Consider the following 561,313-nt stretch of genomic DNA (forward strand, 5'->3'; position numbering starts at 1 on the left):
CTCTCCCCCAATAGTAATATCTTAGTGTGATTTATCTAAATAATTATTTATATGTCATTTTTATATTGGCTATGTCTACCCGCATTAAATGAAGAGGAAAAATAATTAAACCTCAAAGCCCTTTGGCTAGAGAGTCACATGAAGGTGGCATTCTACGCCTGCCTGCATTTGCTATGAAGACTTTGTTTTTATACTGCAGCCCATCTGTGTGAGGTCCCCTTTCATACAAGGGGGACCTGCCATCACTGCTGGAACAGGTCTCTCTTGAAAGCATGTGACACAGAGAATGTCAACATGCCAACTCCATAACCCCCAAGGACTTTTGGTGTGAGCTCCTTTTCTATCTATACTCACTCCCAGATGATCTCATCTAGTTCCATGACTTTTAATAACAAACTATTTCCAAATTGGTGTCTCTAGCCAGGGCCACCCCTAGGACATTTGGGACCTGGGCAAATGTTTTTTGCCAATCTCTCTGTATAAACAATTTGAGTCACCCAAAATCATACTGTCAGCACCATTCTGGTGGCCCAATTACACACAATCCAGAAAAGGAAAGATTCTGCTGGACAAAAGAGTGATCCTCTTGGGATGATGGCATTCTTGGTGCACTGACCTTTCCAGCTATCCCAAGCACCAGAGGGCCACTCAGAAAAGCTGGAGAAACCCAATCCAAACTCTAGGGCTCCTGAGGCACAGGTTTGGCTAGTGGCCTACATGCACTGATCTAAGAGGATACTATCCGTCCTCAGTCCCAACCTTGTTCCAAATTTCAAATTGTCAGAAGTCACTCAATTTCCAGTATATAACCATCTACCAGTCCATCCACTAGCACATGTTTTCATTCCTCAATGACATCTATCCAAACATATGTTCATATTATCTATCCATCTCTAACCTACAGATCCATCTCTATCCTTTCTCCAGTAGATTACCACTACAAAATGCTATGACAAAGCCCTTATGATGGCAAGACCAACACTATCATGATGGAGAGAAGGAAAGTGGTGGTGATGAGGTGGCTACAAAGTACCATTTGATCAATCTCATCCAAAAATATAAATTTCACTAATCTTGTTTTACCCAAAATTGGAGGAGGTTAGCCACAAGCTCCAAAAAAAAAGGACTAGATTGTAGGAGAAAAATTTCCTTTCTTCCATGCTCAGAATGAGGACACAACTAATGTTCTCCTAAAACCAAATGAGCAAATCAACCTTCTCATTCAAGATGGTCATGGAGAAGTATTAAAAAGAACACAAACCTGAAGAAAAGCTGTCTTATTTCTCCACCTCTGCCAGCTCTACACTATTTACCAGGAATCTACTGATAGGAAGGACTCACAGCTGAAAGCTGCACCTAGTATATACCTGGAGGGCACAAATACTGGGACCCTGCAGATAAAGAGGGTCACCCCAGTGCTAAATGGGACATCTAGGTGGTGGTACTGGGGGTGGTAGTTCCCCCAGAAAATAGCATGGAGGTCTTCCAGGAACATTTGATGACTTGAAAGCCCCAAAAGGGGAACATAGCTGCCACAATCAATGAATCTACAGAGCACAAATTCAGTTAAAGCCTAAACAAAACAAAACAAAACAAAACAAAAAGGGTTGGGATGGGAGTGGCTGAGTGGCTCATGATCCCAGGATCCTGGGATTGAGCCCTGAATTGGGCTCCCTGCTCAGTGGGGAGTCTGCTTCTTCCTCTCCCTCTGTACCTCTAACCCCCCGCCCCCACTCATGCTCTCACTCTCTCTCAAAGAAATAAATAAAATCTAGGGGCACCTGGGTGGCTCAGTGGGTTAAAGTCTCTGCCTTCGGCTCAGGTCATGATCCCAGGGTTCTGGGATCGAGCCCCACATCGGGCTCTCTGCTTGGCAGGGAGCGTGCTTCCCCTCCTCTCTCTGCCTGCCTCTCTCCTACTTGTGATCTCTGTCTGTCAAATAAATAAATAAAATCTTTGAAAAAAAAAAAAAAGAAGAAATAAATAAAATCTATTAAAAAAAAAAAGGACCCCTAATGTTTTCCTCTCTTGAACTAATATTGCGAACCCTCTGTAATCTTCAATTTTGCACACCCCTCCTCTATTCTCTGGACAACAAACAGGCTCCTTTTGTTCTACAAGATAAATACTGTGACCTTTTCCAAATATATATTATCACTTTCCCTTTTCTAATGGCTTTTAAAGCTTGCCAACTTGTGACTCTAGGCTTAGCTTACACACCCTTGTTGAATGTCCTAAGTTTGTCCTACCTAAATCCCCAAGTCACAACGTCCCTCCTCATCTGCCAAACACAAAACAGTATTAGGGTGGAAGAGCATTCTGAGGTTGTCCACGTGTATAAAAACAGCCTACAATTTGCTATGTGAGGAACAGAGGGGTGATCACTCAACCCAACTTTCTCCTGAGTGTAGGTGTTCAGAAAACAACCAAAGCCATGTTAAAAATTCTGGACTCCAGGGACTTCCTTTTCTGAAGGAAAAAAAAAAAAATCCAATTTGTTTTCTTTCTAATGCCAGCTAACATACACCAAAAAATGTTGTTGGCTCACCTTGTACTTCTACCACAGACATATCACAAGCAGGTTTTTCCCTGAATATATTTGCAACGGACTTGCATGACCAGTGACCAAAATGGAACACATTCTATTGCTTATGTGGTACCTCCTATATCCTTATTCACTGATTTCATATTAACTACAGAGAGCAATTTGGCAATAGGCCCAGGTTATATCTGCCTAACAGAGTTCTTTGCTCTCTTGTAAAATTCTGACATTCAATAAATAAGAGTAATATCACTGTTTATGAAACACCAAGTGATATTCTAAAAAAAATCTATCTTTCATACCTTCCAAGTCTTTCTTGTAAAAGGAAACACATTCAGCAAACTATCACACTGTATGCAGAATTGTGACCTCATTTATTTCCAAACCAAAGTAAGATCATTGACCTATTCTTGGAGGAATAAGGGACAGTCTTGGAATTAAATGTTTAACTGTTACTTTGGAATATGGGCTTACAAACTGGCATTGATGGTGTTGAACAGTCAGTTAAGATAGGCAGAAAAGATCTTCCCAATTCCCTTCCAAACACCGTTGAGACATGCAAGGTCACAATGAAGTTTTTACATCTTAAATGGAGAAAGACATTGAGAAATTCCATTCCAGTTTATCAAGAAGTCTGGGACACAGAATGAAAAAATTTAGCCTTTGAGGAAAATTCTAAGAGGTGGAACAAACTTGTAGATTCTGATTATAGAGCAGAAAGAAATCAACTTCTCTACTTGTCTTGGAGAAAACACTGAAGACTAATGTATCAATATGGCCATCTCATTCTCTGTGTTGTGACTCTAATCAATGAAGTTTTTTTCTTTCCCAAAGGCATCTTGCAACTTTATGTAGTCTTTGGACCCCCTTCAACACATTTTCCACACTGCTAACAGAGTGGTCATTCTAAAATGCAAATCTGATCACATCACAAGCTTAAAATCCTTCCACAGACTTCAGATAAAACACAAACAACTTAGCATGGCCGTACAAAGCTCCCCTCCCCACCCCCCGCCCTATACCATCTCTTTTCACTCCCCAATTCTTACCCTTTGCTGTTATCAGAATGATTGCAATTCTCAGAATTCTCCATGTTCTCTCATGCCACCATGGCTTTTTCCATGATGTTCCTTCTTCCTGGACTATTTCCCATTTATTGTTTGGATAAACCTTTGGATAAGCTTATTCAATCCTCCAGGCTAAGTTTATTCTTCTCCAGAAAGCCTTGAATCTGAACTAGGCTGCCCTCTCCCCTGTTCCTGAGCATGGTTCATACTTATATTAAAGACCTTATCATGCCATACAGTAATCATCTACTCATGGAAAATGAAATTACACAGAACTTCTTTCACACTAAATTATATAAAAGGAAATGCTATCTAACATTATACAGAAATATCAAAAGGTAGAAAACATAAAGCAAAAAACTGTAAAAAGCCCTTTTCTTTCTCCCATAGCCCATGACCCTATAGTCTATTGTAAGACCTCTGGGGATACCCTTTAGTTGATCAGATTCGCTAAACAGAGAGCAAGATGTCTGTCTGGCACCCCATTCTCACCACAAGATCATGAACTAAAAGGTACTTGCACCACCATTACTTACATCCCACTGGCCACACCTAGCTGCAAAAGAAGGGAGAATCGTAGTCTCCAGTTGTATGACCACAGGCTGAGCTAAACTCGGGGGTTCTCATTCTGAAAAAAGAAAATGAGATAAAGAACAAAAAGAAGGGAAGGAGGAGGAGAATAGAGGGGGAGGAGGAAAAAATAGACACTGGAGGAAAGCTTGTGTATAACTTAAATAGTGAGAAAAACTAATGAAGCAAACACTTTACCAGCAAACAGTTTACCAGCATAGAATTCCTGAAATATTTTCAACAAATTTTCCCTTCACCCACTACAGGAAGAAGTGACTGGAGAATTCATGGAGAAGTGAAGGAAGAAAAGAGAATCAGAATTCAACAAGACTATGTTGAATATACTCCTATTTTATAGGAACTGATAACTTATCTCTCAAATTTAAAACATGAGCTTTAGACATAACAGTCTCTGAACTTTATAACCTCTAAGCTATAATTTAGTAGATATGTATCTACTCTGCTTGTGAAACTTTTCTCTTGGCAGACAGAAGAAGAGCTCAGCATATACAAAGTAGTTTCCTGAGCTTTAACATAGTAAAACTAAAGATTGCAACAAAACCACAGAGCTGCCAAAACTTAGGGAATTCACTAATTTCCCTGATGGGAAATTAGTACTTGCTCAGTTTCTGAATAGCATGATCATAAAAGAAACAACTCATTACTTAAAAATAAACCGTTGAGTATCACATAAAAATACATTTTGCAACAACTAACCTAAACTTTGATTTCTGAAGCATTTGTTTTTTTCTCTTGCTGTTGAATATCATATTCACGTCAAAAAGCATTTCCTCTGCATTCTCTGCAGTGTTCACTGACATGGCTTCAAATTGGGTGCACTCACTGCCCTCTAGGAACTGGATCCAGATTATTACGAGGGACTGTACTCAACTCAATTTAGGAATCATACAGAAGACAAAAAAAGAAAACAGGAGAAAGTCTCTGATAGCAGAAATCAAATTTAAGATCTACTAGAAGATTCTGATCTTGTGGTTGGAAGCCTCTGTTAACTTCTTGAGGTAAAATAAATAAATAAATAAATAAAAATTTTTAAATGGCCCTAACAAGAAAGAAAGTCAGCCATTTACTGAGGAATACAAGGACTTACTGAAAAAATAAATAAATAAATAAATAAACAAACAGAAGACAGAGAGAAAAGAACATGAGCATCATTGTGGGAAGCTAAGATACAGAAAAGATAGCTAAGCCTTGAGAGCAGTGGCATAATCTTGCTCCCTTGACCCATAAAAAATCTTGGTGGTAGCTTTACAAAATAATTTATAATTTTGTTTCTAACAATAGGATGTAACTAAATATCCACAGGAACTTCCTGCTTTAGAAAACACACACACACACACACACACACACACACACACACACACCCTTTAAATGCATATCTGATTTCACACACTTGGAAGGGAAATCTCTAGGGGACAAAAGTGAAGGAGAAAGTAAAAACCAGAGTGGTAATCCTGGAATGATCTGCCAGCCTCAAGAAGCCAAAGGGCTTAAGTTCTGACAACCATGTGGGGACAGGAGAGAGATAGAATTAAGACCTTCACATAAACTTAGAATTTTTTAAAAGATCTACACCTACACTGCAAGAATATTTTAGAAAAAATTCTTCTGGGATGCCTGGGTGTCTCACTTGGTTAAGTGTCTGCCTTCAGCTCAGGTCATGATCTTGGGGTCCTGGGATCAAGCCCCACATCAGGCTCCCTGACAGAAGAGTCTGCTTCCCCTTCTCCCTTACCCCTCCCCCTCCTTGTTTTCTCCCTCCCTCTCTCTCTCACACACATAAATAAATAAAATCTTTGAAAGAAAAGAAAAGAAAAATTCTTCTGGTAGCTAGGGAAATAACAAGCAAGCTTGTGTATTGGGGCCTAGGATCTGGGTGAATGAAACTGAAAATACAGAACCAGAGTAGGCATGCCACACTTGGATTTGGGGTTCAAATTTATGCTTCCTGCTGGGTCCAAAATCCCCCAGGTAAGAAACAACATAGACCCAAGGATAATGATACCCTTGAGGTAACTAGCTAAAACAGACAAAGAACCACTCCTGAGAGACATACTTTTAATACAAACCAGAAAAAAAATTCTTTAAGTGAAATCCTGCTTAAAATTTATTATAATCCCAAATTACAACACACTCAAGAAATAATTTGGAATGAACTAGAGAAGGAGATATAAGAAATAATACTATTAAATATTAAGAACTCAATATCATAGAACTACAGAAACAATGCACATTTAGAATAGAGATATAAAAAATTAAAATCAAGAAAATGTACAAAACAATGTCTAAAAGGAATAGGTAGATTTGAAAAGACTTAAAACTTACATAATTTAAAAATAAAGGCACTGAAATCAAAAGCCCAAGTTTTGGTTCAAACTATATCCAGAAAAAGAATTAGTGAACTAAAATTAGGTATGAGGGTTTAATTCCAAATGTAACACAGAGGGATAAAGAGATATGAAATATGAAAGAGAGGTTAAGAATCATGATGGGAAGAGTGAGAAGTTCCAACATAACCAACATCAGAAGTCACATCAGAAGACAATCAGTGGAGGGGCATCTAGGTGACTCAGTGGGTTAAGTCTCTACCTTCAGGTCATGATCTCAGGGTCCTGGGATCAAGCCCTACATTGGGCTCTCTGCTCAGCAGGGAGCCTGCTTCCCCCTCTCTCTCTGCCTGCCTCTCTGCCTCCTTGTGATCTCTCTCTGTCAAATAAATAAATAAAATCTTTAAAAAAGAAGAGAATCAGTGGAAGGAGGGCAATTTAAATAACATACGAAAATTTTCAGAATTTTTCATAATTCCTCAAATATATGATCCTTAGATATAGTAAGTATAACAAGTTTAAAACACTGATAAATAAAATGTCCCTGTGTAGATTTATTATAGGGAAAGTGTAGAATGCCAAAGACATAGAGATCTTAAAGAAGAGAAAAAAAATAAGGATTATCTGCCAAAAAGAAAGAAAGAAAGAAACTAACAGCATTCTCAATTGATTAACAGCCTGAAGACATGAAATAATTTCAAAGCACTTCAGTTTTTAGTGAGCCTTTAGTTGCTCTAATATGGGTAAACTTTCTGAAATGTCTGGAAAAATGTCTTCAAATTGTTTCTAACTCTCAAATAATGGATTACCTGGGCATAAAATTGTGGGTTTGGTAGTGCTTTCTTTTAGGACTCTGAGTCTGCAAAAAAAGACTGAATTAAATACAGGGGGAAAAAAAACAGTAAACATATAGTGAATTTAAATAAATCCCCAACAATGCAAAATAACAGTAACTAAGAACTAATGTGGGTAATTGTGATGTTTAAATTTATGTGTCACCTTGGCTGAGCCATTGTGAAGGTCAAACTTCACAGATGTATTTTGGTACTTTGGGGTACTTTTTGGATGGGATTAATATTTGAATCAGTAGACTCTGAGTAAAGTAAATTGCCCTCCATAATATGAGTGGGACTTACCCAATCAGCCGAAGCCCTTAAAGAAAAAAACTGACCTCTTCCAAAGAACAGAGAATCCTGCCAAAAGATCACCTTCAGATTCAATATGCATATGCAAAGATATATTTGTTAAAATATGTATGTATATTCTCACATACCCCCCCTCCCCCACACACAAACACCCTGTCAGTTCCGTTTCTCTGGAGAGTCCTAACACTGTAATAAGTCATATAAAAACTAGACACTATATTCTAAAAAATAACTAATAATAATAGGGGCTAGGTTGGAGGTAATTTGTTACATGGTTGGTGTAACATTCATGAGGACTCTAGATATAGTGAGCAAATTTTGATTTTATGGCATGAATGCATGTTAGACTTTTTAATGTAACCATTAAAAAGAAGAGGACTGGACTAGCAGAGGTAGTTTAGAAGTCTAGAGGTAATCAAGAACAGTGGATCAATATAAAGGATGGCAGGAAGAAAGGCAAAAAAGGCAAAAATAAATAAATCTACCAGCAATAAGTGCACTGAACTCACCAGTTATAAAGGATTCCTTGGTTGGATAAAAGAGCAAAATTGTTCTTTATATTCTTTAGAATAGATACATGTAAAACATCAGAACAAAGAAATGTTAAAATTAAGGAATATAGAAAAAATACATACCAAAAGAAAACTAGTATAGCTATAATAATATTGAACTACCTGGATTTGAGCCAAAAAAATTCTTCAGTATAAAGACAGTTCTTAAATTATGACAAAAGGAACAGTGCACCAGCGATAAAAAACAATTTCAAGCATACATGCACAATGAAATAGTCTGGGACTATATGAAGCAGCGAGACTCATGCAGATGCCATATCCACACAGCTAATAATAGGGTTTAAAACATTCTAGCACTGAGACTCTTCAGAGAAAGCAGTTAGTCTAACCACAAAGAAGACTGAATACAAATGTGTAGAACCAAAAAGTTTAACATGGGAACCACGGAGCTCCATCTGTATTGGCCGAAGAACCACAGTAAGGCAAGCTTCCACTGACTGTGCAAAAGCAAACTTTCCTTTTTATTAGTGCTCTGAGTCAGGAGTAAGAAACTTGGAACACAACGGTCTCCCATCTCCCCAGTCTCCCACTTCCACGCTGGCAACAAGTCAGACACAAAGGTGGGTCCTACATTCCTTCAGCAGCAGTCTCAAGATAGTCCCATGGGGCACCTAAGTCATTTATGGGACATGGTCTCCACTTGGGAAGATGTTCAGTACTTTTTTTTTTATTGTACTTAGCATATAGTGTTATATTAGTTTCAGGTGTATGTTACAATTATTCAACAATTCCACACATCACCCTGGGCTCATTATGACAAGTGCCCTCCTTAAACCCTGTCACCTATTTACCCATCCCATCCCCCACCAACCTCCCCTCTGGTAACCATCAGTTTGTTCTCTATAGTTAAGAGTCTGTTTCTTGGTTTGTCTCTCTCTCTTTTTCTTCCCCCTTTGTGATGAAAGAAATTGAAAATGACACAAAGAAATGAAAAGACATTCCATGTTCATGGATTAGAAGAACAAGTACTGTTAAAATGTCTACACTACCTAAAGCAAGTTATGTATTCAATGCAATCCCTATCAAAATAGCAACATCATTTTTCACAGAACTAGAACAATCCTAAAATCTGTATGTAACACAAAAGATCCCAAGTAGCCAAAGCAATCTCAAAAAAGCAAAGCAAAGCTGGAGGCATCACAATTCTGGACTTCTAGTTATGTTACAAAGGTGTAATCATCAAGACAGTATGGTACTAGCACAAAAACAGACACATAGATCAATAGAACAGAAAAGAAAACCCAGTTATACACCCACAATTATATGTTCAATTAATTTTTGGCAAAGCAGGAAAGACTATCCAACGGAAAAAGAAAGTCTCTTCAACAAATGGTGTTTGGAAAACTGGACAGCAATATCGTGGACCACTTTCTTATACCAGACACACAAATAAATTTAAAATGGATTAAAAACCTAAATGTGAGACCTGAAACCATCAAAATCCTAGAGGAGAGCACAGGCAGTACTTGCCTGACATCGGTCTTAGCAACTTTTTTCTGGTAGGTCCCTTAAGGCAAGGGAAACAAAATAAAAATAATTAGGACTGTGTCAAAATAAAAAGCTTAATGCACAGCGAAGGAAACAATCAATAAAATTAAAAGTAACCTACAGAATGGGGGAAGGTATTTGCAAATAATATGTCTGATAAAAGGTTACTATCCAAAAGAACTTAATAAAATGCTCCAGTACTTCTTAAGATAAAGTCCAAATGATTTGAGAAAGGCCCCGATCCATTCCAAAGGAAGCTTCTTTGTTCCTTCCTTCAGTTAAGAATATCACAGGGGCTAAAAGCCCAGGCCTGGCCATCAAGTGGTTACGGGTTCAAATTCTAACAGCACCAAATAAGCTGTATGGTAATAACTTTGGACTGAAACTTTATATGCCTCAGCTTCTGCATTTATCACAAGTGAGGTAGTATTTATAAAACACTAAGGACAGTTTTTTTCATAGAACAGAGAGCTATTTATGCAAAGATTGATTATGATGATGATGACAATGACAATAATTTGACAAGTAGTCTCAGTCTCATTAACATACTCCTTTGCAATTATTCAGATCCAAATGGAATTGTGCCGTCCTTCACAGGCTGGGGAATACACCGTCTATCAAACTGTCCTCCTTTACAACTAGGGTGAGTGCTTTATGCCAAGTGAGTTACTTCGCCTGCTCCCACGCTTTCTCTGTTCACCACCTGGCACTGCCCTCTGCCCCTGACTGAAGAGAAGGAAGGTCATCTTATTGCAGTGGAAGTGGTCACTGTGCTCCTTTGCTGGCCAATAGCTTCTGCCCTGCAGAAACCAAGGAGTCCTGAGTCCTCTGCTGTCCCTCTGCCAACAGCAGTGCCTGACACTTCCCTGCCTTCATCACCACACTGAGGTCACCCAATAATAAGAAAATGATCTTCCATTTTTCTCTCTTTTTAGGAAGAACTAGGAAGAGCAAGCTGTCCTTGGGGCATGCTCCTGATTCTGGTCAGCTTTTCCTGCCTTTATCTCTTGTCGGCAGAGCAAAGCAGGCTCTTTGAGTCACAACTGCACGGGTACCAACTCTTGCTCTGATTCACAGCCTCCTGTGAAGGAAACGTGGTCAGTACAAGAAGACAGGGACGTGCCCTACATCCTACAGGTACCTCTCAGGATCTCAACCCCTTGCCACTCCCACTCCCTGCTCCAAGAACAGCCCTCTAGTCAGGATGGAGGGAATCTGTCTGCCTCTATAGCACCCCAGGTAGATGCACTTGCACCTATTCCAGGGGCAATATGTCAAGCTTCCCCGTGCCTTGAGTAGCCTTGAACTTATACTCCCTCTGAAGATACTCTGGTTCAGGGAATCAAAGGAGAACAAGGACCAGCTCTACTGCTAGGGGAAAAGAGCAAATAAATTTCTTCTGTGGAATCACATAAAAAAGCATTGAGAAAAAAACTTCACAACATAAGGAAGAGGAAGGATCTATCTTGGTGTGACTGCCCCAAGTCCCTCTGTGAATTCGCAATAAACCCGAAAATTTTGTTGCTCCCTGTTTCCTGCCTTTCGTCCCATTTCTTTTTGTTTGTTCGTCTTCTTCATTTATTATTCAAGATATTTACTTCCTTGACTGGAGAGTAAATCATACCAGAGACAGAATTAACTACAGGCAATTGATCGGCTTCCCATAAACACTCCTCACTCCGGCTGCACAATTTAGAGTACGGTCTGTAAGCACAAAAGCCAATTCAGTCTCAATCATTCTGATATTTTTTATTCCAGCCTTCAGTAAGATATGACGAAAAGAGAACCTGCTTTCATTTTCCTCCTGCTTGAAGTCCTATAAATCTATTACATTCCCATCTATCTTGGGAGGCGTCCACTTCTACCCATGCATTTCTGGCCTTCTTTTACTTGGGTGTGGCCAGAGAAGCCATCACCATGCCCGCAGGCTTCTGGAGGGTTGTTCTGACCCCGTGCAATGAGCATGTCTGCCCTGAAACTGCTGTGGCTTCTCTGATTTTCACATGTAGACAAACAATGGTTTGATTTCTTGCCTGACTGGCTGCAGCTGCCCTCTGTGGGGATACTATGGGGCTATGCAGATGGAAGGATGGGACAGGCAGTTTTCATGTAGCACTTTGCCTCTCCCACCAGAAAGCAAGGGTACCCCTTCACAGCCCTAACAAGCTGGAACTGCTATTCAGCAGCCTTCAAATCTCAAAGCGGCCAAGCCAGGTGAAAGCAAAAAACAGCAAGAGCAGCCATCTTGAGCTTTCTGCCCTGCTCATTGCTGATATGAGTAGTGAAGCCTCTGGTGATCCTCAGAAGAAAGGGCAAGAAACCACGGACCAGGAAGCCTGCTCAGTGCTTCCTGGCTCAAGCAGCAGTGTCTTCTCAGAGCACACACACAAAACCCCTGAGGTAAGCGTTCCACAAGGTCGATCGAAAAACACGGCTCCTCCCTACCTTCCCACATGTCTCCCATCTTTCTGAGGTTTCTCCAGAACTTTTGAATCTGATTTTCTATTTTGTGACCAGTCAGACAGCAGGCCAGGGGGCTTTGGCCAATTACTCTGGCAAAAGAGCCTCGATTCAAGCAGCTGATGTCAAATATTGCATTGCTTCGGAGCATCAGCTGGGCAAACCCCTCAGAACCCACCTCCAAACCTCAGTTGTACAACTGGCTGGAATGAGGCAGTGCTGAGATGTGCTGGCCTGCCCAGCAAGTGGTAGAGAGAGCAGAGGAGCAGACAGGACTTGAGAGGGTGTCCTGCCTGCTTTCTCCTCACCCAACACAGATGGAAAATGTGAGAGGGGAGCCTTGAGAGTCCAATAAATAAGAGATTTATCAGGGTGATAATAACCATAGTTTTTAATTAAAGAAAAATAAGCCAGAGAATCCGCTTGAGGCTAGCAAGGCACTGAACGAATCCCTCCTTTGATTACCACTTGTAGAGCACTGTGCAATTGATAACCTCATGTGGTATCTCATCTAACTCATGCAACACTTTTGCTACTGTAATGATTATTATACACTCCTTAGGCACCAGAGTCCCAGCTAGCCGGAAGGTCCCAGATTAAACAGTTAGTAAATGCCAAAGCTCAGACTAGAACCCCAGTTCTGAAGCTCTTCTCTCATTATTTTCCTACTTGACTTCAGATCCCTCACCCAGGAAGTTGTTAAATTTATTTCCAACGTTCTTCACACATTTTACCCCATTTTATTCTCATACAACTCTTTAAGATATGCATTATCATTGTGTTCACTTTTATAGATGGGAAATGTATGCACAGAAGGATTAAGGGATTTTCCTGAAATCCTTCAACTAATTAATGGCCATGATCCAAGTCTCCTGAGGTCCCAATCCAATGTTCTTTGGGCATTGTGTCAACAGCCATCAAACTATTACCCTTCTCCCCCAGAGGGATGGGCAATAAAGTCAAGCCCTGGCTGGAGCCAGTATATCCAGAGAGACCACAATACCATCTTTGGCGTGAACATACTTGACTAAGAGCACTGGTATTAATACGGTGCTGGATGCATTTTCCAATTTCCAATGGTTCTTGTGGTTCAGACTAAGCTTACTGGCCTTCAAGCTCCACTGCTGGAAACTGCCACCCTGCCAAGCCCAGCCCACAGCTCCTACTTCACACCTTGTGTCCTCCAGCCTATAGATTCAACTACTCAGAGTACTTCAGAGCTGTGGGGATAGGAAGAGGGGGCTCTGAGATTCTACTTCTTGAAGCTGGGAGCTGGGCAGAGTGACACGTTGATTAAGAAGTACAGATTTCCAGGCTCTGTTTCGTGTGCTACATACATCTCAAACAGTGACCCTAAGTCTAAAGAATAATAAAGGTTTGTTATTGCTGACTGGGAAACTCCTTCTCCAGGGACATATTTAGCATTAGTCCCCCCCCATGATCAGGAAAAGCAAAGTACCTTCTTGGCATCAGGTAAGATCCAACCTCCAAGGACCCAACAAAACGGCAACCAGTTGCTCCAAATCCCAGGCAATCCCCAGCTCTGGATGGATGGAGGGTGCAGGTGCAGGCTGAGAAAGGAGCCTGTTCACTGGGGACTGGCTGAGAAGAAATCAGCCATGTAGCATCTTACTCCTCTCTCCAGCCTGAGTTATTTCCTTTTCAACAGAACACCTGTGTCACCCTGAGCCAGATGGCAAGTTCTCCAAGTCAGCGTCCTGTAGCACCAGGGACCTTGGCCTTGGGAACGGAATGCATTTCTTTCTTCATTGGACTTTTATTATATTTTTTTTCTTCCTGGATGATATCCCAGGTATTAACTCAAGCTGAAGAAATCTGGGTAGGTGACAGGCTAATATGAAAAAGATTTGAGGCAGGGGATAGTTGAGAGTAGACAGTGAAAACTAGCTTTTATTTTATGACCCTCACGGGCCCCAAGAACTTTCAACTTTGGAAGCCACGCCCAACCCACATAACAATAAATGTCTTAGGATGCAGCCACGTTTCACATTAACAGTACTTTGTATGTAACTGTGAAAGAGGTCTTATTCAAGAGTTATTCAAGAATTTATTATTCAATTCAAGATTTCTTAATTTTAATTTTGAAGGCATTTACTTATAAGTTGTATTTTATGGGTAATAAAATAAGTCTTTCAAGACTTAATTTCCTTATAAGCCTGTGAAAGTCCCCAGGTCCTTGATACTGTACCCAAGGTGCCCAATGGGTGGCTGGGAGAAGGTAGCATGAGACAGACCATGGAAAGAGACATGGGTGATGGGCTGAAGGGGCAGAGAGCAGCTGCCATGGAGACTAGGGGGCAGGGGTGTAGCCATGAAGTCTGACATTAGCCAACTTATGACATGCATGGAGAAAGCTCTGAAAGTGGGTCTAAGATTCAGTGGAATCCTCGGTATATCATAGCCTAGCAGAGATAGAAGACAGAGTCTCCAGTGGAAGGATAATAAGACATTAAGTGCCCTCTCCTCCTGTGTGCATTTCCGCCCTTTGGAAATCTCTCTTACTTATGTGACAAACAGAGATCACAAGTAGGCAGAGAGGCAGGCAGAGAGAGAGGAGGAAGCAAGCTCCCCGCTGAGCAGAGAGCCTGATGCGGGACTCGATCCCAAGACCCTGAGATCATGACCCAAGCCGAAGGCAGCGGCTTAACCCACTGAGCCACCCAGGCGCCCCTAAAACTTTATTCTAAAAAAGAGAGAGAGAAACCAAGAATCACTCTTAACTGTGGAGAACAAACTGATGGTTACCAGAGAGGAGGTGAATGAGGAGACGGGTGAAATAGGTGATGGGGATTAAGCAGTGGACTTGAGATGAGCACTGAGTAATGTTTAGAATTGCTGAATCACTATACTATAGACCTAAAACTAACATAACATTGTATGTTAACAATACTGGAATTAAAATAAAACAGTTAACAATAAAAACCCTTCATTATTATACAGTAGGACACTTAATCCACTTCTTTTCTAGGCCTTATGGGGGAAATTCTCTATGTGCACTCACTTTTCTGTACCTCCTCTTCCTGTAAAACGTAGTGTCCCTGGGCTAAGATAAGTAGTGAACCTAGATAAAATGCACAAGGAGAGACCATAGTGTAGAGGGACAAAAAGAATCCTTTCAACCCACATGGGGTCCTGCCTACAACTCCAGTGTAACAAGTTCTGTTTTAGAATTTTCTGGAGACAAATCTCTCTTGGGACAAAACTCACTACATAGAAATTGCATCTGGAAAGCATTTGGTGTACATGCCTCCTAGGAACACAAAACAATGACTTTGGGACAGCGATTTAGAATCTCCAAATGTCTTCCTTCAGAGACTCAATTAACAGGTGGGTCAGCATTAAAGTAGGCACAAGATAAGTAGACCTTCAATAACCAGCCCTTTATTGAGGTGAAGACTGCTTCCCACTTTAAATTGGTCCTGCGGACACCATAAAAACTAAGAAGCCACATAATTCCTTTGAATCTAATAGTATGGTTAACACTCCTACCATTATCACCTTCGCTACACAATACTTGGGCGGCTATGGGATGCTATTTCCTTATATCCATTGGCCCAGACAAAGCTGTTAACACCAGTACAGCATTTCCACTAATTAGTGAAGTCTAATTCTATTGTCTTGTACATCTGGTTAGTGTTTGAGTGGTAAGAGCACAACTGGAGTCAGAAGATTTCTCTCGTCAAGTCTACATTCAAGGAAATGATTCTTTGTGTGTCTGGAGTCACATCCTAAAAGGCATGCTACTGATAAGTTGTAAATAAGGTCTTTTTTATAAGATGCTTTCCTCTGCAAGAACCCAAAGTAGCTGATAGCTAAAGAGGTCACTTACAGATGATACTGTAAGTAGCTGATAGCTAAAGAGAGGCACTCTTTAAGCAGTCCCCTCCAAGGTCTCTCCTCACTATCAGACTACCAGGTTGATATTGTGAATGGAAGACTACTGTGCAAAACCCCCACCATGAGGCAGCAAAGGGCCTAAATGAATCTTTCTTTCAATGCTTGAATGTTCGGGTGTTAGTTTTCTTTATATGCTTTGGAATTTTGGTTTGCAGACTCGCCTTGAGTGAAAGGTAAAAATTCTCTCTCTCCCTCTCTTCCTACCCCCCCATCTCTATTTCTATCTCCCTCTCCCCCTCCTCTACATCAGTTTTGCAGTGGACTCCACCCAGCTCCTCCAACTTTCTAGTCTAGAACTATGGAACTTGAGGACTTCAGGCTTTGAATGAAGCTCCCGTCCCTTAAAGACATTGGAAATCTCACAAATTTCATCAGAACATTTTGGCTTAAGTGCTAATCCCAAGGTGGCGTCCACATTCTTGCATCCCCCATGCACCAGGCATGCAGTAATTAGCACACGTCAGTAGCTAAGAACAGCTTCCATTAGCAGCTTCCATTCACGAGTGGGTGAATCACCTTCGCCCCTGGCTTCAAGCACTACGGCGGCTCTATTCCTGCCTGTTTGATTTGGAAAGGGCATTTTTATTCAGTTACCACTTTAAACATATTTATGGCTTGCCTGCTCCCCAACTTGATGTTCAACAGACACACGGCTTTAGTACCTCCCTAGGCTATTTTGCAAATCTCATCCCCTGCGATGTTGAAGAGATGTTTTATTTTAAGAATGGCTAAATAGTTTCAGTTTAGCTTTTCCCATTTATTTATCATTTTATGTGTTTAAAGAATGTATGTGAACGGGGGGGGGGGTATATTAGCTAGGGCTGCCATAACAAAGTACCACAGACCAAGTGGTACTTTGAGAGAGACCAAGTGGCTTCAACAACAAACATTTATTTTCCCATAGTCCTAGAAGTTCTAGGCTAGAAGTTCAAGACCAAGGTGCTAACACGGTATTCTTCCAAGACCTTTGGCTTGTAGATGCCTTGTAGACAGCTGTCTCTTTGGCTTGTAGACAGCTGTCTCTTCTCTGTGCCTTCATGTGGACTTCCCTTTGACCTGTCTGTGCTCTTATTTCCGCTTTTTAGAAGGACACAAATCATATGGAATTACACCTCACCCTGGTGACCTCATTTTAACTTACTGACCTCTTTGAAGACCCTATCTCTAAGAATAGTTACATTCCAAAGTACTGGGGGGTTAGGAATTCAACATATGAAACTGGAAGTGGGGGACAGTTCAGCACATGAGAGGGGGTGAAGGGCAGGATTAAATTGTGAACTCAGAAGGCCTTCTCTACCAGGCTTCCTGGCAAAAAGGTTTTACATCATCCCCTAGCTCTGCAGAGTGAAGGCCTCTCAGTGAAGTATGCCCCTCTACCTCACAGACCAGATGCCCTCAAGCAGCAGCCATGCATGGCCTTGGAGACACACAGTCACCTCACTGATGCTGGCATAGGATCTTGTGAGAAAATGTTGCCAACAGTCTCTGCTCAGGATGGCTCCATCACAAGCTTCCTCTGATGCGGAGGGCCCACAGAGGACTGAGAGGGGGACAGATACTGTGCTTGTCCAACACAAGAACAAGGCACTTTGACCAGGTTATAAATTCTGAGTTTTCATGTCATTTCAGATTTGAAGACAAGGTTTTTAAAGAGAAAAGGAAGTTAAAATGAGGCATGGATGGGAGGAGCTAATCCAATACAACTGGTGCCTTAAGAAAAAGAGATTAAGACTTAGGTATACATGCATTAGGACACAGGGAACATCAGGAGATGAATGGGGGGGTGAGAAGATGGCTATCTATAAGCCTAAGAGTAAGGTTTCTATGGGAAACAACCCTCCTGATGGCTGGATTTTGAACTTCTAGCTTCCAGGACTGTGAGAAAACACATTTCTGTTTAACCCATCCAAGCTGTGGTACCTTGTTGTGGCAGCCCTAGCAAAAGAATACAAACACTGAACCTGGGGAATCCACTACTTTTACGGCAAACCTACTATTTGTCCCAGAGAGAGACTCCGCCTCATCTCTTAGAGTTGCTCTCTGCCAACACAAGCTTGAGAAGGAGCCCAGGTAAGGAGCACTGAGGGCCTTGTAGCATACAGGTAAGAGTGTAGAAGCTCATAGAGCACTCTCTATCCCAAGATGGTAGTGAGTGTGCATCTCGAAATATCTCACCTGAGAAATCTCACAGACTACATTGTCAAGCTAGAAAATTCAATTATACAAATATCCTCATTAGCCTGTGGAACCCAACTGTAAAATTTAGATCTCTCATTTAAAGTATTGGCATGGGGGAGCAGTATGTCTTCAAATACATTACATCAAAAGTCTTGGCCCTTGGGGAAAGAGCAGTAGAGAAACGTAGCTGGCAGTGCCACAGTGAGGTAAGGGCTTGCATATGGCAGACTGTCAGAAAAATAACAAGGCTATGTTTACAACCTTCTATTTTATTTGCTTCGATATGTCATGATAGCCCTTTCTGAAAAAAGTGCAGGAAGTAAGCAGAGTGCATGGTGTGCTGGCCTCAAGCACTGTAACATGTCAACTTGGATAGGCCAAACTATGCTCCCCAGAATTCCTTCCCTGTAAGCAGGACAAGTTTAATGAACATGCAGACAGTGCAACTTCACAGAGACATGTTCTCAGAATGAGAACCGAAACTGGGGTTTAAGCCTCTGTGTTGAAATTCTTACTACTTTCATCTTTGAACTTGTATTTGTAAGTGAAGCCCAATGGGGTAATAGTAGTTGTTCCAGAGCTTTATAGCCTTGGCTCCCACGTGTTCTTGCCCCTTACTGCCTCCCTGGTTCCCTGGGACTCCCCCTCCCTGTCATATAGGCTACTGCCATCCCCACTGGGGTCCAGGACACAGGACAGGGAGGGTTTAGGTAGGCATACTCTCCCTGAGTGCCAAGCCATGGGACAGAGCCCAGGGTGCCTGTGAAATCTGCATACACACTATGAGTATCCCATAAGTTAGGATATACAGCATTAAGTAGCAAATAATGAACACTATGACATATCCCAAAAAAGACTGTGAAAGAAAGGAAAGTACTTTTTCTGTTCTTTGACCAGGGAGCTCCATGTTTTCTGTTTGCACTGCCCCACACATGCTGTAGTCAACCCTGCCTGTATAGTTCACGGATATGATGGAAATGATGTGCCATAAGAGACATATCAGCACAAGATTCAGAGCATGGATATAAAATTTAGAGGACCTATATTGTTTTCCACAGGAGAGGCAGGTGCTTTAGTAGCTCCTGTATATTCTCACTGATCAGCTGACTCAACACACTGGCATGGGGCAGCTGCTCCACCTTCCCTGGATTCTTCTTAGGCTCACCTGCTTGCTGGATTCCATGATGAAAGACACCAGCTTTTCCCACGTGACATACACATCATAGCTGGAGACATGAAGAACTGACCTGAGTTCCAGTCCATGCTTATGGCTTCCTATTTGTTCTTGTTCTTCTCCACTCCATATCCATCTTCCCTCCTAGACTGCCCACCCAGTAGACTTTGGGCTCCAGCATCCACCACAAAGACTCCTGGTTAACCAGTATGTAAAGTTAAATGCCTGTAATGACAAATCTCATGTACTCTATCTCCTAGTGGTTCTACTTTTCCCACTGAACTATGACTAATAAATAATAAGTATGGAAAATTTCTTAAACCTTAGAATAGGTTAGGGAAATAGGACTACGTATATAAAAATAAAGACAGAAAAGAATATAATATAGTGAAATTATATCTTACATTTTCACAGTCTCTTGCTCAACCTACATTGTCTTATTTGGCCATCACCACAAGCCCTATGCAGTAGGTTAGGAGAGCTATTACAATTTCTATTTTACAAATGGAAATGAGATGTCAGGGATTAAATGCCTTGGCCAATGTCACATAATTAGAAAGTGGCAGAGTTGGAACTGGTCTTCTAATGCCTTTCCCAGTGTACTCCTGTTGACCTAGAGGGCCTCTTCTAAATATGTAGTAAGATTGACTGTGAAATTCACATCTTCAGTGCAATGAGATCCATTTCAGCCAGGAGATAAGGTCTCAGGTTCTCAGTTATGTAATTAAGCCCATTAAATAAGCAGACTATAAATCATTCAGTTCACGCCTTTACACCCATCTCTACCCCCCATGCCCTCACCCTGAAGCACAAACCACCAGAAACTCTCACTCAACACTCAATAGTCTAGCTTCTCAGGAAATCTCAGGTAATACAAAGGGCATTCCAAATAAATTGCAAGTATTTCCAAAATGCCATGATACTTTTCAATGCTCACAGAGAGAAGTTTTGTAGATAACAGAGATGTAAGCAGTTCTCATCATTACTCATGCATCTGATACATCCGAGTGAGGTTTGGCAATTGTTTTACGGTTTTGGGAAAAAATGAACTTCATTTCAAATCATCAAAATTCTACAACACACTACAAAAGTAAGTGAGACTTTGTTTTTCTATTTTTCTAACCACAAAAATGAGAAATAAGTCACTCTATTAAAGGCTTTGAGCTATAACCATATAATAAATACAGTTAGCACTACACAAAATCCAGAGAAAATGCAAATTTGTACCATTTGTCAACAATTGCAAAATCAGCCCAAATAAGGTTTTTGGTTATTATAGTCTTCCCTCATGGGAGAAAGCAACAGTTGAAATTATAGGGGAAAGGACCAAATTGCCTCTAATGAATTCTGTTCCTCTGGGAGGATCTTACAAATGCATAAATCACGCTTGTGTTCTCCATAGCCACCAGTGAGCACTTCCTGTAGAGAACCAGCCCCACTGTACCCCAACACCCATGCTATACCCATCCATATCAATTGCCAAGATCTGTGGGCAAAGGAGCCACCTGGTCCAGAGCTTTGAAACTACCTGGTCTCTTTGTCTGAATTACTCCAGATCATGTTCACTTACTGACTCCTTAGAAGGTAAAGAAAGCTTCATTCTTTGGCCACCAAGCAGAGGAAGCAAAGGTGTGCTCCAAGGGCCTTCATTTGTTCATTAGTTTACTCTTCGTATCTATCAAGAGTTTACTTCATGTCAGACATCATCCTTGGTCTAAGGATGCAGCGGTGAAAAAGACAGATGCAAAGACCCTCATGCAGTTTACAGCACAGCACAGGGTGCAGATGTTAATCATGACTCCTTTACATAAATGGACCACTGCAAACTGAGATGGGCACTGGGAGCTATAGGTTTAATACTGCTGGGAGATGTGTAATGCAGAAGCCTAACCTCATTCTGGGGCTCAGATAAGACCTCTCTAGGAAGAGACATTTGTGTTGATTGTGAAGGAGCAATAGATGGAGGCAGGGAGGGGGTCGTGAGGATGTGCTGAGCATTTCTAGAGGGGGGAACACAAGTCTGATGTGGGGTCCCAGTGGAAACCCCGACCCTGTCAGGTAAGAAGCAGCAGTAGGTTCTGGCCTGAGGAGGTAACAGTCCTGGGCAAGAAGTGGGGATGGGGAATAAAAATATGAGCTTTGCAGAGGGTAACTTTCATCTACCTCAGTGCTAGGACTCAAGCTAGCCCTGTACCCACAACTAAGTAATGTGTGTTGGGAGCGGAGGAGCCAGGGAAGAGGACTAATGGAGAAACTCTATCCCCAGTTAGGCAACAACAAGGGCCCAGAATAAACTTCAAGCAGCATAAGTTTATCCTGCTGCTGGCTTTAAATACTCTCTTCCAGTTCCCAAGGCTCTTTCTCTTTCCTCAGAAACTCTTACACTCTCCAGCATCTTGCAGCTGCTCAGGCCTGCCCTTCCTATCCATTCTGTGTTCACACACCACATATCTCCAGCTTGGTACCAAGAGGAGCAATGTGATTATCCGATCTACGTAATGAAACTGGAGGCGTCAATGGCTATGAGTCCTCACAACTTACTAACTCTAATGGATTTCCTGAAGAAGGGCTAATTTTCTACATAGAAGAAACTTCCATGTATGTTTGAAGGACCAGCAAGTCTTTACTGACCTTTGAAAAATGACCTCCTTCAAATTCTGGAGACTCAGGAAACAAAGGGCGAGAGAGAGAGAAAAAAAAGAAGGGGGGGACCAAATGTCAGTCCCCAGGAGGGGCTGACAGGAGGGGCCTGCCTCTCCCTGCAGTGATGGAGTCCAGATGGAGAGCAATAGAAAGGGTCAGAAGCTCCCTCTTGAAGGCAAGTGATTCAGAATATTAAAAAGGAATGAAAAATAGACCACCATTTCTCAGAGTAGGTACTCATGTGTTGAAAATTTCTTTCTGTACTACTATTAAGTCAACACAAGTATATTTAAAAAAAAAATGTGTGTATGCATGCATGTGGGTGTGTGTGTAGGTGCGTGTGTAGATATCTCATGAGTTACTAAATCTTTAGAAAATCACTAATATTCCAAAGAATTTTGTCTTATAAACCGGTATCAACATTATTATATGTAAAAAATCTTACCTGATGCTCAAAAAATTCCAACAGGAGGGACTATCATTATCCCCCCCATTTTAGAAGGGAAATTTGGAGCATAGAAATATTCACTAATTCCCCCCAAAATAAAAAAAAATATATGGTTAAACATAGGGAGACTTTTTTTTTCCCTCACTCTAGAAGTTTAAAAATATATTGATGTATTTCTCATGACTACCTATTTTGTAGAAAATCAGGTAGAATTCAGGAGATACATATTAATCCTAAATTTATGTAATATTCTTAAACCATCAAATAAACTATAATTATTTTATTTTTAAAATACTAAATAAGGTAAAAAAGAGAAGTGATTGATGTCATTGTTCTGAGCCTTTGAGTAATATATGTGCTGCCACCTAGCTCAGTCTCTGCCCCGACCTAGTAAACTTAATATTTATGGTGTTGAGTGATGGTCTATTAGAGGCTTGATTTGTTTGCTAGGGCTGCCATAACAAAGAGCCATGGGTTGAACGGTTTAAACAACAGAAATTTATTTCCTCACAGTCCTGGTAGCAAGAAGTTCAAGATCAAGGTGTTGATGGGGTTCGTCTCTTTTTAGGCCTCTCTCTTTGGCCTGTAAGAGACCATTTTCTGCATGTGTTTTCACGTGGTCTTCTCTCTGCATCTATCTGCGTTCCAAGTTCCTCTTCTAATAGGGAGACCAGTTATATTGGATCAGGCTCACCCTAATCTTCTCTTGAAAAACCTATCCCAAGGGCAGTCACAGTCTGAAGTACTGGGGGTTAGGACTTCAACATATGATTTCTTTTTTTTTTTTTAAGATTTTATTCATTTATTTGACAGTGAGAGATCACAAATAGGCAGAGAGGCAGGCAGAGAGAGAGGGGGCAGCAGGCTCCCTGCTGAGCAGAGAGCCTGACATAGGGCTCCATCTCAGGACCCCGAGATCATGACCTGAGCCGAAGGTAGAGGCTTAACCCACTGACCCACCCAAGCGCCCCTCAAACACATGATTTCTGAGGAGATGCAATTCAGCCCAGAACAGAAGCCATGACACATAATTAAGAAGTCACTCAGACAGGAATATGGCTAAGGAACTAGGAAAGCAACATGGGCAGAAATCCACCACTAGATGCACTAGACATGCCCTGTCCCTGAAGAGACCAAGCCCAAAGGATGGGAGAAAAAGCTCAGAATAGTCATCCAACTTTACTACTTTGTTAATGGGGAAAAGTTGCTTTATGGTTACAGCTAATTTATACTTGAGAAGATAAACCTGGCTGTAACTCAGGCTTCCTTCCCCTAATTGTGGTCTTAATTTATTTGATCCTCTTGGATTAGGTGAGAGTTCAAATACAGAGGCACATGCAGCAGTGCTGGTGTTGGAAATTAACAGTTCTATCTCTCAGCCTTTTAAAGGATACTACTCAGTTATATAGGCAGGAGGTAATCCTAGTGTTATCTCTTGAATTGTTAACACATTTCTCCTCAGAAACAAATACAGCATGGCTTGTCTAACAAAAGTAAAATAGGGATTAATCCTAAAAGTCAGAAATCTGTGGGTTGTTTTATTTGCTTTTTAAATTAACTACCCAGTTTAACTTCAAAAATATTTGCCAACTTACTCTGCATGAAATATGTCTTTCATAATTAAAAAGAAAACTTTTAAATAATTACAACATCTTTATAAAAGTTCCTTTTTTGGAAAAAAAAAGTCTTCAGTTTTTGTTGTTTTAATTTGCTCAGTAATTTTTACTTCCACTAATTAAATAAGCATGATCCTAAACAGGGTAAGATAAATTTTTGGTGAGTGAATCACATGTTCCTATTATAACTTCAGAGGAGTGTCTATAAGGGGAATAACTTGGGGGCCACAAGCAATGTGAACTTCATTCTGCAAATGTCCCTTCTCTTGTCAACTGCAAACATTTCAAACATTATTTGAAAGAGGAAGACATGACAATAAATACAGCAATCACCATGAGACAAGACACCAGAATGCCTGTCCTCAAGAAATTTTACTTTTAATTAAGTGATTTTGTAGTTCTCTACACAAAGAGGAAAAAGAAAATTTCTACACATGCACTTATCTGAGAAAGAAAAACCTTGTATCTCAACACAGACAGTCCACAATTTACGATGGTTTGACTTAAGACTTTTTGACCTTACCATGCACAAAAGCAAAATCCTTTCAGTAGAAACCATACTTTGAATTTTGAATTTTGATCTTTACCCAGGCTGGCCATATGTGGTATGATACTTTCTCATGAGTCTGGACAGTAGAAACAAGCCACAGTTCCAGTCAGCTGCTCCTCACAAGGATAAACAATCCAGTCGCTTAACACCATGCTGTACCATATAACCATTCTGTTTTTCACTTTCAGTACAATATTCAATAAATTACATGAGATATTCAATACTCTATTATAAAATAGGTTTGTGTTAGAGGATTTTGCCCAACTGCAGGCCAAGTAAGTGTTCTGAGCACATTTAAGGCAGGCTAGGCAAATACATTTTTAATTTAAGTATTTTCAACTTATAATGGTTTATTGGAATGTAACCCCACTGCAAGGTGAGGAATATCTGTATATGAAGAACTTCTCAAGTCAATAATAAGGAAACAAACAGCCCAATTTTTAAAAATGAACCAAGCCTTCAACAGTAAGTTCACAAAAGAAATATACAAATGGCCAACAAGGGTAATAATATACCCAATACCAGTAATCATCAAATTGATACAGATTAAAACCACAGTGACCTACCATTTCACACCTGCTGTAAGCGCTGGAGAAAACACCTGATGGCAAGGAAGTGGAAGAACTACAACTCTCAGACATTCACAGCATACAACAACCTTGGAAAACTATTTGGCAATTTCATACTAAACTAAATATAGTTTAGTATGAATTCCAATTAGCAATTCCAATCCTAGAAATCTTGAGAGAGATGAAAAATTCTGTCCACAAAAGACTTGTACAATAATGTTTATAACGGCTTTATCTGGTAACTCTAAACAAGAATCCTGCCCCTCAATGTCTAAAAATCAAAGAATGGAAAAATAAATTGTAGTGTATTCAGATAATGTAATACCGCACAGAATAATAAGGAATGAACCACTGATAAACACAATGTGGATATATCCTAAAAACAGTGCACTGTACAAAAAAGTCAGACACAGAACAGTGTGTCCTGTTTGATTCCATTTATATGAAGCTCACGAACCAGCAAACCTAAACTATAGAGAGAGAACTCAGAACAATGGTGTCTGTGGGGCTAGGTTTGACTGGAAGAAGACAATGTAGTCAAGGTGGTAAGTATGCGGATGTATAGTTCTTACCCAAAACCACTGAACTGGACACTTAAGATATTTGATTTTTATTGTATATAGATTTTATTTCCATTTGTTACAAAGTGTTCTTAAATAAAAGTCTTCAGAGTTCTTAAATAAAACTTTGCAGTTTTCCAATATTTCATACACACCCCATTGCACAATTTTCATTTGCTTATAGGCCTTGCCCCCTGGCTACTCATGTGCCTCCTGCACATGGTGACCCAACCCTCCTCAGAAGGTAAAGGGGAATGGCACCTAGTGAGCCCACCCCAGGGCAGGGCCTTTCCTGTGTGCAAGGCCATACACAACATAGCATGAGACGAAGAGATTCAAATCTCGAGACCCCCGTTAAGAGTCATTAGGCCCCTTTGCTCTTAGAAAATGTACCACAGTGAGGTGGGAAGAATAGAGGCTATGGGGTGACTCAGACCAGAACTAAAGCCCCAGCAGAGGCAGTCACCAGATTCAAGCAGGTTACTTAGTGTCTCTGAATCTCTGTTCCTTCATCTGTAAGAATTGACTCTTCTGCAAAATCAGAGACCATGTTCACAATGTGCCTAGATTGGGGCTTTGTACATAGTAGGTCCTCAATAAAGTCCAGCTACCACTGGCCAATCAGCCCCTGAAAGGGACCATGACTGTCTGACGCACAGCAGGTTTTCAATACATATTTAATAAGTGAGTGAACAGCCTGAGAGATTAATATTTTCTTTAATTCCTATAAGAAAATACCAGGAGATGAAACCAAGAAGAAGCAGGATGGGTGATCGAACAGCAAGTATTTTCGCCAATATACTGTCTTATCTCAGCACATATCCAGCCCATTCTCTGAAACCCTTGAGATCAGACGTGTTTCAGAAGTCAGAATTTTTCTGATGTTATACATGTAATATGGTATATACACCATACACGTGTAACCTAGCTGGGAGACTGGGAAGCACCCCCACATCAAATGCATTCATATTTCCAAAGCAGTTTGCAAATATTCACATCAAATGGCATAAATGAAGACAGAAACAATCTCTTATCAGTTTAGGTCCAGTTTTGACACCAAATAAGTTTGTTTAAAAATAACAAAATGACCACTATTCAATGTTAATGCTTGTAAGGATTGCAGTATTGCTGGGAAACACTGTAACGGTTAACATTCAGCTAACACCTACGAAATACCAGGCACTCTGGCCTAAGCACTTTTTATGCTGGCCCATGTGCTCCTCACAACCATAAAAAGGAAGCCCTGTCATCATTTCCATCTTACAGGCAAGAAACTGAGGCATAAACAGAGTAAGTAATTTGCCCAAGGTCTTATTCGTCACCCTGGAGTCTTTATTCTTGATCACTCTCCTAGAGTACCTCAGTCTCCCCCTTTCTAGTTTGTGCAGTGTGGGCTTTGAGGAAATACCCATCCTTGCTCTCCACCCTTGACACTCCCAAACCCAAAGTCACTGAAGAAAACTGGTACTGAGGTTTCTGTCCTTTCCATCCTCCACTTGGAAAACTAAAGGTTATGGAAAGAAGTGACTTTGAAAGATCTGCTCTCCTTCACAGACTCAACAAAGATATTTTCACTGGCCTGTGACAACCAAACTCAACCACTGCAAGAAATCCAGCTTTAATTATTTTTTTCTTTTTCAAATAGATTACCCACAGTAGGACACATTCATAAAAAGTTTAGCCAGCAGTGTAAGTTGCAGAAGAAAAGCCAAGAGCCTACAAAGCAGAATAACACTCTTTCAAGCAGCCACCAGGTCATTAAAAAATACAAATTTATGGGTAGCCCAGCCACCTTATCAAGGGAAAACAATATAAAAAGCCCACAGCTCTGAGGGGGGAAAGAGTAGAACCTATTCCACAGAAGAGAGGAAAGCTCCGGCATCAATCATGTAGCCCGCCCAGTGTTAACAACTTCTAAAACAGTGAAGGTGAAAGAACATTTGTTTGCCAAAAGGTCACTTTCCCAATTCAAGGGGGAAGGTTTAGGAGCACATGTTGGAAATTCTGCCTCAGTATGCGTGTTATTTCACCCTGGGGCACAGTCTGCCTATGAAACAAGGTTGATGGTGGAGAGCAATTAGTCTGGCAGCTAATCAGTGTCACTTTGCTGAAACTTTTCAGGAAACCACCCCAACCTAAAGGAACTGTGCTTCAACACTAGGTTTGCTTCTCACAGAAAAATACCAAGCACTGAGGACGCATCCTTGGAAATGCACACATCCCTTCAGTCGGTCAGTATTTACTGTGTACACTATAATACGTGCTGGGGAACACTTGTTAAACCCAGGTGCCTCCCTTCAAATGGCTTAAAATCTTATTTGGGGGAAATAAAAAATTATAATCATCTAAGGTACAGAAAATACAATGTGGATGCAAGAACTGGCAAAATGTTCTGTGTTGTATTTCTCTCTTTCTCTATTTTATACACAACTCAAACTACAAATTTCATTCCGACCTCACTGAACTCTCAGAAAATAACTGAACTTACTTAGGTCAAGCAGGTTCAATTTCCAAACAGAAATGTTTGTCAGAAACAATTTCTCTATACTTCACACTACCTCACCACGTAATGGAGAGCAATTCTTATATATGGGACAGAGCAGACAGAAATGCAGGTCTTACTCAGCAAGTGGTTGTTGAATTAAATGGAATTCCTGTCCAACGACACTCAGTATAGAGGGTTTTGTTCATGAATCTTAATTGGGAATGATTCCCTAACCATCAGGGACTTGTGATTTTGTTTTAGAGAAACATTTCCCCCAGTACAACCTATATTCAGTCCTGTGGGAAAGCTTCTGACTTCACAACAATGACTTCAAAGTTAACCTTCGATGCCCACAAAATGCAAAGTTGCAACAGTTAAAGGTAACCTGTTTTTTAGTATTGGTGGGCCCTAAATAGAATGCCCCCCAAAGATTTTCTGTTGTCTCAGACATGTTTTGAAATGGAGTGTGGAAAGGCAGTAAGACATGAAGAGAAGAAAACTGGTTAAGGCACCAAGGTGAGTTAGGCAGAGGACAAGGAAGCCACCAGTCCCCCATCCCCAGCACCCCCCTCATGAGGGGTGGGAGACACGTTTCACCCTAAGAAGTTAAGGCTCATTACCAGCTCAGGCTAACTGAAGTACAGAAAGTTCCCTTATCTTATTCTGAGTGACCCAACCTTCCTTAAATGTTTCACATGCAAAGCCAACTAGGTATGAAAACACTGATATGAGATGTCAGGCCAGGAACTACAAGTTCTCACCTCATATCTTCAAAAATCAACTAATTAATTAATTAAGAAAAGTTTAGGTAGCAAAGTTATTTTTTAATTTTCATAAACTATAACCAAATTCTTATCACATCTAATTTCTGTCTCACCCAGATATGAGCTAAAGTCAACTAAACCTTTAAGGGGGTAAGTAAAAATGGCCAAGATCCATCCAATGTCTGGTTAAAAAAAAAAAAAAAAAAAAATCGAATTCCTCTCATCTCCCTGCTTCCTCTTTACAGAGTCTTTTCCCCTTGAGTTCCTCCACATTCCCAAATCAATTACTGTCTTAACTCACCAAATATGTAACAGGAACCTAGAACATACCTGTTGAGCAGCAGGGATGCTATGTGAATAAACAGGTGCTGTGCTCCCACCTTACAGTCTGGTGAGGATGACAGGCTTCAAACAGGGACATTCACACCCAATGGGGCTCATAAAGGAACAAAATGAACTGGCAGAGGCTTAGAATCAGCCCCTGGAGGAAGGCAGAAAGCTGTAAGAGATGATTTTTCCACTGAAAGGAAAGGTAACCTGTTTTTTAGTATTGGAATAGGAAAGGAATGCTGCCATTCAGTTGAGAGTGCCGAAGTAGTTTCCAGGGACAAAGAGCAATGGGCCACCTGAACCCCAGTTTGCTAACAGCACTGCTAATGGCAGTAAGAGCAAGCAACCAAATTGTCATCATTATGGATGGGACTTAGGATATGAATACTGTATTTGAGAAGAGCTGCTAAATTATGGTCCTGAATTGCAAACATTTTACAAATGAAAGAGACCACTCATTCATGATCAATTTGTACTGTTGTTGTTGTTGTTTGTTTGTTTTATAGTATTCTAGCAAGTTTGGGTATCTAGCATTGTTTTCTAACTTTTTTCACAACATGGATCTCAGAGATAATGGCCATATTTGACCTGCTCCCTTGGGTCAGCTGACAATGCTCCCAATAAAAGCAGTGCCTGAAGGCTCTGGCTACCTAGGCCCCTCCTTTGTGCCCTGAAGATCAGCTCCAACCTGTAACTTACATGCTTTTCACCAAGTCCATGCTGCCTGTTTCCTTCTGTTTCCCTTACTATAACCAGAAAGTCTTGCAAAGTTGGCTGTTCTCCCCACTGGACAACAACAAAAAGGTTTTTTTTGTTGTGTTAAAATTTGTAAATACCCTTGGCATTTCCACTGGCATCTAGCCGGTAGACACATTCAGTGTCTGAGTTCAAAATGACCTGGCATTAGGTGGCTGACCTGGCTTAGGTGACAAAGACACTAGTGGCTCCTATAAAAACCTGGGGAAGAAGAAAACAAGAGTAGGAAAGAAAGAAGAGAAAGAAGATGAGGACAGGGACTAAGTATGAGGTATACCAAGTAGGAGATGACTAGGTCAGGGATGACTGCATTATGGGAGACCACAAACCATTCTAACATTATGACTATCTCCCCAATAATTCACCACCATTCTTTCAGTATTCTTTCTTTAATGCTTCCTTTCCTCTTTCCCATTTTGGGGCTTTGCATATACCATTCCTTCTGCATGGAACACGACATTTCTTTTTCACCTCCACCAGTGACTCTGACTCAGGTGATTTTGCCCCCCGTGAACATTTAGCAATGCCTGGAGACAATGATGGCTGTCCCAGCTAGAGAGGATGCTACTGGCAACCAGTCAGTAGAGACCAGTGATGCTACCAAATATCTTCTAATGCACAGGAAAGCCCCACAACAAAGAATTATCTAGTTCAAAATTCTGTGGTGTAAAGGTTGAAAAACCACGCCTTGTGCTCTCTTCACCCACTACTTGGTAATTTACTCCCCAGCCTGGCTTCTTCCTACACAGTAGTGCACGTCTCACAAATGTAATAAAAATCCAGTTTGGTACATGTGTGCTCACTGCAAGGCTGTGAGTCCCATGACAACCAGAGCCATGTCTGTCTTGTGAGTCACCATATACATTCAGTGATTGACACAGGTCTCGACATTTGTTGGACAAAACAAAAGAGTTCAGGGACCCCACCTGGAGAGAAGTCTTCAGGACAGTTAAAAAGCCACAACTGTACCAATTTCTATACTCACACTCTTTTCTCATTTTTCACTAAAAATGGCCCCTCTCAATATGACTGTCCATCTTTTTAACCAGACTGCCCTACAAATGCCTTGGCTGTTTTAAGGATCAAATCCTTTCTCAAAGGAAAAAGAGTTGCTACATTAAGGACATCCAAGAGAACAGGACTCAGACATGCAGACAACACGCTAACAGAAGGCACAGCTTCCCAAGATCAACCCTTTGAAAGGGACAACACTCGTGTAAACTTGCAAGCTTGAACACACTGGTTTAGATGTCAGTTTCATTACTTGATAATCGTAAGAGCAGTCCTTGTATTACAAAGGAAATGCACAAAAATAGGATGCCAGACAACTGTGTGAATGAAAAGAATAGGAAATGAAAGAACATGAAATAAAGGGGATAATTTAGAGGTTTCCACAGTCCACTGAAAAACACATCGTTTGGAAATCAGGTAGAGCTGATTCTGTCAAACCCTGGCTCTGTCTCTTACCAAGTATGTGACCTTAGGCAGTTTTCTGAACATCTGACAGTTTACTAACCTAAAATAGAAATGAAAAACACCCACCTCTTGAAATCACTGTGAGGATTAGTGGAACAATCCTCTTACAGCACTAGCATAATACTTAATTCTATACTCAGACAAAGCTGTATATAATAAAGGTCTATTTCCCATAAAAGAATTAAAACATGATTGTACCCCAAAATGATGTAAATAGGCTGGAACATGCCTCCATTAATTCAGCAAATGTTTACAGGGCATGAGGTCCTCTACTAGGGTACAATAGTGAAGACCAGTGAGGATCTTACCACAAGGGAAGTCTCTAAATAACTGTGGCTCACTGATTCCTGGAATAGGCAAAATGATATAATAGGAGAGCCAAAGAATAATTTTTCTAGCCTTGAAAAATTGGCCCTAGTCATATTTATGTAATTAATATTATTTTGCATTCTTTGGTTGTTAAAAATGAAACACTACTAAAGTTACGTTGAGTAACTTTAACAAATGACAATTTATTGCAAAGATGGGGATGGGGTGTGGCTCAGAGAACCAAAGGCCTGAAGAACAAGTCTCATGCTGGGTAGAGCCCAGAGTGCTTCCGGAGCTTTCCCATCCTATGGGAGCTACCACAAGGATGAGTCGGCCCCAGGCACTGGTTAGGTCAGCCTCTGTTCTGCATCTTCCCCCATTAGGCAGCAAGGTTCCAAAAGAGAAAGTCTAAACTATATCAGGACAGACACTGACCCCCTCAGCTAGGCAATGTCAAATTGCCTTAGATCACGATGCCAACAAGATTTCCTGCAATAGCAGAGAAGTTTTTTTTGCCAAAAGAAAATTGGGATAGAGCTACCAAAAAAGAAAGAGTGGATGCTGGTGGCTAAAACACATCCAACATCATCACTAACAACAATAGGAACTAGCTTTTTATGAGCACTTACAACATAGCAGTTGCTGTGTGAAGCACCTTACGTCTCCTATCTCACTGAATTACTACAATTCTATGAAGTAGCAAGTATTGCCTCCATTTTAAAGATTAACAAATTGAGCTCACCGATGTTAAATCATATGCCCTGTGCTACACAACGAGAAGCTGAAGTATGATCTGACCAAACATGTGCTTAACCACACTGCTTTCTACTTCATTAATTTTGGTCAGTAAATAACTGCTCAGCACTCCAAATTTCAATATTAAAAATAAAATCCTAAAAACTTCTATATTAAGATAAGTATATTTGGTGTTGGCCACAATAAAAAGTAATCTAGTTATAGAATAGCAGGGAGCAGCACCTACGGAGCTAATAAATGAAATGTAGAAACCTAGAATGATGTTTTTCAAAAAGGGGAGAATGGTAATTTATTGACTACAAATGCTGTCCTCATCTCTCTGTAGCTTAGAAACTGTTAACCTTGGCAATAAACAAGTGACTTACTACAAATTGGATTCCAACCACCAGCACGCACAAGTTTTCAATCAAACGTCTGTGAATTATTCAAGCTCAATAAAAAAAACTAAGAATATACAAATATCATCTATCATCATGTTAGTTTTACCTTTACAATCAATTCTCTGATGCTGATTTGATGGAGAGAAGTTGAGAGTTCATCTACCTGCAAAATTTGGAATAAAATAATAAGTATTTCTAACTGTTATGCTTTTCAATTTTTTAAATAATCTCATACACAACTTCACTCATACTAATAAATAACAATCAACATGCAGAATTGGGCACCAGCCATCCCTCTCTAAGTGCCCATTCATGACGAACATGCCCACTGTCCTGTCAGCCAGACACAGACCTGACCTCAGATCCCATGTGTGCAGTAGGGCAGAGCCTTGGCACCGATCAGACTGCCTCCACAGAAATCTCACCACACGCTGAGTTCTGCAGGTGCCACAAGCCCCTCCTTTGAAATTACCCTGCCCAACCCAACCAGCCCTAATCCCTTGTCCTTGCACTCTAGGCCTATGATGGGAGTGGCAGCTCTGACTATCTCTGAATGGATGTTCCATTGTTGTTCCATTGCCTCGGAGCTAATCTCCTGGCTTCTCTTGTGGGGCTGATCCATACTAATCTCCTCATCAAATGGTCAACTTGGTCACACCCTTAGTGTTCTTGCTTTTTTGAAATACAGATAGGCTATAATTTTTTCAAGTCTTTATGTTCTCTTTTCTTTTTGCTTAATTTATCCATCTTTAAGTCATTTCTCGCTTCTAGGATTTTACTACAAGAAGTCAAGAGAAGCCAAGCCAGTCTTTCAACCCTTTGCTTATAAATGTCTTCAGCTAAAGATCCAACATCCTCGTTTGCAAGTTCTACCTTCCACAAAACACCAGAAGGTAAATACAATTCAGCCAAATTCTTTGCCACCCAATAATAAGGATGGCCTTTCCTCCAATGCCTAATTACATGCTCTTCACTTCCATCTGACACCTCAGCAGAAGAGCCTTTACCATCCATTCTTCCACCTCCATGCTGCTCAGGATTTCTTAGGGAGCCTCTAAGAAAATTGAGGCTTTCTGTACAGTTCTCCCCTTTTCTTTGGAACCCTCTGCAGAATCACTTTTAAAGGTCCATCCATGTCCATGAGCTTTCCAGCATGTGCCTCAAACTCCACCCAGCCCCCAGCTCCAAAGCAGCTTCCACATTTTTAGGTATTTGATAGAGCAGCACCCCAACGTCTCTCAATACCAATTTCTGTCTTTATTATAACCCACCCAGCCCATGATATTCTGTTTCAGCAACCTAACTTTAGACAATAGCTAAGGAACAAAAGGAAGAAGATAATTTTGGTGGTCTAAAGGATAACAACATTAATGTGTTACAGGAAAATCTCAGATGTGAGTAATTTTTACTTAGCACTATAATTCTTTTTAATCACTTTTCCTGAGGTATTTGTATACAATAAAATTCACGAGTTTTTAAGTGTACAATCTGATGAGTTTTGACAAATGCATATAGTTCAGTAACCATCAACACAACATAAAGTACATGTTACTTTACATAAAGTAAAGTATCAAAAATTTCCAAGTGCCCCCATTATGTGCCATTATGTTTTAAAGCAAGCAACTGGGATTGATAAATTTAGTCACTGATATTAAAATCAAGTAAAGAGAAGGGCAAACCCTGTTACCTGTAATTGTAATCTCTTAATCTCTCAGCAACTGTATCAAGATGAATAATAAAAAAAAAAAAAAATCAAGAGGAGATGCTTACAAACAAAACATGGGTGCAAAAAAGAGAAACTTTTTCCAGAAAAGTAACCTAACAGTTAATTTAAATAATGCATCTTACTTTTTCTTTTTTTTAATGCATCTTACTTTTATCTGTATCACTTTGAACAGACTGCCTACACAATGATATTCTCTTTAGAGACAGGAGATTTTTTTTGAGGAGTTTTTTTTCTGATGACAAACTCTCTGTTCCCCCAAGTAACTTCTTTGAATAGGTACAAACCAGAAAGACCAGAGAAGAAAATGACCTAAACATTCTCACAGCATCTAAAGAGTTAAATAAACTCATAGCTGATATCTTCTGTGTTCTGTATAAGGAGTTGTATCACAGACTCCAGTTCCACACAAGAAGAGAAGCATTACTCTAAAAAACCAACTGGTCATGAGGACGACTATATAGGCTTCAGACATATCTTTTAAAAAAAAGAGAGAGAGAAATAAAGACGCCAGATGGGAGTATTAAAGGCAGGAACCAAATTAAGCCCAAGATTACCCAGGAAGATAAAAAGATGACTAGAAGAATAACAGCTAGGGCTGACCGGAGTCGGAGCACAGCCGGCCGGCCCGTGCAGACGGACGTGGCTCAGACTTGGCTCCAACCCAAAACAAGCACAAAGTACCCAGATCCAGAGCGGCCAGGGAATGAACTGTGTGCTAAGCAACTGAATCATCATATGTTACAATAATGTCTACAGTACATTCTGAGGAAGAATGCTTTAAGAATAAGGAGAAATCTCATATTGTTGTGAAGGATGAACCCCATATACTCTTGCCCACAGGCAAGAGACAAGACAACAGTGAATAAAATACAACTTTGATACACACACACCCCAGACTGTTTTCAATAACATTTTAAAGCAAATAAAATATGGAAAGAAAACACAATTTTAAATTTTCACTGCCACTCCCCCCCCCAAAAAAAACTAGATCAAAGGGTTTCTATAGTAGAGTTTCTAAAAATGTGAGTCCCACTTAAACATTTTCTGGCCTGAATGAACCTATCCCATAATAATCAGTGTGTCCTAGAGGTCAAGTCTCTGATATCTTAGGGTACATCAACTTCCAAAAATCCCTCAGCTGTGAACTTGAATGGTGTTTGCTTCCAGCTTGTTTTCTCATGGGGCTGAGACTTAAGAATAAGTTCTAATTTACCTAATTGGTTTGCTTGTTGCAAGCAACACAGAAATAACCACAAAATGCCACAGATCTCGCTGATTCTGACCAGTATCTAATATATTCCTCAGCAGTGAACAAGGGAGGACCCCGCTGAAAAGGAACCCTCAGGTCCCTGGTAGCTGTTCTCTCTGTGAAGATCCATCTTCACTCGTCCCAGCTTACCCACCGTCCTGCAAGACTTCCTTCCTTTGACTCGGACACAAATGAAACTCCTGAATGTCTGTGAAAAGATTAAAGCCCCCAAGAGAAGGAAAAGAGACAGTGGTGGGAAGCTACTGCCACTGGCTCTGAGCAGACTGCTTTTAAGAGTGGTTAGATGGTATTTTACCAAAAAAAGAAAAAAAAAAAATGGTCCCCAGAACAATGATAAGATCTCCTAGCCCAGTGCTTCTTGAATCACCTGCAGATCTTATTTCTATGTATATTTAGATCCGGGAAGTCTGAAATGAATCCAAGAGTCTTTATTTCTAATAAGCTCCTAAGGTGTTGTCTCTGCTACTCCTGGCCCATGAGCTAGCTCAAAGTATCAAGTATAAAGGTCTTTGAGTCCTTGATTAAAAATTCAGATTTCTAGGCTCCACGCTGACCAGTTGAAGCTATGGAAATCAGCACTTTCTTTTTTTTTCTTTTTTTTTTTTTTTTTTATTTGACAGAGAGAAATCGCAAGTAGATGGAGAGGCAGGCAGAGAGAGAGAGAGAGAGAGGGAAGCAGGCTCCCTGCTGAGCAGAGAGCCCGATGCGGGACTCGATCCCAGGACCCTGAGATCATGACCTGAGCCGAAGGCAGTGGCTTAACCCACTGAGCCACCCAGTCGCCCCGGGAATCAGCACTTTCTGAACACATCTGATGACTCTTACACACACTAAATTTTGAGGAGTGTTTCATTCTCACTCCTTGCATGCTCTCCACCACCACTGAGAGAGTAGCACCTAAGTCTACAGCCAGAGCAGCAGAAGTGGGAAGGGAGGAGGTTTTTTCCACATCCAGAAGTTTGGATAGTGGCTCAGGGATATAATCAGCAAGCTAAACTAATCTAAGCTAAGCTAAGCTAAGCTAAGCTACTTTTCCCCTCTTGACTATTGATTTTAATCCTGTTGCTAGTAAGTGATTTTTACCTGGTGGTATGGGTAAGATGGGAGTTTTCTTTGGCAGCTCTAGGAATGAAGTGAAAATACTGGGGTGGTGGGGCACCTGGGTGGCTCAGTCGGTTAAGTGTGTGACTCTTGGTTTCAGCTCAGGTCATGATCTCAGGGTCGTGAGATTGGGCCCAAGGCAGGCTCTTTACTCAGGGTTGAGTCTGCTTAGAATTCTCTCCCTCTCTCTCTGTTCTTCCCCTGCTCAGGAGCATGTTCTCTCACTTTCTCTCTCTCTAAAATAAATAAAATCTTAAAAAAAAAAAAATAGTAGGATGGTAAGCTGCCACGTACTAATTCGGTTGGAGTTTCTCTATATTTTTCAATATTTTCTAATTTTTTACAAGAACACCTATTACTTTTCATAATCAGGAAAATAAAAAAAAAAAAATTAGTCTTTAAACCAGGAGTTACCACATCCCTAAGAAACTACCGAAAATTTAATAACATCCTAAAGCAGGAAACTACCTGAAAATGTCCTTCTCTTGAAATTTAGTTTTTATACACACTCTCAGTCTTCTCATTCTTGAACTTAACCTCTGGATTTTATTTACTAAACTTACTGTCTACTTCCTGGTTTGTTTGTTTGTTTGTTTGTTTGTTTTTGCCAACTAACCAAGCTGATTTCAGTCATGTAAATTAATGTACCTATTTTTTTTTCTATAAGAAATTTTTCATACCTGACTACCATTGAATATGCCTGGTATATCCTTTCTTCGGGTTTTTAGGTGTTTATTTTCACTAAACTGCATTTATCTTAACCAAAATAAATTTCCCACACCATTTGTCCCTCAGAGGTAAGCAGTCCTTAAAATTCTGATTTCCTCTGTTGTTTACCTCTTTCTTTTCTTAACTCACCAAAAATAAGCTTGTGAAAAATGACTTAGCTCACTTTTTTCATCCCTCTCCCATCCACCCTACATGCTACTGCCATTGTTACTATCATTATTAATTACTCTCCTAGTCATTATTAATTACCCTCCTATCATTATTAATTCATCCTTGAAATTTTTAAGATTTTTAAACTTGTTTCTCAATCTTCCAACTTCTGACATGGTTTAGTGATTTCTCACTGGGTCAGATAATGAAGATATTAGCCCCTTCTCTTTCCTTCACTTCTCCCTCCTCTTTCTCTTCTAAATCCTGTTACCTAAACCTTTACTTTTATGATTTATATTTTGTACAACCATACTTGTCTTTAATGTTTTGGGTATAGATTCTAAAAATTAAAAACCAACAAACAGTACTGATGTCATTTTAACGACCTAAATATTATTTACTGCAAAAGCCAATAAATACATTAGCTTATCTTTACTTCTCAGCAAGTCCTATGTCACTATGTTGGGTGACTCCAAAAACAGCACTCCGCCTCACCCTCAAACAGATTATGACATGGCCTTCATTGATCCAAATCCTGTTTCATTTCGTTTTGCTTCATATTTGTAACATGAATTTCTTGTACTTTTTGTGTTTGATTTGGAGGACAGAAAGGAGAGATGTTTGTCTTATTTTCTCCTTATAAATAGAAGATATATATGCCTGAAATGTACCCTCAACTCATGTAATGAAATCTACTTCTCCCAAGAGATATTTCTTCTATAGACCTGGACTGATGACCTGGAGGCCTCATCCTAGGCTCTCCTACACTGAACGTCTGGGTGAGGTAACATGTCTTCTTTCTCTACTCTCTCCCTCATTTTACTTTCACAGAAATGTCTTCAAAAAGCATATACATGGTATGCAAATTTTCTGAATTCTTCCATGCCTAAAATTGTCTTTCTTCTACCCTAATACTTGATTCATAGATTGGTTATGAAACTGTTCTGTCAAAATAACTTTTCCTCAGAATTTTGAAAGCATTTCCCTATTGTATTCAAACACCCCCCGCCCCTTGACTGAGCAGATGCCTGAAACCAGTCTAATTCTCCATCCTTTTGAGGTGAGGTTTTTTTTTTTTTTTTTTTTTTTTTTTGTAAAACTTCATAAGATCTTATCAGTATCTAATATGTTCTAAAATTTCATAAGAGCATGCCTATGTGGGTATTTTTAGTCATCTTTTGAAGCCCTTGATGAATTCTCTTAATCTGATGTTCAGCTCTGGGAATTTTTCTTTTATTCTTTTGTTCACTTCTTCCTCGCTCTTTCCTCTGCTTTCCATTTCTGGGATTCCTGCTTATCTGATTTTAGATCTTACAGATTTATCATATCTTGTCTTTCATATTTTGGTGACTGTTTTTGCTTGATGTTCTTGGAGTTCTACTTTTTAGCAATCATTTGGAATTTGTAAAACTCAGTTCTCATTTTGCTTCTTTTTTCAAGGAATCCTGTTTTTGTTTTACAGATGTAGTTATCTTCTCAAAGTCTGCCAATATTGATAGAATAAAATTTTTGCCAGTTCTCTTCTAGGGGAAGGAGATTTAAAGATATAAATTTTCAGTTATAGAATAATGACATAGGAATGCAATATACAGCATAGGGAATGTAGTTAAAACTAATAACTATGTATGGTAACAGATGGTAGCCAAATCTATTACAGTAATCACTTTGTAATGTACATAAATGTTGAATCACTATGTTGCACACCTGAAAATAATACAATATTGTATGTCAACTAGACTTCAATTAAAAAAAAAAGTTCTCTTTTGTTCCCTAAATTACCTCTACTTCCTCCAGGGCCAATATATATTGTTATATATATGTATTTAACACATATTTTTATAAATATTTACTTATCTTATCTTGATTTTGTTTTTCAAAACCACTACTTTTCCTCTACTATCTGATATCTTGGATGTCCATTCATACTTAAGAACAAAGGTCTGGGATATCTTTCTAGATAACCGATTGAGATTGTCTCTGTACTATTTTTAGGTATGTCTTCCCCTGAGTGGGAAGAATGACCACAAATTCAGTGATCACAGGCTGGAAGGTTTTTAAATGTTGGCACAGGAAGGAACTAGAATGAGGACAGTGGTAGAAGCCTCAGTTTTCTCCCAATCTTCTGCAGAGCACTGCTTGCCAAACTCTTTTATGTCATCAAATGTATGGGGGGAAAATTATTGGGGTACTTGGACTTACTTTCAGCCAGAGAAGATCCACCAGCAGGTCTAGCTGCTATGCAGCCCTCAGGCCTCCCAGCAGCTGTACATATGGAGGTAGGGGAGGCAGCACCTTCTGCATTACACTGACCAACCTTCAAAACATCACTTTAGTTTTCTGCAGTCCATGATTGCCAGCTGGAGCCCAAATATCTTTTTCATTTCCTATATGCCCACCAGTCAGCTGTTTCCTCCATACTGTCTCCTTCTTCAGTTCTCTGTGTTCTATCTTCCAGAAATTTGTTAAACTCTCATCTTCTTATGACCTCTATCTTCCTTTCTCCTGGTAGTTATGAATTTCTAGTCTGACCACTTTGCTGTGATCTCAATGGAAGCAGAGATGGAGGGCAGGTACATAAATATGCTTGGCTTGCCCTCTTGAAATCCTAGACCCAGATACACTAGATTGCAGGCAGCCAGAATAACTCTTCCTATTCTGATTTCTCCATGTTTTGCATCTTTTTAAGAAAGATATTGTCCTTTGGTTAAAAAAGACTTTAATCATGAAATTATCCTTACTTCCTCCTTAACTTTGATCCCCACTTATAGTCAGCTGTTGAATACTATCATTATACCCTGGCAAGAAGTCTAAAACCTGTCTCCCATTTAACATTCCCATCACTCATCCAAAAAGTGCAGACTGGTAAGAGGCTAATTATGACCTCAGTACTAACTATGCTAGGTGTGGATGTGTCTACTAACCTTGCTGTAATAATCATTTTGCAATATATACATATATCAAATCACCTTAAACTTAGACAATGCTGTATGTCAAGTATATGTCAATAAAGCTGGGGAAGAAAAGAACTTCCTAGATCTGACCCTCACAGATCCACCCATACTATAGTGACAGCTCCCAAGTGTTCTTTCCTCCTATAACTTCCTCCTTCTGATTCAACCCACCTACTGTTCATCTTTCCTTGTAATTCCCCCAGGGTACGGTTCTTATCATTCACCATATGTATCAACCACCAGAACATGAACCCCTGGAAGTACTTCTGAGAACTTCGGGGAAGATCTTTTTTAAGCTCCACCCTCTCCCCAACCTGGTTGAGAAATAAAAGAGGCTATTAATGAAGATGCTGCATAAGTAAACAGTATGAAAGTATTAAAATATATATATATATATATAGGGAATCCCTGAACAAAATAAAATATAAGCTTCTCAGCTCGGCATTAAAGCTCTTCCATGTCCAGGTCTCATTCCACATTTCTGCCCTTACCTCTCCCTCCTCCCTATACGCTTTGGATTATAACCAAGCTAAACTATTTTCTAGGCCTTAATTTGTTCTGCAATTTCCTACTCTCATGCCCTTGCTTTTCCTATTTAAAAAGCATATTCTCCTCATAGAGGGAAGATGTTGTCCATTTTGCAAGGATCAACTGAAATGCCTTCCCTCTCCTCAAATATTCCTTAATCCTCCCAGCTAGAAGTAACTTCTCTCTCCCTGTTTTATCTTCATACTTGGTACACACTTCTCTTACTTATAGCCCCTGTCATATTCTGGCTTAATCAATAGCCATTTGTGTACACGTATTTTCTCAGACTATAAACTGCTTGAGGACAGAAGTCGTAATTGTTAATTTTTTTTACTTTCTTAAAACATTTAGCACAGTACCTTTTACGAAGAGCCAATGCTTAATAAATGTACTTTGACTGGAAGTAGATAAACCTGGTAAGAAATGACCATTGTAACCCTCAACGACTTTTCAGTACTCAAATTTATTACCTTTACATTCCAAGTTCTCTAGAACGTACAAGATTCTCCCACAGGAATCTTGATTCCCAGGCTAAAAGATTCTATTCACAGACTACCAAGCTAGTCAGTATGCTATGTCCATCCCATCTACCACATTTATGATCTTTATGAATAGGTTCCCATCTACCACATTTATGATCTTTATAAACCCATTTGGTGCCATTCAACACACAATACTCTTTCTATCTGCTGATCTCATTTGGCTATATTCCCATCAACTGTAATTTTTTTTTCTGTTACTTAAATTTAATAATTATTAAATAGCTTCCCCAGCTAAATGATGTTTCTTTTTATTTGCCACAGTACTTTGCTCATGACAGGACTTAGAAAACATTTGATTTATTGAAGTTTTTAATCATTCATTTAAATTATATTTAAACTAATCAGCAGTAATATCCTAACATATCCAATAATATTAATTACATTATCTTAAATTATGATTTAGTATCTTCAACTATAATTATTAGCATAAGCTATATTAATGAAGAACATTGCACAAATATATTTGCTAATTGATTATTTTAATGTATTTAAAGTAAGTCTTTTAGGGGTGCCTGACTGGCTCAGTCAGTTAAGTGTCTGCCTTTGGCTCAGGTCATGATCCTGGGGTCTGGAGATCAAGCCCATGTCTGGGCTCCCTGCTGCTTCTCTTTCTGTCTCTACCCCTTCCCCACCCACCACCCTCCCCACCCCTATCCCCATTCATGCTCTCACTCTCTCTCAAATAAATAAAATCTTTTAAAAAAAAGTCTTCTTAAAATAGTTTAAATTATATATCATCATGTTTATACTATATAAGTGCTTTGCATATATGCCCTAATTCATCCCAGGTATATATAAATTATTATCAACTTCAAACCAGTAGGCTATTATACAATTAAAGCTTGTTTGTAAAATAAATAATAGAGAAATCTTTTCTCAGTATATTTCTATAAATTTTTATGGAAATAATTTTAAAGTTAATCTGAATTCATCCCAGCAGAAAGATTTTGTACAGAAGAACACAACTTCACTACGAAATGAAGATAGAAGTATGTTGCTACATACTATTAGTATACTCAGGAGTCTTGTCACCTCATCAAAAACAAGCTACTTTCTCTTATTTATTTATTTTCCAGAATTGTACTTCTTTCTTACAAATATATTTCTACCGTCTTAATTATCTTTCTTTTATAACATCCTATCATATTGTGTAAGTCAGAAATCCTTTTAAAAATTACTTGAACTGGGGCACCTGGGTGGCTCAGTGGGTTGAAGTCTCTGCCTTCCTCTCGGGTCATGATCCTGGGGTCTTGGGATCAAGCCCTGCATTGGGCTCTCTGCTTGGTGGGGAGCCTGCTTCCTCCTCTCTCTGCCTGCCTCTCTGCCTATTTGTGATCTCTGTCAAATAAATAAAATCTTTTAAAAAAATTACTTGAACTATGTTGTAATGAAATATAAATACGCAAATGGGTTATTAGTACAAAGACGAGAAGTAGTTACATAGTAGGGAGACAGTTTTGTAGAGAATTAATGTACTAGAGAACCTACCCTAAGGACAGGTTACCAAGTTACCCAAAGGAAACTTTAAATGGTAGCCAGAGAGGACAACTGTTTCATCATGTGATACAAGGGTTTTTTTTTTTTTTTTAATAGAAGTGTGATTTTCATCAAAGATTCATTTTCATAGAAGTATGAAGTTTCTCAGTGAATCCTAGAAGAATGATTGCATGATATAAGAAAAAAATCTGAAAGAAAATTTGATTTGGAAGGTTAACAGCAGGGTCATTTCAAAGAAGTCCAATATAAATGAAGGGCAAGCAGAAGCAGACAGTATGGGAAATCTCTGGAATCTATGAGATTTACAGTATCTAATTTTCACTTCTTTTTTTTTTTCCAGAGTGTATGTGACTCACTGACTTATCTCCACAGGGAGAATATGAGAAACCAGACCCTGAAGACAGGATCTTTGATGTTTCTGAATTTAGCATTCCTATTAGAAAAATTGTGAATTAAAATTAAAGTGTAATAAAAATTTTTTAATACAAACACAGGTAGTCCAATTATACTATAGAAATACAGGCTTTCTGAAATACAGTCCATATTCATTACTGCATCAAGAAGCACAGAAACAAGACAGAGAAAACCCATATTTTTGAAGTTGGCCGATGACCCCGCAACACTGAGAGGTGAAGAGCTACTAGCCCCTGTAGTCAGCAGGTGGGTACTGCTTCCCAACCGAAATCCACCTCCTCCCCTCCCCTCCTATGCTTCTCCCTCCTAGGCAAGACAGCTTTCTTCAGCTGATCATAAACCCAAAATCTAATCCACAGATCAGAGAGTTTGGCCAAAATTTCCCTTTAGAAAGAAAAAGATAATAACAGCAAGGGAGGTAGAAGGAAAAATAATTAGCTCTCTTACAGCCCAGACAATGTTCTCAAGCAAAGAAACTGACTCACAGCTGAACAACTTCCTGCAAGAAATTTTTCCACAAGACAGCAGTGATGCCATAGAATCCAAAAGAGGAAGGAAGGGAGGAAAGGAGGAAGGAAGGAAGGGGAAGGGAAGGGGAAGGGAAGGGAAGAGGAAAGGAGAAAGAAAAGGAGAATCTATGCCTTGGGGTTCCATAACTCCATCTCTTCTACCTAAAATCTCTGTGAACCTGACAGCTCATCATTTTACTGTCAGATCTAGTGTTTTAATCACTTTGTTGAAAGAGGATATGGAGGGCAGAGTCTTGTCTGAAATGATGATTTCCCAAATAGTTTCACTGGAACATAACCAGTATTCTCAGTGCAAACAGATGGGCTCATCCACACTGCCCTGGGGCGATCTACAGAAGGAAAGTTACTGTGTTGGGTCCTCAGATCTGGTGCAGGCAGCATCTCATAAATATGTTAATGCTGAAGTCACTATGTAGGCTGAGAAAAAGCAAGAAGAAACAGCCAAAATGACCCCAAAACCTCAGGACTGATAAACAGAGGAGATAATAAGAAAACACCCAATAGGCAAGCAAACACATTTAGAAGGCATCAGTTCGGTTGAAAGGCTCCAGCTGGAAAAGGTCAGAGGTTAAGAGCCCTCAATTTAGTAACACTGGGTGTGTGGGAGCCAAGGGATCTTCCAAGAGAAGGGGGTCAGGGCTCAGCTTGGCAGACCACAGGAGCTTTGAGGAAACTATCACAAGACTGAGAAAGAGTTCAGGGAAGGAGGCTGGCTTGGGGGTGACCACACACTCAGACCCAGGAGGACAGGAATGAGACCTGGCACAGAAGCCCGAGATGAAGCCAAAGTGAGTCAAAGTCTGGAGCATAGGGTAGATGAGGTGGAGAGAGCTACCACTGAATGAGTAAAGAATCTGAAAGATAAATGTGGTCAGAGAGCAGATAACTTTTATAAGAGCATTCCAGAATGAGCAGATGAGAAAAGCAGTTTGAATAAGGAGGGAAATATCTGTTCATTTTCACGGGCAATTGTAAGCTTAAAAGGCAATGCTGGAGATTTTTAGCCTTAAACAGACAAACGGTATACTATTTCCTGGTCAACCATCAAATATAACCTGGTATCTGGAATACAGTTCAGTATGCAAGCCCCAGAATAAATTATGTCAACCGGTCTGTATATTTCCAGCCTTAAGAAAAGCTGTGTGTTTTTGTCCCTCCAGAGGGTACCAAAAGTTTATCAACTCTCAGCCTCCTGCCTCTCCCTCACTGCCCAGTGTTAGATGACATCTCTGGTGGTCTCCAACATGGATCCCAAAGCCCCAGCACTGGGGCTCACTGCTCTACCCCCCACCACAAGTCGGCCTTCCCACAGACAGGACTGTCTCAGGTCTGCCTCTCTTCCTGGGAAGTCAAGGGTGCATGACTGGTTTTCTTAGCACCTAATGGAAACCAAACCATCCCAAAAGACAAACGCAAATGGGTTGGAATTACATGTACAGGCTTTACACACATGACACCACATCAAACATAGAAAATATTTCCCAGCTTCATTGTTTTCCTTTGCCTTCATGCTGTTGTATACCTCAATTCTATCTGAAGAAAACATATTAATAAAAAATGTCCTACTTCAAAAACCAACAAATTACTTTGATGCTACTTCAAATTCTGTGTTTTTAGTTCTCCCACATTTTTGCCTTGATCGCCAGATAAGAAACCAATATATCAGAGTGAATACCTTGTTTGTGTTTATTATTGTTATCTTTATGAGAAGACGTTAACCTCTGCCCTTTGAGATAGCAGAATCAGCCAACCTCAGATCAAACAAAATGAACTGAGAAACATCTGAGACACAGAAGGTTCATCACTGTGATGCTGGTTTTTGGTGGCTCAATCCAGCTTTGCAAAATTAACCCACCCCACCCCTGAATGCATTCAGAAATTATTTTATTTGCTCTTATTCATCAGCAAAGGAAAAGTAGCAAACCCCAGATCAATGATTATTCATCCCACTCTGTGATAACCCTGACCCTAGTAAAGCCAACATCTGTCTTATGTTTGGGGTGGATGACAGCCAGCCAGGGATCAGAAAACAACAATTTCCCTGGTCATATGTAAACCTTGCCTGGCATGCTGACTTTATAAACCACCCTCTAAGCTCAGTAAATTTAATTGGTAGATAGGGTTGTCTTTCTTTGGCTTACTTCCCACTGATTCATATTACTGCCATGAGCACACGTATGATCAGACATGCACTAACAAGGGTCTGTCTAGACAGGCAGAGAAGGTTTTTCCTCCCCACCCCACCACACCGCCCAGAATTAGGCATAAAAATATGCTACTTGTGAATAGGACAAATGTTTACATAAATCATACTGGAAAAATAAATACTGTTCTCAAATACTTCTAGTGGAGATGCTCTGGAAGGAATGAGTTAGGTATGGGAGCTACCATATTAGTTTGTCCCCTACGTGCTTCAAAGCTGTTTGAGCTAAGAAGAGGGAAGGCAGCTGTGTGCTGAGAAAGGTGAGTAGCAGGACTATAAATCAGTGCTTCTGATAGGCTGATTCCATCTCACTTTGCTTCAACCAACATTCAACCTCAATTTATGGTTGTGAGGAGGGATCAAGCATGGTTAATCGTGTTGAAAATGACACTGGCCATTCCTCCAACGTGATACGAAAACTTACAAAAGGCACTTTTTAAAAAAATTACTTTGAAAATCTCAAGTGAGGTATATCATATAGAAAAATCTGTTACTCTAAATGTAAGATTCTTAATGTTTTCTTAGGAGAGGTTTTTAAAAGCACCACCTCAAATAAACAAAAACAAAACAAACAAAACTTTAAATAAGTCCTAACACAGAAATAAAACTACAACCTACTTTCTCCTAACCACACAGTCCACTCGCAGCCTTACCTAATGCCTTATTAATATTTTCTTAACTGAGCACATTTATAAAACTAAATCTGCTAAAAACCAAACTCATAAGGTTTCCTGTAAGTAACTCCCATTTAATCCTTAATTTTTATATTATGAATCCATCCATTATCTCAAGTAATAAAACCAAATCAACAGCATATTTTCAAAACTCTCCTAAGCAAGAACTGAGGATACAGAAGTCTTATAAAATGTAATCCCTACCCTCAAGGAGCTTCTCATCAGATACTCTATTCCAAATTAATTCTTAAAATTATTATTGTAGAAGGGGCGCCTGGGTGGCTCAGTGGGTTAAGCCGCTGCCTTCGGCTCGGATCATGATCTCAAGGTCCTGGGATCGAGTCCCACGTCGGGCTCTCTGCTCAGCGGGGAGCCTGCTTCCTCCTCTCTCTCTCTCTCTCTGCCTGCCATCTCTGCCTACTTGTGATCTCTCTGTCAAATTAATAAATAAAATCTTTTCAAAAAAAATTATTATTGTAGAAAACCAAAGTCCAACAGATAACTTTGTGAGTTTTTAGATCAAAAAAGGAAGATTTTCACCAGCTGAATGGACAGTAACAACATACGTTCCTCTTTGAAGAGGAGCTTCTGCCTGAGTCTAACATAAGGTTCTATTTGGGGCTGCCAATCACAACATCCATTCCTTCTAGATTCAAACACATGTGATCCAAACTGGGTCAATCATAGCTCTGCCCTTGGATATCTTTTATATGGAACTAAAAGAACCAACCATACTCCTGCCCTTCCCATTGTTTGGTTACATTTGTCAATAAATCACCTCCTTGGTAAGCTAGTTGGAGCTGGACTTCTATCATTTGGAACAAAAACAATTCTTAGCTATACCAAACAGCTGTTCTCTATCTCCAGAGCACCTAACAACAGAAGTGGTCTTGGACTTCAGCAAGAGTTACCTGATGAATATGACTACTATTTTATGTATACATTTTGATTGTAAAGGAGCTCAAACAATAAACTTGCTATCAAGTATGTATGTGAAACTATCCTGATCTTAAACTATCTTGGACAACTGTCTTGAATAACTTAACATCCAGACACAGGTAACAACCTACACTGGGTGAATAATTCTCAAACGATTTGTTCTACAAAGTTTGGACCTGCTCTAATGATGCAAAGACCCCCTACCCCCTTCAACAATGCAAATTCCTCTTTCTGCCTTCTCACTTCAAATGCCTTCCACTTATTGTCATCCTGCTACTTCTATGCCTCCACACATAAAATACATTCCAGTGTTACCCATACATACTCTGTCTGCCTTTTCACAGCAACCTAGTTAATCAGCTTTTCCCTCCTGGCCCATCTGGGCATCCACACCAGCTGGACTTCCAACCATTCCTTCTTAGGTTCCTCTCAATTCAGAATAACTGGTGCCACCACAGGACAACATTTTAAGAACCATTAGACAATAGAATTTCTAATATTCCCAGCAATACTATTATCTCTACAAAATAACACTTTTTTTTTTCTTTCTCTGCATGTTTTGTGTCTTTTTTGGCAATTAGAGGGACAGATTTTGGAAGTTCTCTGCCCTTCCCATTCGGCAGTTACATAAAACAAGAAATGTTCAGTACGTGAATATCAACTAAGAATACTGTTTTTTCAGCTGCTTTTCCTTAACCTTGGGATTCCTGGATTGAAATGGGGGGAGGGATAATAATTAGATATGATGCTTGAGAAATTGATTCCTAATAGTTTGTGAGGTTGAAGGTATTCGTCATTTCACCCACTCGTCAAGTGTTTCTTCATGGTTTGTTCCACAAAGAAAAGGGTTCTTGGGAGGCAAATCTGTTTGAAATTATTCAGTTCAAACACTGACACTGTGAAATTACAAAGAAAGAGGTCAAATAACCTTACACCAAAAGTATCGGTGGATTTCCAGAGTAAAGTATCGTCTACCATCATGTAGAGGTTGTACAATGGCTACAGACTCTAAAGAGATAAAAAGAATTTAAAAATAAATAAATAAACAGGATTTTCCTTACAGTAGAAAATATTCAAGACCCACCCACACCATTCCCTCTCTCTCTCTTTTTTTTTTCTTTGACCTTCCACTGCTAACATAGCATTGAAATTACTACAGACACGGAGGAGTTTGGAATCTCCATTAATATTTACATAGCTTGCCACCCAGGCTATGACCCACCCTGCTGCTACAGAATAATAAATTCATCTGTCTCTACTGAGGCCTGAGAAGTTTTATTTCACTGGGGAGTAAGCATAATTTCGGCTACACACGTGATATGATTATCATGTCTAGTTTATTAGCCTGCCTATCTCTTGAGGCTATTTCATTGTAAAAATGTATTCAATAAAACTCTGGAATGACCAAGATTATGTAGATTTCTCCAAAAGTCTTATTTCCTTAGTAATTGCTAATATCACTAAAGTTCAAGTAGGCATGAGACCAAAAGGGAACAAGAAGTAACCATTCTGCAAATGTGCCATGAAGTATACGGCCCCCTCGAAATGAGGAATGCACTCACCAGCAGCTAGAGGCAGAAATGCATTTCCTTCCAGTAGCTCTCCATTCCAATAAGTTATACCGTCCTTCAGTGAAAAAAACAAAAAATAAGTTTAGAACAGTTGTTTTGATCATTTTGTTTAAAAATAAACAAATTGGAATCCACCTTAGTTTTAAGAACCGAAGTCTGCAAAGAAGTTAAAGGAAGAAAAACCACATGATTTCTAAGGTCTCTTCCAGATTTAAAATTCAAAATAACATGCCGTGAAATGATAAATCTCTATGTGGTATAGAGGGGTGCAATGGGAATTTAGGAAAGGGAAGAAAAGGGAAGAAAGTACGACAAGATGTTTCCAAATGTGTGGACGTTGGAGCTGTCTACAAATATTTTGTTTTTTTCTTCTAGCATAAGGGAGGCTTGCATAAACCCCCTTCTTGAAGTTAGGTGTGGCTAGGTGGTCACTTTGGCCAAAATGTCTGAAGCAAATATGACATATGTTACTTCTGCGCTAGAGCGCTGAATTGTCAGTGTTTGCTGTCCTTGTGCCCTCTTCACTGATCACCACAACCAGTCACATTCTATAGAGATGATCAGCTGCCAATGTGGATCCTGGAGGGAAGATGCCAGGGACTGGAGCCCCTGCACTAATGCTGGATGACATGTAGTACCATAAGAAATCAACCTTTGTTCTTTTAAACCACTGAGACTTAGGAGTTGGTCCTGCAGCATAAACCCAGCTCTGCTAACAGAGAAATCAGGGAGAGCTTTGGAGGGAACATGAGAAATCATAAGAGAGTAAAAGCAAAAGAGAAGAAAGGGACTGAGAGATTCCAGAAATGGGATCTAGTCCAGAGACTTTCAACTGACCCAATAAATAAGAATATCCAGGGGTGGGCCTTAGATACCATAAATTTTCTTTTTTTAAGAATTTTAATTTTACTTATTATTCTTTTACTTTTTTAATTGAAGCACAATTGCCATACATTACATTAGTTTCAGGTATATGCCTTAATGACTCAATATTTGTATATATTAGGAATGATTACCACCAGTCTGGTTAACATCTGTCACCACACAAAGTTACATACGTTTTTTCTTATAACAACAACTTTTAAGATTTACTCTCTTAGCAACTTTCAAAAATGCAATACAGCATTATTTTTTAAAAAGATTTAAGTATTTATTTATTTATTTATTTATTTATTATCTGAGCAAGAGAAAGAGAGAGAGCAGGAGGAGGGGCTGAGGGAGAGAGGAGAGAGAGAATCTCAAGCTGACTCCCTGCCGAGCACAGAGCCTGACACAGGGCTCATCCCAGGACACTGAGATCACAACAAAAACAGTAATCAAGAGTTAGATGCCCAACTGACTAAGCCACCCAGGCTGTCCTGCAATACAGCATTATTAACTATAATCACCATGCTGTACATAACATCCCATGGCTTACTTATTTTATAACTGGAAGTTCATATGCTTTAACTTCCTTTACCCATTTCACCCCTCCCCCCACTTCTGGTAATCACCAATCCGTTCTGATATCTATGAGCACATTTTCTTATTGTTGAGGGGTTTTTTCAGATTCTACATGTAAGTGAGGTCATTCGGTATTTGTCTTTCTCGGACTTATTTCATTTAGCATAATGCCCCCAAAGTCCATCTATATTGTCACAAATTGTAAAACTTCATCCTTTTTATGGCTGAATAATGTCTCCCTATATATATAATCACATCTTCTTTATCCATTCATCCACTGTGGATACTTGGGTTGTTTCCATATCTTGGCTATGGTAAATAATGTTGCTATGAACACAGAGGTGATATATCTTTTCAAGTTACTGTTTTTGCTTTCTTCAGATATATACCCAAAAGGAATTGCTGGATCATATGATAGTTCTCTTTGTACATTTTTGAGGATCCCCCATACTGTTTTCTATAGTGGCTGTACCAATTCACTTTCCCACCAACAGTGCACAAGCATTCCCCTTTCTCTACAACACTTGTTATTACCTTTTGATAGTAGCCATTCTAAAAGGTGTGAAATGATATCTCACTGTGGGTTTTTTTTTCCTAAATATATTTTTAAGTAATCTCCATAGTCAACCTAGAACCCGAATTCACAGCATTGAGACAAAGAGTTGCATGCTCCACCAACTGAGCCAGCCAGGTGCCCCTCCTTGTGGTTTTGACTTTCATTTCCCTGATAATGAGTGATGATGAGCATTTTTTCATGTAGCTGTTAGCCAACTATATGTCTTTTTTGGAAAAATGTCTAACTTAGGTCCTCTGCCCATTTTTAATCAGATTTTTTTTTTTTTTTGCTACTGAGTTTATGAATTGTTTATTTAGTTTGGATATTAGCACCTTATCATATATATGATTTGTAAATATTTTCTCCCAGGTGATATGAAAGCACATCCACGGTCTAAATAGTAGGGATAAGAGTAGAATAAGAGTGAAAGGATATGAATAAGGCACAAAGACCTTTTGCCTTGTCCCAGACAGGGTTTCCAAATAACTTCAACATAGAAAATAGACTTGTTAAATTTTGTACGACCAAAAGAAAAAAAATGGCATGATGTTCAGTTAATGGGTTATAATCATAATTTTCTCTTACCACTTTTATGTTATAGATCGTGTCAGTTTTTCAAAAACCTAAATCTTTTTTTTTGCAAAGAAAAAAGGAAAATTCAAAACCCCACAGATAATTCCAAGTGACTCAAATATCAATCTATCAGGTCACATGTCAATTCATTATCCACAGCACTAATAGTACTATTACTAATGATGTTACTAGCTAATATTGATCATTTTCTATGAGCAAGGCTTTGTATTGAATAACTTGTGATTATAACCTCACTTAGTCCCCACAATAACCCCATCAGAGAGTTTCTATTATTCCCCACGCAGAGTAGGAAACTGAAGTTCACAGAGATGAAGTACATTCACCAAAAACACACAATATCAAAAGAGTAGATCATGAAGAGGAACTCAGGTTTTTCGGAATTCCATACTTGCCATACTGACTATACCAAACTGAGCCACCAAAATTTCTTTCCACTACATCATTTTACTAAATACCTATAACAGAATTAGAAAAAAAATTTTTTTAATTTGAAGCAGAAAGTATTTTAAGGAGAAAAAGAAATCTACTTATCAAGAAATGTTATTTCTTTGTGGGAAATAAATATGTCCAAGGCATCGCCGTTGTTATGAAAAGAATTTGCACAGACAGGAGATTTTTCAACCACATCCCACACCCCCAGCCCTGCACCCCTATTCAATGACAACACAGTCATTTGTATTACTCTACAATTAGCCCAACTCAGAGTCAGCTGTTGTTCACAACTTAGTAAACCAGAAGCCAATTATACTGGCAATATTAACCAGTTTTTCTGCAGTGCAAAAGTAACTTCCAAACTGAAAATTTTGTAGTCAGGGGCTCCTGGGTGGCTTGGTCAGTTAAATATCTGCCTTTGGCTCAGGTCATGATCCCAGGGTCCTGGGATCGAGTCCTACATAGTCATCTTTGCCATTGTCATCATCGTCATCACTGACATCATGGTCATTATCATTATAGTCATTGTTATCATCATTGGTCATTATCATGTCCTCATCATCGGGCTCCCTACTCAGTGGGGAGTCTGCTTCTCCCTCTGCCCCTTCCCCCTCTTGTGCTCTCTCTCTTCCTCTCTCTCAAATAAATAAATAAATCTTTTTTAAGAAAAGAGAGATATCAGAAATTAGATAAAATTTGGAAATTTTTCATTAAAAGTGGTTATTCTCTTTGGAAGTAAACTGTTAAACAGTCCTTATATTAAAAGAGCATTTGATAAAAATATAGCACATACCCACTATGCCTGTAGAGTTATACGCTCCTTGACAGATAGATAAATCTTGTAACAAGTTAGAATGTTGCCATTGGTCTTGCTGTAGAGAACTCCACAGAGTTATAAGAATTGACATACCATTAAAAATCACATTACTTTTTCCAAGGAGTGAATAGGCATAGTAGTGAATAACACAGGCATAGAGGATGAGTGAGCACACTCACAAACAAGTCAGTGATAGCACTGATTCACTTCAAACCCTTCCTGGGTCTGGCACCAAATTTTAATGAATATGTGCATAATCCATAACATTCAGGAGACCTAAGTGGTCCAAGCTTAGAGTAACATTACACTCAAGAAAATAAATTCCAGGGGCGCCTGGGTGGCAGTGGGTTAAAGCCTCTGCCTTCAGCTCAGGTCATGATCCCAGAGTCCTGGGATCAAGCCCCACATCGGGCTCTCTGCTTAGCAGGAAGCCTGCTTCTCCCTCTCCCCCACTTGTGTTTCCTCTCTCTGTGTGTCTCTCTCTCTGTCAAATAAGTAAAATCTTAAAAAAGAAAAAAAAGAAGAAAAGAAAACTTCCAAATACCAAAAGTATTTTAAAAGTAATTCAAATAATTCATTTGCATTTCTGGAAGACTCCATTCAGAATATCCAATGATAAATTTTAAATCTTATTTCTTATCTTTCTCAATTCTCTAGGGTCCAGAATTATTCCCAGAGTAAGCATCATCAAATTTTCCAAAACTCTCTATTGAAACACTGAATGGTAGGTTGGATTACTTATCCACTTTATCCTTTCTGACTCTGACTCCATGGAAAAAGTATACTTCCCCTACCCCATTCATATTGGTCGTGGACATACGGCTTGCTTTGACCAGTGGAATAAGAGCAGACATAATGTACCCCACATGTCACAACCAAGCAGAGGCTTTAAATGTACTTGTACGGTTTGACTTGTGCTCACTTCTGCTTGCCTTCTGCCATGAGAAGAGAAAACCCCTAGTAGCCCTGAAATGAGAGACACATGGAGCACACAGGAACCTGACCCGCAAGGCTAGAACATAGCATCAAAGCCGACCACAAACCTGTATGTGAGAAATTAATGTTTTGTTTTGTAGGACACTGAGATTTGGTCTTGTTCGTTATACAACATACTGCTGTGAAAGCTACCAGGCAATGTGACTTTTCTCCTTTCCTTGTTTCCTCTCTTCTCTTATCCCCAGCAAGCAAGCACCTGGTCTTTTTAGGAGGGAATAGGAGAGAGAAATTGGAATGGACAATACAAGGTTAACTTGGGAAAAGGAAAAAGTATTATCTACATAATGGCTAGAAAATAACATCATACAACATCACAGAGGATGGCCTCTAAGACTGAAACATTAAATCAACATGGCCATCAGTGAACCTTCCAGTCAGCAAAGAGAGAAGCACAGCCAATATCATCTAATGTCCAATTGGAGGACTAGAATAATCTCACATAAAAATATAACACATCTCGAGGTGCCTGGGTGGCTCAGTTGGTTAAACATCTGACTTCGGCATAGATACAATCCCAGGGTCCTGGGACTGGTCAGGCTCCACTCTCGGCAGGAAGCCTGCTTGTCCCTCGCCCTCTCCCTTTGCTCCTCCCCCACCCCTGCTCATGTTCCTCTCTCTCCTTCAAAAAAACAAAATATTAAAAATAAATAAATAATCCACCTTAGTTTATTTTCTTACAAGGAAAAAGGGACATTTGGGGCCTGGTATGAGGCATTACACTCGTAGGAACATAAGCCAGAGGTATCTCTCACTAATGTCCATACCTACTTGATTTTAGTCTCGTCTGTATTAGCCTGAGAACCCTCTGTGCCCATGGTCATGGCCTTTAAAAGAAATATTGAAATTATCTTTCACATGAAACTAAATACATAATTTCGAGATTGTTGTTAATCAATTAGGCCAACACATTTGTCATACCAATTGCCTTTGTGCTTCCATTCTGCTGTGTGGCAGACCAAGAATGAACAGAGGCTTTGTCCCATGATTGGTCTCGTTCTCAACACATGTGATCCTTTGGTAAATGGATATGATGTTGGTAATTATGTCTTTAACCGAATTACGAATTAGAATGTTCTTAACTGGAAGCTGGGAGCATCTCTGCCTCCGGACAGATGTAGGATCATAAAACTCAATGAGCAAAGCACCCTCTTAAATAAAGATCCACGGCATCCCCACTGATAAGGAGTAGAGACGAGTTCAGACAACAGAGAGTCCCTTTGATTAGACTGAACATTATTACAACTGAATTTCTCTCAGACTCCTTAAGGTCAGAATCAATATAGGCTCGGGGTAAAGAACTTTCAATGTTGTTACTTAAACTGCTCTGTCCTAAGAAAGTATAAAATCGTCTCAAGGCTTTTCTTTAATAGTGTTAGCCATGCTTATTGCCACCAAAGAATTCAACACAATGAAAAAAAGTTAAACCGTGTGTCATTTTTCCAGTACCATGTTCCCTGCCACTGTCTCAGGGAGTCTGGTGTAAATGTTTTTGCTTGTTTTTTTTTTTTTCTTAGCCTTTTCTTATTCAAAATACCATGCTTTTCTAACAAATTAATATGCCGAGTCATTTTTCACCCATTTAAAATTACCAATATAGGACAATCATTTGCAAATAGCTGATGAGGCAACTGTAAGGAATGAGGAATGAATTCTAACATTTATGCCCTGCCTGGATGATTAAGATTTATAACTGTAAACCCGCAAGTCTCCGGCTTATGTATGCAAATGCGGGGCCAATTAATGATTCACCTGCAACTGCTAATTAAAGGGCCCAGGATGATGGACGGCCACCAAGCATGCAGATTGGGGCCTGGCTGTCCAGCAACATCTATTCCCACACGAAGGACAGTCCAAGGAGAGAATATCTTACGATTAGCTCCCTGAAGAGCCATCAGAATTTTATATCTACTAATTTGGAAGAAAAAAAAATAAGTTGTGTGGGAAAATGTAATTATAATGCAGCTAGAAAATAAAAACAGGCGAAGCAAACCAAGCATTGTTGCATCATTAAAGAAGAAAATAACCCTTCTGGGTAATTTTCCCATGGAATTCAGAACAGGGGAAAAAAAAAAATTGGAAAAAGATTTGGAAGAAACCACATGTGATTCTTTCCCCTCCAGTTACAACAAATTTCCACAGTTTTCAACTCAGCAAAATGCCTGAACCAAAGCTTGGCAAATAGCAGTGAAAAAAGTTATTAATAAAATAAGAAATTTGAGACCAAGCCTTCCAGACAGCTAGACGGAGTAAGTTCTCATATTACTTAAAAGAGGTTTGCAGATATTTATTCAATTTCTGACTTCCAGTCTCAGCTGCAACAATCTAATTAAAATTCATATTCAAATGGACAAACAAACAAACAAACAAAAATGTCCTGCTTCTCAGAGTCCACAAGCATCAAGTATCTATACACCTCCAGTTCTCTCTGATTATCAAATGCTAGGACAGCCCTTCCTATTGTCACCCCTTCGGCTCAGTCACAGACATATATTAGCAAATCATCGCTAAGGCCACAGTGCTTTATGATCTACTGTATTTAAACCCACATATCTTCATGATTCTCATGTCTCAACCCAAGGCACAACCACGATATCGACTATTTAAACCAAGGGTCAGGCCTGTGGCCACACAGACCTCACCTTCAAAGGGTTGTTAAATGCAGAGTCTTATTTGGTCAGAAGCTTTTATTCCAGGCAGCCCTACCTAGTATGTCTGGGAAGCACCAGGGTTCCTGCAGAATGGCTTCCTGCATATGGCAGCCCAGAAGTATCAAGAGCTTAATGAAGTGCCATTAAAAAAAAAAAAATGGAGTGACCTCAGAGGAGAAAGACCAGGTGGGCAATGTCAGTACCGCTACTGGCAGAAAAGTCTGGCAGATGCTCGTTAGGTTTACCTCACTGTCTTGGAGAAAAGAATAACCCTTAGCCAAGGTTTGTGGAAATGTCGGACTTCCAGCCTCACAGCTACACCACTCCAAGTCTCCGATTTGCTCAGCTTTATTTACAGTCCTTTATGTTTGACTTGTATCCTATTTAGTTTTACTCATTAAGTACTTGTATGTACAGTAAAATATATCTTTACAGCAAAAATGTATCTTCCTAGATTAAATGTATTTAAATACTTACTGAGTGCCTGCTGTGTGTCAGGTGTTTCCTGCTGCATTATTCTCCGTGAATCTTTCCACCAACTCATGAGGCTGTGACTCAGTCATTAAATTTTCAAGTAGTAGAGCAGGCACTCAAGCCCCAAATCCAGCTCTTTCCATTCCAGTGCAGCTCCACCCACTATTTGGAGACCCATTTTCTCCTCTTGCTTTGTCTTCTGTTACTTTGTATTTGAACATGCTCCCTGTGCTTTTTGAAATTATCTTTTTGTGGCTTTTACCCATTTATCCCTGCTTTCCTCATGCCTCTGTTTTGATATTTTCCCCAGTTTTCTACACGTCTTTCTTCATACTCTAGATTCTTTGCCCATCCCCTTCCAATCACTTTTCCCTTCACACTGGGAACCCCAAATCCTTACATTATCGACAATATCAAGTAAAGATACACAGCTGTCCTTACTGTCTATCATCCCTAGCTGCTTTTTAAAGAAACTGGACAGGGGAGAAGTGAGGCAATAAATCCAAGGACCTGCTGCTAGCAGAAAGTTGGACTCAGTTGTCAAGAAACTAATCTGAATTCTCACCTTGGTGTTATTTTTTACCTCTGAATTTTTTCTCTCACAGTCCTTGACCATAATCACTTAATTCAAGTCCACTTTTCATCCCTCAATAGTTTTCCTGCATTTCTCCAACCTGACCTGTGCAGTCCCGCCCAACACTTTTCAACACAGATGTTCTAAACTTGAATCCTTGAGGCCAGAGCCCTTGGCTTATTGTCTCTGTTATCTCTAGTGCTTGGCACTGAGTTGGAGCTCCCTATATGATAATTAAACAAATGAATCAATACTGCTTGTTCTAGATTTCTTCACAGGTCCCAACACATGATTACCTACCCTCTACCTACTTTAAGTCCTCCCTGACTGGAATGCTTCCCCGGCAAACCCACCATTCTCATGGTTTATTTTACCTGCCTTTAAAGGACAAGTTCAAGTCTATTCTCTTCCATGGAGTACTAAGTAAACACTTCATTTTACCTGGATTTTTCTCATCCCTGGGCTCCTAAAGCAATGATATCTACATAACCCAATTTAGAATTCAATTACATGCCCTTCTGTGACATTCATGTTAGTTTCCTCATAAGGTCTTTTGGAATAAGTGCCAATTCTTATGTTAAAATATCTGCATTTAACTAGAGCTTTGTAGCTTGTAAGGTACTTTTCTCACACAATATTATCTCTTTAATCTTCTCAGCAACCCAAGGAGACAGGTAGGGCTGCGCTTACCTGCTTACCTCCTTTTGTGTGCCTCAGAGCCAGGCCTCTTCCTTCATCTGCCATTTGGTGATCAGTACTAATACTCCTGTCAACAGACTGAGAAAGAATGACACATACGTCAGAAGCAGTTCCCATTTTCTCTTTAACTACATGCTTTTTGAAGGGTAGCAGAATATGCCACCCCAAAATCTGCCTCCTTGGCATAAAGATTATGTTGAGTGACAGAAGGAGAAGCTCTGAAACAGAGTAAAAGTTACCCTTTTATAAGGGAAATTTACCTTAGAAAGAGAACCTGTACCAGAAAGAAAGCTATTACCAGAGATCACTTTTTCACCTGAGAGATTTATCTGTGTGGCAGAGCAAAATTTGTTACTGTCTTTTGTTTGTTTATACTAAGATACAACTAACATAAACATATCAGTTTCAGGCATACCATGTAATGCTTCAGTATTTGTATATATTGTGAAATGATCACAGCAATACATCTAGTTAACATCCATCACCTCACAGAGTTACAATTTTTCTTCTTGTGATGAGAACTTTTAAAATCTACTCAGGGCAACCTTTGTTTACCAAACATTTCTTGTTCTCATTACAGATTGCTTTGTTGTTCCATAAATTGCCTTTCCCCCTCTGAAGCCCAAAGCCCCTATCCCCTTCCTTAGCTCAGGATGGTCTGTAAGCCTCAATCTTCTGTCCATCTTTGAAGTATCATATCATTTGGGAGTTCCTATATGTATGTAATTAAAATTAGTTTTTATCCTGCTAATTTTTTTTTTTTAATATGGGGTGGGGAAGTCTCAGGCAAGAACAATGAGGAATCTGGCACTTGTTCCACCATAAACTAAAATGAATTGGGTTGATTAGAACTTATTTTCAGGAGAGTATATGCTTTGAAAGACCCTGGGTGATAGAAGTTCAAAAGGAGCTCAAAATGGGTTCATGTAAAAGCATTTCTGAAGTTGTTATCTGGTGGCCTCGATTCAGGATCAATGACCAACAATGGTCTTGAATTTAAGGAGCCCCCTACCTGGACTGACTGAATACACACCAATATCCTCGTGCTGTCCGTGGACTTTATTGTTTGGGACAATAGCTTTACATTTCAAACTTCTCTTCCTCCTTATTTGCTAAGCATATTCTCTGAGAAGAAATTTTGGCTTAACTGTACTTTTTATAACCCACATTTCTATGCATACTGTAGCATGCAATCACCATGAATACTGCTTGGTTTGATGATAAACTGAGGTGGCCTAAGAGAATAAATGTTATGCAAGAATTTAGGTTTTTAAAAATGAAATCCTGAAACTATTCTGTATGATACTATAATAGTGAATGCATGTCATTATACATTTGTCAAAACCCATGGAATATACAATGCCAAAATTTAATCCTAATGTAAAATATAGACTTTGGGTGAAAATGATCAGTGTAGACTCATTGAGTATAACAAATGTACCACTTTCATAAAGGATGTTGATAACCAATGTGGGGATAAGGGCTATATAAGAACTCTCTGTACCTTCCACTCAATCTTGCTGTGAATCTAAAACTTCTCTAAAAAGTAAACTATTAAAAAATGAAATCTAACTTTTACTATACATACACATATGCACATGTTCTAGAAAACTTGTTTTTTGATAACATGTCAGAAATATTTATGTACCTTGATTGCAAACTGTTTTTACTTTGCCATCATGACATTTCAATGAAAAGAAAACAATGAAAAGTATGCTTCAATAAAAAAGCCAAGAAATCCACTGAGAGAATTAAGTCTGATTCCCAATAACGGGAGAAAACCTCAACAGAAATTCAGCCAGCATATGGTCAATTTTAAACTTAACAAATACATCTTCAAGATTTACTAGCTTGAAGAGATGAGTTGTAGGAATTGATACTTGCACAGCCTTTTCCAATCTTTGGCTTTAACCATCCTTTAGGAAAGAATGCTTTCTTTTATTTTTTGCCTTTGATCCATACGGGCTCAGGCTTACAACCTGTCAACAACCTCTTCATGCAACCAGCAAGTGAAAACCCTCCCTTGATAAACAGCTCACGCCCTTGTCCTCAGCACCAGAGCAGCTGTTTTCTCAGGTTCTCCCCACGCATAAAGACCAGGCTTTATCATGGGCGACTCTAATACAGTAGCTGCAACCAATTTATGAGAAAAGAGCTAGACAACAACCTAGACAGAGTTGTTTCTCTGCTGGTATTATATCTACTCCTCCCCTGGCACTGACTTTCTGAAGCTCCCAATGGTCTAATTTTTCAAGTCATTTGTCCACTTCCAACTGACCTTGGGAGAAGATTCAAGTGATAAATATACAATGACTGAATGAAGTCTTTCCTAGCTTATTCACTCATACTGAATTAATTATTAATTTTTCAAACATGCTCTTCCTCAGGTCCCATTACTTATTCTTTCAGCTCCAGGTGGTCAAGGGCTCACATCTGTATTATCTCTGGAATTACAACAGTAAGAGGGAAAGCAGAATGGCCAGAAAGTAGAAGGAAACCTGTTATTCTCAGAAAAAGGTCAGAGGCCATCCTTTATCTCAAATATCCAGACAGTGAAAGGAAAAAAAGAGAAAGGGAAGAAAAGTACGTAAGCCATTAATCTAACACTGTAAACACAGTAAAACTATCATAAGAAGACCTAAGCTCGTTTGTTTTCTAAGGAAATTTCTTTACCCATCAAACAAGAGTCAAGATTCTTATTTTACTAGAGTGGTGACAACCTTTGCTCTTAGGTTGGAAGATCATTTAGAATCTGTACTCATAGTTTTCCTGATATTTTGCTCCTGTACATCTGAACAGAAAGAAAAAGCCCAGGGGATAAGAAGTATTTAGACAGCAAAGAATATTAAGCCCCTTTGATAGGAGCCCTGTTGACACTTCTCTTTTCTTTCCATCACCAGCTCTTCATTTCAGGAGGAGCTGGAGATAAAAAGAGCTTGGGATTAATCAGAATACATGTCTCATATAATGCATTTCATATGCTTCTAATGATTCCTACTAGATACTAACATGTTAGGGAAAGTGGTCATAGATGCCGTGACCTCAGTCTGTCAAAACCTTTCCCCCAATCCCTGGTGATCCGTGTGTGTGTGTGTGTGTGTGTGTGTGTGTGTTTTCCTAGGCCACATTCAACATTTACCCAATTAACTAAGTCTTTAAAACTTCCCCTGTGCCCAAGGGAAAGGGAATGGGGGATATAAATGAAATAAAATGGACCATAATTTAATAATTGTTGAATCTGAGTGATGAACACAAGAGTTTATTATACTATTCTCTCAACATGTATTATATATATTTGAAATTTTCCCTAATAAATTTCCCATAATGAATGATTAACCCTCCCTCCATCATCTCAGTGAAGTGCACTATTTTAAACAAGATTCAAAACATATCTCCCAGAGGGCTCCTGGGTGGCTAAGTGGGTTAAGTAACTGACTTCTTGGTTTCAGCTCTGCTCATGTTCTCAGGGTCCATCAAGCCCCACCTCCAGCTCCATGCTCAAAGGTGAGTGAGATTCTCTCCCTTTTCCTCTGCCCCCCCCCAATATGGGCAGGCAGGCCTCTCTCTCAAATAAATAAATCCTTTAAAAATATCTCCTAGGAAACACCATAGTATCGTTACTCATAATTCTGTCCCCGAGCAATACAGCAGAGTCCTTCCTTGTCGCTTACTGTAGGTAATTCAGTTTACTTGATCTTTTCTCATGCTACTCTGCCCTACTTTTGCACTTAAAAAACATATAGCTATTTTGACTGGTGCATTGTGAGTTATTTGTTCTATACCTCCCAATATTGTGTGCATTTAGAAAGAGGCTAGGAAAAGCAATCCTAAAAGAATGGCTTGCCCAGTGACAAATCAGGGAGATCATTTGTGGGCTGGTCTTCTATGGCCCCAAAGTAGTAGATGCTGTTGGTGCCCTGCCCAAATCCCCTTCACCAGCCAGGGTACCCCTCCTTAGCTGCCAAGAGTGTTGCCCAGAGGTATGCTGGTAAATGTTGAACAAATGGCTTTTGTTGGGTGTATAAATGGCCTCCATGTTTGGGTTTTGTTTGATTTTCCTGATGCAAATACTCCCCATCATGCTATCAGGATGAGGTCACTGACCTGTGAGTTGGGAAGCAATGCACATAGCCAGCTCTGGTGAGCTATATAAGCAGACTCTAGCACACTACTGGCTGTACACAACTCCTAGCTGTTTTTCCTCTTGGGAACTGCTCCCCTCTTTCCTTCCTATTCCCATGAAGAAAAGTCACCTCCAGACTTTGTGTGGGAATTGCCACAGACAATGACTAACTGATATGGAGGTACAAAATCCCAGCCCTCTTACCTCAAGCAAAATCAACTCTATGATGTAATTTATTCATTATGCCCATTAACCAGGTTTTATTCCTTGAGACCACATCATTGTTAAGCTCTTTCTCCTTTCCTATCCTGTTTCCCTCACTTATTAGCAAGTTATTTTCTTTTTTTCCCCTTAAAGAGCATGCCCTCAGTAAACTGCATGCAGCTTAATGTTTGCCTCTAACTCTGCTTCTAGGAAACCGAACCTAAGACACATTCAAAACATACCCTCAGGGTTAAGCTTCCCCAAACTTTCTTTCCAATGAACCCCTAATGCAATGAAGAAATAATTAGAATACTAGGAAATCTAGAAGTATAATCCAAAGCATTCAACTTATAAACCCCACATTTTAAAAAATCTTTGATTTCACAAAAAATGCATGCAAAAATTTAAACTATGTTCCATAATATCTGTGTTTAACATAAAAATGTCAACTGTCTTCCTTTTTTTCCCCTGAATTCTTGAGTAGAATCAGTACTCCAAGGCACTGCACTATATTGGTCCCACAGCATTCCTTGTCTAGGGGTAGGCATGCCCCCATCTGGAAATCCTGATCAAAGGAGCCAGGGAAGTCTACACTCAAAGCTGATCCTTTATCAACTGTCTCTTCACCACTACAAGCTGGTAACTGACTACCCAAACACAGTATCAGTAAATCCTAGTTTCTCCTTTAGTTTAATCAAGGAGGAAGAGAGGATAGAGATAGGACAAAGGAAGGAATTCAACTACTGATTGCTAGAACTCAAAGTAATCTTTCTAGTCTTCTGTTTTACAGATGAGAAAACTAAGATTTAGAGCATGAAAGTTAGTTTGCTGAAGCTCAAGAAATCAGTTAAAGCCGGAGCCAGATTCCACATGTCTCTGGATTCCCAGGTCAAAGGTCTTCTGCTTGCCCAGGGTGCCTCCCCAGCTTTTGAGGAGAGTACTGAGATCAGTACAGGAACAGAAAGATCTAAGGATGTGGTCACTCAGTAAAAAGTCTCTGCTGATTCCCTAAGGTTGGGTAGCGGTTTACTTAGCAAGGCCGCCTTCAGACTCCAAGTGTTTCCAAGTGAGAGTTAGAAATTGCTTCTTCAGCCAAAGGAGACCTAAATGAGAATTGTCTGGTTCTTCCCAGCTGGGGTCCCTTGATAATAAATGGTCTGAGTATGCCCTCTGGTGACTTTCTGCTGAGTGTTCAATTTAGAGACAGGAGGTGGCTGTGAAAAAGGAGGGAAGGGAAGCTAGACTCTTGGAAAGGGTTTTTTCTTGCAACAAATGTGGAGTGGGTGTTCTGTCAGCAAACTGTTGTGGAAGTTGGGTAAAAACGTAATACAAGGCTACGCCTCTGGTGCATTTGTCTTTTGTTCTCTAACAATAACTATAATTCTCCTTAATTGCACAATTATTTCAATACTTACTGAATTCACATTATATTAATACAAGGCACAGAAACAATAACAAATTGGTAGGCATAAAAATCCCTAACACAATTTTAATTTAGGCATATCCTTCTCTGGTTTACTGTATAATATGATCACCCTTTCCCAAGCAAATGAGCAAAAGCATGCCCCTAGGTCCTCAGAAAGGAGCTCATCTTCTCAAGGCCACTGCTACTTCATTTTTGGTGACATATATTTGAGAAAAAGAAGACCAACACTTGTGCTCCAGGATATACCCCTGAAGACACTGAAAGGAGCATTGAGTAGAAGCACTGGGAAGCAGAGAGACTCAAATGAAAATTAAGGTTTTCTAGGACTATGGCCCAGATATATTTGTCCTTTTTGAGTCCTTATATGGATCAGAAATATCAAATGCTAACTTTAGAAAGAAGAGCATCTATTTCAACACTCCCTCACACCAGGACTAGTAACAGTGGTAACTGTCACTTGTTGAATATTTGCTAGATACGAGGTAATGTACAAAGAATTTTAATTATTAATTAAAATTATTGAACTTAAATCCTCACAAACATAGAAGAAAGGAACTACTATTATATAGATGAGAAATCTGGAGTATGGAGATATTACCTAAATTGCCAAAGTTCACACAACCACTAGCAAAACTAGAACTTCAGCACCAACCAATTCATCAACCCCCAAGCCCATACTTTTAGCCATCCTGACATATGGCCTACACAGCCTTCCTAAATGGCTGTCCTTTCCCTGTTCTTTAGTTTATCCAATAATGAGCAAATAATCTCATTAGCTAACAGCTCTCACTGTTTAAACAACTCCTATTCCCTGACGTTTTGCACCCTTTGGTCCTATTCTACTGTTCTACTAAAACTATGCAAAAGGCCAATTCCTTAGTCTACTTGACATCCTTTAAATATTTGAAACCAGGTATCAAGTCACCAGCCCTATCCCCCAGTCTTCTTTTCTCCAAACTAAACAGCCCCAGATCCTCCCACTCTAGTTTTCCAGGCTTTTGATTATTGGGGTTCACTTGCTGTCACCTCTCCTCACAAAATCAAAACACAATATCTAGTGCTGAGCCACACTCAAAATGGTCTTCTGATAGCAGAGTAGAGTGGGACTATTATTTCCTTGCTATCAAACCATATTTCTAATTAAAGAAAGCTAAACATGACCTTAATTCTCACAGCAGCTACATCACATTGATATTCAGACAGAGCTCACAGTCAACAAGAATCCTCAGCCTTTCTCACACACAGAAAGTGAGATCTCCCCCAGCTTATAAATGCAGGCTACATGTTTCACTGAAATGAAGACTTTATTTATTTTAAACTTCATATTCTTATTCACTCTCATTTCTAAATTTTCCTCTCTCTTGAGATCATCCAAACCTCACACAAACATGTGGAAAAGAGAGGGTCAAAAAATGAACAAACCGAACCTCCCTCCTGAGTGTCCTTTGAATATCACCATCAACTGCCCCTGGGTCCTCCTAGTTTAACTGTCACCCAGCTCCCTATCTTCATCTTTCCCACAAGGACGTCACCAGAGAGTCTGTCAAGTGTCTTCCTGAAATCCAGACACATTCTGTCTGTGGCATTTCCCCTCCCCACCAGTCTCTCCTCTCTATCAAAAAAGGAAATGAGGTTAGTTGGGCATATCTTGTTTTTAAGCAAATCCACATTTAGTGAATCCAAATTTATATGTACCAATAGGTTTAATGGGACATTTATCTCAAAAAATATAAAGTTCCTCCAAGAAGCTGAATTTTAAACAGATTATAAAGAATCAGTATGTTAGCTACATTTGTTCCACTTTTTAAAAGCCCTTGATAAAAACACATTTTCAGGACCATCAGTTATCACCGTGGAACTCAGCATTGGTGATAGTGCAAACACCACTTGAAGACTACATTTCCAAATTACAATTAAACTTTGACTACAACCACCTTAACCAGGATTGGAACATTTTCTGCATCATAATCACCAAAGAGATATATCTCACCAAGACAATTTGGTACTGGGGTTGAGTTCTGCATTTAGTACACATTAACTTCCACTTCTGAGAATTTTTAGAGTTGTCATCCTGGACAATGAAAGTTGAGCTGGCTCTGAAAAATTTCTATATCAGAGACAAAGATTCCATTGTGTAAGCATGCCATACATACTAAAACCAAAAAAGTGAATGACAACATTTTAAAAATACACTATTTATCAAAATAATATAGCACTTAGAATATGTCAGGCATGTTCTGAGAGCTTTACAAACATTAATTCATTTAATCCCCATAACAACCCTTTGTGATGGTGACTTATAGTTTCTTCATTTTAACAGAAGGGAAAACAAAAGGCACAGAAAGGCTAAGTGACTTGCCCAATAACACACAGCTAGGAAGTGATACGAAGCATCCATAGGCTACCAAACTCAAACAAACAAACAAAAAGTCACAGACATTCCATTACCTCTCTGGGCATTCCCCCAAAATATCCTAAATACTTTAATATTTCTCTTCACATCAATTGGCAATATTATATTCATCTTCATAAAAGAATAGGACAAAAATGTAGAGAATAAGAAAAATTAAGCAATGTTCAGGGCCATGCAAGGCTGGTTTTTATTTTAAAATTCTTGGATCATGGGATGGCTCAGTCGGTCAAGCATCTGCCTTCCGCTCAAGTCATGATCCTAGAGTCCTGGGATCAAGCCCCCTATTGAGCCCTGCTCACTGGGGAGTCTGCTTCTCCCTCTGCCCCTCACCCTGTTCCTGTTCTCTCGCTCTCTCTCTTTCAAATAAATTAATAAAATCTTTTTTTTTTTTTAATTCTTGGATCATTTAGTTTCAGTTTACTGACTTTTTTTTTTAAAGATTTTATTTATTTATTTGACAGACAGAAATCACAAGTACACAGAGAAGCAGGTAGAGAGAGGGGAAGGGAAGCAGGCTCCCTGCTGAGCAGAGAGCCTGACGTGGGGCTCGATCCCAGGACCCTGGGATCATGCCCCGGGCCGAAGGCAGAGGCTTAACCCACTGAGCCACCCAGGTGCCCCCAGTTTACTGACTTTATTTCAACTCCTGACCTTGTTCAAGTCCCCAATGTCTGCTACACTGTCTGATCCTTGGTAGGTACTAAATAAATCTTTACTGAATTCAATTGATTTCTGTTTGAGACATTCTCAACCTGCCACATGTAGAGGTAGTTAAAAAGCCCTAAAATCAATTCTAAAATAGTTCTCAAGTCCTATTAGCTTATCCTCTTGCTTATAAAAGATTTAGACCCATATTTCTATAATCAGAATTTAGGATATCTGGCCTCACAAATTAGATTATGCATTAAAAAATTAAAAGAGAATATTTTAGTGTGGTTATAATTTACACAAATTTGAAATAGTGCAATACTAAAAAAAAAATTAATAAAATATCTTCATGCTCAAAATGTGAAGTAATGTAAATTCTTTTCAGAATAACATAATTCCAAAGCTGGCAGGCCAAATGAATTATAAAACTGAATTGAAGCTATTGCCTAAATTATTCAAGTTTTGAATTATGCGAAGTTTTCAGGGCCACATCCTTTCATAAAATGCCACCTGCCTCTACCCATCACCAAGGGAGAGCACAAATGAAACTCTTCTTCACAGCTTGATGGCTGCAGTCTTGGAGGCCAAGCAGAAGCCGCCTCAAACCTCAAAGCTGCCCTCTACTTCTCAAAAATCTATGGGGCACAATAGAGAACAAATCCTATGATGCACCATGCACCCATGTTGTGTGATGAAATCCAGCTGAAGAGCCCTGAGACCAATTTGCATCTACACATCCCAAAGTCCATGGTGGCGGCCCTGAGATGGCAGGTTCCTGGGAGCTCAGAGGACCAGCGGTCCACCAACACCAGAAGCTAGAATCAGCCTCTCTAGATTCAGAAGCTCTCGGACTTCATCTGAATGAGGAACCACAGCTCTATTAGATGCCACATTGTCTGAGGGTGAGAAACACTGACAGATAAATTGCCAAATGAGCAGTGTGCCAAGCCTGCTGTGCTGGAGCAAAGGCTGGAGATGTCCTGACCAGTCCCACACTGACAGGCAAACACTCACACTCAGAGCTGGAGAAGGAGTGGGGAACACAACAGTCTATCACGTCCCCCCCTTCATCACATGCTTACTGGAATCATCCCTGGTCCCTATTCAAGGAGTCATTAGAAAACAAGAACAGAAAAAATAAAAAACAAAACACACACACACACACACACACACACACACCCAAAAAAGCCAACCAACAAAAAAACACCCTAAGGAAGGAAAGGACCTTGGAGTAAAGATTGGGGTGACGATGAAACTAACAGGGCTGGAAGTCTTTGACTAGCATGTACAGATATGAAATAACACATTGCTGCTTTTCTTCGGTTTTATCCTTCCAGTGGCCTTCCTAATTAGGAAAAAACTAAGGCCAGTCACTTTTGGTGCCTGGATCAACCTTGTAAGACACACTAAATTCTCCCTGTAATGCATAACTGCCAGCCTTCCTCACTCATCTGGAGTGATTTTTCCAATTAACCATGACAGGCATTTCACTCAAGCCCCCTATTCTAACTCAGAGGCCCCGTCCTGAAGAATGAGACTTCAGGCGGCTGCTGACACTTCTTTTGTCATACAAGCTGCTCTAGACAAACAATATTGACTACAAATTTGTCAGAATTTTCTATGACCATCAATCATTCCTGCCCTTTTGCCTTCTTTTGCGCCCCTGAATTTCCTCTTCACTCCCACCCTTAGCACAAAGCAAAATAAAGCAAGAAAAATTAAAATCTTTAAAGTTAAGAGTCAGTACACATCCTGGAATATCTGGAATTTGATGATTCACTCACTATGACTAAATATACCCTTTACTAGGGAAATTAAAGGCCATAAAATGATATACTGACTCACAAATGAACACTATAGCTTCATGTCAGAATGCCTGGGGTTTTGTTTTCTCACTTTTTCACAAGATCTCAGAAGATACAAGGCAGGCAAAGTTTTAATCCACAGTCCCCAAACTGAACATCTTCATTGATCAGAATTTTAAACTATAAAAATACAAGGTATAGGAAAATAGGGACCTGTGGAAAACTAGAGTGTGCATCTCCACTTAGTTAAAACAAAAACAAAAACAAACAAAAAAACACCAAACCTTAAACACTGTACTAACCAAAGTTACAAGGTATTAACCAAAGTGCCTCTGAGACCCAAAATCACAGATGGGCTGTCAGTTTACAACCCCTGGTTTCATGTACGTACGTACGTACACACACACACACACACACACACACACACCTCTAGTGCTATAACTCTTCTTTTCTCCCCTAGGGACATGTGTAGATTTTTTCCAGACAAGACAGATGAAAGGAGAAAAGGCAGAAAAAAATATACAGACTCTCAGTTTACATTTTGCTCATACAGGCAGGATTCAGAGGCCTCACCTTCTGCTAAAAACAAAAACAAAACTCCCCAAACAACAACAAAAAACCCAACCTCCTGTACCCCTATTCCTTATCAATAATCAGAATTCTCACAGTAGCAAAAACTTTGAACTCTGCTCCCATCTCTATTCTGTGGGCACTGAAGTGATTCTCGCATCCAGAACCACAACTCTCCCTAGCTCATCCTTAAACAGCCAGGGGGTGTGCTTACCCCTCTTACCAAAGGTGAGGACAATTTCTAAGAGCTCTTCTGCAGAGCTCAAGTTGGGACAAGGGTCCCCATCATGGTGGGTTCTAGGAGGGCTGGTTTGTGTCTGCTGACAAAATGGCTGATACCAGCCCCAGAACCTCCAAAGTTACAACATCCTTCTTTTGATTCTTGAATGAGAAGGAATTTGGGTTGGGGGGGGGGTGTGGTGCTAACTAGAGTTTAGCATTTTCTTCTCTCTCCAAGGTTTTCTCAGCCAACATGCTGGTATTCTGTCAGCTCAGATGACAGATTAACAGGAATGAGACCCAGGCATCCTGCTCCCCTCCAACACCCCTGCCACTTGTAAGAACAACCGTTTCCATACAGTGAAGTATCAGCTGCTTCCTCAGCATGTTTGGGGGTATATACACAATTACAGTGCTGTTTGCAGGTTTGTGTCATAATGGAAGTTAAAATCAAAATGTTTAAATATAAAGCAGAAATTTCACAGCACATCTAGTTAACATGGCAGCTAATTTCATCTTTTTTTTTTCCCCTTGTTTATGAAAACCACTTGTTCCAAACTGATGTAGCTTCAAAGCAGGGGGTAAGGATGAGGGAATGGATGTTAGGATTTGGCCATTTGGGAGACGGTGCCCGAACCACAAGGAAAAAGGATACAGCCTAAAGCCAGCTGTAGAATCGTCATAACGGACAATACAACCAATTTGTTTAATGGGGAAGAAGTTAGGCAATGTACTAAAAACCACAGGTCTTTGGGGCACCTTGGTGGCTCAGTCAGTTAAGCATCTGCCTTTGGCTCAAGTCATGATCCCAGTGTCCTGGGATCGAGCCCCATGTCAGGCTTCCTGCTCAGTGGGCAGTGGGAGGTCTGCTTCTCTCTCTCCCTCTGTAGCTCTCCCTGCTTGTGTTCTCTCTCTCTCTCTCTCTCTGATAAATAAATAAATAATATTTAACAACAACAAAAAAAAACCCACAAGTCTAATCTACATTTTTAAAACTTACGAACATGTCTAGAAAAGCTGCCTAACTCTTCTGTGCTCTATTCTTTCAACTCAGAGAGGCCCAGGAGACTCCATCTCTGTCCCTCTTCTACTTCAGATACAAGCAATAGTGCCCAAACCTGCATAGCTATCAGAATAACATGGAAAGAAAGACTTTTTTTTTTTTTAATGAAGATTTCCTGCCCTCACCTCAGGTCTCACTCTTGGGCAAACACAGGGTACATGAGTCAACTCTCCTATTCCTTTGTCTGGGGCAGATACTAATAATCAATACCAGTGCTCCTTCCCACAGAGCCCAGCTGAAGACTCAGAATCCTTGTCCAGGGGGAGCTCCAAGCAGCTACCACCAGTCGGTGAGAGCTGGGTCACAAACTGAAACCTGAAACCTGTCTGTTATCTCCCAGTAAGAATCAAGCAGCTCACCCACATTTTGTGCACAGCTGTACCTGTAGCCCAGCATCTAAAATAGCTCATTGGATATTCTTTAAGGTTTTACAAAATCTTTTTCAAATACCTGATTTCCTTTGGGGCTCCCCAAAACCATGTGAAGTGAGATGGGCATGTGAAGACGCTGGATACCATGACGCTTTGTCCTGCCCAGGGAAAGAGCTGATGAAGAGGAAAGCCAAAACAATAACAAAACCCTGATCTCTTGCCTCCCAAACCAGCATTCTTCCTTCCACATCGAGCTGGGCATGAAGTATTATGGGCAACATTACTACCTGAGCCCAGCCAGAAAGAGAGAAAAGTGCAGGAAAAGACACATAGGCTGGAAAGATTGTTAGTTAACCAAGGTCACAAAGCTGTGGAGCCAAAACTAACTAGGTCTGTCTGACTCTCAAGCTCTGTGTTCTTTCTGCTTAGAGTTCAGGGTGTCCCACACCAGCACATACTGGGGGAGGGCCTCCTGTCCCCCAAACCCTCTCATTCCTCATCCTCCCGCCATCTTCTCCACCTATTTCCCTCCCTTACACTCGTATCAGTTCCCAGTCACCCATACCTCTCTACAGCCCGACGCTCTTCTTGCCCCTGTGATTCCCTTCCATATGCAGAAGGAAACCACTCCGCTTACTCAGAACAGCCTCAGCCAACTGACTTGAGGTAAGACAAGCGAGCACCTTGGCAGTAAGATGCAAATATAAAGCTGCAAACAGCTTTTGAAGTTGCAGCTCCATAATCTTCTAAGCCAAAGGAGCGGGCTTTGCATCCTCTCCCTCTCACCTAAATCAACACTCCAAAGGACTGAAAGGAGTCCAGCCAGCCTTCGGATGTGATCTCACAAGCCTGCCTGCCACACACGTGCATTTCCAGCCTGTTGCCTGAGCAAAACTCACATGCGGCTTGTCACCACTTGATACAAGGGACGTGTTTCTGAGGAAACCAAAGGGAAGGCATGGGGGTTGCTGCCCTTTAATGTGCTCAAAATGCCCTACTGGCATGGCTGGGGCCTTATCTCTTTATGAAACTAAGCACTGCCAGGTTTAGGAGAAGGTTGCTGAGGGTTTCAGAACACAAGTGCTGTTCAGAAGCCCACCTACAAGTGCGTAACCTTGGCCTAATTACTTAATACAGTAGCCCCCCCCCCCATCTGCGGGGGACGCGGGCTGTCCACGACCCCCCTGGACGCCTGAAACAGCAGACCATACGGAACCCTATATCTACTTTTTTTTCCTATATGTACATACCTATGACAAAGTTTAATTCATAAATTAGGCACAGTAAGAGATTAATAACAATAAGAAATAAAATGGGACAACTGTTAACAGCTAGTGTAATAAAAGTGATGTGAACACGGTGTCTTTTTCTCAAAGGATCTCGTCATTCTGCACTTACCTTTCTTTTTGCGCGGATGTGAGACAGTAAAATGCCAAAGGATGACGTGAGACGAATGACGTAGGCAACATAAGGTAGAGTTAGAACACTATTGGCCTTCCGACGATTCGTCAGAAGGAGAATCGCCAGCCTGAAGACCGCGGGTGAGGGCGGCGGTTCAACGAAACTGCGGAAAACAAAACTGCTAATGGGGCAACTACGTTATCTCTCAACTCAACTTTTCCATCTGTAAAATGGAAATATTACAATAGTACTTTCATCATAAGGTTGTCATAAGTATTAAATTACTTAATCCATGTAAAGAATTTAGTACAGTAGTTGGTATAAAGCATTAACTACCACTGTGGTTTTTTTTTTATGTTTTGTTTTTTAAAGAGAGAGGAGTTTATTGAATACACTGCAAGGGAGCAGCAGGCAGGACAGAAGAGGCTCCCTGCCTCTCACTGTCATTTTTTTAAACAAAAGGAGAAGATTCAGGATACATATCACATAACCTTTGGACTTTAGATGGCATTGCAACAAGTCCCTCTAGTATTTTAGGGTCAAAATAAATAGGTTTAGATGGTCAAGCATAAAACTCTAATATTTATGTTACTATTTCCAATGAAATGATTGCAATGTAAAGATTAATAAAAATTACTAAAACTGATTTTAGAATTAAGTCAGCTTAAAATAATAGTGCTGAGATTATGCATGACTTTTTAGTTTCTTTATAGTATATATTTCTATTCTTCCTAAATTTTCTATGAAAAGCATATATTATTATTTTATGCTCTGAAAAATGCATAGGTAATAAAATTAAGCAAAAGCTGTCTTATAACATATAAACACATGTTTATATGAAACAGCAATTAAAGAATAAATAAGTATATACTATTATTGTATCCTGGTTTCCCCTACTGGCCCAACTGCACATGTCTTTTGGGAATGTTTAGAGGCCTAAATCTCCAAATCCAAATGGAAATGGGCCCCAGACATTGCTCAGATAAAACTGGCAGTACTTTCAGCCCAGAGAAAGGCAAAACAAAGAATTTGTTGTAATTGGAGGCCACCACTTGAGCTAGTTTCATTTGTGTATGAATAAGGCCTCAGTCACACATTTGTTGCACAAAGATACACAGGCAGACAGACACACATACACACACACACCCCTTCACACACATAGACCAAACACTGTTTCATTTCTACTGCATTGTTCCTATGGAGTACTAGACAGATATCGTCAGACTCTATTTCACTTTTGTCTGGGTGCCCTCTGGGAATCTCATGCCCACCCTTCGCTTGCCACTTTCAATAGTTAGAAATGTCCCCAACTGGGGCACTTTTTCAAGGAGGAAAATATTCTCATAAATCAAGAAAGTGCTAGTGTCCTACAAGCATGCAGAGCAAAGTTTAAAAACTAATGTAAGAAAAAAAACCCATTTTGAAATACTTGTATAAGAAAGATCAAGATGTGTAGTGAATTTAATCTGTTTTTTGGATCTATTAGCACAGGGACCAGCTGGGTTATTTGGCCCAGGACAAAAGCCCAGGGGACCTCAAATGTTGGCTGCTGTTTGGTGGTAAATTCAGGACCTCTCAGAGGCTGAGAGGGGTCTCTGAGCCTATTCCAAATTTGGAAATTTAATATATTTTTAAAAATGAATAGATGCCAAAACACAGTTATAAAAATTAGGGTATGTTTCCTATATTTATATTTAGTAAACATATGCTTTGACCCAAGAATAATTTTAATAACCATATGTACACCTGCTTTTGGACAAGGCTTCAGAAGTCAAACCTTGAGGCCTATCATTAACAAGAGGCTAAACTCCAATGGCCCCAATTCCCAACCCTGTGACAAAGCGGAGCAAATGTGAGCAAAGAACAAGATGAGGGATCTCCTTCAAATGTTGATCTGAACTCAATTCCCTTACTCTGGGTCCTGGCTATGTCAGAGGTGTGGGAAACTGATAGCCAGGATGAGAGACTGTGATTCAAGGGATGACCAGTCCTCATTTGGCCCTTCAACCCCTCTTCCTAAAACTTGGGCTGACATGACATTTAATACAAGAAAACATATTCTGAACTAATTTTCTCTGCTCTTCAGTTATCAAGTTCCCAATGGCCTCCTTCTCTTCTCCCACCTCTGTCTCGATTTTGTAATTTTCCACACACAACAGATTTTTTCTAAGACCCCAACATCTAAAGGTATCAAAGAGGGAATTAGGTCCTCCAAGATGATGCTGAGTGGTCTTAACACCTGCATCTTCAAAGGCGCCCTGGGTAGGAAAAATGATGAACCTAGCAACCTATGTAAATGTATGTCTATAGGATGCAGATATAATTACACATTCTAAGCTTTCTTGGGCATCCACGTGAGGACTACCTGACATGAGGCACAAAAGCAGAAAGACAAAAAAGAGGCCTCTGGGGTTTCTAAATTGTTATAATGAAAGTGAGACAGGAGGATGACACATGGGCCTTCTGTGAATGGTCTCTTGACAGACTCTCCCTTCCTCTCTTCAGGGACATAAAAATATTGACTCTACAACAGTACTTTGAAAACAAGTTCAAGCTTAGACGCAGAAATCCTTTTTGGGTTTTTTTTGTTTTTTTTTTTTTTAGAGAGAGTGTGGGGAGGGGGAGGAGGGAGAAGGTGGGCCAATCATGACCTGAGCCAAAATCAAGAGTCAGACACTTAACCAACTGAGCCACCGAGGCACCCCCAGGAATCCTTTTTAAATTCTTGGTTGGTGAGTTACCCACTTAGGTCTTCATAGGACTCATTCACAGGACTTATCCAGTTGTTTAATAGATTGGTCTACATGACATCAAAACATACAAGTTACATTTATCCACTGCTCACCTTTCCCCTCACCCATGTGTGCACACACAAAGACTTCCCACTTGTAAGAACACTGTTTCCTGTTGTTTCACTTTGTGGTTTGGAGATTGGAAAATAATATTTTTTCCAGGAAGAGTTATCACAGGAAAGAATACAGAAAATGATGGATCTATTTAATTTTAAAAAGAACAAAAGTGATTGTCCAGGGAAAAAGCAGGGTCTGGAATTAATAGAAGTCCATGCCCACCTAAAAGCAAAAAGGCAAATGGACTATTTCATTATAAATATATGGGTTTTTACAAAACACACACACACATGCACAAAGAAGAGATGAAATTTGCTCTCACATGAAGAGAATTGAGTACAAATGCTATTCAGGTCAGAAATAAAACAAGTCCACACCACACTGCAGGAAACGATCTCCAACAGCAGAGATGGCCTTCTGCGAATACTGGCCCCAGAGATGTGGTAACCACCTACCCCACCTCTTCGCTCAAAAGACAGGGTATATACTCTCCATTTCTGTGCATACACACTTCAAACCTCGGACACTCACCTAACTGTCTGTTTTGTAAGCAAGTCTCCAAAAGAAGGATAGGTTGCTGAGAGATGGCCACATTCCTTGAAAAATTGCAGAAGGGAAGAATATATGCACTTTAGAACATTCCCTTTAGTCGGGAATTGTCTGCAATTCCTGCAAGTCCATCAGGACTGACCCAGGATTTGCAGAGTATCTATTGTGAAAGCATGGGCAGCCCCACTGGTCACAGGTCTCCCTCAAAATCGACAAAAGATCCCTTCTACACAATGAGTTATACCAGCAGGACTTAGCCAGATTGCTTTTCATGCTCTCTTCCCTATCACAATGATCTGTGCATTTTAAAGCAGCTGGGAGTAATTTAAAAATGAATCCAAGGCAACAAGGTAAGTTATCAATTAGACTAGGGTTCTGATAAAAATAATAACAGAGCAACAACAATAACAGATGGTTGCTTTCAAACAAGCTGAGAAAAGGAATTTACCTTTCCAGAAGTTCTTTTTTTCTTGGTCTCAAAGCACTCTGTACTTCCCTGTTCTTTTTCTCATTTAAAAAAAATATATATTTTATTTATTTATTTATTTGAGAGAGAGAGAGCATGAGTGGAGAGGAGAAGGAGAAGCAGACTCGTGCGGAGCAGAGAGCCCGATGTGGGGCTCGATCCCAGGACACTGGGATCATGACCTGAACTGAAGGCAGATGCTTGACTGACTGAGCCACCCAGGAGTCCCTATACTTCCCTCCTGATCACTCATTTTCTAACTGCCTTTATACATCTGTCTCTCCTACTGGTTGATGGACTTCATAAGAGCCCAGCCTCATTCTTATTTATCCTTATATTCATAGAGCCTTCAGGGGAGGTAGAAAGTAAAAGGCTCTCAGTAAATATTTGAGAGATGGATAAATGTTTGAGAAACTAATGTATACTAGAATGCATCATGAAACAGCACCCAAAATTCTTGAAATATCAGCCAAACATTGAGAAAGGATTTCATTATGCCCCAGATTTCATCAGTGATTCATTCCAAATAATTACAGAATTATTTAAAAGTATGTTGAAATGCACACCTTTCATCACCAACACTATCAAAAATGTCAGTCATGTCCAAAATAGCTACTGTCTGTGTGACCAGGAAGCCTCCCACTAAGGACTTGGGAGGTGATACTGTCAGTCACTGTCCCTGGAAATCTGGAAGTCATCCTCTCAAACAGGAGGGCTTAAGGAAATGAAGGGCAGTTTGCTCTCTTGACCCCAGGGTTAGCACTTTCCTGGGGCAAGAAGGGACCCAGGGTCAGACTTCTGCAATGGTGTAAAGTAAATGAAATTTGTCTTCGCCTCTTTATTGTCTTGCTGCTGGCTCTGATCTGTCCTTAATAAGCACTCCGGGAAATTCCAATGTAAGAGAGTAAGTCATATGAAGGTATAAAGAGTTTATAATAATTGTATAAATTAGTCCCTCATGAGCATTTGCCTTTGTAATAGGAAGCAGTGTCATTACTTCAAGAAATAATAGTGAAATTGTGAAAGTTCTGCCATCAATGCAGCAAGGGATGAACTTGAGGGATGACGGCCAGTGCCCCTTGGAGTTCAGGTGGTAGCTACCCACAGAAGTAGTTAAATACATGTTTTAAACTTCAGAAATACAAAATTCAGGCATTGGATCTGCTGTGACAAAACATGTTGGGAAAATAAAACACCTATACCTCTTCCAATGATTGATAACCAAAAGGGTATCGGGCTTCAGACACTGATCAGTGATTCTCTAGAGACCCCAAGTGGTCAAAATGGGTACTCATTTTTGTATGACCAGAAATATGTTGGTAAGGCAAAATTAAGACCTGTACCTTGCTGATGTCTGTTAGGGAAACACCGGAAACCTTCAATAATGGACAGTTTGAGTCATTCATTTACTTTCCTATCTACTTTTGTTTCTCTCGCCTTTTTCTTCTTTTTCTATGTCATAACTCCATTTGCCCTAAGTGCCTGGAAGGGCCCTTGTCCTTGCTAGGCCTTTGTCTATTTTTATTGCTTTGCCTGGATTGTCCACACATCAGAAACCACGTTGCCCTTCAAGGGATCCAATCAAGACTGCATTTCTCCCATGCATTCCAAGGGCTCCTACATCATCTTTCGCCCTGATAGTCCCTTGTTTTTTGTTACATGACTCTCATACCAGTATATACTTTCAGGTAAGTGTAAGAATGTGCTATTGCTGCCTTAGATCTCCACCCTTACTCTGCCAGGGGCGTTTCATCAGGGGCATGAAATGGAATATCCCAGAAGATTAAATTTTAAGGACTAGATTCAAATTACTGCTAGTTTGTCAGTTCACTGTGGAGCTCAGGAAATAGAGACAGGCTATATATACATACATATGAGGAAGAGTCAGAAAGGATAAACGAAATAATGCCAAACTTTACAGTTACAAACTTTACAAACTCAGAGATGACCCTTCCTAACAAATAAAAAGTCATTTCCACAGATCTGTGGTAAAAGCAAAATAAATATCTATTTTAACCTGAACCTTTATTATGTACATATTTTAGTTAGCAATTTTATTTTCCTCTCCCAAATTTTCTTAGGCAACTACTAAAATTACATGATGTATATCATATATTAGATATATATATTCACCGACCTGTTCTAGGTCATTTCTTTAGCATTAGGCTGTAATTCCTCCTGGTTTAGACTAATCATACCTCAGTAACAGAAAGAGGTGAATTATATCAATAGGAAAAGAGTTAAACCGTGAGTACATCATCTATAAATCTTATCTGAGCTCCCACTTTACCTTGAAGTTCTAGTCCAAGATCACAAACAGGTTTCTCTTATTCATCTTTAAAATTCCCCACTTTAGATGACACTCTTTTCATTTAATTCTGAGTAGCCTGGATATGAAACTGGGAGTGAGTCAGGCCAGTGACAGGAGCAACTGGCCCAGAAGGAACTATTGAAACTGGATCCACATTTGAGCAGTTTTCTCTTATTCATAGAAATACAGGATTTCCTGAAAGACCTATCAAGTTAATGGCTGGTCCATGCAATAAACATACATATAGTGATAAATGGCTAGTTGATGAAGAGCTGTGTCCTAGAACTGTACAGTATCAGAGAGTTTTTTAATCAAAGGCTCATGGAGAAGGAGAAAAAGGCATATAGCCTTTTCCTTTGGTTTGCTTCCTTAGCTCAATCCAACTTGGAAATAGCAGAGACCACTGAGCAGTACTTGGCAATACCTTTATTGTGTTATCCAAATCCAGGACCACGATCTTAGTTTCTTAATCAATACTTCCTCCCACAACTTCACTCATTGAAGCCCTCCCCCCAACCCCCTCACCCGACCCAAGATGATGATATTTAAAGATGGAGCCCTTGAGAGATAATGAAGCTTAGATGAGGTCATGAGGGGATTAGTGCCCTTAGGAAAAAGACAGCAGAGCATTTTCACTCTCTCTTCTCCGTGTGAGGACACAGAAAGCGCTGACCACCTGTTAGTCAGGCGAGAGTTTTCACCAAAAATTGGCCATACTGGTACCCTCCCTGATCGTGGACTTTCAGCCTCCAGAACTGTGATAAAGTTAATCTCTGTTAAGACAGCCATTCTATGATATTTTGTTATAGCAACCCAAAAAAACTACATAGCCAGTTTCATACACAGTGCATACACAACCAATCTAGAAGTTAATCCCACCAAGACCTAATTGCCACAGACCAGAGCCACTGATCTAGATCCCTTCTCCATGCAGGTACCTTCTCCCTATGAAGCATTTTGTCTTTGTTCTTAAATAAATCCTTCAAATCCCATATATATATATACACACACACATATATATATGTATATATATAAAATATGTATATATAATATATATTATATATAATATATAGATTTACTTTTATATATTATGTTTATAATCTTTATATATAAAAAATATATTTTTTAAATTTTGCAAGATAAGCCCTGACAATCTAGCATTCTCATCTTTTGTCTAAAGAACCTATGGCCTGTCCCTACTCAGCCCCCAATGTCACACTTGAGGATTTCAAGAAGTCAGGAAAGATGAGACAAAATTCTCATTTCCTACAAGAGCTTCTGTGTCAAGCTCCTAATCTGATCTCCCAATATGCTGAGCTCAGTTTTCTTCCTCCCCTAAGATCTGGGGTAAAACCAGGTGAAGCAGTCTGCTATGACTTTAGAAGAGAGAGGGTAGAGAGCTATCACATTATTTCATTATGTTATTTCATCACATTATCTCATCTGTTAATCCCTAAAATATTTATTGCCTAATATATGAAGGCTATCACATTCGGTTTGTAAGATTTTGAAGCTTTTTTTTTTTTTTCTATTTTCCAAAATTGTAAGAGCATGCTTAGGTGTAGAAAATATTTATTATTATTATTATTATTATTATTATTACCTGAAAAGCTGGCACCATAATTACTCTTAGGGAAGAAACCATTTTTCTTGTGGTCAGTCTTTTGTAGTAGAAGGTGGACCCTGAAAATACAAGGGTTATCAGGAATAAAAGCAATAAAGAGATAGCTAACCTGTTCTGCTCTTGCTCCACAGTAAAAAATGAGAGATTTGGTGTTGCTCCAAAATGGAGGAGAGAAGAGAAGAGATGAAGAGCCAAACAAATGACACGGTAGGAGGACGGGAAATGTGTAAGGATAGGTAGCTAGTGAAGAATACACCTTGGTGAGCTTTTAAACACAATAGTGGTAAAAAATAAATAAATAAATAAGAACTGGTTTAAAAAGAGGAACTGAGTAGTCAGAAACGCTCTGTATTTCGAAATGAATCCTTGAATAACTTCCCCAACTTATCCAATGCACATCACCATCTAGTCAGTGACGCCCCCTAGAGGCTCCGTGTGTCACCTGCAGGGCTGTTCCCAGGGACCATTGCTTCGGACTCCCCAGAGCTTTTTCAGGCCCTGCAAAACAAGCCTGTGCCAATTGCTCAAGTATTTATAAATGCATAAATGTAATTTGGTAAATTGGTAAATTTGGTAAATTCAGCAAACTGGTCATTTAACAATGGGCAAATTGGTTTTTGGCAAGTTGGACCAATTGCCCTAGTACTAGGAAAAGGAAATCATTTCCAGACCTTGGCAAATCTACCCACCACAGCATTCAATACAGCGCTTTGATGTTCACTCCCTCCATTCTCCTACTCCCCCCTCGTAAATGCTAAGTGTCCAAAATTCAAGAACCAGTCCTCACTCTCTGAGAAAGGATCAGAGGTTTAGACTTACGCCTAGACAAAAGCTCTCTGACAAAAGCTCACATCTACAGGTGTGCTTTAAGCCAAATATTAAAAGAAAATGATTAGCTGGGTTTTCCCATAAGTAGACATATTCATAAATGAGATATTATTATCAACCTAGGTAATATATAACTAAATGTGGCCCAGGACATGATTGCAAAGAGGGTATGTACACAGGCCAAAGGAGGGTAGAAGTGGTGTGGTGTGCAATGAAGGCCAGAAGCTCCCTTCCATGTCTCTTCTCATGCACATAATCTGGGGAGTGAAAGGGACACACTATAGAAGAATCAAAGTCATGTGTGTCTCCTTTTCCCCCTATCATTCTCCAGTTGTAGGAATTAGGAATTCAGCCCCAGACTCCATGAAAGAGGAAGGGTTTAAACCCATTTTTGGTAAAGGCATCCTCTGCCCTTCAGAGAGACCATCCCCACTCTGCCCTGAATGGGAGACCACAATGCTCCTGGGGATGGGGGGACTGCTATCCCCACGTGGTCCAGAGCTGAGCTTCAAAACTGATCCCAGATGTGGCCAGCCAATTCCCAGCTAATGTGATAGCTCTCTACCCTCTGGGAATGCTCTGGACTGCCCAGAGCAGAGCTGAGTCCTGCCAGGAAAAGCAGGGCAGAAGGCATGTTGGTTATGGGGGAAAGACAGTGAGAGAGCATCTGCTCTTCTTTCTTTATTCAGTCTCCTTATAACCAACTTTCTCGTTCATCGGCAGATAGAAAAAAAGCTAAACATATACAGAAGAGAGGCCTTGTTGCAAAGAGCAAGAAAACTCCAGCTGGGAACATTAAAATCACACAGACAAAAAACATAGCAGAACACATGACACCCCCGTTGGCAGCCCCCAGCACTGGACCAGCCAACGATCTGCCTCTTGAGATCCAAAGACACAGCTGCAGAAACACACACTCTGCAGCAGCCCCGGTAGAGTCTGACGCTGGGGAAGAAGGCAGAGGTAAATGGGTGTCTCCCCATCACTCCACCCACAGGTCCCAAGGGCTTTCCCAGCACCAAGCCAAGGAGCAGGCTGTCAGCCTGTGCCCATCCAGATGGGGGACAGTGGGATGACCAAGGTGCCTGACATTAAACCTGGGACCCTCTTGCGATGGGCCACCTGTGCAGCAGGAAGTTACCTTAAGGCTGGCTTCCAAATACGGAGTGGGGCTATGTGAACGAGGGTCCTGCAACTTTATTCCCAAGTTTGGTGGTGTTATCATGGAGAAACATTCACTTGGGCCCTCTTACTAGATTTGGGAAAGGGATAGATTCATACAACTGAACAAACATGGAACTTAAAGCAAAGGCCAGAAGAGCTCATGACTAGCTCTCTCTCCAGCAATCCTTAGAGAGACACAAACTATTATTAATAACACTTCCTCACTTGCTTGAGAGTACGGCCAGCACACAGGCTGCAGAATCAAATGTTCTGCATGTAGCTAAGACAGAGTCCCCCGGCATCATACGCAGCTGCATGAGCACTTTTCGGAAACCACCCAGTTCTATATTCCAAACAACCAGGGTTGAATCCTCAGGGAGAGGCTAATTCAACCTGCGGTCATTTGTGTTTGATGAGTTGCTCTGATTCTGAAAGGAGGTCTGACAGTCCTCACAGTGAACAGGTTGGGGTGAGCCTGATAATGGTTAGCAGAAAAAGGTCCCACAGTCCTGTGGGGACCTTCCAGAAACAGCTTGCTCCAATGTCTCCCCAGACGTTAGCCCAATCCACTTCTTGGGCTTAGGTGAGAACAAGGGAAGGAAACAGAAGAGGTTTGTACTTCACCCTCCAGCCCCTTAGCTACAAAGGCCCTCAGTCACACGTCTTCTTCCTGCAGTTCACCAAGTGTAGCAGCCCTAGATGCACATGAATGACCCCCCCCCCCCCCGTCGTCCCTGGCTAGGCCCTGATGTGGTGTGCAGGAAGGTTCACACTGTTGTCCTTGCTGTGCAGACAACCCCTGCACGTGTCATGTGTCCTGGCAGGACACTCAGTTTCAATGGTTTCAAAGCAAGTCACAAAAGCTGAATGCATCCTCTTCCCCAGGAAAGAAGAGTGTGAGTTAGAGGGCGAATCTGGCTCTCTATGGGGGCCTTATCTCTCTGCACTAGAAGAGACTTGTAAATGTCTTCTGACAGATCACAAGCAAAACTTTTCTCAGGGATTCCTTCTTTGACCATGATAGCCCCAAACATCCTTGCTATTCATCTGAGGTCCCCATGCACTAAGGACACTCCTTGGAGGGAGATGGCCAGGGAAAGGAGAGTGATTGCGCGATTCAGTTTTGGAATGCCCTCAGCTCTTCACTGAGAACTCTCACAGAATCTTAAAGACCAAAACCATAGAAAGGATACACCACCAGCTTGTGGTTAACCCAGCTGTTGTTCTCCCTGTGGCTGGACAGGCAGGAAAAAGGGCAGGAGAGTGAGGGGACTTGAGACAGAAAAGAGTTCATCCTGAACCACCTTTCTCCTCTTGGCCAAACAATGTCAGATGTGGTCAAGACTGAGGAGCTAAGCTCCTTCCACAGGAAGGTAAGTGTCTACAACGCCAGCTCATATCTGCTGATCACCTCCAGTGACCCTCACTGAGTTAGGCACTATGACAGGAGCACAAGGTATGGTCCTCAGAGGGATGGCATCCACCACTCACCCAGCACAGGTGAGGCAGGACGGTGAGTGCAGGATGATGGAGTGCACAGACTCCAGATCTAGTTGGTTTTGGTTTAAATCCTGATTCTAGCACTTAGCCAGAATTTAAGACAGGTTTTTTATGTTGCCATTTTCTCATTTGTAAAATAAAGATGGTGAGGGTCAACCTTATAAGAACTACAGTGTGAACTCAAAGAGCCAATGTACAGAAGGCACAAACTTATCCAAATGTCAGCTATTCATGGGATAAGAAAAAAATATTAAATACAAAGCCAAAAAAGGAAACGATGACAGACATGAAACAGTCTACAAACCTAGATGAGTTAGAGGGGACACATCTCCCAAGTTCTTTAAATCAATTTAGCACAACTCAAGTCCCCTATCAATGTAACAGTCACTGTTGGACTCACTCCCTCTCAGGGTTGAGCCTTCCATAGCTCAAGGACACCAGGACGCCTCCTTCATGTGGCACGTGCCTGCCCTGTTGTTCTGGTTTCTGCTGAAGTGCCTCGTGACTCAGCCCACATGATTCCCCCTGGGCCAGAAGCTCTGCCATCTCCTTGCCTCTCTGGGATGAGGGGCTTTTGCGAAGGTTGGAGACCACGTGCTCAAAACACCATGCAGCCACCTCTGAGGTCTTCCGGCTGCCTAAGGGCCTGCTAGTATTTACCAGCCTCTCCCATCTCCCCTTTTGAGAGTCTCTCTTTTCCTTTTCTGCTTATCCACAAAGGTGCCCCCACAGCCCTGCTCCTTTCTCTCCATCTGGTATACTTCATATGATTACCTGACAAAAGGCAGGCAGATTTCACTCTACACGGTTACTACTTTCTTCCCAGAGGTAAGGATTCCGAAGGGCCTGTCAGCCAAGTGTTTAAAAGGGGAGATGGGAACATGCAACAAGCAAAACACAAACCAATACTCCAAGGTAACGTTCTGCTGCAATAACACAACAGGAAATAAATGTTCAATTGCATCATGCTGACGACAGAGTCACCAGGATCTATACTTTTAAACATGATTGTGTTCTATGTCATCACACCTCTTCCCGCGAGCTTGGGGCAGGGTAATGCAGCGGCCTGGTCACCTCAGCAGATAATGGTGAGTGGCTTCCCATAGGGGAATGACTCCTTAGCTGAGCTCTAATATAAGAAAGGGAAAAATCCTAGAGAAGGTCAAGAGGGAGGACATTTGAGACAGAAGCTAGAGGAAGGGCAAAGGCATGAAGGTCACCATCATGGAAGGGAAGGGACAGAGAGACACAAGAGCACCTGAGTATTTCTGGAATCCAAAGTACAGGCAAAGGAGTCCTCACAGATAGGGGTAGGTCATCAAAAGACAGCTTAGGGGGCGCCTGGGTGGCTCAGTGTGTTAAAGCCTCTGCCTTCAGCTCTGGTCATGATTCCAGGGTCCTGGGATCGAGCCCCGCATCGGGCTCTCTGCTCCTCGGAGAGCCTGCTTCCTCCTCTCTCTCTGCCTGCCTCTCTGCCTGCTTGTGATCTGTCTGTCAAATAAATAAATAAAATCTTAAAAAAAAAAAAAAAAAAGACAGCTTAGTCCCTGCTGAGTAGCTCGACCATTAACATTTGATCTGCCTTCTGAGACAAGGAATGAGGACCCCAGGTGCTGTGGCAGAACCATGCAAAGCCTCAGGGTAAAGAAACACATATAAGTAATTTCAATCATTGCATTTATGATAAGACAAATGTAGCTTTGTTAGTGAGAAGAAGGTAAAAATTGATGAGTAATTTATAAAGATAATATAGGAATTTTTTGTTTTTTACTTATCAAGAGGATATCCCTATGATCCCTGGGGATTGCATTTGTCCTCTTCAGTCCTTAAGCGTATTTCTGTAACAAATTTTGAGAAGTGCTTTAGATCAGTAACTTTCATTTTTGCTAAATCAGGATTCCCAGTTAAAAAAATGAAGTGCATTTTTCACAGTCACCCTGCCCTGTAACACACACACACACACATTTTCAACCCAAATTTTGCAAGCATTACTTACTATGTGGGAATCACCGTACTCTAGTCTACTCTATCCTAATCTATCCAATTTAACTTTCTTTAAAACTCTGATCATAAGTTACTGAACTGATTTCATAACCCACTGATGGGTTCCCACCCATAGTATAAACGTTGCTGCCATAATTGAGGTAAAGCCATTGAAGAGACATCGATAAAGAAGTAAGCCAGTTAGATTTGTGTTTTTAATTAATCGTGCTCTCGGCTGTGTGGAGTTTGACTCTGAGGAAGATAAACGGAGGTGGCAGATCAGACAGGTGGTTCTGATTCTTAAGGTGATCTGCAATGAGGGCATTGCATTAAAAATAATAAGGATAAAGAGGAGATAATGATCACAAGTATTTAGGGACCAGAATCAGGAGGATATAACACTGCACTGGACATGGGTCTAAAAGAGTGGGAAAAGTCTAGAATGGCTCCCAAGTTTCTGCCTCAGCCCTGGATCTACCACTTACTGAGGCACACAGGTCTAGATGGGCAACACCTTACCTCACTTCGAATTTGAAGTTCTTGAACCATGTCTGCATAGACGGTACAGAAGCCATTTGCATGTACAGGTCTGAAAAATGAGAACTATAAATTAATATTTTGGCATCATCCGCATATGGGTAGCATTTAAAACTTTGAGAGTGTGTGTGATGCCCCAGGGAGACTTCTATATAAGCTGATTGTTTCACTCTGTCTTCATGTATGTGATTATATGTATGCAATATTTTACACACAGAATTAACCGCTGTCCTGTTTTACTTCCCCCCCCCACCTCCACTCACTGAGAACAAAATTAGTAAGACAACCCCTGATACCATGGTGGAACTCAGAGTGGGAAGACACAAAGGTTGTTGTCTGGCCCATGAAACCAGTGCACGTCACTCCTTTAGTACTTGGCTATATGCCCAGGACACTAGCTAGGTATCTGCTTCTTGCTACGTTCATCCATCCAATCCTGTGCTGAACATGGCATATAGTGGGCACTTAGGGGGGATTACAGGTGAATGAGGCAAGTAATCCTGCCTCCACATTTAACCATCACATGTATACATCTATCTCCTTTGAAGTCCAGATTCATGCATGGCTGATTAAGGGGAGATCTTTCTATATGGAAAAAAAGTACTCAGATGGGGCACCTGGGTGGCTCAGCCGATTAAGTGGCTGCCTTCAGTTCAGGTCATGATCCCAGGGTCCTGGGATCAAGCCCTACAACAAGCTTCTTGCTTGCAGGGAGCCTGCTCCTCCCCTGCCTACCACTCCCCCTGCCTGTGCTTGCTCTTTCTGCCTGTGCCAAATAAAAACATTTTTTTAAAAATCTTTAAAAAAAAAATAGAAAAGAAAAAAATGCTCAGAATACAAATAATAATGTGACTGCTTGGAAATGTGACCCTTTTTTGGGCAAGATATGACAGAAATTAGTTTTGTATCTAAAAATGACAATATATAATGACAGAATAAAAGAATCTTCTACTAGAATATAATTACCATACTCTTAACAAATGTACAAGTCATGCTTGAATGAGTTAGATGAAATTTCCCTGCTGTGACTAAATTGCATTTCCTTATACAAATACATGATTTCACAAAGATGTCATGTTATATAATTTTAAAACCTACCAAAATAACTTATTCAAAAATATTTCAAGACTTTAAAAATATCCACGTTAACCTTGTTGTGAATAATAAACTGATTGCATAAATAATTTCATTTTTAAAAGTATTATTTCCATTTTTCTTTTAAAATAAACACATTAAAAACAGCAGATGCCTGAGATCATTTTATATATTGTTGGATGTTAAGTTAGAGAACAATGCAACTAAACTGGTTCAAAATTGTTTCAGTTTGACATTTTCGACTCTTACATACATATGGAAGGAGGCTAATCACATTTTTATGGATCATAAAAATTATTAGTTCTCAAGGCTAATGTTATAGTATCTAATTTATTTTAAAATACTTGCACACAGGGGCACCTGGGTGGCTCCAGTGGGTTAAGCCTCTGCCTTCGGCTCAGGTCATGATCTCAGGGTCCTGGGATCAAGCCCTGCATCGGGCTCTCTGCACAGCAGGGAGCCTGTTTCCCCTCTCTCTCTGCCTGCCTCTCTGCCCACCTGTGATCTCTGTCTGTCAAATAAATAAATAAAATCTTTTTAAAAATAAAATAAAATACTTGCACACAAACAGAGCAATATATTTGTACAAAAAATTTAACTAACCTGAACTTCTCAGGGGTGATTAGTTAGCATTTAAAAGACCCTAATCAGACATTCTCTGATGTCTGCAAGCAACTTTCAACATGGCTTTTCAAATCTGCACTAGAAGATAGAATCCACATAAACATGCTAGATAATATTTCCACTAGTGAAATAACAGGTGTTCTGGATAGTGCTCAGTGGAAATTGTATGCAGGCGCCTTAACCTTGTGAAAAAGGGTAAAAAATTGTCATGTTCCCTCTCAATGCGACCCTAGATCTGGTCCAGTCTTCACCACTTGATGAAGGACTTTTTTTGCTTATTCAAACTAGAGGGATTTTTTCCCCTTTCACAAATACTATTTTATTTGCCTTGATGTGAATATTTATGCAAAATGTTCAGCCTGAGTGCCTAGAAGGCCAAGAACGTCATCAAGCTGATTACATGACTGCTTGCTGAAAAATGTTAGATTATAGTAGAATTACGTATAAGAATTGCTTTCACTATTCCTAACACCTGGTAACTAGGGATGGGAGGGAGCTATCCAATTCCCACTTACTTCTAACTGTTGGAAGTGACCTGTAATCACTAAAAGGAGAAACTGACATTGTCATTGGCTAAATTGGCTAACACGAGTTTTCAAGACTATAGTAGAGAGACCAATAGGGATAGCCAGAAAAAGACTGACACTGTCCCTGTCCCAAATAACTTGAAGCTGAATAATTTCTGAAGTCTATCTTCACAGAAAGGGACATATGAAATGAATGGTATAGATAGAACGACTGATCTAGTCTACACCTCCCATTACAGAGGGGAGAACTTCAACCCACAGATAAAAGACCAGAATCTCACAGGTAGTAAGTGGATCCTCACACTGCCCCCACACAAGGGCAAGTCAATCGGCAAAGAAGCCTCAGCTTCATTCTCTCTCAAAGGTTGGACATTTCCGACATTTCCTACACTCACTGGGTGACTAGAGGGTAGTGGAAAAAAGGTCCCATGGGCTGTTACTGGGTGGTGTATTTCCTGATGTGGATTTGAGGTTTGAATGGATGAAATCACTATACAAAATATAGAAAGACAGGCTGTTTGTTGAGATTAGGTTAACAGCTGAAATTTCATGGTCAGGAATTTAGCCTTTTGAATTTAGCATGACTTTCTCACATACAAAGATACTAAATTTATTCAGCAAACATGACTTGAGCACCAATTGTATGCACAGGTATTTTACTAAACACAAAGGACACGGAAGTAAAAGAGACATAATCCCTGCCTCAAGCTGTCACCTGTCCTGTGGAAATGTTGTGATCTCAGTAGGAATTTCATAGAACTTAATTTACTTCATTTTTTTCCTGGATGCCCAGAAGGACCTGGGGCAATTTCTGAGCACAGGGAAAGAATTAAAGGTAAATGTCAAAAGGGAACAAGAAGGGGAAAGATACTAAATGAGTTTCTTTCTGGTGGCAGTCTTTCCAGCATCATGGCCCTGGGATCAGCCCTAACCATACATGAGGCAACCGAAGTTATTAGCCAGGCGTGGGATGTAAATCTATTGGTAAAATGCAGACTGATATGTGGTGGCTTGGCTCTGGTCTTGAAAACAATAGAAAACATAATGCTTCACTATGCATTCATGCTCTTTAATATGTTTACCCCAAATCCTTGTAATGAAGAGAGGCTTCCTCCTTTCCATTTCCATTGACCAGATGAACTCAGAATCATCTGGGGTTTGCATCATACAATGTCTCCAATGAAGCAGAGGTAGATGAAAGTAAAATACATCCTGTACCTCCTGCCAAGTTAGAAAACAGGCCCAGATTGGGGCCAGATGTGTAAATCATGCCAAATCATATTTTACCCTTCCAGAGTGCCATTCCTCTGAGACACTTAGAAACAGGAGCAGGTAGACGTTGACGGCTAGAAAACATTTTCCCTCAGATATAAGCAAGGATTTTAGACTCAAGGAGAAAACCTGGATATTCTGGTGCTGGGCATCAGATTTGCCCTTGACGAAGCATTTAGGAAGGCTTGGAAAAAGTCGAAAGACTCGTTAGGCATCAAAACCTCAGAACAATGCTTTAATGATTTAAGTGTAAATGAATCTTTGACACATCTGGATTAAATTTCCCTTACAAGGCACATGCTAAAACACTGAAGAAAAATGTTTCTGACAAGCCACATGTTCAGTTCACCAAATGAGTGCAAACTATGTGATAGATCATCAGTGAGGCCCAATTGTGTGCCATCCCACAGGACATGTGCTGCCCACAGGTGGACGCATCTCAGGATCTCACCCAATAAATGGTTTTCTATATGGAAAAGAACGAAACCGGACCCTTATCTTACCCCATACAGGAATACACAGAAACCAACTCAAATGTATTAAAGATTTAAACTTAAGACCCAAAACTAAATACTATATATAGAAAGCCCTAAAAACCCCACCAAGAAACCAGTAGAACTGATAAATGAATTCAGTAAGGTGGCAGAATACAAAATCAATATTCAGAAATCTGTTGCATTTCTATACACTAGTAATGAAGCAAAAGAAAGAGAAATTAAGAAAACAATCCCATTTACAATGGCACCAATAAATAAATAAATAAATAAATAAATGAATAAATAAAATGCCTAGGAATAAATGTAACCAAAGAAGTGAAAGAAATGTACTCTAAAAACTAGAAAACACTGATGAAGGAAATTGTGTCACAAAGAGATGGAAAGACATCCCATGCTCATGGATTGGAAGAACAAATATTGTTAAAATGTCTATACCACACAAAGCAATCCATACATTCAATGTAATCCCTAACAAAATACTAACAGCACTTTTCACAGAACCAGAACAAACAATTCTAAAATTTGTATGGAATGAACCACAAAAGACTCCTGATAGCCAAAGCCATAAGAAAAAGAAAGGAGGAAAAAAAAACTCAAAAAAACTGGATGCATCACAATTCCAGACTTTCAAGTTATATTACAAAGTTGTAGTAATCAAAGCAGTGTAGTACTGGTACAAAAACAGACACATAGATCAACAGAACAGATTAAAAAGCCCAGAAATAAACCCACAATTACATGGTCAATTAATCTTCAACAAAAGAGGCAAGAATATGCAGCAGGAAGAAGACAGTCTCTTCAACAAATGGGGTTGGGAAAACTAGACAACCACATATATATATATATATATATATATATGAAAGAAAGAAACTGGATCACTTTCTTATTACAGAACAGAGAAAAATAAACTCTAAATGGATTAAAAACCTAAATATGAGACCTGAAACCATAAAAGTCCTAGAAGAGGGCGCAGGCATTAATTTCTCAGACGTCAACCATAACATCTTTCTAAATATGTCTCCAGAAGAAAAGGAGACAAAAGCAAAAATAAACTTTTGGGACTGCAAAATAGTTTCTGCACAGCAAAGGAAACAACCAACAAAACTAAAAGACAACCTACTACTAAGAATGGGAGAAGATATTTGCAAATGACATAACCAATAAAGGTTTAGTACCCAAAACATATTAAAAAAAAAAGAAACTAATACAAATCAAGACCAAAGAAACAAATAATCCAATTAAAAAATGGGCAGAAGACATGAACAGACAGTTCTCCAAAGAAGATATCCAGATGGCCAGAAGACACTTGAAAATATGCTCAACGTCATTCATCATCAAGGAAATACAAGTCAAAACCACAATGAGATATCACGTCACAGCTGTCAGAATGGCTAAAATAAAAAAACACAAGGAACAAGTGCTGGTGAGGATATGGAGAAATAGGAACCCCTTTGTGCACTGCTGGTGGGAATGTGAACTGGTGCAGCCACTGTGGAAGACAATATAGAGATTACTCAAAAAATTAAAATACAGAACTACCCTATAATCCAGTAATCATACTACTGGATATTTACCCAAAGAACACAAAAACACTAATTCAAAAGGATAAATGTAATCCTATGTTTATTGTGGCATTATGTGCAAAAGCCAAATTATGGAAGCAACCTCAGTGTCTACTGATAGATAAATGGATTAAGAAGATGTGGTATATATCTACAATGGAATGTTATTCAGCCATAAAAAGGATGAAATCTTGCCAGCTATAACAACATGGATGGATCTAGAGAGTATAATATTAAGCAAAATAAATGTCAGAGAAAGACAAATATATTATTTCACTCATATGTAGACTTTAAGAAACAAAACAAATGAACAAAGGAAAAAAAAGAGATAAGCCAAAGAACAGATTTCTTAACTATAGAGAGCAAACTGATGGTTGCCAGAGGGAAGGTGGGAGCAGGGATGGGGAAAACAGGTGAAGGGGATTACAAGTACACTTATCTTAAAGAGCACGGAGTAATATATGGAATTGTTGAATCACTATATTGTACACCTGAAACAAACAGAACACTGCATATTAATTGCAATGTAATTAAAATTATAAAAATGGTTTAGGACCTAAAACCGTAAAACTAGAAAAAAAGCACAGGGAAAAGGCTGTTCAACATCAATCTTCGTGCTGATTTGTTGGATTTGAGGTGAAAAGCAAAAGCAACAAAAGCAGAAATAAACAAATGGCATTATATGAAACTAAAAAGCTTCTGCATAGCAAATAAATAAATAAACAGAATGAAAAGGCAACCTATGCAGTGGAAGAAAATATTTGCAAACCATATATCTGATAAGAAGCTAGTATCCAAAATATATAAAGAACTCATACAATTCAACAGCAAAACCAAACAAAAAACAATAACAATAACAACAAATAACCCGATTAAAAAGCGGGCAAAAAATTTAAATAGGTATTTTTCCAAAAAAGATACACAAATGACAAATATGTACATGATTAAGTGCTCAACATCACTAATCATCAAGTAAATGCAAATCAAAACCATAATGAAATACCATCTCACACCCATTAGGATGATTATTACCAAAAAATCAAACTATAACAAGTTCTAGTAAAGATGTGATGGGAATGTACACTGGGATAGCCTTCATGGAAAACAGTACTGAGGTTTCTCAGAAAATTAAAAATGGAACTACCATACAATCCAGCAATTCCACTGCTGGGTATACAACCAAAGGAAATCAAATCACGACCTCACAGACACCTGCACTCCCATGATATGGGAATTATTTACAATAATCAAGATATGTAAACAACCTATGTGTCTATCAACAGATGAACAGATAAAGAAAAATGCAATACACACACACACACACACACACACACACACACGGAGAATGGAATATTAATCAACTTAAAAAAAGAAAGAAATGAAACAACAGGCGTGAAGTGGAGGGCATTGTGCTAAGTGAAATAAGCCACAGAAAGACAAATACTGCTTCACACCACTTAAAAGTGGAATATAAAAATGTTGAACAGAACGTTTTACAGAAGCAGAGAGAACAGTGGTTAATTCCAGGCTGAGGGGTGAATAAATGGGGGGATGTTGGTCAAAGGGTACAAAGGTTCAGCTACAAGATGGCTAAGTCTGGAGACCTAATGTCCAGCATGATGACTATGTTAATGGTAATGTATTGTATCCTTGAAATTTGCTAAGAGAATAGATCTTAAGTATTTTCACCACACACACATTAGTAATCACTTCACAATATATGTATATATCAAATTAACATGTTAAACGCTCCTTGGTGGTCTAGTGGTTAGGATTCGGCACTCTCATATTAACGTTATACTTTGAATATATACTTTTATTTGTCAATCATACCTGAATAAGGTTGAAAAAAAAAACCAGTAGGAATCTAATAGGGCAAAACATGAAATGAACAGGAAGGAAAGAACAACACACACACACACACACAACCAAAAACTACGGGCTATGAGATACAGATTTTTGAATCCTCCTTTTGGTTCAATGGATCCTAGCACGGTCTCCTTGGCAAGAGAAAACTCAACATTTTGAAAACTGTGCAGTCTACATTCAGCCTGGGACAAAAGCTAAGACTGCCTTACTGAAAAAATACAGATATAGCCTAAGGATAGCCACATAAGTTTAAAATCTATAACTTTGTGACATCCTAATTTTTGCACACAAAAGTCTGCCACAAATATGAGTCCAAGAGACCAAGAGAGAACAAAATTATTCTGGGAAAAAATAATTAAGTTTGAGGGTTGTATGAATGCATAAAAATCCACAGTAAATAAAAATAGTCAAATTTAGAAGAGAAAAACCAAGGTTTCTTTCAAAAGTAGCAATAAGGCTGACAGATTCCAAACCTGGCTGAGTGACTAAATCCATTAATCTAAGTCTGAATCTGAGTGCCATGAGGCTTACAGACTATCGAGGAGAGAGAGCAGCTGCAGAATTGTTCCATTGTTCTCCAGAATTAATGTCCATTGCACTTTTCCAACCACCTAGAAAGGCTGTGAAAATAAGAAAATGCAGTAAGAAAAAAAATAGTCAGCCATCATTACATATTAAATGGGTTTACTGTCTCAACTTTGGATTCAGCCTTTTATTTTTATATCTTCTAGAGAAGGTAATTTTAACTACTATAAATCCATAACAGCCTTCCCTAAGAATGTCTATGCTAGTTTCTGTGCAAAAAAGGAAAGGGGAGAAAGCAGGAGGGATGCAGGAGGGAAAAAGCGAGACAGAAGGGAGGGAGGGAGGAGGAGTAACGTGCCAGATTAGGAGCATTTGAGGAATTATAAGTGATTGGACTGGGTATACAGGGCTTTATCATTAGACTGTACTTAAAAGTCAGAAGATGAAAAACATAGGAAAAAGCTGAGTAAAGACATAAAAGGCAACTAAGAATGGTTTATTAAAGCATATAATCATCCTTAAGGAATGAACTGGAAGGGGGTTGTAGATCGAAGAAAGGGTGAAGAAATCCCAGCTAATTAATTTTGATAGATAAATTTTTTAATTTTACAGTTTCCCCACTAAATGTCAAAGAAATCTTAAACTGCCCACACTTTTCCCAAACTATTTTATTTCATGTTTCATCATTTGGTGAATTTAATCAGTTCCATAAAGGAAACAGAAATGATGGCCAAATGACAATATAAACTTCAAGAGCTTGGGAATCATCACTGAGGAGTGCTGGTTCTTCCCAGTAAGGCTGCTCAGCTGTGGGCTCTGGACAGAATGATCTCTTCTGAACTTACATAATCTTAAGTCAAAAGATGAAAAGTGGCTAATAGGAGAAACTCAGGTTGAAAAGAATGAGCTCTCGCTAATTACTCAGCCAAAGGTTCTGTAGGAAGTAGCAATAAAGGTTTCATGTAGTTCACACTTTTCCCTAGAATAGGTTTACAAATTTTAGTAAAGACACATGGGAAGATTTCTTTCTGGGCATTAACTTAAATCTCATTTTCAATTCGTATTTTTAGACGTCGAGTCCTGTGGTTGGCATTACAGAAGTGTTTCTGGAGGGTGGCCATGTTGCTGATGATTTTTAATGGATGCCAAAGAAGAAAAAACCTTTCCAACTTGGAAGGAATAATTTAGGCCAGAGAGGAAAGCACAAGGCAGTCTAAACAAAAACCATCTATGTTAAACAAATGCAGCCATGCTGAAACAATAGTCTGTACTTCAGACCAAGAAATACTGTGATACTCTTGTGGGCTACAGAGAGTCACATAAGAAATATTGTAGAAATTTTGCTTTCTGGTACTGGGAAAAATTAGACCATTTGCCTCAAACATTGTGCTGTGGATAAAGGCCATTCTTAGCTCCAAAGCCTTTTTTCCTTGCCAAACTAAAGCAGATAAATACATGAGCAGGAGGCAGTGGGGACCAGCCCTTGGACACTTAAGGAATAAGTAATGGCGATATCACACAAGGAAGTCCAAAGACCTGTGGTCTAGTCAAAATTTGCTATTATTTGCTAAGTATGAACCATTAGTAGATACCCATCTGAGCCTCTATTTCTCATTAACAAGAATGGGATGATAATTCTAGCTCCTTCAATGTCCTTAGGAGGACCCAGTACCGTATCAATTGCCAGACGATAGTAAATTGGGGGACTAATAATGAGTTCTTATAAATTGAACCTCTTAAGAAGAAAACACGTCTTTCTGGCTTAAAGAAAGCAAGACAGAGATTTAACTTTTCAACAAATTGTAGCACAAGTAGAAGAGGTATAATAGGGTATCAACTAATATTTAAGAACCATAAGATAGGGGGAACCTGGGTGGATCGATCGGTTAAGCCTCTGCCTTTAGCTTAGGTCATGATACGGGGGTCCTAGGGTCGAGCCCCACATCAGGTTCCCTACTTCTTCCTCTCCCTCTGCCACTCCCCTCCTCCTTCTGTCCATGCTCTCTCATGTTCTCTGTCTCTCTCAAATAAGTAAATGAAAATTTTAAATTAAAAATAAATTTAGGATATATTTTAAAAAGAGCCACAAGATAGGAAATTTTTGGACAGAGTTAATGAAAGTCTCTTTGGTGCCGAAGGCACCACCACCAACAGGTGGTCAGTTCAGCATTTAGGCATGTTCGCAGGCCTTTCTGGTCTCATACAGCATCATTCAATGCCATGTCACAGATGATACAGGGAGTCTTCAAGACTCCAGTCAACCTGAATCTCTCTCAGACTCCACTCTCCTCAGTCTCACGTGGACAAAGCTCTCAAAAAAAAGTTCCACTTATCTGACTCCGACAGGGTGTCGAGTTCCTCATGTCAGAGCTCTAGAAGTAAGACACTATTCTTAGCTGGGCTTACTTGGGAAATATTTAGCAGTGGTTGTTAGCTATTCTAGGAACGACACTGAATTTGGATGGGATCAGGTTGGCGCCTCCATTAGAAGAATGTCTGTTCTGGTAAGGAATGGAGCATGAGGATTGTAACTTCAGTTAGGGTATTTTAAGCCATCCTGTGGGTGAACGGAAGTTCTGGCAAGCCAACTCATCAACATAAATCACCCATGGATCTGGGTGTTCTCATGAAAGGTGAGGGGCACTGCTAGTCTGCATTACCCTAACCACCACGATAATTGGTTCAATTCACATCTTCCAATGATAAAAGTCAGAAACTTTAGATGCAAGGAGAGTCCTTGGACACCTCAAAACACATCTCAGGGGCCCCCATCCATGAACACCTTACCATAATTCTTGGCACCCAAAACTGGCATCAGTGTACGCCTATGCCAGTGTTTCAGAAATCACAGGTAGATAAACTCAACCAGGAAACCAGAATGAGAGACTGTAGGAAGCAAAAAAACAAACTAAGGGCTCAGTTGATATCTGAAGGCAGAGTAACACATAGGCAAATTTTGCTTACTTGACAAGTTTACACAAAGGGGCTCTGGACATGAAAAATAGTAAATCACAGTCCATTTCTAGGCTTTCATATGTTCACAGTACATACCCAACCTTTTGTATTCCCTCTGTTCTGGAAGACTTTTCTATAAAAGTCTTTCATAAATGCACTTCCAATTACTGAGTCACTTAATCTAGATGAATATAGGCATTAATATCCATAAAGCACTTAGAAAAATCCCTGGCACACAGAATTCTTTAAATAAATGTTTGTTAAATAAAGAACTTAAGAATTTAGCCCATCCATTTTTAAACAAGTCAACAAAATTATAAACTCCTTGGAGCCTTTTTAAAAATTCCCTACAGTTCTATCAAAGTTCTGGAAACACACCACACATGTAATAAACACTACTTTATAACAGACTCTTTCAAATATTTATTGAATATCTGTCAGGTTATTCAAAATGAATTGAACACTTAAAAAAATTCATTGTTCAGTATCTAAGCTGTATGTGAACATGCAGCCAAACCTATCTGTAAAGAAGCCACTGCAGTTTCATTTCTCTTACAGATGTTCATTACGTACCCTGCATGTCACCTGGCAGGCCTCAGTCCTGCATCTCATTCATCTCAGAACCTGTACAGCAGTATACCGCCAATGCAGAAAGGGTAGCCTTGACGTGGTCCCTCATGCCCTCAGATGTGAGAGGATGAAGTGGTCAGAAGATAAGCTTCTTGACATACCCCCCACAAGGAGAGTCACACGGTGTGTGATCTGAGGGGTCAGGGAGCCACTGCTCCTGAGATGGGGATGGGGAAGGCACTATATGTGGGACCACATGCTACGTTCCTTGATCCCTGACAGTATGACCTACTAGATGAGCTAAAATAGTCCTCCTCTTGAAGGAACTTTACTCTGAGTCTTAAATTCTATTATTCTTTTTCCTTCTCGGCATACTTGCCCTATTTAAAGTACACCATTCCTCCTTGGAAAAAAATATATGTATGCATTATAATATACAGAGTATATAATAGATTATATATAGTATATAGATATACTATAATAGATCGAGGCAGATAATGAGTTCCTTATGCTCATATTTTCACATTTAACTCTTCTACTTACTCGTTTCTTTGAAACATTTCTTACTTTCCCCATTTGAATTGTTCCTTTCTGGAGCTTCTCTCTGTCCATCTGTTCTTAGAAATCAAGGTTCAGGTTAAAAGCATCATTTTCTGGGGCACCTGGGTAGCTCAGTTGGTTAAGCATCCAAATCTTGATTTTAGCTCAGGTCATAATCTTAGGGTCATGGGCTCAAGCTCAATGGGGAATCTGCTTCTCTCTCTCTCCCTTTTCCACTGCCCCTCCTCCCACTCACAAGCACTCTCAAGCTCTCTCTCTTTAAAATAAATAAATCTGGAGTGCCTGGGTGGCTCAGTGGGTTAAAGCCTTTGCCTTTGCCTCAGGTCATGATCCCAGGGTCGTGGGATTGAGCCCTGCATTGGGCTCTCTGCTTAGCAGGGGCCTGCTTCCCTTCCTTTCTCTCTGCCTGCTTCTCTGCCTACTTGTGATCTCTGTCTGCCAAATAAATAAATAAATAATCTTTAAAAAATAAATCTTTAAAAAATGTAAAAATTTAAAAAAGAGTCATTTTCCCAGTACATGTAGTTTGCCATTCATCAGTGTGCACATGAGCACCAGCTTTGTGTACAGATCATCAAGTTATCCTGCCTTCCCTTTTAGTCAGATGAACTACATTTTACAAAAATTATCTCCCAAGCTTCAGACTTTGCTGTCTCCTTGTGCTCAGTGACACTGCAAGTCTCTCCTAATACATCTTTTACCCAGTGTCAGTTACATTTTACCAGCTTCTTTCACCAAAATATTTCCAAAGATGTTCAATAAGTCTGCACCTCACAACTTCTTTAATGCCTGAAACATCTCTCCACTGCGGGGCAGACACCAATATAGTCTCAGCTCTCAGTTCTCAGAGTCTGTTTCCACTCATCGATCAGAAAACCCATACAGTTTCACACATCCATATCTCACTTCTAGGTAGGTGAGAGCTCATCAAATCCTAAAAGGAATGGTGTACTAAAATCCACTCAAATAATCTATCACTACTCTCTTTAGTCCTCTAACAAATCTCCCGTACCAAGGATGGTACTCAGCATATCCAAATGAATTGCGTACTTAGAAACACAAGTATGTGCAAGATTATTATGCACTCCTTTAGTGGCAAGCCCAGGAAATTCCAGAGATGAGAGATGGGTTACCACATGAATTCCCTTCAGAAAATGGACTTCCTTTATTTCACTGGCCTTAAGGAATCTCTTTTACTCCTCATTCTTTGCAATAAAGAAATCTAGAGGAAACACATTTTTTAGGCAAGGGAAGAAATGCAAGACCTGCAAATAAAAGACCTCAGAAGTATTATTCTGGGGTTCAAATTTCCAAAACTGGTGCTGACTTTCTGAAAGGCAAGGAGATTTGAGCTTTGTATTTCCTTAATCTGAACATAACCCTCACCCTTCATAGTATGCCTCACACACATATAGCTACCCTTACTCTTCAAGAAAAATAAACCCATTCCTAACAGCAGCAGCTACCTATGTTTCCAGTCACATTGCTGCCATGTTCCCTTTCCCAGCCCTCTGCTCTCCAGATACAAGAATGTGAATGAGAAATACGAAGACTTTCATCATCTTGATTTCCATCAAGATTAGAGATCCCATATTGTAACTTCATGGTTGTCAGATTCATGGATGGTCAAAATTCTCAAGGTAACTGTAGATTAGATGCTCAATAAATGCTACTTACTATTCCATCAGACTCTAAGCAAGGACTGTATCTAAATTTTCTCATCAGTGTGTCTCAGTATCTACCAGAGTGTGGCACATAGTAAGTGCTTAGTATCCATTTCTTGAATAAATGAACAAATAAATGAGTAAATTGATGAATTCATGAATGAGGGATCATTATTCTAAATGTCTATTTTAAAAGTGACAAATGTTATATAGCATTAATAATGGACATTTCGTATTTGCTTTCTGCCTCAGAGCATCTGGAGTTTTAATATAAAACTAATTTAAATGACTTGCCTAGCTTCTCACACTTCTAATACCAACTTTTTAGTGCTCCTAAACCCAAAAAATATGCTGCAGTTGGGAAATCAGCTCCAGCAACAAATTATTATATATAATAATAGGGCCATGCTAACCCACATGAACTTATGAGGACAGAGCCTGAAACCAAAAGTAATAGGTCAGTAAACCGTGTGAATATTCACAAGTACATACATGTATGTTGATGCTATTGAAGATATTCGTTATAATTTAGATGCTATTTTGCTACTCGGGCAATTGATAATCTCTTACTGCATAATCAGTATCACCTTGACATTAATAAGAGAATGCCAAGCTGATGACAATTTTGCTGGGCAATCAATGCTTGCTGATGAACATTTTGCTAGCTGCTCAATATTGATAATTTGTTTCAAATTAGCTATAAAAGCAAAATGTCCTATGGGGAAAACACAAATTACGGGGAGATTAAAAGCAGAAATACGGTGTTTTTATATCAGGAAGTGAAACAGATATATCTATTTTAAAACTGTAAGTTTGGGTTCTATATCCACTAAAGAGAAGAGTGGAGAATTTCAGGAATTATCCAGATATTTCAAAAGAGGAACTGTATTTTGCTTGGCCCACTAAATATCTCATACAAAGGGCTGGTTTTGTTTCACATGGTCTGGGAAATAGCCCCAGTTTTCTCCTGAAAAGTTGATAGTTACATGTAATGAGTAATTCTTAGTCCATGGAAAACCTTAGTTTTAGTGTGATTCATTGGTCTCGTATGCATTGCATTTATTACAAAATAGGTTGCATTTTATTATATTACAAAAAATTAAAAAGCACATATAATGAACACATAGATCTAGAGAGAAGGAAGTAGAACTGTTTATTTACCCAAATATTATCTAATAAATATCATTTCCTTGAGTCTAAATACAAATGAATCTAATAGATACAAAATGCCTTACTCTATTCTTTGTTAACTGTTCTGTAGACTTTCCTAAGAAGTCCACCACCCACAACATGGAGGTAAGGCCTGCTTCAACCTGCTTAAATCAAGTACCAGCTGACCAAAAGCAATGAATCATTAACTTAGTTTTCTCTGAGTAAGAAAGAAACAGATTTTGTGTGTTAATCCATCTATTTAAAAGGGAAACATTCTGAAAATTTTTAAAAGGAACCTTGGATCCCAAAACAAATGCAGATTTGGGGGAATCATTTATAGGAAAAGCCTGGGTGTGTCTACATTTTCCTTACTGATGACTGCAACCAATTAAATAATTTAATTGGCAAAACTTATTAGCAGGACAGAACTGGAAATAAATTTTTTTATTTATTCTGACAAGTTTTCAATTAGAGATATCAAGAACCAACTGATGTCTCTTGGAAAGGACTGAAGACAACGCCCTCTTCAGCAATCAACTGCGTTTCCTTTGGTTTGATTTTCCCTGGTTTTCCATGGCAAACAGAATTTCCTTAAAGACATCTCTCCCTGATCTATTCCCCATGAGAATCAGAGCTCCCTATTTGGTGATGAGTCTGGTTTCCTACAACAAATGAGGATGATACCATGAGGCCTCTGAGGCCTGCTCCTCCAGGGAAATGGGCACCTGTGTAGAAGAACCATAGAATAGAAAATGTCTTCCCTTACCAAAAGCAAATATGGAAAACTGGGAGGAAAGAGAAACCCTTGGTTCTGAGGTTGTAGAGGTTGGTTGTAAGACCATCTGATGCCTTGTAAAGAGCACATTACAGCTGCAGAGACACAATCTTTTCGTCTCAATGGCCATCTCACAAGGTCTACACTGTAAGGTCCTGAAAAATCTGGGAGGATGAGAACACAGTGCAGAAAACTAACTCCGTTTCAACTGTGACATTCAAACAAAGATATGTGGCTATTTGGGAGAACTCTCCTGACTACAAAGGAACCATCTGGGACTAATTATGACATCCAACCTTATTTGAAAACATCATTACATTTTGTATTTTGAGATTCTCTAATGTAGTTAGTTAAGGTTTCTTGTATCCCTCCCATAATCTTATATATATATTTTATAAAGATATCTCTCCAAAGCATTTGCAGAGTTGTGTCAAGATTACCACTGTGAGTGGTGGAGCGTTGCAAATTTCTCCAGGATTTTTTTTTAAACTGTAAGTCATTTTCTAAATCTTCTTTAATAGATAACAATAATAGTTTCAGAACAAATTAATGACTGACATCATTGGAGCATCACATCTGGACATCACGAGTGCAATGCACTCTTGTCCCTGCAAGCATGTGAGGTCTTTGCATTCAGGAATTATTACAGATCCAGAATAAGTAAGCCCCTGACCCTCTGGTCTATTGAAAACCCTTGTGGGAGCCAAGAGGCCATAGAGAACATGTATATTATCTCCTCTCCCAAAGGGTCAGAGACTGAACCAGATGAAATAAATCCTTTCTCTTGCAGGCCTGTGGCTAGAAGTAGATGGTTCTGTGGTGATATTCTTCCTGTTTGGGGGTACATTTCAAATCTTCCATTTTTGAGAGAATAACTTTAAAGATGCTTCAGAATTCTCTGAAATCTGTCTACTTTTTCCAGTTATTAAATGAAAACTGAATTTAGAAAGGAGGTAACATGAATTCTGGTGGACGATCATCTCTTAAATCATAAAGACAGACAAGATGCCTTACCAAAGGAGCAGAAAGACTGTCCTCTTCTTTTACTACAGAGTGGTTTCTTTTTCCTGCAAAAGAGCTGTAGTCAACATGCTGAGAAAATCTAATGACCATGAGATTTGTGAATAAGTCTTTTGATTCTACCTTTCTTTCTTGCTGGCCATTTTTCTATCCCAGACTCTGGCTGAGCCAGCAGCAGAGAGAAGAACAACTTGACTACTTGTGGCTCTCTGGCAGGCTTAGTGAAGAACAAGGTTCAACTTAATTTCTAAAATAAATTTTTCAAATATTATTTGGTACAAACTCAGTCTGTTCTCCATTACCACAGATACCAGGAATTAACTGTAATTTTGCTTCTATTTGATTCCCCGTAGGGACAAAACCACACTTTTAATGCCAACATATGCACATTCTAACATTACAGTAAACGTTTTTCTGACGCATTTGCAGATTCACAAAAAAAGAAAGATAAACTGGAACATTTGGCTAAGGCTTAGTTACTTCACTGAGAATCAATAATATTTCAGAAAATGGTGCAATGTAGAAATTACTAAATCTATTCTTTAAAAACCCCCAGGTTAGAGTTTGAATTACTAGAAAAAGAAAGAAATGCAAATTGTTTATTGTTTTCACATGTACAGTAAATTCAGAAAATTGTACTTCTTTAGAGAACCATATGGGAGAGAGAGACTTTCTTTTCATCAGGAGTGGTTTTGCTTGTTGTGCCAAGAGCTAAAAAGATGTTTTTAATAGCTAAAGCCAGTTTGTTATACAATCTGTCTGGATCTTGCTTATAAGAGAGACTAAGATCCCTTGTGTAGGAAATAGAGGGTGATGAGGGAGTTGTCTAAGATGATAGAAAAGTTGTGTAAAAAAACACAATCCAAGGGAAGAATCTTTAACTCCTGATTGATGGAAAACTGGTTTGCATATTTCCCCGAGGAGCCTTGGGAGGTGGCTGAGGTTCCTTTTGTAAATGTGACTGTGTACTGTATGAGTGGGAATGGGACAATGAGCTGGGTGCAGCAAACATGGCTCCCAAATACCCAAGATGGGTGCTAGTAAAGAATTTACCCAACAACCACTTAAGAGGGCCTCTGAGCATTACTTTGGCCAGAGAGAGGGCCAGAACCCTACCTCAGAGGCTAGGAAAAAAGCATTCTTGGTGTGAAATTTATCCTAGGAGGATCACACAGACATGCTTCACTAGACCAGTATTTAAAACACACACACACACACACACACACCAATGTTAACTAACTGGAATTTACTTATTTTTTTTATAATTTTTAAAAATATTTTTAATAAACATATAATGTATTATTAGCCCCAGGGGTATAGGCCTGTGAATCACCAGGTTTACACACTTCACAGCACTCACCATAGCACATACCCTCCCCAATGTCCATAACTCCACCACCCACTAACTGGAATTTAAATAAAATCTGGAAACTAAAAACAACAACAACAAAGTTAAAAATTAAGATTAAAAAAAAAAACATCAAAAAGTAGTGCTATACCTTGATGAAGTTTTCATGGTCTATTCAGGAAACGAGGAAATTAAGGAAAGTATAGTGCATTTCTCATAAAGTTAAATAAAAGCATTGTAAAGGCTAATCATTTTTTATAGGATTATATCCTTTCTATAGTTCTCGCGTTAAAATATGCTTTAATATACTATACTGAACCACAGGAAATTGCCAATACTTAACTATTTTTGACCTACAAAAATAGCAATTTCCTAGGTTTCAATCCAACATTAAATGATGATGATTGAATTGAATATGGGAGCTTGTAATGACCTTATGTGGCAAAATATAGACCTGGTAACCATATGTCAATACTCAGATTTGTTTTCAAAAAATGTTGAGTCCATAAAATCCATGTAACTATAAATTGCCACCAGAGAGTGTCTCAACCAGCAGCCTTTTAGATTTTGACTGTTGTAAAATAAAACAAAACAAAAACAGAATTAAAAAAAAAAAAAAAAAGACAGACCCAGATGCTGAATACAACACTATAGCACTGGAAGCTAGCTTTATATGAAGGAGAGGCTGGAACTAAATCTTGGGACACCAAGAGCACCATAAATGCATATGGAGCAGAAAGCAATGGGCTAAGAAAAGTGTTCTAATCCCTGCCCTAGCCTATCAGGAAAGGAAACTGCTGATCATTCTCATTCATATTCCTCAATAGAAGGATGCAGAAGGGGTTCTTCCACTGGAAGGCAAGGGTAAAAAATCTGCCAGTGACTTGTAGAAACGGAATTCCAGAAACTCAGGGTGGGGACTCCTGCCAACAGGAGACATTAAGAAGAGCAATCGAATCTTCTGTTTCTTACAAAAGATGCTTGCCCAATGTCAACACAAGGGTATTTTTATTGGCCCTGCCAATGACCACTCAAGCATACCTAAGGGACCACAGAAGACCAACTAGATTCTCTCTGACTGGGAATTTAAATTTATGGAAAGTGAGCTAGTAGGTCATGAAGACTTGAAGCCGAGGCTATTTTGGAATAGGCATGATGAAGCTATGGGCACTCAGAAAACTGAGAAAAGAAAAAGTGAAGCAAGCAGGCAGAAGTGATACGAGATCTTACACCAAAGCGAAAGGCATGGAAAGACAACCAAGCAGAGAATGTCATTCCTTTGGTTCTGCATTATATGCCAGTTCCAGGTTAGTCACTCAGGAAGACCCAGCTAGGTCTTGGGACCCAGACTCTTGGGAACCCATGAGATTCCCCTGAGACAAATTTTTTACTTAAGCTAGTGTAGGGAGTTTCTGAGTCTTGAAAACAAAAGATTCCTGCTGAACTGTAAGTGATTTAGTGGGAGAAGAAATTGGATTATAACCAGAATTGGCTGAGAATAATAGCATCCTGACTCTATATTTCTTCTTTTATATCTCTTCTCTTCCATATATGCTTCATCCTCTGCTCTTTCTCTCCTTTTATGTAGAAAATGTGATAATTCAGATGTGGAAATAACTGCTAACTTGAAAATACTTCTAACCTTGATGACAAATAAGTAAGCTCTGGCTGCATAACAAACCACTCCAAGACCCAGTGACTGAAACAACCATTTTTAGCTCAAAATTCTGCAGGTGGGCAATTAGGCTGACTTCAGCTTGGCAGTTCTTCAGGTCTCAGCTGGGCTAACTTAGACAACCATGGTCAGCTGCTGGGTCAGCTGGAGGCTTGCTAGTCTAGCATGGCCTCAGCTCAGATGGTTCATCTCTCTTCCAGGTGGTCTCTCATCCTCTAGCAGGCTCTGCCTCATAATTTTTTACTTGGCAGCTGAAGAGGATTCCGGAAGAACAAGTGGATGCTTAGGCTCAGAATCAGCCCTTTATCACTTCTGCTGCATTCTACTCGTCAAGGCAAATCATCAGGCCAGGGCAGATTCAAATGCCGGGGAAATACAGTCCATTTTTTAAGGGAAGTGATATCACACAAAGGATAAAGATGGAGAGAGGGGAATACTGGTGGCCCCTCTGCAAATAATCTACCACAGACTGTCTTCCCAGCCCCAGGGTAGGGCCTGTTAACAAAAGAGAGATATGGAGCAGCAGCTTAGTCCTCTCTGCTCTAAGACCAGAGGAGGAAAGCTATTTTCCATTTCCCTACTGGCTCCCTTCTGCCATATAGAGAGTCATAGGATGCAGAGAACCAAATCCAGGGCATAGATTTACAAGGCAGACCTGTGGACAGAGAAGGTTGCAAGATGGGAGGCTAGAAGCTAGAAAAACAGACACAGTTGGTTTTAACAGTTTAAGAGAAGACTTCATCCAAAGAACAGCAATGCAAACACTGTCAGGGCATGAGATGGTGCATTTTGACCCTGGCAACTGAAAATTATCTCTTTTAACTATAGACTTATGGTTATAAGATGCATAAGATCTGGGGATCTAATGCACATATTTATTAAAGCTAATAATATTGTGTTATATACCTGAAAGTTCCTAAGTGATTACATTTTATTTGTTCTCACCACACAAAGAATGGTAATTATGTGACATGATGGAGATGTTAGCTAATACTATGGTGATAATCATTTTATAGTATGAAAGAGTATCAAATCAACACAGTATATACTTTAAATTCAAGAAATGATGGGGTGCCTGGGTGGCTCAGTAGGTAAAGTGTCTGCCTTCAGCTCAGATCGTGATCCCAGGGTCCTGAGATCGAGCCCCGCATCAGGCTCTCTGCTCAGCGGAGAGCATGCTTCTTCCTCTGTCTGCTGCTCCCCCTGCTTGTGTTCTGTCTTTGACAAATAAATAAAAATCTTAAAAAATATATATAAACTCATGAAATGGTATATGTCAACTACATCTCCATAAAACGGGTGTAAAAAAAAATCAAAGTACAACAAAAAAGTATCTCTTCTGTACACTATTTTAACTAAAATTCCTTGGCTAGAAAGATGGATGTGCATCTTCCATAAGTACCTCTCCCATTCCTGCCCAGACTCACCGTCCCTATAGAGCCTCCAACATGACTTACTTTAGCTATGCAGTTCCAAGGACACCAGCAACACTGCTTTGAGTCATACAGAGGATGGAGAAGCAGGAAATGGGTCACTCTCACATCTGCAAACCTTCGGAGCAAAACAAACTAGACAAGAGAACTTAGTTATTTCAGTGGGTGGTCGATCCTAAATCATATCAAATACAAGTTTGTATTTGAATGACATAAATCTTTGAGGATTTTACGATTTGCCGAACCCAACAACAGGAAACACTCATTGATGGACATGAGGGATAAGCAGTAAGAAGTCAGAAAATGCCCTGCACATAGACCGGCATTTACCCAATGCAATTTGAGAGGCTCCAAAATTCCTAGGATTAGCCTGCCACAATACTGACATTTCTACCAGTAATTTTTTATGTGTCTAAGACAGTCTGCAAAAAACTCTATGAAAATATTAAGTGTTTCAAATATATTTGAAAATATAAGTTACTGCTTCATTAACAGCTTATCATTTTTCCACTAGAGCTCAAATCATAAACAAGAAAAAAAAAATTAAAAAGGAAGCTTGCTGAAAAAATAAAATTGATTGGGCAGGACACAGAAGAGGGGGTAGAAGGAAAATCTTGCAATGATGCAACCCACTTGCATCCTTTGTAAGCTTGCCTGGAGCCAGTCTTGAGGAGAATGATGGAGAAAGGGAGGGGAGGAGGAATGCACAGGGAGGGAGGGAACTCTGCTCAGACACTTCATTTCCCCTTGGGTCCAGTTTCATATCAGGTTTCCTATTGTCATTGTGACTTACTGCCACCAACTCAGTGGCTCTGAACAACACAAATTTGTTATCTTACAGTTCTGGAGGTCGACGGTCCTAAATAGCTTTTGGTTTTTTGACTTTCTACTTGATCTCAGTAGAGATAGAACATCTGACCATGGGCCACCAAGTAACCATGTGCCCTGAGGTGCCCATCATGAAGTAGATATTGTCTGACTCACCAAGCCCACGAAGTTAGGCATGCACAGTAGCAACACTCCAGCTTCAAATAAGAGTTGTATCTACAAAGGAGGTTCAAGGAAGTCTTGGAAGCAAAGTCAGTCGCGTGAGAAAGTAGCCTAGATGTCCACGCCTCCCACTCCTACTAACTGCCTTCTCTCTCTCAGCCTGTACCTATGGCCTAATGGGTGAGCAGTTCCTATGGAAAAATTGGTGAGCAGTTCCTAAGGAAAAACAAAACAAAACAAAACAAAAAACCTCAGACTTGGTCTACAGATGGCTCTACTTAATAGATGCAAAGCACAACCTGCATATTACCATTGTAAAGGGAAATCCTCCCTGTGGACAGGACTTTGAGCAATACACCTGGCTGTTCATTGTCCCTGGAAGGAAAATACAGCTAAGCTGAACTATGTTTCCCAGAATTAATTTCCCTGTATGTTTCTGGTTAAGGTAAGCCATATTAGAAAGACCTATTTGCATGAGATTTAGAAGATGGAAATGAAGCAGCAGCCATATAATTTTTTAACCTTCACTTGGTGGGGTCAGGGTACATTTGTAGCTCAAACAAATTAACATTTATCTGCTGGCTCACCTTGTTGGTAGAGGGCAGCACCCAGGCTGGCAGATGCTCTACCTTCTCCTGGATCTTTCTTCAACATCTTCAATCCCTGAGCCTTTCCTTCCGCTCTGGGCCATTTTAAACAAAGGGCACGACTTAATCAAAGTTGGAGGCAGTGAACACTGACACAGGCCCCGGTTCATTCTTACAGTCCCAGCTCTTCCTGGATTCTCGCTCATCCTTCCTCTGCACTACCTTATGTCCTTTTTCCCTTCCCAACTGTCTGCTGTGTTAAACTTCAAATTTTAGTATCAAAGATGAAGATAACAATCACACAGAAACTACTTAACCAGTGTCCACCATTGTGTATGAAGTCAATGCTCTGCAAACACACACACACACACACACACACACACACTCTCACTCACTCACCTATACAGCTTCTCTTCCAGGGCCCTGGAAGGGTACCCGGGCATTATATTTTAATAACTGCATGTTTTTCTAAAAACTGTAAAAATAAGCTATTTTCAAATGCAGCCAACTAGTCAACTTTCCCTGCTTGTCTTAGTTTGGAAGACTTCCTCAGAAGCAGATCCTGAGACAAGGATTTAAACACAAGCAGTTTATTTTGGAGGTAATGCCAACATCATTCGGAAACATTAGGGGAGCAAGGAAGACAAGAAAGAAAGGGAGTTAATAAAGTAAACATTATCAAGCAAGATACCACAAGGGCAAAAGAACAAAGTCCTGTTGGGAAACTCCAGGAAATGGTGTACAGCACACTATAGAAATACTCTAGTTGAGGGACAAATAAGCTGGGTTATTTATTCACAACTCCTGAGAGTCGAGGCATGAGGGCTGCTCCTGGGAAGGCATTAAATCTTCAGCACTTCCAGCTTGCCATGAACACATGGAGGGCAGCCTTAGAGGGCACTAACTGGCAATGGACAGATGGGTCAGGATGCAGTTAAGGGGCAAAGAAGTATGGTTAGGATACGGACAGCATCTGTTGCATTTCTAAATTTCTAGTCCAGATCTCCTTATTCTGACCCAGGTTCGTAAACCAAACTACTTGGACCTCCATTATAGGATCTGCCTGTAGGCATCTCCCATCTCAAACTCCTACCCTTTCCCATTTCTCCCTGATTGCAGAATTGGTATCACCATCTACCTAGCGCCCCAAATAAGATACCTAACAGACATTTGTAATTTGACAGCTGGTTCCCAAAACTTACTGAACCAACTTCCTAAATACTTCTTCTTGCTCTTTCCTCTCACCCCACTGTCTAAGCTTATGCCCTATTATTTTTCATCTGAACTATTCCCATAATCTCCAAATGGAGTATCTGTCCTGATTCTACTCGCACTTAGCTGCCATCTAATCCCCTTGCTTAAAATCCTCCAAAATCTTACCAGGAATGTCTCCATTCCCTCATGTCAAGATTCTAAGTCTTAGTTGAGCACAATGACCTGTTCCCTTGATTATTACCAAGTTAATGTTTCACTCCTTTAAATACATTATACATGACTGCCCAAAGACATATATTCATAGTTCTCCTCACAGGGTAAAGTCCAGTCTTTGCATATGTGTTTCCTTCGGCCATCTCTGTCCTTCTCCATATTACATGCCCAGTCAACTCCTACTTACATCAAACATCACTTTCATTGCCATATTGTTCCAGACCTCCCAGGACGCCAGACATCTCTTGGGCTATGCTCCTGGATAGCACTAACAATTATGGGGCTGCAATCACATACCTGTTGGGTTAATAATAAAGGTATCCAAGGGAATAGCATAAGTTCTTCACCTAAAAATCAGAACACACCATAAGTGATACAAAAAAGAAATATACTTAATGGATAAACATAAAATCATTCATAGTAATGCTCAATATTAAATATGAAGACCACAGACCCTTTTTTAGGAGGTCTCCTCTTCAGTCAAGAGCTCTCTTATTGAGTTATCAACACACTCAGCTCTGGGAATCTATCATGATGGTTCAAATAAGGTATTTTTATATGACGACTAGATTTTATTAAGATTATGATTATTTAGACAAATGCGATTCTTTAGTGGGTTGCCCCCATACATCTGTCATATAGATCACTTTACCATTAACAAACATGATCCAATCCAGTTAACATTCCTGCCCTAAAGCTGCTTAACATTGTTATGCTATCTGACCTCTGCCACTCCAGGATCTAGGCATTCCCACTGACATTAAGGAATCAAGGATAGCATTCCCTGCCTTCATCCATAGCCTACAGAGGACAGCCACTAGAGCACTTTTCGAAAATGCTGAAGCTATGTTTCCAACGTATTTTTTAGCTCAGTGCTATGACAACATAAGTGTTCACTGGGCCTTCAAAGAGGAAAATAGTTTTGGGGATGGAGAGCAGGACATGCTTAAGTCCATTCCTATATTGCAATTCTCTAAGATGTTAAATTTATTTTCTTCCTCTATATTATACCAGTGAATTTCTGGTCTATTTCATTTAGTGCGTGTCACTGTTGAGGCCATATCTTAATCAATTGAGTAAATAGTTAGAAACACTGCCAGCTGCTCAAACCAAAATATTTAACCCCAAATCTGGTAAGAGAACCTATTAAAAAATTTAGCCCAATATAAATTATATACTTCTCTCTCTGAGCTAGTACCTCCAGAATCCATTCCTCCACATATCCCTCCGTCTTTTCTTGCATAAATTAGCAAAACCTTCCAATTTTTATTCTCCCATATTTGACTTTGCAATTGCTTCCCTGGGATATGCTAGAATGTGATTCTAATTATTTAGAGACATTGAGGAAAACCGGCACCCCCTGGCAGTAACTATCTTTGCTGAGGTCAGAATAGCTTCATCTCGCAGGGCTGCTTCTGCTAGCAAGAAAATCTTGGTGGAATTTATGGGTTCAGTGTCCTTAAAGCTGTCTAAATTATGCCCAAAGTTACTATTCTTATTTCAAGTTTCTTCTGTTTTGTAATCAGTGTTCTCATATCCATTAAGAAGAGATCCAGCAAGGCTGTGAATTTCACCTACCACACATTTTACCAATTTGCAGGGTCAGACCTGTGTGTCTGATTTGCAACTATGTCAGTCCCTTGATAAGAGGTATGCGATCCTTGCAGATCAGTCATAAAAACTCCCTGGATTTTTTTTTTTTTAACCATGACTTGAGCTGTGAATTTTTAATCTTAATCTATTATTTTCTTTCTGTAAGCCCTCCAGCACAGTTAGAAAGAGCCATCTTACCTTATAGGGTATCACCCTATAGGGCAATCACCATACTTCTATGGTCTTCCCATATTAGGGTGACTATATATCCCAGCTTGTCTGGCATCATTCTGCTTACGTCTGTATCTAGGAATTGTTAATGACATTTTCACTTTCAGAAGTGTCCCAGTTGGACCATAAGCTATGTTTACCCTTCAAGTACCTATAGTCTACCAACAACAACCACTTATACCACCAAAGGACACTCAAAACAACTACAGTGAAAATTTCATTATAGAATGATGTGAGCTCTGTGTTTCCCACTATCTAGCGCTAAGTGTCCTTCTTGGTTTTCAGCTAAACAAGGCCAAAAAATCAATACTAGATTCCCAAATTCTTTAGTTTATGTTCCCTATAACTATCTTTGGTACAAATAAGCACATGAATCAAGATTCTTATTACAGAATACAGAATCTACTCCAGGTATTAAAACAACAACAAAAAATTCACTATAGAGTATTAGGAGCTTACGGAATTCTGAGAGGGCTGGAACCAAACCTATAGTCACAGCCAAGAGTAATGCAGCCAAAAGAAATGTCCAACGTAAGACTGTTTTATCAGAAACCCCAATCACTGCCATTCACACTTGGCATCCAAGACGGTACTAGATTGTAAACTCATTTCCACAGCTGCCCAGAAGATTCAATTACTATGTGCATGATCCTCTACCCCACATCGTTCCCATCTGCTTTCTAAGTTTTGTGCAGGTCATGTGTGGAACGCTAGTTAGGGAAATACAAGGTACTTTTTACACATAAGATCTCTTTCGCACACAGGGCATATTAGAGAAGCTTTGGTGAAAATTCAGGGAAAGCTAATCTTCAGTATCTGTCAAGCACTGGAAAAGACTATGGAGAAACCCATCTGTAAGAAGAGCAATGGTGGGGGTCACCGGGGTGGCTCAGTTGGTTAAAGCCTCTGCCTTCGGCTCAGGTCATGATCCCACGGTGCTGGGATCGAGCCCCGCATCAGGCTCTCTGCTCAACAGGGAGCTTGCTTTCCTTTCTCTCTCTGTCTGCCTGCCCCTCTGGCTACCTGTGATCTCTGTCTGTCAAATAAATAAATAAAATCTTAAAAAAAAAAAAAAAAAGAAGAGCAATGGTGGCAGCAGAATTTCTACTAAAGAAGAGTTTAAGGGACATGATGGCACAGGAAAAGGTTTTAGGATATCTGTCATGAATAGCAAGGACACTGTTCTTAGCTCAGCTGCTTATTTCAACTGGTACCTAGGAGAATTAATGGGGGTCTAGTCAGTCAGACAAATGAGACAAGCCTTGACACCACAACCAGATAGGAAAGAAACTGCAAGACTGTTACCTCACTTTCACAAATCGAACTGGGGTGCCTCTGAACAGCAAAGTAAATGACAAGTGAGCCCTTGAAAAGAGTGTTCTACCATATTGACAAGAGTCTCCCCCAAACAGCTCCAGGAAAAACTACTTCTTAAAACAAAATTGGGATATAATTTCTAAAAATGCAAATTCACAAAATAAGTTCTGAACTTCTAGATAACCTTGGAATTATTATTTCCATATTATCACATCTGAACGGGAACAAGCCAGAAGGACCAAATATGTTTTCCCCTCTCTAAGTGGCATCACTGGTTTTTTTCTGTCTTCCTAACTTGAAACATGCTTTTGCTTTCAAAGTAGTTTTTGGGCAACAATCATATTTATCTCTGTGGGGTTCCTGGGACAACTTTTTCATTGTCTCAAGTCTAAGTAGGCCAGTGGATGCTCCAAAATGTAGTTTCTGCATGTATGTTTTTGTTTAATCAAGCCATGAGGCAAACACTTTATATCACAAGTCAAAGAGGATGGACAGAAATAACTCCTTTCAGAGCCCACTGTGGACTTCACAAGGAAGAGGGGCCTGTGCCGTTACACATAAATTTTGCAGATCTGTGGGCTTCTCAGTTCATAGCACTCAACGCCCTGGCTCCTCAGCAACTCCTTCTCTTCTGCTGCATCTCGAGATTTCAGCTGGGGGAAGTGGGCCGGAGAGGTGAGGAAATCGTAGTGCCGCTCCAGATAGCGCAGATAGATGAGCATGTGCAGAGCGTAGGCCAACACCAGCAGCAGGATCAGGGACATGGCCAGGCCGATCAGAATGGCTGGCGAGAAGGAGGAGGCACAGTCTCGGGGCTTGGCAAACTGCCTCCCCTTGATGGTGAAGCCTTGGATCTGTCAGGACAAAGAGCTCAAGTGACATATTCTTTCTCTCCTAAGATCTACCTCGCACCTGTGCTGAGGGTTCTGGACTCCTAATTAACCGAATTTAAGACAATGGGTAGTAAGTTCTACTTTCTGACTGATTTGAGCAAATGATCTAACAAATGTGAATGTGCTTATGGGGACAATGAAACAATTTTCAATCAAGACTGACCCAGATACTCTGAGATATATGGTAATCATAATTAAGAGGCTCATGAAACTCAAGTCTCTGAAGTAAAACCTCTCAATCTGATCCTTAGAAATATTCTAGTTCATCTGAAAAATAACTTTGTGGTGTCTCTAAAATTCAAAGTACACTCAAAATCTTATAAATGCTAGCATAAATTTCACAAAGAATAATTAAGTCTCACTTCCTCTGCCTTTGATTCTATTAATAGGAAGTGGACAGGATGAGTCTCCTAAAAGAAGCTATCATAGTCCGCAATGAGGCAAAATACAGATAATAAAGGCTAATACCTACCAAAGATTTTTTATGTAGTAGATACTGCTTTAACTCATTAAAAAATCACAAGAGACTATGATTATGTTACTATTTAATGGGTGAGGAAATTGAGGCACAGAAAAGTTCAGTAACTTCCCCAGAGTCCCCTAACAGTAAGTACAGTAAAGATATTTTATATTTCAATTCATTTTACTTTTTCACTTATTTAAGTGCACTGAAATTATAATTCAAACTCAGGCAGGTTGGCTTCTCTTCTCAGTTTACAACTCTACAAGTCCGACACCACCGCCCACTCTTTATCAGTTGTACCATACATACTTGTACTGCTTTTGGAAGAGCTACATACCAGCCCCTATGTGCATCCTGCCCAGAGAATGGAAAGAAGAGCTTTCGTACATGTGCAAACAAAGTGGCTCAAATACTTGGAACTAGAAGAGGCTGGAAAGGACAACAGGCTCTGTATCCAAATACAGTCACAATGAAAGAAACTGAGCTACAGGGGAACTACTCTAAACGAGAGTAATCATTTCTAGAAGACAGCTCCCACACCTAGTTGGCTTTTAGAATGGGATGCTACACAACATCACCTCAGTCACCTGGTTGGTTTTACAGAGGTACATCAGAAAACTGAATTATCCATGAGTGCTTAGTGAGAACTCATTTTTATGACTTAAGTGGGTGCTTGGCCATTTTTCCATGCTAAAATGCCTGTAGCCATAGACTAGAGGCCTTGCCCATCCAATTGTCTGTGCACACTAGACTGAATCCAAAACCAGCTCCAAAAGGAAACTCTTGACCTGGCTTCTGGGGTCCTTGGCCCATCCCTCTATGTTGGAGGCAAAGTGACCTTCTCTTCAGACTAGTGCCTGCAGGGTCACGCTCTTGACAAAACGACAAAAGATGGCCTCATCTGATGCTGCAACTCCAGCCAAAGAGACTGTCCTCACATTGACTGTTATTTCATTCTCAAGACTTTGTTGAGACAAGTATCTGTGGAGAATGACTAAAGGGTAACTTGTCCATCCATTTTCTGGACTAGTGGTTGTAAACACCCTGTACCGAGCCCATTGGCGAGTTTTGTTAGGCCCAAAGTTTTGGACATCCTGAGAATTTCCTATTAAAAATCAAGACTTCTAGCTTCCATTGAAAAACTGAAGACCCAGCAACACAGCCAACATTCTTAAGAAGTAAAAATTAAATAGCTGGAGTTGAATAAACATACTCTTTGTGATGCTGGTTACACTTTACCAGTCCTCAGATGGCCCACCAAAGGCATCTCAGCTTGCCATGCATGTGACATCACGCTACTTTCTTCTTAGAATAAATCAGATGGGCAAAGCCACCTACATGGAATACAGCCTTTGGTATATACACACCTGGATCACTATCACTACCACATCTTTCGTGGACTGACCTTGCACTCCACTATCTGCTTATAGCAAAGGTGTTTTAACAAGGCCCACCTGTGACATCCACGGCTGTGTTCGCTGTAAGGCTGCTGTCACAGATACTGGCACAACCGTACCAGCGATGAATGTGCTCCCCACAAGCATGCTTCCAACAGTCTTTTGAACCCCAAGCACATGTAAATGAGCAATTCTTTCTTATAGTGGATGTTCCAAAGCTTCACGGCCAAATCACTGTACCACTTCCAGCCAGATCAGACAGAAGGTCTTGCAGTTTTGTGTACCAACCTCACTGGTGGCTCCAATTGATTTTTTCTTCCTTTGTTTTTCTTAAGCCACGTGTTTTTGCCCATTTTAAAAATATTTTTATTGTAAAATATACATGACAAAAAAATTGCCAACTTAACCATTTTTAGGTGTACAGTTCAGTGACATTAAGTACATTCATGTTATTGTGTAACCATCACCTTCATCCACCTCTAGAACTTTTCATCTTGCGAACTTTAAGTCCATTAAACACCAATTCCTTCTGTCCCTCTTCTCCCAGCTCCCTGACAACACCATTCTATTCCCAAATCTGACTATTGTAGGTATTTCATATAAGTGAATTCATACAAATATTTACCCTTTGATGTCCACTTTATTTCACTGAGCACAGTATCAAAGTTCATTTGTGCTGTTGCCTATATCTAAATTTCCTACCTTTTCAGGTCTGCATAATATTCCACTGCACATATACACTAGCCTTTTCCATGCATCCATCAATGAACATTTAGGTTGTTTTCATCTTTTGGTTATTGTCAATAATGCTGCTATTAACATGGGTACACAAATATCTGTTCAAGTCCCTGCTTCCAATTCTTTTAGGTATATACCCAGAATCACATGTTAAGTCTAGGTCTAATTTTTTGAGGATCTACCACCATATCATTTTCCATAGCAGCTACACCATTTTAAATTCCCACCAGCAATGTACAAGGGTTCTAATTTCTCCACATCCTTGCCAACATTTGTTATTTTCTGTTCTGGGTTTGCTTGGGTTTTTTTTTTTTGTTGTTGTTGTTTGTTTGTTTTTAATAACAACCATCCTAATGGGTGTGAAGTGGTTTGTGCATTTTTCAAAGTCTGTTTTCTTCCAATGTTTCTCTAAGTCACCCTAAATCATTTCTGAAAGAGATATAAATCAGTCAGTTCCTCTCAATCAGGCAAGATTTTTGTGAATTATTCCTTGTTTTCAATATTACTTTGTGCCTGCTTCTCTTTTTAAAATGCAAGGGAGAGAAATACGTATAATAATAATATGTATAATAATTATATATATTATAATTATATGTAATATAATATATATAATATATACATATACATAAAATATATAATATGTATAATAATATATACTTTTAAAATATTGATAAATATACATTATATACATTATAAAGTGGCTCTGATGTCAGACAGTACAGAATTCAAAATCTGCTTCTACCATTTACTAGTTATATCACTTTGAAAAATTATGTAATCATCAGAGCTTCAGTCATCCCATTTTTAAAACAGGGATAATGACAGCAATCCTGCAACATTATGATAACTTTTAAAGACAAAGTGTGTAAAATAACCACAAGAGTGCTGACACACAGGATGGAGGGGCACTCATAAGTAGTAGTTACTGGTAATCCATGCCAGACACAGTCCTGGCTGTTGCCACACAGTAAGGCCATGACTTCTTTACCTCCATAAAAGAAAGGCCAGAAATCAAGAGGGTGAAGTAGTTTATCCAGGTAGCTGACAAGCAATTTGAAACCAAGTCTTTCTTTCAAACTCCAAAATGCAAACTCTTTCCCTACCCCAAGCTGCACACTTCTCCACGCTGAAGGGAAGAGGAAGTAAATACATTTACATTTGGAAAAGATTGGGCAGTGCCCATAAAAGGGACATGCAAACCCATGCCTATTGCAGTGAGTTAGAAGAATGAGTGAAGCTCTCTTCACAGGTTAACAGGACAGAGGAAGTTGACTGACGTCTCTCTGCCTGAGATTCTGGTGGTGAAAGAAATGTCTAATGCCCCCATGCCTTTCCCCAAACACTTTCAAGAGGATCTCTCGGATATTTTTACTTCTTGGCTGACAGTTCCATTCCTGTGCTGCCTAAGCTGTCACTCAGGCTACAGATGTACTACTTATCTGTCCTGATAGGATCACTGCTCCACTCCCTGAAGGAAATAAAATAATTATCCAACAGTTCCTCTCCCCAGAAGGGCCTCTCACTCCAGGAAGTGTCAGTCACTGGGCTTCATGCCACAGCTTCCCTCCAGTTTAGATTGCTGGCATTCCTCATTGATAATTATTAGTGGCTGCATAAATGTGAATGTAAAAGCAAGTCAGGGGGATGGGAGGCAGTGCGTAGGGTGTGGGTAGGGCACAGGGAGAGAATATTCTATCCTATTCCATTTTATGACTTAGAAGATAAAGAAAAAATACCCATATTATTTTAAAGGTATCCATTCCCCTCTTTTCCTTAAACATCTATATTTCAGGTGTTTTCCAACACTGGATTTCTTTGGCACCAAACAGACAGGTACACTGAGCATATGTTTTAGTTTATTACCTGGAAATCAACAAACGTGACCTCCCACAGGCTTGACGTATCATCTGTGTAGCTGGGCAGCAAGAGGGCATCATACCGCTGCAGGCTGCTGACACGCTGGCAATGGTAGGAATAACTCGACGGAGCGTATATGCCAGTTGCATTAAAAGTTGCTTGGACTGAATTATTGAAAATAATCTCAACTCGCTGCAGACTAAACCAGCTCTGGAGGTACAACTTGTTGTAATTGGTAAGGGTGAATCTGAAAATGGTTACAAACAGTATTACTGCTAAAGCACTCTGATATTTGCTGACACAGGAAATCATCTATGAGCAGTGCAATAGCACCCTCTTTTGTCACGTAGTAGAACTGGTTTGGAGAGTTTACGTCTAGTGCTAAACCAGTCTCCTAATAGGTATGAATGAAAGCAAATGATAGCGCAGACCCTGAAAGTGAATAGTACAAATTCCTTCGAAAAGAAAAATACAAAAAGCTTTATCTGTATTTTTTTTTAACATGTAGTAGACACTATTATTGTCCTCATTTCACAGGGGAGGAATCAAAACACAGAGGGGTTAAATAAATGGCTTGTGCAAGTCTACTTGGACATTGAGTATTGGAGCTGGGCTCCGAATCCAATTTGAGACTAGAGCCTTTACTGTTAGCCATTTTAGAATGGAATATTCCCCAGCAATAATAAAGTTATAATATGCCATGATTATTTTTTTCATTAAAAGAACAAACAAATGTGTAATTGCATAGAAAAAAAAATTCAGGAAGGACAGAGATCAAATGTTAATAATGATTACAAATGCTGGTTAAATTATGAATGATTTTCAAGTTCTTTTTAAAGAGAAGTATTTTCTGATTGTTTTGTTTTGTTTTGTTTTCTGGTCATGTATCGGGCTCTAAGAGACCAGACCCTGAGACAATGATGTTAAGAGAAGGAAGTATTTGGGGGAGGCAGTCCCAAATTTATTTAGGAATTCAAAATATGTCAAATGGGGAAAAGAGAAATGACAGAGGAATGGAAGATACCCCAAAAGGACACATTATTAAGCAAGTTTCCACTGTGGGCAAGTGGGGGTTGACACTCATGGGGTACATTGGGAATGAAGGTAGTTCACATGCCTGTTATCTGACCTTTGGGTGAGGGATCTGGGGTATTTATACACTTGTTTCAGTCATTGGTTCAGAGTTGCTGGGGTAGAGATGGGACGCAGTGTACCACTTTGGCTAAAGAAAGCTTTTATGCAAAGAAAAGTTGACAGTTCAAAGTTGAGCTGGTAGACTACAGTGCTCTCAAATGGAAAAGCTCAAAGTGATATAGATGGGGTACTGACAGCATCTACCACATTCCTTTATCATCAGAAAAAAAAATAATAAAGCCAAACTACTCATTCCTATATCAAACAGATATGTATATTTTTGTTTGTATATGTTTCCTCACCTTGTGGGATTCTATTTTCCTTATAAATTTTATCTAAAAGATGAGGACATGTATTTTCTAAATTATGACCAGTGGAACAATAGTGGTTCCATGAAATATAGGCAAGAGGAAAGAGCTTTCCAAAGTAAACACAGGAAATGAGAGGTTCATCAAAGTTACCAAGTGCTGCAATCTTCCTTAAAAGCATGTCTTCACAGTTACTTTAATATACAAATTAATACTGTGAATCTCTAAGAGAAGAACATGGTATGCAGTTTTTCTCAAACACATTTGACCAGAGAACCCCTTCCCTGGGGAACCTTATAAATATTTTCACATAGCATAAGTGCTCCATAGAACACAGCTTAGGAAAGACTGTCCTAGCACATCCTGCTGCTTTTTCAAGTGATGTTAAAGACACAGCTGTTTATCTCCACTAAAAGGTTGGCCCAATAGGAATGGAAACATTTTATTTTTATAAGAAAAAAAATGTAATGCCTTGAAGTCATCCCCCACTCCTGGAGCAGTTCCTAACTACTTGAATAAACCACTGTTGGCAGATGCATTCTTCCAGACATAAACATAGCAAAATGGAGGCCTGGATTGTCTGCTAAGAAATTCAGCTACAGAGACTTTATTTGCTATTATGAAGTGATAAGTGTGATTCATTGTAAGCCACGATATAGAAAATAACTTCAAACCAGAGATGCAGTTTTGGAGCTTTACATATATTCTTTGCTCAGAGGAAAAAAGTACCACATTTTCAGGTTCATGTGATTTCTAAGTCCTAACTGAAGAAGGAAAAATTGATACAGATGCTTTGGTAGAAACTAAAGAAATCATTCCTATAGGATCCTACCATAATATCACTGACTCTGTGTAGTTAGTTATACGTGGCATTTCACACGTCACTGCTTGGCACATAGTGGGCCCTTGATACTACATGTTGAATGAATAAATTACATGGAGCCAATGTGAAGGGCTGAATCTAAGACCCTTCAAAGTAGTATCCTCACCTACCTTATATCAAGACCTTTGGGAATTTCAGCATCACCAAACTTCAGAGACAAACTAAGAAAACAGAAACAATACAGTCCATCAGAACAGAAATAACCTTTACTTCATAGTACACTAAAAAATTACCTCAAAATATAACTAAAATAATAAAACTTACAGAATAAACATATAGCAATTTTATAATCTTGAAACAGCCAATAGTTTCTTGAAAAAATACAGAACCATAAGAGACTTTTAATCATAGGAAACAAACTGAGGGGTGCTGGAGGGGATGGGGGTGGACGGATGAGATAACTGGGTGATGGACGTTAAGGAGGACATGTGATGTGATGAGCACTGGGTGTCACATAAGACTGATGAATCACTGACCTCTGACTCTGAAAACAATAATACATTATATGTTAATTTTAAAAAACTTAATATAAAAGTATGAACTATAAAGGAAAAATTGATATACTGGACTTCCTTAAATTGAGAATTTTTACTCTTCAAAAGACAGTGTTAAGAAAACAAAAATCATAAGCCAAAGAACAAGGGAGAATATTTCCACAATACATATAGACAAAGAACTAGTATCCAGAATATAATTAACTAACTACTAGTATCCAGAATATTATTAACTAACAACTCAATAATAAGAAGACAACTTAGCTTAAAAATAGTGAAAAGAAAAGTACTCCACAAAGGAAGATATACATATAGCTAATAAATACATGAAAAAATGCTTAACATCCTTAGTTATCAGTAAAACATAAAATAAAACCACAATAAGATAAAAGCATCATGGTACAGTAATTGAAATAATTAAAACTTTTTTTAAGAACCTACTCTTGGAGTGCCTGGGTGGCTGAGTCGGTTGAGCATCCCACTCAGGTGGGAATCTCAGGGTCCTGAGATCAAGCCCTGTGTCAGGCTCCACAATGGGAAAGGGGCTTGCTTGGGATTCTCTCTCTCCCTCTGTCCTTTCCCCACATTTTTGCTCTCAAAAAAAGAACCCATTCTTAAGCAATTAATATCCACATTATTCACATTTTTCTGAAAGTTAACACAAGATTTCCTGGATGTGAGACAGAGTATTACCAATTCATAGCAATAACCACATTGGTTTCCCTTTTAACCCAATTCTTGTGCCTGGGCAAAATGATGAGAGTCAGATGTCATCCTGTTCATACTGTGATTTGAAATACAAGTGAGGAACACCAAAATTGTGAGTCTGGGAGTTTATGTAATAGAGAGACAGCAGTTCCCTTTGAGAGAGGGAAACACTTGCTTCCTTAGTGTCAAAGATTTTCCTTGACATGCAAAAAGAGAAGAGTACTAGGTACCTACCTCACAATGTAAGCTGATGAGTTTTATCAGCCTTTGGATGGGAATAAATAGTTTACCATAAAGGTGAATGTGAATTTGTCTCTAAGAAGAAGGCAAGTAGCCTCTGTATGTTTCCAAGCACTGAAATGTTTCCATGGTCCTGAGGTTCATTACTCCTTGACAGTAGTTCATTACTCCTTGACTCATTGACATTCATCTAAGATGGTTAATCTCTTACTAACTCCAAGGCTTATTTTTTAACTCAAGTTACAGTCAAATTTGTCCAGAAATTACTAACCATGAAGAAACATAAAACTATTTTCCTTACAATCATTGACCATACCAAGTGTCAGCAAGAATGTAAAGCAAATAGAACCTCCTCATACAATGCTAGTGGAAAGGTAACTTTTACAATGACTTTAAAAAACAATTTGGCAGTTTCTTAAAAACCTAAACATACACATACCGTATGATCTAGCCATTCTACTTGTAGGTATTTAAGAAAAAGGAAAATATACACTCCTACAAAGACTTGTACATGAATGTTTAAAGCAACTTTCCTTAGAAAGCTATCTAAAATCTGGGGCAAAACCAAATTTCCATCAAGAGGTGGACAGATAGGTGCTTGGGTGGGTCAGTTGGTTGGGTAACTGCCTTCGGCTCAGGTCACGAACCTGGTGTCCCAGGACTGAGTCCCGCAATGGGCTCGCTGTTCAGCGGGGAGTCTGCTTCTCCCTTTGACCCTCCCCCCCTCTCTTACTGTTTCACTCTCTCTCAAATAAATAAATTAATTACATTTTTAAAAAGGAGGTGGATGGATAAATAAGTTGTAGTCTATCCATATAATGGAATACTTACTACTCAGCAGTTAAAAAGAAACATTACTTTGACTTTGATATGTGTAACAATGTAGAAGAATATCAAAATATCATGTTAGGTGAAAGAAGCCAGACTGAAAGAGTATACACCATATGACTATATTTATTTACTTATTTATTCAAGATTTTATTTATACATTTTGGAGAGAATATATGAGAGCAGGGAGGGGCAGAGGGAGAAGGAGAAAGAATCTGAAGCAGGCTCTGCACTGAGTGCAAGCAGGGCTCGGTCCCAAAACCTCAAGATCACGACCTGAGCCAAAACCAAGAGTCAGACATTTAACTAACTGAGCCACCCAGGTGCCCCTATATTATTATATTTATATAAAATTCTAGAAAATGCACACTCACCTATAACTATACAGAGCAGATCAGTGGTTACCTGGAGGGGTGACCTGGGAGTGGCAGGAGGGAAAGATTACAAAGTGCACAAGGAAACTTTTGAGGATGATGAAAATGCTTGTTGTTTTGATCATAGTAATGGTTTTGTGGGTGTACAAATATGTCAAAACTGATCAAACTGTGTACCTTAATATGTGCAGTTTAGTGCATTTTATTAATGTTTCAATACGGTTAAAAATAAAAATGAGAAAAAGCTGAAGAACTGAAATGAGAAAATGTGAAAATTTTAAATACAGAAAGGATATGCAGCTATGTGACATTATAATGTACAGAAGTTATAACACCTCAACATACATTATAAAACCAAAAAAGCAAAAGTGGATAACCATAAATGCTCAATTACAAGCTTGGAAACAATATCACACAAATGTAATCTCATTAGTTTGGTCCTACCTATCAAGAAATAGAAATGTCAGTGATTGAGCTGAAATTTATTATCATACTATGGGGAAAGGGGAATATTTCGTATATTTACAAAATAAGCCAGATAAAGTTACTAAGAGAATTATCTCTATTTCCTAACACTGTAAGCTTAGATACATTAGAAGCATTTGTTTATGAACTTTTTTTTTAAGATTTTATTTATTTTATTTGACAGATAGAGATCACAAGTAGGCAGAGAGGCAGGCAGAGAGAGAGGGAGGAGGAAGCAGGCTCCCCGCTGAGCAGAGAGCCTGAGGGAGGGCTCCATCCCAGGACCCTGGGATCATGACCAGAGCCGAAGGCAGAGGCTTTAACCCACTGAGCCACCCAGGTGCCCCTGAACTTTTTTTTTTTTTCAAAGATTTTATTTATTTATTTAACAGAGAGAGGTCACAAGTAGGCAGAGAAGAAGGCAGAGAGAGAGAGGAGGAAGCCGACTCCCTGCTGAGCAGAGAGCTCAATGCCGGGCTTGATCCCAGGAACCTGGGATGGTGACCTGAGCCGAAGGCAGAGGCCTTGACCCACTGAGCCACCCAGGCGCCCCCATTTATGAATATTTTATAAGCTGATTTATTCAGTAAAGCAAGTCTCCAAAAAGGCCTTTCTCTAAGAATATTCTCATAGTCTATTACAAAGTACTTAAAATACTTTAATGAAATAAAATTTCTTTCTTGAATAGTATTTTACAAATCTGACTGGTCACTAATTTTAACAGAAGTTTCTCTTCCTCTTCCAAAGAATCAGAATAGTTTGGCTATCCATAAAATGACTGTGTAGCTGATGAACTAAACCTCAAAGCAAGGCCATACTGAATCCACCTAACTGCTGTCCCCTTTTCCTGATGGAGCAGCTCCATGGCCTCTAAGCTTGTGGTACTCCAAGAGCTTTCTCCAGCAGTCATGATCTCAGTGAAAGCTGCTAACATGCTCTGCTGTAGAGTAAAGAACGTGCCTGATTTCAACACAGCAAATTCAACAACCATTCAGTGAGACTCTCCTAAGTGCCAGGCACTGCACCATAACCTGGGAACATGAAGGAGAAATACAATCTAGCAAGTCACTCAAAAAAGACCTGTTTTTACTCTTCCACGTGCTCCAACCTCCCACATTCAAAACAGACTCTGAATTCTTCAGAGCATAATTGCCCAACTTCAAAATACCCCCAGATGCTCGTATTATGCTCTGTTTGTAGGGCTTTCACTATGTAGAAAGATTTCCGTAGCTAATCCGTCTGCCAACACTTTGCCTTCCCCTGAACATTTTGTTTCCAAGCACTAAAACAAGGTCACCTTTTTTTAATCTGTGCTTTTGACCTTACATGGTTATGTCTTTACTTGGGTTTATTCTTTCAGCAACTCCCTCCCTGGTTATTGAGAATATAAGATTTCCTTGCCAGCAGAACAACGGCATCTCACTAACATCCATGATTCACAGGAATGAGGGATGGTCTCAGTATCTGGTCCCTGCATGCCTCATGTACTGGGAAGCCTTCCATTCATCCCCATGCGTGGGCTGTCCAGGATGTCTGCACACTCACCTGGACAGAACTCCAGGAGGTAGATGCTGCTCACTCAGGACGCATCCTAGTAGAATATGTAGATGCTAACCAAGAAGATCAGGTCCCACCCAATCATTCCTTTGTGCGTCCTGAAAACCAAAGCTTCCCTAGGTCGCTTCACCAGTTAACAAGGCATAGGCACTATTTTACTCCAGTTATTATTAGTATGTTAGGAAGATAATATTATTACCTTGCATAGCACTTGAAGAGTTCCCAAAGTTCTCATGCATACATTTCCCAGTTTGATTTTCACAATGCAATGAGACAGAGACAAAAAAGAGGATGTAAAACATCATTGTTAAAGACTAATTTTAGGCGCACCTGGGTGGCTCAGTGGGTTAAAGCCTCTGCCTTCAGCTCAGGTCATGATCCCAGGATCCTGCTCGGTGGGGAGCCTGCTCCCCTCGCTCCGCCCCCGCCCGCCTCTCTGCCTACTTATGATCTCTGTCTGTCAAATAAATAAATAAAATTTAAAAAAAAAAAAAGATGAATTTTAGGCCCCAGCTCTATTACCAAATAAGTTGTATGATCTTATCAAATTTTTTAACCTCTACAAGCCTTGCTTTGGGATGGTAACAGTCTGTGACTCAATAGTATTGTGAGGAATAACAGATATTGTGCCTGGCCCAAGGCAAATGCTTCAGGCCTATTACAACTAATAAATGCCATCATCTCCATTCATAGATGATGATCCTATGGTGTCTCCTATCTGTAAAGTCACAAAGCTCACTGGCAGAACTGGGACTAGAAGCCAACTTTTCATTCTTTCAGTCTCTGAGTTCCAGTGATCACTAAGATTTCTAAAGCCCAGTTAAAAAAAACAAAAACAAAAACAAAACAAAAAAAACACCAAAAACTGTGGTGCTCTGATCTTTCCCACAAATATCCTGGGGTAAGAATAAATGGAATCAAGGCAGGGCAGTCAGCCACAGACGGCAAGATGATCCCCAAGCAATCAGCCTCTCTCCAGGCAACTGACCACAAATAAAGAGCCCTGTAGGGAATTAATTAGAGCCCAAGGACAAAGTCCTAAACACTCAGCAGTGCTGGAGTCTCTGGTAGTCTGTGTTGCCACAGAATAAACAAATCTGGGAGGACTCTGGATGCTTATACTCACAATTTCCTAATTCCCTAGTAAGACATAATCATTCTGAAGAGCAAGATACTTACTAAAACTTGTAATATTAATACAATCCATTTTTACCCATCATCAATAATTTTTAAATGAAAAGTAAAGTTCAGTAGTAAAAAGGTATTTCCAGCCAATGTATCTAAAATGAAAACACACACACACACACACAGATTATACAAAGCATTCTGCCCATCTAAACCAGGCCAGGACAAATGCAGACAATCTTCCAAAAGCTTTTATTATACCAGCAAATGTTGAAAGCAAGATTTACAGAAAGCAAGTGGGATATGCCAGACTTACTCCTCCTCGACCAAAACAAATACAAGCAAAAACTTTTGCTTGGATGACTAGAAAGCAGAGAAAGGTACTGGAAATTGATTTCTTCTTCAAAAGAGATACTTTTTAATCTGCTTATCTCAAATCAAAAGAAATTATTAAAATCATTTTGAACAAATATCCTAAAGAATTATCTGGAATACAGCCATTCAAAGGTACCCTTGCACATTTGCAAACTGGCAACGTTCCACTACTTGGGAACACTCCCTAGAAGCAGAAATCTGTCCTGGCTACAATCAGCCTTATCTTTTTTTACCCACTAGAAAATGTATGACTCTGCTGCCTGATACCTGAGTTCTTCCTGCTAGGACAAAAGTCGTTGGACATCTCACATTTGGAGTTGATACCAAGCCTGGAATCCTGTTCATTTTTCAGAATGAATTTGGAAAACCTTCACTTTCACAACCCTGATTTTCCTCAAGGTATTGTAACAGGAGAATTGCTTGGGGAAAAGTTTTTTTTAATTAATTTCTGATTTTTTTCTTTCATTTTAGACATTTCAGTTTAGGTATAATTTAGACATTTTAGACATTAAACCTTTCATCAGAGATGTGTTTCAAGTTCACTATAGAGGAACCTACTGCCGTTTTCTGAAATGTCAGAAAACTCGGCTTCCCAGTTAACAGACTACAATTTGCTCTAACGGTCTCCTCCAGCAAAGCAGTCAACTTACATGGCACTTTCTTCACTGCAGTTTGAGTTGCTAATGTCCACTGTTGTCTTCTGACCAAAAGCTTCATCTGTAAGGTCCAGCCAGGTCTGATTCTTAAATTTTATTGTTATTCCCTTGGCCCAGAAAAGGATGCAGGGAATTCCATCCATGGAGACATTAACTGGGCTATGATGGCTGAATGCATTCCAAGGTTCTTTTTCTAAATGTCCATGTCTGCTCAGAGTGGAGCTGAGAGTCTAGTTAATCAAATAAACAAAGTTTAAGAGACAGGTTTGTTTCCACGGCACAATACGCTTCTTGGAGTAAAAGGACTTATTTATAACCTATTGAAACTTTTATCTCTCTCACTCCAGAGTCCATGCTACTGAGAGACAAAGGAGATGATAGGTGGGCCCATCTTAATCACTTAACAAGCCTAAACTGATAGGTATACCTAAACTGAAAGTATACGAATCTACCTATACTACCTACAGTTTGGGTGCTTCTACAAAGCACCCAAACTGGAAAAAACTAAATTGTTTTTAAAAAAAAAAAAAAAGCCAACTTTACAAACAACCATAATAGCAATATAGACTTCAAAAAGTTACCAGGCTGAGAGAGATAATGGGGATGAATAGGTGGGACACAGATTTTTAAGGCCACAGAAGTGTAAGTCTGTAAAATACCATAATGGTAGGCAGATATCATCATACATTTGTTAAAACCCACAAAATACACAACATGAGGGATGCCTGGGTGGCTCAGTTGGTTAAGCTGCCTTCGGCTCAGGTCATGATCCCAGCATCCTGGGATTGAGTCCCACATCGGGCTCCTTGCTCGGCAGGGAGCCTGCTTCTCTCTCTGCCTGCCATTCTATCTGCCTGTGCTCTCTCTCTCTCGCTCTCTCTCTGACAAATAAATAAAAATCTTAAAAAATATATATACAACATGAAGAGTGAATCCGAATGTAAACCATGGTCTTTACTTAATAATATTGTATCAATATTTGTTCCTCGACTTTAAGAAATATACCACAAGAACACAAGATGTTAAACAAAGGGGAAACTGGAGGGGGAGGGATTGAGGGAGCATATGGGAATCTTCTATTTTGTTCAATTTCTTCTGTAAACCATTTTAAAACTACTCAAAAAAAAAAATCTAGTAATTAGAAACAAAAATTCACCATGCCATGAACTAATGGCAGTAATTTATCTCTTTAGGAAATAGGTACCCAAATAAGGCAAGATTTTAAAATTAAGAAATTAAAATGCAAACATAACAAGAGGTTTCTAGATATCAAGCCTAATTCTCCAGACCGCTAATAACCAACAGAACATTCTGCAAAATTGGATAGTCTGTGTCTACACTGTCCTGTGCAGCAGCCACTGACTTCTGTAGCTATTATGGTACTGGAAATGGAGGCAGTACAACTCAGACTAATTTTTAATTTCACTTAACATTACTTCATTTGAATTTAAATTTAAATAGTCCCATGTGGCCAATAGCTATTGCCTTGGGCAGTGCATCTCCAGATCATGGAATATATAAAAACTACCAGGGTCTTCTAACATCATTCTTCATCTTATGAAATCTGAGACCATGCACTTCATTACTGAAGTCACAGATATCTGAAAGAAGATCCACTTATCTAGATCAACTATTCCATACCAATTACTCCAATATAAGTACAGCTAAAAGAAAAATTAAAGGGGTAGTAGCAATCCAAGCTTACCAGTAACCAAAGATAAACTCTCACTATAGTGATCCTCTCTGGACAACAACAAAAGCAAAACTGAATATTGTAATGAAAATACACAAGAGCAAGTAAAACTAGTTTTTTATTTACTAGAAGACTACCATAAACCATTCTCCCCCCAAAGCTTAAGCAAGAATGTTAGTTATTAAAAAATTATTATTTATATTTTCACATTTTTTCTGACCTAATTCAATTGTGTTTAAAAAAATTTTTTTAAAGATACAACCTAGTTTCCTAATATATCCTTACCTGAGTGATTGGTACTGTTGTGAAATTCTGGATTGGATTCACATCTCCATTACTCTGCTTATCTGTCAAATAAATGATATGAATACAAAGGCTGATTGATTAATGTACCTGAATGATACTAAAATGGTAGGCACTATAAAATATACGAGGCTTGGGCCTCTTCTGGCTCATAACCTTAGAATACACCAGTTTAAGAGATTTTTACATGAGATACTCCTGCTCCAATCACCATATTCAGAGAAGCCCAACACAAACAACACCCTTCTCCTCAACCCTTCAAGGAATCATACAGGCAAATACAGTTCTTACCGTTTATAACCACTTCTTTATTTGAAGATGTTCGAGAGATGAAACTAGAAAAAACAAAAATTAAAAAAGATGCTGAACATAGATCTGTATTTCAGATTTCATAGGAAGTTTTAAGGAGGATATTTGTTTATCACATCTCAAGAGAAGACAGAAACTTAAAGGAAGTCAAAACTGTCCAGTTTTTCCTAGTGAGTTTCTGATTTTAAAAAATTATACATGTTCTTCAAAGAAAATAAGGAAAAGTCAAAACTTCTTAAAATTTGTAAATATCAACCCTAATTTTATCCATTGAATACTACTGTTGAGGGTCTACCAGGTGCCAAGTAGTGTGCTGAACACTGAGGTCTAACCAAAATAAATAGTAAACAAATAATCAAATAATGAAGCATAATAAAATCTTTTACAATGAAATTTTATACTCATCATATTGTTACTATATTAAAGCAAAAATATTAAATCCTTTTTATTAAAAAAAAAAAGACTCAATTACCACAAAGCTATTTCTGAAAATTATGGGGATTTAAATTATAATATATATTCTTCCAGGTTTTCACTCTACACACATACAAACACAGAACTCTAAACACACAATGCACATAAATTTACTTTTTATAAAACTCAAAAACAGGTATATGTAAACATCCTGTTTTGGAGCCTGCAAAATTTTCTTCAACTTAAAAATATATCACAAATATTTCCTTATGTAATTATAACTTAGACCCTAACTTAGAAGATCTATACATCTTTTATCATGGAGTATTGTGAACACATACAAATATAAATAGAAAAACATAAGCCCTCTTCCCACCCCCAGGTACTTGTACCCACCACCCAGCTTTAGTAATTATCATGTTATAAGCAATCTTGTTTCACCTATGAGCTCACCTACTTCCCTTCTTTGGTATTATTTTGAAGGAAATATCAGATATTATATGATTTAAGTATGTATTTCTAAAAGATAAGGGCTTTTTATAATAATAGCCCAATTACATCTAGAAAATATTAATAATTTCTTTAACATTAACTATCATATCAGGGCTTAAATCTCTAACTGTGTCATAAATGTCATAAAAATTTTGTTTATTGTATATTTAAATTCTTTCAGAACTTGTACCTTGTGGTATATAAGAATGTATATCAAATTCTATATTTAAGAGATTGCTATCCAAGACCTATATAAATAATTATTATATTAACTCAATATACTTACAATTAGAGAAATATATATACATATTACACAACATGGTCCATATGCAAAACATAATTTTAGCTCAAGAGTTACTAAACTGTAACATAAAATGTTTTAAAATGAATTATGTGGAACCAATTACACGATGAATGCATCATTCTCTTGGCAATACAATCTCTATTATCTAATGAGAATTTCTGAAGATGACAAGTTGGTGACCATGATGTCTACTCATTATTATTAATAAATTCCTGCATGTATACAAACTTATTCTCACTTTATCAGCTTTACTGAGATATATTTAAGTACAAAAAACTACACCCACTCAAATGTGTATAATTTGATTAGTCTTGGCATATGCATATATCCATGACACACCACCATAATAAAGATACAGAATATCTTTACATACCACAAGTTTCCCCATGCACTCTTGCAGTAGAGAGATGTTCCCTCCACCTTCAGCCACAGGAAAACTAAAGAATTGCTTTCTGTCACTATAGTTTGCATTTTCTAGAATTATAAATGGAATCATATATATTCTTTAGTGCTCAGCTTCTTTCCATCTAAACATAATGACTAGAATTCATTGGGGTTATTATATGGATCAATATCCCATTCCTTTTTATTGCTGAGAAATGTTTCACTGTGTGGATATACCACATTTTGTTTGTGTAGGCATTCATTGATGGACATTTATGATGTTTCTAGTTTGGGGCTACTACAAATAAAGATATAAATATATTTGTGTATAGGGCTTATATGGCATTTTTTTTGTTTCTCTTGAATAGATACTGAGAGGAATGGCTGAGTCATATAGTAAAAGTTTAACTTTAAACAAAACTCCCAATCCATTTCACTATATGAGCTTTTCTATGGCCCCACATTCTTGTAATACATTTGTACTGTAAATCTGTTTAATTTCAGCCATTCTCATACATATGGATTGCTATCACATTATAGTTTTTCATTTCCCTGATAACTAACGAGTGAGCATCTTTTCTCATGCCTATTCAACATTCATGTATTTTCTTAGGTGAACTGTGTCTTTAAACCTTTTATCAAATTTTTAAATTAAGTTAACTGTCCTCTTCTTATTGAATTGAAAGAGTTTTCTGCATGGGTACAAGTCCTGTGTCAGATATATGTACTGAAAACATTTTCTTCCATTCTATCTTGCTTTTCCATTTTCTTAATGGTGAATTTCAAAATGGAAACATTTTAATTTTCATAAAGTCTAATGTATTTGCTTTTCTTCTTTTATTGTCTGTGTTTCTGAGTCTAAACCATTTTCTTAACATAATGTCACAAAATTTTCTCCTGTGTTTTATCTGGAAGTTTTAAAGTTTTAGCTTTTACATTTAATTCTGTTACCCATTTTAAGTTGTACTTGTAAGATGCGGTACTTGTAACATTTTAGAGCTTGAGATAAGGAAAGCATCCTATTAGTTTCCAGAAACTGAAAAACAAACCAAACAAAAAACAAGAATCATGCAAGGATTCAGAAAATGTATCTCTCACACCCTTTCACAGAAGCTAAAGGAGGATGTGCTCAAGCAAACTGAGAGGAAACCGAGAAAGAGGAAAGCACAGGCACTAACCAACAGAGGCTCTAACATAGAAGAGTGAGGAAGAGAAACTTCAGGATGCCTACTGCATATCAGACCTAGAGAGCATCAATCTAGATCGAGAGGACAAAAGAGCTCCAAAGAGGAGACCTAGAGGGAGGGTTCTAGGTAAAAGGATTTGAGGTGCTACACTACATGATAGCTGAGGGGACGTGTGAAAAGAATTAAGGATACATATATTTTTTCCTCAGAGGTTCAGTTGGTTAAGCATCAGACTCTCGGCTTCATCTCAGTTCATGACCTCAGGGTTGGGAGATCAAGACCCACATCAGACTCCATACTTCGCATAGAGTCTGCTTGAGATTTTCTCTCTCCCTCTCTTTCTTCCCATTCCCCTTCTCTTTCTCTCTCTCTCAAATAAATTGACTAATCAAAAAAGGAATACATATATTTTTAAATATTGCAAATGAAAAAGGGTAATCTTTAACTTAAGAGAAAAGGAAAGAGCTGTACAAAGGAAAAAGAAACAATTATAGTATGCTAGCTGGCTTGTCAGTGAATATTATATGCATAGTCACACTGATGCCAGCATAGGTTTAACTGAAAGTAGTAATGTTACTATGTATTAGAGGGGTGATGGGGTGGGGGAGAAGAAAAGGAAGGTGAGGAAGAAAAGGAAGGAGGCAAAAACTTGTCACCAAGAATAGGAAGCTGTTAGACAATGTTGAAAATGTATATACTGAGGGGCGCCTGGGTGGCTCAGTAGATTAAGTATCTGCCTTCAGCTCAGGTAGTGGTCCCAAGGTCCTAGGATCAAGCTCCACATCGGGCTCCCCACTCGTGCTCTCTCTCTCACTCATTCTCTCTCAAGTAAATAAATTTAAAAATCTTTAAAAAAATAAGATAAAATGTACAAAGTGAGAAATCCCTTACACATATTTAAATAATGTGGCAGTGTTGTGGATTGTATGGTTGTCCCCAACTCCCTGGAAATAATCTGAGATGTATATATCCTTGCCCTTGGCCATTTGCTTTGCAGTACCTCCCTGTATGTAGAGAATATTTCCTACCCCACAATAAGTCTCAGCTGTGTTTCTTGGTCAAGTCATTGGAACATGAGTGGAAGCAACAGTGTACCAGCTCTGCAGAAACATTTCAAGGTGCTACATGTGTTTGTCACCTCCTTTTCCTCTTCTGTCTTCCATGGTAATGGTGGGCCCAAACAGGTACTGCTCTTTCAGTCTAGGCCTTGGAATGACAAGACATGGGAAACAGCTAGGTCAGGCCTGCAACAGCCCACTGAACAGCTATCAACTGGAAAGCTGAAGTTGTTTGTTACTAGAGAAGCTGACTAAACGGGAGACACTTTTTTTTCGTTAATTTATTATGTGTCTTGGTAACACTTGATTTTCCTAAAACCATGTACATGCATTACTTTGATGTTTTTTTCTAATTTATTCTTGTTAAAAAGATGACTTCTGGGGCACTTGGGTGGCTCAGATGGTTAAGCATCTACCTTCGGCTCAGGTCATGATCTCCTCCAGGTCCTGGAATTGAGCCCTGCATCAGGTTCCTGGCTCAGCGTGGAGCCTGCTTCTCCTTCTGCTTGCTGTTCCCCACCCCACGCCCCCCGCCCTGCTTATGCTCTCTCTGACAAATAAATGAATAAAATCTTTTATACACACACACACACACACACACACACACACACATACATTTTCACATCACTACAAAATCTCTGAACTAAAGTAAGAGTTGTAAAGAATTAACTGGTTAAAGTTATCCATGTGAATAAACTGAGGGGCACTGGTTAAAAAAATTTTTTTAAAGAAAAAAAATAAAGAAACAAAACCTATATTGTCTCTAAAATATTCCAGTCCTTGTTCACTAAAAGGGATCTCTGCAATACCTTTGAAAAAGTAATCAAGAGCCTGAAGCTTGTAGTGGCTGGTGCCATATTTTTTTAAAATACGCGGTGGTCCCTCATGAGTCTGCAAAGCAATACCTTCACGAAGGTTAAGGTGAAACAGCTCTGTCATGGCTCTGTGCAGGATGAACACCACATTCCCACCATTGGCCTCTGCGGCCCTAAAAGACGAGCTAACTATACTTACCTCAGCTGACCTCTTACGTTGTCTGTTCCATCTAAACCAGCCGTCTTTAGTTCAGCTCCTTGAAGGCTTCATGTTTCCTTCTTCTCTCATAAGAGTCTTAGCATTTGCTGTTCCCTCCACCTGGAATGTTCTCTATCCTCCCCTTCTCCTCTTCCTCCCTTTGCTACAGATCACAGCTTAAATGTCACTTTCTTAAGAGCACTGTTTCTACCATCTCAGACCAGTTAAGATCCACCTGTTAGACATGTTCATAGCCTCCCACACTTTTCTTTCACAGCATGATTCACTTTGACTAATAAGAGTACCTCCTCCACCAGACTTAAAGCTTCATGAAGGCAGGGACTAGATCTGTTTTGCTCACCATTTTAGACCCAGTACCTAGCACAGCACCTAGCTATTTAAAAGTACCAAGTATTAAAAACATATGTGCTACACGCATGAATGAATAAACAGATTTAATTAATGAACAAAGTCTGGAAGAGAAGTAGAAAAAGAGAGATCACAAAGGATGCTGTGTGAGAGGCAAAAGATTTCCTTTCATTAAAGGAATTGTTTAAACCCAGTTTAAGGAAGCAATATGTAAAAAAGAGTGGTGACCCCTACTCTCTCTAAGCTTAAGAAACAAGTATTAATTTAAAATACAGTCATCCTTCCTAGAGACTTAAGAACCTTGAATTGATGTGTAAAACTGAGATATTTTAAATTTCAGATCTATGATTTAGAGGACATTCACAAAATAGCAACTGTTGTTTCTTTCATAATAAATTAATATGCTACATTATTAGATTCAAATGATCATCGATTGATGTGATTTCTAGGGTCCCTTCTGAAGCTGAGATTATTTAAACCCTTTAACCTTCAAAAACAGAATTGGGATTTTTATAGTATTTGGTGTACATTTTACCAGTGAAATACACAAATTAGTCATCTCTGTAAAAACAAAGTAAGGAAACCTTACTAAGCTTTAATAACCTAAGAAGTATAGGCCTCTTATTATTTGAAAATGAACTTGAGGGAAAGCACTAACTGATTTAGAAAACAACGGGAAAAACAAATAGGACATGTCTGTACTTATAGTTTTTATCAGCTGGTGACTTAAAGATTCTTTAACACGAGTTTTGGCAGACCATCCTACTTGGCGCTATCCTTTGTGTTTGCACTAAATTCTCTGATATTCATTGTGATGACACATGATGAGCAATTAGGAGACAGAACATAAGTTAACTGTTATTCAAATTCTTAATATCTTCCCTTATAGATAAATCTCTATAGTCTCCCTCACACGGATGGAAAGAGCTAAAAGACAAAGGATACAGAAATAGAAGTTTTGCTTGTTAGTTTTCAACAGTATGTACTCCAAACAACTATTGTCTCCTACCAGTTAAAATGATTTGACACCTTTTCTTTGAAGAACAGGTTATGTATTTCTGAGGTTTTTAAATTTTTCCTTGCTCTCTTCTCTTGTAACAACAGCAGGAGAAAACCATCAAATGAATATTTACTTGTAAGTATAAAAGAAACCTGAACACTGATTTGAGTCATTTTCTCACATATATACTTTGATACATAATACAAATGCTTCTGTGCATTTTTAATAATTCTTGCCTCTTATAATAAATACTGTATTTTCATCTCTTATTTATAAACTACAGTTCAATGATTTTATTAGCTACAGAATGATCTAATCTAACCAATTTGAATTATAAACAAATATAACATGCAACAATATAAAGAAATTACAGAACCATCTAATTTCACACTTGTGTTAAAGTTCACAGATGCAATGAATTAAAAAAAAAAAAAAAAAAACGTGCAGTTACTCACCTTACATTCTTCCTGGCAAGTATTTGATCCAAAGTTAATGAAAATCCTATACATAAAAAGATAAGTGAAAAACTAAAGAAGATTTTTCTTCCCATCAAGAAATGAATCAGTTTCTTCAAAGCAAGCACATCTGTTAATTCTTAAATGCAAAAAGAGCAGAGGCAGTATTTTCCATGTCTTGTGACTGACAACATATTCAACCAATAAAAAGACCATATTCCCAGGATGCATTATGCATGGGAGAGGGTGGAGGGAGGGGCCTGATACTGCTTAATTTAGAGTGTAGAGTGAAAGCAGTGGGTCTATTTAGGATGTTTGCTTATTCATGAAAGATTATTAGGGAGCAGATTTTCAATTAACCTCTTTTTAGAAACTAGCATTGTTGGGTTTTTTTTTTTTAAAGATTTTATTTATTTATTTGACAGAGAGAGATCACAAGTAGGCAGAAAGGTAGGCAGAGAGAGAGGGGGAAGCAGGCTCCCTGCTGAGCAGAGAGCCCAATGCAGGGCTCCATCCCAGGACCCTGAGATCATGACCTGAGCCGAAGGCAGAGGCTTTAACCCACTGAGCCACCCAGGTGCCTGTAACTAGCATTGTTTTGATACTCTTCACTCTTAGTAAGAATCTCATACTGCTTTTCAGGAAGCTATTATATTCTCCTCAAAAATCTACAAAATATACATTATTAAATGTATTTTTCAGGTGAATAAATGATAAAAATCTCTGAAACTTACCTAATTTTACATATGTGTCCTACTTCACAGTTTCCTATTAAATTCATGACTCTCCATGTGCTAAGAGATCTGGAATATAATGGTAAAGAGCACTCACTTTGGAGTCAGACACCCCTCAAGTGCACTCACAGTTCTAGTTACCCCATCTGCAGACTGGGGACAAAAGTATTTTACTCGAAGAACTGTTGCAAAGATATATCGAGGCCCTAAACAGCCAAATCTATCTTGAGTAAAGGACAAAGCTGGAAGTGTCACAGTTCTTGATTTAAAAATACATTGCAAAGTTACAGTAATTTTTTTAAAGATTTTATTTATTTTATTTGACAGACAGAGATTACAAGTAGGCAGAGAGGCAGGCAGAGAGAGAGGGGAGGAAGCAGGCTCCCTGCTGAGCAAAGAGCCCAATGCAGGCTCCCTGCTGAGCAAAGAGCCCAATGCAGGGCTCGATCCCAGGACCCTGGGATCATGACTTGAGCTGAAGGCAGAGGCTTTAACCCACTGAGCCACCCAGGTGCCCCACAAAGTTACAGTAATTTAAACATAGTATTGTCAGGGGCACCTGGGTGGCTCAGATGGTTAAGCCTCTGCCTTCCGCTCAGGTCATGATCTCAGCGTCCTGGGGTCAAGCCCTGCATTGGGCTCTCTGCTCAGTGGGGAGACTGCTTCCCCCTCTCTCTCTGCCTGCCTCTCTGCCTACTTGTGATCTCTATCAAAGAAATAAATAAAATCTTTTTAAAAAATAATAAAATAAATAAACATAGTATTGCCATTAAAAACTGATGTACAGGGGCACCCGGTGGCTCAGTTGGTTAAGCATTTGCTTTCAGCTTAGGTCATGATCCTAGAGTCCTCAGATCAAGCCCTGCATCAGGCTCCCTGTTCAGTGAGGAGCCTGCTTTTCCCTCTACCATTCCCTGCTGCTCCCCCTACTTGTGATCTCGCTCTCTGTCAAATAAATAAACAAAATCTTTAAAAATAAAATAAAATAAAAAATACAATTAAAGGGACATCTGGGTGGCTCAGTTGGTTAAGCGGCTTTCGGCTCAGGTAATGACCCCAGCGTCCTGGGATCAAGTCCCACATCAGGCTCCTTGCTCAGCAGGGAGCCTGCTTCTCCCTCTGCCTCTGCCTGCCATTCTGTCTGCCTGTGCTCACTTCACTCTCTCTTTCTCTCTCTGACAAATAAATAAATAAAATCTTTTTTAAAAATACAATTAAAATGCCACAATAAAGAAAATTCTCCAAAACGAAAGCGTTAGCATTTTTGGCACTTAAGAATCTTGATCTCTTTAATGGCAAAGTACTGGTAACTGAAAGGGGCTATCTATAAGTGACATTTCAGAGCTGATTGATTATAGGAAGTCTGGGGACTTGACCCTAAGGACATACTCCCCTTCCTTACTATCTACTTTGCACACACACCATCTTCTAACATAGCTCTAAGGAACCCTACAGAAAATGAGAAGAGAAGATGAAAGCACAATGACTAGGAATTGGGTGGGGGGGGAGGCAGGGGGTGGAGATGGAGATGGAGAAATTAAAAAGGAAGATGCTAAGAAATATTATAAAATAGAAAAGGTCACCGCTATCAAGGCGGCCTTTCCATGCCTATCTTATTCCTACTTCCCATCATATTTCCTTTTCTTCTCTGTTCTTTCATTTTACTTCCACTTCTCATGTCTTTTGCCTTTCTGCATTTTTCGTGATTATGTGGAATTTCAGGTAGCAAGACAGGTTTGGAAAGGAGAAGTTTCGTCTTGGGCAGGTTTGCCAAATAAAGTATACGACACCCAGTAACATCTGAATTTCAAAAAAGCAAAAATTTAATAATAAGTATGTTTCATGCAATATTTAGACACATTATACTAAAAAAAATCATTTGTTGTTTATCCGAAATTAAATTTAACTGGACATCTTACATTTTTATTTGCTAAATCTGGCAATCCCAGTCTTAGAGCTCTGTGCTACTCAAATTTTAACATGCATACAAATCACAGGAGATTTTGTTAAAATGCAAATTCTGATCCAGTAGGTCTGGAGTAGGGCGAGAGCTTCTTTGTTTCTCACAAGCTTTCACATGACAGCTGCAGCTGCTGGCCTGCCGACTGTTCTGTGAGTAGCAAGGATTTAGAATCGCACTGTTCAACAGAAAGATAATGACAGCCACATACGTAATTTAAAATTTTCTAGTAGCCACCACACTGAGAGAAGTTCAAATCAACAGGTGAAATTAGTTTTACTATTTTTTCTTTAACCTAACATCCTTAAATTTTTATCTCAAACATAATTATTAACGAGATATTCTACCTTCTTTTTCGGCTCTAAAGTCTGAAATCTGGTATATAATTTACACTTACACACATCTCAAGTCGATCTAACCAAAATTTCAAGTGGTCAGTAACCACCTGTGGCTAGGGGTCATTGTACTGGGTGGTGCATATATAAAACAAATCCTCCAGCTGCCAGAGCAATACCTCATGGTGTCCCATGGCAGCAGCAGCAGCACTGCCCGACCCGTTGCTCCCCAAATTTCTGGTCGGGGAAGGTAGGAAGCCAAGCCCACGAAGATACTGCACTATGATAATTATGATATTGTTAACACTCAGAAGCCAGAGTGGAAGCTCTTCAGAGCTTACCATGTGACAATCCTTCCATGGACATATGCCTCAGTTATATTTTCAGGCATACAAATGGATACAACACTTTTAATTTTAAATCATTTTCATTTTAATATATTTTATGACTCGATAATCCTAAAATTTCAACATAGCAATCTTTCTGTTGTTGACATTTTCTTCCACTTGGTTAAGAATATTTAAGGTAAAATAATTAGTAGCTAGTAGGTTTCACACATGTATTTTAAAATAGAAGTCACACTTAAGATGTGGTTGTCAGAGAATAGCTCATCTTGTGACTTTAGAAGAGAAAAGCAGTGACAAAAATGTTAATGCGATAACTTGCAGGCTGCAAAGTGCTAGGATATCACCTGCCTGGCACTACACCTCACTGCTTATATAGCAGAGGAGTCCCTGTCCAGAACTGTGACGGGTCTGACATTTTACCTAACCGATAGGCTAACAAGTTAGCTGCCAGTTTCAAGGATGCTGGCAGAAGACACAAGACTTCAGGGTCAGAGACAAAGAACTTTATTCCTCACCACAGAAGCAAGCAGCATGAGCAACAGTATATTGTGTCAATTTCCCGTGCTCACAGAGCAATCCCACTGGACCAACATGGATGCTTGTACACACAGTGGATTTCATTTCAGGATTTCATTACTTATAGCCTTGAGTTTCCAAGGCTATAAGTAAACCTGCCCTATGTAAGAGAAAGACACTATTTCTACCTTTCAAGGCCATTCACTATACATATATCCTAAAGATATTCCAAAACAGAAAGGTTAGTGACTCACGCATAAGACAGGCAGAAAATTCAGAAGGGTGTGGAAAATATCCCAACAGTTTTCTTGAGAGAACAGGAGATTGTCCGTCCATGCTGCCTTCTTTTCAACTGAAAATATCTTGTGTTTGCTGCATGTTCCGATTTACGATATATTACTGTTACCTGAAAATTTGACTATCACTGATCTATCTTCCCAATATCATATGTGACCATATAGAATTGTATTATCGTAAGGGAAAAAAATGGCCCTAACTTAATTATAATATTTGCCTGAAGGAATAACTAGCATTTGCCAGACTACAGTCTCTAATCATCTAAATGCTCTCAGACCCAAAGTTACTATAGTCAAATGCTCATATCAATCACAATGGTCTTCACGCGCAGAGTCAAAATCCAAATCCATCCACCTCCTTCAAAGCCCTGCATGATCTGGCCCTTGCTGGTTTCTATTACTTCATTTTATGTCAACCCTTCCCCATACTATGTTCCAGCACACTGGCTTGGATTTTGCTCAACACCCTCCAAATGCTAACTTTTTTGCACCTCAATAACTACACATATTGTTCCATCTGTAGAGATCGCCTCATACTCTCCTAACCTTCCTTGCATTCTGTTCACCCTCATCATAACATAGATCACCTGTGTATGGGACATTTATTTTCTTGTTACCTATTTACAGAGTGTTTCTTCACTCGAAGGTCTGCTCCAAGGCAGCAGGGACTGCATCTAACTAGAGCCTTAGGTTCTGCTGGTCCTAGACGATGCTCAATAAAGTGTATAGGATAATGAATAAGCCTGTGAAAATTCTCACTTCATCTCACATGGTTGTGACTCCAAGAGCTAAATATTTAGGACTAGAAAATCAACTAATACAAGTATTTCATCAAATTCCATATCTTGAAAACACAAATATACAAAATCCAAGTTACATCTGTTCATTAGCAAAATACCAGACTATGTACTTCTTGCCCATTGTAGAGGGGTGTGATTCTGTTAATGCATGTCAACTTGACTGGGACACAAGGTGCCCAAGTATTTGGTTAAACACTATTCTGGCTGTGTCTCTGATTGTATTCCTAAGTGAGATTAATATTTGTATCAGTAGACCGAATAAAACAGATCACCTTCCCCAGTATGAGTGGGCCTCATCCAATCCACTAAAGGTCTGAAAAGAATAAAAAAGTGAGTAAGAGAGACTTCTCTTTCTCTACCTATCTTGGAGCAGGGAAGTCTTCTCCGGCTTTCAGACTCACTAAGACTGGAACTATACCATTGGCTCCCCTGGGTCTCCAGCTTGGTGACAACAGATACTAGAACTTCATAACTGCATAAGTCAATTTCTGTAATAAATCATATATACATTAATTTCATATATATATATATATTTGGTTTTCTCTGAAGAATCTAGACTAATACAGATGCTTTATTAAGTTCAGAGCCTAATTGCTGCCATGATTTCTACTAATTTTCATCAAATCAACTTCTGAGTTGATTAGAATCAGGTTAGTAAATGAAATACTTATAAGTGCTTTTGATTTAAATGTTAATTTTTCTTACTTTTGATGCCCCTTTGGCTTTTTAGAACACAAATAATATACCAAATTAGTGGAATATATTTATGTTCTTGGTTCTCAAGCTAAACTGAGATAAGAGTCCTACACTTCCATAAATTGGTCCATTAGACAAATATTCATTGCCATATGCTACATGCCAGGAATACAAGATGAAAACCACCCAGTCCTCCCCCCATGAGGCTCCTAGCCCAGTGGTGTACAGAAATGTGAGCATAAACTGCCAGTGCAAACATCTTAGGGATGTTTCACATAGCAATCCTGTGACCTCCACTGATTCTGGTCACCCCTCTACTCCAAGCAATGGCTGAGGGGTAGAGGGAGGCAGGTATATAATAAAGAGACAAAAGATGAGACATGACTAACTCTTTAGAAGAGTATGAAGCGGCTTTCCAATTCCCGATTTTACTCTCTCATGAGGTCAGTATGTATCTCTTGCTACTGAAGTCTGTCACTTATGCAAGTGTCCTTCCAGTAACTTGGCTTTTGTTCTTAAAACAGCCTGAAATGGGTTTCTGTTAGTTATAGTGCAAAAGAAACTTTATTAGAAGGGTTTGCTAAGTACCAAATTTAGTGTGATAATTAGAGGCATGGATTAGAAAGGAGGGTTTAAGTATTAGGGAAAACCTAACAGATCTGGGTCCTAAGGAAGAAAAGGCCTCCAACAATCTCAAAAATACTCACTAGGAACATACAGGTCCCACATTCCCTACCTCAAGAGAGACTGAGTTTTAACTCACTGAAGTAAAACTCATATTGAGGATATGTGCTATTTTGACGCTGCCCTACAGATCAGGCCATCATTTATAGTAAGTGCAAAATTGATTCTTTGGACAAAAATTAATCAGCACACTTAGTTTCAAAGATAGCACTGTATGTAGCTACCAGCTACAAATCCAAGATGTTGTCTGCTAAATAGTTAAAGTTAAGTTTGGAAATTTTAACTTAAAACCTGTCTGAGTGGGGCGCCTGGGCGGCTCAGTGGGTTAAAGCCTCTGCCTTCAGCTCAGGACATGGTGTCAGGGTCCTGGGATTGAGCCCCACATCAGGCTCTCTGCTTGGCAGGGGAGCCTGCTTCCTTCCTCTCTCTCTGCCTGCCTCTCTGCCTACTTGTGATCTCTGTCAAATAAATAAATAAAAATTAAAAGAAAAAAAAAAACACCAAAAACCTGTCTGAGTACATTTTAATATCACTGGAAATTTTAACTTAAAAATCCTGTCCAAGTAAATTTTAAACACTGGTTGGCAGATGCACATTCCATACTATGAAAAATGATACTCAGAGCAGGGTTCTGGTTTTTTTTTTTTTTTCCTTTGTCTTTATTATTGTTATTTATTTATTTATTTATTTTATTTTTTATTTTCAGCATAACAGTATTCATTATTTTTGCACCACAACCAGTGCTCCATGCAACCCATGCCCTCTATAATACGCACCACCTGGTACCCCGACCTCCCACCCCCCGCCCCTTCAAAACCCTCAGATTGTTTTTCAGAGTCCATAGTCTCTCATGGTTTACCTCCCCTTCCAATTTCCACCAACTTCCTTTTCCTCTCTATCTCCCCATGTCCTCCATGCTATTTGTTATGCTCCACAAATAAGTGAAACCATATGATAATTGACTCTTTCTGCTTGACTTATTTCACTCAGCATAATCTCTTCCAGTCCCGTCCATGTTGCTACAAAAGCTGGGTATTCGTCCTTTCTGATGGAGGCATAATACTCCATAGTGTATATGGACCACATCTTCCTTATCCATTTGTCTGTTGAAGGGCATCTTGGTTCTTTCCACAGTTTGGCGACCGTGGCCATTGCAGCTATAAACATTGGGGTACAGATGGCCCTTCTTTTCACCTCATCTGTATCTTTGGGGTAAATACCCAGTAGTGCAATGGCAGGGTCATAGGGAAGTTCTATTTTTAATTTCTTGAGGAATCTCCAGACTGTTCTCCAAAGAGGCTGTACCAACTTGCATTCCTACCAACAGTGTAAGAGGGTTCCCCTTTCTCCACATCCCCTCCAACACATGTTTCCTGTCTTGCTAATTTTGGCCATTCTAACTGGTGTAAGGTGATATCTCAATGTGGTTTTAATTTGAATCTCCCTGATGGCTAGTGATGATGAACATTTTTTTCATGTGTCTGATAGCCATTTGTATGTCTTCATTGGAGAAGTGTCTGTCCATATCTTCTGCCCATTTTTTGATATGATTGTCTGTTTTGTGTGTGTTGAGTTTGAGGAGTTCTTTATAGATCCTGGATATCAACCTTTTGTCTGTACTGTCATTTGCAAATATCTTCTCCCATTCCGTGGGTTGCCTCTTTGTTTTCTTGACTGTTTCCTTTGCTGTGCAGAAGCTTTTGATTTTGATGAAGTCCCAAAAGTTCATCTTCACTTTTGTTTCCTTTGCCTTTGGAGACATATCTTGAAAGAAGTTGCTGTGGCTGATACCAAAGAGATTACTGCCTATGCTCTCCTCCAGGATTCTGATGGATTCCTGTCTCATATTGAGGTCTTTTATCCCTTTTGAGTTTATCTTTGTGTACGGTGTAAAAGAATGGTCAAGTTTCATTCTTCTACATATAGCTGCCCAGTTTTCCCAGCACCATTTATTGAAGAGACTGTCTTTTTCCCACTGTATATTTTTTCCTGTTTTGTTGAAGATTATTTGACCATAGAGTTGAGGGTCCATATCTGGGCTCTCTACTCTGTTCCACTGGTCTATGTGTCTGTTTTTATGTCAGTACCATGCTGTCTTGGTGATCACAGCTTTGTAGTAAAGCTTGAAATCAGGTAACATGATGCCCCCTGTTTTACTTTTGTTTTTCAACATTTCCTTAGCAATTCGGGGTCTCTTCTGATTCCATACAAATTTTAGGATTATTTGCTCCAGCTCTTTGAAGAATACCGGTGGAATTTTGATCGGAATAGCATTAAAAGTATAGATTGCTCTAGGCAGTATAGACATTTAAACAATGTTTATTCTTCCCATCCAAGAGCATGGAATGGTCTTCCATCTTTTTGTGTCTTCTTCAATTTCTTTCATGAGTGTTCTGTAGTTCCTCGAGTACAAATCCTCATGGATTCCCTGGGGAATTGAACCAAACTTTCAAAGAAGAAATAACACCTATTCTCCTGAAGCTGTTTCAAAAAATTGAAGCAGAAGGAAAACGTCCTGACTCTTTCTATGAAGCCAGCATTACCCTGATCCCCAAACCAGGCAAAGACCCTACCAAAAAGGAGAATTTCAGACCAATATCACTGATGAATATGGATGCTAAGATTCTCAACAAATCCTAGCAAACAGGATCCAACAGCACATTAAAAAGATTATCCATCATGACCAGGTGGGATTCATCCCTGGGCTACAAGGATGGTTCAACATTCGCAAATCAATCAATGTGATAGAACAAATCAGTAAGAGAAGAGAAAAGAACCACATGGTCCTCTCAATTGATGCAGAAAAAGCATTTGACAAAATCCAGCATCGGTTCCTGATTAAAACACTTCAAAGTATAGGGATAGAGGGAACATTCCTGAACTTCATCAAATCTATCTATGAAAGATCCACAGCAAATATTATCCTCAATGGGAAAAGCTTGCATCCTTCCCGTTGAGATCAGGAACACGACAAGGATGCCCACTCTCACCACTCTTGTTCAACATAGTATTAGAAGTCCTAGCAACAGCAATCAGACAACAAAGAGAAGTAAAAGGTATCCAAATTGGTAATGAAGAAGTCAAACTCTCTCTCTTTGCAGATGACATGATTCTTTATATGGAAAACCCAAAAGACTCCACCCCAAAACTACTAGAACTCATACAACAATTCAGCAACGTGGCAGGATACAAAGTCAATGTACAGAAATCAGTGGCTGATACACTAATAATGAAAATACAGAAAGGGAAATTAGAGAATCGATTCCATTTACTATAGCACCAAGAACCATAAGATACCTGGGAATAAACCTAACCAAAGAGGTAAAGGGTTCTGGTTTTAAAATCGTTATGTTCTAAGATCCTCAACTCACAGACATGCTGAGTCCACAGACATGCTGAGTCTACCACTACACATGGAACAAGTTCCTATTTAAAAAAACTTAAAGCCTAGCTGAATGATGATTACACATCAGGCAAATTATAATAAAACCAAATCAAAGTGTGTAGTAGAGGCCAGAACACCACCCCAGGTGTGGCAACCCACAACCGCGGGGAACTCAAACCCAGAGCTTCTTCCTGAGCACTGGAGAGTTTGAATTCCACATTGGACACCTTAACCTTTAAGACATGTACTTGAGAGATGAGCTCCCAAAACATCCAATTTTGAAAACCAGCGGGGTTCATACTCAAAACCCACAAGATAGTAGTGATCTAAGAAGTGCCCCTAGAAGGGCTCTTTCGCTCAGATCACTCACCCCAGGGCCCAGCTCAGAGGCAGCTGATCACATCCAGACTTACAGTTAGGGAAGCTCACCTACTTATATTAAAACCTTGACCTAAGGGGCAGACATCTAATTTACCTCTATGTATGTTTCTATATATTTGTTGTTGGAATCTGATTAACTATGATGAATAAATGGATAAATAAATTATATTTATATGGAATATCATACATAACAGAATATTATTTGGCCATAAAAAAGAATGAAATCTTTCAATTTGCATCAACAGGGATGGACCTCAAGGACATTAAGCGAAGTGAAATATGTAAGAGAAAGACAAATACCATATGATCTCTCTTATATGTGGAATGATAAAACAAAACAAAACAATCAAGCTCATAGATACAAAGAACAGACTGGTGGTTACCAGGGGCACAGGATACTGGAGGACAGGAAAAATGGGTAAACTGGGTTTTTCTTTTTTTGAGTTTAAATAAATTGAATCAACATTCCTTTAAAAATTAAAAATGAGGGTGCCTGGGTGGCTCAGTCAGTTAAGTAGCTGCCTGCGGCTCAGGTCATGATCCCAGAGTCCTGGGATTGAGTCCCGCATCAATCCCTCTCAGCGGAGAGCCTGCTTCTCCCTCTCCCTCTGCCTGTTGCTCTACCTACTTGTGCGCTCGCTCTCTCTCTCTCTCTGTCAAATAAATAAATAAATAAAATCTAAAAAAAAAAAGAAAAAAGAAAAAGAAAAATGACCGTATCTATGAAGTGGTTACAGATTCATTCATTTGGGTTATCTTAATAATCAGTAATGACCGCTAGGACCAATAGTGTTATCAGTGGAAAAATTACTCCTGTCCTTTTTGTACCTATATAAACCCAGAATCCCTCATGTCACTTCTTCCTTTCTTCCTCTAGTTCCTCACTCCTTTTCTCTTCTTCTTTTTTCTTTTAATTTAAGGCAGGGAAATCCTATTCTACCCTATTTAAAGTCCTTTAAGCAATAATGTTCTTGTGATATAAAAATACACTTACTTTTATAGGATTTTTTATATATATATTATAATAACTTACATATTCTCACATTTAAATAATCTAGAAATAGTCCTAGTGAAATTTCATTTTATCATGGAATGCAAAAGCTGAAAGACTGACCCTTGGCCACTCCTCATCACTGAAGATCAGCTCATTCTCAGTGAACTCACAGAGAACACTGATCTGGCCCATATACCAGGTTCTTTACACCTCTCCAGGGAATGAGATTTTTAAACCTAATATTCCATTGAGTGAAAGAAATTATCTTTCCTTTCCTAGTGAGTAAAATTATCATTTCTTATCATTTATTAAACTCAAAGGTCCCTGAAGAAATAAAAGCCTATTTTCTTTTGTTTGGTTCTCAGCCAACTTAGAGAATACCTGGAGAATAACTTTCAATACGCACATTAAAATGATAATTCCCTTCCAGGAACTTCACAAAGAGCATCAAAGAACAGTGTTGTCAATTCTCCCTAGATCCTACACAGAGGTTTAATTATAATAACAAGATTTTAAAGACCAGGCCTGAATACTGTTAAGTTTATATGGTAATATACACATACTTCTTTAGTTCCACCTTGGAATAGATATGAGAAGAAATATTCAGTCTACCAAAAGTAGGTAGAATGAGAAGATAAGAAATCTCATTCATTTTGGATAAGGGAAAAATTGTGATTAATAATTTAATCAGGTAAAATGAAGCACTCAATATTCATCACTAGCAGTTTTACAGAGCATGTAATCATCGGTCTTATTCTTACTGCTGCTTCTTTCTCACTTAAAGCTGTTATTTTAACTTGTCACATTTCCATAGCAACTAATACCTCAATTTTTATAGTTAAAACAGTTGGAGTCATTTCTAACTATTCTAAATGCTCCAATATAAATTGTCAACATTGTTAAAACCCTTGGCTGCTCTCGCCAAACAGCTAACTTCTCTCTCATACAGTACAAAGAATCAGCATCATCTGTGACCTAAATCTCATCGACTCATCTAATTTATGAAGACCTTTCTTTTTTCTTCGTGGGGGGGGGTACTCTGAGATAAGTCAAACAATAATATCTCTCTGCCCCATCTGAGTGCTAAAGCAACTGAGAAATAAAACAAGGGGAAAGACAAGAGGCGGCCAAAGCACCCCCCTCTTCACCGTGAAAGGGCAAGAAGGCAGACAAAGCTTGGTGCAGGAACAAAGTGTATTGTAACCAAACCCCCTCTCACAGAAGATGGACATGACTGTCATCATGGCAGCATAGGCTCTCAAGAAGGAAGAAAGGCCTGCCACAGAAGAAACGGGAAAGGTATCCGCTATGGAAAGGCTGGGTCTCAAAAAGGGAAAAAACACTCAACATACCTAGACTATTTTTCCTAATTTACCACAGATGTTACCCTTAGCTGGCACAGAATAGGTACCTTGGCAGAGAAATAAGGAGTTATACTAATTTAACTCCCTCTACTCAGAAGGAAATACTAGAAAAGGGAAAGGCTTGTTCTACCTCTTATTCCTACTTTCCCAACATTTCAAGAACTACCAAACACAATTCTTTCATAACAAAGTGTCTATCAGTTTTCATGTACCTCTAACAACCTACAGATAGCATGTTATAACTTACAGTAAGAATAAGGTAATATTAAGAATGTATCCTTTACCTTTCCTGATACTTTGCTGGCTAGAAAATTATTTTCATTAATTTTGTGCCCTATGTACCTAACATTCATTACAATTTTTTCTAAATTCCTTAAAAATCAAGATTTTGCTTTTATAACTAATCTGGAAATGAACAAATATGTTCTGGTTAAGTAAGTTACCTTCTTTAAGTTTCAGTTTCCTCTCCGTAAAACAGCGCTAAAAATAGCACCTACCACACAGGTGTTGTTTTGAAGACTAAAAAAAAAATTGGGCATGTGAAGTCCTATGCCTGGCACCTAAACAGCTTTTAAAACCTATTACAGATGGTGGTACTGGTGATGTCAATAATGTTGCTCTTTCCATCACGATCTACATCCAAATTATATTAGGAATTTCATGACATCTCTTCATCTCCGAAGACCAGTGCTATTGTGTCAGTCCCCTCCTTGGATAGGCCAAGTGTTCTCTTGCCCCTTCATAGTGCCCTTCCAGAGCAGACACAGTGATATTTTAAAAATGTAGATCAGATCAGGGCTCCCCGGTGGCTCAGTCACTTAAGCATGTAACTCTTGATTTTGGTTCAGGTCATGAACTCAAGGTCGTGAGATCAAGCCCTGCAATGGGCTCCCAGCTCAGTGGGGAATATGTTTCTCTCCCACTCTCTCCCTGTTCCTTTGCCCTTCCCCCTGCTCCCTGTTGCAGGCTCTGCGCATATGCTCCCTCTCTAAAATAAATAAATAAATCTTTTTAAAAAATGTAGATCAGAATCATGTCACTCTCTTACTTGAAGCTCTTCAATGGCTAGCTTCTCATCACAATCAGAATAAAGTGCAAACTCCTCATCCTGGCCTACAAATTGGACTTGAGCTGTCCTGTCCAAGTCTCTCACTTTACCTTCCTCTATTATCTTGTTGACTTGCTATGCTTTAGCCACGGCAGCCTTCTTTTTTCCCTCTAATTCCTAAACCCAATTCTTGTTTGGGGCCCTTTTAAGAAATTTAGACCCAAGATCAAAGAAAATTCCTTCTCTTTTCAGGCTTCAAATTAAGTAATAAGTGCTTTATCAGGTAATGAAAAACTCAAAGCTCCAAAAACAAAAATAAGATCTTTTATTTTTTCCTTCTCTTAGCCAGAGTAATCAAAATCTTTCATTCATAATGCATTCTAACCATTGGTTTTTGCCTTGTTTTATGTTTTTATAATAATGTAATAATTAAACTACAGAATCTACAGATATTAAAAGGATTATAAAGGAATATTAAAAATAACTTTTTGGCCATATATTTGACAACTTAGACAAAATGGACACTTTCCTTGAAAGGTACATGTTACCAAAACTCACTCAGAATAAATAACCTGAATAGTATTACATTTCCTAATGAAGCTGAATTCATAGTTAAAAACCTCCCAACAGCATATATAAGCATTCATATATTCACACATAACAGAAAGTCTGAACAACTTTATGAAGCAATTATTAAAACTCAGAAGAGGGGCATCTGGGTGGCTTAGCTGGTTAAGGATCCAACTCTTGATTTGGGCTCAAGTCATGATGTCACGGTTGTGAGATCAAGTCCTGTGTCAGGCTTTGTACCAGGTCTGGAGCCTGCTTAAGATTCTCTCTCTCTCTAAATTAAATTTTTAAAATCTTTTAAAAATACCTTCCAAAAACACTATAGTAGCACAGTTATTCCAAATTCTGTCCCTAAGCAATACAGCTGAGTCCTTCCTTATTACTATCGGTAATTCGGTAATTCATTTCTCCCTATCCTGTTCAGAAATATCTTCCTTTCCCAAGTTCATGAAGATATTCCTCTTTGTTTCTATCAAGAAATAAAAATTTTTGTTGTTGACATGTAGGTCCTCCATCTGTCTGGAGTTGATTTTGTTTCTAGCGTGACATGGTGACCCAATTTCCTCTGAGTAACCAGACTTTCACAGCTCCATCAGTCTTCCTTTTATACACTGATCTGACTATCTAACTCTGTTATTTAAGAATATTCTACATTTATGAGTCTCTTGCAGGCCTCTCTGTTCTATTCATTGGTCAACTGACCTACTTCTATACTAAAACTATCTTATTTAGCTTCATAGAAATTTCTCCTCTCTGGTAGGGCCAGGTCTTCAGAAGTGTTCTGACTATCCCTGGCTCTTTACTCCTCCAGCTTCAGTCTCATGGCTCACTGCAACCCTTCCCTTGCAATCACTCTCAACCCCCTTGCCCTTCCTCCATCACACTGACTTGACTAGATTCTACTGCCAGTTCTGTTAAAATCAACTCTCCATCTACTAAGGCATTATACTGGATGGATCTGAAGAATGCACAAAATCCTTCTGACTAATGTAACTTTCTAACTACAGTGTCAAATGGGCCCTCAGAACTGTTCAACATTTCTATATTGTCTTGTCGGACGATCCTCCCGCACTTTTAGATTAGGAGGCAAAGGTCATAAATTGAAACCTATTCCCCAGTCATGCTACTAGTAGTTGGAGCCTTTGGGAGATGATTAAGTCAGAAGGGTGCAGTTCTCATTAATGGAATTAGGGCCCTTCTAAAACGACCCCAATATGCCAGCTGTATCTCAATAAAACTGGAAAAACAAACAAACGAACAAATAAATAAAAAAGAACCCCCAAAGAGCTGCCTTGGCCCTTCTACTTGAGGTTACAGCAAAGACAGATGTCAAAGAAACAAGAAGCAAGCACTTACCCGATACCAAATCTGCCAGAACCTTGATCTTGGACTTCCCAATCTCCAGAACCACAAGAAATAAATTTCTCTTATTTATATGCCACCCAATCTACAGTATTTTGTTAGGGTAGCCTGAATGGACTAAGGCACTATCCCTCAGTAATACAGGGATAATGAAAGTATCCACCTTTTAGTGTTATTAAGAATTAGATGGGTTAATAAGTGTAAGGCAGTATGTGGCATATAATAAGTATTAAATAATTCTATTTAAATAGTGTTATTCTAGATCATTTCACACCGTATCCTCTCTCTTCCAACATCTTTGCCCTACTCTTTCAGTGCTGATGACGTTGCTGAACTCATTAAGGAAAGAACAATCAAAAGAGAAGTTCCACATCTCCCCATCAACAAACCTTCCAATTTACTCATAGTTGTACCCCATACTCTGCCTTCTCTAGTACTACAGATAAACTGTTGTTATTTCTAAATTCAATTCCTCTACTTGGGCACCCCTCTAGTCTCCTTAAGCACCTATTTATGCAATTATCCCCTTTCTCTAATGAACTACCCATTTTTTTCTTCCCTACCAGGAACAATCCCCTATAAAAATGTCATAAAATTGGCCATCTTAAACAAACTCATCCTGACTCCACAAACTAAGCCTCCTCCTGACAGAACCTCTTTTCTCTGCAGATTACAGATAAATTCCTTTCAAAAGCATGTCTACAGTTGCTGTCTATACTTCCTTCTTTACCATATTCTCTTGGCTCCAATCCAATAAGGCTTTCATCTTTGCCACTGCACAGCCTCACTTGACAAAATCACCAATATCCTCCACATTGCCAAATGCAAGACAATGCTCAGTCCTCATCTTACCCCTCTTCACACTTGCTCACTTCTGTTTCTCCACTTGGTGTTGATTAGAGTACAGTATTGTCTACTTTGTAGACTATTTAGCTTCACCTGCCTCTCTCTTCTGTATCACTAAGTTTTGCCCAGGCTCAGGTCTCCAACCCTTCTCTCTTCTACATATAGTCAGCTCCTAAGTGATCTTACTTAGTTAGGGCTATGGCTATCAGTACTGTCTGTTCACTGATGACCACCCTAAGCTCCATATGTATATATACCCAACTACTTACTTCCCCTTCCTACCTGGATGTCTAACAGGATCCCAAACTTAACATACACATTCATAACAGGACTCTTTTTTTTTTTTTTTAAGATTTTATTTATTTATTCGACAGAGAGAGATCACAAGTAGGCAGAGAGGCAGGCAGAGAGAGAGGAGGAAGCAGGCTCCCTGCTGAGCAGAGAGCCCGATTCGGGGCTTGATCCCAGGACCCTGGGATCATGACCTGAGCCGAAGGCAGAGGCTTTAACCCACTGAGCCACCCAGGCACCCCCATAACAAAACTCTTAATTTCCCTTTCTAAAACTGTCCCTCTCCCAGTATATCCCACTCAAAAAATAACACCACAAGTCACCCAGTTGCTCAGGCTGAAAACAATTACTCCAATCTCCCATCCTACAGTCCTCAGCAAATCCTACTGGCTCAACCATTTATCTTATCTACCCACTTTTTTTTCCACCTGACAATCTAAGCCATCATTGTATCTCCACTGGAGTACTGTTATACCCTCTCAACTGGCCTCACAGATTCATCTCCTATTCTCCTCACAAACGCCAGAGCGATTCTATAGAAATAATAAGCCCTGTCTTGTTACTACCCTGCTCAGAACTTCCCAATGGCGTTCAATCACACAAAGAGTAAACAAAGCCTTTACCAAGACGTTCGTTTCCCTGTGCACCTCTCAGACCTCATCTGGTGCCACACTGGTCCTCACTCAGAGCTCCTCCCTCCCTGATCCTTCAGTTCTGGAAAAGTGCCAGCCCATTCTACTTACTGAGAATCCTTCTTCCTGAAAGCTCTACCCCATATACTTGTCTAACTGGCTCCCTCTCTTTAGGATCTCAGCTCAAAATGTAATCTCCACGGAGCTGGCTTCTAAAACACCCTATTCCAGATTAGCCACGTCCATCCCCAAGTCACTGCCCCCTAACGAATTTTATATCTATAACCCTTATCAGTATTTAAAACTTTCCTGTTTATCTTTAAATAACACATATTTTTTCTGCCGTCTTGCACCTGGAATATAAACAGACCTCTTTACTCTCCTTTAACTCCTGTAACCCCAGAGCCTTGAACAACGCCTGACACGAAGAAAAGATTTTTTTAAATAGTTGTATAATGACTCAAATCCCAGAAATCTCTCAAATCGATTTCATTCTACAGGAAAACCTCAGTTTAAAATTTTAAATGAATCGCCCAACTTCGTACAACCACCCATAAGTGGAAGCTTTGGTTTTAGGCTTGGTCTATCTCCAATTACTACAACATATCCCCTCAGTAATTTTTTTTTTTCCATTTTACGATTCGGCTCGTGAGTAAGGTTTACGGTTCAGAGGTGTAACTTTGCAAACTACAAGCAGAAGTGCACCGCTCTACCACACACACACACGCTCTGGTCACCACTCTTCCCTCCGCCTCAGCGCCCCTAAGCCCCGCCCCTGTGGGTTTGCCAAGAGCGCCTGCGCCTGGATCGAATTTCACGCAGAGAGTTCTGGGATTGGTAGTCCACATTCCTTCTGTCTCTAGGATTGACATCAAACGAAATAAGCAACAATGCAAGCTAGGTAACACTGAATTTCGCACAAATTAAATAAGACGCAGATTCCGGAAAATGGCGCGAACTCGTCGTTTTCAAACGAGGTTGGGGGCGGGGGGTCAGTTTCGGACCAGGCGCTGCGCAGACAGCTGCATGGGGTCCTTGGCTGGGCGGAGCTTGTTCGCAGTGGCTTGTGGCTCCTTCCTGCTCCGCTTCTCTCTTTCGCTCAGGCCCGTGGCGCCGGCAGGATGGGTGAGCTGTTCGGGGTCGGGCTGCGGGGACCACAAGCCGAATTCGGGGGCTCGGGGACGGGCGGGCGGATAGGAACAGAGCGGTGAGGAGGACGCCCCCGGGAGGCCCGATGGGGAAGGTCAGGGAAGCGCCCCTGTCGCAGGCACATGGCCGGGTGCGGAAGGAGCCCGCGCGGCGCAGAGGCCGCGGAGCTCGGCGGCTCAGGGAGGTTGGGTGGCCGTGCTGCCCCGGAGCGTTAATCGGGAGGCTCCTTCTTTGGGGAGAATGCACCCAGTGGTTCGCTTGTGTCAGCGTCTCCTTTGGTTTGAGGGAAGCTCCGAGGTTTGGGCCATGTGCTAAGGAGCAAAGAAAGAGCCTATGGGCTTGTAGTTCGGTGAGGCGAGGGTCTTGGAAGATGTAAAATATGTCTGGGGTGTTTTCGGAGGCACTAAGGGATTTTGACTTCTAGGCAAGTGTCGCGGTCTCCGTACTGCCAGGAAGCTCCGCAGCCACCGACGAGATCAGAAGTGGCATGATAAACAGTACAAGAAAGCCCACTTGGGCACAGCCCTGAAGGCCAACCCTTTTGGAGGCGCTTCCCATGCGAAAGGAATTGTGCTGGAAAAAGTGTAAGTGGAAGGCCACTGTGTGTTCCTTCGAGGTTTATTTTACTGTGGCAACTCATACAGACCTTGGAAGAAGCGGTGATGGAAATTCTAGGTCTTTCCGGAGCAGTGTTTCAAAGTTGGTAACATGAGGGTTTGGGGGTTAGGTAGCTGAGGATTTTAATCTCTTAATGTTAGCTTGTAATGAATTTGGGGTTGCACTGAGGGCGGGAAAAGTGACCGTAATGAAATAAGGGACGTTATGAGCCTGAAAATGTGGGGGAACTGTTCTAAGCGATTGGCACCCTCAGCTGTTTCACCTTTGAAATCCATCGCATCTTTCTCCTTGGAAAACTAAGGTAAAGAGAAGTTTCTTGCCCAAGGTTAGACATGTTTAAGGCTCCGGTCTGCAGTCAGGATTTGAATCCAAGCTTTCTAGCTCCATTTCTTGATAACATATTTTTTTTTAACAGCTGGTCAAGGGGCCAGATGTTTTCCCTGTTGCGGCAGACTGAGGAAACGCTTGGTTGATAACACGAGTTTGCTTATTTAGGGTCAGACTGAAAAGGCTGAAACAGTATAATTTCTAATAAATTGTTTATGCCTAACTAAATAAAAAGTATCCCTTCTCAAGAAGGCGGCTCACTGTGTTGTGCTGTTTGTGTTTTAGAGGGGTTGAAGCCAAGCAGCCAAATTCTGCCATCAGGAAGTGTGTCAGGGTCCAGCTGATCAAGAATGGCAAGAAAATCACAGCCTTTGTACCCAATGATGGTTGTTTGAATTTTATTGAGGTAAGTGTCTCTTTGTTTCTGTTCCTGAAATGGTTTTTCCTAGCTTTTTATACAATGAATGGGTATTGTTAGTGATTGCCAATGACAGCAGAAGTAAACTGTTGATTTTATTCCAGGAAAATGATGAAGTTCTGGTTGCTGGATTTGGTCGCAAAGGTCATGCTGTCGGTGACATTCCTGGAGTTCGCTTTAAGGTTGTCAAAGTAGCCAATGTCTCTCTTTTGGCCTTATACAAAGGCAAGAAGGAAAGACCAAGGTCATAAATTTTGATTGTAAAAAGGTGATAATAAATTTTCATAAGCTGGGAGTATGTTTTGTGTCTTATTTTCCTTACTGCAGAGATGCAGTATATGCCTTGACATTTTAGGAGACTGGGACTGTCAGGAATTCAGAATTCTCTAGAGTAAATGGGATTCATAGTTATTCTTTCTATGAAATAAAGAAAATGGTAAGTAATCTGGAATAAATGCAGGACAGTAGGCTTTAAATAAACTCACTGCACTTAAAGCAGGAATCATTGTTGGGAAACCATGATAACATACATTCTGGGACATACATTTCCTTGGGGACCCAGTATGACAGATACCACCCTCAACTTGCTTCTGCCTTGGTATTTGAGTGAAGGTTCACGATCCATGTTCCAGTTCTGTGTTTGTGACAGCAAGAAAGGCACTGGATGATTGAGCAGATAAGAGTTAATGGAAGTGTCCAACCTGGCAAATTAAGACCCAGGAGAAAAACTTGTTTAAGAGGAAGGGTGTTAAGCTATAGAAAGATTACCTAAATGCTCTTTATCCTGACCTCATTAACTGATAAGTTTTGACCTTGAGGTTTATTTCAAGGCACAAAGTATCTATTTAGTTAGAAACAGTGGAGGAGGGTTGTAGCTTGATAATTGTTGGAAGGTGGGTGTTAGGTACATGGGGTTTGTTTATAAATTATTTTTTTTTCCAGTAGTTAACATACAGTGTTACATTAGTTTGAGGTGTGCAACATAGTGGTTCAACAATTCCATATATCACCTTTTGCTCATGACAATTAGACTCCTTAATTTCCACTTTATGCTTCCCCTGCCCACCTCCCCTCTGGTAGCCATCAAGTTTGTTCTCTAAAGTTAAGAATCTTTTTTGGTATTTGTAAATTGTTTCAAAATTTCCATAGAAAAATCTCATCCAAAATGAAATTTAGTGTCTTTCTTGAAAGTGATCAGAGGAACTGCTATTGGCAGCATTAAGGTGAGTACTTTCTCTTTCAAAGCCTAGTGTTAGGTTATGTTTAGGATCTTGGAAAATGGAAGTTTTATGGCTTTCGATATCCCATAAGGTCAAGACCATGATCCTTTCCACAGCCCAGGAGATAATGTATGTTTTATCTGGTACCTGATCCAGCAGTATTCTCCCTTGCTTCAAACTCAGATTCCCTGTGCAGTTTTAGGAGGTATCTCATGTCACCTGCTGCTGCCACCATCTCAGACTTCACTGATCCCCAAACATGGCACACTTGTGCATATGCTTCCCACAAATGATGTGATTTGTCTTTCCACAAGGATGGAGGGTGGCTGTTTTTTTTTTTTTTTTTAACTGAAACACTAATGTTTGACATACAACATTGTATATATAAATTTAAGAAGTACATGTTAATTTGGTACATTTATATGTGGTATTAAGATGGGCTGTTTTTTGGTTTCTATTCCAGGGCTTACTAGTGTATGTAGTTGCACAGATACTGGTTAAGTCACTCTCAAAGGCTGACCAGATGCTTTTGGGTGTACATAACTGACCCAACCCAGTAGATTTCTGGGTCTCGTACCATCCCCCTGGCCTGAATTGCAAGAGGCCCCCAAGGGCCACAAGAATCCATATCTGAGCATCAGCACTGGGTCAGCTGCAGTGCGGAGAGCTAGGAGGTGCTGCCTGGCCATGCAGTGTGGAGAAGGCTTGGATAGGGCTAATGGATGGGCTGGCACCGACACCCACCCACCCCTCTCCAGTATGTCCTGTTTCTGGCCGTCCTGAAACCTCAGCCAAACCTGTAGAGAACACCACACCTAGGAGTTAAGACATCCTATGACAGTGGTTTGCACTTGTCTGCTGGGTGCACCGTGGATGCTTGTCTGTTAGTTAAGTGGCTGACAGAAACACAAATCTACCTGCGACTGTTCTAACCCCAATGTTTTGTTTTTAAGATTTTATTCGGTGGTCAGAGAGAGCAAGCACAAGCAGGCAGAGGGGATAAGTAGGCTCCCTGCTGGGCAGGGAGCCAGATGTGGGGCTTGATTCCATGACCCTGGGATCATAACTTGAACCAAAGGCAGACGCTTAACCCAACTCAGCCACCCAGGTATCCCTAACCCCAGTTTTTGAAACAAATCTGCCTTCTCATGGCTCATTCTGTCTCCTGTGTATTCCTCCCACCCATCCCCCACCACCTTTATGACAGATGTTGTCCCTTCTTAGTTCCAGCATAAAGTGTGTGCCCAGTCCTGAGCTGTGCCTGACTACACATGGAGGCTGTAGGGTCAGAGAAAATAGACACCTGGGTGCAAAATTTAAACAAAATCCCAGCAGATTTTTTTTTTTTTTTTTTTTTTTACCCTATAGAAATAGAAAAGCTGGGGCACTTGAGTGTCTCAGTCATTAAATATCTGCCTTCGGCCCAGTGCCCTGGGATCAAGTCCCATGTCCTCTGGCTCCCTGCTCAGCAGGGAGTCTGCTGCTCGCTCTCCCTCTAATCCTCCCCCCTGCTCATGTGCGCTCTCGCTCTCAAATAAAATCATCAAGAAAAAAAGAAATAGAAAAGCTAATGGTAAAATTTTATTGAAAAGGCAAAGGAACTAGAATAGTTAATACTGAAAATGAAGAATAAAGGGTGGAGGAATCACAAAACTTGGTTTTAAGACTTAATTTGTAGCTACAGTAATCAGGAGGGTGTGGTATTGAAGGGGGGCAGACACAGATCAATAGAATAGAATCCGTAAGTAGACTTTACAGGTAAGACCAAGACCAAGTGATTTTTGACAGATAAAAAAGCAATTCAATGGAGGAAACATAGTTTTTACAATAAACAGTACCGGCTTTCATTTGCAAAAAAAGAATGGACCTCAACCTGAATCTCCCATCTTAAACAGAAATTAATTCAAAATGGTTCATAGTATCTGAATAAAATGTAAAGCTATAAAACTTGTAGAAGAAAACAGAGTATCTTCATGACTTAGGTGAAGAGCTTTTAGACAATACATCAAAAGTACCTCCACAAAAAAAAAAAAAAAACCAAAAAACGGTACATTGATTGGACTTTTAAAAAATTTTACTCTGAAAGATGTTATTAAGAGGATGAAAATACAAACCACAGACAAAAATATTTGCAAGTCACATATCCAACAACAGACTTGTACCAAAAGTACATAAAGAACTTTCTAATCTCAAAAGTAAGGAAACAAATGATCCTCTTCCAAAATACACGACTTTCCTTCTTTCATTCTAGGAAGATATATGGTGGCAGGATTTAGTGGTCATAATGGCCATGCTGTGGATAACACTCCTGGAGTCTGTTTCAAGGTTATCCAAGTAGCTAATGTTTCTTTATTGGCTTAGCACAGTCAAGAAAAGAGACCAAGATCGTAAATTGCCATATCACTATAAAATTTTCACTAACAGTGGCTTGTATAATCTTTATTTTAGCCTATAAAATCTGTTTAAATGGATCATTCAAGTAGTCGCTCACATTTCTTAAGACATTATAGTTGGGGGATTGTCTTGGCAGGTTGTACTGAGCATTCTTAGTTTCTAGCACAATTCCTGGCCATATTATTTGGTAAACTGAAGTTATTATGTTTGTTAGTATGTGAGGAAAATAAGTGGATTTTTTTTTTTAAAGATTTTATTTATTTATTTGACAGAGAGAAATCACAAGTACACTGAGAGGCAGGCAGAGAGAGAGAGAGAAGGAAGCAGGCTCCCTGGGACTCGATCCCAGGACCCTGAGATCATGACCTGAGCCGAAGGCAGTGGCTCAACCCACTGAGCCACCCAGGCACCCGAAAATAAGTGGATTTTAAACCTTATTATCATGAAAAGGTGACCACAGGGGTTCTAGACCAAAGCATTAAAACATTAAATTTTGTGAGCATAAAATGTCCCATAGGAGAAAGTCATCATTATAGTGTCACATTTGAAGCCTGAGCCACAGATAAATAACGTTTCCAAATTTGTACATGCAGAGTCTCCCTCTCATTGAGGTGGTCACTCAAGCCTTTAATATATGGTGTCTATCTTCAAAAAAGAGGGGCCCCTCACACCCAGCACCTTGGACCTTTAGTCAGACATAATGAGCACCATCAAGATCCCTTCCTTTAACACATTCTGCTTCCCAGACAACCTGAAGCTTTCACACAGCAATTCAAGTGCCAAGGAGAGTTGCTCTCCCAGGAGGGAAAGGAGGAAATCATGGCCCCGATCACCCCTTCACAGCTTACAGAGAAGTACTTACCAGTGAGCTGCTTGATTACTTGTGGTAATAAGTTATTGACATGAATTCTGTTCTTTAATCTACTCACAATGAGTTGTTTTTGCTTCTTTTTTTAAGTCTAGCTTTCTAAAATCTCTTTTGTGGTGTTTCATTAGAAACAGAACAAGGGGTCAAGTTACTTGGCTGGGCTAAAAGAGTAGGTAGGACATATTGAACGTAATCAAATTTTCTTTTTTTTTTTTTACCTTTTTTTTTTTTTTTAAGATTTTATTTATTTATCAGAGGCGGGGGAGAGTGAGCACAGGCAGACAGAGTGGCAGCAGAGGCAGAGGGAGAAGCAGGCTCCCTGCTGAGCAAGGAGCCCGATGTGGGACTCGATGCCAGGACGCTGGGATCATGACCTGAGCCGAAGGCAGCTGCTTAACCAACTGAGCCACCCAGGCGTCCCCGTAACCAAATTTTCAAGTAAGTTTAGATACTAATGAAAATATTATTATGCTTTTTTACCCCTATTGCCAATCAGCTAATGTTTAAATCTGTACAATAGTGGGCAAAGGAAGCCACATTTTAAATAATGTTTCAATCACAGCTGAGAACAGTTGAGAGCAACATTACTTGTTGAAACATGTTTTGTCCATTAACACCTGCTTTGGAAATGGTGATACGAAATAGACGGATTTGTCATATCATTTTTCCCCATCAGCTTTGTGAATTTATCCAGGCTTCTTATAAGTCTTTAAACTTTTTTCTATATAGTTTAACAACTTCAGGTGATGTTTTGTGCACATTTACAGGTAAGTAGGACCACTTTCCCCCTCTTCAGGTTCCCAGTAGGTTCCATTTTTTCCCCAACCCTTTTAATTCTATATGCAATAATTGATTTTTGTCCCTTCAGTATTTTATACATTTTTAAATGTTTATAATTAGGTTTTTTTTTTTCTGTCACTATACTCTCCTTTTTCTTGCCCATGACATAAATGCATACATTTGTGCCTGCATATTTGTGTGTGTGTGTGTGTGTGTAATAGAAGAAAACCATTATGAATGCAATTTATTGACCAAGATTCTTGATCTAGGATTTGTCTCATAGATTTTAAAGGGTCTAGGTACGTCCTGCAACTGTATGCAGAATTTTCTGCCTTTTTTTTTTTAAGAGAGAGAATGCATGTTTGTGCATGCATGGGTTGGGTGGGGAGGGACAGAGGGAGGAGGGAGAGAATCTTTTTTTTTTTTTTTTTAAGATTTTATTTATTTATTTGACAGACAGATCACAAGTAGGCAGAGAGAGAGGGAGAAGCAGGCTCCCTGCCCAGCAGAGAGCCCGATTCGGGGCTCAATCCCAGGACCCTGAGATCATGAGCTGAGCCGAAGGCAGAGACTTAACCCACTGAGCCACCCCGGTGCCCCAAGAGAGAGAATCTTTTTTTTTTTTTTTTAATTTTTTTATTTTTTATAAACATATATTTTTATCCCCAGGGGTACAGGTCTGTGAATCACCAGGTTTACACACTTCACAGCACTCACCAAAGCACATACCCTCCCCAATGTCCATAATCCCACCCCCTTCTCCCAAGCCCCCTCCCCCCAGCAAACCTCAGTTTGTTTTGTGAGATTAAGAGTCACTTATGGTTTGTCTCCCTCCCAATCCCATCTTGTTTCATTTATTCTTCTCCTACCCACTTAAGCCCCCATGTTGCATCACCACTTCCTCATATCAGGGAGATCATATGATAGTTGTCTTTCTCTGCTTGACTTATTTCGCTAAGCATGATACGCTCTAGTTCCATCCATGTTGTCGCAAATGGCAGTATTTCATTTCTTTTGATGGCTGCATAGTATCCCATTGTGTATATATACCACATCTTCTTGATCCATTCATCTGTTGATGGACATCTAGGTTCTTTCCATAGTTTGGCTATTGTGGACATTGCTGCTATAAACATTCAGGTGCACGTGCCCCTTTGGATCACTATGTTTGTATCTTTAGGGTAAATACCCAATAGTGCAATTGCTGGGTCATAGGGCAGTTCTATTTTCAACATTTTGAGGAACCTCCATGCTGTTTTCCAGAGTGGCTGCACCAGCTTGCATTCCCACCAACAGTGTAGGAGGGTTCCCCTTTTTCCGCATCCTCGCCAGCATCTGTCATTTCCTGACTTGTTGATTTTAGCTATTCTGACTGGTGTGAGGTGATATCGCATTGTGGTTTTGATTTGTATTTCCCTGATGCCGAGTGATATGGAGCACTTTTTCATGTGTCTGTTGGCCATCTGGATGTCTTCTTTGCAGAAATGTCTGTTCATGTCCTCTGCCCATTTCTTGATTGGATTATTTGTTCTTTGGGTGTTGAGTTTGCTAAGTTCTTTATAGATTCTGGACACTAGTCCTTTATCTGATATGTCATTTGCAAATATCTTCTCCCATTCTGTCAGTTGTCTTTGTTAACTGTTTCCTTTGCTGTGCAAAAGCTTTTGATCTTGATGAAATCCCAATAGTTCATTTTTGCCCTTGCTTCCCTTGCCTTTGGCGTTGTTCCTAGGAAGATGTTGCTGCGGCTGAGGTCGAAGAGGTTGCTGCCTGTGTTCTCCTCAAGGATTTTGATGGATTCCTTTCACACATTGAGGTCCTTCATCCATTTTGAGTCTATTTTTGTGTGTGGTGTAAGGAAATGGTCCAATTTCATTTTTCTGCATGTGGCTGTCCAGTTTTCCCAGCACCATTTATTGAAGAGGCTGTCTTTTTTCCATTGGACATTCTTTCCTGCTTTGTCGAAGATTAGTTGACTGTAGAGTTGAGGGTCTATTTCTGGGCTCTCTATTCTGTTCCATTGATCTATGTGTCTGTTTTTGTGCCAGTACCATGCTGTCTTGATGATGACAGCTTTGTAATAGAGCTTGAAGTCTGGAATTGTGATGCCACCAACGTTGGCTTTCTTTTTCAATATCCCTTTGGCTATTCGAGGTCTTTTCTGGTTCCATATAAATTTTAGAATTATTTGTTCCATTTCTTTGAAAAAGATGGATGGTACTTTGATAGGAATTGCATTAAATGTGTAGATTGCTTTAGGTAGCATAGACATTTTCACAATATTTATTCTTCCAATCCAGGAGTATGGAACATTTTTCCATTTCTTTGTGTCTTCCTCAATTTCTTTCATAAGTACTTTATAGTTTTCTGAGTATAGATTCTGTGCCTCTTTGGTTAGGTTTATTCCTAGGTATTTTATGGTTTTGGGTGCAATTGTAAATGGGATTGACTCCTTAATTTCTCCAAGAGAGAGAATCTTAAGCAGGCTCCACTGTGAGATCATGAGCTGAGTCAAAATCAAAAGCAGGATGCTTAACCAGCTCAGCACCCTGGAGCCCCATGTATGCAGAATTTTCTGATATATATCAGGGATGTTTGTATGTATACATACACACACCCACATATATCACACACACACATTTTTCTGAAAATAGGTTCCGTAAATTTTCAGACTTATAAAGGGGTTCCTTCACAAGAAACCAGCTATTGTTTAAAGCTACACAGCAGTGAGCAGATTTAGTCACATATTACATTACTGTCGGTTTTAATCACAGTTGAGAACAGTCACAAGAAGTTGTCTATGGTTTGACATCATTTATGCAATGTCTCCGTGTGGTGAAACTACATGGATCCAGGCTGCAGAATATACAGTTCACATTCTGTTTTGATGGTACCGGCTGATCTAATTATGCAACAGTGGGCCATTTTTTTTTGAGGTCTTCTTAAAACACACTATTTTTTAATTTAAATTCTGTTAGTCAACATATAGTACCTCATTAGTTTCAGATGTAGTGTTCAATAATTAGTTGGTGTATAACATTCAGTGCTCATCACATCATGTGCCCTCTCTAATGCCCATCACTCAATTAACCCATCCCCCCACAAATCTCCCCTCCAGCAAACCTTGGTTTGTTTCCTAGAGTTAAGAGTCTCTCATGGTTTTTCTCCCTTTCTGATGACTTCCCATTCAGTTTTCCCTCTCTTCCTATATGATCCTTTCTTATATTCCCTCTCTTCCTATATGATCCTTTCTTATATTCCATTTATGAGTGAAACTATATGATTTTCTCTTTCTCTGATTGACTTTTTCACTTAGCATGATACCCTCCAGTTCCATTCATGTCAGTGTCAATGGTAAGTATTCATTCTTTCTGATGGCTGAGTAATACTCCATTGTGTGTGTATATACATATATACTACATCTTCTTTATCCATTCTTCTTTTGATGGATATCTTGGCTGTTTCCACAGTTTGGCTATTGTGGACATTGCTGCTATGAACTTTGGGGTGCAGGTGCCCCTTCAGATCACTACTTTTGGATCTTTGGGGGTAAATACCTAGTAGTGCAATTGCTGGGTCATAGGGTAGTTCTATTTTTATCTTCTTGAGGAACCTCCATACTGTTTTCCAGAGTGGATGCACCAGCTTGCATTCCTACTAACAGTGTAAGAGGGTTCAACAGTGGGCCATTTTATTTATTTATTTTTTAAGATTTTATCTATTTATTTGACAGACAGAGATCACAAGTAGACAGAGAGAGAGGAGGAAGCAGGCTCCCTGCTGAGCAGAGAGCCTGATGTGGGGCTTGATCCCAGGACCCTGAGATCATGACCCGAGCCGAAGGCAGAGGCTTTAACCCACTGAGCCACCCAGGCGCCCAACAGTGGGCCATTTTAGAGGGAAGTTCCCCAATGTTACTGGCAAAGGCAAAAGCCGAAAGAGGGTGCAAAGTTCTACCTGAGGAGAAGAGCAGAGGACAAGAACCCAAAGATGTTTTAACATCTAAGACTGATGTAAAACTTGTCAGAATAGATCAAATGAAAAATATTTAGTATACACCTATAAAAACAGATGACATAATGTCTACAATTTTCTTTAAAATATTTATGCAAATATAAAGTTAAGGTTAAATGAAGCAAATATGTCAAAAATCTTGGTAATTACAGATTCTGATTCTGATGTTCATGAGGGTTCATTATATTATTTACTTTTGAGTACACATAAAATTTTCCATAATATTTTTTTAAAATTACATATAAATCCTAATTATTTAACTCTATGCTTCTGGTTGTAATAGAACCAATAGATGGACAGTCAGCTCTGATAGTAAAAAAACAGATTTGGGGCAATAAAATGGACAATAAAGAAGCTGGAAAACTCACAGTAGCAGCACTGAGAAATGCATAGATACTGGGAAGAAACAAAGCTGAGCATCCATGCAAATTTTACCAGGACATGAAGAGAAAAATGATTGTTTCCATAATAAAAGCAAAGGAAAATAAAACTATTTTCAAAGATTTTTAGGAAATGGTAAGATACAGACTACTGCTGTGAATGTAAATCCCTATAGTCTTACTGATGAACAATTTAGCGACAAGAATCAGAAGTCTAAAGACACTCCATATCCTTTGATCTGTTCATTCCCTTTGTAATAGTATAACCTAAAGAAACCAAATGTGAGTAACTGTTTCTGCACACATTCCTCATTGCATTACGTACATTCTGAAAGCTCTCTGAGAGGGGGACTATGTCTACCTTATGGACCACTATCTTTCTAGCACAGGTCATGACCATGTACGAGGTGGAGTGCTCAAGGAGTGTATACCAACTAAACAGTGAAGAATTAGAAACACCCTAAAAGTCCAACAATAGGAGAACTAGTTGGAACATTTTGATATGGAAGATTACTAGTCATTTTAAATTGTTTTTCAATATGACATGGGAAAATGCTGCCAATATAATGTTAAATGGGAAAAATCATAATGTAAAACCACATACGGAATGACCCTAATTATGTTTAAACTAGTATGAAGAAATACATCAAAAATTTAACTGCGGTGACCCATGGGTGATTTACTCTTAGGCACATTTAAAATGTTCTCCTTTAAATGTTTGTGTGGCTTCCAAGTTATCTATAAGGACTAAAATGTTTTCTAAAAATGAATTTTAGTTTCACAGTCTACAGCTAGATAAGGGTAGCATTATAAAAAGAGCCAACATCTTTGATTTCTTTCGATCCAAGTTCTCACTCTCCACTCTCTGAGGTAACCTCTCTTACAAATTTGGTGTGTCCTTCTAGATCACTTTTCATGTTTTCAGATACATATACTGTAATAGGTACTATAGAAAATGTGCGGTACTGGTGTATTTTTTATATAAACAGTATTAAGTTGCATGCATATTTATCATCTAGTTTCTGTTTTCTGTTTTAACTCAACAATCTATATATGAGAACTGCCTATGTGGAGATTGAATTCATTCCCCTTAACTGCCATACAGCATCACGTTTAATTTAGCCATTTCCCTAATAATAAGCAGGTAAGGGCCTGGCTATTCTCTTGGAATCTATTGAAGAAATGAGGGGAGGAGACACATCCCACACCACCGCTGTGCCAGGGAAAAAAAATCTTCTCAAAGAAAAGAGTGGGTCATGGTTCTCAAAAAAGGAAAGCGGGTCCAATTCCTGGTGCCTGCAGAAAGATCACCAGATCTTTCTCCACGCTTAGTATTCAGCACATATACAAACATTCCACAAAGATTTACTGAGTATTACCATGTGCCAGGCATCATGCTAAACTCTGAAGATCTGGCATGCAACGTGTATTGTTATTTACAATGCACAATAGGCTGGAGATATACTGACCTATGATTTCCAGGTTAACCTATCAATGTATGCTTAGTTAATTTTTTGCCTCAGCTGTAACAGTGATTTCTGGGTATTTGAAAAGCTTCAGAGAAATACAAGAAATCATAATGCAACCATAGGTTTTATTTGTTCTCAATGAAAGTGTATTTCAATGTAGGAAAAAAAATTTGAGTTTCCAGTTTGTTCTTAATAATTTACAAATGGGACTTGGTGATACCTAAAATCACTTTCAGTTTTAAGTCTAGAATACAGGATACTTGCAATTGGGCTCTTTTACCAGTAGGTGTTGCTATTGACAACACAAACGTTTTAAAAGCAAGGCCTTTGCATTACAGTACTGCTTGAAGGAACACTACAGCATTTCAGGATACGAAAGCACTTTTACAGACAAGCCCTATAAAAGGACCTATGTGCATATTTAAGTATCTCAGTGCCATGGGCACAATTGTAGTTAAGTACTGCCTATATCCTTCTAGAACAACCCTAAGCAACTTACTGGCCAGCAGTATAAGGGAGGAATCAAAAGGTCTTAGAATTGGGAGGGATCTTATTTGTCCATCAGTTTTCAAATCCCCATTCCCTGGAGTTAGAAATATATTTACATTACTACCTAGTATGCACGTGTGCAAATACACACATACCTATATAAACAGATGTGTAACTTGTGGGACTTAAGTCTTAACTTACAGGATTTGATCCTACCTTCAGATTTATAGTGTCAGAACTGAACTGAATTGTAGGATCCCAGCTGGTACTACAGAATTGCTTGTTGTGTCAAAAACCCACACATCTAGAGTCAGAAATGTTGTGAGTGTAGTAGTGTGAGAATAAAGAAGACACACAGGGAGTGTTTCCCAGACATACCCTATTTCATAAAAACATATATATAGGTCATAAACTAGTAACTGGATTTTACATGATCTAATACACTTCCTTCCATTTAATACATTTGTAAAGAGAGGTTCAGAGAGGTGGAGTGAATTGCCCCAGGTAACACAGCCAAGACTCAGGCTTTTCAGGACACTGGCAGTTTTGTTTTGGAAGACCCCTGGGCAAAAATTGAAAAATGTCCTTGGCATACTCCCAGCACGTCCCCCTCTCCAACCTTCTAAAGCCTGTGGGCCCGAACCTGCTGGTGAAAAAACTGACAAAGTACAGGTGTGGTTAGTTATATGCAATTGTCATTTTAAAGATACAGGATCTTTCTCAAATGCACATATGATCACTTCACTTCCTCTACTTGAATTCTCAATGGCTCTTTCTGGTTTTCAGACCAAATGCAATTCTCAGCGTGGCCATCGATTTCCTCCAGACCCAGCCCCAGTTCTGCTAGCCAATCTCAGTAGTTCTGCTAGCCAACCTAACTCTTGACCATTTCCCCATGCATTTTCAAAGGCTTTCCTGCATTCTTGACCTAGCTAAATCCTAAGCTTGTCACGACTCCACTCACATTCCTCTTCTATGAACCTTCCCGCGTGCTTGCTTTGCACACCTTTGCCACAGCACGACCTTCTGTCCCTGAATCTTCTTGTCTGTCTTTTCCAGTGGACTAGGGGCATTCTTAGGAGCCAGGGTCATGTCTTTCTGCTTATCATCCCTGGCAGCTAGCCTAGGACTCAGTATATAAGAGGAACTCAATGGGTATCTGCTGGAGGGAGTATTTGTATATTCGTACTCTCACATTTTAATGGTAAAAAAATAAAAACCCCAACACACTGGAATATCAGCTCTGTGAATTATGTAAGAGCTGGTTGTGACAATGCAGACCTCCATTTTCTCATATCTTAAGAGTATGATGAAGAAATATATGTATCTTAGGAAAAATGGATGCAAAAACGCAGTTTTAGCGTCTTTTTTTTCCCCCCCTCTTTATCTAATACATCTGTGTTAGGAGGATGGTTAGTTTTGTTTTTTAACTCCCAGTCTGTAAGCGAGTACTGAATGGTTAACACAGCTTCTCACCCACCCAGTCAAATGGGTAAGTTACTTATAATCCATCATTAAAGTGTGGGAAAGAAATCAGAGTGAAAGGGAGACAATTAAATGTTGATATGACTAAGTATAGTAAGTAACGAAGGGGCAGGTCGACCAGTGGTGGCTGTGATGGTTAGAGATGGCTTTGTGAGAGTGCATTTTATGGAGTAGGTTGGGACTCGAGTAGAGAGATGGAGAAGAAAGCATTTCCAGGTGGGAACCAGCATGAACAACCGCCAGGTAAGAATGTGGGGCCCATGTGTGTCGGGAGGAATCAAGGCTGCAATGAGCTCGGAGGGTATGCTGACGCTGAAAGGGAGCAAGGGGCCAGTCATCCCTCATCCCTCTTCCTCCCTGTGCCGTTGTGCTGGTTATGAAACGCGTTCAGGTTGACTTTCCATTTTGGTCTCCTCCTGGCTCTTGTTAGGTGGGTGGGATGGGTATTAAGGGACTTTAAACATAGAGATGGTAAAAGACGAAGATGAGGACAATTAGCCCAAGTCACACAGCTGGCAGCTAACCAAACTCACAGTCTAGATCTCTACACTTGTATTTCACAGACCCGAGAATTGCAGTTGCTCTCACGAATCACACGGCTGAGGACCAAAGAGGTGAAGGAAGTTTTCCAATGCTACGCAAAAGCAGAGTTCAGGGTATTGGCTGGAAGCAGTTTTAACCAGCCTTATTTCTGCTTGAAGGGGTTTTGCATTATATTAACTGGAGAAGAAACCCAGAGGCAAAAGCCTCATATTGCAGAGTAAGAACTGTTACTTTGAGAAAACAAAATATTTTCTAATGTTTTATGACTGTTGGGATAACAGCCTGTTATATAGCTGCATTCTTAAAAATGGAAATTTTTATCAACCAAAAATTAAAATTTTTTGTTAAGTGGAAATATTCTGAAAAGGAAGAGAGTAGCCTGAGGAAAGGGACCTTTTCAGAACTTTTTCATGCTCCTGATGAGTTTTAGGTCTTCATCAATCAGAGGGGAAAAAATTTAACTTAAAAACAACACCAACACCAACACAAAACCTACACGCTGTCCCTACAGTGACTGACCACTATCATCTCAGAACCTGTTAGCAAAGGATAACTATTATTTCCAGACAAGTACATCATCCAGACAACATATTATTATCCTTTATTTAGGTTTTTTTTTTTTTTTTTTTTTTTTTTTTTTTTTTTTACCCTAGGAATGACATGGTCTGAGAAATGACTTGCTGAGAGATCTGTGTTTACATTAGGGAGAGTTGGTGGGGGGGTGGAAATCCCTGAAGAAGTTGAAAAGATGTTAAGTGGTAAATACCAAAATACCCAGCAAGCATGTAAGCAGGCTCTCATCCCAGCATGAATATGTGCAGCTCAGCATTTTAAAATTTACTTTTAGCTTTTCCAGCAGTTTGAATTAACCCGTTCTCTACTTCAGCTCCCTGTGTGAGAGATCAGCCCCGAACCTACAGACTAAAAGCACAAGCACAGTCTTCTGTGACTGGCCAGCAGATAATCCCCTCTTCCCGACTGCTTGCTCTGAGCAGACTGCCTTGCAGACACACATCTCCTGGATATTCCTACCGACCAGGAGGCGCAGGGCAATGCCCAGTGTTAGGAAGTACGTCCAGCTTGTTGGAGCTATACACAGAATTAGAAAAGGCCTGTTGGGAGACCCAAACAATACGAATAAATACCACACCAACAGTACATCCAGATCAGAGGTTCTCCAAAAGCAGGTGTGTCATAATCACTCCACAGAGGCTGTTCCAGGAGGTTGACCCCAACATTTGCAGTCAAAAAAGATTCTCAGGTGACCCTGAAGTATATCCTGCATCAATAGACACGAATCTAGATTCTCTAAAGAAACAATTATATTTTTGTCTTAGTTTCAGCCCCTGGCAAGATAAAATGAAAAACAAAACAAGCAACTCCAAACCAACAGTTCTTCTAGATGAGGGACACAGCCTGTCGGTTACTGCAGAATTTGCTTCCAGTGGAAAAATAAATCCATGTCAAAATCTTGGTGAGTTGAACTACTGCACGGTATCTGTCCTATTAAAACCGGGCTGGCCAGGTACACTTTCGTTGTTCTTCATGCTGCAATTTCTAGGTTCCTTGGCTCAATGGAAGAAAGTGAAGAACAAGAACAAAACAAAAGCTAAGAGAATAAAAGAAGGTTAACTGAACAGTAAAGACTTATTTCAAGAATAACAATTCTGAAATAAAATCATCCACTCCTGTAGTTGGGTGAGTGTTATTATAGCAAAGTCCAATGCTTCCTAAATGCTTGGGCACAGGTTGGTCAGGAACCTAAACAAACAGATCATATTCTGCCGTAATTATTAAAGATGAAAGAAGACTTAATATTTGATGGGGCCAGTAGGGACCCCAAGTGCAACAGAGACAACAGGATCTTTATACTAGCAAAACATTCAGCGCAGGCTTTCCTTTTTACCTTGTCAAGTGACACTTCATTCATCCTGAGAGGCGGTTCTGGCATAACTCAGAGGTAGATTAAGCCCAACAACTGGCCCTACAATGCTCAGCCATGACGTGATATAGTTGACACTCCTAGGAAACAAGTGAAAACACATGCAATTCTAATGTTGGATGAGTGGTGGAAAATCACCACCAACAGTAGAGACAAGCTGACTTCGAAGGTATGTGCCCACCATGTGGAATCCCAGTTATTTCCAAGTGTTCGCTCCATTGCCTGACAAGGACTTGAGATCCAAAGAGACTGAGGTCGTTAAAGGAGGAGTCAAGGCATTGAGGCTCCTGACTCCTCTTGGAGATTCCAATGTGACAGTTAAAATTAATTGCATTTGCTAAGGTAGCAGAGGGAGTGGTTAAGAACATGGCTCTGAGGCGAAAATGCCCGGGCTCAAATCCCTGTTCTACCCCTTAACAAGCTGTGTGAACTTGGCCAAGTCATTTAACCTCTCTATGCTTTAGCTTTCTCCTCTGTAAACTGGGTAAAATAATGGAACTTAGCTCAGGGGTGTTAAAAAAATCCAACATATTAATATCTCTAAAATACCTAGAATAGTGCCTAGCACACAGCAAAAATCAATAGCTGTTAGCCATTACTATTATTACAAAAAATATTTCTTTTTTAGCTTAGCTTTTAGAGTCACATAAAAAGATTTACACTTTTAAAGTAAGAGTAAAGACCAATGTATCTTGATGGTGTTTCTCACCTATTGATTTTTCGAGAATTCTCTAACACAGGAGTCATGAATTCATTCGTCTTGCAGGGATGAAGTACAAAGAAGGGTTGTCCAAGCACTGGGTGCTCCTGTAGGAATCAGAGTTGGTCCGGGATCGCCGGTGTGAGTTACTTCGAAAAAGTTAAAACGCACAATCTGGTTTGTTAAAATAAACGTGTGTTTTAAATTCCAAGTTACTAAGTTAAGATACAGATCAATTTCAGTTTTGAAATGTAATTCATAATCCAAACATGAGAAGAAGCTGGAGAGAAGGAGTTAGGAATTGATAAAGTAGTACAGTCAAGGACAGGAGGCCACACGGCTTTGTTTTACACAATATGAACTGTAGATCAATTTTATCCGTTCCCTTGAACTCTTTGTCAGCTGGTGTTTCTCTTTGGCTTATAATTATTCTCCAGTTTTCCCTCAAGGATGTCTGCGAAGCCCAGAAGCTTGACCATTTGAACCACGCATTTCATTTGTCTCTTTGCAAGGGGACCAAAATCTTAACACATTTTTTTTTTTCCAGAAACTAAGCCAACATGTTGGTTGTTTTGAGCCCGACTGTACTGCAACAGGCATACTTTCGATGGGTAAAATGGCAGGGGGACGAGGCAGGAGAATGGCCTGCATTATTTAAATTGTTATACTTCTGTTTTCTGTCTGTCTGTCTCCCTGAGTCCCTCTGTTTATCTGTTTCTATCCTTCTGTCTTTTCCAAGCTTATAGGGCAGTTTCTGGAAGTCAAAAGCCCATTTGATGGAATTCCACTGCCTTTGTAAGAGAATGACTAGATAGAAGTATACAGGTCAGATGCAGCCAAGGTTGGGGAATGCACATCATTTGGCAAACAACGGGGAGCCCCAGGAGGTTTCTATGTAGCAAGTTACTTCGAACAAATTGTACTGACACTAAAGCAACTATTGACAATAAATTATTGGTTGTTTACATTGTAGATTCACCATTATGCCAAAGACTGCAGCCGCAAATACTACTATGGTCTAAATGTTTGCATTTCTCCAAATTCATATATTGAAATCCTAATGCCCAGGGTGACGGTCTTACAGGGGGTGGGGCTTTGGGAGGTAATTAGGTCAGGAGGGTAGAGCCATCTGGAGTGAGATTTAGGACCTTATAAAAGAGACCCTCTAGGGGCACCTGGGTGGCTCAGTGAGTTAAGCCTCTGCCTTCGGCTCAGGTCATGATCCCAGGGTCCTAGGATCGAGCCCCACGTCAGGCTCTCTGCTCAGCAGGGAGCCTGCTTCCTCCTCTCTCTCTGCCTGCCTCTCTGCCTATTTGTGATCTCTGTCTGTCAAATAAATAAATAAAATCTTAAAAAGTAAATAAATAAATAAAAATAAAAAAGACCCTAAACGCTAGCCCACCCCTTTCTGCCACGTGAGGACACAACAAGAAGTGTACGACCTGAAAGAAGGCCTTCATGAGAACAGACTGGCACCCTGAGCTCAGACTTCAGAATTGTGAGGAATAAATTTCTGTCGTTTATAAACTACCCAGTCGATGGTATTTTGTTATAGCTGCCCAAGCAATCTAAGACAAATACCTACACACATCGCACAGGTGACCTGAAGGAGCGAGGTCAGTTGACTATACCAGCTGGTGACAGGGACTGTGGGGGCCTAGAGGTGCTCCCAGCCAAGACTAGGCTTGCTACTCTGTTCCAGCCAATTGTGCCATGTGGGAATGCAGGTTCTGTGTGCCAGGTCTTCCCATTTGTCAAAATAGCCTAGGAATCCAGATTTTTATGTAAAGCCTCCTAAATTTAAATGTTGGCACTTAAAAAAAAAAAAAAAAAAAAAAACCAACATAGACTGGGCCAAATAAAACAAGCCTGTTGGCTGGATTTGGACTAGGGGCCTAACTTCTTCTCTTGGCTTCTTCTCCTCTTCTCAGCCAGTCCAAGGAGGAGCTGAACTCAGAGCATCCCTGGAAAGAATTACGTGTGGTTGTTGCTGCTAACTCTGGCCTCGAACCCCAAAACACTCATGTCTGTGTGCATGTGCACAAACCTACTCACAGGAAACTGGAGGCACCTCCACTGTGTGTGTGTGACACTAGGTGTGGAGTTTTGGGGGTGCATGAGGGTTGAGGACTGGGTGTGGGTCGGTGTAGGTCTCACCAAGTGCCACCACCTCCAGAGTCTGTCCAGTGGCCTCTTAGAGCAGAGCCTGGGCTCCCTCTTTTCTGCTCTTTTACTACCCCTCCTCCCATCACTGAGCAGATCCTGAGGTCACACCCCAAATGTGTGATGCCTATAGCAAGTCCTTCTGTCCAGCTTGATTCAGGCTCCCCTTACCTGCCTTAACTAGTATTTATTAATTCAACACACGTCTACTGATCATCTCTTACGTGTCTGCCAGGAACAGGTCTGGATATGGTAACAGAGATCACTATATCTCAGAGATAAACGAAGTCCCTGATCCCATGGAACTTACATGCCAGTGCAAGAGACAGCCAATAAATGCATAGAACAAATAAAGAAACAAGATAATCCAAATAATAGTAAGTGCCATGAACAAAATAAAAAGGGTCCCTTAATTCTGAGAGCACTTGGAACCCAAAAGCTCCTTCTTGTTGTTAAATAAATCTTTTAAGTATGTTGTTAATCATGACCACTCTTCTAGCAACGTGTCAAAAACATCCATAATCACTTCCATGGTTAAACTGTATATGGCCAACACCCAATACTTTCTCAAATGCAACAGCTTCTCTTAGTTATGGCAAATTAACCAAACCATTAATTGCTTTTCAAATACTGGTGGAAAATTAATTTTAAAAGTATCCCCAAATCCTTGTTTCTAAATATGTAAGACTACTGAATACCTTAAGACATAATAACCTTAGTTATTATGAATGCAATAATCATTATGTAATGTAGAAAAATAGTTTCCCTGATGTGATTAGAATTCATATATTCCCTTATTCAAATATTAAGTCTTCTTGCCTGATAATTTTATAATGACTTAACCCTAACTCAAGGCAAAAGGATCCATAGTTTAAAAATGTGATTAATCTTAGAGATATCCTAATGCTGCAGAAGTGAGAGAATTCAAAGTTAGCCTTATGACCTGACCTGCTTTCGGTCACATTCAATCCACTACTTCTACAAGTCAGGCAATTTGTATTCAAGGCAAGGTAGAGAATTTACAAATAATTCAAGCCATCTGATCAGTGTAGACAATCAATCTGGATAATATTCTCTAAAAGCCATTTTTCTACAATGGAGATTGTTTAAGGCTCATGCTATCTGGAAAGATTATCTGTATTTTCTACTTTCTCCCTCAGACAGCCAGAATCAAGAGATGAAAGCCGTCTTTCATTTTTAGTTTGGGAATTATGTGCAGGAGTTAAAAAAAAATCTAAAATCCTACACCTTATTTGTTTAACATACCATTTTCAGAAATGGAAGAACATCAAAACTGTCAGGATCTTTTTAGTGACATTTCTTAGATCAATTCAGAAGGTAAATTTGTGTGAAAGTGCTACCATCTGCTGTCAGTACTAATGAACTGATGCAAATCTGCACTGAGAAAAATGTCAGTGTGGAAATACATGCAGCCAATGAACTGTGTTAGGCTTACAACTCAATAAACACTTCTACTGGAACAAAGTTCTGCTAAATGGTTTTCCGTGAAAATAGAAATGATGGGTCAGATTTCTATCTCTGTAACTCCAGAGGAGTTATATAGGCACATTCTCCTATGAAATTTAATTTAGCAATGGTTAAATGTCTCATAAAATAAGTCTGACATGAATACTGTGAATTGGTTTCAGAACTATTAGATATGACTATCAAAAGGAAATGATAATACTGCACCTTCATTCTTACATCTAATAAAGGGGATGAATTTCTTGGTTCATTTCTTAATTTTCCTGGCTCTCCAGGAGGGCCCAAACATAATTTCACATACTGAGCTTTCATCCAGTTTCATATTCCAGACTGATCAAATTTGCCTTCCACTCAGGGTACATTCCTTAGAAATGGAGAGGGATATTTTCCTAAGCCTGCTTCCTCCAGCAGGGAAAGGAACACCGCTATTGAACAGTTACAGAATGAGACACTGTACTAAGTGCTTTGCATGGGGTCACCTATCCGAGTAATTAATTCTTTGAGGAAGGCTTTCTTTTTGCCACCTTGGGGGAATGGGTTCAAAGGGATTACGTTTAAAGTCACCCATGGAGTGAGAGGTGAAGCACGTCCAAAGTCCAGTCTTACACGGCACGCCCTCCCCCCACTGACCAGAGGAGGCAGCAAGGATGTTTAATCCTCTCTGGTCCACCTCTTCCAAAATCTATGTGTTTTTACTTTAAAACAATGTGCTTTCATAAAATTATAAGAGCAATACATTTTTCTGAGAGAGCTCAGAAAACAGCAGAGTAAAAGCAAGATAACCTAAAACTGCCCAACTCAGATTTAATCACTCTTTGGTGAATTTCAAACTTCATCATGTGCCCACATGTAGTTTTCTATTGCTTTTTATTCACTGAACAGATCGATGTTTCTTGAGTGCCAACTACATGCCACTCCCTGCCATACGTTTTTTTGTTGGTGTTTGTGCAATTTCTTTGTCTTCCGGCTTATAGATTTCTGTACTTATTTCTATTTTTTGCCCTACATATATTTTGTTTGGATTTATTTTGTTGTTCTTAATTTTTAAATGTTCTATGGGTGCTTAAGAATTACATATGAAGAATATGGAACTTTGAGTTTTGCCTACAGTGCTCTCCATGTATTACTAGATCAAGCTGGGTTTTTGTGTTATCCACATTTTATGGACTCCGATCCACTTGATCTACGAATTTTCAAGGAAGTTCAGATCTCCCCGATAATAGCGGATCTGTCCACTTCTGCTTGTGGTTTGTCAATTTTTGCTTTATATATCCTGAAGCTGCTTTATTTAAATGCATATATTTTCCTAGGGAATGAAGCTTTAATACAAAGTGATCATACTTATCTCTGATTATGCATTCTGCCCTACAAAAAGAACTTTTGATAAAAATATAGCCACACCAACTTTCCATTTACCTTATGCATTTCAAATATTATTTGCCTTTCAACGTGTATCCTCATGTTTCATATAAATAATATATTTCCCATAAAAATAACATTGACAGGTTTTTAAGAAATCCACCTTTATAATCTATCTCTTAAATGGAGTGCTTACTTCACTTACAGGCTTTGCGATCCCTGGTATAATTTAATTTGTTCCAGTGTATTTTAGACTTTTTTTTAGAGAGAGAAAGAGTACATGTGCAGAAACAGGGGGAGGGGCAGAGTGCATGGTGTGGAGGGGGGTGGGCAGAGAGAGAGGGATTGAGAGAATCTGAAGCAGGCTCCACGTTCATTGCAGACCCTGATGCCCGGCTGGATCTCATGACCCTGAGATCATGACCTGAGCCGAAATCAAGTCAAATGCTTAACCAGCTAAGCCATCCAGCTGCCCCTTAGAGTTTTTCCTTATTCTATTTTTTTTTTTTTTAGATTTTATTTATTTGAGAGCAAGAGCAAAAGAGAGAGAGCACAAGCGGGAAGAGGGGCAGATGCAGACTCCCCACTGAGCAGGGAGCCTAACGTGGGGCTCGATCCCAGAATCCCGGGATCATGAGCTGAGCTGAAGGCAGACGCTTAACCGACTGAACCACTCAGGTGCCCGTCCCTTATTCTATTTTTAATGTTTCTTTTGATTTTCATTTTTCCTCCTTTGCTACTTTTCATTGAATTGAGTATAGGCTCAATTTTTTTCTCATTGTTTTTTTCTCTTTTTATGAATTTGAAATTATCCCACCATCTTTAAGTAAACGTTTGACTTGATAAAATATAGTTACTCAGTATATTTGCCTTTTTCCCAAATAATTCAAGTGCCCTGGGGTGTTTAACTCTGATCATTCCTTCCTGATATCTGCACTATCATGGTCCAGTATTTCAGCTGTATCTTTTGTTTCTTAATCCCATAAACTAGAAATTATTAATCTTTTGAACTCAGTGTTTGAAATTGACTCACATCTGACTATTCTTTTTGCTTGCCATTTTCCCTCTATATCTCAAGTATTCATTTTGGAATCATTTTTTTTTTATCATTGAAATATGTCCCTCAGAACAACCCTGAGTGAAGATCTATAGGCGGTAAATGCCCCCTATTGTTAATGCTTTATCTTGCCCTCATTTTTTGAAAATAATTTTTTGTAGGTAAAAAGTTTTAGGTTACAATTACATTCTCTCAACACTTTGAATATATTATCCCATTTTTTTCTCCTGGCTTCCATTTTTGTCTGTTTGGAAGTGAACTTTCGGTCACATCGTCACTTATAAGATCTTCTCTTTCCCTTTGATGTTTTACTGTAATGTATCCACGTGTGGATTCCTTCTCATTTATCCTGTTTGGATTCACTGAGCTTCCTGCATCTGAATATCAGAGTCCTTTCAGCAATCCTGGAAAAGCCTCAACATTAGCTTTTTTGGAATATTCATTCTGTTTCATTTCTTCTAGTTCCTTCTTCTGGAACTCCTATTAGACACATCTTTGTCCTCCTCCCTCCCTAGTGTCTCTTGGCCTGTTATATTTATCATTTTTCTCTTAATTTTTTTCTATAATGTGTATAATTTGTTCAGAGTCTTCTTCTAACGCATCAATGCTTCCTTTAACTATATTTATCTGCTTTTTAGTTTAGGCCTTCTAATTAGATTGCTTTCCTTTCAAAGGTTCCATTTGGTTGTTTGTTAAATTTACTTGATCATTTTTGATAGCCTCTTCTTCCTGTATTTTTACTGTCTGTATTTTCTTCCATTTTAATAATTATATTCAACATATTTATTTGTGTTTTTGCATCAAAAATTTTTAGGATACGAATTTGAGCATCTGATACTCAGTTTGTTGTTTTTGTTAAGCTTTCGCTTCTATGGCTTGTTATAAATTCTGTACTTTTTAAATTGTGACCTAGTAGAACTATAAATGCAGTAATTCTTTGAGGCCTAGTATTATAAGTGCATCCTTCCAGAGAAGTTCACATATGCTTTTTTTCTGATGCCTAAGGGTGGGGAGGGAAGAAGAGGTATGTTTAAGAATTTTCCTTTGCTCTTTTTACATGATTTACATAGAATTAAGTAAAGTAGAAAGGGTCAAATGGGTAAAAGGAAAAAAAAAACTTTATAGAGAATGATGGGGAGGCATGCTATTTTTGGCAAGTTGGTGAGGGAAGGCTTCTTTGCAGAGGTAACATTTGAGCAGAGAGCTGACCAAGTAAAAAGCAAGCCACATAATTCTTTGGAAAATGAGTAATTTCAGCTTGGGAACAACAAGGGCAAAGACCTCAAGATCCTCCTGAGGGAGAGTGCTTGCAGTGCTCAAAACACAGTATGAAGACAAGATGGCCACGTGGAATGAAGGGTGATCGTCGTGGGAAAAGGAAGCCTGGAGGGGGAACCAAAGGTAAGATCATGGAGTGCCTTGCAAGGCATGGAAAAGATTTGGAGTTTTATGATGAGTGCAACGGGGAGACTTTGGGGAGATTTTGAAGAAAGTGACATAGTCTGATTTACAGTTTCAAATATTAGTCTTGATATTGGAGAAGGAGAAGCAGAAGAGCAGCTAGCATGTGGTATAGTAGCTCAGAGAGGAAGGTGGCCTGCACTAGGTGATAGTAGTGTGGGTGGGAGAGAATGGTCAGGTTGGAGATTTATTTTGAAAAGAGAGCCACCAAGATTTGTAAAAGGATTCAATGTTCTGTGTGAGAAAAAAGAAAGAGCCAAGGATGACTCTCAAGTTGAAATGTCTGCTCCCGTTTTCTTGACTCTTTGTCTAGTGAGGATTTTCTTATTAATGGGTATTCGCTCTTCCGTAACTTTTGAGGACACTAATTCTTTTCATTCACTCAACCATCACCGTGAGCCATGCACTGGTTCAAATATTAGTATTAGAGTGGTACACAGACGAATAACACCAGCTCCCGTAAAAGATGCTGAAATATTCAAAATACCTTAAATTTCTAGATTGTTCATTGTCCTTAAATTTTGCTCAGGATGATTTACATGTGGAATATAATATTAACTAATTAAATCTGTATTTTTTTTCACTTCTCTTATCATTTTTACGTTTAAAAATCCTATTCAGCATTAGAAAACTAGGTATTTACTTATATTTATGTACAATTTATCATTCAACTACTTGCTGTTCCCCAAATACACTATTGTTCTTACCAAACCTTTGTACATGAGGTTCTCTCTGTACAGAATACCCTTCCACCCCTTCTCACCTACTCATGCCCATTTCCCTCCCACAGATCTCAGCTTTCTTTTACCCCAGTCCTGCACCAGGTGCCCTCCCTCTGTGTTCCCACTGCACCTCCTGCTTAAGCCTACTGGTTAGATCCACACCATTCTGCCTCGGTAATAGTTTACAGGAATCTTCCATTACTAAACTCAAATTCCTTGAGGGCAGAGGAAGGATTCTGATTACTATTTTAATCTCAGCATGCATAACAGTGTCTTTCACCAAGTAGGCACTCAATAAATACTAGTGGAATCACTGTCTAGACAAAACATGCTACTGTGCCAATGTAAATTATCAGCAAATGCTGCCTGTTTTATAAGGGGGATATTTGTGGAGATGCCCTAGTGGCCCCCTATGCTGCTGTGGGGACGATCAAGGAAAAGAAACATTTTCTCTCCTTGTCACAAAACCAGGTCAGTACCTTCTGTACATTTATGAGTCTCTAGATAAGAACTTCAGTATCTGTTTTTCCAAGTATTTCTTCCAAAACGCATCTCAGAACAAAGGAGAGGGTCTAGAGGCATGCCAGGAATAACTCTCCATATAAAAACTTATGTTGACTGGGGTGCCTGGGTGGCTCAGTCGGTTGAGTGGCCAACTTTTGATTTTTGGCTCACGACCTCTGAGTCCTGGGATTGAGCCCCGCATTGCAATGCATCCCACTCTGTGCTCAGTGGGTAGTCAACTTCAGGATTCTCTCTCTTCCTCTACCCCTCCCCCCTGCTCACTCTCTCTCAAATAAGTAAACGAATCTTAAAAAAAAAAAAAAATGCCAACTATGCAATACGTTCTAAGATCTATGTATTGGCTTCCATGGTGTTTATTATTTCCAAAAAATAATACCCTATATTACTACTGAAAAAAATTGATGTGCCAAGATGCATATTTTAATTCTCTGAGTTAGCCTACCCCCTGCCACACCACAGTATCCCCCTAAGGTGTGTTACTCAGACTAAAAAACTAAAAAACACTACTAAAATATATAATAAACTCACGAATTTATACATAACTCACTCCTGTATCAGTTCACATGTTTTTGACGAATGTGTTCATAAATATCACTGAATACCTATCGTGAGTGAGACTCCATGCTAAACATTCAACCATCTACCTCTCCATCCGCCCATTCATTTACTCAAAGCAATATTTATGGAGCATAATTCTATATGCCAGCCACTGTTGGCATACTTGATATAAGCATACTTGAGACAGAAGCAAAATCTGTTCTCATGGAGTTTGTAGTCTAGTTCTAGGTTATAGAAAGATATAAAAGAACATCCCATTATCTCAGCTCCTGAGGTTTACAATCCAGCTGTACCCCCTCCCCCGCCCCATATTCCAAGTTCTGGTTTGGACCTCTGGGGAGAGAATTTCAAAGGTCAAATACATTTTTCACCACTCAGTCCCCTCCACTTAGGATTTCTAAAGAGAATGGAAAAAGCGATCCTTAGGGAGAACAGAAATTTCATTTGGCCTGATGCTGGGAGTGGGGGTAGTAGCGAGACTTGTGAGCAGAAACCAGAAAAGCTGGCAGAGAGATACCCTCTGTGGGAGGGATTTTTCTCTTCATCATTTGGAGAAGAGACATGAGGAGGCTTCCCACTCCAGAGAAGACTGTAGGGATCTCAGGGACACTAGGAGAGAATGAGAGGTTTCCCGCTCTGAGGTGTCGGGAATCCTGAGGAAGGCCGGCAGCGCTGGAGGCCAGAGATGAGCTTGCCAACAAATGAGAGGCAGCCCAGGCCTGTGCACCCGTGGATGGAAAGACTCTTTGTTCCGTGGAGTGGTACTCATGGTGAGATCCTGATGCCTCCTCAACTATTATTTCATTGTACCGTGAGAGGTTTCCGTAACACTTGTGTTGAGTACAGTGCAGTCGGAAACACCGGGCTGTACACAGGGTGTATACTTATATGAGCTCAGAGGGAGCTGGACTCAAATGGAAGAGGACAGCTCCTCCCCACTTCTTATCTCTCCCCTTGCTTATTAGGGCACCCACGATTCAAGGGTTATAGAAATCACTGTAACACATAACAGATTGCGCAGCACTCAGAAAGTACAATTCCAGGAATATAGGAATTCAGAGAAAGGAGAGGTCAGTTGGACTGGTGGGAGGCAGCAAAGACTTCCTGAACACGTGGTGCTTCATCCGGCCTGAAACAGCTGGCAGGACTTGGGGTGCGGGAAGAGAAGCCTGTGGTTGAAGGCTCTAAGAAAGAGATGACTCCAAGTTTAGTGGGGAGGGAGTTAAGTGAGGGGCACACAGACTTCCACCTTTTAGGTAGGACTGAGAAGTTTGGTAAAGTTAGAGAAGAAAAAAAACACCATTTTTGTTTATTGTGTTGGCGACACTGTTAAATAACTGAAGCGACTCCTGGAAGATCCAAAGAATTCTCTGGAAGTAATCAAGACCTAGCCAAGACAAAGAAGCAAGGTTTGAAGTACAAGCAATTCTTTCTTATAGTTTTGAAAAGGGACAGGGAAAAACAGGGTGAGGAGAGAAATATCCCAGGACAGCCACCTATCCCAAATGAGTGTGTGAGGTTATAGATACAAGGACAGTGAGAGAATATTTAAAAATAGATTCAAGTGGGAAAGAAACGTCAGTCTTGCCCATGTACCCTGAAAGGTCAGCAAGTTTCTCCTTGTTTTTTGGACAGGCAGGGGGAGCTCAGGGAAGCCACACTTGGCCCAAGTTGCACCTGTTGACATTTTGTGGCCAGTTAATTAGAATAAAATCTTAACTGTGTTGCAAAGGTAGATTTAAAAAAAAAAAAAAAAAAGGAGAGTTCTTCAAATTCATATGCTGCACAGAAGCCACCAGACTTCCTAGAATATTTATTAAAAATTACAAACATCACAGCAATAGTTCTTATAGACACCACCTCCTCTGCTAACAAAAACTTTCCTTTCAAGGCTCCAGAGGGAGTCCAGAAACTAATTCTCCCACTCCTACATACATCTACAAAGGGCTCCCTGCCTGGGCTGCTGACAGTCCTAACTCCAACCCCTGGATTAGAAAGCAGAGTTTGAATATATTTATAGACTCGATATAGGCTTTTGCTGTAAGCAACACCATTAATATGTCAGAATCCTGAGTTCTCAAACTTCTTCAGTTATCAATTTGTTGTACATTATTTAATCTCTCTGTATTTTGATATGCAAAATAGAAATAGAACTGCTGATACTTCACAGGGTGAGAGGAGATAACCAACAAGACCATTATGAAGCTTGCTGGGGGGAAAAGAGCTTATGTAAATGTCTATTAATTAAACAGGAACGGCTGCACAACTAGGTCAGTCATGATGATAAGACTGAACAACCCAACCCAGCCACCAGCATCAAAAAGAAGAAATGAACATTTAATCCCGATAGCACTTGTTGGTTGCATTTTATAAAGAATATTAAATTGTAATATTCTGTAACATAACACACAGTAGCATATTTCAGAGCCTCCTCAAAGAATTCTTTGATAGAACAGAAACTTATTAGAGACAACAGCCAAAAACAAAAACAAAAGAGCAAGCCAATTACTAATGAAGAACTTGTAAAAAGCTAATCAAAGCTCTCATCCAGAGAAAATGAGAAAATCTGAGGCTCAGAATGATTTTGTATATTGATGAGATTTTTATATAGCGTCACAGAAAGAAAAATAAAACAGATTTAAATGAAGACAAAAAGGACTCTAAATCTCTGTTTAAAAGCCTTGTTATGTCCCATATCAATGTTCTTATTAAAATGTTCTGTTCTGGTGGGAACATCCATTTTTAAAAAAAATACCTGATGGGTTGTGGCGTCTGTAGAGGACACTCTCGGTTTGCCTCTCTCTAGTCAAACCTTTGAGGGTTGGCAGGGCTAGACAGAACCCTCATTTAGCCTCCACCCATCCTGCAGAAAATTACTCAGAGGGGTGGCCTGCCCAAGGTCACAGCACTCAGAAATGATGGAGCTGAGACTCATGTCAGATTCCAGAACAGAACAGAGTCTTCCCCTGCCACTGCCAAGCCTGCTAAGGACTAAATGCAACACTTCAGCATGAAGCAACTTGCAGGCATTACATTTATTCTATTTTTGTCTTAAAGGAAAACAATTGGGCGCTTGTTCTTTCCAAGCATTAATTCTTTTTTTTTTTTTCCCTTCCACTATATTACATAATGGTGACCATTTTTGGCTTACTAAGTCTATTTCTGAAATACTCACCAAAACAGTGACACTATTTTAGAGCTGGGGATGTTGGGGTATAATAGAGAGGTGAATCAGCAATCATAAAATTCAAGGATTTTCAAGAACAAACTGACAAACAACCTAATTCATTGATAATCAGATATTAATATCTGACAACTATTGTGCAGGAAAGATGTTTTATGAGCAACACAGAATAAGACAGCAGTCTGTTAGTCTAACTGCTTTTTGAACGCTGCCAAACACAAATTTTTAAGGCAACAAAAAGACATACAGATGAATCTTCAAGATGATTTTTTAAAAAGTATCACAATGCTCTTTTCAGATAAAATATAATCAAAGTAAATTCCTAATAAAAGAACCCTAGTTTACAGCTAACCGTTACGTATTTCCTTCCTGCTTCTTATCCAACTTTGGTAATAAAAAGATCCCTTTTATTCCCAGAAGCAGATTTCCCAGTGATTCAAGTTAAAATTAGTTTTACTCTTTAGAAGATCTCTCAAAAGAGACTCCATGAAGAAAATTCCTAAGGATGTGATAAACCCGTTACAAATCTGTTATTGCTTGTTTAGTAATGAAATGTATTAGGCAAAGATATATAAAAATCTAGCTACTATGAGATATTGTTCCCACTTTTTAGACTGGTAATAATTAGAAATGAGGTAACAAAAACAATGCTACTAATAGACCATAGTATTAAGAAATTACACTCTTCCATATAAAACTATAATTGCAGATTTTCCTCAGACAATTATATCCTGGTATTGTGCAAACAAGTATTTGGGTAAGGATGGCAGCTGCTTATTTTTAACGATATTTTATTAAAAATGCAAGCAAAGATAGGATTTTAAAAAATGTACATTCTAATCCTACTTTCCAACCAAATCCATTTTTTTTTCATTTCTCCATAGTAACTTCTGCTGGAATTTTAAGAACTGATTTTTATAGCTTGGATCTAGTTCAGTATTTTCTAGACAAGAAAGTCTAGGACACAAAAAAGAGAGTCTAAAACTGAAAAAGAAAACCGGTACCAGGAAATCCACGCAGGCCTCCCACATGAACTCAAGGCTGAGCTCTGAGATCACTATTATTCTCTTACATGTCCCTTCACACCAGTGAAGTCAATAAATCTTATGATTGCTTCAGACTAGGTCATCCTTCAATTTTTGTCTTTTTTTCTCTTAAAGGTTAATTTCTTCCCAATGTTATTGTTATCTATCTACTTATCTTTCATAGTTATATACACAGTGAATATATCATTTTGTGATTCATTTCTTTTCTTTTTGGCTCTTAACATTATTTCATATATACTTTTCTGTATTTTGCATACTCCTTATAATTTTCTTTTTAGCTATATAATATTCTATCTGGCTAATATAATAGACTTTACCATTATTCCACTGTTAGATATTTAAACCATTTTCCAGTTTTATACTATTATACATTTTACACTATTATACTATTATGCATTATGAATTATTCCCTCATAATAACATTTCAGGAATAAGTAAAAACAGTGGGGGTATCTATATGGCTGTTGATCTGTATTATCACATTTCCCTCCAATATTATTAAACTAATGTATATTGCCACCAATACAAACTTCCCTCACTGTTTAAAGTAGCACTGTCTTAATGTTAAAATTAAATCCTCCTTGGAACTATTTCACAGAAACATCACACAGACTTTATGAAGACTCTAGGCAACTAGTTTAGGCTTTATGCCACTTCTGACTTGGCCATAGGATGTAACCCTTGGGAATTAATGACTGGGTGTAGGAGAACAAACACATGGAGAAGAGTTAGGGCTCAGGGCAGGGTTGGGGTGACGTTCTCAAATGCTCATAAACACCTTATGTCCCTGGATGCTGTTTTTCCAGATTGGCTGGGGCAGGGTCACCAAGTTTTCAGGAAGCTATGCCAAAGCTTCAGTCTCTCAGAGGAGGCCTGGATAATCCTACCCCAGTCTCCAACAAGCTGGTACCTGGGTCTCAAGGGGCCATGAAAATAGGCCATAAGAAATCACATTAACTAAAGCCCATGCTCTCCTCAGATTCTGTAGCAGTTGGTGTAAATATGGCTATAGTATTATCATATCACTCCTCTAAAAGCTCTTGACTTAACTTGGCAAGGATCTGGAAAATAATGTTAAGTGTAAAACCCAGCACACAACATTGTATACTCATTATGATTACAACTATGGATATGCTGACATGAAACTTGCCCACTAAGAAAATGGTATCCAAACTTTCATCTTGCAGCATGGCACGAAATAAGAATGTCAAACTGATATAAATATAATTGGCAATAAACACACCTGAGGGAATGTGAATTTTCTGCAACAGTTTTTATTTTTTTACATTGAAAACACTATTTTTAGCATGTTCCTCATGAGGCCTACTCTTTCTCTCTCTCTCTCTCTTTTTTTTTTTTTTTCGGGGGAAGAGGAGGGCCTTGCTAGTGCTCTTCTAGTAGTAATAATGGCTGCTTTTCCAGCAAGATATAAAACTCTCAGAGCATTCACCAAGCAGAATAGCCTCCCCATTTTGGCCTCAAGACAAGATCCACTCTGAGAGGGACCTCTCTACAAAGAGATCAAAGGACAAATCCAGGTCCCCCTCAAGGCAAGGGCTCTCTTCCAGGCATTATGCACTAATCAAGTTGGGAGTGTGTGTGTGATGTCCATGCCCTGACCTTCTCTGTGAAGCACTTGGATATACTCAGCCAAGTTAGTTCACACAGAATCAACCCAATTTTCCACTAGGGAAGCCTCAGAATTCCAGAATTGTACTTAGTTTCCCAACTTGATAAAGAAGATACTATTCTTAATACCTGTATTCTTTTTTATTTTTTTCAGAGAGAGAGAGATCACAAGCAAGCAGAGAGGGAGGGGGAAACAGGCTCCTGCTGAGTGGAGAGCCCGATGAGGGGCTAAGACCCTAAGACCCAGGACCCTAAGACCGTGACCTGAGCCAAAGGCAGAGGCCCAACACTGAGCCACCCATGCATCCCAATACCTATATTCTTAACACCTAGTACTCAGAAGGCATAAATTGAAAAGGTAATTTTATGTCAGTACTTTCACTTACATCTTTACTCCTACAAGTCAGTGTTTTATTCCAATGTCTTTGAGTATTTTTCCTTATACACACCTACACTTTAAAAATATATATCAACTGGGGCTCCTGGGTGATGCAGTTGGTTAAGTGTTCAAATCTTGGTTTCAGCTCCGGTCATGATCTCAGGGTTGTGCAACTGAACCTTGCGTTAGGCTCTGCACTGGGCGTGGAATCTGCTTAAGCTTCTCTCTCCCTGTGCCTCTCCATCCATCTCTAAAATAAATACATAAATCTTTAAAAAAAGATACACACAAACACATGCACACATACCCCTCCAGGGTCAGGAACATAAGTTGACTTCTACATTTTTCCATAAATACTTACAAAAGGTGTCATTTCCAGTATATTATAAATATTGACCACTTTAAATACATGCTTTTATACATATGCAGTTCAAAGTAATATTATGATGTCACCTGTTATATGTACTCAATCGAAAATAAATGTCACAGCATTGATAACTACCATCATTCATTTTTAAAAATATACAAACAATTGGATTTTTTTTACATTTTTCTCCTTGAATTCATCTTCATTCTGCTTCTGTCAAAGAACTTTATCCTAATGTACATTTTATGCTTAAAAGCTTTTTATTGATCATATTCTTGTAAACAAAAAATAGAAAGAAAGGAATTCGTTTTCCAAAATTTCCCATGAGCACTTTGCTCTAAGTGTTAAATTAACTAAGACAACTGAGTCATCATTATATTTAGTAATAGTGTTCAGTTAATCAAAACTAAATATGTTATAAAATTTGGTTAAAAATAATACATAAAAAGTGAATTATTTTTGGAAATCATAGTAGCATCATACATGTATGAATCCATTTAGTCCACTTAATCCTCACAACACCCTACTATTATTAACCCCATTTTATAGATGCGGAAACTGAGGTGGAGAAAGCTTAAATGACGTCTCAAGGTCACAGAGCCTGGATCTGCACACAGACCCTCTGGCTCCACAGTCCAGTCACTTAACCACTGCCCAGAACATCTCAACTCTTAAAAATAGAGATTGAGATCAGAAAAGGGAGGCTAAAATAAAGTCCAAGTGCTCCTTTTAGTTGCCCAGGTGAGCAATACGCTATGGTAAGGGCTGGGATGGGTGTGAGGTAGGCCTTTGTTTTGTACCGCGGCAGAAAGGCAAAAAGGGAAAGCGGGAAAGGAAAAATCTTGGCCACAAGTGCCTTTTCAGACAGATGGAGAAATTCTATGAGAGGATGCATATGGAATTGGAAGATCTGGAAATTAATTCCTTTAAAATTCTCCATACCCACACACGCTTTGGGAAGTCTTCACATACACCCGAGGGTACATACACTCCAGTTTGAATGCGACTGGTCTACTCAAGCTCTGATACAATAAAAATTAGAGGTTTTGTGAAACATTTTTAATGCTTTTGAAACAAAATTTAATTAAAATTTAAATTACTTTAACCCTTGAATTTTATTTTAAAATGGCAGTTAATTTCAATAATTTGGAAGGACACAAATGCTAAAATGTAACAGGATAGTAATAAGCATAACTATAATCTACGTGGTAGTTTTATAATGATTAGATGTAATGCATGAAAAGATAGCAGGTCAGTAATAGAGCCATGCATAAAACCCTCCTCTCAAAATCTTTATTTGCATTTCTATTACTGAAATCATTTCCTAATAATGAAGTTGCCATGAGAGAAGCTCCATTACTAAGGAATCACTGTTACAGAAACAACGTTATTAAAGCATTGCTATGTACAGGAACTTTTATTAGAATGATACAAGTTGTATATCATTGTAATAAAGCTTCCATTATAATCCTAATTGCATAAAGCTATGTTTGAGTATAGCAATGCTAGAGCTGTAGGACTTTTAATAAAGTATCAAAATAATGCTTTGGTAATGGGATTGTTTAGCATACTAATACTTCAGGGAAGGCTGAACTGACTAATGGATGATGTTTATGTTACTGATTATACACAGTATACTAAGAATTTAAAAGAACCCTCATGTACTTAGTAACATGCAGCCCAGATATGTATGTATTGAGATACACATAGCAGTTCTCTTTGCTATAACAACTTAGTGTGTCCAATTCACTAACTGGTACAATAGCAAATTGCTAAAAGGGACATTCGTAACTGTGATAATTAAGACACTTAATGTTCAGCTCTACAGAGAGCTGGTTATCAAAAAGTTAACAGTAAACTATACACACCCACAGACACATCTGGAGGATTGCCTGTTAGAAGAACTACTGGAGAAACTGAGTTTTTGTTGGTAGAAGACAGGAGAGTGGGAGGGGGAGGGAGGGAGAGTGAGATTAAATATTATATAAATAACTCACTCTAAGATGCTACTCTAGGTCATAAATAAATGACACCGCGATCCTTCTAAGCTAAGAACTAGAAATTTCTACCAGACTTCGGTTCATACCAGAGAATTTTAGCATATTTGTTCAGACGTTTGTTTTTGTGTTTGCTCTAATGGAGTCAAGCATTCAGCTGTTCCCTCCAGAAGCAGATATAACATTCACCACCAGAGACCGCCAGAGAGCCATCCAATCACCCAGTAGGCAGGACAGGCTCCTTAATATACCTGCTGTGTGGATACCAGCAAGGAAGGCACCCAGTCGTCTGCAAAAGGCTTTGGCAGAGGCAACAGCAGCAGAGGCCTAAAGGTGGCTCTGCCACAGCCATATCCACCTTTGGCCCCATATCCCCAGATATTGGGGCCAAAGCCATTTTGGTTTTGAGATCACTGTGGCAGATGGATTGACTTGGAATCTGCCTGGACAGCAAAATACTTTTATCTTTGAACGCAGTGTTTCCTTTCCATAGTTCCCCCTTGGCTTCTGCTTTCCAGATGTGATGAACTTCGAATGGTTAGGTGGGGTTCACTTAGAGCCCAGAAGGTTCATTTTCCCTACTGAGTCAGGGGATCAAGGGCAAACGTGAACATTCCCATAGTGTGATGGTCCTGAAATATTTGTAGCTCCTGAGAGGAAGGTACAAGATTTCATTTTTTTTTATTGTATGGAATAGATTATTTTTCAGGATTCTAATATTCTCTCATTAAATAGGGGCAAGCCAAACTAGTTGGCAGTGAGAAAATGAGGGATTCTGTTTCTGAGCTACCTACAAAATTTGAAATCTCTTGAGGTGGGAGTGTGTGACACGAAGACAATCAAAAAGCTTACTTATCCAACTGGTCAACTAAACATCTGCAAAAAACAGAAGCATCCAAAACATCTGAAGGTATTTTGACTTCCATGAATTTAATCATAAATCTGAAATCAGATAATTTGGGGGGAAAAATTATTTGAATTTTGGCATTCATGTGAGTTTGCAGCTTACAATTTACAATTCTCGGATGTCCTTGTGTTTACTACGTGGGGTGGAGGAGAGGGAGGCACCCCAATCCTTCCAATCGGATCTTGCAAGGATAAGCTAAGCTCTCATTGTGAAAAGAACAGTCTTTACACAAAAGCCTTACATCAAAGTGGTAAAGGCTCAAGAGGCTTGCATAAGTAAATACTGATCGATTGATTTCTTTGGAAATGGATTCTAACTTCACGGCCTCCCATTTCTCTATCTTCTCCACAAACACTGTGTCAGTATTCCCCAAGGCGTAGCTTTCCTTTACCGTACCTCCCTTCCCCCACCACGCCTTCCTCCGTCTCCTGGAAGACAGTCCAGTGCCACACACCACATCTCTCCCTCCAGCCTGCCATAGCCTCCTGTCTATTTCCTGTGCTCTCGTCTCTCCACTCTGACCCTGTACAGATACCCAATTCATCATCCCAATTACCAATTTTATGTCACTCTCTTGCCCCAAAATCATTCCTTATTAGTCACTGCTTATTAAGCAAAGCTTAACCTTTTGGGGGCATCAATCCCTTTCAATATCCAGTAAAGGCTGTGGACCTTGAAATAATGCATAATGCACGCAGGTTTTTGCCTATGATTCAAGAGGTTTGCATACACCCTTGAAGCCTGAGGATTTGTGACCCTTAAATGAGAAATCCAAAACTATGTATCATGAGCGGTGTGGCCCTCAATTCTGTTTCCCTGCAAGCTGGCATCAAATTATTCTTCAAGTCTTATATTCTGTCCGAGTATCCCTAATCATAGGCAAGAGTCAAATCTCCAATGAGCACCCACTATATGCCAGGAATTACTCTAAATCTCAAAGACACAGCAGTGAATAAAACAGCAAAGCTTCTACTGTTGCTCATACTCTAGAAACCCACAGTTATCTGACGTGTCTTTTCACACCTTGACCTACAACCGCGTATCCTCAAAGGTATGCAATTCCTAGTTTTGGAAACTTAGTTCTTCATGTACCTTATACTCTTTTTAATCGGGTTTGTTCTCCACTCTCAGTTTACCTAGTGTTTTCTCATCTCTGTGTTGATCCCCCTATCTGGAATAATCCTTCATCTCCCTCCCCATATATCCAAATATCTAAAGACAATTTCAAGCCTCTCTCTTTTCAGGAACTCTTTCTAGAACCATTTCAGTTCACAATAAAACTCTTCTTATAATATCTATCAATGATCTTGTACCTTTTCATATAATGCCTACAGCACCTCTTTAGAGCTATCTTATTATATAACTTATTATTGCTGATTAATTCTGCTGTATAATCTGTGAGTTATTGCCCCATCTCTGGAAAGGGGGACGACGGTATAGACTTCTATTTCCTGACCAATGCTGTCCATCACAGTGCCTCTTATACACACCACCACTAAATCTCTCTTTGTTGGTTATCATGGATCAATGGCAAGAGATGATGTTACTGGAGTGATAAAACTTCTCCTTAACTTTCAGGGGTAATCCAGAGAAAATTCAGAGAAGCATTCTCTGCTTAGGGATTGATAGCATGACCAAAGTGATGCACAACTTAGCAAACCAACCCAACCACTGTTATTCATCATTCTGACGGTGAGGCACCTATGTGCAGTCATCAGCATGCAGACAATATGTAATAAGGTTGTTTATATTCTAAATAATAATTTGCTTTTGCCATCTACCTATGGCAGAGATTGGATGCATTCTTATCTGACCTAACCTTCATGTTAATACCTGAATCACAATCTTTGAAGGCGAAAAAGGGCATCTTCAAACAAACAAACAAACAAAAACCAGATAGCTGATGATAATAAGTCTAGTGAATGCAGGCTTGTTTGGTGCTATTAGTCACTGTAAATGCATTTGCTATCTCTGTCTGCATCTATAACTCTCACCATCATTTCCTCACAGAGTAAACAAATGTTGCTTATAAACTTCCCCATACAGCCTGCCTTTGCGGGATTTTCTAACCTACCATAGTGCTTAACAGAATCAAATGCCTTGTTAAAAGCAAGTATATGGCATACAAATTACAATGCTATTCTTAGGACTGTATCAGAGATGGTGTGACTGAATTTCTTAAGCATGATACTTGTTTTCTTTGAAACCTGAAAGAACAATATGTCTTGATTGTTATCCTGGCATGTACAGCTCTACTCATGCCTATGCAATGGCACAGTTGACGACCTGCCTTTGAAATCCTGAAGCATGTCTTCTACCTTCCAGAGCCTGGGGCAATCTCCATGTGGGTTGCTATTTACCCCCGTGGCAGATTTCCATAAAGCTACAACCGCCAAATCCTCGACCAAATGAAGACTGTTGGATGGCAAAAAATATCTCTATATAAGCATAATGCTATTTGTTATTTGAGCTTAAGTCCTATACTGATCACACAGTAGTACTGCATTTAATACTACGAGTATTGAATTTAGTACTCATTAATGGAGATGATGTTTATCATCAACTTGAGGTAAGATCATTAATAACACTAATAGCTAAAATTTATTGTGTGGTTACACACGACGTGTTAGGACTTATCCTAAATATTTTATATTTATTATTATTATCATTTTTAAAGATTTATTTATTTATTTATTTGACAGAGAGAGAGATCACAAGTAGGCAGAGAGGCAGGCAGAGAGAGAGAGGAGGAAGCAGGCTCCCTGCTGAGCAGAGAGCCTGATGCGGGGCTCGATCCCAGGACCCTGGGATCATGACCTGAGCCGAAGGCAGAGGCTTAACCCACTGAGCCACCCAGGCGCCCCTATATTTATTATTTTATTTAACCCATGTAACAACCCCATGAAGTACTGTCACCATTTTACAAATGAGGAAACTGAGGCATGGAAAGGCTCTGTACCTCACTCTAGGCTCACAACTAGTTTGGGAAATCCAACATTTGAATCTAAGCAGTTTGGCACTGAATCAATGTTCTTAACCATTGTGTTTGTTATACTGCCTCTCATTTATTTAGTTTCACCCTTAAACTGCGAAGTACAGGCAACGCTTACTGTCTTGCCACGTCAGGAGAAAAATGATCTCAGACATTTATCATGATTCCAAACATATGGTGTTCAATGGGTTGGTCTATAGATAGGTGCCTAATATTAATAATTCTGAGTTTTCCTCCAAGGAATCTTTACCTTCACAACAAAACATGTTCTATGCAATTGTTTGTATTATTGACCTTGTGATGACCAACAGTTCGTCTGACCAGATGGTTCCAGGAAAACAAGCACAAAGTCATCAGAAATGCTTCTACTCTTTCTATGGCACCAGGGAGAGGGTACTGGGCAAACCATCACAGACATTTTCTCTGATAGCTTCTGCTTCTGTAGCATAAGAAGAAATGCATTAATCAATATCACATTTTGGTCTCCTTTGAGCACGACCTTTAATGCAACTCTGATACGAGCTTCTCTGTTAACACATTTACTGAAAGACAAGCCAAGTCTTTATTTGGCGACTATTTTGATTGGAGTCCAGAGTCAGAGTTTCAGAGTTGGAATTAATGCTGAGTTAATTCTATTAACTATTCTAATAACTACATTCAAGGGCTATTGGCCTTCTGTACCACCTCTATATTCCTCGAGCATATATCAGTCTGAACCGTCTATTCGGCACTTGGTATTTGCTCACTGCTATCGTTAATTTTATTCATCTCTGTCTGTATTTTTTGCCTATGTGCATCTCATGTTGCTAGCATCAAGTCCTTGAACCATCTCTACGTTGTGGATTTGGAGTCCAAACAAATGGCCTAACATTGCCTTGGGTCTGATCTCTCCGGCTGTTGGAAAAACCCCCAAGTAAACAGACACTAAGACAAGTGGCAATATGAAGACAAGTCACCTGGGCCGCCCTGTCCCTGTCATCATCTGACATGTGGGTGTTTTCTAAAATATTACTATACTTGGTACCTGATCTGCAGGGTTTTTGTTTTTTGTTGTTGTTGTTGTTTTTAACTCTATCAAATCGCTTCGTGTCAGTGAACATTTATTAGCCCTTAGTTATACAAAAGTTATATACTGCTTATGCATGCTACATAAATAAAAACAAAATACAGCCACTACTGTGGAAGAGGCTGCACTTAAGTAGGAGACATATATCTTTGAACAGTTTCCAGTTGGTGTTCTAAATAGGGAATCCAGAGGCATCGTGAGGGCTTGCCATGAAAACTCAGAGGATCAGCAGGCCAAGTGGGAAAGTGTTCCAGACAGAGGAAGCAAAGGCCTGCAGCTGTGAAACAGCCTGTTGCGGAGAGGGCCATAGACGGATGGAGAATCGGAGAGAAGGAAGTTATGTGTGTTGGGGGAAAGCTGGATCATGTATTTCCTCAACTGGCACCCTCACCCCTGGCTCCTTCACCCGTCTTTACATATTGTCCCTCCTAATATTTCCCTGTGACATCATTTCCCTCTGGGTATTATTACTTCTCCATCCCTGTTATTATTGGCCCATGCCGTGGTCTTCTAATCAAAAACACAGGGGCTCTAGAGTTTCAAAAGAAGTGGGAGAATCACTGTGTCAGCATTGAAAGAACCGGCCTTCCTCGACAGAGCCTGTGCTCCATCTGTCCTGCCCTGTCTCTGACTCTTTCCCCTGCCGCCGACCTCATCTTTAAGGACTGAGTGGAGTGCCTGTTCCTGGTCATGGTTTTGGGACCCTGCACACACTGCTTGCTTCCGTTTACCCCTCTTCCCCAAACTATTCGGCTCCCCCTAGGAGGCCGCCGTTCCTCCTCCCAGACAGGAAAACTGCACTTGCTCCTCACCCAGTCCTTTCCACACTTTCATGATGACTCCTAACCTACTGTTTTGCAATTGCTTGTTTGCAGATTTGTCTCCCCACCAGAATATAAGTTCCTTGAGGGCAAGGACTATGGGCTGACTGTGTCCTAACCCCAGCGCCCTGCTCGTAACAGGTGCTCATTTAATGTTTGTGCATGAAAGAAAGAGAGAAAAAAGTGAATGACCGCTCCTCTCTCCCTGGATTCTAATAGTAAGCCTGGCAGTAATAGAGCAGGTAGATCAAACTGGGTGGTTAAAATCAGTTATCTAGAAGTGATGTCCCCGTGTGAAGCAAGCTTTCTCTGTGTGGCCAGGTGGACTCTAGCTCACAGGATGTTGGACTGTTGCAAGTGGTTGGCCCAGCCATCCTCCCCAGACGGTGCACTGAACTGCATCAGGCTGCCAGCCTGACTCCCTCAGTAACAGAAGCCTCGGTGAAGGTGGCTGGTGAAAATCTCTTCACTACCTGCAAGGCCACACTTCATCAGAGGGAACTGTTTGGATTATAAAACCATTACATGCCAAGACTACATCTCTATAGGCCCTAGTAAACAGTCAGTGCCTATTAAGTGTTAACTATTAATATAGTCTTTTCACTAAAAAATAAGACAATTGGTGGAACCACCATCGTAGCATGCTAATTAATTCTCTGTGTGAAAAGAAATGCTAATCTCCATTTTAAAACATCAATCATGGAAAATAAACTGAAATGTGACCAGATTTTAAAATGCTACTTGTTCTAAAATCAGATGTAAATGAAAGCTTCCAGGATTCTGTAAGAGGCGATTATATGGTGCTAAGAAACTCCATTTAAACTCAATCTTCTAGGAAACTTTAAAATACTTTTTCTAGTTTGAAGCTGTTCCCTAATATCACCCTTTATGTGCTTTCCTTGTCTAAGAAGCTTTGCTCTATAAAAATTTCTCCCAATTTCTAAGTGAAATATTACAGGATTTCCCAGAAGCATTAGCGACGGTTCCTTAGCAACTGTTGATATGTCTCAAAACAACCTGAGACAATCTTCTCTGAGACATATAGTCTCTCCCTCTCTCTGCTAACAGAATTCCACAATATGGCACAAAAGATTCGTGTGGCTAAAAATAGCTGCCGACACACATTTTTAAAGTTGACGGAGTCTTAATGATTTAAGTCTTCCATATCACAGCTTGGGATAGGCGCACCTCAACAACAGTATATCAAAGGGTTCTGTGCAGAGAGATTTTAGAATCTTTTTCTTTTTTAATCACACCATTAACACTCTTGACATTTCAGAAATAATGTTTATCGATTTTGGTGTTAGCACTCCCATAAATTAAGTGATGTAATGGACGGAATTATTGTGGTACTATAAAGAACGTGTCATTCAGATTGTTAACTACATATTAGAAAAAGCACACACTCTGGATTCATGTAAAAACAGCCCCCGATCTGGAGGGTAGTAAATAGGAGACGAAGGAAACTGACATATTCCAGTGATTGATGGGTCTATCTCCACCACTCCCTCCTGGCTGTTGTACCAAAAACAACTGAATTTGTTTAATAAAAGCAAGCTATAATAGCAATGACTGTTCTGCACACACACTCTCACACATGTCACCCAAAGATAAAAATAAGACACACAAATTCAAGGTTATTCACCCCCAAAGAATTCAGTATAATAAAAACTTTCAGAAAGGAGAAGAAGGCACTTAGAACCTGTGGCAGAAAAGAACCACATGGTACAGAAAGCAAAAATGGCCCCTAATAATCTGTGGCGTTATAAGCTTCCACAAGCAATTTGCATCTTCCACTAGAAGAAAGTCAGAGTATAGCCAAAATCTGTGATGATGGTTCTGGGATGGAGGTAAGTAAAGACAAAAATGGTTAAATCACTATGTAATGGGCAGACTGAAGAATTCCTCTGCGTGTGTGTATGTGTGTGTGTGTGCGTGTGAGATATGTGACATATTTAAGATTCACAACTCATAGGGTTATTATGAGGAGTAAACAAAGTAATGCACAATAAAAGAACAATGCAGTACCTGGTATATAACAGGTGCTTAACAAATGTCAGCTGTGATCATCACCACCACCACCATCCTTTCTCCATTTCATATAGGAGGACACTGAGCGTCCAAGGAAGCTAAGTAACTTACTCAATGCCACACAGCTTTCAAGGAACTAGGCAGAGGCTGATGCCTGCCTCGTTACAAAGCCATGACCTTTCCAACTTCCCTACAGATCTAAGGATTCTTAAAGAAGTTAAGCAATTGGCTTCTAGGAAATGGGTGCAAATAAAAAGAGAATGTAAGTGGCCGCCGCTACCTTCATTCTTCAGTTGTAAACTCAAATAAATCTATTGAAAACTCTTAATAGCATGAGCTTTATTGGCTAGGCATATTAGAATAATCTATTGCTAGGCTAAGACATTTCCTGGTCATAGGTTAAGTATCTAGAAGTGGCTTTTGCTGAAGTGTTGCCCGTCTGTCATGGATCCCATTCTATACACACTCAGTTAGCATTCTGAAGTCACACAAGTTGCTGGGCTGACTAATTCGACTGTGTTATTTCAAAACAATAATATTACTGTGGATATAATGAATAATTTTACCATATCAAAACATCAAAACTCATTCACTCAAGGGTCCATTAAATAAGTCTGAATATAAATTAATAATATATTTCTGTGTTCTAGTTTGAATATACAGAAAGAAAATTACTTGAAAATGAAAGGGCAGAAGATTTATTTTTAGTCCAGGATATACTGAAGAGTTAATAGTCCTAAGCCAGCATGGCTCGGGGCCAGAGCAAAATTCACTAATTTTAATCTCTTTTTGTTGCCCTTCCTCTTCGCTCTCAAACAGACAAGCTAATAAGCAGTGAGGACATATCTAGGAACTATAGAATATTTCTGCAGTTTCTATTTTCTAAATCATCAAGCTGTTCTTTAGTTTTATAGAGCAGTTTTTCAATTGTTGAGGATCTTTCTGCAGAAAGGCAATTTGATTTCTATCCTTGGCTTTTCGATTTTACATTCCATCATCACTAAACATTGATTAAGCTTGCTGCAATACACTCCCTTCTATTTGGGTCTTTGAATACTCAGAAAGTCATTATTTATTACAATGTAACAATCTGGAAATATTTTTTAAAATATGCTTAATGCAGGTGCTTCATTTATCAGTGTTAACCTTTTTGTTTGTTTGTTTCAGGAAAAAATAAAGTGATGCTTCTTAAATACGGCATTCTAATTCAAATTTTTAAAAGGATATATAAAAATTAAAATTCTTTTTCTGAGAATATCATCATTTTAAAAAAACCAAAAAACTTAAGGTCTGGTAGGCAGTTTTCTAAAATGGCTCAATAATCCTTATCTCCTGGTAATCATTCCCTTGTGCAATCCCCTCTCTCCCATGTGGGCTGGATCTCCTTACTTGCTTCTAATGAGTAGAATATGGCCAAAGTGAAGGGATGTCACTTCCATGATTGGGTTACAAAAGGCCGTAGCTTCTATAATACCAGCTTTCTTTCTCTCTCTTGCTGATGCTCTCTTGCCTTCTTACTTCCTCACTCTGATGGAGCACGTTGCCATGTTGGAAGATGCTCTATGGAAAGACTCATATGGCAAGGAACCAAATGAGGCCTCATCCAACAGCAGTGAGGAACTGAGTCCTGTCAACAGTCACATGTGTGAGCCAAAAAGTGGATCCTTCCCAACTGAACTTTGACATGACAGCAGCGCAGGGAGAAACCCAGGGCCAGAGGACCCAGCGTAGCCACGCCTGTTTCCCTTACCCACAGAAGCTGGAAGATAATAAGGGGTTTAAGTCACTAAATTTGGGGGTAATTTTTTGCACAGCAATAAGTAACAAATAAGCTCTCTAAAATGCCTAGTGTCATGATTCATACTATTTAGTAAATATTTATAAGAGCCTCTCATATGCCAGGCAGTTGGCTAGATTCTAGGGATGCTGTGGAGAATGGAACACATGTGGTCCTTGTCCTTTGAGCCCAAGAGAAGCCTGCCCTGTATGTCCTTCCCTGACTGTCATTTTGCATTTTGTTCTCCGCCGGAACTTTGATCAGTGTTTACCGTAGGTGATGAGAGGGCCCTTGGCCTCAGAGATACGCTCTCCCATAGAAGGCTATTGGTAAGTTATAGCCTGGTCTGGGCAATCATCCCCTGCTCTGAGGGGCCAACAGTCTTCTTCTCAGGTACAAGAGCTCTGAATATGCAGGTAGTGACACGTTATTACTCAGATTCTTTTACACATGAAGGATAAGAACAGGACTTGAATAAATTTTTCTCCTATTAAAAAAAAAACTTATCCCATTAGTCTAATCATAATAGTAATTATAATTGGAGCCCAATTATAATTGTTGCAACAACAATGCAACTTCAAATCTTTCATAAATTACTAGTCTTCATCTGCTTCTACTAAATTATTCCTATCAGGCTTACAAAATATCATACATTTAGTTCATTATCATGCCTTGTTTTTTGTTCTAGTCCCACCTGTCAAAAAACTCAACTATATTCACATTGCCTTCATATTTTGTGGCACATTCTTTTGGTGGTAAATCTGTACTCCTGAAGATCAATTACATTTTTAGAAACATCTTAGGTCATTCATATTTAAATATCTGTGGATTACAAAGTAGCATTCAAAGATTACCACATGGAAGTCCATAGGTATGAGCTGACATTTCACTCTTCTAGCTTTTGGAAGCACAATTGGGCCAAGGAGTAGTTGAGGAGGGACAAAGTGACAGTGAGACAGAATCTCATAATCAAACTGTGAAATCAACTCCAAATGTTTGGGATCAATTGTTATCAAAAGTTACCTTAAAAGACAGTATCTAAGTGGCGAGGACACAACTCTGCTTTGAATAATTCATAGGAATGTATCAACATAAAAGAAAGAATTAGCAGAGAGCAGAGAAAATGGAAGTCAGAGAGCAAACTTTGGCAGTGTTCATGTAGCACTGTCCAGGACAGAGAATTCTAGGAGGATTAATCCACGAGCTAAGCACTGGATTTAAGGGCGAGCCCAAAAGGTATGGACCCTGCTATCACAAACTCTACATTTTACTGGGGTAGACGACAGACAAAGGGACTAGTCTAACCAGCAGGAATATGTGTGGTGGAGTTGGCCACACCAGGCTAGATGTTGCCTTTAAAGTCATCAAACTCTCCTTGCCGGGGTTCTAGGCTCACTGGCGCACACTCTCATTGTAAGATGGCTTTCAGTCATCTCCCTCGATGCTGATCAGCTAACACGAGCTCTCACCTTCTTTTGTCATAGTTATAAATTAGTACATGGACGCTCTAAGTTTTCCCTATTGGTCACTTAACTGGTTAGCATTCTCTGCGTTTTGCCCAAAGAACTGAAGTAAGGTGGTGGTCAGAGGGGGGAAAAGGTCACCAAGGAGGCCTGGGAGAAGCACTCAGACGGGAGGGGAGAGACGAAAAGTTAAAACCATGGTCAGGAGGTACCAAACTCCAAGTCTGGAAGATGAGAACTTGTTTCAAGCCCAAAGGTAAAGTATGAAACAGAGATGGGACAGTGAGAAGCAAATTCAATGTCCTTGAGTTAAGGTGAGGTACAAATGGAATAACGCCAAGGAATAAATAAAGACAAAAAGTTCGGGACTAAGTGGAATCAAATGCATCACTAGTTACTGTCTGTTTGCTGGCCTGAGAAACGGAGAGAATAGTGAAATCATTGATCGAAAGGAAAAAGGGTTGATGAGGGGAGGAATGGACTCGGGACTCGGGACTCGGGACCAGGGAGGAACAACATCAATCTTATTCGGACCACTTTAACTTTGCGATGTCATGAAAGTACCACATAGACAGTTTAAATAAATTAGTCTGGACTGCACAGGAATCTCCGGGCTGAAGATGGAACTTGAGTTGCTGGCATATAAAAGATATTTAAAGACATGGAAGTGGATAAAACCACTTCGGAAGAGAGAGCAGACACAGAAGGTCTCCTAAGCCCTGGGGGCACTCTAGCACTGGCAGGTCTAACAAGGATTAACTCAAGAAGTGGGACTGCTGGGTCTAAGGGCATATAATTTAGCAATTCTTCTAGATATTGTCAAATTGATGTCCACTGAGGTTGTACCTATTTACTCCCGATAGCCCAGTATGAAAGTATTGTCTCATCCCACACTCGTCTCAGTACTATGTGTTCTCAAACTTTTACATCTTTGCTAATATGGTAGGGTAAAAACAAGTCAGTGTAGTTGTAATTTTCATTGTTCTTTGTATGAGTAGGGTTGAAGATCTTTTCAAATATCTAACACACTTGTTTGTACCTGTCTATGGATTTCCTGTTCATAATCTCTGAAGGGAAAGTTTTCCAAGCTAGGTGATAATAAGGGTGCTAATAATGGGAAGGACCCCATAGCAGGAAGACATGGTGATGTAAGAGAGGAAGGGCATTCCTGTGGAAGTCACTTCCCTGAGAAGGAAGAGGATCCAGGCAACAAGGCAGGGGCTGTGACTCGAAAGGGGCAGGCCCACTTTCTCCACCATAATAGTAATAAAGGTGGAGTGTCAGTGTACAGATGTTGGTAGGCTTGAGGATTCCTGCCAAGAAAATGAGATGGCACTCACCTGACTGCGTTTACTCTCACTGTGAGGTGGGGGCGGGGGCGATGCAGGGAAGAGGAGCTTGAGCCATGAGAGGAAAAGGTGTGAAATAGGGGAGTAGGAAAGTGAATATACCAGAGGAATGGCATTGAATGACCCGGCCATCTTGTGTGTCCTTCTCAGATCTGTGGTCATCAGTTTGAAGTGGGCTCCAACAATATGGCTGTGTGACTCCCCCCCCCCCCCCAGAGATGTTCAATTGTTCAATTGTTGTGCTTGATGAGCACAACAGGAAAGCGATGTAGGATATTAAAGGGTTCGGAAGAGAAGGAGTGCTGACCTGGGTCATAGAGCCTACACACGCTATAGAGAATGTTTAGGTACAGAGGTGGTGAGTGTAAAAAGCAAATGAATGAGTGAACGGGAGGACTCAGTGCAGCTGGGAGCTGCTGGAGCAGGAATACATCAATATGGCAATGAGAGGCAGTCCCGAGAGATCAGGATGGTGGGCGGTGAAACAGCCCTGGCCACAAGGTGCTACAGATTTTACACAAAGCTGAAGGGGGCATAAGCCTCACATGACACTTAGAGATGTTCAGGAAAAAGAAGGCTGCAGGGGAAGAGAGAGCCAGATTCCATTAAAGACAGTAATTCTTCTGAAAAGGATAGTCATTGGAAAGGCTGAGAATAATTGAAACTCTCTCCCCCACAGAAGAGGAATTCCAGACAGCACAGTGAAAAGTATGGCATGGAGGGAGAAGTGGGAAACTTAGTTGGGGGACAGAAAAGGCAGGAGAGAATGAGTCTGAGGATCCACGAGAAGTTAGATAACTGGAGGCCATTACATCATGGGTAGAGAATGATCCAGAATGTGTAGATTATATATAAGAAATAATAAAATCACAATACACTATAAGGTATTAAAAAATGAGGCAGTTTCCATAAATGTACACTATATAATGATCCACAGAATAGAAAATTCCTAGCGGATAATATTGCAACTGGTTCCCTTTGGACTTAAGATTTTAGAATCCCATTGTGCTCTATGGAAAGAAGCTGGTTCAATGTTTTACAACTGGAAGCTATTGTGCTGAAATTAAAACCTGGAAGTTTTCTTTATGATGATAAGCCTCCTTATCTCTATAGGAGAAATTTAAGTTCTAATTAAACTTCTAAATTAACTTGAATGGAAGCCCAGCTCATTTAATAGAATCCTAGAATTTCAAATTACATGGAAACTTAGATGTCATCTAGTTCATCCAATCCATCCTAAAGAAAAAAAAGAGGGGAAAAATTTTTCATTGATTCTCCCCTCCTCCAAACTCTCCAACTTTCTCAGCACATATCCTTTAACTTTTGTTCTGGCTAAAATCTGACAGCCCCTTAAGATTCTGTTTTCCTCGTAATTCTCTCAAGTAGAAACTCTGCTGGGGCAGGGAGAATCCTTCCCACTGCCAATTCCAAACAGCCCCTGACTAACCTTCATCAAAAAGCCCCAGCTCAAACAAGTTCTATGTCCAGCATGGCTCCAACTAGGAACTAGACAGGCTGGCAAAAAAATTTAACATCTGTTAGAAGGCATCCATGAGTTACAAAAACATGAGATTAGAGGACAAAGAATCAAGAGGAGAAGGAAGCCCACCAAAGTGAATCTGGAATCTGGAGGCGCCTTTTGCCTTTGTGACTGCTGATTCTGAGAGTTCAGAGTCCACCAAGGAAGAGGGTCCCTGGTAAACACATGAAAATTTGGGATGGGATTTAGAAGGGCTAAACTTAAAAAGTAAGGGAACTAGAAACAGATCAGTCCTTACAGCAACTGAAGCCCAGCTTCCAAACATCTCAATCCTTAACCGGATCAATGTGATCAGGAATTGCTAGTGCTGGACGCTAGCTCCCTGCCTGAAGCCGAAATAAATCCTCTCTGGAGAAAAATAACATTTCACAGAGGTTTAAAGAACTCTCTAAGTTTTATACATACAACATCTGGACCCTAATAAAAAGAAGCTGTTAAATATATAGATAGATGAAAAGATTTCACCAAAACCCAAGAGAAAAAACAGACAATAGAAACAACCCCATGATCCAAATAATTTTGCAGACATGGACTAAACATTAATGGGCTTCTATTAATATATTCAGGACAAGCTTAAGCATTCTGGTAGGAAACTGGACTTTTTTTAATGAACTAAATTAAAACGCTAGACCCGAAAATATGATAACTCAAATTTAGATCTCAATGAAAGGCTTTCATGGCATATTTACACAGAGGAAACTGGAAGATAGGTCAGGGAAAAAAATCTAGAATGAAGCACAGAAAAACAAAAATGAAAGGGAAAAGAGCATGACATAGCTATGATATGGTAAAGAGGTTTAAATACCTGTAATTAGAGTCACTGAGAGAGTATAGAGAGCCTGGGGCAGAAGCAATATATTTAAAGAGGAAATGGCCTCTTTAATTTTCAAAAACCAATGGAAAACAACAAGCCACACATTTAAAGGGAACCATGAATCTCAAGGAGGATAAAGACTAGAAAATATACATATAATGGCTTAAAAAAACGCAAGAAGTTAATCTTGCAAGCAGCCAGAGGAAAAAAAATGACTACGTTCAAAGGAGCCACAACTAGATTGAAAGCTAGACAGTACTACATCTATAGAAGAAATTATGTCTTTTATTAAAAACCTTCCCATAAGAAAACTCCAGACCCAGATGCTTCATTAATTTTCCCAGACATTTAAAGAAGAAATAACATGAAGATAACAAACTCCTCCAGAGAGTCGGGGTGGGGGGGTGGGGGGGTAGATCCTTTCTCAACCCATCTTACGAAGGTAATGTATCCTTGATATCTGAAACTGAAAAAAAAGGAAAGAAAAAAAACTGTAGGCCAATTTCTCTTAGGAATATGAATGAAAATGTCCTAAGCAAAATACTGGCAAACAAAATCCAGCAATATAGTGAAGAGGAAATACATTCAAACCAAACTGGATTTTCCCCCAAGAATGTAAGGTTAATTTAACATTTGAAAAATTAATCAATATAATTTACTATATTAAGAGAGTAAAAGAGAAGTCACTGATCATCTCAGAAGATGCAGATAAAGCTTTGAATTAAAAAAATCAACATCCCCAAAACACTGAGTACTAGGCATAGGAGGAAACTTCCTTAATCACATAAAGAATACTTACAATAAAACCTAACATAAATCTCATGCTTGAAGTTTTGAAAGATTTCCCTTTAAGTAGGGAATGAGATGCCCATATCACTTCATTTTGCAACATACTGAAGGCCATACACAAAGCAAGAAACTAAGAAAATTCAATAAAAAATATGGCAGGGGGTGCCTGGGTGGCTCAGTGGGTTAAGGCCTCTGCCTTCTGCTCGGGTCATGGTTCCAGGGTCATGGTTCCAGGGTCCTGGGATGGAGCTCTTCATGGGGCTCTCTGCTCAGCAGGGAGCCTGCTTCCCCCTCTCTCTCTGCCTGCCTCTCTGCCTACTTGTGATCTCTGTCTGTCAAATAAGTAAATAAAATCTTAAAAAAAATATGGCAGACCCATAAGTAGAATATTATAAAATGATATTAAAGGGAAAATTTTAACTAAATTAAAGGAGGGATATACCATATTCAAATTGGAAGAGTCACTATTGTAAAAATCTCCACTAACTCCAAGTTGATCTCCGATCTAATTTAATACCAAAGTCCCAGAATGAATTTGTGGAAATTGATAAGCTGCTTATAAAATTTAAGTGAAAATGAAGAGTCAAGAACAGCTAAGAAAAAGAAGAGTGAAATTGGGCAATTTCCTCCACTGGATATGAAGACTTACTATAAACCTATAGTAATAAAGAAATAAAGATGGTGTGATACTGACAAAAAGACAACTGAATAAACAGAGAATACAAAAACAGACCTAGTCATATATGGAAATTTAATATGCAACAAAGCAGAGCAATGTGGAAAGGACAATCTTCTTGATAAATGGTGCTATGCCACTAACTGGATATTCATATGGAAAAAATGAAATTTGACCTGTACCTCATAACACAAAACACACACACACATACACAAAACGGTTCCAGAGCCTCACAGAAATAATCTGAAAGGTAAAATAATAAAGCATTTAGATAACCAGCTTCCCAATAGCACAATTACCAGCCACATATGACTATTTAAATTTCTTAAAATTTAATAAAATTTAAAACTCAGTTCCTCAATCACACTAGCCACATTTCCAGGTCTAAAGAGCCACATGTGTCTACTGACTATTGCATTGGACATTACAGAAAAAAAATCTGTATTTTTAATTTTTTTAATTTAATTTTTTTAAGATTTTATTTATTTATTTGATAGAGAAATCAGGAGTAGGCAGAGAGGCAGGCAGAGAGAGAAGGGAAAGCAAGCTTCCTGCTGTGCAGAGAGCCAGATGTGGGGTTGGATCTCAGGATACCAAGATTATGACTGGAGCCAAAGGCCGGGGCTTAATCCACTGAGCCACCCAGGTGCCCCAACATCTGTATTTTTAGAAAAATTTCTGTTGAACAGCACTGGACATAAACTGCCTTCATGACCTTGGGGTACACAATTATCTCAAACAGTCTGCAAAAAGAACAAGCCAGGAAAAGTCATAAATTAGACTACATTAAAACAAAAACTTCTGATTATCAAAAGACACCACCAAGGAAATCAGATATCAGTCTACCGTGTAGCAGAAGCTATCTACTATACATACACCCACCAAGTTCATACCCAAAATATACACAAAATATTCCTACGAGTCAGTAAGAGAAAGGCAACCCAATAGAGGAAAAAAAACAACAACAACACGGCAATAGACCTGAACGGGCACTTCACAAAAGAATGTATCAACCTCATTAATTATTAGGGAAATAAAACTTAAACCACAATGAAATACTAAAACACATCCATCAAAATGGTTAAATTTTAAAAGAACCACAATGTCAAACAGTGGTATTTGTAAGATGGAGTAATCGAAGTCCCTATGCTGCTGACAGGAGTCTCTATTGATAGAATAGCTTTGGAAAACTGGTATTACCTATTAAAGTTGAACATATTTATACTATGACTCAGCAATTCTATTCCCAGTATATATCTAAGAGAAGTACATATGTATGGGCATCAAAAGACATGATCATAGAATGATCATAGCTAAAACTTGGGGTGGGGAGGGATATATCTATTGACAGTAGAAAGATGGATAAATCGTGGTATAGTCATTCAATGAAATAGGGAAATACAGCAATAAATATCAAACTCCTGCTATACGCAACAACATGGATTAATCTCATGAACATAATATTGTGTTTCAGTAACCAGAATTAAAAGAATATAGTACATGGCATATGATTTCATTTATATAAAGTTCAAAAAACAGGCAAAACTAATACAAGGTTTTAGAGATCAGAAGATGGTTTTCTTTATGGAAAAGGGAAAGAAAGTGATTGGAAGCAAGCATGAGGTAGGGGCTTCTGAGAGTTCAGAAATGTATTTCTTGAAAGAGTGGCGGCTACACAAGTAAAATCACTACATGAAAATTAATATCTGCATATATCAGATTTGGTATACTTTTGTTAATATATGTTGTACTTCCATAAGAGAATGTAAAAAAAAAAAAAAATCATCTCCTTTGATGTACCTGCCATTAGATTCTAAAACATTTCACCTCCTTCTCATTGCTGTTATTTATTGATCTAGCCTCTAAAATTTTAGCATTTGTTTCAGCTTTCTCTTCCACCTCAAGTCCCACTATCAACATCAGGAGTCACTGCCCCCTCTAAAACCATCGTCAGACCAAAGCATCCTATCTTTTCAGATTTCTCAGAAGATTCCCCAGACTTTAGGTCTTTAATCTCATGGGAACCTCTGGTCCACATTTTCCAAGAGCTCACTCCTTTCTTCTTATTTAAACTCAGACTATTTTCTTAGTCATTTCAATCACTTTTTTTTTTTTTTTTTTTTTTTTTTTACCAATATTCTCAGTTTCCTTACCTACTGTCGTTCCATTTTAATACCTGGCAAAATCCCAATTTTGGTTGATTCTTTTGCACTTGCACCCAGGCTGCTGAGCACTGCTGGAGATCATATAACTTGGCTTGCTTCAAGTGGACCCTCCATGCCTCCTCCTTGTCCTGACATATTTCTCTAGTCTACTCTTCTATCCCCCATGGAAGGAAGTCAAATCTTCTCCATTCTTTCTAAAGCTATGAAATACCTCTCTGTCAGCAGATGAGTTTGCTTCCAACTTCACAGAAAATATAGAAACCATAAAATATCCTTTTCTTGCCAAACTAAAAATACATCTGAATCCATAACCATATCTTGTTCTTTATAACTTCTGTTAAAAAGGAAGAGTCGTCTCTTGTCCCTCCATCACCCCCATCTTTTCTGGGACTTTGTTCCTTCAATTCTCTTCTTCCTATATCTTCCCTCTCCATTGGTTCTTTCCTATCAGTTTTTAAAATATCTAAATCTTTTCCACCTTAAAAAAAATAATAAACTACAGTGAAAAATAAAGTCCTCTTTCCCCTCCATTTTTCTCTCCAAGAATCAACCTATCTTCCTCTCCAATTAACGACAAGAATATTAATTTTGTGTCTCCTTCCTCACCCCCCTTTCAGGCATCCCACCACAACAGTCTGTTTACTTACCATAGCTACACAAATGACCTGTTTGTGGCAGACCCAATGGGCACACTTCAATTTCTCTTACTTGGCTTTTCTACATATTCACTATGTCTACAGCGCTGAAACCCACTCCTCCCTTGGCTCTAGGGCCTCAACACCTCTTGTGTTTCCTCCTATACTTCTGCTTACCTTTTCTTAGGGCCTTCATAGACAGTCTTCTCCTCACCTCTTAAGTGATGGAATGCTCCAGAATTCTCTTTTAGGCCATTTTCTCTTTTCATTTTATATATGTTTAGATGACCTCATCTACTCCCATGTCTTCAGTTACTGTTTATTGCTGATAACTTCCAAATCCACATTTCTAGTTCTGGCACATCTCATGATGTTCAGAGACATGGCATCTGTATGTCTTGCACGCTCCGTTCTCTAATAAACTTGGAATCCTGGACACTGAACTCTTCTTATTCCTCTTTTGCGAGTGTTATCCTCCATCATCCATGTTCCTCAGCACTGTAATCCCACCTCCTAAATAAAGTTTCTCTTTATCTCTAGTATTATTCTTTATTTCCACATGCCTCCACCCCAGTCTAGACCATCATCATTTTTTCTTGGGTGACTTCTTCTTGCTCCTCACTGGCCCCCTTCCTCCAGTCCCGTTCCCTTCCAATCATCTCCGTACGAGAGCAAGAAAAGGCAATTGCTTGCTTAAGCATTTGTCTTATCATTAAATTATAAGACTCATAAGACTACAGACGTGTCAAACTTGCTAATCTATCAATTATTATAGTATCTGGTACACAGTAAGATTCAAGAAATATGTGTGGAAGAGATAAGTGAACTGGTATTATTGATTTCATCTAACATGGAAATATGTAGAAACAGCCCTAAAGACTTCCTACAGATACAAATCTGTTTTTATTCTCCACAGAATCTAGCACAAGCCTGGCCTACATTTGTTGAATCAATAAAAATAAACTGTGAGATATTAACGTGCTTTGCAAAATGACATATAAAGTGCTATATAGGGGTGTGTGGGTGGCTCAGTTGGCTGAGAATCCAACTCTTGATTTCAGCTCAGGTCATGATCTCGGGGTTGTGAGATCAAGCCCCACATCAGGCTCTGTGCTGTGTGTGGAGCCTGCTTAAGATTCTCTCTCCCTCTCCCTCGGCCCCTTGCCCCCTCTCCAATAAATAAATAAGTAAGTTAGTAAGTAAGTAAGTATATAAATAAATAAAGCAATACAAGTAAATATAAAGTGCTATAAATATAAAGTGCTAACATGCAAAGAATAAAGCAGTACTATTTTAAAAAAAATTTTTTAAATTACTTATTTGACAGAGAGATCACAAGTAGGAAGAGAGGCAGGTAGAGAGAGAGGGGGGGGGGGGGCAGGCTTCCCGCTGAGCAGAGAGCCCGATGCAGGACTTGATCCCAGGACCCTGAGATCATGACCTGAGTTGAAGGCAGAAGCTTAACCCACTGAGCCACTCAGGCGCCCAGCAGTACTATTTTTAATACAGAAAAGATCTCACCAGTTTACAACTGCCACTTCAACATTACCACTGTTTTCCGTATTCCCTTCCCTGCTTTATTTTTCCCATAGCAGACTATGTAATTTACATATTTATTTTGTTTATTGATAACTTCTCCTGTAGAAGTTCCACAAGAGCAGTAATTTATATCTGTTCTGCTATGAAATACATGCAAGGTGCTCAATGAATATTATTAAATTAACTGTATCTGGGACTGTGCTAGTTATGTTAAATATTTTATCTTATTAATCTTTAAAATAACACTCTAGCTAGATCCCTTTATCTCTATTTTAGAGATTTTTTAAAAAGAGTCTCATAGAAGTTACATCATTTCTTAAGATGTACAAGAATATTCCAGGAGGAAACCAAAAGGTAAGAAAAACAGAAGCACAAATAAGATGTAGGAAAAAATTGATGTATATCAGCCATTACAATAAAAGTTAACAAACTATACTCTCCAGTTTAAAGACAAAAATTTATGCCCATCTAAGACACAGCAATATAGGAAAAATATGTATAGTACTTAAACATAAGAGCCCTATAGTTCCGGTGCCAGCCAAGATGTAAGTTCACTAAACCTATGTCTCTCATTGATTAAAACTTAAAATAAAATAAAATAAAATAAAATAAAATAAAATAAAATAAAAAGCAGCTATCTTAGGACTCTGAAAACTTAAAAATAGTAGCAGATTGGAAAGAGTAGCAAACTTGAAGAAAAACTTCCATAGGAATAAGTTCCCTGGTTTTTCTTCTTCTCTCTCCCAGATTTGACCCAAGGGTTGTCCCACTGTGGAACTGCAAAGGAAGTATAGACAACAAAAATACTTGGATAATCCCCTCTTTGGCCAGACAGCCAGGAAAAGGGGTCTCTCTGAGTCGAAGAGGATGGGGGATGGGAGGGGAAGATCCTCTGATGTTTTCTTTCCTTCTTTTCCTTTCTCACTGTCCTGCCCCAAAGGTGGTCCCAATCATGGACCTGCACTGCAGTGGCAACCTAAAACTTGGAGAAAAACAAACAACAAATGAAAAAAATCTGTGTCTGGTCAGGGCAATTGGGAAAAGAAGACACTGTGATTTGAAGACTGCGGAGGAATACATGTTTGTTTTTCTTCTTCTCTCTTTTCTTCTGCTGCTTTTTCTCTAGGTTGGTCCCAGTTGTATAAAACTACATGAACATCAAGAGGCTAGAACTCCAAAAGAAGCTCCCTCTTTCTGGACAGAGGATCAGGAAAAGGAGCCTCTGTGTCCAGCACAGATCCAAACCAGCCTAGCAAAAACTGTGAGAACTGAACAGCAATTTAAAATATTACTCAAGGGGTGCCTGGGTGGCTCACTGGGTTGGGCCTCTGCCTTCAGCTCGGGTTGTAATCTCGGAGTCCTGGGATAGAGCCCCACATCAGGCTCTCTGCTCAGTGGGGAGCCTGCTTCTCCCCCTCTCTCTGCCTGCCTCTCTGCCTACTTGTGATCTCTGTCTGTCAAATAAATAAAATCTTTAAACAAAATATTACTTAAGTCTCAGAGTAATGCCTGAGAAGTGCATGCAAAGAAGAGATGCAAAGCAGCATAGCAAATGCTTAGAAAATTAAATTGACATTGGAAACACCACTCAGTGAAGATAAGACAGAACTGCAGTCTGAACCTCAGTGGGCTGACAGCCTGCTACGATAAACAAATAAGCAAAATCAACATTGTCTTTAGAATTTTAACAGGACTCAGAATTTCATAACCTAATAGCTAAATGACTGGGCTATAATTCAAAACTATTTGATGAACCAAGAACCAGGAAAATTTGACCAGTTCTCAAGGAAAAAGACAGATGCCAATCCCAGAATGTCCCAAATACTGGATTATTACACAAAGACATTAAAGCAGCTATTGTAAACATGCTGTAGGAGGTAAAGAGAAGCACTCTTGAAATGAATGAAAAAAAAAAAAGTTCTCCACAGGTACAAACAACAACAACAAAAAGAACCAAGTAGGAACTTTGAAAAATACAATATCTGAAATGAGAAAATGAATTTCATCAAGAACCAGCAGTATGTGTGTGTGTGTGTGTGTGTGTGTGCGTGTGGCTGTGTGTGCACATGTGTATTTAGATAGATAGATAGATGATATAGATAGATAAATAGACAAAAACTTATTTTAAGGAATTGGCTTACATGATTGTGGCAGCTTTGCCAAGTCCAAAATATGCAGGGTAGGCTATCAGCCTGGAGACCCATGCAAGAGAATTTAGAATTCAAAAGCAGTTTGCTGGCAGAATTTCTTCTTGCTTGGGGAAGCCAGTCTTTTTCTATTAAGGCCTTCAACTGATTGAATGCGGCACATGCACATTATGGAGGGTAACCTGCTTTACTCAAAGTCTACTGATTTGTATGTGAACTCATCTAAAAAATACCATCACAGAAATATCCAGAATAATGTTTGACAAATATCTTGGCACCATGGCCGAGTCAAGTTGACATATAAAATTAGCCATCACGGATCTTATCACACCTATTCAACATTATTCTGGAAGTCTTAACCAGTGTAATATGGCAAGAGAAAGGAGAAGGAGGCATACAGGTTAAAAAGGAAAAAAAGAAAACTGTCTTCTTTCACAGATGACACAATTATCAACATAGAAAAGCCTCAAAACTGTAGCAAAGCTTCTAGAACTAGTAAGTGAATTTAACTAGGTCTCAGGATATATGGCCAATATATAAAAATTACTTACATTTCTAGTTCTATATAATAACAGTGAACAGTAGAATTTTAAATTAAAAAAACTACCAATTATAATAGCATTAAATCCTGAAATATTTAAGTAAAAATTTAAGAAATACATATAGAATCTATATACTCAAAACTATTAAAAACACTGATGAAAGAAAGTGAAAAGGACATACAAAAACAGAGTTATACCTTTTCACACATTGGAAGACTCATTATTATTAAGATGCCATTTCTCCCCAAATTGATCTACATAGATCAGACAGAATTCCAATTAAAACTCCAAATCTTGTGGATATTGACAAGCTGGTTCTAAAATTTCTATAGAAAGGCAAAGGAATAGCGGGCACAATTTCGAAAAAGAAGAACAATGTTGAGAGACTTACACTCTGAATTCAAGACTTAATATAAAGCTACAATAAGCACGGCAGTGTGGTATTGGTGAAAGGACAGAAAAATAGATCAATGGAAAAGAAAAGAAAGCCTAAAAATAGATCCACTCATATATGGCCAATTGATTTTTGACAAAGGTACAAGGTAACTCCATCAAAAAAGAATAATCTCTCAACAAATTGTGCCAGACCAACTGGGCATCCACATGCAAAAAAATAAATAAATAAACCTGAACCCATACTCACATCTTACACAAAAATTAACTCAAAATGGATCACAGATATGTGTAAAAATTAAAGCTTTAAAATATCTAGGAAAAAGTCTTTGTGATCTTGGGTTAGGCAAAGAGTTATTTGATAGAACACTAAAAGTACAGTACAAAAATATTTTTTGATATACTGGACTTCCTATTATTTAAACACTTTTGCTCTTTGAGCCACACTGCTAAAAGAATCAAAGAAGTCACACACTGGGAGAAAATGTCTGTATATCACATATCTAATAAAGGGCTTGTATCTAAAATATGCAAAGAACTCTCAAAATCCAATAACGAGAATACAAAGCACCCAGTTAAAAAATAGGCAAAAGATTTGAATAGATATTTCACCAAAGAATATACAGGAATGTGAAATATACTCAATATATTATACTCAATAACATATGTCATTAAGTAAATGCAAAATAAAACCATACTGTGATATTATTCTACACTAATTGATATGGTTAAAAAATTTAAAAACTAACAATACCAAGTACTGGTGAGGATGTGGAACAAGGGGAAAGCTCAGAAACTGTTGGTGAAATGCAAAATGGTTCAGATACTGCAGAAAACAGTCTAGTGGTTTTTTACAAATACTTACTATATAGACTAGTAATATTACTCCTAAGTATCCAAGAGAAATGAAAACGTTCATCAACAAACAAACCATGTTAATGAATGTTCATAACAGGGTTATTCTTTGTAAAAAAATCATTATTGAAGTACAGTTGATATACAGTAGTGTTATTCTTTTTTTTTTTTTTCCTTAAAAATCAAGAGAGAGAGAGAGTGAATGAGACTGAGCACAAGCAGGGTGAAGGGCAGAGGGAGTAGGAGACTCCCCTCTGAGCAGAGAGCCTAATGTGGGGCTCGATCCCAGCACCCTCGGATCAGGATCCAAGTCAATGGCAGGCACTTAACTGACTGAGCCACCCAGGCCATCCTAGTAGTGTTATTCTTAACTGACAAAGAGTGAAAATAGCCCAAGGTCCTTTAGCTGGTAAATGAATAAACAAAATGTTGTACTTTCATACAATGGAATACTATTCAGCAACACAAAGTTAAAACTATCGATATACACCTCAGCATGAATGAGGTGTGCTAACTGAAAGAAACCAGACTCAAAATCCTAAAGAGTAGCCTCTTCCCCTTATCTGGGGGCGGGGGGAGGGGATTCATTCCAACACCCCCAGGAGATGCCTGAAACCAAAGACAGTATTAAACTCCACATGTTATGTTTTTCCTGTATGTACATACCAATTATAAAGTTTAATTTATAAATTAGGCAGAGTAAGAGATTACTAATAATAATTAACAATAAAAGAAAACAACTGTAACAATACACAGGAAAAAAAGTATGACTGTGATCTCAAAGCATATTTTTGTACTGTACTTAACCTTTTTATTTTATTTTTTTTAGTATGGTCGCCACACAATGTTAGCTTCAGGTGTACAACATCCCGATTTGACAAGTTTATACATTATGCTATGCCCAACTACAAGTGTAGTTACCATCTGTCACCATACAAGCCTATTACAATGTCAGTGACTATATACTCAATGCCGTGCCTTTTATTTTCACGACTTATTCCTTCTTTAAGTGGAAGCCTGTATCTCCCTCTTTCCTCTTCCCTTCACCCATTTTGCTTGTCACCTCCCCCCACCCTCCCCTCCAGCAACCATCAATTTGTACTTTGTATTTACAGGTCTGATTCTGTTTTTTGTTTCTTTGTTTCTTCTTCTTCTTCTTCTTTTTAGATTCCACATATGAGGGGTATCATATGGTGCTAGGGAAAACTGGACAGCTACATGCAAAAGAAGCAAAGTGGACCACTTTCTAAGATCATACAGAAAAGCAAATTCAAAAATGGATTAAAGACCTAAATAAATGTGAGACCTGAAACTAAAAATCCTAGAAGAGAGTACAGGAAGTAATTTCTCTGACTTCGGCAGTAGCAACTTCTTTTTAGATATGTCTCCTCAGGCAACAGAAACAAAAGCAAGCAAGCAAAACAAACAAACAAACAAAAAACACCACTGGGACACATTAAAATAAAAAGCTTTTGCACATTTGCTGTGCAAAATTATGAACAACAAAAAAGGCAAGCTACTGGAGGGAAGATATTTGCAAATGATATATGCTGCAAGGGCTTAATACCTAAAATATATAATGAACTGGGGTACCTGGGTGGCTCCATCAGTTAATCAAAATCAAGAGATTTTGGTTCAGGTCATGAGATCAAGGTCTGCATCGGGCTCCACAGTAGGCATGGAGTCTCCCCGAGATTCTCTCTCTCCGTCTCCCTCAGCCACTCTCCCCACTCATGGAAAATAAATAAATAAGTAAAACCTTAAATAAAATAAAATATACAAATAATGTATGCAACTCAGCACTCCAAAAAAAGCAAATAATTCTATTAAAAATGGGCAGCAGATCTGCCTAGACATTTGTCCAAAGAAGACATACAGATGGTCAACAGACACATGAAAAAATGCTCAACAGTCTAATCATCAGGGAAATACAAATTAAAACTACAATGAGATATCACTTCACTGCTGTCAGAATGCCTAATATAAAAAAGACAAGAAACAAGTGTGGTAAGGATGTGGCGAAGAGGGAACCTTCCTATACTGTTGGTGGGAATGTAAATTGGTGAAACCACTGTGAAAACATTACAGAGGTTCTTCAGAAAATCAACAATAGAAACATCACCCTTCTGATGGTGATGCGAGATGACAAAATGCCCGTGTGATAAGACGAACTGAGGTGAATGACATAGGCACTGTGATGTAGTGTCAGGTTACTACTGACTTTCTGAGGAGGAAGATCATTTGCTTCTAGATCACGGTTGACCAATGATAACTGAAACCTCAAAAAGCAAAACAGTGGATAAAGAGAACTACTGCATATTGTATCAATCTATATGTTACATTTTGGAAAAGGCAAAACGTAGGCACAGAGAACAAGGGCTGGGGTAGGAGAAAGTGTTGGCTACCAGGAGAGGCACCTAGGAGTCTGGGGCGAGTAAGGGAACTGTTCAGTATCCTGATTATGGCAAGAGTTACACAATTCTATGCATCTATTAATACTCACAAAACTGTACACCAAAAAAGGTTACTTTTTCTATCTGAAATTTTAAAAAATAATGTTCTATTTACCAGGAAAAAAATAAACCAGAGAAAGATGAATAATTAAAAGTACAGAAAGGTCTATCAAACAAATACTACCAAAGGAATGTTGGTGTAGCTATGTTAATGTCAGGCAAAATAATCTTTGGGCAATTTGCCCAAAGACATATAGCTTATAAGGAGCAGATGCAGCCTTTAGTCCGCCTCTCTCTTACAATAAAGTCTATGCTCTTTTTATTACATCTTAATGACTCAGATTCTAGTTATTAAAACTTACGAAATTTATTAATTAAAAAGAAAAGTTTGAGACAATCCCTCACAAGCACAAAAATTTCACCATGAAATAAATGTTGTTTTCATATTTTGAGAAAAATCAGTAAATATGCTTCCAGAAAAATGCTTACTTAACTAATATAGGTGAGACTGTTTTTGTTTGACTTGGAGATTTTTTACCTTGTTTTCTTTTCATGATAATAGAAACAATCTATCATTCCCACCCAAAATTTCAAAATTTTTACTAAGTTCTTTCTTCAAAAAAACCCCATTTTTTTTCCAAATCGACTTCTAAAAAATTAATCAAATTATGTAAGACCAATGAATCACTGATCTCTACTTTTAAAACTTGTAATACATTATATGCTAATTAAGTATATTTAAATTTTAAAAATTAAAAAAAATCAATATTAGCATTTATAGTTGAAAAATCCAGCACCTGAGATAAATGATCAAAGTAACCTGGCTGTTTTTAATTGAAACCTCTGCAGGAAAAGCTGGGGGAATAGATCTATATAATGTATCCGTGTGAGAGCTGAATATGCATACCTACCTGAAAATGTTTAGGATACATCACGCTCCTTACCATAAGTTACAAGTAAGGCTTTTAACTTATTAAGTAATACTTGCACTAACAAAATTAGTATGTTCAGTCTTCAGAATAGTCAATGTGAAAAGTCATGCAAAACAGCAATTAAATAAAGTTTCAAGCTAGTCCCCAAATCCCAAGAACCTATTCTAGTACTGTTCCCTTCTGGGATTTTTTTTTTTTTTTTTTCAATTAAAACACAACAGCTGTCTATCCATAGAATATTGCAAATTGAAAGCAATAACCTCTCAGACCACGGGATTCAGGTTGTGGGATCTGTTTTTGAAAGTGAGTTTAACATTGAGGTCAAAACTACAGAAAACATGTAGAAAATGTGCATCCTTTATCTTAGCCTTCTGTTTTGGTTATTAAAGGCAAATCTGGTTTATTCTGCTCCCCTACATGTGGTCTAATATTACTTGGAATGTCTATGAATAAAATCTAGAATGGGGCAGGTAAATTTAATGAAAACCTCAAGGGAAATACATGGCATTACTAGCTGAATCCCTTAATCAACCTTCCCTCAGCCCAGTCCCTCCCTCATTTTTCACTCATATTTTCACTGTGAAAAATGAGGGGTTCTTGTCTCCATGGACAGAGCATGTAACATCACACAGTAATCAGGACTTGGACACAACACTCATAGATGACGAAAGAGACTTCACTGCCTGCTAAACACCAGCCCTTCGCAAGAGTACTAAGGGCACTTGGACGCAGCTGAAGTCAGTCACCTGAGACCCTGAATGTGAACTTGGTATGGGTGCAAAAATCATTTTATCTATAGAGACATAAAAACAGACAGACATAAAATAAGGGGCCCTTAAAATTTCCAAACCATCACCTGGGAAGTGCCCACTGTCTTCAGACAGACCGGTTTGGAAAATCTCCCATGACAGAAAGACTGGTTGGTTATGGTGTACTTCAGATTGCTTTAGTCTCCATCCAGTCCTGGCTGAAAAGAGTTCGGGATGGGTTGGGAAGATCCTGCCACATCTGTTGTTTGAGAGCCAGAAGGCAGGAGAAATTTTCTTCAAGTAACATAGGGAACCAAGACCCAAGCCAATGTTGCCAAAGAGAGCCTTTGTGCCTCAGGAAAATCACTGTTAAATACAAGGTCATGGGACCAGAGTGTCAACACTGGAGTTAAACAATAAAGTACTTGAAACCAGGCAGGAATGAGACAAGAGTAAAAGCACATTTTGCACAAGCAAGGAAGAAGGGGCATCCAGGGTGATTTCCCTGAGCTACCTTGGTGTGTGTGCAGATTGGCCTTTGTATCTAAGGTACAAATGAGCCGAATGAGCTTAAAAAAGGAGACACTACTGGCAGCTAAGGAAACCTAAGAACCTTCTTTCCAAAGTTAACTGGCTACATTTTCTTTTCTTTCTTTCTCTCTTTCTTTCTTTTTTTTTTTTTTTTACTATCATTATTCTAAGGGAGCTCCAGAACTTACCCAGAGAGTCAAAAGTCTGTGGCTTGTGAAGAGCCAGGATGGTCAGGTAAATTCAAACACCCTGATCATCGTCCTTGTGAATCCTATCATTAGCGTTAGAACTGACTTTTTTGACAGAATAAACTCTGTAACACCATAGGCTATGAAATCTAAGAGCCCTTTTTACTCACTCAGTCCACAAAATAACTTTAACAGATGCAAAAGTAAGGCCTGGCCACACTGATGTCAGTAAGATCAAAAGGCATTTTTTTTCTGGGCAATCTGCTAGAAACAATATAGACTTAGATATTCCTGACTCAACTCTCTCAAAAGATAGACTTGACACGTATCAATATGAAAATTCCCCTTTTTAAGGAACAAGGCAAGGTTAGTTGCCTAGCTTAACGTATTCAAGAGACCGGCAGTAATGGTCGTTTAGCTTTTCCTGGTGGTGACATTGCTATCAAACATGCCTGTGAAGAAATTAAATAAAATGTGGAAAATAATTGCATTTTGTTGATTTTTTTTTTTTTTTTTTTTACTATGTATGAGATGGACTTTGTAGGATCCAAAATGACCATTTTACAGGACTCTTAAAGGTATTTTCTCCTTTATCAGCTGTTTGCAATTAAATTGAATGTGTGACAACCTGCAAATCAAGGTGGGGGGAAGAAAGCTTTAGGAAATTTTAAATGGCTTACATAAGCAACCTTCTGTGATCTAAGCTGTTTAGTGTTCTCACTGCCCTTTCAGGGAGCTCCCCACTGGTTGTATATTAACAAATCTTAGTTTGAAAGCCTGCCTTACTGTCGTGTGAGGGTTTGAGGGACAGGTCCTTGCATTGTTGGTTATTAATGACTATGTGAATAAGGCTGGGGGTGAGGGTGTGGGTAGGGAGAAAGCCTGACAGAAAGGGTTATATTGATTAGAGGAAACTACTTAGACATATATTCAATTCAATTTAACTCCTTTACCAGCACGTGGTCTAAAAACATTGACTACAGTATCTGTAGCATTCAATTCTAGATGTGTGGTAGGGTATGCTAAGATATATCTACGTCTCAGTAGGATGCTGGGGGTTTAGCCACAGGGCCAATAACAACTGCAGCTTGTAGAGGGAAACTGTTCATGGCATGGCTCAGGGAGAAGCACGGTGGAGATGGATTCTCACAGGCCCAGCTGGGCTACTTCTGTTCTTGCAGCCTTGGGACATTGTTACCATGACTTGCCAATCCCATCATGTAAAATGCAGCACGTTAAAATAGCTGAAGGTCTCTCCTGAGACAGGAGATTCACTACCAGAACTCTTTGAATGCATTTTGAATGAGAACTACAAAACTCCTATTAGTCGACTAAGTAAATACTCTAGACCTAAGTACTCTAGACCAGCTTCTTCCTTCCTTCCTTCCTTCTTTCCTTCCTTCCTTTTCTTTTCTTCCTTCCTTCCTCCTTCCCTCCCCCCCCCCCTTTCTTTCTTTCTTTCGTTCATTTGTTCTTTCTTTCTTGTTCCCAACCAGAGTTTATTGGTGCTGGGCTGCCAAACAGGGCACTGGCTACGGGGGCGCTCTGGTCCTGTGCGGCAGGGCCCAGGCCAAGTGGGGCTTTACAGGGATGCGGCAGCTAAGAGTAGGGGGGTTGGGGAAGGGGCTGCTCCTTCACGGCAAACAGGGAAAATACATTCTTGTCTGGAAGTACAGTGAGAAGACAGCTTGTATACCAAAATCTCTAGAAAAGAGTGGGTGGGTTCTAGACCAGCTTCTTAATAAACTATCAGTTTGTGTCTGTGAATAAACCGTTGTAGGAAACCTAAGGCTCAACAATTATTCTACTGACCACTGCAGTGTTCTATTTTATACGAAACAGAAATTATGTCCACTGCTTTTCCTTTTCATAGTATTAATGGATTAATGATAACAGTAACTCAAATTCCTAGCATCAGTGCTAGGAATCACAAGCATTATCTCACATAATTTCTCACAACAAACAGTGAGGTAGTCCTTATAGTAGTTCCCACAGAGAATAATTCTCCATTTTGAGAGTGAGGAAGGGGGAAAGTCAAGTAATCTATCCTTGGTCACAATGTTAATAAGTAGAACTTAAATAAGAACCCAAGTGTTTCTGACTTCGGAGCCAAATTCTCAACCTGTTGAAAAATCTATCCTTGGATCCAGCTATACATTCCTGTCGCAGTCAAGGCTTAGTTGCCAAAAACCAGAATCTATTCTGACTAGCTGAGGCCCTCATTGCGAGGGCTGAATAAACAAACTCTGTATGACTTTCCAAGAACAACTTCTAAGCTCTTATTGGAGAACTGGACACCCAGGACCTGCTGCTTCTTTCCAATATCAAGAATCTGCCATTCTAGAATCAGACCCCCACTGCCATCATCAGAAACTGTCTCTTCTGTGGCCATCACCAGGGCCACACCACACCTGCTGTAATTCACACCAAAATGACTGTCCCTTCATCTGCCTTTTGACACACCCAACACTAGTAACTGAATATGAGCCACACAGAGGACCTCCATGACCTGCAGTGCTTCCAACAAACTGCAGCCTCCAACACTTCTGCCTTCCAAATCCCGCACCCCCGCATCTGATGTGATGAACCTAAATCAAATTCAGAACCCTCTCGGAGAGGGAGATGGAAAATTATGTTTTAGCTGCCCAGTGTCTGCAGTACAGGAGGAGCATAGGAGGAGAGTAGGATGAATGTTGAGTTCTAATCCACAATAGCCCCTATGAGTTCCAAAGATTTGAATATCCTGTTGAGGGTTCTCCTGATTAGGACTGCAAAATACTGTATGCCTAGGAGAAGTTTCCAGAGTTCTCGTCAAATTCTCAGGGGTTCACAATGCAGAAAGGGGTCAGATCTACCTTACTATATCTGTATTAATATGACAATCTTGAGAACAAGTTCAGCATCGTGCAAGGGACTCAGACATAGGGATTAAGACAGGAGCTCTCACGCTCAGTAGTTCAAATTCTGGTTCTGCTACTTAGTAGATGTGTGTCCTTTAGCAGGTTGTCTGATGCCTTTGTGCCTCAGTTTTTCCTTCTCTAAAATCTGGAGAACAGATTCAACTTAACAGTGGTGTTCAGAAGATTAAGCGAAATAATATGTATACTCAGAAGAATGCCCGGCTCTTGAGAAATGCCCCCTAAATGTTAGCTGTTGTGACCAGAACAATCCTTAGACAAGATAAACTCTAACCTTAAAAGACTTGCATTCATGCCCCATACATAAATTTATTCCCACTTTCATATGCTCATAGGAGAAGTGAGTACTTGATATGCTGCGGCAGTAAACAGAAAGACAAGGTCCTGTTTATATGAGGATGACTTCATTCTCTTTAAAGAATATATTAATCTAGCAGCTAATTACTGCCAGTTCAAGTCTGTGCCAAAACCAAGGTTGCCAGTTTGGGAAGGCATTCTTTGGGACCTACATGGAAAATACTTTGAAAGTATTCAAAACGCTAACTCTTAATTGCAGGGGTGTCTATTAATAGTTACGTCATCTGGCAGGCCCCTTCAGATACAGTTTTACTCAGTCAAGTAGTCCATGCAAGTCTTGTTAGCTGGGCAAGGCGGATGATGGATAATTCCTGCTGACAAAAAAAATCTTGCTATCTAACACCCTACCTTCCGTACTTAAAGGAGCGGGATTTACAGGCTACCATGGATTCTGCTCAATCATTTGGGCAAATCTAATAAGTCTTGCAAAGGGAAAAAAAAAAAAAAAAAAAAGGCCTCAGCCTTGCTAGCAAGTATTCCCATGAGCCGCCTCTGGACAACAGAAACAATGTTCCGTGTTGGCAAGAATGGAAATCAGACCCTTTAACTACTTTTCTTAGTGTCTAAAATGTATGTGCCGAAGAACTGCAAGAAATACCTACATTTAAGCTACTCGTCAGAAGTTCAGTGTTCAACTACCTGCCTCCAATCCAATGCCTGCTTGACCTCAGATTGTAGCACATTAAGAAGAACAATTATGACCAGTATCAGTGAACACTTAGGGAAAAGGATTCTCGAACATCCTCCTGGTAGTAAGAATTAGCATGACTTTCTGATATTGACATGGAAATATTTAACAAAATCTCTAAAAGTCAATACTTATTGACTCGCCAATTTCACTTCTAAGAATTTATTCCAAAGAAATAATCTGACAACTACACAAATCATACTTCAAAGATCTTCACAGAGATTCACTTAGGAATTGTTTATAATGCAAACAATTAGGAAAGAACTCAACGTTCAAAGTGTAAAACTGGTTAAAACAATTCTAAGGCATGGCCTTAGAATCGAATTCTATGCAGCTACTAAAAGTAAAATTTAGATGTATTTAAATATTGACACGGAAAGATGTCTGTGATGTAAATTTCAAAAACCAGGTGCATGGTATAATCTCATTTGTATTTGTGTATATTTATATCTAATATATACATATATGTGACTATATGCATTATATATGTATAGTTATATAAATATAAATATATTTTAGAAAGCTATGCACTGAAAGGTTAACAAAAGTACCACTGAATGTTTGAGATTATAAGTAATTTTTATTTTCTTCTTGCTACTCTGTATTTTGCTAAAAATGAACAGTATGTATTACTTTTGTTAATCAGAAAAAATAGCAATTATTAAAAATGCAAGCCCACACAATAGCACTTTTATCTGAGGATAGTCCAAAATATATACCAAGATTCACAAATTCAGAATCATACAGAATTTCTAAACTCTTTCTCTGTATTTTGTATGGAATAAGCAAACACAAAAGTTTTTAGAAGACAGGTAGGCTAAGCAAGTAAGTGTAGACAAGGTATGAGGCAATAAAGAAGGTAAGTGACCATGATTAACTACAGAGGGCATATCCAGTTCAAAGGCATTCAAATTCAAAAAATATTTCCAAGCATTCAGCATACATCTGCAGGCTCATTCTGAATAGGAAGCCGCTAAAAAGGGCCTTTGCTGTATAAACCTAAACACACAACATATATTATTTAAACTCTCACACAACTACAACTGGACATCACTCCTCCCCCGCAATCTCCTGAAGTTGGTGTAAGTGGTATCTATAAAGAAGACCAGGTTTTCATGTTTGTAAAATTACCTTTCTAAAATTTAACATAAGAAAAGTTTGTCTTTCTTAATAAACTTGTCTGCTTCCTTCCATAACAATAAAAAATGGATTGAATTGGCTTTCCCTTTTAGTTACTTATTGTTCAAGAAAACTCAGAAATGACCCTTAGCTTAGATTGTTCTGCTACAACTGTCTTTTCCCCTCCGCCGCTTAGTTCTCATTCACTTGCTTTGATGGTTACAGTATATGTATTACTCTTATATTAGGCGGTACTTTGACACCACTAGAAATATTTCTGAAATTCAGACTGGACAGTGACAATAGAAAATAATTAATATAGTGAAAAAATATTAGCAATGTAAGACAATATTTGTAATGACTTGCACATATACTTTACATACTTTGGTATTATCCCTACTTATTGGCTAAATTTTAAACTATATTTAAATTTAAATTTTAAACTAAAATACAAACTGTATATAAAATATGGAGAATGTAATAGCTCACATGGAAAAGAATCAGGAAAACAACATGAAAAAAAAAAGCTGAAGGGGGTAGGAAGAGGAATGAAAAAAATGTGTGACAATTACATGGTAGAATATGTATGTGCAGCCACCATTATGCCAAAAGTAAGATAAAATGAGCAGCAACTTTCTTAGGAAGCTTATACCCTTAGAGGGGACTCAAAGCCTATGTGGGTAAGTGTGTCTGCAGAGTCTACCTTCCATTCCCTCCGGACCCTGTGCCTGCCTCTCTGCTCCCCCAGGCTACTCTTTCTACCTATAGCCGCTGTTTTTCCACTTACCCACCAATAACCTCTCTCTCAAAAACCAGAAATGAGAATATAAATATTCCTCAAATGTAAAGTTGTGGAACTAAGATGTTTATTAAAAATTAAAAATTGATGGCAGGTAATTATCAAAATGAAATGTGCTAAGATGAGTCATATTAAAATTAATTATAAATATTTTAAATGGTATTTTACTCTGACACTTATAAAATGCTCCTTTTTTAGAAAAAGAAATTTTAAGGATCAGTGAAAAGCTGGAAAATTCTTTAAAGAAAGCCCTTCTATAAATTCAAGACACGTGCTGAGTCAACAGTGCGACTGTGATGGTAAGAGGCTGAGCAGCCCTCCCCTCAACCAGATACACAGATAACAAAGTACATTAACCAGTTTCTTGTCTTTATCGCCTAGTGAAATAAATTTCAGTTTAGAGAAGTGAAACCCAAACGCACCAGTATAAGCTGATTATTTATTAAAAAAAAATACATTCCTTGTTTATTTATCTGGACTCTCAGTAAGATGGAATAAAACAAAACACCTTAAAAGACAAGGATCTTCCATAATAAATCAGTCCCCACTTCTACTTACAGTCATTTAAACACTTAATTAGTGGCTAGTGGCCAGAAAACCTTAGAAAGTGAAAGCGGAATGAGAAAGTAATATCATCCCAATGCCTAAAGAGCACTTAGGATAAAGTTAAGGCTTTCCAAAAAACATTCCAGGGTGTAAAATCAAAGAAAAATCTGAGAGAAATTAATTGTTTCGTCAAAGATATTGAGAACAAAGTTTCATATACTTCGTAATCTAAAGAAAGTCTCAAGAACAAGAAAAACTTAAGAAAAATGTGGTTTTTACCCCCCCAAACAAGAAAAGCACAAAAAGTGTCTAAGAGGCAGTGGGTATTTCTGAATTAAAATGAAGTACCCATAGGATCAGCATTCGATAAATATTAAAAGTCACAATTCGGGTGCCTGGGTGGCTCAGTGGGTTAAAGCCTCTGCCTTTGGCTCAGGTCATGATCCCAGCGTCCTGGGATCGAGTCCCGCATCAGGCTCTCTGCTCAGCCGGGAGCCTGCTTCCTCCCTTCCCACCCCTCTGTCTGCCTCTCTGTCTGCTTATGATCTTTGTCTGTCAAATAAATAAATAAAATCTTTATTAAAATCTTTTAAAAAAAAGTCACAATGCTTGTGCAGATTGACAATCTAGAAATAATTATTGATAGAGACAGAGAAAAATAGCACTGTCATCATTACCCGAAAACACCAAAGAACATGAGATATGGTGATGAAAGTGTATTTCACTCTTCTAAGATAGTAGAGGGCGCTAGAACCATCGAGTACTGGTAGAAACATTAGAAAGCTTCTATAAAAAGTCCCCCAGGTAGATTATGGCACTAGAAACCTACCCACTAAAGTGTCTTATTAATGTCCAGAACGAATACCTAGAAACCCAGATCCAACAAATGAGCAGCAAATTACAGAGAAAACAACCCCATGAAGTCTGTAGTCCCATTTAAATAAAACTCCAAGAGGAAAGAGTCTGCAGTGGTGCTGGCAGGGATTCTAAAGCAGCAGCAGCAATCCATAAAAGGCTTCTTAATTTTCTTGTCATTTAAGAATTAAGCCACTTCCAGTTCACACAGATCCTACCAGGTGCACGAAATTGATGTCATTATGAGCCATCAGGAAATACCCACCGAGACCTATACCAACACTGAGAAGTTGTGTTAAACAGCTGTGTGTTTTAATTGATTTGTATTATTTAAAATAGGAACAGTTAAAAGTCAGTTATCGGATGTTGTGTAAAAGAGACGCCTAAAGACTCCAGGGAGACTGAGTTCAGAAGAAAGCCAATCACTGGAACTTCACTGAGCACTTAAGATTATTACTAGAGGAAGCACAATTAAATCATCAGTTTATCAGCCATCATTATAAATCACCAGGCAACATATCAAGCTTCATTATTTAAGACTCCTTAACCAGTGACTTCCTGCATCACTAAGAGTCAAAAGCAATCTATTCGCCAAAAGGTACCTAAGGAGTTCTGCTTTTTGTTGTTTGAGTTTTGGCTTTTGTTTTTTTGGTTTTTTTATCTTAAGAGATTTATGATGGAAATATAATGAAAACTCACTGAAATTAATTACCATATTTTCGCATGTTTTAGACATGATGAAGTCTTCAAAATGAAATTAATGGTATTTGGGGTATGTAAAATATGTATTAAACAGATTCCTCTTAACTCTACTCCTTGCAAATATTTAATCCAGTTCTCTCATAGCACTTGTGTGGGATCACATGAAGAAATATAATGAGCTTCTTTCCAACTTTATCCACCTAATCCCATTCATTTACTCGTACTTGGACAGCCTTCCCAGACATGAAGAATCAGAAAACAAAGGACCTCCAAAATCTTGGTTTCCAAATTTAAAGTGCACAGTGTTGGAAAATATTCGCAGGGACATATGACACAGGTTGAGCTTTGTAAGCAACTCTCTTTTTTAGTATTTCCACCAACTCTGTGTAGATGCTGCCATTATCTTTAATAGAAAAATAAGATGCTCAGAGTTTTTGAACTATGCCTGAGTTCATATAGCTAGTAAGCAGTGGTGCTCACTCTGTCTGGTTCTGGCACCTCGATAAAGTCTCTGAAAGAAAGCAAGACTCCTTGGAAAATGGAGGGGTGAGTCTGGGCATGAATTCTGCAATGTGAATATGCAACAATTGGTCAATTCAAAAAGCAAGAACCCATCAAAGCTACTTGGGTTATATCAAAATAACTCAGGAGCCAACTTAAAGAGACTTTAAAATTATTCTTTAATCTAAATTCAATTTAGATAATAATACACTAGAGCGTATTATTATTTTCGGGGGTAGAATTCAGTGATTCATCAGTTGCATATAATGCCCAGTGCACATTGTATCAAGTGCTCTCCTTCATGCCCATCACCCAGTTACCCTAGTTGGATATAACTCTCAGTTTATTTCCCGGAGTTAAGAGTCTCTTATGGTTTGCCTCCCTCTATGGTTTCATTTTATTTTATTTTTCCTTCCCTTCCCCTATGTTCATCTATTTTGTTTCTTAAATTCCACATATGAATGAAACCATATGATAATTGTCTTTCTCTGACTGACTTATTTTACTCAGCATAATACCCTCTAGTTCCATCCCTGTTGTTGCAACAATTGAATAACGATAAAGCTAACCACTATAATGAATTAAAAATGCATAAAACAGGGGTGCCTGGGTGGCTCAGTGGGTTAAGCCGCTGCCTTCGGCTCAGGTCATGATCTCAGGGTCTTGGGATCGAGTCCCGCATCGGGCTCTCTGCTCAGAGGGAGCCTGCTTCCTCCTCTCTGTCTGCCTCTCTGTCTACTTGTGATTTCTCTCTGTCAAATGGATAAATAAAATCTTAAAAAAAAAAAAAAAGAAAAATGCATAAAACATCTATATCCATGAGTCCACAAAGATACATAAGAAAACTTTCTTGGTCACCTTAGGATGTTAGAAAACAAGGTTATTATCTTAAGCTAGAACATTTATCCTGTATTTTCTATACAAAGCATATGTCAAGTAACTAATCTGGTGGGGGAAACTGCTGTTATAAAGCAGCCCAACTAATAAATAATGAATTCTGGAATTAGAACATCACCATTTGCAACCCTTAATGAGTTTATGGATCTAAGCAATAATCATGAATGGCTGCTAACATCGCAAAAAAGAATGACAACCAAACAATATGTGCCTCTTGATAGAAGTATCCAGAATCACCTATTGAAGTATTCTTGCCCCCAAAAACAAACCTGAATCTGATCAACCCTCCAGATCTAACTACCAGTTTATAGAAAGCTCAGGGAGGAACATACCAAACAATACCACAGGATTACAATTAGGGAAAAAACAAACAAACAAAAACCAGATACAAATGCTACAGGACAAACAACCTTGCTTCTTCAACAAAAATGTATGAGGAAAAAAAGAGAAAAGAATGAGAATCCTTGTTTTCAAAAGTCTTTAGAGATGTTAAACATTTTAATATATAAACTTTATTTGAATCTGACTCACAGAAACTATAAAAACTTTTTAAAAATGTGGAAATTTAAGCCTTAATTGCTTATTTAAGGATATTAAGAAATTATTATCAGTTTATTGTGATAACAGAAATGTGGTCATGTTTATTAAGAGTCCTTACATTTTTTTCAATTAAGCTTTTTGAGATAACAATAGATTCCATATGCAATTATAAGAAATAATACAAAAAGATTATTCATACCCTTCAGCAGCTCCCCAATGATAACACCTTGCAAAACTATAGTACAATATCACAACCAAGATACTAACATTGATAGGTCAGACACAGGACATTTCCATTGCTACAATGTTCCCTATCATGTTGCCTGGTATAGCCACACTCTCTTCCTTCCCACCTACATCTCCTTCTCTAACACCCAACAAGTAAGTACAAATCCCCTCTCTAATTTCAAAAAATGTTAGATTAAGTGGAATCATGTATTATGCAACCTTTTGGGATTGGCTTTTGGAACTCAGAATAATTTTCTGGACACTCATCCAGGTTGTTCAGCATACCAGTAGTTGGTTCCTTTGTGCTACTGGATAGGATTCCCTAGTAAGGACGCACAACTTCATTTAATCTCCATGGTCTGAAGGACATCAGAGTTATTTCCATTGGGCTACTATGGATAAAGCTGCTATAAACATTGGTATAAAGTCCTTGTCTTTTAAAGATACATACTTAAATTTGTATAGATGAGATATAATGTTTAAGATTTGCTTCCTAAATATTCCAGATTGGGTGAGATACTATCTACCTATAGACAGATAGATAGTATCTATCTATCTATCTATATATGTATATATATAGATATATATAAGATTGGTCATTAGCTTGTAAATGCTTTATACTACTAATCTACTTTTGGATATGTTTATAATTTTTCATAATATAAGGTTTAAAAATAAGAAGACAGTAAGAAACAATTACTTATCTGATCACTTCCACATAAACACACACATCTTCAAGTAAAATTGAAAGTATGCTTTGTTATGACTTTTAATCTGTGCCAAGATCACAGGAGTTCTTTATCTAAGACATGGAGCCCGCACATGCAAGTAATCATTTTTGTAACATTCACTGTACTAATATGGGCAGATGCAACCCAGGCATCTGTTAACTTTCTTTCAGAAGTTCTTTATTGGGCTACAGGGTTGAGATAATAGGTAATTCATAATGTTGGACAAAAGCAGGTAAGTAATCACCATAATCAAATGTATGAGATTCATTAGTGGCTTGTCGTCAAAAGAGAGGGTTCATGTCTGACATGAACAGGTCCTTATCATCAAGACAAACGCTGAGAGAACAGAAGTGTGATTACTAAAGATGAAGAGCAACAAGCTATATGAGCACAATCAAGCCTGAAGATGAAGTGAAACACATTTTCTATTGCGCAGAGGCTGCTTTTGTTTTTGAGCCTCTCTGAAGGACAGGATATTATTATCACGTTCAGTCTGCAAGCTAATGGTTCTTTACTGTAATTCTGCAAAACACTATCTACTGTTTGGTGCCACCGATAGTCTATCAGCCCATTCTCCCCCAGTGCTGTATCACAACCTCCCTTTCTCCCAGCTGAGGACACTCAGTGCTTCTCTCCACATGTGGTTTTACAAAAACGAAGATCCACTTTCTCAAAGATCTCAGGCAAAGAAGAGCATGTAAATACTAACGCATTAACTAATCTAGGAATAAAAGCCAAGACCACCAAAGGAGACATTCACGATGACTTTCGAGTGCCAACTAATACAAGAGCAACAAGTGAGTTTCCTTGGCTAGGTCTTTAATGCCCACACATGCACTGCAAAGAGCAATTCTAAAGCTGCCACAAAGTTTGTTGTCAGAGATCGGATAGCTGTCCACAGACCAATCCACATAGACAAATCCCAAAGGAAGACCTAAATGTTCCAGTTGTGTTGCAGTTTGGTTATATCAACCATCTCTCCCATTAAGTGAGCCCTCACACTTGGGTCTTAGAAATAATAATGCTTATTGTGATTGGATTTGACCATTCCTACTATACTATGACAGGCAGGAGTAGATGGTCCATTAACAGGCTGTCTACATGACACTTAAGTGACTACAGATTAAAAGATATTAGTCAATTCAGTTACAAACAATAAATGTACAGATTGGTTCATGTGGTCGGTTTAGCAGCTTGGAGTTCTATCAGCAGAAATCTCTTTGCAACATCATATTAGGAAACTAAGAAAATGCAGTTGAGTTCAAAGTCTTGTTCATATGTCATAAGTCACAACGGAGACACATAGAATTAAAACCCAAAATGACATAGATCGCCAGGAATTGTGCTATAGGCTTGCACTGAGATTGATAACACTGACAGAAAAAGGGAAAGGATAAGAAATGGGCTCAAGAACACAACGTAAAATGTAAATGAAAAGAAGCAGAGAAAAAAGGCACTAAAGGTACATGCAGATATACTTTGGGATGTTTTGCCATCTGTCTTTTGCCTCTAACCTTTGCCATTTTCCTTGACTCTTCCAACCAAATGTTTTCTGGGTCCTGTGGATTCTGACACCACAGTATACAATCTGAGACAGCCTGTGGTCACAGGCAAGACACTGGAAGTTGAAGCTCTTAGCACTCACCTTGATGCTTAAAGGTTATCTAAAATGCTTTGCATAAAATGAAATGTTCTTGCCAAAAATCTCTAGGATGTGTTTGCTTATGTATCTTATTCTTCTTCAGAGCAACCACCTATGCCTGGTCTACAGAACTGGAATTTTAGAGGGGACTGTTTCTGTGAGCTGAAGTGGTTTCAAGAAAGGAACATGAGAGAACAAAAGGAAATAGAAAGACACGACAAAGGCAACAGGGAAGACAAGGCTGGAAAGAATTCCAAGAACGAACTGCACAGGATGGCTTCTGGGAATCGAACATCGAACAGCCATGTTTGGCAGGAGCTGAGATTGTGTACAGCGGGGTCAAAGAGAAGCTTGAAAGGACAGGCTGGAGCCAGGGAGTGGCAGCCACTGCGGCCCTGTTGAGGCATTTGGACCACATGCCATAGGCCTTTGGACCGCTACTGCAGGTTTGCGCATAGGCAAGATACACACATCATGGTTAGGAGGATGTGGTAGGGCAGGGAAGTAGGGCAGGGAGGAAGGAGCAGAAGACTGAGGTTTGAGGCCTTACTAACTGTTCCAGGTGAGGCTGGAGGGCTTGATCTAAGAGGGCAATGGTAGGAAAGGAGAGGAAAGGATTAACTTGAGGGGCTGTGTGAAATATGCATGTACTTAAACCTAGTTTTGTCCTCGATTAAAACCTAGAAAATGGTCATTTACAGCTACTGCCAAAGAACTACTTACAAGATGCTAAGGATTCTTACGTTGATTGGGAGGTAAACTGTCATTATTATGATCAAACACATAAGAGGGCATAAAAATTCTAATGGCTGATAAAATCATTTTTAAAGGAAGCTTTGATTAAGCTTAACAGAGCCTGGGAAAAAATAAGATTTTTGACATAAGTAAAAATTATTTTTAAGGAGACCATGATTGGTTGCAAGGTGATGAGTATTTTTAAATTTCTAAAATAATTAACTGCTGATTTTAGTAAGGCACTAATAATGACTTCTATGATTGACAGATCTATTTTTCCCTACTTTTGCAAATCTACTTTTTATATGTACTTTTGCAGATGTATTTTCTCTACTTTTTTCAGATCCCTATTGCAAACCTCTTATTAATCAAAAGTTTATTGTTTTTTGTTTTTTGTTTTTGCAAATGTACCTATTAGCAAAACTCTGAAGCACTGTAGGTGACACAAGCTAAATCATGTACTTCTTAGTGAATATGCCAACTTAGTTACTACTCTCATTTACTTAATACATTTTTATTGAGCATTCACTATATGATAAGTACTATGCCAATGCTGGGTGTACAATAAAGAGAGAAAAAGAGGTGCCTGGGTGGCACAGCTAGTTAAGCATCTGACTCTTGATTTCCGCTCAGGTCGTGATCTCAGGGTTGTGATCCAAGCTCAGCGCAGAGTCTTCCTGGGAATCTCTCCACAGCCCCTGCCACCAACTCATGTACTCTCTTTCTCTCTCTCTCTCTCTCTATCACTCTAAAGTAAATAAGTAAGTCTTTAAAAACAGAGAGAGAGAGAGAGAGAAAACAAGGTTCTGCCCACATGGGAATGCACAGTACAATGACAAAGAAATACATTAATTAAAAATAACTGTCCAAATACATAATTGAAAATTGTGAAAAGCACTATAAAGGAAAACGACAGGTTGCTTTGAGAGCTTGTAACAGGGAGGAGAAACCATCTCTGGGTCTGAGAAAGTATTTTAAAGGAAACTGTCTTTGAACTGAAATCGGTAAGGATGTAAAGGAATGAAATAGGAAAGAGTAGAGGAGAGAACTAGAAGAAAAGATGAGCAGAGGGAAGGAGTCACATATAATAAAATAAAAGTACTCTCTAACCTGTTGGGTAATGGTGTCCCATGGCTCCTGCAGCAGCTGTGACTTGTAACACTCATGGATTCCTTCCCATATGTCCTTCAGAGCTAAAGGTCTTCCATCTGCAAAGGTGCATCGCAAAGACCATCAGTCCGTAGTCTATTTGACACAATGGTGCTTGGTGTTTATCTAAAACTCCTAGAAGAATGCTATATTTTTTTTTTTAAATCTTTGCTAGTAGTACACATATTACTTATATATCAAAATAGTGCTATATGAATTACTATTTTCTTCCTGAGGGAAATTTAAACATTCAAGCTTCTCTCCTTTGTAACCGTCTAGCAGTTAGATTATCTGCTCATTCATTGCCTGTAGGAATTCTGCAAAATAAATAAAATCCAAATGTATTTTTAGAGAGAACTGATAGATACAAGCACAGGCAAAGGACCAGGTAGATGGATTCCCATATTCACAAGGGTGCACTACGAATACCTCTGAAATCTTAATAATTCCTCTAGTTCTTAAATCAAAGACTGTATGTACACCTGCTACTTTCACTCTCTCATTGACTAACTATCTGTAATGTTCAAATCACTCAGCTGAGTACTATGGGGAATAGAGAAAAGGAAAGCACACTGTTTCTCCTAGTAGGAAGCCTACCATCTACTAGGGAAACTAGGATAAGTGTAACAATAGAATACTAATACAAAAATACTAGATAGAAAGTCGCTGTTGACCAGAGGAAAACTGCAGTTCTCTGTCAGTCCAGAGGTAGGAGACATTAACATCCACTGTTTGTGGCGGGTGGAGCAAGGGAACTGTGAAGAGTGCGGGGGACGTGAGAAGGAACTGGCATGAAGACATTAGGAAAACACACAGCGAACAATAATTCACTTTTTCGTTCTTTAAGCAATTCAACAATTAACCTATATTTATAACAATCACAACAATTCACCTATATTCATAAATATCCAAATAGTGTATTTTACGAAGACCACTGTGGCACAAGTAGAGAAATAGGTATCTAATATAGTAAAATAAAGCAGAAAGAAGAAATTACCTCAAGGCTTTGAAACCCCTGGACAGAAGATGGTCTTACTACTAGAATTTAATGCTACTTGGCCCTTCAGAGCTATCAAGTGCTCAGAGCTTAGGGGTGTGCTCCCTTAGGCAAGTGGACAATAGCATTTAAAGAAAGCTCATCAAGGGGGGTGCCTGGGTGGCTCAGTCAGCTGAGCATCTGCCTTTGGCTCAGGTCATGATACCAGGGTTCTGGGATGGAGTCCCACATCAGGGAGCCTGCATCTCCTTCTCCCAAACCCAACAACTCCCAGCTCCCATTCGTGCTGGCTCTCTCTCTTTCTCTCAAATAAATAAATAAAATCTTTAAAAAAAACACACACACAAAACTACAGTACTCTCACTCCTGAGAGCTTTAAGAAAGAAAGAAAAAAAGAAAGAAAGCTAGCTCATCAATATATCAAATCATTAGACCCAAAGAAGTATTTGGTCATCAAGTGCAATAAAACTTGGGGAAATAACATACCCTAACCCCTCCCCCCATCACCAAGCAAAAGGTATTGTACTCAGATTCATGGAATTTAAGTAAAGATGTGGACTGTAGAAGAGCACTGGACTTGGAGCCTGGGCTGAGTTTGAATTCTGATGTCGGCACTTACTTTCTGTGACTGCAAGTTATTTGGCTTTCAAGTTTACCTATAAATGAGTATAATTATCCTTCTCAAATCCTGTTCATGTGAATGGGCTTGCATCAGGGCACTCACCCAAAACTGCCAAGGACACAGTCTGAGCTTAATACCTAGTAGGTATCTCTTCCCAGCCCCCACTGCACCACTCCAGTACTTCTTATATTATAAAGCTAAAGGATTCACTTATAGACCACTATTTCTTGGAATTTTCTCATGTTTCTACACCAGGCACATTGTGTTTGATGATATACTAATACTAGAGGCAGGGCATTTCTCATGTTTGACCTGAAAAGCTGAACTTTTCCTCAACCTTTATTTTTAATAAATAGCAATTGAATATTTTGATACATTTTCAATAAGTATTTTCATCTTGGCATTTATCTGGCGGCAGGAGACCATTATCTTGTGATAAATAGTTTTATTCCATTGACATTTCCATGTCTGTAAAATGAACAAGATTTATTCATCCAATTAACATTTGAATGTCATGTTTAGGTACAAGTTAAAACCAAGCTGCCTTCAGTATCTGTGTTATATTGTTTTCTGTACACATTTACGGAGCAGAGCCAAACTTTGCCCTTAAAATAAGCTCTACACATCTTCAAAATATGTGCATGCATGTGTGTGTGCGCGCGCGCGTGTGTGTGTGTGTGCGTGTGTGTGCATACACACGCTGATGTTGGAAGAGGGGAATAGGATCTTAGGTACTTTAATGTCAGATGGTAAACCAAATAATCCAATTATAAAAAGATGACATGCTTTCGAAATAATTTTCAGACATCGATGTTAACAAGAAATCAAGTTGTAGGATAATAAAATGTTTGAGCTGGTATAATTAAGGCAACCAAGGTCTTGAGAAACGTACATCAGCCAGAATCACGCAGCCAGTTCATGACTGCACTAGAGCTGGAATTGAAGTTTCAGTTCCCTTCCCACCATTCTCTGCAGCCTCTGAGCGCGGAGACTGCACCTGTCCTTTCACCACTGCAGCCCTACAGTGTAGTTCCAAGCCCCACTCACACACTGCAAATGTTTTATAAATATTTACTGACCAAATGATAAATGAAAGGATGCCCTCCTTACCTTTCTTTCCTCTAAGATCAAGAAAGGCTCTGAAGACTTAGAGAAGAATGCTGGGTTTAATATCTGGCCATCAATAATGATTTTAATTTTACTCTGTAAAATATTTCAGCCTACAATCTAAGTAAGTAAGTAAGGGGTTCAGATATTACCACTGTCAAAACCCTGCATACTCTGCTGGAACCATTCATACAAAATGCAATAATCAGCAACTAACAACAATGTGGAAAGACCCAGGACTCATGCAACAGAGTATTTCATCAGATTTGATGCTAGAACTGAGGGCGTGTGACGTGTTTTCAGATAATCTCAAAGTTGCAAGATGTAAGTTAACATCTTGCAATACAGGATCTAAAACAATGATCTGGTCAACTTAGAATAACAGATAATTACAGAGTTAAACATATTAAGTTCAAACATAAAAGGATGCATCATGGTCCTACATGTAAGAGTGCGACCCACTTGCTAGAAAGAGAAGAGTGTTTTCTAAGTGAATAGATGTGACTGCATTCTCTAACGCATTTACAGACTGTTTGAAAATGCATGTATTAAGAAAAGAAAATGCCTGTGTTAATGATGATCAAACAAGTCCTGTGCAAGCTACTCTGACAAGAGGGTCAATCTCTCCAGCTTCTGCTGACCATCCACCCTGGAGATGATATGGCTAATAGAGCTTTTTCTCTCACGTACAGATAAAACAGTAACGACTGTGATGTGGCTTCTTTTCTCTACATCTTTACATTGACTTGCCCAGTCAGAGTTCAAGCCTTCCCAATCAAAGACATACAAAAGCTAGTTTCATGATCTTTTATGCTAAAACAAAAAATTTTGACCTAATCAGCAATATCTCCAAAACCATGTCATACACTATAGATGCATAAAATGTATTCAAAATATGATTGTGATTCTAATTATTTCAAAACCAAATGGAACCTTCAGAAATTCCACTGAAATCATTAAATGGAGATCATCAAATATATTTCAAAAATCACGTCATAAAAGTAGAGATTTAAATATTGCAGAAACTTTGTGATTTTAAATCTATTTATGAAAACCAAAGACCCTAAACTTCAACTTAAAATTAAGTTGTGGACATAAACAAATACTCGGTTAAGTTCATGAAACACATTATTATGTGGCTTCATGTTCAGTTGAAGGTATCTTCAATCAGAAACTTTAAACCTTGCCAAGAGGGTCTATTTTTTTCTGTCTGGCCTCAGTCAAAGGTGACATAAGCATACTCAATCAACAACTCCCTAGCTTTAGACCCAAGATATTCGATAGCACCAATTTTAACATGCTTAGAAATTTCATTAATCACACTGAGGCTGAGCAGCTCAGTAAAATCCCCTGCCTACTTGAAAAATAGAAGCAGGAGCTGAAATAATTTCAGCAGTAACCCACAAAGTAAGCATGGTAAATTAAGGCCATTTATTTAACAAGTGTTTATTGAATGCCTACTGTGTGCCTCTATCTTCCAGAATGATAACACACATTTGAGCTAAAGGAATATTCTGTCAGCAACCTGGACTGTCAACATTAAAAGAAGAAGAGACATTGGATGAAAAATAGAATAATTAAAAAGTACAATCTTTAGCAACTGCCAGTAGCATTTAATTTAACAATTTTCATATAAAATCTCTCAATTGAATAATAACCTACATGTCAAGTAATCTATATATTACTCAAAATGTGCAGCTCTCTAAATTAAATTTCTCAAGGCTATTAGTTTTCATGAATCAAATAACAGCATGAGAGATTTCACTGGTACCACCTAACTCTAGGGCAAGCATGCTGAAGTCACCTTTATCCTACTGTGCATGGTCCTAAAATGAAGATTATAGAGAATATATCTTATCTACGGTAAGTTTAAAAATAATGTTCTAAATGTGGTCACTAGAAATAAAAAGAAAGGGTGGATTATTCACAGTGCAATATGTCGTTATTCAATATACTGTCTTCAAGGGAGCTTCGAAGGATATAAAAATTCATGTCATACTCCACAGTAAGGCAGAGATGATGCTCCATCAAAGGGGAAAATTCATTTTTGCTTCAGTGAGAAAATTACATTGTGACACGAAATGAGTGTTAATTGTTCATGTACATTCATATCAGATACTATGCTGCCTAATTCTGTAATTTTTATTTATCCCTACATACATTTTTAGCATTTTATATCTTTATTAATCACAGGAAATATGAATGAAAATTCCAAAAATACAGATTATGGCAACTTCTCTTTACTTACATATGACATCAGTTAACTTGTATGTTTTCTGAATCTCTGGTTACTATATCATGCAGTTAAAAAAAAAATGGGCTGAAGAGTTTGAATCTCAACCCCATAGTTTTCTATGTATCTTTGAATAAATCATTTAACCCATCAGGCACTCAATTTTTATGTATGTGCACAAGGATAATAACAGCTCCTACCTTACACTGTTACCATGAGGATCAAAATACATAACACAGCTAGTATTACATATAGTATTACTATATGCTAAGCCCTACCCTATTTCATATATTAGCTCACAAACCTCAAAACTCTATGAAGTAGGTATTACTACTACTACTACTACTACTACTATCTCAGCTTTTTTTTTTTCAGATGAAAGAAAACAGAAAGTTCAACAATTGCCCCCAAAGACATGCAGCTAGTTAGTAACACAACTAGGAATCAGAAGGAAGGCATTCTGGCTCCCAGCCCTGCACTTTCACCACTACACTCAACGTCTGTGTACCCAGAAGCTCTCTGCAAACCATTTAAAACAATGCACACTATTAGTTGTGCTATTGTTGTCACTAGTAGTTCTCCACCAATACTGCCTAACCTAAAAGCATCAGAATTTTGCCTTTTCCTGGGTTTCTTGCTAGGCTGGCCTGCCCTTTCGCTAATCACTGCATGGACAAATCCCAAGTCCAGCCATGGTCTCTCTTGATCAGTCCAGCTCAAGAAAATCTCTGTTCTTTGAGCCTTGGTAGCAGTTTTGTTCCCCAGCTTTATTGAGATAAAATGGACATATAACACTGTAAATTTAAGGTATACAACATGATTTGATACATGTATCTCATAGGAAATATTTACCACAAAATGTTACTTGTGGCACCCATCACCTCATAGTTACCATTTGTGTGTGTGTGTGTGGGGGGATGTTTAGAACATTTAAAATCTACTCTCTTTGTAACTTTTAAGTGTATAATACTGTATTGTTAACAACAGACACCATGCTGTACATTACATCCCTAGAACTTACTCATCTTATAAATGAAAATCTGTACCCTTTAACTAATATTTCCTCATTTCTGCTATTGCCCAGAACCTTGGCAACCACCAATCCACTCTGCCTGGCAGCAATTTTTTTTAATTGTTATGGCTCTTAATACTGAACTGTCATGATTTTAGAAATCACAATTTATAATTTTAAAAATAATATCAAGTAGATGAAGACATCGCAGATGTTTGATCTTTCAGTATCCAAACACACTTCCAGTGTGGGAGAGAAATTTCAAAATCAGTAGAAGGCAGAGCCCCATTTTCACCACTAAAGTCAAAGGGACGTAGACATTCCTTAATCTTATCATTCTAAGGTATCCAGTTGCCTCTAAGTTCTACCTTTCCCATAAATCCTTTACTACTTGTCATGGTCAGGTCTAATTTTTAGGGGCACCTGGTATATGGACTTAAAACACTCTGCTTCGAAGACTTTAAAGAAGGAGAAGTGCAGCAATCTGGTTTCAAGTGGAGCAATGATATTTTTCAGCAGATTTGGAAAACAGATTAATGAGTTTCTATACTGTGCACACAGTAGGCACTCATATATGTTTTAATGGATGTTTCTTTTTTTTTTTTAAGATTTCATTTATTTATTTATTTATTTGAGAGAGAGCACGAGAGAAAGAGAGAGAGATTGAGGACAAGCGCTAGGGAGGGGGAGAGGGAGAAGCAGACTCCCACTGAGCAGGGAGCCCGAAGTGAAGCGGGGCTCAATCCCAGTACCCTGGGATCATGACCTGAGCCATAGGCGACGCTTAACCAACTGAGTCATCCTGGTGCCCCATGGATATTTCAAATAGGAACCATTTTGCCAAGAGTAAGCAAAGAAATCTTTTTTCCTTATGGAACACAACACAAACATTCATCTATCCAGAAAAGCTAAGATATATTCTCTTTCAGGTAAGAAAGTAAATTTACCTTTTCATGTCCTCTTCCTGGCCTTGGATCCATTTAAAATCTGCAGCTTTTTGTATCTATGATGTTTTGCACTAACACAGGTTAGAATAAACCTTTCGGCTAATTAGTTCTCCCAGTAGTTCTGTTTCACATTTCTCTAGCATTTTTTTTCTTTAAAACATTTTTAAACCAGGACTTGGTTTTTCAATGGGATTTTATTCCCATATCATATGTTTTAAACAAGCATCTTAACTCCCCATACTATTTCAAAACATTTACATGGTTCAACAAATAATTCTTGTTAAATTTCCTCTATTGTTTGGATTTTTCAATTTGAACAGCTTTATATTAGTTAAATTATTTTTCATTATTTTTCTTAATAACTTTCACTATTTGCTCTTAAATTTGATTTCATTCCATAGAACCTCTTTTTAATGTACCAAAATCCATGTTCCATTCCATTATCATAATTTTATATAAGCCTATATGGCACATATGAACTTTCTTAAAAGTTTCTCTACAATCAAATAAGGCTCCAAATTAAATTATGTGTCAAATCATTTTCTATGTTCTGCTCCTTGGAATAATTAACTAGAATCATTTTTGTCTCAATCTTTAAGGACCTCTATAACCCACCTTTTCTTTCCTGTTTAACAAGCTACCTTAACTCTCACTGTGCTGGCAACCCCTTCTAACCCATCATCTCTTTCATCATTTGATCTCAACATATCTTTCCAAACATTTCGTCCACAGTTCATCTTAAAGAAACCTTTACTCCAAACTCATTTTTACTGTTCTCCAAATACACCATGCTCTCTCCAGCCCTACAGCTTGGCACTCACCCTCCTCCTCTTCTCCAGCGTTTTCTCCAGACTCTTCAGAAAAGCCAACCTGTTACCTTCCCTTGCAAGTTGTTGGACAGAGCTGTGGGTATTTTACTTTTATTCTCTGACTTCCTCCAACTTCATCTTTCTGTTTTCCTGTTATCTCTTCTATGCATTCCAAAGACTTCCTCTTGTTCCAGACCATGTTGAACAAGCCTCTTCTTCCTCCTCCTTGATGATTTATATATTGCTCTAAGTCCAAACTTTCCATTATTCTTCCTTTATGCTGGCCTTTATCACGGTTTGCCTTTGAGAGATAATTATTCTTTGGCTATTTCTTTCTCCCTGTTCCTCTATGAACATCCTTTACGCATATAACAAGTGGACAAATCTTCCACATGAAATATCTGGGTTACATTTTTAATTCTATACTTTTACTTCCTGGGCCAATAATAGAATAGATCTCCAGAAAGAACAGACATTCAGTTGCTGAATGGAAGAAATGTTGCCTTCCCTATTCAAAAGCAGCCCTTCTGACTAATTAAAGAAATATGTCAAAACAGTTCCCAAGAAGAACCCATATGTCAGCCAAAGAATTAAATATTTTGAAAATGAGAAGAACCACTTGGTCTATTTTTCAATAGAGATTGAGAACAAAGGAAAAGAAGAAAGACAGGGCAGGAATAAATCAGAATTCAAGCTGAAATAAATATAGAAATCTCTAGTTGTAATGAAAGGGAAAACTATGTAAGCTTAGGACTCTGGTGAAGCCCTCAGACATTATGTATATAGCTGAGTTTTTACTACATTTCTAACACTTGCCACCAGTTTTTGACCAAAACCAAGCCCCAAATGAGACACAAAGTGTACTGGAATGATGGGCAATAGACAAAGCCTTTTGCAAGATACAAATACTTTTTTAAAACCGTGTGCTTCAAAAACAGTTGGGGGGGGGGTTGGAAACAGTGAGCACTGAAGATGTCAGTGTTTAGTGAGAATGGACTTCGTGAACTATAAAGCACCATTCGAATATAAGCTATTTATTACTACTGAACAGGAATGTAGTTACCCCTTACCCACTGCTGGGTAACAAATGGTATTAAGTGAGTCCTGTTACTTCTTTCAAACTTCAAATGGCAAAAGCAGTTAGGGGAAAAAAGAATACTGGAAAGGATTTATTTCTCTTCTTAAATCTGAGGGAACTGGGCTCCTAAATGTCCAAGTAGTAGGAAGGAGAGGTACTCAGCAGCAGGATGCTGGTGCAATTTGGCTGTGAGCCTTCCAGGATTGAATAAAACTATGTGTTTATAGAAGCAGGGCAGCTGCACAGCAAGCTTGGATGCCCACCCTTTGAGAACTCAAGATTCGCCATTTTCCTAAGTCAACTACTTCTGTAGTCTATGAGAAGTATCAAATGAAAGAGTAAAGATACAGAGATGTTTTGGGGACTGAGCTTCCTGGAGACAACAACATCAGTCTCCTCCCTATAAGCCATCAGAGCAGTTCAAATAAGGTACCATCACAATGTTTCCATCTTTGGGCTGTATGCAGAAATGGTTAGAAATTCCCCACCGTTGGTTTAGTCAATAAATACTTGTTGATACTATATCACAGCAGATACTGTGGGCATCAAAATGAGTAAGAAAAATAACAAATGTCATATATGTATAATGCGTGCACACACACGCTACCATGAATAAAGCTTGTCACTTTGCAGGTTGTAGGTATTTATTACTAATTTACTTCCTTCTTCTTCTTACCATACAGCTCCATTTTCTTGCTTACCACTCTAATGGGGACAAGCAAACAAATAATTCTGTTATAGTGAAATTTGAGATATAATGTGAAATGAGGTGGTATGAAATATGACGTGGGAGTGACAGGAGCACGTGCCAAGTCAGCTGAGTCCTAGGCCACAGTTTGCCTGGTGGACACTGGCCAATATAGAGGAATAAGAAGTAATCACAATTCAATGGATTTGTATTTCAAGAAACGCAATAAATATTTCTTCTGGAATCTAAACCAGTTGATAAAAGAAAAGGTCATGTCAATTTAAATGGAATTACTACTACTAATTGCTTTGCTTAAAAAACATAAAGTAGCAGAAGAAAATCAGAGCAGAGCAGAGAAACTAATTTTTTACTAACAATCAAATGCAGAAGAAATTCTAAATATCTGTCAAAAACAGGGCTAAGTGAACTATTTCTGAAGCAACAAAAAAGACCCCTAAGCAAGAAATTTTTATAATCATCCTCTTTCTAGGTCGGAACTCTGTTAGAATGAGACAAAGAAAAATCTGGACCCGGAATAAGAGGAAGATGTTAGGAATCCATTCACCACACTGACAGAGATCCGTTTAACGAACAGACGGACGGCCAGAGTAATCAGATATCACAGAAAAAGGGAATAGATTAAGGGGAATAAATGAAAAATTATGACTCCAGAGTAAAGGGCAAAACATTTTTTAGGATATCCATTAGGTTAAGTTAGTAGAAAAGAGAAAAGAAATTCTTAGAAAATGATAAAGGAAAGAATCATTTTTCATGTTTCTCTGTAAGAAAGCATTCAGTATGCTTGGAAAAATTAAATTAGATATTTTAATGTACCTGAGTAAATATTAAATGAATTCTGGAATTTAAAAATCCCTAGTGCTCACTCCACACAACCCAGAATGGGAGGAGAGAAGAAAAGGAATGCTGCCACACAAAATAAATGACTTGTTTGGGTTTTCTTTTATCAGCCATAAATAAAGGGTGTCTTGCAAGTATATAGATAGGATCCAAGAAAGCTAGTGGGGTATTTGTTTTTTGATATTTTCCTCTTCTTCTCTTTTTTTTAAGGAATAGAAAGCCATAATAAAGAAAAGATCTAGGAAGTCTACAAATTTCATTAAAATATAATTGGACTTGCAGGAACAATTACTGTGCCGTACTGTAAGGGGAGCTCTTGGCACATAAGAGCAAAGTACACGTATGAGCTCATCTACCAGCCTCGGCAAGACCCACTTCCAGCTAGAAGCAGTCATGTTTCAACACCTCCGATTCCCTAATGCTGACAAGCTAAACAACTTGTTTTGTCTCTGGGAGCTCTTCTCTGGTGATTAACTGCTTATAGTGAATACTAATTATAGGAAAGTACAGTATTGAAGAAGTAGTGTCCTATTTCCTCTACCTGCAGCCTTGAATGTGTCTTTGAGTCTAGAAAAGTACCAGGTAGAGCCACTGCAAACCAAAACCAAGAAAAATATTTCCTCCCCCATGGTAAATAAATGTATCCCCGTCTACTTTTTAGAATAACAGAGTTCACTGACAATAAACCTCCTTTAACCTCGGGGTTCCAAACCAAAGAGAGTTATAACAATAAAGTGAGTGTTTTAAAGGCTATAATAATCATATGGATAAATGTGCAGCAAGAGCTTGTGAATTAGTAACTATCAGTGTCCTCAATTCCCCACGTCCCATGTTGAAAATTTACCCCAAATTGTCAGTTCTTAGGAACTGCACCTCAGATTAAAATCTTCCCACCAGGGAGTCTATGAGAATTTGTTCTTGTGTTTTAAATCCTAAGTGCTTGTTAAACCGCCAACACTGCAAAATTAGAGACCATTAAACAATATAAGGCAGCAAGTGATTAAATCTACCAAATACACATTCAAAGCAGCTTAAGCTACTTTTTAATTAAAAATAAAATATCACTGGCTAAATTCAGATGTCTTAGCTATTCAGAAAAAGTTAGAAGGCTGTTCAAAATGCAAAATGCTGCCGATAAGGCCAGATAGAAAAGGAGAAATGGGGGAGGAGATGGGCTGGGGAAGAGAGCTCCAAGGAGGCAGGGCCTTGCCGTGCTGACCCGGTTTAGTCAGAGGATGAGAAGGGGGAGTCACTGCCGCACTACAGGGTGAGAACTCCAGGTGGCTGCTGATTAAATAAGCTTTATTAGCCAAGGCCTCAGAGGAGACAGGGTGTTCCACCTTCTTGGCAAGGGGAATGAGTTGAGTAACAGCATCTCAGGAAGCTACGGCACTGGAGATGTATAGATGGCCGAAGGAAATGTTCGTGCTATTTTTAAATATAGCTTGAACTACTTGATAAAGAGTTTGTGAAATCATTCTTAGCACTTGGGGAAGGTGGCATGGGGGCTTCTGATGACCAGAATCACTTCAGAGTGAAAGACATTTTTACTGTAAAGTCAGAAGTACACAAACATTGTAGCTTTAAGTTGTTCCTCCTTGTTTAAGGAAAAGAAAAAGGGCCAGGGGACTTAGTCAACGTTGGGCAGGAGGCCAAGAATCTGAAGATCAGACTTAAGGCTGGGATGATATCATTCACTCTGAAGTCTTGATACTCTTTCTAAAGCATGAGAAAATTTACTGGTAAAACCTTACCTCACCCACAGTTTTCTTATTTTTAACTCTAATTTTTTTTTTCCTCTTAAGAATAATTTTCTAAATCTGCTTTCTGCCTTATATGTAAATGTTATGAATTTACATTTAGCAAGCGACATGGTCTTACCTAAAAAGCTTGCCCTAAAGTAAAGCACAGGCACTTGGTAGCTGCAGGAGTATAAGACATGATACTCGTATTTAACCACTTCGCTTCCTGCTGTGGTCTCAGTCACTTCAAAATCATCCGGGGGTAGTTCTAAAGCCTCCTGAAACAAAGCAAAACAAAAACAAAATGTGTTTGTCAGTTTAAAAAAAAAAAGTACATTAGCACAGAAAGGGAAAGAGGAGAGTTTCTTCTGGCAAAATAACAGTTAAATAAATATAGGACTATGAGGTAAGGAAAAGGGAGTTTCCAACACTAATGTTTAATGTTTGAGTCCTGGGTAAATAGTAAAACCAGAAAACATTAACATTAAGTAATTCCAGATTGTTTTTGAGAGACAAAGCAGCTCTGGGTAAAGAAACAGGAAGGAAAAGGGGGGAAAAAAAAAGCAAAAGGTATGTTGCAACAGCAACTCTGAAAAATCTTTACTGTACAATTTTAGCAACAAGATGATGGCTCTACAAGCTACCTTCTTCCCTACCTGTGAAAGCTAAAAACATCCTAACAATTGAACAAGAGACTGTGAAATGTCCCTAAAGATTCTATTGTACTTGCCAAAAGATGATTCATTGTGTGCGGAACAATTCCCAGTTCCACTTTGAATGAGAAAGTTATTTTGCAAGAGGTTGAGTTTGTTAGGTACATTTCAAAACCTGAGATGAGTCTGTTTTCTTTATTATTGTGCTATCTGTGGCATATTTCTACAATAAATCTTGATATTTATAATAGAATAAATGGCAAATGCTAATGCCAACTTAAACACGGTTTTTGTAAGTAAAGATAGCTAGCTCACTTCTCACTAATCATTCTTTACTGAGGGATTTAAAAAAGTTATTATTATTTGTGGGTGTTTCTAAGGAATTTATCTTAATGTTTGGAAGCAATTAATTGGACATGTTAAGTCAGAATCTCGTTCTATCTACACTCATTTATTTGGGTTGATTTGAGTTGAAAATTTCCTTTGCAATTAAATTAGTAAAAGGAAAGAAGCAGGTTGGCTTGGCTCATTTCTACCCCTCATTAAAACAGTACAACAATGAACAATTGGAAAGAGTTACAGGAAAGATTTCAAACTTTATCAATATGAAATAAGGTTTCCTGTGGAGATAAGCAAAGCCACAGACTCCTCTCCAGATCTGTATCTGCTTTACTAATTGCCTACTCACAGTCAGTTCTTTGGGGGAGATACTACACTAGATAAATCACAACCAAGATACTTACAAAATAGTTTTCACTAAACTCCAGTAAACACTATCAATTAAATATAACAAATTAAGTAACCAGAGAGAAATCAACAAAATATATATTCCAAATACAGAAAGTTAATATAGTAGCAAGAAAGAGGTTTTTCTGTTTATTTGATTTTTCATTAGGCAGTTACCTGTATCTCCTTTAAAGCAGTTCTTCAAACCAAATTCTTTCTTTTTTGGTCAAAGATTAGTTGGTTTTGTATTTATAATTTCTTTCCTTTTTTAACATTAGAAAGCATTCTGTCTTTGTAGATTAAAAAAAAAAAAATCATTGCAGGGGCGTCTGGGTGGCTAAGTTTACTGACTTAGTAAAGCCCCTGACTCTTGATTTCAACTCAGGTCATGATCTCAGGGTTGTGAGATCGAGCCCTGTGTTGGGCTCCACAATGGCCATGGACCTTGCTTCAGATTCTCTCACCCTCTCCCTCTGCCCCACACGCTCTCATCCCTCTCTTAAAATTAAATAAATAAACAAATTGCAAATACTGCATAAGTACATAAAATAAAAAGGGAAATTCCCCTCATCCCAGCCCCTCTATTCTTCCAGTATGTAACCATTTTTAACCAGTGAGTATTTTTCCAGACTTTCACAATTTTTTTGGCCTATAATCACATGCACACACACCCATTCACTTACACCCACCCATCCACCCTTGATTCAATCATGATGTACAGGGTCGCCTGAGTGGCTCAGTAAGCCTCCGACCCTTGGTTTCAGGTCAGGAAATGATCTCAAAGTCATGAGATTGAGCCCTACCTCAGGCTCTGTGCTGGGCAGAGAGGCTGCTTAAAATTCTCTCTCCCTCTCCTCTCTGCTTCTTCCCTTACATGTGCACACACACGTGCATGTGCACACACACTCTAAAAAAACAAAAAACAAAACATGATGCATATACATATATTCCTTGATTTGATTTTTTTGCTTTTTAGTCTTTAGATGGACATCTTATCACATCCTGCCATGTCAATGCTGTAGATTTTGTTCTTTCATTTTTTTATTTTTTTAAATATTTTTATTTATTTACCTGACAGAGAGAGCACAAGCAGGCAGAGCAGCAGAGGGAGAGGGAGAAGCAGGCTCCCCTCTGAGCAGGGAGCCCGATGTGGGGCTCGATCCCAGGACCCTGGGATCATGACCTGAGCTGAAGGCAGTTACTTAACCAACTGTTTTGCTTTCTTTTAATGGCTTCACTGTATTCCATTACATGACTATGCTATAGTTTGTTTTAGCATTTTCATATTGTTAGCTATTTTAGGTTGATAATTTTCTGCTACTACAACTAATACTACAATACATATCATACCACGTATATCCTTATACACCTCTATTTTTCTGTGGTAGATTTCTAAAGAGGGCATTATTGTATGAAAGGGTATGTGCATTTTAAAGTTCAATAGATAATTGCCAATCTGTCCTCAGAAAAAGGCTGCATCGATTTATATTCCCAGCAAGAATGTAGGAGAATGTCCTTTCTGACACCCCATAAGTACTTGAATATTATTTGCTTTTAATTTTTGTGTATTTGATGAATTTTTAAATGTCATTTTTTTGTTGCTTTTTTTTTTTTTTAAAGATTTTATTTATTTATTTGACAGAGAGAGATCACAAGTTGGCAGAGAGGCCGGCAGAGAGAGAGTGGGGGAAGCAAGCTCCCTGCTGAGCAGAGAGCTTGATGCGGGGCTTGATCCCAGGACCCTGGGATCATGACCTGAGCTGAAGGCAGAGGCCTTGACCCACTGAGCCACCCAGGCAGCCCTTTGTTGCCTTTTTAAAAAGATTTATTATTACTACTATTATTTTTAGAAAGGTGGGGAGGGACAGAGAGCAAGACGCTGACTCCCTGCTAAGAGCAAAGCCCAGCTAGACTTGGGACTCAGTCCCACCACCCTGAGATCATGACTTCAGTCAAAATCAAGAATTAGATGCTTAACCAACTGAGCCACCCAGGCACCCAGCATTTTTTAATTTTAAATTCCAGTTTATTGATTCCTAGTGAAAGTGAACATTTATTCATATGTGTATTGGTAATTTGCATTATTTTGTGGTTTGCCTCTTCCTACCCTTTGCCTATTTTTTGATATTTAGTTTGCACCTTTCCTATAGAAGTATCTAAACTCTTTGTATATTAGAAATAACTTTTATTGGATATAGATACATCCCTCTGCATCATACAAAAACAAAGATGCATAAAGATACGTGTGATACATATAAATATGTATATGTATGTGTGTGTATATATAAAAAACATTTTCATTCAGATTTCTTTTTAACTTTGTTTCTTATTTTATCATAAAGATTTTTTTCGGGCACCTGGATGGCTCAGTTGGTTAAGCGACTGCCTTTGGCTTGGGTCATGATCCTGGAGTCCCAGGATCAAGTCCAGCATCGGGCTCCCTGCTCAGCAGGGAGTCTGCTTCTCCCTCTGACCCACCCCCCATGCTCTCTCTCTCACTCTCTCTCAAGTAAATAAACAAAATATTAAAAAAAAAAGATTTTTGTCACTTTTATGTAGTAAAATCCATACATTTTCTTTTTGCAGATTCTGAGTTACCCATCTTCATTAAAAGGCCACCTACTATGGTCCACCTCACCCTTAAAAATTATAAAAATGTTAAACCTTATTCTGCACACACATACCTATTATGTCTTTAACTTTACGTTTAGATCATTAGTCCATCTAAATTTTGTTTTTGCATATGCTGTGAGAATTTTTCCCAAAGGATTTCTAACAGTCCTTCTTTCCCCACTGCTTCTTAATGCCACCTTTACTGTAAATTAAACTTGTGTGTATGTTTATTCCTTATTCTCTATTGAGCTATATTTCTCTCCTTAGACAATCACTGTCCAATCTTAGTGAATACTGAAGTGGGTCATTAATTTCTGCAGCAAACTGCAGATATAGACTGCCTGAGACTCAATCCTGCTAGGGAGGATAAAATTCCTAGAAAGAATTTCCTTCACTTAAATTCAAATTCAACACTCAGGTATGCACTGGGGTTGACACCAGGTACTTGCAGTGGTAATCAACTGGACATAAATCCAATTTCTCTGGAACAGTTAGGAGGCCCAAGGAATAAGAAAGGGGACGGACAAACAAACTTCCTGAAGAGCCATGAGAAGTCTCACTCTAATCACTATTTTCATCAGCAGGAGTACCTCTGAGGGGTTTGAAGACAGGAGTGTTTGAGCACTTCTTTCACTGGGAGGGCTGCTGTGTTTCCCAGTCCCTCGCTCTGGGCAGCTACCTTAAGCATCCTTAACTCACATTAAATGAATTTGAATCCTCAGCTTGTCTGCCGGAATCTATCCATCATTCACAGTCGCCTCCATGATACCCATGTAAATGTCATGCAGTTTGGAAACCTCAATCTTCTACATATTTTCTGCTTCCCCTTCTGAAAGTGCCAAATGGTATTAGACTAAGGTTCTTGTCTTATTCATCTTTGTACTCCCAGAGACTCTAATACAGAGCTGAGAACCATAGTGAGCAATACTTTCTATTTCAGAAGCAGATCTGTTTCCTCCCATCAAAGTATTCAACAACAAACTTCATTGTTAATTCACCAGCAACGCCATCCCCACCACAAGGTCTGAAAAGAAGTAAATGGAGAAATAAAAATGCAAAAGATCACCAAAAATGATAAATAAGTGGCAAATGAGCCATTAAACAAGTTAAAACTACAATCAGACACCGCTATGTATCTATCAGAGTGGCTAAAATAACAAACAGTGATACCTTCTAATGCTGGTGGAGATGCAGAGAACTAGATCATTCATACACTGCTGCTTGGCTATAAAATCATACCGCAATTTCTTATAAAACTAAACATGTAATTAACATACAACCCACCAATTACACTCATGGGCATTTATCCCAGAGAAATGAAAAAGCCTGTACACAAATGTTCACAGCAGTTTTATTCAGAATAGCCCAGAACTTGAAATATTTCAAATGTCCTTCAACAGGTCATGGTTAAACAGTGATACAGTGTTCTACACTGCTCAGCAACCAAAACAGCAAACTGGTTTTTTTTTTTTTTTTTTTGCTTTGATTTTTATTAAGCTTTTTAATTCCAATATAGTTAACATACAGTATTAGTTTAGTTTCAGGTATACAAAAGTGATTCAACGATGATCTACATTACTCACTGTTCTTCATAATGAGCATACTCTTTAATGCCCATCAACTATTTCACCCACTTCTGGTAATCCTCAGTTTGTTCTCTATAGTTAAGAGTTTCTTTCTTGATTTGTGTGTGTGTGTTTTCTTTGTTTATTTGTTTCTTAAATTCCACATATGAGTGAAATCATATGGTATTTGTCTTTCTCTGACTGACTTATTTCACTTAACATAATACCCTCTACTTCCAACCACATCATTGCAAATGGCAAGATTTCATTTTTTGATGGCTGAATATTCCATTACATATATATATCTACCACATATTCTTTATTCATTCATCTGTTGATGGACATCTGGGCTCTTTCTATAGTTTGGCTATCGTTACATTGCTGTTATAAATGTTGGAGTGCAGGTGCCCCTTTGGATCACTACATTTGTATCTTTGGAGTAAATTCCTAGTAGTACAATTGCTGGGTCCTAGGGTAGCTCTATTTTCAACGTTTTGAGGAACATCCATACTGTTTTCCAAAGTGGCTGCACCAGCTTACATTCCCACCAACAGTATAGGAGGGTTCCCCTTTCTTTGCATCCTTGCCAAAAATCTGTCTTTTCTTGACATTAATTTTATAGATTCTGACTGGTGTCTCACTGGGGTTTTGATTTGTATTTCCCTGATGCCGAGTGATGTTGAGGATTTTTTCATGTGTCTGTTGGCCATTGGTATGTCTTTGGAGAAATTCCTTTGCCCATTTTTGGGCATCTCCTTTGCCCATTTTTTAATTGGGTTATTTGTTTTTAGGTATAGAATTGTATCAGTTTTCTTTTTTTTTTTTTTTAAAGATTTATTTATTTATTTGACAGAGATTACAAGTAGGCAGAGAGGCAGGCAGAGAGAGAGAGGAGGAAGCAGGCTCCCTGCTGAGCAGAGAGCCCGATGCGGGACTCAATCCCAGGACCCTGAGATCATGACCTGAGCCGAAGGCAGTGGCTTAACCCACTGAGCCACCCAGGCGCCCTGTATCAGTTTTCTTAATATATTTTGGATACTAACCCTTTATCAGATATGTCATTTGCATATATCTTCTTCCATTTAGTAGGTTGCATTTTAGTTTTGCTGATTGTTTCCATTGCTGTGCAAAAGCTTTTTTCTTGGTGAAGTCCCAATAGTTCATTTTTGCCTTTGTTTCCCTTGCCTTTGGAGACTGTCTAGCAAGAAGTTGCTTCAGTTGAAGTCACAGAGGTTGTTGCCTGTGTTCTCCCCTAGGATTTTAATGGATTCCTATCTCACTTTGAGGTCTTTCATCCATTTAGAGTTTATCTTTGTGTGTGGTGTGAGTGAGTGGGTGAATTTCATTCTTCTGTATATAGCTGTCCAATTTTCCCAACACCATTCATTGAAGAGACTGTCTGTTTTTCCATCAAATATTCTTACCTGCTTTGTCAAAGATTAGTTGATCATAGAGATGAGGGTCAATTTCTGGAGTTTCTATTCTGTTTCCACTGATCTGTGTGTCTGTTTTTGTGCCAGTACCATACTCTGTTCATGATTAGAGATTTGTAATAGACCTTGAAGTCCAGATTTGTGATGCCACCAGTTTTGGTTTTCTTTTTCAATATTCCTTTAGCTATTCAGGGTCTTTTCTGGTTCCATACAAACTGTAGGATTATTTGTTCCTGCTCTGTGAAAAAAGTTGATGGTATTTTGATAGGGATTGCACTGGACATATAGATTGCTCTAGGTAGCATAGACATTTTAACAGTATTTGTTCTTCTAATCCATGAGCATGAAAGGTTTTTCCATTTCTTTGTGTCTTCTTCAATTTCTTTCATGAGTGTTCTATAGTTTTCTGAGTACAGATCCTTTGCCTCTTTGTTTAGGTTTTGTTCCTAGGTATCTTATGGTTTTGGATGCAATTGCAAATGGGACTGACTCCTTAATACCCCTTTCTTCTGTCTCATTGTTAGTCTATAGGAATGCAACTGATTTCTGTACATTGATTTTTTATCTTGCTGCTTTGCTGAATTCCTACATGAGTTCTAGCAATTTTGGAGTGGTCTTTTGGGTTTTCCACATACAGTAACATGTCATCTGCAAAGAGTGAGAGTTGGACTTCTTTGCTGATCTAGATGCCTTTTATTTCTTTTTGTTGTCGATTGCTGAGGCTAGGACTTCTAGTACTATTTCGAACAGCAGTGGTAAGAGTTGGACAACCTTGACATTTTCCTGACTGTAAGGGAAAATATCTCAATTTACCCCACTGAGAATATTTTGTATGGTTTTTTTCATAGACAGTTTATATGATATTAAGGTATGTTCCCTCTGTCCCTATACTGTGAAGAGTTTTAATCAAGAAAGGATGCCGTATTTTGCCAAATGCTTTTTCTGCATCTATTGAGAAGATCATATGGTTCTGGTCCTTTCTTTATGTAGAAAGGATTGATTGATCTGCAGATGTTGACCCAACCTTGCAGTCCAGGACAAAATCCCAGAGTGAATAATCCTTTTAATGTACTGTTGGATCCTACTGGCTAGTATCTTGGTGAGAACTTTTGCATCCATGTTCATCAGGGATATTGGCCTGTAATTTTCCTTTTTGATGGAGTCTTTGTCTGGTTCTGGGATCCAGGTAATGTTAGCCTCACAGGAAGGGTTTGGAAATTTTCCTTCCATTTCTATTTTTTGAAACATCTTCAGAAGAACAGGTATTATTTCTTCTTTAAGTGTTTGATAGAATTTCCCCTAGAAAGCCATCTGGCCCTGGGCTCTTGTTTGTTGGTAGATTTTTTTATTACGGCTTCAGTTTCCTTACTGGTTATAAATCTGTTCAGGTTTTCTATTTCTTCCTGTTTCAGTTTTGGTAGTTGCTACTCTCCAGGAATGCATCCATTTCCTCCAGATAACCTAATTTGTTGGCTTGCAGTTGCTCATAAAATGTTCTTATAATTGTTTGTTTTTCTTTGGTGTCAGTGTGATCTCTCCTCTTTCATTCATGATTTTATTTATTTGGGTCCTTTCTCTTTTCTTTTTGATAAGTCTGGCCAGGGGTTTATCAATTTTATTAATTCTTTCCAAGAACCAGCTCCTAGTTTCATTGATCTGTTCTACTGTTCTTTTGGTTTCTATTTCATTCATTTCTGCTCTAATCTTTATTTCTTTTGTTCTCCTGCTGGATTTAGGCTTTATTTGCTGTTCTTTCTCCAGCTCCTTTAGGTGTAAGGTTAGGTTGTATATTTGAGACTTTCTCATTTCTTGAGAAAAGCTTGTATTGCTATATACTTCTCTCTTAGGAACACCTTTACTGCATCCCTAATGTTTTGAACAGTTGTGTATTCATGTTCCACGTGCACTCAAGAAGAATGTGTTCATTTAGGATGGAGTGTTCTGAATATAATTGTGAAGTCCATCTGGTCCAGTGTGTCATTTGAAGCCCACATTTCCTTATTGATCTTCTGCTTAGAATATCTGTCCATTGCAGTGAGGGGGTGTGCTAAAGTCCCCTACTATTATTGTATTATTGTTGATGTGTTTCTTTGATTTTTGTTATTAATTGGCCTACATATTTGTTTGCTCCCATGTCAGGGGCATAAATATTTACAATTGTTAGGTCTTCTTGCTGGATAGAATCTTTAATTAAAATATACTGTCCTTCCTCATCTCTTATTACAGTCTTTGGTTTAAAGTCTAATTGTCTGACATAAGGATTGCTACCCCAGCTTTCTTTTGATGTCTATTAGCATGGTAAATGGTTTTCTACCCCCTCACTTTAAATCTGGACATATCTTTGGGTCTAAAATGAATCTCTAGCAAACAGCATATAGATGGCTCTTATTTTTTGATCCAATCTGATAGCCTGTGTCTTTTCATTGGGACATTTAGCCCACTTACATTCAGAATAACTACTGAAAGATATCAATTTAGTGCATTTTATTGCCTATAAAACGACTATTACTTTATATTGTCTCTGTTGCTTTCTGGTCTGTGTTACTTTTGGGCTCTCTCTTTGCTTAGAGGATCCCTTTAAAATATATTTTTTAAAGATTTTATTTTATTTATTGGACAGAAAGAGAGATCACAAGTAGGCAGAGAGGCAGGCAGAGAGAGGAGGAAGTAGGCTCCCCGCTGAGCAGAAAGCCCGATGTGGGGCTCGATCCCAGCACCCTGGGATCATGACCTTAGCCGAAGGCAGAGGCTTAACCCACTGAGCCACCCAGGTGCCCTCCTTTATAATATTTCTTATAGGGCTGGTTTGCTGATCACAAATTCTTTAAGTTTCTGTTTGTCCTGGAAGCTTTTTATCACTCTTTCTCTTTTTCAATGATATCCTACCTGAATAAAGTATTCTTCGTCCCATGTTTTTCTTATTTAGCACCCTGAGTATATCATGCCAGTCCTTTCTGACCTGCCATGTCTCTGTGGATAGGTCTGTTGCCAATCTAATTTTTCCACCCTTAAAGATTACCTATCTCTGTCTGGAGCTGCTTGCAGGATTTTCTCTTTGTCTCTGAGTCTTCTAAGTTTCACTACTGTATGTCAAAGTGCTGACTTATTTTTATTGATATTGGGGAGCGTTTCTCTGTGCCTCCTGGATTTTGATGCCTGTTTCCTTCCCCAGATTAGGGAAGTTCTCTGCTATAGTTTGCTCCAATATGCCTTCTGCCCCTCTCTTTCCTCTTCTTCTAGGATCCCAATTATTCTAATATTGTTTCACTTTATGGTATCATTTATCTCTCAAATTCTCCCCTCATAATCCAGTTTATCTCTCTTTTTCTCAGCTTCTTTATTTTCCATCATTTGGTCTTCTATATCACTGATTCTCTCTTCTGCTTCATTTATCCTAGAGGTTAGAGACTCCATTTTTTACTGCATCTCATTAATAGCCTTTTTAATTTCAACTTGGTTAGAGTTTAGGTCTTTTATTTCTCCAGAAAGGGATTTTTTTAGTGTCTTCTGTACTTTTTCCAAGCCCATCTAGTACCTTTATAATTGTTATTCTGATCTCTAGTTCTGACATCTTACTTATGTCCATACTGATTAGGCTCCTGGCAGTCAGTACTGCCTCTTATTCTTTTTTGAGGTGAGCTTTTCTATCTTGTCATTCTGTCCAGAGAAGAATAGATGAACATGAAAACAAAATACTAAAATGGCAATGATGACCCCGGAGAAATATATACTAAACAAATCAGATGAGACCCGAAACTGGGGGAAATAAAGAGAGAGAGAGAGAATATAACCAGACAGGTGAGCAGAAAAGAGCAATACACTGGAATCTGTATGTAATTTGGTTGTTTTTTTTTAGAAACCTAGACCCCAAATTGTAAAGAAGGAAAAACATATATATGTATAAAAATAAAGATAAATACAGTGAAAGGATAGAATATAACTGTAAATATGGAAATTAAAAGAATGAAAGAGCAAAACAAAACATACAACAACAAAAAAGGAAGGGATAGCAAAAGACATGTGAATAGAACAAAGCAATATGTTTCTCCTGAGTGTATCCTGGTCAGTTTGGTAGAAGAAACTACATCTCAAAAGTTGTAAAGAAAGAAAACCTTACATATACAAAAATAAAATTAAATACATTGAAAGGATAGAATGTAACTGTAAAGATGAAAATTTTAAAAAGGTTTTAACAAGACAAAAAAGAAAAACAGAAGAGAAAGGGAAGAAGAAAAAGAAAAAAATAGAAAAACAACAGTAACAAAAAAGAGAATACGATCAGACAAGTGAATAGAACAGGGCTATACCCTGGATTTTGGGTGTATTTTGATCTGTTAGAAGAAAATGCATCCCAAAATTGTAAAGAAAGACAAACTTATATATATATACAAAATAACATTAGATACAATGAAGGGCTAGAATGTAACTGTAAAAATTCAAATTAAAGAGGATTTTAAAAAGGAGTCGATAAAATAATTGGTTGGGAAAGTAAAAATAAATAAATAAACAAATAGCCATGAATTCTATATGCTGTATTCCCCTAGAGCTGCAGTTTTACAATTCTCAATTCTTGGTAAACTCGGTCTTGCTGATCTTCTGGGGGAGGGGCCTGCTGTCTGATTCTCAACTGTATTTGCCAGAGGCGGAATTGTACCACCCTTGCCAGAGGGCCTAAGTAATCTGCCCCAGATTGCTCTATGTGTCTTTTGTTCTCTGAAGGCTTTCCATGCAGCTTTAAAGGACGAGAATGAAAATGGCGGCCTCCCAATCTCTGCCCCAGACCAAAAGCTTGGGGCCCCTCTCCTTAGTGTGCCCTCAGAGAAAAGCACTCCTGTCTCCCTCGTCTCTGGCCGCACTTTGTGCTCACTCAACCTGTGACCAAGCATTTCTACCTCAGGCATGTAACCCCATTTCAAGTCTCCAAAACCTGCAGACTCCTGTGGCATGTTGCAGAGCTGCTCCTCCCAGGGAAGGAAGGAGGGTTCTGTCATTTGTTGGGCCCCTGCTCAGACAACAGTGGCCTAACTGTGCTGATTCATGGTTTAAGGCAACCCCAAGCTGAGAGCCCACTCCTAGGCTCACTCTTTGCAGATGGCTTCCCCGCTCTGATGCCTGGGAGCTCCGCTACACTCAGACACTTCTGGTCTTCTAGTGATCCCAAGGATCTTGAGACCACACCGTCCCAGCTAGGATTTCATCCCCACTTAGCAGCCTGAACAATGTCCCTCACTGGAGCAGTCTTCTAAAAGTTCTGATTTCATGCTCTGCTACTCTACCACTTGCCAGTAGCTGGCTGACAAAGACTCCTTCCCCCCGGGATCTATCTTCCAACATATTGCCTCGGATTCACTACTCCACACCTCCTACGTTGCAGAAAGTGGTCACTTTTCTATTTATAGAGTTGTGGCTATTCTTTTCTTTGATCTCCAGTTGAGTTTGCAGGTGTTCAGAATGATTTGATAGCTATGTAGCTGAATTCCTGGGACCAGACACAAATAAGGTCTCCTACTCCTCTGTCATCTTGGACTGACTTACCGTCTATCTTTTCTCTTGTTGATGTTATGTACCAAGATGATAGATTTGTGAATACTGAACCACTCTTGCGTCCAAGGAATAAATCCCCCTTGGTCATGGTGAATGATCTTTTTTTTAATGTACTTTTGGATTTGGTTTGCTGGTATTTTGTTGAGGATTTTTTGTTCATCAGAGATGGGGACCTGTAGTTCTCTTTTTTTGTGCTGTCTTTATCTGGCTTTAGTATCAGGATAATACTGGCCTCACTGAATTCCTCTTCTAATTTTTGCAACGGTTTGAGAAGAATAGGTATTAACTCTTCTTTAAATGTTTGAGAATTCACCTGTGAAGCCATCTGGTCCTGGACTTTTGTTTACTGAGAATTTTTCATTACTGGCTCAATTTCATTGCTGCTAATCTGTCCAAATTTTCTACTTCTTCCTGCTTCAGTTTTGGAAATTTATCCATTTCTTCTAGGTTGTCCAATTTGTTGGCATATAATTTTTCATAATATTTTCTTATAATTGTATTTCTGTGGTGTTGGTTTTTACTTCTTCAACAGAGCAAACTATTGATACACACAACTACCTGGGTGACTCTCCTGAGAATTATGCAAGTGATAAAGCCAATCCAAGAAGACTACAAACTATAATTCCATTCATATAACATTTTTGAAATGTCAGATTTTTAGAAATAAAGACAAGAGAAGAGATTAGTGTTAGGAGGTAGGTGAAGGGACATGGGTTAGTGTTACAAAAGGGCAACATGAGGAATCCTTGTGGTGATTGGAACTGTTCTGTATCTTGACTCTGGTACTGGTTATGTGAACCTACATGTGATAAAATTATACAGACCAAATACACACACATATACACATGCAAGCAAAAATGGGAAATCCAAATAAGATTAGTGGATTGTATCAATGTCAATTTCCTGGTTGTGATATTATGTAACAGTTTCACAAGACATTACCTTGGGGAAACTAGGTAAAAAGTACATGAAATCTTTCTGGTTACTTTTATTACTGCATGTGAATCTACAGTTAACTAAAATATTTCTATTAAAAAATGAAAAGGAAAGATAGTGAGGCAATTTGAGTCTTGTTAAAAATGAATTAAAATTTCTAAGACCTCAGGTGCTAACAATACAGATGGCGGAGGGATCAGGTTAGTAAAAACAGGCTAATGTCTAGGGTTTGTTTTAGAATAACACAGGAGAGGGATTAGTGGATGGAGGCAGAGAAGGGGCATGATTTGGCCATGGGAGTGGTAACTGATGGGGTTGCTTAATGAGTGCACGGTATTTATTATTATATCATTCTGTCTACTTTTGTTAATATTCTAAATCCTCCAAAAAAAAAAAAAAGACAATAATGTTTTCTGAAACTATGTTGCAGGATAAAGAATTTTGGAACTCTAACGGTGAAAGGAACTTGAATCATTTTATCTAGCCCAACACTCAACAACAAAGCCCAGAAAAGTTAGTGGTTTACCCAATGTCACCCCTAGTTAGAGGCACAGATAGTCCTATAACCCATGCAGAAACACTAAAACCATTGCTTTTTGTACTGTAGCATGCCCCTTTTTAATTATTCCCATACTTAATTTGTACTAATGTTCTGGACAACATAAGATTAATAGTAACATTTTCAGTAAGTTTGTTAATTTTTTTTTATTTTTGTTTTTAAAGAAGGATTTAGGTATATATAATTTTAGAATTACTAGAAAAAGAAGTTACATGTACCCTTATTTTCCTCAAAATGTTGCTATTTCATTAAATTAGAAGATACCTGTGTTTACAAAATTACATTTATTCAAGGAGCAAAAAGATTAAGTGGTTCCCATTAATTATAGAAACTTTGATTTTATTGAATTCATTTAACAATAAGTTGACAGTGATCTCTCATTTAGAAAATCTGATATGAATTAAGCTTTACAACTAAATCCCATTAAATAGGGATCATGCTGAAGACACTTCATAGATATTTTATTGAAATCGAACCCAAATAGTGTGTTGGGCTTAGGAAATGAGATCCATATCTCTATGTAGCCTACAGGGAAAAGTAATTGAAGGAAGAAAAACTTTTCTTCTCTCACCAAAAATCTCTATTACTATTCCTGAGCAAACCTAAGTAACAAGCTTTATTCATAATATCCCCTTGAGGAAAAAAGAGTCTATTTGTTTATCTTCTACCAGTCAGGTCTTTAATTCAAACCTAATAGTAATGGGCCAGAATCATAGTCAGGAAGCCAAAGTATGGCAGGGGGCAATGCTGGTTCAGAGGCAATCTGCAGCTGTATCTATCTGTGGACACATAAGCCATCTCACCACAATGGGAAAATGAGCTACAGAAAAAACATCAGTTGATGTTCTTGTGCCAAAAGCTTTTAGTATCTTCAGAGGATAAAGACTGAGGGTGCCGGGGCTGTTCAATCAGTTAGGCCTCTGAGGTCAGGTCATGGTCTCCCGTTCCTAGGATTAAACCCCTAGTGGAGTCTCACATTAGGCATCATGCTCAGTGGGAAGTCTGTTTGCCTCTCTGCCCCTCCCTCTGCTCTTTCTCTCTCTCAAATAAATATATAAAATCTTTTTAAAAAAGTGGTAGCATGATGAAGTTTTTTGACAAACCAACGAAAAATCAATTCCTTAAGAAAGAAAGAATTTTAATTATTGAAACTCTAAAGTGACTTATAAAAATAATCTAAGTGGGACTTTAAGTAAAAGCAGCCCTTTTTTTGTTTCACATGTTTTACAGTGGGGTGGTCTTTTTATTGTCTTCACTCCTAAAATGACTTTTTTTTTTTCATGATTTCTGTGGCTTTTGAGTAAATGACTCACAGAATCTTTCCAAGTGATGGCATTTTTTTCAGCAACTGTAAATGTAGTATCTGGTACACAAGAGAGGGTTTGACACAAGGCAGGCATGTATCTTACAGCACCCAGGGTGACATCGAAACAACAAAGGGCAGTTACCAAGATGATCCCAAGCAGAGCATCTCAGTGAGGCTTCCCCAGTTCCCAGGAATAGTATCACTCCTCCTCCTGATGTTTTTTTTTTTCTCCTGATGTTTTTTAAGAAGAATAACAACACCCATGATTTTTTGCTTTCTCAGCTTCCTCAGAGGGGAGAGAATTAGCATCAGCATGGCCACTGTGGGTTCCCACTGAGAGAAAGAATCCGTCTCATGTGAAGGATTAAATCCTCATCTGCAGCCTGGCATGCTCAAGGGCAAGGCAGGAAGGAGGCAATGCAGAAACCCGCCAAAGCACATCTGGCAGTTTTCTGAATGTTTACAGCTGGCTCCATTGTGCTTCTTAGGCCCTGTTCCCTTTAGGACTGTGCCAGAGATGGCAAGACAGCTTGAGTCTGGAGTTGGACAGCTAGCCAATCGGATGAGTACACGCAGATTGTGAAAGAGACTGTTGCTTAGATTCCATGCCAGAGAACACCGCTCCCCTGGTGGGAGGGAACAGTGATGTTTAATAGCACCTATCATATGTCAATGACAATTAGCCCTGACAGAAGAACAATATATAAATAGCATTGTTTTCTGAGGGGGGGGAATCAGAAGTGCTCAGAAGGACTTCTTAAAAGATAAGTTTGGGGGTGCCTGGGTGGCTCAGTTGGTTAAGCCACTGCCTTCAGCTCAGGTCATGATCCCAGCGTCCTGGGATCGAGTCCCACATCAGGCTCCTTGCTCCGCAGGGAGCCTGCTTCTCCCTCTGACTCTGCCTTCCACTCTGTCTGCCTGTGCTTGCTCTCGCTCGCTCTCTCTCTGACAAATAAATAAATAAAATCTTTAAAAAAAAAAAAAAGATAAGTTTGGTTCTTGTCATCTACTTTTTTTTTCTTTTCAGCATAACAGTATTCATTGTTTTTGCATCACACCCAGTGCTCCATGCAATCTGTGTTGTCATCTACTTTTTAGGATTCCTGAGCAGCTGTAAGCAAAAAGAGTTCATAGGATAAGGGATTTTAAAAGCAGACATTGCTTGGGGGAATCAGGACTAGCTGGAGAAAGATGGAAAGACTTTTACCCGGTATTCTGAGCTTCAGAATCAGTCAAATGTGATTCTATTCAGAGTTCCCCTTTGCTTGTTTCATAAGAAAAACCAGCATCAGGGGCACCTGAGTGGCTCAGTCAGTTAAGCTGCTGCCTTCGGCTCAGGTCAGCCAAATTCCAGGGCTGCTCAGCAGAAAGCCTGCTTCTCCCTCACCCTCTGCCTGCACCTCTGTCCACTTGTACTCTCTATCTCTCAGTCAAATAAATAAATAAAATCTTAAAAAAAAAAAAAAAGGAAAGAAAGAAAAGAAAAACCAGCATCAGTTTACATTTTTTCTGTTTTTCTCCATCACTCTGCAAAGACCATCAGATTTGAGTGGGTAGGGAATGTTAAACATTTGTATTCTTGGGTTCCATCCCCAAACTTCTGCTTTTGAACTCAGTACTTCTGGGATGGTACTTAAGAATCTACATTGTTTACAATGTTCCAGGTGATGCTACAGCAAGTGGTCAGCAAACCACTCCAGAAAGACTTACTTCACATAAACATGAAGGGTCTATTTTAGGATTCTTTACTTTTGTAGTCTGTGGGATTACAGCATTAAGAAAGCCCAATCACCAAGGCTCAAAACTATGCAATAAACCAGCTTGCCTTCAGTGGCTGCTCATCTGTGTCTTCAGGAGAATTGCTATGTCACTGGTCTCCTCTCAGTGGGAGCCTAGGCAGCTCTGTTAACCTGAACAGAGTGGGAGCATCATCCCCACTCAAGGGATACAGACCGTAGTCTTTTCTTTTATCTCCTCCTATCAAAAATAAAAACAAAAACAAAACAAAAACCCTTCATTTCTCTTTTTCCTTTGAATTGATTCTTGTTCAAGTATCAGTGGCCATTGATGGCTTAGCACAATACTCCTTTATCGATTATTACATTCAGTTGCAGATCTGTAGCCGATAGCCCTAATCAAAAGGAATATTTACTAGTGGAATTTGGAGTGCTAAAAAAAAGTAAGTTTTGCACCATGCATGTAACCATTAGTGTGTAAGACTTGCCTTATAAGCCACTCTGTTTTAAATCCAGAGCCAGAAAACCCTTCCCTGTGCTATAGGGTGAATCAGGTTCCACTAGATTTACCCTTGCAGAGAATTAAGAAACAAGATTCATCTTTTCTATAACACCTCTCAAAATGATAAACCAATGTATTACCTTCAGATATCTCTTTCCCATATTAAACAATCCTAGTTCTTCTATTTTTTTCTTATATCCCTAATTCCAGAGGTCTTAAATGCTTTCTTATAAAGAGCCAGATAGTAAATATTTTAGGCTTTGTGGGCCATATGTCTCTGTAGCATAAAAGCAGCCATTAGCAGCATGTAAACAGAAGGACTATATTCCAGTGGAACTTTATTTACAAAAGGAAGGTATGGCCCATAGACCTCAGTCTACCTATCCCTACAAATCCCATCTTCAGGCCTTCTTTCATTTCTTTTTATTGTGCTTTTATGAGTCGTAAGCAGAACCTTACTAAAGGAGCTACATCTCCATTTGGTGAACGTCCCCCTTTCCTGTATTTTTTTCTATCTCAGGACGTTAGGTTGGATTTACCGTGGGGATAAATTCCGAGCCTCCAGGAATGATGCTAATTGAATCCAATAGGCTGAAGTTTGGCTGAAGTCACTTACTAAAGCAGAGATAGCACTACCCTAATTTAAACAAGTGAGATTTTTAAATGTCTTGATGAATAAACTGCAAATTTCTTCAGCATTTGGATAAACTTCTGTACTCAAATCCAGAAATGGGTAAATTTCACTGCCAAAGAGTGAAAATGATAAGGTCTTGATAAACAGACCAAAAGGCAAGCATTGTAGTACTTTCAGAGTGTGGTGCACCCTATCGCACGGGCTCTCCTGTACCCCGAGCACAGGAACGGCACATGGAGGAAAGAGCAGAGAACTGCTCTCGAGGACCTTCAAGAAAGCCAGCAGCTCCTCCCACTTCCTCAGGACTGTGTCTCGGTTATGAGGATGCGAACAGGGCTTTGTTTGTTTGCTTGTTGGCTTTGTTACCAAGAGTAGCCCTTAAAGAGTTCCAGAGGTACCTACATCACATCCCAGGTACTGTGCCTGTGCCAGGACAAGTCATGATGTCACTTTTATTTTTTTAAGATTTAAAAAAAAAAAATTATTTATTAAAGAGAGAGAGGGGAGTGAGCAGGGTGGGGAGAGAGAGAGGGAGAGAGAATCCCAAGCAGACTCCGCACTGAACACAGAGCCCAACATGGGGCTCAATCTCATGACCTCGAGATCATGACCTGACCCGAAACCAAGAGTTGCACACTTAACTGAATGAGCCACCCAGGTGCCCCCATGGTATTCCTTTTAAATAATACTATTTCAGCAGCAATGAGAACACAATGAAAGTTCTCATCTTTGTATTGGGCTGTAAGAATACACTCGAAATCTTAGACAAAAACAGCCACATACTATAGAAACACAGTATAATCAAATGTGGAAAAAGTCACAGAATTTGGAGTTAGACCTGGATTCAATTCCTGGCTCTGCCTCTCACTGGATGGACAGATCACTTAATCCCGGTGAGCCTAAAGTTGCTTACTTCTTAAATGAAGCCACTTTTCTCCCATTATTCCCTTGTTTGAAGTGTACTAAACAAGAAAGAGTCTAAAACTATCTGACACATAGTAGGTATACAGATTAATTTATTCATTTGTTCATCATCATGTTACAGGGTATCTTCTGTGTTCTGGACCAAGGGTCAGCAGACACTTTCTTAAAGGGCTAGAGAGTAAATATTTTCAGCTTTATGCACTGCATGTCTCTGTCAAAACCACTCCACTTTGCCACTGTAGCACAAAAGCAGCCTAGACAATATGTAAATTGAGTGTGGCTTTGTTCCAATATAACGTTATTTATGGACACTGAAATTTAAATTTCATATAATTTTAATGTGTCATGAAACACTATTCTTTTGATTCTTTTTCAACCATATAAAAATGTAAAAACCATTCTTAGCTTGTGAGCTGTACAAAAATAGGCAGCAGGCATTAGTGTGACAACCATTGTTCCAGACACAGTCCGAGTACCTGGGAACAGAGGGCAGGACAACCGACAGTGTGCCCCAAAAAGAGGAGACAGGTTAAGCAATCACACAAATAACAATGAAATTATCATCATAATAAGCGCTACTAGAGAAAATGTACAGTCCCCAGAGTGTATATAATTTTATCACATCTATAAACTCATTGTATGAGAGTCTAACCTTTTTTGTTTCAGCTCTTTGAAGTATAAACCAATTTACGTAGCATGGACCTCTTAAACATCCCAATCACTGTTTCCCTAGGTTTACTTTTAGTTCAATGACCATACCATCCCTCCAGATAGATTTTTAGGAGTTATTTTTGTCTATGTTCACCAGACTCCTCATCACCTAGAATATGTCACCTCTGTGACCTCTAACCATCCAAGCTTCTTTCTGACAAGCTCTTCTTGCTGCCCACTAAGAGATCTTGCACACATCGTTCTGTTCACTCCATTCCTGCTGCCCTCCACAACAGGTTCTGTTTGACAACGGCCTGTACATTTCTTTCTCAGCTTTGCACATACTCACATATGTGTGTGTGCCTGTGTACAGGGTGTGTGAACAGAGCATAGACACACTCATTCACCAGCGATTACTAAGCAACTATTATGTGCCTGGCATGGTGCTGCTACTGGAGAGAGATTGATGAACAAAACAGACATGGTCTCTGCTCTCAAAGGAGCTTATAACTAGAGGGATTCTAATTATCTCATTAAAGGGTTACAAATGCTCTAAGAATGTAAGAGAGCATCTTGGGGCCTTATCTGGTCCAGGGTCAGAGAAAGGCTTCTTCCGCATGGCACACACACACATCCCTTAGGATGCCCTGAGCACAGGGCTTATTCCTATCTTATTCACTCAGGTATCCCAAGCATCCTGAACATTACCTGGCAAACGAGAGACATGCAATCAGTATCTGTTCAATGAAATAAATGGATGGAATGAGTGTAAACTTTCTGTTGCCATTTCCCCTCTATAAATCAGAAGGCTATGCACTTTTCTTGGTTGGACTCCAGGAGTCAAAACATGTAAGGACTGATCTTTAATATGTGCATATTCACCTTTCGATCAATTATGAACCTGTATGTCTGTGTAATATATTACATATATTATAAAATACATTAAAATGGAAAAACTTATGAGACCCATGTGAAGGAGAACTGTTTTTCCAGTAATGGTTGTCGTTAGGTGATACTCGGGGTACTGGCAGAAGTAGCCTTTCCATCCTCCTCTTTGCTCTGAGCACCGGGGAACCCTCACTAGCACCCTGCAATCACCTCTCTGGGCTTCCTGCCCATTTTGCATTCAGCTTTCTGGGCCAGTGGCTGTGGCTAAATTAAGTCGCAGAAATCTTGATTTTAACATACACATTGAAAAAGTTAACACCTCAAAATGGTCACACATGTAAATAGCATGCAAATGAGCCCACTGTTGCCTGCCTTTCCTTGGGCTCCCAGCTCCAAGCAGCCAGTCCCAATCACAGTCCTGGACTATCCGACAGCTGGACACCAAATGCCCAGATCCTGCTTGCCCAGCAGTCCTGCCTCTCTCTCCAGCACTGGGCATACAGACTTAACTCAAAACTGACTCTGAAGGGCCTTTCTCTTCATAAAGAATCCCATTCTAATCTGCACAGTAACAAAGAGCCCTGGGTTCCAAAAGTATAATCAACACAATAAATAAAATGTTATAGAAAGTATAATCAACACAATAAATAAAATGTTATAGAAAAATATAGTTATTTTATTTATTAATGGTGTAGATACCTTTTTGCCAGTGGTATTTTGGTAAGAACAATTTGATTGAATATGAATATGCTGCAGTTGTTTTGTTTTAAATCTTAATTGTGATATGGCATTTTAAAGGTCTGGCTTCCGTTCTTTTTCCTTTTTTTTTTTTTTTTTTTTTTGATAGGTGATTTTTAGTGGTTGTAACAGCTGAGGAAGATGTACAAATCCACATGGAACAAGTACAGTGGTCTCCCCCCATCTGCAGGGGTGTGTTCCAAGATCCTACAGTGGATGCCTGAAACCATGGATGGTACTTGAATCCTATGCACTCTAGAGTTTTCTCCTATGCATACATGCTTGCAGTAATGTTTAATTCATCAACTAGGCACAGTCAGAGATAAACAATGAAAACTAATAATAAAATAAAACAAGGGACACCTAGGTGGCTCAGTCGGTTAACCCACTACCTTCGGCTCAGGTCATAATCCCAGGGTCCTGGGATCAAGTCCCGCATTGGGCTCCTTGCTCTGCAGGGAGCCTGCTTCTCTCTACACCTCTACCTGCCACTCTGCCTGCTTGTGTGCTCTCTCTCTCTCTGACAAATAAACAAATAAAATCTTTTAAAAATAAAATAAAACAAATATAGCAATATAGTGTAATAAAGCTTATATGAATGTGGTGCTTATCTTAAAATATTGTATTTTACTGTACTCATCCTTTTGCCTATGGTGATGGGAGATGATAAAATGCCTATGTGACGATGAATGACACAGTGAGATGAATGACACAGGCACTGTGACATAAGACTAGGCTGAGGATCTGTCAAAAGGGTCACCTCCTTCTGGACCATGGTTGGCGGAAACCAGAGAAAGCAAACAGCGGATAAGGCCAGCTATTGTATATCACAAGCTGTGCTTAGTAAACCATGACCCTGGCATTTCAATCTCCTTCTCCAGCTAAAAGGTTTGTCTTCATGTTCTGGATGCTTTTCAATAGGTGGCTAATCAACACAGATAGCTTCCTACTATTGGCAGGCACAACAAAAAGATAGATAAGAGTCCTCATTAACAGTAAATATAAATCCTATCTGAAGTAGTCTAAGTTTCAAATGTGGACAAGTAATTTTTTGAAGGGTCTGATCATACATTTCTTTACACATTACCATTTTTTTTTGGTTCGTGACAGGTTCTTTGCAGGAATCTATAAAGAACCCAGTCTGACCAGTAGGAGTTGTATTAACTGAAACTGGATGGTATCATCCTGGTGAATCCAGGCCATGGAATATGGAAGTGTGTAACAAAGACCAGAAGGAATGAAGGCACCACTGTTAGCTCCTGCATATCGTCTGGGTCCCCCTGTGCCTTTTGATGTCTTGAGTGACATATGCCACCTGGTCTTCTGACACATGAACAGTGTGAAGACCCACCATGAGGCTGTGTTCAAATATTAGTGAAGCTTCATTAAAAAAATAAGTAAGTAAAAATAAATATAAATAGCAGTTCAAACATTATTTCTTACATCTCAAAGAACTGTTTTTGCAAGCTCTCTGGGGTGCACACATCCCCTTAAAAAAACTATCAGCTGGTGACCCAGACCACTGTTAAACAAAACATAAAGAAGATGAAATTTATCCTTGGCATCCCCTACATCTAGTTTTCATGGCTTTGTTTTCCTCTTTTAGCACAAAGCTTCTAAATTCAGCCCTTCTGGTCTGATCTTCCAAGCAAAAGAACCTGATTGATTTACCAACAGTAAATGTTACAAGGTAGACGTGTTAATCCAACCAAGAGTCTTTGCCTTTGGAGAGAAGTTTGCCTGGGCAGGGAAATCTTAATGAATCACCAAGCACCATACAATTTCTGTAACAGAAAACAAGACATGGGGATGGGGGGAGGACCAGCGATGGCTTCTCCAGAGCCCTTCAGAGCACACTCTCTTGATGACTGCCTACTCCAAGTCATCTCTTGATGACTGGAGAACACCAGTCCTGCAAGGACCATGCAGAGGGACATGTAGGCGTCACCAGTGCCTCACAATCTGTCTGTCAGGCAACAGGAACTTCTCCTAGAAGGAAATACATACATTTGACTTCTAATTGCTGGATCCCCATGTCTCCTCACAGTTATCAAGCCTGTGCATTCAACCACTTTTTCCATTTGTAATGGTAATGATAAATCAACATTCAACAGAAGTTCCCAAAGCAGAAAATAAAAGAAGCTTAAACTGGTAATACTGAATTAATGCATTTTCCTGGTTACTTACAATGGTAAAGCATTATTTGCATAGTGGGAAAAATGCTAATTTTATTAAACTGCTGTTAGATAAGGCTTTTAGACTAACTTGCAGAACCCTAAAAAATTATACAGAGTGTCTTGATTTGTCAGTTCTAACCTCTTTGGAATCATTTGCCTGCACAGTTGCCACACTTGGAAGAAAAACCAAATCCAGAACTGACTTGTTTCCTAAATGAATTGGGAAGTTGTCGTTAAAAAGCATCTGCTACTTTATTGCATTCATGTAAAAGCATTCTTGTGCTGCTATAACGGACTATTGAGCAGATGTTTTAGAGCACTATACTCACAGCAATACGTGTATCATAAAAGAGATAAGGAGCTACAACGTAATTAATGATTTCAGTTCATCAATAAATGAATTTCACTTCTTTTAAAAAAATGAATTTAGAGTTGTAACAAGAACTTCAACTTTTAACTCAAGCAATTTACTTGCAAGAAAGTGAACACAGAATCATTTATAGGAATAAATAACAAAGGGTCAGACTCAGCCTTTACACCCAACACAATGAAATCTGAAGCTGCAAGAAAGGCTTCTCCAGACCAAATCACCTTCCCACTTGCCCAGGGATCAGCCAGAGAATTAGCCATTGGACATCAACTTCTTTGTGTCTTAAATGTCTTCAAGCTAGGAGAATATGCATCGCTTAAAATCATAATAAGCATGGGGTGCCTGGGCGGCTCAGTGGGCCAAGCCTCTGCCTTCAGCTCAGGTCATGATTCCAGGGTCCTGGGATCGAGCCCCGCATCCGGCTCCCTGCTCAGCAGTGAGCCTGTTTCCCCCTCTATCTCTGCCTAGTTATGATCTCTGTCTGTCAAATAAATAAATAAAACCTTTTTTTAAAAAATGAATTTTTAAAAAAATCATAATAAGCTAAAATTTTTTAGTCGTTAACCAAATTTTCAGACTGAAAGTGGGCTCCCGGCATGGCAGGTAGGAGCCAGAAACTGTAGCAGCAACGGGAAGGTCTGAATGGGGGTATGTGAATGTCAACAGTGGCCATTATAAAGTGGTAACCTGTTCTTCTTAGTCCAGTGAGATCCCCCAACTCTAAGTTATAAAATTTAAAAACATGACAAATAGTGTTTAATAACTACATGGAAGTCTGCAAGAATACTCTTCTTTAATCCAAGATCCAGGCTGTATTTGGGGTCCATGTTTTAGAGTGAGTTACTCCCAGAGTAGAACTTGAGAGGAGGATTTGAATGGAAGTAATCTATTCGATGAATGATTTCAGGAGCACCAGTAAGAGAGTGAGGAAATGAGGTGGGATGGGGAAGAAAGCAGTACAGGGCACATTAGTAAGCAGATTATACTGCAAGCACCAGAGCTCATTCCCATGGGAAACACACTTTACACCTGTCCCACCTAAGGGGGGTTCAGAAATTGGGATATGTATTCACCAACTCTTGACCTGTTACTGATCAAAGACTACTTTGGTGTGCTAACTGCTGGAATTGCAGGGCCACCTCACATGGGAGCAGGGCATGCCCTTGCTACCACAAAATGCCCTTAAACAGAGTTACAGGTGTGTGCAATAAACACGGCACACATCAGAACAGTAAATGGCATGAGGATATGCACCGGACTGGTGACCACCACTGCTGGTCTGGGCAAGAGCCCAACAACAACTGTCCAATCTCTTAGCCATAATTCTCAAATTTAAAAAGCTCTGAAATTTTAAAAAATGTATTTCTTCATAAGTTTGGCACCAAAACTCAGTTGGTGGCAAATTCTTACCTGAGACTTATATTCTTTATTCATTCTACTTTGTGTGAATACTGTTTAACTAAAGAAATAATAATATTGTTGCCCACAAGACATCAGTGGGAATGTAACATAACACAGAATTTGCTTTTATAAAATTATGTTACTTTTCTACAATCCCAAAAATCTGAATTCCAAAATTTTTTGGAGCTCAAGATTTGTAGAAATATAGTTTTCTGGTGACTTCTACCTTCCTGTTAGATTTGAGCATTCACTTATTCACAAAAGAGTATAGGTAGGAGCATGTTGACCTCCTCAAACAAAAGTCACTGAATGAATTCCTAATCAATTGCCTGATTAAGAAAACTGGAAAAAAGAAAAAAGAAAAAAAGGAAATGAAGGGGAGAAGAGGGAAAAAGCATAGGAAGAAAAAGGAGGACAGAGGAAAAGAGGGAGAAAAACATACTATGATTAAAAAAAAAAAAAACTAAAGGCCATTGGGGCGTCTGGGTGGCTCAGTCAGTTAAACCCGACTCTTGGTTTTGGTTCAAGTCATGATTGCAGGGTCATGAGATGCAGCCTCATGTTGTGCTCAGCCAGGAGTTGAACAAACTGAAAATCAGCTTACAGTTAAAATTTAAAGAACTAAACTGAGATCTAAGCCACTGCCCACCACACACATGACAATTTACAATTTGAATCTGACTGAATCAAATGAAGGCTGAAAGGAAAATATCAACAGTCTTCAAAAGAATGTAGCAAAATCCAGAGCCTTCAAAACATGATAGCTACAATTTCCAAGATACACTCCAGAACTTTTCAACATAAGATGGGCAGGGAATATGTGATTCAATCTGCTGATAAAAGCTGACCCAGATGTTGGAAACAACAAATAAGGACTTTAAAGAAGTAATTTTAAGTGTACTCAGTAAAGTAAAGGAAAATATACTCAAACTGATTAAAAATACAGGATATTTTAGAAGAGATATAGGAAATGCAAAAAAGAAACAAATGGAAATTTCAAAACTAAGAAGTAAAAAATACCTGGATAAAAATTCAATGTGTGAGACTAACAGTAAACTGAAGATAACAAAGGCAAAAATTAGTGAATTCTAGAGTAAATGAATTGAAATAAACTAATCTGAAGAAGGAAAACAATAAAAAAGAAACAGAGCATCTGGGACCTGTGGAACAATTTTAAGCATCAGTCATATACAGAAATGGAGTACCAGAAGTCAGAAAAGAGAGAGAATTGAGCATAAAAATAATATTTGAAGAAACAGTGACAGAAGAGGTCTCAAATTTGGTGAGAGAAATAAATTTACTAACTCAAGTTAAGAAAACCACAATGTAGGGGAACCCGGGTGGCTCAGTTGGTTAAGCGTCTGACTCTGGGTTTCAACTCAGGTCATGATCTCCAGGTATTGAGACTGAACCCTGTGTTAGGTTCCATGTTCAGCCCAGAGTCTGCCTGGGATCTCTTCCCTTCCCTATTCCTCCCCCTCTAATCTCAACCCCCTGCCCACTCTCTGTTCCATAAATAAATAAATAAGTAATTTTAAAAAAGAAAAAGAAAACCACAATCTAATAAATGCAAATAAATCCACACATAGGCATATAACTAAATTGATGAAACCAATAATAAAGAGAAAATAACACATTACACACAGGGAAATCGTGATTACAATTACCAGGTAACTTCTCATCAGATCTAAGTCAAAAGGCAACAGGAAAGCATTTTTAAAGAAACCTAGTCTGGTGAAAATATTCTTCAAAAATATGGATGAAATAAAGATATTTTTTAATAAAGATTTTATTTATTTATTTGAGGGAGAATGAATGAGAGAGAGCATGAGAGAGGAGAAGGTCAGAGGGAGAAGCAGACTTCCCAGGGATCTGGGGGCCTGATGCGGGACTCGATCCTGGAAGTCCGGGATCATGACCTGAGCCGAAGGCAGTCATTCAACCAACTGAGCCACCCAGGTGCCCGAAATAAAGATATTTTTAAATAAAGAAACACTAAGGTAATTTATGATCACTACAGAAATGAAAACCACACTACAGAAAAGGCAAAGAGGTTCTTCAAGTTAAAGAGTAATGATACCATTGAAATTCAAATTTGGAGGAATGAATGAAAAGCACTGGAGAAGGTGAATATTTGGGCAAATATTAAAGATCACAATTTTATCTTAAATTTTAAAATAATATATATACTGGGACACCTGGCTGGTTCAGTTGGTGGAATGTGTGACTCTTGATCCTGGGGCTGTGAGTTCAAGCCCCATACTGGGCGTAAAGATTACTTTAACAAAATCTTAAAAAAAAAAAAAAAATGACAGTTTAAAGCAAAAACCATAACAGAATTTATAATGAATGTAGGTATAATATACACAACAACGATAATATAAGAGATGATGAGGGATATGATAAATGGATGTATATAACTGCAAGGTTTCTTTACATTTTATGTAAGTAGATTACAAAAAGTTAAGTATGTATGCTGTACATAATCACTCATAAAATGATACAGAAGTATATCCAAAAAGTCAATAGATAAAATAAGAGCCTAAAATTTCATCTAAAAGAAGGCAAGAAAGAAGAAACGAACAAAACAACAATAAAAAGGAGGTAGTAACAGAAAAAAAATTACTGATTTAATCAGTTGTATTCTACATTAAATATTAATGTACTAAACACTTCACTTAAAAAGCACTACTAATCAGAATGGATTTTAAGAAAACAAGGTTGTCTCTGTATACAAGAGAAAACTAAGTAGGTAGAGAAAGATCATAATAATAACAGAACAAAATACATTAAGTCTGGCATAAAACATGGTACATATATTAATTCAAATAAAAATTACATGTATAATTCAGTAATACAAAGAGTATCACTGAAGATAAAGAGGGATACTTCATAATGATGAGTCAATTTTTCAGAGAGACATCAGTCATAAATGTATCTGGACCTAATGACATGGCCTAAAATTAAAAGAATTAAAGGAAGAAATAGAGAAATAATCATAGTTAGAAACTTTAGCTTCTCTTTCTCAGCAATTGATAGAAAAACTAAACAAAAATTTAGTCACTATATAAAGGATTATTTAACTTATATTTATAAAATAGGGCATCCCCTGCAAAATATTAATTTTTTAAAAGTGGGGTAAGGGGCAGAGGGGGAGGGAGAGAGAGAAAGAATCCCAAGCAGTCTCCACACCTAGTGCAGAGCCTGACGGGGGCTTGATCTCATAACCCAGAGACAGCAACCTGGGTCCCAGTAAAGAGCCAGATGCTTAACCAATGGAGCCACCCAGGTGCCCTTATTTTTAAGTACACACAATACATTAACCATAACAGACCATATGGTTGGCCCTTAAGAAGTCTCAATAAATTAGGAAGGACTGAAATCATCCAGGGTATCTCTAACCACAATAGGATTAAGTTAGAAATCACTGAAAATAAGATATTTAGGAAAACCCTAAATATTTTCAAATTAAACCAACAGATTTCCAAATAATCATTGGGTCAAATTAAAATACCAGAAAGGTTATTATAAAATATTTCATACTTAAAGATAGTAAAAATACAATACAAAATTTGTGGGATGCAGCTAAATCAGTGCTTAGAGGAAAAATTGTAGCTTTAGGTGCTAATATTAAAAAAGAAGGAAAGGTCTAAAATTAGTGACCTAAGTTTCAACCTTTATTTATTTATTTATTTATAACGGTTTTCTTTTTTTTTTTTTTTTTTTTAACGATTTTATTTATTTATTTGAGAGAGAGACAGTGAGAGAGAGCATGAGCAAGGAGAAGGTTAGAGGGAGAAGCAGACTCCCCATGGAGCTGGGAGCCCGATGCAGGACTTGATCCCGGGACTCCAGGATCATGACCTGAGCTGAAGGCAGTTGTCCAACCAACTGAGCCACCCAGGCGCCCCAGTTTCAACCTTTAGAAGAGCAAAGTAAAGCCCAAGCAAATAAAAGGAAGAAAATGACAAAAATCAGAGCAAAATCAACAAAATGGAAAATAGACAAGCCAGAGAAAAAATAAGCCAAATACTGATTCTTTGAAAAGATCAATAAAACTGATATACTTCTAGTGAGACTGACAAAGAAAAACACAACAAAAATCATCAAAACTAGAAATGAAAAAGGAATTATCACTAAAGATTGTACAGATATTAAAAGAATACTAAGAAAATGTTATGAACAACTGTATGCCAAAAATTTTACAATTTAGATAAAATGGATAAGATCCATGAAAGAACAGTTACCAAAATTCACTTTAAAAAGTACTAATAATACTCTAAATAGCTCTATATCTTTAAACAATCTGTTTATATTTAAAAATCTTCTCACAAAGGAAACTTCAGAACTCTCTATATTTTTTAATAGCTTGTACTGACTGTCTGTAATCACAGCCCTTAGTAAGAATTTTTGATTATAAAAATATATGTAAGAATGATCCTTAAGACAGAAGAGACTACCTCGAGGAAAAAAGGAAATTTTTTACTCTTAGGTATAAATTTTATATATTCATTATTATTTTCTTTTTTGGGGGGGTCTCAAGTAAGCTCCATTTGCTGGAATCTCTGGGCATTTTGCCCAATTTAGGTTTTTTCTTTTTCTTTTTTTTTTTTTTTTTCATCTGTTCAGTATTTTTCTGGGTATACTGTGACTGATACTTCTAAATGAAAATTTAGAATTGCCTCCTCATTTTTATGCCCCCATACAAACTTGAATTATGACTAAGACTAAAAGAGGGCATTAGGCAAGAAACATTTTCTACACAGTCCACATATATTTTAAGTAAAGGACACTTCAAAGTTGAACGCTCAAAAGCAATTTTCTTAATTAGCTTAATTAGTAATGATAGTGCTGAAATCAAGTGTATCAGTACAAGAAACCCTTTAAAGCATAATAGGCTTTAATAAAAAAATTAATCACAGGTTATTAATTTATATACCCTACTCTAATTTATTCCTATTTAGATGGCTTCAAATTTTGTTCTTACCAAAATAAATCCCCAAATTCAAACACTAACATTCTTATTGATAACATTTTCTACAAACATATAAAAATTTATCTGCTGGATATACTAAAAACCATCTATGGCCATAAGGGGAATTAAACAAGAAATAGATAGTTTATTTTTAACTCAACCATTTCCTTTCATTTTAACAAATGTTTGGGTTTGGATTAGGGTTTATAAGCTCCGCTCCCAACTTCTATTTGTAAAAAGCAGTCTCTATAAACAAAGCAAAAATATCCAAAGGAAACTCAGTCCAATTCACAGCCTTGCAAAGGGCTCACTCTATTCTGTAGGTTTACCTGTGAGCAGACAAATCAGAAAATGTGTGAAGAGGGCATTTGTGCTCCGTGACACTCAGTGGCTCCTATTGGCAGGGACACAGAACTGAAGCAATCTATGACAACCATAGGAGTTTCCATGAAATTCCCAAGTTACGATTCCTTTTACCAAGTTGAAGAATTAACTATAAAAGAACTGGGGACATGACCTTTTAAGGAAGGGGGCTCTGGGATGGTATAACCCTGACTCCCAGGTCCATGTTAGGGTTGTTGAATCCTATTTTGTTGAATGCAATCTTATCACATATTTTGAAGTCTTGTGAGCATAGTTCATAAGCTTTTCAAATAAATTCAGGGCAATAAATATGGATTTTCCTGCCAGAAATACTGTAACCCTTTCATCCTAAAAGGGCAGATAACACTCCTACTCTCCATCCTGGTTCAAGCCACTAGACCTCCAAACTGTCTTACTCATTCTTGTCCTAAATCATGGCTGAGTTATAATCATTCTTTTAGGTCAACTACGTAGTTTTCTGCTCAGCCATGGGAGATTAAAATGTTGCCTAGAAAAGAGAGTATGCTATCAATAAAGAGCAAAATTTGTTAGAATAAAGAGCTGAGGCTAATAAAAACAAAACAAACAGAAAAAGTGGAAGCAAGTATTCTTTTTCATCTCCTATCTACCACCAAAATCAATCTCTATTAAGGAACTGTGGTAAAGGTGATTAGATAAATTCCCCTTAATCGAATCATTTCCATTGTATTCAAGATTTGCCAAAATTGAAAACACAAATACTCCTTCTACAGTTTTTTCACACCCAAGTCCTAAATATGTATTCAGTCCATCTATTTTGTGACTTTTCCCCCACTCTTCAGAGCCTTTCCCATAGGCTCTGAAACTTTCTGCTGAGCTAATGGTTCCATAACAATCTACGCCATTATTGAAGACGTTCCCAGAACCTGGCCGAAAAACATCAGTGGACCCAACCTGACTACCAATGATCCACGTTCGTTTCTGCCATGTAAAACAACTGACGGGGAATCACTAGGCCCTACATTTTGTAAAAACTGCAAGGAGTCAGACATTTTAGAAACATTAGGTAATCCAAGTCTTGTCAACAATCATTCTTTCAACCTAAACTTACTAATCATCTAGTGGATGCACAGTACAATATCAATGGGTTTTATTTACAAAGAAATCTGTCATACTATAGGAGTAGTAGCCCATCCAATTTATGAATTCAGAGTTACCAAACAGATCTTCATGAGGACACGTACATATATATAATAAGCAGTGAATTCCTGAAGCCATAATTCTTCAAGTGTTTCTGTTTCCAAAGAATTTTTTTTCTTTTCCTTTTTTGTTCTATTAGTTCTGACTATTTGAATGTTAAGGAACTATTCTTTTGCTAAAATAATTTCTTTTTTAAGAAAATCAGGAGAATAAAAGCAAAATTCTGATCTTTATTATTGTTTCCAGAAAGACATAATAACTCAGAAAGCCTTACAAATCAAAGACTTACAGCTTCCCCTTTCTACCACATAGTTTAGTATGTGCAAATATCATAATAATATCCTTATGCATTAACAATAATTGATAATGGCTAGAAATTCATTTGTCTTTTAATTGCTTTAAAAGTATTATCATGGGGCACCTGGGTGGCTCAGTGGGTTAAGCCGCTGCCTTGAACACAATGCCCACCAAGATATGAAGAATAAAACCAGATAGAACAAAGGTTGTAGAACAAAAGATATCTGGAACAGACAATGGGAAAATGAAACCAGAAGTATTAAGTTTAAAGCTAAGGATAGAGAATATCAATGGATTTTACAAAATCTGGTTCTCACAGTTGCCAATATGAGTACTGGCAATTTTTTCTTCAGGATTCCGCTCCATGAAAACTGTTTGTCACCCAACCCCATTCTGTTTCCTAGCTGATCCTTTTCTCCATAATATTCCCAGAGTCTTTTGCATATGCTTCCATTATATCAGCATACTCCATCACAATTAGTTGCTTACAGGTCTGTTTACTCAGCTAAAATATGAACAGCAAGAGGTAAGAACTGTGTCTTACTCATCCTTTCATCCTCAATGGTAAGACTTAGTAGTAAGTGTGTTAAATTAATGAATATAATGAATTATGAGTGAACAAATGAGGATAGTAGTCTTAATTTAATGGTACCTAATTAAGTACAAATATCTCCTATTAAACTTAGAAACTGAGTTCAGGAGCTTGTTGCTTTTGATTGTAGAATAATGTGGAAAGAGAAGGAGAAAAATACTTTTTCTTGGCTTTAAAGAATTCAGAAGTGTGAGTCAAAAAGATATATTCACATAGCTCAAGAAAGGCGCACCTAAATAACAGAAAATTATCACGATCTCAATGCCATTCAATAACATCTTGTTTTGTTTTGCTCTGAAATAGTTATGTCTTAATGAGGTAATAGTATAACACACACATTCTACTTACTGGCTTATTCCTAAGCACTAATGGCTTTGTTGCCGAAGCCATCCTCTTTCCAACATTCCTAGCATGAAATGTAAAACAAAAACACTTATGATATACATATAAAATGTATGCCATGTGGCCATTCATCTACTGATCAGAGAAATTCTTGCTTACTAATAGCCCTGATACTAGAAATATAAGTGCAAATACAATTCATAAATTATGTTTCATAAAATAAATTTCATTTTATAAATAAATAAAACTCTTTTTTTCTACTTCAACTAATAACCAATTTAACCAAATATGTGTGTCATTTGAATAATTGTAACTATTACCTACTTATCTCAAAATCCTCTTGAGAACATACAAAATAAAATTTTATAATCTTTATGGCACATAATTCAATGCCAACTATCCTTTGGAAATATAACATGAATTTGATAACACTTAGAAATAAATGAGTTGATTTGATGACCTCAACAGCCCCTGAAAAATTATTTTATTTTATATTAAAGAATTATTTCATATTAAATAAAATTATTTTATATTAAAGAAATAGAGATTATCAGGTATAATGGAACAAGAATTTCACAATGAAGAATATCAATATGACTATGTCAAGTTAGCAAACCTGTCCTTAGACTACACAGCCTATCTCCCACCAATAATTAGCAGTCAGCACCCTTATTTTCTACACAAACTATGCTCTCAGTCTTTTGGCTGGTCCCATCATGTATCTATGTCAAATCTCTTAGGGAATTTGACCTTGCTTCTTCCTCTCTTGAATCCACAACTGCCACTGCTCCTCTGGTTTCCCTCCCAAGCTGTTATCTGTATGTAGCCTTCAGATCTGGATCCTATAACATGCCAATCTGAACCAACTTGCCATGAAAGACTATGCTCTGCCGACCTATGTGCCCTGCTCTACTACCAAATTTGGCCTTACCTACCCAAGAGGGAAATGTGCAAGATATCTTGTCAAGGGTCACCGAGCAGGTGGGATGGAGAACCATGTGTCTAAACTGTGATACAGTGTGCTGTCATAGAAAATCAATTGAACTCAGACCTGAAGGACTGATTTGAATACTAACTCTGCCTTTAATGGCTGAGGAAATGAACTTGGACAAAAGTTTGAACTATATGACATAAAAGGAGCTCTCCCAATTCAATATTGTTTACCATGAAAACTTTTCATCACATACAAAAGTATAAAACCATTAAAATGTCCTTCAGCTAGCTCTAAAACTGTGAACATTGGCCAATCTTATTTCATCCACTCCCCAACGAATACATTTTTCCCCTAAAGCAAACTCTGGGTATTGACATTCCATCTGAAAACTTCATTGTTATATATTAATAACACAAACCCATCACTATTACCACACCTAACAAAGGTAACAAAAATTCCATAAAATCACCTAATGCCCAAGCTGTGTTTAAATTTCCCAGACTGAACACCAAAAACCAAACAACCTAAACAAAAAATGGGCAGAGGACTTGAACAGACATTCTTCCAACAAACACATGAAAAGATACTCAGTATCACTTATCATCAGCGATACGCAAATCAAAACTACAATTAAAAAAATGAGATATCCCCTTCCACCTGTCAGAATGGCTAAAATCAAAAAGACAAGAAATAACAACTGTGGTGAAGACGCAGAAAAAAGGAAATCTTATACACTGCTGGAGGTACAGCTTCTGTGGAAACAGTACGGATGTTTCTCAAAGAATTAAAATATAGAAATACCAGGTGATTAAACAATTCCACTACTGGGTATTTACCCAAAGAAAATGAAAACACCTATTTGAAAGGCTATATGAACCCCCCACGTTTACTACAGCATTATTTATGATAGCAAAGTTAAGGAAGCAACCCAAGTGTCCATCAGAATACAAACTGATAAGAAAGATGTTACACACACACACACACACACACACACACACACACAGAGGCATATTATGCAGCCATGCAAAAAGATGTGATTGTGCTAGGCACAACAACATGGACGGATCTAGAGTATTGTGCTAAATGAAGTAAGTCAGACTGAAGAAGACAAATACCATATGATTTCATTTACCTGTGGAATCTCAACAAAACAAATGAATAAATTAAAAACAGAATCAGATTTATAAAGAACAAATTGATGGCTGGCAGGGGGTAAGGGAAGAAAGATGATGGGCAAAATGGATGGAGAGAGGAAGATACAGGCTTCTACCTATAGAATGAATAAGTCATGGGAATAAAAGGCACAGCATAGAGTATACAGTCACTGATGCTATAACAGGCTTGTATGGTGACAGATGGCCACTACACTTGTGGTGAGCACACCATAATGTATAAACTTGTCGAACTGCTATGTCGTATACCTAAAACTGATGTAACACTGCATGTCAACTCTATTCAACTAAATAAAAAATCCTAGATTGTCACAAAATTGTCTTTTAAATTTTTTACAGTTTGTTTTTCTTAAACAGGATCCAACTAAGAGCAATGTATTCTATAACATTTTCTATTAGATAATAACAGACAGAGACTTTAATAGGCATTAAACTTTATACTTATTAATTTCTGTGATTTGGTATGAAACCGAGGACTTTACTCCATTCAACACAAACCTTCAGACCTATACTTTTCAATGTAATAGCCCTGTGTGATTACTTACATCAATTAAAATTATATAACATTAAAAATTCGGTTTCTCAGTCATACTAACCACATTTCAAGTGCCCAACAGCCACATGTGACCAGTGGCTACCATACTGGATGGCAAAGATCCAGAATATTTTTCCGATTGGTAAGTGAATAGTCATATGATACACATTTTACACCATTGCAGGACATTCTATTGGGTCATGCTGTTCTAGAGTCTAAAGAGAAGACATACTTATGCACCAATCCGACCATCTCTCACTTTACAGAACTTAGAAACAAGTCTTACTGTAAACCTAATGTACAGAATCCCTGAGGGCTCAGGAGAGCCATCCAAAACCAACTAGATTGTTTCTGGTCCAGGATCCTTAGATGTGGTTTCCCAAAAAGACTGACAAGCACAACACAAGCTACAAATGGCCTACGCCCTCAAGGTTTATTTGTAACTTGTTTTGTACTTAAAACCATTTTCTTCAGGTTCCCAGGCTACCCTGAAAATCCCAATTAACTCAAAACATGGCTGAAATTTTATACAATGAATAGTAGGGGGGAAAAGACTATTATTGCTATTGTGCACTAGCCAGGAAACCAAATAATTATGCATGATATAATTTCTGTATGTAAAAGTGCTCTTCAGGGTAGAGAAGGAGAGAAAAGAGTGTCATTAGAAACATGTCCATTTCTTCCACAGTGAGGAGGTAGTAATGTTGGAAGACATTTTATTTGGGAAGAGCCCTCCCCAGGCTGAGGCAAAACAGCCAGCCATATATGTGGTATATCTGTAAATGAACCATTATAAATAAAAATCACACTTTCCAACAAAGGTAATTCCTTATAACCTATTTTAACTAAGCGAAATAAGGGCTTGGCTTGATTATTCCCTCCTATATCACTCTCAAAAGAAAATTTCATATCATGTAGGGTTGGTGCAGCTCTTTCAAATCTTAACAAGGATAGAAATCATAGACTAAAAAGATTATTAGATTTGAAATTAATTATTTTTTAAATTATCTATGCCAAAAAAACACCACAAATCACGTTAGAATACAAAAAGCTAGGCAAAATACTGGTAATATCCACCACAAAGTGCTACTATCCTTCAAAAATAAGGAATCTCAAACTAGTAAGAGAGTACCTTAACAGCAAAATGGACAAAGAGTAAGTAACTTATTAAAGAAGAAATACAAATGGCTAAATAAACAGAAAAATTTTCTAACTTCACTGATAAACCCAGAAATTAAATTCAAAAGATACCTTTTTTATTCCTATCAAACAAGGAAAAAATGTAATTTTAATTGGTAAACTCGTAACTCTAGCACTCACTCTTAGAGAGAGACTTGCTAGAGAGAACAAAACTATTGGCACCTCTAAGGTACAGCCAGTGTCTTTCTCAGCCCCCAAGAGAATGAATATAATGCACTCAAAGTAAGTCCTCACCCCCATTAAAAATGCAAAATGCATCACATAAATGCGAAATAGCATTCTCAATAGTTATGGTGGAAAATTTTATTAAGGGAATGGGCATGAAAAACTAAAAAACTTTACTTTTTATGTAGTATTGCTTTATCTCTATTATATTTCACATTAAGGCATTTTAAAGCCTTTTTAGTCTGCTAGTCTGCATCTTCTCTGCAATGCTTCTTGGCATTGACTCATTAAGTATTCTTCATCTGATTCAAGGCAAAATATGCTTCTGATCAAATATGCACTCACATGCTCTTTGGCAAGCTACAAACCAAATTAGAAAAATCATAAATCTGGTGCTAAATGTTCTGGAGGGATGGTATATGCTATACCTTCCTTATCAGAAAAGCACACATATGGATTGCAATATGTCAACAAGCCGCGTCTGTGACTCTTCTCACTGCTAATTTTAAAAATCATAGAAAGATCAATAAACTATATTACTATATTTGGATTAATAATTAAAAAACCTATCTCCTTACTTCTCAAATGGAAATCCTTCAAAATTACTTTGAAAGACACTTGAAATGTACTTGAAATGTACATTTTAATAACTATATCTGCATAAAAGTTAAAAATAAATACGTTTGGTATCCCAAGGCTGGTACCAATTTTAATATCACTAACCGCTTATACATATGGTTCTCCAAAGAAAGTTTGCTGTTAAATAGGCTACAAAATCATACTGGCACTTTGAATATGCCCCTTCATTTAAGAAAACCTTCAGTTTCCCTATTTATATCAACAAAATGACATAACAAAAATGATTGTCACTAACCTTTACCCATATAAGCAAATGTGCATATTCATGCCAGTCTTGTCATTTCACATGAAAATCATTTTAAAAGTTCTTTAATAATTATAGCATTTGTATCTAATAAACCAGGTACAAAGTAAACAAAATTCCTTGCAGTTCTTAAGGAATCAGGGTCTAAAACTATGAATCTGTATATGATCATCTAGTAAAAGGAACAAAGATTGAATTTTGCAAAATGAGGCTTAGGTATACCATTACCCTATAAAAGAATAAACCTTTCTATTTAAATAGTAAAATGCATTAATCAAAATTCTACTATATATAAGACTAAATATCAAAAATTGCTTTAAAAAAATCTAAAACAATCTACTATCATTAAAGTATCTATACAAAAGATTCTAAAAATTTCAAATATATTTCATAAAAGAATGGCTAGCAAACACCAATTTGAGAAAGCTCGTTACAAATATTACCCAGCAAGTATTTATTGCAGGAACAGTACATACATAGTTCTGAGCAATGCACTATGAAGAGCAGAAAGATGTATAAGATATCCTTCTTGGACTTATCAAGGAAAAAACAATCTAACACCAAGGATAAGACATAAACATCTTAGAATGGAATTTCACAGCTTGAGGGAGGTTAAAGCCTGTGTAATCCAATATATGTAACTACTCCTGAAAAATCTTGTGTTCCAAAGAGGAAAATGTCTTTCTGATTTCTTAAATGCTCACCTTTATAGGAGGCCCTGGGTGGCTCAGTTGGTTATGCATCCGATTCTTGATTTTGGCTAAGGTCATGATCTCAGGGTTGTGAGATGGAGCTCCCCAATGGATGCCACACTCAGCGGAATCAGCTTGAGATTCTCTCCCTCTGCCCCTCCCCAATTTGTACACACATGCATGCATGCTCTCTCCCTCTGCCTAAAATAAATACATAAATCTTTTTCTAAAAGTTCACCGCTATGTCTACATAAAATGATTGTCTTGTCTTCTCCTGAACTATTCCACTTTTTAAATGACTCTACATACCCTTTACACACTTTTCTTTTGCAGTATTGATTTTATCCTGAAGAAAACATACATACACATACAACAAACATCCACCATCCATTATTTGTTACGACTATTTTAACATGATTTTTTTTTAAAGATTTATTTATCTGTCAGAGAGCGAGCGAGCGAGAGCGAGCACAGGCAGACAGAGAGGAAGGCAGAGTCAGAGGGAGAAGCAGGCTCCCTGCTGAGCAAGGAGCCCGATGTGGGACTCGATCCCAGGACGCTGGGATCATGACCTGAGCCGAAGGCAGCTGCCCAACCAACTGAGACACCCAGGCATCCCACGACTATTTTAACATGATTTTAACATTTGTTACGACCTTTAACATGATTCATATTTTGCTGTTGGTTTTTGCTTCTTTTTTTTTTCTTTCAATGCAAAAAAACAAAAACAAAAAACTACAGACCATTTCTCTAGGGTTTCTTTTTCCTTTTTTAAAAGATTTTATTTATTTACTTATTTGAGAGAGAGAGCACGCGCACACATGATGGGGGGTGGGCAGTGGGAGAGGTTGGCGGGCAAGAAGCAAGAAGTGAGAAAAGGGAGAAAAAAATATGAAGCAGACTCTGTACTGAGTGTGGAGCCCAACACAGGGCTAGCTTCCATGATCAAGATCTGAGATATAACAAAGAGTTAGACAACCAACTGAACCACCTAGATGCTCCTTCATCACGGTTTCTATCTTGAGGCCATTCTGAGAAAGTTACAGTGTCACCAGTGTTTTCATTTACAAGTTGTATGCATTCATTCAAAGTTTTTAATTATTCAGTCCACCTAGGATTTTATTCTTGGGCATATTTTGAAATAAAATTTCAATTTAATCTATTTTCCACATGCTTATAGCATTAAAATTGGATAAAAGATGCAAAGAACATTTTTTTAAAGGGAAGAGAAAAGAGAAGAAAAGAAAAAATGGGAATCACACAAAACCAAGAACAGTTAAGGTAGCATCAGATTTCTCTACAGCAACTTTCACCACCAGAGGACAATTGACCAGTGTTTGTAGAGTTCTGAAGGAAAGAAACTAGGTCCCAAGAGCCAACTGCCTGACCAAGATGACAGCATAGGATAAATACAACAAAGGCATTCTCAACATGAAACAGCCACTATGACACATTCATAGAGAATTCTACTTAATGATGGAAGTGAGACAACTAAAATAAAAGTCAAAATTAAAATTCAAGGGTGCGGGCGCCTGGGTGGCTCAGTGGGTTAAAGCCTCTGCCTTCGGCTCAGGTCATGATCCCAGGGTCCTGGGATCGAGCCCCACATCGGGCTCTCTGCTCAGCAGGGAGCCTGCTTCCTCCTCTCTTTCTGCCTGCTTTTCTGCCTACTTGTGATCTCTCTCTGGCAAATAAATAAATAAAATCTTTAAAAAAAAAAATTCAAGGGTGAAAAAGCCAAGGTAAAAAAAAAAAAACATAGTGAGTACTGAACTCCAGTTAATTATATTCCAGTTAAATACAGAACTAGAATTAAACAAGTATAGACCTTAATTACAAACAGAATATGAATGCTATAAAGCTCAAACTGGTAAAAATAATGCATAACGAACAAAAATAGGGAGAGGACAAGAAGGTGGAGTATATATGTACATCATTCAAAACAGATCACATATAAGTTCTGAACAGAAATTTGCATCTGAAAATCATGAATCTAACATCATTTCCCCAAATCTTTTTAAGGGTCTTCCGAAATATATACTATTTGTAGTGAAGTACCAATATTTGGAAGTTCTACATTTCTTTTAGGTACCTTTTAGTTTCCTTTGCTTTCTATCCATTTAAGTAAAAATGCACTTAATCCTTTAGAGAGGAGAGAAAAGGGAGGGAGGAGGAAGTAGAAAAGGAAGAAGGTGTATTTCTGGCTATCCAATGTATTATGGTGGTTATCTGAGGGGTAATTTTTTAATTTCTTCTATGTATTTTAATGTTTTATAATGAACTTACTATACAAAGATAACAGTGATATTTTTTCTCTGTTACCAAAAATCATATTAGAAGTAGACATAAAATAAAGATAAATAATCAAGGTTACTAGGAAACTATAGAAATAAGTTTGACCTACAAACAACACACATGGATATCAAGGTCATAGTTCATAGATCTTGAGCCAAGATCCTCTGGGATCTAACTTCTCATAAACAGAGTTGTGAGGCAGACGTCTATTTTGTTTTTAGGACACAAACTAAAGTTCTGTGCATATTTAGGAAGTCTGATGCTCCTGAGTAAACAAATCCGGTGACTTCTGCTCAGTTCCTGTCTTCAACTGTCCCCCGCCACAGCTGACTCTACTAGGACACCCTCCTTTCACACTCCAAACAGAGGCTTCAGTGCCTTGCACACAGCAGCAATGCAAATATTGTTAAGTGACGAATGGGACATTCTCCTGACTGCTCGCATCTCTGTCAGTGTCTCTGCAGGCTTCTGCCCACGCTGCTTCTTTCCCTACGGGCCCACACACAGGCATCCCCCAAGGGCGGTTCTCATTTCACTCCTCTTCTCGGTCTCATTTCCCTGAATTATCTCATCCACTCTCAAAACTCTAGCTCTGGCTTCTCTTCTGAGCTCCAAACCTAAAATGGGAAGTATATGCTAGACATCTTCACAAAGATGCCCTCCAGCATCCTGAATTTGACAAGCCAAAGTTGAATTATCTTCCACCTGCCCCTCCCACCCCTGGCCTATCTCTCTCCCCTCTTGATATCTTCAATGTGGGCAGGGGCAACACATTTGGCTTCCTCGTCACAGAGAATGAGAACCCGGGAGTTGTCTTCAACTCCTTTCTTGTCCTTGTATCTACTCCTTTTATACCTCCATAATGTGTCTCACACACATTCTATCCTTCCTGCCCACACTGACAACATCTAACGCAAAAGCAGACACTCTGATGAAAACGATAGCAGGTCTGGACTCAAAAGACCTAGAATTTGAGCACCAGCTTTGTCCTGAATTTGCTTTGAGACCTTGTACACATTGCCTAACATATTTTTAGTACAAATCTTTAAATCACAGGAGAACTCTAAAGGACACATATATACATATAAATATAGTTTAGGAACAGTATTTTTGTATATACCGTATGTGTGTGAATATACACACATCCACACATAGGTGTCTATATAAATGCACGCAAACATGTATGGTGTGTATACAAATAGAAGACATTATTATCTAGGCTGTTACAATATGTCATATTATCTTAGACAAAAATGTTCAATTTTAGGGGCACCTGGGTGGCTCAGTCATTTGACTTTGGCTCAGGTCATGATCTCAAGGTCTTGAGATTGAGCCCTGAGCCCGGTTCTGTGCTGAGCATGGAGCCTGCTTAAGGCTCTCTCCCTCCTGCCCTCCACTTATAAGCATCAGCTTGCCTTCTCTTTCTCAAAAATAATTTTTAAAAAGTGCTTAATTTTAATATCTCAGCTCTCTGGGTAACCTTTTACCTTGAATGAAGGATTACTTTATTAAAACACCATTTTTTTTCCCTTTTAATGGTCTGCAGCTTGTTCTCCTTTGCCAAAAGAATAAAACCAAAACTCCTAAGCATGGATTTCAAGTGCTCCTTTATCTGACCCCAACTTAGCTTTCTGACCTCATCTGCTACTACATACCCTCTATCACCCATGTTCTATCAAAGCACAGCCCTATAATTTCCTTTCCCCAAATACACCCTGCATTTATACTGTTTCCTCCAGGCTAGAATTTCCATTTAGGAGACCTCTCTTTCAAAGTCCAATTCAAATATCACCTTCTCAATAATACCTCCACTGATCCTCATCAAGGTAGGTGGCCCATATTTTACCTGTAAATAGAAGAATCTTTACAATTCCGTCTTCAACTAGATTATAAATTCCTGAAGGGGCACCTGGTTGGCTCAGTCGTTAAGCGTCTGCCTTCAGCTCAGATCATGATCCCAAAGTCCTGGGATGGAGCCCTGAATTGGGCTCCCTGCTCAGCAGGAGGCCTGTTTCTCCCTCTCCACTGCCTGCTATTCCCTTTGCTTGTGTTCTTTCTCTGCCTCTGTCAAATAAATAAATAAAATCTTAAAAAAAAAAAAACTCCTTAAGGAAACTGAGACAACGGTGTATTCACCTTTGACTCTGTGACTTGTGAAGTCTAATACACAGTATATTACATATTTAACAATCATGTGTAGAATGGAATTGCACAAAAAGGCTCTTTTAAGTCTTTTAATTTCAAAGAAGAATTAGAAGCATATAAAAAGTCAGAACTACATTATATGGTAAAAATGTATAACCAATAACTAGGTGTAGGTAGCTTTTTAAATGAAAATGGTGGGAAAAAGTTTCAACTACATTATTAAGCTTCAAGCTAAACAAAAATATTGTTTGGTGCTCCCTCTGCTGGCTTTGCAGCAGCAAGTTAGGAATGTTGAACAATAACACTACAAAGAAGTAAATATAGATTCAGCTCATCTGCTCCATGCATATACCTCCTACAAATAACCAGAGTTGAAATTTTTAATTGAGTTCATTTGGAAATAACCCTATCTGCAAAAGAGTTGGTCTAACAAAATTGTTTATAAAGAGACAAAACTCATGTTGCAATTTCAGTGGTAATAATTACTGTCAGAATTCCCATTTATACCTTTCTTTTTGTTTTTAGTTAAACTATCTATTTTATATATAAGCAATTTTAAATTTTAGCTAAAAACTACTGAGAAACAAAGTAGGATGAGCTCTTTTGTTTCCAAATTAATCTATAGTTTTTAAAAACCTATGAGGAACATAAGAGGTTAAATTCTCCCTGTGTTTCTAAACAGAGTTATTCTGAGCACCCTGAAGGCATTTAATTCCAAAACAGGAAGCCACATAGAGGAACACTTGGTTACACTAATGTTATGCAGATCTTTTGGAACACACTTTCCTAAACACTTGCTGAAAGAACCTTTTCTATACTGCACGCTATCACATGAAGTTGGAGAAGGGTCCCACGGATACCATAGTGCACTTACTGCTCAAATTGCCCTTTATTACTTCTCCGTTCTCCTCCACTTTTCTTACTTTAAATGGTCTTCTGCTTGCTTATATAGAAAGAGTAGTAAGAAAGTCAGGTTGGGTCAGGGAATGTTGATTCACACAACACACTTCAGTTGTTTTGGCATATATGGACTTAAGAGCTTTGATAGGACTTAGTGGAGTTAATTTTTTTTTTTTTTTTTTTTTTTTGGTGTTACTATTTCTGGTGCTTTGTTTGTTTGTTTGTTTGTTTTTAACAAATAATGTACTATTTGCTTCAGGGGTACAGGTCTGTGAATCATCAGTCTTAAACAATTTACAGCACTCACCATAGCACATACCCTCCCCAATGTCCATCACCCAGCCACCCCATCTCTCCCACCCTGCTCCCTTCCAGCAACCCTCAGTTTAAAAAAAAAAAAAAAAAAAAAAAATATATATATATATATATATATATATATATATATATTTATTTAGAACTGATAGCTCAGAAAGATTAACCTGAGACCAGAAGAGACGTCACTGTTAAAGGTTTGTGTCTTTTCTCATAAATTCGTGTTTTCTGTGCTTTCAAGTGTACTAAAAATATCTTTAATCTAAAACATGTTAGATGAAATCTTACCTTTGTCGATGAACAAAGAACAATGGTAAACCATAGGTAAATGGGCAAGAGCGGTGGATTTATGTAATTAAGTGGCACAGATGCTGGAGTTAACTCTTGTTACTAAGCAAATCTCTTAACAGGGTAGGTTCCATTTCCCAACCTTACAGACTACTAGTGATCAGTAAGATGTTATCTATGATTCTGTGACTAAACAGATGAACTAGATCCTAGGTCCACTTTAAGTTACAGGTATAAGACAGAAAAAAAAAGTGAGTGCATTTTTCATATGTCATTTGATTTCACATGCCATTTCAATACCATCCATGTTTAAAAAGCACTCTTTCTCTTAGTTCCTATCCTAGTTTATATTCAGTTATGTTTTAAAGAAAGTAAATGATCACCAAGTAATTATCCTTCTGTGTTGGAAATTAAGGTTTCATGCACATTCTTGATTATTTGTAAAACTGAAATGCAGTAATATTAAAAGTCTAGTCAGAAGAAGCCAAATAGAAAAAAAAAAGTCAATATATTTGGATCTGCTTATGGTTACTTTCAAAGAATTTATGAAAATATTTATTCTATTCTTAACATTTAGGCAGTAAGAATTTTGTTGAAATCAGCTTGAGAATGTCAAAATAGTATTTTTAATCTATTCTGCAGAGCTTGGAAGTGATTTTTCCTTAAGAAATTGTCATGTGTTGGGGCACCTGGGTGGCTCAGTCAGTTAAGCATTTGTCTCCAGCTCAGGTCACGAGCTCAGGGTCCTGGGATGAAGCCCTGTGTCTGGCTACCTGATCAGTGGGGAGTCGGCTTCCCCCTCTGCCTCTGCCCTACCCCCACTCATGCTCTCTCTGTCTCTCTCTCTCTCTCTCTCTCTCTCTCTCTCAAATAAATAAATAAAAATTTTAAGAAGGAAAGAAGGGAGGGAGGGAGGAAGGGAGGGAGGGAAGGAACGAAGGAAGGAATCGTTATGTGAACAAGAACAAGGGTTCTAAAGCCACGACCATGTGCCACTGACAACATTCTTGTGCTGGGATTCACAACATTTACCCCCACCCTCCCTGTGACTGCTGAGATGAGAGACTAGTTGGCGACTAGGTGCCTCCCTGTTAGGGCCACAGGACAATAGCGGCCAGGCAGAGGAGGAAGCGGAAGGTCAGAGCACAGAGGATATTCACAGGCTCACCATGACTCTGTCATCCAATGCATGGCAACCTCTGAAATGCTGAGCTGCTGTCTTTTGAGCAGGGCTGTCAAAACATTAGATTTGTTTTTGGAAATTCAGCTCATGAATACGTCCTCTAATTTTCAGAGGGCATCCTCACTGAAATGTACAATCACATATATGACTGTAGCGAAGAAACCCTTACATCCCAAAAGATTTAACAGCAATTCATCATACAGTGATTCACTTCACTTTAAATTATTGAATGCTCTATTCAGAAATGATACAACAAGGTTTCGGAGCTGTAAATTAGCTGGCAGTTAGACAATATCTAAAAAAGGCATTCTGAAGTATGGAAAAAATATTCAGAATATGTGATTCATTTTCATTTAACATAATATATATCCAATATTGAATGAACACAGGAAAGTCATGATGTGGTTTGTTGTAAAATGAAAATAGTATCCAATAAAAGTTATGTTTTTTTCATTCCTTATGGTAATCCATTTACCCTATTAGCCAATACCAGTACAGTAAAGTACTGAACAATTTCTGAAAGCCTCTGTAGAGAAAATTTCATTTCTGAATGAAATTACTGATATTTTCTGAGAAAATGTCAAGGAAGGCCATTTATCAGGCTTCAGCTGTGTTTATGTCATTAAAAGCAAGTGTCTGACATCAAATGCTGACATTATTACATGTTCATCATAATAACTCAGTCCTTTCTAGACTCTGTGATACAGTATGAACTGACAACAATCAACTCGTGTTATGTCACGTTTATTTCAAAACACCTACCTCAATAAATACTAGACATTTTGAAATAAAAATACATATAAACAAATATAAATTTATATTCCAGATGATTTCCCCCTAGGAAATAATAATAAGAAGAAGAGATCTTAGTGATGGTCATTCAGTATAATTTCACATAGAACTTCAACGACAAGGCTTAAGTTCTGTGTCCTTTAAGACCAGCAGGTCTCAAAAGGTGTACTTCCTTAGACCCTTGTCTAAAAGTTAATTAAAGAAAATAATGATGTTGGGGTGCCTGGTAGCTCAGTGGGTTAAAACCTCTGCCTTAGGCTCAGGTCATGATCCCAGGGTCTTGAGATAAAGCCCCGCATCAGGCTCTCTGCTCAGCGGGGACCCTGCTTCCTTCCTCTCTCTCTGCCTGCCTCTCTGCCTACCTGTGATCTCTGTCTGTCAAATAAATAAATAAAATCTTTAAAAAAAGAAAAGAAAAGAATGATGTTTAAGAAAAAGCTGTAAGTTGGGGGATGCCTGGGTGGCTCAGCTGGTTGAGCAGTTGCCTTCAGCTCAGGTCATGATCCCAGCGTCCTGGGATCAAGTCCCACATCCGGCTCCTTGCTCCGCAGGGAGCCTGCTTCTCCCTCTGCCTGCCACTCTGTCTGCCTGTGCTCGTTCTCCCTCTCTGACAAATAAATAAATAAAATGTTAAAAAAAAAAAAGAAAGAAAGAAAAAGCTGTAAGTTTTATTTTTTTAAAAGATTCTATTTACTTATTTGAGATGGGGTGTGTGGTAGCAGGGGGAGGAGGAGCAGAGGGAGAAGGACAAGCAGACTCTGAGCTGAGCACAGAGCCTGACACCAGACTCAATTTCACAACCGCAAGATAATGGCCTGAGCTGAAATCAAGAGTTGGATGCTCAACAGACTGAAGAACCCAGGTGCCTCAGAACTATTAGCTTTCAACTGTTATAACTCTATTTTATTTATTGCCTTTAGTTAATCTCAATATGGCAGCCAAAAACTAGGATAGTATCTGGCCAACTGACATCACTACTTAGTTTAACCTCAAAATCAAATGTTAAATCAGTTTCCTGATTATTATCCAGAAAAACAGATTCCATGTATTTAATCTTTTTTTTTTTTTTTAAGATTTTACTTATTTATTTGTCAGGGAGAGAACACACACAGGCAGAGTGGCAGGCAGAGGCAGAGAGAGAAGCAGGCTCCCTGTTGGACAAAGAGCCCGATGCAGAACTCGATCCCAGGATCCTGGGATCATGACCTGAGCCAAAGGCAGCAACTTAACAGACTGAGACGCCCAGGTGTCTCCATGTATTTAATTTTTTATATTGACATTTTGTAACTGTTCAAAGTTGGATGCAAAACCAACAGAAAATATTTTAGTATTATCTAAAAACACTGTTATTTATTTATTTTTAAGATTTTATTTATTTTAGAGAGAGAGAGCACAAGAGGGAATAAGGGCAGAGGGAGAGGGAGAGAGAGAATCCCAAGCCAACTCCCTGCTGAGCAAGAAGCCCCACGCAGGGCTGGATCTCACCCTGAGGTCATGACCTGTGCTGAAACCAAAAGTCAGATGCTTAACTGACTGAGCCAGCCAGGCACACCCTTTTACATCTGTCTTATTATATTCTATAATATGCTTTTAGAGGGGTTTCAGCTCATGATCTCAGTGAGATGCAGCCTCGTGTTGGACTACCTGCTCAGTGGGGAGTCTGTCTGGGATTCTCTCTCTTTCTCTGTCCTTCCCCCCATTTGTGCACTCTCTCTCTCAAATAAATAAATCTTTAAAAATTAAAAAAAAAAAGAAAGAAAGACACTAAAGAATATATAGTATGTGACATATTTATATAAGATTAAAAGAGAAGAGGCAAAGGCACCTGGCTGGGTTACTCGGTGAATATTATGACTCCTGATCTCGGGGCTATAAGTTTGACCCCCATGTTGGGTGTAGAAACTATTTAAAGATAGAAACTTTAAACAAACAAACAAACACAAAGAAACAAGAGGGAAAATAATTCTAAGTGTAGAAATCAAATTAGCATAACCACTGGAGAGTAAGTAGTGACTGAGAGCCTCAGAGGGGGTCCTATGGTTCTGGTAATGTTCTGTTTCTTTATCTGGATATTGGATACATGGGTGTGATTGCTTTGTGAATGCTCACTGAGCTAAAAAAAAAAAAAAAAAAAAAAAACCTGTAGGCAGAAGCAATGGGAGAGCCAGTGAAGACCACCTAGGGCGTGCATACATGTACTGTAATTTAATCTGGACTTCTAAAGGAAATTTAAGTCTTTCAGGGAGGAGAGAGAGAGGTGGAAAGCAGGACAAGAGAGGGAAGCTGAGAAATGGATCTATCAACATACTAAAGAAACGTGGTAGAAAAAGAAAAATAAAGAGGCAGTCAGGTTTATGAGAGAGTAAACCCCAATCTCATAAGCACAGTGTGAGAAAGCTCAACTGAGAGGTTCATGGGATAAGGGCTGGGACTATGGGCTCACTGGGGTCCCTGTTATATTAGGACCTCATTTTAGAATGCACAGAGAATCATAATTGTTTATCTCTATGTACCAGATACTGTGCTAAAAGTTTTACAAAGAAATTATTTTACATTTTACTAGACCGAGGATACAGAAAGAGCCCAGAAGATGTTTATTGAATTTGATTACCATAATCCTTACATAATAGGTATTATTATCCTTGTCTGCAGATAAAGAATCTGAAGCCTGATGAGTTATTTGTGCAAAGTTTTTAAAAATGCAAGTGGTGGAAAGGTTCAAATCTTTTTTCTTCAGGAGGAGTTGGGAAGAAAGAAAAAAGAGGCAAAAGTACTCAATCCCTCCATTTTAATTTAATACTTCTCCCTGTAGAATAAATCATGATCTTTAGAAGGTATACCTCAAGTCAGTTCAACATAGTACGTATCATATTAGTTAAGGATTTAAACCTAGGATCAAGATAGGATCCCTCAAATGAAAACTTTTCAAACTGTGTGTGAGAAAGGACCTACAAGCCTATAAGGAGGAAGACCAAGCCCTAGGATCTAACAGTTGCTTCCAGAAAGCTAAGCTGCCCATGTATTAAGCAAGGGCATCAGTTACACACTGTTGGGAAAGACAGCCTCCCTAAGAGCTCCCCAGAAATCTGTCCTTTTTTGCCTTGCATCATACCATATGGATTACAGGTTGAAGCAAAATGCTTTCCAGAATTGTTCTCTGTAACTAAAAAGAATAAATACAGATACAAATGTACCAATACATGAAGATACAAACACAGGTATAAATAATAAAAACTATGCCTTGAAAATGTGTATAGGCCAAGTGTGGTCAATATTTTTACATTTTGGAAAATTCATTTAAGTCTCTAAAAGAGCACAATTTAATAATGTTTACCATTGTATTCTTAATAATACCTGGCTTTCTTATTTGGAATCTTGTTTCTTTTTCTTTTTCACTAGGCAAAGAACTTTATTAACCTTGTTGCAAACTTTCTTCCCAGGCTTCTTCGGCATGCTTAACTGCAAAGAATGAATTGTGTGTAAGCAAAAACTGAAAAGAGCTGCAGTGTCCAAGGGGCTTGGGCTTAAAGATATTTGAGATCTACATTTTATCAGATCCATGAACAAAATTTTAAAAAGCAGTCATACTATAAAATAGCATCTCCCAAAAACTTCTTCAGGTTTTATCGTCTTCAGAAGTTAACTCAATTCAGTTTGCTTCCTTCTTGGAAGCATCCTCTGAGTTCTCCACAAGATCTGGAACTTCATCATCCTCCTCTTCTCCAGTAGCAAGTAGGGCTTTCCCAACCACAGATTGTTTGGGCTGGGCTCCAGCCAGTCTCCTTCAACTGGTCAGACTGTCTGCACTGAGTTGGTTTAAGACCCTGGGTAGCATTTCTGTCAGCTGCTTTGTCTCAGCGTGGCCTGTAATGGTGAGAAGTGTTTGCTGCCAGCGATGCCTGAACTTTGGGGTTGTTAAAGCAGATCACTGTTCCTTGGTTTGTGAACATACTCACTTCTTCAATAACGAGATATTGTTTACCCCTAACTTTTTAAGGAGAACTGAAGTTTGTTATCATTTGCTGTAGCCGTTTTATGAAACACCTTCTTTCCGCGAGCAGTTCTTTCCCCACCAGTGCTCTCTTGGGCTTACAGTTTGGTGAGTTTCTCCTGGTTCATAATAGTTCCTTTCATCTTGTTGAAACAGAAATGGGACCACATTGAGAACTAGGGTTGGTGCTCAGGGGGTCCCCAGCAGACCAGCTGAGATTAGGTGCACAAGCAAAACGGGGATGTAAAATGGCAGCTAAAGGCAAAGTTTCTTTTTTATATGACATTTTTCTCATTTGGCAAGCAATAGATTTTCTCCTTCTGTTCCTAATGGAGTCGGCATCCAATAACTATTATGTCTAGGTTTTTAATATCATCTGTGTCAACAAGAATGAGCATAGGTCTACAGGTAGTACTAAAGCATTTTCAGTCTACCTCCAACAGACTTATGGTATGGGCAGAGTACTATAGTTTAAAATTACAAAACTCATAACTTCAATATGTTAGATCTCTTTAATTATAGAATTGTAAATACAAGTCAAAAACACATACCACATCAACATCTTAATATTTTCTGAAGAAATTCTCATAAACACTAAAAGAAAATAAAAATCTATCATAAAATGACTGAAGCTATATACATTTCATATGCCACAAATATTAAAATGTGTCTGTCTTATAGTGAATGAAATTTGGTTCAACCAATTGATCAATAATACTTCCTGAAGCAAATTAATAAGAAAATTCATAAGGCCCCAAACTTCAATATCAGAAGGATTGCTAAGTGTGCAAAGTCCACACTTATGTCCACAGAACACCATTTCACTAGTGTCTTCCATTAACAGAAAATGCCAGGGACGCCTGGGTGGTTCAGTTGGTTAAGTGGCTGCCTTCTGCTCAGGTCATGATCCCAAGGTCCTAGGATGGAGTCCCACATGGGGCTCTGTGCTCAGCAAACAGCCCGCTTTTCCTTCTGCCTGCCATTCCTCCTGCTTGTGCGCTCTCTCTCTCTCTCTCTCTCTGACAAATAAATAAATAAAATCTTGAACAAAAAAGAAAAGAAAATGCTAGCTTCTGAAAAACATGAAAAGACTTGTGTACAAAGTACTCACTTTAAGGAACATTTGTCATTATTGATATGTAATAAGTAGAAGTCTAATCTTATCAAAATCTCTTTTTATAAGAAAAGATAATCAAACTAAAACTCAGCATGGCCTGTGTACACACATATTGAAATAGTCTTGGCACATAGTATTGAAGGAACTATATCTATCATGTCTCCCCCTAAGATGTCTGATAGGCAATTTTCTTTTCTTTTCGTGTTTTTTTTTTTTTAAGATTTTATTTATTTATTTGAGAGAGAGAGTGAGAGAGAGCATGAGAGGGGAGAAGGTCAGAGGGAGAAGCAGACTCCCTGTGGAGCTGGGAGCTTGACTTTGGGACTTGATCCCAGGATTCTAGGATCATGACCTGAGCCAAAGGCAGTTGCCCAACCAACTGAGCTACCCAGGCACCCCTGATAGGCAATTTTCTAGTTGCTTTTGTAACAACAGTTACATCAGTTTCTCTAAAAAAGCCCATTCAACTTGGGGCACATAAAGCTATTAGGAAATTCCTCTCAATATTTAGTAAAATTTGTCCTTTTCAAGCTTCTACCTACTGGTTTTATTCTGCCTCCATAAAAGCCAGTTTTGGCCAGGAGACTAAGCTGTGGCCAAAAAAACACAAGTAGAAATGTCTGTGCAAATTCTGGGAAGGGTTCTTAAAAGGTAGAAGTGTGCCTTTCCGTGTCATACCCATCATTCTCCCTGCTGTCTGGAAGAGGGATGTCCCTGCAGGAGCTCCAATAATTTACCATGAGGTGATCTTGAAATGGAAATAGTTTCAAACTAATTAATTCAAAATTTCTTTGCTGAAGACATCAGAGTTGGGATCCTCAAAGACTTTGTGGAGCTGTCTTTCTAACCCTGGGCTATCCTGGGCTATCCATCCCCAGACTTCATCTACACAGAAGAATAACCTATGTGTTTGTTTGTTACACAGAACTCAGGAACTTATTTCCTAACTCATATACTGAGTCTGCAGATACATTTTCAATATTTTTAAAGATTTATTTATCCATTTTAGAGAGCGAGAGAGAAAGAGAGAGTACGCATGGGTGCATCTGCATCTGCACATGAGGTGGGGAGAGGTGGAGGGGGATAATCTTTAAGCCGTCTCCCCATGAGCAAGGAGCCTGCCATACAGCTCAATCCCAAGACCCAAGAGATCATGACCTGAGCTGAAGCCAAGAATCAGCCGCCCAACAAACTGAGTCACCCAGGACCCCTACCATTTTCAATACTTGAAGAGCAATATCATATTCTACCTACAGCCTCTTTACTCGAAACTTCAACCTTTTCAACTTCCTCATCTTTGGGGTCACCTTCTTTTATACAGGCTCAAGCTTTTCAGACTCCTTAGAAGTTTCAGAATAGAACTCAACGCACCCAGCAGATGTGAGCTGACCAGTAGAAAACAGAGGGATTATTCACTTCCTGTGTTGTCACTCCAAGACAGTCTTATACATTAGCTTCTTCAGCGGTCCTCAAGACTAAAGATTCCTTACCACGGTTACAGGTAGCTAAAAAAGTATCTAGTTTTTACTTTGTTTTGGTTTCCACTGCAAGTACCCTTAAACCAGACTTTCCCTACTTGCATACGTTTAGTAATTTGTTCCTTCTCTTTAATCTAGGCATAAGATTTCAGATTTCTCCTTATTACATTTCTTTTTACAGTCTACTACTCCATGCAATGGAAATAAACCTTGAACCCCAATTTTGGTAACCCACCTAATTAACTATCCTTTATTAGTTTCTGTTGTCTGCTTATTTGGTTAACAAGTGTTCTGTGTCCCCACCCAGTCCTTTGCAAGAACTTGACATAAGGCAAAAGACAGAACCCTTTACTGAGCCACTGAAGACTTCTCCACCAGTGGGCAGGCAGCACATAATCAACACACTAAGGATGCCTGTCCAACCAGCTCTGGGTCCCAAAGACTGGCTTCTTCTTTCAGGAGTTGGGCCTCTGCCCCAGGAGAGGGCCATAGGAGGCCACACGTGGCACGCAGGAAGCCCAGAACCTGACTACCACCATGTAGAAAGAGACTGGCAGCATGGGCTGACTCACTGTGCAGGGAGGTTTAAGTGTGAGGAGGTAGAGGCACTTGTTTATATAACAGATACTTGCCAAAAAGGAAGTCTCTTCCTTTAAAAAGAAAAGAAATTTTTCTCCTATAAAGAAAAAAATCTATTAGTGCATTGAGCGTAGGGTGGGGACTTGACTGGTGATTGATTGACAACGCAGTGTAAATTCCATAACTAGCCCATTTGCATAGATATTGATTGCAGTGGGCTTCAAAAGACTGATTATGCTGTTTCTCATATTTGAAATGAGTGTCTTATACCTTAGCCCTACAGAAAAACCAAGAACCATATTTAAAGAACTTAAATATGCACATGTGAAAATGTATTTATGATTAACGATAATTTATTAAGTGGCAATACTATGCTAAATTAATATATGCAGAGTAAGACTGACTTGTGCTGATGGAATTATCTTGTTTATGATTACTGTTACTGACTTTAAAAGAGCTACACCACTATTTTCTGAACAAGAGGCATAGTCTAACATACACAATGCAAAACATTTAGATATTTACTACATTGTCACTAATCATTAATTTGATGTAGGTTCAGTCACAGTAAAATAAATGTTCCTATATCTATAAATATCTTTCCATTTATTAAAAAAAAAGAATATTCAGGAGGACCTGGATGGCTAACTCAGTTAAGCATCTGACTTCAGTTCAGGTCATGATCTCAGGGTGCTGGGATTAAGCTCAGCAGGGAGTCTGCTTGTCCCTTGCCCCTCCCTCTCACTTGTGTGCACACAGCACACATGCATGCTCTCTAATAAATCTTTTAAAAATTTTTAAAAATTTAAAAATTTACAGAAAGAATATTTAAATATGCACTTATTACACCTGGTTAAGAAACACACATAGTAAAAATTTTTTAAAAATTTAAAAAAGAAACATAGTAAATTATAATACTTTATTAATAATTACAGTACTATCCCTTAAGCATATTACATCTTGACTGCTATTACTCTATATAAACAATCATTGTTTTAAAATTAATTATTAAAATTTAATTTTTAAAATTTAATTATTAAATTTAAAATTTTAAATTTAATTATTAAAATTTAAATTAATTATTTCGTTGGTATCAACGAAAATATTTTTTACATTTATTACACTGCCATAAAATAGAAGACAAACTGGATCCATTCTTTCCTTTGGGGAGCTAAACTTTTTTTCCCAATTAAATAACATTCAGGTTTGGTTGACAAACTATTTACATTTTTCTTCTTTCTGTGGTTTTTTTCCCCCCAATGAGTAATTTAAGAAATATAAACCTAGGTAGGTTGCATTTTGAACCACTCTGATAGCATTTTTTTTCCTTTGGTGAGGGGGGAAAAAATCTACAAATTAGGACGGCTTTGTCTAATTTTTGGTCATGGTTGATGGCAATTCAAGTCCCCACTTAAATCCAAATTAAATTAAATTCAAAATGTAATGCTGCTTTATTGCTTTTATAGATTCATTTTTCCATCTTGCTTCAATGCTGTCAACAAGTCTATGTGTTGTGGGTGAGCTCAACAAAGTTCCATGTAATTTGGTCAAGCTGACTTGCTGGGGACCGTTTAAAAGAGAACTATCTATTCAGTACTTGTGAAACTCATTGTTCTTGCAGCAGACTGGTAGGACTGTTTCAATAAATCTTATTCAATTTTTAAAGGACCTGAAAATTTTTCATTGGTCCCATTAGCTAACAGCTTTGTCTTTAGGTCAAATCAAGTATGGACTTCGAGAAACAGCGATCCCCTTTGTTTGCACAGCATTAAAACTAACATTAGCAAACAGATTGCGGGGGGAGGCTGAGCTCAATAGAAATAAATTTAGTTGACTATTATCATATATACTATTTCTTTATATATTAACATATTAAACCTAAAAAAATACTGAATGCTTCATTCTTGTGTCTCAAAATCAATTAATTAATCTGAATTAAAAGCATTCAACGCCTTTACCTGGACTTAGCTTCTGAGAGCCTGGGCTGAAAAACAACTTCCTTGACCATCTTAAATGAGACGATCAAAACTACAGGAGGATCCAGACTGAATGTTAGAGTGGGAAACAAGATTTCCATGAAGCAAAAAATGATCCATTTCCACGTGGTATCTTTATTGTTTTTTGTTATTGTTGTTGTTAAACCAGTTTTAAAATATCAATTGTCTTCCTATTCCTCCAGCTCCACATACCAATTTTCTCCTAGTCCCACATCACTGTGAACAGGGTATAATAAACAACACCCCAATTTTACAAGATTGCTTTGTTTGGTTTTGTGAGCAATACGAATGATAGTTTTAAAAAACTTCTGCTAGAGTAAAAATATGTCCATTGTTTTGCATCCTCTAAGTCCAGCATCTTAAACGATTAAAATGGATCTACTCTCATGGAAAATTATTGGAAATGTATTTTTTTTTAAAGATTTTATTTATTTATTTATTTGACAGAAAGAGAACACAAGCAGGGGGAGTGTCAGGTAGAGGGAGTAGTAGGCTCCCCGCTGAACAGGGAGCCTGATGTGGGGCTCAATCCCCAGAGTCCTAGGATCATGACCTGAGCTAAAGACAGAAAAGGCAGACGCTTAATGACTGAGCCACCCAGGCACCCCTGGAAATGCATTTTTAAATTAAATGAAGAAAATGATTCATGTTTCTAGTTTGGGTTTAGGTTTTCAACAAGGCTATCTTGTTGCTAAGGTTCAAATTCTTGCAGCATGAATCTATTTTAGGTTCTCCTGAGACTTCTTTGGGCAAATATTATGCTGTAATTTAAGATGGTCCTAGACCTTTTGATAAAACTTTTCACATAATTTAAGCAATTGTAAAAAAGATTTTCTAAATACTGTGATATTTTACTACTGAAACATCATAGTTTTGTGGTCCCTGATCTTTATTCAGAAATGTTTGGGTTTGGCAAAAAGAAGGTGTTTTTAAATTTTAATACTAATATTTATAGGGATAAAGGTCATTAGTACCCATAATAACAATAATAATAGTTTGTATTTATATGGCATTCTTCCTCAAGAAAGAAAAGAGAATTTTTTCTTCAAAAACAACAAAAAAAAGGTTGACTGAAAATTCCATTTTACAAGACATATAACAAGTTTAAGATATTTTAAATATAACTGGTTATAATTTTGTAGGGGGATATATTTTTGCAAAATTTAAAAATCAATTAGTGCTTCAAAAAGCATATACAACTACTACATAAACGAAGCTAATTTACCTTAACCTTGAGGTAACTCAGAAGATATTTCTTTGTACATAATTCATAGGTATCTCTTTGTAGGTATTTCCCTGTAGTTAGTTTAAGATAATATAATACAGTATGAACATTAAGGACAGTGGTTAAAAGACAGACAATATTATTCGATCAGATGATTTTACAACAAAACTTGGGGCAGTGGGGTGTGGCAGAGCACAGTATGAAAGGATATGGAATTACTAATTGGTTATTTCCCTTGGGAAGGAAGGGCATTAGTCCATGTTATGTGTTCAAAGAAAACTTCACTCTCAGATAAAATGCTAAATTACCAGGCCAGCTCATCATTCTCAATAGGATGCTAACATCAGCTAACAAACTTTGTCCCATTTGGAAAGATGGGTCTCATTATGAGCTCTCACGTCTTTGATAATAAAGCCCGCCTAGTAAGCCTATAACCTACAGACCCCTCCCCTCGATGCCTCCAAGCCTGGCACAGGTACTCATCAAGGAAATACAGTAATGGAAAGGAGAGCCAAAGGGCTAGAGGGCAGCAAAAGAAATTTCAAAGCAATGTTGACACCATGAACTGGAAAAGATTTTGAGGTATTAAAACAGCAATATTCCAACAGGGGAAGGGTTCCATCTTGAGCTAACTTTGGATTTAAGTCATTCCACAAAAACCCTATCTGAGAGAGAAAATAGGCTACAAGGTTTAAGCTGTTCTAAAATAAATATGAAGTTAGACTTAGAAAAGCTAACTTTTAAGTTGCTCTACTAATAGCAAAAATGGCTGAGATTGACATCTGCAGAAATTTTAAACCCAAATCATATGACAAAACAGACAAATCTTAGAAATAGATGTGTGAGTGCACCTGCTTTTCTCACAGCAATGCATAAAAATATTCCAAACCCAGACAGACTGTAGAAGTGATGCTTTAGGAGTCTTTATTGGACTATAAAATGATACCCATGTGATAGCTAATGTGCCAGTATTTTCATATGAAAGATTAGTAATAGCTTTGGTAATAAACCCTGGTTTCTATTGTCCAATATTAGTGGCAAGCAACTACATGTAAGGCAAAGGAAAGAAGTTGATAGATTTCTTGCCTCTACAAAGTCTCCATAGTTGGGCTGTCACAAGGGTACACAGGGATACAGTAATGTTTTTAAGAGTTCAAGATCATTAATGTCTATTAATTTTTCCACTAAAGTAATACACCTTGTTTTAAGAAACAAAGGCTCTTCTTTCTCTGTAGAGCCAGTATGTCTAGGTGTGAAGGACTGAGAGAGAGCTGAGAGAACCTCATGAGGAAAGGCACCAAATAACTGGTCCAGCCTCTTCAGCAATGACATACACCTTGGCCCTGCCTGCCTAATGCCATCCCTCCCCAGCCAGAAGGAGCCAAAGCATAAGCCCCAGTGGGCTGTGGCATGCTGGGGGAAGACAGGACAAGAGGAGCTATTGGCTGCAAGTACATATACCACTCCTGGCTAAAATGAAATAAGACTGTGATTCTCTTAATCAAAGATCACATTTTAGATAAAAATTGAGCTCAAATGAAATTAAAGATGGCTCTCATACAGAGATAATTAGTATTCGCTAATTGTACCATGAGAGTAATAAACGCATCCCATCATCTAAGTAGATTTGATGCCTAGTAAAAACTATTCTTAGTCCCCTATTTTACTTGTTAAGAAATAATTTTAAAAATCAAACTACTCTTTCTTGGATGTTTCTACTACCTGTGACATAAATATAATAGTTATATGATATATTAAAGTAATGAATTTAAGAACTATTAAAGTCAAAGACGTTAAATTATTTGCCCAAGATCACCCTACTTACAAAAGGAGGAATCTGGGGTCAAACCCAGGTCTTGCTTTTTCTACTACCCAGACCACTCAAGTCACAAATCACAGGTTTCATCTTCATTCTATAACACAGTTTCTCAGAACCTTACAACATTTCTCTTTCCTTTCTCGTTTCCTTTCTGGTTGGTTGGTTGGTCTTAACTGTAAAAGTTATACAAGCTCTTATTTTCAAAAATGTTTAAATGTGGGAACAGAAACCAGAAAATAAAAATCACCTATAATTCTACCTGCCAGAGAATGTGCATATATGTTTCTATGTATCTATATTTCTCATGTATTACCTACACATACTAGTTTATAACTTGCCTTCTTCACTTAATATGTTGAAGACATCTTTTCATATTAATAAATATATATCTACCTCATTGTTTGTAATAGTCGAATAGTGGTACCCTGAATATATATACATACCTGTATTTTACAATGGAAGAAATAACTATAAAGAATTATAAAAATAATTACAGGATTTAAAATTATAAGTAATTGCATATATAAAGATTAACTACTTGACTAATAACTGATACTGAAGTTATTTCCAGTTTTTATGAGTAGTTCTACAATAAATTGTTTTGTTTACAAATTTATGAGATGATTTGCCAGAATAAATTTTGAGAATTAGAACTGTTAAGACAAATACTGATTTTAAATTTTCATACAGATTACCAGACTGCATTTCAGAAAGGCTATGAAAATTTACATTCCACTTAAGGGTATTAGAACCTGTTTTGTCACCAATACATATCATTTGTTTTCTTCCTTGGCAATATATGAGAGAAGAGTAGTATCTCTCAGTCACTTCTACTAGTATTTCTTTGATTAGCATTAGAACAGAAAATCTTTTCACCTATTTACTGGTCATTTTAATTTCTTCTTTTGCCATCTACCCACTAACAAAAGCAAATAAGCAAATAAAAATACCTTGTCCCATCTTTCTACTGGAATTGTTCACCTTTTTCTTTTTGATTTACAAAAAGACCTGCTTATATATTGGAGCTATCAATCCTTAGTGGGGCACAACAGTTGCAAATTCTTCTCCAGTTTGTCAGTTGTCTTTCAAGTTTGTTTATAGTTTGTTCTATAGTATTATTATTTTTAATGTAGTAGAATACAAATATCATTTGACATTTGAAGTTATTAGAAGACCTCCACTCCTAGCTAAGAGGAAGTAACAGAGAAGAGATTTATCTTGCCACCTGAAACAACTAAAAAACTTAACAAAAATATCAAAGAATTATTTTTCAAGACACTGGACATCTGGCAACAAAAGACAGTGATCCCTGAGACATGGGAAACAAGTACAGTAAGCCCTAAGACTATCCCAGCTGATTGCCTAGTGAGAGTTTTCAGGCGACCGTGCAGGGAGGTATAACCTAGGCTAAGCTCACCAGGCTTCCTGAGTAAGAGGAGATAGAACTGAGAATCCAAGGAGGCCAAGACTGTTGACTTTGCAGGACAAAGAACGAAAGGAGAGAGCAGCACAGAAGAAAGAAGTCCCTCATATCTTGAGCTGAGTATGGATTAGCTCATATGTTTGAAGAAAAAAACTCAGCTCAAGAAAAGAACCATTCAAAAGAATTAGAGGAAACTGATACCTGCATAGGGCAGAGGGTAATTTGGGGTCCTATTAGCCATAATTCAGAGGCATTAGATAAAATCCTCTGAAGAGATTTACCTCGTTAATGAGCAAAACTAGCCCTAGAAAAAACTATCTGGTCCCATCTAACAAAGCTTAACCTTAAAATTTGTAAAGGTTCAAACTGTTTCCAGATAACCTAACTATATCCCAGAACAAGGTTCAAAAATATTTATAAGAATACAAAAATACCCAGCACACACAAGATAAAATCCACCAATATCTGGCCTCTAATTAAAAAAAAAAAAAAAAAAAAAAAAAAAAAAGCATGCAAAGAAGCAGAAAAATACAAATCAAAATGGAGCCAAAAAATCAATTGAAAATGACCCAGAAATGACACCACTTGATAGAATAAGTAAACATAGTAAAATAGTTATTATAATAGTATTCCATTATGTTCAAGAAGTCCAGGAGTCAGGATTTTTTCTTCTGTAAAGGGAGGGATAGTATATAATTTAGGTTTTGCAGGCCATACAGTCTCTGTTACAATTACTCACCTCAGGCATTATAATGCAAAAAGCCGCCATAAATAATGTGTTAATGAATGGACATGGCTCTGTTCCAATAAAACTTTATTTACAAATCTTGTGGGCCAGATTTGGTGTATAGATATCATTTGTCATTCCCTGAGCTAGAGAATATGTTGAACATGTTTAGTAGATATAAATAAAGTCCCATGGAACATGAAACTCATAGAAGAAAGCATAGGAATAAAGCTCCTTGGCATGGCCTTGGTAATTATTTTCTGGATATGACACCTAACCAAGGCAAAAGAATAAAAAATAAACAAGTGGGGCTACATCAAAATAAAAAGCCTCAACATAACAAAATAAACAATTAAAGTGAAAAAACAACCTACAGAATGTCAAAAAATATTTGCAAGCCATATATCCAGTAAGAAGTTAATATTCACACTATATAAAGAACTCATACAACTCAATAGCAAAATAATAATAAAATAACTCAAAAAATGGGCAGAAAACCTGATTAAGCATTTTTCCAAAGAAAATGTGCAAAAGGCCGAATGGTTCATGAAAAGATATTCAGAATCACTATTCAAGAGTGCCTGGGTAGCTCAATCAGTTAAGCATCTAACTCTTGATTTCGGCTCAGATGGTGTTTCCAGGTCTGCTTGAGGCTCTCTCGCCTTCTCCCTCTGCCTGAGGCAGTCTCTCCCTCTGCCATTCCTCCCTGCCCCCCCCCCCGCCCCCGTTAAATAAATCAATCTTATTATGTGCTAGAAGTGAGTGTGAGTTCTGGAGCTTAGCCCTCCTAGGCCACGGAGGCCTCTGAAGGGCTCTGCCCTATACCTTCTGCCTTTACTTTCTCAGGACCCAACCATCATGTAGACCCTCGGGCTGGATAACTGAATGACACAACAGAGAGGAAGAAGTTGCAGCCTCTGAGACCCTCCAGCTTCAGCCAACCCACCAGAAAAAAAGCAGCCTCATAAATGAGTCCAAATGAAACCCATGGAAGAACTACCTCACCAAATTCTAAGCTCTTAAGAGAGATACAATAACACTGTTGGCTTAAGCCACTAAGTTTTGGGATGGTTTGCTACCAATGGAGAGCAGGAACATATTTTGTTGTTGTTGGTATTAGTGTCATGTTTACAGAGCCCCTGCCACTTCATATTCTTAAAAACATAAAGATTTTTATATTTGAATTTGTATATTTAGCATATGTTTTGGCATAGGATATGAAGATGTACCCAATCTTGTTTTTTCAAATAGTTATCTGTTTTATCCTAAAACATTTAATAAATAAATGTTCTTTTCTCCATTGATTTGAATGCTACTTCTACCATATACTAAATTTTGAGGATAACATAAAGGGAAAATCCAAAAGAAAAATGTCCAAACTCAATTTCAAATACAAAAACCATTAAACCAAATTAGTAGTGTTTCTATTAAAAAATCCCTTATTTCCATTCTAAGTATGTATGTGCAAACTTTATTATAAATATAATTATTTTTTCATTTCAAGAAGAAAATCAGAAACATGTGTTTTCCAAAATTTTCTTATGGAAATAGCCTTATTATTCAGAAAGCTTTTTAGTATTATATTCACTATAATATAATTTTATTGGTCCTAATTAACCCTGATCTTATAATGCAGTTTCTACAGCTCCCTGACTATGTATTAAACAAATGACCTTAAGTGAGTATTAATCCAGCTGAAAATACTTCTTGAAAAGCCTTCAATGCAATCTACAAATATGAGATAAAATTCAAGTCAATTCTTTTCCACACAACAAAAGTATGGGAAAAATAGATCTTGTTAAATTTTAGGTAGGACTTTGTCAACATGCAGGTCTCTTGGGAGTTTCCTAGTCCCTTAGTGTGAAATCTGCAAGAAGACATGGAAATTATTGTAATAGCAAGATTAAATCCTATGTCCCACCCAAAAGCATGCCAACAATATTAAAGGAAAAATCAATTCTCAACTTCAAGTAAAAAAGTATACATTCAAATGAATACTCCTGAGTTGCCTCCTTTTAACTCTACTCCATTGTCATATTTTCCTTTATGGTTGTCATAAAAGCCACTGAATTGAAGGGAGGGAAAAAAGTTTTAGAAAGGCAGACATAGCAAAAAAGCTAACTTCTAAATGGTCCCTATAAAGAATTGCCCGCTATACACTACTCCCTCCCCCAAAAACGTCCCAAATTACTAGGATTGCTCCACTTAATTTGATCATGTTGCTTGAAATCACCTCAATTAGAGATTGATTTCAGTCACTAAGTTTTCTCTCTCTAAAATATACAAAAATCTCTAAGATGTTAAAAGCTTATCAAACATCATCACATTTGTGTTAATTTGTTCTTTCAGTGGATTTTTCTAATAAGTTGTGGAAACTTATTGAAAGAATGGGATTTTCTTAGTTCCTTAAAAAGCACCTTCATTCTCCCTGTTATTAGCTTTGAAATATAAAATCATTTTTTTAAAAGACTTCATTTATATATTTGACAGAGAGAGATCATGAGTAGGCAGAGAGAGAGAGAGAGAGAGAGAGAGGGAAGCAGGCTTCCCGCTGAGCAGAGAGCCGGATGGATGCGGGACTTGATCCCAGGACCCTGAGATCGTGACCTGAGCGGAAGGGAGCAGCCTAACCCACTGAACCACCCAGGTGACCTCTAAAATCATTTTTTGACTAAACTTTTAATCTCGAGGTGGTTATAAACATACATTAGATACACATGTATTATACAAAAAAATACAAGGAATATGTCCATTACTCAATTCCCCATAGCTGTCACTTCTTACAAAAATATAGTGCATAAGTAGGGGCGCCTGGGTGGCTCAGTTGGTTGAGCCACTGCCTTTGGCTCAGGTCATGATCCCGGACTTTCAGGATCCAGTCCCGTATGGGGCTCCTAACTCTTCAGGGAGTCTGCTCTTCCTCTGATCTTCTCCTCTCTCATGCTCTCTCTCTCTCACTCATTCTCACTCAAAAAAATAAATAAAATTAAAAAAAAAAAAAAAAGATTCTCTATGTCCCTCCCTGCCTGGCTCACACTCTCTTTCTAAAAACATACATATTTTTAGATATCTATAGATATCTATCAACCTATCTATCTATATCTATATATCTGCCTATAGATATATAGATAGAGATATTATATAGGTATAGATACATAGATATCACTTAGATATCTTTATAGATATCAGTACCCGTATAGATATAGATACAGATATAGAGAGAGTGCAAAATTAAAACAAGGATATGAACACTGATACAGGGAAGACACAGAGCATTTCCATCATCACAAAATCCCTTTCATAGCCACACTCATTTCTCTCCCATCTTCACCTTCTCCTTAAAACTGGCAACCAATGATCTGTTCTCCAATCTATAATTTTATCATTTAAAGAATGTTATATAAACAGAATCATACATTATGTAACCCTGGGGGACTGGTTTCATCCACTCAGCATGGTTCTTCCGTGATTCATCGAGGCTGTTGTACCTACCAGTACTTTTCCTTTTTATTGCTATATAGCATTCCATAGTAAGGCTATACCACAGTTGTTTTTTTAAACTATTCACCCATTAAAGGGTTATTTCCAGTTTTGGGATATTACAAATAAAACTGCTATGAAAATTTGTGTACAGGTTTTTGTATGAACCCACATTTTCATTTCTCTAGGATAAATAGTAGTATTTCTCTAGGATAAATACCTAAGTACCTAGGGTCAAATGGTAGTTGAAGGCTTAGTTTTTGAGAAACCACTAATTTTTTTTTCCAGAGTAGGGTTACATTATTTTACATTTCAACCAGCAGTTGTGTGAGTGATTCCATTTCTCTGTATCCTTGAAAGCTTTGGTATTGAATCTGGTTTTTTGTTTGTTTTACATTTTTAGTTTAGCCACTTAAAATTTTAGTTTAAATTTTAAGTTTAGCCACTTTAAAATTTTGTTTTCAAATTTTAGGTAGGTGTGTACAGATAATTTGCATCTTTCTATCTTCTCCAGCAATTCTTCATGTCTTTTGCCCATTTTCAAGAGCTCTTTTTTTTTTTTTAAAGATTTTATTTATTTATTTAATAGAAAGAGAGAAAGCATAATCAGGAGGAATAGCAGGCAGAGGGAGAGAAAGAAGAAGGTTCCTTGCTGAGCAGGGAGCCCTACGCAGGGCTCAATCCCAGGACCCTGGGATCATGACCTGAGCCAAAGGCAGACACAACTGACTGAGCCACCCAGGAGCCCCACGAGAGCTCTATGTTCTCAATAATAGTCCTTAGCTGGATATGTGATTTGTAAATAATTTCCCCCACTCTGTAACTTTTCTTTTTATCCTGTTAAGTGGGTCTTCTGCAGACCGAAAGTTTTTAAGTTGAGGAAGTCCAAGTTATCGATATTTCTTTTTATGGATAATGATTTTGGTCTCAAATCAAAGAATTATTTTTATAGTCCTAGATTCCAAAAGTTCTCTCTTATTTTCTTCCTAAGAGCTTTACAGCTTTATATTGTATTTTTAAGTCCATGATCCACTGTGAGTTAATTTCTATATAAGGTGAAAGACTTATGTCAGGGTTCATTTCTTGCATTTGGATGTCCAATTTCTCCAGCTACAGTTGTTGAAATGGAGATCTTCTTCAACTGAATTGTTCTTGTACTTCTGTCAAAAGTCAGTTGGACATACTTATGTGGGTCTATTTTTGGAGTGTCTATTCTACTTCACTGAGAGCAAGTGTCTATCCCTCCAGCACATGATCCTTATTCTTGCGACTACGTAAGTCTGAAAATCAGGTACCCTGATTCCTCCAATTCTGGTTCCTTTGTCTTTTCATAAAAATGTTAGGACAATATTATCTATATCTACAATAAATCTTGCTAGGATTTTGACAGGAATTCTGTAAATCTATCTATCTACTTTGGGAAAATTGATACCATTGCTATGTCAAAGCTTCCACTTTATGAATATAGCCTATCTCTCCATTTATTTTCTGTGATTTCTTTTATCAGCATTTTATAGTTCTCAGCATATAAGTTCTATTAACATTTTATTCGATTTATACCTAAATATGTTCCAGTTCTTTATAACAACTGTAAGTGATATTTTTAATGTCATTGTCCACATTCTCATTGCTAGTACAGAGAAAAACAATTGATTTTTGTATGTTTCTTATATCCAGTGACTTTGATAAGCTAATTTATTAGTTTGAGGTTTGTTGAGGTTTTTTTTTTTAATAAATTTCTTAGAATTTTCTACATAAAAAAATCATGTCATGTCATCTGCAAATAGAGATAGTTTTATTTCTTGCTTTTCAATCTGTATGTCTTTTGTTTCCTCTTCTTGTCTTACTGCACTGGCTGAAAATTTTATCACTAATTGAATAAGAATGGTGAGAGGAGACAGTTTTGACTCATTCCCAGTTTTAGGGGGAAAGCATTTGATTTTTCACCATTAAATAGAATATTAACTATATATTTTATCAAATAAAGGAAGTTTCCTTCTATTCCTACTTGTCAGTTTGTATCATGAACAAATGCATTTTCTATATTGAATAACATGTCATTTTTACTCTTTAATCAGTTAATATAGTGAATTTTATTGATTTATTTTTCAAATAATTGAACTACTCTTGCTTCTGTAGAATGAACCACATTCATTCACGGTATACAATTTTTTATATTGCTGAATTCTATCTGTTAATATTAGTTAAGGATTTATGTATCTATATTCATAAGGGATATAGGTCTATGGTTTTATTTTTTGTACCATCTTTGTTTGATTTTGGTAACAGTATAATACTAACTTCATAAAATGAACTAGAAAGTGTTCCCTCTTCTTACATCTTCTGAAAGAGCTTTGTATAGAACTGGTACTAGTTTTTCTTCACATGTTTAGTAGAATTCTCATTTTTCAATCCCTTTTTCTTATACCCCAGTTCTTTCCCTTGTTACCTAGGTGACCTGAACCTTTCACTGAGCTTCCTTCAGGTTACTCAACAGGAAAATGGAGATAGTAAAATTGACCCCACACAGGATCTTTGAGTTAAAGGTAGAGTGCTTAGTAACAGCTTCTGCACATAGTAGCAGGTGCAGTTATGACTATGATTACTCCCTGTATCTAATCAGTCATCAAGACCTTCAATATTTCCTTTAAATAAATTATCCCCAGAGTGAGGTCTAGGATGAGGTAAGAGAGGCATGGAGGGCAAAAAATTTAAGGAGGCACTCATGCTAGGTGTGCATGCCTTTGTTGCCTCACACTAGTCCCAGCCCTGCTCTTTTCCCATTACTTCTTTCTACTCCTGCAATCAGCATAATTCACCCCTTCATTCCTAAATACGTGGGCATTTTAACAGCATTCCTATGGTCAACCTAATGGCAATCTTTTTCTGTTCTAGCCTATCAAGACATCTCCAAACTTCCTTAGAAATAAAGCTCTCTTGGGGAGCCTGGGTGGCTCCGTAGGTTAAGCTTCAGATTCTTGATCTCAGCTCAAGTCTTGATCTCAGGTTAGTGAGTTCAAGCAAGCCTGTGTTGGGTTTTGGGCTGGGTGTGGAGCCTACTTTAAATCAATCAATCAACCAATCACTCTGTTCAAAATTGCCAAGAGTGCCTTACTGATTACACAATTTAGTTCAAATCCTTTAGAAAAAGACATAGGAATACAATATTGCCTTATTACTCACTGGGTACAGGCAATTGAAACGGACTCTGGGGCTAAACAAAGCAAAAAGCAATTTTTTTAAAGGATGGGTGGTAGTTACTAGAATTTTTTTTTTTTTTAAGATTTTATTTATTTGACACAGAGAGAGAGAGGGAACACAAGCAGGGGGAATAGGCAAGGGAGAAGCAGGCTTCCCGCTGAGGAGAGAGCCTAATGCAGGGCTCGATCCCAGGACCCTGGGACCATCACCCCAGCCGAAGGAAGATACTTAACTACTGAGCCACTCAGGGGCCCAGTAGTTACTAGAATTTAAGGAAAAACTTAACTATGCCTAGAAAAAGACAGTAAACATATTAGCTCTGAGGATGTAGATGAGAAGAGCTAATAGACTCCTCAGGGCACCAGAGTCAGAATGAGTCAACTCCATCCATTTTCTATCCTTGGGCCTCTATTAGGTTAGTCATATGCTTACCCTAGGCCAGGAGAGGGCAGGACACTTTGATTCACTGTCTTAACAAAACAATTTCCAGTTGGGGAACATAAAGGAAGATTCCTAAGGGCTAGGCTTTGACAGTAATATTTACCATTGTATCTCTGGCATATAGAACAGTGTCTGGGGGCACCTGGGTGGCTCAGTTGGTTAAGTGTCTACCTTTGGCTGAGGTCATGATCCCAGGGTTCTGGGATCAAACCCCCTGTGATGGGCTCCCTGATGACTGGGGAGCCTGCTTCTCCTTCTCCCTCTGCACCTACCCTCCTGCTTGTGCTCTCTCTTTCTCTCTTTGTCAAATAAATAAATAAATAAAATCTTTAAAAAAAACTGGGGTGCCTGAGTGGCTCAATAGGTTAAGCGTCTGCCTTCCGCTGAGGTCATATTCCTAGGGTCCTGGGATCAAGCCCCTCATGGGGCTCCCTGCACAGTGGGAAGCCTGCTTCTTCCTCTCTCACTCCCTCTGCTTGTGTACCTGTCACGCTGTATCTCCCTCTCTGTCAAATAAATAAATAAAATCTTAAAAAAAAAGTTTCTGAAATATAGTATAAGCTCAGTAAATATTCACCAAATGAATCAGTTGAGGGAAAATAAAAGTACCTAATCAGAGAAGTGAAAAATGAGTGCTAAAAAGGGAGAAAGAACAGATATCAATACAAAAGCTCTCCACAGTCTAGTCAGACATTACATCTGTTCTATTCATTAGCCGATGGATCTCCTGAGGCCTATTAATAACAATTTCTGTTATCACATAGCACTTTTCAAAATACTGAATGATTTCACATATTCAAGTTTACACTGTCCTTGGACTTTTCATTTGCCCAACATTTCACCCATTCTTCAGTCCCTAGGGTAGTCTTAATTATGTTACAGAAGCTTCCTAAATAATTTTAGACTAAGTTTATCTCTCCCTTCTTTGGGTGAAAATTTGTGTCACTGCTGTGGGTTGCTATTTGACTTTGGATATGTTAACCCTGCCTCAAAAAGTAACATTTGCTTGGGTGCTGGGTCTTGTAAATCAGGGTCTTATAATTCCCAGTATTTTCCCCTAACTAATTGGGCAATACTCTATACCTACTATATACTCAATATAAATTGAAACAAAAGGATTAATCCCAATATTTTGGAAAGATTTATTTTTCTCATTGCAACTAAGACCTTTACTAACCTACAAATGAATGTATAATTTAGCCATAAAATGTTGTTCCTTGTAAAATTAGTGTGAATTTTAATTTTGGAAGTATGCTGATAAAAATCTTATCAAATCTATGCTGAAATGATTACAGTGTACTTATGAAAAAATATTACACATTGTGATAACTCCTCCTTCCTCATTCTCCTCCTCCCTGTCACAATAAATCATGCCTTCTGAGTATATACAGGCCCCTGCGTGGTTTCCTCCTTTGAAGCTGGGTGGCCTGAAACTCATTTCTGACCAAGAGAATGTGAACGAAGTAATGTGGCATGATTTCCAAGGTTAAGTTAGTTAGAATCCCTACTGGTGCCATGTGGGTCTCTTGGTCTCTGTGTTCTGGGAAAGAAGGCCACCAGCTAAGAAGTCTAACTACCCTAAAACATCAATGCTAGAAGAAGCCCAAAGCCATGTAGCGAGGACATGTAGAAAGAAAAGAGATGTCTTGCCAGGCGCAAGAATTCTGGCCATCTGAATTAAGGGGTCAAATATCTGAGTGAAAAAGCCATCTTGGATTTGTGGTCCAGTTGAGACATCAAGTGACTCTACACTCAGAATTTTACTTATAATCACTACATTTTACAGTGGCTTTTTAAGGCAGCAATAAAGAGTCAAACACATACTTAAAACATAATCACTCAGGCACATGCAAAACAGGATTATAATATACATATGTTTTGTATTTCAGTTATATCCCTAAAGCTAGTACTATTTTATTTGTCTATTGCTGCTTTTCATGGTTTTATTTTGTTAATTCTATTGCCACTTTTAATTTTATTCCATTATTTCATATTATAAATTATAATTGGCTTATAAATAACAGTAACATAATAACAGAAAATATTTCTTTGTAGAATCCACTCAGCTGTTTATTAAAATATGTAGCTTTTAAAGATTTTTTGGAAGTAGGAATAACATCTTAATTATTTTTTCTTTTTACTAAGTGGTACATAGTAGTTATTCAGTAAAAGTTGATAATTGAATTGATGAGTGATGGGAAATGATCATTTAGTGAAAAACTCATTCAAACATCTTGTAATGAATCCACCACTGACCCAGTTAAAATTTTTTTTTTAAATAAAGACTTTTTATGTGACATCTACAGTCACATCTGTTTAAAATTCTTAAGCTTTTATTCTAATTCAATAGTACCAATTTTAATTCATTATTATCCCAAAATGCATATTGTAATCAACGAACAACCAATTCACAAATAAAATTAAAATATTCTGACATTTTAAATGCATTTGAGGGCCTAATGTGAAGTAATCAGAAATAAATACAATAGTCCTTTAATATAACTTTTGAACAAAGCTACAAAACCTTTTCTAAAAGAATTTTTTAACAAATTTTTGCAAATATCCATTGTTACTTTACAATCTTAATAGAGCAACAGTTTCTTAGAAATTTAGTGAGTACCCACTGCAATTCTATATTCTATGTGTGCCATTAATAATTTTTAATTTTCTGCTGTAACTGTTCACCTAGTTTATAAAATCAGTTTTGAAGAAAACCTTCATTGTGACTATCTGGAAAAATTACAAATATATCTGTTTACTAAAACCTCAGTCTTCCATATTTACTGATTTGCTTTCTATTTCATGAAAGTAAATGGATTCCTAATCATTTCATCAGTTTGGTTAAAAAAAGAATGAAAAGTTACTAATAGCTGGATAAATGGTTGAAACTTTGCCTCAATGCATTGACAGTATACTTCTAAAAGACAGAAATCTAGACGTCCATCAGTTAGAAAATATATTATATAAGGGATTTAGAATAAATTAAGGATGTTCAAAGCCTCTCAAGAGGGTCTTCAAAATGAAGCTGTCCATGAGACATGACGTTAATCAAGTAATTGAAGAAAAAAAAAACAAACTCAGCCTGGCTAAGTACCTGTTTACTGAGCTATTTCTGGGTTCAACGAATGAGAAGATCTAAGAGAACAGGTATTTAGGTGTTCCTCAATTACACTTCTCATATTTTTACTACCTTCTTCAAAATTTCTCACACAGTCACTTCACTCAATTTCAGGAGATAAGGATTGCTATGGTCAAGGGGCCTAGAAAAAAAAAAAAGTCTGATTTCACCCTTTTATTTTCATAAGACAGAAGTTTAATGATTAGGACTGGAAGTCTATCCAAAAAAAGCCCAAATGACCGGCTTAGTTCAGATAGAACCATACAGGATCAAACCAAACTGCAAAACAAAGGAAGAGACACCAGGAATTTGAGTCAAATTACAAGGGTGCAGGCAGAAACAGCTGGAGATTCATACAAGACCAAGTATAAGGAAAAGCAGAAAGGTGGGCCAATCAAGATGCAAAATCCAGTGTCGGGTTAACAGAAGTGGGTCAGGAATAGCAAATTCAGATCCCAAAGGGGTTAAGTGAGGCACTGAGGTTTGGAGTGATGGGCTGCGGGGCTGCCGGGGCTCTCTGGTAACGAGACCAGGCTCCACAGGGTCTCTGCAGTATGATCAAGACTGGACCCGGTCCTAGCTCCACCTCCACCCCCACCTCACTGTAATGCATACAGGAACTTCTAAACACCTAGCCCCAAGGGTCTCCATATAGGCTTTTTACACATTTTCCAGAGCCAAAATGTTAAAGAATTTCCCCCTGATGTTCCTACAGCAGTGCTCAGAGAAGACAAATGAATGATTACTCCTTACTTATAACATCTTCCACAGGAGATGATCAAGTTAACTCCAAAGAGGTAAAATAATCATTTTATCTTCCAAGATTTCTGGTGTCTTCTTCTTTGGATATAAAAATGTACACTAAACTTCACTTAACATTAAGGTAAAAACTAAAAGGAGGGGAACTATCAATCTAAGAAAGCACAGTGGATAGTGGCTAGACAGAAATGTATATCCTTTGAATAATATAAATCATGAAATGTCAGTATTAAAGACCCTGCAACCAACTGAGATGCTTGGAAAGATTATGGTGAAAGAAAAATGACTGTATTACACTCAAGTTAGAAAGTCAGTATTTTTCCATTCGTAAAAACTATGATCCCAATGCACCAAGACCTCACTCCCTAATAATAATTGATCAAAGGAGAGAGTCTTCGCTGCTTACTTGTATTGCTTACTTGTATTACAGTCAGTGAAAGATCAGAACCTATAAGAACCTGCCAACAAAATACTCCAGACAAGTGCAAAAATCTATGAAGTATAAGGAGTATAGACCCCACACTATAAAGAAAAGAAAATCTTACAGCTTTTTCTAAAGCATCAATCAAATCAGAACGAAGTGCCACAGAGAGGATTTTGCTTTATGAAGTGCTGGCTTCCTTCAAGGTCATTCATGACGGTGATGCAAAGATGTCTGCAAAACTGTGCTTTCAGTCTCGACACTAGAGAACCGCCTAGGGTCCTTACTTAATGAGTTTACTAGCCGAGCTTCATCTTAATAGAAGCAGTTGAGTTCTCAAAATTTTTTTTTTTAATCTCATCTCAGTGAGGTCTCTCTCACAGGTACAAAAAAATAAATAAACAAACAATACACTTATTACAAGGTAATGAATACCGAGTTAAAATAAATGTGACATCCAAAGGGCCACTAAATATTGGCACGTTAGTTTTTCTCATTGTGCTCTCTCATTATTCATCATTTTGCTTAAAATCCACAAAATATTTATCTTTTAACACTGAACTTTGTATCTGTTGCTCTCCTTTCTCCTGAAGACACCATTCATTAACTAACCCTCACATCTCTGAGAGACAATCCAAGTTACAAAGGATATAAGAAGCCTAAACCAAGAGACTGTGAAGCTAGATTAGACTTAGAGAGCAGATAAATCTGAAAACGGGGACTTAGGGGCACCTGGGTGGCTCAGTGGTTAAAGCCCCTGCCTTCGGCTCAGGTCGTGGTCCCAGGGTCCTGGGATGGAGCCCCGCATCAGGCTTCTGCTCAGCAGGGAGCTTGCTTCCCCTCCTCTCTTTCTCTGCCTAGGTGCCTCTCTGCCTACCTGTGATCTCTGTCTGTCAAATAAATAAACTCTTTAAAAAAAAAAAAAAAAAAAAGAACGAAAAAAGAAAACGTGGACTTAGCATACAAATCTTTTACCGGTACTTTCACATTACAAAGGAAGGCAACCAATAAGCGCTCTCCATAGATTTAATATGTTACTCTATTCCTATCACATTGAAGGGATCCGATTTAGTCTATTATTCTACCGGCGTGTTTTACTTGATCCCGCTGTCTGGCTTTGCAGTGGTGAGAGTCATCACTGATGACCACGCATATATATACCAAACCTTCGGGTTATACTTAAGTAGTTCCATGGTAAACGAGCTTCTCTGAGAATATCATTATGATCTGAGGCTCTCAAAAGGATCACCATGTTTTGCTTTTCCGCCTATCACACTCAAGAGTATAAGAACTATATGGCCAGGAAAAACAAGTAAATTCCAGAAAGATTATCAAGGAGCACCCTAGGAGGGGCCAAGAACTTCTAGTGGTCTCTTTAGATCTATTGTCTAAAATCAATCAATCAATCAATCAATCCAAATAACATTGTTGAAAAGAATTTCACAATTTAAAAGTGTCATAAAAAACTAAATAAAGATACCCCATACAAATAGTAATATTCAATGCCAACAATGAAAAAAACCTAGAAAAGCTAAAACAGGCTAAAAGATGACAGCAAAACTACTTTTGTTTTCCAAACTCTCCTGAGAGTTTTTCAAATGCTTTCCTAAAGCACTCTTCCTACGAGAGCTTTATTTCTTTCAGTACCCTTTAAGATAACACCTGATGCTCAACAGATGCTCAAAAGTATTTGTTGAACCAAGCAGTGAATGAAAAAAAAGTGAAATTAACTAAAATATAGGCACTAATTCCCTGAGGTTAGTGAAGTATCATTTAGTATGTGGAAATAATATTTCACAAATCCCTTAAAAGATAGAGAGCTTAGCATATATGAATTAGTCAAAATTCAAAGACATTTTTGTTTTGGAAAAAAAATTATTTCCCTGAAAATCTTTAATTTATTTACTCTAAGTTTACTTTTATTACACTAAGCAATAAACTATATGGTAACATAAAGAGATGTCTGCAACTAAACATTCCTTATTGAGGTGTTTGACATCTAAATCTACTAAATTTCATATATAATATAGTATAAAACCTTCAAAATGCAAACTAAATACAAGCTGAATAACTTCTCTTAATAACCTCGACCACACTGAAAACATGTAACCTTATTATTTAATGTGGTTGTTGGATATCCACTCACAATATCCTTTAATTTTTCTCACCTGCATGTTTTCAGGAACTGATAAAACCCTAGTCCAGCATCTCTATGTTCTCCTATGCAAGTTCTTTATATCTAGCCCTCATGGTATTTCCAACTGTCTGCCTTAAACAAAGAGTCCTTGCTGGCACTGGCTTGTTGCTAGTCAGTATTTAGCTCTCTCTTTCTGTAGCTAAGAGAGAGCAACCATCTGCTTCCCACAGCTTTTCATTCCTATGATAGCTTTCTGCTCTTTCCTTTTCCAACTCAGAAACAGAAAGCAAGAGATAAAACAAAGCATCTTAGGTCCACAACAAGATGCACAACACCCAGGAGAGTTTCCTCCCAATCAGGAAAATGCTTCCTTAGCAACCAAGTTACTAAGGCCAATTAACGTCCTTTCTCTATCAATATTCAATTTACATTAAAGCCCTTTTTGGTTAAGCCCTTCAATTTTACAATGAGCTTTCTGGCAGAGAAAAAGGTGCTTCTGTCTTAAAGGAGCCAGGCCTTTTCTCATGACTGTAAGGGTGAGCTGAATGTAACACAAGCGGCAGGGGATTTCTTAACCTGATTGAAGGGGCTGAAAACACAGAAAAGGCACAGAAATTAAGTGCAATCAGTCAACATAGAACTAAAATTTCAGAGCAAGCAGAGACTGGACATCGTGGAAAACAAGAGATGGAAAAGAGGCTTTGTAGTTGGCCATTGCTTCGTACTTGCTTTAGCTGATTTATATCCCTTCCCATGACCAACAAAGCCCAGGTTACCACTAAATAATCACAGTATCAGTAGAACACCAGAGGAAAGATGCATGGAAGAGAGGAACACAGACAGCATAAAAACTGAGAAATTTCTTTTGAGGCAAGAAAGTTAAAAATTGGAACTAGTGAAACAGCACTTCAAAGTCATGAACGATTTCAGAAGTAGTAAGAACTATAACACGTTGAGAGAAAAGGAGGGGGTTTTCTAACAACATTGTACAATTGTACAATGATAATTCTCCCCTCAAGATTTCACGCAGTCAGATGGAGGCTACATTTTTTTTTTTAAGCCTCACAATTACATTTATTATACTGTTTCCAGTTAAGATAAAGAAAGCTTGACAAATATTATATAATAAGTAATTAGTTGTCTTCCGATGTTCATTTTCCAGGTCTTAATGAAGCAAAATCCTTTGTTGAATAATTTTTTAAGTTTCTTTAAATTCTACGTACAATGCAAAATGGAACAACTTGTATGCAGCAATTTGTAAGGGGCACTATCATAAATCATCCTTTGCCAGTTTTGGTAGCAGCTCTCCAATATCAACATGCAACACCACTGTAGCTCAAAACAATCCTCGCCGCTAACAGTCACAACACAGAATTTCAGAACCAGTTGTGTTTTCCACTATTGTCAATTAACCGTTGTAGGACTCAATCCCCCTTGCACACAGTTACTCTGAAACACTAAAGCTGCCTTAAGGTGCACCAATAAAAATGAACATTTCTTATCCTTGCCACCCATCACCCTATCTGATCCTCACAAACCACCCTGTGAGGCGGGGACTGCTTCCACACCCTTCTACTGCAGCCGTGTCCAATGTTGAAAAAGAGCAGGGAACGGAATATAAATGTTATGAAGCACTGCCCGCAACATGTGTTTTACTTTCACAGGACTGGCCAGGTGTTTCTTCCATGACATCCCTTAATGCACACATCAACCCCACGTAGGCACAGCCTCTGATTCCCCATCTCCTGACGCCCTTAAGTATTTGGGGCCCAGGTTTACAGACGAGGGATTTGAGGCTCAAAAAGGTTCAGTAACATGTTCAAAGTATACAGTTAAAATGAAGGGAAGTTGGGATTTAAAACCAAATTTGCCCAACTCCAAAGCCCTTGCTCTATCAACCATGCTATGCCACCTGCTACCCAAAGCCCACGCCAGCCTAGTTAGACTACTCTCAGAATCCTTTCAACTAACATTAGCAACCACCAAAAGTCTAGGAAGTATTTTCCAAATAAGAGTCATAAGCCATTAGCAGGTTCTGAAATCAAGTAGTGGGCCTCAACCAGCATTTCTTTTTTAAATTAAATACTGCAGAATAGATTAGTAAAGCAGGTTATATAAAAACAAATGATTTCATAAATCTCAGTTTCAAACATGTGTATGTGGAGTGTACTGGGTCCTGCTGCAAAATGTATTTCTTGTTATGGGTTTATATCAAAAAGTTGGAAAGCCACTGGTCTCAGAGGATGCTCTCACAAAGAAAAAGAACATGGAGAGACTTATCAAGGGACTGGAAACTATTCAGTGTTCAGCTTTGTTCACTTAAATAACATCAGGAAACACAACACAAGACAGGAAGTCCCTTCTCAGACAAGACAGAAAAAGGATTACCTAGAATCAGCATAGGAGGAGGATGCTGATTGTATAATTACACACCTCCTTCAGCAGCTCCAGTCCATCAAGTAGATAGTATGGTTTATTTTTTACAGCACTAATTATGTAATTATCCATAACATTAAATCAGTTCCACCTGATTCAGTTTATCACAGGTTTCCTGAAACATTCATTTGTTTATTATTTTTAAAAAGAACACTAAACTACCAATCATATGTAAAAGCTCCAGTGTGGAAATTGTATAAACTTAAAAAAAAAAAAAAAAAGATCTTCTGTCAAATAGGACATTTTTGGTCCTTTGGGATATATGGCAATCGAAATTTCATGTTATTATACCTTGGAGACTCCATAAACAACTGATTTCAGACAAGTATATTCTCGGTTTTTTTCTTCATTATTTCATAAATAATTTTTATTTCATAAAATGCCTATCATACAGCAATAATGCCACATTGCATATTTTCACAAAAAGCTTCTCTATCGAATAAAACTTTCTATAGGTTGTTCTTTATAATACCTCTGGTATACCCCTCATTCAAAATGAGGCCCTGAGAAAGTGCTCTAAAATAAGTAAGCTGTGGATCTTGTCCTCAAGGAGCCAGCAGTCGATTAGTGGAGATAACACTGGACACCACAGCTTCCACTCAGCTGCTTCCCATCACCTCTGAGCAAAGATATAAATAACCCCAGCTACCAGCCATATCTGCAACAGCCACAGAACATCCAGAAAGACTCACCAGATACCTCAAGTAAGCAAGAGACTAAAACAAAGAACACGGACAAGGACCAGAGCTAAGAGAAAGCATTCAAATTATAGGCCTCTTCTGATTCTCCCTCCCACATATTCACACTACCTCTCCACTCTGCCTAACCCCTTAAACTTGTCTGACACACTCAAAGCCATTCATCCAGGAGGTGCAAAGAAGACCCCACACACTCCAAATTGGTTGTGGCAGTCACTCAGGTCCTCCTCCCATTTTTTGCCACCTAACCTCACTGCAGTTTCATCTATGCCGAATTTCAAACCCATGACACCATCATTCCCTTTATTCGGAGCCGGTGGGGGGAATGGGGTGGGGAGGAGGCGGTCCACGTTTGTACTGCACTTCCTGGTATTTCAACCTCAGCTTTCCTTAACTGGCTCTGACTTGATCTGTACTCCTTACTAACTTGAATAGAAATCCCAAATTCAGGAACCTAACAACACACCAACAACCTGGTAAATGCCCTAACATGGACAGCCTACTACTCCTCAGAAGGGGAGATTTAGACAAACCATGATTAAAAACTCAGCTACTTCTCAAATCAATTTAAAGTCTTAACATTCTCATGTTCCATCCAAAATTACTTTTAGTGCACAGCCCCTCTTGCTTCTCACCACTGCCTTCTATACTTACCACCATGTAGCTCTCCTACAGCCATTCCCAAGAAACCAAGATGTAATAAGCAGATAAAAAAAAAAAAAAGATACTAGACTCCTCCTGGCAGGTTAATTCCAACACCTTGTGTCACCAAATGAGTATGACTTGGAAAAGCATTTTTGGAAGTTAGAATCACACTTCAAGAATGCCCAGCATATGCTACAGCCTCTTTCCTAAGTATTGAGAGTCAGTGTAGAAACAAAGATTGGTCGATGGGTTCATAAGGCAGCCAGAGGGACAGAGGGACAGATGGAATTCCAGCCCTCCAGTTTCTCACTGCCAGATTCCAACCATGTGTTTTTAAGTCAGTCTGACTTGTCAGGATGCCAGCTGTCAAACTGAAAAGCTATGGGCACTTCAGCTTTACTTGAGGTAATTGCCCAAGATCCTGATGAGCTCTACAGTCGTGACTACTGATATGGTTTCTCATTTCCAGCCCCACCCTTGCCCTCTGGATTCATCTCTGTTTGCATGAGGTGACCTTCAACACTCCCCCATGGACTCTGGTTCAGGGAAGATATCAGCCACAGAGGAATAATGAAAATGACCTGTTAGAATAAAAACAATCATTTGTCACCAGTGTCCCAGAAGCAAAACGGAGAGAAAATTTAAGAATGGGCTTAAAAAATCGATCATGTCAAATGTTGTAACCTGGTCACACTAGATGTGGTCATTATAAGGTAACAAGTGACTTAGAATAAGTCAAAGTCCAAAGCTTGATTTTGATAGATGTCAACACAAAAAGAGTTGAAGTTGAAAGGGGTGACAAGAAGGAAGGGATTATAGATTACTTATTCAAGAAATCAGGTAGGAAAGGAAAGGGGCGAGATAAGATTGTAGAAGACGACTAAGAAGTGGCAACCTAAGGATGGTGTAAAGGTACAGGACTATGGAATTTAGGTATTGAGGGCATTACTGAGACGGCAAGATCAAGACTAAGAAAGAAGGTAAGAGAAATAAAAAAGCGACTGGTATCTTCAAGGGTCTTGAGACAAAAAGGGTGTAGAGAGCACATGCAGAGGGAGAAAAGTGAATACAGTTGAAAATAAGGAGGTTGATAAAACAGGAGAATTTCACAGTTTGAGATCATCATGTATTTTTTCCCTTTTGTTTCACATCTAACAGACCTGAAGGGAGGTTGAAAGCGAACTATTTAATAAATAATTATTGGGAAAAAAGCATTAATAATGTCACTTCAGATTAGTCAGTGGTCATGTTAACTATCTCATCCGAGAATAGTCCCGTTCAGATTACAACTACTTTACTTTTCCTTCAAAATAAGCAAGGGACGAGCAACAAGAGTATAGATAGAGACCACATTTAATCAGCCAGGCTGCTGTACCCTCTGACCCATGAGCCAAAGAAGGCATTCTTTCAGGCATCCACCTGGATGTTCTTTATATAACACTGCTGGCTTGACAGCCTTCCTACTCTTCCCAATCCATTGTAAACTATAGCTGAGACAAACCCCAAAGGCTCCTTTGGGGTCAGCTAGAATTGGATGTGACTTCTCAATGCTTATCACAAATACAAAAGACTAAGAATGTGCTAAGAGCAAAGAATATCTCTAAAACAGTAAATCTGCAAGCACCATATGAAAAAACGTAATTGAAGTTCCCATACCCCATTTATGCAATCAAAACCAGTAACTGTTAGAAACACTTTGACGCCTTAATCTTAAGAGTTCTTTTCCCCTTCGCTTTTCACTTTGAAACCTTTAACACAGTCCAATAGTTTAAAGTAAGACTATTATTCACCCTTAGGCACAGAAATTCAGAAATAAACTTAAATAAATATGCCTGGCACTTCATTGTAAGTACTACTTAATAAGTAGACAATAAGCTAATAATAATAAAATATTTATTCTAATATTGCTGACTTTTAGTTAAGTTAGCAGTATATTAGGAGACAGGAAATCCTAGATAATTCAATCCACAAAAATAAAAATATAGACTATATTAGTTTTTGGCATTTTTTAATGTCAGGCACTGATGCTTCTAAGAACACAGCGGTGATCAGAGTAATCTAACCAGATGAATAGTCAGGTTCAAAACCACTAATCCAATTTGAAAATGTATTGTTTTCTCCCTGCAAAATAATCCATTTGCATTTTTAATAAAGGCTCGTTAATAGCAGGCATTTCAGGTACTAGTGGAAGAAATATTGGGGGCTATAGAGTTCTCTTATATAAGTAGCAATCTACATGTATGACTGTCTCTAGTTCTGAGCAATGGTTCTATAGTAAAATTATACTCGATACAATAGTTCATCTTTATCTGACAATTAAAAAACCCCCTACAAGCAACTAATTTCATTCAAGCTACCCAGAAAACAACCCTCTAAATATCTGAAGATTATAGTTCTCCATGAGATCACACATTTCCATTGTAACATTCAATTTCTTTAGAGTATAAATATGACAAAACTGTTTTTGAGGAAAATAGGAAATTAGGCTAATGCATATTTTTCACTCCAGAAAATATTTTTTTAATTAACCTTTTCAATTTAACTAAGATTTAGACAATGTATCCCTTTACACACATGGCATTTCCACTGGCTAAAAAAAAAGCGGGGGGGTAATAAGTACCAAATAATGGTTTCGGTTTCATTTATTTTAGATTTGATTATAAAATCAAGATATCCTACTCAGAAATTCTCCATGAAAAAAGACCCACATAAAGTTTGAAACCGTCTATCAATCCATTAAGTATATTTTTTAAAGCTATTTCATGGAAAGCATCTCAAATTCATTAGAAGAAATGGGAGGAACATGTAATTAGAACAATTAAAGTAATACATTAGGTGTCCTTCCTCAGAAACAACTGGTTCCTGTTAGAGCTTTACAACTGAACATAAGCATTCCACACTGAAAGCTTGTCAGATTTTGATACAGAAATACCAGTTCGGTATTCTCTGAACTACATATCTATGACTAGAAATAACCTTACCTTTGATTAAAAAAAAAAAAACAAAAACCTCATTATTAGAACTATACATAAAGGAAACTCTCTGATATAACGTGCTGCTGAATTAAAATACAATGAGTGTATCAGGTGCCTTTATGAAAGCTTTTTTACTAGCTTGATAAATAGAAAAGGAATTAGCTATCTACCTGAATTGATTCAACTTGATTTGTCTCAAAAAACCAGATTCTCACTTTGCTCTGCCAGGGAGAAGAGGGCACAGAGAATTTCAAATGTAGAAGTAACTTTAAAAACCTATGTAGGTTATAGGTTCTCAATAAACCTAATACACTCTCTGAATTTTGCAAAGTGATATTTATTCAGGTACCAAGGACCTAGAGAAGTTAGAGGAGTCAGGAGAATGTGGAACATTTCCCTGTAAGACCTTCTGGCTTCACAAAAGAAACTAAGTTGCTTTAACACACCTAAGACTTCAATAGAGCAAACAGTTTTAGTGCTAGATCTTTATGTGTAGTTTCTGATGAGTTCTAAGAATAAGTTAACACTTATGTCATATAGGAAAGAAATATAATTTGCATTAAAATACTATATCTAGTATAATAATCCATATTACAATTAGTAATCCTAATTACAATTAGAGCTGTAAATCCTAATCAGTCCTGACTGGTTTTGAGAATGTCCTATACTCGCCACTGTCAAATAGCACACCACTCTATGGCATATATTTACACTCTAAATTAAATAAAATCAAGACTTGCTTTGTCTTGTAACTTTTTCAAAATATCTGAAGAAAAACACACAAGTGGGATTGGGTCTGCTATATTAATAGTTATTTTCTTTTAAAACTCATTTACCTATCAACATTAGATTAATCATATCAATAAATAAACACTGAGTAACTACTATATATCCTTCCTTCTGTGTCTACACACATTAAATATAAAAGATTTTCTGGCATTTTAACATTGCTTTAATAATTACATTTTCAAATACTGGGGGAAATCGTGCTTATTACTCATTTACATTTACCAACATGTTTATACTTTAGTCTAAAAATAGCAGTTGCTTTACAGAAAAACTGTAAACACTGAGAACTGTGGCTTGTCATTTATTCCATTATTTAAAAAAAACAAAACACCACGATATGTTGACATAGGAATCTATTTTGGACATACAAAAATAGAACTTATCCTAGAAGCCACTTAATAAAATCCTTAGGGCAAATGAGTATATTTGAAGACCTGGTTACCTCAGAAGAGCATCATTCTCTTGAATATGGTCTTTTGGCAATTGCGATCATCTCCAGTTACTGATTCTCAGCTTTATGCTTCGGGGAATTTATGATAGGTTGTTTTTGTTGAGGGCTCTCTATCATATTCTACCTGCCCTGGACTGAGGAAAGTCCCAGTTAGTGAACTCTGAGGCCCTAGGACAAAAATCCTTTTTCCAGTAGCATACTATTGCTATTTTTATGATTCTATCATTTTCAGAGTTTTAAAAAATGTAATGAAGGTGCAACCTGAGGCTCTAAAGTAATGAAGATAGTAAATGAATAAATAAAACATGCTCCACACCCATCTCTAATACCTCTTCAAGAGGAAGAAATGGAACTTTAGCAATCTAACTTTAGACAGAAGAATCCAAACTGCAATAATATAAAAAATAATTGACCAACTTAAAATAAATATATATAGGTGCCTGAAATGAATTAAATAAAGGCCAAAGTCTGGGCATCTCCATTCTATGAAAATGATTCAGATTTTCATAAATGAAGAAGTCAGAGATAAAACGAAAACCCTGACATGCAAAGCAATGTCAGCCAGAAAACTAGTTCTATAGGTAAGAATTTCTCAGATAGGGGTGCCTGGGTGGCTCAGTGGGTTAAGCCTCAGGTCATGATCTCTGCTGGGCAGGGCTCTCTGCTCGGCAGGGAGTCTGCTTCCCTTCCTCTCTCTTTGCCCACCTCTCTGCCTGCTTGTGATCTCTGTCTGTCAAATAAATAAATAAAAATCTTTAAAAAAAAAAAAGAATTTCTCATATATTTTCCACTTTGAGCCTCACCAATCATTTTTACTATTGATTATTAACAATCAATGCCCATTTTGAATATCCATCTCACTATTACCTTTTATTAAGAGTGGTTTAATGCTATACATGATAGAAAACTATCACCTTGTTTCTCCGCACTAGTTACTGAAGTCTTTATTAGCCAATGAGCCAATGAGTTAATCTAGAATCTTACAAAATATTTTTAAAGCTTAGCAGTTATTTTGCAATAATATACATATGTATTTTAAAGGTTTATAATGACAAATTTTCATCAAATATCTAATTGAGATATACAGCTTGTGTTCCTACTTTCATTCTTAAATTATTATTTAATTTACATAAGTAAGACTTCAATAAGGACTTTCACAATAAACTCATATTTGTTAAAGCAGACCAATTATTAAATGTTTTTTAACATTGTTAAATAAATGATCAAATCTTAATTTACCTAAGAAAAATATTTAGGTAAATCCAAAAAATCATATGGTGATAAAGTAAAATATTAACACCATTATATGTTGCTTTGTTTTTAAAAATCCAGTCATCAGGGTCCCTTAGTGGCTCAGGTCATGATCCCAGGGTCCTGGGACAGAGCCCCGTGTTGGGCTCCCTGCTCAACAAGAGCCTGTTTCTCCCTCTCCCGCTCACCCTGCTTGTGTTCTCTCTCTCTCTCTCTCAAGTGAATAAATAAAATCTTTTAAGAATTAATAACTATAAATAAATAAATTTTAAAAATCCTGTGATTATCTACATACCATTGTAGATACTCTTATTTCCTAAGAAATCATGAAACCAGCTATCTTTCTACAATTAAGAATGCTGATTCTGATTAGAACAAGGAAGGACAAGTTTCCCACATTATACATGGCCAAAATTTAAAAAAAAAAAAAAAAAGACAAAACTGAAACAACTATTAGCAGACTATCTTTAAATTGGAAACAGAGAGACATGTAACTTTTGGGCTTAAAGTCTTAAAGAGAATTCAGAGATCCCTTGTTTAGTCTTCTCTACAGTGCAGGACTCCTTTCTATAATAAAAGAGGTTAGGTTATAGGGCAGTGGCCTAAGGATAACCTACAGCCCATATGTATAGTCTACATGACCTCCACAGTTTTTGTTTTGTTTTGTTTTGTTTTGTTTTGTTTTAATTAAGCCAATGCATAAAAATCCAGATCTTTGCCTCCTCTTTAAAATCCACCTGGAGCTGCAGGTCTGCTGCCCCTATTGGATGAGTCATGCCTTCTCCACTTCTCCACCGCACTTCCCATCAGCGCATTTCACTCACCCATCGTCCAGCTGTCTTTTAAGCAACCAAGCATTTCAGTTGATGACCACTCACTATACCCACTCTGTTGCTAAACATCATCATGAAAGGGGAGGAAGCATACAACTTTGCAAGTTGACCAACTTCACTGTAGACAACGCTAAACATTATTGAGAATTATCTAAAATAATTTCCAAACACAAACCAGTTCTGTCCTCAGAATCAAAGTAAACTTATTATTCTCTCTTCCACAGAACAGGCTTCTAGATATCTAAAGACAATTAACTTTCCTAGGTCTTCACTTGCAGCTTAACATCTCCAGAACCCCCAAATATTCCTCATAGCAATATATATAAGCCCACTTATGGCCCCGGGGATGCTTCTCTGCCTGAATGAATTCTACTTATGATAAACATTTTATTTAGTATGATTTTTCAACTCTTACTTGTATGTTTATTATATATTCTAGTTATCAGAGCTCTTCGTATGTTATAATGTAATATTTCCTTATTCTACATCAATGGTGCTCAAACTTTTTGGCCTCAGGACCCGTTTTCACATTTAAAATCACTGAAGATCCTGATGAGCTTCTGTTTAAGAGAGTTTTATCTATTGACATTCATTGTATTAGCAGTTAAAACCAAACTTTATAATTAATTCATTCATTTAAAACACATGTTAACATAATCGCATATTTCTATGAAATATTTCTATGAAAAATAAACACATTTTCCAAAACAGCATTGTCTCCCTCCTTTCATCTAAATACAGAACTTAAATATATAGTTCCCTGTGGATCTCATTTTGTTGGTTTCACATCAACCTTTGGTAGTGGACACTACTGATGCCCATTTTAGCTCGCTTAAGGCCAGTGCACCCATCCTCACTTAGCTATTTTGATTGTTAGCTGATACCAACACACAGCAGAATTACTCAATAACACTGGAGCCACCTGGCTTGGGAAGCTATCTTCACCTCTACTTTACCCAATGACTGAAGGACAGCCAATAACTGTCACAGAATACAAAAGACCCATTCCAATGACACAAAGTGGAACTAATTCTGGGTGTAGTCTGTGCTCCGTAGCTTCCCATGGGATCAGATCCAAGTTAGTTTCTAGCAGAGACCACATTCTTCCTTAGCTTTTATCCCTTGTTCTTATTCTGCTTCTGTCACTCTCTTTCTTCTAAGAGCCCATCCCTAACAAATCACTTGAACAGGCAACTCCATCCCAGGCTCTACTTCTGCCAAACCCAACCTGAGACATCTTTCATCCCTCCAAGATTATTGTAATATCGACTCTGTCATATATCATATTAATGATCTAACTAATAATCTAACCATCTCAGCTGTACAGCATCTCAAATATGCCAAGCATTCTATCAGAGATCAATGCAGTGGTTCTCAAAATGTGATCCCTGGATCAGCAGCTATAGTAAAATTCGGGAACTTGTCAGGACTGCAAACTCTCAGGCCCTATTTCAGACCTACTGAATCAAAAATGCCATCATAAAGATGTGCCATCATTAACCAATGCATCATTGTTATACATTTTAGTAGTTCCCATTTCTTCCTAGTATAAATAATGTTGAGACGAATGTCCTTGCAGGTAAATCTGTGTACATTTCTAATTATTCTATGGGTATTTTTCTGTAATCTACTTTGAAGTAAAAATATTAAATCAAAAAATAAGATGTATTGATAGATGAATAGATGGACAGACATATAATAAAGCAAACACAGCAAATGTTAATGGTAGAAACTAGGTGATAACAATATGGATGTTGACTGCAAAATTTCTGCAACTTTTTCATGTTTGAAAATTTTTAGAAAATGTTTAAAATGAAAAATGTTGAAAAGACTTATATTTTATGAAGTTAATTCCTAGAATTGTAATAAATTGTTCACAGTATGTGGCCATCTTTATACTCTGTGAAGTTAAAACAACAACCAAAAAGTGTCAGTTCCCTCACACTGTCAATACCACTTTTTAAAGCTTTACAATCTCTGCCAATGTGTTAGGCCTACACCGGAAATTCATCTTTAAAATCACCATTTCCATGTGCATTTTAAAAGTTAATATATAATGAATTGAAAAGCTTCCTAAAATGTGTGGCCTCAGATTTGATGTTGGCTATTTGAACTATGAAACAGTAATCGGGATTTGAGTGCCCACCCAGGGGCACTTAGCTTATTACCAAACACAATACCCTCAAGAATAACTTGCAAACTGAATTACACTGGCAAGAGTTACTTCAGGGCAGTGTCATATATGGGTGGGGGAGGGAGAGCTAACGCTGGATTGCCAAATCGGACTGATTTAACATGTCCCGAGAAAGGGCTCTTCCTTCACAAGAAAAGTGTCCTCTCCCATTTACCAGGATGCTCAGAATTCCAAGCATTAGTATTTTCTTCCACTGTGTTGAAACAATTAGATCTCCACCAATTCTATTTTAGAATTCAAGTATTTTACTTCAGAATGGGCTCTCCAAAATTATGGTATATCCATAGGATGGAATGCAATGAAGCCACTTAAAAAGAACTATGGAATTCTACATTTACTGACATGGAAAGATCTCCATGATATATGACTTGTTCATTGCAAAAAGGAAAAATATATATGCGTCTAGATGATAGAAAATGTGTGGAAGGATATTTACTAAAATATTAAAAGTGGCTATCTCCAGTTAAAGGACATATCGGAGTTTTTTTACTCTTTACATATTTCTTTATTGTTTGCTTTTGCCATGGATATATTAAAAATTTCCTTACAAACAATAACAAGAAGGCTATTTGCATTTTGATAAAAATAAAATTGAAAATATCCCAGAAAATCACTAAGCCATTAGCACCTTATTAAAATTTAATTTACCAAGAATTTCAAGTCAAGGTTAAAGTCCCCTAAGGAATGAGACCCAGATCCAGAATATTTTAAAGGGCATAGGAGAAAACAGTTAAATGCAGACAGCCTAGGCAAAGAGATCTCCAGCCACGTACTAATCAGCTGAGGGACAGGTCTGTGCTGTCCTGGGAGGATTTCACTGGAGAAAAGTCAACAGGCAATGGAAGGCATCTGTGGTCTTCAGATCCACAGTCTGTATTGACTCAGAGCGGATCTTAACTTTACCACAATTTCTGCTTTCAATATTATAGAAGAAAATATCTCCTAACCAATGATGTTCAATGTTCCCACTAGAGTAGGCCCAGGATCCAATGCCAGTTATTTTTTTCAAATATATATTTAACAGATTTAAATTGTTTCATTTATACTTCACAAAGACTGAAAGGGAGAATATGATTTAGTAAGCCACTTACCTCCACGGGAAGACATGTCTGGACATGGGCAGATGTCCCCGGATGCGATACCAGTGTCCCAGGTTTCATTTGAAATTGTGTTTTGCACATGTAGCCTTCAGAACAGTCCTGTGTTCCACATGAAGAATAATAAGAAAATGCCATTTTAAGAATTCATCATATTGAGAGCTATGGTTTCTTGTAAGTTCCAAACTGAGTAATAAAAACTTAAGTACATTAAATTATATGAGATATATTATGGATAAAGAAACTCATCAAATAAACCCTGCATATAATAAGTATTCACTGAACAGAAGTTTTAATCCCCACTTTTCTCACTTATTAATGATGTTTTCCCTTCTCTTAGGTATCCCCCCTCCTTTTTCTTCCAAGCAGTACATAGACGATAAGTCATAGAGCAAAACCTCAGGTTGGCAGCTGTTAAAAAGCGTTTAAACCTACAGAAATACTTTCTTACATATTAATATTGATTTCATGGCCTATATAAAAAGAGAAATTTATAGAGGACTTGCAACAGATCTTGAAGCTAGAAGGGACCTTCCATTTTAATTTCTTGTTCAAGGCAAGATCTCCATCACAACATCACAGGGAGATAATTGCGCAGCGCCTACCTAAGCACTTCCAGGAACCCTTGCTTTACTTCCTTATATGACCACCACCTCCATTTTGGTACGTGCTACATAGTTCACTGAGAAAATACTATTTTATATTGCACTGAAATGTTTCTCTTTAACCTTAACTCACTGGTTTTAGTTCTGCTCTCCAGAAACTAAACTTTTTTCTACAAAGCCATTCTTCATAGACTTGAAGACAATTACCATCATTTTCAAATGTTCCATAGAAGATATGATTTCCAAGCCCTTCACCAATTGTATTTCTCACCTCTGTCTTATACTTGCTCTTAAATACACTGTTTATCTAATAGTGGTCAGTTCCATTTTTTAAAAGCAAAACTTGGTTGAATTCAATAAAGTCATATATAAAATGTAATACCTCCTCATACACAAACATACTCACAAATTAATGAGTATTATTAATTCTCCACCAAACCGTCACACTAACACTCCCATTTTAACAGAATTTAATAGCTATAATCAAGGAAATGTGATTAATCTGATGTAGCAACAAAAGTACAGAATAGCATTCCAAATAAAACCATTCATAATTCACTTAAATAATTTTACTAGGATTCAAAAATTCAGTTTTTAACTACATAATAAGAAAATTTTTATAGCGTTTGTGAGTGATTCAATATTGAATTTATTTTTTTTTAAATTTGTGTCATGCTAGGGCGCCTGGGTGGCATAGTTGGTTAAGCATCTGACTCTTGGTTTCAGCTCAGGTCAAGATGAAGCCCTATGTCAGGCTGTGTGCTCTGCGTGGAGTCTGCTTAAGACTCTCTCTCCCTCACCCTCTGCCCCTCCCCTCTGCTTACTCTTTCTCTAAAATTAATAAATAAATCTTTTAAAAAAATTGTATCATGCCAACTATGGAAGAGCATTGGATTCCAGGTTATTACTAGGTTGAATAATGTCCCTTCACAATTCATGAGCCCCCTGGAACCTCTGAACTCTGCTGGCCAATAGGAGCATCAGTCCTACTGGCCTCGGAGATTCAGGAGGGCAAGAAATCTGCTCAGGGCCAATGAAATACAGTTCAGGACTTGGGTTAGGGGATGGGGGAGGATATTCTCTTTTCTACTGGATTTGAACTAGGAAGATAAAGCCCTGGCAGTGTTGGCAGCCATCACATAATCAAATGAAGCCCGAGAATGAAGCCAATGCAGAGGAAAGCAATGCTACAAGATGCAGACAGACCAGCTCTTGATTACAGTGTTCACACCAACCACACTTAAAGCTAGCTGTACCCTAGCCTAATAAATGTTATTAGTTTAAAACCAGATGAGGTTTTCCTATTGTTGAAAATGAGCCTCCTAAGACCGCAGAAAGAATCTCTTAAACAATAAAATAGTTTTGACTTGAATGAATAAACTACATGGTTTCTACTGTATTATATGATTACCCTCATTACAATAGATAAGCAATAGCTGATGATAGAGAGGGTTTACCAAATATAGTAAAGCCATCAATAGTAGGTGATTGTGAGACAAAAAGTACAAGCAGTCTGCAATTTAAAAATAATCTAGCGATAGGAAAAAAAAACTCTTAAGATATTCAGAGAAGAGTTAGAACTAAACTTTTGTACTGAATCTGATTTACCAAATGAGAGTAACTATTCTATTTTATGAGCGCTGATAATACAAACTCTTCCTAAGGCAAACTATAATTTAGTAAAACCCTAATTACAAGGTAAAATATACTTCCTTTGACATCAAGAGGTTAAGTCCAAAATTCCTATGCACCTATGTTATAAAATCTAAATGTATTATCTGATCTCTTTTCCAATGAATTAAAGTAGAGAATTATGTCATTTTTAATATTACCTATAATTTAAGGTATTTTATTTCTATTTTAGGTAATTTCTGATACTACTTATTAGTGTCTATAGGGAAATGCAGAAGGGTTTTTGACTCAGTCTCTATCTGGTCATGATAATTTTCTTTTTGGTATCAATCTTTCAACAGTCAAGATAAACCTTGAAAAATTAAGTATAGAAAAAAAAAGTTTATAGCATTTTAGCTTCCTTTCAAACATTTGCTTCCACGAAAGTAGGCTTTTCTCCTACACTGTTTTAATTTAAGGCAGAAAAATATGTTTTGTTCTTCACTGTTGAAGGTTTGTTTTTGTAGAAACAAGCAAACATAAAAGCATAAGAATTGCCCCCTGAGCTAGAACTACAGTCCATCTGGCCCAATAAATGATAACTGACTCAAATCTCTACTGACTTTTCTGGTAGACACCCAACTCTATCTTTCCTGCATTCTTTCTGTACTTGCGATAGCTTACAATGCAACATTAAGTTTTCTTTAATTTTGGGGGGTTCCTGGGTGGCTCAGTCAGTTAAGCATCTGCCTTTGGCTCAGGTCATGATCCCAAGGTCCTGGGATTGAGCCCCACATCAGGCTCCCTGTTCAGGGGGGAGTCTGCTTCTCTCTCTCTCTCCCTCTGACCCTCCCCCAACTTGTGCTTTTTCCCTCTCTCTCAAATAAATAAAATCTCTTTTGAAAAAGTTTTCTTTAATTTTTTGACATGTGTTATTTCCCCCAATTAATCCAAAGTTGGGGGCTAGGCCCCTTTCCCTGGGGAAGAAAAGGTCCTAACTACAGAGCACAGTTCCACATAAAAACCTGGTCCCTGGTTCCTGAAAAAATCTTGAACCAGAACAGGAGAGGTAGGAACAAAGGGAGCTTTGGGGAGGAATTTATCTGGTTCAACCATCTCATTTTCGAGATAAGAGAGTGAAGGACTGAAGTACTTTTAAAAGACTTGTCTTATAATTAATTGGGGGAAGTACTGGAGGTGGAAGTCAGGCCTCTTGACCCAGTGCTCTTTTAACCAAGCAATTCTGCTAGAGTCCGGATCATGGCAGAAACATGTTTACTGACTCTCACGGCATGTAAACCGACGCTTCCCACTCTGAGTAACAAGCCGAAGCCATTCAAGTATGGTCTGGGATCCAGCAGCCTCCTCCTCACCTGGGAGCTTGTTAGATGGGCAGAATCTCAAGCTCTACCCAAGACACCCTGAGTCAGAATCTGTATTTAACAGGATTCCAGATGATTTGTGTATACATTTGGAAGCACTGAGGCAACAAGCACTTCAACCCCTGATTCAAAGGCATCACAAACCGATTACATTAAACAGTGGTTCTCAACCTAGCTAGGGTCCCCCTCAGACCAGAATCTTCCTGTAGTGTAGACAGCAGCCAGGGTTGAGAACTACTTTACTTAATTCACTGAAGCTGCCATTTTAAATTCTGAGAACAGGGTCAACCAAGTAATCCGTAGCTATCTCAGGAGTAATGGCCACGAATCAATTCCCAGCCTCTAGGAATACCATGGCTCGCTTGGAGCTCTCCATATGCTAAACTGGCCTCCGCGAATTCTCAGCTTGACCAAATTCTCATCTTGATGGTACCGAGACTGTTTTTTTTTTTTAATTAACATATAATGTATTATTAGCCCCAAGGGTACAGGTCTGTGAATTGCCAGGTTTAGACACTTCACAGAACTCACCATAGCACGTACCTTCCCAATGTCCATAACCCAACCACCCTCTCCCTATTCCCCTACCCCACCCCCGCAACCCTCAGTTTGCGTTGTGAGATTAAGAGTCTCTTATGGTTTGTCTCTCTCCCGATCACATCTTGATTCATTTATTCTTTTCCTACCCCCTAAACTCCTCATGTTGCCTCTCCATTTCCTCATATCAGGGAGATCATATGATAATTGTCTTGCTGAGATTGGGTTGTTTTGTTTTTAAAGATTCTATTTATTTATTTGACAGACAGAGATCACAATTGGGCAGAAAGGCAGGCAGAGAGAGAGGAGGAAGCAGGCTCCCCAAAGAGCAGAGAGCCCAATGCAAGGCTCGATCCCAGGACCTTGAGATCATGACCTGAGCCAAAGGCAGAGGCTTTAACCCACTGAACCACCCAGGCACCCCCCCAAGACTGTTTTTTAAGTGGCCTTTATGACCACCTAACACTGTCACTGTCCCATGTCCAACTACACTTCAGCCATCAGAACTCCTACTGATCATCCACAACAAAGCAGGTTGCTTCACTCTGTCACTGCAGAAGAGAAATAATAGGAAATGTCCAGGTGCTGCAGCCCAGACACCACTAATGAAAAAGAGAACACTTCCTCCTCACAGTCAAAACTCAAGTTATCTACATAGAATACCTTCACCTTACAACAAAATAAAGGAATAAAGACTTAAATGAGAAAAACAATATCATCAATGTGCTAGATGAAAACACTGGAATACACACACACACAATCTCATATTTTTATTTATTTATTTTTTAGATTTTTATTTATTTATTTGACAGAGAGAGACACAGTGAGAGAGGGAGCACAAGCAGGGGGAGTGAGAGAAAGAGCCCGATGTGGGGCTGGATCCCAGGACACTGGGATCATGACCTGAGCCAAAGACAGATGCTTAAGGACTGAGCCACCCAGGCACCTCTATATATGTATTTTAAAGGTATTTTAAAAACAGATAAAAACCCCACAGTCATAACAAAATACTGATAATTTCTACTCCATGGAAAAAATCTTAACACTATAAAGTTAAAAGACAAATATCAAAATGTTAAGAACGGATTTTATTATCAATATATAAATAGTTTTCATTTCCCATGTATTAGTAGTTCCAGTGAACCAAAAAGAAAAAGACAAAGAGGTATTCCTAAGTGGCTCAGTCAGTTAAGTGGCTATCTTCGGTCCAGGTCATGTTCCTAGGATCCTGGGATTGAGCCCCACATCCTGGGATTGAGCCCCTCATCAGGCTCCCTGCTCGGCAAGGAGTCTGCTCGGCGGGAGTCTGCTTCTCCTTCTCCCTCTGTCCCTCCCCCCACTCATATGCTATCTCTTTCTCAATCTCTCTCTCTCAAATAAATAAAATCTTTAAAAAATAAAAATTAAAAAATAAAGAGACAACAGTTCAACAGGAAAATGACAAAGAATATAAACAGTTCACTAAAGAGGAAGTACATATGCATATTAACCATATAAAAATAAACCTATTTTACTCATCAGATACATTACCCATAAGAAAAAATGTAAATTAAAACTATGTGATATCATTTTTTTACGTATCAGATTGGCAAAGATCAAAACCATTAAATACAGTGTGTAGATAAAAATGTAGAAAAAATACACAGGCACTGTCATACATTGCCATGGGCAGGATAGTTTAAATTAGTGTAACTTCCCTGGGGAACAAGTTGGCAATAACTAACCAAATTAAAAATGCACCTATCTTCTACCCAGAAATGCATCTTACAGAAATAGCTGCAGGTACAGGAAATAAAATTCATGCAATGACATGTAAAAAGTATTGCTTTAATAGCACTCTATTGCAAACAACTAAATGCCTATCAGTGAGGTTAAATTATAGTATAGTCAAATAATGGAATGTTATGCAGCCATAAAAAATGAACAAGTTCTATAAGAATTGATACAGAATAATAACTAAGATAGATCATTAAGGGAAAAAATGTGCTGAAAAGTATGCATGTATGTATATTATGCTATCATTTATTTAAATACAATCAGATTTGTTTGTGTGTACACTGAATATATCTGGTAGGATGCCCAAGACACCGGAATCATTGGTGACCTCTAAAAGTTTGGGTGAGGATGGTGGGAGTGTTAGGAAGGAAACTTACTTTTTTAGGACACAAACCCTTTTGTGCCTATAAATAACTCTTCATATTGAACAAATACTTCATTGACTGCCTTTTGAACATATGCCTCCAGGCTATCACACTACTGTAATAAATTCCAATTTTGAACTTCTAGGGAGAAAATGTCCTGGAAGCCATATAGAACCCTACAGAGACAACCAAGTTTTCTAGTGTACTGCTGACTGAGTATTGGATGGGGATCTAAGGATCTCCTAATAGAACAAGTTTGTGCCTGTTTTCTCACAAGTTACCATGGACTATCCCACCCAGAGAGCTGTTATGCCTATTGGAATCCAGCTATCCAAATAATCATAGGGCTTCTGAAGTTGAATTTAATATAGGTTTAATGATCTTCTCTAGAAAAACCCTGCTATCTAAAAAACAAAACAAAAAAAAAAAACAACTCTCTCTCACACACACACACACACACACACACACACTTATCTAAGGGCCTCAGCTCTACATCACAACAAAGTACTGCGTATAGGATTCAAACTGAAGTGAACTGCCCAGACTGACCAGTTGCAGGAAGGGCTTGGCAAAGCCGTTGGAGAGCAATTAAGACAACCAGGAAGTTTCTAGCTCACTGCCAACACTGATCAAACAACAAGACCTTCAGGGTCAGTGGAACCCTGAGGAACAGGCCAAACCTAGGACACAGATCTCAAGTGATTATTCTTTCCCTTAGTAAGAGATCATATCAATACTACCAGCAGCTGCCCACAGTTTAATTTTAGGGATAAAAAAAAAAGTAAATAGTGCTGCTGAAAAGCGAAGATTACACTGAGGAGATCAGACATTAAACTACTATCTGTCTATTTTTTAAAAAGCCAGAATTAGATAGTGTAGGAAAGCAATTTTTAAGGATTTAGAGATCCTCCAAAACACAATTCTAAATATTTAGTGTGTCCCCTTCTCATGCCCACAGCTAAGACCCACCAATCTCACTAACTCTGGTTTCAATTTCTGATCCCTGTTAACCTTACAAATGCTAATTTGGTTAAAGCATATTTTCCTGGGGTTGTTGCCACCCTTTTAGTATTTTACTTGCCCCTTCATTTACTCTTATCTGGACAAAATGACAAGACGTAAAAATTCAACACAAAAAAAAGAACAAGAGGCAGTACCGAAGGCTAGGGACCTAATCAATACAGACATCGGTAATATGTCAGATCTAGAGTTCAGAATGACAATTCTCAAGGTTCTAGCCGGGCTCGAAAAAGGCATGGAAGATATTAGAGAAACCCTCTCGAGAGATATAAAAGCCCTTTCTGGAGAAATAAAAGAACTAAAATCTAACCAAGGTGAAATCAAAAAAGCTATTAATGAGGTGCAATCAAAAATGGAGGCTCTAACTGCTAGGATAAATGAGGCAGAAGAAAGAATTAGTGATATAGAAGACCAAATGACAGAGAATAAAGAAGCTGAGCAAAAGAGGGACAAACAGCTACTGGACCACGAGGGGAGAATTCGAGAGATAAGTGACACCATAAGACGAAACAACATTAGAATAATTGGGATTCCAGAAGAAGAAGAAGTGAGAGGGGAGCAGAAGGTATACTGGAGAGAATTATTGGGGAGAATTTCCCCAATATGGCAAAGGGAACGAGCATCAAAATTCAGGAGGTTCAGAGAATGCCCCTCAAAATCAATAAGAATAGGCCCACACCCCGTCACCTAATAGTAAAATTTACAAGTCTCAATGACAAAGAGAAAATCCTGAAAGCATCCCGGGAAAAGAAGTCTGTAACATACAATGGTAAAAATATTAGATTGGCAGCTGACTTATCCACAGAGACCTGGCAGGCCAGAAAGAGCTGGCATGATATTTTCAGAGCACTAAACGAGAAAAACATGCAGCCAAGAATACTATATCCAGCTAGGCTATCATTGAAAATAGAAGGAGAGATTAAAAGCTTCCAGGACAAACAACAACTGAAAGAATTTGCAAATACCAAACCAGCTCTACAGGAAATATTGAAAGGGGTCCTCTAAGCAAAGAGAGAGCCTACAAGTGGTAGATCAGAAAGGAACAGAGACCATATACAGTAACAGTCACCTTACAGGCAATACAATGGCACTAAATTCATATCTCTCAATAGTTACCCTGAATGTGAATGGGCTAAATGCCCCTGTCAAAAGACACAGGGTATCAGAATGGATAAAAAACACAAACCCATCTATATGTTGCCTCCAAGAAACACATTTTAAGCCCGAAAACACCTCCAGATTTAAAGTGAGGGGGTGGAAAAGAATTTACCATGCTAATGGACATCAGAAGAAAGCAGGAGTGGCAATCCTTATATCAGATCAATTAGATTTTAAGCCAAAGACTATAATAAGAGATGAGGAAGGACACTATATCATACTCAAAGGGTCTGTCCAACAAGAAGATTTAACAATTTTAAATATCTATGCCCCCAATGTGGGAGCAGCCAACTATATAAACCAATTAATAACAAAATCAAAGAAACACATCAACAATAATACAATGATAGTAGGGGACTTTAACACTCCCCTCACTGAAATGGACAGGTCATCCAAGCAAAAGATCAGCAAGGAAATAAAGGCCTTAAATGACACACTGGACCAGATGGACATCACAGATATATTCAGAATATTTCATCCCAAAGCAACAGAATACACATTCTTCTCTAGTGCACATGGAACATTCTCCAGAATAGATCACATCCTCGGTCCTAAATCAGGACTCAACCGGTATCAAAGATTGGGATCATTCCCTGCATATTTTCAGACCACAATGCTCTAAAGCTAGAAACTCAACCACAAAAGGAAGTTTGGAAAGAACCCAAATACATGGAGACTAAACAGTATCCTTCTAAAGAATGAATGGGTCAACCGGGAAATTAAAGAAGAATTGAAAAAAATCATGGAAACAAATGATAATGAAAATACAACGGTTCAAAATCTGTGGGACACAACAAAGGCAGTCCTGAGAGGAAAATATATAGCGGTACAAGCCTTTCTCAAGAAACAAGAAAGGTCTCAGGTACACAACCTAACCCTACACCTAAAGGAGCTGGAGAAAGAACAAGAAAGAAACCCTAAGCCCAGCAGGAGAAGAGAAAATCATAAAGATCAGAGCAGAAATCAATGAAATAGAAACCAAAAAAACAATAGAACAAATCAACGAAACTAGGAGCTGGTTCTTTGAAAGAATTAATAAAATTGATAAACCCCTGGCCCGACTTATCAAAAAGAAAGAGAAAGGACCCAAATAAATAAAATCATGAATGAAAGAGGAGAGATCACAACTAACACCAAAGAAATACAAACTATTATAAGAACATACTATGAGCAACTCTACGGCAATAAATTTGACAATCTGGAAGAAATGGATGCATTCCTAGAAACATATAAACTACCACAACTGAACCAGGAAGAAATAGAAAGCCTGAACAGACCCATAACCAGTAAGGAGATTGAAACAGTCATTAAAAATCTCCAAACAAACAAAAGCCCAGGGCCAGACGGGCTTCCCGGGGGAATTCTACCAAACATTTAAAGAAGAACTAATTCCTATTCTCCTGAAACTGTTCCAAAAAATAGAAATGGAAGGAAAACTTCCAAACTCATTTTATGAGGCCAGCATCACCTTGATCCCAAAACCAGACAAGGATCCCACCAAAAAAGAGAGCTATAGACCGATATCCTTGATGAACACAGATGCGAAAATACTCAACAAAATACTAGCCAATAGGATTCAACAGTACATTAAAAAGATTATTCACCACGACCAAGTGGGATTTATTCCAGGGCTGCAAGGTTGGTTCAACATCCGCAAATCAGTCAATGTGATACAACACATCAATAAAAGAAAGAACAAGAACCATAGGATACTCTCAATAGATGCTGAAAAAGCATTTGACAAAGTACAACATCCCTTCCTGATCAAAACTCTTCAAAGTGTAGGGATAGAGGGCACATACCTCAATATCATCAAAGCCATCTATGAAAAACCCACCGCAAATATCATTCTCAATGGAGAAAAACTGAAAGCTTTTCCGCTAAGGTCAGGAACACGGCAGGGATGTCCATTATCACCACTGCTATTCAACATAGTACTAGAGGTCCTAGCCTCAGCAATCAGACAACAAAAGGAAATTAAAGGCATCCAAATCGGCAAAGAAGAAGTCAAATTATCACTCTTCGCAGATGATATGATACTATATGTGGAAAACCCAAAAGACTCCACTCCAAAACTGCTAGAACTTATACAGGAATTCAGTAAAGTGTCAGGATATAAAATCAATGCACAGAAATCAGTTGCATTTCTCTACACCAACAGCAAGACAGAAGAAAGAGATATTAAGGAGTCAATCCCATTTACAATTGCATCCAAAACCATAAGATACCTAGGAATAAACCTAACCAAAGAGACACAGAATCTATACTCAGAAAACTATAAAGTACTCATGAAAGAAATTGAGGAAGACACAAAGAAATGGAAAAATGTTCCATGCTCCTGGATTGGAAGAATAAATATTGTGAAAATGTCTATGCTACCTAAAGCAATCTACACATTTAATGCAATTCCTATCAAAGTACCATCCATCTTTTTCAAAGAAATGGAACAAATAATTCTAAAATTTATATGGAACCAGAAAAGACCTCGAATAGCCAAAGGGATATTGAAAAAGAAAGCCAACGTTGGTGGCATCACAATTCCGGACTTCAAGCTCTATTACAAAGCTGTCATCATCAAGACAACATGGTACTGGCACAAAAACAGACACATAGATCAATGGAACAGAATAGAGAGCCCAGAAATAGACCCTCAAATCTATGGTCAACTAATCTTCGACAAAGCAGGAAAGAATGTCCAATGGAAAAAAGACAGCCTTTTCAATAAATGGTGCTGGGAAAATTGGACAGCCACATGCAGAAAAATGAAATTGGACCATTTCCTTACACCACACACAAAAATAGACTCAAAATGGATGAAGGACCTCAATGTACAAAAGGAATCCATCAAAATCCTTGAGGAGAACACGGGGCAGCAACCTCTTCGACCTCTGCCGCAGCAATATCTTCCTAGGAACAACGCAAAAGGCAAGGGAAGCAAGGGAAAAAATGAACTACTGGGATTTCATCAAGATCAAAAGCTTTTGCACAGCAAAGGAAACAGTTAACAAAATCAAAAGACAACTGACAGAATGGGAGAAGATATTTGCAAACGACATATCAGATAAAGGACTAGTGTCCAGAATCTATAAAGAACTTAGCAAACTCAACACCCAAAGAACAAATAATCCAATCAAGAAATGGGCAGAAGACATGAACAGACATTTCTGCAAAGAAGACATCCAGATGGCGAACAGACACATGAAAAAGTGCTCCATATCACTCGGCATCAGGGAAATACAAATCAAAACCACAATGAGATATCACCTCACACCAGTCAGAATGGCTAAAATCAACAAGTCAGGAAATGACAGATGCTGGCGAGGATGCGGAGAAAGGGGAACCCTCCTACACTGTTGGTGGGAATGCAAGCTGGTGCAGCCACTCTGGAAAAACAGCATGGAGGTTTCCTCAAAATGTTGAAAATAGAACTGCCCTATGACCCAGCAATTGCACTATTGGGTATTTACCCTAAAGATACAAATGCAGTGATCCAAAGGGACACATGCACCCGAATGTTTATAGCAGCAATGTCCACAATAGCCAAACTATGGAAAGAACCTAGATGTCCATCAACAGATGAATGGATCAAGAAGATGTGGTATATATACACAATGGAATACTATGCAGCCATCAAAAGAAATGAAATCTTGCCATTTGCAACAACATGGATGGAACTAGAGCGTATCATGCTTAGCGAAATAAGTCAAGCAGAGAAAGACAACTATCATATGATCTCCCTGATATGAGGAAGTGGTGATGCAACATGGAGGCTTAAGTGGGTAGAAGAAGAATAAATGAAACAAGATGGATTGGGAGGGAGACAAACCATAAGTGACTCTTAATCTCACAAAACAAACTGAGGGTTGCCGGGGGGAGGGGTTTTGGGAGAAGGGGGTGGGATTATGGACATTGGGGAGGGTATGTGCTTTGGTGAGTGCTGTGAAGTGTGTAAACCTGGTGATTCACAGACCTGTACCCCTGGGGATAAAAATATATGTTTATAAAAAAAAAAAAAAAAAAAAAAAAAACCTTACAAATGCATATGTAGATCTTGGCCATGGCTGACTCTAATGCCTCCGAGTCAGTATCAAGAGTGACCAGATCCAGTCAAAGTGATCCATGGGTAACTTATAACCACTGACTCACCTAGGTAAAAATTTCAAAAGACCAAATACTTAAGAAACCAAAACGCAAAAGTTAAAGTGAGGATATAACATACTTCATCTTTGAAAAAGAGCTTTGTACATCTCTAATCTTCCCTGGTCTTGTAGTATTTTGGAGTTTGTAAAACATAACAGTCATTTATTAAATAGCCCATACCCGTTTCAAAAACTTTCTAGGGGCAAGGAATGGAGATGCAGCTCAGATCCAGCTGAGGAAGTTGGGGCTGTCCTTTTGAGAAAAATTATATCTGCTGGCTGGGTCCCAACCAATAAAGGCTGATATCCCCTTGCTTTAACATGTGTACAACACAACCCATAGTTATTGCTTTTACCTGTGTGACTAATGTGTGAATGCCTACTGAACACATTTGTTCATTAGCTGGAAATTAAACAACACAAAAACACTGTGGCCATTGGCCCTTGCCTACAGACTCTCTGGCTCTTCCCAATTAGAAGAGCTTTCTTAGCCTGTCTATGATATGAAACAAAAAGAGAATCTGTAGGATTTTGAATGAAATATTCTCTCCACAGCAGCAGCATATCAGAGTGTTACACTCTCTTCTATCATGATACTTAGTTCAGCAGTCAATCTTGTTTACATGAGCACACTCACTATACACTTTTATTAAATTTGAATTTCTAATCAACCCATAAACAAAGCACAGACAACTAATTATAATTAATGAACAAAATCTAAATATTATAAACCTTGATGATATAAAAATAGTAATATAATTTTAAAATCAGAAGGAAAAAAAGAAGGAATGTGGAAGATAGTATAAACACAATAAGTTCCTCATCTATCACAGCAAAAATCAATGATCATTGTCCAAAAATGAGAAATCAGTAAGTAGAAATATGTTGTTTAAAGTTAAAGGGATGGGGCACCTGGATGGCTCAGTGGGTTGAGCCTCTGCCTTCAGCTCGGGTCATGATCTCAGGGTCTTGGGATTGAGCCCCGCATTGGGCTCTCTGCTCAGTGGGGAGACTGCTTCCCCTTCTCTCTGCCTGCCACTCTGCCTACTTGTGATCTCTCTCTCTCTCTCTGTCAAATGAATAAATAAAACCTTTTAAAAAAAGTAAAGTTACAGGGATAACTATGAGAATAAATAAGGAGTTATTCTTCATCAATAGAGACTCCAATAAACAAATATAAATCATCCATACAATGGAATACTATGCAACCATCAGAAATAATGAACTAGGGCGCCTGGGTGGCTCAGTGGGTTAAGCCGCTGCCTTCGGCTCAGGTCATGATCTCAGGGTCCTGGGATCGAGTCCCACATGGGGTGCTCTGCTCAGCAGGGAGCCTGATTCCTCCTCTCTTTCTCTCTGCCTGCCTCTCCAACTACTTGTGATTTCTCTCTGTCAAATAAATAAATAAAATCTTTAAAAAAAAAAAAAAAAAGAAAGAAAAAGAAATAATGAACTATTTCTCTATACGCTCATGAAGAAAGATGCCATGATATAATGTTAGGTGAAAAAAGTAAGTTACAAAACAATAATCCCATTTATATAAATATATTATAAATGTGCATTCATGTATATATATATATATATATATATATATACATATATATTACACACACACATATAGAAAACAAACTACAGAACAGAGTCAGAGAGAGGGAAGAAAATATTTTCATTTATATTTTATATATTTATGTATTATCAGAGTTTTACAATGGCCATATACTGTTTTTCCTTGTAAAAATTAAATAAAACAAATAAAGTAAAATAAAGACCCAACCCATGAAAGAAAAAACACTGTGCTAGGAAGACTGAATTAGGAAAATTCATTAGAATTTTCCTTCTACTCTGAAACCAAAATTATTCTAAGAACCATAAAATGTTCCTGCATACAATGCTAATTTTTTTTTTTACTTTCTCTGCTTTTTCAATTAACCCTCTAGTTGCTAAACTAAAACAAGGCTGATACTTCTTTCCTAGAATTATAGTGTACCTTCATTTTGTTTTTCAAGTGGGAATTTTTTTGGTCACTTAAAATTTCAATTTTTAAGGGCTTTCAATTTTCTATTTCACTCAATAAAAACTACAGGGAAGCCCAGTACTGTGTTCATTTGTTTAAAAACCTGGTTTTCTTACACTAGTTCTGGCTCCCTTTCCCTGGCAAGACTCTCAGACTTCCCATGTCCCCCTTCTTTTCACCTCCAGCCCCTTTCTGACTTTGGAGATAAGTGGTAGACTCACTACTCTCCCCTTTCCCAAATGCAGGCCAAGGCACAGCAAAGCACAGTGGCCCTAAAGAAAAAAGAGTAGAAGAAAATTAGCCACTTATCAAACGAGAAAAGGTTATTGGGCCAATCTGGTGACATTATCTGGGAGAGCATGCATTTATTTGTTTACACGCACCTACACAGCCTGCCTATTTCATCCAAGTTTTTTAAAGAATGATTACAGTTTAAATGATGTTAAATCCCTTCCCTTTCTTAGAGCCAAAGAATCAAAAGTAACTTTAAATCACATCGGTTCTATTTTCCTTATTAACACCTTCAAGAGATAGCTCTACAATATTAAATTTCACTGTTAAGCATTTTGTGGGATTTCATTCTCCTTTTCCTCTTTTGTTTTTTAATAATATTTTCAAGTTTTTCAACTTGCCCATTTTGAGTTTTCAATTTTCAGTTCATAGATGTGGGACCTCCATCTGTGCCCTCATACTTTTTTTATATTAAACAATTTGGTTTTGCCTCCTAGAGCACTCCTGCTTACTTGTGCCCAAGGAATGGCCAACAGCTACTATAACTGATTAGAGGGCATGTGGAAAACCTGATGCAGAAAAACAAATTCTCTCTGTTTCTACTTTCAATTTAACTTTATAGATTTATCATATTTTGTTTGTTCCAGTTAAAATGTTCTCAAAGGTTTATCATTGCTTTTCTAATATAGCTTAAAAAACAAACCAAAAAATGACCCATGTTCTGAACTTCCCTGTCTTGATTTCTAGATTTAAAGTTACTCTAAATCTTATTCCTTTAATAAGTAATTCCTTTTTTATAACATTATCTCTTCTAAGCAAATCATTCAAGAGAATTAAGAGTACTGAAGTAATTTTATACTTAAACTAAATTAAAAGAAATTTGAAAGTCTGACAGTAGAAAATTATTAGGGTAGCAAGCTGTCACTTTGATTTCAAAGCACTATTCTTGCAAATAATTTATTACCTTTCCTAGTTTTTCAAGAAATAAAGGGTGCCTGAATTTAGGCAGTTTTACTCAGAGAAGGTTCCTGCTATAAGGGTGGAAAAAAGCCAAAGGGGAGGTGAGAAAGTCCTTCCTGGCATGGGTGCCATACAAAGTACCATAAAATGGGAGGCTTAAAACTACAGACATGTATTATTCTCTCGCCATTCCAAATCTGGAGGATAGATGTCCAAAATCAAGATGCGGGCAGGGACATGTTCTCTCTTTAGAATCTAGAGGAAAATTCTCCCTTACCTTTTCCTGGGTTCTGGTTGTTGCCAACCTGTAGACACATCACCCCAATCTCTGCTTCTGTCTTCCTGTGGCCTTTTCCCTTGTGTGTCCATCACTCTGTGTCCAAATCTCCCTGTTCTTACAAGGACACCCGTCATATTGTACTTACGCCACACTCTAATCCAGTACAGCCTCATCTTAACTTGATTACATCTGCAAAGATCCTATTTTCAAATACAGTCACAGGTACAGGTTCTGGGTGGACATGAATCGCGGGGGGGGCGGGTGTGGACACTATTCAACTCAGTACAGATGGCAAAGCAGAAAGAGGTGGGAGAAAGGGAGTCACATAGCTCCTGCACCTAACGCAGAGGCAGCCTGCCCAGAAGAAAGACCAAGGTAGGATAGAGCCAATGGCCAAGACGTCCGAAGCGATTCCAGCCTGAGCACACTAGGCCAGATTCTCATGACTCCTGCTGGAAACCAAAAGGGCTTTGACAGATCATGGGGGAAAAGATACTGAGAGCTTTTAGAGAAAGCTGCAAAGCAGTAGTACAATTACTACTTTTTGTCCCACCTGGATAATATGAGATTGAAGACTACTAAAATCACTCTACTTGCCAAAAGGCATTTGATAGCCACTATTTGGATCTAATACCAGGTATGTATGACAGTACAAACTCGCACTGTCAGCAAAGAAGAGAGAAGAGGTGGAAAAAGAGAGGGAAAATGTCATCCACTCAGACTTTTTTATTAATGTAACAAAAGTTCCCTGACATATTTCCCAGAATGAGTCACAATCTGTGCCCTCATAGTCATTTCCATTCCAAGCCTGTGCATGTTTAAGCTCTTCCAGTGAATGTCCTCTCCTTCTATATCTTCTACCAGAACTCCTGCTTCCCATAGCTTGATATGAGCCAGTATCAGAAGAAGAAGGAAGTCTGTTACCTCCACATCAAGGCAGGAGCTATGAGAAAGCTAGGCTGATACAATGCAACAGCAGAAGGAACAGAAGCACACCCTCTTGTCTCACACTTAGGTTACAAATCTTAGGGAAACAACATTTAATAACTCTTCTTCATTTCTAGGAGTTAATCATATTCTCCCACTGCTATATTCCCAATCTTGGGTTTGGAAAGAGACCAGTTGAACCAATGACTGTATATCTACCATTAGCTTAAAATCTGTATTCATTAAATTTACATTTCATATAATGGCAATACACACTAGTATCCTTCAAGAAGTTTTGCATTCTTCTAAGTGTTTCTTTAGTCTTCTATAAAATAATGGAGACTAGTTTTACCCTCATGTCTTAAACAACTAGAAAACCAAATCAAAAATATGAAATCAGAATTTTCAGATATGGTTCTAAGAGAACCACCAGAAAAATTAATAACAATAAACAAGAGACTTTCAGAGAGTGGCCAGGAAAAAGATCACATATAAAAATCAATAATTTTACAAATGTAGCAATAAATCATAAAGATAAAATGCACCATTCCCAGCTTGAACAAAAAATGTCAAATATACAGGAATATACCTACCACGTCAGGAAAACTCCGTAACTTTACAGTAGACCATGAAAAAAATCACAAGTTTTTTTAAACGAAACTTGTAAATGATTTTAAAATTTATGTTAAACAAATGCACAGGGGTAGTCAATCTTTTTAAAAAGAGCAATGAATGGGGGCACCTGGGTGGCTCAGTGGGTTAGTCTCTGCCTTCAGCTCAGATCATGATCCCAGAGTCCTGTGATCGAGCTCCGCATCAGGCTCTCTGCTCAGTGGGGAGCCTGCTTCTCCCTCTCTCTCTCTGCCTGCCTCTCTGCTTACTTGTGGTCTCTGTCTGTCAAATAAATGAATAAAATCTTAAAAAAAAAAAAAAAGGAGCAATGAATGGTATAATTATCAGATATCAAAGATATCAAAATTAACTAAAGAGCACTAGCAATAATTAAAATCAAGGTTTTTGTGACAGATAAGAAAAAAATAGATCAAGAATTAGAATAGAATGTGGAGTCTAGAAGTAGACTCACGTTAGAATTTAATATATAATAAAAAGTTGGATCATAGATGGAAGAATGGATGAGCCAATAATAAACATGAAGTCAACCAGTTCAACATTAAATAAAATAAACTATCTTACTATCCCACACAATCTCCAAAATAAATTCCAGATGGATTAAAGTCCTAACTATAATAATAATAATAATAATAATAATAATAAAGGTCTAGAGGAAAATAAAAGAGAATATTTTCAGAATTTAAAGTTAGGAAGGATTTCCTAAGCAAAACTCCAACCCAGAAGCCATAAAGCAGAACACTGGCAGATTTATTAAAAATTTAAAACTCCTATATGACAAATGATACTATTAACAAAGTTAAAAGAGAAGTGACAGTCTAGGAAAAAATATTTGCAGTACATATAGGAAATGAAGGATTGATAGTCATAATATATAAGTTATTCCTACAAATCAATATTAAAAAGATAAACAACCCTACAGTAAAACAGACACAGGACATAAACAAAAAACTCCTAGAAGAAATGCCAGTGACCAATAAGCATATGAAAATGTGCTCAACATCAATGTAATGAGGAAAATGCAAATCAAAACAATATATCATTTTCTACCTTTGAGAATGAAAAAATTTAAAAAGATCAGGAATCTCTAATTTTATATAGTATCAGAGAATGGGCATACTCATATATTTTTTAATGGGAAAATTAATTGCTACAGTATGTTTAGAGAGAAATTTTGTCCACGTTCTCATTCATTCCACAAGTACTATTAGTACATACCTCATGCAAAGTATTGCACTCTGCCCCAGTGATACAGCAGTGACCAACACAGTCAGAGGTTCTTCTCCTCACAGAGTTTGTATTCTCTAGGACAGGGTGCAGAGTGGAAGGGATAACAAAGAACTCAATATGTAAGGTAGGGAGTTTTAAGTGCCATAAAAATAAATTAGGGTAAGGGAGATTGAATATTATCAGGTTAGTTAGATGCTATTTTACATAAGGTAGATAGATAGCAGGTCCTCACTGATAAGGTAAGTAATGATATAACACAAGTAAAGGAGTAAGTCATGAAGATATCTGGGGGAAGAACACACTAGACAATAGAAATGGGAAGTGCCATTTACACCCCATGGTGTAAACAGCAGGCACATTAGTATGGCTGGAACAGAATGCAAGAGTAAGAGAATGACAGAACTTAAGACTAGGGTGTGAAGACCAGTTAGGCTTTAGAAGTCATCAACAAAGCTCTGGATTTTATTCTAAAACTGGAAGTCACTGGAGGGCTCTGAGCCACAGAATTCTATGACGGGACTCACATTTTCAAAAGATCACTCTAGCTGCTGTTTAAAGACCAGAATCTAAATGGGCATTAGTTAGGAAGCTACTGCAATAAGCCAGGCGAGAAATGACGCAGCCTGTGCTAAGGGTGGTGCAGTCCAGGTGGCGAGAAGTGTTGATTATGGATATATTTTGAAGACTGAGTTAGTAGGATTTACTAATGGCTCAAACATGGATGCAAGAGAAACAGAGGAGTCAAAAAGAACCTCAGGTTCTTGTCCTGAGCATTGGAAGCTAATATTTCTTGAGATAGGGAAATTGGTAGAAGAAGCAGGTTGGGGTGGAGAGGGAGGTTAAGGAAAAATGAGTGAAAATGTGCAATGCCATGTACACATTCAAATGGAATGTCAAGTTGCTGGATATAAAAGCTGGAAGTTCAGGAACACGATAGGCACCAAAAATACAATTTAAGAGCCCTCAGTAAATATATAGTATTTACAGCCAAGGAGCCAGATAATATATCCTAGAGAGTGAATCTAACTAGAGAAGAAAAGAAGTCTAAAGACTGAGCCCTGGGGCACTCTAGTGTTCAGCTGTTGGGAGATGAGGAGGAACCAGCAGAGGAAGCCAAAGAGAAGCAGTTTCAAGGGAGAAGGACACTGATAGGTCAGTGTCCTAGATGCTAAGCACAGAGTATTTTCAAGAAGGGAATGATAACTGAGCTAATTTTTCAGTATCTGTCAAAATGCAAAGTGAGAATAGTCTCTCATTCAGCAATTCCATTTTGAACTGTTTATTTTACAGAAATATATAAGCACACATGAAAACTGCTCTCTGCATGGATATTTAATAAATTATCATTTGTTAGAGCAAATTAAATGCTCAACAATAGGGGACTGCTTAAATTATGGTATATCTGAACAAGAGAATAAAATGGAATAACTAAAAGAAATGGATGAGGTAAGTTACTGAGATGGAATGATCTCTGAATATTAAGTTACTACTTGAAGAATAATCTTATGGAATGACTGATTCCAGACACATGGAAAAAGAAAACATATATGTGTATGTTACCTGCAGAACAGGCAGGATAGTGTGATGAGAGAAAGCATGAGCTCCAAAACAGACTTTCCAGGATATAAATTTGGCTTATCACCTTAGGCAACTTTCTTAACTTTTCTTGGCCTTTCTTCTTCCCTCTATAAAATCCCTCAAAGGGAGGTTATCTGAGGATTAAATGAATTAGTGTACAAAAAGGATTAGTGTCTGATACATAGCAATCACTCAATAAGTGTTAGATAGTAATATCTTCATCATGTATATAATAAATAATAACCACACATATAAATTCATAGAAAGAGATTTTGAAGTTTACTCTCCAAACTCTTGACACTTGCTTTCTCTGGCATTTGGGATTGAGAGTTAGCAGAGGATGTGAGAGGTGACTGGCAGGGACTTAATATATATATATATATATTACAGTTATATTAACTTTAACTGTAATATATATATTACAGTTATATTAACTTTAACTGTAATATATATATATTACAGTTAATATAAATATATATTTATATTATTATATTTATATAATATAATATAAATATTTTTATATAATTTATATAATATAATATAAATATTATATATATTTATAAATATAATAATATAAATATATATTTATATTATTATATTTATAAATATATATATAATATAAATAAATAATATATATTACAGTTAAAGTTATATATATATATTTGCATTAGTATATTATTAACAGTTAAAGTTATATATATATATATACTAATAATATAATATACTAATGCAAATGTTTACAAAAGTAGATGTGCATTTATTGTGAAATTTTTAAACTTTTTTTAATTTAAAGAGGAAAAAGAATGGTAAAAATTTATGAATCTCCATGGCTACTTTTGGTGATTTTTCACTCAGTAATCTATGGTTCAGGTGACACTGAAAAGATAAATCAAAGAATTAGGATAACGTGCAGCAAGAGATATAACATTTTCTAGTCATTTCCAAGAAAGATACACAGATAGACAAGTGGCAATAAAAATAGAAAAGACAGAGAAGAAGAGCCTGAATAAAATGAAATAAAGGGAAGAGAATGAAATTGAACACTGATTCACAGACTCTGAATCTAACCATTTGGACAAATCAAAAACACTATCACATTTGAAAGAGGCAGTCAACCAGCATCTCTGACACATTTTCAGTGATGTAGATAGCATGTATTCTTAATCTGTTACACCTTATAGTCACCAAATAAGGTCCCTCATTGGTCCTACTTGTTTCAACTGAAACAACATTGAACAAAGTCTCTACTCTCTCCTCACCAAGAATGACCCTTGTCTGGTTGGGCCCAGCCCCGTCTAATGTGAGCAGAACAGACTTTCCAACCAGCAGGTTGTTGCAGCTAATCCACATCCAAGGCAAATTACAGCTAAGATTCTTTCCATTCCATGATGCCAACAAGTAGAATGGTTATGACAGTGGGAATGTACAACTGCATGACTTCTGACTTTAAATTCTGCTTGGAAAAACAACAGGTATTTGCAGGAGGCAAATGCTGAAGTGTGCTCTATAATAGACTCAACCCTTTTCTACGTATCTCAAAGTCTTTCTTTCATTACCTCTTTGTCTTCAGTACAAACCCTTCTGCAGCTCTTCCCCAGAACTTCCCAACGTGGAGCTCACCACTCCATGTATGGCTCTGCCTCTAATTACTATTTACTGCATTTGCATGTGGGTTTTTTTCTCATTATAATGCCATTAGCATGCAAGGGAGCCTGGTTGCCAGGGCAACCAGGAGTGGTGAATGCACCGCACAGCCTTTAATGAAAACTTAACCCTACTTCGTTTAACTCACACTGTGTTTTTTGGCTCACTTCACTTTTGTGGTCGCAAGAATGAAAATATCCTGCAGTTACCCCTGCTTATGTAGTGCTGCCCCAAGGTCTTGGGAACTTATGTGTGTTCCCCCATACATACTAACAGTAACTTTATATTTTTTATAAGTAACCTTAACAACTTCCTCTGATAACAGTAAATTCTCCTCCCGATCAACTCTGCTCACTCAACACAGTCTTTTGAATATCTAAAATAGTCTAGTTTTCCACAGATTAAATATTCTCCGGTTTCTCAAATTTGATGTGATTTCTGCAGTCCTTATTCACCTAACTGCCAGCCCCTGAAAACATTATAAATGAGTTGATTGAGATCAAACACTACTTCTATAGCATCTTGCCCATCTGGTAACCTTATCAAAAGGAAAAAAAAAGGGGCGCCTGGGTGGCTCAGTGGGTTAAGCTGCTGCCTTCAGCTCAGGTCATGATCTCAGGGTCCTGGGATCGAGTCCCACATCGGGCTCTCTGCTCAGCAGGGAGCCTGCTTCCCTGTCTCTCTCTCTGCCTGCCTCTCTATCTACTTGTGATCTCTCTCTGTCAAATAAATAAATAAAATCTTTAAAAAAAAAAAAAGGAAAAAAAAAGATCTGTTTGACATGACTTTGTTTAGCCAACTTACAAAAGAATGCTTATTAAAGCTGGGTATAATAATAAGAAGAATGGTTTTCAGGTGATCAAATCAACATTTAATTTAGAAACAAACAAACCCCAAAACCTTAGTCACAACTGGGAAAAAATGAGATGATACTCAGGCTGTATCAAAAAACATAAAATTGGGGTGCCTGGGTGGCTCAGTCATTAAACATCTGCCTTCTGCTCAGATCATAATCCTGGAGTCCTGGGATCAAACCCATATCCTCGGGGTCTCTGCTCAGTGAGAAGCCTGCTTCTCCCTCTCCCACTCTCCCTGCTTGTGTTCTCTCTCTCACTGTGTCTCTGTCAAATAAATAAATAAAACCTTTAAAAAAAATCCTAAAATTGGGTGCAAAAATCCAACTACATACCTATAGGAGCTCTTGCTGAACAGTAATGTCCACTTTTAAGCCACAAGAGCTACAGATGCCTTCAAGTTCATTAGGAAATGAAGTGTGACAGGCTGTCATATACAGAATTCTTAGAACTCAGTTTGTGACTATGATACTTGCAGAATAAGGTAAGGACAGCAAGATCAACAGTATTATAGAACTGTTTCAAGAATGCAAATCTTGGGGACGCCTGGGTGGCTCAGTTGGTTAAGCAGCTGCCTTCAGCTCAGGTCATGATCCCAGTGTCCTGGGATCAAGTCCCATATCGGGCTCCTTGCTCCGCAGGGAGTCTGCTTCTCCCTCTGACTCTGCCTTCCACTCTGTCTGCCTATGCTCGCTCTTGCTTGCGCTTTCTCTCTGACAAATAAATAAATAAATAAATAAAATCTTAAAAAAAAAAAAAAGAATGCAAATCTTATATGAACCAGCAACTAATGGCCACAAAAATCTATTATTTTCTGGTATTGCTGTCTTTTACAAAATGAGGAAAGACAGAATCAGTGGAGCCAGCCACTGGAGTATGGCAACCTGAGGAGTTAGAAGCCAATAGGAAAAATGCTCTCACTTCTGATGAAGCAGACCTGGAGAAGAGAACCGGCAAGAATGCTACTGTCCAATAAAACCATCTATGATGATGGAAGACTTTCTTGTGCTGTCCAAAATGGTAGGCAGTAGCACTTGGAAGTGTGGCTGCTATAATCAGAGAACCAAGGTTTTATCGGATATGATTTTACCTAATTTAAATTTCAATTTGAATTGCCACATGTACTTAGTGGCCACCATATGCTAAAGCATAGCTACATAAATAATGGGGTGCTGATGACATCTTAATATCATACTATATTCATCAACTTACCCCCCAAAAAGCAACTGAAGTGGGCCCCATTGGTAAGAACCTAGGAGGAGGCCCTAATACAGAACCCACCATAGACGACATCCTTCACAGGAGAAGGCCCAGGGTGTGCAGTCTGCACTGAGATCAGGGTGGGAGTTCAGAGGGAAATGAGTACTTAGGATTCCCACAGACTTGAGAAGGAGTAGAGCATAGAGTCAAGTACACAGACTCTAGAGCCGAACTGCCCAAATTTATATACCAGCTCTACCATGAATAAGAGTGACCTCAGTTTCCTCACCTATAAAATGGGAGTAATAATGAGTACTATTGCCAACCAGTATAAAATTAAACTGAATTAATATATACAGAACACTAAAAATAGAATCTGACACAAAGTAATTACTAGTGAAGTGGGGTTTTTCCCCCCCAAAAATAGGTTTCTCCTTCAAATGTTAACTTATTTTGATCAGTCCCCATGAGTGAATTAGAGAAGACTAGAATAACCTATTTCTCTTCCCAGGCCTTTATTCTTCAACATTTTATTTATACACTTATAAATAAAGTTTATTATTTCTAATTTTATGTATTTATAATATAAATTATATATTATTTATATATTGATTTATATATTTTATTTATTTATAATTAAGAGGCCATCTGACCAGCTATTTGGCTTTGTCCGGCTGAGTCTGGTTCATCATCCTCTTGCCACCTACCCATCGCACTACTGCTGGCCCATATCTATCCCCACCTCAGTAAGACATAAGATACTGCAGGCTCTGCTCCATCACACATGCCCAGTCGGTAGGTATATTTCCTGAAACTTGACCCTCTCCCAGTCCTTGCTTTTTACTCTATTCTCAGAAGTCCCTTATTGAATTTGAGACCTGTCACAGTTAACATTCTTGCCTTGGCTTTCCAGACTGTCATAGGATTCAGTCCACTGCTTCCTAAACTTCTCACATCATGACACACATGAAAATTCATATTTAAACAGTATAATGGAGTAAACTTGAGGGAATCTGGTGGTGTCCATATGAAACTTAGTGAAAAAAACCCTTAAATACATTTTCTTTATATTACAAAATTATTAGTCAATCCCCATTCCTACCTCCAGCCCCAAGCTGATCTACTTTCTCTCTCTACAGAGACAAGGGATAGAAATTCCTTTCTCATCCCTAACCAGAATTTGGATAATTCAAATCTAAATTGTACTTCAAAATTGCCATCACTTTGCAAATCAAACAGACCTTCCTTTACTTTCATCAACAAATGTAACGTGAAAATTTCTTACTAGTATAAATAAATCATACACCTAAATCCATGATGTAACTCTTCCCTAACTATACAAGATGTTGCTCTACTTGTCCTAATGATCAGACTTTACTTTTCAAACTGTGCAACAAACTAAATGCCACAAATCAATCTTCTTTAAGAAGATTTCTAAGGCTAAATTTTTGCACTAAATCCATAAATTTTATCAGTACATGCAAATATATTATCATGAGGTCCTGGCAATTTTCTGTTAGGTTTATTCACTCACCTAATGAAACTTTTTTTTTTCAAGGCAGTAACTACCTTTTAACAAATCTTCAAAGCAAGAACTGTTTACAAAAAAAGTTTGAGGGGCGCCTGGGTGGCTCAGTGGGTTAAGCCTCTGCTGTCGGCTCAGGTCATGATCCCAGGGTTCTGGGATCGAGCCCCACATCAGGCTCTCTGCTCAGCAGGGAGCCTGCTTCCTCCTCTCTCACTCTCCGCCAGCCTCTCTGCCTACTTGTGATCTCGCTCTCTGTCAAATAAATAAATAAAATCTTTAAAAAAAAAAAAAAAAGTTTGAATTCTCCTTCTAGTTCATCAACTTTGACAGAACACTTCTTTGGACACAGACCACCCTTCAATACAAAACAGTGGAAAGCTATATTCCAATCCCATTTCTTCATGTGAAGCTGAAAACAGACGTGAATAAAGCAGCTTCAGCTATACATATTCTCCACTTAGACATATCAGACTATGTGAAATTCATGTACAGGCAAACTTTTACAGAAAAGGGCTTCTCTGAGAATAAAATACCACATTATTTAATCTCTGTGCTTTCATGACTTTTTAAAAAAATATATTTTATTTATTTATTTCACAGACAGAGATCACAAGTAGGCAGAGAGGTAGGCAGAGAGAGAGGAAGAAGCAGGCTCTCTGAAGGGAGCCCAAGGCAGGGCTTGATCCCAGGACCCTGAGATCATGATCTGAGCCAAAGGCAGAGGCTTTAACCCACTGAGCCACCCAGGCACCCAGTGTTTTCATGACTTTTGATGGACAGCCATTACATCCTCCTGTCTTCACACTCACTCCAGCAGTATACAAACCCAAGCATGTTTCCATAATACCTTATTTGTTTCAAAGTATGAATTCACCACCTTCAATACTTCATCCCCAATAATTTCTTTCGGTATTGCTTTACAGAGAACTGATATTCTTCCCAGCATTTCTCTCTAGGAATTCTAGCTGCACTGGAATTTGGCAGTTTCTAACGTGTTTTATTTAATAATAATCTGGATTAATGTTTTCTTTATGTCATCTGACATATCATCAATGTATTTACAAGTATTATTTGAGAGTACCGCTTTTTCCATCTCTTTTGCTTTATTGACTTTGACATCTAGATTGGCTGGTAAAATGAGGGCTTCTATCCTTATGTGAGGCAACTTGGCTTTAGCTTTTAAAGGTATGATCTTATAACTGGTTTATTTAGCTTAATCTAAATATACTGGAAAAGCTCATTGTTAGAACCAATCTCAAAAAGATTTTGTTTTTTTAATTCCTTTTGCAAAACTTAAGAATGTTCCAGTCTTTTCCTGCGCAGGATGAGTTTCTGTGGTGAGGTGCCAGCCCCGTTTGCTCTGTAGCTTGTCTTCACAATAATTTTTCCTGCCAGTAATGCATTTAGGTTGAGGGGAGAAAGTTACTGAGCACACAACTTCAAGTTTGGGATGATTCTCATTTCATCACCTAACTAGTGACTTCAACTTATTTTTTATGAAGATTTTCCAGCTTTAATGAAGGTTATCCATTAAGACTGAAAAGTACAGTATCTGTAAAATTTAAATCTTTTTTCAAATATAAAGACCTAATGGGGCCTATAGACTTTGACAACTACAAATATCTATTTACAGGAATAGGGAATCTTCTGTGTTCACTAAAATGTTTTTAAAACAGGGGAGCCTGGGGGCACCTGGGTGGCTCAGTGGGTTAAAGCCTCTGCCTTCGGCTCAGGTCATGATCCCAGGGTCCTGGGATCGAGCCCCACATTGGGCTCTCTGCTCAGTGGGGATCCTGCTTCCCCCTCTCTCTCTGTCTGCCTCTCTATCTAATTGTGATCTCTCTCTCTGTCAAATAAACAAATAAAATCTTAAAAAAAAAATCATATACAGAACTCTTTAATTAAAAAAAAAAAAAAAACAGGGGTGCCTGGGTGGCTCAGTCAGTTAAGCCTCTGCCTTTGGCTCAGGTCATGGTCTCAGGGACCTGGGATCAAGCCCTCCATCGGGCTCCCTGCTCAGTGGGAAGTCTGCTTCTCTCTCTCCCCCAGCCTGCTGCTCTGCCTTCTTGTTCTCTCTCTCTCTCCCTGTGTCAAATAAATAAACAAGATCTTTAAGAAAATAAAATGTTTTCAAAGCAAATTTCATAAATGTTCAAATAATTCATCATTGATTTTTTATTCTAAAAACTAAAACTTTGACATATTCACAAAATATATAGCATATCAACTGATGTGTGATTAAAAATATTTTCACAAATGTATTTTCTAAAGCGAGAAAGCCTTTTAATGAACAAACCTAATTAAATCACATTCAATCATTACTTGATTTTTAAAAATAAATATTTTTTTATTTCCAAAAACAAATAATACTTACAAAATTCTTTTAAGAATGTAACTTTGGCTAATTATTATCACCAAAAGTAAAAACTAAGTAAATAATAAATCAAGAATAACAAAATCAATGTTTTATTTAGCAACACTCAGTAGCAGAAAATGTAATAAAAAGTGATCATAGTATAAATTCTAAGTCAGCAAAATTATAAAATAATGATGATGGTGATAATGATAAATTAAGCCAAAATTAAAATACAAATATTTTACATGTATTAAAAGACAAAATTTTAAAAGATGAAAGCAATCCAAATATCCATCAACAAATGGATAAATAAAACATCATACACACACACACACACACACACACACACACAGGAATATTATTCAGCCTTAAAAAAGGAAAAAATCTGAAATGTGGATAAACCTTGAAGACATTATGTTAAGTGAAATAAGCCAATTATAATAAAACAAATTCTATATGATTCCACTTAAATAAGGTAACTAGAAAAATCAAAATCGTAGAAACACAAAGGAAAATGGTTGCCTGAAGCTGGGAGGAAGAGGGAATGGGGACATACTCCATGGGTAGAGTTTTAGTTTACTAAGATGAAAAAGTTCTGGAGAAGGATGGTGGTGATAGCTAAATAATGATGAATGTATTTAATACTACTAAAACTTATACTGAATTGAACCACTTAAAAAGGAATTAAGATGGTCAATTTTATGTCATGCATTTTTTACCATAATTTTTAAAAATTAATTTAAATGATTAAAATGGTACATTTTGCCAAATGTATATATATATACATATATATATATATGCTTACCACAATTATAAAAATTAAAAAGTATTACTGATGAGAAGTAAGTAATCAGATACACTGGAATGATTCAAGGTCCAACATCAAGCATAGGTGCTATATGATATGGCTAATACAGAGAACTTTCTGGCCACAGGTACCACACCAAAATAACTGCTGAATTTAGGTACTTTACATATAGAGTCATTTAAATAATGCTCATATATCATTTCAACTACTATAAATTTCTGAATGGGTATACGAGACATTGTTAATGAATTATGACCATTAGTATCTTGAGTCCACTTATAGACTATTCAAGTATTCAACTTCCAACTTTCCTCCCTGATTAGCCTCTTGTCTCTCTCCCAAGCTCAGCATATTATTTCTGGACAATCCTCTGGGTAAATCTCATCCTTAGATCAATCAAGGTTTGGGATCCCTACTTCCTGAATGCTATCCCAAGTTACCTCCCCTCCAGCACCATGGGCATAAACTCATACCTAGAGGAGCTAGAGAAAAGCTAATTTATCGTAAGACATCTTACTAGAAGCAGTATCAGGAGGAAGGTGAATTATGTGACCTTCTAATGCTAAACTTCTATGACTTAATAACACTTTTATGATGCAAGGTTATATAACACATAAATTTCAGCTTTATATTCTGATTGTCCAGGTATTAGCTACAAATAACATACGTATCAAAGAGACATCCCTCACCATGATTTTCAGTAGCATTAAAATGTGCTGGATAAAACTGAGAAGTAAACGAAGCTTGCCACTGATGCTCTCCCCTTTTTTACCCACACTCTGCTGTCAAGGCCCACAGAGTATCCGATGGTGGTTTGAAGTTTTCCTAACCCTTCAAGAGTGATACACACAACACAGCTCAGCTTTCTCTGTCCTTCACTTTCTTCCACCTAAAACCCTGCCCTAATTTTTTAAAATCTCAATTTGGCAATAGACTACCTCCATTTGGACACAAATCCTGGTCAGGTTTTCTGATTTTCTTATGAAAATGTCAGTACCAATTCTCACCCAGTAGTCATTGGAGCATATGGACCTGCCCTTAATGGGAAACACAGACTACCTTTATTTCAGGTTCTACTATCCAACCCTTAGCTCATTAAACATTCAATGTCATCGAGTGGTTTTGTTAGGGTCCTGAAATTATAAATGATAGCCTTTTCTTTTTACTCAGATTTGAATACCAAATGCTATGTAATGGGGCAAAGGAACATAAATCAACATTTGAAAATCTCATCCTAGACCAAATGCTTTTCAAACCATCTGTGGTAAAAGATCAGGAATTTTATTTCCAATCTGTCATAGACATGCTTTTGTGAAAAACACTAAAATGAATTACTAGGAAAAAAAATGAAATTAAAAAATTCAAAACATATAAAATATAAGTCTCAATTTAGGAAATAAAAAGAAAGAAGAAGAAGGAGGAGGAGAAAGTTGTTATTCTTTTAGAGCAGTTTTAAGTTCACAGAAAATTTGAAAGAAAGGTGGAGTTCCTCCCATATACCTCTGCTCCCACATACACACAGCTTCCCCCATTATCTGTATCGATTTTCAAATTATATTTGACAGACATAATACTACTCTGTCAAATCACTTACAAGTTTCTAAGCACTCATTTTCAATTTCTGCATTTATCTCCTTGCACTGGTACCAATCCAGGGCCACACTTCTGAGTAACACTGACTCTTATCTCAACCCAAATATCCACCTCCACCCTGTCACCAAAGTCAAAAACAATCCTCTCCATAAAAGAACCAGGAAGACACAGAATGGCATATGCTATGGGTAGTGAAAAGCCACTTGGGGTACGTATACATCTGCCATCTGTATATTTCTAATTCATGGAGGCCGATCCTTTTTCATAAGGTATTCACCAATCTAATACATTTTCAGGTTTATGAGAGTAACAGGGTATAGAAGTCTCATATATGCCTTTCACTCTGAAAGGGGGTGAGTTAAATCCCCCATTCTGGTTCTTCATTATTTACATAATAAAGATCCATTTAAATGCACATGCAGTACGCCCTCCGGAAGCCAGCAGGAGGTGAACATGAAGATCTGAGACCAAACTTCTCTGTATGTGTGCAAAGCATGTTTCCATTGTGCAATCACTTTACAAATAAGAAATAAATACTGGGTTTATAAAACTTGGAAGAAAAGGTTTATGGCTTTGACTGTTTTCCATTACTGGAAAATTTACATGCTGAAAAGTAGCAAAAACCAGTGCAAAAGAATAAACAGTGGGTGCACTTCAAGGGCTTGTTTCCTTCAAGGATCAGGAGTAAAATTGCGTTTTATTAGCTGTTTCATTAAGTTTTACTTTGAAGAAAAACAAACAGTGAAGGCATATGTGCAACATCTGATGAAAAAGGATTTTATTCTAAACAGTCTCTGTACAAAACTCATTAATGTAACATTAAATGTGAAGACTTGTCTAGCAATTTTAGGATAATTTTACTCATTTTAGTTTATTTATAATTTCTGACACAGTTTATTTAACATACTCTAATCTTTAAATCACCATGTGTACTAAACTAATATATTAAATCTGTCTTTTCAATGACATTTTGCAATAAATATCTACAGCAGCTGTTAAAAGCAATTAGTAGATGAAGTTTGTATCACATTTAATTCCCAAACTAAGATAATATAGCTGGATATTGGTAACTTGGAAAATTCATGAAAGCAAATCAGTTCTTCTTAATCAAACTCCTAATTATAAATACTTTCCTTATACAAAAAGATGCTACAAGCATACTTTTTAAGAAATATTTAAATTTATGTGGTATTATAATCCAATATCTGGAATCTAAGCATCTAATGTATCTAAGTATTAAGTAAAAGTAAATACTTTTTTCCTCAGAACAAATTTAAACATGCTGGATATTCATCATATTCCCTTGGAATATGATGGAAGAATTTACTCAATCACTATTTTTCCATTTGAAGCCTAAACATTGATAAGAAGCAATTTCGTTAGTAAGAAAAAAAATACATATATTCTAGTTCCATTGCAGGAGTTACATAATAGTATGAAATTCTGCTATGGAGCAGATTAAAATTCAGCTTCGAACTAAGTGAGCGATTCACATATTAAACTACAGGTTAGGGGTGAAGGTGGTAGTCTTTGGAAGCAGATACACCTCGGTTCCCATCTTGACCCTGCCTCTTACATAGAGACAATGTAACACCAGCTAGACAAGTCTCCTAACTTCTCTAAGCCTTCTCTATCTCATTTGAGGTAGAAATAATAATAGGTAATCCATAGGGATACTGTGGGGATTAAATGAAATTACTATATGTAAATAATAGCACAGTGATGATGCCTTGAAAATGGAGTTTCCTTTTTAAAAAATATTATGACTCATTTTAATCAAAACAATGTAACACATAGTTTTAAAAGTCAAACAGCACTAAAATGCATATATATAACAAAAATCAACAGCTCTTTCTTAGCCCTGTCAGTCTACCTAGAGGCAGCCATTTGCAACTTTCCTTGTTTCATCTTCTGGCCTTCATCTCCAAATTCCATATATTTTATGCATATAGCTTTCCCCTAATAGATCAAATTCAGGGTGACCCTCAAACTAAAAAATCACAATCATTAAAAAATTATTTATGTTAAACTTATACATCAGAAAGAACATATAGAAGAAACAGACTCTATCTTAGGAACCCATGTAGTCCAAATCAATTGTAACCTGTGATTAAAGGGTTCCTACTCCTCAGAGTACAAATACGCAACTTTCCCCCCAATAACTGCTCTTAACTCTCTTGTGTGGAATCTCCTTTCCCACCTGTTAAGTGTGGCAGATTGACCTCATTAATGGCCCCAATTTTTCATGCCTCACTATATCCTTGCCCTTCGGTAGTGCCTTCCCACAATGACTCTGAGTTTGGCCTCCAAGAAAAGTTTAAATATAAGTTTTAAAGAGTGCTTGAGTGGTTCTACTTTCTGCTTATGGACCCCAGCCACCACCACAAGAACAAACTCAGACTAGCCTCCTGGAATATGAAACCAAGTCAAATCATCCCAAATAAGGCCATCTTAGACAAGCCGGCTCCCACCCACCATGAGTTGACGGTAGAGACATACACAAGCCCTGTGGACATCAGTTAAGCCTGTCACAGATCAACAGAATGGTCTAGCTAATGCATAAGCTTCTTAGAAATAACAAATGGTTGTTTTAAACCACTAAGTTTTAAAGTGGTTTATTATGCAGCAATACCTTACTGATACATTAAGGACCCTTAAACAACTCAGTACCATATGGTAACTCGTTAGGCACTTTCAGTTATTAGAACTCTATCCTTCAAACAATTAGAATTCAATCTTCTGGGGCACCTGGGTGGCTGAGTGGGTTAAAGCCTCTGCTTTCAGCTCTGGTCATGGTCTCAGGGTCCTGGGATGGAGCCCCGCATTGGGCAAGGAGGGGGGGGCATCTCTGCTCAGCAGGGAGCTTGCTTCCCTCTCTCTCTGCCTGCCTCTCTGCCTACTTGTGATCTCTGTCAAATAAATAAATAAAATCTTAAAAAAAAAATTCAATCTTCTTCTTATTGTTGTTGCTGTTGTTGTTGTTATTTTGAAGCCTTCAGACTCAAAATCGATTTGAAGCTCTTTTCTCCCTGGTTCAACCCACACTCTCTACAGCTTGGAATGGAGAAATGAAGCACAGTCCTGCTCAGAGTAACCTGCCGTCCCTCACCATTTCTTCCAGGGGCCCATGGCTTGAGAATTGGAAGCAGAAAGGACAGTTATCCCCTTCCTTAACTGGTTGGAGTCACAGTATACTCTCTGCTGTTTGCTGTTGCTTCTCTGGCTGATACTAACTAGCTGTCAGTGTCCCTGCTTGTGGCAGGCACACAGCTGCCAGCTCCCTGGTGGGGTGATTGTATGGACTCTTCAGAAGATCGTGCAGGGAAACCTGGACATTTACTGATATAGGCAGTGACCATATACCCTCTACCCCTGCAGAGCAGCCTTTACCTCCTGGCTTGAGCAGGACAACAGAAAAATAGACCAAGTCTAGCTACTCTCTGGAGAAAATATATTAAACAGATTAAACATTCCCCCTGTACTATCACTCTCAATTCTATTTAGCCCTGTTTTAGCAGAAAAGGGCAGACCAGCCAGTCCAATGCTAAGCAAATGTTCAAGTAGGAAAAGAAATGACCCTCCTTCTCACTTGAGGGTATTCCTACTGTTTTTAAGTGGTTCCTTGGACAAGGAAGGAAGGCTCTGGGAGGGGAAGGAATTATTCCTAATCACAGATTCTGTACTTCTCCTCTGCTGAATCCTACTCTCATATTGGGATGGGGTTAGGGATCCCAGTTTTTCAGGAATGGTTCCTCAGAACAATCTCTACAGGCAGGTTTCTGGTCCCAGTGGCTAGTAGATTATTCATAGCAATCTAAATATAGAAAATTAGTTACTCAGGGTATTTTGTCTTCAGCTTAAGGCCTTAGCTGCAATTCTGGAACAAGATAAAAAGGTCCCACTCAAAACACTGTTACATGGTTATTTTTAAATCTCAAGTATGCATTAAATTCCACTATTCTGCATATCATTATAGAAAAATCCCACTTTTACAGAAATGCCAGTTTTATTAAAAAGACTGCCCTGAAGAGGTTATTTGAATGATACTTATTAACTTTTTATGTAAATTTTATGGTGTTTTCATGGATCCTAATTCACCAATTAAGGGATAAAAGAACATCAGCATTTTAAAAAATTTCTCATAATTTTTCAAATTAAACTTTTCACCTAATAAAGTTCTTCAGACAAACTGTGAATTTTTATTTTTTACAAAAAATCAGGTAATCATTCATTTAACAGATATTTGTTTGTGTGCCTACTTAATACTTGGTGATATTCTCAGTGCATTGGGCATATCAGCAAAGAAAACAAAGACCTCTGTCCTCATAGACTAAGCTGGGAAAGAGAGACATTAAACAATAAACATACTAAAAAAGTAAATTATAATGCACATTGGAAGGTGGATAGTAGTATGAGAAAAAGAAAACACGAAGTAGGATAAGGGAAGTCAGGAGTGAGGCTGGCAGGCAGGGAGACCAAGCGGCCCAACACGTTGTTAATGGTGGTAAGAAGGTGATGTCTTGAGAGAACACATGAAAGAGGAGGGCATGGTGAGAGGTGGGCAGTCAGCCATATCTAAAAGAGGAATGGTCTACACAAAGGGGCCAGACAATTTAGAGGCCCCAGGAAGGAATGTAGAGAAACACTAGTGTTTCTCTAGTATGTCTGAGGAACAGCAAGGAAGCAGTGTGCCTGGGTGGTGATGAATGAAAGGAAGGGAAATAGGAGGTGAAGTCAGAAGAGTCATAAGAAAGGTGAGGAAGGAGCAGGTCCCATCGTTTATAGTCTATTATTAATGTTTTTGTGTGGGGCACCTGGGTGGCTCAGTCAGTTGAACATTTGACTTTTGATTTCTGCTCAGGTCATGATCTCATTGTCCTGGGATCAAAACCCACTTTAGGGCTCTGCCCTTGGTGGGGAGTCGGCTAGAGGATTCTCTCTCTCCCTCTCCCACTGCCCTACCCCCTGTTTGGGCTTACACGCAATCTTTCTCTCTCTAAAATAAATAAATAAATGTTTTTAGAAATAAATAAATGTTTCAGCTTTTACCTAGAGTTGAGAAGTAATGCAATATGACTCACATTTTTTTTAAAAGATTTAATTTATTTATTTGACAGAGATCACAAGTAGGCAGAGAGGAGGGGGGAGGAAGAAGGCTCCCCGCTGAGCAGAGTGCCCAATGTGGGGCTCGACCCTAGGACCCTGAGATCACGATCCGAGCTGAAGGCAGAGGCCCTAACCCACTGAGCCACCCAGGTGCCCCCGTGACTCACATTTTAAAAGGTAATGTTATACCATCGGAAGGCAAGGGTGGAAGCAGGCAGATAGGAAGGTAATCCTAGTGAAAGCTGATGGTTGTTTACATCAGGGTGATAGCAAGGGGAGTTGATGAGAAATGGTCTGATCCTAAATAATATGAGGGTAGAGCAACAGGATGACCTAATGGACTGAATGTGGGGTCTGAGAGGAATAGAGAATGTAAGGATAACTCCAGTAGCTTGAACAATTGGGAAGATGGAGTCTTATCATTTGAGAGATTAGTTTGGGTAGTAGTGGGTGAGTAAGTTTGCGGGGGGGTGAGATTCAGAGTTTAATTTTGGACATGTTGACTTCAGGATCTAAGAGGAGACATTAAAGTAGAAATGTCAGGTAAGAAGTTGAACTGATGAATCTAGAATTCAAGAGAGAAGTGTGGACAGGGAATATATATTTGGCAGTAATTAATATTTGATGCAATTCAAATGATGACCTCCAGGTTCATGAGAATAGCTAAGAGAATCAGACAGTCTCTGGTGTGATTCCCTCCTGCATGGCTCTCCTGTGGAACAGCAGTCATTGATGCCACTACACCATGGAAGATTTAATGAACATGGACATGAGTCCCCTGAGGCCCAAGAACTATCCCTTCAGTTGTGAACCTGAAGATTGACAAAGATTATCCCTTTAAGGTGGATAATGATGAAAATGAGCACCAGTTATCTTTAAGAAGGGTCAGTGTAGGGGTTGGTGCAAAGGATGAATTGGACACAGCTGAAACGGACGCAATGAGTTACAAACGCAATCCAATTAAAGTCACACTGGCAACTTTGAAGATGTCTGTACAGCCAATGGTTTCCCTTCGGGGCTCTGCAGTACCACCACCTGTGGTCTTACAGTTGAAATGTGGTTCAGGGCCGGTGCGTACTAGCGGACAACCCTCAGTAGCTGTGGAGGAAGATGCAGAGTCAGAAGAAGAGAAGAAAGAAACTCCTTAGTGTATCTGGAAAGCATTCTGCCCCTGGAAGGGGTAGGAAGGGTCCAAAGAAAAAAATATAACTTGTTGCCAGTGAAGATGATGATGAAGATGATGATGATGATGATGATTTTGATGATGAGAAAACTGAAGAAAAGATTCCAGTAAAGAAATCTATACAAGATACTCCAGCCAAAAATGTACAAAAATCAAACCAGAATGGAAAAGAGTCAAAACCATCAACACCAAGATCAAAAAATCTTTCAAACCACAGAAAAAGACTCCCAAAACACCGAAAGGACCTTGTTCTATAGAAGACATTAAAGCAAAAATGCAAGTAAGTGGTTCTCTTCACAAAGTAGAGGCCAAGTTCATCAATCACGTCAAGAATTGTTTCCGGATGACTGACCAAGAGGCCACTGAAGGTCTCTGGCAGAGGAGGAAGTCTCTTCAAGAAAGCAGTTTAAACAGTTTGTTAAAATTTTCCATCTTATTTCATTTCTGAAACAGTTGATATCTGGCTGTCCCTTTTATAACACACAGTGAGAACTTTCTCTTCTATGTCTGATAAATGTCCAGGTTCCATTGCCAAGAATGTGTTGTCTAAAATGCCTGTTTAGTTTTTAAAGCTGGAACTCCACCCTTTGCTTGGTTTTAAATATGTATGGAATGTTATAATAAGACACAGTAGTAGTGGTGGTCAGACAAATGGAATGGTGAGGAGACAAAAATATACATGTGAAATAAACTCAGTATTTTAATAAAGTGACAAATGAAAAAAAAAAGAAGAGAATAAGACATAGCATGGTCATTAATATTATGAGGTTATAGAGAAAAGAAAAACAACAAAGGAGACTGAAAAGGAGTGAAGAGTAATCTAAGAGGTAAACCAAGAACATGAAAACACCAAATGTAAAAGTGTAACAAGAACAGAATGATAAATCCTGTCAAAAACTACTAAAGATCAAATAATTTACTAATGAGCTTAGAGGTAATGAACTTAGGGTTCACTGATGACATTTCATAATATTGCATCCAATGGTTCATTCCACTAAAAAAGAATTTTGCTATTTAATAAAAATCCTTCTAAAACAAACAGGTTTTTAAACACTACTCAATGACCCACTTATTTCAAATAATACATTATACAATGAAATGAAATACAATGACATGTATTTATATAAGTAACAAACCTGGCAGAACTCCTTGCAGCTTATATGATTTTAACTCAATTAAACAAATGCGTATAGAGTGTTCATCATGCTAAGCACCAAGGATATAGAAGTGAGGATACAGAAACAAACTGCTGGCAGTCAAGCTTTCAGACTACTATGGGGAATCAGGTAAGTATACAGATAATCACCACATAGAATGGTGTACCAGTTATATGGAAATAGAGAGAAGGGGGCATATCCTAAACATGAGGGTTAGGGTTGCCTATCTGAAGGAGGCAATGCTTAAATTTAATATGGAAAAAAATCTCCAGTGATATCATATCTGCAGTGTCTCCAGTACAAGTAAGCAATCTCACTAGCAAGTCTGAGGTAGCCATCCCAGTTAGCACATGCAACCAACCAGCAACATAAACAGAAAGGTAACAGAAAGATCCTAGTAATGAGAGACCCACAGAGGGACTTGAACTCTGCAAACAACCCTGGCTGCCTTCCACCTGCATGTCTTAAGGAAACTAGGGTCTCTTCATGTCCTGGCTGACCACAGGGCTGTGCACGTGCACAGAGGATACAGGAGAAACTAGAAGCCAGGGCAGACTAGAAGCCTGCCCGAACTCTGAATGTGCTCCCAGCCCACATACAGATCCTTCAGGCAGGTGGAAATCTTACTCCACCCTTCATGCTCTGAGTGTTGGAACATAACTCTGACCAACCATAGACTATGAAGCTATACATAAATATAATGTTGAAAGAAAGAAGCAAGACTCAAAAGAGTACATCTTTTTTAGGCATGAGCTGTGTATGCTTAGCTAAGGCGCCAGAGTTACATCCTGAAGTCATGAAAAATCACTGAAGGATTTAACCAGGGCATAATGGGTTGCAATTTTAGGATGAAGGCAAGTTGGCAGAGGGCAAGATGAGACACAGAGACCAGGAATAACCCCTGAACCAAGAGAGAGGCAACAGAAAGGAGAGCGGAGGAGGCAGAGGTGAGTCAATATGAAACATGTTTAAAGGGGGAATAAACTGATGGAATGATCCATTAGGTGTAGGTGCTGAGGAGACAGTGGAATGTAAAAGTCTTCAGGTTCATGGCCTGAGCCAGAAGGATGGTGGAAACACCTACTAAAACAAAGAATTCAGATGAAGAGGTTGAAAGACAATGATCTCAGTTTTGATTACACTGAGCTCAGGGTTCTCAGAATTCTGAACTGTGAGACTGCTTATGTCATTAAACACAGGACCATAGTGGTCCAGAAACCTGAGTTCTCGCTTCAGTTCTAGCTCAAACTCGGGCAGGTCAGTTGTTATTTTGGTGCCAAAGTCTATTGTTTATTCAAGTTATCGTCACACAAAATGAAGACAATAAGACTGCCCTAAGTGCCTTATATACTTACAGGAGTGTCATGAGCGTAAAAAGAATGCTGTAAAATAAGAATACATTTGATTGTTGCTATCACACACATTTATCTGGAAACAGTAACTAATAACATGACCAAAACGAAGCCATAAATATTGCAAAAGAAACCATATTTTCACTATGTCAGATAACATGGAAAGCACCAAATAATTATTTTTAAAAGTTCTAGAGGTAGAAGATAGTTCATTTAGGTAACCAGTTCCAAAAGATACCTAGCAAAATCAATCTTTAGCAAAATCAATCTTTAAAGTGAAAACTTGGGACGCCTGGGAGGCTCAGTCAGTTAAGTATCTGCCTTTGGCTCATGATCTCAGGGTCCTGGGATGGAGTTCCACATCAGGCTCCTTGCTCAGCGGGGAGTCTGCTTCTCCCTCTGCCTGCCACTCCCCCTGCTTGTGCACTTTCTCTCTTTCTCTCTCTCTCTCTCTCTCTCCCTATGACAAATAAAGAAATAAAATTTAACAAAGTGAAAACTTATTGAGGTGCCTGGGTGGCTTAGTGGGTTAACCGACCAACTCCTGATTTTGTCTCAGGTCATGATATCAGGGTTGTGAGATCGAGCCCTGCTTTGGGCTCCATGCTGGGCATGGATTCCACTTGAGATTCTCTCTGTCCCTTGAGATTCCCTCTGCTCCTCTGGCCTGAGCATCCCCTCTCCCTCTCTTTAAAAAAAAAAAAAGATTAAATTTTTTAAAAAAGTGAAAACTTGTTTACCTAAAAGGTAAGACAATGTTACAGATATGTAATTGTACTCCAAATTTATAAATTTTAAAATACTACTCATTAAAAATACCAATTGGAAATAGACATATGAGGGAAATTCATCAAAACAACTATAACTATACTAGGGTAGTATGATTTTTCATAATTTTTCCCTATATTTTTACAAATATCCATGATTATAATAATATTGTCTGTAGTTGAAGGCCTTTCCCAAGGCTTTGGAAATAAGCATTTTTCAAGCTCAAGTTTCAAGTTAAAAATAATCCATAATAGGTAGAGCACATAGGTGAATTATTTAATGAGAGAGACTGGCTCCCCAGCCAGCAAGATTTGACTGTAATCTGATAGCAACCAAAAGAGAGACTGGCCAGTCATTAAAATTTAAAAAGAGAGAGAGATATATCAGTGAAGGAAACATTGGCAGTGTCCACTGGACACTTCAAGCAAGAGATTCTTACCCTATAAACCTAAAATTGCAATTTCTCCTCAATGGTAAGACTACCCCTATTACAGAGCAAGAGGTATGCCACTCTCAGATTATGTCATTAAATATCTCAGTATTACGACTACACATGAGAATCTGTACTTATTTTGTGTTCATACAATTGTTTGGCCCATCTACGAAGCAAAAATGAATCATCATGACAGCAGCATTCCAGTTCACTTGACAATTTTATTTGTTATAAATTAATAAATTAGACTCTATATATTCTCTGTCTCTCTCTCTCTATGTCTCCCTCTCTATCCCCTCTTTCTCTCTCTCTCTCTTCTTCTCTCTCTCTCTCTATATATATATAAACTTTAGAACCTAAGGGTAAGATGATCCTGGGCTTCATAAACTCACCACTGTAAAGATAACTCTACACAAGGCTTTTTGAAATAAAGCCTGTCACCCTGCCCAGGAAACCCAAACATCACTGTTAGCCAAGAATGTGCTTTTAATCGTTAAGCGTGCAAAATTACTATCGCTATTTAAATTTTAATTTATAAATTTGTGAAGTATTATAGCTTTTCGTTCTCTTATACTCTTGATAATCTTTAAAAGTGATGCTCAAAAATATTTAACTCACAAGTGATATAACCTACTCTTGTTGAAATGATTGCTTAAGATTTGCATATGCTTAAGTGACAAATCATATCATAACTCACAATAAATTATGAATGAAAAATCTAGTGTAACTGACTATGATTCAATGTTTATTAGAAAAACACAGCATGCTGTTCCAAGTGCATTTTTCTCCTAATCTCCAAAGATACACTAAAAACAATCTACTTTAGTCTAATCAAGAGACTATATCAATACAATATATTTAATCTTTATCTAGTGACATTTGGGCCCGGAAATAATATTTCATTAACTCACAGTGGATGGCTTAAACAAATACAGCATTATGCCAAAATTTAATAGAAGTAACATGCTCATAACTTCCCTAAAAATGATTATTAATACAGTGATATATAATTTTTAAATAAGCTAGAAGAAAAAGAAAAGTTAACCAAAAATTAAGTCTTAACCAACAAAGGTATTTATTTGTTACTACATAAAGAAACATGATAGCTAAGAAACCTATGAAAAACGTCTATTTCTTTTAGTAAACCTTAAAATTGTCATTTAACTTTAGCAAAAGCCTATCAAAACATATTAGGTATGCAGAGATTAAAAAATGGGTATTTAACATTTCATTTTTGAAATAAAAATCATTAATTCCAACAATTCAATATATAAATATCACTAACACGAACGGGTAGGCAAAGTAACTGTACTTAAAATACTAATTCCATTATTTACTCCTTAATTTGATTATGTTTCTGATAGAAATATCTAGTTGTGTTTATATATTATCAGCAAATTTGAGACATGGTCAAGAACTAGTCTTCTCAGATCTACAAGGAAAGCATTTTTAATCCTCTTTAATAATAGTGTGCTTTAGAAATAAAAGAAGTGAAATCTCTTAACAGAATGAGGCTATGCAATTCAGGATGTCCTCATCTAACAGAAATTCAATTCCAATTCTCTGTTTAGCTCTCTACTTCATAAAACCCAAATCAAAATTTATAGAAATAATAGATAAACTTGGAAGACATTAAGCTAAGTGAAAGAAGCCAGTCACTAAAAGATAAATGCTGTATGATTCCACTTATATGAGATACCTAGAATAATCAAATTCAGAGAGAGAGAGTAAATAGAATGGTGATTGCCAGCAGCTGAGAGGAGGGGCCAGTGGGAATACCTGTTAGTATTTAATGGGTACAGAGTTTTGTTTTGTTTTGTTTTAATGTATTTATTTGACAGAGAAAGAGAGATCACAAGTAGGCAGAGGGAGGGGGGGTATGGGGGGAGGGGAAGCAGGCTCCCCGCTGAGCAAAAAGCCTGATGCAGGGCTCCATCCCAGGACCCTGAGATCATGGCCTGGGCTGAAGGCAGAGGCTTAACCCACTGAGCCACCCAGGTGCCCCTAATGGATACAAAGTTTTAATTTTGCAATATGAAAAGAGTTCTGGGACTTGGTTGTATTCACAGTAAGAATGTACTTAACTCTAGTGAAATGCACACTTAAAAATGGTTAAGATGATAAATTACATGTTGTTATGTGTATTTTACCAGAATTTTAAAGATTTTATCTATTTATTTATCTGAGAGAGAGTGTGCATGATTGGGGGAAGAGGCAGAGGGAAACCAATAAGCACACACCCTGAGTGGGGAGCTCCATGCCAGGCTACATCCCAGAATCCCCAAGATCATGACCTGAGCCAAAGTAAGACAATTAGCCAACTGAGCTACCCAGGCACCCAACCATAACTTTTTTAAAAATTTAAAAATTGTAAAAATTAAAAAAAATAGAAATAATAGGTCTTTGTATCTTTTCCTGAGTTCATTCATTACTTTTAGTATATAATGAGAAATAAATTTAGAGTGCACTTGAAGTACCAATAATTTTAAGACAGGAAAAAAGAAAGCCCAATTTAATTCTTTGAGATATGTTTTGTCACTTTATATACGCTAGTGATGCTTTAAAACAGTATGTACCTGGCTGTGAGTTGATAATTGTGGGAGCTAGGTGATAGGCACATGTGAATTCATTATACCATTCTCTTTACTTTTGTACATTTGAAATTTTTTTTATAAGACATTTAAAATAAAGACAGCTGTGCAAATAAGCAAAGTATGAAATTCAGGAGGGCAGCAGGATTGATGGGAAAGGCAACCTGGGTTTTCTACCAAGATAGTGTTAAAGGATGGAATAAAGTAAAATATTGAAATATTTTACAATCTATTTTTTAAAATATGAATTTGATGTAATTAGAATAATGGTTGAGGGGGTTTTTAGGAAAAGCAACATGCATTTAACCAGAAAGACTACTGAAAGGAAAGAATTAAAAAATCAACTTAAATTTCTAAGAATAAAATGAAATTGTAAAATTTTACTCTATCTAAATTAGGAAATAAGCCCTTTCAATCAGCTCTTCCTAAGCTGTAAAGAAAGTAATCAAAATATTTCTGGTGTGTTGCTATGTAAATTTCAAAATATAATCAAGTAGGTTTAACTAAAGATGGAGCTAATGGGGGGGGCTCTTAATTCTTCTTTAACAATAACATACAAAATAATCTAGTATTAACTGTGTAAAATCTAATTTCAATATTGGTAGACTATTTTGTTTACAGTATCTGAGTATCTCTCTTCCTATTTTTGCTGTACAAAAGTGAGAAAAGAAAGTTGAAAACCCATGGGAAATTATTTTATTAATAACCTATGAAAGGTCAAATCACAGAACCGAGGTCCTAAACTAATGTATTCATAACCAGTAGGTAAAAACAAAAAATTTAGAAGGCAAGTTGCCCTGAAGTTTTAAACTCTGCACAAATCACCGAAGTAGATCTAAATCTAAAATAAAGCTAAAAACATTTGCAATTGTTAATAAAGTTTACAATAAAGTGTAAATTATGACAGGACAGAAGAAAAGGAAGCATGTATGTAACATACATCAAAGTAAAGAGAAAAGTACCAAATTCAAACCTATACACACATCACCCATAGTTAATACATAACAAGATTTTGCCACATTTGCTTCTTCTACCCCTGATTTGTCTTTTATTTTGTTAAGCTAAATAGGTGTCATCTTATACTTTACTCCATAATCAAATATCCCTAATTGTGTTCCAAAAGGTCCTTTTATAGTTGATTTGTTTGACTTGGGCTCCAAATAAGGTTCACAAGTTACATTAGGATATGTCTCTTGAATTTCTTTTAATCTAGAGTAGTGCTGCTTAAAATATGGTCTGAACTGTTGTCAGCTCAAGAAGTAATTGCTGTCAATCCAGAAACTGTTACCGGTGCTCAAACTTTTTGTTATAGGTCAATAACATAAATTCAGGTAAGATAAAGTCAAAACGGAAAAGTAAGGATTTAGATACTTTCATAGCAAGCTGACACTGTCAAAACATCCAAGTGCATGGTCAGTGGACCTACCACCCTGAACCAGGTTGGTGGTCCTCACCCCTCCATAGTAATTCACATATGACCTGGGCTGCACACGAGGACCACCTACTGGTCGATGCCCAGAAAGGATTTTTTTTTTTTAAGAGAGTTGTGTGAGGGGCAAAAGCAGAGGGAGAGGGAAGGAGAGAATGTAAAGGAGGCTCCATGCTCAGCAGGGTGCCCAACATGGGATTCAATCTCATGACCCTGCGATCATGACCTGAGCTGAGACAGTCGGATGCTCAACTGACCGAGCCACCTAAGCACCCCCCCAAAAAGGATACTTTAAATACAAAACAAGCTCGGTCTTCAATACCAGATAGTTAGAGATGCAATCCTCTCCTCACTTCTTTACCGAACCATTAACTTTTTAAGGAAATTGAGTCAGTTGTCCTTTAGATTTCTTTATTTCTCTATTTGTTTCCTGTGGTGTCAATTAGCTTGGTTCTCCATCACTTGACTTCCTTAATTGATTCTATTCAGGTTCAATATTTTGGGCAAGAATATTTCATGGATTGTGCTCTGCGATTCATATTATAAAACTTCAGCAAGTATACAATATCTGGATGTACTATTTTTAGTAATGCCATAGTAATGCCATGATTAATCACTAGGGTTCAGGTGATGATAGTTCAATCCCTCCTTTGTAAATTCCCCATTAACCCTTCACCTAATAATTTCATCCACTGATTACTGCCACCTAATTCATTTCATTATGGACTGAAAAGTAGTGATTTTCTAATTCTACCATCCTTTCTACATTTATCAGATGGAATTTTGGGGGGAAAAGTTTCCTTATCAAGTTAGTCTATTTAGTTAACATGAAATACAAAAAATACAGTAAAGGTAAGATAAATGCTTATTTCTTTCCTTTTGCTTAATAATTTCAAAACAAAAATATTCAGTATGTTAGGTTTGGAGACTCTTCTATTCCGCTCTCCCCTGTGTTTGTTCATTCTCTCTCTCTCTCTCTCTCTGTGTCTCTCTAAATATTGTATTTCAGAGGTGGCTGAAATGGATGTCTCAGTCGGTTAAGTGGCTGTTCAGGTCCTGATCTCAGGGTCCTGGGATCAAGCCCCAGGTCAGGTGCCCTGCTCAGCAGGAAGCCTGCTTCTCCTTCTCCCTCTGCCCCTTCCCACCGATCTCACCCTGGACTTGAGTACGCAGGAGTGTGCGCGCATGCACTCACTCTCTCTAAAATAAATAAATAAAATCTGGGGGAAAAAATGCCTTCATTGCATGCATTCGTTGTTGTTTGCCATCTTTTGCTCTTCCTCTCATCCTGGAGGACTCAGAATAAAACACTAAAGACCAGCACTGTATATTCGGTGGTAAATAGATTTTTATAGAGTTTTCTGAAAATTTAACTACAATTTCATTTATAGCATTATTTCTAAAATAAAAGACTGAAAAATTTCAAACAACTAGCTAAAAATCATAACCATAATATGGCTTTCCATATGCCAGAGACTGTGCTAAACTCTTTGAATATAAATTCCATTTAATCTACACAACTACCATACTATATGGTGGGTATTATTTTTATTCCTATTTTATAGGTTAAAAAAAAATGAAGTTTAGAAACTTTAAGAAATCTGTCCAAAATCCAGCTTGTAAATGGTAGAGCAAGGATTTGTAGCCATGTCTAACTCTGAAGTCCATGCTCTTAACGAATATCTTTAATATCTAAAAGACCATTATGTTAAACAATGGCCTTCAACAAGAGTATGCCACCTTCCTGAGAGGTATTTATAAACAAACCTGAAGGTCTGAGTACTCTTTAAAGGAGGCTCTATATAAAGGGATAAATAAGATCCTTTTTAAAAATAACTGTCAGAAAAAAAAAATAATAGATAACTTTCAGGGGCAGAGGGAGGCATTATAAAGGTATAAAAGCAACCTCTTGGGGGTAATGGGTATGATCAACCTCTTGACTGTAGGAGGGTTCATCGGCCTCACACACAGCTTGTTTCCCAATTTTACCTCAAGACTACTATTTTTTTGATTAAATAAAAACAAATTTCTGGAGCCTATAAAGTAAAACAACAGTATAAGTATTCTCGCCAAACAGTCCCAGAAAAGACTGAGATAAAGACTGAATGAAAGTTTGAAGGAAAAAAAACCAAGGGAGTGATTCAGAATTTCCTTCATAAAAGTGGGACAGGGGGTGCCTGGGTGGCTCAGTGGGTTAAAGCCTCTGCCTTCGGCTCAGGTCGTGATCCCAGGGTCCTGGGATCGAGTCCCGAATCGGGCTTTCTGCTCTGCAGGGAGCCTGCTTCCTCCTCTCTCTCTGCCTGCCTCTCTGCCTACCTGAGATCTCTGCCTGTCAAATAAAAAAAAAAAAAAAAAAAAAAAGTGGGACAGCACTGCAGATATTAAGTCGCAAAAATACTAACCAACCAAAATTCACAAGAGAGGTATCTGCTTTGCCGAGAGCCCCCTTTACTAATTCAGATCAGCAACATGCACTGAAGTAGGGCAGGGTAAGAAACCACAGTCGTACCACACACATACCCAACAACAGAATGTAAATCACCACACATATCCCACATATTATTCATCAGTAGCATGTTGGGTTTAGTCCTGTTTCTGAAGTTTTTTAAGTAGTTGCCAATATCTGTAAATTTACTTTTCTTGAAAGGTCTGGTAACCCCTGTGTCACATTCCCAACCTGGCAAGAGGACAAACACTCTGCTGGGCACAGCCCTTAGGACTCAGGGTCCAGATTGTCTTGTACCTGGCAGCTTGATCCATTTATGTTACAAATCCCTGGACTCCAGGGCTTTTGAGTCTGTAGTCCTTGCCCTAAGGTTACAAAGATTTTCTCTAAACAGTGTTCTGTTTTGTTTTGGTACTATCTATGGGCTCACCTCCACATTAAAAAACAAACAACAAAAAAACCTGCCCTTAATTAGAGGTGCAATTCTAACTCTGAAGGGTAGGTAACTTTCCTAACTGAGCAGGCAATAGAAATGAACAAGAAGCCAATGACAGCCATACCCCACCCCTGAAGCAAAGGACAGACAAGAATAAAAGCAAATCCTGGAAACTAGTTCTTGGCACACTAGTTTCAACAAATTCACAGAACACATTTCTAACAGATATAATATTATCATGAATCTCCCTCCTGGAGACCCTTCCCAGCATTCCCCAACAAACGTGTGTGTGTGTGTGTGCACATGCGTGGACATGCGCTCATGCACATGTACACACACACAGTCCCATCTCCCTCCCTAAACTTTTCCTCCCGCATTCTACCAGGTCACTGAAATAGTAGCTGGAACATCTATTATTCTAATTCTAGGGGAGGTGAACCATGAGAGACTATGGACTCTGAAAAACAATCTGAGGGGTTTGAAGTAGCGGGGGGGTGGGAGGTTGGGGTACCAAGTGGTGGGTATTATAGAGGGCACGGATTGCATGGAGCACTGGGTGTGGTGAAAAAATAATGAATACTGTTATGCTGAAAATAAATAAATTTAATTTAAAAATAATAAGAAGAAGAAGAATAAACAAAGCAGACAAAAAAAATGAAAGAAAATTTCTTTTTTAAAATTTATTAAAAAAAATTTGTGGAAAGGAAAGGAAAAGTTTCTCAGGAATAACCATACAAATTATTACAGATCAAACAGGATCAGAAACCTACATTTATCCAATAAATAAACAGCCAAATTTTTAAAAAATCATATATCAGAAACATGATATTAAAGTCAGGATGGGGACACCTGGGTGGCTCAGCCGGTTAAGCGGCTAACTTCAGCTCAGGTTAGGACTCTAAGGTCCTGGGATCAAGTCCCACAATGGTCTCCCTGCTCAACAGGGAGCCTGCTTCTCTCTCTGTCTGTCACTCCCTCTCCTTGTGTGCTCTCTATCTCTGATTATAAATAAATAAAGTCAGGATGAAGAAAAGAAAAGATGAATAAAGATGAATAAACACTCAACACAATAGCAATCAAAATTATAAAACACTCAGAAAAAAGATTAATAAAAGGTACTACTAATAAAATCATGTTATCCCAGAGCAGGAGATGCCTAATCAACTGTCCAGTCACTAACTTAAAGAGTGGGACTGGAGTCTCTCGTGATATTCCCCCACTCCCACCCCATGAAAGCTTAGCTGGCACATGACCCAAAGGGAAATCACAGCTTCTCTCTCTGGTGACACTGTGGATCGGGTCAAAAACTGCATTTCCCTGTCCTACTTCTGAATCATAGGAATCAGCTCTAAAGTATTCACATTTCTCAGAGTTCATAGAGCAAACAGAGCCAATAATCACAAAAACTGGGAATCACCACTTTTTTTTAGGTATCAGATTAAAAAATCAAGTAGAGAAAATTTATCCTATCAGAAAATTATCTCAAGGAGCTTTTGGCAGAGAAACCTTACTAAGTATAATCCATACTAAGTATAACGTGTAGAAATAGATGAGTCCATAGACCTTTTACATCATTATTACTGAATAGAACCAAAGAAAGAATGCTTTGGAATGTGTTTACATCATTAAGAAATTTCCAATTAATTCATTCCTCAATATTTCAGACTTTGTGATTGTTTGACTCTGGTTTGGTTTCAGGATTATCTTTCCACTCTCCAGACAAAAGCACTTTCCTAAGAAAATAAATAGTGTAAATAAATGGTTTGAAGCACCACAGAAGCATCTGTTTACATTCAGATAATTAATATGCTAAGCATTCTTATCTATTAAATTAAAGGAGGTCACCTAAGGACCTTTCTAGATAATACTTCATTAGCCCAATTATAATAAATATATATAGTTGAAACAATAAAATGGACATCTGTTTTAAAACAGTCTTCAATTTAAGCCTTTTACTAAATCAAACTAGCTTTCATATATTAGTTTAAATTACTGAGGCTTTATACAGCCGAAGGAAAAAAAAAACACTTTATTAAAATAGAAAATAAAAGTTTCTGTTCTTACCTTCGAAGTTCTCCATTCCCAACCATCACTTATCTGCTGTGAATGTTTAATGAATTCTGCACAAAAGTGCTGAAATGTTTTTTCTCCAAAGAACTCATCTTCTTCCATACTAAATGATAACTGTAATATAAAAACTAAGTATAAGTATGAGCTGTAGAATGAATGCTAAAAGGAATTCTGCTACATCACTTACTTCTTTAAACAAACCAAAATTTGAGACATAGAATGAGAAATATCCTCAGAGTCATTCCAAAAAAGCACTATGTTTCCATCCGTTTTACCCTATCCCCATTTTTTAATCAGAAAGAAAATGTGGTCAACATGAAAACTTAAAACCTAAATTTATAACAAATACACATCTATGGTTCAAAAAGTTAAATCTGTCCATAAATTTAGTTTCAAGAGCTTAATTTTATCTCACTTCTTCTAAGCTAGTGCTTCTAAACAATCTCATCAGAGCTTCCTTCTCTACTTTCTACCTTACTTAGCTCTTACATAGAGAGTGTAGTAGTGCTTAGTAAAGCTGAGCTGCTCTTCTGTTCTTCACACTTTATTAGAGAGTTCAGTTCACTAACCAATGATGTTCTCAAGCCTAAAAGTTTTGTTTTTCAAGGTGTAAGGTTATGATCACCTAAGTAATGATCCACTTTATCAAATCTACAAATGTAACGAGTCAAGCAATAGCCACAACTTTCTTACAAAAATCTATCTAAAACATGAACCATTGTTTATAATAAGAGAAATTTAGGGCTAGAAGGAAATTGTTAAATTATATAGTTCAAGACCTTTGATGAAAAAGTTAAACCAACTGAATTCCTAGATTTTCCTCACTGGTACTGAGCATCATCAGGAAAATTACCACTTGTTGATTGCTTACTGTGTCAAGCACTACATTAAACACTTTACATCTCCATTTAATCCTCACACAACCCAAAGACTGTTGTTACCCCCATTCCCCAAAAGAATAAGAGAAAGAAATCTGCTCAAGAAATGCAAATGAGAAAGGATTCAAACCCCAATGTGGCTCTAAGGCCAGTGATCTGTCTATACTAACTGATTCTTAGTACAGCGTTCTTTCTGATTATTCAAATTTAGTATGACCTAAAGAAGAATGTGCTCATTCAGCCAAGAAACACAGACTGAATATCTACAGTAGGTACTATGCATAGGTGAAGGTTAGATATACAAAATGAAAATATATATGTGTGTGTGTGTGTGTGTGTGTGTGTGTGTGTATATATATTCCTTGCCTTATAAGAGCTCACAATGAAGGAGGGAAGGGAAATAAGCAATAAAAATCATTATAGTAGAAACTCTCTTAACCAACCTCCAGTCAATCAACTTGCCAAGTTAACTGACAACTATCCATTCCCTTGGTAAATACTGATGTCTACAACATGCTGATCATGAGCACCTTGCTACCATCAGTTGAGTTTATATTCACAAACCACATCTGTATATCATAAATACATGCTTTAATTAAATGCTACACAAACCAAATCCATAAAATGCAAGTAAAAAAGAAAAATAACTGCTATTTTTATGATTTAATGCCTTAGAAAGACTTTATAAAGGTAAGTCCCCATAAGAAAAAATACCTACTTATTGAAGTAGGTATGGACAATGCAACTGAAAAGACTGGTGGGGGAAAAAAACCATACAAATATAGGATCCTGTGCTCACATTGCTACATAAATAGCTTGAGTTCTTTCTTTTAAATGCAAACTAGAAATCTAGAGGATGCATTCTGCGTTCAGTATATTCATGAAGGAACAATGAATTCCATTCAAGTTTACATACTCAAAGAAAATCCCTCGGTCATACATGAGACAATTGACAGGAATGTATTTCTGTTCTAAGCTTAAATAAAATGTTTCATGTCTACATGTATTTTTTTTTAACTCTAGCTTTAATGAACTTTTTCAGTGACTTGATCAACTCTCAATCCTTACAGCACTGGAAAACAGCATTTATGTTTAAAGTATATACAAATGATTGAGTCCCTTACCAAGAGGGGATAGTGTGGGAGGGTGTGTGGGGTGGGGCATGAAGATGAATCTTGAAGTTATAGAAGAGTTTGTGTAGTGCAGACTGTCATTGGGTAAAGCACAAGGGTGAGAACAGTAGTCCAAGCAGGGAGAATGGTATGAACAAAGGCAAGTTAGGGTGCAGAGAACTCCAAGTCTGATCTCACAAACATGATGCAGGAAGTGCAGGCAGATATACTCTAGTGACGTGCAAGTTAAACTTGTCTGCTCTCTATTGGAGCAGAATGGCAGAGGTAAAGCTTCAAAGGTACAATACTGAAGAGTAATAAAATTTTGATGGGAGACTTACATGCCACACAAGAAGGAAGGGTGCTGTGATTACCATTAGCAATGCTCAGCTCCCCAGGTACAGGAACCAGCAGGGAGCTGCACTGAGCACACGTGCAAAGTTGAGGTTTTGCCAGGTTGATTCAGTGGAAGGATAAAGGGAGAAGAAATAAAATATGCTAGTGAGAATAAGCTCATAGTTCCAGATGAGGCAGGAAAGTAAAAATACCAAGAGAAGATTGAAGGGGCTGGGAAAACATGGTAGTATCAAAGAATATCAGATACTAAAAATGGCTAAGAACTACCATAGTGAAAGGAAGGAAGACCAGAAGACATTGAGACTTTAGAACTTCAGGAGGTCTCAGCAAGGATATAAAGTAACTTACAGATACAGGTCGCTGGAGCTCAGAGCTTTAGAAAAATATGAAGCTTATATTTGCTGCTTTTCATATGCATGCTGAAGTCACTTAGAATTATCTGGAGAGTTGGGGGGGTGGAGAGCTCTTGAAGAAAGATGGAAGATCAAATGAGCGATTTGTAAATGACAAGGGACAAATGGTAGGAGATGGTGTATAATGCTAAATCCATCAAGAATAATCACTAATAAACTAATACAGGTGATCCTGATGAGCCAAAACACAGCCTTGGATTCCTTCTCAAGATAGTGCAAAAAGGAGCCACTACCAGTAAAAAGGGATATGTGACACTACCAGCGAATATGTGAGAAAAAGACCTAGCTCGCTATATTGGGTAGAGCTGAATTTCATAGGATATAAAATTCCTCAAAAGATTTTCAAAGAAGCCCTAAAAGTGCTGGGATATCTACAGGAAGCTAAAGAAGCAGTGACCTAAAATTTGCTCTGGGGAAGTAGAGGCTACCAGTCATCTCCAGATCCTACAATTCATAGGTTGGAGGAAGGAGCACTTCCACTCAAACAGTTTCAGTTTTTGTTTGTTGTTTCTTGTTTCAAAGCCAAATTTCCTTTAAAACTAGTTAGTGGAAGCAGTGACCTGTGAAGATGTTAACACCATGTGAGATGAAGTGTGGAAACTGATCCACGGTATATATCCACTCACTACCCCCACCCTGGAGATTCACAATATACATTGTGATGGGGAAACTTAACTCAGGGTTTCCTGACATTTTTGACCATAAAATTCTTTTTCTGGGAACACTTAACTTACTCCACAGAATGTAGTAAAGACAATAACGCGTTAAGGATCAAGATAAGTTTGTTTATTAGGGATGTGTGCTCCAGAGATCATAACAAAATCTGAGAGGGTAGGAGAACAGTGGGAGAACAGGTTTGGGAAAGGAAAGCACCACGTACAGGAATTCTGAGTACATAAGAGACAATAAAATGCAGGGGCTTCTACTGAGGCAGTCTTCTCAAACATTTCAGGTATGTTAAAGTATCTCTGGGTTATGCACGAAATCCTGGTTAAGGTGCTTCAGTGCACACACAAGAAAGTGACATCTAAGGAGACATTAAAAGGAAGAATAGAAGTTAACTAAGCAAAGGAAGGAGGCAAAGGAATAGAATGTCCAAAAATCTGAATAAAAGGGAAGGTCCGGTAATTAAAGAACTCTTGCTTGACTGAAATACAGCGGTAGAGGAGGGTTATTAAGGAAGGAGAGCATGCTAGCTTGAGGGCTCAAAAGGGTTTTGACTGTGGGAGTAAACTGGTATTTGCATTCTGGCTTCTGGTCGAGACTGCAGTTCTTGCCTGACTAGATGAACACCTATTAAAAGTCTCTTGCAATAATACAGGAAAGACAAAATAATTCTAAACAGAGCCAAAGACTGGAAGTAGGGTAGAAAGGGGGAGGATTCAAAAGGTATTTTGATAGTATACTCATGACAACTGGTGGATCTTGGTAGGTGAGGGATCTGTGGGAGAAAAGATTCAAGGAAGATTCCCTGCTCTTTACCGTAGGTGGTGGTACACTGAGCAAGAACAGGTTTGGGGAGTGAGATGGACTTAATTCAATCACACTGATTTTGAGTTTGAAATACCTGTGCAATACCCATGTGAGGAGAATCTAGCGGACGTTTTGAGATGGATCTGGAACTCAGAAAGAAAGAGAAATCTGGGCCGGACATATTGATTTAAATCAACATTATAGATAACAGAGCACACTTGATCACTCAGGGGGAGGATACAAAAGTAGACTAGCAAGACCAAAACAAAGCAGTCAGAAAATTAGTTTTTCTAATGATACAGTGACCCTGACATATATTGAGACATACTAAGTCAACTGAAAACTGAATTTAATACATAAAAAAATACTAATACATTTTGGCATATTTTATAAATTTCAAACAAACCCTTACTTAACAACAAAACTGAACTAAAGTAAAAATATTCCATTCCTGAAGCCCCCCCAGTTACTTGAGGTTTACTGAACTATTCAAAATGTTAGTCAAAACATAAAATTTCACTCAATAGCCATAGTTTATCTAATTAACAGCACTGTACCACTAACAAGATGAGAGCACATCAAAGCACTAATTAATATTTGGTTGAATACTTACAAAATTATCTAAAGACTGGGCTTTGCTGAAGGATATTACATATAATAATATAAACACTTACAGCTTGATTACAAAATTAGGAACTATATTATATTAAAATGCTATCCATCTCAACTTGAATCATCGTAATATGCCATAATGAAATACCACTGAATAATTATTGTCTCTTTGCTCAAGTAAGAATATTTCAACTCATTAAAAATGAAAATATAATACAATCAACATTTTCATATGTACTTTTCAATATATAATACAATATATAACACTCTGATCTTCTACCAAATATATAGACTAGTAGAGGCAGAAATTAGAGTATTAGAACTTTCTACTATGAGATGGCTGAAATTATGGTCAAAAATGAAAATAACTTGGGGTTGCCTGAGTGGCTCAGTCAGTTAAACATCTGCCTTCAGCTCAGGTCATAATCCCAGGGTCCTGGGATGGAGCCCTGCATTGGGCCCCCTGCTTAGTGAGGAGCCTGCTTCTCTATCTCCCTCTATCCCTCCCCCTGCTTGTGCCCTCTCTCACTGGCTCATAAATGAAATCTTTTTTTAAAAATAGAAATAATCACAACTGCAGTTTAAGCAAAAATGGCAAAACTTTATTTTGCAAATGTAAAACTCCTTAGACCTGTTTCCATTTCTAGACTTAAGGTATCTTAAATTTAGACTAGAGATGAAAACAGAACACAAGTAAACGTTCAATAGAAAGACTAGTTACAATTCTCATCTCATCCTAAACAATGAACTTCTCATTTCTTATAAGTAAAAGTTAGAAATGAGTTTGAGCTCTTTCATGACATAAAATATAAGTTGTTAATGCATCTGTTTTGCTTGAGTCTTACTCCTGCTGGAAAGCTATTTGATTTTATTTTTTTATTTATTTTTTTTAGCTCAAACAATCAAAACCTTTTTTTAACTGCTTCAGCAGAGGCTAAAGATTGGGAAGGCAGAATAATTTTTCTTCCCACCAAGTGAAGGCAGTCTTTCTAAACTAGAGGTTAGCCCTAAGACTATACAGTGTAAAGCTTATTCTGCTGCTACTAATTATGTTTTCAGAAAACAACCCCAGTAAATTCTAATACTGTGTATAATCATTGTTCAGTCTCCTTTTTAGTTAAAAAAATTTTTTTCACTACCATTCTCCACTTCATAAATTTTTAATCTAATGTGTGAGTAACTGATTCTTTGTGTTTATTTAATTTAATTTAATTTAATTCTATTTTATTTTATTTTTGGTCAGAGACATTTCCTTTGATGAACCTATAAATCAATGTACATCAGAATCACAGTTAAAGAAATATAAATCTTTATATTTATAAGAATCACACTTAAAGAAATATAAATCTTCCCAGAACTTATGATCACTTAAAATGTACATACCACTGAATATACTATGAATACTTCTAAACATTAAAGCCAGTTTTAACAATAAAAGTAGGCAATTTCCTCTGCATTTTCCCCCTCCCTGTAACAATTCCACACTATGATAAATTTAGATTTAGACTCTTTCCTAAAGAAAAACATGCAATTACTAGCTAAGGACATAAACTGAACCCAATCCCTTTATGAGAATTTGGCTTGAATTCATTTAGATAATCACTTACCTAACGGGGTCCTTGGGCAGTGGTCCTCAAATTTCAGAGAGCAAAGAAGGAGCCAGGGTACAAATTCAAACATGGAACCTAAGGCCCAGGCCAGAGAGATTACCTGATTCTGAAATCCCCCAAACAAATATTTGTAATTAGCATGGCATACTTTTGAGGAAGGATCATGCTAGGAAATTGAGACAAAAGATGGGATTGTTTTGATAGGACTAGTGAGTGACCTGGATTTCAACGCATTTGACAGCCTGGATGGGGCACAGCAGGGATAGACCCAGTAATTCAATAAATAGCACAGGGAAGCAGCAAAAGGGAGAAAGTTTGGCTCAGTCTCAGCGGCAACTAACTAGAAAGCTCAGCACTTTGCTTTCCTCCTTGCTTTCCCAGTGAAATATATATCCCAAAATAAAGTTTAAACAGGATACAACATTATACCCGGACTGGAACTGAAAAATGTTAATTGGTAGCTGGATGCTTGTTACAGCCTCTGCAGCAGGAGGTCCAGTTAGGAAGAGCCTAAAAAGGCATCTCACTCTACTCCATTCTACATCTCCTTCAAAAAAGAAAAAAAAGACCCTGAGGTAACCCCTCCACTACTGGCTTCCATTGCTAATTCTCTTTCAAGGCAGTTCTCTCTCAATAATAAAATGTTCATGGCCAGAAGTGGAAGGTGAAGCCAAGAGGAGCAATGCATACTACTCTGTGAAGTCAGCAACAGGAGGCGTGGGAACAGAATGAGCCCTCAGAGGATTACAGTCTCACCACTACCATTTTCCCTGCAAAAACTCGAAAAACTATAAACTTTTTCAAATCACACAGAAACAGTCCCCCTTGTTATAGACACAGGGCTGAAAAATTAAACAATAGCAAAGGAAGACCTCTTCTGAGTACAGAAAGATTTATCATTCAGAAATCTTGTTGTATCTTTCCAACACTCGCTCTCCTACCTCACATGTAGATGAAGAGTCCTTCAGCACCTAGAGGTAGTGAGAGTGACGCAGAGGGCTTGCTCACTCTGACAAGAGTGAACAATACCATCCCTACCCAAGTCCCTCTGCCGTCAATTTTTAAGAAAATCAAAAACATCAGTAACAGTGTGGGACCAAGACGATGCTCTTCAACCATAAGAAAGACGGACACCACCATATAGAGGAAGAGAGAAAGCTTGCTTCTGTAGTAGGCTTACCCTGGGAATCAGGAGAAAAACTTGGAAATTATCTACTTTACATTCCCAACTGAAAAAGACAAACGGAAAAGAAAAACACAGCCTCTAAAAGCAAGAGATGAGGTGGGAAACAACAGCTGAGAGTAAAAAAGAAACTGGATAAGAAAAAACTGGAAGGGAATTTAAATATATAATAAGAGTAAAGATTTAAATTCTATATGAGAAGCAATAGAAGTACAGAAGCTGGAAAAAATCTAATTAGTATTTTAGCACATACATGTGAGATGTGCTCCAAACACAAAAGAAAAAAGACCAAGATGAAAACAAAGCATATTGATTGATAGGAAGGACAAAGAATACAAATCCAATTCTACAAATAACTGGCATTTCTGAACTGAAATAATAAGCAAACATACCATTGAAAAATTATTCCTGAGCTGGTGGAAAAAAAAAAAAAGATCAAACATAATTACTCCTCTAAATTGAGAGGATTCACTTTGTTTCTGAGAAAACTATTGGAAAAAACAATGACAACAACAACTATGCCTAGAAGTATCCTAGTAGAGTATCTTAATTTAAAAAAGAAAACAAACGGGGCACCAGGGTGGCTCAGTGGTTGAGCCGCTGCCTTCGGCTCGGGTCGTGGTCTCTGGGTCCTGGGATCGGGTCCCGCGTCGGGCTCTCTGCTCGGGAGGGAACCTGCTTCCTCCTCTCTCTCTCTCTGCCTGCCTCTGTGCCTACTTGTGATTTCTCTCTGTCAAATAAATAAATAAATAATCTTTAAAAAATAAATAAATAAATAAGAAAACAAACAAACAAAGATACAGGCAGAAAAGAAGAGTTTACCTACAAAGGAACAAAAATCTGCGTAGCCTCTACCATCTCCTTCATAGAACACCCAAAGTCAATAGAGGAATGTCTAAATATCTGAGAATTTCTGATTTACAAGCCTGTATCTTAGCATCTACAACAAAGTTAAGCACACTATAAACATTAAATAAAAGTTGTAATCAGTAAAAGAAAAATTAAAAATTTTAAGTGTGTTTATTTTATATCTCTCTACCTCTCTATAGTACATTTCTTCAATTGAACTTCCAAGCTTATTCACCAATTGGTCTTTCCCCATCCAGACAACAGATTTATGTGACATCTCCCTGCTGAGCAGAGAGCCTGATGTGGGGCTCGATCCCAGGACCCAGGGATCAGGGCCTGAGCTGAAGGCAGAGGCTTAACCCACTGAACCACCCAGGCGCCCCATGAGTATAATTATTTTTATAATATTACCATACTTTTATATAAAACAAGACTTCTCTGCAAGCACATAAGTGAAGCTGTTCCACCACTGCTGATGATTTAAACTGATCCACCAACTCTCTTGTCATTTTGGGTGTCTTTTTAAGATTTATTATTTTGAGAGAGACAGAGCAGGAGCCGGAGGGGCAAATGGAGAGAGAGAGAATCTGAAGTGCACTCTGTGCTGAGCAGAAAACCTGACATGGGGCTCAATCCCAGGACCCCGAGATCAGGACCTGAGCCAAAACCAAGAGTTGGATGCCTTACCAGCTGTGCCACCCAGCGCCCCTCTCGTTACTTTTGAATAGTGAGTGTGACTTGATAATTCCCATCTCCATGTATGCTAATTAGGCCAGAACCAAGAACTGATCATGTATGAGTCTGGCCAAAGTTATTCAACAAATAAGAAGATACAATTGCACCCAAAACCATAAGATACATAGGAATAAACCTAACCAAAGAGGCAAAGAATCTGTACTCAAAAAACTATAAAGTATTCATGAAAGAAATTGAGGAAGACACAAAGAAATGGGAAAATGTTCCATGCTCATGGACTAGAAGGACAAATATTGTGAAAATGTCTGTGCTACCTAAAGCAATCTACATGTTTAATGCAATCCCTATCAAAATGCCACCATTTTTTTTCAAAGAAAGAAAACAAATAATTTTAAAATTTGTATGGAATCAGAAAAGACCCTGAATAGCCAGAAGAATGTTGAAAAGAAAGCCAATGTTGGTGGCATCACAATTCCAGACTTAAAGCTCTATTACAAAGCTGTCATCATCAAGACAGTATGGTACTGACACAAAAAGAGACACATAAATCAATGGAACAGAATAGAGAGCCCAGGAATAGACCCTCAACTCTATGGTCAACTAATCTTCAACAAAGCAGGAAAGAGTGTCCAATGGAAAAAAGACAGTCTCTTCAACAAATGGTGTTGGGAAAATTGGACAGTGACATGCAGAAGAATGAAACTGGACCATTTCCTTACACCACACACAAAAATAGACTCAAAATGGATGAAAGACCTCAATGTGAGACAGGAATCCATCAAAAAATTTGAGGAGAACACAGGTAGCAACCTCTTTGACCTTAGCCACAGCAACTTCTTCCTAGAAACAGTGCCAAAGGCAAGGGAAGCAAGGGCAAAAATGAACTATTGGGACTTCATCAAGATCAAAAGCTTTTGCACAACAAAGAAAACAATTAACAAAGCCAAAAGACAACCAACAGGATGGGAGCAGATATTCACAAATGAAATGTCAGATAAAGGGCTAGCATCCAAAATCTATACAGAACTTATCAAACTCAACACCCAAAAATCAGATAATCACATCAAAAAATGGGCAGAAGACATGAACAGACATTTCTGCAAAGAACACATCCAAAAGACCAAGAGACACATGAAAAAGCACTCAACATCATTCATCATCAGGGAAATACAAATCAAAACCACAATGAGATACCACCTCATACCACCAGTCAGAATGGCTAAAATGAGCACGACAGGAAACGACAGATGGTGGTAAGGATGCGGAGAAAGGGGAACCCTCCTACATTGTTGGTGGGAATGCAAGCTTGTGCAACCACTCTGGAAAACAGTATGGAGGTTCCTCAAAAAATTGAAAATAGAGTTACCCTAGGACCAGCAATCATACTACTGGGTATTTATCTTAAAGATACAAATGTAGTGATCCAAAGGGGCACGTGCACCCAAATGTTTATAGCAGCAATGTCCACAGTAGAACCTAGATGTCCATCAACAGATGAATGGATAAAGAAGATGTGGTGTGTGTGTATATATATATGTATATACATGTATATATATATATACTCTTGTATATATATAAGAGTATATATATACTCTTATATATATATATATAAGAGTGTGTGTATATATATGTATATACATGTATATATATATATACAAGAGTATATATATATATACATGTATATACATATATATGTATATGGTGGTGGTGGTGGTGTGTGTGTGAAAAAATATATATATATAATAGAATACTATGCAGCCATCAAAAGAAATGAAATCTTGCCATTTGTGACAACGTGGATGGAACTAGAGGGTATTATGCTGAGCGAAGTAAGTCAATCAGAGCAAGACAAATATCATATGATCTCCCTGATATGAGGACTTTGAGAGGCAGATGGGGGTTTTAGGGGGTAGGGAAAGAAAAAATGAAACAAGATGGGATGGGGAAGGAGACAAACCATTAAAGACTCTTAATCTTACAAAACTAACTGAGGGCTGCTGGGGGGAGGGTAGGCGTGGAGAGGGTGTTGAGGTCATGGACATTGGGAAGGGTAGGTGAAATGGTGAGTGCTGTAAAGTGTGTAAGCCTGACGATTCACAGACCTGTACAACTGGGGCAAATAATATATTACATGTTAATAAAAATAATTAATACAAAATTTCTTTAAAATAAAATACCCCCCCAAAAAGAAGATACAGAAAAAATCAGCACTGTATCAGAAGCTACACTCAGTGCTCCTCTGAAAATAGATAGTGATGCATTTTTAAAATATACTACCAAGTGCCATTAAAAAAAAAATAGTAGTTGGACATTTTTTAATGAAAGAGACATTCCCCTTTTTCTCTTGCAAAGTCTTCATTAACAACTAGATTAATGCTCTGTCTTATTTCCACAAGCTTTCATTACATTCACTTGGCACCTACAATATCTTAACCATTTGCTGTGTGTATGTATCCTCACAGGAAGGAATGTCAAATTATTTCCTGGGAAAATCAGAGAAGACTCTAAAAGAGGGAGTCTGAAAGAGTTGAATTCACTTCTTTAAGGACTTATATGTGAGTAAAGGCTTACCAAGTAGAGACAAAGCCATGCCGAAAAGATGGAAGAGCTTCTCAACACAGGGCCTGAAAAGTTTGCTAAGCTTTAAAAATAAAATGGCAATACTTGAGTATAAGGTGGGTAGTAAAGTACAGGCAGATATGGTCCAATGGTTCCCAACATTAGGAGGGATCATTCTCAAAGGGGTTATTTGGAAATGGGTGAGATCACAGTAGGCTGTCACAAAGAGGAGGGGTTATAATTTGCTACTGCAGTTTAGTGCTCAGGGGCCAGATACAATGAGCACCCTACAATGTATGAGATGGCCCATCAAAATGCCAGTTGAGCCCCCTTTAAGAAACACTGGGAAGTAGGTTAAAACTTAACAAAGTCTAGGGCACCTGGGTGGCTTAGTTGATAAGCATCTGCCTTCAGCTCATGCCATGATCCCATAGTCCTCGGATTGAGCCCTGCATGCAGCTCCCTGTCAGTGGAGAGCCTGCTTCTCCCTCTCCCCCTGCTTGTGTTCCCTCCCTGTCTCTCTCTCTCTCTCTCTGTCAAATAAGTATTAAAACAAAACAAAACAAAACAAAAACCTTAACAAAGTCTAGAAAACTTAACCATAAGGTTTCTTAGCATAACTTTGATATCTGAAATCCCAACCTACATTTGACTCGATATATACTGACATCCAAGGAAGCTATGTTTTTCCTGAGAAGTGGTATGCTTCTTTCTTTCCTTTTGCCACCAAGAAGCTGAGAATTTAGCCTATGGAGAGGCCGGCGATTTGGATGAAGGAAAGCTGTTTACTGATAAACCTAAAACTCTTGAAAAATTCCATTTAAAGCAGTGGGCAGTAAGAATACATTGTAGGTCCTTGAGCTAGATAAAGACGCTTTTTAAAAGTTTTCTCTGAAGGCTATTAAATGAGAGCGATATGAAATAACCCTAACCTCAAAGCTAAACTTATATTAGTAAGTACTCTTCCTGGATTCTGTAAACCTATGAGATCAGCAATTCAATGCCTGAGGTACCAGGTTCTTTAGAGGTGACTCTTGGTTTTGCAGTTTTCAGCAACTTCTCCCTAACCTGGATGCTTTTAGGTAGTTTATTCTCCATTCCGCTACTTTCCAGTAGTTTCATACTGTCTGCTAAGTATGTTAGCAGTCTGCTAAGCCCCTAAAGACATTCGTTTTCAACACATAATCACTAAATAATCTCTACAGCACCTTGTTGTTGTTATGGTTCCAGACTATGTTTATGATTCAAACACTGCCTCCAGGGTCCCAAACACATCAAGATATTAATAATCTAATCAAACCCAGACTTACACAATCTACTTATGTAAACTTTACCTGACATATTTTTCCTAAAGTGTTGCTTATTTTTCTCAGAAATTTATAAGCATTGGGAACTATCAATTTATAATTTGTCATAAAATATTATGCCCAACTTGATTGCTTCGTGATATAGCAGTGTTTCAGTTAATATTAAATAAAGGGGTAAAGGAAGTGGCGATGGGAGAAGGTAAGGAGAAATAATCTTATAATAGTCTATCTATATCCTAATGAATCCATTGTAGAACTAGAAACTATTTCCACTAACTTCAATTAAAATACCAGTAATGATTTTTAATCCTTGTAATTATAATGCCTTAATTCGAATTTCTCAATGCTCAACATTTACTTTTTGATTAAATTTTCATTTTGTACATGTTTCCTTTTGTCCATATTTGACTCTTCAGAAGCAAGAAGTTAAGGATTCTACTTGAGGTCCTCTAATGTGGCTGAATACTATAAAGGGCCTGTTTTCCAATTCTAAAAAGTACAAACTTAAGCTTTTGCCACTAAAGAGTAAGGCCCCTGTTAAACTGTAATTTTTTTAAGTTATAAACATAATTCTCTCAAAGTGAGCCTGTGGCAAAGATTTACTGAACTCATGATGGAGTAAGCTGAATGGTAAAAATTATAAAAATCTTGGAAATAGGGCAATAAAGCCACAATCTTCAGGAGTGGTTTTGTTTTTTTTTTTTTTTTTCCTCCCAGTCAGAAATAATTTGCATCTCCATTACACACACACAGGAAAAAGAAAGAGCTGGGCCTGGGCCCTAATCAGTACTATGTCAAGCAAGAGTACAGTCCCCTAGATAATTAATTCAGCCTCAGGTGGGCCTCTTAGGCAAGGTTACATTCTGAGCTATTCTTTTGCTTTTCCTAGATGTTTATAAATTTTTGTCGTTATAAATGTTTCTATGAATCAGTTAACTACCCCCAATGCATGATATCACATACTATGAGTGGAAATGTTATTTGGAAGACGAAAAATTGTTGGCTAAAAATATTAACTTCGTCCCCCAGATACTTAATGAATCTGAAACCCCTTCAACTTAAGTGGAACTTGGCCACTGGAATCACGAGCAACTTGATACCCTTTGTTGCAATGTTACACAGACAGACCTGCTACCCCTGCGCTGGTCTAAACCAGGGCAGTGACCACCCACGTTTGCGTGAGCGCTCAGTCGTGGCCCGAGTGCCGGTCACGCGGGGCGCGAGCCTTCCTTCCCCCTGCCACCCACCCCCTACTCTCTCGCTCCACGACCGCCGGGATTCGGCCTACATTTCACTGGCGAGAACCCCGTTTCCCACTCTTTTGTTAGGGCTGGGCTGTTCGCCGCGTACCCGCACCCGCCCTTCCTCACCATCCCAGGAGTGGGGTGAGGACCGTGCGGGAAGCACAGCCGGGGAAAGAGGTCAGCAAAGGCTGTGGGAATACTCACCCCGCTCCGCTCGGCCCCTGACCCCGCCGCCCAGCCTAGCGCAGGCGGGGCAACGGGGCGGAGGGGGGCGGGGAGCCGGGGTGAGGTGCCCAACGCTCTGTCAGCTGCCGGCCGGCCGGCAGCCCCAGGGAGGAGAGTTATAGGCTCTCAGGGGCCACGGAGATGACAGCAGAGGAGCGGAGGGAACGCGCAAAGAAGCCCTCCAGGAGAGAGACCAAAACCTCCCTCACCCACTGCCGCCGAAGCGACCGAATCAGAGCATGCGCACAAGCTTCTCCCGCGCACCACGGGGCCAGGCTCATGCGGGGGGGGGGGGCAGACGTCGCGGGCCGCGCACGCAGAACCCGGGCCAGGGGGCGTGACCTTCCCGCTGCCCTGGACCAGTGAGCCGAGTCTCCGCCCCTCGTCTCCCCGGCCCCAGGAACTGAACGTGGGCTGTGCGCTCTGAGTGCACAAAGGCGGCCCATTAGGGAGGTGTGGTAGGCAAGCCGAAACCTGGGAGAGGGGGGGTGCCAGCAGTTTTAACGGTCGCTGCACCCTTTCTTCCAACAGATAGCCAGATATCTGCAAAATAAATGAGTAAGGCTAGAGCAAAAACCTTCTCCGAGGTTGGAGATCCAAGCCGGCCAAAGCGCACACACGCACACACAGTAAAACTATTGTAAGCACCACGACAATTAAGCACAAACACGACTACCTCCTTCAAAACGGAAGGACCGAGGTAGAAGTTAGCATTTCGAGAATTACAATAGAACCATCTGTGGCACATAGCTCAGAAAAAAAAAAAAAAAAGAAAGAAAGAAAGAAAAGAAAAAGAAAAAAAAACGAAAAAAACCCCAAGCAGAAGAATTAAAATGGGGGGGGGGGGCGGTGGGATAAAGAAAAGACCACAGAAACATGTAGGAGTAACATGGGTGATGGAACTGAAATACTGAAATACAACAGCAGACATCTGAGGGAAAACTAACATCTGCTCCTTTTATCACAACAGAATTACATTTGTGTGAAAAGAAAAAAGTAAACACAGGCAAAGAAGTGAAAGGAAAACCTGCCTTCAAACATTACAGGGCACGGTTATGATCTCGTACCACAGTTATGTAAGATGTGACCATTGGAGAAAGCTAGGCGATGGGTACACAAGATTTTGTACTATTTTTGTGGTTTCTTGTGAGGCTACGATTATTTCAAAATAAAAAGTTCTTAAAAAGGGACAGAACACTGATGAATGGTGACCAGGGAATGGGGTTGACTAAAAAAGAGCTTGAGGAAATTTGGGGGGAGGTGGGTAATGCAACTGTTCGATACTTTCAGGGTGTTAGTGATTACACGGTTGTTTGGTTTGCCAGAACTCATAAAAAGGATAGATTTTACTGCATGTAAAATAAAACTCAATTTTAAAAGAGATACTGCTAGGAGTGCCTTTGTGGCTCAGTTGGTTAAGTGTCTGCCTTCAGATCTCAAGAGTTCTGGGATTGAGGACCCCCCCACCCCAGTGCTTGTCATCATTAGGCTCCCTGCTCAGTGCGGGGTCAGTTTCTCCCTCTCCCTCTCATCCTCCTTCCAGCTTGTGTTCTCTTCCTCTGTCTCAAATAAATAGATACAATCTTAAGGGGAAAAAAAAAGGATACTGCTAGTAAATGAATTTCCTAACATTTGCACAACTATGGGTATAAATGAACTAGATAGCTGCCATTTGAAAGTATTCACTTTTGGGGGGGGGGTGGTACAGGGCAGTGAGTTCTGACTGATGAAGTTCTAGAACCTAGGTGAGGTTTGGTGGGCTGAGGTCCGGAGCCGATGACCAAGAAAGAATTCTCGAGACATCTTTGGTGCACGGGGACAGGACCCGTGGGCAGGAAGAGCTGCTGCCCCGGGTTGTGAGGGATGGCAGGTTATGTACCCTGCTGTTGGGGGAAGGTGAGGGGAAGGGAGGTTCCAGTGGAGTTTTCATATGCTAAAGAGGGCCTACAAGGTGCCAGGATGTTCCAGGCCTGCCAGAGGCCTTGCCCTTGCTGCTGGATCAATGTTGTCTTTAGACCAGCCATTAACATTAAGATCTTTGGGAGACTTTTTGGTGGGGTCTCACAATCCTGCTATCAATTGTCTTTGTTAGTGAGATTTAGGACATTTGTAAGCCAAGGGAGACTCCTGTCTAGCAGGATTGTGAGCTCTGCAAGTTAACTATTTGCTTATTGTTCATGGCAGTCAAGGCTGCCTGAGGAATGCTACACTCATGGAGGGGAAAGGGTGAAGAGGGGGTGCAAGGCGCCAGCTTTTGCTTTGTCCTCAGCCAGCCTCCTGCTCCCTCATCATGACTGAGAACTTTAGTGGATGGATGTTTCCTTCAACTTTAAGCAGTTATTCAAAAAACAGAACTTTCACATACAAAAATAAGAATATTGCTTGGCATTGTATTCAGCAATCTAGAAACACTTTCATGCATCAACAATATCATGTTAACAAAAAAGGGGGGGGTTGGGGGGGTTGGGGGTTTTTTTTGTTTTGTTTTTTTTGTTTGTTTGGTTGGTTGGTTGGTTGGTTTTTTGTTTTGCACTTGAGATGATTTTTAAGTTTTGTAATTCACCTGCCAACACCAAAGAAACAAAACAAAATAAATCAGGTAACTTCCATATACTTCCTTTCATCATATCACTTGTGGAAAGGAATAGTACTGACCTATTTATGTTTATGTTATGTTTATGGCCCCTACAACACTACAAAGTGCTTTAGGGCAGGGTCTGTCATGATTGCATAGGCAGTCTCTTGCAGAGTTCGTCTCTAGTAATAAGTATTTGTTGAATAAAACAAGGAGTTAATCACAAAAAGAGAAGGAAACTAAAATTTATTGAGAACCCACTATAAGCCAGAAGCTTAGTTTAGTTTAGTCAACCATATGATAACCACACAAGATACCCATTTTATAGATATGAAAACTAAGACTAATGATTGTTGGGCTGGCAGGAAGGGCTCCCGCCACAAGACCTGAGCTCGGACAGGAGAACAAAGGCCCAAGCAGGAATCTGAGACCCCCGCCCGGGGCTCCTGTGGACCAATGGGAATCCGATGAGCATCGGGATATCCAAATAAGGGAAACTTGCCAAAAGACCCCTGAGCTTTCCCCAAGACCCCTTAAAAGCCCCCTCCTCCCTGCCTTGGGCGCGACTTCCCCCACTCTGCTTTCCAGAGTTGCAGAACCTCGCCCGAGGGTGCCCACCTCCTCCCGGTGCAACTTTCTCGGCTCCCCTTCACCTGGGCCCTGAAACTTCACCGGAGAGAACCTTTAATAAACCTTGCCTTATACCCACTTCGCCTGGTGTGTTTATTTCGTCGGAAAACCTTACAATGATCAAATCCCCATTCCTTATTTCATTGGATTTCTCAGTTTCATTTGACATGTTGATCACATCTACGAAGTCTTGCTTCCTTTAGCTTCCATAAAACCACAATCTCCTGATTTTCCCTCTAGCTCACTTGACCACTCCTTTACTTACCCTCACAGGAGTCTATTTGTCCATCGCAAATATAATATTAATTCACAATATTCTTTAGGTAGTACAGTCCAGGAATGGGACACAAGTCTAAAATTACTACTGGGTGGCTCAGTAGGTTGAGCATTCAACTCTTGGGTTTGGGCTCAGGTCATGATCTCAGGATCCTGAGATGGAGCTCTGGGTCAAGTCTGGCTCCGGGGCTGAGCAGAGTCTGCATGAAAATTGTCTGCCTCTCCATCTACCCCTCCCTCCCATTCACATGCTCTTTCTAGAATAAAAGTAAATAAAAATCTTTTGTTTTTAAGATTTTTATTTCTTTATTTGAGAGAGAGAAATAGCAAGTGAGTGGAGCACAAGCAGGAAGAGAGGGAGAGGCAGACTCCCCACTGAGCAGGGAGACCGGCATGAGGCTTGATCCCAGGATCCCAGGATCACAACCTGAGTTGAAGGCAGATGCCCAACTGACTATGCCAGCCAGGAACCCATACAAAAATCTTTAAAACTGTATGGTAAATGTCTTATTTTCTCAATCTTGTCAGTTCATATCAATTGTACATTTTCTTCCTGCTCATATCCCACAGGCCACACCAAGATACAAAGAAGGTGAGCTCAGTCAAACCTTAACAGAGTGAGATTATTTTAATTATTAAAAGGAAGAAGGGGAGAAAGGATACTGAGAAGGGATAGCTCTCTCTGCTGCAGCTTATAGTAGGCAGATCTCTTCCACCACCCTCCAGGAGGTCCTCAGGAAAAGATAAATTATATAAAAGAAAAAGTTATGGAGGTAATCTGATTGGATGGCTGAGATAAGAAACATAAACCTGTATGTACATAGCACTTACCTAAAAAAGTGGAGAAAAAATTTATAGTTGGCAAAACTATAGAAACAGTAAAAAGATCAGTGGTTGCCAGAGTCTGGGGGAAGGAATATAAAAAAGCATACAGCATTTTTAGGACTACAAAACTATCATTTTTGATACTGAAATGGTGGCTATATGACATTATACCTCAGTCAAAATCTAAAATCTACATAACACAAAGAATGAGTTCTGATATAAACCATAGACTTAGCAACAGTCTATCAATATTGGCTCATCAATTATATGTACCACATTAAGGCAAGATGTTAATAAAAGGGGAAACTGTGAATGGCATACATGAGAATTCTCTATAATCTGCTCAGTTTTTTATAAACAAAAATTTTCTTTCTTTTTTTTTAAAGATTTTATTTATTTATTTATTTATTTATTTATTTATTTGACAGAGTTTACAAGTAGGCAGAGAGGCAGGCAGAGAGAGAGGGAGGAAACAGGCTTCCCGCTGAGCAGAGAGCCTCATGCGGGGCTGGATCCCAGGACCATGGGATCATGACCTGAGCTAAAGGCAGAAGCTTAACCCACTGAGCCACCCATGCGCCCTGTAAACAAAAATTTTCTAAGAAATAAAAAAAGTTTATTAATTTTTTTAACAACACTGAAAAAAACCAATAGTCCATATCAAAGAATGGGGTTTTAGGAAATCAAGAATCATCACAGGGTGATTTAGGGTGATTTAGGGTGATTCAAACTGTCCATCATGCCACTTCTTATTTGTTACTTTTAGTACACCTGCAGTACAGACCTATTTTTTGTTTTTTATTTTTATTATCAACCTTTTTTTTTTTTATAGATTTTATTTATTTTATTTGACAGAGAGAGAGATCACAAGTAGGCAGAGAGGCAGGCAGAGAGAGGGGGAAGCAGGCTCCCTGCTGAGCAGAGAGCCCCATGTGGGACTCGATCCCAGGACCCTGAGATCATGGCCTGAGCCGAAGGCAGCGGCTTAATCCACTGAGCCACCCAGGCACCCCTTATTATCAACCTTTTTAAAGGTAATTTACATAAAATAAAATGCTCCCATTTTGAGTCTACAGTTCAGTACATTTTGACAAATAGATACACCCATGTAACCATTACTACAATCAAAATTTAGAACATGTCTGGGCGCCTGGGTACCTTAGTCAGTTAAATGTCTGCTTTCTGCTCAGGTCATGATCCCAGGGTCCTGGGATTGAGTTCCACATCGGGCTCCCTGCTCAGTGGAGAGCCTGCTTTTCCTTCTCCCTCTGCTGCTCCCCCTGCTTATGTGTGCATTCTCTCTCTCTGTGTCAAATAAAATCTTTAAAAAATATATATATTTACTTATGTTTAATATATATAAATTTATTTTTTAAATATATATAAATATGAATATATATATATAAATCTAGAACGTGTCTATCATCTCAAAAAGTGGCCTACTTCCCCTCTATAGGTGACTACTTTCTCCACCCTCAGACCCTCAGCAACCACTAATTTCCTCTAGATTAGTCACTCTATCTTTGCCGATTCTAAAAAATGATATCGTACAGTACATACAGTACATATGTGCATATGTGTCTGACTTCTTTTACTGAGTGTGTTCCTGAGGTTCATTGATGCATTTATCAGTAATTAGTTCCTTTTTAGTGCTGCTTAGTACTCAACTGCATGAATATACCATAGTTTGTATATCCATTCATCTGGGAAGGACAGTTAGGTTGTTTCAGCTTCTGGCTATTGTAAATGAAGTTGCTGTAAATAATCATTCAGTATTTTTTTTGACATATATTTGCATTTCTCTTGGGTAAATGTCTAGGAGTAGACATATATTTTGGGATCAGTATGGAAATACAAGTTGTGTTCTTTGACTATAATTCTATATTGATCACATTCCTTAGCTGAGGGCCTGTCTTATTTCCTAATTCTAATTTAGAGAAACTTTTGTTGCTGAGCTTAAGCTACTGTATGTTTCATTTGATTTTTAGTAGTAGGCATACTTATTTAAAGTATATGAAGTTGGGGACATGTGGCATGACACCCATGGATTCAAGTATTTGTATGGAAATAGCAATAGAAAATTGTCAATTTTAATGACAATCTATAATTATGTAATTATCTGTGTTTCCCAAGAACAGTTTTAGAAATTTTCTGAAGGTTACTGACAATTGGTTGTAAAAGCCTTTTTTAAAAATTTATTTTTATTTTTATTTTTTATAAACATATAATATATTTTTATCCCCAGGGGTACAGGTCTGTGAATTGCCAGGTTTACACACTTCACAGCACTCAAAGCCTTTTTTTAAAAAAAAGATTTTATTTATTTATTTATTTATTTATTTATTTATTGACAGAGAAAAAGAGAATAAAAGCACAAGCAGGGGGAGCAGCAGAGGGAAAGGGAGAAGTAGGCTCCCCGTTGAGCAGGGAGCCCGAAGTGGAGCTGGATCCCAGGACCCTGATATCATGACCCAAGCCGAAAGCAGAAACTTAACCACTGAGCTACCCAAATGCCCCAAATTGTAAAAGTCTTAATGACAGCAAAGGATAATGTTAACATAGAATCTCAGCAGCCATATGCTGTAGCTAACAACGTATAGCAATAGGACTGGATAGTTGTGCTTGTATTTTGAAGATCTTATCCTTGAGGGTCCAGTTTGTATTATGAAGGGTATAACACATTTCAGGAAATAATCCAATTTGAATCGTCTGAATAAAGGTCAGAATATTTTAGTGGATTTTGATATTTAGTCTGTCTTTGTTTTCTAATATTCTTATTTGGACTTTTTTTTCTTTCTTTCTTTCTTTTTTCAAGGATCTTGAGGACATTTAGGAACCAAAACTTTTGTTTTAAATTCATCAGGTGAATTGAGTTCTAAAAGGATCACTCTGGCAGTGATCTGGTATTACTCAAGTTGCTTGTTTTTTCCCACTGAAATTCATTGAGAGGGCCCTTTGTTCTTTTATTTTGGGGGGTGTACAGAAAAACCTATGTATGTCTATAGCATATCTTTCTGGGTTACCAGATTCTAGCTTTGTTCATTGTCTTTAAGCAATTTTGATGCCATGTGTAAATTGTAAGTAATTGATAGATATATGTATCTTCTGTCCTGTCTGGTAGGGATTTTAATTGACTCCCCCATTTTCTCCACGGAAAAATCAGTTCTGTGCCATTTTGCCTGGTTTCCTGATCTCACATGAGTAAAATGAATTCTTTAACATATATTTATTTTTGTATCTGTATGAAGTCATGATTTTATCTTTCTCTAAGAATTATATTGCAACAGAGACCTGGTAATTTGTACCCAAGAACCCCACAGAGATAAATTCTCACTGTAGACTTTCAGTACCAAGTCTCACTGAAATATTCAGGACCTTCAAAGGGAAAATAGTCCAGAGTCTTTGGAGGCATAACAGGACAGCTGCCCAGGCAAACCAAAATCTTGACCAAGATGGTGTGAGGCCGGAGAAAAAGTAAACGAGAAAGTAAATAAATAGCAAACTATCTTTGGTAAAAGAATGTGCCTCACCTTTGGACTATGTGGTGGTGGTGGGGGGAATCATACAGGATATTTGCAGCACCTTATATCCAGAATCCATTATTCTGTAAAGCAACAGGTAGAGTATAAAGAAGTAACTACAGAATCTCAAATTCCTCAGAATTTTTGGCTCAAGCTCCCTGTGCCTTCTAGACCACAGTTTAGATTCCTTAGAAATACACAGCAAGATTGTTATCCCTACTAGACTTTCCACTCTTCAACCATCAAAGAAAATACCAAGAGGGTAACGAGAGATCAGTGTACATGCATAGGGTCTGCCTTTTTTCTCACAAGGACTTGAATGCCCTGGTTCAATAATGACCTATTTTCTTAATGTTCTATGGCTATGTTTACTGATCAGGAGTTAATTCTGATTGTGGGATTCAACTTCATATTGATATATCTGTGTGTTATAATGATGTTTTGCATTAAGACAAGTTCAGCCTGGAGCCCAGGAAGACTTTGTGCAATTTTAATTCACGAAGCTGCCCTAGATCCAGACCAAATCAGAAGTTGCTCCCAAGGCAATGACTCTCTTTAGCCTGCCTCTTAAAATAAATAGCAATAATGTGCATTTGCTCGGCCCCTTAGTCTGTATTATCTCAGAGAGATGGAAGGCACACTGTGGAAATGGTACCGTTTTGGCAGCAAGAAGTCATAGAGCAAGCTTTACTTCTGCCATTTACTTGATGTGTGGATTTCAAGCAGTCACTTACCCTCTCTGAACCTCAGAATCTATTTATCTATAAAATAGAATTAGTGGGGCACCTGGGTGGCTCAGTAGGTTAAAGCCTCTGCCTTCGGCTCAGGTCATGATCCCAGGGTCCTGGGATCGAGCCCCGCATCGGGCTGTCTGCTCCGCGGAGAGCCTGCTTCCTCCTCTCTCTCTCTCTCTGCCTGCCTCTCTGCCTACTTGTGATCTCTGTCTGTCAAATAAATAAATAAAATCTTTTAAAAAAAAAAAATAGAATTAGTAATAATCCTACCTTTGCAGAGTATGGAAAAAACAAAAAGATACACATTTTCAAATTTATGAGGTTGACACATAGAGGTAATAGAATAATATAATCATTAATATAATCAATAATTTGTGTTTTCTAATATAGAAAGATGACCAGATACAAAATAATATGTTAAAGTATGACTTCATTTATAATCCTATAGAAAAATAATAAAAGGTTACGACTAAAAATTAACAATGCCTATCCCTCCATAAGAGGACTATGAATGGCTTTTCTTCTTTGTACTTTTTTGTTATTTCAAATTTAGAAGAAATAATGTATTATCAATGTGTTACTTTTCATAATAAACTTAAAGAATGATAAAAAAATTTAAAATTGAAGTCTGCAATTTTGGGGTGGGAACAAATGATTTACAATCATTTGTAAATAATAATTACATTTACATTCATTTACAATCATTTGTAAATGATAATACATAAAACATAATAAAGTTACAGTGTAACTTTATTGAATATATATTTGACACAAAGAAAAGAATGTTATCTGGATGAAATTATATCCTGTTGTTCTGTAAAGGGAGTAAACATGGAGGTAAAGAGGTCAACTTCAAAGGGAGAAAAGCCAAAATGTGATGGCCAGCAGAGGATGATATTGGGACATTCCAAATGTACAATTTCCTACCCTCTGCAACCCAGTTATTGGCCATCGAGAATGTTCCTTCATCATTCAATCTTCTTCAAATTAAGCGGCTAATAGTATAAATATATAGGCAGAGATAATAGAAGAACATAAACAGGCATCCTTATTCTATATATACTCAAGACATGTTAAGAGGCATATTATGGAACATGAATAATGACAAGAAAGAGGACAAATGTCAAATGTTAAATGAAACAGGCCACAGCTGAGTAGAGCTGCTACATCTTTGCTGTAATGTTTGACTGCTCGGCATTAGGACACTTTTAATTATTTATGCCGTTTGGTGTGTTTGTTAAAGAGGAGGTGAAGTTTATTGCCATAGAGACTTGTCTTTGATATTGGTTCTTTTTTTTTCTTTTAAGATTTTATTTTTAAGTAATCTCTAAACCCAAAGGGGCTCAAACTTACAGCCCCAAGATCAAGAGTCACACCCTCCACTGACTGAGCCAGCCACGTGCCCCTGATATTGGTTCTTAATACACAAAACATGCACCCTACTTGTAATATTCAAATGTTTGGTCTTATCAGAAATGCTATTTCACTTAGCTGAATTGGCCTCATGAAGATGGTCTTGTAGGGTGATGTAAGAGTCAGTGGGTGAAGCACAGAGCTTTAAAAGACCAGTAAAGAATTGCAATGCCGGGGTGCCAGGGTGGCTCAATGGGTTAAAACCTTTGCCTTCGGCTCAGGTCATGGTCCCAGTGTCCTGAGATCAAGCCCCGCACCAGGCTCTCTGCTTAGTGGGGAGCCTGTTTCCTCCTCTCTCTCTGCCTGCCTCTCTGCCTACTTGTGATCTCCATCTGTCAAATAAATAAATAAAATCTTAAAAAAAAAAAAAAGAATTGCAATGCCTTCTTAGATGCTTATGAATTCCTTTGGTCTCAATAAAGCTATTTAGTCAGGGGTTACTGACTTGTGTGATACTTGGTTTAGAGATTCCACCAATACAAAGCTGCCTAAGGCTCTAGCCAGCCTGTGTAATGCTGGAGGACATATGCCTGGAAAAAGGACATCAACCCATTCGATATGAAAACACTCTGCATGTGAGCTATACCCTGCCACATCAATGTATCCTTTTAATAAATGCCTTTGCTAAGCAGTGTACAAGTATGTGATAGCTTCATCTTTCAGAAATATAACTAAAACAATTGTTTTAGATTGGTATATCCAAAAGGTGATATCTGGTAGACAGTTCGGTGTATAGATTCAGAGTTCATGAAAGAGGTCAGGCTGAAAATACATACAGTGGAGTTACATCCCATGCCTACTTAACTTATATTAACTCGATTCTATGTGCTTGCCAAAAAAACCAAAACCAACCAAACAAACAAACAAACAAAACAAAATTAAAAAAAAAAAAAAAGCCCCCCCCCAAAAAAAACCCCACACACTTTTCTTATAACATGGACCCTAAATGCAAGCCAACAACTTCATCTGGTGTTCAACTCAAGAAACAACCTTCTGTTCCAATAGCAGAGGAAAACCGGCTGTGTACGATTTCTTGACTGATAGTATATACACTCAGAATCATGTACACAGGATTTTAGAGGAGATTTTTCAAATGCGTTTTAACTCTATTTTTGCCTTTCACACTGACTTTGGATCCTAACCCCTTTGGAAAAATTCACTCCCCTGTGTTTGGGTGTCATTGACATTCAGGTGACAGTTCCAGCTTTGATCACAGAGGACACTATTCAAGGGAGACTATACAGAGTAAGAAAAGAGATCTGAGGAGAGAATCCTTGAGAACATCAATATTTTAGAAATAGGTAGGTGGGCCCACAAAGTTTCTAAAGGAATTAGGAGAGAGGCAGGAAAGAGCAGATAATAGAACACCAAGCAGAGAGTTCCCAAAGAGTGGTTAACAAGATCAAAAATAAAGCAAAGAAACCAAGGAATATAAGCATTCCTTTGGTCATTCCAAATGGTCAAAAGTGATCACTGATTGGATCTGGAAATTAAGAAGACACTGATGAGGTAGCAAGAGCTGTTTTGATGTTATGGTGGTGGCTTAAGTCTGTTTCAGATGGATTATAAAGTGGAAGTCTTTAAAAAAAACAAGCAAGGGAAGCAAGGAAATGAACACCTCAAGCATTTCTATGAAGGAAAACAAAGGATAGGGTAGCAAGTAACAGAGAATCTGAGGCAAGAGAGGGCATTTTGGCATTCCACTTTTTAAGTGGGTGTGAGTTGACCTAGTGTATCAGTCAAGCACAAGAACTAAAAAGAAAGAGGAGATAACTGAGGGACCCCAGCTCCCAAGGAAAAAGGAAGTTGAGTCCCAAGTACTAATTTGCACTACCTGGAAGGAGGACAAAGGAGAAGTATGTTGTGACTGGGGTGAAAATAAATGTCTTTTTATTTAGGAGAGAAGAGTAGAGGAGTAGAACTTGAGGGAAGTTCAATTCTTTTTTTTTTTTTTTTTAAAGATTTCATTTATTTATATAACAGAGAGAGATCACAAGTAGGCAGAGAGAGAGAGAGAGAGGGAAGCAGGCTCCCCGCTGAGCAGAGAGCCCAATGCCGGACTCGATCCCAGGACCCTGAGATCATGACCTGAGCCAAAGGCAGTGGCTTAACCCACTGAGCCACCCAGGCACCTGGGAAGTGCATTTCTGATAGATTCTGCATTCTCTGTGAAATGGGACGTTTAGCGGAGCCATTTCTGAAAGTGAGGCTTAAAAACACATGTACAATTTTGTAATTGTCTTTAAAGGAAATAAGAAAAGATGAGAAAGAGTTTATAGCATTTGAGAATTTAAGACTGGATTCCCATATTTCCAGAGGTACTAATTCTGACACTTTATGTGATTTTTTTTTTTTCCCCAGTACCGTTCATCCTGCTTGGGTGAAGAGGTATAAAAAGTAGATGAATGAAGAAGAACTGAAGGTGTAGAATAAATGAAGGTCACTGGTAGAAGAGTGTAGACATTAGATCCATGGGATCTGATCAGGATGATAAAGAAAGAATGCTAAGAGGGTGTCAATGGAGTTGGAAAAAGCAAGAAATCAAAGGACTGAGATTACCACGATGTCATTAAGAGAGTAGGCTTGTAAAACCAGGAGATGACAGGCAAAATAGGAGGGTGTATTTGGAGAAGAGATTGATGCATAAACTTCCACATGTATGGATTAGTGAGTTCCAGGTAAGGACAAGGCCCATGAGGTCAATCCATAGTGGGCGGCTGAAATAGAAGGGACATGAAGACATAAGCATTGAATAGCCCACGAACTGACACTATTGTAGTCAGTGGGTCATTCATGAAGGCCTTGAGATTTCTGCAGGAGTCAGGTTAGAGAGTAAGATTGTGAACCTGGTACTGATACAGGATTTCTTTTCCTTTAGTGCCTGCAGTTCTTGGTCCTTTTGCTTTAAAGAATGAAGAGGTAGATCAGACGAAGAGTGGTGGGCAACAAAGCGAAATTTATTGAGAGAACAAATCTCCTGAAGAGGGAGGGGACCCGAGGGGATTGCTCCCGGAGTTTCTAAGTCTAGGAGTTTTTATGGGCTTGTTGGCAGACTGTTTTAATCTGATTAACCCTCCCTGTGCCTGTCATCCAATCAGGTTTTTGTCATCTGTCCTATGGGAAAGGGTGGAGGGTTCCTTCCAGGGTGGTGTAAAATCCATTTAAGGGTGGTCTCCGAGGGTGTCCCTGCCTGCCTTTCTTCCTACTATCCTTCATTATCCAAAAATCCAGAAGAATGTGGAAAATTAAGTAAAAGATGGTGAGGGGGAACATTAGAAATGGTACAGATGGATTGGTATAGAACCAACTCAAGAAAAATTTTGATAGGAAAGTAAAGTGATCTGGATTTGGCATTTTGGAGCTAGGAGAATGCTAGTAATACTTTCAGGCTTTGAGGAAAGGAGCCAGGCTGAAGCAGAGACTTCAAGGAGACCTGTGTTTCAAATAGGTGGGTGTATTAGTCAAGGTTCTCCAGAGAAACAGAACTTATAGGATATATATAGATATGTAGAAGGAGAATCATTATGAGGGACTGACTCACAGGATTATGAAGGCTGAGAAATCCCATGATCTACTGCCTGCCAGCCAGAGGCTCAGGAAGCCAGTGGTGTAGTTCTAGTCCAAACCGGAAGCCTGAGAACCAGGACAGCTAATGGTGTGAGTGCTTGCCTGAGTCCAAGGGGCCAAGAACTGGGGACTGGTGGCCAAGAAGATGAATGTCCCAGCTCAAGCAGGGAGAGCACATTTGCCCTTCTTTTACCATTTTGTTCTATTCAGGCCCTCAACGGATTGTATGATGCCCACTCACATTGGTGAGGGTGATCTTCTTTACTCAGTCTATGGATTCAAAAGCTAATCTTTTCTGGAAACACCTTCACAGACCCAACCGGAAATAATCTCTAGCAGCTATCTGGGCATCTCTTAGATCAATCAAGCTGACAAAATGAACCGTCACTGTAGGTCTACATTCATATGGGCTCTCTGTGGAAAATGGAAACTGTTAAGCCTATTAACGTTCATCCATTCTTTTCACAAATTTATAGAGAATCTAGCATATGCCAGGCACTGAGCTAGGCACTAGAGATACAAGAACAAGATGAGCAGTGCCCCTGTCTTAATGGAGTTTAGAGTTTTTTTATTTGTTTGCTTTTTGGTTTAATATTTTATTTGTTTATTTATTTGACACAGAGAGATCACAAGTAGGCAGAGAGGCAGACAGAGAGAGAGAGAAGAGGAAGCAGGCTCCCTGCTGAGTAGAGAGCCCGACACAGGACTTGATCCCAGGACCCTGAGATCATGACCTGAGCTGAAGGCGGTGGCTTAACCCACTGAGCCACCCAGGCACCCCAGAAGTTTAGAGCTTTTAATCAGTAAGACCCCAGACAAATACGCAGAAAAACTTTTCAGCCTGGGCATGTTAGGAGGCTTGGGAGATCTGGTTGTGAGAGGAAGGTTAAAGGCTAAATCAAGCAAAGCTTTCTCAAGAAAAAAGATAGGTATGCAATCTGGTAGGAATTGATATTGATAATATTGATAAACCTGCCCATGTCTTTGAAAAAGTCACCCATAGAGCTGTTTACTAAAGAGCAAACACTAGTTTAATGTTTCTTTAAGGGTTATTTACATTACAACAAGGCACAGAATCAACTGATATGGAAATCAGTTAAGAATGCTTTAATAGCAAAACAACCACAGAACTGTATAATGTCATTCTAAAACATAATACCTAAGAATCACATGAAAGCTAAATTTAAATGTTTTATGCATGCAAGATGGAACATTTCTCAGATGCTTTTAGAAACACTATTATAGATTGCTATTCCGAGTACCAAATGACAAGAGCTGTGAAAAGAACTACACATGAATTATAGGTAGATAGTATGTGACTTATATGTAAATTACATGTAAGATCATTATTCCTTTGACACTTGGCAAGCTTTACCAAACATGAGTATTTCAATTACAATCAGCAAATTTCAGAGAGAAGCATTCAACCATTTTAGATCCACTTTGAATTAGTTTTCCTACATCACCAAATCTATGAATACAGTCAATATATGAATAATTTTCGATAAAAAGCCCAATAGGGTCTGGAAGATAAAAAGTAAACTAACAATGTCAAGTGATCAGAGACAAAACTTTCCATAAGTAAATGTAATAAAATTGATAAGATATAAAACTAAGAACAAAAAAATCATCAAAACCTTTAAAAATAGCTAACTTGCGCTGTGGAATCGGGGAGAGGATAAAAAGGAAGAATAAAGAACATAAAGCAACAAAAACTTTTGATGATACACCCATATTCCTAGAGTACAAAACGTGCAAGCCTCAAATCCTGAAGCCAACAGCTCTCTTTAGCCTTCTCAGCACACCCTCACAACCTGAGGCTTGAGCATAAGCTTTTAGGGCCCAGTAAAGCCTTTGGGAGGCTTGCCATCTCAGGTTTCACTGTGGATAAGGCTCAGTGAACAAATACCAGACTGAAACACAAGCTGACCTTCCCTTAGGAGGAGGGATTTGGCTTAGGATGGGTTTAGGGATTTCAATCTTGTGTTTGCTTTCCCAACCTCCACAGGATCGTGCCTGAGGCCCCCTACCTTTCTGCTGCACTACAAATCTTTCATCATATCACTTGTTTCATAGAACATACACATTCCAGAAAATGGTCACTCTCCAGTCCTCCGTTAAATAAAATCAGGGATATAGTCACACCGAAAAGATGCTTGGGCAACGTATAAAACATGAGAGCCGCTTGGTCATTCAACAACTACTTATTCGGTAAGCACAAAGCACTTTGAACAAAACAGTATAAAGATGAAGTTCTTGGTCACAAGCAATAGAAACTGACTGGCTAATTTTAGCAGGAAAGGAATGTATTGGCAGAATATCAAATAGCTCATAGAATCAACAGGAAGGCTGAAGAACCAGACTGGGGGAAAATTAAAAAAAAAAAAAAAAAAAAAAAGGCAGGCAGGAGCTAAGAACAATCAGACAGTGAGAACCACAAGGTCACCTCCAGCTTCAGTTAGGATACTTTGCTAACGGTGTCACAGGTAGATACTGTTAGACACCATGCCAGAAACACTGGCCCCTGGGACTGTATTTTAACCATCCTTACCCATTTAAATGACTCATTTCAGATTCAAATTCCCAAATCTGATTGCTCAAAGCCAGGATTCATGATCACACCCTCTCTGCTGCCATTGGGAAGAGAGGATATCTGGCTAATGGGGCTTTTAAAGAGGGAGTTAAGGCGCTAAGACCCACACAGGGGGGAATTTCCCAGAAATACAAAGAGAATCTAGATGCTCAATGGCCAAAGAAATTGTAAATACTCACTTTAATCCACAACTTCAATCCACATACTTTGTCCCCCATATTTCCCCAAAGAGATGCTATGGCCATCACTGCTAAAGGTTGTCAATATGCCATATTTTTTAAGGGAAGTAGAGATGATATTTTATCTATCAGATAATATTTTCATTAGTGCCTTACCATCATCCTTAGAAATTAATTTGTACTCCATAGAGACCACTATTGATCCTGATTTTGAAGTAATATTAAAGTACATCTTCTATAGAAGCATCACTGTTGGGGGTAAAGGATTATAATGAGTTCATGTTCCCAGCAGCGAAAAGATCAATTTTTTAAAATGCATTTCTTTTTTCAGGACACCTGGGTGGCACAGACAGTTAAACATCCAACTAGTGGTTTTGGCTCCCGTCATGATCTCAAGGTTGTGAGATCAAGCCTGGCCTCAGGCTCAGTGCTCTGTGCAAGAGTCTGCTTCAGATTCTCTCTCCCTCCACTCATGCTCTTTCTCTCTCTAATAAAAAATAAAATAAATCTTTTTTTTTTTTTTAAGTTTGTTTTTGTTTTCAAGGTGTTGATCGACAGTGAAAACCAAACTTAAATCTCGCAATAAAGAGAGTACAAAAGGGTACCGGTACTAACACTGTGTTAGAATTGCAAACACAAACACAAACAAGCTCTCCAAGAGCTTAGAATACAGCAGGGTGTCTGACACTTGAATAGACCTCTGGAATGTAATGCGAGAAGTACTGTAACGGAACTGTATGCAGAATTTGATGGAAGAATGTAGGAATGACCCCAATCTCCAAGGTGGGGGACAGGGTGGGGAGGGTGGCAGGGAAGACTCCCCAGAGGATGTGAGGACATGACAACCTGAGCTATCTCCTGAAGGATGAGTAGGAGTTAGCTTCTATCTTGTGAGCGCATTTTATAATCAGAAGCAATAAATCACTCAGACAGCAGTTATGTTGCATTTTTATTGAGAGCACTTCCAATAGTGCCCTTTATTTCACCTATCATAATACTTATCATGCTGTATTGTAACCACCTGTGCTCTTGTCTATCTCTCCACCAACCTTTAAGCTCAGTGGTGATAGGGACCACGTCAGTCCTGCTTCTGGCTATATTCTTGGCATCCAGCATAGTTACCTGGCATGGGGTGATAAATACATGTTTGCTAAAGGGAGAACAGCACCAAGACATTTTACACGGAGAAATAATTGCTGGAGAAACACTCTTGACAATTAGTTAAGACACTGTTAAACTTGAGAGGCAATTTGAGTATAGCTTATTTTTCGTCAGTACTTAAGATAGTAAAGTCATAAATCTAGGGGAGTATCTTTGATCTGTGGTAAAAGATCCAAAGATTCAACTGCTGCTTACTCAATAAAAATGCAAAAGAGATTAAGAGTAATGGTGTTCAACTTTTTTACATAAAAAAGAAGGGTTAGCTTCCAAACTCTTTACTTTCCCGTTGAATTAAATGACAAGACTTCCTTAAAAAACAAGCAAACAAACAAACAAAAAGCAACCCAGATATTTAAACAGAAGTAGTACTACACACTGCAACGAAATAGGAAGGAGAGGTATAAAGGTAATCTAATATCCCTGTTAGGAGTTAGCTGGCGAGGCAGGAAACTTAAGGTTGAGGGTTAATGCTTTCCGATGCATGAAAACTTACTGTGGTCACATGGAAAACAACATCCCACTCCATAAAAAACATTGGCATTTGCAGTAAATTGAATCCTAAAGAGATGATACCAACAGTTCTCAATTAATGTACATCCAAATTACCCGGATTATTAACACAGATTACTGAGCTCCAACCGCCCCCCCCCGGAGTTTTCTGATTACCTAAAGACAGAATGTGGCTAAGAATCTGTAAAAATATGATCATATGAAAGATACTAAAAATCCAAATCATATTTTAAGGATTGAGAAACTATAAAAAAGAAGAGGTTGATTCGAAAAATAGTATTTCAAGAAGTGAGAAATTCTCAGATTTTTTAACAGTGATGGCTAAAGAGACAATTAGTAAACTAGAAGAAAGACATGAAACAATTACAGAGCATGCAGCTACTATAGAGATTAAAAGTATGAGAAGTGAAAAGTAGGCAGACAATCTATTCTGTTCTGCCTGAGACTTTTCTGATTGAAAATTCCTCAGTCATAGTAAGCAAACTGAGTGATTGGCTACCTTAGTTATCAGACCTAAAGAATAGAATAAGAAGGACCAAAAAGAGGAATTTCAAAATGAAAGAATATTAAGAATGGAAAGAGGAAACATTTAAAAAGAAAGCAAATGTGAATTTTCTAGAATTGATGAATATGAGATCTAAGAATAAAAAATAAGAATCTTAAGATCCAGGGATCACCGATAATAAAAACAGTTATACCCAGATACATCATGGCAAAATTTCAGAACACACAAGTAAAAGAGTAAGTATTCAGAGTTACCACAGAGACAAAACAGATTGTCTACAATAGGATAGGATGTTGACTGGCAGGAAATAATACAAATATTATATAGAAGTCCACATAATAATAGTTTAAAAGGCCTGAGATACAATAAATTGCCACGAAGAATTTTATACCCAGCTGAAAAAGTAAGTTAAGACAACACCTGTGCTCCCACTCCATGAAAGTCTCTTCTCACACTCACTCACAAAGGGAGGCCTAGGAGTGCCTGACTGACTCAGTCAGTAGAACATGTGACTCTTGATCTCAGGGTCATGAGTTCAAGCTTCACATTGGCATAGAGCTTTTAAAAAAAGGAGAAAGAAAGAAAGAAAGGAAGAAAAGAAGGACAGAAGGAAGGGAAGAAGGAAGGGAGGGAAGAGAAAGAAAGGTTGAACCTCACGGTATATCCTGCCACACACCAGACTAAGCTTGCCTCTTCACCAGATGGCGAGAGACTGGGGGCACATGTACCTCCTGATAGGCTGTGCCAAATACTGTTGGTGGTGTTCACCTCAAGCCTCTTTGTACAATATAGGGAAATCCATGCTTGATCTTAGCCAAAAGTTCAAGAAGCAATTGTATAACATAGGGAAATCCAAAGTAACCAGACTGGAAAAAAAAAAAAAAAAAGCTGAAACCAGTATGGTAAGGAAATCACCACCAGCTAATGTGAGAGATTTGTCCATAAACGGAAATTAAACTCCAATAATTAATGGTAAAGGAGGAGTCAGGAGAGGATACCTTGAAATTGTGGACTGGAGAGTCAGGATAGACTTTACAAACATTAGCGAAGATCTTGGAAAGGCTACAGTGGGAGGATGAGAGAGAGAGAGAGAATCTGTTGAAAAAAGAACCATTAAAGGAAAGCTGTCTCTCACAGTCCTCATCATGAGGTAAGCGGGGGGAAAAAATTTACCTGGCAAATTCATAAGCACAAACCTGCCCACACTAGGTTTGGTATGCACATTAATTTGTGTGGTCTAGGAAAGTTTGTTCCAAATGCTTCTGGCTCAGTAATGGCCCCCAGGCATCTGGCAGAAGCAAAGGCAATTCCTCACTAGAAAAATGTACCTTCAGTTCAGGTTTTATCATAATCAGTTCCACCACAAAAAATATAAAAGTGATTGTGTGTGTGTGTGTGTGTGTTTTACTGATGTAAGTTAATAGCTCTTCTGATGTGTATTATGCAACTTTGTTATTCAAGCAGCTCAATATATCAATAGTGCTAAAATTGAGCTCCTTCTAGAATTCAAGAGTTGCCAGCTTATTTGCTCAGGTATACATTCCTGAAACCTCCTGCTCCACATTTTATAAAGGCATTACATGATGTTCAATGAACTCCCTCATTTGTGACAATCAATGTTTGACATTCTAAAAGTTTAAGTCATTTGATCCACAGTTAGGTTTTAATAAAATTATACAACTCCCTGGATCTTTAATTATATACTTACCAAGCCATATAGAGCCAATCCTTCTAAAAGGCTTCTTTTATTCAAAATAATAGCCTTCTCTTTAGTGTTTCCTCAACAACTACTAGCCTCTAATAAAACTTGTCATGATTGTTGGGGTTTTTGCAAGAAAATATTTTCTGATACCCCTTTTAGTACCCGGGGTATTATGTGATGGATTACTTAATGTCTATGTGATTAGAAAAAGAGAAGGGAGGTGGAATTCAGGGCATGGATGCAAGTAGTGAGAGGGTGTTGTTTTGAGTGTTAAGCATTAGCTCAGCTGCTGAAACTTTGGAACTGTGGATTATATGTCCCAGGCCTCACCTATGTGGCTTGAGGGCACCATCAACTTTTACAACTGTGGGATTTTGGCATCTTGCCAATACCTCCCTTTACCTGAGGTCCTTCTGGTAGCCGCTGGGGGTTGTTTCCAGTACTTTCAAGAGCGTGTGCTCTCCTACTTTTGTATCCAATCTCCTCTGTGCAACCATCATGTCTACAAACTCCTATGGGCCCCACCGCCTGAAGGAGATGCTTCCTCTGCTCCTTAGGAAGGAAGGCGACTTGCCTGGAGTGCTATTTCCTTCGGCAAGGCCTTCATAGTGTCACAGTAATACCATCAATCCTCCCAACGCTGGAGCCAAACTCCCTGCGGGCTCTATAGACGTGGAAATGGGGAGGATGACCATGCCACAGGTCTTAGTCCTGCTCTCTGGACAGGTCTGGGGGGTCAGATATCACCTTATCCCCTCCAATTCATTGTTGCTTTGGTCCCTGGCCCCAAACACCCAAAAAAGCTCTTCTACTCTCCACTCCAGTCACTTAATAACTTGATGCATGTGTAGGCTCAACTGGGATATCTAGCTATAAAACATTTTCTTATCCATTCAAAAGCATCTGGGGAGTACCTGTCACATACAGGGTCCTGTGATGAAAGCTGTGGCAGACCCAAAGAGGAGTTAGAGGCAGCTACTTGGGCATGTGACTGACATGCTTCCACTCAAAGCAGATGACCAAGGAGCCCAGTTGTAGTATCCTTTCTTAAAGAATCTCATCAAGCCTGACATCATCCATGCTACATTTTGAAATTTGACATTCAAAAATCAGACTAAGGACAATGGGAGACGAGGCCAAAAAAAGAAAAGCCTGCATTGCTCCCAAAGGGTCATGAATGACGGTGAGTTTTATTATTCAAGAAAATGAATAAAAATTCAAAGCAATTTAAATCTAATGCCTGCCTGCCCATAAGGAACCATCATCTCCTGGTACCCAAGCTACCACCAAGCCATTATATACTTTTGGAAGCTGTACTAATTCTTTCAATAAATTCTTGCCTTGGGCGGTGAAGGGCTAGGACTGGAAAACATGGTTCCTCTAATTAGCAAGCCTTATCACCGTGTCCTGTGATGGCAGATGATGAAAGCTCTACATCACTGTAGACAAATAATTCACATCAGAACAGACACGCACCTGATTGTCAGGAAAAACTTAAGTCATAATAATGACACCTAAAAGAGAGACACTTACTACCATAGGGTGAAAAAACATAACAGAAGTAGTTTCCTACTATGTGGAAATGTATACATGGATACATTTCACATGACCAAAAAAAAAAAAAATCTACCTCCTAGATTTCTCTTCCCTCTGAGGCTGTGGGATTTATAGCCAGATATGAATATTTTAGACCCATGCTGTGTAATACACTAGCCACAGGCCACATGTGGCAAGTCTGAACTGAGATGTGCTGTACATTTAAATGGTATGCCATATTTCAAAGACTTACTAAAAATAAACAATCTAGAAGATGTCATCAACATCTTTAAATATTTATCATATGTTGAAATCAATGTTTAGGTTAGGTAAAATACATTAAAAATAATTTAATTTGTTTCTTTTTCATTTTTTTCCCTCTTTTTCATTTTTAAATGTGACTATTAAAAAACTTTAAATTACATTGTAGCTTGCATTGTAATTCCACTGGATAGCACTGTTTTATTTTTATTTTTCTTTAAGGTTTTATTTATTTATTTGGCACAGAGAGGGAGAGAGAGAGAGAGCACAAGCAGGCAGAAAAGCAGGCAGAGGAAGAGGGAGAAGCAGGCTCCCAGCTGAGCGAGGAGCCTGATGTGGGACTCGATCCCTGAACCCTGGGATCACAACCTACCCAAATGCAGATGCTAAACGGACTGAGACACCCGGTGCCCCCAGATAGCACTGTTTTAGACATAGCTATATTTACTATATTTGGAGCTGGCCCTTTTGTGTTTAGATATCTATTTGTTCCACTAATACTACCTCCGACGGGGTTAATCTCACAAGCAAATGTCACGGTTCGGTGTTCTATGAGACAGGTAATTAGTTACTTGAGCCTAGAGAAGAGCAATGTTCCTTCATCGCACTGAATTCAAAAGAAGGCTCACCGTGAAGAAGCCTACAACACAGAGCCTTTACATATTATGGCTTCAGCTATGTGAGCTAGCATAAAAAAGCTAAATTAGATAAATCTAGAGAATATCCCAGTAAGATCCTATGGCCGCTAGGAACTGATATTATTTGGCCCAAATTGAAAGAAAAATTCTATGGAAATGAATAGAATACACTTGTGTGTCCTAAAGTTGAGAGACTGAAAAACAAGGTCGATGACACTGAAAGCATCCTTGTATAGACTGAATTATGCCCCCCCATTCACATATTGAAACCCTCACTCCTGGTATGACTGTATTTGAAGATAGGGCCTTTACAGAGTTAAATTAGGGTTAAATGAGGTCCTAAGAAGGGGCCCTTATCTCATAGGACTGGTAAGAATTGTATGGGAAGATCACCTGGGTGCGGATCAGATGGTTAAGCATGGGACTCTTGATTTTGTCTCAGATCCCAAGCTCAGGGTGGTAAGATGACCCTGCCCCAAACACACCTCAAGCCCCAACAGGCTCCAAGCTCAGTGGGGACTCTGCTTGAGAGTCTTCCTTCTTCCTACTCCTTTGCCCCTCTTCCCTACTCTTTTTTTCTCTCTCTCTCTCAAATATATAATCTTTTTTTTTTTTTAAGATTTTATTCATTTATTCGACAGAGAGAGATCACAAGCAGGCAGAGAGGCAGGCAGAGAGAGAGAGAGGAGGAAGCAGGCTCCCCGCTGAGCACAGAGCCCGATGCGGGGCTCGATCCCAGGACCCTGAGATCATGACCTGAGCCGAAGGCAGCGGCTTAACCCACTGAGCCACCCAGGTGCCCCTCAAATATATAATCTTGAAGAAGAAAAAGAAGATGATGATGATAGGGGAGGAGGAGGAGGAGGAAGGGAGGGAAGAGGAAGAAGAAGGAGAGGATGGGACACCAGACCAGTCCTCTCTCCCCCCTACCCTGCTCCCCAAGTGGGCACAGAGGAAAGGCCATGTGCAGATGCAGCGAAACGGTAGCAATCTGCAAGCCAGGAGGAGAGTCCTCACGACAAACTGAATTTGCCGGCACCCTGATCACAGATGAGCTTCCAGAACTGGGGAAGGGGATGTCTGTTGTTTAAGCCAGACTGCGGTATTTCACTGTGGCAGTCAGAACAGACTAACACAACCTTAAAGAGAATTCTGCAGAAAAAGTTTATACTCTTTTAGGGGAGATTTTACTGCCTTCCACTGTTGCTGGTGTGACACTACATAATGGAGAGTGGGTCCCAATGCCTTAACAGCGACACAGAATTACTAAATAAGTCAGCAACACAGTCAAAGGTTCAAGAATGGTAACTTGCCCATCCCTGAGAGGATATTTTGCAAATTTTAAATTCTGCGAAAAGACTGCTGAGATATCTATATGTTCCATGGGACCTTTCTAAAAATGTTCTTGCTGAGGAAGTACCTCAGAAATTTCAAGAGAAGCATAAAATCTAAGCTGTGGATGTCGTTTTAATGAATACCAAAGAGATTTTTATCTTGTTCTTTTATCTTGTATTCAAACTAGCCCTTAATTTAATACATCCTCTCTTAAGTAGTTCTCATTAATAAGAATATGCTTTAAAATCAGGCCATTATCTATACTAAATTAATGCAAAAGAGCATTTATTTTAATTCTAGCCAGGTGGGTATCAAACTTTTCTGGCATTAAGAATCATGTGTGAAGTTTGTAAAAAATACAGAGTTTGGGAACCCAGTCCCTGGAGATTTTGACCAGGGAGTGTCTAGGTGAGGGCCAGACCTTTCCATTTAAAATACACTCAAAGGGATCCTGGCTTGGGCAGTCCCTAGATCACACTTTGAGAAACACTATTCTAGATGTCAAGCAAATTTGAAGAACAGCTTATCCTAAATTTGAATGGAAATATAGTTACTGTTGTCTACATGCTCACCATGAGTGTAATTATACTTTGAAATGTATTATGGGCCCTAATTTTTTTTTCACTCTCAGTTATATCCTCAACAATGGCAATCTTAATGAAAAGATTTTGTGTGTTAGTTTCATTTACTGTTTCACACACAAACTATGCGCTAAAAATCATGTCAACACTCCATCTGAAGGGGCATTTTTAAAAAGGTGTAAAGAAAATTTGCATTGCACAGTAAGTTTCAATCTAAAATGAACAATGAAAGGAAAAGAGAAATGTACTTATTCATACAAGGGTGTATTAGAGACATTATTGGTAATTATGTATTCATTTAGGCAACAGATTTACGTGTGTGATATTCTGCTAGCACTGTGGGAGAGACGGGTATGCACCAGGCAGAGATCTCTCCTCAAGAGGCTTACAGTCTTGTAGGAGAGCGCGGACACCGGTCCTGACATGGAAGATAAGATGTGCTACACTGTAAGAAATACAAATTGAACACTATGGGGACTGAGGGGAGGAAATGTGCAGTATGAGTGCAGCAAAGGCTGAGGTGGGGAGATGGTGGAAGGTGAAGCAAGAGACGTATGGGCAAGGGTCAGATCATGAAGAGTCTCGTGTGCTAAACTGAGGGTCAGTATTTATCCTAAGGGCTTTGGGGAGCCATCGTTATGTTTTAAGGAAAGTGATGCCGTGCATTCATTCCCCCAGTCATCACGGAGCACCTGCTGCATGTTCACTCCCGAGTGAAACTGCCAACCAGAGTCGCCTGTGAAGCTTTTCAACTGTCTCTGAGCCCAGGCCCCCACCCAGACCCACCCAGCTAGGAACTCGAGGGCTGTGAGGCACGGCGTTATTGAAAATCTTTCCTTCTCAGTGATTCTGAGGCACAGTCAAGTGAGGCGACCACCATTGAAGGCCGTGTTAAAATAGATACACAAACCACTCTTCGCCCTAAGATGTCTTTGCAAAAAGAACATTTGAGCAAAGGAACTGAGCTAGTGATAAAATCATGTTTGTGACAGATGTTACTGCAATCAACAGGACAGGAGCCAGGGACAGGGAAGCTGGACAGGTACAGTAGAAGCCAACTGAATGGGTGACTTAAATTCTTGAACTAGGGAAAAGACACTCTGAAAAATTATTTTAGGAAATTGTTTTGTCTGTGATGTCCAGAATAGACATCTGTGCCTCTCCGGAGGCACAGACACCAGGAATTGCTGAACACAGTAATCCGAGCATAGGATTATGGCAGGTGATTAAGGTGAGGTCCCAAGGGATGGAGAACAGTAGATGAAGTGAGTAACAGTGTTTGGAAACTGCCACATGGCTTGTAACGTGTGTCACTAACGAGGAAGGACAAAAAGACAAAGAGAGTGGGAAAAGAAAGAAAATAAGGCTGATAGAAAGAAAGTGGACAAGATATTGGTGAGACTTGCATTGCAGGAAAGATACTTGTGTCTAGAAAAGTAAACTGCTAGTCGTTTGTATATAACCTTTAATGGAAGGTACTTGAAACTGCACTGGACGTTGCCATTTTGCAGATGGAAAACTGATGCAGAGGCCGACCAGTATTCCAAAAATGTCAAGTAAAAGTGACAACTTCTTTTTTGAGACTCAGACTTGAAGTTTATTGTTGTTACTATTTTCAAATAAACATCATACCCACAATCTTGTTGCTATTTTTAAGTTATTAGTATCAATTATTAATATTTACAGATTTTTTTTTTTTTCATTAAAAACCTAGAACTACCTCTTTGTTCCTCTACCCTTGCTTTGTTGAGGTGTCTCTCCTCATGCCCATGCTTTGGTTGGAAGTCAATTACGATAACAAGGGTGAAAAGGAAATAAGAAGCCTCTTGCCAGGGCCTCCTGCCAGGGACAGATGCACTCGCTCTCTGTTGCTTCCTGTGCACAAAGGACGCTTAAGCTTTAAACTGAAAGCTTGAAAGAAAACAAGGCCGCATACATGTGTGCAGGCTGTGCACTGCACAGCTCCAGAGCACTGTTCACCTCTGTAGATTTGTATATTTAATTTCCACAGATGGAAATCAAGTGTTTGAGGGAGGAGTGCCTTTATCCAATTCTCACTAAGGCGCTATAACGGGCTCAAACAATGCTAAAGACACCCTCTTTTTTCAAAGTTTCTCAAACCATGGTCTTAGGACTAACTACATTAGAATCCTTTAGGAACTGACTTAAAAATAAAGATTTCTGAATCTAATTTCAGACTACTGAGAAGGACCCTGGATTCAGCATATTAAACAAAGTCCCACCAGGCAGTCCTCACATGTAAACACAACTTTTCAATTATTTTTCATTTTCCCTCCACCAATCGTAATGACATAAAGAACTATATGTATTTTAAACCATTTTATGATAAAACAAAAGATCCAGCACATGAGTTTCTAACTGCCCTCTGTTTAAGAATTAAAACAAGGGAATTAAAAAACATGTGTAGATGAGGAGAACAAAGGTCAGAACTTCAATGTGAGAAATACGAAGAGGTGCCTCAAAATAATGTAGGAAATGCTATACTAGCTCATGTGTCTGAACTACTCAACCCAAAATGTCACCTCTATCTCTCTCCATGATCCCAAAAGTCTGTATCGGGAGTATTTTTTAAAAATCCCTAACTTGTCCATTATGGTTCATTGATGAATGTTTATAAGCTCTCATCAAACATTTTATGTTTTCAGCTTGCACAACCCATGAAACAATACAGGTCTTGTTTATTATGTAATGTGTACATTTTCACCTATCTTCCTGTGCACTGAAAAGACCTTTGTCGAGCTTTAAGTGGGATCCTAAGTGGCTGTGCCATGGGACGTGAGGGACAAAACAGTATTTGCCCTAGCATTCCCATTGCTCCTTGATTTACAGGCTGCAGCAGAGCCCCTTGCAGAAAGAAGAGCCTTAATCTTTTCAGTCTGTCCTCATAACAAAAGCCACCATTGCCTTTTAGTCATTTTAGTGATCCTTGTAAGGATATTCTTTTTTTTTTTTTTTCATCCTCTTTGTCTTTTTTAAGGTTTGGCGACCTGAAATATACACAGTTGTCTATATATCTACATATACGCCAACAATTTCTCATAAGCATAAATCATGCATGTGTTGCTTCTAGTATAATTCTTCATCATGACATAGTTTTCTGACCTTTTGAGCTATTGTTCGGGACCTAAATAAAAGTAATCCCCGATATTGAAATATCAGAGATTGAAATCTGATAAAAATGGAAAATCATCCAGGTAGAAGAGCCAAGAGGAACTGAATTACATTTGCCACCTGTTTTCCCATGAGCAACATCACCTTCCATCTTACAGAGACTCCCCCTTAGCTGCCTGGCTTCCATCCAAGTCCACAGTTTGGCCGGGAAGGTCCAAGGCAGGAAACTGCACTGCAGGGACATGGCGAAAGGGAAGCATCCAACAAAGCATCACCTGGACAGTGGTGATACTGCTTCTTCCATATGCCTCATGATTACTTAAAAGATTCCGATCCTGACCTCCATGAGCATTCATGCTGAGCCACGCAGGTATTGAGAAGTCCTGCTTTACGGGGGGAAGAATGGCTGAAAGAACCGCACCAAAAAGCCCAGTACTGGGTATTTTTGTGCCTTGCTTTACAGAGAGGCACAGACTTGGGTGCCATTCATGTTGAAAGTCACTCCGTGTTTGTCAGTGATGGCACAAGCCAGCTGAGATGGCAGCAGGGGCGCCCTGAATCCCTCGTCGGGGTACTTGACCTCGCCCTCCCACGTTTGCTCACACACTGTTCTGATGTGCAATTCTGTTCTTCCGACTGGTTTCTGTTTAAATGAACCCTCTGGTTCCTTACTTGAGTGCCCCTTTTGGATCCCCATCTGGGATGACTGAGGAGACTTTCCTATGTGACTCCCACTCAGGACCCTACTGCTTGCCTCAGAGGTTGATGCCCAAATCTCAAACATAGCCTTCAGTGGATAAACACGGAACCCTTACCCACGCAGCTGGCTGCATTTCTCCTGGGCTTATTTGCTCCTGGATATGACATTTGGGATGCTGTCTATGAACCAGGAAGCCAGCTCTTACCAGACACCAAATCTACCAGCACCTTGATCTTGGTACTTCACAGACTGCAGAACTACAAGAAATAAATGTTTTTAACCTATCCAGGCTACGCTATTGTTGTTACAGCAGTGCGGGCAGGCTAGGACGGATGCTCAAAGCAGAAAATTCAGAAGACTAATCTAATATGAGGGGAGGGGTAGAATCAGAAACAAGGAGATTCAACAGTCGAAAAGAGCACCACGGCAGTGAATTAAGATAATGGCAGTGGGAAAAGGACAGCCATTTAAAAACAAAAACAAAAACAGAAAACCAAAAAACGAGGGGTGCCTAGGTGGTTCAGTGGGTTAAAGCCTCTGCCTTCGGCTCAGGTCATGATCCCAGGATCCTGGGATCGAGCCCCGAATTGGGTGGGTTCTCTGCTCAGCAGGGAGCCTGCTTCCTCCTCTCTCTCTGCCTGCCTCTCTGCCTACTTGTGATCTCTGTCTGTTAAGTAAATAAAATCTTAAAAAAAAAGAAAAAAGAAAACAAAAACAAAGGACCCTAGGGATGAGTCCTATGTTTTGAAAGCAGTACCTTTCAGGGCTAGACCTCACGCCTCTCAGAGTCTGGCTTTCACTCAGCCTTGCACTCTGTGTTTTTACTTATTCCTGATATCTGCAGCACCAAACCTTTGCCTCGTTATCTTTGTACACTTCTCTCTCGCATTTGGCATCTGACCTCTCCGGCTCTGATTCTGACCTGTGACTCTCTCCATCACCATCATTCATGTTGGTCCCCTTACCTTACCCAGTCGAGCATCTTCTCCAGAAAACCAGCCTCGGTTCAACTACTGGAAGCTGCATTCTCCTTAGGTTTGTGCTGATTTCAAAACTGGAACTCATTTGCCTGACAAAGTGATTGGGCATAAGTGATAGTAGAGAGTCTGTGATCCTGGAATTTAGGACCTGGCGCTGAGGACTGGTTGAATGGAGGTTCTTTATATAGAAATAAAAGGTGAGGAAAAGCCATCTCTTTGCACACGTAAGTTAGAGGTGATGATGAGACATTCAAATCGAAATGTCTGACACCAATCTGACTTACGGGGTGGTCACTAAAAACAGAAGTCAGGACCAGAGTCATAGCACATTAGACACATCAGGCTGTGCACTGCATAACTCCAAGGGGTGACATTCACATAGACTAGGATGTAAAAGGCACACCCTAGGGTTGTACAAAGCCACAGTCTTGGTCAGAGCAGGGAATTAGCACATGGAAAAAATAGATGAAGCCAGGACATAATAAGACTAAGGGGAGAGATCAAACGAGGAGAAAATCACAGGGCTAAGATTGTACTTTGGGGAAAATGTAGGGGGTAAAAGAGAAACTTTATCAAAGGATATAGAGAAATGAAGTGTTACCATGAGTTAAGGAGGATTTCAAGGAGGAAAGAATCAATCGCAAATGCCACAGAAAGGCTATAGAAAAGAAGACCTAAAAAAGAATTTAAGAGGAAGTATACAGTAGTCCTTCCCTTCCCATATCTGCCGAAGGATCTACCAAATTCCCAGTGAATGTCAGAATCCACAGATAGTACCAAACCCTATATACACAATGATTTCCCCTATCCATACATACCTATGATAAAGTAACTTACAAATTAGGCACAGTTAAGCGATGAACAACAATAACTAATATTAAAATAGAACAATTAGAACAATATACTGTAATAAAAGTGGTGTAAATGTGGTCTTTCACACATACCCAAAATATTTCATTGTCCTGGACTGTACTTGCTGTTCTCCTGACTACATGAGACGATAAAATGTCTTCATGACGGGATGACACGAGCTGAATGATGCAGGCCCTGGGACCTAGCCGTAGGCTGCTGGTGCACTCCCAGCCCGTTGGAAGGAGGACCACCGGCTTCCAGAGGGCGCTTCGCCATGAGTAACCAAACGGTGGAGAGTGAAACTACAGGTAGGTGAGGACAACTGTAACGCAAGGAAGAGGACTGACCAGGAAGTGAGGACTCGGGCCTCCAGTCTTGACGCGCCGCGCCTCAGGCAAGGCTCCTAACATTGGCGAAAACTTCTCTTTTCTGTGAGTGGTTACTGAGAAAACAGTAATCTTTTTTTTTTTTTTTAAGATTTTATGTATTTATTTGAGAGAGAGAGAGAGACAGAGTGAGAGAGCATGAGAGAGAAGGTCAGAGGGAGAAGCAGACTCCCCATGGAGCTGGGAGCCCGATGTGAGATTTGATCCCAGGACTCCGGGATCATGACCTGAGCCGAAGGCAGTCGTCCAACCAACTGAGCCACCCAGGTGCCCAAAAACAGATTTCTCTTATTGGATGTTTCCATGTGCCAGGCACTGGTAAAGTACTTAGGCATTAATGCAGTGATTCCCCATGACGCCTCTGTCATAGGTTTCCAATATTACTCCCATTTTGCAAGTAAAGAGACTGAGGCACTGAAGTAAAGCCTAAAGTGACACAGCCAAAAAATGACAGTGCCAGAATCTGACGAACGAGACGGTTTGGCCAGGGCTAGGGCCATCTTAATATAGACAAACTAGAGGACTGCTAGTGACCTCGCAGGATGTGCTCTGAATAGAGGTGAGAGAGAAAAAACACAATAATGAAAGAAAGGATGTGTGGTGATAAAAAGGAGAGAAAAAGGATTGTGAGCATTAAGGGCAACAGGGTCAAGTAACGATTGTTTCGAGAAAGATGAGACCTGTGTATAGTGTTGCTTGAGGGAAAGGAACCAGTGAAGAGGAAGAGATTGAAAATGCTGGAGACTGAGGAAAATTGATGGAGCAGCATTCCAGAAAAGACGAGTTAGCCTGGAAAAGAAGAGAACATCCAAGATGACACAGACCCTCGTTTTGAAGCAGAGAGTAGGAAAGATGGGAAAATTCACGCCTGATGTCCTTGCCTTTAGGAAATAAGAATTAAAAGAAAAATTGACTCAAAGTAGACATAGGCTCTGCTGAAATTTTTTCAAGCTTTTATTATCATAGAAGTAAAATGTATATATGTATATATGTATACATATATGTATATGTATATATATATATGTATATATGTATATATAATTTAGGAAAAATATAGAAAATTAGGAAAACATCACCTAAGTCCTAGGAAACAAAGATACCACTGCAGTGTATTTCCTTCCAGACAACTGGTATTCTCTCCCTTTCACATATTAACATTAGCAATTCTAGTTATAATTTAGCTTTCATAAGGCTCATGTTGAAAGTTCACTTAATATTCTAGCAAGTGGCTGTGCTATAACATCCTTAACCATGTCCCACATATGAGCTACTTCCAGTATTTTACTATTTCATAAATAAAGCTGCATATAGAATTTATTCTATATTTTAGCTCATTTTCAAATGATAGAACCCTGAAAGTTTAACTACCAAGTCAATGACCTTATACAATTGCAAACATCTTTAAGGCTTCTGACGGTTCTTAGATGATTTTACATTTTACATTTTACCAACTGTGGATAAAAATACTCAATTGTTTCCTAAATCCTTTCAGGGTTTAGGAAACAAAACAAAAACAAAAAACTTTGTTAATTTGACAGATGAAAAAGAAGTACTTATATGACATTTCTCTTACTAATAGTGAGGCTGATGAATTTTTCATGTATTTGTTTATTGTTTTTTTCTACTTTGTAAAGTGTTTATTTTTGTCCTTTGTACATTTATCTTTTGGGTTCATAGTGTACTAAAATTTTAGGAGTTATTTATATAATAAAGATATTAACATGTTCCCACTTTAAGCCTCTTTACTAGATTTTAACTTTGATTATTACTTTTATAAAATGTATTAATTAAAACACCTTTTCTTGTTATTATAAAAAGTTGTATTCTGAGCTGGGTTCATCAATCTCCCTTTAATCAAATGAATTCCCCCATTCAGTTCCCTTTTGGCTCGAGTTGGTCAGAGCTGGTATCTGTGGGTTACAACAAAGAACTCTAATAAACCCAGCAATAATCAATTAAGGACTGCAGTAAAAAGAAGCTGATATATGTTAGCAACCAGAACCATAAAATATCCAGGAATAAATTTACGAGCAAGCATGCTAGACCTCCAGGAAGAAAACTATAAATCTTTGCTGAGGGTATAGGAAACAACTTGAATGGAAGAGGAGCATACCCTTTGCCTACTGAGAACTGACTGTTATGAAGACATCAATATTCTGCCAAGGGTTTGTGTAAATCCAATGCCATTCCAACGGGATTATTTGGAATATGACAAGTTAGTGCAGATCTTGAAAAACTAATATGTGAGAGCAGCTAGAAACTTTTTTTTGAAAATCACAACCTAATATAAGGCAATAGTATAACATCTTGTTTGGGCTTAGGGCAGAATAGACAGGTAGAGTGGAAGATTCTGGAGATAAACCTGGGTAAATATTGGGGGTGAGGAGTAAACATTTTTTTTTAAACATGATAAAAGCAGAATTTCAGATCAGTTGGGAAAGGGATGGGTTGTTCAATAAACTATATCTTGAAATAGTTGTGTCATGACTTCCAAAATATCACACTCTGCAAGTTTTCCCCATTCATTATTGGCTGCTCCTTTCTGTCTCATTTACTGTCTTCTCCTTCTCCATCTTTGTGCACCAGGATTTGAACACTGACCCGACTTTTTTTTTCTTTTTTACATCTCCCTTATCTGAAAATCCGACTTTATATTTTTTATTTTTATTTTTTTAGAAAGGGGGAGGAGAGAACAGAGGGAGAGAGAATCTCGGGAGGGCGCCACACTAGGAGTGGAGGCTGACTTGGGGCCTGATCTCACATCCCTGAGATCATAACCTGAGCCTTAATCATGACTCGGATGCTTAACTGACTGAGCCATCCAGGACCCCTGAAAATCTGACTTTAAATACCATCTCCCTACCTACGAGTCCTAACTTAGTCTCTCTAACCCTTACCTAACTCCTAAACCCTGGTGTTATACATAAACAACCTATCTGACATTCTACTTATGATAGCTAAAATTTAATATTTCAGGTGCCTGGTTGGCTCAGTCCATTAATCAGCTGCCTTCGGCTCAGGTCATGATTCCAGGGTCTTGGGATCAAGCCCCTCATCGGGCTCTCTGCTCATCGGGAACCTGCTTCTCCCTCTCCCTCCGCCTGCCTCTCTGCCTGCTTGTACTCTCTATATGTCTGTCAAATAAATAAATAAAATCTTTAAAATAAATAAATAAAATTTAATATTTCTACACCAGACCAAGTTAATTCCCCTTCCACTTCTACCTTCCCCATCCCACCACCAAACACATAAACACAGATTATAGCATAGGTTATAGCTCCCTTAATCTTTCCTATCTTGGTAAATAAGCCCCTATCCACCAAGGTGATCAATGCAAAAACCTGAGTCATCTCTGATTTCTGCTTTTCCTTCAGCCTGCAACATTCACTCTACCAGCACATCTACTGGTTCTACTTTAGATAGAGAGTAAAAATGAGTGCTTAAGAACATGAGCCCTAAAACCAAGCCATCTGGGTTCCCATCCTGGCTCTACCATTGGCCAATGCTGTTGTTACTTTGGGCAACCTCTCTCACTTGATCAAGATGTTATCTGTAAAACAAGGATAATGCCATTATCCAATTCATAGGGTAATGGTTGGGATTAACAAGTTCTTAAGAGATTGGAACAGTAGCTGATGCATTGTTAATGTGTTTAATAAATGTCAGTTACTATAATTATCTCCAAAATATACCTTAAATCTGTCTAGTTCTCTCCATATTCATGTATAGCTCCTTAGTTCAAGCCACTATCATCCCTTCTAACTCATCTGGCCATTTATTTCTTTTTCCTTTTTTTTTTTTTTTTAAGACTATATTTATTTGAGAGAGAGACAGTGAACAGTGAAGGAGAGCATGAGAGAGAATGTCAGAGGGAGAAGCAGACTCCCCATGGAGCTGGGAGCCCCATGTGGGACTCGATCCCAGGACCCCAAGATCATGACCTGAGCTGAAGGCAGTTGCTTAACCCACTGAGCCACCCAGGCACCCCTGGCCACTTTTTCTACTGCCCTACTATAATTTGTTCTCCACATTCACAGTCACGAGGTTTTTTTCAACTGTGAGTTGGATCAGATATTCTACTAATAACTTTCACTGTTTTTTTTTAACTTTAAAAATTTATTTATTTATTTATTTATTTAGGTGGGGGGGGGGAGAGAGAGGGAGAGCACAAGTGGTTGGGAAGGGCAGAGGAAGAAGCAGACCCCACTGAGAAGCAAGCCCGACCTGGGTTCCATCCAAGGACCCGTGGGATGACAACCTGAGCTGAAGGCTGATGCTTAACCAATTGATCCACCCAGTCACCTTCTCTGTCTTCTTTAGGGTGGCCTGAAAGTCCTGCATGAACTACCCCTAATCCAACACTCTGCCTCATCTGGTAATATTCTCTGTCTCACTCCCTTCGTTCCATCTATAGGAGAGCCTTATTCTATTGCTTGAAAGCACTAAGCTTGCTGCAGCCTCAGAGCCTTTGCCTGTGCTTGCTTGCTCCTTTGCCTAGAACCCTCTTTTCTTGGGTCTTTCAATGGCTGGATCCTCAATACAAATGTACTATCTTAGAAGAGCTTTCCCTTCCCATAGTATCTAACAAAGCTCTATTATTCTCCATCATATCATCCTGTTTTATTTCCTTCCTTGCACTTCTAGCTATCTGATATTACCTTATTTATTTGTTTAATTTTTTATTGAATCTCTCTTTCACGTAAACTATATGAGAATGGGGACCATGTCTGTCTGTTTGTTTTTTAAGTTTTATTTACAATGCTTGGAATGGTATTTAGCACTTTGCAGATGCTTAAGAATTTTATTGGATGATTTTTAATAAATTGGTGAGTTACTAAATAAATTTTTAAAAATAGGCCATTGGGTCTTCAGCTTATAGCTTATATAAAGATAAATTCCCAACTGACTAATTCTCTAAACATTAAAAAAAAAATAAAATAATGATCATACTAAAGAAAACTACAGGCAAACAGTTTTATGTTCTTGGAGTAGGAATGATCTTTCTCAACAAGAAAAAAATGCTATGAAAGCATAAGGAAAATATTGACCAGTTCAGCTAGATAAAAGTTGGAAAACTGCATAACTAAAGATACAATGCTCAAAGTTAAATAGACAAAACAGGCTGAGAGAAAGCAAAATATAAAGGGCTTTATCATTGTAGATGTAAAAATCCTCAAAATACTAGCAAACCAAATCCTGCAATATATGAAAAGGTTTATATACTACATCCAAGTGCAATTTACCCTAGGAATACAAGATTGGTTTAACATATGAAAATCATTCATTATAACATGCCATATTAAGAGAATAAAAATAAAAAAAACATATATTCAACTCATGAGATATAGAAAAGCATTTGACAAAATTCTACATATATTCATGATCTTAGAAAAGACAAAATCTATTAATAAACTTGGAATAGAAAAAAATTTCCTCAACCTGATAAAAGGGAATCTCTAAAAAATCTAGGGCAAAATCATTCCTTATGGTGAAAGACCGAATGCTTTTCCCTATGATGAGGAATAAGACAAAGATGCCTTCGTTTACGTCAGTTCAGCATAGTACCGGAGGTTCTAGCCAGGGAGGTCAGGCAAAGAAAATAAATCAAAGGCATCTCGGTAGAAAAATAAGTAAAATTACTTTTATTGTAGCTGAAACATTCTTGTATATAGAAAATCCTAAGGAATCCACTAAAAGGCCAATAAACAAAAAAAGTTCAGCAAAGATCCAGGACACAAGATCAATATACAAAAATCAATTTATGTCTATACACTGACAATGAACTATCCCAAAATAAAGTTGACCTCAGCAACCACTAATCTACTTTCTGTCTCTATGGATTTGCCTATTCTGGACATTTCATATGAATGGAATTATATTATATGTGGTCTTTTGTGACTGACTTCTTTGACTTGGCATGTTTTCAAGGTTTTTCCATCTTATAGCATGAATCAGTTCTTTTCCCTGTTTACTGCTGAATAATATTCCATTGCATGGATATAGCACATTTTGTTTAACAAGTTCATTTGGGATTTTCCCCCCAACACACACACATTTTGGCTATTATGAGTGATGCTGTTATGAACGTTCATGTATAAGTTTTTGTGTGAACATACATTTTCAACTCTTTTGTGTTGAATGTCCTAAGTGGACTTTCTGAGTGTTGTGGTAACTTGATATTTAACTTTGTCGGGAACTGCCAAACTGTTTTCCAAAGTAGTAGCACCATTTTACGTTTTCACCAGCAGTGTGTGAGGTTTCTGATTTCTCTAGAGCCTCATTAAAACTTTTTATAGTCTTTTTTATTATAGCCATCTTAGTGGGTGAGGCATGGTATCTCGTTGTGGTTTTAATTACATTTCCTAAGGGCTAGTGGTGTTGAGCATCTTCTCATGTGCTTATTAGTCATTTGGATATCTTCTTTGAAGAAATGTTTATACAGATCCTTTGTCCATTTTTAAGTTGTCTTTTTTAAAAAAGATTTTATTTATTTATTTTTCAGAGAGACACAGAGAGAGAGAGAGAGAACACAAGCAGGGAGAGTGGCAGGCAGAGGGAGAAGCAGGCTCCCTGCTGAACAAGGAGCCCGATGCAGGACTCGATCCCAGGACGCTAGGTTGATGACCTGAGAGGAAGGCAGATGCTTAACCAACTGAGCCACCCAGATGTCCCTAGGTTGTTTCTTCAGTTGTTGTGAGTTCTTTATATATTTTATCAGATACGTAATCTGCTAACATTTTTCTCCCTTTTGTGAATTGTCTTTTCACTGTCTTTTTTCTTTTCCCCTGGTAAAGAGTTTTCTCTGATGTAATGGTTAATTTTTTTTTATAATTTTTTTTAAAAATTCGAGTATATTAGCTTCCGGTGTAACTTTTCACTTACTTGATGGTGTCCTTTGAAGCACGAAAATGTTTAATTTTGATTAAATCCAATTGATCGATTTTTCTTTAGCATCTTGTGTTTTTGGTGTTGTATCTAAGAAACCATCACTTAATCCAAGGCCACAAAGATTTGTTTCTGTGTTTGTGCTCTTGTATGTGGATCTATAACCCATTTTGAGTTATTTTTGTACATAATGTTAGGGGTCTTTTTTTTTTTCTTTTTGCACGTGAATAGCTGGTTGTCTAAGCACCTTGTATTGAAGACTATTCTTTTCCCACTGAATTGCCTTGGTACTCTTGTTAAAAAACAAACAAACAAACAAAACAAAAAAAAAAACCCTACCTTAAAAGATATGATATTTTGTTTTAATAAAAAGTGGTAGCATAACAAATGGGTGTTCTTTGGCTTCTTGGTGACTTCTGACATTCAGTTGAATAGTTGTCACAAGTATCATCAGTAGCTGCAGTGGTTTTCATCTAGAGAAACCACCAATCCTACAATTCTCTAACCAAAGATGGGATTTTAAATGGGACTCTGTCTCAGATTCAACCAGGGCTCTAAGGCAATAGGTGCTTTTGTGCATTTAAGCAAAAAAGCAACCCCACTGGGAAGGTGGATTACAAGAAAGTGCCCCTGCTGGCACCCTGCGTTGCTAGAGGAGCAAGGGCTGGAGTCAGCACTTACTCATCCCCTTAGCTTGATATCTTTATGTAGGATGCAAACTGCGTAATCATTCACCATCGGCTTGGCTTTCCTCTACAGCAAATTTTCAAAGTGAGTTTCAAGGTCATCTAAGCAGGACTTACTAAAGAGTTGGCAGAAACTATTAACTCTACCCTTAAAAAAAAAAAGAGGTTGGAGAGGCCAAGAGAAAAGATGTCTTTGGAGAGAGTTGGGTTGAGACTCTAACTCCCCTAAAGGTCAGGTGGGGAGGGAGATATTTCTTCTTCATCTCAAGTGTGAGAAGGCCCTTTTTGGGACCACCTAGAAAGTATCCCATTCCCTAGGAGATGGGAACTGCATGACTGACACAGCCTGAAAAAAAATATGCACTGGTGCAAGCCTCCTTCAGCCATGGATTGGAGGGGAAACACTGTAGTCCAAGTGACATCAGACCAATGCTGCATGGAGCAGATGAAGAAGCCATGAATGAGCAAGTCAGGCCAGTGCTGTCCAAGGATCTGCCCAGAAGGAGCACCTGGAAAGGGGAGGAGATGAGCATAAGGAGATACAAGTTTTCTGCGAGATACTCAAGAGCTAACGGAAGCATTAGAAAGAACCACCTGCAAGAGACAGGTCTCTGTTTTCCAAAGGCCCTTCCAAGTGAGAGATCCCTAGAGATCTGGGAGTCAAAGAAAGAAAATCCATAGATATGCCCATGAGAGAAAAAGTCAGGCTTAACCATCCACCAGTTCTGAAGAGGACCAACACGGGCTCAGAAGGATACCCGTCAAGGAAACCTTTGCCTATTTCTTTATCCCTTATTTTCTCCTTCACTCACATCCCAACCCTGGAGGGGTGAGAAATCACAGTGAATGACAGAAAAGACAAGGCAGAATGAAGAGAGAAGTCAGCTTCTCCCCATTTCCTACTGGCAGTTCCAAGTAGGAAAAAGATACTTAACTTCAAATCTGTGTTTTAAGTTTTAACTATTACACAGAGCAGGCGTTAATTACTAACACAAATCTCACTTTTGGTTATAAGTGTCCAAAAGACATTTTGTTAGCTAAGGATTTCCATACAAATACATATTGATAATTGTCCCTTCCAGTTGACCCCTCCCCAAAGGTGAGGGGAAAAGGAATTTCAGAGAGGGAGTTTAAATAGGCAGAATGGGAAGAGGGAGGAGAAGTAAAATGGTATTTGCGTGCACTCTAACAGCGCTGCTTACTCAACGTATTCATTCCTGAACTATCAAAATCAATAAACTACCACATAAAAAGTAGCCATGTCTCTTTAAATCAGATAATGCCATTTCAAGACTCTTTGTAAAAAATAACTTTGATTCAATTCGAACAATACTTTAAGTAGTTCCCTAAAGAAATAACTGTACTGTAATTTGGGCATTGATAGCTGTAACACGATTTAAACACGGCTTCACTTTTCTGTCTTAATACGATTCCCCCCACTGCATCGTTCTGTGTGCTGTTTTGATGATCCTGTCACTTAGGGTTCTTTGAGCTCAGTTTTAAGGAGTCAACAATGAATGAAATGAACTCAGCGTTGGGATCCGTTTTCAAGAATTCTCCACATAGTTTGAAATCGCCCTAGATAATTCCATCATACATGAATAGGAACAAAACAGCTAATCATGACATAGAAGCAACTTCATGTCAAATAATATCCTTGAATGAGCCAATTTAGTAAACTCTGAATTTACTTAGCCTATTTGAACATCCATAAAGAGGACTTAGCAACAACAGTCTTTCCATATGCCAGGTGAAACCCTCAGAGGGAACAGGCCTCAGTTTAATAATGAAAGAGAAGGGAAAGGGCTGATAATTATTCTGTCTAAACAGTGTTTTGCGGCCTAACATTGATTGTGTCTTGAAATCTCCTTTGGGAATGGAGCAGGCAGCTTTTTCTTTGCTTTCACAAACCTCATGCAAATTATTTAAACATTTTTGCAATTATTTTCCTGAAACTGAGTTTTGGCCCAAAGCCTAGAAACACTGAAAAGTGACATCACACTGCACCCAGAGATTTGGGTTCCAGACAATTCTCTGGGGATCCTTACAATGAACTGTTTTGGAGGCCGATTTCCATATCACCATGTAAACATGGGAGTCTACTGGTACTCCTGCCTTTAGAGAGTCTCCAGATAAGGACACCACAAGTAAGCAAATGTTTAGGCAATTTAATTCTAGTTATCTTGCAACAACTTGACTGTATGTGCAGTTTCTTTTAATGTCCCTTCTAACTATCTGTGTGAAAAAAATATTTCTGTTGGCACTTTCTTAAATCCTTGATGTGTCTATGACTCCCCTTTTTAAATGTTAACCACAGAAAGAAGCCCGCTCCCCCCTTTTCTCTATCCCAGACCTTATACCTGGTTATTCATAAGGATAATTTTATAATTAATGCAGATGACTGGCCTAAAAATGATGACCCTCTTTTGTACTATTACTTCATGCTGAGGACAAAGAGGATACAGGAAAATTACTCCTTGGCCCAGGAAGTTTATTAAAATGCTAAATGAAGGTCTGGCGGCAGCTCAAAGAACTTTAAATAACCTTGTGGTGGAAAACCTCCAAAACCTCTTTTTACCGTCAGTTTAAACTAGGCTGGCTGTGACAAAGAGTAAGAAAATAAGTAGTTTCAAGAGTGCAAAAACACATCTATTTTTAAAAGGTAGGTTCATCCAATGGTTGTGGGCAAATGTGACACAGCCTTCTGAGGAACGATGACGATCATTTATCGTTCTGCGGTTTCGCAGGGTTCACAACCAAGTCCTGGGTGGATTCCACATGTCAGTCGTGAACGAAGCAATGCAGAAGGAAGTGTAATTACATCGCGGCCAATGCAGTGTTCTCTCTTGGTAGTCAGTGCAAAATATGCCACAAACACCCTGTGATAATGTTCTTGTGGCTAAAATTCCATGGAATGAAAACATGTTACGTGAGGGAGACTAACAAATGCTACTCCAGTTAATTCCACCCTAGTCTCTGGGGCTCTAACTCAGTATGTACCTTTGGTTCTGCATTGCTGTGCTAGGTCCTTCAAACACACAGCAAGTTGCAGACCATCCAAAGAGAAGACACTGCAGGGCAAATTCATTGAGCCATGGTATCTGCAAATCATTAGTGGGGCGTCTGAAAACTGTGGTGGAATTTTCAGAAAGTCCATAGGGATCAAAACACCACACACAAACTGAATAGGAAGAGAAGCTGACTTTTTAATATGGTTCCAGGGAGAACAAAAGAGGTTAAGTCTCCACAGCCTCCGAAGAGACAACAATGATGGTGAGAAGGCAGCTTTTCTTCAGGGCCTTCGTATGGCTGTGCCCTTTCTTTCTAGTCTGACCTCCATCTCAACTAATGGAGCTTGTCTCCCATGGCCTTGTTCTGAACCCACGAAGCTGTGCTTAATGGGAATCCCTGGGCTCCATCTGTAGTTCTGTTAACCTCGTCCCTAAAGCCTAGCTCCCAAACCCAACAAGACTCAGGAACAACTTAAGGTAAGTGAGCCTGGAATTCAGTATCCGCTGTTGGCCAGGTAACACATGATATCTGCTCTAATTCTGATACCCAGGCTTCTAAGACCTGGTCCTACCCTATTCACTGGTCTTGTAACTAGACCCTGCTCATTCTTGTCCCCATCCTGGTCACTTAATCTATCATGAATTTTTCTAGAACTAGAACCCACCTTGTTTCTATTTTTAAGATTTTATTTATTTGAGAGAGAATAAATGAGAGAGAGAGAGCACAAGAGAGGGGGAGGGTCAGAGAGAGAAGCAGACTCCCTGCTGAGCAGGGAGCCCAGTGTGGGACTCAGTCCTGGGACTCCAGGATCATGATCTGAGCCAAAGACAGTTGCCCAACAAACTGAGCCACCCAGGTGCCCCGCCTTTTTATTTTTCAGGCCAGGGCTGCTGGTGAATCTGAGGCCAAGGGCTAGAATTCTCAATCCATGACTATCACCAACTTCTGGACTCTTCCTTTACATAATGCCCCAAAGCTGGCAGCCTCCTGACTGGACCCAAACCAGGCCAGATATAGAGTTCCTTTGCTGTTGGACTGAACTCCCTTCTAGCTCCTGCTGCTGGGTCTGTGCCTGCCCCAGTCTAGCAGGCAGAGGCAGCTTCCGGACCTATCCTTTCCAGTGCCTCATTCAGGTTAACTAGGTCATTTCAGGCAGTGCCCCAAGATACAAAGTCAGTGCAAGAGGCTGACTTCTCCCAGCTGAGTGCTACCTGAAGCAAGAAAAATAATTCCGATAGCTCTGTGCTGAGATCGATGCTCCCACCTTTGTAACTGCCATGCTTTTCAAGCCATTTTTGGACAGTTAATATCACATATGCTACTTACCGATCAAATCAAGACTGTTATTACAGAGTCACCAAAAATCCTAATTTTGGAAAATACTTCATGTTTTAGGAAAATAGTCATGATTTAATGTTTGAGAGAAAAAGCAGGATACAGAGCTATATAAAGCTGTATGAGCTCATTGTGGCAGACATCATGTGGGATTTTGGCGGCTCAGCATCTAAACTCCCATCCCAAGTTTGGGGAATTTCCCACCACATGATTCTTGTGCAGTGAAGGCCTCCTACCTTTACGGAGGCGAGGGATTGAGAACCTCTATGTCATCATCTTCTGACAGCTGGAGTAGGCACATAACCTCGACTTAGACTGACCCAGACTTGGAATTAGAGCTAGTGACCCACAGAAGCAAGGATGGCAAAAACTCCTCCTATCAGTGAGACAACACGGTTTCTGGGGACAGCAGGACCAGTAGCACTTCCACCACTGTCTGGGCTGGCTGTTGCAAAAGGATTGGCTTCAGTGAAAGGTCTTTATCGTGGCAGCATGGGAGCGTCATCAGAATAATTCTAGGATAGTATCTGGTTTTCAACCTCCCTTGGTTACTTGCACTCCTGCTCTTTCCCAGGACTGGTTCGTCAGGAGTTCTCGTGAATTACTGAGCTACCAAATATCTTTTCAATAAATTCATTTCTACTTAAAGGAGGGGACACTCTTTCTGTGGCTTGCAGGCTAAGAATCCTGATTCATGCGGCACTGTTATTTAAAATACAAAAGAAAAGGTGTACACTAAATGTTAATAATGGTTATCTTTATGTATATATAATCACAGATAATTTTAATTTTCTTCTTTCATGTGCATTTTCTAAAAATTTTAGTATAATGGCATTACCTTAATAGTCAGAAAATAAGCAAATTTTGGGATGCCTGAGTGGCTCAGTTGTTAAGTGTCTGCCTTTGGCTCAGGTCATGATCCCAAGGTCCTGGGATCGAGCCCCACATCAGGCTTCCTGCTCAGCGCGAAGCCTGCTTCTCCCTCTCCCACTCCCCCTACTTGTGTCCTCTCTCTCACTGTCTCTTTCCCTGTCAAACAAATAAATAAAAAATCTTCCAAAAAAAAGAAAGAAAGAAAAAAAAACAAAAGAAAAGCAAAGAAGTAAATTTTAAAATTTGAGATTGCTTTGGATCTTTAATGTCCTTAGTTGTTGGAAAGCAATTAACTTGACTACTCAGATGGAATCTATTTTGCTTCCTTCAAAATAAGCTACCTGGTGACTTCAACCTTGGCCTGGGGAAATCATAGGTATTGGGTTAAGAGAAATGTCAATATATTTTACTAAGAAAAATTTCTGAGACCAGTTCTTATTTTACTTGTTTGTTTTTTAACTCAATAGTCTTTTAAAGGGTGGTCTGAGAAAAATGGACTGTGTTTAAGGAACTTTAATACAATCCAAAGCAGAAAGGAATTTCTTTTTAGCACTTATGTTTACAAAATGATGGATAAGCACAGTAATGTCACTATTATGATTCTTTGTTAGTTTCTCTTAAACAGACATCCCAATAGCTTTATGAATACTAGGAAGAATAGTCTAGAATACTAGGGTACTGGACCTACCAGTAATGCATGCAGTTGGCCTAAGTGGTTACCAGCAATGGTGTGAGTAGCACAGAGGAAAATGTATAATAATGTTCTTCCTTAGAACAAAATCCTAGCTACCAAGGAAAACTCGGACCACCATTTTTAGGAAGCAGTGATAGTCTCATTTCTCTGTGTAAGGGCACACAGAGATTTTCAGTATCCCAGACTCACACTAGGAGACTATCTGCTTTTGACCCTGGATAATGGAATAAGGGTCTCTTGTTCCTCCAGCAACACTACTGAGAAACCAGCCAACGGAACTCCATGCCTCTGAATGAGCTGTGATCACTGGGTTGCTGCAACCCTCAGAGTGGTGTGGATCCCACTGATTATGCCAACCAAAGCAGTAAAGCCTAGTAGAATGGAAGGAATGGAATTTAGTCCAACAGACTTGGTGTTAGATCCCAGGTCAAACATCCATTAGTTGGTGCATGAGATATTTGACCTCTGTGAGCCTCGGTTTTACCATGGAATGCAGATAAAAGAAAAACCTCATGTTAATGGAAATAATGTACATAAAACTCCCAGCACAGTTTCTGGCTTATAATGGATACACAGTAAGTATAAGTACTCTTCCATTCATGACCCCTGCCCCTCTTATTTTTCTGGGAAAATGTTTATCTTTTACAAAGACTGACCTCAGATGCAATTTTTGTAATAAGATAGTTATTTTCCTTAAATATCTCAAATCTGGCAAAAGGCTATAGTTACCTTCTAATTATTCCCTGGAAAGAAATACCTTGCCAAACCATGAAAAGTTATTGATAAAGGGAAACATTTTCAATTAGCTGAGCAAATAATCCATGTCAGTATTGCACGTAACAAAATGATCATCATCTAACATATAGGAATCTGTGTGAAAATTCAGGAAAAGGTATTAGAGCACACAAGTTTCAATAGTGCAACAAAAGAAGGATTGACATTTGCTTGGCAAATAGGCCAAGCTTCAAAAGATAATCAACATGTTCTTCTATTTATTGAATAAGATAAATATTCCATATTGAGTACAATGCCTTCATAAATTGTTTAGGTGTGGCTAATTAGCTTGGACATTAAGATACAACTTCCCATACTCTTTCAAACAGCATTTTTCTTGCCAACATGTAAATGGGACTCCAGTCTCCGAGAAGGCGACACAAGAATAGAAGTGCACAAAAGAAAGAAAATCAAACTAGAAGAGAAGATCTGTCAAGAAAAAATCGATAATTTTGCTACTGAGAAATTGCTACCATCCTTATCCAAGAAGGGGTGGAAAGGTCAGACCAAGCTAACTTGGCTGATAAATGAGTTTATAAAGTAGCTTATATCAAGAGACTAATTTAATTGGCTGCTTTAAGTGTGATGATATACCACACTTCCTACAGACTTTTTCATTTATTAAAATCTTAAAATTAAGCTGAGTGTAAGTAAGGCACACCATGTCCCCCTCAATGGTATAAGCAGCACGAACTACTACTGGGGCATAAAAGCTTTCAATATTATTATTAACAATACCTAAACAAAATATTTTTTAATGAGATTTTTTTTTCCCTCTTGACATTTTAGACAATTCCAAGTCATACAAGGACAAAGAAAATATATTTTTGTTCTGTCTACATGGGATATTTGGGACCTCACAAAATGCCCACTGTGGTTGCTCCCAAATTACAGATTAGGACAAATTACAGATAAGGAATTTTGACAGTATATACTTAACAAACATCTAGATGGGCACTCTCAGGTTTAAAACTCAGTTTCCCCCATCTCTACTGTATGTTATCAATGTAATTCCTATACCACTGGCTGTTACCGTGTCCGTTAAGAGAAAGTTAAGGTATTTGGGAGACAATGTCAATTTTAAAGATTTTACACAAGTTCCCTCCTCTTTTATAAGAATAACTGGTAGATATAACAGCTCTGGATTAGAAACAGTTAAAAACACTCTAGAACAATGTAATCAAGGCAACATTTTCCTCTTAGAATGGTAAGAATGATAAAATCTGGTGGAAGGTTAAGTTCTCATGAAATCCTTATGAAGAGCTGTGTTGGTACACTCCATAAATGATTCTGAGCTTAAAACCTGCAAAGCTAACTTTTATGTGTAAGGGACATAGAAATAAGAGGGAAAGAACCAATACAGTATTAGGTCATATTTTCTGGTGATAGATGGTAGTAGATATTATCCAAAACAACCATCAAAAAGGAAAAAGGTTAGGGTGTCTGGGTGGCACAGTCAGTTGTCTCTAACTCTTGGTTTTGGCTCAGGTCATGATCTCAGGGTCATGAGATTGATCCTGGAATTGGGCTTCATACTCAGCATGGGGTCTGCTTCGGATTCTCTCTCCCTCTTCCCCTCCTGTTTGTACTCTCTTTCTCTCTAAAATAAATAAATCCTAAAAAAGGAAAAAAGGTCAAATAAAGTTAGGAAACTCTGTATTAAGTAGGGTAAAGCAGGTTTTTCTCTCCTTTTTCTTTTCTTTTTTCTAATTTCAAGGATCTTCCACGTGTCTACTAAGTAAAGGTACACTGCAATCTTCAAAAGGGGAGCAATAATGGTCAATAAGAGTGAAGGTCTCCTTGTGCAAGAGAAAGCTATGTTAATACTAAATGTAAATCATATTACATAATAAAACAGGTAACATGCTGAACACTTCCCTAAATTTCCCAAGCTTTCTACAGTGAACATGTATTAAATTTTTCATTAGGGTAAAACAAAACACTCTCTCTTTTCCTCACCCTGATATTCAATCCAACACTAAGTCCTGTCAGCTCTACTTCCAAAGTATATCCCGAATCTAGCTGTTGCTTACTAGCTCCCAAGACCAGGACCCTAGTCAAAGTCCCATTTCCTTTCTCCTGTACTGATGTAGCACCCTTTGAAGGGGTCACTGACACCAGACTTGCCAACCTTCTGTCCATTGGATTCCGCCACAGAGCAGCCAGCTGGAGGAATCTTTCTGAGGCATAAATCAGATTATATTTTTCTCCTGCTTAACACCCTCCAAAGACCTCTCCCTGAACTAGAATGAAATCCAAACTCCTGCGCTTACGGCTGTGTCACTTGTCCGTCTGTCCTCCCAGCCTGCCCTGCTCCCTTGTTCTGGTTCTACGTCACACAGCCTCTTCCCCGTCTCCACACAAACCGAGCGCATTCCACTCCTGAAGCCTCTGATCCTGAGGTGACTTCTGCTAAGGACACGTTTCTCTGCCTCCTCACCTCACTTCCTCATGGTCATCATTCAGATCTCAACTTCCACGTCACCTCCTCAGAAAGCTTTTTCCCGGCAGTTCCACCCGTTTAATCCTCCTCATTTACATTCACTGCAGCCTGAAGGAATCCTATTTACCTTGGCAGGTGTGTCATCTCTCTTTCTTTACAAGAACAGAATCTTCTTGAGAACAAGGACCCTTACTCAACAATGTGTCCCCAGCGCTGATGATGAAGCATAGCACAGAGTAGGAGCTCCATACCTCTTTGAGAGGGAAACCTCAGGGAAAAGGATATTTATTTCATATGACACAGGGCTGAAAATCTGATGCTCTGCATAGACTTGCCAGCTGTTCATCGTTCTCAATTTATAGAAAGGGAAATGAAGATTAAGAGAGGTTAAGGAACTAGTCTCATGGCTCATGGTGAGTTCCTGTGTATTATACCAATAATGATTGGGGAGATGACAGCTATTTCAAAAGTTTTATTTCCTAATCCCCTAAAACCTTAGTAATATAAACTCCCCAACTTCTAACCACTACTACCACAACAAAGCCTGCAGTTTCTCTCTTTCTTTTTATTGCAATATATATTGATATTTCATTTATCAGGCTCTTGATTGTTCTAAACAAGTAAATTTTTCAGATAACTAAAACTTACCTGTTAAATGTCAAAATCTCATTTACGAACATCATGATCTAAAGGTACTGTATATTTCTCAGTCTTCTTAGAGTATATTTAGCAAGATTTAATGTTTCCTGAATAACACGTGGTAATTTTTAGAAACATCATGTTATTAGTCTGAACAAAAAAAAAATTCTAGTCGTCATAACAAAATTGGTTACATAATGTGCAGAGTCCAGTGCAAAATAAAAATGCAATGCAAAATAAAAATCCAGAGCCTCCTGTTCAAGACTTAATAAGAATTTTATTTTGTGGGGGGAGCGCCTGGGTGGCTCAAAGTGGGTTAAAGCCTCTGCTTTCAGCTCAGGTCATGGTCCTGGGACTGAGCCCCACATTGGGCTCTCTGCTCAGCAGGGAGCCTGCTTTCTCCTCTCTCTTTGCCTGTGTCTCTGCCTACTTGTGATCTGTCAAATAAACAAATAAAATCTTGGGGAAAAAAAGAATTTTTTTTTATTACTTTTAAAAGATTTTATTTATTTATTTATTTATCTGTGGGAAAGAGTCCAAGCAGGCAGAGGGAGAAGCAGTCTCCGTGCTGAGCAAGGAGCCCGATGCACTGAGCCAAACGCAGACACTTAACCATCTGAGCCACCCGGGCGTCCCTTAATAAGAATTTTTTTTTTAAGATTTTATTTATTTATTTGACAGGGAGAAAGATCACAAGTAGGCAGAGAGGCAGGCAGAGAGAGAGGAGGAAGCGGGCTCCCTGCCTAGCAGAGAGCCTGATGCGAGGCTCCATCCGATCCCAGGTCTCTGGGATCGTGACCTGAGCTGAAGGCAGAGGCTTTAACCCACTGAGCCACCCAGGCACCCCAAGAATTTTAAGATGATGGCAGCAGAACGTTAAACCAGGCGCAAGACCCTGAACGACTATCAAGGCTGCACTCCACCAAGTTGATCCTGCATCACACTCCATGCAGGAACATATACACAACAGAGATTCATCAGCATTTACTCAATAATAAACATCTTTAGGGCTTACTGAGTGGGCTCATAGCTCTAAATGAATTCAAATGTGATAAAATAATAATAACAATATTAATTGGGTTATGTGTCAAGCATTGTTCTAAGTGTTTTACCTGCATTTTTCTGTCTGATCCTCCTCAGACAAACTTGAGATTCACTGAGGATTTTATGGCCACATACGGCCATAAAATCGAACACAACCAGAGCAAGTTAACCAAATAAGGGTCTTATTTTCATATATTTAATAACAATTTAGTATCCAGAATATATAAATATACAAAGAACTTTAACAATTTATATCAACCAATGTTCTCTAGAGAAACAGAACCAATGGATCATATATGCATGTAGATCGTATACATGTGTGTACATGTTTATATAACATATATGCATATGTATATATAACACATATACAAATGTATATACTTACATCTATGCATATATTATTTATATAATACATGCCTGTACACATACTTTTATGCAAACACACAAAAACACATAAAGAGATTTATTTTAAGGAATTGGCTCATATGATTATGGGGTATGGCCTGCAGGCTGGAAACTCAAGCAGGATTTCTAGTCTTGAGGCAGAATTCTTTCTTCCTCAGGAAACCTCAGTTTTTGCTCTTAAGGCCTTCAGCTGATGGGGTTGAAGTCCACCCCTATTATCAAGGGTAGTCTCTTTTACTTAAAGTCAACTACAAAAGGCAACCACATCTATAAAATATCTTCACAGCAATATGTAAACAAATGTTTGACTCAACTATTGGACACCATAGTCTCACCAAGTTGATATATATAACTCACCAACACACAACTCAATGGCAAAGGCAACCCACTTTAAAAAACAGATGACTTGGAAGTAGACATTCCTCCAAAGAAGATATACAAATGGCCAATAAGAACATAAAAAATTCTCAATATTGTTAGTCATCATGGAATGCAAATCAAAACAACAATGAGGTAGCAAGTCACACCCACTAGGACAGCCATAATTATTATTATTTTTTTAATTTTTTATTTAATTTTTTATTTTTTATAAACATATATTTTTATCCCCAGGGGTACAGGTCTGTGAATCACCAGGTTTACACACTTCACAGCACTCACCAAAGCACATACCCTCCCCAATGTCCATAATCCCACCCCCTTCTCCCAACCCCCCTCCCCCCAGCAACCCTCAGTTTGTTTTGTGAAATTAAGAGTCACTTATGGTTTTTCTCCCTCCAAATTCCATCTTGTTTCATTGATTCTTCTTCTACCCACTTAAGCCCCCATGTTGCATCATCACTTCCTCATATCAGGGAGATCATATGATAGTTGTCTTTCTCTGCTTGACTTATTTCGCTAAGCATGATACGCTCTAGTTCCATCCATGTTGTCGCAAATGGCAAGATTTCATTTCTTTTGATGGCTGCATAGTATTCCATTGTGTATATATACCACATCTTCTCGATCCATTCATCTGTTGATGGACATCTAGGTTCTTTCCATAGTTTGGCTATTGTGGACATTGCTGCTATAAACATTTGGGTGCACGTGCCCCTTTGGATCACTACGTTTGTATCTTCAGGGTAAATACCCAGCAGTGCAATTGCTGGGTCATAGGGCAGTTCTATTTTCAACATTTTGAGGAACCTCCATGCTGTTTTCCAGAGTCAGCCTTATTTTTAAGGAAAACTAGCAAGTGCCGGATGTGGATAAACTGGATCCCTCATACAATGGTGGTGGGAATGTAAAATGATGCAGCCACAGTTTGGCAATTTCTCAACAGGTTTCACATAGAATTACCATTTGAACTAGCAATTACACTTTTAGGCCTCTGTTACAAGAATTGAAAACAGATACTCAAATAAAAACTTGTACACAAATGTTCATAGTAGCTCTATTCATAATAGCCAATAGGCGCAAATGACCCAAATGTCCATCGACAGGTGAGTGGACAAATAAAATGCAATATACCCATACAATGGAATATTATTCAGCTACTTTAAAAAAGTGGTGTACTGGTGTATGTTACAACTTGGGCAAACCTTGAAAATATTATGCTAAGTGAAACAAACCAGACACAAAAAATCACATATTGCATGATTCCATTTATGTGAAATACCCAGAACAGGTAAATTCATAGAGACAGAAAGTAGATTAGTAGCTGCCTAGAGCTGAAGGGAGAGGAGTAAGGGGAGTGACTGCTAATGAGTTTGGGATTTTTGAGGGGGGGTGATGAAAATGATCTGGAATTACATGGTGGTGACGGTTGCATAACAATGAACATATACTAAAATCCATTGCATTGTACACTTAAAAGATTGAATTTTATGACGTGAGTTAGATTTCAGCATGCTATAAAGAAGAATCAAGGTCCTAAACATCATGAATGACATTTTGATAAGTTTGGGAGTTTAGAAGTCTTTTTTTTGCTCAACTTCTGAGTACAGAAAATAAGCCAATTGACTGACGTAACTGCATAAGGGGCCTTCAGATAAATGAACTATTTCAGAATAAAAGCAGGAAATTCAGACAGAAGGGCCAAAGGAAGAGGAGAATAGTTCCTTACGTTGGAGTCCTTGCCCCTGCTCCTGTGATTTCTCTAATGACCTTTTCAGGTCCTAGAATTCAATTTGAGAAACACTAGTCAAAGCTATTTGGTAGAGCCAAGATAATGTGTATCAGTTCCTCATATTTAATCTGAAGGACTATAACAGGTCATCTGAAAGTATTAGGAAGGGTCTAGAGTGCTTTGACACTCTTGTTAGAGGCCTACTGATAGAGAAAGACATGTTGAAGAAATCTAGTTGCCTGGACGTGTTAAATGCTTTTGTAGATAAATATCTGGGATCTATACCTTAAAAATAAAACAAACTGCTGTCATTGACAAGCTTCCCAGAGGAACTTGAATGAGCTGAAGCCCAGTAATATTGCTAGAGACTCATAGCATGTGAGGAAACAGAAAAGCTCTTTTTTTTTTCATTCCAGAAAAAAGGCTCAGAAAAGATCACTGATTATAATGAACATAAATTTCTACACCAAAACCAGCTCAAGGGGAAACACTTGTGTCATCAGGAAGAGAGATGTTGAAAGGTCTTCTTCTAGATGCTTACTTCTAGTGCTCCAGGCGGAGAAACTTGCTTCTGATACAGAGCAATCCTGTTTTTTGCAAATTAGAATTAAGGCAATTTGAAATTATGTGATATAAGATAATAAAGTAAGCCTTCATGCCCAAAATGGAAAGAATGCAAATTCTGAAACTACTTCTAAATTTATCAAGAATCTCAATTTCAAAACTAGTATGTAAGAGATTTATAAATTGGGTTTATGCTATCACTATAGTGGTGCCACTTTTAGCCGATGAATAGGAATACCTGTGCCTTTTTGGCCATAATTAGGCGAGAATTAAAGGAGAATTGAATTATACAAAATCTTTAGAAGTTCTGCCTTCCTGAAATGTTGCTGCCCTATACCTCAAACAAGAGATTAATCGTGGGAATCCTAATCCCTCGGATCTCAACATAATAATGATGAAAGAGGAAGTTCCACAGAGACCCTTTTATCAAATGCACTTAGGACAGAGAATTCATTGGCTAATGGAAGATACCGGTTAAAGAAGTGAATCACACACACACAAAAAATTACATATGTGCACATCAAAATTTTTATTTTAAATGAAAGTAACTGCATTCTTTTGCCAAGCTTTTGATACAAAGCCCAGGCTTTTTCTTTGAGTGTTGGTCAGTTAGCTGGAGTTTGGCCTAATCTTTCTGTCATAAATCACACCCATTACACATCCACTATTTCCAGTGATAATTTCTTTAAAAGGAAGAAAAACCTTAAAGACAAACTGAGTGCAAAGTCCCTCTCGATTTTTATAATTGCTTTCCCACTTTAACCATTGCTCAACAATTCATTTTCATTGAATCTTTTCATAAATATTCAACCAAGTTCGGGATGCCTGGGTGGCTCAGTTGGTTGGACGACTGCCTTTGGCTCAGGTCATGATCCCGGAGTCCCGGGATCGAGTCCCACATAGGGCTCCCAGCTCCACAGGGAGTCTGCTTCTCTCTCTGACCTTCTCCTCGCTCATGTTCTCTCTCACTGTCTCTCTCTCAAATAAATAAATAAAATCTTTAAAAAAAAAAAAAAAAAAAAAATATTCAACCAAGTTCACAAAAAAAAAAAAACCTTCTTTTTGTACCCATATGTTGTTGCTTATGTAACATTTAATTTAATTTATTAATAATAATGACAAGTTTAACTGGGATGAAACAAGCTGAGGAAGAAATTACCTGGGTCTGGGGAGGTATAAATCTCAACTGATGATAGCAGAGGTGTTCTAGAGAGTGGTCTTCTGGCTGTGGTGGCTATCAGTTGGTATGTTTCTGTGCAATATTGGGCACACTCTCAGGAATGATTCTTGGGGCCAACCAGAGTCCCTCTACTCCACCACCTCTGCCCTGCCTCACCACCTCCCTCTTCCTCACGGCTGTAAATTCATCTGCAAGCTCAGGACCCTCCTTCCTCAAACAGCTTAGCTACTAGTGATGGCCAGACCTGCCATGCTCAGTGCCTCATCAGTATAAAGCCCCACTGAGTGTATGACAGCTTGTGTCCGTATGCTGGTCATCATCACGGTGTTGTGGTATGACTTCATGTACATGCCTAGGTTTTAGATACTATCTGTGGCTGGTTTGGCAACATAGTTCTATAACATAGAAAAAACTGTTTCTGAAACCTAAATGCTATAGCTAGCCCAGAGCAGTTTTTGTCACCATATAAAGTAACTTGGCTGGGGTCTCGGGATAACATGGTAGGGGGTACAAAATGCAGTGAAAGGCGTCTTTTGATGCTCCCTCCTTGTGTAGCTGATTCCACATCCTGTACAGCTGACCCTTGTCACCACCCTAATACAGCTCCCTTGGTGGAACTAGGGAAAAGAGACACACATCCATTGAATCATGCCAAACATGGTATCATCTCTTTGTTGACAACAGTATCATTTAAATTTGGAAAGGTAAAGTCAATTTGCATAGCGTTATGTGACAGAGTGTATGGCCTCAACCACCCTGAAACCCCAGGGTAATCAGTTCCACAGAATACTAATTTCCTTTCCCTTCCTCTTTCTAATCATCTTGATGGTCAGCTACCCTAGTTTTTTGTTTGTTTGTTTGTTTGGAGGGGTGGAGGTGGTAGGGTGAGAGGTGGGAATACAGTATTTAAAAGGCTTCTGTGAAAACTAAGGGCAACGGGAAATCAAGGGATATGTCGGGCCAGAAAATTCTTGAGAATCACCAATACTAAGGATGGCATCAAAATTCAAAATGATGTGTGTATAGTAGAAGAGATTAGATACACATAGCAATTACATATTTCAGAACTTTAGAAAAGAAATAACAGACTTTGAGAAAATAATAGACTTAGAAAATGTCTATGAAATAGTTAAACCAAAAAAGCAAGTGTATCTAAGCCAGAGGTAATCAAGTCAACGGATCCTGAGGGCCCCAGGTTACATGGTGACAGAAAGAGAACAGCTTCCAGGTCACAGGATAGGGTGATGCTTTTTTCAGGGTTCCTGGTCTTCTTTCCACATTTTCTCTTTGTCATTTTTATCAAACCCTTTTCAAATTACAGCATGATTTTTCTATGTTGTCCCCAAAGAGGTACCACTACATGGGCTTTGTACTCATACCCATCTCTCATCTAGCCTACCTTGAGCGGACCTAGATTCTTTGGGCCTCATCTGGTGTGTTGTGGAGCTTTCCTAAATGTGCATTGCCCACATACCTCTGTGACATGTTTGAACAAAGTCATTTCCATTCTCTATCCCAGTCTTACATACCTACAAATTCTCCATTAATTGCATAACCCATATAGCACTGTCCCTTTCTGTGCATGGGTTAATTTATCACAGATTACACTGATACCATTATCAACCTCCCCCCACCTCAGTAGCTTCCAAGACTCTGAAAGCCACCACAGAGTCCTCTCCTCAGACACTGCCCCCCTTCTCCTAGGCCTTTACTAGCTCTGTCTCTGGTTATTTTCTCCAGCTTGCAACAGGTACTTTCCTCCCCAGCTTAACACCCGGCCCTGCCCTGAGGCTTCCTTCCACTCTACTGTGGGCTTAACAAAATATCTTCTCAACAAAGGCTGGTCTCTTTTTACATGGAAATTCTCTTCTGGCAGCTACTTGGGAAACAAAACCAAAAACTTCATACCTCTGATTCCCACTGGTTGGCCTGCTGCTTGTTTTGCCCACAGCTCTTAATGGCTCACTGGAATGAGATTCTGTTGCTCCCTCTGCTGCAGCGACCCACCTCCTTTTTGGAATTCTGGTTTTTGGCAGCTCTCTGTTTCCATCTTTATAGGCCTACCTTAACCTCAACACAAACTGTCACACACTGCTACCTTAACACATTCTGTGATAAATTTATCAGCAGTAAGAATCACTCAAACAAGACAACAAAGCAACTCTCTAGGGGTGTCATTCTTGGTAACAAAAGGAAGAAGGAATTTCATTTATTTTGCAATAATTAGCTTTTCCTCTCCACCATCATCCAGGTTATCTCGAACACTTTCCTCAAGCTACTTCCTGGAGTGGTCTAGTACAGCTCTGGATTTCAACCTGGTTATCTTGTTAAATTCTCTAATTACCTCAGATTCAATACCAAATCCTTGACCATTATCCATCCTTTTAAGAAACCACAGCACAATTGCTCTGAAACATTATGCTGCACAAGAATTTCCTAGAGAATGTATTTAAAAGGCAGGTGTCCAGGACCCTTCTCTGCAATTCTGCTTTAGTAGATCCAGGAACCTACCTCTTTCTCCTAAGTGATTATAAAGCCAGTAGAGGTGGAGCATTTATTTATTTGTTTGAGAGAGAGGGAGAGCAGGCACACAGTGCGGTCAGGACAGAAGGGGAGAGAGAGGGACAAGCAGACTCCCCATGGAGTGCAGAGCCTGATGCAGGACTTGATTCCAGACCCTAAGACCACAACCAAGAATCAGACACCCAACCAACTGAGCCAACTAGGTGCCCTGAGGAGGAGCATATTCTTTCCCAAAGTGGACGATTCATATCTGGTGGCACAAGACATTTTAATAGTTTTGTGTTTACTTTAATTTACATTTTTAAAAATCCATAGAATGGTTTTAAAAAAAAACACGATTTCATAGATACGCCTTAGGAGACCATGTAAAAATAGTGAGTTAATTGAAAGGATTATTAAGCAAATAACAGAGTGAAATGCATATGGTAAAAAACTATGGAAGTGGTACATAAATGATGAATCTGGAGAAACAATGAGTCAAGGATTAGGACTGCTTCTATGAATACTCAACATGGCTGTTTTTTAAACTTCTAGGATATTTCTTTGACATATAGTATGTGGGTTTTTTTTTTTTTTTAATTATAAAAGCTACAGAAAGTTGAAAACTCATGAAAATGGAAAGAAGAAAGTAGCAATTACTGTCATTGAGAGATTGCTGCTTGCATCTTGATCCTGCTTTCCTCCATCGGGCCTGCTCTTACTTTCAGTTTCTCAGTCTCGCTTTCTCAATCCTTTATTCTTCATGGTTTTGTTTTTTTTTTTAAAGATTTGTTTTTGTTTCTGTTTTTGTTTTTAATTTATTCAACAGACAGAGATAACAAGTAGGCAGAGAGGCAGGCAGAGAGGGAAGGGGAAGCAGGCTCCCCGCTGAACAGAGAGCCCGATGCGATACAGGCCTTGATCCCAGGATGCTGGGATCATGACCTGAGCCGAAGGCAGAGGCTTTAACCCACTGAGCCACCCAGGTGCCCCTAATCTTCATGTTTTTAAAACATACTGCACATACTGACTGACCAGTCTTTTTAAATTTTTTTAACATTTTGCCATGCCAGTAAATAGTTTCCAAAAAGATGATTGTTATGGTTAATGACATTCCAGCACAGAGCAATGGTTAAGGGCACCTGCCTGGTTTCAAACCCCAGTTCTGCCTTGGGTAGATTATTTAACTGTCCTGTGCCTTCATTTCCCCATTTGTAATATGGGAATAGTCGCCCTCCTAAGTCATAGAATTGAAGTAAATGCAATGGGATACTTAGAACACATTATAAGTACTTGAAAAGTTTAGACATTGTTATCCCATGTATTACCATATTTAAATAATTAAATCATATATTTTTTGATGTGTTATATTCTTTAGAATGTTTGTGATTCCTACAGGACCCTGATCCCAGGGTCACAAAACCATATATAATAATGTAAGTGGAGCAACAGCTCACATGTTTACTAATTCCCATGGGCTGCCTACTTTGACTCTTTGGTTTTTATATTTCTCCTAACATTGACTTCTATTGCGTGTATTCAAAATGTCTTCGCACTCTTAGCTTAAGCAAATATGACCATCCTTTCACACCAGAAGTAGGTGGCTCTGTTGCCATCAGACACAGGTCTTAGTGCTTTGGTCCTGTGACTCCAGGATAAATTAACATGAGGGAATTATTCTCTCAAATATAGTAAGTTCTTAGTTTCAAGAAGAGACTGACTACACACAAACTTGGTCAACCTCTAAGACAGTCATTCTCAATTATTCTGCTCAAGAGTTGGATGTGTCTCCATCAACCTTGCGGGGAGAAAGTCAGCCTTAACCTCTCTATTACACCTTCTCTCCTCTGTGAATGTTCTGGCTTGTGGTTTGGACGGTACTTTAACAGCTGGTGGGAATTTTAGCAAGAACCTCGAAGGCCCTGCTGGAGTACTGCTCTTTTCTATGCCTCTCGCTACTAACAAGTTTCATTAAAATCTAAATATAATCTACTTAAAGATATGGCATCTGCTTTTGCTTTATTCTGCAAGGGAAAAATCCTTAGTTCTACATGTTTTGTTATAGGTAGCAGCTATGGGAAGACTGAACCACACAAATCAAACTTAGTTCTGGGTGACAGAGAACAATTGTGCAGTCTGCACTGGATGGTCCACTATTACACAGATCTCTGTGTCAGCAAATTAGGAAGAGCACTACCTAGAGCTTTAGATATACCTTTACGTCCCTCAGCTTTTATTTCGAAACATTACAGTCCTACAGAAAGTTCTTAAGAAGAGTATAATGAACACCCATATAAACTTTATCTAGTTTCCCTAATTATTAATATTTTATCACATTTGCTTTCCCTGTCAGTGTATGTATGTATTTGTTTATATATGTAAATTAAATAAATATATACATTTTTATATATACACACATATATATGCACATTATTCTTATTGTTATTACTATTTTGTTGACACATTACACCTAAGAGTAAAAACATTCTCTTACATAACCATAAGAATGAAAATTTAAGGGGCTTCTGGGTGGCTCAATCTGTTAAGCATCTGACTTCAGCTCAAGTCCTGGTCTCAGGGTCCTGGGACCTTGCCCCATGGTGGGCTCTGTGCTCATCAGGGAGTCTCTTCTCCCTCTGCCCCTCTCCCCTGTTCATGTGTGTGCGTTCTCTCTCTCTGGCAAAAAATGAAATAAAAATCTAAAAAAAAAAAAAAAGAAAATTTAACATTGATACAATACCATTATGTATCACATAGGTCAAATTCCCCCAATTATCTCAATAATCTGTTTTAATCTAAATTAGTTCCCAGTCTTTCTCTTGCTTTTAGGACACCTACGAGCATGTTTTGTTGTTGATAATGTTTTGTTTTACAGAATGTTTCTCAATTTGGATCACTTTGATTACTTTCTCATAATTGGATTCAAGTTAAACTGGGAGTTGGAGAGGTAGGGCAGAAATACTTCAGAGATGACATTGTGTACATCAAATAAGGAGCCTCATGATGTCAGTTTTGTACTTCATGGGTGTTACTAAGTGTGGTCTCTTGGTGAAGGTGATATTCACCAGATTTCTGCATTATGAAAAGTACATTTTCCCTTTGTGGTTCATCTATGGGATGAAATTGTTTGAATATCCTATTTCCTAATGTTCTTTTTACCCAGTGATTTTAGTATCCCCTGATAATTTTTGACTAAATAGTTGTAATTACAATGGGTTATAAAATGATAATTTCCTATTCTATTATAACTGCTACATTTATAATTGGCATTTCTTCCCAAGAAAGGCTTTCCCTTCTCCCCTTCTCCCTAAGTTTATTTCCTAATCTGTATGAGTTCACAGATACTTTAAAAATTCAATGTGTTCAGTCAATTCCTGTCATTGTTCTCATTTTGATGCATGGATTATTCCAAAGTCAGCCGGAGGGAACCCCTTCAAGCTGGTCGATAAGTTTTTGATGAAGACTCTGTACTCATGGTCTGATTTTTGGACAATTACATTTAAAAGCGAAAGGAATAGAGGGAGCTGAAACCCATCAGCCCAGCGATAAACATTCCACACACATCGTTTGACTAATTCTTACAAAAACCTACAAAGTAAGCAATACCTGTATTTTACTGAGATATTTTAAAGTTCTGTAATTAATATAAAAGTACGATACATAGATATTACAGTACCCATGCACATTCAGGATAGAACCCAAGAATATCAACAGGTAAATAAATGGAAGTTCATAATGGAGCCAGCACTAACATCTCCTTTATACACACCTGATAAAAATATTTTTGCTCTTAGGTATGTGTTTGTCTGTGTGTATTTGCCCAGTTCTTCAGTGATGTTAATCCAGAATCACATAGCACATTGTGGATAGTTAAATACACATAATCCAATGCTTAGCTAGCTTTATGGAATACAAGCTCTCAACTACTTCCCCTCAACTAACTTGTGGGGTTCACAGATGCTCTCCATTTCCTTGCAAACTGAATTTTCTGTTATGCACAACATGCTGAGCACTTGAGGGCAGTAACTACTCTCCAATGTACCCAAGGATTTCTGCTCCCACTCTGTTGTCTTTTGCTACCCAAAAGTCAGTAGTGTTTTTTCCCAAACATGTTTGGGTTAATTAGACTTGTGATTGTAGTATTTTAATTAATTAAATTAAGCATATTTCAATTAAATATGAAAATTGACAAACAAAGAGAGCAGAGAAGAGAGTCGTTGTTATTCAGAAAATGAAATTGAATGCTTGGGACTCGACAGTTCCAAGTCACTTTTTTAAATAAATGACTACTACCATAGTTGTATGTAAAAGATTGCAACAGGAATTAGGAAAGTCCTATCACGTTCTAGATTTAGGTTGCCTTAGAAATGCTACCTTTGCCTTAAATTAACTGAAACTAGAAATAGATGCATTATGGATATGATTTATGCAAGAAAGTCTCCAAAATAAAAATCTACACTTGAGGGGCAGGGGCGAAGACCTTGGCTCTACAGCAAAACATCGTCAAATGAGGAATCATGCATGCTTTATTATTGTGTTTTTTAGGCTTCCAGACTTTAACCAAATTTTTGGATTAATCAATCCATTACTGCTTTCGGTCTTATCAAATAAGTTTCTACTGTAAAGTTCTCATTCTACAATGGTTTCAGTCAATCTTATTTAAGGTTTCTCTGTCTTTAAAAAGTCTCAAGGTGAAGAAGCATTTTAGGTACCATTAAAAATCTGTATTTGGTTGGGGCACCTGTCTGGCTCAGTTGGAACAGTATGCAACTCTTGATCTCAAGGTTGTGAGTTCAAGCACCATGTTGGGTGTAGAGATTACTTAAATGAAAAAAAAAAAAAAAAAGAAAAAGAAATAAATCTGTACTTAAACTACAGGGACCCAAATGACCACAGCAGCTTAGCCTCTGAAGCCCAGAATGGATCCCCCAGTAAGAAGGTGTCTAAACAACATTCATGTCTGTTGAACATAACCAAGCAGAAAACATCCTGGGAGTTTATATACTCATCTGTATATCACATTACATGTTGTGTATTATTTATAGGTTAAAGTTTCTACAAATGTCTGTCTTTCAGGAATGGCTCTCACTTCTGAATCTCCCTAAACCCCTAACACTGTTCCTGCTTTTCCTAAATTAGATCTTAAAAAAATAAAATTAGCTGAGAAGATATTATATAATAGTCCAGCATTCAAAGGCAGTATTGGAAATGGCCTATCTACTGGGGGCACCATTGTTAGCCCTTTACTATTCTGATACGAGGTAAAGAATTTTTTTTTTAAAGATTTTATTTATTTATTTGTCAGAGACAGGAGTGAGAGTGAGCACAAGCAGACAGAGTGGGAGGCAGAGGCAGAGGGAGAAGCAGGCTCCCAGCTGAGCAAGGAGCCCGATGCGGGACTCGATCCCAGGACGCTCGGATCATGACCTGAGCTGGAGGCAGCCGCTTAACCAGCTGAGCCACCCAGGCGTCCCATGAGGTAAAGATTTTATATGGCTTCTGGATTTGAGTGCTACTTTACTACCAACCTAGAGCAGGGTAAAACTGCCGCTCTTCATGTAGGAGGCACTTAACTTGTATTTATGGAAGATGATGTTTCTTTCTGTTGCTTCTGAAAATATTCAGGAGTTCAAATGACATCAAGTGGCCAGCACACAGCGGCCACGATCAGCAGCTACACGTTTCCAGGGTTGGGGGAGGGACACACCCAAAGGACTCCTACTGTGCTCTGCCCTCCAAGTATGTCTGTAGTACAGAACCAATCTCTCCCCCAGGAGCTGGAGAAAGGAGCCTCACCCTTTCAGCAGGAGAAAGAGACTGAGTACAAAAGCATGGGCATCGGAGCATAAACAGAGCAATGTCGTGTCACATCATATCACAGTGATTTGGATAGAGCCCCACTGCTGACTGAATGACTGAATCTAGTCCAGACTCCTCGGGTTGACATCCCACCTTTCTGCCCTTACTGCCTCTACTCCCAGGTGCATATACACACTACAGCAAAACAGGAAACTCTCTTCTCAAATGGGCCCTGTCTTAACCTGAATTGCTTTTCCCACCCCATTCAAACCAATCTATTTCTGCCTACTGAAATCTTCAAGGAAATGCCACCTTTCCTTGAAGACTTCCTTGATTTCTCTATCTCATGGTTATCTGTCTCTCCTTCGAGCCTTTAGGTTATTTGACATATTTTGCCTCGTTGTATTATCATTTTTGACTGCACCTCCTATGCTCCTTGTAAGAACACATTAGGTTTTACTCAGTTTGCATTTTCAGCCCTTGGCCAGTTGGAGCCTTGGACATAGAATGTGTTTAACCTCTAAATAAATGTTTGATAGCCACTCTGTGGGTTGAATTGTATAAGTTCTTAACTCGACAACCAAGTAGCGCAATGCTGGAAAAGTTTAAGAAATATTTTTAGGAGGTAAAAGGAATCTAGATTTGGAATAAAAATATTCTACTCCAAACCATGAAATCATCTGAGCTGAAAAATAATGCTTAAAATTCAGATAGAAAATTTGACTTCCAGAGATGTTCCTATACATATGCTATAAATAGATTGTGTTTATTCCAAGGCAATTTTATTTATTGAACACGGGGGAAAATATTACCTCTCTTCTATTTTTTTTGACACTCTTAAATTCTTGTCTTCACTATTTTTTTTACCAGTTTATTAATTTAATTCTTAATATACCGATCATCTTAAAAATGATTTAAGACTGTCCACCTTTTTTACATTGAGTGGTCAAATATACAACCCTAAAGACTGATATTTCAAATAGATATAGGAAATTACTTCTTATATGCAAGTCATCTCTATAATTCATTATTGATACATTCTATAATGATACATTTATTTTCTCCTTGCCTTTCTGCCACAGAGTTGGGTGGCAGGCAGCTGAACAAGCACTGAAGAACTTTTCCTATTACCTTTATTCTGGTGTTCAGGGTAGATTGTGACATTGACAGCATTATGAATCACTCAGCATCCTCCCCTGCCCTTTATTTTCTCTAGTACTTTGTTCTCTTGGGGATGAGGGGCATTTCAAGGTGGGTTTAGTGCATTAAATATGTGTGTGGTCTGACTACAGTACCAGAATGGTATACACTAATGATCTCATTCCAGATTCTAGCTTCATGTTCATCTCTGTGTGTGTGTGCAAGGCACTCAGCTAGATCACCATCAGCCAGACACACTTCCAATTCCACTCATCTTGCTTATTTGCTGAAGGTTTTCCCCACGTGCCATCCACACCACTGTATTTCTTAGATTTGGGGCAAGTTCCCTTACATGTGTGCAGATGAAATGCATCTGTACTTGAATATATAATTTATGCTTTGGAAAGGTGACAAGAAAATAAGGAAAGGAGGGAAAAGACTATATTTATTCATTTTGCATATAAAATGCAAGTACAGAGCATATAAAAGTGAAATGTATGGTTTTAAACTACAAAAGAGAAAAAGAACAATATCCTCCTGGCTTTGGCATGATGACAAGGCTTCAGTGCTTAAATGTAAAATTGCCAGTCTTGAATGATAGCAGAAAACAGCTTAATTACCTCTGCCCAAAATGCTGGCCCCACAATGATCTATATAAGATCATGTTCTGGCGAAACTCAAATCCTTATAGACAAATGACTAGAGGTTCTGAAATGATACATAAGAGATGATCAGTATTTCTTTGGCCAAGTGCCCCTTTCATATAAATACGGGAATTTAAGTCTTAAATCCCTCTATTGTGTCATTTCGGGGTTTGCAGAGCTCTCCAATGAGAGAGAAGCCTTTGCACTTGCTATTCCTTCTGCATTGAAGTCTCTTCCTGCAGACATGCACAAGGTTTGTTCTCTCATCTCTTTCAGTGGGAGATTATGTTACATATGGAAAGGTGGTCACCCAATTGCAAAGATTGTATCTATGTTCCTTCCTTGTTGTGTTTTCTCAATATAGCACTTATCACTACTTGAATGATTAGACATTTTTCTCTATAGACAGTCTCCCTCCACCACTTGAAGGGCAAGAATTTTTGACAATTGTAATATTGTATCCCCAGCCCCAAGAAGATACCTGGCATATGGTAAGAACGCAATAAATATTTGCTAGGTGAAAATGAGTAAATGTAGTCTTTTCCCCCTTTCCTTATTTTCTTGTCACCTTTCTAAAACATAAATCCAATCATGTAACTCCTATGCTTATTAATTTTCAATAGCTCCTCATTAATTACAGAATACAATTCAAATGCCTTTCCTTGGCACACAGAATTCCAACCCAGCTCTCCAATTTTTCCTCTTAGCCCTTAACCATTTAATATTGCCCAAATCTGCCTTGATCCTCACCTCACTACACTTTGGTGCACACTGTTCTTTTCACCTACAATGCCTCCCCCACCTTCCTATCTGGATATCTCCTGATCATCCAGCAGGATCCAGCTGAAGTTGGAGCTCCACTAGGAAATTTTCCTCATCTATTTCAGGCAGAATCAACCTGTCCCTTATCTGGTTTCCTACGTTTATTATAGCACCAATGACATGGGGTTACAGTTATTTATACATCAATGTTCTTCCACTGAACTGTGATATTAGCCTTTGTCTTCTTTAGTCTCAATCATAATAAGATTATATATGTAAAGCTTCCCAGACTAGTTAAAATGCAGTTGATGCATAACCTCCCTTCATTTCTTTCTTCTTGACTATGCATCAAAACTGAGTCTGCTTAACATGACATATAAAGTCCTCAAGAACTGGAAACATCAGGGTGCCTGGGTGGCTCAGTAGATTAAGCCTCTGCCTTCGGCTCAGGTCGTGATCTCAGGGTCCTGGGATCGAGCCCCACATCAGGCTCTGCTCAGTGGGGAGCCTGCTTCCCTCTCTCTCTCTCTGCCTGCCTCTCTGCCTACTTGTGATCTCTCTCTCTCTGTCAAATAAATAAATAAAATCTTAAAAAAAAAAAAAAGAACTGGAGACATTGTCTAATACCTTTGAATTTTAGTGAGTTCTAAAAAGACTGACAGTTTACAAGATTTTTGAATGGAATAATGGATGGATGCATGGATAGCTGGATTAATGGATAAACAAATGGATGGATAAATGAATAGATGCATAGACAGACAGGCTAAACTTCCAATCCTTTCTAAGACCCACTTATTTATTTGTTTATTTATTTATTTTTGTGATACTACTTTCCCTCATAACTATTTCATTACCATTCTTTCTTCTATGTACAATTATCCCTTCATGTGCCTGATAGTTAGGGATATAAATTATTAATTGCAATCTGAAATGATTTTGGAAGCCTAAAGTTTATGTATAAAAAAGGGCGGGGGGAGGGTTTATCTGAGGCCAGGCTGAAAACCTGGACAAAAAAATTACTTTGTCCTGTGCACAAAGCAACAGCTCCCAATTTTTCAACTTCTTCTTTTTTTTTAAGATTTTATTTATTTATTTGACAGACAGAGATTACATGTAGGCAGAGAGGCAGACAGAGAGAGAAGGAAGCAGGCTCCCCACCAAGCAGAGAGCCTGATGTGGGGCTCGATCCCAGGACCCTGGGATCATGACCCGAGCTGAAGGCAGAGGCTTAACCCACTGAACCACCCAGGTGCCCCCCAATTTTTCAACTTCTTAATGTATTATTCAGTCTTTGGGGGATAAACATGGAGCAAAGAAAGTCTGAGTTGAATGCACTGGAAATTGTTTCATACTTGATTCCATAAAAGGATTAAAAGGACTTGACATAGAATAGAGTGATTTTATCAAGGCAGAGGACACTGTGGGAAAATAGGTCATGGAATGTAGCTGAATACACAGGGACTGCCATAAATCACGTTAGCAATCAACACAACCTGGGTTCTATGCCCACCAGTAGTGGCCTGTATTTGAAAGAAAAGTATAAATCCTTCACCCAACACTAAGTTTTGCAATTCTAAGGTGTAAAAATCTTTACTTCTTAAGCCCATCCAGGTATCAGAATATGACCAAAAAATAGCCCTATTTTGCTTTAGTTATAAAATACATAGGATAGGAAAAGCAATAGCATCCATGGTGCAGGATCAAGTGACAACAGCCTTTGGTACCAGTGGTTTCCACATGTGAGACTTGTAGCCCTGTGCTTCCTACACCTCCTTTATTCTGAAAATCTCATCTATCATTACTTGACTCACCCAAGCCAGTTCCTGGCCGACTCCTATTGTAACATCTTCAACACTGAAATCACTCTTCCTAACCACAGAGTTCTATCTCTCTTCTACCATCCCTTTCCTCCTGCTGAGCGCATCCTCTTCAGGACCTCTGGAACTTTGCCTTGGAAATACATGAAGATATTTGTGGCAAAGAATGGCAGTTTTACTCCAATAATTCATCCTCCTTTCTCAGGATAATAGAAGCCCCAACTTTTATCAGGGCACATCATTGCTCACGTTAAAGGTCACCATTTCTTTATTTTATTTTTTGAAAGATTTTATCTATTTGACAGAGAAAGAGAGAGATCACAAGCAGAGGGAGCAGCAAAGGGAGAGGGAGAAGCAAGCTCTCCCCTGAGCAGGGAGCCGGATGTGGGGCTCAATCTCAGGACCTTAGGATCAAGATCTGAGCTGAAGGCAGACAGACGCTTAACCCACTGAGCCACCCAGGTGTCCCTACCTTTTCTTTAAAAAAAAAAAAAAAAAGGCTATCTTTTCTTGCTTTCCTTGCAATGAGATGTGACCTTGTGACTAAGTGCTGGCCAGTAAGATGGGAGTAGAAGTGACATGTGCAATCTCTAGGTTTTTCCTTAAAAGGAGAGTGTACCCTCTTAGTAACTAGAATAGGGACATAGTTGTGAGTTGTTCTGTACTATGTGCATGACAGCAAAGAACAAGATAAAAGGACCCTGGATCTCTGACAACTTTTCAGAGCAAAGATGCCCATAAGCTCAGTCTATAATATAAAATAAAAATAACTTTTATTGTATTTAACCCATGGTTATTTGGGATCTCTATCACAGCAGTCAAACTTAGAGCCCAACTTGTACAGTCCTTCACAAAGTGAACTGTCATCCACCAAACACAATCTTCCATCTTTGTTTTATAAGTTTTTCCATAACTATTGGTGGCTCTCAACTGTGGTTATATATTATAATCACCTGGGACATTTAAAAGACTCTTGACGTCTAGGGCTTACTTCAGATAAATGACATCATTTTCTGGAAAGACTCAAATGTCCGTATTTTTTGAGGTTCCCACAGTGATTGTAATGTACAATCAAGGTTTAAATAGTTTAGATGATCTCTTGGGTATCTTGAGAAGGAAACTGGTATCTTTGAAGTTAAAAGAAGGAAAGGAGGTAGCAGAAAGTAGAAAGAGAAGAATTATGACTCTTCATATCTTTTGCTTAAAAACTTGATAGAAATATCCATTTTTTTGCTTGAAGTCTTGTAAATACTCAGTTTACCACAGAAGCCATATTTGAATATAAGTAGTAAATACATTCTAAAGAAGCGTTTTGATGAATCTCTTACTTACTAATCTTGATTTTTTTTTCCATGACTCTGACTTCTTTCGCAAGTCATATAGAACTGAATCACAAATTAACAACTTGTAGGAAACTACAGAGAAAAAACAGGGGCCACTGGGGAGGACCAATCATAAAATACTCCACTGTCTAAAAAAAGTAAAGTTTACCTCAAGGAATGACTTAGGTACTTGGAAGAATTTTTCATTCGATGTTTAAAATACACAGACCACTCACTATATTAGACCCCTGAAACTATATAAATATAATACTGCACGTTAACTATACTGAAATTAAAATTAAAAATTTCATAAAAAATAAAAATAAATTTAAAAAACAGACAGGTCACCACTTAGTAAGACAACAGTCCTGAGGCCTGAGAGATCAATCAGAGAGAGGTAGGGGGAGAGAAAGACTGAAAGAGAAAGAAGAGAAGAGGGATGGTGAGCAGAAAGATATTGGGAAAGATGGGGTGGAAGGGAGAGAGAAAGAGATAGAGTGGTAGAGAGATAGACGATGATAGCTCTTGAGGGGCCATTAAGGTTCAATTCCCTCGCCGCACACCTCTCCCTCCATTCACTCAGCTCCTATAAATGACTTTTCTGATTTACAGGGCAGGGGAGGGGTTATTAATTTCCTGTATATTATTCCATTACTTACTAATATCTGAAACCAGACTGAGAGATGGTGTAAGCTAAAAGGGAAGAGAGGGTGGGGAATAAGTTTAATTGTTTGAATTATTCTTTTGGATTTTTTTTTTTTTTTTTTTTTTTTTTTTTTTTTTGGCCAGTGGGGCTCATTTTATCTGATATCTAGGATGACAAAAATACTCTTGTAATTTACTTAAACTGTGAAGGAGGAAAAAGCAAGATTTCTTATTTTAAGTGCCAAAGAAATAAGCCCGAGGACTTGATCACTTTTTAAAATTTAGTAGGGATCCAAAGTCTGAATTAATACACATTGTCATCACCTTTCTAGGCTGTCCTTGGCTAATGTTCCTTTTGAAAACTAATGTTCCTTCTAAGAGGATTTTTTTTTTAAGATTTTATTTATTTATCTGACAGAGAGAGAGAGAGAGATCACACGTAAGCAGGCAGAGAGATGGAGGGAAGCAGGCTCCCCGCTGAGCAGAGAGCCCCATGTGGGGCTGGATCCCAGGACCCTGAGCCAAAGGCAGAGGCTTAACCCACTGAGCCCCCCAGATGCCCCTATAAAAGGATATTCAGTGGGATCATGAAATAGTGTGCCTCTGGCTAGATCTAGTGGGGGTTGAAAAGATGGCACTTACAAAAAGCAATTTGTTACAACTTAGACCTAGCTTTAATGAAACTGAGAATGATGTAAAGTCAGCTATCAGTAAGATATAACATGGAAAGAGGGCAAATTGCAATAGCTCTCATTTGAGTTAGCAAGCAGGAGTTGGTTCTTAAGAGTTTCTGTTTATATTATCAAAGCCCGTCCTCAGTTAAGAAACTAATTTTTAAGTGGCTTAAGAGAAAAAGCAGATAACTTGACAAGAGCTATGTATCTTGTGATTAATCACAGAATTCATACTTGGATGGAAAAGAACTTGTTGGCTAAAACATTAAAATAATCATTTCAGAGGATCAGTACTTCACAAGAGAGAAAGCAACCACTGAGTCATAGATTCGATGTGCTTCAGAGGGGATAGAGGCAATTGGCTTTTAATTTGACATTTTTTGCTATAATATATAATATTGTATTTGCTGACCTTCTGGCCTTTCTTTACCAGAACCTTACAATTCAGTCTACGGTTTTCAGAATCTCTCTTCTAAAAGACAAGGATGATCCTTCCTTTGTACATGGTCTAGCTCATGAACTAGTTGTATACATACATTCAGATATCTCAGAGGGACACCGTCAGGGAGTTTTTCCCACAGTCTTTTCCCATCCTCCTTTATTCTAATTGATGAAATGCTGATTTTCTTTGGCCACGCTGTGCCTAGCCCCAGGAAATGAAACATGATCGGTCTAAGATTCTCATGGTACGTCGAGGACCTCTTTTGCTGGATATTTGTGTTCTCAGCAGCAGGGGGTGGTCATATGACCCAGTTCTGACCAATCAGATGTCAGAGGGGAATGTCCACGGGCATTCTGGGTAATATCTTGGTTTCTTGCAAAGGGGTAGGTATTTAAGGAGGTTTTCTCGGCAAGTTCCTATTCTTCCTGTCTGAAATAGGGATGTAAGGGCCTGATGTTTGGAGTTGAAATAAACGTGTTATGACTGGCTGCTTGTGAGGCGGCAGCGTGACAGAAGATGAAGATAATGCCAAAGATGCCGAACCAAGCCCGGAGATTGTTTGGCTGTTGTTATTGCTGCTGTTGTTTTCCGAACTCTAATATTGTCGAGTCACTGAATAAACTCTGGGATTGCCGACAACTAGACTCTAGTGACATAGAAATAAACAGTAAACACGCTTAACTTAAATCCGTGTTTACTGGGTCTTCTGATATTTGTAACCAAGAATATCCCAACCAATACAATTCCTTTCCTTTTAGGTGGTAAGTTTCTATTATTTTGTCATATGATTATGGAGATGATTCTCATTTAGTTTGCCTTTTTGGCTTATCAATCCAGTTTTATATAAATTTTATATAATTGGTAACCCCCTATTTCCTTCCACAAAATCCAATAATCATTACTTAAAAATATTAACTAGCTATATGGTAATATCCACCAATAACACTCACAGAATTGCAATCATTTTCCACTAGGAATTCTGAAAACTTGACAAGCATTCCTCTGAAAGGTTAGTACTTTGGCTACAATAGTACTGTTTCCATGTTGGTGAATGGACACTGTTGTGTGTTTGCTATAAAAAAAAAAAAAGTAACTTATTATTAGACTTTAAATTTTACCGAGTGCTTTCATATATTTGTTCAATTTATTCTCATAGCAACAAGGAAGATATTATTTTTAGCTTAATTTTATATATAAAGACACCAAGACTGAAAAAAACTAAGTGCACTGTTCTGCTAATTCAATTAATAATTGGAAGAACTGGAATAAACTGGAATAACTGGAAGAACGCCATAGAGAACAGTCGCTTGGACAATTCTGAGGCTCTCCACCATCAGCACAAACATTATCAGGTCTCATGATGTACTATTGGTTTGTTATATTGAACTTCATTGAACTTAAGAATAGATATATACCTGCCATACCCATATAAATTGCTAGCCTAATGTAAGTTTTGATAGAACTGGCTTAAAACAAATTTTGCAAAGCCCCTAAATGGTACAGGGTGATACAGATCTTCCTCAGCTGACAATGGAACTACATCCCAATAAACCTGTTATAAGTTGAAAACACCGTAAGTCAAGATGTACTTAATAAACCTACTGAACATCATAGCTTAGATTAGCCTACCTTAAACATGCTCAGAACACTTACATTAGCCTACAGTTGGGCAAAGCTCATTTCATTATAAAGTGTTGAATAGCTCATGTAATTTATTGAATACTATACTGAAAGTGAAAACCAGAGTGATTATATGGATACAGATGGTTGTAAGTATATTGGTTGTTTACTCTCCTGATTGCGGCTGACTGGGAGCTGTGATTCTTTGTCACTGCCCAGCATCAAGAGAGAGAAAGTATTGTATCACATGTTGCTAATCCAGGAAAAGAATAAAATTCAAAATTCAAGGTATGGTTTCTACTGAACGAATATCATCATTTTAGAGTTGAAAAAAATCATAAGTTGAATCATTGTAAGTTGGGGACCATCTATATTTAGGGGCATTCCTTCTCCTAGGACTCATATAGTAATTTTTCTTGCTGTCTATTATTATTTACATCATATTAGAATTAATATGCAAGCCCATCCAGGGCAAAAACTCTCCATTAGTAGTTTTTATCTAGCTCAGTGCCTGTCACATAATAATAATTCCATAATACCTACTAAATCAACAGTAAGTTGCTGATCTAATCATTCATGAACAGAGAAACACTTTCATCTTTTCTTTCATAAGCATATTAGTCTATTATCTTAAAAATCTACTCTGGAGGGGCATCTGGGTGGTTCAGTCAGGTAAGTGTCCAACTCTCGATTTCAGCTCAGGTCATGATCTCATGGTTATGAAATCAAGCCTTGCATTGGACTCCACTCTGGGCATGGAGCCTGCTTAAGATTCTCTCTCTTCCTATGCTCTTCCCCACCCCCACCTCACCCCTCAATAGCGTGTGCACTCTCTCTCTAAAAATAAACACACCTCAAAAATTTTTTTGCTTTGGAAATCGAAAGCTCTCAGCAGTTTCAGGAAAGAAGCCATTATAAGTAGCAATAAGGCAAAGTTTCTTCACACTTTGTCCTTCTTGAACTTGTGCGAATATCCAAAAAGGTTTTTTTTTTCCATAGTGATGGTAGTTTCTAGAAATAGCTTATCCATCTTCCATTGGGAACTGTCTTCTTTCTAATCACTTTTCTCCTCATGCTGGATTAGTTTAGAAACATCAGTGCCAGAGTTTCATCCACGCCTTTGGTTTTTAATATCATAACCACATCACCACAGAAAGTGAAGAAAAACAGCTAGATTGAGGAAAGTTATATACATCTCTTTAGGTGTCAAAGGAGTCAAATTATAGCTCAAATAATCTCAATTTTCTGTGAAAGTTAAAAAATTTTAAGTGTAAAATTCATGCTCCTGGTATTTTTTTTTAAATAAATGTCTATTTTAATGTTTTTCACAATAGAATAAATGCTTCTCTTGATAACTGCAGATACGTAAGGCTGTTTGGTAGTATTCAGAACCATCACAGCAATGGTTGTTTTCCTGATTGGTGTGTAGTCTTCAGTAATTATAAGGAATTACTTGTCTCAAACTGCTGTCAAACCAGCAGGACTGCATTTATGCATTCATCATTTTCAGGATTGTTGGTAACCTGGGCATATTTTCCCCAAATAACTTTGCCTCCTTGTGTCACAAGGCCCAACTCGCTCACGTTCACCTCAATTACAGTACCTTTGGTAATCACACCCAAAGTTGTATATAGTGGGGATGAAGGATTTTTTTTTTTATACCAAGTATTGGCAGGCAAAAGGTGGCTTTCAATTCAGGATGTGTTACATGGGCCTTTTTGAAATGTAAGCCCATTGGCCTAATGAATCTTTCATATTTAGGTGGTTTTCGAGTAAAGCCATCTCCAACAAAGCAGACTTTAGTGACCATTCTTTTCCATGCTTTCTTCTTTCTCTTTCCTGTTCGAATAACTTTTAATACTTCTTTTTCTCCCTGGGCACGAACTTTGGGTAAAGGAACTTCCCATTTTCCTGCTTTCTCTTTTCGTTTTTGTTTAATCGTATTAGAAAGTACTTTAGCTCGAGACTGTCCCTCCCTGTCCAGTAGATACGCAGGTACTGCTCCTTGTGGAGTCTTTTCATCATTCTTTTGTTTGGTGTTTCTCTTTTCATGCATCTTGATAGTCTTTTTCATCTGTATTTTCTCAGCATGGCGCTGTTTATGGTAGAGCTTAGCTTTCAGACCCATCATATTTTTTGCCTTCTTTGAACGTTCATGAGCCTCTCGACCTTCTTTCTTTCTCTTTTTCTCATGGTAATCCAAACGATAGCCATAGCGCTTCCGGTGTAACTCAGTATATTCATTTTATGGCATGGTGACGGCCGCAGAGCTGTGGGGTGCAGCTGTCGGGGCGCAAAGAAGATCTCAGTTTCCGCTCCTGGTATTTTTGAAATAGGCTTCTGTTTTCATAGAACTTAACTGCTCTAAAAGGAGGGACGCTCATAACTGGAATCCAAAATGTTTGTGAATTATCACTGTGCAAACTGAGTATGTCCCAATGGGGAAAACAACCACTTCAAGACATATTCTTCTTCTTTTTTTTTTTTTTAAGATTTTATTTATTTATTTGACAGAGAGAGATCACAAGTAGGCAGAGAAGCAGAGAGGAGGAAGCAGGCTCCCTGCTGAGCAGAGACCCCCGATGCGGGACTCGACCCCAGGACCCCAAGATCATGACCTGAGCCGAAGGCAGCGGCTTAACCCACTGAGCCACCCAGGCGCCCCTTCAAGACATATTCTTACTGGGAATTTGTTTTCTTAACAGTCTACTCAACTTTATTTTGACAATTAAATCCTCTGTAGAATTAAGGAAAGATGAAATGATCAATGAAAATTTTCAGGCACCAATAATCTAAATCAACTGAAAATATCAGTTAATTAGAAAGCCAGAAAGCCTACAGGGACTAAAATATATACCAATCCATGACTCTAGGAAGACATGGATAGCTAGAGTCACCATAATGCTAGAAAGCTATCTGTTACTATTAAGAGCAATATGCAAGAAAACTGAGGAAAATGTGTGTAATTAATTAGATATCAATCAACATTTGTATTCCCAGAGAAGAAATTCTTGAGAAAGAATAGAGCTGTGAAAATAAATGTTTCTGCTATATAATGTATGAATATCATAGGCTTCTAGCCACTTATGTACAACAATACATCAGGCTCCCACGAGGTGAATGCAGGGTGAGTTTTCGAAACCAAAACTTGCTTACTTTTTTTTTCTTCTCATGGTACCTACCATATTTTGTTTCTCTTCATTTTGAAATAGCTAGGTAGCATGCCGGCAAAGTCAAGAAGAAGCCTTCTGATTGTGAAGATAGCAAAAGAAAGGATTTTATTCAGTTTATCTACATCTCCATTTTTTTTTTTAAGATTTGTTTATTTATTTATTTGACAGACAAGAGATTACAAGTAGGTGGAGAGGCAGAGAGAGAGAGGAGAAATCAGACTCCCTGCTGAGCAGAGAGCCCAATGTGGGGCTCGATCCCAGGACTCTGGGATCATGACCTGAGCCGAGGGCCGAGGCTTTAACCCACTGAGCCACCCAGGCGCCCCTACATCTCCATCTTTATCTGTAGCAACATTTATGATGCATTTCCTTAAAGAACCAATTTAAATAAAAATATGTGAAATATATATAATTTATAACTTCATACTAGTATTGAGTAATTGCTACAGAGAAAAAAATTCAAACACCATTTGGATGGATAAGGCATAGTTTTCAATATTTTTAAGTATGTGTGTTTTAACACTAGAATTCTTTAGTTTAAATTTTTAAGGAGAACTGCAAAATATAAAACATTCAAAAGTAGTATAGTTCTAACTGAAGATGAGGAATGATCAACTGTCTTCTCCAAGGTAGTTTTAACACACCTCCAGAGACTCCAAAGTTCCCAGATAAACAGCTGAAAAATCATCCAGAAAATAGCTAGACTTGGAAGCCAGGCTCTATATCTGGCTCAATCACCAGAGCTAAAAGATTTGAAAAAATGTTCTTGCCCCTTTGGGCTTTGGTTCTCTCACAGAATGAATGATCTCTAAGAGTCCTCCCAGTGCCAGTATTTTTTTCTGATTTCTAAATATAACTATTTACATTAAGACCTTGCAAAGAAATCTATTGGGAGCAAAATATGAAGAAAGGCACCTATGATTTACATTAGCATTAAAAGCATGTTGTTCTGAAATATGATGTACTTATTTATTCTTGAAAAATACAATAAAAAACCATCCAAACCCTTAGGGCATATTTTGTGATCTACAATCATTATATTCCATCTCTAACGTAAACCATAGCACATCACTACACATCAGAAGAAATATTTGACCTCATATGTTTGCAGCTCTCAATGTCTTAAGATCTTTGAGATTACATGTGCAATATTTTCAGTCTCCCATTAGCAAGTTGGCAAGTGTCTCATTTTCACCCGGAAGTGTTGCCATTATTACCCTACATGAATAATATACAATTTGGTCAGTGGTATTTGCTTGGTTACATCACCAATATAGTTAAATACAGATTTTTATTCTAAAAAGTATACACTCACCTTAGGGCATTCTTCACAAGTTGATTTTTTGTTTCTCTGCACAGCTGTTCTATATTATGCAAGTATGTTGTGCAGTAGTTCGCATATAAATAAATGTTCAAGTACACCTGGTAAAATTAGAAATGCTGTGGGTGTTGAAGAAGTTGTAAGGGCAATGCTGAAGTGATTGCCCAGGCTGGGTAGAAGATAAATATAGTCGTAAGGAATTGGTAGGCTAGATAGGGAGGAAGGAGAGTGTCCAGGGATTTTACATCCCAGCGTTATTCAAGAGCAATGAGGAAGGTGAAAGTGACGGTCAAAGGAGAGAAGACCAAATACCTGGATCTCGGAGGCAGAGAAGAGCTGAGCTGTGAATTCTAGGTATAGACTCACAGGTGCATTGCTGAAGAGTGAAGGAAGGGACATCTGAGGTCAAGAGAAGGTAAGTGCTATAGGCTGAATATTTGTATTCCTCCTCTCCCCCACAAAATTCTTTTTTAAAATTTATTTTATCTATTTATTTGACAGACAGAGATCACCGTAGGCAGAGAGGCAGGCAGAGAGAGAGCAGGAAGCAGGCTCCCTGCTGAGCAGAGAGCCCATTGGGGGCTCGATCCCAGGGCCCTAAGATCATAACCTGAGAGGAAGGCAGAGGCTTAACCCACTGAGCTACCCAGGCGCCCTGCCCCGCAAAATTCTTGTTAAAATCCTAATGCCTAATGTGGTGGTATTAGGAAGTGGGGTTTTGGGGAGGCGATTAGGTCATGAGGGTGCAGTTCTCTGTATGGAATGTGATTGATGCCCTTATAAAAGATACCTGAGAAAGATCCCTTTTCTCCCCTGTGTGAGGAGACAATGTAAAACAGCTTTGAATGAGGAGAGCTCTCATCAGGCCGCAGCTACCCTGGTGCCTGATCTTGGACTTCCCAGCCTCCAGAACTGTGAGAAATTAATTTCTATTGTTTAAAAGCCACCCAGTGTATGGTATTTCGATGTAGCCGCCTGAACAGACTAAGACAGTGAGTGTGGGAATGTCATGGATCATCAGGAAGGATCTAAAAATGGCTGAGGCATAACTTTGGAGCTCACACACAGACACATTAACTCACAGGATTACTACCACATCACCTAAAGTGTTCAAGCACAATCCAGATGGCCATCAATAGGATGTGTTTCCCTATTCGTGTGGGAGGCTAAAAAGATAATTCCCAGAGCTCCTTCTTATTCCTAAAATTGTTATTTCCACCACCCTCAAAAATTAAATAAATAAATAAAATAAGTTAACTTGATCTTGCACAAGGCATAAGCATTTGTAATTATGAGTCAAACATTCAGAGTATATGGCAGTTAACTACAGATATAAATAAACCTTTAAAATGATAGAAGTTGGGGCACCTGGGTGGCTCAGTGGGTTAAATCCTCTGCCTTCAGCTCGGGTCATGATCTTGGGGTCTTGGAATCAAGCCCCGCATCGGGCTTTCTGCTTGGTGGGGAGCCTGCTTCCTCATCTCCCTCTGCCTGCCTCTCTGCCTGCCTCTCTGTCTGCTTGTGATCTCTCTCTCTCTGTCAATTAAATAAATAAAGTCTTAAAAAAAAAAAAAAAGATAAAATGATAGAAGTTTAGGGGCACTTGGGTGGTTCAGTTGGTTAAGCATCCGCCTTCAGCTCAAGTCATGATCCTGAAGTCCCAGGATTGAACCCTGCATGGGGTTCCCAGCTCACCAGGGGAGCCTGCTTCTCCCCCTCCTTCGCCTCTGCTCCTCCCCCTGCTCATGCTCTTTCTCTCTCTCTCTCTCTCTCTCTCAAATAATAAGTAATCTTAAAAAAAAAATGATAGAAGTTTAGAGACACTAAAGACCTGACTTTTCCATTACACAGAAGAGAAAACTGAGGCCCAGGAAGAGCACATGATTTGCTTAAGGTCATTAGACAAGTTTAACGACTGTAGGCTCTTGATTAATCTCTTTTTTCCCACTCTATTGTGTTGTTTTTAAGCCATTTAAATTTTGTGCTGATTTGCAAATTGGAGATAATAGATGCCATTAGCTGGCTAGATCTGTGTGAACAAAGAGAATTGCAGATTTGAGACAACTGTGCAGATAATTCTGTTCCTAAGATATTATAAACGTTTTAATGAAAATATCCAGGTAATTGAAACCTGACCATTTTATTTTAAAAGTATTTTTATAAATAAATATCTTATTCTTCATTTTACTTTACTAAATGCTCAATAAATGGAGATATTGGTCTCATCTTTATGAGGATCCCATAATAAATGATTCACTTGAGATGTGCACTAAAAGGAGGAGAGAGAGACAGAGAGACAGACAGAGAGATACAGAGAGAGAGAATTGATCATACTTAACATCACCGATAATGGAACAACTTTTTCATTCTTGGTACTAAGAAGAAAATACCTCATGTGATATTCTTGCCAAACATGTTTAACCTGAACTCAACCATAAGGCAACAGATATACACTATGGGACATTTTATAAAATGATGGGTCTGAATTCTTCAGAAATAACAATGTCATGAAAGTTTTTTAAAAAGCGGAGAGACTGTTTTAGAGAAAAGAAGACTAGGGAAACATAACTAAGTACAATGCATGATTCTTAATAAGATCCCAGTGAGAAAAGAGCTAAATCAGAATTAGGACAATTAGGGAAATTTGAATATATACTATATATTAGATATGTTTATTGTACCAAGGCTAAATTCCGTATGACAACAATATTGTGGCTATGTAGGAAAATGTCTTTATTCTTAGGAGGTAACATGTAGCAGGGTAAAGGGGTGGTATCTACAACTTATTTTCAGGCTGTTTAGCTATAAGAAATTATGTGTGTGTGTGTGTGTGTGTGTGTGTGTGTGTGTGTTCATATTGGGGAGAGGTAGAGGGGAAGAAAAGAAAGAGCATATATGGCAAAATGTTAATGATGATTCTAGATGAAGGGTATGACGAGTTTCTGCTGTACTTGAAATTTTTCAAAATAAAAAGGAGGGAATTGAAAGCTCTCTAAGTTGTTTTCCACCATACAAAATATATAGTAGGAAATGAATAAAATGAGAACCTTTATACCTTGCCCAGTAAATTATTACTTGCCTGAGGCAAGCATCTATTAACAAGGCTATGATGAAGCACTTCATAACAGTTGAGTAATATGCTAAATAAATGACAGATCTAGCTTGTGTCTCCTTAAGAGAGTCTCTCTCCAGTTGTAGGAGTTCAACTTTAGTAACCATGCACTTCAGAAATGATGTATATGAGAAAATCTAACCTCTAGAATAGCAGATCACCAAGGTTCCTTAATCACAACTAATCAGATGCAATGAATATGGCCTTTCCCTCCCTTTTAAAAACATCCACCATGGGGCTCCTGAGTGGCTCAGAGGGTTAAGCCTCTGCCTTCGGCTCAGGTCATGATCTCAGGGTCCTGGGATTGAGCCCTACATCGGGCTCTTTGCTCAGCAGGAAGCCTGCTTCTCCCTCTCTCTGCCTACTTGTGATTTCTGTCAAATAAATAAATAAAATCTTGAAAATAAATAAATAAATAAATAAATAAAACCATCCACCATACCCAAACAGGTCTACATTTGGCATGTGATGCATATACCACTCCCCAAACCATACAACTAGAGAAAGCATAATCTAGCAGCTAACATGGAATGCTCTGTGTGTGTGTGTGTGTGCCTCCCAAACAAACAAAGGGTTTCTAATACGTGTGGTGTGTAACAGGGGTTAGGAGTATCCCAGTTCTGGTATCCCAGAAAACATGGTACCTGCAGAGATAGTAGAAGGTAGAGAGGGTAAAAGGATTTTGCAAAATGCAGCTGTAGAATGAACAAAAGCAATTGCAGGCTAATTGGTTTATCCAGAATATAAAACAAGATTTAATGTTCCCAGAATGTCTGTGAGGTTTTTTTCCTTCCCTCACCCCATAATTCCTGTTGTTTCATCTTTGTTCTTTGGCGATAACTTAGTGAGTTTCCCTTATATATGAGGCAAATATTTATATGTAGATAACTACCTAAACATTTTTGAGTTTTTCTTCAACAAGAATTATCATGATTGGCATAAAAAAGACAAATCAAGACTCATCCTTTGTAATTGGGACAAAGACTGATGCCAGTTTTCCCTCAAGCACATAGCTTTACACAATCCTGTGGATACCTGCAAAACTGGAATTCTGTTAAAAGAAGGTGGGGAGAGCGTTTGTTGGACAGATGGCCATCAGTGTCTACTACAAGGAGAAAATAGACTCAATAAATATTTTGGAAGACCAACAAGTTGTTGGGAGGTAAAGAAAACAAAAATGGTTCTTAAGACTTTAGGCTCACATCTGTCACATCGTGGCAGTATAAGATGAGATAGGGAATACAGCAGAGACAGATTTGGAAATAAGATAAGTTCTGCTTTTATTAGGTTGAATTTGAGATGCCTCTGGAATATATAGCAAATATTTGAAATTCATTTCCGTGTCATCAGCATATGATAAAAATGAAAATCATGAGGTAGATGACCCAAAAAGAGTATGTAGCATAAAAAGCAGTGGATTGAAGAGGAACCTATAGGAGAATAGAGAAGGAGTGGCTAGGAAGGTTTTAGGGGGAACTAAGATAAAGCAGTGTCTCATCTTGGAACCTAGGTAGAGAGACAGCTTTGAGAAGCAAAGTTAGAGACATTGTCAAATGTAAAAGAGAGGTCCAAAGATGTCATTGCACTTGCCAAAATGAAATCACTGGACACCCAGAGTGAGTGGAATGTGAAAGCAGAGAAGGAAATGGGACGTATGGATATAGAGAGAGTGATATAAACTAACCCTTTGGGTAGTTCGGATGAAAAGGGAAAGATAAAGATGGAATATGTTAGACAAGAGCCAGAAATTAGTGCATTTTAGTTTAAGAGTAAAGAACAGGAGGAAGAGAACAGTTGAAGATAGAGAAGAGAGAGGGAAGCAAAGGGGTAGGCAGTGAGCCTTGAACCAGGGGATGCATTCATTCTCTGGGCCAAGAAGAAATGATATGATATAGAGAAATGAACCAATGAAGCAAACATCAAGGAAAGAATTTTACTATCCCTCATTTTATCAGTCATTAGGAAGTACAGTAGTCAGGACTTCTTTCCTTTCTTTCTTTATTTCTTTTTTTAAAGATTTTATTTAACTATTTGAGCTAGAACAAGAGTGAGAGAGCACGAGTAGGGGGAGCAGCAGGCAGAGGGAGAAGCAGGGTCTCCACTGAGCAGGGAGCCCAATCTGGGACTCATTCCCAGGACCCGGGGATCATGATCCGAGCCAAAGGGAGACACACAACTGACTGATCTATCCAGGCACCCTAGGACTTTTCCAGTTGCAAGTGTGCAAGTGATAGAACCAATCTGAAAAAGTTAAAAAAAAAAAAGAAGGGTATACATTACTTCACATAATTTAAAAGGAGTATACTGTCACCACGTGTAGCTAGAACTAGATACTCAAGGGACAGAATCAAGATCTGTCTTCTTCTTGGCTCTGTTGATTATATTTTGTTTCTAGGAAGGCTGTGTCTATGTGTCCACATCTTCATCCTTTTATACTACTTAGCAACAATAATCTCAAAAGGAGAAAGGACTTCATGCTTCTGAAGTCTTAGGAAAGTTTGTGATTAGCTCACCTTGGGTCAAATGCCTACCCCTAAAGCAATTACTATGACCAAGAAGATATGGTCATTCACACAAACCACAGACATGAGAAGGGTGAATGGGGTGGAAGTGGGGAGGGGGGGTGGTAATTACCTTAATGAAAGGGGAGTGGATGGTGAGCAAGCAACAACAGAGGTCTGCTTTCAAGGTCATTTGCTAATACCAATGGTATTGGGAGTTGAGTAGCAGACCTCTGAAGAACAGAGATTTGGAATAGCTTTAAAAAATAAATGGGGGCTTAACTCTGCCAAGTAACAAAACTGGCAGACAAAAACATTAGGGATCCACAGAAAGTTGACCAAGTCAGCACAGACAAGCTTTCTTCCAATTAGCTCTCGGGGATAAATAAAAACAATAATACTATTTATGTGTGAGGTATTTCTTAGAGAGTGCATGTACTGACTTATTAAATCTTTAAATCAACTCCTTGATAGTGATGTAAGGATAAGGTTGTATGTGAGAAGAGGAGGTTGGTCATAACACTGAGATTTCACTGATGGATGCAGTGAAAGTAGAAGGCTATGAGGGAATCAAGCCTTTGAAAGCTGAAGATAGACTTGGGGCTGGAAGGGAGCCAGGGGATAGGGAGAAAAAGAGGTTGGGACTCTGAGAGTCTCTGTGAGGTTGACTGGGATCAGGAGGGAGAGAAAGACAGATGTGGAAGAATAGGAAGTTGTGGTCAGGAAGCAGAATATTAAAGATTAAGATTTTAGGGGGATTTCAGAGCCATTTCTGCCTTTCATTCCTATCTCTAATCTATAAAAATATAGTCTTAAAAATTAACTAGACCAGAATCTGATTGAGCCCTGAGTAATCTTGAGCAAGAAACTTTAACTTTTTTACACAAAAAATATAGAGAAAGGAATCCAAGCATAAGACTAAAGAAAGCCATCAAACCACAAGGTAAGAGAGAAAGGGAAGAAAGGAACAAAGAAGAACCACAAAAACAACTACAAAACAAGTAACAAAATGGCAATAAATACATACCTATCAATAATTCCTTTAAACGTGAAAGGACTAAATGCCCCCAACAAAAGTCATAGGATGATTGAATGGATGAAAATAACGAGATCCATCTATCTACTGCCTACAAGAGATTCACTTCAGACCTGAAGTGAAGAAATGGACAAACACAAACCATGCAAATGGAAGTGGGAAAAAAGTTAAGGTAGCAATACTTACATCAGAAAAAATACACTTTAAAATAAGACTGTTGCAGGGTACTTGGGTGGCTCGGAGGGTTAAAAGACTGCCTTCGGCTCAGGTCATGATCCCAGCATCCTGGGATTGAGCACCACTAGGGTCCCTGTGCAGCGGGGAGTCTGCTTCTCCCTCAGTGCCTCTCCCTGTTCATACTCTCTATCTCTCAAGCAAACAATAAATAAAATCTTATAAACAATAAGACTGTTGCAAGGCACAAAAAAGAGCTCACATAATGATAAAGGGAACAATCCCACAGGAGGATAGAGCAACGTAAATATCTATGCACCCAACATAGCAGCATCTAAATACATAAAGCAATCATTAACAGACAGAAAGGGAGAAATTTACAGTACTACAATAAGAGTAGGGTACTTCAGCACCCCACTTACATCAATGGATAGATCATCTAGACAGAAAATCAATTAGGAAACAGTGGCTTTGAATGACACATTAGATCAGAAGAAGCTAACTGATACATACAGAAATTCTATCCCCAAATGGCAGAATACACACTCTTTTCAAATGCACATGGAATACTCTCCAGGATAGATCACATGTTTCGCCACAAAACAAGACTCAATACATTCAAGAAGACTGAAATTACATGAGGTATCTTTTATGACCACAATAGTATGAAACTAAAAATCAACTAGCAGAAAAATTCTAGGGGCACCTGGGTGGCTCAGCGGGTTAAGCCTCCGCCTTCGGCTCAGGTGGTGGTCCCAGAGTCCTGGAATCGAGTCCCGCATCAGCCTCTCTGCTTGGCAGGGAGTCTGCTTCCTCCTCTCTCTCTCTCTCTCCCTGCCTGCCTCTCTGCCTACTTGTGATCTTTCTCTGTCAAATAAATAAATAAAATCTTTTAAAAAAATAAAAATAAAAATAAAATGAATAAGTAAACCATGAAAGCAAATAGGAAACCAAAAAGACATGGAGACAAATGAAAACAAAAACATAATGACTCCGAAATCTTCGAGTGGAAGCAAAAGCAGTTTTAAGAGGCAAGTTTATAGCAGTTCAGGTCTACTTCAAGAAACAAAACAAATCTCAAATAATCTAACCTTACATGTAAAGGAGCTAGAAAAAGAACAAATCTCAAAGCTACTAGGAAAAAGGAAATGATAAAGATTAGAGCCAAAATAAATGAAATAAAGACCAAAAATCAGTAGAAATGATCAGTGAAACCAGAACGGATTCTTTGAAAAGATAAAATTGATAAACTTTTAGCCAGACTTAAGAAAAAAGAGAGGGCTCAAAAAAGAGAAGAAAAAGAAAAGAAATGTAACTTCTCTGAAACTCCCATTTCTTCAGCTATAAACTTAGAGATGATAAAATGCTTACCTCATAAATTGTGTGAAAATCAAGTAAACTGATGAACATAAGACACCTCCATCTTACTGTATCCTGTATGTAACAGATGCTCAGGCTACTGTACATATTTACTGTCCCTTCTACATTAGCATCACTGTTATCATCAGTATAATTAGCTTATACATAGTTAAAAGAACCTTTAAAGAAACCATAAGGACAAGAGTCAGTGTCTCATTCATCATGTAGTCTTGGGACGCCTGGGTGGCTCAGCAGATTAAAGCCTCTGCCTTCGGCTCAGGTCATGATCTCAGGGTCCTGGGTTTGAGTCCCGCATCAGGCTCTGTGCTCAGCGGGGAGTCAGCTTCCCTTCCTCTCTCTCTGCCTGCCTCTCTGCCTGCTTGTGATTTTTCTCTGTCAAATAAATAAATAAAAATCTTTAAAAATAAAAATAAAAGTTCATCATGTAGTCTTAAGACTTAGCACAGTGTTTGGCACACAGGAGGACTCCGTGAATGGACGTGGAACCCCAGTTATCTGCTGCCTTCCATTTCAAGGATTACCAACCTCTAATGTTCTTGAAGAAAAGTAGTTTATTCTCATACCTTCTTCTAATTCAATCCACATTGGAACCTGCTTCTCTGCCTTACTTTATTGAACAATTATTTATTGAAACCCACTTTGAATCTGGCACTAGAAATATAATGCCGCAAAACAGCTCTGGTGGGGCTTCTGAGCATAGGGCTGGCAGACATCACTGAGGTAAACTTACAGATAAATGTAAAATTATAACTATGATATGCACTACTAAAGGAGGGCTATCAGGAGGAAACTGACCTAGCCAGGGAGATTGGGGAAAGTTTCCTTATGTAAATGATACTTGAGTTGAGGATGAGAGAGTATCAATTTGATGAAAAGGGAATGAAAGAGCTCCCTCGGCAAAGAGACAGCCTATGTAATCTCTGTAAGGAGCAGCACACGGAGAAGACTGGTGTTGCTGGAGCAGACAGACACTGAGGGTGTCCTGTACTTGATAATCCTGGAAAGGAAAAGCAGAGACCACAAAATGTAGGGCCCAGAATCTCCACTCATTCCACCACTGCCAATCATGTGGAATTACAAGACACCATTTTTCTTAACAAGATGCTGGGGGGCACCTGGGGGGCTCAGTGGGTTAAAGCCTCTGCCTTCAGCTCGGGTCATGATCCCAGGGTCCTGGGATCGAGCCCCATATTGGGCTCTCTCCTCAGCAGGAAGCCTGCTTCCTCTTCTCTCTCTCTGCCTGCCTCTCTGCCTGCTTAGATCTCTATCTGTCAAATAAATAAATAAAATCTTTGAAAAAAAAAAACAACAACAAAAAACAAGATGCTGGTCCTAGCCAAAGAAAAATGAAGAAAATGCCTTATTTCACTTTATTCTTTCCCTTAATTTCCCATTCACCACTAGCTCACCACTAGCTCAAGATGGCTCTGACTAATTTTTTTTTTAACAATTTATTTATTTAAGAGGGAAAGAGCATGAGCTGGGCTAAGAACAGAGGGACAAGCAGACTCCTACCTGAGCACGGAGCCCCATAAGGGCTCTATCCCAGGACCCTGAGATCATGACCCAAGCCAACGTCAGATGCTTAACCAACTGAGCCACCCAGGTGCCCCTGAAGAGTAGAATTTTTCTAGGAATAAAGGAGGGGGAAATATGGCATAGTTTAGAATATGGGGCAGCTAAAAATTGAAGAGGCACTATTGATCTTAAAATGTTCCAGGGCCATCTTTCACTTCAAATTCAACTCTGATGCTAACCTAAGGCCACGTACTCTGGGTTTCTACCCCGAGCAATGCAACTGCAGCCATTGTAACTGTTGGCATTTTTTTGGTTCTCTTTTGGTTCTCTCTTTAACATTTAAGAAATGTTGGCATTTCTTTGGTTCTCTTTGGTCAGTTCATCAGCATGACATCCCCCGCTACAGATAAAGACAGTGTGTACTTTTACAAAGGAAGGTTCATTTTTTGTGTGTTTACTTCTTCGATCACAATGAACAACCAAGAACTCTTAGATTGGCTCACTGAAAACCAGTCAGATGGCTTTGTACAAATTCCCTTTAACAAAATTAAAAACAAACAAAAAAAAAACCCAAAACAAACAAACAAAAAAACAAAAGAGAAAAACCAACCCTGCCCCACTTCTAACTTTCTATTCATTTAACAAGCATTTCTAAAGCACTTAAAATGTGCCATTGACTGTGTCAGTTTCTGACATACACGAAGATGTGTAAATCATGGTCCTTGGCCTGGAAGTGCTCACAAGACAAATCATTTCAATGTGGTATTTCGTGATGGTGCTCTGAGGTTTAACTGCGTTTTGTGTAAGCAGAGAGTAGAGTGATTCTCTCTGGGGAAGTGGACAGAGGGATGTCACACAGACTGTAACATTTGAGATGCAGCCTTGAAAAATGAATTGGAGCATTCCAGGAAGAGAGAGAAGAAGGTATATTCCAGCACAGAGAACACGTGGGAAGGCATACTGGAGAGTGTTGGAAAGTCTGTCTAGGGAGATGATCCAGGCGAGGTAGACAGACTTTATGGCCTTAATAAAGCAATGATGTAACCAAATCAATTTCTTAAAATGGACTTCAAAGCTGTAGAAATGCCATGTGGCATCATAGCTGCTTTAAGAAATTTTCCTTAGATGTTATATACATTAGGCAAGACAAATGCAGCCAGTTATCCTGGGTGTTTGGAAATGAGATTTAGATTCCATCTAGATTGGCGTTAGAAAAACCGGCAATAGATTCTAGCCTTTCTGTGGTTTGTTCACCTCCCATTTGTTGTAGTCCCAAATCAGCGCACTGGAGAGAGACCAGGGAATGACTTTTTTATACAAAATAAGGATGAAGTAGGTGCGTGGGTGAAATAAAATGTAACCATAAAGCTTATTCAGATAGTCCTCTCGATTACTGGTTATCCCCGTGTGGACTACCCACTGTTTGACTTACTCCATCACTTGGTGAAAGTAATCATTTCTTGAGTGACTATTATGTGTCAGGAGCTTTACTTACAGTAATATCTAACCCTCACACCTTCTTGAGGTAAGTTTTGTCCCTATGGTAGCCACAAGAAAACTAAATTCTATAGAGATGATACATCCTGCCCAGAACAGAGTGACTAGAAGGGACTTTAATGCCTCAAGCTTGTGTGTGAAACCTGGCTCGGCCACTCATCTTATCCTTAGGCAAGTTGCCTGACCTCTCCATGGCCAAGTTTCCTCATCTGTAAAATGGGGATACTTTGCTAAGCTCTTAAGTCTTCATTTACCTTCATGATTGAGGATAATGGAAGGATGACATTATTCTTGAGCTATATGGCTGTAGCTCTCAAAATTCAGCACGTATAAAAATCACTTGTGAAACTTGCTGAAGCTTCAGATTCCCAAACACACTCTCCCATCCCCACCTAAAGGTGCTGGTTCAGGAGGTCTGATGTGACTATAGAGTTTTACTGTCATGTCTTACTTACGGAGAGAAGGAAAAGAAATGTTTTTGTGTTTTTGTTTTTTCTTTCTGTTAATTATAGGAGCCACTGGCCAAAATCCTTTGCTATTAACCTGGAGTCCATTTGGATTTCTGCAAATCCAAAGCTTCATTCTCTTTCTTCCTCTTTTGGCTTCAAAACAATGCCTGGATTCCTCAGCATCCAGAATTCTTTAATAAAGCTCAGAACTATTTTGCCTTCCTCTAGGAGGAGGGAAGTGGCACTGATTCGCCAACTTTTAGCCCTTAAGAAATAGCTGTCCTGGTTTAACACGTCAAAAATATGAGCATGCTATTGCAACAGGAGGGGAATTGATCACAGTCTTCCCTGTTTCTTTTTCTTATAAACACGGTAAGCACTACATAGGAGAAATGAAATAAGAGGCTAAGAAAATTGTGCTCTTCACCTTACCCTCCCACGAAACTTCTTGAAGTAAATCCCGCGGCAAGGAAGTTCTAACATTTTACAGAAATTATAAAGCGTCAGGACTTACTCTCAGAGCCAAGACAAAGCTGGCCTGGGAATTCTAAGTTGACGAAGGGCTTCTCTCCAGCAGGGACAGGCCAAACCTCTCCTCTGTGCCTTCCTGCGCTGGGTCCTTGTGCACTGAATACTCCCTGGACTCAGTCCACCTCCACCAGCCCCGCAGGCAGGAGGAAAGCCAGAATCTGCTCTATCCTGGGTTGCCACTGACAACTAGAAACTGGAGGCCTGGGAGACAGCCTCCTGGGCAGCCTGTTTTTGCTCTTTCCCAATCTGTTCAACTCAGTTTCCTGCCGGCAGGAGTGTTCTTTTTGTGCCAGCTTTGAAGCACTGAGTGCCCTGGGCATGGGCCCTGCCTCTGGAGCCTCGCCCAGTGCTTGGCCCTGGACTTGGCCCTCTGCCCGGTAGTTGTCAAGTGTCTGCACCGGCTATCTGTCCCTTCAGCTGCCTGTCCTCCAGTCTTCTCCTTGGAACAGTGGCATGAGAAACACCCATCCTTGTCATTTTTCCAAGCCTACCCAAAAGCATCTTCATGTCCTGGTTAAGGGAATGGGCTCAGTGTGGTTGCAAGCAAAGGCTAAAAGAGATGGAGGGTGCTGGGATTTTTAATGGCATTTAGGGATTCCTTCACAGCCAACACCCACCTCCCCCCACCCAACAATCAAAAAACATTTCAAAGGGCCATTGGGCCCTGGACTGTGGATTCTTCAGAGACCAGAATGTAAATGCCACCTCAGCTTACAGGCTTCTTGTAGAACTTCTTCATGTTTAAGATCCTTTGGCTAAATATAGCCTTTTGGAAAAAGGGGGGTGGGGTGGAATCTGGCTAATTTTAGCCTTAAAGACCTTGTAGGTGAGGCTGAACCTGTCAAACTATACCCTTAGGATTTGATACAGCCATCCAACAGCTGCTTTCTGGGTGCCCCAGTAGGAGCACCTTACATGGGGAGGGCCTACAGGGAGAGAAGAGTCAAGTGTGTGGGATGGAGAACAAACCACTGATTTGGAACAAAGACTGACAGGAACTAGAGTCAAGGCTGGAGGCTCTTGCTACTTCAGAGTTCCGACACCAGCTTCCTGAGCAAAAAGATTTATGCCATATTTAAATCTCCAAAGTCAAATGGGCTCAGGAAATTGTAGGAAAGTAAACATATTATTTAACCACTAGGTGGGTGGTCATCACATATGTTACATATCTGAAAATTTAAGTCCGAACAGCTTGAACCTTTCTGTATCTAATTCCCAATAGTAGTTTGAGCTGAGTTAGTATTGTTTATTAACAAAACCAAGGCTTTTTGCCTGCTAAAATTATTATTATTATTATTATTATTATTATTATCATTATTATATATAAAATAATGCTTTGTTTCCAAACCATAAGGAAGAGAGTCATTTTCCCCCCTAATTCAGTATTCTTTGCTTCCACATGTAAACAGAAAAAGATGCCCTGTCTGATTTTTAGAAGGCAAGTTGTGGAATAGGCATTTAGAAAAATCTCATTTGTGTCCTTATATACAGAAATTTGGAACAAAAAGCATGGGTGGACCAAAGAATATATTGAAAGCTAAATGTAATTGTTGTGATGACCTCTGACTGTCCCCTCAATCAAAAGATATTCTAAACTTAAACTCACAGTTAAGTTGATAAGTTCTTTTTCACGTCTGTCCGTTATATTATATAACAAGTCATAGAGTAAATGGTCATTTCAAGCATGATTTATCAAATTCCCACATTCACAATGAACTGGACCTACTTCCTACATTCCACTTTTCAAAAGTCACTAAAAATTCTTTGGCTCACAGGAGTAAAATTAAACATCTTGCCATGGATAATGGTAAGTGAAATAGCAATCTGTAGTCTTGGGTGTAAAGATTAGCTTCACTCCAAAGCATTTCCAAATAAAATAACTTAAAATGATAAACTTTTTCTTTAATATTCCTTATGGACAAAGAAATTCCACAACAACTTTAGGAAAGAAACAACAACTATACCTCTATGCAGTATTAAAATATCACGATTTTTTTTTTTTAATCCACAGAACTACAATTATTATCAAGGGTTTACTAAAACATTAGGATTTTAGAATCTTTACCGTCTAATTTAGCATACTACACTTTTTTGACTAAACATATAAACTCATTATAATATCTAGACAGAATTTTTACTGCAGCAGCAGCACTCCTAAACATGTAAAAACATGTTACAGGTTATAAAACAGTAAAAGAGTTTCAAGTGCAATGTAATCTTAGATTAAAACTGGCATTAAGTTCTAATAAGCACATTTGCTTACCATATAACACTAGAGATTGGACTAGTTATTAAAAACAAAGAATGAAAACAGAAGTAGGACAATATAGTATAGTATGTGTGTGTATATTTAAATAGGTATATATGTATATTGTGCATATATGTGCATATGTGTATATACATATTTTAATATATGTAATATATTACATTGTATATATTAATATATAATAAATACATGTGTGTGTATATATATATATATTTTTTTTTTTTTTTAATAGAAAATTCCAACCAGGCCTATGGGAAGCAGGAATCTCTCTCTCTCTCATTCTCTCTCAGAACTGCTTTCATTTTGACCCAAATTTGCTGGCTTACTTGAAATGATTTTACCTTTCTCATTACAAATTCATTTGAAGTAAAACTATAGAATCTTAAAAATTTACAGTATCAAAAATTGTTTTTCTTAGGGGAATGGATTCCATCATTACTTAAATTTATATCCTATTTCTTCTTCTTTTTTTTTTTTTTTTGGTCATTCATTTGTTAAATTTCCCAAATTTAGTCTAATGCCAACCAGTGATCTGCCTGGGAAACTTGCCTTAGCAGGCGCATGTCCAGATCAAAAAATAGCCTATAGATATACACAAACATTTACACATCATAGAAAATAAGGTTGAAATGGGTTGGGCCACTTGATTGACATCCATTTGTCACTTTCATTGCAAAATGTCCTAAGCAGCTTCCCATGTGCTTAGACAAATTCAGATGAATGGAAGTGCTGACTAATGATGCCATTATCTATATACCAAATATATATGAAGGCCTGAAAATCCTGAGTCATTCATGTGAGCTACTAAAATGACAGGGGACGGGAACTTAGAAAAATTACGAAATGTCACGAGATGGCAAATTAATAAAAAAAATAGCATTCAGGTATGTAAAAAGATAAAATATGCTTACTTTTTGGGAAGAGATAGAAGTCTACTAAACAAGGCCAAGTCTTACTAATTGCAAAAACTGCACTATGTACAAGCTTTTAGCAACAAAACTATTTTAACCATCAGTAACTAAGGATTGTTATTTTAGGAGAATGAAGTCAATACATTTGTTTTCCTAAGGCAGGCAGGGGCAGTATTGTGCTATTCATGAACTTCATTAATATTCATTAATTTTTAAAGCAGTTTGGTTAGCTTTGGCCATTATCTATGCAGATATTTTGCCTTTAAATAAAAATAATTTCAAGAACATCCTTATTTAAAAATGTAATTAGCATGAAATTCAAAACCTACACTTTCATTAGCAGATATTATTCACCGAAGGGTATATTTTTCAGATGGGTCTGTTTTAATTGAATTCCTGGGGTAAAATTCTAAAAATCATAGTGACCAAAATAACCTAAATGTAACCAAAAGAAAACTGAAAATACTTTTGAAAAATGTTCAAATTAATTTCCACTTTAAAGAATACCATAGTTGACCCAATTAGCTCTGCAAACCAATTCAAATTCAGTTGTTTGACATTCTTTAGCATTTCACAGTAGGCTATTTTCACCCGTCCAGCACCTTAGATCCCTAAAGATCCCAGCGCACATTTAGTGATATTTACCTTATGAAGTAACTAAATCCAGATGAGCATAGCGCTCACATCACTGTAAAAAAGAAATTGTTTCCTCATGCTTACGGCTCCCATTGGGGAACTAGAAACTGAAAACTCTGAAAATTATCTTTGTGCAACCAGGAAATTGTGGACAGAAATGGAAAATAGTTTTATTTGTAAATAAGCCCAACCATGGAAACTATATACTACCTTGTTCTGCAAAAGTCCTCTAGCCTTTTATAAATCAGGTTTTTAACGCTATGACAGATTAACAACCAGGGCAAGTAATTCATGCATGTGGTGTTGGAAATGGAATCCTCCACATGTCCTTGTGGACTCCTGTTCACACAAAGGTACAACCATGTTGAGTAGTACTTTGTAGATTAGAAGAAAATAAATAAATAAAAATTAAAATGCCACCCAAAGAACTCTAAATAATGCAGGGAAATTTTTGAGGCATGGCCAACTGGAAAATTCACTGTAGTGAATAGCTAAACTTTCAAGAAAACACATTTGTGTTGTTTTTTGTTGCTGTTGTGTGTGTATATTTTAAAGAACTCCCTTCTCCATAACTGTATTTGTATCAGTTTGATTTGTGTTTATCAAAAGTATCTTCTAGTCCCTGAGAAACACCTGAATTGCATTTTCTTTAGATTTTGCTTTTGGCTTTTTGTTTTGTGTTTAAGGTAAGCTGACCCCTTTGGGATTAGTACAATTTTTCCTGTTTAGGACATTTTGAAAAATAGGAAAAAGTGTCTTCTTTCTTGTTATCAGAGACACAGTACTGTATACATGATTTTTTTTTTCTAAATACATGGTTAATAACAGCCAACAAACCAGAAGAGTAAAGGAAGTACCTGGCTTCCTAAATGGATTAAACCTCCTCTCCACTCACCACAATATCCTAATGGGATAACAGGTAATATTGTCTTTGGGTAATATTGTCTTTGGAGACATTATGCACTTTTACTTATTTTTGAAGAGTAGAAAAGAATTTTCCTGCCCCTCAAAAGTGGATAGATTTCCAGTTCAAGGCAGCAAACCTTGGGTTGCCTACTTTAGGTATATCCAACACTCTCAGCAACCCACACCTGACTTTAAACATTAGGTGGGGGACAGCAGCCATCCCTTTCTGATCTCCAGGGTCTGAATGCTATTATAGGGCCTTTCAAACTAGACAAAGTTAGTATCAGTGTCTGAGCTTCCAGCTCCTCCAGGAAAACCTGTGGCCCCCAAATGGCACCGCTTCATGAATGCCTAGCGTCAAAACCACGCAAGTCAGGCCTTGTCTTCTCCAACAGTCCGAGCAGGATTGATCACGTCCGGATAAAAGTACGGAATGGAAAGGGTTAATCAGCATCCTCCTCTCCCCCTCCTCCCCAAAGCTGGGCGCCCGGGGGGTGGGGGGGGGCGGGGGTGTTAAGGAGTCGGGGAGTGGGAGCTGCCGCGCCGGGAGCGTCTCGGCGGGGGAGCAACTGGAAACCACAAACACCCAAACTGGGTAGCAGCAACTTGAACTAAACCGGAGACCTGGCTTAGAAAAAGGAGTCAGTTAAGTTTAGACCGAATGGTTTAATCAAGGTATCAGAACAGACCTATTAAAGACAGAAAAGGTAGCACATCCCTGCCCTTAAATCGCAAGGATTTCTTTTATGTTGCAGTTGAAGCCCCAAAATACATTTTATGACCCTAATGCCCTTTATTGCGAAAGATCTCAAGAGGTGTCTACAGAAATGTCCTGCAGGAGTGCAAAAAGAGCAGTGAGAGTGTGGAAAGCTCCCCTCCCCCGGCGTCTTTACTTGGCCAGCGCTCCCAGGTAACCTTTGTTGCGTGGATGGGGGACGCCAAGCGACAATCTTGGCCCCTGACGGTGCAGTATCCAAACCCTCGGAAGGCTAGAGGCTGCAGGACCAACTCGCCAGCCCCACTCCCCTAACCACCTATCCTGCGCCCAGCTCCATCCTCCCGCACGCCCCCTCCGCAGCCCCTTCCCCACTCCCCACCCCGGGGGCTGCCCCTGATCTCCCCCCCCCCCCGCAAAACACACTGGCGCTCTAAACGCCCACCACCAAATTTCTAACTGGCCCCAGCCTTCCAGGAAGGGAAAAGAAAAAAAAAAAAAAAAAGACCATGACATCACGGGCAGGTTTATTTGGGTTTGTTTGTTTGCTTGTTGGCTCGATTAAATACTCGTGGAAGGTGAACGTACCCCACACAGGAGAAGTTTGATGTTGACAAACTTCTGGTGGCAGCGAGACTGTGTCAGCACAACTTCCGGGATAATGAGAGCTGCTTTGCAGGGAGCGCGGCAGCGGCGGCGGGAGGCGGCCGCAGGACGGAACAGCAAATGCTATTCAGCCCGAGCAGTTTCAAGCCGCCCGAGCTGGGGAATTACTGTAGTCGAGCTACGGCTCTTACCACCGGCGCTGGATCTGGGCGCACGTTAGGGGGGGAAGCTGTAGGCACAGGGCGCCGAGAGGGGAGCTTTCAAGTTACTTTGCTCCATTCCTGCACCCGGCAGAGGCTTGCAGGCTGCGTGGTAACTGCAAACATCTTGTTCCCTGCTTCTTTGGGCGGCCTCCCTGGAACCAACCAACTTTTCTCTCCTCAAAAACTCCCTCTTTGTTTCAAATAGGACTCTCCAAAATTTATTCTTGGGAAGACTGACAGCCGGGGTCAAGAAACAGCTGTTGAAGTTAATGTTTCTTCCTCCCACTTCGTCTGATGGTTGTGCCCTGCCAAGACAAAGTGAGAGGCACTGCCTGGTGGCTCTTTAAACAGACATGCATTTAGCCAAAAAAAAAAAAAAAAAAAAAAAAAGAGGGGGGTGTAGAGGGGGTATATTTTCCTGCTTAACATACAATCTGATCAGAAATGCGACAGCATGTGCCTTTCAACTTGTGCTGATTACTTGCTGAAAAGATGTTGCAGCTTTTAGTTTTGAACACTTTGAACAGTGGGGGTAGGGATGGCGGGAGATGGGGTTGCCGCTTTCCACGCTTTGGTAAAGGGGCAAAAATTTTAAATCTTCCTCTAAAACCACCTCTTACCCCCTAAGAATGGTAGAATGGCCTGGGGAAGGGAGAAAGAGTTGCATTCCTTTGCAAGGTTTAATTTACATTTTACATTTCAGAATTCAAGTCATTATGCAGAACAAGGGCTTGCCTGGAGCTAGGCAAATTGTTTTTATTTGGAGACCTAGACCAAACCTGGCCAGTGCCACCAGCTCTTGGTGGTGCTTGGTGGCTTTCTCCAAATTAGGTCTGTCTCCTCTCCCCTTCCCCAAACCTACTCCTCTGCCTTTGCTCAGAGGACATACTTAGAAGGAAGCTACCCTCTTCTTTCTGCTGCCTTTTCTATGAAGACTGGTTAGCACAGCTCCTTCCCCCCACTTGCTCTGCTTTTTAGAATGCCCTGTGGACTGCTGAGGGGCCCCTAGGGGTTGTCCTTCTAAGTCTCAATCCCCTAACTGAGCCCTCCCCAGGTGTCCAGCCTCTGCAGTGGGAATGGGTGGGTGGGAACTCTGTTCCTTCCACATCAGAAAGCTTAAGCACTCTTCCAGCTGACCCATTCTCCTTTGGGAATGCTCCCATCACTTGGCCTCTCTCAGACACAATCATGAAGACATAAAAGGCCCTCCTTCCTCAGCACCAGGTTATCCTGTCACCACATCGCAATGCAGTGCTATCACAAAGTGATATTGCATCAGGCCCATGGATATTTTAGGAAGCTCTCGAGCTAAGTCCAACCAGCCTTTTGCGCAGGCATCAGGGCCACCCTGCCAAAATCAGGGCTGTGGAGCTACCGGACAGGTGGTAGTGATGCCTTCTCTATTCTCAGCTCATTACCCACTTACCCCCACCCCCATCCTCCCAACCAATCAGATCCACTTAGTAGCTTCCTCACCCCCTCTTTGCCTCCCTCCCAGAGGCCACCACCTTTGTTTTCCCTCATAGCTCTCGGCAAAGTGTTCAGGTGACCTTCTGATAAATTTCCTGTTTTTCTGCCTGTTGTGGTCATTCACTGAGATCTTAATTAGTATTTGTTCTTATTAACTACAAATCGACTGAATTACACATGGAGTTGCTCAGGCTGCTCCACACGCAGCCTCCGGCTTGGGTGTCCGCAGGCCTCTTGGCTCGTTGGCCTTGGGACCACTTTTCACATTCTCTCAGACTCGGGTTGCCCAGCTGGGCTGACACAGTGGCAGTGGCTAACAGTCACTGCAGCACCCTCCACAAGGGCCCCCTTCCCGGATTCCTGCTCCTGCAATCCAGCAGCCAACTGACTTACATTCCTTCTGCTTTATTGTTCTCTGTCCTTAGAGAGGCCGACTCTCAGCATAGAGCAGGGCTGTGAGGCAGACCTCCGCTGATCCTGAAGTTGTAATTCCCCGCTGCTGGCTCCTGCAGTTTTATGACGGCCTCCTTTTTTTCTGAGATTGACAGACCTAAACCTCCAGTGTAGAGGCCTGCTACAGCACCCTTAAAGACTTCTTTGTGTGGAAATGTAACCTGAGGGCAAAGTCAGCCTCACTCTGGGAAAGGCACATTCTCCTGCCACAGGGAAGCACTGGGCTGGGAAAATGCCGGGATTTCTCCTAGACAGCTACCTAGAGCCTCGCGGGGACTTTTTTTTTTTTTTTTAAGTTTGGGGGGTGGGGGTGAGGCATTGGAAATACTGTAGATGGAGACCTGTAGTACCTGTTCAGGGGAACTCTACATGAAATCAGAGGAATGAGATGTCTTTCCTTTAGGGGGTGGGGCGGGTGTCTAAAAGCAATCACTCCAGAAGCACCTACATACTCTCCAGGTCAGGATGTCCCCTGCTGGGGTGGCAGTTGGCATTGTTTGCTACTCTTGGAGCTGATGCTACCTTGCCTAAATGGAATGCCTTTGGATCACTTAGACAATCTGATCTATTTACGCAGGTGTTGGGTTAGACAAATTTCTCCAAAAAGCAAGGGTAAAAAGATACAGAATCTTCATTTATCATGCAGGATTAAAGTCAGATTTAAATCAGGTAGAAATATTAAGGGATTTAGAGCCCAAGTCTTTTTCCAAAGAGGGAAAAGGACTAAAGAATCCTCTTTGTTGAAATAACATCAGGAATGTAGCATGTTATGTTTGGAGGTTTGGTGTTTTTTTCTAAATCTACCTTTTAAATGTTCACTTATATTTTCAGCCAGTCAAATAGAACAGTACTAGGAAATTTGGTTATCAAATGTAGATGATTAGGCGAGAGGAAAGTGTGCTCTTGTCATAACAGAGAGCTCCCTATAGGAACTGGGCCAGTGCCGCGATTAAGGGACAGGTAAGATACAGCTAGTTAGAGAAGATGAATCTGGAATCAGGAAGAGATTAGAAAGATATCAATATAGTTCATATGGAATTTAGTTGAGATGTTCAGTGCTGTAGCCCCGGGAACAGGAGTTACTAGGATAGAGAGTTTCACACGATGCTTTTAGTCAACGTTTTTGAAAAATGTATTCTCACAGACTCAGGAACATGGATAGTGAAGGAAATGGAAACAAGGAGATGTCCTTAGATAGTGCCTGAGATTACGGAATGTGGATAGGAATAAAATACACAATGTAATTATTTTCCCTTTTCCTGCTAAATGTAGACAGAAGTTTAATTTAGGATTAAAAGGCTCACTGATCTCTCGCTTCTCCTCCAGTTATCCCATCCATACTCCAGTTCTGGTTTTTGGCAGAGCTACAATTGTCCTTTGTGGGGAATTGCAAGAACTCCTGTGTTGGTTTTCTAATGTGGGAAAATGTCTACTAGGGAGGCTAAGACCACCAAACTAGTTTCATTATGACCCAAGGTACACTTAAATCCAGCCCTTCGGTGGTGGGCCACTGGCCCAGCACAGTCTTCCTCTATAGTGTTCATTAAAATGTTATTTACATTTTACAGTATGGTCCCAAACCATAAGTTGGGATTTTATCTTGGCAAATAGAAAAAGAATGCTCTCATGATATCTTGGCTTGCAAAGTTTTAACTTCTACTATGGACCTGCTGGTGATTTGCAAAACAAAGTCATAGCATATGAAAAAGAGATCTTCCATTTCAGTTCAAATTTGTTGGCTGGGAAGTGAATAATAAAAGAAAAATTCAGGATCACACAATTAAACTTATTAGCCAAATAGATTTTTAACTTTTGCCTTGCCAAAAGCACACAATCAACAGCTCTGAAGAAAGTAAACTTTATACATTGGCCCTGAACCTACTGCAAAGTCAGTGAACTCATCTTCATAACTATCCTCATTTTTTTGCCTTGGAATTCTCATTCATGTGACCAGAATTATTCCAGATCAAAAACAACATCACTGGGGCCCTGGGAGGCTTAGTCGGTTAAGTGTCTGCCTTCAGCTCAGGTCATGATCCCAGGGTCCTGGGATCGAGCTCTGCATCTCCACAGTGGGCTCCTGCTCAGTGGGAAGTCTGCCTATCACTCTTCTTCTCCCTCTGTCCCTCTCACCTTGTGAGAGGTGTCCTCTCTCTGTGTCTCAAATAAATAAATAAAATCTTTAAAACAACAACAACATTATTAATCCCAGTCACTTTTAGGTGAACCAAACTGTCTGGATTCTTACCTCAACAAGCCAAATTAAATTAACGTTCTAATGACGTGTTTCTGGCATTGTTCATGCTTCATAAAGAGTAACTCACTTTATTTGACTCAAGGCAACAATGCTAAACAAGTGATTCAAAAAAATGAATCTTTCCCAGGTTTGGAAATTAAGTTTCCTTGAGTTCTTTTGAGACAACAAAGGTTCTTCAGGATCTATAAGTAACTATATGATGCTGCCACCTTTCCAAGACAACCATTAAGAATTACACCTAGATAAATCAAAACTAAAAGAGAGAGAGAGAGAGAGAGAGAAGAATTATAGCTAGCACCAGTTACGAGAACAATGTTTTGCAACATTCTCATGAAGGCCAAATGAAAATCAGAGGCCATCTCTCAAATGGCGTTAGGCCAAACATCTAAGACCTCCGAAGATGCCTGACATCATGCCATGTCATCACAGTCAAATGCTGGATAGGCTATTCTCATCTGAGTTTCACTACCAGTAAGGGGTATGTGCAGAATAATAAGTGATTCAACATTAGCCTCCAGTTAGAACCTAACATGCCTAAAAACATTCCAGGGAAATGGGTTTTGGGAATGTATATCAAAGATGGCATAAGCTCTTCACTGTCAACATCCTGGTGATATCCAGTTGGGGAGCCGCCTTAATTCTGTCATTTATAAAATTCTAGGATTTCTGTGATTACTATATGGAACTCTCAGCTGAAAACAATGAGCCCTTTCTCAGTTGCATGGTGAATGAGGTCAACTACAGAGGATTTTTTAAAAGCAAAATTTGGAGAAAAGAAACCACTTTACTGACCCAAGAGAGCTTTTGTTGACAAACAGCAATCTGACCCTAACAGTTACACCGTACCTTTTAGGTTCCAAATGTACTTACCCCCGAAAAAATCATAATAATATAATTCTTTCTTTCTTTTTTCCTAACCAACAAGTAAAACCAGAAGGTGTCTTCCCATCTCTGTTTAAAGAAGTCACGTGCCAGTCTGCAGAGAAATGCCTGTAGACACAGAGAGTCTTCAAATTTATAAGTATATCAAGAAGGCTCCAATGGCATGCATCTAATTACAATCTAAATATAAAAATAATCATGTAATTATCTAAATATGATAATGCAAATTAATAAATGCCATCACTTTTCAGCACTGCACTGGCAGTTGACTTTCTTTTCAGGGCGATTTTTACAAAGAAACAAAGTTATTATCTTTTCTCGGGATTTATTGCAGATGTGACAATTATAGAGAACCATAAGATCCTGCTTAAGATGAGAATACCAGGTGGATGGCTGAGCCCACTCACTAATCAAGTGATTTGTTCTCAGACAATAATGTTTGGGATTCTGATGCTTGCCTCAGCAAAACCACAGATTTTTTTTTCCATAGACCTTTGAGGTTGTCCATAAGTCATTGCTATGTTCAATGCCAACTCCTCACATTCTCAGAGATAAAGAGGGTAAAGAAAGAGGGAAAGAATGTGTAGCTCATTATCCACAAGTTATTTTCCTATAATTTAGGATGTTGAGAGCACTTTTTAGAAAATTTTCAAGGCAGTGACTCCCAGACATTTTCTATTAAAAGGGGCTACTTTTGCATTTCAAAAGTAGAAGCAGTTTGTTTTCACTCTGCAACAAGGGAAGGATCCTAAATAAGTTGTCTTCTATTTCATGATGACCACAGTACTGAACTAAAACAATTTTTTTCTATATTTAATTCTTCTATGATACTATTCTGCAAGCTCATACATATAATAAACTTTGCCTAAAAGATCAAATAATTTTTTTTTAATGTACACATTTTTAAAATTCTCAACTTTCCTGGAAAGACTCATAAATCCAGGCTAAACTCTAATGATAAGGTCACACTTTCCCTGTGTTTTCAGGTGTTCTGAAGAACTAGTTGGTACAATTCAGTGGGAAATATTATGGCACACTACATTATTACTATAGGTTATGCTGTATAGCATATATAAACACTTTTATCCTAGAGTTTGAGTATGTCATATACAGTGAGTCTGTAGGGGCACCTGGGTGGATCAGTTGGTCAAGCATCTGCTTTTGGCTCGGGTCATGATCCCAGCGTCCTGGGGTGGAGCCCCATGGGCTCTCTGCTCAGCAGGAGCCTGCTTCTCCCTCTGCTTGCCGCTCCCCCTGCTTGTGCTCTCTCTCTCTCAAATAAATAAATAAAATCTTTAAAACAAAACAGGGCGCCTGGGTGGCTCAGTGGGTTAAAGCCTCTGCCTTCAGCTCGGGTCATGATCCCAGAGTCCTGGGATGGAGCCCCACATCGGGCTCTCTGCTCCATGGGGAGCCTGCTTCCTCCTCTCTCTGCCTGTCTCTCTGATTACTTGTGATCTCTGTCAAATAAATAAATAAAATCTTTAAAAAAACAAAACAGAAAAGTAAGTTGGCAATTGAAGTATATTGACGGCAAATTATTATTTTTTAAATTTTTTAATTTTTAAAAAGATTTATTTGAGATAGAGTGACAGAGAGAGAAGAGTACAGTGAGAGGAGGAGGAGAAGCAGGCTCTTTACCGAGCAGGGAACCTGACATGGGACCTGATCCCAGGACCCTGAAAGCCATCATGAGCCAAAGGCAGATGCTTAACTGACTAAGCCACCCAGGCGCCCCAACAGCAAATTTTTATTAGTGAATTTTGTTGTAGCTAAATTCAGAATCCAAAGCATCTTTGATTATTCACTGCTTAGGCAGAAGAGAGGCAGAAGAGAAAGTGCTACTCTGTTTATGTGTTTCAACTCTGCCCTAAATGGATTATTTCCAGGAGTGAAAAGGAAGACCAAGTCTACAGAAATCTTGGCAACTGCTTTTCCAGGAAGACTATAGAGATTTCATGGATCTTATTGTTGTTTACAAGGAGGTATTACCTTTCTCCAAGTTCCATTCACACAGCTGGTTTTCTCTTTTCTCCTGGGGATAAACTTCCCCGTTAATACACATAGTGATCAGTGCCATGCCAAACAATCTCTTCCTTCCACATGTAGAGGTGACGATTAGCCTATAATCTGCAATGAGAAAGGAGTGGATTATAAAAATTAAGAACGGGCTCGAGAGTCACAAGTGCTGGATTCAAATTCTGATTCCATCCTTAGCAGCAGTAGCCTTGAGTCGGTGTTACATCTCCCATTCACTGAAATGGGGCAGAAGAGCAAAAAAATACAAACCCCACTCTTCACTGTCTCATTTCATCAGTATCCCCATCAAGAGCCCCCTGAAGCCCTCACAAGATATGAATGGAGCTCTAGCTAGTCTTTGGACAAATCTATGGATTTATCTCCCTATGTAGAATGAAGAGCTACATTCTTCTCTCAAGATTGATATCTATGCTCAATTTTGAGACTCCTCTAATGTTTGGACCCATTGAATTCTAAGCAGGAGCAAAGACTCTGAAAATTAGCTGGTCAGTTTCTCCACCTTGGCACAACTGTGGTCTCTTGCTCAGACCATGGTCTCTGAGGATCAGGTGCTGCTGTCCACCTCATTCAGTGAGGAGCTTCTTACCTTCTCACCTAAACTGTGAGCTTCTTGAGGAAAGGCTCTAATAGTCTTATAGACCCTTATATTCCTGCAAGCACTAAGTATAGCACAGTGCCATGAAAATAACAGATTCTCTCTAAATGTTTGTGGCTTGATTATTCTGAGAATGAGCCCGAGGTGTTTACAAAAAACCACGTTCATATTGAAGAATCCCATGATACCCCTTCAAAATGGGCCCGTGAAAGCTCTTCCTGAGAGTACACTGTTTGGACACACTAACGTAGTGACAGCCCATTTTTCTCTTCTTTTTCTTTTTCCTTTTTTAACCTCTGGCCATTTCACAGCTGCATTAGTTAAAAGATATTTTTAATTGGCTTTCATCATCGTTGAAAGTATAATAAATACTCATTAAAAACAAGGCTACCAAGATGAGCTTATCCCCTCCCCCACACACCTATTAGAAATGACTGCTAATAGACTATACTTTTCCAAGTTGTTTTATTTATTTATATTTTTGATGCATACACTACCATTTATTATTATTTCCTGGAAACATTGTTATGCTAGTCATATCTTTCGGAACTTGTTTTTTTCATTTAACAATGCATTGTGAAATGTTTTTCCATGTCAACATATACCTCATTCTTTTTTTGTGCTGCATTATATAGAAATCTCTTGTTTTCCAGCTATTCCTTATCATTATCTGAATCACAGTAGTTGCTAAGTTGTGTAGAAAAGCAAAACTTGGTCATAACAAAAAAAAAAATCCACTAATAAACTGACCACTTACTAAATTAGTCCCTACTTAAATAGGCTTTCCAACTTATTACCAGCATCTCTCCCCACCGAGTCAGTCAATTTTGCTGATGGTAGATGTTATAAACATCTGACAATACAATGTAAATAAAATGCATTTCAGTGGCCATGTAAGATTGCTAATCTTGCATAAGATGCAGAATTTTATGAAGTCATTGAAAGTGATTTTGGAGAACTGTACCATAAGCAAATGAGTATCTGGCAGTGTTAGACCAGTTAACAATTAAAGATGAGAAAAACAACAAGGATGATAAGAGGATAAATTCTTCAAAAGGAGAATTATTTGAATATCAAAGGATTAAGAGAAGCTCTCAGGAAAATTGATGAAGCCTTCACATCTTTTTTCAAAATGACCTTTGTATGATTCTGCTATAAAAGTCAGCATGAAGTAAAGGGTGTCAAAATTTGCTATCATATAATTTTGCTGGGAAAATTATCCCCCTCACCAAATCAACACTTGATTCCTTTTTTGTTTATTCTAAAAATTAGAGCATTGTTGCAATTAGAGTTGTTACATGTGTGTCTTCAAAGATAAATCACATTTAAAGATAAGATAATATTTTATTTTTTCAAAACAAAGTCTCAATCAAACCTTTTTAAAAAATCCTTTATTATACAATGGTAGACCCTATTTATTACTTTTGCAGCTTTCAACAGTCATATTATGGCAAACAGAAGCAACAGACGCTGAAAATAAGACTTCTAATAGACTAATCAGATTCCCTAGTTCTCTCTCCATGAGGCATTTAGAAGCAGGACTGGCCACTTTACAAGGAGTAAAGCCCCAGGGTGGTTGGCTAATTCAGGGGAGGAAGAGGTCTTAAGAAAGGAGACAGGCAGTGGACTTCCTCTGGCACTAATCGGGCACATAGATGTTCGGGCCTAATGAAATTTGAAAAAATAAAAACAATGTAACCTTATTTGTGTCCAAGCTGGTAAAGCAAGTTATACCAGTTAAATGCGGGTATATCAGGATTTATTTTTAGCAGTTACCTACTGACTGATATTTGGGTTGTTTCCAATTTTTTGCTACTATAAGCGGTGCAGCAGAGAACAACAGTGTACAATTACATCTTGGTATGCTTGTACAAGCATCTCTGTAAAAAAATTTTTTAAATCCCTAGAAGTGAAACTCCTGGGGTTGGAAAATATTAAAAATGTTAACAAGCTCTAAGTAACAAATCATCCTACCATTTAATGCCACCTACAGCATCTCGGAATGCCTGTTTTTCCACACCCTTCACAATGAGACTTATTACTTTTGCCAATCTGATTGCCATATACATTGTCATTTTCATTGTCAATAATATAAATTCTTGATATGCAAGATAAATATTGTTCACTGCTTAGAATCTTTAGGAAGAGCCTTATTATAGGCTACGAAAAATCTGCATGATAGATGGAGGGGGAGATCACCTCATCCCTGGTACTGGTGAGGAGCGGAAAACTTAGGCTCAACATGCATTCTTCTGTTTCAAAATCCCTCCCTGAAACAACTGCAGTCATTGCTTGCATGAGCTGAAGTGTTTATAGTCAGTAGTGGAAGACGTAGATAATTGTTTTCACAAATTCCTGACTTCAGGAATGTGAGATCTTTTTAAAAAGATTTTGAGAAAGAGAAAAAGAGTGTGAGTAGGCGCAAGGGCAGAAGCAGAGAGAGAGAGAGAGAATCTCAAGCGGACTCCATGCTGAGCATGGATCCAGACACAGGACTTGATCCCACAACCATGAGACGACCTGAGCCAAAATCAAAAGTCGGACACTTAACAGACTGAGTCACCCAGGTGCCCCACGACTGTAAGAACTTTTCACAGATTTCAAAATATGAGAATTGATAAGGTCAGTAGATCCTGAAAATGAATGCTTGGTATCACTCAAGCCCATATTCTTTCCATCAGGATTTTGGTCACAGAAAATGTCAACATTCTAACTGAAAAACTTACATATATTCAGGACCTAAAAAAAAAACCAAAAAATATCCACTAGAGTATGCATTTGTCACAACCCATCAAACTGTAGATTAAGATGTGTGTATTTCACTGTGTGTAAATTTTACATAAAAAAGAACCCATAAAATCCTCAAAAAATTAAATATAGAATTACCATATGATCTAGCAATTCCACTTCTGGGAATATGCCCAAAAGAAGTGAAAGCAGGGACTTGAACAGACATTTGTACACCCATGTTCATAATAACAGCATTATTTCACTATAGGCAAAAGGTGGAAGCAACTCAAGTGTCCATCAATCAAAGAATGAATAAACAGCATGCACTATGTACATACAATGGAATATTATTCAGCCTGAAAAAGGAAGGCAGTATCGACATATGCTGCAATGTGGATGACCCTTGAAGACATTTTGCTAAAGGAAGTAAAAACATAAAAGAACAAGTATTGTATGATCCCATTTATATGGGTACCTTAAGTAATAAAAGTCATAGGAACAGAGAGTACAGTGGTGGTTGCCAGGGGCAGGGGGGAAAGAAGGGGTTTGAGGGGTTACTGTTTAATGGGTAACGAATTTCAGTTAGGGAAAATGGCAACTTCTGGAGATGAACAGTGGTGATGTTTGCACAACAGTGTGAATGTACTTAATGTCACAGAATCGTATACTTGCAAATGATTCAAATCGTAAATTTTATGTTACACATATTGTACCACACTAAAATAATTTTTTTAAACCCATAAGCAAATACTGAATTCTAATGTTAAGGTGTTTGGAGGTAAAATGCACTAATGTCTGCAACTTCTTTTGAAATGTATCTAAAAATGAATGTGAGTGATAGGTTGATAGAGGAATGAATGTATATGTGTTAAAGTAAATATGGCAAACGTAAATTGTATAATCTGGATGATAAAGGTATAGGTATTCTCTGTGTCATTCTTCCAACTTTTCCATATGTTTGAAAGTCTTCTGGGGCACCTGGATGGCTTAGTCAGTAGAGCTTGATGTCAGGGGCTGTAGGTGTGAGCCCCACATTGGGTGCACGGATTACTTAAAAGCAAAATCTTAAAAAAAAAAAAAGAGTTTTCTTAATAAAATATTAGGAGAAAATGACCTAGAGTAAGACAAATTACTAGTTAATGGAAGAATCTTTTCTCTACCACAAATTCACCTTTAGCTTTGGTTAATTATGGGGAATAATTTTGCCATGGAGAGATTTTCAAGCAGAGCAAAGGAAATAGGACTGATTTTTTTGTTTTTAATAACGACCACACAGGAACATTTATTTCACAAGTATTGGACAGGTATTGATTTACAAATGACTCCATGATATTAAAAATGAACTCAATATGACCAAAGTTGATAAGTGTCTCTCTATATATATCAAAGGCAAGGGTCATGGTTCAGATTTTTCTTCCATTGGTAGGATTTGAGCATGCATTGAGGAAAAGAACTCCAGCCTACCGGTCAAATGGAAAAATGATACAAATAGATTCACTATGATAACATGCTACTTTTGGGCATTTGAGAGACTAGAGGTCCTCCCAATAAATATTAGCTCATTGTAGAAGTATAGTGGATTATAAATAGCAGCTCTTCATTTCCTTGTAGAAACGTTTCAGAGAGCTCTACATTTTCCCCCCTTCAGTTCATTAAGAGATTAACAGAGAGAGGGCGCCTGGGTGGCTCAGTGGGTTAAGCCGCTGCGTTCGGCTCAGGTCATGATCTCAGGGTCCTGGGATCGAGTCCCGCATCGGGCTCTCTGCTCAGCAGGGAGCCTGCTTCCCTCTCTCTCTCTCTCTCTGCCTGCCTCTCCATCTACTTGTGATTTCTCTCTGTCAAATAAATAAATAAAATCTTTAAAAAAAAAAGAGAGATTAACAGAGAGAGATGGCCTTCATTTCTGGGACCTCTGCATTGCGGGCATGCTTAGGCAACGTTTATAATTGTAGAAGCACATGATCATCCTGTCCCGGTAACACTCTCATTGCTTTGGAATAAACATCCAGAGTTTCAGAGGTGCAAACTCAGTGCATACAGGGGCAAGGAAGTAACCTTAACGAGTAACACCAGCCATTCCAAGGAGGAATTGTGGCCTCTTGGAAAACCCTTAACCTGACTAAAAGAGCAATCCATGATTCAATCTAAGCCAACTGGCCCATGACAGCCAGATACATCAGTTTTCTAAAAGCCGTCTGAAATCTGTATATTTATATAAAATCTTCCAAGTTTTAATGTGGGCAACAAATTCAAATGTTTCTCAAAAACACTGTATGGGCTAAATGAAATACCTTTGTTGATATTCTGGGGTCTGCAGGCTCCCCATGTCCAACCTCTAATGCGTGTGTGCAGGACGGGACGGTCCAATTTTCTTTGAGGTTAACGTCCAGTAGATTTCAGATTTAGTACTGTTTCAACCCTTTGGAATTATATGTTCATCTTCACTGTCCCCAGTTTCTCCATTGTAAATGTGAAATATATTCAGGTCTTTATCACTTTAAATAAAAAACAAATATTTGGCCACTGCAATGTTTGCAATATTCATGCAGTTAATGTGCTTTAAAAGTTTGTTTTGTGTCATGAACCTTCTACCAAAAAAAAAAAGGTAAATCAACAAAAACATATAATTCAGGGAGCTCTCAATTTATTTACATGTAATGATCCCAAAATATAGATGTGTGTAACTAGGAACATAGTTTTCCATAAAATGACATTTAATGAGTACTGCCTCTAGATCTGTCCCTGTGTGAAGCCCTATTTAGTTCTCCTATCATTATCTTGACTTTACAGATGAGGAAAACAGGCTTAGAATAGTTGCATGACTTGCCAGGCTGGTAAGTGTCGGAGTCGGGAATCAAACACGTGTGAGGGTCAGCCTCCAAGGCCTGTTCTTTTCATTCTTCATCACTACAGCACCCGCAATGCAGTGTTCTGCCTGGTGGTAAGGCTGTCAGGACAGACTATGAAATACTGTTGTATCCGTAATGTACTTGTAGAACTATGTTCCTAATAATACTTCAACAGAATTCAGACTCAGGTACAGTTACGCTGCCTTTTTTTTTTTTTTTTAACTTCTCTTGCTTTTATGTAGGAAAAATATGTTTAATTACCTGGGTGATACATAGATACATTCTCATTTTGAAATACCCAAACAAAACAGTAGTCTACAGGGCAGGAGGAAAATTCCCCTGGGCTTTCTCCCCCACTCCTGATCCCACTCCCTCTCCTATTTCTGGCTCTACCACTATCAACAGTATGGCTTGTTCCTTCCAGACTTTTCCTAGGCATTTACATACATATATGTACATACATAAATATGCATGGAGCTATGTTTCTATGGCAAATACATTCAGAATTCCACCTTGGGATGTCAGAACACTTTTCTGTTGCAGTCCTGGCAACTTCCCCAGCTCCAAGTCAATGTGGGAGGGTGGGGATGAAGGCGGCTTTATTAGTTATCTGTTGCTACATGACAAACTACCCTACAATTTATCAGCGTACCACAACGAACATTTATTAGCTCACATGGTTTCTGAGAGTCAGGAATCTGGGAGCAGCTTGGCAGGATGGCTCCAGGTCAGGATCTCTTATGAGGTGGCATTCGAGACGTCAGCTGGGGCTGTAGTCATTTTGAGGATTCATTGGTGCTGGAAGATTCACTCCCAATTTGGCTCACTCAGTGGTTATTTGCTGGAAGGCCTTAGCTCCTCAGTGGCAGTTGGCAGGAATCCACATTTCCTTGCCATGAGATAGGTCCTTTCCATAGGGCTCTTTTGAGTGTTCTTATGGAATAGCAGCTAGTTTCCCCCACAGTGAGCCGTCCACAATTCATGAGGGAGGACAAGGAGGAAGCTGCAATGGCTTTTATGACCTAGTCTTGGAAGTCACAGACCCTCGCTTTCACCAGATTCCATTCATTAGAAGCAAGTCACTTCCTTGGCCCACATTCAGGGGGAGGGGAGTTGGGCTTCACCTTTTGAAGAGAGGAGTGTCAAATGGGCAGACATATTTAACACCATTGCAAGAGCCATGTTGTGAGGGAGGAAAAATGGAGCAGGGCAGAGTCTATGATCAGGGCAGAATAATCCAAGTAACAGGGAGGAGGAGAGAGGTGCTGAGATAATGAGGTAATAGGATAGTGAGAGGTAGAATGGCCAGGCTGGCAATCCTGGCTGCACATTAGAATCACCTGGGGAAATTTTACAAGTACTCCTGCCCCAGGCCCCACTACAGATCAATTAAATCAGTATTTCTGGGATGGAGGCCCAGGTATCAATATTGTTTAACAGCTCTCCAAGTGATTCTAATGTGCAGCCCGAGTTGTGAACCATGAAAGCGCAGAGGTGCTGGAGTCCAGCCGTGCCTGGGCTCAAGTCCCAACTATGTCAATTAAGTAGCTGTGTGATCTTAGGCGAGTTAATTAGCTTTTCTGTGCCTCATCTGTAAAATGGGGATCTCAATAGTCCTTCCTTATAGGGTGGTCAGGAGAATCACCTGAGTTAACAACCTATGGCAATAGTTTTGAACAGTTCTCTGCACAATAAGTGCTGTGTAAATGTTACTACTGTGATGATTAGCAGCATGTGCTGGACTTTTCCTGCCTCCTGCTTGCCTCTCCAAGTGCCTAAGCTGGGAGAGGAGTATGGCTTCCTGTGCCCAACCCCAGTCCTTTTCCCTTGAAAAGGGTGCAGAACTCTTCACCACCATTCTCGGGCTCTATAAGCACCCCCGGCCTTCAAACAGGTAAACTGAGAAGCTAAGCCGTTGCCACTGAAAGGACGGGCATCTTTAGAGGTGGGGAGACAGAGTAGCTCCTTGGGATATGAGAGGAAGGGAAATCCCCCTTCAGTTCATAGAGAATTGAGATGCAACCTCTCATAGATGACAGCAGCACAATCTGCACACGTCTTGCAATGCCTTCAAGAAGCCTTTCCTGATCTCAAATTTCTCTGAACTCCTATACTACCAACATGGTCCCTGAATTATCTGCTGCCTGTTACATTTATTTATTTGTCTTCTGTGCTTTCTCTCCTTCGACAGTAGGTCCTTTTAGAGGCAAGGACTATGTCTTCTCGGAGAAGTTATCAGTAGAAGCAGGGAGAAGAAAATGAAGGAAAATGGGATACCGTTTTTGGATTGTAGATACCTCTTTAATTCTTAAAAATTTATATATGTGTATTGGGAAATGACTCTGCTTCTTTAACCCCTCCTCATTTCCCCCCATACCACTATATCCCTAAAACACCCCTAATCCCCATTATCATGGGGAAAAATAGCATGAGTGCTCTTTCTCCTGCTTTTACATCAGAGGTTAATAAATTGCCACTATTACAGGGTATTCCAACTAATATTGATGAGGCAGGTACAGAAATAAGCTAAGGGGTACTTCCTATAAAGATATGTGTTTCACATGCATAAAAGCGTTGCTCTGTAGGAAAGGAGATTTAGCTTTTTCAAGCCTACTAGGATAGATGGGGCGGGAGGGGCGGGGAGAATAAGGAATAAAATAATAAAGTAATTATAACACAATTGCTGACAAAATTTCTACAGAATTTTCACCCCGTTCTCCAACATTAAAATAATAATGATTTGAACAGACTGTATCTGTGTTCTCTTTTTTTAACCTCTCTTTTCTGCAAATTTACGATTTGGATCCTGAAAGTTAAAGATCTTTTTAATAAAATGTATCAGGCCAAAACATATTTAAAGCCCCCGATGTTTATTAAGTTAGAAAATGTGGTACTGATAGTTAAAACTATGACAATAAATGGCCTAATTTCAATAGTACTTGGGCTTAGTTTGAAAAATATAGAAATGAACACCGTGGCTAAAAATTCCGGGTAGGTGGGGCCTGATCTCATGTATATCAGTGGTGTCAAAACATGAAGCTATCTTCTTAGCAAGTATCTAGATGCCGGAAAGGGGTCATTCTAGATCATGATTTCTCCTGGCTGAGTTCATTCGTTTCTGCCAAAGAAGGGAATCCTGAATTTTAAGCCTTATAAGCTAGAAATAAAATCAGCTTTAAACCTAAAAATTATTCTAGAGAAATACTGCCTTGTTGGTTGAGGCTATTGTAACTGTTACATACATACATAGCTTATTTTATTGGTCTGATTAAATGATTCCCATGCGTCCTTCTGAAACTTTCTGCAGTCATTCCTCATTGACTGCCATCTCAGCCAGAAGAAAAGAAAAAGTGATGAACTCCAGGCTTCTTCATCAATGAGCTCAGCCAATAAGCCAATAGAGGGTTCAGTGGACACCACTGACCTTCCTGGAAAAACGACTAGCATGAAAACTGAAGAAACGTGGCACAGAAACACAGCAGTAAAATTCAAGAGACTAAAATAAACTCGGTGAGCCTGCCTGGTCGCTAAACACTGAATACATTTAAGTGCTATTTTGACAAGAGAGCATGGCAGCTTTTTAAGAATTTCATTTTTAAAACTCTAATACGATTTTGTTCTTCTAACAGCATCATCCTGGGTCTGTGTTTGTTCCCAGTGAGGTCATTATTAAGTGAATTGAATTATTGTTCTGTTCAAATGACCTGTGCGTTCAACGTGTGCTGAGCTCTAGCAAGAAATGTTTTATGTATTATTGGGAGATGGCCATCTGGGGCATAAGCCAGGCCTCCTAACATGCAGAAATGTGGGGAGACAGTTTATGTTCAGTCTTATCTATGATCAGAATTCCATTTATAAGCTTTTTTTTCATCCACTTGTCAACACTGCTCACTATAGCAACACTGAAAATGGCCAGAAATGAACAGATTTATCAGAACAATGTGAGGTCAGACTGTACATTTCAATTACTGTATATTGGATTTTTATCATACATTTTACATTTTATCCATAAAAATAGTAACAATGTAATAAAAATGGAAGTAGTTTTCTTTGATCAACTTCCATAGATTTCATGACTTTTATTAGATAAAGGGTCTCACATTATATATGTGTATTTTAAATATAACAGGGTTGTCCATGCCAAGAAACATGGATTAATTTTTTCAAGTCTGAAGAACACTACTCTTCCCCTCTTCCCTTTCCTGCATATTTAATGAGACAGCATGGAAGTATGTAAAATTAAATTTTAAACTTGAAGATTATTTTTAAGCCACAACCTTTTCATATATTTTTCAAGTAAACTTTTGATAACGCTAGAGGCATGTTAGACCAAATGATTGATTTTACAGTCTCTTACGTAAGGTCTGTGTATGATATGACTGTACACTATCTTTCATAAGGTATGTATCTTACATAAATATACCCAGATATTCTGTATTACAAACTGAAAAGATTTTCAGGTATTTTCCTCTGGTTGGTTTTCATTGTTGTTGCTCTGATACCTCAACTGACAATAGGAATTAATCCCAAAATGAAGTATACAATATTACAAGGGGAAGAAGACTTCCACAAGTCCTTCTGACTTCCTTTCCTCCCTTTCATCCCTCCTCTCCTTCCTTCCTTTCCTCCTTCCTCTTCTTCTTCTTCTTTTTTTAAAGATTTTATTTATTTATTTGACAGAGAAAGATCACAAGTAGGCAGAGAGAGAGAGGGGAAGCAGGCCCCCTGCTGAGCAGAGAGCCCAATGCGGGACTCCATCCCAGGACCCTGAGATCATGACCTGAGCCGAAGGCAGAGGCTTAACCCACTGAGCCACCCAGATGCCCCCCTCTTCTTCTTCTTCTTCTTCTTTTTTTTTTTTTTAATAAAAGTCTTCTAAAATAAAATCTTCTGAGTTGTATAAAGTAGTATTCACTTTGGTCATACAACTGTAGAGCTTAAATATATCTGGATTTTAACTTTCCTTGTAAGTGAGAGATGTTTGTTAGAGAAATGACTAGTATCAGCAAACAGGTAGAGAGATAGGCTTTGTTCACGAATGTATCCCTGGACTACTATTACACTCACTCACCTTGAAAGTATCGTAACGAAAACGAAGATGATGATGATGATGATGATATGGCAATAATAACTACCATTCAATGAACATAGTATGCCTGCGACCAGGCTGTTTGGCAGGCATTGTCTTATTTGCTCTTCACAACAATGCTCTGAAATCAGATAACGCCATCTTTAGATGAAACCAACGTTTCTGAAGCTAAGAAACTTATCCAAGGTCAGCTATGTGGATAACACTCCAGATATATGTGATGGTGGAAAGGGTAGATTATGTGGGGAGCATTCCCGGTTTCTACTAGTCAAGAGTATAAGTCAAGCCAAGTAGAGACCAAAGGCTTTGCTGTGGCTGTGAACAGCCTCAACACTGAGTTTAAAAGTGTCCACCCTGGGCGTCTGGGTGGCTCAGTGGGTTAAGCCACTGCCTTCAGCTCAGGTCATGATCTCAGGGTCCTGGGATCAAGCTCCGTATCGAGGGGCCTGCTTCCCTCTCTCTCTCTCTGCCTGCCTCTCCATCTACTTGTAATCTCTCTCTGTCAAATAAATAAATAAAATCTTTAAAAAAAAAAAAAAGTGTCCATCCTGGTCTTGCTTTTTGTAGTATCTGAAGCCCTTGGCTCGGACCCAGATCACTTCAGCAAGCCATTGCCCTTTATCTTCTCCATTGCCAACCCTCTGGTGCACTTTAAATTTTCGGTTGCAAATGTGTATTTAAATATTTGTTTGATGGGGCGCCTGGGTGGCTCAGTGGGTTGAGCCGCTGCCTTCGGCTCCGGTCATGATCTCAGGGTCCTGGGATCGAGTTCCGCATCGGGCTCTCTGCTCAGCGGGGAGCCTGCTTCCCTCTCTCTCTCTGCCTGCCTCTCCATCTACTTGTGATTTCTCTCTGTCAAATAAATAAATAAAATCTTTTTAATAAATAAATAAATAAATAAATAAATATTTGTTTGATGTTGCATATCATGACGCTTCATTCCTACTGTTTTGGAACACGCATCTCTTACAGTGGACAAAATGGAGTGTCTGCCTCGTTCTAAATTCCCCAGCTTTCATTATTACGGCTCAGGGCAGGGCTCTGATGAGACTAGAAACTGTGCCTTGTCCAGAGAGGTTGGCTGGCCACCCACAAGTGGCCAGAAACAAGGGACTCTGCACAAGAAGAACAGCAGTATCATTAGCTGACCTCCTGGGATCTGAACTGGAAAACTGGGAGAGTATTGATCAATAAGAGTGAAGGCAGAATAAAACAGACACTCTGAGGAGCAGAGATGACATGCACCAGAGGCCAGAAGAGACAGACCTAAAGAGCTGCTGGCTCTAAACCTGTCCCAGTTTTTCCATGGCTTTCCACTTATAATCTCTGCATATGTGTGCTTGGACTTTTTCTTAGGGAGACCTGAATGAGGCTCTCTCTGTTCCTTGTGCCCTCAAGAACCTGGCAGTCCATATAAGCATCTCATCACCAGCACCCTTCTGTGGCTTCTTTTTTCCACCTCTGTCCTTGATGGTTTGATTAAGAGGGATAATAGCCAGGATTCTCTCCTTTGCAAGTGATAGAAACCCAACCACAACCACCCCAAGAGAGAAGCAAACTACAAACCAAGGTGAGGGCGAGAAGATGAGAGATGTGCCACAGGACTATCTGCCAAGGGAAGAGGGTCATGTACCACCTCTGTGGCCCAAGAACACAATGCTCCGTAAGCCCACCAGGAATAAATGATTGGAGTCGGGGGAAGAGTAGTTCTCCCAGAGAACAGGAATGCTCTTCTGTGCAGACAAAACAAAATGTATCTATGAAAGGAGGTGTAGCTGTACAACTTTACTATACTATTTACAAAGCGGGAGAAATGCAAATTGCTCCTAGTCTCATTTCCCAAGGTCTTCATGCAGACCTGCTCCACCCGCCCTGCCCCATGTCAGATCACTGGCTCACCTTCACCACCTGAAGACATTCGCTCCACCTTCACTCAGCTTCACCTTAGTCGTCTTCACCACCGGGCCCAGCAACTTGAATGAATTGAGGACCTCAGAAGAGAGCAGCGGAAGCTCTTTCTTCAGGCTCTCCGTGTGTGATCCATGGAACCAGCAGCAGCACCTGGGAATTAGTCAGACATGCAGATTTTTAGGCTTCATCCCAGACGTGCCGAATTAGAAACGCTAGGGGTAGGTTCCAGGAGTCTGTGTTTTAACAAACTCTTGCGTGATTCCGAAGCTGGCCAAAGTTTGAGGGTTTCTGCTTTAAGCCATCCTTTCAACAGCCCCTTGTTTAGATGGTTTATTCAAAGCATTCCCAAGTGAAGCCTGCACAGGAAAGTACACATTCTCATTGCAGGAGTACCTTGCCATGAATGAGCCACATGAGAGAATCCTACAGAGTGTCTTTAACTGCCCTGCCCTGACCCTTCGAATTCTCCTTGGGATCTCTTTAGCTGCCCCAGGCGGCAACGAATGGATGCATCATAGTAGCATTGTGCATAGTGGGACTACAGAGTGGACACATAGAGGCCCTGCTGAAACACACATGGTGATGAAAGGCCAACATTTTTTGACCCAGCAGGCTTCACTTGGGAATGCTTTGAATAAACCATTTAAACAAGGGGCTGCTTATATTCTCTGGCTCTCTCTGTCAAATAAATAAATGAAAGAAAGAAAGAAAGGCAGGAAGGGAGGAAGGAAGAAAAGGAAAAGAAAAGAGAAACGAAACGAAACCACACCTAAAGTCTCTGTGTCCACAAGGAGCGTGTATAGCTGACACAACGAAGTGCCCGAGTATACTTCAGATATATGACCAGGGGCAATGGCAGAGAGAGAGAGAGGGAGAGGGAGAAGCAAAGCAGGCTCCCCGCTGAGCAGGAGCACATACCCGGGGTCAATCCCAAGACTCTGGGATCATGACCTGAGCTGAAGGCAGATGCTTAACCCACTGAGCCACCCAGGTGCCCCTTAGGGGTGGTTTCTGGGAAAAACCTTCATCTCCTTTATGTGTCTAACAGGACTTGCTTAAGAAACCTCATGGGCTTAAAGAAGAAAACTGAGTCCCAAGTGTCTTCTTGCCCAGTTTTCCTTTTTTATATTTTTAGAAATCTGAGCTCATGTTTTGTTTTGTTTTGTTTTGTTTTTCCTGCACCATGAGCATCATTATGGTATCTTGTAAATGCTGTGCTTCCAGTAAGTGTGGCGGAGACAAATGCTGGTGACCTTCACTGCTCTTGCTTCAAACCATCGGTACTGGTTTCTGGCCTCTTCATTTAGGAATAGATATCTGTTTGCATATCTTAAAGTTCCAAAAGTTAAGATGTCCCCATGTACTACTTAACCAAAAAAGTTATTCCAAAACTGTTTGATATTTAGAACATGAACTTATATCAATATGTACAATGCAGACCCATGGTTGGGCAAGTAAAATTATTCGAACACCAAAGATCATAAGTATTAATTGCAAATGAGTTTTAATTTTTGTCCTTAGGATCCTTTGGGTGCAAGAATTCTTGTCCAGTCATCTAATCTACAATTTCACCTTTAAACCGAAACTGCTTCTGCCAGGAAGGAGTTCTCATCCCAGAGTAAAAGGATTTGCAAGCAAGGATTCATAACAGAAGTGCCATCTCAGCCTTATTGGTGGGATTGCAAAGTGATAATTTAATTTAATTACATGATAATTTAATATCCCCTGTGTTTCCCTGCGAGTACTTCGAGGACAGTGTTTGGAGTGGCAGCTAGGTCTTTGACAGTGTAGTTATTCTAGGGAAAGGTGAGACTGTACCCACAATTACTAGTTAGTTTTTTTTTCTTTTAAATCTTAATCTCTGAAAACATCTAGCTCATGTTAACACAATTTTTTTTTTACATAAAATAACATTTTTTTCAAGGTCATTCATTTGCATTCTTATAAGCAGAGTTGCACTTCCAGAAAATAGTTGACTATTTGCTTGACCACGGACTTAAGCTTTCTTCTCTAAAAGAGGAAAAAGAGACAGCACCTCCCCATTCCTTAGTTATATCACCAGTTTCCAAACTGCCTAGAAATCTGTTGTCTTGGCTTCTTCAGTTAATTCAGGGAGTAAAAGACAGATAGGACTTATGCCAGATTTCATTTTGTAGTGAATTATTTAAAATTGTTTAAAAGGATAAATATGCTGGAAATTAAATGTGACAGACTGTTAAAAATCGCCCAAGGCAATTTTTAGAAATCTTCAGATTTCTACTCTACTACCTTGGGTAAGGAAAAATGGTGATGCTGATTACAAAGAGAGGAAAGTCAGAAGGAAAATTTAACTTGTTAAGAAGAGGCTGAGTTTAGCTCCCATGTGGCGAATTTGTGGTATAATCCAATGTAATGGATATGGTGTGCCCCCAAATTCCACCTTCAGGACCCAGGTACTTATGCTCCCAGCTATTAGGGTCGTTACCTGTTGACCACTCAGAGCTGAGTCTCTCTCTAGAAATGGCCTTTAGCCAAAACTGTCTTGCCCAATGTTATGTTTCTTTCTGCAGGGGTAGCTCACATCCCATGACTGGTTGAGGAGGGGTACCAAGTCCCAGCCCTCTTGCCTCAATCTGGGGACCTCTCTGAGGCACAATCCACATTCAGACGTCGGTGGGATTGGCTGCAGCGTTGTTGCAATAGCATCACAAGTGAACCTCACCTTTGGCCCAATCTTGCTTTCCTCACCCACTTACAAGTGTTGTTTTCCAAAGCACATCCTGTCGAAATTCTTGAACACTTATTTTCATCTTTGTTTCCTGAGGAATCAAACCTAAGATACCCAGGAACCAAACAAAGATGCTAATGTGGGGGGAGGGGACAGGTAAAAGGAGTTACTTCAATTTTAATAAAGTAAATTTCTTTTAAATTAGAAGCTTTCAGTTTTTAGCATCCCTTAAGGCTGATTTGATGTGAATAACACCAGTATAAAGCAATTAGCGAAGTATTATTAACTACCCATTAGGTAAGTAGTTTCTGAATGGCAATCCTCCTAAACAGTGTAACTCATTTATAATATAACCTGTTGGTACTATTCAGATGATTTATCAGTTTTGGTAACAAGCTCATTTTTACAAAAACTGCATAGATAAAACCACGTGATTCAAAGGGCATGAAAGTGAGTTACTGACCAGTATGGACCTTGTCTGATAGTTTCCCATAAGCAATCAGAGCCATACACAATTAGCCCCTCATGAAATCTATTAAAAATGTACTTTTTTGTATTTTAATCACCTAATGGGACAAAGTCCCAGGTCAAAGTCCTCTGTGTAATGATTATATCCAGTGTGATCAAGACATGTAGCGCGGTTTTATAGATAATATTGTGAGAACCAAGTGGGATTCATTGAGAGGCAAGAGCCTGAATGCAGTATCTCTCATCTCCATGTTTCTTCCTCATTAACACTTGTCCCAGGGCAACAAGAGCTGCCCTACTGTTCTACTGTTACCTCTGCTGGTGAGAACCCAATGCAGGTGGCCCAGCAGGACTAGAGAAGACCACGATGTTGATGCCCAAAGCATACAATCTACAGAACGACTTCTGTGATTCATTTCATTTTTGCAAGCCCAGCTGTTCAGGATTTGCTCACTTGCCAGTGATGTCCTGCAGACTTGGGTTTGGGAACCCAGAAAAATAGCTAATTATCCCAATTTTTTAAAGTGATGAAAAAATACACATTTCCTATAACTCCTCATTATTTCAACTCTGGGACCTCCAAAATCTGTGGTGTTTCCTGTATAATGCAGCACCTCTCAACCATGACAGACCACATGTACTAAAATGCTGAGAGAAATACACTGCACAGAAGACGAATTTCAGCAGTTTCGTTCTATCTCTTTCTGTAATTTGATATTAAAATAGTGATTTAACATTTTAATGTGACATAGTTGACAATGCAGGTTTGTGCAATGAAAAGATAATTACTATAATGTTTTAAAATATTTCATTACTGCATTTTTAATAATAAAAACAGTAAAATGCTTCTGCATTTTAGTCTCAGCCTGAACTTTAATAATCATTCTTATTCAAATGACAGGATGTGGAACTGTCGAGTGTTGTACATATACCCATGAATGATTTAGGGGAACTATGAAATTATATTAAATTTGAAGAATACAGTTTTGCGTAGAGGGGATAAAAACCCTAATGACTTCACAGGAGAAATATTTATTGGGATATCATGTTACCTTTGTTTGTAGCATAATGGTCTCAGAGGGACAAAGTGAGATTATTTTGATGGTAAATTTATTACATGGTTTTTAGGGGCCTGGGCCTGAGGGATCTTGTTGAAAAGGGTTTTGTGATCTGAGAAGCTATAAGGAACTTTGGCCTCTCACAGAGTCTCCACAGAGTGAATTGCTGTCCTTGGAGAAATAAAACAGATGCTGCCCAGGGAGGGGAGCAAATGTCTCAGGTTGGTGTCAGCTCACCAAGGAGGGAAGCAAACGGCACATATTTCGCTTCTGTCAAAAATGCTGTATTTCCTTTCAGATAGCAACTCCCAAGCATTCTTCGTCTCTCTTCCTGTTAAAAGCTCAGGCTCGAGCATTGAACCACTTGAGCTGGAATTCTGGCTCTATCATTTGCTGGCTATTTGACTCCAGCAAATTACTTGAGCCTCTGGGGCCTGTTTCCTCATCTGCAAAATGGGGACAATAATAAGACACAGCCCACGGCGTTGTTATGAGGATTATGGGGTATCTACCTGAGTGCCACTCAGGTAGATAGGTAGATACACTGTGCCTTGGCACATGATTAAACTCTGCAACAATGGCAGCCATTATTATGATTGTAAATAAACACTTTTTTTTTTAAAGATTTTATTTATTTATTTGACAGAGAGAAATCACAAGTAGATGGAGAGGCAGGCAGAGAGAGAGAGAGGGAAGCAGGCTCCCTGCTGAGCAGAGAGCCCGATGCGGAACTCGATCCCAGGACCCTGAGATCATGACCTGAGCCGAAGGCAGCGGCTTAACCCACTGAGCCACCCAGGCACCCATAAATAAACACTTTTTAAAAGTCCTGTTTTGTCTGTGTGTGTGCAACAGGAAACCAAGAGGCATAACTTGTGAAATAGGGCCTGTACTTTTTAATGCCTTAAGTGCGAGAAAAGAGCCAGCGTAACGCCGGAAGTGGATGACCTCTCTTATGGCCACTGTACATCCTGGAGGTTTAGAGGAAGCAGCCTCAAGCTGAGTCCCCAGGATAAGAGAGAGTCTTCCAGACTGCTGCTCTCTCACTACTCACATCTCTAGCATGGTTCCCCAGGAGCCCAGAAATTCTGGACTCGTTGCAGGCCATAGTGACCATGTGTTAGAGTTTGCCCCCATATGCAACCTGTCCTCCAAAAGAAGTCATTCTCCCAACTGCACTTGGCAAAAATGTGCTTGGCTCCTTTTCTCTGCTGCTCTTTCCCACCCTGTGACCCCCATCTGGAAGCTTTGCCTCACCCCAGATCTGTGACCGATCATCCCTACTCAGAGGGAACTGAAGAATCAGGATAACTTTGGTGATAACTTTTCACCATGTTGATTCTTCTGCTTTGATTATTTGTGCCAGTTCTAGTAATCATAATGACAACAATTATCTTTTTTAACACCTAGTCTGTGCTAGCCCTGTTCTAATCACTTTACATGTAGTAACTCTTTTGCTTCTCACAAAACCTTATGAGGTAGATACTATTATTATTCTCATTTTGTATATGAGGACATTGTGGCACAGGGACACTAAGTAACTCGACCAAAGTCATACAGACAGTGAATGACAGAAGGGAAATTTGAAACTAGGCAGGCTGGTTGTACAAGCCAAGTGCTTAATTACTTCCTCCCTAACAAGCTTCTCTTTTATTCGTCTGTCCCAGCCCCTAGTTTGCTCTTACATTACAAAGATCAAGACTCTAATATGTTCTATCTGTCTCAGTGCTGGGTGATGAGCTGCCTGAGGTCTCAGGTCCTCACCACAAATCCCTGGGGCCTATAGCTAGTAGTCCTGCTCCTTCCACCTAATTTTAGGTCTCTTTTTTCTAGATCCCTACCTAAAGAGATGCTTGGGATGCTACCTAAAGCCTGTCTCTGCACATTCCAGATGCCACCTTTCTGGTAGAGTTTCCTCCATCATCCACGGGGACTTTGGTCTCCAAGCCTCTGCACATCTACATTGGATCTCTCACATCTGGGCTCAAGCTCCTATAGGCATAGCTCCAACCATAAAGCCTCCATTCTTTTTTAATTTTATTTTCCTTTTCTTTTTAAAAAATATTTTATTTATTTGAGACAGAGAGAGAGAGGGACCACACACAAGCAGAGGGGAGGGGCAGATGGAGAGGAAGAAGCGGGCTCCCCACTGAGCAGGGAGCCCAATGTGGGGCTTGATCCCAGGACCCTGAGATCATGACCTGAGCTGAAGGCAGACACCTAACTGAATGAGCCACCCAGGTACCTCTCAAGTTCCATTCCTGATGTGCCATGCTGGGTCAGTTTCTGCAAGGACTGCCCTGGCTGTGAAAGAGAGTGGCCACATCATTTTCAAACCTGCTAATTCTTCTCCTTCCTTCCACAACTGAGTCTGGAGAGGGTTGTTATAGAGAGTCAGCATTAGAACTTAAGATACACAGAGTGAGCAGAGAATCTTCCAAAAGTTTCTCTGTAATAGTGCATGTTGAGGTTACTGGTCTGTCCAACCTGTGTGGACAGGTTTCTAGCCATGTAGACAAGAAGAGCAAAGATGACTAAGCCCCTCAAATATGAATAAAGAAAATATTCAACATAACCTGAAGACTATACCGCATCCTCTGAGTAGGAAAGGGGAACTTAGGACTGCTGCATGAAAATGATCCACTAGATGCTTTTCAATCTAATCCCTAAGATATCCAAATGTCAAGTATCCCATGATGTTTTGCTAGGTCAATTGAAACTAACTGAGCCATAAAATATATCTAAAGCAGTAGGAGACTAGGAGAGTTAGGGGACTCCTGAGTCATGAAAGCACATACCTGATGAACAGGTCAAAAAAATTCCCCCGTCTAAAAGGCAGAATGTTAAACATTTTGAGAGGTAATAGATTCCCAGCATAGAAGGTGAAAGGGTCACCACCTAAGATAATTAGCCTCCAGAGCAGGACCACACATGTCCCAGGGTCAAGCACATTGCTGACATGAGAGGAAGACCTGGGACATCAGAGCTACCTAAAAACTCAAAGGATAGTCTGCAAAGCCTTTGGTAAAAGCACAGAAAGTCCTTAAAAAGAAAAAAAGGCAGGCCTAGTCCATTCAGAAGAGACATTACAGGAAGGTAGAGAGGGTAAAAGTCATGGCAGAGTTGTTAAGATCAGAAATCATAAAAGAAGATATTTTCGGTTATATTCACCAAAAAATTAAATTCTCTGTAAAGCTAAGAGCACTATAAAAAAAAAAATTAAAAGTTAAACAACAAGCAAGTTATAAAGGCTCCCTCCTTCCCCCTCGCCCCATAGCCTGCCCCTGCCTATGTTAGCAGAATTCTCCACTCTATGACTCTAGATTAACCCAGGGTCTCTTTTCCACTGCAGGAGAAGCAAAGTCCCCGTATTCACCTTTTCAGCTTTCAGGCAACTAGGATGCAGGTTGTGACAAAGGATCAGCAAGCAGACCCTCTGGCCCAGGACTCTGAATCAGGGACACAAGACAGCCCATTTTGGTGGCAGTAGCAGCAAGTGTGGAGGGCCAGTGAGGGTAGAGGTGCTGAGAGTGGTTTTCAGCATCTAATGTCAGTATCAGTGGGACCCTCACCAGGCAGTTCCTAAGCCTGGTTTGGCTGCTGTCTACCCCACCTCCCTTTGTGCTACTCTTCAGAGTCCAGCTTCATAGCTTTTCCCATGATTCTGTGATTTACCAAATGCCCTTTCAAAACACTGTTTTTTTTGTTGTTGTTTCTGTTTTTGTTTTTCTGGAATAAATAAACCAGTTACCTTCTGTTGCACACACTCAAGAACCCTTAACAATACAGTGGGAAATTTACTGTAGTGTTTTAGGGGCAAAGGCAAAATACCCTGAAAATACACATGGTTTTATCAATTTAATAAGGGAAGATGAATATTTCAAAAGAAAACAGGGCAAAGGATATGGACAGACAGTTCACCAAGAAGGAAACACAAGTGGCCAATAAACATAGGAAATGACACTTACCCTCCCATTTCCAAGATGCATATTTTACAAATATTGTTGAGAAATCATTCTTCCCATATCATACTGACACACATTAAGAGTGCCAATACTCAGCATGTTGAAGCTGTGGGTAACAAGTTTATTTGGGGTATAAAATAACAGAACTTTTCTGGGCAAGGAGGAGTGGGACATCTGATACTGTGTATCAAAATTTAAAGTATTCCTGTTGGCCCAGCAATTTTGCTTGTAGGAATCTACCCTGAAAAAAAGGTCCATGAATCTCAGGTCCCAGTGGTCTATTAGAATACACAGTTCAGGGACGCCTGGGTGGCTCAGTAGGTTAAGCAGCTGCCTTCGGCTCAGGTCATGATCCCAGCGTCCTGGGATCGAGTCCCACATCGGGCTCCTTGCTCAGCAGGGAGCCTGCTTCTCCCTCTGCCTCTGCCTGCCATTCTGTCTGCCTGTGCTCGCTCTCTCCCCCTCTCTCTCTCTGATAAATAAATAAAATCTTAAAAAAAAATACACAGTTCATAAATTCTAAGTAAATTCACAGTTCAAAGTAATTTCAAAATAACTCATGTCCTTTACTTACTTACTTATTAGCATCGAACACCATGGAAAAGATGGAGTCACAGAATTATATATTCGATCTCTTTTCATTCTCTTTCCCAATTCACTACCCTTGTGCTTTGAATCTGCCCTCCTCAAATACTCTGCCCTAAAGTACTCCTCCTGCCTCTGCCCCAGGTAACTCTACTCTCTCCCTTTGTACCACAGAGACCAAGAATGTGTCTTCTCTACAAGTGAATGGACCAGCAGATATGGAAGGGAGGAAGAAAAGAATGGGAACATTCACAAATTGATAATCCTTGTTTTAATCCCACCTAGCAATAAGTAGAGAAGAATTCCAAGAAATATATCTCAATCCTTACCAAACTTTCCTCTCACTCCACTCTAGCTACCCTGACTCTTCACTGTTCTTCTGGCCTTTGCGCTTGCTGTGCTGGCCACACTGCAATTCTTTTTTTTTTTTTTTTCCATTTTATTTTATTTTATTTTCAGTGTTCCAAAATTCATTGTTTATGCAGCATACCCAGAGCTCCATGCAATACGTGCCCTCCTTAATACCCACCACCAGGCTCGCCCAACCCCCCACCCTTTTCCCCTCCAAAACCCTCAGTTTGTTTTCTGGATAAATAAACAGGACTGGACGTCCCATCCCATTCAGGTCTTCACTCAGATGTCACCGACCTTGCCTGACATCCCATTTAAAACTGCAACCTGCAGGGGCACCTGGGTGGCTCAGTAGGTTAAAGCCTCTGCCTTTGGCTCAGGTCATGATCCCAGGGTCCTGGGATCGAGCTCCACATTGGGCTCTCTGCTCAGCGGGGAGCCAGCTTCCTCCTCTCTCTCTGCCTGCCTCTCTGCCTACTTGTGACCTCTCTCTCTCTGTCAAATAAAGAAAAAATATCTAAAAACAAATAAAACAAAACTGCAACCTGCAGCTCTTCAGTACTTCCTATCCCTCCTGCCTTTATTTTTCTTCATGGCACTAACCAAAAACTAACCTTCTATACATTTATTATTTACATTTACATCCATTCATTCCTCGTGTCTCTCCTTGCCCACTAGAATATAATCTCCCTGAAGGAGATGTTTTGCCTGTTTTGTTCAGTGTTTTATCCCCAGTGCCTAGAAGAGAAATTGATACATAGCAGATGCTCAAAAAATATTAATGTTTATGGTAAAGAAAAACAGAACACACAGAATGTTCTATAAATTACAGATTCATTAAATATATTGCACTATTTTCACACAATGGATTGCTTAGCACATCGTGGCAGGCAGAATAATATTTTATTCTGATCATAAGATATCTATCCCTAATTCCCAGACCTATAAATGCAATCTTGTTTGGAGGAAGGATCTTGCAGGTGTGATTACTTAAAGGAATTTGAGAAAGGAGAGCTTATTCAGGATTACTGGGTGGGCCTAAATGTTACCACACAAATAGTCTTTTTTTTTTCCTTTTTTTAAGATTTTATTTATTTATGAGAGAGGGAGAGAGAGAGCCTGCGAGCACGAGCAGGGGTCAGAGGAAGAGGCAGGAGCTGACTCTCCACTGAGATGGAAGCCTGGAATGGGGCTTGATGCGGGGTTCCGTCCCAGGACCTGGAGATCACGACCTGAACCAGAGGCAGACACTTAGCCATCTGACCCACCCAGGCATCCCACAAAGTGTCTTTATGAGACAGAGGCTGAGAAGGAATAAACATACACACAGAGAAGAAGGTAACACGAAGGCAAAGCAGAAGGCTATCTAAAGATTGGAGTGGTACGCCATGAGCCAAGGAATGCCAGCAGCCCCTAGAAAATGCTGATACCCTGCTTTCCACCCAGATATCTGATACTGATTTCAGATTTCTGGCCTCCAGAATTGTGATAGAATACATTTCTGCTGCTTTGAGTTAGCGTTTGTGGTTACTTGTTAGAGTGGACACAGAATACTGATACACACTCCCAGCTCTTAAAGTGCTATTTTGGATTGTCCTAGGAATGACATTCTTTCTCCCAATTTGGCACCCCAAGTATACCTCTTACTTAGGATATAAGGGAACTGTTTAGTCCATTATCACAGTAAGTCCAGTGCTAATGATTATCCTGACTCCCTGCTTTGCCTTCTCTAACACTTAGACTTTTGTTGGTATGGGTGTAGGTAAGCCGAAGTTTTTCTTTGGTGTTTGGCTAGAGTAGAACAGCTATTGTCTAAAAGTTTTGTCTTTCCTGGCTGCCCCTCTCCTTGTCCTTTTGCTAGAGAGAGTAGGCTTTTTGGTTGAAGCTCTTTTCACCTATGCTCTTTGGTGTTTGGCGGTTGCTGACTTCCGCAATTCTGAGCCTAGGATAAATGTACAAAAAGAAACCAAGGGCACCAACCACACTGTTCCTCAGATCTTGAGGGTCCCTATCAAGTTTACCTTCTCTCTGTCTTTCAGTCTTCTCATGCTTGTTTTATATAGAATATCCAGCGTTTTCAACTGTTTTTAGTTGGAGGAAAATCACATCTACTCCAGCTTCCTAGGAGTGGGAAATTCTCAGTATCTTTAAGTGTGAACAAATTCTGTTTTATTTGGGGTTTTCCATGTATAGAAAGAATGAAGGAATAGAATATTTGGAGAGCTCCAAGAAGCAGAGAAACTTACTTCTCTTTATTTTCTTCAACCCCTACAGTCACGCTGACCCTCTCTTAATACTTGATGCATAATTTCCTTATATAATATAACGTTTGTACATGTTCTTAGCTATTTCTTGTAAGCCCAGATCCACTATGAAGTCTTTAGCAAAGATCACATATTATACTTTTTTTTCCAACCTGGTTAACCACACAGGAGGTGTCTAATAATTGTTGATTGAATACATAAAAAGAGTATTACCACAGACCAAGCAATATGGGAGTGTTAGAGATCTGCACAGGGGGAAAAAAAAAATCACCATGTCTCAAGGACCTTAAAGTCTAGCACGGAATGAATTATCTCTGGCATCTCTTTTATGACTGGTCCACCAGCTTGATTTTGTATGACAGAGATGAAGAATTTGCTCACTGTATGGAATTGGAACCCAAACCCTAATCAAACCATGTGGCATTCTGGACTTTAATAAGTTGAATGGTACTTGAAAACAATGAAGGCTGGCAGATCTCATAGGTCCATTTGCTCAGACATTTCTTTTTAGTTTTTGCTCTGGAAAAGACTCAGGTACTCTGTGATATCCAGAATAGGCAATCTTACAAAGTTAGTCCCTTACCACGCAGTCAGGCATACGTATAGGCTAAGCCATATGTCAGTTCCATAGAGTACTTCTAACTAACCCTGGGAGGGACCAGGTCATAGAAAGCTTATGAAAAGACTGAATTCTTTCAAGCAGTGACTGACAGCTTCAACAGGCTGTCTGAAGTGGACAGAGATGGTCATCAGTCCATGGAGCCACCATTACTCCTGGAATAACACAGTAGTGATTATGGCCTTTACAGTTTCCTTCTGAATACCAATACCCCACAGACAATAACAAGTTTCTTTCTCTGAGTTTTCAAGGCTGGCATGTCTCACCCACCAGGGGCTTTAACATAAATGGACAGAGAAACAAATTATCTTTGCATCTAGAATACAGATAATGCCAGGACTGTGGCCATCTTGTTCTAATTTTGAATCCTCCTTGACTTTTTTATAAATTGTTTAACCTCTTTGTACCTTCTCATTGGGATGTCATAAAGACTACCTCTCAACTTGAATGTTGTAAATGAGACATATATATCAGCAGAGACTTTTTTGATATGAGGTACACTCATGAGAAAAAGTACTGTCCTTGGGTTTCTAAACTATAAAGTTTAATCTTCAGTCCCCAGTGTCTGAACTCTTGGTTGATTAATTCATATAAAATCTTCACACTTTCAACGGTTTTCTCCTTTTCATTCCCAATCCAAATCTCAAGGACAATATACAGAAATTAATTTTTAGGTTAGAATGGGAGAAATTGTGTTGAATTCCTTCAGAGAATTAATGTGGAGTTAAATGTAATATTTGCCGTCCCTATAATGCTTTTGCTAGCAGTTGTCCTTGCCATTTTTATTTTAATCCTTTATGTCTGCTTTTACAGCAACTATTTTAATTTAGATTTTCAAGTATTTTACAGTAATATTAGGTAGAGAGGGGGAAATGGCCAGTGTATGGAGACAATCCGGTTACCTAGATTGGTTGAATATTGTTGAGTGGGCTGGGTTTTCACCACCGCTACTTGGAATGTGGAGATTCTAGCTGACTAATATTAAGGGACACTTTCTGTGATGGAGAATTCATAGTCCTAGAAAAATAATATAGTTAACTGTACATTTTAATTAGCAATAATTGTGCCTCGGATAAACCTCATTGGCGATGATACTGCCACTGTGCAAAGCTTAACTGTACATTTTAATAGGAAAATTTTTGTTCCTCCGACACTTAAATTCATTTAAAGTTGTGATGACTCTATGAGTTCAGAAACTTGGTATTTGGCATTCCCCTACTTCCCCCAGTTCTAATGTTGACAGCTTTTTGAATGAATTCAGTTGTTGAATTCTGACAATCTGTTTACCATCTCTATGTATCTGTGGGGTATTGTGGGTCATGGTGTGGGGGTGGGCGGTGGGATAAAAGGATGGATGTGGACGTGATTGATCAACTATGAGGGTAGTTTAGTGTTATACCCTTTGTAAGCTTGGGAATCACAGCCATCACCATCATCATACCACATTTACCTGTGTCAGGCTGCACCTCAACCACTGCAAACGAATTTTCCTTCCTCTCTTTGCTTCAGTCATTTCAAAATCCTCTGTTAGTAATCTTTCTCTCCCATCACTTCAGTCTTTTTCTCCTTCAAACCCCTCCTCTGTCTTCTGGATTAAGCAAACTCACATCTTTCCAAAAGATTCATTTTCCCCTATAAGGCTTTTTCCTTGACCATCACAATAATCTCAAAAATGCCCAGTGTCAGTGATGACTGATGGCAGAAACTAATCTCTGTCCCTGTCTGTTGGCTTTGCTTTTCACACATCCCATTCTTCTCTGTATAAATGCCCTCTATTTGAATTGAGAGTGCCTGAGGAGAACTGGCCTCCCTCATCTAATTCATTATCGGAAGCATCCTTGCTACTTATGGGTGAGGCACAGTACACATTAATACATCACGTTCTTGCTCTAGAAAGAGGACATTAGGACCAGCTTCCCTGGGCTGCCCACTGGGGTTGTTTTCTGAGTTAAAGAGGAATGGTAACAATCCATGACCCTTGCTTAATCTCCTCTTGCCCATAAGCATGCATTTGAAAAACAGGATTGTAGGTTCCCTCTGTCATCATGGAATGGAGTTTTCCTTTGTCTTCTTTTCACACCCTTTTCTATACCTCTCAGCTTCTGGTATGCCTATGCTAGGTACCCCATTTTCAGAAAGTGGCTGGCTCCAACTTTTGACATCTGATAACCTGACCTGTAGGTGCTTAAATTAAAAGTTATTTATAGGGGCAACTGGGCGGTGACGTTGGTTAAGCATCTGACTCTTGCTTTCAGCTCAGGTCATGGGATCAAGTCCCATATCAGGGTCTCCTTACAACTTTCTCTCCTGCTCCCTCACCTCCACCTTGTGTGCTCTCTCTCTCTCTCTCTCTCTCTCAAATAAATAAATAAATAAATCTTTTTACAAAAGTAATTTACGAAGCTTAAGCTTATTTAAATGTATCTCAATTCAGAGACTTTCCCTCAAGTCTTTTGTCTATCCTTTCTTGTTATCCAAATTAATAACTACCATTTATTGACTAGTCACTATGTCTGAGGCTCTATGCCAGATGTTTTATATATGTGTATGTATGTGTGTGTATGTATATATGTCTTTACAGCAATCTTGTCATTTATACAATCCCTTTTTGTATAGTACAGGAAATTTGGCATCTGAGAAGGTAAGAAATTTGCACTAGGAATGGAAAAATTAAAAAAGGGAAAGACTAAATTCACATCCCAGCTGCCTTTTCTCTAGCGACCCTTCCCCCCACGCCCCCACATTTGGTACCCCATACTACAAAAACCTTTTTTGTCCTCCCTAGTTATCCTATTCTTTAAGTTTTGTCGTAAGGTTGAAAGCAAGACAATTGCCCATCTAAATTTATGTCCAGGTATTGATGATTCCTTTTTAAAAAAAATTTTATTTATTTACTTATTTATTTATTTGACAGATGGAGATCACAGAGAAGCAGGCAGAGAGAGAGGAGGAAGCAGGCTCCCTGCTGAGCAGAGAGCCCAACTCGGAACTCGATCCCAGGACCCTGAGATCATGACCTGAGCCGAAGGCAAAGGCTTTAATGCACTGAGCCACCCAGGCGCCCCCAGGTATTGATGATTCTTATTCTTAACCTTAGAAGAAGATTTTAACAGGTAAATTAATCCTTAATTTGTGGAACATGTGAGTAAATTATCTTGGTGAGAAAACTGCCTTTCTGTTCTTCCTTACTTAGCCCAGGTCATAAAAACAAGCACCCCCACCCCAACACGTGCATATGCTCATGAACACACACACACACACACACACACACACACACACACCTTGAGAACAAGAGATTAACAACTTGAAGCTTGTTTGTGTGGACCCCAGATTTACCCAACTGAGCTAGGAAGTTCAGTATGTCCTGGCTTACATATGAGATTAAAGTTTCATTTTCGGGACGCCTGGGTGGCTCAGTTGGTTAAGCAGCTGCCTTCGGCTCAGGTCATGATCCCAGCGTCCTGGGATCGAGTCCCACATCAGGCTCCTTGCTCTGCAGGGAGCCTGCTTCTCCCTCTGCCTCTGCCTTCCACTCTGTCTGCCTGTGCTTGCTCTCACTCTCTCTTACAAATAAATGAATAAAATCTTTTAAAAAAAAAAAAAAAAAAAAAGTTTCATTTTCATATTAGTCTACTCAAAAAGCTACTGGCCTTTCCAATTAGCCAGGGAGTATAATACATTTTATGTTCAATACTATAATTTTAGTCACTGGAGATAAATTATTTGAAAAAAGAATTGTTAAGGGACCTGGCAGAAGTTGTACCACAACAATATATAGTCTTTTTTCCTCTCTCTCTTTCTTCCTCTGATATTTACCAGTCCTCTCTGAAGCCCTTTGAAATTTTTGAAATCATATATGTTAAGGCTATCTAATTAAAATCTAACCCATCCTACATCTCTTTGAAAAATGTTTTATTTTAAATTATACAAGGAAGGCATAATTACAGCCTCTGTAAAAAACCTAAAACCATACAGAAATATAGAGAATAAAAAATAAAAATGATTTGTCCTCTTCATTCTTATTTCACTGCTTTCCCCCATATCCGTATGCATAGTTCAGTACATAGCTGTCTGGCCATTTTTTTTTTATCATTTATGTACAGTTAATTCATACACAGATGTATTTCTGTTTCTGTGACTGTATTTATACTAAATATAATCTGAATTCACTGTGTTTAGTGTGTTGGGGATGTGTCTATGCTTGCACGTTCTCAGTTGAGTCCTTTAATCTCGTAGGCCTCAGTTTCGTCCTTCTGTCTGCTGCGAAAAGGAGAGGCTCCTGTGGGCACCAGCTCTCGAAAGCCGATTGTATACATCTATTCCCAACTCCTTGTCCAAGTGTCAGATTGGAAGCTTGAAGCTGGCCGTGATGGAAGTATTTATATCATGGAAACAGGCAAATGCTACAAAGTAGGGCTCCCCTAGCACATGCTGACCTGTTGACCTTCACAGGAGTAAACTCTAACTCTCCCCTTTCCTCTTCTGATGAACCCTACTTCACCATTCAAAGTCAAATTTCACTCTTCCCCTCCTTTACCTGCCCTTACTTCCTAGGATACCTGCTTTTTCCCCTCACCTGTCGCATATGCCTTGGGGTGGAGGAACAGGAGAGACAGAAACAGAAACCAGTAATTTAATGCTAACGGCACTTTACCAAATATATTTTACAGCACACATTAAGGGAAAACTTCTATTAATTCAGTAGAGGGGTTTATGGGAAAAGCAGGTACCTGGATCACCAAACCATCATTCTTCACAGGAAAGAAGTAATCAGGGGTGTACACTGATTCACACAGGCAATAGATTAAAGTGCGGTCGTTATTCTAGGGTTTGATGTCCCATTCTACAATAAAAGTCACACCCATGTGAGTATCTTGGACTAATTCCCCCCTGGTTGTTAAGCATTTACCATCACGTAACGGCTTATGGTGTAGGTAGTTATAAAGATTCCATTAAATGCTATATACACTCTGCCTGACACATGGGATGTGTTCAACATATATGTTCACTCCTTGACTTGTTTAGATGAGGCTCAGCTGGTTACCGACAAAACAGAGATGAGGACTTGGGGTCTCTGACTCACAAGGAGAGGTAGTTCTACAAAACCAGTGGATCTCAAAGTATAGTCCAAAGAGACCTGGGCGAGTCTTTCCATCTCCATTGACACGTTTGTGTGAGGTTGGGTTTTCTTCTATATTTTAATCAAAACATAGTACAACAGTTTAAATGCAGAAGCAGATATGATAATTCTACCATCTTCTGTTAAGCCAGGCATTAAAGAGATTTGCAAAACTGTAAGAGGTGACACACTTCTTTTGTTTTGGAAAACAGTTATTCATCATAAAAATATATTATCTATGTTAACATATTTGTTAGCATTATTATTATGAAAGAAATACAAAAATATTTTTCTAAATGTCTAATTTTTCATTTCTAATGTGATACATATGTTTCTCTAAAGCATAGTATCTAGAGATACGACCCATGCAAATAAAAGATCTTTACAATTTTTAATTTTTAAGTGTGTAAGACGGTCCTGAATGCAAAAATTCTGAGAACAACTGTATGAAACTATCTTTCTGTGGGTCAAATAAGGAGAAGGAATTACAAGCATGATCAATCTTTAAACACTTGAATAACTTAAAATGTGTTAGAATATAACATTTTGAAGCTGGGAATTTTGAAAGAATGCCACAGTTGGAAAACAGTTTGGGCTAAGGTTGGTATGCTGGGGAAGGCCAGCTCTGGCTGTATAGTGGTTTTGATGAATTAACCATGGCTAGACCATAGGGTACACGGATATTTAGTCATACATTATTCAGGATGTTTTGGTGACAGTGTTGTTGTTGTTTTAATTTAATTTATTTATTTGAGTCAGAGACAGAAAGAGAAAGATAGAACGCACACACACGCAGGAGCACACACAAGCAGGGAGAGGGGCAGAGGGAGAGAGAGAAAAGACTGCCCGCTGAGCAGGGAGCCCAATGTGGGGCTCCATCCCAGGACCCTGGGATCATGACCTGAGCTGAAGCCAGATGCTTAACCGACTGAGCCACCCAGATGACCCTGTGAGGGTGTTTTGGGATGAGAGTAACATTTAAACTGCTGGACTTTGAGTAAAGCAGATTGCCCTCCATAATGTGGATGGGGCTCATCCGCCTCCCACAAGAATCAACTGAAAGCCTGAGTAGGACAAAAGACTAATCTCCCCAGAGCAAGAAGGAATTCTGCCACCAGGCAGCCTTCAACCACAACACTGGCTGTTCCCTGGGTCTCCAGCCCACTCATCTACAACAGAGATTTTGGACTTAACAGCTACCGTGATCATGTGGAGAAAATTCCTTCAAATAAGTCTAGGTTTCTATCTCAATCTCTCTCTCTCTCTCTTTATGTATATCCTATCAGTTCTATTTCTCTGAAGAACCTGTTAAAAAGAAAACCACAGGCCAAAAATGGCTTCACTTAGGCCAAATCACAAAACCAGGACTTAATACCTAACCTAACTGCAGTTTCAGACTTCCCCAGAAATGTTGTCTTAACTGGTCAGTCAAGAATTTTCGGATCAGTAGGCCTCCTCAACCCCCAAAGGAAGATGAGGAAATCTGCATGATAAGGAACAATCCTTTCCTTTCTTTTGCTTATTAGCTTCCTGCCCCACCCTCTTTCTATATAAACTTTCCATTTTGTACACAAGCTCAGAGCTCCCACTTGCTAGCTAGGGTGCTGCTGGATTCATAAATCATTTAATAAAGCCAATGAGATCTTAAAATGTACTCAGTTGGATTTTTCTTTCTGAACAACTCTGACCAATACAGCAGTGAAGTGGGAGACAGATTAGGGTATAATCACCTGGTGGGTTGAGGCCTTTCATTTCCTGTTAGGCAGGCAAGCTTCAGTGCTGAGAGGGTAGAGGCATTTCTCTATCTCAGTTGCTTCAGGGATAGGACAGAGGTTCTCCAGATGGAAAGGGTGTGCCCTATGGGCAGGCTGGACTATGGGTCCTTTCCCCCTCTCACTAGCCATCCCATCAACTGCTATGCCCATTAGGGGGGTTAAATTAAGTTTCCTTTAAGTCCCTTGATCCTGTTGGAAATTTCTTGAAGAAAAAAAATTACATATATATGTATATATGTATCTCCCACAGGAACACTTCCTTAAGAATGGGTTTTATTTGTGGTGTCCCTTATTTTACAGGCTATCAGAATCTTCTCAGGGAAGTTGGGGGTGTTCGGTTGAGAAAGGAACATGAAGACAACCACACGCTCAGTGAGAGGACTGTTACTAGGCTGTGACAAGGGAGCAAAGTAGGGAGGCAGGAGGATTAGGAACATCCCATTCACCACTCAGTCTTGCTTATAGTTCATTAGCCCTGCCTGTGCCCATGCGGTTTAACTATACTTATGTTTTGTTTTGTTTTGTTTTTAATCTGAATATGTTGGAGCTAGTTTCCTGGAGGATCCATCAGTTGAGATATCTTGCTTGGCCATGGGCCATAAAACACACTTGACCTGAGTATGATATAAATACCTTCCACTCCATTGATGTATTGATTTGTTTTCATTTTGCTGTCTCTATGTACCATATCCATCCATATCCCAGCCTAAGTTCTCGGAGACCAAGGGCTAGCTTAAAGAAAGCCTTAGAGCAATATAAGAGCAGTATGTTTATCTAATACCTAAAATGTGGCAGACATTTAAATATTAAACATATCTGATCTTCAGCATGTTTAAGCAAGTTTAACAGATAGGGAAACTGAGGCCCATATGCAGATTATATGCATAGTATACAATTTTTTTTAAGATTTTATTTATTTATTTGACAGAGAGAGAATCACAATAGGCAGAGAAGCAGGCAGAGAGAGAGGGGGAAGCAGGCTTGCCGCTGAGCAGAGAGCCCAATGCGGGGCTTGATCCCAGGCTGAGATCTGACCTGAGTCCAAGGCAGAGGCTTAACCCACTGAGCCACCCAGGTACCTACAATGTTGGTTTAAGAAGCTTTTCCTGTTCTCTCTTTTTTGGTAAGTTAGGGGTTTACTGCTGCTTGGTTTGTCTTCTTGAGGCTCTAATGCCATTAAGACCAAGCACTGTGACTAAGACTGTCCAGTCTAAGAAGGAAGGAGGAACATAAGAGAAGAAAAAGCAAGTAAAAGGGGAGGGGAGAATGGAAATAAACCCCCAAATAAACAATTTGAAACTGAAAAACGCTGAGTAGGGCTTAACATACAATTTTAACCCTTTCCCTACTTGGGAAATGGGAGCTAGAAACTAAGTTATTAGATTTTTCAAACTTCTTTAATTACTACACTACCCACAAGAAGCAATGTATTTGAAATTGTGACAGTAAACACATCTGAAAAAAGTTTCAGAACAATATTTACCCTTACCATAAGCAAAAACAAAGCAAAAACCCTTTATTATTTTCTATTCTATTTCTTTTTTTAAAAAAAGATTGTCAAGCTGATAAACTGATTTCATGACCCATTAATGATCATTAAACTTAGAAAAACAAAGAGTTATAGAAAAGTTATTTTTTGAACCACTAAAGTAACTTGTTCAAGGTCTTGTAGTGTAAATGATAGATCTGGGATTTTCCCCATATTTATTAACGCTGAGTGTGAATGAGCCTCAGGGAGAAGTCCCACCTGGTGTTTCAAGATACCCAAGATAGAACCAGTCCTTCATCTCACAGACTTTCCCAGTTCATAGGGGTTACACACTTCCTCCTCTCACTACTGGGATCCCATCTGCTTTTAGCTACAAAATGTCTCTTCCTAGACAAGTTAATGGAACTATGGAGCTACAAGCAAAATCTGAAGACCTATAATCAGGAATTATCAAAGAGAATAAAAGAAAAGGACATTGTCCCCACTGTAAAGAGAATATCCCTTGTAGGTGTATCTTTGGTCAGGTTAGACATATAACATACACGAAGTTGAAGGAGGATAGGATAGGAGGTTAAAAAGAAAAAACAAAACAAAACAAAACTCTTCCCTCTGTGCTACCTAATCCTACACCCAGCCAGTCCAGTCTCCATTAGGAAAAGGATGCTGGGAAGCATCGGGAAAAAAAGGGCAAAAAAAAAAAAAAAAGTAATTCTTTCTAAGCTCTGCACCTCCTTGACAACTTCTCCTCTTCACCCCTGTTTATTTCTTTCACATTTTTCACTTTGTCCATTTTACTCTGGGGTGGTCTATAATGTTGAAGGGAAAAATAAAACCCAAAAAACGCACTCTTTCCATGAGGCAGGTGAGTGATACTTTTTCCTGGGGAGAAAGGCTGGTTACCCAGGAATATGACTTCCCAAGCATCTCCTCGGAGTCTTTATTCTCAGTGCACCCACTCCATTCCCTTTAGAGTATTTCGAGGCTAGAGCAATCCTGGGGAGGATCTAGAATAAACCTGGTCTGAAATTCCCCTCATACTTACAGTTCTTACGTGTTCTGCTGCCTCCCTTAGATTCCTTGCATTCCTCATGCTGGAATGGGAATGGGTTGGCTAGACGAAGCTGTCAGGTCCTGATACGCCAGCCCTGAGTGATCTGCCCTGCCTATTATTTTCCTGCTCAGGCTTTGAGCTCTAGTCACTCTGGTCTTCTTGCAGTGTTTGGAACAAAATGAGCTCTTTCCTGCCCCAGAGTCTTTGCATAAGCTCTTCCTCTTCCTGTAAAGCCCTTACATTGGTTCTTCACATAGTTAATTCTTTTTCCTCCTTTGGGGCTCAGCTTAAATATCACATTCCCAGGGAGATTTTCCTCCATCATATCCTCCAAAACGTCTCCTTTGTTATTCCCTATCCTGGCCCATGGTTTCATGATTCCAGTCATAATTTGTTAATAGTTTACTTAATTGTCTTTGTGTCCCTTCCCCCCAACCAGTAGAAAGTGCCTAAAAGACATAATCATTTCTATGAAGTAGAAAGTGTTAACACACACACACACACACACACACACACACACACCCCATACACACACATTAGGAAATCTCATTTGTCTTGCAATTAAGACACTATTGGCAACCTTCAACAAAGTGAACTCTTTGCCAGGCTCTTCTTTCTTCCCAACTAAAATTATCCATTCACTCATTCATTCACGCATCCAGTCAACAGGTATTTATTGAGCATCTACTAGGTTATTTTACTCCAGACACTGTGCTACAGTGATGGACAAGGCAGTTCTTGCTCACTTTACTCCATGATGCACTAGCCAGAATGCTCGTTCTCAAGTGCATTTCTTTGCTAGAAACCTTTTTATCTGTTTCCAAATTCCTCCTGGACGAAATCTGGACTCTTCAATATGGAGAGCAGAGCAGGTCTTCTTTGACCTGGTCCCCTCCCTCTTCCCTAAACACATCTTTTTGTGTTCCTCTCCTGCCCTAGGCTCGTCTGGTAAACTAACTATAGGAGCATAGGAGTTCGTCTGGAAGAAGGCAGGTAGCAACAACAAAGGTCCCTTGGGTTTGTTTTTTCTATTTGTCTCTTGCTTTCTCTAGTGCTCCCCCAACCCCCACTCAAGGCCTGGGACACGACTTACAATGGCTTTGGGCAGCTCATAAGAGAATCTCAGCAGATGTGTTTCTCTGTTTGTTGGGTCAGACAGCCTTTTGCTCCTACCTGCCAGGCTGTGAGCTTTTCCTAATTGAGATCTCAGTCCCAGAGCAGCAGGTCAGAAGCTGAGCTGGCCCTATAGAGTAGGGCAGGTCTCCATAAAGGACCTCCACTTTGCCAGGTTGACTCTGTGACTGGTGGTGTCAACAAAGGCATGAACTTAACATGCTCCAAGGATACTAAATTTCTACGAAGTCCAAAATAGAGGATGTCAGGAGTTACAAACCTAAGAGCTTTGTTACAAAGAAGCTTTTCCTCTGGAAAAAGCAACAGCTTGAATTCATGCCTTATTACAATGGGCTAGAGAGAAGAAAATTTAAGTTTTTGCAACTTATACATATTTATTTCTTTTAATTCCAAATCTCTTCTGGATTGCTTCTATAGACCCTTCTAAAACTTTCCCCTTTTGAGGTGCCTGGTGTCAGTAAGGTGTCCGACTCTTGATTTCAACTCAGGTCATGATCTCAGGGTAATGGGATTGAGCCCCATGTTGGGTATAACTCATGTTGAGTCTCCTTGCAATTCTGTCTCTCCTTCTGCCCTTCCCCCCACTCACAGGTGCATACTCTTTCTCCCTCTTTCTCTTAAATAAATAAATCTTTAAAAAAATACTTTACTTTCCCCTTTTCATTTTGTGCTACTTGGGACTTGCTTTTATTTATTTATTTTCCTTGTGGGAATATCATGAACAAAGGACTAAGAGGGAATGAAATTCTTCAGCTTCTCTGGAAACTTGTGGCTTGTCTTTTAAATGCTTTATACTTCAGCTTCTTCATCTATAAAATGGAGAATTAGCAAAATTAACGAACCTTTGTCTTTTATAAAATGTCTTATAGGATAGGTGCTGTGCAAGTAATATGCTATGGAATGATAGCATTTTGTTAGTGTTTATAAGCATAATTTGGATTTTCAACTAATTGGAATTAATCCTGTTTATAAGGAAAGACCTTCCCAATTAAATCACTGATGTGAGACTTTGGGTGGCTGAAGCCTTCATTTTGCTTTACTTCTAATAAAATGGCTTCCTACTCTATTTTAGGTAAATTCTTTTTTTTTTTTTTTTTAAAGATTTTATTTATTTATGAGAGAGAGCGAGAACGAGCACAGGCAGACAGAGTGGAAGGCAAAGTCAGAGGGAGAAGCAGGCTCCCCGCGGAGCAAGGAGCCCGATGTGGGACTCGATTCCAGGACGCTGGGATCATGACCTGAGCCGAAGGCAGCTGCTTAACCAACTGAGCCACCCAGGCGTCCCTATTTTAGGTAAATTCTTAATTTGCCTCTTTCTTTGGTCAGTTTCATGGAAGAAGTTTCACCTTTTATTTAGTCTCTCTAAACATTCTTTTATTTTTTTTTTAAGATTTTATTTATTTATTTGTCAGAGAGAGAGGGTACAAGCAGAGGGAACAGCAGGCAGAGGGAGAAGCACGCTCCCCGCCAAGCAAGGCACCCAGTGCGGACTCAATTCCAGGAACTTGGAATCATGACCTGAGCTAAAGGCAGACACTCAACTGACTGAGCCACCCAGGCATCCCTCTCTAAACATTCTTATTTGTGTTGGAAAATTTTCCTTGATATTATGCCTCTACTTATTATTGAAAATAATTTTATAGCTGAAGGTTAATACCAAGTTCATTCAAGGTAATGCTACTATGTGATTTAAGATTTTTAAAATAAAAAGAAATAACTTTTTATTAAATCACTATTTTAGTAAATTGTTTTTCATGTTTATCTTGGACTTATGATGTTCCTTATTCTTAAGAATTAAAATTATTTTGACTCAACTAGCCCAAAATGGTAATAGACTACAAAGCTATTTATATGTTTAATTTTCTCATAAGTAAATGCTCACCTGGTTCTAACACTGACATGTTTTAATGCTATTCCTCTACTTACAAGCCTTTTAACCCTTGTATAGGCTTTTTTCTCTTAAAAAGTAAAAAAAAAAAAAAAAAAAAAAATTGAACACACCTAGGTATGCTTTGCTTCTAAATCTGTTATTTTCTAAAAAGTGTTAGTCACTGAAGTCATACACATATTATGTAAGCTGGAGTATCAATTTGTATATTTCCAAGTGCCAATAAAATTAGCCACCACAGAGGACCAGAGTATGTCCTGACCTCCTGTGACCTATTTACTAACTTGATGGCTTTGGGATGTTTTGAGTTTAAACCCATTTGGCTTTGGAGCCACACAATTTGTTGCAGTCAGAAACCACCAAGTTGATTTCTTCTGACTCAGAAAAAAGATCAGTGGGGAAAAAGAGGCTCTAGATTATCCCTCCCTCATCTTAAAATGAGGAATTCCAAAGAACTTGGAGAGGTGCTAGGTCTCCTCTGTGAAACTCTTCCTGTTCTTCAGGTACCATGCTAAATTGACTAAAATCCTGGGGTTGGATTTTAAGCTGATATTTAAGGTATTTAGTCTACAGTTGTCAATTACGAAGTTCTTAATAAGTAGTAGCTCCTCTCCCTTAAGTCTTGATCTAGGTTAAAGATGGTAGTTTAAACTCAGTCTAAACAAAATCCATCTTCATGCCTCAAATAATCTACTTGCAAACCTTATATATAGCTGGAATGCTACTGATTTAGGCAATGGTCTGAATGGCCCATAACCAGGTGAGGTTCCTTAGTCTATTAACTCTTTGGTAGATACCTTTGGAAATATGCAGGCCTGAGGTTAACTCATATTAAGTGTTTAGCATAACAGATGGCTTGTAAATGCTTAACACATATTAGTGTTTTCTCTTCTTTTCCTTCTTTTGAGAGGATATGGAATATGAGAAAGCTAGGGAAAATATAGCAGGAACATGGCCAATAAACCCCAGGTCAGGCCAAAGGTATTTAGCTTTATTTTCCCCTTAGAGAGCAGAAGATTCCCAGCACACATATCTTTTGTGCCTAAGGACTCCAATACCAAAGCTCTGCTACCTGCCACCCAGCTATGCTGTACTAGATGTGGGAGGAAGAACAATACTGATTATGAAACTGCCCAAGTGCAAAGTCTGGGGTGCTGATGATTTAAAAAAAAACAACAAAAAAAGTCAGAAGTGGGTGATTTTAAACAGTGATTTTATGCATCTGAGAAAAGAAATTGAGGAATAAATACTGCTACAAAGGGCCTCACATAAAGCTTTCTTTATAGTCCTTATAGTGACTCTCAAATCATTTATGAACACTGATGGTATGAGATATCATCTTCTCAAACCAAATATATTAATCAGTCATGTAGAATTTACTAGTTTTTGGAAGTGAGATCAAGCTAGATTTTACACTGTTCTTTGCATATGATGCACTCTCATAAACCCTTTATACAACAGGGCCATTTCACCAAATTTCTCCACTTTCTCCAAATTTGCCTAGCCACATGCAAATGCTTAGCACAAAACAACTCTTCAAAGAAACCCTGAGTTAGGTATGGTTGTATGATAGGCTGTATGATAGGAGATAGATCTCCTCAAGGTGAAATCATGTGACCCAAATGCTCCTTGCTGAATCCTGTTTCTTCAGGAAGGAGGATGGATCCATATGACCTAAAGACAATTTGGGGTTATCCTCTCATTACAGGCTCTTAGGAGACTAACTTACTTGGAAGTCAACAGAAAGACTTAGGAAGATGTACACTTTAAAAAACGTATAACTTTGAACCATACATTGATTCCTCCTTGTCCTCTTCAAGCTTCCTAAATCACAAAACTTTATACACATAAGTATCATCAAAGTAGACCTACCAAAGAATAATAGGATGGATGGAGGAAAGTGTTTTTATCACATACCACATAGGAAACAACTTCATAAAGCCCCCATTATGCATTTTCCCCCAAAGTTCCTTTATAAGCAGACCAAACACTGAAATCTTTCCTTTGACCCCTTCTTCAGGAAGCCTTTGGCCTCACACCTGCCCACCTGCTCTCCCTCAAGTAGATTCTTCTTCATTTGCACAAAACCAGGACCCCAGCAGGAACCTTGCTCCTACCCCAAAGCTGGCTTATGAGTGTTTATTGCAAAGCAAGCCTCTTCCTACAAAGGAATTCTCACCAGCTGGCAAGAAGAGAGTGTTTCTCCATGTTATTATTTGAAAGGTTAATATCATGTTTGTTGAATTTAAGCATGTAGATTTGGATTCATCTTTTCAACAGATAATTACTAAGGGTCTTTTATCTGCCAGGCAATGGGCTAGGAGCTGGGACCATAGCAGTAAACAAAACTCAGTACTTGTCCTCAATGAACTTAATATCCATCAGGAAAGAAAGAAAAGAAAACATAGATTTTTAACTCAGAGTGTTAAGTGTGATATTGGGAGATATACTGGTAGTTATGAGAACACTTTCAAGAGTCACCCCACCCCATCTTGAGGGAGAAGGGCTTTCCACAAAAAGTGACATTAAGAGGAACCAGCCAGATGAACAGTATTTAGAGAAGGAGGATGGTGGAGGCAGTGCTCCAGTAACAAAACAACAGGACTAAGACCCAAAGGGAAGAGGGACCACAGTCTGGCCCAGGCTGCGGCAGTTCGCTGTGGTTGCACCCACAAAGGCTGAGGAAGGGAAGAGTGGAAAAAGAAGGAAGTGGAAAAGGAAGCATGGTTCCTCATAAATGGCCTGTGATGATACATCAAAGAATTTGGGGTTGGTTTTTTGTTTTGTTTTGTTTTTGTTTTTCATATTCTTTGCCTGAAGTTAGTAGGAGAGATTTTGAGCAGACAAGGAAATGTATTTAGATTTCAGTTCTTTAGAAAAAAAAATCTCACAAGCCCAACCAAGCCAAGGTATCCATGTGATAACTGCTATATTTGGATTGCGTATGAAGTGCCATTGAAAGAGCTGTGAGGCACTGGGGAACTCCCCTGGCTGAGGAGCTCAGGAAGGCCTTCTGGAGCAGCAGGTCTGGGTAGTTAGGGGGGCAGGTCTGCAATGCAAATGCCCCACCTCCAAAATGTACTGGTTTTATTCCAAAGTACATCCTCTAATTCCTGAGAACTTTAAAGACAGTATTACTCAAGCATCTTCCAAACCACAGTCCCATTTATTATTTAGCTGAAGTTCCCGATGGCTTTCTTTCTCATCAATAATAGGAATCTGAAGGAATTTTAGAGCCCAGATGATAACTTCCTTGGATAAATTGTTATAAAAATTTCAGTTTTGAGGAAAATTATCAACTATAAAAGTAATGTTAGAAGGCTTAATCTAATTTCGGTGTTCTTTCCTGAATGATCTATAAAATCCCAAAATGCTACAAAAATACTGAAGGATGAAGCTTGTATGATTATTAATTTATCTGTTCTAAGAGAAAGTAGCTTCTATCCTCTAATGAGAGCAATATAATAAAAAAACTGAGTCTAATAAGAGACATTTGGGCATGTATAAAAAAATAATTCTGAAGAAATGATGTCAAATTTTAATCTGTGAACAAAGAAGGGTTAAAAATAATAATATTAGTAATGTTGAACACTACTTTTTGCCCAGTACGATTTTTGTATTTTGCCACTTAATACTCAAAAAAGTCCTATGAACTACATTCTAGCAGTACCAGCAGCCCTGTTTTACTAACAAGGAAAGAGAGGTTCAGAAAGGTTACATAACTTGCCTAATGTCATATACTTACTAAGGAGAAGAGCTGGGATTTGAACAAAATCTGTCTCTAGATGTTATGTATTATTGTTTGTTGCAGTGATTCTCATGGTGATGACTAGGGGTAGGATTCATTGGCTCCAACTGCCATCTATAAGATGTGTCTATCAGAATCAAATGTCCACTTGGCTCTGTTTCATGTACAGAACTAGGTGATTTTTTTTTTTAAGGTATATGTTGTTTGCTAGAATCCTGAAATCCCTGGTTCACTCTTCTGTTCACAGGTCTGATTCCTGGCTTGAACCTGTGCCACGGACCCAAAAGTTGTATTTGCCTTTATATTTCAGGAAATGGGTTGGTTTTTAGGCCCAGTGCCAAGGGTCGAGTATAACAAACACTTGAACTCAGAAAAATGACAAGTTTATCCCCTGGTTTGCTGGTTTATCAATGGGTAGATTTGTAGAATACACAGCTTCTCTCAGGACCAGTCAGGCCTCCTTCCCTGCAATGTGTGGAACTGACGACTTTTCCTGCATACACACAGTGTGAGACCTAGATGTAAAAGACGCAGGGACTCCCTTTTCCTTGTAGACATAATTCACATGCCATAACGTTAATTAATGATTTAAAAACATGAGGCATCTGGGTGGCTCAGTGGGCTAAGTGGCTGCCTTCGGCTCAGGTCATGATCCCAGGGTCCTAGGATGGAGCCTCGAGTCAGGCTCACTGCTCAGGCTCGTCTGCTTCTCCCTCTTCCTCTGTTCCTCCCCTGCTAGTGCTCTTTCTCTCTCAAATAAATAAATAAAATCTTTAAAAAAAAAAATAAAGACACATAACTCAGTGGTTATTAGTATATCCTCAAGGTTGTGCAAATGTTGACACTAGACTTTATGGAAAACAAAATTTTTGCTTGATATCTATTTACCCTTACATAAGTTGCTGGTACAAAAAAAAATCCAGATTTCTGATTGCAGTGATTTGCTCTCAGGCCACTTTAGTTTGTATATTAGAGTGAGTTCATTGATAGAAATTACAAGCCTATTCCTTTTTATGTAGATGTCTTCTCCATTTCCAACCATGAAAGAAATCATTGTGAAATATACAGAGCCTATATGCTTCTTTTCTTCTCATATACTGAATTACTTTCTTCCTGAGTATATATAGCATATACCCAGAGAAACATCTTCCCATAGGGAAACCCCAAGCCCCCCATTTCTTTTACCTTCTAATAATTGTCTTTTCTTATCAAGTGGAGGTAGAAGTGATCCCACTCATATTTGATGAAAAATGAATGTTTTTATTTTCCTCATTTATTGTTTCAACTTCAAATGTTTTATTTTTAGTGTAGGCACTATGGCACTGTCTTTTTAAAATGTGAATTTTTTTTTTAGGTAGTCTGTATACCCAACATGGGGCTTGAATTTAACCCCTACATCAAGAGTTGCATCCTCTACTGACTGAGCCATTGAGTTACTCTTAATATGTGAATTTTTGGAAGAGTAGACAAATATGTGCCATGTTTTACATATAAAAATAATACTATGGACCAATGGTATCCATGTAGAATTGTTTTTCACAGTAATGAAGGATTTATATCAATGGTACTGTTGGTATTGTTACAGGTATGGGGAAACAGAAATATCCTAGGCCAGACAAGTACAGACCAGTTAATGCCACTGTGGTAGGTATCACGTTGCCACAAACAGCCCTCTGTTACTGGTTGATATTAAGTTGGTTACTTTTTGAAGAACGCATCAGGCAACAAAAGAGCCTAGAAGATAACAGGCTGCAGTTCCACACTTAATTCCTTCAAACAGTGATAAAAATAGTGATGAAGAATAAAGGCCATGTACTTGCATCTCAACAATTCTAGTGGTGCCATTGCTATACACTGGGAAATTAGATTCTATTTCACATTCAATTCTATTACAAATCATTCACTTGTTTTAGTGGATATTAACCATCTATTGTGTATGAAACTTTGTGTTATGGACTATTTTGTTAAGGATATCACATCCAGTGGAAGAGCTTAAATACCATCACACAAGAGTTAATAGTTACAAGGTCAAAGTCCATAACTGCAGCATTGAAGGGATATCCAAATTATTTTATTTCACTAAAATTTTATTGTATCGAATATGCTTGAAATAAGTAAGTTACAGGCTAAGGCTGGGAAATCTTTTCATAATAGTGAGGTTTTTATTATGACAGTATTTATTGTAAGGGGATCTGAACTGTAATATAATACAATTACAATCATAAATATAATTATGAGTGTGTAAGTGTTGAGGGAATACAGTAGAAGAGACTAATTAGAGACAGGTGGTTCTAGAACTCCTCCAAGGGCTTCTGATGATTCAGGGGGAGATCCTGGTTCTCCCTAGACTTCCTTTTGCTCCCAAGGGACTCTCCTATACTAAACACTTCTGATGAAGAAGGTAAGGGTCTTTTCATCTACCCCCAAACCAGAAGGATCTTTTGGCTTGAGCCAAATAAGAGTCTCACCTTATCTCTTTAAAATAATATTATAAGGGGCGCCTGGGTGGCTCAGTCATTAGGCATTTGCCTTCAGCTCAGGTCATGTTTCCTGGGTCCTGGGATCGAACTCCAGCATCAGGGTACCTGCTCAGCAGTAAGCCTGCTTCTCCCTCTCCCATTCCCTCTGCTTGTGTTCCCTCTCTCACTGTGTTTCTCTCTGTCAAATAAATAAATAAAATCTTAAAAAATAAAATAAAATAATATTAGAAAATATTCTATTATCCATTTAAAGACCTATTTTTGAGAACTCTGATGATCGATATTTTCTCATATATTGAGTAATAGCCTTTTATTTATTTATTTAAAGATTTTATTTAATTGTTTGACAGATAGTGATCACAAGTAGGCAGAGAGGCAGGTAGCGAGAGAGAGAGAGAGAGAGAGAGACTGGAGGAAGCAGGCTCCCTGCTGAACAGACAGCCCAATACAGGACTCAATCCCAGGACGCTGGGATCATGACTTGAGCTGAAGGCAGAGGCTTTAACCCACTGAGTCTCCCAGGTGCCCCAATAATAGCCTTTTAAAATAAAGCAACATGCAGAGAATGGGGTTCAAACCCCCCAAACTCTGTTGAGGAGAGGCATGCTTAATGATGGACCCTGTAAGTTATGAAGCGTTTATAGATCCTGACATGGTCCTCATTTGGGCACCATGAACATTCCCATCTGGCTGGTCATGCATGATGAGGTCCCATGTACATCCGAGCAGGGATAAAACCACTCCACTTCTTTTTGTCTTCCCATACTCCTAACACATTTCACAAGCTTGCATATTTGATAATAGACCCTCCTAACATTGATCTCCAGTGAACTGCAGAGTGAAAGGTCTTTTTTGTGGTAATTCAGATGAATGTAAACATTTTGACCATCTCTGACCTAAATGATAATTTAATATCTAACTCAGGAAAATAGAGATTACACTAGGTTTTGCTGGGTACTCTTAGCATTCAAAGCTTCAGGATGCTTATGCAATACAGCAACAATTAAAAGTTTCTGTATGACCTTACTTAAACTGTCCTTGGTTTGGGGATTATTTAAAAGTATCGATACATGTTTAATCACCATCAATAAGAAGTTGAAACAGAACTAGTCAAAGCTCAAGTTAAACCAGAAAGAGAATTTTTACGGTAATATAACCTAATTCCAAAGGCAATGTAATCAAATGTATTATGCTGACCATCAACTCTCAGGAACACTGAGTCCCAGCTTCAGCTTGGTGATAACTCACTGTGCAATCTGAGGCAAACCACTTAAATCTTCTGTTCTTCAGTTTCCCAACTCATCTCCCTTTAACCTGTATTCAAAGACTATGCAGAAGAAGACTTTTTAAAAATGACCTGTTTTCAAGCATCTGAATGGGAAATCATTTTACAGGAACAAAGAAAAGAAACTTAAAAAAAAAAAAAAGCAAACTTCTAGCCCCTGTTGAATTTACACCAGTACCAAATTATAGTCAGTTGCCATATAGGGTTAGAAACCTTCGGTCAAGCAAAAGTGAAGTTCCAAGAATCTGCATTGTTAAAGTGCCAGCAAGCAAAAGGTAGCTTGTCATGTTTCTACACCACTAGCAAGATGGGAAGCAGGCTGAAGCAAGCAGCTAGGAAAACTAGGCAGGATGTGACAGCCCCAGGGTTAAAGAGAGGAGGTAAGGATGCAATGGGGATCTAAGGCTTAACAAAGTGGTTAATTGTCATCAGATGATTCAAGTATGTTTATTTCTTAAACTTTCACCCTAGTCTGAGGTGGATAATGGGCCTCTTCCTAGCTACAGATGACTATAAACAACAAAAAAGGGCAAAGAAAGAAAAAAAAATGAATGAAAACAAGCAAAGGATTTTGATTATTTGCATTATCAAAAGTGATCAACAACCAATTCTTTAAAGGCTGCCAGAATAACATTTTACCATTATTTCACATCTCCCTCGACCAGCATAAACTCCCTCTAGAAGGAGGCTCACAGAAGCTACGCAGGCAAGAGAGAAAGAAGCTGCCTGCTGCAGCCAGCACCTTCAGGACGACAGACAGCCCACAGGGCATTTCACCCTGAAGGTGTATCTGGGATTACACAAAACCTTCACTTGGTCATTTTTAGGTATTTTAATAATGCTGATGCAAAATAAGAATAAAATTACAGGTGCCAGTTCCCAGTGTAGAATGCTGATAAACAACTTAACCATTTTGCAGTGGCTGGTCACATCTGGAGCCTTTTGGGATGCAAAAGTACTGGAAGGATTATTGCAAAACTTAAAGACACTTTTGCTGCCATTACTTTGTTTTTAACCTAAATTAGTGAGGGTTTTGGGGGGGATAGAGCGGGGAGTGCTTTTTTAGACAGTCATAATGCTTATATCATGAACTTATCTAGTTAACCACTAATCAAATAGGAAAATGGAAAAGGGAGTTAGGTTTAGAGTAGTTGCTTGAAAACTTTTCTGAATTGACCTTAAATAGGCAGAGGCTGGTATAAAACTATGGACCAGTGGATTTTGCTTTATTAATTTTGGTATGCTATCAAATTTCCCAATTTAAATAACCTGCTTAAACTTGATTTGTCATTGTTGACACCTTTCCTTACAGTGTTGGATTAGCATGTAACGAACATAGTGTTTAAGAAAAATAATACAAATAAAAGGAAATTTTTCTTATTCTTTGGCTTATTTTTAATGGAGTTCTTCTTTTAGAATATAAGTATGTCTCTGTATTTTATATCCACTTTACGATTATTTGGTCCTGGCGTCAGGACTAGACATAGATGGATGGAGAGAATGTGGAGAGCGTCCCCTTTGGAAAAAGTATTTCATGATTCTTCCATGCTTTCCATCAGGTTGCTTGAAGAATAATTATTTGTGTATGTAGCTGGTATGATCCTCTTGCTCTCTTTTCTTTTTGTGTCCTGCCATTGAAAACAGGCAGTCTGAATCTTAGGCAGCAAACAGGTCATACCTTCTGAAGTCTGGCTATCACACAGGAAATCAGGCATTTTAATGAATGCACATGTTTTTCTATAGTGTTTCATGGACTGACAGGGCTGGAGATGTCTGAAATGATTTGGTTAAACTCATTGTCATCCTCTAGAAATCATTTCCTGTGATATCATGTATTATATTTCTCACAGGGCTTTCTTGTCAAGAATATTCCCCTTGTAAGCTAAATAATAACGTATGAAGCTTAGTAGATTTTATTACTAAATAATGAAGTAGTGTGCCCAGTATGGGAAGCGTTCTAGCTTTCTTCATGCAAATAAGCAGATATGCTTAACAAGTCAGTCTTGAATTTATGTGATGGAAAAAAAGTCACTCTGTCGGCTGTGCCCTCTTAGTACATGTAGACACAAGCACACACCACTTTAGACATGTATTAGCATCAGCTGTATTGCACTGAGAAAGTAACTTGTTGACCAAAATATGCATATCTAAATTCAAAGGGGTCTCTGTGGTTCTCTCTTCAATTTCAGTCCCTTTTGCCTAAAATCTGATTTTATTTATTTATTTTTAAAGATTTTATTTGTTTATTTGACAGACAGAGATCCCAAGTAGACAGAGAGGCAGGCAGAGAGAGAGGGAAGCAGGCTCCCTGCTGAGCAGAGAGCGCAATGTGGGACTCGATCCCAGGACCCTGAGATCATGACCTGAGCAGAAAGCAGTGGCTTAACCCACTGAGCCACCCAAGCGCCCTAAAATCTGATTTTAATACCTATGTATTTCACTTTTTTTTTTTTTTTTTACACAAATATGAGAAACTTGCTGGCTGACTAGGTCAACAAGTCAAAAGGGGCTTTTTTTCCCCCCTCCCCTTCTGGTTTCCATACCCTGCTTATTAATTTGGAATAGTATTATATGAAACAAAAAACAAAAAAAACCATGACTCACATGGTGAGTGAAGGGAAGGAGATGAACATTTGCTGAGTATCTGAAATGTGTCAAGCTCTTTCTATAACTTATCTCATTTATTCCCTACAACAAACTGAAGGAGAAATATTATTTTCAATGTATAGATGAAGAAACTGAGGCTCAGAGACGTTAAATAACTTGACCAAATTCATGCAGCTCTAAAGGAGCCAGAACTTCCATGTGGGTCTAACTTTAGAATTTATGTTATTTCCACTACCCTGTGCTGTCTTCTTTAGAATCTGAAAATTCATATAAGAAGGACAGTAGGAGAGACTTCATTTGGAGCGTAACATCTCATGATACTTGAAATGTATTTTCAAACTTAGTTGGTAAATCCATACTGTGAATTAGGACTGTTCTTGAATCTTCTGTGGTCCAGGCAGCATTTTACAATTGGAAAAGCATAATCTGGAAGGAGTTTCATGTTGGTAGCTTCAAAGGACAGTTGGAAACTTTTGGTTTTCATACAATAAAATCTACAGTGCTCTTGGTAATGACCTTTTCAATTGTGGTATTAATGTTTTAGCCAAAGCTCTATTTGTTGCCAGGAAGAGAAAGCCACTCAAGGGAAGTTTATTGTGAGGTTAAAATGGGCCATCATCTGGCCATCCTAGGAAAAAAAAATTAATGTACAGTCCCTGGATGGATTAAGAAATAAACCTAGAACCAAAGTACTTTCCTCTGTCTCCCCTGTCACCTCATAATTTACTATTTTTGCTTCTCTCTGTACATCTCCATTCTCTAGTACTCTCTACCTATGCATCAACATGCTCATGGTTGAAAATGGCCACTAGAGATCCCAAGTTCTCATGATTACCAGACTGTCATCTGAGGACACTTTTAAGACTCTTTAATTATGAGAGAAGATCTGATTCATCACTGCCATTGGGTATCCCTATGTCGGGTGTCCACAGGTGTCACTGGGAGGTGCAAACGTGATTGATATGTTTACCTGTATTTTTTTAAATATTATTTATTTATTTATTTGATAGATATCACAAATAGCAGAGAGGCAGGCAGGGGCGGGGGTTTGGGGGTGGGTGGGGATAGCAGGCTCCCTGCCAAACAGAGAGCCAGATTCAGGGCTTGATCCCAGGACCCTGAGATTATGACCTGAGCTGAAGGCAAGGCTTAACCCACTGAGCTACCCAGGTGTCCCTGTTTACCTATTTAGTAAGGTTTCCAAGTTTGGGCATTTCCTGGTGGAGACATGTCTTTAAAAAGCATGGAGAAATGAATCTTTAATCACATCTACATCCAGGCACACTTGTGCTAGTTTTTTAATGACTCCTGAACCTCAAACCAGAAATCCAGAAAAAAAAGAAAAAAAATGCTTGGAGTCATCCTCTTGGTCCAAAGATGTTGCAATTTCCCTATGCTAAATTTGATTAATTTTTCCAAAATTAAAAAAGTGATAAAATTTTAAAGATGAGAAGAATTTACTCCTGTTCTCAAAAAAAACCCCGAAGTTTATTATAATAGATAAATGGAAATGCATCAAAATATAAAACATTTTTTTATTTCACTCCTAATGGACATATCTGTTGGCAATGAACCACGATGGTAAGAAATAGATGGCAATTTTTCACGCAAGAGCATTACAAATGAAGCTACCAACATGAATGCTTTTTAAATGTCTGGGAAAGACTCTAGAAATGGACCTTAAATGGTTACACAGTTAACATTCAGATATCAAAGAATTCAGCAAAATAGAAACTGTTTAAATATTAAACATCAAATTTTCCTTCTTTCAAAGGACTAATAACTTAGCAATAAAAAATTATCTTTGAATCTTGACATCACAAGGTCTCAGGCAGGCAGTGGATTTTAAAATAAAAATTTGCAAGCAGTTCCTATTTAAGCAAAATTAACAGCTGAGCAAAGAGGCATGAATTAGTAGCCTGCCCCAAACTCACCTTGATCAGACAACAGTCCACCTCCTTTGCACCACAAGCTCCTCCTCTGTGGAGCTGCCTGCAAAGCGAAACTGCCCAGGATCGATGCTGTCAGGGAAATGTGTCTGCACAGAGGCAAGGCACTAATCAAGTTCTCCTGCAGCTGCTGACCTAGCCCTCAACACTAAATGAAGAAACATGCAGCCATGAAAGAGAAGCAGCTGGTGGACAAGGAATCAGAGGAAATGGAAACAATAAAGGAGGAATCGCTGGACTTGAAAATAATGCAGAATCCCAACAACAAAAATCCCTTTGTCCATAGCAATGAGGAAATATTTCATGAAGATGGTTTCTCACCCATGTGGAGCAAGAGGCAAAGGGTAAGGTGACTTTTAAGGGTGTTGCTGGGTATCAGTTTCCAAATGGCAGCCCTGTTACTGGACCAAAGACGGATAGTAGAGACCAAACGCAGTGGAGAGTCATAAACCAAGAGGAATGGAAAGTTAGAGAACATCCACACAGATATTCTGTACCTGTGTTTCTCTGAAAAATGCTGATTCTACGTGGTTCTTGAGAACACTCCTAAAGAATCACACTATCATAGAATCTTGAACCTGACAATAAGCTAAGGGTTTCTAGTTCATGTACCTTGTGGATGAAGAAAGGGAGATCCAGGAAGATCCAAGAGCTTCCCCAAGGTCACAAACAAATTAGGGGCAGAGAGCTAGAAAGAACCAAAGTCAATTTCTCATAGATCTTAAGACAGTGCTTTTGGAGTTCCAGTAAATTTTCCACACTTCTGAAGCCTTTTGAGCTACAGGCTCATGTTGGAAGACTTAATTTCAATAAGCAGGTTGGCAATAACAGTCTGGCATAGTTAACAATTAAACTGTTTTTATAAATAATGACTTCTATAGGAAATACGATCTCTTTCAATTAAGATATGAAGTGCATTTTGGTTTTGCAAATGATGAGGCAGTTGTGTCCCTGTTGGGTATCGGGGATCCTTTTTACTTCTTGTCACCAAAGAAGGTGAGGTTAGGTACTCTAGCACAGATTGCCATTTGAACTAGTAACTTTCTACAGTGAAAACAAGGAATCCAGAGAATCAAAGTAGCATTGTCGACACTACCGCTATTCTAAAACCCTTATTTTATTCCTTTATTTATCTCATATAAATAACTTAATATAATTTATTTCATTAATGTATAATTATAAGAGATGTAATGAATCAGAAGAGTGGTTTCGCTGAAGCAGCCTGCATATTAAAAATCTCTGCTCTGGAGGTCTTTAGGCAAGTCTCATGCTTTCATCCCTGAAACAATGAGTGGATCATTGTAGAAGCAACCACTTTCTTTTTTAAACAGATGTCAAAGATTTAATTTCATTTGTTAATTAATAAGGGAAACCATTAAGATGTTTCAACGGATTCAAAGGAAAATTCACAATACCACTTACATGTGGGCAAATAAGGTATATTGAAATGAATTTCAAAATAGATGCAAAAATGGGGCGCTTGGGTGGCTCAGTGGGTTAAATGTCCAACTCTAAGTTTCGGCTCAATTCATGATCTCAGGGTTGTGAAGTTGAGCCCTATATTGGGCTCTATGATCGGGGGGAGTCTGCTTGAGATTCTGTCTCTCCCTTTCCCTCACCCACCCCCTCTGCTTTTCCCTCCCTCAAGAGAGAAAGCACTTTCTCTCACTAAAATAAATAAATATTTTTTAAAAAGATGCAAAAAGAGGAAAAATGTACTAGTATTCACAGGCAAATAATTGATTTCATTCTACCAGACAGAAGTTGGTCTTTTGTCCTCAGGAATTACGTTTTTATCAGGGTGTCTGGGTGGCAGAGGCAGTTAAACATACAACACTTGACTTGAGCTCAAGTCATGATCTCAGTCACGGTCATGAGATCGACCCCCCAGGTTGGACTCTGTGCTGAGCGAGGAGCCTGCTTTAGATCCTCTCTCTGCCTTCCTCTGTCCCTCCCACTCCACTCTCTCTCCTTAAAAAACAAACAGAAAAAGAATTACGATTTTATCAATTTTCTGTAAACTACAGAATTATAAAGTAGTTCAAAGACAATGAAAAGTAAAGATGATAGAATTAAAGATTCTAGAAAGATAGACTAGACATACATGCCTTGTTTTCAACTGAAAATACACAGTAATCTTTGGTCTACTAGAATTCTTTCATAATTTTCCATTCAATTCACATTTTACAGATTAAGAAACTGAATAGAGAAAGGTAATAGCCTAACCTGGATCCCTGAGTGACAGAGCATGAATGTGAACAAAGATCAGATGCCAGGGAACTTCTCTTAACCTATAGAGCAGTTCTTACCTGGTGATAGTATATGTCTCTGGATATTTGGCAATGCCTAAAGACATTTTTGGCCGTCACAATTTGAGAGTATTTCTGACTTCTGAAGGGCAGAAACTGGGGTTGCTGCTTAACATCGTACAATGCAAAGGACAGCCCCCACAACAAATAAACCACCTCTTTTTGAAAAGTTTCCACCCTTAAAAGATGATATCTCCTTGGACAATGACAGGGTATAAACCACTCAGAACCCACATGCCCAGGTCACTATAAAAAGCAAAAAGCAGGGGGGCGCCTGGGTGGCTCAGTGGGTTAAGCCGCTGCCTTCGGCTCAGGTCATGATCTTAGGGTCCTGGGATCGAGTCCCATATCGGGCTCTCTGCTCAGCAGGGAGTCTGCTTCCTCCTCCCTCTCTGCCTGCCTCTCCATCTACTTGTGATTTCTCTCTGTCAAATAAATAAATAAAATCTTTATTAAAAAAAAAAAAAAAGCAAAAAGCAGGGCACCTGGGTAGCTCAGTGAGTTAAAGCCTCTGCCTTTGGCTCAGGTCATGATCCCAGGGTCCTGGGATCGAGCCTCACATGGGGCTTTCTGCTCAGCAGGGAGCCTGCTTCCCCCTCTCTCTCTCTGCCCGCCTCTCTGTCTGTCAAATAAATAAATAAAATCTTAAAAAAAAATAAATAAAAGCAAAAAGCACACTTTTCAGAAACACGTCTACTTAAGAATCTTCCACTACACTAGCATGTAAATCATTAAAGAATTGAAAGGGCTAAGAACAACTGGTAAAATACAATGAGAACTTGTGATAATTGGCATCGTCCATTGATTAATAGGACAGTAGTATTTATTCAACTCTCCCACAGGCACTCTTTAAGGAATAGGGGGTCATGCCGAGGAAAGTACTCAATTGGCAACATTATCATGAAACTTACTTGCATTTGGAAATAAAAGAAAATTAGTAGAACATATCTCAGCCTCAGATACAGAATCTGTTAGATTCTGACTTGTATTTAACCAATTTTCTTTTAATAGCTACCGTGTGCAAGATGTAAGCTAGGTGCTAGGGACGCAAGAAGATAGAAGCTTATGAGCTAGTGGAGAAGATGAACATACACATAACAGATTATAACACGGCACGATCGTTCCGTGATCCTAAGGGAAAGCTAGCTTAAGACTGCCAAGAGGAGGGAGGAAACACAACACAGAAAACTCAAGCTGATTCTGGAGGGGATGGACTTGGAGAACAAGAAAGAGGGAGGGGAAATTCTGGGCAGATGGAATGGCGCTGTTCAGAGGCATAAACATGACAGAGACTGGTGTATTCTGAGAGTATAAATGGAAGGGTGGTAAGGGCAAGGTGATTCATGTAAGATAACATGACAACAGACAGGTAGTGGGGGGCCTGAGCAGGCAGAGTCTCCCCTCTGAGTAGTTTCCACTGTTTTGGCTTTAAGGAATGAAGCTGCTATGAATATAGTACAAGTCTTTTGTGAACATATTTTTAAAAATTTCTCTTGGATGAACACTCAGGAGTAGAAGTGGTGTACACAGCATAGACATGTATTTCACTTACTTGTGGAACATAAGGAATAACATGGAGGACATTGGGAGAAGAGGAGGAGAAGTGAATTGGGGGAAATTGGAGGGGGAGACAACACATGAGAGACTGTGAACTCTGACAAACAGAGGGTTTTTGGAGGGGAGGGGGTTGGAGGGTTTTGGGTGAGCCTGGTTATCGGTATTATGGAGGCCACGTATTGCATGGAACACTGGGTGTGGTGCATAAACAATGAATCTTGGAACACTAAAAAATAATTAAATTAAAAAGAAAAATAAAAGAAATATCGTACAACTTTTCAGAGTAATTGTACTGTTCTCTACTCTCACCAGCAGCAATGAGAATTCCTGCTACTCCACATCCTTGCCAATCCTGGACATTGTCAATCTTTTAAATCTTAGCTCGTTTTAGCGACTACGTTGTGCTATATCACTGATTTGACTTGGCGTTTGATAATTAATGATTTTGAGCATATTTTATTTTATTTATTTTTTTAAAGATTTTTAAAATTCATTTATTTATCAGAGAGAGAGAGAGAGTGAGAATGAGAGAGAGCACAAGCAGGGGGCAGAGGGAGAAGGCTCCTCGCTGAGCAAGGAGCGAGGACCTGGAACCAGGGGCTTGGGGCTTGATCCCACAACCCTGAGATCATGACCCAAGCTGAAGGCAGACACTTAACAGACCGAGCCACCCAGGCGTCCCGATGTTGAGCACATTTTAATACTTATTGGCTACTTATAAGTCTTCCTTTGTGACATGTCCAAGTCTTTTGCCCATTCTTTAAGTGTGTTGTCTTTTTATTATTATGTTGTAGATATGCTTGATATGTTCTGGAGGTAAGTCTTCAGCCACATACATGTGTTGTGAAATTTTTTTCCCCACTCTGTAAACTATTTGTTTTAACAGTGTTTTTTGATAAGCAGAGTTTTTTTTTTTAATTTGTTAAATTCCAATTTATTGATATTTCCCTTTTACGATGAATGCTTTCTCTGGGCAGTCTAAGAAATCTCTGCCTATCCATCACTGCAAAGATTTTCCCTTATATATTTAAGCTTATGATACAACTTTTTTTTTTTTTTTTTAAGATTTTTACTTATTTGACAGACAGAGATCACAGGCAGGCAGAAAGTCAGGCGCAGAGAGAGGAAGGGAAGCAGGCTCCCTGCCAGGACCCTGGGATCAAGACTTGAGCCAAAGGCAGAGACTTTAACTCAGTGAGCAACCCAGGTGCCCCCTATGATGCATCTTGAATTAATTTTTTGTATATGATGTGAGACAAAGGTCCAGTTTCATCCTTTGGCATATATAGGTATCCAATTTTCACTAGCAGAACCATCCCTCTAACCCCACTGAATTTCTTTTGCTCCTTTGTTGAAAATCATTTTACCCTGTAATTGTTAGTCTACTTCTGAACTTCTCTCTTGCGTTCTGCTGGTTTATCTAAACTTTACTCAATATCAGTCTATTTCAATTATTATAGCTTTCTTTTTTTTTTTTTTAAAGATTTTATTTATTTATTTGACAGAGAGAGATCACAAGCAGGAAGAGAGGCAGGCAGAGAGAGAGGAGGAAGCAGGCTCCCTGCTGAGCAGAGAGCCTGATGCGGGGCTCGATTCCAGGACCCTGAGATCATGACCTGAGCCGAAGGCAGCGGCTTAACCACTGAGCCACCCAGGCGCCCCTCAATTATTATAGCTTTAAAGTAAGTCTTGAAATAAAAACCCAGTAGATTAAGTCTTCCAGATTTGTTCTTTCTCTCTCCCTTACCCCTTCCAAAGTTGTGTTGGCTATTTTAGGTCCTTTTGTTTTCCATATATTTTTCAATTAATTAATTAACTAATCAGTTAATTAATTAATTGAAGAAAGAGAGAGAGTACACATGAGTGGGCAGAGGAGGAACAGAGGGAGAGAGAGAGAATCTTACACAGGTTCCATGTCCAGCATGGAGCCCAATGTGCGGCTCGATCTCATGACCTGAGTCAAAATCAAGAGTCAAGACACTTAACTGACTGAGCCACCCAGGCACCCCCATATATATTTTAAAGGTTCTATTTATTTATTTTAGAGAGAGAGGGAAAGAGAGTGTTGGGGGGGAGGAAGAGAGAGAATCTCAAGCAATTCCACATGGAGCATGGAGCCTGATGCAGGGCTCAAGCCCTTATGGGTTATCCCTGTGATCATGACCTGCATTGAAACCAAAAGTCAAATGCTTAATTGACTGAGGTACCCAGGCATATCACCCATATATATTTTAGAATTAGCATGCCAATTTCTACAAAAAAGCCCTTTGGGATTTTGAATTGAACTCAATCTATAGATCATTGTGGGGAGAAGTAACATCTTGACAATATTGAATGTACCAATCCCCGAACATGTTTATTTCTATTTACTTAGGCCTTTTCCCCCCCAATTTTTTCAGCAGTATAGAAATCTTATACTTCTTTTATTAAATCATCTCTAAATGTTTACAATGTTTTTGGATGTTGTTATAAATTTTATTTTCCAATCTTATTTAATTAAAAAATGAAAAAAATCCTTATTGTTTTCTCATTGTGGAAAAAATAAAGATATAGAGAAGAAAGTATCAGTAATAATATGGCCACCCAAAGATAATTATTATTAGCATCTTGGTGCATATGTCAATAATCTTATAATACCTACTTATGCATATTTTAAATATTAAATAGTGAGTATGTTTTTTTTTTTTTAAAGATTTTATTTATTTATTTGACAGACAGAGATCACAAGTAGGCAGAGAGGCAGGCAGAGAGAGAGAGAGAGGAGGAAGCAGGCTCCCTGCTGAGCAGAGAGCCCGATGCGGGACTCGATCCCAGGACCCTGAGATCATGACCTGAGCCGAAGGCAGCAGCTTAACCCACTGAGCCACCCAGGCGCCCAGTGAGTATGTTTTTTAGAAATAAAAATCAAATCAGACCAACACCAGTATAAACCAAGAGGAATTCTGAAAGGTGGCCCTAGACCTACATTAGGTTGTCTTTTAAATATCTTTATATCCATTCATTGTTTGGAAATCCAGAACACATTTTCCCCAAAGAAACAATGTATAAATGATAGATAATCAATTCAGACTCCCCCCACCACCACCAAAAAGGCAAACAAACCCATTCTTAACTCATCGTGGCTTTTGGCCCTCTGATCTGAGCCTATTTCTAAACTCTTTTAAGGTAGCACTAACCCCACACCTTCATTCCCTATAAGCTATGAATCTCCTAAATATCTGTAAGGAGAGAGACACAGGATGGAGTCGGTGGACAAGGCAGAGGAAACTTTGCAAGATCAGGAGATCAGAGTTATGCAAGGAGTCCTGTACCAACAATGACTCTGAGGCCCCTGCGTATATAAGCTGCAGAAGACAGGTGGTTTCTAGCAGCAGGAGAACTGGGTAGTAGCAGAACTTTATCCGTATTAATCATCCCCAAAATAATTCTACTGAGGCTAAAATTCAGGAGGTCCAGTCCAATCTCAGGTTGTCATGTCATCCAAGAAACACATGCCAGTAACAAAGAAAATCCCCAAATAATTTAAATATTGCCTCTCTCAAGGATTGTGCTGTCCATAAATAAATAGAAAACTATCTTGTCTAATCTTTTGCTTTCCTATTGGCTTCATCCTATAGCTTTTCTAGAATTATCTTTTCTAAGTAATGTAAAACGATTTTCCTAGCCATAGAATTTTTTCTTCTTCTCCAACCCCCTTTCTTCCAGGTCTGCATTCCCTGAACCAAAGAACATCCTGGCAATGACAGAATATTCTCTGAACAGACAGGGGCAAGGAAAATGCTGGAAAGGCCTCCACATGATAGCCTACATTGCATCTCGCTGAACAGAAGTTTTCTACATTAGGAAGATCCTGTGTCACTGGAAAGATTTCTGGGAAGTCCTAGAGTCTAGGAAAAGATAAGACACATGTATAATGATGGGTTTTTATTCTTACATGTAAAGATAATAGAAGGTGCTCTAAAAGCAAGTCCTTTTCAGGAACTTTTCATCCTACTCCCTTTGAGCCTCCATTGTTTAACCACCCACCACATTGGCTCAGCCTTGTTCTCAAGGAGGGCCTAGGTCTGGAATTCCTGAGGACTCATGCAGACACAGGTCAGGGGGGAGCTGCTTTGGCAGTGCAAAACAGGGAAGCTGGCACAGTGGCCGTCCACGCTGTGTTGATCTTTGGTCTGATACTTGTTTTTAGTTTCACTTTCTTTTAATTATGGTCTCTCTATATCTGACCTGAACAGCACTATTCTTCTGGTTTGTTAGTTAATTTTAATGATAACAGCATATCACCATTAGAGTGGCTTCTCAGGTCACAGTGTATTGCAGAGAGCAGATTGTTAATTAAATGGTAATGTTTTCTGAATTTTGAAGTAATTCCTAAAGTTAATAGTTATTAGTTACCTTGAAAACGTTAAAAAAAAAATCAGTATATAATTAGTAAGCTGCCCTCCAAGAAGCAGATCACATCACACTCTGTCCAAAAGGAACAGCTTTGCTGACGAGGCACTGACATAGTTAAGAGAAACCATGAATCACGAGGGGCCAGGAAAATGGTGCTGCCCAGCTCACATTCAGAGGCAGCATAATTTATGAAGCACTGAGGACAGTGGGAGGTAGGCTGTCAGAAATGCTAAGTTCTCTGCGGAATTATTACATTCCCTTTGAAAGATTCGATGTCATTGAAACGAGGTAATCTGGGGAAGCTCGGAGGTTCTATGCAATTGGGAAAAGTGCAAAGATACTTGGAAATGAAGCCAAATTTCTTCAGCCTTTTTCCCACTGGAAATCAGACCAAGGTCTTATGAAAACAGACTTTCTTTTCAAGCATCAGGAGGAAACACTGCAAAAAAGATGCCCATGGCACTTGGAAACTTCTGGATTCACCAATACCAGAGCAGTCAGAAATTGAGTCAATTCTGCCTTAAGATGTGTTTTCTTATCCCTCAGCACACTCTTTTTAATTATTTAAGATCAGATATTGTCTCTGTGTTCAAAGGAAAAAGACAAGGAAAACATAACAATATACAACAATGTTGATGACTTGAACACACTAAGTACAAGTTATTACATTTATTATCTCTTTTGATAAGTAACAATTTCTAATATCACTTCACTGCTTAAGACAGCATTAAGTGCTTTTCATGGGTTATTTTATTTTATCCTGCCATAAAAATAAGCATCCCTTCAATTTAGAAATAGAGAAACTGAGGCTGAGAGAAGCCAAGCAACTTGACAAAATAACACAATTTGTCAGTGGTGGAGCTTATATTCCAGTCATTTCCTTCAGCTTTTTTTTAAAGGTATCAAGTTTTAATCTAATAAAAAGATTAAAATGACTAAATCTACTTGACATTTTGGAACGGAATATGATTCACCTTGAAGAAGAGCACTCTGGATTTTGGCATAAAAGACTGGCTATTTCTTTTTGTCAAATCATTTTTATACAACTCCTGTCTGGTCCATAATGGCTCTGTGGCATGTACTCTCTGAATATAGATGAAATCACTCCGCTGTTAACACCTCAGTGGAATGCTCCCTCAATAAGACAAAGTTTATTCAACTTTGGGAAGTGGTATTTGCAAACTATTCCAAAAGCCCCTCATAATACATTCAGACCCTCTTTCCTCCCTACCTGTTCATATACTTAGCTTATCCATTAGGAAGGACCTGGATCATAAAGAGACTTCTTTTAATGGATTGTATTATTTTCTGTCAAGCAGCCATTTATTTCCTTGGAGGTCCATTGTACCTACTATCCATTTCCATGGGAGTAGGTAGTCCTGTTTCTGAGGTATTTATATGAAATTTTATAACAGTTTCTATGGCAACAGAGGATGAGAACATTACCTCAAGCCATTTAAAATGATAATTCACCAAAATTAAGTGTGTACAATTTAGTTTGCTACCCGGCTATTGAAAGGTCTAAGGTAACTTGGTTGGCAGTTTGAAGAAACCTTTTATTCCTCACTCCTTTGCATCAGGTATGCAAATCAGAAAACTGATTTCCAGAAACGTGAATGGCTACCGAGCAAATTTTAGCAACAGTTTCAGATGAACCTTTGTTGTAAACAATGCCATTTCCTAGGGGCAGAGAAATTGGACTTCAGAATGAACTACCCAGCCCTCAGGCAAGCTTAGTACAGTAAGCAGGTCTGCTTTCCAGGCTAGGAGTTAAGCTTTTCTCTCCTGAATCAAGTATCAGAAATAAGTCCTTCCCATGGGGCACCTGAGTGGCTCAATCTGTTAGGTGGCTGCCTTGAGGTCATGATCCCAGCATCCTGGAATTGAGCCCGAGGCCAGTCTCTCTGCTCAGCCTGGAGCCTGCCTCTCCCTCTCTCTCTGCCTGCCACTGCCCCGTTTGTGTCTGCTCTCTCTCTCTCTCCATCAAACAAATAAATAAAATATTTTTAAAAAAATAAACCTTTCCCATTTATCTATGATATAAGAATAAATAGAAGTCCCTCACAAGGAAAGCCTTTTGATTCAGTTCAGTTCAACAGATGGTTATGGGGGTGTAGTGTGGCATCGTGGAAAGACAGCAGGCTGCGGTCCCACCAAAACTGGATTCAAATCCTTTAGTTGTGGAGCCCTGAGAAAATTACATACTTACTTCAAGGTTCTTTCTTCACCTGGAAATTAAAGACAATAATGCTTCCATTGGGAGGGTGTTTTAAGGATTAGAAATAACGTCTAATCTGGGACTCTATGTTCCTATCTTGGGGAAGAAAAAGACACGAGAAGCAGGTAGAAATAAATAATATCCTTTACTTGGGTTACTCAGAGCACAACAGAGGAGGTGTTATTTGTAATCTACCCCAGTATTCTCTATATTAACCTCTCACCCATTCTTACCCCCAAAGTTCTCCCTTCATAGGGCTATCCTTTTTTTCTCTCCCCCTTTCTCCTACCTCATTGGTTCTGTCTTTCTGGCTCCAGTCTCTGAATTCTATATCACAAACGTCCAAGAATCTGGCAGCAAACTCTGATTCCCCTTGGAGGGCAGATAATAAAAGCTATAGGACAAAAGCCAAAATTCTTTTTAGATGGCAGGAGAGGTTAAAAAAAAAAAAAAAAAGATGGCAGGAGGGGTATATAGCAAGAGTTATGAACACATACTATAAGGAGATTTGCTCTGATTATATATATATGTGTACAAATATATGTATGTGTATATACATACACACACATATATACACATATTATACACACACACATATGTCATATATAACATTCACTCAATGCCTGGAACCTAGTAGTTGCTCAGTAAAAAATTCTAAATTAGTGAGCATCTACAATATGCCAGATACTTATCTCATGCCCTTGGGGGTTCAAGCCCAGTTACAAGTAAGATCAGATCCCTGCTTCAAGGAGTTCACAGTGAAGAAGTTATTCTTGAGTTTAGGTGCCTGTTTTAAGCATCTACATTATATTAAAACAATGAACATATGTGTATTCAGTTTTTTCCATCAAATATCTTAGGTATAATAAAACACTGACATAGTATAAACAAATTAATA

General features: G+C 38.8%; 3 protein-coding genes, 2 long non-coding RNA genes, 1 other non-coding gene and 3 pseudogenes across 15 annotated transcripts; 3 read left to right on the forward strand and 6 right to left on the reverse strand.

Annotated features, from left to right (window-relative positions):
- Positions 1–114,189: 114,189 nt before the first annotated feature.
- On the reverse strand, positions 114,190–138,105 carry LOC101671346 (V-type proton ATPase subunit S1-like protein). Its single transcript, XM_004759133.3, has 7 exons — positions 137,961–138,105; positions 131,266–131,309; positions 130,957–131,018; positions 128,973–129,208; positions 122,267–122,317; positions 119,838–120,078; positions 114,190–115,337 (listed from the first exon to the last, which is right to left on the reverse strand). Exons 1-7 carry the CDS (start codon positions 138,053–138,055, stop codon positions 115,035–115,037), a joined length of 1,032 nt encoding a protein of 343 aa, XP_004759190.1. The 5' UTR covers positions 138,056–138,105; the 3' UTR covers positions 114,190–115,034.
- Positions 138,106–156,116: 18,011 nt separating this feature from the next.
- On the forward strand, positions 156,117–158,008 carry RPS23 (ribosomal protein S23). Its single transcript, XM_004759134.3, has 4 exons — positions 156,117–156,326; positions 156,775–156,934; positions 157,581–157,701; positions 157,818–158,008. The coding sequence occupies exons 1-4, from the start codon at positions 156,323–156,325 to the stop codon at positions 157,962–157,964; spliced, it is 432 nt and encodes a 143-aa protein (XP_004759191.1). The 5' UTR covers positions 156,117–156,322; the 3' UTR covers positions 157,965–158,008.
- Positions 158,009–168,399: 10,391 nt separating this feature from the next.
- On the reverse strand, positions 168,400–487,123 carry ATG10 (autophagy related 10). Of its 9 annotated transcripts, none has more exons than XM_004759138.3 (8): positions 399,560–399,811; positions 391,515–391,623; positions 385,057–385,176; positions 335,660–335,767; positions 247,923–248,061; positions 235,652–235,749; positions 174,007–174,104; positions 168,400–173,377 (listed from the first exon to the last, which is right to left on the reverse strand). In XM_004759138.3, the coding sequence occupies exons 3-8, from the start codon at positions 385,162–385,164 to the stop codon at positions 173,278–173,280; spliced, it is 651 nt and encodes a 216-aa protein (XP_004759195.1). In that variant the 5' UTR covers positions 385,165–385,176; positions 391,515–391,623; positions 399,560–399,811; the 3' UTR covers positions 168,400–173,277. The 9 variants fall into 9 exon arrangements, with proteins under 9 accessions (XP_004759195.1, XP_004759194.1, XP_012915244.1 ...); XM_004759137.3 differs by lacking the exon at positions 399,560–399,811 and adding an exon at positions 393,093–393,339; XM_013059790.2 differs by lacking the exon at positions 399,560–399,811 and adding an exon at positions 393,277–393,295.
- Positions 296,177–299,289, reverse strand: LOC123390432 (annotated as a pseudogene).
- Positions 371,943–372,837, forward strand: LOC123390431 (annotated as a pseudogene).
- On the reverse strand, positions 471,618–472,437 carry LOC101671945 (annotated as a pseudogene).
- Positions 487,124–492,819: 5,696 nt separating the features above from the next.
- LOC123390425 lies at positions 492,820–513,540 on the reverse strand. 2 transcript variants are annotated; one of them, XR_006605015.1, is made up of 3 exons: positions 513,383–513,540; positions 500,173–500,310; positions 492,820–493,423 (listed from the first exon to the last, which is right to left on the reverse strand). It is a non-coding gene; the product is annotated as an uncharacterized LOC123390425 (long non-coding RNA). The 2 variants fall into 2 exon arrangements; XR_006605014.1 differs by lacking the exon at positions 492,820–493,423 and adding an exon at positions 497,152–498,288.
- Positions 513,541–526,385: 12,845 nt separating this feature from the next.
- On the reverse strand, positions 526,386–526,523 carry LOC123390458. The gene has a single exon (XR_006605047.1). It is a non-coding gene; the product is annotated as a U4 spliceosomal RNA (small nuclear RNA).
- A 23,460-nt stretch (positions 526,524–549,983) lies between these two features.
- LOC123390433 lies at positions 549,984–557,769 on the forward strand. The gene is made up of 2 exons (XR_006605023.1): positions 549,984–550,280; positions 557,508–557,769. It is a non-coding gene; the product is annotated as an uncharacterized LOC123390433 (long non-coding RNA).
- The last annotated feature ends 3,544 nt before the right edge of the window (positions 557,770–561,313 follow it).

The sequence above is a fragment of the Mustela putorius genome, unplaced genomic scaffold (assembly GCF_011764305.1).
Source record: "Mustela putorius furo isolate JIRA1106 unplaced genomic scaffold, ASM1176430v1.1 tig00537350_pilon_pilon_pilon, whole genome shotgun sequence".
Classification (NCBI taxonomy): Eukaryota; Metazoa; Chordata; class Mammalia; order Carnivora; family Mustelidae; genus Mustela; species Mustela putorius.

Excerpts from the sequence above, each read along its gene's own strand:
- LOC101671346 (XM_004759133.3), bottom strand. The coding sequence starts at position 138,055 with ATGGGAAGAAAAATCTTCTTTAGTTTTTCACTTATCTTTTTATGTATA. Across the intron at positions 131,019-131,265 it reads TAAAGAAGTGGTTATAAACG|ATAAGCAGAGTAATGGAGAT; the intron begins GTAAGAACTGTA and ends TTTATTTGACAG. Across the intron at positions 129,209-130,956 it reads CAACAGTACCAATCACTCAG|ACTCTCAGCTCCACTCTGAG; the intron begins GTAAGGATATAT and ends TTGATTAACTAG.
- RPS23 (XM_004759134.3), top strand. Across the intron at positions 156,935-157,580 it reads GGAATTGTGCTGGAAAAAGT|AGGGGTTGAAGCCAAGCAGC; the intron begins GTAAGTGGAAGG and ends TTTGTGTTTTAG. Across the intron at positions 157,702-157,817 it reads GTTGTTTGAATTTTATTGAG|GAAAATGATGAAGTTCTGGT; the intron begins GTAAGTGTCTCT and ends ATTTTATTCCAG.
- ATG10 (XM_004759142.3), bottom strand. The coding sequence starts at position 385,164 with ATGGAAGAAGATGAGTTCTTTGGAGAAAAAACATTTCAGCACTTTTGT. Across the intron at positions 248,062-335,659 it reads AGACATGTCTTCCCGTGGAG|GAGGCTTTAGAACTACCCCC; the intron begins GTAAGTGGCTTA and ends GCTTTGTTTCAG. Across the intron at positions 173,378-174,006 it reads AATTCTCGAAAAATCAATAG|GAGTGTCAACTATATCACGT; the intron begins GTGAGAAACACC and ends CTTGTTTCCTAG.